This window comes from Brachyistius frenatus, unplaced genomic scaffold (genome assembly GCF_029030835.1).
Source record: "Brachyistius frenatus isolate BFR_SWC_R1_liver_20210118 unplaced genomic scaffold, ASM2903083v1 Contig_140, whole genome shotgun sequence".
NCBI lineage: Eukaryota > Metazoa > Chordata > Actinopteri > Embiotocidae > Brachyistius > Brachyistius frenatus.
The window spans coordinates 432,620-1,007,088 of NW_027210739.1; the positions used below are offsets into that span (position 1 = coordinate 432,620).

General features: G+C 42.3%; 30 protein-coding genes and 2 long non-coding RNA genes across 78 annotated transcripts in view; 19 read left to right on the forward strand and 13 right to left on the reverse strand.

Annotated features, from left to right (window-relative positions):
* The window catches only part of LOC138630747 (pappalysin-1-like), an 86,484-nt gene extending 65,036 nt beyond the window's left edge, over positions 1-21,448 (reverse strand). For both annotated transcript variants that reach the window (XM_069715261.1, XM_069715260.1), the window contains exons 1-6: positions 20,761-21,448; positions 14,125-15,229; positions 6,575-6,720; positions 5,957-6,250; positions 5,437-5,629; positions 5,029-5,150 (exon numbers count right to left, since the gene is read on the reverse strand). In XM_069715261.1, the coding sequence (XP_069571362.1) occupies positions 5,029-5,150; positions 5,437-5,629; positions 5,957-6,250; positions 6,575-6,720; positions 14,125-15,229; positions 20,761-21,151 (2,251 nt within the window). In that variant the 5' untranslated portion in view covers positions 21,152-21,448. The remainder of the gene's footprint in view (positions 1-5,028; positions 5,151-5,436; positions 5,630-5,956; positions 6,251-6,574; positions 6,721-14,124; positions 15,230-20,760) is intronic.
* A 17,610-nt stretch (positions 21,449-39,058) lies between these two features.
* znf618 (zinc finger protein 618) lies at positions 39,059-68,556 on the reverse strand. 4 transcript variants are annotated; one of them, XM_069715282.1, is made up of 15 exons: positions 68,097-68,556; positions 59,085-59,406; positions 57,816-57,893; positions 57,506-57,550; positions 52,937-53,026; positions 52,294-52,374; positions 51,135-51,224; positions 50,646-50,735; positions 50,349-50,435; positions 47,733-47,810; positions 46,327-46,371; positions 45,527-45,604; positions 44,558-44,716; positions 42,730-43,829; positions 39,059-42,450 (listed from the first exon to the last, which is right to left on the reverse strand). In XM_069715282.1, exons 2-15 carry the CDS (start codon positions 59,377-59,379, stop codon positions 41,902-41,904), a joined length of 2,865 nt encoding a protein of 954 aa, XP_069571383.1. In that variant the 5' UTR covers positions 59,380-59,406; positions 68,097-68,556; the 3' UTR covers positions 39,059-41,901. The 4 variants fall into 4 exon arrangements, with proteins under 4 accessions (XP_069571383.1, XP_069571380.1, XP_069571382.1 ...); XM_069715279.1 differs by lacking the exon at positions 68,097-68,556 and adding an exon at positions 67,621-68,004 and having other exon boundaries at positions 59,139-59,406; XM_069715281.1 differs by lacking the exons at positions 51,135-51,224; positions 68,097-68,556 and adding an exon at positions 67,621-68,004 and having other exon boundaries at positions 59,139-59,406.
* A 32,576-nt stretch (positions 68,557-101,132) lies between these two features.
* rgs3a (regulator of G protein signaling 3a) lies at positions 101,133-222,697 on the reverse strand. Of its 11 annotated transcripts, XM_069715262.1 has the most exons (24): positions 222,605-222,697; positions 218,609-218,730; positions 212,609-212,659; positions 211,125-211,183; positions 210,949-211,043; positions 210,109-210,177; positions 206,952-207,012; positions 203,752-203,842; positions 190,786-190,853; positions 179,492-179,573; positions 178,472-178,577; positions 177,636-178,068; positions 175,494-175,533; positions 174,243-174,568; positions 172,643-172,720; positions 169,030-169,141; positions 165,357-165,400; positions 153,462-153,596; positions 130,005-130,994; positions 114,786-114,856; positions 105,749-105,850; positions 104,726-104,787; positions 103,541-103,707; positions 101,133-103,426 (listed from the first exon to the last, which is right to left on the reverse strand). In XM_069715262.1, the coding sequence occupies exons 2-24, from the start codon at positions 218,685-218,687 to the stop codon at positions 103,226-103,228; spliced, it is 3,522 nt and encodes a 1,173-aa protein (XP_069571363.1). In that variant the 5' UTR covers positions 218,688-218,730; positions 222,605-222,697; the 3' UTR covers positions 101,133-103,225. The 11 variants fall into 11 exon arrangements, with proteins under 11 accessions (XP_069571363.1, XP_069571366.1, XP_069571365.1 ...); XM_069715265.1 differs by lacking the exons at positions 203,752-203,842; positions 206,952-207,012; positions 210,109-210,177; ... (3 more) ...; positions 218,609-218,730; positions 222,605-222,697 and adding an exon at positions 202,810-202,984; XM_069715264.1 differs by lacking the exons at positions 203,752-203,842; positions 206,952-207,012; positions 210,109-210,177; ... (3 more) ...; positions 218,609-218,730; positions 222,605-222,697 and adding an exon at positions 193,244-193,280.
* LOC138630755 (uncharacterized) lies at positions 146,101-249,896 on the forward strand. Its single transcript, XR_011311664.1, has 2 exons — positions 146,101-146,143; positions 246,691-249,896. It is a non-coding gene; the product is annotated as an uncharacterized lncRNA (long non-coding RNA).
* rabepk (Rab9 effector protein with kelch motifs) lies at positions 223,283-226,033 on the forward strand. Its single transcript, XM_069715213.1, has 7 exons — positions 223,283-223,337; positions 223,407-223,561; positions 224,132-224,287; positions 224,512-224,676; positions 225,045-225,194; positions 225,290-225,439; positions 225,557-226,033. The coding sequence occupies exons 1-7, from the start codon at positions 223,285-223,287 to the stop codon at positions 225,781-225,783; spliced, it is 1,056 nt and encodes a 351-aa protein (XP_069571314.1). The 5' UTR covers positions 223,283-223,284; the 3' UTR covers positions 225,784-226,033.
* hspa5 (heat shock protein 5) lies at positions 225,957-229,912 on the reverse strand. Of its 2 annotated transcripts, none has more exons than XM_069715212.1 (9): positions 229,756-229,912; positions 229,046-229,171; positions 228,673-228,904; positions 228,407-228,544; positions 228,195-228,307; positions 227,722-228,112; positions 227,380-227,617; positions 227,125-227,292; positions 225,957-227,001 (listed from the first exon to the last, which is right to left on the reverse strand). In XM_069715212.1, exons 2-9 carry the CDS (start codon positions 229,159-229,161, stop codon positions 226,433-226,435), a joined length of 1,965 nt encoding a protein of 654 aa, XP_069571313.1. In that variant the 5' UTR covers positions 229,162-229,171; positions 229,756-229,912; the 3' UTR covers positions 225,957-226,432. The 2 variants fall into 2 exon arrangements, with proteins under 2 accessions (XP_069571313.1, XP_069571312.1); XM_069715211.1 differs by having other exon boundaries at positions 229,046-229,212.
* golga2 (golgin A2) lies at positions 233,010-249,896 on the forward strand. Of its 5 annotated transcripts, XM_069715274.1 has the most exons (28): positions 233,010-233,091; positions 234,815-234,970; positions 236,177-236,245; positions 237,101-237,253; positions 237,562-237,608; positions 237,908-237,971; positions 238,635-238,694; positions 239,614-239,694; positions 240,146-240,184; positions 240,316-240,378; positions 240,675-240,768; positions 240,918-241,024; positions 241,119-241,177; positions 241,314-241,455; positions 241,693-241,782; positions 242,153-242,260; positions 242,366-242,453; positions 242,654-242,796; positions 242,960-243,178; positions 243,484-243,597; positions 243,785-244,009; positions 244,274-244,373; positions 244,849-244,940; positions 245,024-245,246; positions 245,436-245,597; positions 245,713-245,819; positions 245,919-246,111; positions 246,406-249,896. In XM_069715274.1, the coding sequence occupies exons 1-28, from the start codon at positions 233,044-233,046 to the stop codon at positions 246,672-246,674; spliced, it is 3,315 nt and encodes a 1,104-aa protein (XP_069571375.1). In that variant the 5' UTR covers positions 233,010-233,043; the 3' UTR covers positions 246,675-249,896. The 5 variants fall into 5 exon arrangements, with proteins under 5 accessions (XP_069571375.1, XP_069571377.1, XP_069571378.1 ...); XM_069715276.1 differs by lacking the exon at positions 239,614-239,694; XM_069715277.1 differs by lacking the exon at positions 237,101-237,253.
* Positions 249,897-250,381: 485 nt separating this feature from the next.
* dnm1a (dynamin 1a) lies at positions 250,382-298,983 on the reverse strand. 10 transcript variants are annotated; one of them, XM_069715286.1, is made up of 24 exons: positions 298,526-298,982; positions 289,285-289,358; positions 288,094-288,243; positions 287,764-287,967; positions 286,956-287,054; positions 285,690-285,850; positions 285,429-285,571; positions 285,210-285,345; positions 284,304-284,371; positions 283,349-283,487; positions 278,114-278,200; positions 277,125-277,195; positions 276,975-277,026; positions 275,912-275,923; positions 274,325-274,354; positions 273,901-274,014; positions 257,192-257,301; positions 256,910-257,021; positions 256,705-256,719; positions 256,209-256,379; positions 255,856-256,097; positions 255,411-255,617; positions 254,091-254,127; positions 250,382-253,039 (listed from the first exon to the last, which is right to left on the reverse strand). In XM_069715286.1, exons 1-23 carry the CDS (start codon positions 298,684-298,686, stop codon positions 254,106-254,108), a joined length of 2,580 nt encoding a protein of 859 aa, XP_069571387.1. In that variant the 5' UTR covers positions 298,687-298,982; the 3' UTR covers positions 250,382-253,039; positions 254,091-254,105. The 10 variants fall into 10 exon arrangements, with proteins under 10 accessions (XP_069571387.1, XP_069571392.1, XP_069571386.1 ...); XM_069715291.1 differs by lacking the exons at positions 274,325-274,354; positions 283,349-283,487 and adding an exon at positions 281,682-281,820 and having other exon boundaries at positions 298,526-298,983; XM_069715285.1 differs by lacking the exons at positions 254,091-254,127; positions 283,349-283,487 and adding an exon at positions 281,682-281,820 and having other exon boundaries at positions 298,526-298,983.
* Positions 298,984-299,833: 850 nt separating this feature from the next.
* Positions 299,834-309,522, forward strand: ciz1a (cdkn1a interacting zinc finger protein 1a). The gene is made up of 16 exons (XM_069715237.1): positions 299,834-299,976; positions 300,433-300,762; positions 302,035-302,162; positions 302,254-302,528; positions 303,090-303,240; positions 303,384-303,471; positions 303,711-303,823; positions 303,930-304,009; positions 304,165-304,359; positions 304,573-304,703; positions 304,906-304,999; positions 305,109-305,213; positions 305,306-305,422; positions 305,512-305,590; positions 305,726-305,847; positions 306,036-309,522. Exons 2-16 carry the CDS (start codon positions 300,605-300,607, stop codon positions 306,723-306,725), a joined length of 2,526 nt encoding a protein of 841 aa, XP_069571338.1. The 5' UTR covers positions 299,834-299,976; positions 300,433-300,604; the 3' UTR covers positions 306,726-309,522.
* A 15-nt stretch (positions 309,523-309,537) lies between these two features.
* Positions 309,538-311,728, reverse strand: bbln (bublin coiled coil protein). Its single transcript, XM_069715239.1, has 2 exons — positions 311,569-311,728; positions 309,538-310,621 (listed from the first exon to the last, which is right to left on the reverse strand). The coding sequence occupies exons 1-2, from the start codon at positions 311,648-311,650 to the stop codon at positions 310,368-310,370; spliced, it is 336 nt and encodes a 111-aa protein (XP_069571340.1). The 5' UTR covers positions 311,651-311,728; the 3' UTR covers positions 309,538-310,367.
* An 801-nt stretch (positions 311,729-312,529) lies between these two features.
* surf2 (surfeit 2) lies at positions 312,530-316,293 on the forward strand. Its single transcript, XM_069715238.1, has 6 exons — positions 312,530-312,708; positions 312,892-313,043; positions 314,015-314,118; positions 314,528-314,713; positions 315,422-315,603; positions 315,680-316,293. The coding sequence occupies exons 1-6, from the start codon at positions 312,634-312,636 to the stop codon at positions 315,767-315,769; spliced, it is 789 nt and encodes a 262-aa protein (XP_069571339.1). The 5' UTR covers positions 312,530-312,633; the 3' UTR covers positions 315,770-316,293.
* Positions 316,294-318,009: 1,716 nt separating this feature from the next.
* surf4 (surfeit 4) lies at positions 318,010-323,811 on the forward strand. Its single transcript, XM_069715220.1, has 6 exons — positions 318,010-318,356; positions 320,216-320,402; positions 320,971-321,047; positions 321,138-321,181; positions 321,819-322,005; positions 322,394-323,811. The coding sequence occupies exons 1-6, from the start codon at positions 318,309-318,311 to the stop codon at positions 322,658-322,660; spliced, it is 810 nt and encodes a 269-aa protein (XP_069571321.1). The 5' UTR covers positions 318,010-318,308; the 3' UTR covers positions 322,661-323,811.
* A 948-nt stretch (positions 323,812-324,759) lies between these two features.
* On the forward strand, positions 324,760-347,828 carry ass1 (argininosuccinate synthase 1). The gene is given in 16 exon segments (XM_069715294.1): positions 324,760-324,870; positions 325,777-325,897; positions 326,647-326,715; positions 326,964-327,152; positions 328,297-328,308; positions 328,310-328,354; positions 328,555-328,629; positions 330,060-330,130; positions 330,222-330,252; positions 335,081-335,171; positions 338,182-338,266; positions 339,362-339,426; positions 342,256-342,387; positions 343,832-343,988; positions 347,274-347,339; positions 347,437-347,828. Coding segments are annotated over 15 exon segments (1,239 nt in total). The 5' UTR covers positions 324,760-324,870; positions 325,777-325,795; the 3' UTR covers positions 347,486-347,828.
* Positions 347,829-359,316: 11,488 nt separating this feature from the next.
* On the forward strand, positions 359,317-378,422 carry fubp3 (far upstream element (FUSE) binding protein 3). Of its 2 annotated transcripts, XM_069715209.1 has the most exons (19): positions 359,317-359,448; positions 363,438-363,549; positions 365,484-365,517; positions 366,174-366,223; positions 366,370-366,441; positions 367,899-367,956; positions 368,186-368,348; positions 368,648-368,746; positions 368,954-369,058; positions 369,191-369,293; positions 370,079-370,179; positions 370,426-370,555; positions 374,050-374,210; positions 374,563-374,636; positions 374,916-374,992; positions 375,342-375,398; positions 375,712-375,762; positions 375,853-375,980; positions 376,915-378,422. In XM_069715209.1, the coding sequence occupies exons 1-19, from the start codon at positions 359,353-359,355 to the stop codon at positions 376,921-376,923; spliced, it is 1,680 nt and encodes a 559-aa protein (XP_069571310.1). In that variant the 5' UTR covers positions 359,317-359,352; the 3' UTR covers positions 376,924-378,422. The 2 variants fall into 2 exon arrangements, with proteins under 2 accessions (XP_069571310.1, XP_069571309.1); XM_069715208.1 differs by lacking the exons at positions 366,370-366,441; positions 375,712-375,762; positions 375,853-375,980; positions 376,915-378,422 and having other exon boundaries at positions 375,342-375,581.
* A 4,386-nt stretch (positions 378,423-382,808) lies between these two features.
* Positions 382,809-386,449, forward strand: LOC138630732 (PR domain zinc finger protein 12-like). Its single transcript, XM_069715233.1, has 5 exons — positions 382,809-383,101; positions 384,535-384,725; positions 384,835-384,990; positions 385,223-385,337; positions 385,446-386,449. The coding sequence occupies exons 1-5, from the start codon at positions 382,876-382,878 to the stop codon at positions 385,895-385,897; spliced, it is 1,140 nt and encodes a 379-aa protein (XP_069571334.1). The 5' UTR covers positions 382,809-382,875; the 3' UTR covers positions 385,898-386,449.
* On the forward strand, positions 384,399-417,875 carry coq4 (coenzyme Q4 homolog (S. cerevisiae)). Of its 3 annotated transcripts, XM_069715236.1 has the most exons (8): positions 384,399-384,402; positions 410,488-410,532; positions 413,850-413,978; positions 414,996-415,092; positions 415,233-415,335; positions 415,458-415,587; positions 416,024-416,117; positions 417,028-417,875. In XM_069715236.1, the coding sequence occupies exons 4-8, from the start codon at positions 414,998-415,000 to the stop codon at positions 417,209-417,211; spliced, it is 606 nt and encodes a 201-aa protein (XP_069571337.1). In that variant the 5' UTR covers positions 384,399-384,402; positions 410,488-410,532; positions 413,850-413,978; positions 414,996-414,997; the 3' UTR covers positions 417,212-417,875. The 3 variants fall into 3 exon arrangements, with proteins under 3 accessions (XP_069571337.1, XP_069571335.1, XP_069571336.1); XM_069715234.1 differs by lacking the exon at positions 384,399-384,402 and having other exon boundaries at positions 410,406-410,532; positions 413,847-413,978; XM_069715235.1 differs by lacking the exon at positions 384,399-384,402 and having other exon boundaries at positions 410,406-410,532.
* LOC138630734 (uncharacterized) lies at positions 387,384-388,218 on the reverse strand. The gene is made up of 3 exons (XR_011311663.1): positions 388,162-388,218; positions 387,751-387,840; positions 387,384-387,659 (listed from the first exon to the last, which is right to left on the reverse strand). It is a non-coding gene; the product is annotated as an uncharacterized lncRNA (long non-coding RNA).
* fbxw5 (F-box and WD repeat domain containing 5) lies at positions 388,915-395,554 on the forward strand. Its single transcript, XM_069715228.1, has 10 exons — positions 388,915-389,006; positions 391,195-391,390; positions 391,477-391,634; positions 392,451-392,634; positions 392,788-392,936; positions 393,083-393,412; positions 393,514-393,697; positions 393,781-393,928; positions 394,411-394,623; positions 395,231-395,554. The coding sequence occupies exons 2-10, from the start codon at positions 391,204-391,206 to the stop codon at positions 395,508-395,510; spliced, it is 1,833 nt and encodes a 610-aa protein (XP_069571329.1). The 5' UTR covers positions 388,915-389,006; positions 391,195-391,203; the 3' UTR covers positions 395,511-395,554.
* Positions 398,801-410,850, reverse strand: traf2b (Tnf receptor-associated factor 2b). Of its 3 annotated transcripts, none has more exons than XM_069715230.1 (11): positions 410,800-410,850; positions 406,310-406,512; positions 404,881-404,959; positions 404,577-404,675; positions 402,628-402,789; positions 402,463-402,537; positions 402,189-402,263; positions 400,752-400,967; positions 400,368-400,671; positions 399,976-400,124; positions 398,801-399,884 (listed from the first exon to the last, which is right to left on the reverse strand). In XM_069715230.1, the coding sequence occupies exons 2-11, from the start codon at positions 406,483-406,485 to the stop codon at positions 399,666-399,668; spliced, it is 1,554 nt and encodes a 517-aa protein (XP_069571331.1). In that variant the 5' UTR covers positions 406,486-406,512; positions 410,800-410,850; the 3' UTR covers positions 398,801-399,665. The 3 variants fall into 3 exon arrangements, with proteins under 3 accessions (XP_069571331.1, XP_069571330.1, XP_069571332.1); XM_069715229.1 differs by lacking the exon at positions 410,800-410,850 and adding an exon at positions 410,218-410,324; XM_069715231.1 differs by lacking the exon at positions 410,800-410,850 and adding an exon at positions 409,814-409,882.
* A 3,707-nt stretch (positions 417,876-421,582) lies between the features above and the next one.
* Positions 421,583-425,557, reverse strand: bspry (B-box and SPRY domain containing). Its single transcript, XM_069715219.1, has 6 exons — positions 425,072-425,557; positions 424,398-424,496; positions 423,113-423,343; positions 422,938-422,963; positions 422,656-422,780; positions 421,583-422,407 (listed from the first exon to the last, which is right to left on the reverse strand). The coding sequence occupies exons 1-6, from the start codon at positions 425,555-425,557 to the stop codon at positions 421,872-421,874; spliced, it is 1,503 nt and encodes a 500-aa protein (XP_069571320.1). The 3' UTR covers positions 421,583-421,871.
* Positions 425,558-428,643: 3,086 nt separating this feature from the next.
* On the forward strand, positions 428,644-432,467 carry zmynd19 (zinc finger, MYND-type containing 19). The gene is made up of 6 exons (XM_069715224.1): positions 428,644-428,915; positions 430,572-430,631; positions 430,732-430,838; positions 431,440-431,580; positions 431,964-432,144; positions 432,281-432,467. The coding sequence occupies exons 1-6, from the start codon at positions 428,865-428,867 to the stop codon at positions 432,422-432,424; spliced, it is 684 nt and encodes a 227-aa protein (XP_069571325.1). The 5' UTR covers positions 428,644-428,864; the 3' UTR covers positions 432,425-432,467.
* A 4,091-nt stretch (positions 432,468-436,558) lies between these two features.
* Positions 436,559-438,855, forward strand: tmem141 (transmembrane protein 141). The gene is made up of 5 exons (XM_069715218.1): positions 436,559-436,709; positions 436,918-436,984; positions 437,677-437,760; positions 437,841-437,954; positions 438,531-438,855. The coding sequence occupies exons 1-5, from the start codon at positions 436,656-436,658 to the stop codon at positions 438,590-438,592; spliced, it is 381 nt and encodes a 126-aa protein (XP_069571319.1). The 5' UTR covers positions 436,559-436,655; the 3' UTR covers positions 438,593-438,855.
* Positions 438,856-441,989: 3,134 nt separating this feature from the next.
* On the forward strand, positions 441,990-453,087 carry sapcd2 (suppressor APC domain containing 2). Of its 2 annotated transcripts, none has more exons than XM_069715221.1 (6): positions 441,990-442,951; positions 447,258-447,391; positions 451,030-451,176; positions 451,541-451,642; positions 452,130-452,249; positions 452,683-453,087. In XM_069715221.1, the coding sequence occupies exons 1-6, from the start codon at positions 442,099-442,101 to the stop codon at positions 452,809-452,811; spliced, it is 1,485 nt and encodes a 494-aa protein (XP_069571322.1). In that variant the 5' UTR covers positions 441,990-442,098; the 3' UTR covers positions 452,812-453,087. The 2 variants fall into 2 exon arrangements, with proteins under 2 accessions (XP_069571322.1, XP_069571324.1); XM_069715223.1 differs by having other exon boundaries at positions 452,133-452,249.
* A 5,158-nt stretch (positions 453,088-458,245) lies between these two features.
* On the reverse strand, positions 458,246-466,371 carry LOC138630746 (zinc finger protein 271). Of its 4 annotated transcripts, none has more exons than XM_069715257.1 (3): positions 465,935-466,371; positions 462,762-464,322; positions 458,246-458,319 (listed from the first exon to the last, which is right to left on the reverse strand). In XM_069715257.1, the coding sequence occupies exons 1-2, from the start codon at positions 466,131-466,133 to the stop codon at positions 462,779-462,781; spliced, it is 1,743 nt and encodes a 580-aa protein (XP_069571358.1). In that variant the 5' UTR covers positions 466,134-466,371; the 3' UTR covers positions 458,246-458,319; positions 462,762-462,778. The 4 variants fall into 4 exon arrangements, with proteins under 4 accessions (XP_069571358.1, XP_069571359.1, XP_069571357.1 ...); XM_069715258.1 differs by lacking the exon at positions 458,246-458,319 and adding an exon at positions 460,677-460,687; XM_069715256.1 differs by lacking the exon at positions 458,246-458,319 and adding an exon at positions 462,501-462,657.
* hcar2 (hydroxycarboxylic acid receptor 2-) lies at positions 459,622-460,602 on the forward strand. The gene has a single exon (XM_069715226.1). It carries the CDS (start codon positions 459,622-459,624, stop codon positions 460,600-460,602), a length of 981 nt encoding a protein of 326 aa, XP_069571327.1.
* LOC138630744 (PH and SEC7 domain-containing protein 1-like) lies at positions 466,088-477,115 on the forward strand. Of its 8 annotated transcripts, none has more exons than XM_069715250.1 (17): positions 466,088-466,177; positions 467,488-467,580; positions 469,491-470,132; positions 470,381-470,495; positions 470,670-471,207; positions 471,785-472,654; positions 473,345-473,425; positions 473,517-473,629; positions 473,716-473,774; positions 473,902-473,991; positions 474,090-474,133; positions 474,221-474,393; positions 474,620-474,690; positions 474,780-474,925; positions 475,085-475,229; positions 475,659-475,805; positions 475,895-477,115. In XM_069715250.1, the coding sequence occupies exons 3-17, from the start codon at positions 469,632-469,634 to the stop codon at positions 476,171-476,173; spliced, it is 3,372 nt and encodes a 1,123-aa protein (XP_069571351.1). In that variant the 5' UTR covers positions 466,088-466,177; positions 467,488-467,580; positions 469,491-469,631; the 3' UTR covers positions 476,174-477,115. The 8 variants fall into 8 exon arrangements, with proteins under 8 accessions (XP_069571351.1, XP_069571350.1, XP_069571349.1 ...); XM_069715249.1 differs by lacking the exon at positions 466,088-466,177 and adding an exon at positions 466,795-467,299 and having other exon boundaries at positions 467,344-467,580; XM_069715248.1 differs by lacking the exon at positions 466,088-466,177 and adding an exon at positions 466,795-467,293 and having other exon boundaries at positions 467,344-467,580.
* A 7,561-nt stretch (positions 477,116-484,676) lies between these two features.
* Positions 484,677-493,340, reverse strand: pax8 (paired box 8). Of its 2 annotated transcripts, none has more exons than XM_069715217.1 (11): positions 493,319-493,340; positions 490,091-490,256; positions 489,719-489,916; positions 489,356-489,432; positions 489,027-489,152; positions 488,431-488,606; positions 488,056-488,176; positions 487,572-487,817; positions 487,126-487,227; positions 485,700-485,786; positions 484,677-484,766 (listed from the first exon to the last, which is right to left on the reverse strand). In XM_069715217.1, the coding sequence occupies exons 1-11, from the start codon at positions 493,338-493,340 to the stop codon at positions 484,696-484,698; spliced, it is 1,392 nt and encodes a 463-aa protein (XP_069571318.1). In that variant the 3' UTR covers positions 484,677-484,695. The 2 variants fall into 2 exon arrangements, with proteins under 2 accessions (XP_069571318.1, XP_069571317.1); XM_069715216.1 differs by having other exon boundaries at positions 485,700-485,789.
* An 18,468-nt stretch (positions 493,341-511,808) lies between these two features.
* On the reverse strand, positions 511,809-513,376 carry LOC138630728 (ADP-ribosylation factor-like protein 3). Its single transcript, XM_069715227.1, has 5 exons — positions 513,209-513,376; positions 512,759-512,875; positions 512,591-512,641; positions 512,257-512,442; positions 511,809-511,856 (listed from the first exon to the last, which is right to left on the reverse strand). The coding sequence occupies exons 1-5, from the start codon at positions 513,374-513,376 to the stop codon at positions 511,809-511,811; spliced, it is 570 nt and encodes a 189-aa protein (XP_069571328.1).
* Positions 513,377-515,509: 2,133 nt separating this feature from the next.
* Positions 515,510-522,997, forward strand: wbp1 (WW domain binding protein 1). Its single transcript, XM_069715240.1, has 4 exons — positions 515,510-515,706; positions 516,925-517,027; positions 517,331-517,498; positions 519,246-522,997. The coding sequence occupies exons 1-4, from the start codon at positions 515,644-515,646 to the stop codon at positions 519,779-519,781; spliced, it is 870 nt and encodes a 289-aa protein (XP_069571341.1). The 5' UTR covers positions 515,510-515,643; the 3' UTR covers positions 519,782-522,997.
* A 2,425-nt stretch (positions 522,998-525,422) lies between these two features.
* Positions 525,423-530,486, reverse strand: LOC138630740 (VIP36-like protein). Its single transcript, XM_069715241.1, has 9 exons — positions 530,287-530,486; positions 529,816-529,934; positions 529,407-529,524; positions 529,234-529,316; positions 529,076-529,108; positions 527,497-527,658; positions 527,257-527,371; positions 526,935-527,063; positions 525,423-526,707 (listed from the first exon to the last, which is right to left on the reverse strand). The coding sequence occupies exons 1-9, from the start codon at positions 530,474-530,476 to the stop codon at positions 526,565-526,567; spliced, it is 1,092 nt and encodes a 363-aa protein (XP_069571342.1). The 5' UTR covers positions 530,477-530,486; the 3' UTR covers positions 525,423-526,564.
* Positions 530,487-532,010: 1,524 nt separating this feature from the next.
* On the forward strand, positions 532,011-537,380 carry mtfp1 (mitochondrial fission process 1). Its single transcript, XM_069715242.1, has 4 exons — positions 532,011-532,130; positions 534,161-534,288; positions 534,607-534,839; positions 535,321-537,380. The coding sequence occupies exons 1-4, from the start codon at positions 532,061-532,063 to the stop codon at positions 535,385-535,387; spliced, it is 498 nt and encodes a 165-aa protein (XP_069571343.1). The 5' UTR covers positions 532,011-532,060; the 3' UTR covers positions 535,388-537,380.
* A 13,901-nt stretch (positions 537,381-551,281) lies between these two features.
* Positions 551,282-574,469, forward strand: part of LOC138630718 (mediator of RNA polymerase II transcription subunit 13-like) — a 73,770-nt gene continuing 50,582 nt past the window's right edge. The window contains exons 1-2 of one of the 2 annotated variants that reach the window (XM_069715215.1): positions 551,282-552,831; positions 568,347-568,584. In XM_069715215.1, the coding sequence (XP_069571316.1) occupies positions 552,760-552,831; positions 568,347-568,584 (310 nt within the window). In that variant the 5' untranslated portion in view covers positions 551,282-552,759. The remainder of the gene's footprint in view (positions 552,832-568,346; positions 568,585-574,469) is intronic. The other variant, XM_069715214.1, reaches the window with a different exon arrangement.

Here is a 574,469-nt window from a genome sequence, read left to right on the forward strand (position 1 = left end):
TTTGCTCGGATCATGTAGTCCTGGCTTTCTGGGTACATTTTCATTGAGTTTGCAAGGAAAGGAGCTGTAGCCACTGAAAATATTTTGTAATGTCAGCTGTTATGATGGGCCCCACTCCTGCTCTGGCACTGCTGCTAATGTGGTTGGAGATTTAAGAGGAGACAGAGTAGGGGTGTCATCCATTGTGTAACCTAAGGCAATGTAAACTGTATTTCAAACACGGAAAGATGGAGATTTGATTGGCAGTACAATTTGTGCAAGCCGAGGGGGTTTGAATTTAGCATCAAAACTACAATGATTTATAAGTCATATGTGCTTATTTGTAGATAAAACTGCTACTTACAACAGGTCATCATAAATTACAATGAGAGATTGAAAATTAAAGATAAAAACTCTGTTTCAATAATGGCTCAGTACTTCCCATAGTGTGAAGGCACGGGCGGTATCAAAGTGACTAAATCATCCAGATGTAAACTTTGAAAATGAGCCATTTAATCGGTGTTGATTACCGGTTCCATCTGGGTATTAATCTGTTGATAAAAAAACCCACCCTTATGGGAAAAATAATGGAAATATTCAACTGGTAATCTACCAGGAAACGAAAGTCGAGCAAATGAAAGTTGGCTTTAGTAAAAGTCGAGCAAGAGTAAACTTTTTTGCTGGACATTCCCTGCATTTTTTCATTGACTAATGGAAGTGGCATAGCTCCATCTGAACACATCTTTCTTTTAATACTTTAACATATTGATTAGCAGTAATAGCATCCCTTCATCTAATTAATTGTTGGAGCTTCAGTGGGGTTAAGGGTGCAGAAGGATATGAGGGTTATCATTTTAAACATTTCTTGGTTTGTTCTTTATTTTTTGCATTTTTAAAGCAAGCACTTCAACTTGAACCTCCACTAGCAGCCGAACTGCAATTGTTGTACTCTGATGGGGTGATTATTCTGCCACATTTTTGACTCAATCAACATTCATCTGCTTATAAAGTCTTCTGTCAATGAGGATAACATAGGGTGATTCCATAATCTGCAATGGTGCAAACTAGTTACCTTAATCTTTCTCCTGTACAGGTTAAAATACTGATTCTGCTGCTCTGAAGTTCGGAAAATTAATGACTGATAGTTCAACCAACGGAAATCCGGTGAAAATGAATCTGTTGAAGTATAACTTCAGGATGAATGCTGGTGCCTGCTCGCTATCCAGTCTAATTCCTCTGCTCGAGAGAATCATCCTGATCCACAAAAAGTCCAGAGAGCGGGATGAATAAACAGACGGGGATATGTCCGGGCATGCACGCTTTATGCTTTCTAAGAAGTGTCTGGCTCTGGCTCTCACTATCGATGACTCACTGTCACACACTGTTACACACTTCCTCACTCAGAAGGCAGACATCAACCCCCTCCAACCGTTTTGCCGTGAATACAAACAGAGAGACACTTTGCAGACACAGAGATGCACTTTATAAAGGCAACAGATAATCTTCGCTTTGGGATTCAGTGTCACAACACGTTGCTTTCACAGTTTTTTGGGTTGTTTTTTTCTCTCTTCACATATGGAGCCGATGACTCTGGTATTTTTACTTTAGGTACACGTCACTATCAGCAGCAAAGACACCATAAAAGTCGGATGAAGTAAGAACCCGATAAGGAGGGGAAATCATTGTGTGTAAAAGGTGGATGGTAAAATATCAGTAATCAAATGCTGAAGATAGATGTTTCCTAATTATTCATCAATTTATTTTACTTTTACTATAAAATTGACCAAAGAAAGAAAACTTTACGTCGAGGGATCCTTTCGCTTTGTCTCTTTGCACAATAAAGAGTTACTGTTCATTAGGGGTGAAAATGTTATAATGTAATGAATATCCATTCAGCGGCTCAGCCATTACGCTCAGTATTGGCAATTGTATGAAAGCATTGAAAGACTGAGTGATTAATTACTCAGGGATGGCAGAATATGAGACATAATTAACTAATTAATTAGAACACTGAGTCAAATTAATGTCATTATGATTGTTAAAATCTTTAAATTATCTTTGGCATCTACATGATGTAGCAGTTGGGGACGAGGCATGTTTTTTGTCCTTGTTGGCTGGTTATTGTTGTTTGGATTGTGGACCTGAAACATGATGCAAAATTAGTGGTCTGCTCTTGAATAATGCCAGGCAGGCAAACCTTGCGTGGCTTCACATTGGCACGGCTTGACAATATTTGCTCTAACGAGGATTCTAATATCTGGGACAAATACATATAGACATACATGTGCTTCCTGTTAAGTCTTATTTAGCAAATCCATTGATATTTACACGCAAGAAAGCACTTAGTTTGTGCTCCAAGACTGCCAATGCACATGAAACACATTATTTTGTAAACACACCTCCGTGAGCACTTGCAAAATACATTTGGTGGTGGGCGTATTCATTCAATTTATTAAAAACATACACATCCTGGACCTTTTCACCTTCATCGCATGCACCATCAAAGCTGGACGACAGCTGTGTTAAGACGCTGGTCCGAGCAGAATTAACAGGGAGCCGCCACAAACAGGGACTCAATCCAAGAGGGAAAATACACTACAGTTTAAACACGCAGGGTATTAGACAAGCCCAGACTTGCCTCTGGTACAAATATAGGCAGTGTGATGGCAAAGTTCAATGACTTTAGAAGAGCATCCACTCAAACACAAACACAAACACAAACACAAACACAAACACAAACACAAACAACACACACACACACACATGTTCAGATAGTGACACAATCAGATGGGGCTATAAATTGTAACTGTTTTGTGTAACAGTATTTTTATGGTTTATTTATCATTATTATTAGTTGTGTGGAAGTTTCGTTGTTATTGTTGGTGTTACTTTGTTTTCTCCTTCTTATTACTATCACTGGATTGTACATAAAAGCACAGAGTGCATCCATCCAGTTTAAGAACTTGTGGTATGATTATTCATGACTCACTAATGTGACGCTTTTAAAGTCATTTCTGGGCACGTGCTGTATACAGACCATGCTAGCACCATTAACACAATTTGTTTATGTGTACGCACTTCATTTGTGTGCATTGCTTGTGATTTTGTTGTGGTGCTGAAGTCCAGCATACATTTGAGTAGCTCAGCTCATGCAGTAGTAGCATTATTAGTATTATGTACTTGCTCACATGGGTATTCTGAAGCAGTAAAACTGGTCTGTTATTCGTGGAATTTGAATAATGGTTTCATTTGTGAGAAATCCAGCATTCAACAATGATTTGCAAGCTTCATATAATGGAAACTACAGATTACACATTGAAAAAAACAAACACAGAAGATACAAGTGTACCATGCCAAAATGTTCTTCCTAAGCAAACAAGGGATCCCCAAAATGGATTTTGATGCAGCCTGAAGTAGCTTTAGCTGCTCTCATATAGGGAGGACGATGGTTTTACAGTTTAAGGGCCAAAACAGTGAAAGGCCTGTCAGCCTCTAAAATTTACGTGGAACAAGGGATGGATAATAGACTTTGGTCACACAAGCTACATGAGCTCACAGTGATGTAAGAGTTTCATGTCTCAGTAAAGGATTCTGAAGGTTCACTGTACTCAGACTTTTTAGGAATTCAAATACGCTAAAGTTTTACTGGAAACCAACGATTATCACCGTGACCGGCATCAAATGCACCGGTTTATCGGACCACGGTAAACATTTAGATTGAAAATACTTTTGATCAAGAATTGCTCTTAGCTTTGGGTGGACTTCCTTTCTTCAACTGTTATCATTACTTCTGTGACGCAGTGTCTCACCGAAGCTTAAACAAACGACTCTGGTTGCATTTCGACAGTTAAGACTTGAGGAGATGCCCTCCACTTATTAGGGATTCATTTCCAACGCATTAACATAAACCAGCAAATGAATGTTAAACTGATCTTTTTGAGGCTGATTAACTTTACCACACACGTTGTCGACAGACAGGGATGGACTTGAAGAATTAAAATCTACCAAAAACCCACAATGGAACATGCTCTTAAAGCAATAGGCTCACTTGACAACACAGATGGTCCCAGCTGAAAGAGAACATCTACTGCTAGGCATAACTTGGATTAATCTAGTCCCAATTTACATACAAGAAAGTTTCCTAAATTCAGGTCTACAGTATTAAACAGATCTGAACAGCACATGGTTAATCACTGCTCCACCGCAGGTATTTGTTTGAACATGACTCTCCAAGGTATGATGTCATTATGTCTTTATTGATAGAGTTTGATTTTTTTTTATTTATTTGTAAAACAGGTTTATTAGAAACTGTTTAAACCACAACAGCATGCACACGTAGCGACACAGAAACATGGATGCATATAATCCAGAGTATGCTTGATGCTGCAACTGCCAAATAAGCAACTAAGTGATCAAAGGAGCACAGATGGGTCAACAACTACTTTTATAGCTTAAATACTTCATCTTTCTTGTATAGCTGCATTAATATTAATTCATGAACAGGGTAGAGTAGAAAAAGGAGAAAGTATTGCTCTTATTCTAAAATGTTACTAATTTTAGCTGTTATTGCTAAAATAAGATATTACGTCTTTGATATGATCTTTAACCCTGGCTTTGGAACTGAGCCCTGGTTTGGGAATTGTGGTACCATACAGCACCATCCTTTGGGAAGCGACCTCCTTGATCCTTCAATGTTGTCCCACGGCCCAAGTGTCATGAATGCAGTGAGTCATTTGCATGTTTTGGGGTTGAGTCAGTCACCAACATTTTTGCATGTGACTCAGAAAACCTCCAATTATGTTACCAATACGGTAAACCGTGGATGAAAAGATGGATGTGGCTTTGTTTTTATGTAAAATTTGCTTTTAATAGAAAAATCTCATTGTAGTGAAGAAAAGGACGACAGACTGACATGCAGCGGGAGAATACAGTTGAACCACGGGATGTCCCAAAGATGGGTTCGACTTGCAATCCAACTACCACCGCTAGAATGACATGATGCAATGAAACCCGACAACAAGAAGTGAAGTATAAAGTATTGTACTGCACCTTCAGCCTCTCGTGGGGACCAGTGTCCAGAAGGTGCACATGGTCGTGGAGAAGAGGAGTTGGAGGCATACTGCAGTAGGACTCTCCCCTCAGTGCATTTATCACACACTGATCCCAATTCTCTAGGAAACCAACAGGCAGGCACAGCAACCAACTTAGATACAGACCAAATACACATCATGTAGACACTCTATACAGGTACAGCAGGGACAGGAATTTAAATCATGTGACAAAAGATGAGAGTTTAGATGCTTCTTTCAACTATTTTACTCACTTTTAGGCATTTTAGTCTGTAAACAAGTCATTTAATATTAAATTATAACATCAACATCCACTTGCACACTAATCAAACATGCAACTCATCTCTATCAACAGGATCTGATTGGTAATCTATCTAGTTCATTTCACCTGTCGTAAAAGTGTCCAGAAATGGGCGGAAACCACTCCAGGGTGATGGAGTTATGATGCTGCTCAACCACTTGGGGCGCCATTGGCACCGGAGGAGGTTTGGAGGCGGGTTGCCAGGTCTGGTAGATGAGATCCAGGTAGCAATGCATCCTAGCCACTTGGTTCAGTGTGAAAGAGTCTGTGCAAGAATCATCTGCAGAAGAAAGAGACGGTTGGTAAGTGTGAGGACAGGATTTTGGATTGATCGGTGGCAGGAAAAGATAGAAAGTAATAAATCATTCTACGTGAATAAATTCCACCACCTGTTCATATTTAACCCGTGACATGAAATAATGTGCCCCCTGCTGTTTTTCCAAAAAGTATTTTCCCCTGCAAAATTCCACACCTGTTTCCGTATGCACGTAGACTCAACAAATTCCTCTGCTGTGATCTCTGCGTGTCAGTTCTTTGCATGTGAAAGGTGTAGCTGCAAAGTTTTGCTCAGGTAAGTAGCAAAACACACACGGAGGCCGCACCTCACCTGCATAACTCATGTAGTTGTTAAACGGAGTGTGTGAGAAATGCCGACAGCCGCAGGTCTCATTGCCAGGTTCGGGATCGTTGCAGCCTTTGTATTTGGGCGTGGGGTTGGTGTCGGCACACAGATCTCCAGTCTCCATCGAGGGATCAGTTTCCAAACATGCATCATTACACGATTCAATCTCCGATATGCCTCGGAACACATGGTAAAGGCCGAGGCTATGACCGATCTCATGCACCATTGTGTCAGTGTGACCAAATGTACCGTAGAACGAAGGATTCAGCACAATTCCACCTGAAAAAATACAGACAAGGAAGTCACTCATACCATGATGGAAACTCTCAAGTGCACAAAACACAAATGCCTATTCCTAATGTAGTGTAAAGTAATTGTGGAACTGGAGTAAGATTCAGACAATGCATTATTCATGGGCCTTCCCAGCTTCATTATCACCTTCTTCCCTGTTAGAGCTGTGATGAAGACAGAAACTGCTTGGGGCTTGAACTGTAATTACTCAAAATCAACAATCTGGGCTGCCAAAGAAGGGACGTGTGCATAAGTGAGTGCATGTGAGCGTGCATGTAGGCATGTATGTATGCATTTTTGTGTGTCTTATACCCAAATGTGTGAGGGCCTCTTTGTCCCAGGGCCAAGTGGCAACCCCTGCCAGATCTTCATCAGAAGAATTGGCAAAGAAGACATTCAGGTGAGTCGAGCCGTCCAAATGCAGAACCTCTTTCAGCTCTTTCACATCCAAATAAGCTCTGGAAAATTTGTCAAAACAAAACAAAAAACAGGAAAAACAAGAGTATTTCACATTAAGTTAATAGCTCTATAATGAGGATAGTCTCTGTCTTGTGAATGCATATTTCACCAAGGCAAAGTTTTACAAATAACAAAACAGTGTTCCCGGCCAGAAAGAGCTTATGGAATGTTATCGCTCAGGAAAACAGAGCTCAGAACGAGGTCCCTGTTGAATTGAAATATTTCTTTAAAGTGTATTGGCAATTGCAACAACCCTTAATCCAACAGAATGAAGTTTCAAGAAGAATGAATGACCCTGTGATGTTGAAACCAGTTGGCGTTTTAACTGGTTTGTTCAAATGTATAAAGACGTGAAAAACCTCTGGTTAACGGAGTCTGAAGAATGTTTTCTTTTCTGTGACCAAAATGGAGGTTGACTTCAGGGCAAAGCATCTCGTAGTTTGATGATCCCACAACAACTCCAACTACTTACTGTACATAACAGAATAACTATGTTTTGGTTTGTTTTGACTCACAACGCTTGCTCATTTTTGTTATTTCTGTGTCAAGAAGCTCTGGCACGGTGCTTGTGCGCCTGCAGAGAAGTTATGAGTGGTGTTAGATAGAGTTCAAGAACTTCTCTTAATGGGTTTAAATCAAGCTGGTATCAATTTGAATCAATCAAATAATTTCCTCTTATTTCTTTCGGTGTCAGTGCAGTTCAGGCCCACTTCCACTTGTGTAATAGAGAGTAGATTAACGGCTATGCTGTTGATGTTGTTGTCTAGGAAGTGCAATAAACAGTACAAAAAACCCAAATATGCAACTATGGGCATATAGTGCAGTTTGAGTTGAATTCTAGTCTCTGCTAAAAAACAAACCACAATGTTTTTGTGTGCATGTTGATGTTGGATATTTTATGGTGGAAGACAGAAAATCGTGCAATAACCAGGACAATAAAATATTATTGTACCTTTTTTTTTTTTTTTTTACTATATATGACGGAGTGTTAGCGTGGCTATGAAATAAACCTTTTGTGTCTGTCCATGCGGCAAAAAACTTTTGTTTTTGATTGCATCTACTGGCAAAATGTCTTACAGCATTATTTTCTGAAAGCACCTTCGATCAACTGGCTCACTAAAGGCAGCCCGAGTCTTCAATTAACAGTTCAGGTATTCTCATGTCTCCCTATCCGTGATATAATGTTTTGTCTCAGGCACTGGGAGTACTAACAGCAGTGCTAATGACTGCAATCACTCAACACAATGAGATATCTTTCCAGCAGTGAAACTGTCATTCATTTTATGAACACATCAAACAGTATTTCTCTGAGCCTGGCTGGTGGTCCTGGCAAACGGCATCAACAAGCTCAGTCATCTCTTGGAAGAGTCGGTAATCTGTTGCATATGCTGAAATGATAGTTTATTCTTTTCTTCTGGCTTTCGAAAGTTTTGGAAATAGATACTCAATGGATACAGAAACAGGAGTTTATCAGAAACAAAACACCGCATCAGCCCTACTATCACAAATTACATCTTCTTCGGATGTTTTGACCCAATTTGTGTGACCCACTTGCCCGCCTTGTGTTTTGTGCTCATATTTTGAATGTCCTCATAAGATTAAGTGCACTTAGGCTAAAATAACATGGCTTTACAGCAACTTACTCAATACGGGGAGAGTTTCCTCCAACAGATTTCATTCACTGTTCTTCTTCTTTGGTCAAATGTGTACAAACTGGTAAAATAATATCCTGTAATCCCCCGCTGGAACAAATAAACTCCACGCTGCTGGCACACTTTTGGTAATGGCAGCCTATGATTTACCATCGACACACACAAGTCAGTGGCGGATATCAGAATAATTAGAAGACTCTTGTTTTCCAAATGGTATAAAAATGTAACTGACTGAAAGGGTTCAGGTGAAAATAAGATGGAATATGATCTGCAGCTGCTTTAATATGATTAAGTACAATCTAAAGAGAAATTTGCCCAAAAAACCCCACAAAAACAACTGTCTGTAAAATATCTTGTTTCTACAATACTCTTTCTCAAACTTATATAAAATGTAATGTTGTGCTATATCATTTATTAAGAGTAAATATCTATGTTTGTTTTGTTTTTTTAAGTTCACATCACATTTGTCCCACTTAAGCAAACTCGAGTAAATATAAAGATAAAAGCAAAAATTTCAAAGACTCATACCTTTGTGAAGCGCATAATCCGAAGGTGTGCTATTTATATTTACTCTTCCACTCATTCCAAATAAGGTGTATTTACACTATGTTTGGAGTTTCTGTGAAGTTATGAGGCGGTGTAGAGTGATTTCATTTTATGCATAAGCTACATTAAGGGTTTGAGGTTATCACCGACAGCATAGCCTACATTTGAGTACATTTTCAGTATTGTGTTTACTGTCAGTTCAAAAAATTTTGGAAAACTGAATTCAGCGAAAGTCACCGGCATTCAAAACAATTTATGATTAATGATACCGTGATAAAGGTTATCAGATTCAACATGTTGTGATTCCAGCTGAATCACAGTGGAGTATTTGGTTGCCAAAACAAGTTCAACTGCATGCACGTCTCAGCATTAAGTTATAGCTTCTTTTTAATAAGCCAACTTTCGTGTCAGCAAAAAAATATTAAGATTTAAGTGTAAAAGCAAACTGTCACAAAGCGCATGTTAAGGACGTAATGTAAACGTCAGTAACACATGGTGTTTGGCAGTGAAACCAGTGAACTAATCTTCCCACCGTGACACCCCTGCTAAGGTTACCACCAATGCATTTTACATGCATCTACACGAAATGTTTCATAACATCTCTACAACCCTCGGTGGACTAGTCTGCCTCTGCCTCCAATCACGGGTTGGATATGAAACTGCTTAGCGAAGATTCAGCGTTCCCCTCAAAAACAGGCGTTTTGAATAGAGGGCTCAGTGTCGTACATGCTTCCCTCAAGCCTACGCAAGAGCAACAAAGGGCACTCGCTGAGGCCAGGTCTGAGGAGGGAGACAGAGAGGGAGAGAACAGATGATAGAAGGTCTCTCTTCCTAATAATTTCAGGAATTTCATTATTTCCTTAGAAAATATTTGTCCAGAGTTTTTGGACATGCATGGGGGGTTAAGGGGGAGGCGGGGTCAGACGGGTTTGATGCTGAAATGATTGAGTCAGAAATGAATAGGAGCAGCAGTTCTACCGTCGGGTCAAAATTGAACTAATCCGAGTTCAATTTTTCTAACATCTTTGGGCCCGTAACATGCAAAGACAAAACTCGACAGTGTAATCAATTAGGAAAAAAGGTCCTTTTGTGTGTACGTATGCACATTTCCTATAGTATCTACTGACCCGTTGTTTAAGCTCTGGTGCAGGTTTAGTTTTGCTGCCACTGTAGGAAATCAGTGCCAAATGACTTCATCTTGAAGGTGTTTGTAATCGAAGCAGTTTGGACTTTTCAAACATTCTGTCTTTCTATCTGTCTGTTCACATCTTACTCAAACCTCCTCGCCAATAACCCTTTACCCCACTTTACCCCGCCCCCGGTGCGCTCTCTCTCTCTCACTCACACACCCCTCAACTATTTCCCCATCCCATAGCCCCTGTTCCCCACTCTTGCCTCTCATCATACATTCGATGAGCCACTTGGGAAGGACCGGATTTTCCATGCATTTAACCACACCACTCTTTAGTCATGTCCTGGGAAAAAAAAAAAAAAAAAAAAGCAGCTTTCAAAAACTTACAAAGAAAGAGAAGAGAGGGGAGAAAATTGAGGGAGGGAAAAAGAGAAAGGTGAGGAGAGTGCAGAAAATCGAGTTTCACTATAATCAGGCATCGCTGCAGGGCCTTTGTTGTAGGGAGATCCAGGGGTGCGCAAGGCAGGCCAAACTGTCTTGTTAATGCTTTTATATGTGATACATATTAAATGGGGGATTATGACTTCATCCATTTACATCCATATATAATTCATATAAGCCCATAAATTTGCCTCGTATAGATACAGTATGTCTAGGGCAGCATAGTGTGAAAGCTGGGGTGAGCTGGCATGGCAATGATAGTCTCACAGCCAAGAACACTTTTGAAATTGGAGGGGGCCCTCCGCTCCCCTGTCATCAAGTCGGTCAACACCACAGCCCCTAAACCCATCATTCATCTCTGGCTTTATTACTATACTTGCACTCTCCTCTTTAACCTTCCAGCTCAGTCCTCTGATTATTTTTCCCTTTCCAAGGGAGACGCATGCATGAGAACCGTCGTTAAAAAGCGTGATTTAGAGACACATGGAGTGGGCGATCGGATGGTCCGAAAGCTTTATAGCGCTCCCAGTTCCTGTCTGAAGAAGTTCTTGCCCTGAACTCTGAACTGAGCTGAACTCTCTCCGTTTTGGCAGAAATGTGTGAATCTCTTCATCAGCACCCTCTTTGACTTCTGAACCACAATTACCTTGCCAACGCAATTTCAGCTGAATTCCCTGGTGTGCCATATTTTCAAAGGACCACCAACAGTATCTGGCTACACATTATCCTGTCATAGCAACTCCTCTGCATTCCTACGGTGGCCCCCTGAGTCAAGCGCCCCCTGAGTCAAGCACCCCCCCCCCCCTCTCTCTCTCTCTCCCACACACACACACACACACACACACACACACATCCCCATTAGTCCCGTACTTATACAGAACTTCTACCAGCACCCATGAGAGCACAGGTGAAACCTTGACAACAGGTGTTTTTATAACGGTGCTACAGCTTTAAGGGGGAAGGGCAAAGTCCTGGTATTTACACCCAAGCACTCCATTATGTTTTATGGGACGGGGGCTTAAGGTTTAGACGACCAACTGTAAAACACCCAAGTCAAGGGCCCTGGAGATTAGCTTCTTGCACTGAGCATACAGCAGGGAGAGGGAGTGAATGAAAGACACAAGGTGGTCCATCCATTAACCTGCCACAGTGAGAGGTATTGACTCAGGAGGGGGAGAGAGACAGAGGCCGAGGGAAAACTGATGACCTATTAGCCTCTGACAATGCCAGGCCAGAACTTCATTTCCCAAAACCATTTTGAGGCTGAAATAGTTCTAATATCTACCTTACAAAGTTTGTGTGTCTGTCTTGCTTTGGTTTGGCAGGTATTTCCAAAGTATTATATTTTCAGGTGATCGCAGAAACTTCCCGATAGACTGAGTTCCGATATTATCGGATTGATTCTGTATCCAGTTGCTCAGAAAATATATCCATCTTTCATTGACAATCAAATACACATATCAGCTTCTCAAACAAACTGATTCAATGTGTCTTTTGTTTTCAGCCTTTCTGCGCACGCATTGTTAATTCTCATTGTATAAATTACAGGCACAATTTCAGATATCCCGAGCTCCAGACGTTAAGAAAGTCCAGCCTTAAAATAAATGCTGTCAGATAACATCAAATACCACCAAAACCATAAGAAGTGTCAAAACCCAGGGCTGTGAAAACAATGCAAAATATTTTCTTCAGCCAAATGTGGAGAGGGAAGGGGGGTGATTATCAGTGGTATTTTCAGAGGAGAGACTGCTGCAGGACCACAGAGCTGCCTGTGTCCTGTGTTAGCCAGATTTTTTGCAAACACTACACGTAAGTGGTAACAGGCGCAAATGCTGCAAAAATAAATGTAGGACCTCACAACCATTGTTCCCCTGCGTACACAGAACATTGTTCATCCAGAATTCCACAATTAAGAAGGAATGTCAAACTGTTTGTAGTGCAGCTCTCTGCAAGTCTCTCCAGACATACCATAATCAAAGCAAAATAAGCAACCACTTGGGGAAATTATATATATTTATTAGACTGAGAATTCTCTAGTCCTTCCTCTTTGTGCTTCATTTTCCCTCTTGCTGGTACACTTCCTTTTAAAAGCCCATCTTTCAAATGCCCACAGGGAGATTTGAACATTGCAAGGGCAAGCATTTTTGCCAATGGCTGATGTTTAAACGAAGTAGTTAGCCGCCACTTGATGAATGAGCTTCTAATGATGACTAAGTTGGAAGGGATGTGGTGGGAATTGAGATATGGAAGCAACGGCAAACCCACCTGCTTTTCTCTCTGATGTTGTTAATTAGATGTCATTATTTAGCTATTTAGCGGTCATTTTAAACAACAGGATCATGCCAAACAGACAGAGCTTCCAGCTTAACTGTGATTGAAAACAGCCATGTCTCCTTGATTCATGCTATCAGAAAAACCCAAACAATCCCACACACAGGTTTTCCCCCTTTCACTTGTCCTCACATGACAGTGGCAAGAAATACCAACAAACATCGTCCATTTTTTGTGTCTCTTTCTGGTGTACCCCCTGCATTGTCCACAAAAATGTCTCACTCTACTGTGTTGAGTTTCAGTGTACCAAGAAACAAACAATCCTGCTATTGGAGGTCTGGCACAAACCTTATTACAGCAAATTCCAGAGATTTATTCTCCTTGCCAGCTTTTACTCATCATCTACAAACCACAATGAAGTTACCACAAAAACAAAGAATTGCATGCATTTATGAATGCCTCTGTATTCTGCTGAGGTTGCCATATGAAATCACATAATCCCTTTCTTCCTACAGTACACCTAGACACCAAGAAATGTCTGTAATTCTGTTTCATTTACATGTAAGGAAATGTCATTTTCCTCACTGTTTTTCCTGGAAAGGCAACCATGTTCAGGGACCCATACCTTCCTCTCCAGGACACACGGGAGTGTCATGTCTTTGAGATGATGATTTCCTTTGCTAAAAGTAAAAGCCTTACTGGACTCTCTTTTTGACCTCTAATTGCTCCTGTGCTCTGTTTAGAATGTCACTCTTTCCAAACCAACTCCCTTCTCCAATCAAGCCCGCTTAATTAAGACCTCTGGTTATAGAAGACACAGAGTAGAAAAAGGTGGGGAGAGTTGTTGAAAAATTAATGCAAAAATGAGCGGTCTGGCCTGTGCATTTGCTTCTAGGAAAGTAATCCGGTTGCGTTTGTTTTGCTCTGCTTAAGTGTGGAACACTGATTGAACCAGGCCAAGGCTAGATTGGACTAGCTGCCCCCAGAGGATTTCCTGGGCCACACAGGCTGGGAGTTGAGTTACACTCAGCCTCAGCCTAAATGGTCAGGAAACGGTAGGACTAGATATAAAAAAATAAAAATAAAAAAAATAAAGACGTTCTTCAGGGACACGTGTATGGCAGGATTTTCTGTTTAAAATACTCTAGACATGTGAGACTATGGAGTGGAGTTGGTTTATCAAAATTACTTCATATCAGCCAAGATAATACATTAAATTAATCACAGAAACTAGTGGTTAGTTAAAGCTCTTTGGGGAATTCAAGACTTATATTTTCTAAACAAGTACCAAAGAGCATTACCAGTCAAATAAAAACAACATGGTGACATGCAACGTAATATGTAAGTAAGAGGGATCTTACTTGTGTGGAGAGGAGCGGTTGAAGCACGTCTTGGTCACATCCGTCACATTGGGGTTACAGCAATCGCCAAGATCATAGAAGAAGTTTTCCCAGTTACATTCAGGGTCACATATACCGTTTCCCTGCTTGTGTTCAGGGCAGCGGCTCCGATGCCCAGACATGCAGTCACCGGCATCGAAGCCCGTCAGCGGGTGGTTGCATTCAGGGTCACATGCATCATCACCAACTTTACTGATATCACAGTTAGCTAGAATCAAACGGTTACGTAGGGAGGAATTGGTCACATTATGAATACTGAGCTCCCAGGTGATGTTGTAGGGGCTGAAGGCATCATTAAGCTGCTGGTGCTGCAGGCTGATCTGGTGGTCAGATACGGTCGGCCTTGTCCTTGCATCATTCCAAATGTTTATGACGCGATATCGAACTTTCTTGGGCCGACGGAAGGTCCACAGCTGATTGTAGTTTTTAATGACCTCAACATTGTCGCACACAGTTTGACCACAAGTTGGAGGCTCCAGCGTTGTATCCAGTAATCCCTCAGCATTTCCAACTCCACCACCCCCCAGAAACCCTAATCGTCCACCTCCTCCTTGCTCAGGTTGAGGAAAGCTTCCATCTTTTACAGTCAGCCATTTTCGGCCTGGGTGCTCGAATGTTTCACGAATGACCAGCTGAGGTAGATCTTGGGGGTCCTCGTGGCCCTGCATATGCCTGATAATATGCCTCTGCCCTCTGGCCTGCCTCCATAAACCCACCCTTTCCACTGCCCCCCTGTAATTATGATTCAGTGCATTCCCACCAATCATCAGCACTTTGCACTTTTTGGTCAAATGACTGAAGACATCACCCGATTGCTCCCGACTAACACCGACCTGGGCCCCATTGATGAAGAGTTTCATGTACACACCATCATATGTGACTGCCACATGCGCCCACTGGTTGGGTATGTAACGAGCGTTGGAGTGGATGGAGGTCACTTTGTGGGCGCGGTCAGTCTTAAGGGAGAAGAAGAAGCGGGGTTCACGGTTCCCATGTTCACTAACCGCCTGGATGCCGAGCAGCCAGCCTCGGTCACTGGAGGCATAGAAGCATTTGTCGTATAGACCTGGGGAAAGAATGAACAGAAGTTAATTCACGCGCGCATGCCTTCATTTTTAGGTTTTAATCTGGATGTGAAGAAAGAAAACACTTTCTTAACTTTCTACCTTAACAATAAGGGAGCTATGCATCAGTGGATTTATACACAGTTCATACACAACGCTATTTTTGTCATCTCCACAAGTCACATACATTATATTAATTCTTACTGCTAATTTTATTTGAGTATATTTTAATATTTTTTTGGGTCAGTATACCAACTACATTTAAATGTATACATTTTTGAGCATCCTATTCATTTTCTAGTGTTACTTCTCGAAGAAAGCCCAAAATGTAGGTAAAATTAGGGAGTAAATGTCTTAATATGATGGATTTTTGTATATCTAAGGATGTGTTGTCCTGGAAATTGTGTGGAAGTGCATATTTAGCTGAGGGAGACCCCATGGAAATCTCTCTGTGAAGGCTTTTCCGTGAACACTGAGCACATTTAAAGTTGTTCGTGTAAATGTCCCTTGCCAGTGGAGTAGCCAGAAAAGGCTAGTTTTCTGCTAAAGCCTTGTTTTTGTAGAGGCACCAAAACACCTTTTTCCTGTTTCCCTTGGACGGCATATGTCAGCTTCAGCATGGTAATGTGTTTTCACTTCTTAGGGGATCTCTGAATGCTAACTGTTTGTTTGTTTAGCGCTTGTTGAGGTACGTGTGTGCAGGCACACAAGTTCACATCTGTGCACATGTGTTTGCCAATGCGTGTTCATGACTGTGTGCATATATCCACACGATCCAGTCAAAGTGTGCAAAGATTCCAAAGCACCTTGAAATGCTTTCCAAGGTCCATTTCAGCAAGTGGAAATCTGTGTGTTCACAGGTGATAGAGCTGGACTCCACTCTTGTCATTTATAGAATTGCTAACATCAGGGTGGCACTTCATGAGCTTTCAGGCAATTATATCAATCCACAAAGGGACAATCTGTGACCTGCACACCTTTACACTTGTTATCAGCATCTTTGCTCCAAATTCCTGTAAATACCCTTCATATTTGTCGTTGCTACATTTATTATGGTCTGAAAGCTGATTGTCACAGTGATGATCACATCTTTGCCTCAACGCACTTGTCCACTTGGATGCCTTTGTTCCCCATCGATTAGGTTACCCGAGTCTGCAGTAAGTGGCGGGCTAATGGTAATTGAACAGACATCTTGCTAACTTTGACCTGTTTCTAATTAGATGCACACTGCAGCATGCATTCATTAACTTGGTATTTCAGTGGACTAATGTTCAAAGAGTGAGAGTTGGGTTCAGCGTCAAGGTCAGTCCTTTGGTGGATGACGTTTTCAGGCTTTCCACTACACTGGAAGGAAAAAGCCTTCCATCTGTCAGCTTGTGCACTCAAGGCTAAAAGGTGTGCTAAAACGCTCGTAGGGCTCCTAGTGTAAACAGCTGTCATAATTCTGCCATGCTCAATTAATCTAACACGCTACACTTTTCCAGACCCAACACTGCGACTGCTCAGGCTCACACAAACACACCTACACACACATACTTACGCAGAGATGCATATATACATTCTCATGAACAAATACACACACGCCCATGTGCACAGACAATTTGAAACATTAGAGTAGACTCTTGTGTTTTAAACAGAAACACACAAAGGGATTTGCACGTGTACACGCTACAGTCGAGCAGTGATCCTGTCAGGTTCAAAAGCAACCTTCCCTGCACTTGCTTGCACTTGCCATTTGTCTCCTTCCATGAAAACACACTCAGGAAAAAAGAAGAGTAAAAAAAAAAACATGCACACACACACACACACACACACACACACACACACACACACACACACACACACACACAAAGAAAAATGTCACAAGGACTTGATAAAAAGCAGGGAGGAAGGGAACAATGAAAACTCCGTTTACTTTTGAACTGTTCTGGTTCTGAAAGGTCAAAGAAAGTCACTTTTCATACTCATGAGTATGAGTAGACAATGGAAAATTCCATTGATATTTTAAAAACAAACTTAATGAACATAACAAGGATATTAATTATAAAAAAAATGTCATCTCACCACTTTAAAACACTTGACTTCAAACATTTGACTCAACTGTGGAGTTTCACTTTGAATTATTTCAACTTAATGCCGGTGTTAATGAGTCACAGGATCTGCCAACAGCTACACTTCAACATATTTCTGAATGTCAGATGACATAAATTAAGATCATGGTTTTCTTTTCTTTTTCTCTGTCATCACAGAAAACCTTCCATTTAAATGTACAGGCATTCATCAGCATTCAAAAATACTTCTCCAAATACTCAGGCTTTCAGTGAAGGAGCATAAAAATGCTTAATAAATAATAAGTTCTAGTTGAGGTGATGATCGCTGAGGACAAAGGCTATGCTCAGTCCTCAAACCCTTCTTCACCCTCCAACCACTTACCAGGTAATTAGTTATGATCTCAAAATGACTAATCTTCCTCTCAGTATTACAATTACACTTCACTATAATCAAACAAGAAGATGCTTCTGTTTCTGAGTGTCTGAGAAAAAAAAGCCCTTAACAAGCAAAACTGGTCTTCGAACCATGTTTTGTGCATTTCATCACACGAGGGTGAAAGTACCAAGATAAATCTGTTATCACAGCAATTATCTGCCAACGTCGGCATATAATTGTCTCCAGCGGGTCATGGAAGAGAGCCTCCATTCCACGTGTGATTTATTTTCCTCTTCCTTTGATGCAGGACAACTCAGCATGACCCGGATACAAGGGCTAATAGGAAACAACAAAGTTTGCATAATATTTGGACACAGAACTTGATGTTCTGATTGTGTGGTTGTGGGTGTGAGTAGGGATAGATGTGTGTGTGTGTGTGTGTGTGTGTGTGTGTGTGTGTGTGTGTGTGTGTGTGTGTGTGTGTGTGTGTGTGTGTGTGTGTGTGTGTGTGTGTGTGTGTGTGTGTGTGTGTGTGTGTGCGCGCGCGCGCGACAGTTCATTTGCTTTGAAACCTGCGATCAGTTCTGACTACATCCAGCTGTCAAACTTGGGAAATGACAATAGTTTTCTGGTTTAATTTAAAGGTCCCAAGACAATTCACATTTATATTTACTGATGATTTAAGTCACCTGTAGACAACGAAGCAACAGCTATGAATTATTGAGTGTTCTCTTTTTACCCAGATCATACAAAAAAAGACAGTGGTCTACCTCTTTAAGGAAGTGTTTGACAGGAAGTTTATCATATTACCGAACCAGAAAATGCATAAATGCAACTCTAACTGCCACTAACCGTCCGTTCCTTTCATCTGTTTTTCCTGAGCAGAATTAGAACAATCTTGTGTGTTAAAGAGGCAACTCAAAACCAGAGACACAAAGATGTCAACTGAAAATGTTCAAAGATGCAAAGTAACATCCTGTTTTGTTTTTTGTTTTTTGTTTTTTGTTTTTTTATCAAGCTGTGTGTATAGTGACATGTAACTAATGAATTGTACAGAAAACTGAGCTGTAAAGCAACATGTAACAAAAAGAGAGCTTCAAAGAATAAAAAAGAAAGAAAGAGATAAAGAGAAATGGCAGTGGTCAAAAACAACAGGGTGAGAAAAAAAAAAACAGCTGCTGCAAACAACACTGCTGGGATCAAAACAAAGGGTTGGAGCATTTTTAGGGGCACTGGGATTTTTGAGGTCTGAATTGGATTTAAAAGATTAGGCTCTATTGCATTTGTTTGATCATCATATTTGTTGTCTTTAGGTCCCCTCTCTGGTGCACTGATGGCAGCAAATCTTAAAAATGAACACATAAGATTAAGTAAGTAATCTCTAGTAGGCAGAGGCCAGTACAAGGCGGGGGTAGAGGGTGGAGGGGGGGGAGGGTCTGGGCACAACAACAACACCTGTACAAAATTACATGATCCCATACCACATCTGTAAAGCCTGTGATGTTCATCTTCTGTTAGAATTTTGTCAGAGAGGTGTTTATTCAAGTCTGCGGTCAATATGGAGGTTGTCATTTGTGTTATTGTTGTACTGGATTGCGTTATATTGTACAGATGTTCTTGTTATCGTGTCCATCCTCTGTAAAATCTAGGAGTCACTCAGGTCACAACAGACCCTCTCACCCCCCTCTCCTCCAGTTTGAGACTCTTACAAGGGATTGGCTTTGCAGAGCATGTCCCTGCCAACTGGCCAGCATTACCTAAAAGTGTACTCTATCTCAGTGCACACACACATGCAAACACGCACACAATTATTTATGTGTGCCTAGAGGGGAGGGGTTGTTTTGAGAGAGTCTGACATACAGGACATAATGGAGCAAGTAAATGTACTTATATTGTTCAGTAAAGTCCCCAAACGTCCACACTGGCATACAGGAGGCTGAAGAAGACTGAGTTCAATTCAGTTCAGTTCAGTTCAAAGGCAGCCATCTGCACAAGTACTGTAGCAGGACATGAGTTGTGTATACAACGCTCCCTATCGGCAAGGAAACGAAGCAAACAAAAAAAAAAAAAAAAAAACTATCCAGTACTGTAATGCACAAAAGCGCTATTGGTCAAAACAAATTATGCCGTTTTAACGCCTTTCTGTTGCTCCTTTACGCATGGCTGCAGACCAGCCTGGGCAAAAAGCAGTGCGCACAGATTAAGTGTCAAGCTTTCCTCTGTCAGCAGGGATCTATACTGAAGTTACTGTGTCCAACTCTGCTCAGTCGGCGGATAGAGATGCATTATCACTATCTGATGTGCCTTAAATTAGAACCTCGGCTATGATGAGGACGATGATTTCGTGTCTGCGTTTTGGAGAGACTGTACATAACGCCGTGGAAGCGCACCACCAATGCACAAACACAAGCAGTACATTTTCGCGCAAGAGGGGAAACCCTGGATCTCTCGGTCCTGTCTCGTAACTCCGGTAGCCAATCCAAAGGTGTCGATTTAGGGGGGGGACACTCAAGCTTGCGGCTTGAGCTGCGAGCCTTGAGCGCCTCCACATACAACGTATCTCTCCCGCTTTGTGCCTGACGTGACGTGCTCGCTCACAAAGTTTTGGCCATTACATCATAGCTTTAAAATAGCCAACTCGGTTCAGAGAAATTACATTTTACGCACGGTGACATCAGCTGCCGGTCAAATGATGCAGTAGCATATATCTGCTGCCCATATTCCTCACTTCGATTTTATGATCATAACTCAGATAAATCATCATTCTAAAGTGGAAAAGCAGATCGAAAATGCATACAAGTATATTTCAGCGATGATCTCTCTGTAAGGTGGCAAACTTAAATGTGATCAAAATCTTTAGTGACCCTATAGTTGCACTACCTAAAATATCCGCTGTACTTTTCAGAGCATTACATCATTGTCTAGTCTGATAGATGAACTCATTTTCAACTCGCTGAAACTGCATGTTGCTTTGTTTGATATACTGCATGGCTGATAAATCACTGAACGTTTGCATGTTTAGCTTTCATCATCTGGCCAGTTTGGAGTACGACTAATAAAAGGAGTTGGGTTGACAATAGGATGGAGGATGTATACACTATCCTACCTGCAATCACTGTGGGCGATCGTTGACCTCCCTCCGGTTTGATCCACATCTCCAGAGTGAAATTGCCCCTGGGTATCTCCACACCAGGCTTCAGCCGGAGCTGATCTCCCCTGCCGGTAAAATAGACAGCTTTCCCCCGGTCCGGAGAGTTTTCCTCCGCCTGAGAGGAGCGCCGGCGCTGGCGGAGCACCCGTCGCTCCAAGCCGGGCAAAGAACGTTTGCCCCGGGGCAGACGTGTGGCACAAGCCCCTGGGATGGTGGCTTTCGCCTCCCTAATGCGCACCAACTCCCTCTTGGATCTCCCCTTTCTCCGGACTGTCCCGCACTCTGATCCAAAACACAAGATGAGAATCACCAGGCAAGACACCCAGGGTGATGTCCAAAGTTTCATTTTTCGGGAGAAGAAATGGCAAAAAATATTTAAAATAGGAGAAAAAATAAAAGAAACAACGGAATAACTACAAAAAAATTATGTCCACAATGTTCTTCTCTTTGGGATCCTCTCGAGTTGTTCCTTCTCTCTTTTTTACAGCGGTAGAATGTCAAACCGTAGAAACTGTCTAAATAAACCCATAAAGCTATGCTGTTTTTCCCTCTTTATAATGCTAAGCCACGACCCCCTCTCTTAAGCAAAACTACTCTGGAGACATTCAGGGACACAGGAATATTTGATTCATGTATGTGTTCCACGGTGCCTTTTCAATGGGTCCCATTTAGCCAAAGGGATGACTAATAAGTAATCAATCAAGAGGGGGGTTCGGCCGATGCCCCCCTCATCCCCTTTGGACGGTAGGAGTTACTCGCAGAAATCCACAGTTGTCCGCCAAGCTCTTGTCACACCTTTTTGTTGTTTCCTTATCCTACCCGTAAAACAGCATAAGAAATGGCACATAGCCTATTAAATTCCAAAGAAAAGTGACAGCAAACCGACCTCTCATATTTATTACAGAAAACAAGAGGTAAATTGTGGTCAAAAATTAAATCCAAAACTTCCCTTTGCCTGTATGCCTGCACAAAAGTTGAAAAGCACTATAATATCTGGTAAGGCGAAAGAGAGGCAGAGGGACAGAAAGCTGCAGAAGTAACCATCGCGGTCCTCATTGATTGCCTGAAGCAGAAACACTTGGAGGAGTCGGAGCTCGTCGTCCGCTTTAGAGGCAGTTACTCTCAAAGTCTTTTAAAGAACAAGTCATGTTTCAAATGTTCCGGGGCTGTGTTTTTTTCATAGTGGGAAGTCACACAGGTAGGCAACTCTCTGACGGTAATTCTCTCTATGGCACATAGTGATAGGATGGTGTTTACGGAGTTTGGGAGGCGTATATGTATCCCTCTAGCGGTTACAATTTAAACAATCCAACACTTCCACAAGTCCTCAACACAGGACCAGAACCAAGCAGTCGAAGTCATGAAAGAATTATTACAATCTGCGTTGTTCCTTCCTGAAAATGAAAATCCCTCCTGAAAGAGGTTGCTTACTTTTTTAAAGACATAGATTATGGCACTGACATTCAAATTATACACAGATGGATGACGAGTTCACTCCTCAAGGTTATCATTATTTATCAAGCAGTTGAAATATCATAATAATGCAAAATCCAGTTGTATACACGACTATAAATATATATATATATAACAATGCATAGTGATATAAGTATATAAATATATGTATATTTATACAGTTATATATATACTATATAGACTATAAATATATAATATAGTTTATACTTATAGAGAGAGAGAGAGAAAGTTGCGCAATGCAAAAAAACTACTATTGGGCAACTCACTGACTTTTAGGGAAAGACCTTTGTTATAACTTTGGTGACGAATGATGTATTTTATAAAGGTAACCGTCCTATCAAAGTCACCTTCCCCCATTAAGGTAATGTCCCAATAAAGAAAGCAATAGATCAAAGAAAAAATAGGAGAACAATGACAAAGCCATCGCAGTTCTGGTCCCATATTTACTTAACTTAATTTGATGGCTCATATGTCCATTCTTCTTCTGATTTAAAAGCCATAGCTTTATGTTTTTAACCACAAAATAGAGATACGTGCGCTGATGTGAGCCTACCTGTTCACAGTCATTGAAATGTGGGTAATTCAATTAATTCCACTTTAAATTGAACCCAAATGACTTTTAACATAAAAGGATTCTTGTGAAAGGGATGTGAAAATGAGAAGTTGAAGGGATTTCTAAGTTTCAGGTCGACTCACACGTACTGATGTTTACTGACCGTCGCTTGTGATGGATCTGAATTTCAAAACCGCACACTGAACTGACATTTGTAAGCCTTTGAGAGTGGCGGCAAAGCCTTCGTAAGTCTCAGCTGCTGAGAGAAATGAAAACAGTTCTTTGCTCACTGTTGCTGTTACTCTGAGGATATTTTGACACGGAAAAGAGTCTGACTTTACCTTTAATGGCTTTCCATAGAGACAGTCAGCTGGAATGTCATTGTTTCCTCTCCGTCCTCCTCCAGTTGTTTATTGTAAATGTGTGTTTAGACGGCCAAAACACTTGCCACCTACCATAAAGAGAAAAGGGAACAAACGTTAAATATTTGCTTTCTTCTACATATGGTGTTGCGACTTTGGGCCACATATTTCCTTTTGTGCCTGGAGCAGGGGGAACTGACATATTGAGAAGTGTTTGACCTTGAAAGTTGCTGCAAGCAAAAGAGTTTCACATGGACCACGAATTTAAATCTTTTCAAAGGAGACAGCAGATGACTTTGTGTCCAAACCTTCACACGGCAGGTTGTTAGCACACGTTCTACCCTCGGATCTGGTGGTGCGGCAACTTTTCTCTTCTCTTTGGAAGTTTTTGTTTTGGACCTCGTCTCAAAAAATGACTCATCCTCAGGAGATTGCTTGATTTAAATGAACAATTGGTTTTGAAATATATACTCTTTTTTTTTTTTTTTAAGTTACCTATATTTTTCAATTCACCAAATTAAATCTTGGTTACAATTTTGAATGTTATCTGCATAATACTTTAGTGTTGCAATATAAGTGGATTTTCCAAAAGTGTATGTGTATCAGAAGTTAAGACTGAAGGAAAATGGAAATGCAAACCCACTAAGGTGCCAAAGTATCCTGACAGAAGGTGAAAGACTTCTCCAATCCTGTAATTACATTCCTCACTTCTTCACATAAGATCAGACTGCCTCTCTCTCTCTCTCTCTCCCCTTCTCTCTCCCTCTCTCTGTACAGGGGTGCTGAAGATAGAAAAGATGACCTAATGTCTTATAGTCAGCATCCTTTCAGGTTGGTACACTATGTGCAGACTGCAAGGATTTGAGAAGGGGGGGATGAATGACCTTTATGTGTGAAACATGCTCACATAAAGGTCATTCACCGTTCCTCTGTTATGCAAGGAGATTGAGTTGAATTGTTTTAGTATAGTCTTGCACCCACCATCCAACCCCTCAGGGGATGGACCAATCACCATGCTCAAAGTTCAAGCCATGTGCCTCCCCGGCTCCACCATTTGTCAGAAACAGAAGCAGAGAATATCTTTCCTTCTCTAAACAGACTGATTCCCAGTTATTCCTGGATTTGATGGTCCAGGAACGCAACATCCCATTTTAACCCAATGACCTGTGATGGTTGGTGTCACAGAGCCCCCGTGTGCGATTCTGAAAATCCCACCGCAAATCTGAGTTAGACCATAAAGTAGAAACCGCCATGCCGGTTTCAGAAGAGCATCATGTTTGAGGTCAGTCAGGGTCAACAGTGAATAAAACAACTGGAAAAACACAAACCTTTGAAGCCGTCATGTCACATCAGAGAAAAAATGGCAGGAAAGACACCCAAAACAGCGATTGAATTAGATTCTTATAATACAATTGGTCGCGTCTTTAACCAAGCTGAAAATACAAGACACTCCCAAGTACTTGAATCATTGTCTGTCTTTTTTGATTGTCTTTAGTCAGTTGGTCATTAAAGGGCACATCCCAACATCTATTATAATATGTAAAGTAGAATAAAAGCTATCTGGGAGAGATTGATCTTGGTTTACCTGCGAGTTTATTATGACATCAAGATAATCTGCATTCAATATCTGAATTCATGCACACGCTTTTCCCCCTCTTCCTCTCAATTTTTGGAGATGACCTTTGTGCCATCTAAAAGTAACAGCTTGGTAAAATGAGTCAAATATGATCATGTGTCATGGACACAGAGCTCAATACATCAGAGCAGAAAAATGTGCATGTGTGTTGTCTTTTTAAATGTTTTTTTGGCATCAATTATGATTATAAGTACATAAGTATTGTCAAACTTTCGCTCCTCTGTCCTCCCATGGTGATTGTGACCGTCGGTGTCTCCCTATCACTTCTGTTTGGAGAAAAGTGGTTTCAGTGTTGTACAATAATCCCGCTACGTCAGCCGAGTGACTGCAGAGAAGTGCAATTCAAATAGGAAAAAACATTGTCCTATAATCCATTAATGCATCCAGCTTAATCTGTGACTGTGGCTGTTCTAAAGTGCAAACCTAAATGCTTTTGCCTCATTTTTTTTGGTGTGTGGCTGATCTGTAGAGTAAAATGATATACACTTGAGCGTCAACAATGTTAACACATAAATGAATAATGCAGATTTGCGTTTACAGTAAATATGGAGGCGATTCTGAGTAGCCGAGAGATGTGAAATGGAAAGCTGTAGTGACAATCGGATTCCATAATAGTGCCCTGAACCTTGTAAGGTGGTGTCTCTTTCTAAATATAATGCCGTTACAGAATACCCATTAAAGCCCCTTAAGAGTATAATCCCATGCTACCTACAAACACATGCCAGGTTCAAATTTTCAGTGAGTCCATGAAAACTAGTACGCACAGCTCCCGGTCAAAAAGAAAGCACTTCCTAAGAAGAGATGTGCGAACCGATATGGAGGTGTTGTTTGTTACTTTTGAGCAGAATATAGCAAAGATTACAGAAAATGTATATACTCACATAAATCAGGTTTAATCTCTTCTAATGCTTATGACAGCTGTCATTTATATGCGCTTAGCATTGAAGGACAGCCAGTTCAGCCGGATGGTGGCATAAGATATATGGAAACGGAAAATAGAGACTGCTATTGTGTTATGGTTTGATCAACAAAACACAATCAGAGTATTGGCAGAACGGTATATTCATGGCAGGGAGTACTGTCTTGTATGAAACATAAAATTTATATATTAGGATACTTCGTTGATTTTATTTTTTTTTTTTCTGATTTTATACACTTTATTAATCCCCGAGGGGAAATGTCTTCCCTACAGCAGGGGGGCTCTCAGGGGGGAGCTGCTGCAGCAGGCTGCCACTAGCGCAGCGCCAGGTAACCTGACCTGAGGTGCATGTTTTTGGATGATGGGAGGAAGCCGGAGAACCCGGAGAGAACCCATGCAAGCACAGGGAGAACATGCAAACTCTGCACAGAAAAGCCCAGGACCGGATTCGAACCCGGAACCTTTTTGTTGTGAGGCGACAGTGCTAACCACTGCACCACCGTGCCGCCCCATTTATTGATGTAGATTATTTGATTTTATTCCATGTGAATTGCCTGTTTAATTTATATTAATCCCTCACAGCAAATTGAATTGCCATAAGGCAGATAGTAGATCACAGTATTGAAGGAAAAATTAACTCTATGTCCTAATTTTATGTCTCTAATTTAATAATCTCTTCTGAGTGTATTTGCTTCATAATGCAATGATATATTACATTCTAGAGTTGTTGTCCCGATCTTCCCTAACCCTTTAGTCCGTCCCTTCATCTTCCTTTATCCAAGTGCAACATCATTTATTAGTCAGCTAAGTTGTACACTAAGTTGACAAAGCATTTTTAAGGCACAAAAACACTTTAAATTAAAAAAAAAAGTGCTTGACTTGCTACATTTAATCATAACTAGTCACACAGCAGCTGATTCGTTTATATAACTACTAATGAAGTCTAACCAGCGCAAGATAAATTGGTCACAACTGCATTATAAAATGTTGTATATATATATATATATATTTATTTATTTTTGTTTTTTTGGGGTTTTCAGAACAACTAAGGCTGAGCAACACGGACGCAGCTGAAAATACTGTTCACATCTCTGAAGTTTGATGTCTACTCTTTTATTTTGAGATCATCGAGTAGATGTTTGCCGTCCACAATTTGATGCCAAAAACAAGCTCAAAAATAAATAAAAAATTCATGCTATTTTATTTTAATGGTTGATCGACACCACCACCTGGTAAACTGTGGGGCTGAACGGGTATATTTATTTGACAAATGAGGCTGCTGATGCAGTTCACTTGGCTTTAATTGGTGAAACTGATGACTTTCTCTGTGATCACAAATGTCTTATTCTCATGCAACTGATCAAACTGCACGGTGTTGTCACTGATATGTCCTGATTTTATGGTCTATCAGATGACTCCAGAATGATGTAAATGAAGGCTTTGGAGAGTTGAAGGTGGCAGAAAGTGTTCTTTGTGCATTGTCCATGTCTGGAAAAAATGTTTAACACTTGGCTCGTGATCATACGTGAACTATCAAGCAATATAAAGTTTGAAATAGTTCAACAGGACTCACAAAATAAAAATAACATGTTTCAGTTGGACACTTAAGTAAATACGGGGTCATACTGAGCATTATTGCCTACATATGTCAATGTGCATGAGCACTGTATTCCTCATCATCTTCACATCCTGGATTTTAGCTGCTGTTGTGAGCTGTGTGGTAAACAATAACCCATTATGGGTCCCCAACAGCCACCAAGGCTTGCCCTTGGTTTAACTCTACTGCTTGTGGGGAAGAATTATATGTCCAGGGGTGCAGAATACGGCACAGTCAGCACACCACCGCTTACCACCACTACTGCCCCTCCGTCTAGACTGTAGAGCACGTCCATATGGAGATGGTTAAAAAGCTCATTAGCCTGCCTACTTGAAATACAGTTGCAGTGACGCTTGTCCATAAAAACACAAAGTAGACTGGTTTCTGCAGTGGTATTCACCAGGTGGAGGCATCAAACCCCCAGGACTGACAACAATTTGGCACATTCCCCCCAGGTTCACCAAATGATGGCTGAAACTGAATGCTTTCCAAGAAAGAAATAAGGAAATCTTGGAAGATTTCTGGAACTGTTTGCTCGAGGTAGTCTGATCCATCTGGGTGAGCATTACTGGAAAAATGTTGGGTAAAGTGAATGGGATATGGCCCATTGGAAGAAAAATGGCTTATTAAAAAACATTTAGGGTGACCGACGACTTGCTTTAAGGCAAGGAAAGGTTTGAGGAAGAGAGTGCAAAGAGCAAATCCTTGCAACACCCATTCCCTGTTTCTCACTAGTGAATTTTCAGCATTAGATTTACACACTAAACTCAAATATTCCTTTCTTTACTTGCAAGAAAAAGACTGTAAATTGTGTTATGGCATTTGAAGAGTTGTACACCGAAGCACACTACAGGAAGTCCTTTTAACAGCTACAGCTGTCAAGAAGAGGTCGAAACAGGCCAGATTTAAGAAAATTAGGAAACCTGATAGAAGGGGAAATTTGGAGCTTTTAAGTAGTGCAAAAAGGACATTTCTTTATCCATGGTATGTACATGAAAATTTTTGCATGAATTTATTTTTCACCTTTAAGGTTACTGGTAATCTGTCCATTTTCATCAAACAGCTAGTTGATTTTGTGAAAAAAAAAAAAAAAGATCAGATAAACCCAATCAACAGACAAAGTTGGCAATAAAAAAAAAAGTAAATAAATGAGTAATAATCATAATTTTGGCTGAACACAATGTAGACAATATTTAATGGTCTTTAACCCCCAAACCTGTCCAAAACCAAACATTTTGTAGCTATTTAATTAAACCACAAACCATAACTTTTCTTTTTGAAGACACAGATTTATAAGGATATCTGAAATCTGTATTTCAAATCTGTAGTTAAGGATTTTTGAGAACAATTTGGTTTACCAAAGCAAAACACCTGCATCACTGTCCATCATTTTGCGCTGCATCGTAAGATAGCAATTTTAAATACAAACACTAAATATGGACATTCCTATGTCCTACTAAGCCCCGGGTGCAATAATGTTTAAAACTAAATTAAAGACTGTCAAAACTTGGACGAGCCCGACACCAGGACTCGTAAACAAAGTCAATATTCTCTCAAGTATCTCTTGTGAGCACTTTCCAATGCTTCACCCCTATTTAACCTTTTGATTTATTAATATAACCAAGCCTTGCTGCTCAATATCTTTCAGGCTGTGTTTTCATTGGCAGAGCAATATTTACACTAAAGTGAGCAATAAAAGAAAAACTATGTGCCAAATGCTCATAAAGCACCAAATTCACAGAGTGGCACCAGTGTCCTGTACTGTACTGTATGTGTGTATGCATGTGCATGTCTGCACACCAGTGTTTGTTTGTCTGACTGTGTTTGAATGGATTGTACATGGTTGATGGAGGTGTGTTTTACTTGTGAGCAAAAATAGAACTAGCGAGAGTACAGAGTAGGTGGAAGCCTGTGTTGAATACAATGTGTGTTTTTGACTTGCAATCACCTGTTTGTGGGTTGGTTGGTTGGTAGGATGCGTTTCTCAGTGTATAATGTGCTAATGCCAAAGGACAACATCTCAAAGTAGAGGTGTGGTCCTCAAACGACTGTAAGCAAGAGAAAAAATGGCAGGAATGCCTGAGAATGCGGTCGGCAAACACCGTTAACAAAATGCAGCAGACTTTGTAAAGAACATATAGCTTATGGTCTTCGGTCAATGTGGTGTATTGTAAGCAATCAAAGTGATTTGTTGAGTACATAAACAGTACTCTGGCACTGTAAACACTAGGGTGCTGGGAAAGGAAACATAATGCATTCAGCGCAATGTGCTTAGTACAATGCTAAAGTCAGTAAGCAGAAAAACACATGCTGCAGCATAAGTCAACAATGCATAATGCTACATGGAGATGAGCAAACAATGGGCACGTGCTGATTTTCAGGCAACAATGCAACGCCGCACCTTAATGTGTCTGGGCCAAACAATGCAAAAGCCGATTATGCAAATTGGGGTTATTGAGGCCACTGCGATGTAACAATGGCACCAAGTTGATTGGGCCGTGAGCGTGTACTCTACCCATCCCCTTGGGTTTCTTTTTCTCCCCACAGATGCCCCTCCCAAAACCCCCTATCCCACCGTCTCCTTTCTAAGGCCTCATTATAGAGGCTGCTGTCAATCGGAAGGTCAAGGGTCACGGCAGAGGATCAGATTGATCAATACCCCCCAGTATGATCAATCAACTTGTCTTTTTCATTTCCAACAATAGGACACTGGCTTCTATCAAAACAAAGGAGTGAGAGGAAAAAGGATGCCAGAAAGAATTAGGAGGAGTAAGGAAAGGGAGAACGTAAACAAGCCTGCCTCACTGAACACATTCCAGAAGCTCCTTTTTTCCCCTCAGTTTGGAATGACATTGTGGAGGACTAGGACACTGATGAGTGGCGTGCGTCATCATGATGCACCTGTAATGCCCTTGGGTGCTTCTGTGTTTTCTCCAGATTTGAGACACTTTGTGGGAGATTTAGATCTCCGGCTGCATAGTAATCTGTTCTTTATGGCAGTAAAGCAATTCTATAGTGATGGGAACAATTTTTAAAAGGTTAATATGTGTAGAAGCACCCATTTATCCTGAATCATTACAATGGGGAACGGGGAGGAAAAATTGCTCTTTTGAAAATAAAATAACTCAAACAATTAGGCTTTACGATCACAAAAGCTTACTTCCATTTAATTATAAATCCCCTCATTTCACATTTCCAAATTACAAGACACAAGCAGCCTTTTAGCATTTGCAGAGTTAAGAAAATTGAAATGATCCATTAGCTTTGATTATCAAACAGGCTTAATAAATGGGTCATTTTTCAGTATCCTCTTAAATTAAAATTGCCCTGTGTGTATTTTCAATTGAGTGTCGCCTTCTGTGCCAAGGAATTATTTTCCCTGAGGAATAATTCCAGCCACCAAGTAGTTACAAATCATGGAAATGAGATGATGGAATATAGAAGAGAAAGGCACTCAATGCTAAATCATTAAAAACGCACTTTCTTTACCTCAGCTTCAGAGCAACGCCTCGCATGCCATTAACTGGCAACGAGCCAAGCATGGAGGGCGAGCTGTGCTGGGCTGTCCTGTGGACAAAGATAATTCTTTTAAAACTGAGGTCAGTATCCCAACAACACGGCCGTGACATGCGGCAATAAAACAGATTTAAAAGGTTTTTTAATACAATTTGAATGCCGTAAAATTGGGTAGAACAATATACTTACATGATGACTGCCACCATGAGGAAGTTATTCCCAAAATAATACTGTCACCTCACGACTGTGTTATCTTCAGATCACGTGACACGAATGTTTCAATTACTAAAAGGGAAAAAAAAAGAAGACATTCGAGTATTCTTTGATGAACTTTCCATCCCAGCACAAGACAAACAAAAGGAAGTAAGCAAATAAAAATATATAGAATAAATAAAATAACCTTCAAAGGAATATTTAATATTTCATTCATATTTTTTCCACCCTCCGATTAATTTTTGTTTGTGCAGCATTTTTTTTTTTTTTTTAAGTGACACAGATAGGTAACTATCACTAAGAAACAGTGAAACAAACAAATCATGAATCATAAAATCCTACAGACTAAAACGATGCAGGCATAAAAGGAATAGTTTGACATTTTGGGAAATACACTCATTTGCTTTCCTGCTGAGAGTATAATGCACAGACTGAAACTGAATATGCATACAGGGCCAGGCCAACTGCTTTCTCTTGTTTCCAGTATTTGTGATGAGCGAAGCTAAAGGTCTCCTGGCTCTAAATCCATTTTCAATAGACAGATGTGAGAGATATACATATAACAAAAAACAAAACAAAAATTCTATGCTATTTCTTCATGTCTGCAATTCCTAAATAAAAGAGTTAACTCATTTATCTAGAAAGAGGAAATCAGACATAACAGAAATGTTGCAGGATCAGAAGTGTGACAGCAAAGTTGAAGCTTTTTAAATTGCTTGTTTGCATCGTTGGGCAACAATTAGAGAAGATGACAGACTGCTAAAACCGGAAGGAAAGAGACGAGTGGTGGAGGGTGAGGTCATGAACTTGATGTAAATTCCCCATGTTGTAAAAGTACATGGGAGGTGATTTAGCTTGGCGAGCTGTCAACACAGCCCTCGGCACTGTGTGTAACAACTCATTTGAGGGAGGAGAAGTTTGAAAGGTGCAGCAAAAGGTGAAATGATTGTGCAGTTGAAGACTGTATGGACACTACAGAAGAATTACATCCAAAAAAGAAAAAAGAAAAAGAGCAACAGACGGAACCGTTTGTATAATGAGCCAAGACAGAGGAGTTGATTATTTTCAACTTCTGACATTTTGTAATAATTTCACAGCCAAATGGCACATTGGTATAGGTATGTGCAATGTTACTTGTCAAGCTTGAGGTTCTCTAAGTGCAAATTAACTTGTGGAATACAGAAATTATGTCAATGAAGGAAAATATTTGACAAAAGACAGAGTTGTGTGAAAAAGACAACCACTGATTCACCCTGTCTGCAACAATGGTTGTAAAGACCAGTGTCAGCAATCCAGGATGGAGCAGTTTAACAGAAGAGCAATGACGTCTTCACACAAAACAAACAGGCCCCTTATACTGAACCCCAAAAACATATGGGCTTCGTTGTGAGGGTCTAAAATTTGTCCTCCTCTCGTCATTGTCTTCAGCTGTCTGAAGCTGCATAATGCCAGTGGATGTGCTCCCCAGATCATGACGATGATTAATAAATAATAATGGTGAGATCAGGGGGACATCTGAAAGGACTATTTATATCCACGGAGCAAATTTAACCTTGACCTCCTTTTTCACAGCGACCACACGGGCCTTCCTCAAGTCACGGGTCAAATGTCATATTTTCATGTCATGAGTCTGACTTGGACATCAAATATTCAAAGGCGGTGAAATTCCTTATAATAAACTTTACAGACTGCACGTGTTGGTGATGTGATCGCGCCGCTACATCTGAGCAACGCGACGGACGCGCTGCTCCTGTGCCAGTGAACGGATCTAGTCGGAGCTGTTCACAGCATTTTGCATCTCATGGCTTCGGGCAGAACACGGGAGTTTCGAGAGGTGCACGAGAAGCCGCCAAATCTTTTCGGTCGGCTGTGGGAGGACTTGAATGAGAGTCAATGATGTGCGTGCATGTGTCTGCGCAGGTGTGCAGAGGGAGCAGAGCAGGCAGGCGGACGGACCGGCGCACCGGGTGCCTGTGAGGTCAGGGCCTAGGTGGAGTGTTAGCGGGAACGACACCTGACAGCAACTGGGTGGATGCGCCCTGGCAGTTCTGTACATTCACGTCACTACTGATCAAAGTCAGCACCTGCTGAGCAGGAGAAACTACAGTGCCGGTGCCACCGGGTCCTCCATACAGGACAAGGAGAGGAGGATGAGAACACTTCCTTCCGCTTGTCCTTCCCTGTCCCTCCGATGCTCACTGAGCAGACAAGTCGCGACAGCTGTGATGGCCGTTGGTTGGGCAGGGGTGAAGGTGCCAACCTTGTCAATGCCAGAGGTGGGAGCAAAGCCGCATGGCACCACCTTATTTGGGCTTGGAAAATGAAACCTGGGAGCCTCTCTTTTGGTTGTGTAACAGCCAAGGGCAAAAGGAAGTCTAAGGACTTTCTCTGATACTGTGGTCTGTAGCTGGACGGCTACATGTGTCTTACTGGGTAAAGCAAAGCGATCAGCTCCATGAGCTTCATTTATTTAATGGGAAAAACTTAACATGAACACAGATGAAAAAGAGTGAAAGCAATACAGGTGGTCAACATTAAGAGGGGGTCAGAGGTTAACTGTTTTCCTGCAGTCAGGTTGTTGTTGTTTTTTGTCAGGTACTCGAGAAAACTCCATATGACCCATATTTAGGAATATAAAATAGTTTTTACATTCTGTGTCGTGCATACAATATAATCTAACCCTAGATGCACCATTGGAAAATGTTTGCTGTGATAAAGCAGCCAATATGACCTTATATATTTCTACACATCTTGCACATTACAAGGCAATAACACTAAACTTGCACTAAACTCAAAGACAGCAGCACAATGAAGTGTCAGTTCATCTGCTCTCACTGAAGTGGTTAAACACGAACACTCAGCCCAGAATTTAAGCATTCAAAGTTTCAGAGTAGTTGATGGACACTTGATGCAAACCTCAGCTCGACCCCAAACGGCTCGGCTTCACATGTTAGCTTCCATAAAAGTGGTAAACTCAATCAAAGCAACTCCCGGTCTATATAATAGTCTACAATCCAAATTTGCCTCATTTGACTGCCGTCCTATTTTGGTGCTGTTATCTTTCTGGATTGCATTGTGCTGTGCAGGGTATCCTTGGTTGTAAACTTGGAGACAAAAAAAAGCCCCATACTGACACCTAGTGTTAACACACTGATATACAGAGGGAACCCCATTCAGATATGTCTGCTGCTCCATTTATCACAGTTCAAATTGATCATTTTGAAAGTTGGCTGCACTGAAAAAACATCTGACTTTCTTTTAGCATGACATTTGCTTGCGTGTGCTGACAGCCCATAATGCAGCCGACTTACTGCTTACTTTCCTTGAGAAAAAAAGCTGAGTTGCAACTTCCACAAAACGGAAGCAATTGTCCAATGGGTGGGTTGTTTTCCCAACATTTTTCTTTTTTAAATGACTGAAAATGAGGGGCCGTAAGCAAAAACAAACTTAGCATGTCAGTGTAGTAATAGCTCGTGGAAAAACGTCACCTTCAGCAGTGAGGTGTGGAGGAAAGTGTGTGTGTGTGTGTGTGTGTGTGTGTGTGTGTGTGTGTGTGTGTGTGTGTGTGTGTGTGTGTGTGTGTGTGTGTGTGTGTGTGTGTGTGTGTGTGTGTGTGTGTGTGTGTGTGTGTGTGTGTGTGTCAGGGGATTGGTGGGGCGCTCGAGGAAGAGCGGGGGAGGCAAACTTGGACGCATGTGCTGCAAATTAGGCTTTGGTAGGCAGCCCCTCATGTCGGGAGCAACAGAGGAGACGGGTGTTTCTGCATGGCTGCGGCCCGCTGCTGCACCTCGGGGGCGCACTGACCCGGGTGCGAGAGGAGGAAGCAGGACAGCAGGCTGTGACGAACACTTGCTCGCTCTTTCGCCCTATCCGTAGCCCCTGGGGAACCCCTGCACGCACTTCGAAGCAGCCTCTGTATATTCACTCCCCATGCGAGTCTCCAGTCGCTCTTTTCTTATATAAGGCCTCCTTCCCCTCCTACATGTATTTGAGCCCCCCTCCTCCTCTTCCTCCTCCTCCTCCTCCTCAGCCACTGTGAAAAGCTGTGCTTCATTTCTCTCTGGGTGGGAGTTCTCATTCATACTGAAAATAAGCAACTAGCCTCATTTTTCAGGAATATGGCCAAATATCATCTCAAGTTTTCAGGCCTGACAAACACAGAAGCAGGTTTTCTAAACATTTTTACTGAACCCCTACTTTTATCTGAAATAGCTGTTTAATTAAATTTTACTCAAGCGCTTAAATATACACTTCCAAGGGAGAGACGACTTTATGGATCGAATTACTTTCCAGCAGCGGTAGAAGAAATATTCAGATCCTTCAGTGAAATACAGTAATGTAAAAGTAACACTACAAGTAAAGTACTGCATGAAAAACCTTACTTGGGTACATATGTTTCTACTCTTAAGTATTAACGTGAAAGCACTGGTTTGGTACCTTTGACTGATTTACTCCCATACATGACAAAGGTTATATTTTCAAGCATCAGTGTGTAAGTTTCAGGCTACTGTTGTATAGCTGCTGCAGGTGGAGCTGGTTTGAACTATACTTTATATCCAGTTTTATATCCAGTGACAGCAGATAAATCTGAGGAAGGAAGAAAAATAAAGTTCAGATAAAAACTTTTTTTTCACTTTTTTGATTTTTTTTTTCTCTAATCTTTGAGTTTTTTTTTAATGAAATATCAGATCATCTGAACATTTATTGAAATGAAACCATGTGTGAAGTTTAGACTGAGGAAAAAAAAAACTATTTAGTGGAACTGTTAACAACTTTTAGAGATCTCTTGTGAAAAAGGTTGAAAGCTACAGTTTAAAAAAAACAAATTCAAAGCTTGCACCCGTGTGTCAAATCTTCATCCTAAAACTAAAGTAAAAAAATTATAGTTGTGGAATAGAAAATACTATATTCAATAAACGTAGTAATGTGAACGTATTAAATAGTGTCAAACGGAAATACTGAAAATGAGTAAATGTACAACCCCATTTTCAAAAAGGTTGCAGCGTTGTGTAAAACATTAATAAAAACAGAATGCAATGATGTGCAAATCATGTAAACTCATTTAATTGAAAATAGACCAAAGACAACATATCCAATGTTGATTCTGAGAAATGTTCTTGTTTTTTGGAAATTACATGCTTATTTTGAATTTGATCCCGAAAACACGTTTCCAGAAAGTCGGGCCAGCGGTGTTCACCACTGTGGTGCATCACTTCTTTTTTCTTTCTTTTTTTTTTTTTAAAGAATACTCCAAAGGTTTGGGAACTGAGGAGAACAGTTTCTGGAGTTGTTAAAATGAAATGTCCTATTTTTGCATAATATAGCATTTCAGCTGCTCAACACTTCGGGGTCTCTTTTGTTTTATTTTTTGTTCATAATGTGCCAAGTCTTTTCAGTGAGTGACAGGTCCGGACTGCAGGCAGGCCAGTTAAGCACCCAGGCTGTTGTAATTTGTGCAGAAGGTGGTTTGGCGCCGTTTTGCTGAAAGCGAAGCAAAAGCGAGGCCTTCCCTGAAAACCACATTGTCTGGGTGGCAGCAAATGCTGAATCATGTTTATTTTTGGTTTCTTGTTTGCATTATAGATTTTGAATCTGCATTTGTGGATGCAGCGATGAACTGTCTTTGCAGACAATGGGTTTTTTGGAAGTGCTCCTGAGCCCATGCCGTGATTTCCACTGCAGAATTGGGTGTGTTTTTAATGCAGTGCCAGCTGAGGGCCCGAAGAGCTCCACCATCCAATATTGATTTCCGGCCTGGTCCCTTGCGTACAGAGATTTCTTTGTGTACTCTTAATCTTTTATGATTTTAGATGATGAAATCCCCAAATTCTTTACAATTGTATTTATTATAACATCCTGTTATGTATGTACATTACATATTGTTGGCATCAAATTCAAAATGAATGCATACTTTTCATAAAACAATAAAAAAATTGGTCATTTTCAAAGTGTAATTTGTTGTCTTTGCTCTACTATAAATTAAATATGGATTTACATGATTTGCAAATCATTGCATTGTTTTTTTTAGTTACATTTTACAGCGTCTCAACCTTTTTGGAAATAGGGTTGTGCTTAGTTACCTTCCACCACTGCTTTCCAAGTCCTTTAACTATTTCTCTAAACACACTCATACGGTCAGCTGTCATTTCTCTATGCACACCACAGTTTGACACAGATTTGGAGTTTATTCACACATAACATACTACAGTGGGTAATGTTATTCAAGAAACATTGAACAGCGCTGTCATATATGACACAGGAAAAACTAAACCCCCCCCCCCAAAAAAAAGACACTGAACCCTTTCTTTGCCATTATATAAAAATAGTGTTGCTACAAAAGTATAAATTAGGTTTACTAATAAGACAACTCAGATCTGAATCTACACAGGAATCTGCTGCCAAAGTGCGATAAAAAGACAAAATGAATAGAATCCAACGTATTTTTTGCATTTTAGCAGAGTATAAAAAGGAAGTAATGCCTGTAAAATAGGATGAAAGCAACACTAATTTCTTAACCTGAATTGATAATACAGACTATAATCCAGAGTTAAACAGAACAAATCTCCAAGTTAGCATTCTTATACCACATTTCAAAACTGAACTTTTATTATCTGAATAAGTTAAAATCCTGAAACAAAATAAAACTTACAGCTGATTTCAGTTTACTAGTAACAGTATCTAAGTTGAGTCTTTTATTATATCAAAACCTTTTGAAATGCTACTGTAGAAAAAAGAGGTATAATGTTATTGGTGCTCCCTACTTGATCTCTGAAATGAAGGTGCCCCCTTGTGGCATAAAAACAGCAGTTCTCTTGTATTTACATAATACATCCTCTGAAAATGGATGATGTCAACCCATAAACACCAACCCATGATCATCTTCGCTACTCCCACCTTAAACGGTTAAAATACAGTCTGGGTTGCTTATCTGACTCTCGAGTGTCCTAAAGTAACATTAACTCAGAGCCAATATGATTTATTTCCATCTGATGAGAAACACTGGCTTATAACATTATATATCAGTACTCTTATTAAAAGCATGCATATCTTAGATATAATTCTCATTTAATCAACAAAAGGAATGCTATTTCCAACTAAAATTAAGTTGACATCATTATGTCAACCATGGCATTTTGTCCCAGAGCATATCCTATTGAAAATACCTATTTAAAAACTGTAAGAAAAAATCCCTTCATCAGTTCAGTCGAGGATCACCATTGAAAGCACAAACCAATGTACAGTATTTTGACTATGTCTTTGACTGAAGCTAAATTTTATATGAACATCTGATTTGCGATCTTTAAGTTACATCACTACCTTCTGAGTACTGAGGTAAAACATTGGATTGATACTTAAAAATGAATTTAAATACAATTTACAGCCATTTTTCTCTTTTTACCAAAATATATAAGAAAAACACATCAGACATTTTAAGAAACCATTAGGGAGAGAAAAGTATTTATGAAATCAAAGCTTAGAGGTAAGGAGGGCTACAGTCAATTTCTTATGTATTTGTGAAACAGCTTGTAATGCAGAGCCTTCGACCTTTAATTGAAATCATTTGTGTTTTATATCTTTAATGCCACAAATATCATTATGTAAGTAAAAACTAATGTATTTCTGAGAACTGAAAAGATCCCAATAATCTGATATTTTTGCTTTCCACTCATGCTCATTCTGCTCACCCAGATGCCCTCTAATCTTTTTGCCATTTTTCTTCACAACCTAAACGGTAACGGTCCCATTAACCTTACGCTTCAGAAAACTGCCCTGTCGTCATCCTCGAAAAAAAAAGATGCAATGTCACAATTCCGACTTCATTCATGAACAAATATTGATCACTATTCGGGTGATGAGGCAGTTTTTAAGTCTACTAGTGTACATTGTACAAAACAAGGTGGCGACAAAGCGTTAGAAAAACGCATGGATGTTATCTCGGAGGCCAGAAAATGCATTTCTGTCACACTGTCACACTGAAAAACGGATGATTGAAATATCCACCATGTAGGCTTTGGCTGAAATGGCATCTGAATGAAAGTTCACAGGGCCTGAATGTAATACTGTACGTCAGTACCTTAAGTTGCACCAAAGCAAAGACAAAAAAAAAATAGAGAAGTAGATTTACTTTAGATAATGTAATGATAAGGTGATTTTTTTTTTTTTTTTTTTTTTAATCTATGACTACTTGTGTTCGTATTTGAATAAGGAGCAGTTGATGTAGCATGTCGCAAAAACAAAACATTACGCAGTTAAATCACTTGACTGCACTGCAACCTTCAGGATCAACACACACAGTTCAAGCTGCACCACAAACAGCATAAACAAAATTCAAATGAGTCTCATATCACAGTATCAGCATTGATATTTCTTTCTGCATAACCCCAATAAAAGGTGTGCTATTGTCATTTGTACTCAGTCAGTTTATACATTGGATGCTTGTGTTTTGATGCGTTATTAAAAATGATTACCGACCTGCTTTAAGATCTAAGAGATAACAATAAAAGCATTCATGCTAAATTAATTCAACCTTGTTAAAACTTGGGAACACAGGAATAAAGCACTTGTTAAAATACCACAGTTGTCCATGAAAAAAAAAAAGAAAAGAAAAAAAAAGAAAGTTCTCATTTGGCCACTAGAGGGCACTGTTTGCAACCCTCAGCCAGAGTCCCTTTGAGTCTAAAAGTGATAAAGAGAACAAAACTAGAAGCTTTAGAAAAGATGGTGAAAAGAAGGCCATTGAACAGCAATATAAAGGCATGATGTTGGCTCTGACTGAAGGGTTCAAGGTGATCGCATGAAAGAGACTTAAGGCCCAAAAACAGAGATAGCAAACTAGTACTTGACTGATTAGTACCAGAGGCAACAAACACATTTTACAGCATATCTTCCATTCATCCAAGTCATTTTAGGAGGTATTAGCTCAAGTAAATGTATACTAGAATTCATAAAAAAATAAATAACTTGACTTCATGAGCATGCAGGTGTCGACTTTAGCGGATGCACTGGCAGAATTTGTTTCATCCTGTAAAAAATAAACCCTCAGTGTTTCTTTTTTTTTTCTCGTTTGTTGCAAGTGGCACTAACTCTATTTGGGGTGGAACGTTTCGCAAAAGTCACGGTTCAGTACAAACCTCGGCGTTGAGGTCACAGTTTGGTTTCTTTTTTCGGTATAGTGAGGAAAAGTGGCGGTGCCTGCTCGGATGTGCTCGTTCCTGAGAAAATTCCACTTGATTTCACAAAGCATAAAAATAATTTACTGTCAATAATTACCTGTGTGAATGTCATGAGAACAGTCAGATAAAGTTGGAAACTATGCCCTGTGATGAAGCTTATTGCCTCACAAATGGAAATTTGTCGCTCACATTAGGAAGACAATGTTTGTATTAGAATGATAAATGATGAAGGAATAATAAATAAAGTTTCCTATGGACTACTTGAGCTTGAAAAACTAAGCATACACGTATATATTCACACACACATGCACACAGATTTATGCAATTATTATGAATTAAAATCTTGCCTACAAGCTTACCAAACTGATTGCTAATAACATTAATGCTGTTTATTGAGGACAAAACAAAACCAAGTGTACTGATGCAACGTACAGTTGATCGTAGGTGTCTCCTGTCACTAAGCTAACTGATGTGGTATTCCTGAAATTACCGGCGTTGGAAACTATCATAAAGCAAATCAAAATGGCCTCCTATTGGCATTATTGTGTTTTTACTAACATGTAAGTTCGCTCGTACTGTCAAAATTTTAAAAGGACGATGCAATCTATCGTCCAACATGCGATTCCTTCCTTCAGGGTGCAATCCAGCTCCAATATTGTGAGGCTGAGTTTGATTTATGTATTAAAAGTGACCACAGACAGGCTCTAATGTGAAGCTTTCCTCTTTGTAACGTACAACAAAAACTTTGCAAAGAAAAGAATTTCAGCTCTTGTCGGCAAGTCTAGCAGGTCGAGTTATCTCGCAGCGATAACCCCTCTGCAGTTAATTCCAGAGAGAAAATAAATCACCGAATGACTTTTTAACCTACTGAATGAAAAAATAAAAATTCATGCAGTAGATGTAAATCATCCACAGCTACATTTCGAGGCCACTGTCAAATTAGCTGCAATGATTTGGCTCTCAGTTACCTGTCCGCAGTTGAATGTATTGAAAAATATTCTTTTTTTAGAGATAAGTGATAAAAAATTTTTTTAAAAAAATCATAAACCTAGTGCACTTAATTGTCAGAGGTGCAACGGCAGTGAAGAATCACCACTTGATTATTTTTTTGTCATACACCTCTGAAAAGAGTAACTACTGCAAACTTAAAATCAAAACTGTGATCTTGTAGGATTGTTTTCAGAGGTTTATGACGGTAACTTCAAGCAATGAATGCTGACTTTACCTGAAAATGTTGCCATCCAGTGAGAATAACAGCATTATAGCCTGGTAGTAGTTTAGTTATTAGGCTGGAGGAATTCAAATCACTGGCTACGACAAGACCAAACTTATCATATTTACGTGTGCATCCCAAACCGAGGGCAGCGTACCAAACAGGTCAGTCTTTTGAGAGTTACCGTTCCACCCCTTTAGTTTGTCCAAAGTACTTTACAACAGTCCTTTCTCCATACAAAATATGCAATAAGCTGTATTGTTTTATGGGTGTTTGAAACCTTTACAATGTGAGTTTTTCTGTAAATATCTGAGAAGTATTCAGTGTCCATACACATTTATGTTTACAGTTGGTCTAAACCTACAGTATATAAATAATAGTCATGATTCATTGGTTGGAGGTGAATGTTTGGTTGATTAGGGTTGGTTGGGTTTTTTTCTTCTAGCCCATGTTAGAGCGAAGGAAAATGAGTTTGTTCATCTCCTCGGCGGTAACCTGCTGCCTCCTCTTCATCGCCAGGCTCTGCTCGCACACAGTCACGCACTCGCTGCGTATGCCGACAGCCGGCACCGCCAGGAGCCACAGCGCCAGGCGAGAAAGCCTGGGGAACTTCTCCCCCACCGTTGAGCACCAGTACTGGAAGAGATCAGGTGTACCCTGGAGAAGAGGCTCGGCCAGGTATTGGAAAATCTCTTGTCTGACTTGGCTCTGACTCTCATCGTTACCAGACACCGTGCAGGATGAGGAGTTCCCCCTTGAGGAGCCGCCATTTTTCCCGCTGCCCTCTACACGGCTTATTTTAGGGGTGGGTGGGCCATCAGTGTCCCGCTCCTCGCCACCTGAACCTCCACCACCCGTCATACCTCCATCTCTGTTGTCAGCAGCCATTTCGCACGCACGGGAAATGATGTCTTCATGCTGGTAGGCCGGCACTGAACGCAGCTTGAGCTGTGGGTCGAGGATCATGGCCACCTGGTGAGCTCGTTCAACCTGGAAACAGAGAAAATATCAGAGTATCAGTCCTTCTGGGAGAACAATGATTCATCCAGCATCAAGGGTTTGTTTCTAGGCATTTGGGTGAAAATGGAGGCATCAACTGTGTAGTATGTATGTTAAAAACATGTTGCATCATATCGGCATCATCAGTGGTGCATTGCAACAATAACCAGCTCTAATCTTTACAAAATGTAACAGGAATCGAAGCTCTTTTGCAGCAAAAAAAAAAAAGTCTATTTAAGAAAATAAATATAATTAAGACTAGTGAAGTACCTTGAAGTTTTCCTTAAGTGCTTCTAGGAAATAGTGGCAGAGTTTGCTAGCCGTGCCAGTTCCAGCCTCTCCAGCTTTAGATGTAAAAAACTTCTCCAGGCGTAGGTAGACAGGCAGCACCTGCTGTAAGGTTGGTCTCCTCTGGCTGCTCAGCTCCAGAGCTGCCAGGCGCAGAGGTGCCAGCAGACAACCCAGCGTGCCAAGCAGATGCTTGTTGAGACCTTGGAGGAGTGGAGTTGTGGCCTTACTGCGACCATATGCCTCACAAATCTGTTCAAAGTGGGCATGGACCTGGAGAAGAGCTTCGGCCATACGATCCCAGCAGGGAGGGGTGGGGCATTGTGCGGGGCCGCCCTGTGTACCCTCCTCAGTTGTGCTTGTGGACGTGTTGGTGTACTGCTCCTCACGAACAGCCAGCGCGGTAGACGAGGCGATATCTCGGCACGTCGACAGAAGCTCGGCCAACTCGTGAAGCCCTCGAGCCTGCAGGCTGCGCTTCCCCAGGACGGCCTGGACGACCGAACCGAGCGAACAGCCCGCGCACCGCAAACATATTCTCCCCCGGGCGCCACCTCCCATCGGTGATCCTGAAAATCCTGCTCCCCACACTCTGGGCTCTGAGACGTACACGGTGCGAATGTCTGACATCACAAACTCAGACAGCACATTCTGCACCCAGTGGTGAACCTGCTCGGGCCCTTCCCTCAGCTCGGCCTCCCTCACACCGAGCACGTAGCGTTTCAGTCTCAAGCCCTCCACCTGGTAGGCTGTGAGAACATAGCAAGCGTCCGGGCCAGACGACTGGGAGTGGCAGGTGACGGCGATGCCGAGCGAGGCGTTCGAGCCTAGAGCACACGTGACCTTGACTTTTACTTGGTTGTACATGCGGGGCAGCTGGCGCAGTGCCAAGGCACTCATGTTGCCAAGAGCATCACGGGTGGAGTAGGCACCATGACGAGCACCTGTATCCACGAGGGTCTGGGCCAACTTCAGGAAGTCCTTGCTGTTGAGCACATTTAGCATGCTCAGATCTGAACACATTACCCGTAATAGGCGCTCTGCCACCTGCTGTCGCTCCTTCTCAGGTAGTCCGTTATTCTCTGCCAAGACAGACAGCAGATGGATGGATAGGAAGGCAGAACAAAACATAAGAAAGATAATTAGGAGTTCATTTTTTGTTGGCAGAAAACACAGGGTATCCTGAAAGGGAAAATTAAATACAGTACAGAATCATAGAGTGATGGGAAAAAAAACACGGCAATAATAAGGGAACAAACTTAATTTACAGAGAAATTCTCTCTCTCTCTCTCTCTCTCTCTCTCTCTCTCTCTCTCTCTCTCTCTCTCTCTCTCTCTCTCTCTCTCTCTCTCTCTCTCTCTCTCTCTTCTCTCTCTCTCTCTCTCTCTCTCTCTCTCTCTCTCTCTCTCTCTCTCTCTCTCTCTCTCTCTCTCTCTCTTCCTCTTTAACATGGGGTGGGGCCTTAAGAGGTTATTTTTGGTATTACGAGAATTCTCTTTGAAAAGCTTTTTTTTTTTTTTTTTTTTTTTTTTTATTGCAGGAGTCTCCAAACTTTTTTTCCTCTGAGAACTCCTTGACCTACCAGGTTGCAAAAAATACACAATATAATTATTATTTTCTGTTGCTGTTGTTTTGACCTTAAATTTGACTATATTAGAGATAAACATACAGCAAATGTAGGTCGAGAGAGAGAGAGAGAGAGAGAGAGAGAGAGAGAGGGTATGGCATGCAACAAAGGTTCCCAGCAGGAATCTTGTATACGTGGGATGTCTCGTAACTACTAGGCTTTTAATGAAGCTGCGGTACTTACGACTAAGAGTATGATTTCTCTGGGAGATGCTTTGAGGTTGGATTTGTAGTTTAACTGAGGAATGGGCCTGAACCTGAGAACCTCTCCACAGCTGCTCCTGAGGACCCGAGGCTGAGGAGGTTTTGGGAGAGTCCCCTTTGGTGTGGTTCTCATTATCAGCTGAGGACGGAGAGAAGGACGATCAGGCAGAGTCGTCACTAGTGTTTAATGTTAATGGAGAAAAAAAGTGTTTCCAGTGGAGGAAAGTGTAAAGAATGAAAACCATGACACAAAATTAAACAAAAATAACTGTCAGCAAAAGAAATGATAAAAACACCTTATCTGGCCTCCCTTAGTCTGAACTTAACAGGCTGTGCCTCAAAACTGGCTGTGCAAGTTTACAAAAGGAATTAAGTTGATGGTTTGTTCAGATCATTCATGAATCTTGCATTGTAAGCAATTTACTGACGTCAGTCTCGACACAATAATTCAAGTCAAAATCTAAAAGCAACACCAAACAGCAAAAAAAAAAAAAAAAAAAAAATCATGATGAATAAATTATTACCAACGTAAATATATTTTGTTCTCAATGCTGAAGTGTAGAAAACAGTGTTTTAAGACCGCATGCAAGGACAGGCAACATGATTCATACATAAGAGAGTAACTACACTAAAAGGGTGCAGGGCGGAGGGGGCTGGGGTTGGGGGGGGAGGAGGGGAGTGGATGTGTGCGATTGTGATTGCAGCAAAACAAAACTGTTTCCAGCAGCCTCAGATCCAGATCTGCAACAACCCCCATGACAACAATCCATTCCTTAAAACTCGATATACACACGTCGTGTACAGCAACTTAATGCCTACACTTCAATAAACAGGTACGGAGTCTGTGTAATCATTGAGACTTTCACATGCATAGCAGCCACCGAGGGTGCGTTCACACTGGTTTGATTCCCTGTCGAGCTTTAACATGCATCTGTAGTCGTGGACTCACCAGCGTGGGACTGCATGTGCTCCAGCAGGTTGTTGTAGAACTGGAACTGGATGCCACAGGCACCACAAGTGTAGGGTTCTAAAAAATCACAAGGCCCAGAAGAGTGTTGACTCTTTGTCAGAGGCAGAAAATGAAAATGATGTGCATCTGTCCACCTGGCCACCGTTATCCCTGATCTGTACTGGACCTCTGCCAAACGCAGCAGCGCTGAACGTCACATGTGGCTGTTTACTGTGATTTCTGCAGCCTTAAGTGACTCAATTTGTAGCAGCATCTCTGAAAATTACATCAAAGATGTTAAAATGGCTTTAAGCTACTTTGGGAATTATCGCAGCAACATATAGAAGTTCATTTTAAATTGGGGCCAGGGGATTTGAGGCATGTGATATAATCACAATGTCCCCTGTTCTAATCTAGCCAGCGACACCACCCATCCCAACTAATCCTCATTTCTTGTCCGTTTCCACTATATCCTAACTAAGGCAAAAAAAAAAAAATAAAAAGAAAAGGACAAATTCATGTTTACATCCTTACATTCAAACATAAAAAAAATTCTAAGAGCTTTTTCCAAAATCTTTGTCCACCAAAAGAAAACCTGTGTTCAGATATTCCTAAATCATAACCATGTAGAAATGTAGAAAATCCAGATAACCACAATGTGAAGAAGAGAAACTGTTTGCACCAAACGATGACAGATTAACAGAAATCAAAGCACACTAGAAAAAAGGTGAAATGAGAAGGAGGCATCATGCAGGTTTTTTTTGTTGTTGTTTTAGGCAGGAAGGTGGGGTTGGACTTACTCTGTGTTGTAGAGAAGGAGCTGGCCACCAGAGGGCTCGGAGTTCCTGTTGACAAGAGGACAGGAAGGAGGAGGAATTTAAGACTACACACACAGTGGGGCATTTTGCATCACTCTTTTCCCATCTGCATTCAATCAGTGCATCAGTGGTGTTGTTTTTTTTTATGTGCAAACAAGATTATCGGCTGAAGATCATTTACTTACAAAACAGCAGATCATTGTAAACATTTCATTGAAGCCAAGATAAAAGTGAAATCTAATAAACATCGACAAAGGGTCTTGAATGCCACGAAGGAGGGTTGAAACCTCCCCAAGTCTGCTTTCATATTATTATAAATCTGTCAAATACATCACATATCGCTTTATGAATTAAATATTCAAAACAAAGAAGCAACAATCACATGTAAAATGTTGGAAAATGTAGTCGTCTGTAATATTTCTAGGAGTGTGATGCTGCGATCTGCATCATCAGCACTGTGCGGGTTTGGTTTGATCCGATTTGAGGCCAAATCTGATCGATCACGGACCACAAAGTGGCCACTTCTGAATGGGATCAATTGTGAAAGGTGACGCAGCATATTTCTGAGCATGAGTTTACAACTCTGCTTAACCCACTTTAAACTGGTCAGCGAAGCACAGACAAAACAGCAAAGACAGAAAACTCTCATGAACAAGTGAGACTTTTGTAGTTTTAACTTCGCCTTCATGTTTCTGAATGAGGTGTTTGATTTTGATTTTTGATTTTATACACTTTATTAATCCCCGAGGGGAAATTTCTTCACTACAGCAGGGGGGCTCTCAGGGGGGAGATGCTGCAGCAGGCTGCCACGACCGCGGCGTCAGGTAACCTGACCTGAAGTGCATGTTTTTTTTTTTGGATGATGGGAGGAAGCCGGAGAACCCGGAGAGAACCCACGCAAGCACAGGGAGAACATGCAAACTCCGCACAGAAAGGCCCAGGACCGGATTCGAACCCAGAACCTTTTTGCTGTGAGGCGACGATGCTAACCACTGCACCACCGTGCCGCCCTTTTGTGAAGCAGCTGTTATCAGAGCCGAAGGCGATCCAACATTATATCCAACGAGGTCTCCATTTTCATGTGAAGTAGTAGAATAACAATAATAATAATGATAGAGCTCTCTGAGTTTTATATAGTAACAAGTGATGCAAGGTAGGTCACGTAAACCTCTTTACGTCCACCGAGTCCTCATCTCAATTTTCAGCTCGGGTGTGAACAGCAAAACACAGTACAGATGGATGGAAACAGTATTTCTGCAGACAGACATTCGCTTTCACACACACCTGCTTCACAACAGAACTGAAAATACTTTACACCATTAGAGCAGAAATAATACATTTCCAGACAAGTACACACACATCCACAAAACAAGTGACTCGGAGCTCACCACTTGAATTCTGCGAACTGTTGGTGTCAACCAGACTAGACTGAATCGCACTTTCCAGTTTCCGCCTGAATGGGCTGTCTGTAAGTGAAAGCACAGGAGAGACAATGACTGACATGCCCATGCTAAACAATGTGAATAATATTTTCAATTCAAGTTATGAACAAAAACACACACACACACACACACACACACACACACACACACACACACACACACACACACACACACACACACACACACACACACACACACAACAGTGGAGATGAAGCAAACTTAATGACATGCAATTTACACTTAATTTTAGTTTGCAGCATGCAAATCAATCATACTAAGAGCCCTGAAAAAGCATCCAAATGTTCATATTACATTTAAATATGGGTTTAATTCCTTCTCTTCATTCCATCTTTTTGACCCACTTTTTAAGATGTGAGTGTGTGCCATGCTTTAAATAGTTCTTTATGGCAGTCGGAGGGGGGTTGAACCACAAAATGCAGTACGAGTTGGGAGAAAATCCATGATGTTTGACAGTGGACTATTGGTAATGTGTTTGTATGTGTATTTGGTTTTGCATATCAAGTGAACAATTTCATTGACTTTTCTTTTCTTATCTTATGAATCTTTCTGGTAAGATACATTAGCTTTAATGAGACTAACATTTGGTCAATAGTCTATATTTCATTTTAACATTTTGAAAAATAATTCAACATGTTTAGCTTGAGGCAATTAAAAAAAAAAAAAAAAAAAAATCATACCAAGAAAAAAAAACATGAATCACATCCTCACTTGAATCGTGCAATTAACCATTCAGCAAAGGTTAATAGTTTCCAGCAAGGTTGCCACAAAAACAGCTGCAAGGTTACCCAGAGCCTTACATCCAATCTCTTATGGTTCTCATATCCTTTTTCTACACTGACTCACTGAAACACTGCTCAGCCACAGTGAGTTATGCTTCTACGCATTTCCACCACACCCTCACAGCAGGACCGTGATATTACTGCGACGGTCTCTGCCCTCAAATCCAGCTATGCCAATACCACCACGGTAAACCGACAGGCTGCACTTCTGTGGTCATGCGGGCGACAAGAGACACTCACATTTTTAAAAGACAATATTCAGCAGTACACGCAGCGGGTGTTTGGTTTCTGTTCATTTTCACAAGGCTGTTTTCTTATTTTATCAGCATCCATTTCGGCACAGTTTTGACAGCACTTACCTCCAACAATAGTACAATTTGTTACGCCAGTTACGAAGCATTCAGGTTTTACGACACCAAAGAAAAGCACTTATAATTACATTCACTGATTAGCCAAGACATTACGAGCTGGCTAATGTGCTTGCTGGTCCCTTTGTATGCTGCCAAAACAGTGGCGACCAGGAGAGGCATGTAAGACCTGAAGGTGCCGTGTGGTATCCGCCACTGATATGTTAGAAATGGTCCTTTAAGGGACAGTTTTGAATCGTAGCTACTGTGGATCAGACTCAGACACCGTGTTTATTGTTTGTCTCCGCTCAGACGACTGTCAGCAAATAATCACCGCTGCTGCCTCGGAGCATCCTGCAAGCCTTGGAGAAGATGCTCAGGCTAAGACTAGGCAATATATAAAAATTATACTGTTATCAGTATTATATTATTGATACTGTGATATGAGATTAAATCTCATATTGGATTTTGGGTGTCTTTTCCTGGTTTTAAAGGCTGCATTACAGTAAAGTGATGTCATTTTCTGAACTTCCCAGACTGTTCTAGCGCTTCTATTATTTGCCTTAACCACTCAACAGTCAGTCCTACAATATCATTGCAATATCGATATTAAGGTATCAAAAATATATATCGATATTTGATTTTGTTCCTGAAACACAACTCACCCTTTTACTACAAGAAACAACTTCATTTCAATTATGATGAAATTTATCACGGGCCTTAAAATCTGCGGTTGTTACAAGATAATCAATGTTTTCCTTGTTTTTCTGATCTGCAAATATTATAAGCAGCTCTGAGTAAAAGGTGCAAAGTAACTCATTCCTCGAGTTTTACGCAACGTTATCAAGGAGCCGGACACAGACTTTCAATTTCAGCCCCCATTCATAACTGGCACGACTAAGTGTGTGTGTGTGTGTGTGTGTGTGTGTGTGTGTGTGTGTGTGTGTGTGTGTGTGTGTGTGTGTGTGTGTGTGTGTGTGTGTGTGTGTGTGTGTGTGTGTGTGTGTGTGTGTGTGTGTGTGTGTGTGTGTGTGTGTGTGTGTGTGTGTGTGTGTGTGTGTGTGTGTGTGTGTGTGTGTGTGTGTGTGTGTGTGTGTGTGTGTGTGTGTGTGTGTGTGTGTGTGTGTGTGTGTGTGTGTGTGTGTGTGTGTGTGTGTGTGTGTGTGTGTGTGTGTGTGTGTGTGTGTGTGTGTGTGTGTGTGTGTGTGTGTGTGTGTGTGTGTGTGTGTGTGTGTGTGTGTGTGTGTGTGTGTGTGTGTGTGTGTGTGTGTGTGTGTGTGTGTGTGTGTGTGTGTGTGTGTGTGTGTGTGTGTGTGTGTGTGTGTGTGTGTGTGTGTGTGTGTGTGTGTGTGTGTGCAATTTTGCTTAAAATTACACAACAACGAATAAAATTTAGGGGATAAAGTTTTGCTTACTTTTTATCTTCCCAGGTTGGCTGTGACCAAATTTACTCATATCCAAACCACATTCCTGCACCCGCGATGTCTTCACATCGAAGGAGCCTACATCGAAAGAGATGCTCACAGTCAAGCGACACGTCGTAAAACTTCAAAACCAAAAATAACACGTTGGTACTTTCCTCCGCATCACATTAAAATGCAGAAACAAAGACGAATGACTAAAATCTGACTTTATTATTTTTATTCTGGATTCCAAAAGTTGAAAATTTTACAATCTTTAATAAAGAGAGTACAGTAAACACACGGACTCACCCATAGGTGTGTGAAGAGCAACATGCTCCTGGTACGGGTTGAAGTATTTGTACTGCTTCCCACAGAACTCACAAACATAGCTCCCCGTTTCTGGCAACAAGAAAACACACAAACAAACCATTGTTTTCATCCAAAATCCAGGTTAGTCGTAAAGCAAGTATCAGGTCAGTGTCAAATTTGTTGGATTAGTTGTCTTCAATTAAAAAGGACAGAATCACTCTGTTAATCACGCCTTACGTCACAAGGAAAAAAGCAGAAAAAACAAAAAGTCCAAATATGAGTGAAGAGGAAGGAGCTGGTGATTCTGACAGTAGCTTCCCCCCCCCCACCCAGAGTGAAAGTTCCCATCTTTAAATTAACATTTAGCAGTACCTCAACATTAGAGAACATAAAAATACACGGGTCTCCCTGCATGGTGCGTGGACATTCACACTATCCCCCCTTAATCAGTAGGAGTCGTTAGTGCAGTGACAAGTGCAGGCTTCCCACCTGCGAACACTGCCAATTGGGTTTGAAGGGACATGCGCTGCCGCCGGTTGAACCCGAGGTCTCTGTGGAGGTGGGCGAGAGCTTTTTCCCCTGCGAAAGAGGACTTTTGGACTCATGTTCTGCAACCTTTCCAGGGTGGAGTTAGCTCATTGTGACCTCATAAGTGTTATTTTTCTAAAATGGATTATCACCATGACTTAAGCCCTTTCATTACAAACTGTGTTAAGTATCGGACACCGGTAGAATCAAGCTATAAGGCTAGAAAGGGATTTTCAAAGCCCACTAATCAGGAAGGCCACAACTTAAGATTTCAAATAATATTCTCTGGAGAATAATTGAAATCCAGCATAAAACAAATTATATCAAAATTTTGTATAAACATTGGGTTACAGCGTCAAACTTATCCCCATCATAAAACTCAAAAGGCAGCTACAAACTATTTATATCGTATTCTGCAATCTTGCTCTGTTATGGTAAATCTTCATTTTGGTTTTACAATCATCATGTACAGACATTTTCTAATTAGCTTTAAACTAGGGGTGTAACAGGACATATCGTCATCCTGAATGGTTTAGCATGGAACCAGATTTCTTCAACTCGGTACGCTCCGTGATCCAAAGTATTCCCGTCGTGTGTCTGTTTACACAGCTGTATTCACAGGACCGAAACAAAGTTCCACCTGTAACGTTCTGGCGGTACACCCGGTATTGTCAATATCATGCAAGTTGGGTTAACAGCTGAATGAGCGACTTCTCAGCTCACACACAGTACCGACCAATCGGCTGTCCTGCTCAGCTGGTTAGCAAGCGGAGCTCGCACTGACTGCATAAAGACCCTGGTTGTTGTTTTTTTTTTGTTTTTTTTTTGACAAACAAGATGCCTCTGTTCTTAGACCTGATGAAAAGAGACAAAGGCAGCATTATTTTGCACGCTTCTAAAATGAAATTGCACTTATCTTGATGGATATTTTTACAGGTGAAAGTCTTTTTTTTATATGCCAGAATTTGAGTAACTGAGAACATTTAAAATTAAAATAATTTAGGCATTTCTTTTGTTTTGTCTGCCGCACCAAAAATATACCAAACCATGAATGTTGTGTACTGTTACACCACTACTTTAAAAAATAAAAAATAAAATAAAATACATCAAACAGTCTTACTTGGTCCAATTTTCTGATAGGGTTCAACTGGCTCCTCCTCTTTAAGGCCATCCACAGGTAACACTACCTGCTCATATGGATCTGAGAGGAAATAAGTATAGAGATCAGTGAATACATACACTTAATGTAAAATGTGACTTGAGCTCTTTGTGAAATATCATGTTGTTCCCAGCTGAAGAATCACATGTTTATTTATTGACTGCTTTTCTGAGGTCACTCAACTTTGTCAAATGTCATTGCGGTCACAAACGGTCACACGGCCTTGAAGTGGAAAGTTATACATAGCTTATTCTTCCTTTCCATCTGGATTTAAATAATATCACAAACATGTACTCAAAATGAAAATAAAAAAGGAAAATGTCTTTGACGAGCAGCTTTTACATTGATTGTACAAGCCTGTCTGAAATGCATTTAAAACATACTCTGGCCATTTACTGTATTTGGGTAAAAAAGCTCCAATTTCTTTTCTTATCTCCTCCATTTTACCATTTTGCTCAGATTTTGCTCCTGCTGCATAAAATCGAGATTCTACTCTGAGAGTGAAATAGGAAGCTCACCGAATGGCTCTTAAGCTCAGGTTTTCGGGAGTTTCAAAGAGAAAAAAATTACTTGTCATGCAAATCGTGCAAAAACTCCTGGTTACCATCAACTGCATGCAGGTCGCGGTGCTCCTGGAAGCAGCTGTAGTATTTGTACTTCTTGCCGCAGATGTCACAGGAGTAACGGAAGCTACCTGCAAGGTGAAAAGGTGGAGAGACCGCCACAGTTTATATGTGAGTGACATACAGGCTAGCAGACAATGGATATCATTGACAACCAGTATTTTGTGGAAGGCCATATACATTTAAAATGCAATAATACTAAAACACAGATTATAAAGCAGGAGAGATGGGACTTTAACATGAATCTTGGACATGGCAGATACAGCACATACATTTTAACCAATTGAACCCCACCACACAGCGATTTAATAAGCACCGAGATGCAGCTGAACGTCTTGAACCCCAAGGTGCTCCAGTTGCTTCTCATAAAATGAACAATGAGTTCTGTTTTTAGTCTTTCTGCAGTAGAAACTTGGATAAATGAGCAAACAAATAAGTACAGAGGATCAGATTTGATTGCATGCAGACAGACAGGGAGGCTAAATGAGATTAGGTAGATGAATCCCAAGGGAAAAGGTGAGGGAAAAGTTAATAATGAATGTATTACTTTTATGAGTAACATCTACATGAAAACAAAGCTAAAAATATGCGTATGCAAATTGTATTTTAATGCAAATTCAAAGCCGCATTTTGAATTCCAATTAAATTCAAAAATGGTGAAGTATGGTAGAACAACTTCTGAAGATTAAAATAGCAAATTGTTTTTGCGTTTTAATTTGCCATGTATGGACTTGCACAAACTGAACATTATGAATATAAACTGAATTATTATTTTTTTTAATGTACATTAATATCACTTAACAATTGATTTAGCTTTCATAGACATTTCTTGTAAACTCTATAAAAGACTAACAGAGTAAAAGGACATAGGGGATGCAGATTGCTTCTTTTCCTCATGTTAATTTTGTTGCAGGGTGAAGTATTGCGCAGCCAGGCGGCCATTGAAAAGTGAGAACATCTGAAGAGTCTCGGCAATCTGTTGCATAAACTGTGTCTCAGAGCAACTGGAAGACAATGTTAGTTTCTGACCACGTTCCTCCACTTGGTTTCTTTTCCCCATGATAACACGTCTGAGTGATGTTGCCGCAGCAGAAAGCCTCTCAGCACACACCTACACGACAAATGTTTTAGCATTTAGCAACCGAGCGACAACTTCTAAATTTCTCTCCTCGCCGGTCTCGAGGGCGACTCTCAGCGCGGTGACCTGGATTACGGTCTGGATTCGGGTTTGCAGTTTGGTCTGAACTGAGCTCTTGTCGTGCTTTAAAAACATAAAAATTTGTAATTAGATTTTTTTTTTTTTTAAACAAAGCAAATGGCTGTGCTACAAAATGTGACACAAGTGGGCCCAGAAAAATATGACAATGCTGATTTAAAAACAACAATTTTCTTCATTTCACACACCAAATGGGATCATGAAATTTATGCTTAACTAGCGACAACGACGATTATTAGGGTGCCTAACTGTAATTGCATTTATAACACCTCAAGGGAACAGTACCATGCATATTCTATAATTTTCTCTCAAATTAACATGATTAAAACTATTTTCCACAAATTAGTGGATTCCTGGCATTTGTCCGTGTAATTAAAGCTCACATAACATCATTGCTGCGAGCACAGGTGAGGACACATTCAGAGTAAAATCGATAAAAGAATAAAAATAGAGATAATTGGTTATGGATGCATTTTCCCTGCAGGTTGGTCTCTCTTTATTGTTACGTTTCTGTGCACCTACTTTTACAAAGCCACAGTCAGACAAAAACACAGCCAAATAAAAGCAAGGACTGCAAAAGGCAGGACTATTTCAAATAAAATAGCAAAAGGGCCGAATAGGAAGATCACTGGGGGATAGGGGGCCACACAGAATATTCAATAAATAACTATTAATGATAAACAGATATATTAATACATGGAATAAACTTGTCATATGCATCTCTTTTGCGGAATACATTTCAGACAGCAAAATAAAAGATGAACATAGTGAAACAGTTTGGGCCTGTTTATGATGTCATCAAAACAATTCCATGCAAACATAAAATGCTTATTGCAGGTCCATATCCATATTTGTTTAAAGGGTAAAACAGTACAACTGTATCCAGACAGGTGCTGTAAACTCAGCTAAGAAAAGTTTTCAAACATGGAAAACAACAAAAAAATACACAAGGACAGAAGTGACGAATGTGAAACTAAAAAAATGTGAGAAACTGTGAAAAAAAAAAAAAAGAGCTGCGGTTTTGAATAAGGAAAACTCAGAGAAAATAGCATTATGTAAGCCTTCAAATCTAATTTTGCAAAACCTTTTATTCGATTTCTAGCTTTCAAACACTTAATTTAAACCTTTCAAAGCTTTTTTTCAGTTTTGAAAGATGGCGTGATATTCATGCCATAAACCTAAGACTAGACTTGTAATTTATTTTTCATGTGGCTCAAGAGAAAAAGTCCATCCCATGAGGTCATTACTTTCATAATTCAACCAATTAACAACTATATCCTGCTCACTGATTTTGACAAAACACAATGAAATATCTCAGGAAATATTTATTCTGACATTATTCAAATTAATTTGGAAATCATAGATATTTTTAATTTAATAAGGACTACAATTATGGTATATTTAACATTCAAAAAGCACAGTTTGTGTTTTCAGTTTTAGGTGGCACAGAGTTTTGATTTAACAAAACTGAAAGCATGCTGTAAATTAACGATAAAACAAGTTTTCGTTTTCTTTTTGACGATGGATTAAGTGTGTGGGGAGCTTGATAACCACCATTACGTTGCGCTCATGTTATTTCTATTCCGTCCATTTTGATTCCAGAGATATCCTGATGTGCTTGAGAAATATGAACCCATGTTTCTAAGAATCCTCCTGCAAAGTTAAAGTTAAATCCGTTTCACACGTTATAATTTCAAGATCAATTCGTGATTTGTAGTTCGGGACCACAAGTTTTTGTTGTTGTGTTTTTTGTATTTTTATATTTGTGTTTTGCACTTCAAAGCCGCTCATTTTTGTGGTTCCGTTTTCTTTTTGTTTTTGTGTTTTGCACCTCAGGACCACAGGTTTTTGGGGAGTTTTTGCATTTATGTGTTTTGCACTTTAGGACTGCTCGTTTTTGTTGTTGTGTTTTGCACTTCAGTGCCACCATAGTTTTGGCATCTGATTATTTAAATACATCCTGCCAAAGCTAGACTTCTTGGATGGTATTTTATTGTCTCCTCGGTACCTGGAGCAACACACCCCCACCAACGCCTACATTTTATTTAAACACGGGGCTGTTTCTGGTCTTAACGCCCACTTAATCAAAACTAAGGAAAGTTTTTTCTAGCCATGCTCCCAAAATACTCTCTTCAACTCCAAGAACTCCTCCACAACACAGCCTGTGTTGACTCCAAAATGTTCCTATGCTAAAACTTGTTAAATGCAGGGACATTTATTTCATAAAATATACTATCTGGAAAATCCAGGCTTATTATCCGCTGGCCTAATTTTATTTTCCACAAATTCTCAAATGCAGGCTTTCAGTGACCCAGAATAAGTTGCTGTTGGTCTTGTGTTAAGCAGACTTAATGTGGAGGTTACACTGACGCCAAACCTTCGCAGTGCTGCCTTAAACTGGAGGCTTTAATTACTGTTGGTGTCTGATATGTAGATCCAGTGTTTATCTCAAGGCAATCACTCCATGAATTTATTAAGATCAATCACTCGTCTCACTCATCACTTTCTGCCACCTTTTTTGGTGCCACATGGATTGCTAAAGTTATATTTAAAAATACACACATAAATTGATATGCCAGTCATTATCAAGTAGAAAGTCTAAATATATGGCATCAACAAAAAATGCTTTGCAGATCCTCTTACAAATTTAATCTAATAGCAATTTATTTGCCAAGAAGCCTCGCTGGCCTACTTATTAACACTGTCACAGACCTTTTGGTTACACTGTGTTTGTAATTTTCCTACTACTTTAAAAAAAAAAAAAAAAAAAAAAACTCTTGTTCTCCCTGCATAAAGATGATTGTTCTTTTCTACCTTTCACGTTCATACTGCTGCCTTTAAGCGATGTGCACATTCACGTAATGATTGCCGAGAGTGCATGTAGGAAGATTTATAAATAACTCGAGTACTACTCTGAAGTAAGAGTATTTTTAGTCCTAATCAAACTTTCACCATGATGTCAAGATGCCTGATAAACGCAGGTCCTGGCGGCTGATATAGACTGCCATTCAAAGATTAAAATCACAATTCCAGCATTAATTTTTATAGGCAGTCTCAGGTTTACCTCAGGTAAACTAGAAGAACTCATGATGCCAAACAATACGTCCTGTGCGCAACTCATACGTACTTTTAGAGTGGCTCAGTTTTAACCAATTTCCTTAAATATTCAAACTTCTATAAACAACCAAACATCGCTGTAATTGTTAGAACATTGTGTCCGTGTCACAATACAATGAGGTTAAGTCTGAGATTTACAGTAGAACGACAAGTCCACTAAATAATAAACAACATGCTAATAAAGTTGTTTAGTGGATGAGTGTGAACGTGTACTCACTGTTGGGTGTCTGGGGTAAACCATCTGCAACCATGCTCTCTGATTCTACAGTTGAAAAACAGGACAAAGAAGAGTTGGACTTCAACGAGTACCGTAATGCCAACATGTGCTCACAGCTTTCAACCTGAATTTCACATTGAAGTAATTCAGAGGACAATAAAACAAGATTATTGTATAAAATACAATCCCTGGCCAGAACTGAACATACATGACTCATGTTGGAGAAGTGAATCATTTCAGGAAAAGGAAAAACACAGCAGTCAATCATTATTTGACTTCTCGCAAAGACAAGTGAAGAAAACGATCTTACCTCTGTGTGCCCTCACGTGTGTCTGAAAGCAGTTATAATACTTGTACTTCTTCCCGCATACCCCACACACATATGAACCTGCATGAAAATACATATCAGCGTCATTCAAACAAAGTAATAGTAGCATCAGGAATGTATATACAAAAGAAAAATCAGAAAAACAGATTCATTTGTGTCGTAAAGCTGTTAATGTTCTCTTTCCTACGCCTTCAAATTTACAGTGATTCCACTGAGACGTTTCTTCCACTTCTGTTTCCTAAAAGGGAAAAATTATTACAAAACTGATTCATTGACTGAGCCAAGACGAATAACATCAGGACCAACGACGTTATATTTAAACGGGTCAGTATCAGCCATAAAAAGTGTCCAAGGAGCCATCAAAGGCTACCAGGTGCAACGGAGCACCAGAAAGTTTTGATCGAAGCTGCGAGTGATAACATTCATCATCAAACACTCGTTTATTAGGTACAGCTAACGAGAACTAACGCAGTCTGAGGTTTTAGAGGTGTTGATTACATTAATAAAGATTTACTAAATACTATAAACATTATTACCCGTGTAAAAGGTAGGATTTAATGAAACGGCGGTTGTGTAACAACTGCATTAGCTAATGCTGGGTGTACCTAATAAACTGACCACTGAATCTCTTTTCAGTGCATACATTTGCACATGTACACATACACAGTGCATGTAATTGCAATTTGCAGTAATAGCATTAATCATCACCATTATCATGTGAAAGAATCGACTTTGCAAAAGAGTGGAAGGATATGAACAAAAACTTTTACGTTCCAGCTCACCCAAATTACAGAGCAACATATTTGATCATTTCCCACGAATGTTACACACTAGCGATGTAGATGGGTGTTATTGGCCCCAGATTTGGAGATATTTAATGTTTCAGCTGCCGTCCCAATACACTGCCATACCAATATACAAGAATTGTATTTGTTCTCACAGGATTGAAAAACCACATTTAAAAAAAAAATTGCACAGCAACTGCACGGTGTCAGTAGTTTTCAAAGAGGCCGTTTCTTTTGAGGAAGTTCTCCAAAAAAACTGCCCACAGTGACATTTCTGAATTATCTTCAGTGACTATAAACATTGTTTTTCGTAAACTGGCACTGGGGTTCAATTTCCTGAAATGCCATTTTTGAATGCCGTGCACTTTTGAGTTCAACAGTCAGGAAGCAACGTCAGGGTCAAAAGACACCAGACATGATTGCCGTCAGCAAATGCACGTATATGTCCATATGTACATTCACACACCTATGCATGAGTCTGTGCTCTTCGTTGGAGGAGGAGTACCAAGGGCAAACATACCCTCGGTCTGAGCTCTACGAGAACCACCTCCACTTGCTCCTCCATCATTTCCTCCGATGACAACACAGATCTCAGCTGGGTTGGCATCACCGACTTTCCCGTTGCTCGTCTCCGAGGTGCCGGGCTCTTTCTTGACGGTGACAGGTGGCGGACTAGTATTCTTGATCGCTGGAGCATCTGCGGCTGCGCTCCCACCGTCTGCCTGCTCCTTCCCGGGATTGGGTGCTTCTTGTGCACTCATGACTCCACCTCCACTGAGCCTGTGCTTCTGTATGAGGAACAGAAAAACAGATAAAAAAGACTTGAATGATGCGTCGGAAAATGCAGTCTTGATTGTGGCACGACTTGCAGCCCGATATATCGGAATAAAGCCCAAAGCTCGCCCTGCCAGGTCGAACAGACTGTGCCGTTTTAAAATTACCATGAAAACAATATCAAAAGGGAAAAAGTTTCTCTGGATGTCAGGATGTCATTCGAGTAGCGTCGAAGAGCAAGCAGCCCAAAATAAAATGAGCAGCACCCTGCAGTCTAAAAAAGATTTTTTTTTAAAAAGGACCAACCACCACAGTAAAGAGCTACATGAGCTCAAATTGTACAGGAAAAACTGGAGGTAATAAGTGCGACAGTGTAATTTTGAGAAGAGAAAAAAAAGACAATTTCACGTTAGCCATGAAGAACAGAGTGGCTTAACCGTTCATGAGTGACCTTTGATGGCATAAATTCCACAGCTTTGTGGCGCCCAAATGCTCTAATTTCAGAAATATCTGAATTACTCAACTTGCCACTTCAGCACATGGCTATAAAAGGCCTTGTCAAGAGAATGTGCTCAGAATGCAACCAAGCAAAACAGAGTTATGCCAGGATGACTGATATTATGGAAAAAGGGAAAATTGGACTTCTAATAATAGCGCACCGATACAGCAAAAACAAGCCTTTTCATAGCCCAAATACACCTTTCTTTGGATATGACACATGCCCAACAAGCCTCAGCGAGATGAGCCCGTGAAGCAGATAAAGCAAAGACAAAACATTCGACGTTTATAGTCCAAACAGCCGACCTTCAGCTGTAATAAAGTGTAATAGTTCTGTCTGCCACTTCACACTGTATGTGCAACAGTAGACCAGATGGTTGTTCAACCTTTGTATGAAACAAATAAATATAGCTTTTCAAAATCTAACGTAGACTTTGTGTACAACTGTATGTGTCATTGAAATTCAGGTACAGCTGTTTCTTTTCAATTTTTTATTGCCATTTTTAAAATATTATATTTTTCAAGTACTTAATTTTGGGTATATCCATTTCAAGATTTTTCCATTCTCTCTTTTCAGAAGTCTCAACACAGCGTCTAGTCTTACCAGTGGCGTGAGATGAACTTGTGTAATCTTATCCACACAGGCCATGGTTTGAAAGTGAGTGCTGAAATTAGCCATCATTATAATTACCACCATTTCAAGGTAGACAACTGAGATTACGACCACCAATTCGGTACGCATATACCATATGTGAAATGTGGTGTCGATTTCCTCATTGGTTCCGGAGTCATGGCACAGAATAATAGCCAGAAAAGTGTTTTAGCAGATGATTAGGATGACATAGTTAAGATGGCCATTTTGGATATGAATTGTAATCTCTTCATTTGATCCTGTTATACATTTGTATACAATTTTGTCATAATTAGCCAAATTATATCTTGGGGTAAATGGCCTCAAACATGTTTAGTGAGGTCACAGCAATCTTTGACGACCAAAATCTAACCACGTCATCCTTGAGTACAAGTGGATGTTTGTGCCAGATGTGATGAAATTCCCTAAAGGCGTTCCTTACATATATATATTGTGTTCACATGAACGGGATGTATGTGGAGTCACAGTGACTTTTGACCACCAACATTTGATCACTTCAGTCTGAACAAATCTTAAAGGAAGTCCCTCAGGAAGTTCCTGAGATATGACGTTCACGAGAACGGGACAAACAGTGAACTAATGCGTTCCAGCGCGGTTGTCAACAGCGCAGAAGCATAAAAAGGAAATATGTTACAGCAGAAAGATGAAGGCAGTGAATTTGTTTGCCAAAATAAACAGTACTACAGCAATTTGGGTTTAGCCTTGAGCCAGCTTTTCTCTTCAAAACAGGTTTGCTTAGTGTTTATGGGAAAATTTAAATATTGTGAGGCATGTTTTTCACTTTTTATTGGACCTACAGATTCTAAAATGACAAGGAATAAAATAAAAAAATAAATAAAATTTAAAACAAAAGAAGCAAACAATCCGTAATGTCTGCAATGCGAACATTTTACTACTAATATGGCGTCTGAAAAAATACACAACAAAATACCGTAAGTTCGACCAGGTAAAAGTGTAATTCTGATTTTCATTTGATGTGATTGTGAATACTGAGCTCAGTTCAAAGCAAATATTTGCAATGAGATAAAAAATATTTTAGAACGTTAAACGGAAAAGTTGCAGCCGTGTGAACTGCACCGTCTCTGCCTTTATTTAAATATTTGTATTTAATGTTTTTGCCTTTTCATCACAACTAAAACTACAATTGATGTAAAAAAAAATTAACTCACTTTCCTCATTCATGTTTTAAGATGCAACAAATTATATCTAGCTACAAAAAAGCCTGAAAAACTGGAAGTGGAGAGAGTCGTTACTCAGTATTAAATAGTCAATATCGCACAATATTACTTAATATCAAAAAGAACTTGATTGGGAAATCCCTATGCACTGGTGTGTACAAGATCCCCAAAGTCACACTGTCAGGACAAAAGCAAAACCATGAAGCCCAATGACCTTAAAACTTGTGCAATAAACATCTGGTGAGACACAGATCATGACAAGGTCAGGAAAACATGTCTGAAGCTTTAAACATTCCCAGGATCACCTCAAAGGGTGTAAAACAGCAGAAGTAGGGAATAACCAGGACTCTCGCTAGAGTTGGACGACCAGCCAAGCTGAGCAACCAAGGACCAAGTCAACGACCAAGAACGGTTATTCTACGAGCTTTGGAAGTCATCTGCAGAAATAAGAGAAACCTGCCTGAAGGACAATCATCTCAGCCACACTCCTTCAATCAGGGCTTTATTGTGGGCTGACGAGACAGAAGACACCCTTGAGTAAGATGACATCTGACAGCACTCTCGGAGTTTGCCAAATGGCATTTAAAGAAGTGCCTGAGGAAAAGTCAACACCAAGATGCTGGAGTGGCTTTAAGACGAGTCCTGACTGTCGCTGAGCAGCCCAACCAAAGCTCAGACTTTAACCCCACCAAACATCTGTGGAGAGACCTGAGGATGTTCAGACGGACGCTTCCTGTCCAATCTGAAAGAATTGAAGAGATAAACTGGCCAAATCCAGGTAAACAAAGCTTGGAGAGACTTTCCTAAGAACACCCAAAGATGTAATTGCTGCCATAGGGACTTGTACAAGTACTGAAAAAAAAGGTTTTAAATCCTTTACAAAAAAAAAAAAAAACAATTTGCTAAAATCCCTATAAACATGTTCTCACTTTGTCAAGGTGGATTTTTGAGTTTAAGTTTGGCATCATCCACTTCATCCATGTAAAATAAAATCTACGACTCAATCAGTTGTTCAAAAAGTGAGGAGGTTTGAATGCTTCTGAATCAGTGACAGCTTTTAACAATATGGTCATATATCCCTATGAAAGGTTGTGGTGTAGAAGTATTCGCTAACATTACTAATACTTTATGTATCCAGTGTACAGTTACTAGTTAGCTTCTTCCACCACTGTTCATTACATTCAGTAACTTGAATTTTGCTGAAAAAAGGATTAAGACATTCTGTTAGCGTTTGTTAATAGCACACCAAGAGCAAACGAAGGGCCTAAATGGAGAAGTTAAATCAATAAATCAATGTTTAACAAGTCTTAGCTTCACCTATTTTATCTTTTTTTCAAAATGGACATCGGATGTTATTGATTGGCTCCTGATTGATTTTAGATTACCCTGCTATGGGTGAAAAGAAGCAGTGCATGTCATTGCCTTTTTAAACAAAAGATAACCGACTCTCGTTCCCTGTATTCAACTGAAATAACGTTGCATTTAAATGACTTTTTGTCATCTGTAATCAAATCAAATAATGGGAAGGACTCGGGTATCTGAATTACAAACCCATTTCCTGAAAAACGTTGGGACACTGTAAAAGGTAAATAAAAACAACAGGTGATTGGCAAATCATGTGAACCCATGTTGAATTGGAAAAAAGAACAAAGACCACATCAAATGCCAAAACTGAGAAATTTTATTGTTCCATGAAAAATGCACGGTGATTACAAATTTGATGGTAGAAACATGTTCCAACAAAATTGGGACGGGGCAACAAAAGACTGGAAAAATGTGTGATACTAAAAAAAAAAAACTGGTGTAACATCTCAACTAATTAGGCTAATTGGTAACAAGTAAGTAACATTTAATTTGAACATATGATTGGGTATAAAAAGAGTATTCCAGAGAGGCAGAGTCTCTCGGCAGTGAAAACGGGCAGATGTTCATCAGTCTCAGAGATTGTGTGGTTAAACAGTGAAACCATCTAAGAATAATGTTTGTCGATGGAAAACTGCAAAGAATTTGGGGATTTTCTCATCTGCGGTACATAAAATCATTAAAAAAATCCTGAGAAATCTCTGTAAGCAAAGGAGAAGGCCAAAGAGATGGCAGAGATCTTCAGGCCCTGAGGCAGCACTACTTTAAAAACAGACACTTCTCTAGTGGAAATCATTGCTGGGGCTGAGGAACACTTCTGAGGTTTTGGAGCAATAAGCTGCCATCCAGACGGCGTCATGCTTACATTAAATATGTTGCTGGCATCAAATTCAAAATGAGCTTTCCAAAAAAAAAAAAAAAAAAAAAAAAAAAAAATTCTCAGTTTCAACATTTGATATGTGGTCTTTGTTCTATTTTCCATTAAATATTTGTTAACATGATTTGTTATGATACTGTTTTTATTTACATTTTACACAGAATATGAACTTTTTTCAGCGCAGGGTTGTAATCAGTCCCTTAGTCATCCATGTTATATTTCTTGTGCATCATTTTGAAACCTGAATATACAAAATGTCTGTTGTGACCTGTTTCCTTCTAATTAAAGTCAAAAAATGCAAAATTAGCCATCTGGCCTTATGTTCTTTCAGAGTCTGAGGCTTCAGATATACTGTAACTTACATGGCAGGACGAAAATCTAAACCAGATGCACATTTCCTTGATGTTCCTTACGACTACAGCACCAAAGGCTAACAGAGGACATAAACAATCACACAAGAACGGGAAATATAGTTACATTAAATCTTCAAATAGCATTTGGATCAAGGATGTATAAATAGTATCTGTACAACAGGCAGTGAAACAAGAACACTGTGATTTATGTCAATTTAATGAACTAGTTTTCTTTTTTGTGTTTTTAAAATGTCACCGTGTGCACATTAACCACAAGATATGATTTCACCGCACTAAATTTATCTCGGGCTACGACAGAGGGAGGTTAAGCATACAACAGAAAAACATCTCTAGGACATACCTCTGTACAGAATTCAGCGCTTAGTCGAAGTACTTAAAATAATTGGCCTATATTTGGGCAGTACAGTATCTCCCTCTGCACAATAATGTAGTAAATCAATCACTGCTTGGTTAAAGCAAAAAAAAAAAAATCCTGTGTCTAACCTGGAGAGTTTTTTATTACCTTGAATTGTACCTCGCTGTGCTAAAAATCACTATGTTCTGCATGTTAAGTAGACTGGAGGAGAGATTCCAAATATAAAATACAAATTTGTTTAAGGCTCATGAAAATGTTTCCACTCTGGAGGGATTAAAAATAGGATTCATCTGAAATGGTGGGGAGGTGGGAGGGATGGAGGGGGTCACTTCAAATCACTGCTTTGACTGCATGTTTGTATTATCCAGAGTGGAGTCAGTGATGAGGAGCATAGGTTGACCGAAGACTGGTTCACACTAAATGCTTTGCTTTCCCTGCTTCTTTAATCAAATGCACATTTTCCTGTCCTCCGTAATAAATGTCTTCCAAGACGGTGTATGACCAATGATTTCAAAAAGCAATAATGCAGAGAAATGGATAAATCCCCCCCACCCTCCCCACCCACCCCACCCCACCTCGCACACAGGATGCTCTGGAAAAAGAAACTGTGTCGTCTAGTAAAATTCCATCAGCATACACTCAAAAAACCCCATAAAAACCTTTTCAATCTATATGTTAATGCCACGAATTAAAATTTAATAACAAGAGATATTGAAAAGCAGACTTGAATTATACAAAAATAAATCCTGAAAGATCAGGCCCCTAAAATTAGAAATTCAGGGCTGCATCCGGACTGCTGCTAAACCCTTGTAGGCTGGCAGATTAAATTTTTGATGAAAATCAAAATTACACTGCACACTGACGCAGGCGCAGCAAACCTGGCACTATTGTGATTTATGGATTCATTAAACCCGCGGGAGTTTCCCCCCTCCCCTTTTCACTCAAAGAAATGAGATTTGCTTTGCTGAAAATTTGTATTTTCAGAAAAGCTACTCAGGCTGTGCTCTACCTTCAGAAATGGTCAAGGAAAAAAAAAGAAGCTTCTGTGTATATAACCACTGCACGTAAACAGGCCTAATTTTCATTGCTGCAGCAATTGAACATCCCTATGCATTATTCATGAAGCCAATAAGGTTCATTTTTACAAAAGGAAGAGGCTGGAAAAATATGTGCAGAATGCACAGAATTTTTTTAATGCAGCACTCCCAACCCCTGAAAAGCCATTCCCTCGAGACTAATTTAAGTGAAGCCATTTTCTGACATTTTCAACATGCCACTAAGAGAACGTAAGGTGTTTAAAAGGATGTATGTTTTCCAGACACATTTAAGGATGATCTGCGATTGTATACTAAAAAAGATCTGGCAAGACATCAAACACAGAAACCAAATAACACTGCTTACCTGAAAGCTTTAAATGAAAAGTGAAACCTCTGTAGTAAGTTAATGGGAATTAGAGCAGCAGCTACGTTTCAAACCGTGCAACCGACAGGCCGTAAATATGATCCCTCACCATCTTGTGTTTATCACAGCCTGGAGGGACAAGTTTCACCTCTCCATCCAAACTATTCGCTCCAAATATCCTCTGTGAAACAAAGCTTTTGTTCATTAAGGTACTGACAGCTCAGCATTCCTCTTACCTTAATTAAAACGAGAACACTCCTAAAATACAATCCCCATTAACAAAAATCGGGGTTTGAAGGTGCTTTTTTCTTTTTTGCTGAAACACTGCAGCATTATTCCTGAGGGCTTTATAACTTATTACTTGGTCCTTCAGGTATTCTGCATATAAACATTCCCATCACTCAGACTGATCCAACCCTATTAAACTCAGGACACTGGTTGCCTCTCTTCAGCTTTGTATTTCAGCTGAAACTAGACTTTTCAGGCAAAAGGTCAGAATTTACACCCAGATTTTTGCATACCAACCACACAATTTCCACTAGCTCTTTTGAATTGAATGAATACAGATTTGAAGGTCAGCATTAAAATTACCCACAGCAAAAAGGCCTCTTGCAGTTTTCCCGTACATTAAAATAAAAGCAAGCCATGCAAGATGGGAAACTGTTTGGCGTCTGCAGGATTAATATAAACAGTAGAGGCAATGCTTGTGATTGTTTTTCCTGCCGTCAAATTATGCTGACATGGGCTTTCTTCTTCCAGAGCTGTTCAGTTCACTTTGGATTGCTTCTTTTTTTTTTTCCACTTTCCAATCTCTAGAAATAAAAAGCCCAAATTGTTTTAAATTGACCGTGTGATAATTCAAAACTGTGTACCAATTGATACACATAAACACTCATGCAAAAAAAAACAATTCAATAGAGGCTGCAAAAGCAGTTTGTGTGTGTTGGATTGAAGACTTGCAGGATGGATTTATTTTTTTTTTTTGCTATATTTTGTCTGCATCTAAAAGACTGCAGAGACAATAAAAGATTTCCCAAATGACTCTTTAAAAAATTCTCAAACCATCAACCTAATGATTCAAGACCAAAACACTCAGCATGAATAACACCAAAGAGGAAAACGAATTAACTTGCACAATGCTTTGAAGGCAGTTTTTTTTTTTTTTTTTTTTTTTTGAAAAGGTCATTTTGCACCAATTTGCCCAAAAAGCACATTTCATCGGAGTCTGATCTAAACACATACAAAACGGCGTCTGTGCATTTCAGAAGCATAAAATACACCCTGACACAAATTCACTAGCATTCAATATAACAAACAAGTCTCAAAACTAGTCTCGTTACAATTTCTAATTTCCCCCAAAACGGCTGCCTACAGGTGGCGCCAACGGCACCCACGATTTTAAATCCTCTATCTTTCCCCCAAAAAATAAAAGTCGAAATGTAATTTGGACATGACGACACTTTGTTTCGGGTTTTCTTGCCCATCCACGATGAACAGCCAGCCGGCAAAATGCAACCAAAAGTAGGCTTACTGTTGTGCGGAGTGTCAGAGAAGCAACTCCGGAGCCCTGCTGCCCAAAATTTGCAGGAAAATTCACAAAACATGGCTGCAGGAGGTTTTTGTGTTTCAGATTGTTCCTCCCCTCGTCGTCCTTCATGTTGCCACTATCGCCCGGTCCCTTTGATCAAAGCGACATAAACAGCGTTTCCCCCCCTGTGATGGTGAATATGTGAGCAAACGAGGTAACAGACGAGCACGCAGCAGTTCAACACAAACTTCATTACGAAAATTTAGGCAAAAAAAACAACAAAAAACAACATCAACAGATTAGGTCTATTTGAGATGGCTTCAAAGCCTGCACCGAGACACCGCCAGGTCTCCGCGTCCGTGAGGCTGAAACTTAACATCCGCTACACAAATTTCTAAAAAAAAAAAAAAAAAAAAAAAAAAAAATTTAGGATTTCTAAATCATAAAAAAAAAAAAAGGCAAACAGCGGTTTGACATACCTCCAAAAACGATGCAGCTCATGCGAAACAGGCTCCCCCGCTCCAGAAACCTTCCCTCCCCGACCAGAGGTGACTGCACAACTGCTTCCTCAAAAAAAAATTGTGAATTAGTTATGAGAATTTCCAAATGATAAAAAAAAAAATTTCCTCCTCGGCTTTTTTTTTTTTTTTTTTCCTCCCCTCTCCTCTCCACGACTCGCTACGTTACATTTTAGTAAAGCGTAATGGCGTAATGAGTCGTGGATGTGCCGAGGTGTTAATCGGTCCGTGCAAAGCTCTCCGTCGCTGCCTTGCACGGCGGGTTTGTGTTGCGGTTCCTCCTGTGGAAATTTTCGTCCGCCATATACAAGGGCAGATTCCGAAATTGCAGCGCCACACCGGCCTGTGCATTTAGCCCACAGGAGAAAAAAGAAAAGGAAAGAGCAAAAAAAGTCTGGGAAGAAGACAGAAAAATGGGTTGGCCGACGGTGAGGTGACACGGGGAAAAAACAGACGAGAAATTACGCAGAGGAAAAAATTCCCCATTTGAACCGAAACAGGACAACAGGAGACTTTTTCCCTGCAGCTGCACTGTGGTATCGGAACATCAGGGGTTTATTAGTTGATTTAGATGATAGTTTCCGGTTAGGTCCATGTTCAAACCTGTTTGGCTGAAATTCTCTGTAAAAGTACCAGAGCACCTTGATCAGATAAATGTTCCAGTTTCCAGATGTTTATAGAGGCCTAGTTCCTCATTTAAATGGAAAGTAAAAATAGAAGCGACCCATGGTCTACTTACTCCTGAATATGTCAAAGATGTATGTTCTCTGCTTGTTAATGTACAAAATACACCAAAAATAAAAACTCCCTTTTGACAAATGAATCCACGAAATGAATCGATGTCAGTTCCTTTGCTGCAGCACTTCCCTCATTTTGGTTAAACATTTTTTATTTTTTTTGTTAAGAGAAACGTTTTGATTGACCAACACATTTTGTTTTCAAAACCTTACTCTGAGAATTAACAATCTTTTTTTTTTTTTCTTTTGAAATAGTTTAGTTTTTATCTCCAAACAAAGTTGTTGGTTTTTTTGCCAGGATGTGTAAAATTTGTGTTGTAAACTAATGATAATTTGTATTTCTGTTATATTTGCATGCAGGGCTGTAAATGTGTGGTCGAGTTATTTAGATCAGAGTCAAATAAAATGCACAATACCAATAATGATGATCATTAATAATCATCATCATATAATATCTTGTATTATTCTAGAAGCAAAATTCAAACATTAAAACAACATTATCATGCAATCATGTAACTGATGAACATCAAATGACACATATTAGGGTTATTTTGAGATTTCTTTAAGCCTTTTATTCTTCACCTGCATAAAACAAGATGGATGAATAAGCATGACTAAAATCCCCAATTAAAAAAATAATCCAAATAATAAACTTTATTTCTATTTAATTAAAAAAAAAAAAAGTTACAAAGTACTTTACATAGCGAACAAAAAAGAAAAATAAGCAAATGTTCAATGCGCCACATATCCCAGTAAGTTCAAACAAATATATGGCAGAGGACACACAAGAGAAACAAACTATTATAATAAAAGTGGAATAGACCAAAAATATTACAACCTCTCTGTGCATCAGCAGGAACACATCATCCCAAACATAACTCGTGGTGGAGGCATCCTGCTGATTCTTTTGTGCTGCAGGCCCCGGGCGGTGTGGGAGGGCAGAGGGTCAGATGAATGCAGCAAAACAGAAATCCTGGAAGAAAACTTGCTTTGGTCGGCAATAAGAACTGCAACATTGGAAGAAGACAGTAACTTTAAACATGAAGCCGCAACTCCACAGAAACGACTGAAGAACAACACTGATGATGTCCTGGAGAGGCCGAGTCGGCGTCCTGACCTCATCCCCACAAGAAAGGAGGGAAATCACGGTTAAATGAAGCTCCGTGTGAAACCAAACAGAGCTTCAGCAGTTTTGCCAAGAAAAAATAGGGTAAAACAAAACAAATTGCTTCTGCTAAACGTTGACTTGATGTATATAAATGATTATGCACCATTTGCTTTAGATTGTTTCACATTTGTACTAAAATCAATTTGCAGAGCTTTCTTCCATAATTACCTTTATTCTGAATACATTCAGCGATTTGATGATTTATGGTTGTTAAAAAACAAAAGAAATAGTGCGGTGGGCGGGTGAGGGAGGTCCTCTTTGACAATTCCTTTTCTTTTCTTTTGTGGATGTTTGGCATAATTTAATTTGATACCAATTAAAGTCAGACCCCTGTTGCTTTTTTCTCCAGTATGAAGATCATTTGTATTACCCTTTTGTTATCAGAAAGTAATTATATCCCTCATACTTTCATGAATCATTCTTCATATTTGACTTTCCACTCATTATCGTGGTGATATCATTTGCATCAGGTGCACAGAGTTGATTTGTATCCTCATTTTTTTCCTGCATGTACTCAGAATTTTTTAATTGGTGTCTTTATATTGTGAAGTATTTATTTCCTGCAGTCAAACCTTTAAAGAGGCCTATTCCCTCCTCTCTTGGTGTAATTATCGTTTCTGTCCAGCAGGGGGCACCAGCATACCAATGAATACTCATTTTTATAGCATTCCTTTGCTTCTCACAACAACACTGCTTTCCAAACACAGACCACAGTAAACCAAATTATAATGTAAAGAAGTGGAACATCACAAAAAGGAAAACAAAAGCAAAAGAACAATGTTTCGTAGCCCTGAAAAGAGAGTTTGAATTGGCAGATGATGTCTATATTGTCAAAGATAGAAAGCAGAGACTAATCAAAAACAAGTGCCGGTTGAGTGACTGCAAATTAGAAACTGAAAAAAGAGGGAACAAAACATAACGGCAGCCAAAAAAAAGGGGAGAAGATGTGGTCAGTGTTTCACTGGTGTTGTCGACACCGAGGTGCACTTCCTCCAACAATGCAAAACATTCAGTGAAATCAGGAACATTTAATTTAAGAAGGTTAACGCTGCAATTTAAGATTTCAAAGAGCTTAAAAACCTCTTAAAATTACAAAATACTTCTCGGAAAAGGAGACAGGGAATACAACCGTGTTTGCTGCCTAACATGTGCCAACATGCCACAACATTTGGGACCTGATGACATCTGACATAATTACTACATGCACGGATTCTGACACACAAACACAAATGCATGCATAGGATATACTGTACATAATCAATATAGATCCGTCTTATTATCGTTATAATAATATTTGGACAAACCTGTTGCCATAGCAGCATGGTTTTGGAAACTTTGATGTCAATAAAGCCTTTTGAACTGAAGTGAAACCGCCTCAGACAGAAGCCATTCACTGCATACTGTATGACCATTAGTACATGTTCCCTTTTCTGCTCTCTGCCTCCCTCTGCTGGATTTGGTTTGCAAATGGTCTGATCCATCTTATCCCATCAATTTCTGAGCGATTGCTTCTGAAATCTGTTTTTCTGCATCCTCAGGTCGGAGTGTTTCTTGTGGTCTCGGCATCAAATCAAATCAAATCAAATCAAATCAGAAAAAAACTCACTTGTGCAAGAAACAAGGTGTCTGAGAGACCACTGGGGCTTTTATGAATATGTTTGTGTCACACTGTGTCCTGTTTGTTTTGTTTCGAGTTTCATGTGGACAGAACAATCTCATACAAAAGCGATTCAACGCACTGCACGCAGTGATACAGGTGGAAATAAATGTAACATGTATACAAGCACACAATGAATCAAAAGCTGTCTTAAAATCACTTTATGTTCTGTACTTCTTCCACAATGAAGACAACCAACACACTCACTGGGGTCGGTGGAGACTGAGGAATATTTCAGGAAATGGGGAAAGAATGAGAAAGTTTTTCACAGCAGCAGAGAACAGATTGAATCCATTGACAGCTGCCACGGTGTCCTTAATATTACACACATCTTTCCCTTTTATCATTTTTCACAGCTGAAGGTTGGCCTGACCTCCTCCTAACCTAGTTTTTAAGAAATATTTCTTCAAGTGGCAGAAGAACCAACAGGTGAGAGAGGCTGACAACAACATTTCTATTTTTTCTCAGTGACCTACTTGGGTTTGAAAGCCACCAGACCTTTGCAGCATGCTCAAGAGCTTTGCATAAATTAGGAGACAGTTCCCAACACACTTGTACTACAATCCAGGCCGCACAAAATGTGATAAATAACTTGCAACAAACAGCAAATAGGCTTTTGTACCACATAAATGCAGAGATATTCAGAGCTAGAGAATAAGCTGCTGCTCTTATTGTGTGTCTAAGTTTGACTTTATATTTAAATAACGCCTCATTCATTTTTGCATGCTTTAAACTGTCTCTGCTTCACAAACTCTTCACTGTGAAAGAAACTTTATAGCACCATTTTTGAATGTTGTATTGTGTTTGTAATGTCAGTCATTTTAAAATGACACTCTATCTAAAGCTTTTCAAAACTATAATCTCTCGTGACTTTCAAAACGTGACAAGTTTAAAAAAGGGGAAATTGCTAGATGTTCTTCTTAAAAATGAAAGATTTTGGTTGTTGCTGCTACAACTCCACTTCCTCCAGTATGATCACTTATTTTATTTATAACTCAACTTCTGTAGTTTCTTTTTAATATGTTACAGAAATATTTCAGTGGAGAAAGAAGTTTGCTAAACACATTATACCTCAGTAATTCAACGCTGGCACCTGTAAATGTAATCTGTGGCCACAGTGGCTGCTGTTCAGCAAAAGTTAGGTGGTTTTAAGAGCTTGTAACGTCATAAACTGATGAGCAAACCAAATTCACTCACCACAACTCTGGCTACCACAAACATTTCTGACAGGATTTTGATATTGGATAAAACAAAGCAACGGATTATAATCCTGAATGGAGTGAAGACGGTAGACTGGGGAGTCTGTCAAACCCAAAACAAAACACATATATACACGTACAATAGAGTCTCATAATATTATCTTCTTCTTTTGTCTTATATTTCAGTAGTGATAAATATTTTCAATAAAAGCAGGATCAGATCAATCGACGTGAAACAGAAGTCATAATTCACTGATGGAAGTCTTACCGAGCGTCTGGTTTATTCTCAGACTTATTCATTCATTCATTATGGATACGGATCACTGATTTTTAAACTGTATTTAACATTAGTTCCAACTAGGCTTCTTTATAGCTGAAATTTTTGTCATATGCGGAAAGAAGAAAAAGTGGTACAAATCATATTGATGGCTTATTGTATTCAAGAGTCCCAGGAAGCCATGACAGTGTGAGAATCATCCAGCATGTACGATACCACGAATTTTTTCTACCATCACATGTCAAACAGTGAAAAACAAAATGCTCCTTCAAACTATGTACGGCAGCATGTAACCAGAAGCTGAAAGAAAATCCTCAGAGAGGAAATAGTTTCCTTTCTGTGTTTATGCCCCAAAGCGTAAATACACATAACTTTACAACGAGGCCTGGATTTACAGTACCGATCGTGCATCGCAGAAATGATGTAAACACACAAGAGAAGACACAAATGGACATGCACGCACACATTTTTTTCTGTTTTTGTTGACATCCCCGTGCAAATAAAGTAGATGACCTTATTCAAGCTGCAGCCCTGAATGACAACAGCTATAATCAGTATGATCAGTAAACACAATGAGATAACCTCTGACCACTCTGTTGTCACTCCAAACATACAAATCCCTCAGTGGAACCGTCCATTACAGTTCACAACAGTTCATTCCTTCATCTAATATGTAATGTTGGCGCCAGAAAACAGTCGTTGTTGGCTGACCACAAACAAGTAAAAGCAGACAGAAACTCTGGCTGTTGTTCGCCACCCCGGCCACTGGTAATTGCAGGTTTTTGTCAAAGAAGTCTTCTGTATCTATGTGCAGCTTTGTTTATAAGAAAGGAACCTGCTCGATGCAAACGCTGACCTCACTCCAGAAATAGAATGCTTTTGTTTTCCTAAGGTGGGTGATTATAAAAACAAGCTGAGGCAGATCTTTGTCATCATATTTACAAGAACAGTTAGAGGTTTTAGAAATACAAAAATATATGCTTTTTTACTTATTAGAGGATAGATGCAAATTTCATATAAGAGTTTGAGAGTTTATCTTAGCTCAGTGTAAAGGCTAAAAACAAACACTTCCCCTTTAAACCCCAAAATGTGTACATTGTAAATAAATATAAATCATACTGCTGGAAATAAGCACAGAAAACTACACTGTCCTTTTTCTTTTTAAACATAAAATGTATGTAATTTCATGGGCATTTAAGTCAATAGGTAATTCTTAATGATAAGATTCAATGTTTTGGTTAAATTCACATCAGTCAACAGGATCGAATCAAAGAGACAACTTTGAAGATTTCAAAATAAACATCATTCAGGTAATTCATGCCCTTGTTCGCTCCTTTCAATTTAACCCTCGTGTTGTCCTTGGGTCAAAATGACCCGCAGCTGTGTTCAACCAAGCTCTATTTTATTTTCATATTTTTTGGGGATCATTGGTGATTAAGGAGGCTGTGAGGGTTTCTTGAAAGAATGATGACCAATGATCTCAAAAAATATAAAAATATAGAAATAAAATAGAACTCGGTTGAACACAGCTGCGGGTCATTTTGACCCGAGGACAACAGGAGGGTTAAACCTTTTACCTGATTTCACATCAGTCAGATTATATCCTTTGATTTACTAATTTACTAATTTAATTTATTGGTTCACATAAAATTGATTTGATCACACGTGAACTTTATGGATAAAAAAAAAAAAAACTTTGTGCTTCTAAGTATAAATGTGTAAATGTAACATTCAACTTGTACACCAACAAAAACATGACACAATAGCATGAGTTGCTCTTTAACTATTTTGAGATATTATGCTCATATTCTTTTCAACCTCAGCCTACAGATAATCAAAGGGTCCTGTTGTTTTGCTCCTGACATGATTGCACACCGTGAAAAGAGAACAAAGCAAAACAGACCATAATTGCGTTGATGTCATCTCCACACTGAGATAGCGAGCACTTGATTAAAAAAAGAGAAGTATTTTAATCATCGTTATGACAGGGTAAGATCCCACGCTTTCATATGCATGAGATAGTGGAGGACGAAGCTAAGAATAAAACACGCAATGATTGTACAGCAAACCTCTGCTGCTCAAAATGTATCTGACTACAGTAGTGCCCTTTCCAAAGCTAATTATAGTCATCCACTTTCTGCTGTTATGTTTGGTCATTATAGTGCAGAGCTACTAAAACCTAAAATCATCATCGAGGAACTGAAAATATGAGGAAGTCTTTGATGTATTTATACTTTTCTCTGAACTGAAGTGGACGTCATCAAATCGTCTTGTTAACCAGACATTCAGACACCTGAGAAAATGTGCATATTAATTAAATAATCATAATGTATTCTACGTACAACAACACTGTTTTTGTGAAAAAAGAGCCACACATGCTTTAAATACACAAAAATGACGTCATGTAAGTGTCAGATTGGTATTGATAAGTTTGATTTTTAAAGGAGGAGGAGCCAAACGCACAACACAGAGGCAGAAAGTCCTGGCAAAAGGGAGAATTAATTGCAGGTTAACAAATTAAAAAAAATGCAAGAAGTGAGCAGGGAAAATTGTCTCGAAACAAAACACCATGAAAGTTATGAACTCGCAGTGGTGAATGTAGACAATCTGGCATCTGAAAGGAGAGGCAGAAGTAAACACAAAGCACTGACGGACTAATCAAATGTAGGTTATCACAAAAACTGGAGGGAAAAAAACACAAAGGCAGGAAATAAAAACTCAAAACACAAAAGGTCAATAATTTCAAATTAAAACAGGAAACCCAACAAACTAATCGTCAGAACCGTAACAGTGAAATATTTGCCATGTTCACCATCTTAGTTCGGCATTATTATCCAATCATTATCACACAAAGTACAGCTGATTGAGATGGGAAGTACCAACTGTGTGACATGAACTTAGTTATTACAGGTGATCCTGTGGGAGATGTGGACTTCTGACAGTCTGAAAGTTCACTGCAATTAGTTCAAACCTATTCCAGGCTTTTGGGATGTTTCATCAACAACCACAAATGTCAATCAGCTGGTTGCATTAGAGTAAAAAAGTAAGTGGGTCACCAAAGTCAGCAGACTTCAACGACACTGTATCCATTCGTTTACATATTTTAGTCTTGATATAATTGTGAAATGACTAAAAAAAAACGTGGGAGCAGGCCAAACCAATGTGGGTTAATTTTTGTGTTACCATTTCCTGTTAATAACATTCCCACTTTTTTGATTTTGAGAAGCTGCAGTTTTGTTGTTGGAGAAAAAAAGTTCCATCCGTCCGTGTTCCAGCGGATTTTCTTAAAAATAACACGTTGCATTTCTCACTGAGGACGATGTTAACAGTTCAAAGGAGTTAAAAATTAAAAAGCAGGTCATCCTGTTCTCTCTCTTTATCTGATATTTTAATTTCCCCCTTTTCTCCTCTGCTTTTCTGTGTCACATTGATTCTTTGGCCATCTGGTTGTCTTCCAGATCTAATTCATCTCAACAGCAAACCCCATTTTTTTTGGCCCTCAGGAGAAAGATAGAAAAGGAAAATGAATCTCTCCAGACAAACACATGTGATCGCCAGCAATCTAATGAAACTGGCTCTCTGAAGACCTTCTTTTCTGAGTGTGGAGAGACATTTGTGGTGTTGAAACTGAGACAAATGCAAACACAACCAAATATCCAAACGATATTTCTGGAATATATTGCACACTGGTGAAGGGATGTTTAAATCATTAGCAGCTAAGTTAAGAGTGAACACTGAAAGATAAATTGTGTTTGTTGGTGAAAACAACACTGACAATGACCTAAATGCACCATCTGTCATAACTTAGAGAAATAAAACCAGAAAGCCAGCCAAGTTAGAGCGACATGTGATTACAAAGCAGCCCAAGTATGAAGGAAAACAAAAAGATTTTTCCATCTGCAGAGAGAGGAATATACTCGCCAGAAATTACAGATGGTGACAAAGTTTCAAAAGCACAGATGTCTTTTTATCGAGCTCAAGATGAGGACAAATGGAAATGCTCAATAAATGACCCTCTGTGGGAATGTTTCTCAGTGAATGAAACATGCAATATGTTTTTCTGTGTACTGTTGTTAAAAAAAATTTTGAAAACATTTCAATGGCATCAAAAACGACAACCAGAATTGTAAAGATCTTCTTAACTGGTCCTGTTATAGGAAGGTTTTTACCCTGTGAGGGGTTGCTGGGAAACTCTGAGACCTTGAGAGAGTCCCAAATCAGGAATTGTGGGTCAGTGATTGCTTTTGGCAGTTAATTTGCTCTGGTTAGTTATTTTGTGAAAGTATAATGATGGCATTCCTGTAGGATCCTGTCACCTTTGTGCTTGATCACCTATTTTTAAATTAGGGTCTACTTATGTTTTATGAATTTTGAAAAGATTACAAGTAGTTTCCTCTTCACCTCTAAACTTTTTACGATTAAGCAACAATCAAAGTTAAACAAATACATATTCTTTATTAATTGTTCAACACTTAAAAACTCAACAGTCTTCTAATCCGAACCCCATTCACCCTAAATTTACAATGCAAAATCACAGCAAAGCATGAAATGGACACTCTGGGTAACGTGAGATAGCCACGCTTTGGCCTGTCAAGGCGTAACGTGTTTTGTAAGCGTGAAACTTACACGCACATGTTCTCTTGAGTTCTTTTGTGTTTCCAAACCCCACCATGTTCTTTTTTCTAACCCAATCCATGTTTTTATTTTTCCCTAACCCCAACCATGTGTTTTTGTTTTCAGCTTCGTCCACTACAGAAAAAGATGTAACTTTCACGCTTAGACAGGCCAAAACGTGACTATTTCACGCTTTGAAATAGAAGACATGAACCATACTTTGTGTTTCATTTTTACCTCTTTCCTGAAGATTTCCTTGTGATTAACAGTTGCCAAATAAACCAATCAACTATGATCAGATTCTGATTCAAATGTTGACAAATCCAGAGTTCACAGAACTCCTCATGTTTCAGCGAGATTATTTGCCAGCCATCGTATCCATGTTCGGTTGTTGTTGGTCAGGAGTTTCTTCAGATCCCCGTAAATGCCCTCATTGTCAAGTAACGCCCAAAAGTTTCAGATTCTAATAATATAAAAGGCAGTTATGTAACTGTAACAGTATACATGTGGGTCAAGAGGAACCCCTGACATAATTGAACAGATTTATAAATGAGAAAAGCTAGTCTTTTCAAGGTATTCGTAAATTACATTTATCCATTAGGAACGTGTTCCTCTGAGACTCCGATATGGAGATACAGTATGTGTGTGTGCGTTGGCTTGACCTAAGCATTGACATCATACAAATGAACAGTCTATAATTGGAACCTCATTAGTGGGCTGTTATAATGGAGACAGGGCATCTCAGGGACCCGGGGGGCTTTAAATTCTGCCAGTGATGCAACACTTTACAGCCATAAGAGTTCATGTCTGAGTTCTTCCATCCAGTCTGATTTGGAAACCATAAATGGCGAGTCATTATCGTACCTAATTTAGATCAAAAAAAGAAAAGACAAATACAGTAAATAGAATATCTCAGAATCCAAGGACACCGCTTTTAGTTGCCAGCCGTCTCCATGATAAACATGTAGTAATAGCTTCTTACTTGTTTTGATAGCTTAAAGCAATTTCTTTTTTTTGTGCAATAAAATTTTGGCTTAAAGGAGCGGTGTGTAGGATTTAGTGACATCTAGTGGTGAAGTTGCAGATTTCAAGCAGCTGAACACCCCCTCACCTTCCCCTCCCTTTAAGAGCTTGTAAGAGAATCTATTTTGGTCGTAAAACTTACCAAAAATATGAAAGTCTCTCTCTAGAGCCAGACATTGGTTTATTCCTTCTGGACTACTGTAGAAACGTGGCGGTATGTAGATTTAATGAAAACAGCGATTTAATGAAAAAAATATTTTTGAACATTATATTACATTTCTGCCAAATATATCCCCTTTAATCTTACACACTGAACCTGTTATTATGGCCTCTGTGTCTGCAACTGGCAATTATAGGATAATGGTCCACTGAATTTCCCTTTATTTTCCAAGTTTTTCTTGTAAACAATTAAACACCTCTCAAACTCTGAAATAGCATTTGCAAAGCCGTCCCTCACTATTTCGAAACACTTATTGATAGGCTGAAACTCAGCTCTCCGCCTCAGTTTCCTCTGCAATTTCTAGAAGAGCTTTCTTTCCCCCCTCTACATTGCCCACTCCTGCTGCACAGTTTTTAAAACGCTGTGAGAGCAACTTTTGTGGGCAAGCTGTGAATCAGGGCCCAAAGGAAAACCATTTTAATCACAAACAGAAACCTGATGAATGAAAGACAACAAACAGTTTACCCACCATTTATTTTTCCACAACAAAACCAGGTCATACCAGACTAGTAGTGCACAATTTAATTTAACTCAAGCACCAGACTTAAGTATGCATTTTTACTTGTATTTTACGCGGGTATTTCTTATTCTTTGCAAATTTAGACCGCCGTATATCCTCCCCTACATTTCAGTTTTACCTCTCCACACTCAGCTGACACCTTCTGTCCATGTCAGTGAATATTCAGGCCTTCAGTGAAGGGCAGGATATTCACTAGAGAGCTTCTATCGTGTGGTATGGCTACTGAATCCAACACGGTCCCATCTCCGACTAGTTCATCTTTTCCCTCTCCATCCTCCTCTCACCCCAGTGGTTTCAGGCTGACGGCAGCCCACCCTGAGTCTGGTTCGGTTGGAGGTTTCACCCTGTTAAAAGGGAGTTTTTTTTTTTTCTCCCCGCTGGCGCCAAATGCTTCTCAAGGGGAAGTACTTCTATTTCTGTAACCCTTTGTGGCTCTTTAATCTTGTCACAGGTTATGTAACATGCTTGTCTGACCACTCAGTGCTCAGAGATGTATTCAGCTCTTTGAAGCAGCTATTTTATGTCAAGAGCCTGTTTCAGTTTCCATGTTCATCACCCTCTATAATCTGCACTCACGATTCCTTTTGTGCAGCTTGGTTTTGTCTCCCGTGTCCTGAATGTAGGATGACAAACAACTACAGATGAGTGTATCCAGAGGGACATCTGACAGAGTTGCTTAATTAATCTTCATTTATAAGTAGGTGGAGGACATTTTACTGCTGTAGCGCTGATCTGTGAGAAAAACATGCAGTCTTTCTGTACTTCTGCTTCATGTTTCATTCCCTTTTTGAAATGTGTGAAATGGCAGTTTTAGTTCTTTCATTATTTGACCCAACTGCTGCTATTCTGAGCATGTTCTTCCTCTTGCTCTCCTTTGTGAGTGTGACCTTTATGCTGTCCTATAACATCCTCTTCAACGCCTCTCAGATCTTTTACTCTAGTTTTCCGCTTTAATCATATCTCCCTCCCTCTGTCTGCCGGTCCGGCTGTCTGTCTGTCTCTCTTGTGAATGAAGAGGCAGTGATTGAGACTCAGAACGGGACTCTGCAGCCTACACAGCGATGTTACAAAACACTGCAGCACTGTTATTCATCGTGCTGTCCTACTTTCACCCTCACGTCTACGTGCATGCGTACCTACACCGAATGGGCTGATTCATAAACTGTTCATTAATTATAGTTCTAAAGGAATGATTCGCAAACGTAGGTTTGCAAACAGAAGGGATTTGAGACTGTGCCAGTAAACACAGCCACGCTGTCCACTTTTTAAAGCTGCCACTGCTGATTTTGAGCAAATATTTGACAGTAAGTTTGAGACGTTACCAACTGAGTTTCCACCACTGAAAGCAAAGCAGGAGTCCATTCTCCATGTTACACCTGCTTCACAAACGATAGTTTACTTCTGACGGTCGGCTGCTGTACACACGCTAATTCACTGTAGGATATTGTGTCATTGTCACGTTTTACTTCGCCAAGGCGTGAAAAGTAAAGTATCCAAGGTTTATGCAAAAGAAAACCTGTGGTGAGGTTTAGGCAAAAAAAAAAAAAAAAAAAAAAATCATGGCTTGGATTAAAATAAGTACTTTTACAGTCATGTAATTCACATACATTAAAGTTACTTTTATTACCTAAAAAAAAATCTGTGTTGATTTTGACTTTCTCAGAAAGGCCCAACTCAACCTCCTCCCTACTCGAGCTTCATCACTCTTTATACTTTGTCACTTTTGCCGATGTGCGGGCTAAACGTGACACTGACACCTCTGGTGGACAGACGGCTGTACTACACACCGTGGTGATCCCGGGCTGGATTATCATTCTGACATGCAGTTTTCTGCACGTACTCACAGCAAGGACGATAAATAAATAAATAAATAAATAAATAAATAAATAAGTGTGCACTTGATCCTCAATGGGTTTAGATGTTGTTTTTTCCTGAGCTCTGGATATATTTACATTTATCCTTTGTGCATCATGAATTGTTTTCATGAATAGAAAGCACGAATGCTCCTTTAATTACGTTCTCTTGTTTTAAGTACATATTGTGTTCAATGGTGGTTTATTTGGAAAGCTTAGGCCACAGAGAGAGAGAGAGCCACACGAATAATGTCTGACACATCGCTGCAGCCCACACACTGCATGACCGGACATATAAGGACAGAATAATGAAGTCAAAACCAGAGGAATTCTTTTCTCCATTATAACTTACTTCAAAGTGAGTCACTTAAAAAATACCTAATCTTTCCTTTACACATATCTCTGCATCACTCATGTAAAAAAAGACATCGACGGCGACATTTCTTATTTGTGAGGGAGCAGTTGTCTAAATGTATTCCTCTTGACTATGAATCCAAAAGCATGTGTACAAATGTTAAGGTCAAATAAAAAAAAAACCCGTGAGAAAAAAAGGATCTATCCTGTACTGTAGGACACTTTTGTCTTTTTGTCATTCATGTATTTCTCCCCTCCCTTTCTGGAACTGTGTCAGTCCTTTTTCTGTCTTTGCGTGCATCAGAAATGGAACCACTCAACCACTTGCTCCAATTGTGTGAAATGACATCATTGACCTGGAGGTATAACCGGCAGGGAGAGCAGGAGAATAGGCTGGTCTTTGCTTTTATATTGTTATTGTTCAGCTAATGGTTTCCATGCAAAGAAAAGCACAAGTTTATTTCCTGTCCACAAAAGCCCCTTTTCAGTACACGGGTAAACCTTTCCCTCAAATGTTTTAAACAACGTAATGACAAGAAGCATGACTTTCACCCTGTTTGTTTGTTTGTTTGTGAGTATTAATGTGATGTCATTCAGCCTTTTGTTTTGGTTTTTATGCACGCAGCTAAAAATAGACATCAAACAACCTTAATGGATGAGTCCTCCTCCTGTGACTCGTTAGGAGCTACAAATCCAGCTGTGTACACACACACACACACACACACACACACACACACACACACACACACACACACACACACACACACACACACACACACACACACACACACACACACACACACACACACACACACACACTTCGGTGAATGTGCGCTTTTGTTTGTACATCATTTCTAATCATGACGCTCTGCTGACGATGATGCCAACGTTGAGGATTGTGTTAAACCAAACGTGAGCTCTAATCTGGATGAGTTTACAACAGCTACTATTTCATTTTTTAGTGGCTTGTGTGGGAATGTGGTGACCTAGATGCTTTATACCAGGTTTCCCGTTATGGTTTTACTTGAATGACGTCCAGCTGAGACTATTTTTAGACTTTACTGCTCCCACCTTTTGTTTTACAAGTCAGGGAGTTTATATGCAAAAGAAAAAAAAGTATTCCTCCCTCTCCAAGAGGAAATATAGATTCTGTTCTGTTCTTCTACTGCTGCTTGTGTTGTGAGTATTGAACACTTTTAGAGTCAGGTCGTTGCTTCTGCTCTGACATTCAGGAGTGACTCATGAACAGCGGGACATTGTCAAAGGGCACATACCATCAGCCAAATTGTTAACATCCCACAGAGAACCCTCCCACAGTCATATATATTATATATGTTATTATAATAAAATGTCATACAACTTAAATACTCTGAATCAGAAAAAAACCATACATAGCATGGAAAACACTTCAATATTATTAAAAAGATTTACAGGCCGTATGTAGGCAAAGCTGATATAAACTGGAAAAGCAATAGCACAGATGTTTGATGTGCAAGCAAGAAGTGTTCATTTGTAAAATCATTTGTAGCTTTATCCAGTCATGACAGGAGATTTACAGAAAAATCTCAAAGCTCACGAGATATTTGGCACCGAGTGTATGAGAGGGAGGAGAGAACGGAGGGAAAGACAGAAAAGAGGTTGGTTAAAAAGGTTATCACAGCAAAGTGGAAAGGACTTCTTATGCTCTGTCACATGATGCAACACTGATACTAAAGATTCAGTTATTAAATGACTGTCGTCATGAATTTTCAGGGTTTATTGAACTGGAAACCTTTATTTTCTTTTTATCTATGAGCTGAAGATTGAAACAATATTTTACAGTAATGTTACAAGCTGGTACAAAACATTCATTTCTCTCTCAGCACATTTAACTTTTTTGCCACCGAGGTCGCCACATGAATCTGATGGTATTTAAAAATCAAACTTTTTCTGTGATGTAAGTGGAAATGCTTCCAGCTCTGTAAGACTTGCGTCATGACTTTTACATAAAAGTGACTTTGCGGCTATTTTTCAGAAGCATACTGAATTACCGTCACAGTAACTTAAGGGGAGAGAAAGATTAAAGACTATTAAAGAAAATGAAAGATGATCAGTAATCAAGTGTTTTAAATGCCTTTAAGAAAGTCTGCGAGATGTAAAAATCGGAATATATTTCAACCTATTTTCTCGACATACTGTAATTACAGCCTGAAGCTTTCAGTTTTTTTTTTTTCTGTTGCAGTTTTTTAGGTCTTCATTAAACCCTCAGCCAAAACAGAAGTGGATATCCATCTTTCTCTCACTCCAACAATCAGAAAGGATTACTGTATTTCACGGTAAATAAAATATCAAGTAAGAGCCAGCTGGAATCATCTTTTAGTTGTAGAACTTAGTTTTTGTTATATGCACTGAATAAATAAACACATTTTAATTCAGTCAATTTTAATTGTATTATCATGCTAATAATGTAAAATATCAACGAAAACTGTGTTTGATTTTTAGGTTATGTTCCTGGTGCGTTTTTCTACGCCTTCCGTTATGACGCTCTTCAATTCAGGCGTAAAAAAAAACCATTTATAAAAACAACAATAACATCCTACTGTGATGAGAAGCATTAACGCAGAATCCACAAAGAGACCAGAATGAGACATTTTACAGGAAAATTGTATGAAGGGACTGTGGGTGGACCTGCTGAGCCATCTACCATAACAATAAAAAAAAAACTATATATATATATATGTTTTTCCCTCCATCTCATTCATCCTCAGACCAGCGCGAGACAGGAGTGGCGTCATTCTGGTTGCCACGGTGTTTGGTCACGCTCTCGTGGAGCATTTCCAGTCGCGTCCTGGGATGTAACATACAGCGTAACATTTTACTTCCCACCAGTGGCATTTTCTTGCTTTTCATATTGAGAAACCTCTTTAAACAGCTGCTTAAGCCTGTTTGTCACAGTGTGACGTAAAGCCTGCGTCATTACTGAAACTGATGGAATTATGGGCATTTGCTTAGGATCATTTTAATGTGTGTGTGTGTGTGTGTGTGTGTGTGTGTGTGTGTGTGTGTGTGTGTGTGTGTGTGTGTGTGTGTGTGTGTGTGTGTGCTGTTGAACAAAAACTCAGAACCGCATGTTTTCTTACATTTCCATCCTGTGACGACTCCCCTCACATCTCTACCACCTACATTTCTGTTCGGGGGAAATTTAACAGGAATAAACGACCCGTTTGTTTACTCTCTATCCATTTACTCATCCACACCAACCACAGAGTCATCCATTGTCTGTGAGTGGGAGTTGATTTATGTGGCACACTCAGACAGTCGCTGCTACAACATCAGTTCAACCAGAAGAACCACCGCCTCATCGGGCTGTGTGTACAGACTCGTATCATATGGAAGACATATTTTTAGGCATATACAGTATGGATAAACTTGATTTGAGTTTGTTAAGCTTCATTGTAGTTGTTCCGTATGTCCACTGTAAATCCATTAAGAGCAATAACAACATTCAGTTTAATTAATAAAGATCTACACAGTCATCACGGTTTTAAGGTGGACACCCAAGATTTATGTCACCAATTCAGTATCCAACCAAATGGGAAACACGGTCACCTGAGTTATGGCCGGAAAAGAGCGTAATGACGTCACAGTCAAGTTGACCTTTGACCTTTTCGATATAAAATGTTTTCACATCATTTTATCCTGTTAGATATTTTGGTGAAATTCGGTCATGATAAGTGGATGAATTCTTAAGCTATGGCTGCAAATGAGTTTTGTGAGGGCACAGTGACCTTTGACCTTTAACCACCAAAACCAAAGCGGTTCATCCTTGAGTGGAAGTAAACGTTTGTGCCAAATTTTAAGAAATTGTATCCACTGATATTAAAACTTAAGAGAGTGATGAAGAAACTGGTGATGAAAACAAGGCGTGCCGGCCGATCGCTCAGTATTTGACAACTTGGCACAAATCCCAGTAGATCAGACAAGAGAAAAAGATTAGCATTTTTGCCAATTTCAAAGATAAAAAAAAAAAGAGTAATAGAGGGAGGAACGTTATTGTATTGAGAAATTGTCGGAATTGTAACCTTAAACCTGATCGTGCTTTGCATAAAGGGTGAGGTGGCCTTCCTGGTAGAACCTCTGCTTTAATTTTGCATGGTTATTTTTAGTCTCAAAGTTCAGCAAAATGTTGTTTTTTCATTCATACCATGCTGAGTAGGAGAAGAGGGATTGCTAGTTTAAATATTATTTTAGGTTGCTGGCATTTACAGCTTCAACTGAATCATCAGTTTCATTTAAAGTAACAGGACATGTAATTGAAATTAAACTGAAAACATTCAAACTGTCTCTTTCCAGTGTGTAGGTAATGAAATGGCATCCACTGAAAAGTGCTGACTCGTGATATTTTTTTAAGATTTTCGGAAAGTAGAAAAGGATATTAGAGAGGATGTTTTACGAGAAATCCATCCCAGATGTTACCTTTCTTAAACGTGGTTTCCGTAAATGGTTTTGTGACACTAAGGTTTCTTTGATTCCTCAAATATTTTCCCACTTGTCACAAACTCTTTCCAGACTCTCAAAATGATGAATAAAAAAAAAGATATTCACAACATGCTGCATAAATCTATTAAAATGAATACATTTATTTTAAATGATAGGACTTAAAAAATAACTGTCATCATGTTGCCCTCCTCTCATACTTCAATGATTGCTGTGACCACTTAGCAGCTTTTTTTAAAGCACAAAGCTACAGTCTGTTGACTTAAGTTATACACAGACCAGTTCTTAAGCCAGTAGGGAGTACAAAGAGGGATTATGTTGCCAGTCCCTGGTTCCTGTTTTCTAATTTTACATCAGGAAAAAAAAAAAGGAGAAGAAGAGTTTCCTGACTGCATCCTGAGGGATCAAGCCCTGGTTGCTAAGAGACTAATGGAAAGTCAGGGGCTTAAGGAATGGCAGGAGTGAGTCACTGACAAAGGAAAACTGAGTATGTAAGTGGAAGAAAGACAAAATACAAAAAGAGGGAATGGTTCTAAATTGTCAAGCTTTACATCATTATGAAAAAACAAAACAGTAACTGTGTTAATTACTTCTTTTGGTCAAGCAAACATCTGAAAACTTGTTCGTGCATGTGTAGAAAATTCCTCCATTAATCATGTCCCGTCTTGGCTGACAGTTTTATTGATCAGTCTCCAACTGCAAAAATATCTAAATGAATTCAAGACACAACTCGAGACTTATGGAGGTTCATCCTTTCTATAATTAGATGCCATAAAACAGGACACTCTACCTATGAAAAATGTCATCCGTAGTTCTTGATTTCCCTCTGGAACTTTAATGAGTTTATTGGACCTCCTTCTGGTGACGTTAAGCTCAAGCAGTTATGCGTCTGTATCTGTGCAGCGCGTCTTTGATTAAGTGTTGCCGAGCAGAGAAAAGAGAAAGACGAGCGAGTGAGCAGCACATTACGCAGGACTTGGCCTTCGCAGCGCTATTAATGTCCTATCGATGCCACGACGACGGGGCCGCATTCGTGAAGGTTTTAACTAATTCATGGGCAGAAACTCATTTTAACAGAGTGGCAGAACAAACTGGACCAAAGTCAAAAGTCAAAATAAACCTGCAGTGCAGGCAGAGGCCCAGAAAGGACCAAAATAAAACAAGAAGACTGATATACAGGGACAATAAACAGCTGGAACGATGAGCACAAAGGACAACAAGAACTGGTTGAGGAGGGTTGGAGAAGGCAGACTGATCACACATGCAGGTGGGAGGACAATTAGACAAGTGTGAACAATCAGAGTGCTGCAGGCAATCACAAAGGCGAAGGAAGTGAAGACATCTGAAAAGAGACTCAGCGGTGAGAACAAAATAAAACAGGAATGAAATGTAGAAATGTGCAAGAAAAAAAAAAAAGGAAAGCTAAAATACTAGCAATGCCTTGAAAAGCACTTGTAAGAATAAACAGCTATTAGAAGATGTTTTAAGAAAGATGTTATCGATGAACTAGTGTAAATCCAGGCTCCACATTCACAACCTGGCAGAACACGCTGACGTTCAGTGTTGTGCGGTGTCGAGTATCACGGGCGAGGAAGAGACGTGTCCCTGTTAAGTATGATTAACCGAATCTGCAAGGTCTTTCCTTGACATTTACAGGGGAGGGAGGAGGAGAGGAAGGGTGTGTGTTACAGAGCTGCTTTTGTGAAAACATGAATTTAGGTAACTTGCTCTCAACACACCACAGATGAATAAAAGAGCCGTTGTGCACAGAAAGACAATAAGATGAAGGGAGAACTAAAGTAGGAATAAGCACAAACAAGTTTAAACTATTCTCATTGCCAGAACTTCCCAGATATCAAATATCTAGAAACCTGTATGTGGGTTTTTTCTACATTGTGGAGCTGTGACAGCTTGATTTACGTGCACACACACACGCACACACACACGCACGCACGCACACACACACACACACACACACACACACACACACACACAAACAAGCCTATAATGAGGCATTTCAGCAAACAAGCGAGTACTGTGCAAGTTGCAAAACAGCTTCACTGTGCTGTTGCAAAAGAAGCCATTGAAATAAAGTTCAAATTGAGGGAAAACAGGCCTTTAAAAACCTCCAATATATCCACGGTGGGCGCTGGCAGATTTCAAAAAGTCAAAGGAGACATGGAGCACGAAGCTTTTACATGATTTAATGTTTTACTTAAATTTCAAGAGATTAGTAGTGTCCCTGTTGTTTTATAAAAGGCAAAAAAAAAAAAAAAAAGAGAGGAGACCTGAAGTGTTTGCGAGTCCCTGTGTACCTGCACATTTTTTAAACCACCATTTAAGTCCTGTATACATGTGGGACGCAGTGTCTGAGACAGAAATAGATCCACAGGAAGAGAAAGCAGTCACACAGTGGAAAAAGCTCATTTGTCATCACCAAGCTTTTTACGAGGCTTCTGCGGCTACTACAGCACATTCAAAGCCACTTATTCCACCGTCGCCCAACCACGGATCATATAAACCTTCTAAAGTACTTTTCTAACAAGGACTTTAAAAGAGAACCGCGGAGGAGCTGAGTGAAGACCAAAACTGCACGGCCGGACTTTCCAAAATCCTCCACAGTCTCACCCGCCGCACGCTTGCTTCCGACGATGTAACCGAAGTGACTGCATATGTAGATTTCACCCCAGAGGAACAGCGATCAACCAAGAATACACAAAAGGGTTAAAAAATAAACAAATGTACACAATCATTAGCTATCTTTTTTCAAAGGAATGAATTCCAGGATTACAGTAATAGACATCATGTTTGATAATGACTACCGGATACCTTTTCTCTACAATTAAGACATTGAGGTTTTTACCAGAATTTGTTTTACTGTTTTTAATTTTAATGATGTGTTTTGTTGACTGACTGACATTTTAATCCACAGGAAATGCAAGGCCGGGACGAATGCACGGCCCATCATGACATTCCTAAACAAACTGACTCTTGTTGACTCATTTGCGTCATCGCCCCTCTGATGAGGTGTTGAACTTCTGCTATTTGGAAAGTCTTTGCCCTCCGTTGGATAACTGCAATTTAACCACCGCGGTGAAAAGATTAGCGATGAATTCTTTCAGTGCTCAGGGGTCTGAAATAGCACCAAAGCAGCTGCTATCACAAGTGAATGAGACCTCACTGAACTCGTGTTTACTGACTGATTTTTGATTTACTCTCTGACTTACAGTTTTGATTTGGTGGAAGTCAAGAATTTTTTTAAATCTCGATTGGCCTGCTGATTGGGACAAAGACACTTATTGTATTTAAAAATGCTCCCAAGCTGTCTCATATTTGTCGGGCCAAACACACATTGGATGACTTAAAGCAAATTCTGCGAAGCTTATTTAACTGAATTTGAAATTACATTCCAATGTAGCAATGAGCTTGTCGATTGCAATCAACCAAACCGGTCTCACGCTGCCCTTTCTAAGTTTGTTAGATAATCTGTTGCCGCAAACCGCACAAGAAAATGCAAAAGACCCGCTTTCGAAACCAGTGTTTGGTTTGTCCCTTCAGGAATATTTCATTTCTGCCAACAGATACCCCAAAATCCCACTGGTGCTTTAAACTGCTTTTAAAATTACAAGAGGCCCGATCCATTTTGTAATTGTGTGGTTTTGATTTGAGATGTGTTAAGATTTACTCTGCCCACCTGGTGCTCATTATAAATGGACCGTATCCCTGCTATGCATCACTTCATGTATCCCTAAGGGAGTCTTTGATTTGCATACAAGTGGAAATTTCATGTTCATTTTTCTTGCAGTAAATCTCATTTGACTTTTGTGAAGCTTACAACAATAAAGTGTCAAAAACAAAGTGTTTGCAATATATGTCCAGAAATGCGAGCACTATAAAGACCATCTCAGTCACTGACTTGTTGTTTTCACAAGTACACATTAACATTTTGACACTTTAAAAATGGGAACAGAAAATGTATTGATGTGTTGAAAATTAGCGGTCATTCATACAAAATGAAACTGGCATTACGCAAGTTCACTCCTGTATTACTGAGGCCATCCTTTCCTGACCCACTCGTCCTCATCTTTGCATTATGATGTTTTGGTTTATAATGTTTGCTGCCCATCCTCTCTGGCAGCCAGACCATCCTTTCTTCTATTTTTACATCAACTTTACAATGCTTTTTTTTTTTTTTTAATTTTTTAATCTGGCCACCTGTGAATGTAGCATTAAAGAATTAATGGTGTACAATCACAGGATGTGGGCTAAAGCCAGCAGAGAACAGCTGTTTATGTGTCAGCTTCTGATCCTGTGTGACAGCACCACCCATGACCCCCCCGCCTCCTCCACCCCCCAGACACACACCATATGGAGTGATGAGACAGTGATGAGGAGAGGAAACTAGTCATTCATATGTCAGAGAGTAACCTGCCTCAACAAAACCAGAGCTGCTCCCACAGTGGCATCGCTCCGAGGTTAAACCTCTCCCTGGTGTTTTTGGCTCTTACAGACACATAGGTGTCTCTCAGAGATAGTTGCCAAGACGTCCTTTGTTTGTTAATCACAAACCTAAAAGGATGTTAGAGTATTTCAAGTGCTACTGTGAGTTTGTTTAACAGTCACCACTCAAAAAACACTTCATGCAGCTATAAACGGTGGCCAAGATCCTAGTGTATGTTTTTCCATCCTACTACGCATGTGCACACTTAGTTTCACTAATTTAAAGGATTTAAAAAAAAAAAAAATGTATGTACCACTTAATACAGAGAAAATTAATTAGGGGCAAAACAAACCCTTCTTATTACCAGGGCATTAAATACTCCCATTGAGTCACAGCCGTTGGCGCCAGAGATACGAAGAAGGAGCCCTTTGGTGTCCAAGACAAACATACTGGGTACCTTATGTCTTAGAGGGGAAGTCTGCATGTAAGAGGAGGTTGGACCAAACAAACTCAGGATTTTCACCCAGGAAACCAGTGTTCGAGTTCATGATAAAACAAAAGGCAACACAGATTTCTGCACGTTGTGTGTAAGACGTAAACGGCTTTGATAAAACGTAGATATTTGATGCCGTGGGGACTGTAATATTTCACGCACTCTGAATGAGAAGATGTTTCCTTGTTCTAATTCCCTGTCCTAAGTCCATATGTCTGCTATTTACTCTCACCCCCATTGTCCCATTTCTTATAATAAAACTTAAATAGCTTTAAAAAAAAAAAAAAAAAAAAAAACCTTAAATTGGGTTTAATTCATTAACTAACTAATTTCAATGAATATGTGGAGTATTTATTCTGAAAACACGCAAAAAATTGCATCTCCATTAATATAATCAGCAGTAGTAGTAGTAGTTATAGCAGTAGTAGTAGTAGTAGTAGTAGTAGTAGAGGTATCAGTGATTGTTGTAGTTGCAGCAGTGCACTTACTTGAGCCCTACTTTCTTTGTCTTCCTCCAGCATTAAGTTGCTCAGACTTGGCTGACGCATAAATTCTCCGGGAGATTCACTTTGCAGATGTGTGACTCACAGCCAAGATGGAAACTGCTGCAGCCCCCTTTCAGCTCATCATTCTTAGTGATGGAAGACAAACTTTAAACAATTCACCTCTGATTCATTCATCCTGCCAAAATATTTCTATCTCTGCAAATGAGGTATTCGTGGGTGAGATCTTTTCCAAATGTGTCTCAGATTAATGTTACGTAATCAGTGTTTGTATCCTAATCTTCTGCATATTGACAGTTGTACCTATTTGGATCTCATTTCACAGGCCTGGCAAAAGACAGCGATGTTTGAAATCTGTTTTCTGTTTGTCTCTAAGGAGGAACAAAGACACTTCTGGTTTGCAGCTGAAACTTTGTACAACACTGACTGAACAAACACAGCTGCGTGTTTTTCTCTGTTTAAATTGCCATCTTTATCACTAAACCACACTGGATACACCGCCAGGAATATTATGGAAGTTATATGACATAAACACCAATAAGCAAAAGCTCATTACTAATTCTACATGGTTTTCTAGGTGCAAGTTGATGGACACAATCTATTTTTCCATAAGCAGAGAAAAACACATGGCACTGCTCACACTATTTACAACAAATCAAAAGAACAGGTCCAAAAATGGAAAGCAAGAAAAGGTGAAAGACTGATTGGTTGGTGTTAAATTGTTACATAACTAAATAACTGTGACAGAGAAATGGAAAATGGAGAAATCATTGGGCTGTGGCAAACACCTGCAGATTCAGCTCAGTACACCCAATCCACATATAAACCTTGCATTGATTAGTGCATGTGGGCTATGTTTGTCTAAGAGGCAGGGAGTTTGTGTGTGTGTGTGTGTGTGTGTGTGTGTGTGTGTGTGTGTGTGTGTGTGTGTGTGTGTGTGTGTGTGTGTGTGTGTGTGTGTGTGTTCATGCCCGTATGTGCAGTTCAGGAAATGTAAGGGATCAAATTTGTGTCATAATAGTTGAAACAAAATGACTAAAGAATAGAATAAATTACATGAACTGAATCAAAATAAATTGAAAGCAAATAAATTTGCTCAAAAGGCAGAAATTAGCCTGAATTAATATCATATAAAAGTTGTACATTTAATCAGGATCTTCTCGCCTCTCTTTAACTGTGACCTCTCACGTCTGTCCCGTTCTTGTAAACGTGTTATTTCAGTAACAATTTGAGGGAAATTCTTCAACTTTGGCACAAACATTCATTCAATTAATTCAATTTTGGGGGTTAAAGGTCAAGTGTAATGTGACAACACATGCATCCCCTATTTTGAATGTGATATCAGGAGCGACTTGAGGGAATTTCTTCAAAATGTGACAAACGTTCACTTGGTCCCAAAGATCGTTCGATTTATTCAATGTCGTAACTCCGGGGCAGACGGGGAGATTGTGACCATATTTCACATTTGGTCAGATACTAAATTGTTGACATTAATCTTGGTTGTCCACCTTCGAACTGTTGTGATTGTGTAGATATTCAGTGCTGTCAGCTTGAAGACGTGTTCGTGAATTCCTCACGAACATCTTGGATAAATATGGATGTAAACTGCAACTCGACTGGTTGGTGGACGCAGACAAGTTTTAAAATGTTTTGGTTTGGAATTTATTCATTATGAATTTCAAAGTTTACAGGTTTTTCTGACCATGAAATGTCAACCTAGATTCTACTATTTTTCTGGTTTGTTATAAATCATTTGTGTAGATTTGGCACACATTTCTCTCTCATGACATCACTGTCCTCTTTGCAGGGATCTGAGAACATGGTGACATTGCACCAAAACCCATCATTACAGGAAAACACAGTATGTAACCAGGGCAACTATGTTGGGTAAGTGTTGAACAAGGAAGTTTGTTTACCGAGTGAAAACTACGTTTACCACAAACATTTTGGGAAATGTGTTAATACCTTTAGCTAGAGCCTCAGGGCTTGTTTGAAACCTGAAGAAATGACTTACCAACCAGGTCTCCGTCTGACTGCTCACAGATATTGCCGCAACTTGGATGGCCAAACTCGAAAAATAAATAGTAAATAAAGTGATCAGATCAGTCAGAATTAAAAAGAAACTGCACGACTGAATGCTGAAATGTTCCATGTTGTGATTTCAGGTTACAACGAACAGACATGCTGTAAAACAGACAGAAAGTGAAAATGTCTTTTCAGAGAAGCCAGCTGATGATCAGCTGATCCAAGCTGGATAAATTACTTCATGTTAAGCCTGATTCCACACTTTGATCTCCATTTAAGGATAGGTATTCTACAATGCTTTTCAGCTGTCGCTGCGCAAAAATCAGTGATGGAGTTTCCATTTGAAATCTTCCCGCTCCTCTTTGATCATAAATTAAACTAGCGGTGAAATATACTTTGAGATTTGACAAAATTGCTGACAATGACATCCAGTATTTCTGGGTCTTACAGCAACTATCCAGACAGCCCAAATCCTTACGCGTCAAGCTTCTCTTGATTCTGCCCCAGCCCGTACGTTCCAAGCCGTGGCGTTAAGATAATCCAACCCCCCCCCCCCCCCCCATGGCAGATAGATGAGTAGTTTGATTTATCCGGCGAGGTTAAGAGGCATCGTGGCTCAGGCTGTGTTGTACGGTGGTAAACAAAGCTAGGTCAGAAGGTACAGCAGCAAACGGGATCACAGGTAATTGAATATTTTCTCACGATACAGTTGGATGGATTAAAGTTTACTCGTGGGTGTGAGCCAACATTTCCCTCGTGTGTTTCGTCTCCTTTATGGTGTTTAGTCATAAGAGTCTCTCTGTTTATCTGCAGCTTCAAGAGCTCCAGATTTGCTGTGTATCTGGAGATCAGGATGAAAGAAACAGAGGGAAGAGAGACAGATTGACTGTGTCAGTTGTTAGTGTCATTTCTGTCTTCTCCAGAGGAAACCTCATTACTACGCTGTGATTTCACTCTTGGAGCTGCAGGACGTTGGTAACACGTAAAAACTGCTTCTGCTTTATTTTACTCTTACAGACACTTGGGAAATTTACATGAAGCCCAGGTTGCCAAAGGGTTTGTGACACTATCAATGGAACTCGTTGTAAATGTAAAGAATGTGTGTATTCACGATCGTTGCCACAGGCTGATGATGTTGTCTCGCCAATCCACGAAATCAGTTATCTGAGAAGAGAATGACATATTTGTCATTTTCAAAGTTCCCGTGCTTAGAAATATGCAAGGAAGATAACACTCAGTGTGTGTGTCATTTTTTCACAGCCATTGATCATCCTTCCTGTAATTATGCCTGTCATTTTATCCAGTTTTCTGTTGGGTTGCTTTGTATTCCTACATGGCTTCCAGGGCAACACATGTCTATATAAAAAAAAAGGGAAACTGCCTCCAAAAGAGTTTCTTTTTTTGTCTTTTTTCAAGTTCGCCAAAGACTTGTATCTGTAGCATCACCAGATGGGGGGTTTCTGTACAAAATCGGTTTCCACCGTGACGACAGTGATTACTCTCCTTGCCTTGTCTGGACTCCACATGATAATATCTGTGATATCATGTGAACCAGCCTGAGAGTCAAACAAGATTCAGGAACAATGAAAAGACGTGCTGTGGTGTCATCACGAGCTTGATTCACTTCCACTGTTTCACTTCCCCACTTTACATAACACACACACACACACACACACACACACACACACACACACACACACACACACACACACACACACACACACACACACACACACACACACACTTTAATGCCGGTTCACCACAAACGGTTCATTACTGCTAATCAAGGCACACAATCAACAGTGTAAAGTACAGAGGGAGGAGACGAGTGTTACAAGTTGTGGTGAGTGTGCGTAGCTGACAACAGCACGGTGGAAACTCCACAGAGAAGTCTGGACCACTTCAGACAGGAAAAAAAAAACTGTACATGACATGATGTTATGGTAGCGGCTTGGATGAAAATATCAATCTGAGTTTTGGGTTTTATGAGTTCTCAGATAAACAGCAACCAGCGCAGTGTTTTCTAAAGTGTTGCCATGGGTTCACGTCCATGACTGCCCAGACTCATGATGCATGTAGTGAAGACTGAAGGATTACGCGTTCATGTTTGGCCAATGGAGCCGATTCTGATTCACGACAGCAGACGATGCCTCAAATTAATGTTGCTGCAGAGACACTACAAATTTTAAAACGTGGATGTTTCACACACATTGTCAACCAGACAGCCTGGAAGATCTATATTATTTATCTAGCGGCACAGTTTCAAGGTGGACACTGAAGAGTGTCAAAAAAATAAATGTGAACTATGGTCACAATCTCCCCTTCTGTGCCTGAGCGATGGTATAAAACGGGATTCACGGAAGGGACGGACATGAGATCACACTGATCTTTGACCACAAAAATCGAATCAGATCATCCTTAGGGCCGAATGAACGTTTGTGCCAAATTTGAAGTAATTTACTTCAGCTGTTCTTGAGTTATTGTGTTCATGAGAATGAACAACCCAATGACATAATGTTAAGGCTGTCGCTAACAGAAAGCCATAAAACGTGCACCGCTAACTTTAGTTTGCAGGCTTCTTAGCTAATTAACCGATCAGCTGCAATTCATTAAACAGCTTAAAAACATACCTGCAAATCTCCTTTCATTGGGTTATGGTATTATGGGCTCTAATCTCCGCAACCACACTAACAAAACAGTGTCCTGCCATGAGCTTTAAGATTGTTTTCAGTGCAGGTTTGTTAAATTTGTCTGTAATGGTTCAGATCCAAAACAGCTAAAACAATTATTTAAAAAAAAAAAGAAGTATCTTCTCTTGCCTACTTCCTTTAAATTCAAAGATTTAAAATGGCATTAATGTTATTTGACTCATGATAAAATCAGTTAAGCGATATTGTTTCCTCAAAAAGATAAAGCGATATCTGATGTCCTTTTCGGGAGCAGATGACGACATTAACAACACCAGAGCAAGCAAAACAAAACTGTATAAAACAGATCTTCTACTCTATTGAAGGAGCAGATTTAAGTTCAAAACACTGTGTCAGCAGGATTTTATTGGACAGTAATCTGATGAAGTCAGTGGGTTTTTGGCAGATTACAATCTTATTAGTGAAGTGCATTATTTAAGCTTAGTGTTGCTTTGCTTGTTGCAGTCATCATTTGAAGTGTTTTGTTGTAGTACACCTGCTTTTTCTCCTCTCTCCTCCGGGGCTTCACTTAAATCTCTGTTGTTTGCTTTATTCCATCTCTGCTTTCCATCGTGATCGTTTCGTTGGGAGATTTTAACCAGGTTCATGTCAAAATAGCTCGACGAGACAAAAAAACTCAAAGGAAGAACTCAAAGCGTTCTAAAATATTGGTCTTGGCAATGAGGGAACTGAATTTTTCCAATAATGTGTAACAACAGGAGCACAGCTTAGAAACAGTAAGTACAAGAAAAGTCTTAACTGAAGGCAGGTTAACACAATTAGTACGAGCAAGGCATGCAAACAAATCAGAAAGAGGCCAAATATAACACCAAGGAATCTAATAACCTGGGAAACTGTCACTAGAAAACAGGCCTGATCAGATCAGACCAGTAATAAGTCATCACCACACCTCTTTCTGGGGTGAAACCATCCCACACACTGCAAACAGAAGTTGAAACCTGTCTCCAAACTTCTACTGAAACTAAATGGTTTCGATAATCAACACTTTGCCAAACAGTTGCTATGAAGTTATACGCACCAACATCACAGTCAAAAATGCCGATTGTTTACCTTCCATGTTCTAAAAAAAAAGATCCTGATAAAAGGGATTTATGGCTTCCATCTACACGAAGGAAGCCTCGGGTTATAATATATCTCGGTCAGTCGTCTGAGCGAAGTGCTATCGCTGGCTGTTTGAAGACTGAAAAGAAGAATATTTCACCGGTAATTTGCTCACCTGACGACTCAGTAAGATGTCAGTCACCAGCTTGACGTTAGAAGACTGAAGACGGATCTAATTCATCTTTTCAATATATTTATAAACTGATGGTTTTCTAATCGTTTGATTCTGTTCTGTTATTTTACATGTAAGTCTTTGAAAAGTGTCATTTTCCCTCAAATAAAGGGATCTATTGAAAGTGGTCAGATGTGATTTATACAAGACAATCAGACACAGGTGAAACTAATCAGGGCGGGGCAAGCAATCACAACAGCAGGAAAACACAAAGTTAAAGCTCTAAAAAAGGCAAAAAATAAAACAAGGTGGAAATACTGAAAAATGTTTGCACAAAGAAAAATAATCCAGTGACTGGAGCAGGTTGTGACAGTAGGGAATAAAAACTATAACCAGAAAACACATCTCTTACCTGATCTTTCATAGGTTTTTTATTTTATCTGGTTGAACGTCCAGACTGTGTATTGACAGCTCAGAATAAACACACACATGATGCTGAATAAATGCTGTGTCATTACGGGAGGACCATCTGGAGTCATTTCACCTCTGCAGCTCCTCTTGGGAAGGAACCAGTGTCCTTGACCTGCAGAGGCAACAGAGACAGCTACATGGCACCTTAAAATAACTTGGAAGGAGACCGTATTGGTTTAAAGAGCTGAGTTTGGCCCCATAAAAAGTATGTAATAAGTAAATGTAATTGACGTAAAATATACTCGTCTCACATGGCATAAAAGCAAAAAAGTGTCTTCTCTAAACTGTCGTACAATTCCTTTCAATTTCACCTTGTCTATTTATATGAAGGCCATCAATCTATAAGTTGGCCTGCTCTGATTGGACCACTGGGATAAGATATCAAATTCTGTTTTCTTCCACTTGCTTCCTCTGGTTGTTGCTGTTTTTGAAGTCCCTGTCCACCAGCAGTAATGATGACATCCGCTAAAACTGTACCAGTGTTGTGTATGAGGAAAGTAGTGTGCCACGTGAAAAATGTTCCCCAGTAATGGTGAGCTCAGCGCCATTGGGGCCCCCTTTTGGCTCCATCAAGTCAGATTATATTTTCCACAATCGTGCCAGAAGACAGATCTGGAAATGTGTCCCTGTCACCGGACAGATGGTGCAGTTACAAGGCTGCAAAGCAAATAAGCATTATCTGGATGTTCATGACGAGATCACCACATGTAGCGGGTCAGAAAATGAGACCAATGTAGCAGAATAAACGCAGAAAAGAGAGACGCTCCACTTAAACTGACCTCTTTTGTTCTAAACTGCAGCTGAGACTCAGATGTGTGAAAAAAATCAAAAGGGAGACTCTTTTAATGAAGTACATGCAGTAGAGGAGACAACAAATAAACACAGATTAACAACCCTGCACAACAGCCCGGACCAAAGAGTCCACTGAGTCGGCGAGGGCAGCTGGGGAGATGCGATGTTTGGTTTGTAAACCTGCCAAGAGTTGAAAGGATAGGCTGATCTGAGAATTAAGGATTAATCAAGATTTAAGACCCTTGACTGCAGCACAAATAGACGAGAGGAGAAGCTCGACTGGATCCAGCGTGACGGCACGTTCTGGGTCGTATGAGTTTATGTGTGTTGGCTTTCCCTTCGCAGCTAAATCAAAAGGTGATTGTTTACATTGAACTTAAATTATTGGAAATGCTTTGTGCATAGAAACGTGCATGCCAGTTGCTAAGTTCTTTTTTTATACAGCTAAATATGTCCGTGTAGCAGTTTTTGCAGTTCTGGGCAATTTGAGGTGAAATGTTTTCGCAGACCATTTAAGTTTTCTTCATTGAAGTGTACTTTTTTTTTTATCTGATAATTTTATTGTTAATAATCTGTAACTGATACTCAAAAGATAAGATTGATACCATTCTCATATTTGTCAGCATGACGATGGAGCGAGCGACTAGCTGGCTTAGCATTAAGACCTTGTCTTGTTAAAATTTTCAAACAAATTTTTACAATTTGTTTAAACAAAAAAGAAATCTGTCCAGTTGGTGGCGCTAACGTCTACATTAACTATATGTGACATAGGAATAGTTAAACGTAAAGAAACCGTTATATAACCGCCATTGTTGTTGTTTCCTGCTTCTCATCTTTATTGTTACTGAAGCTAATTGCTGAGCCAGCTTCGTACTTTATGGACGGATATGAGATTGTAAGCTCGTTTTTTTTCTCGAGTACGCAGCATTTGTACTGTGAGGGCTGGAAAAGAAACCAAGAAATACAGTAAAACAATTCTACAAATAAAGATAATAACACTCGCTGTCATGCAATTTCCCGCTGACACATTTTTCTTTGACGTGAATGTAAGATAAGAGACCGTCAACACAGGAGGAAACACTGGACGTGGACATGAGTGATCCGGGCTGGAAATGTGAGAGAGGGTGTGTTCGGTGGCTGGATCTGAAAAACAATGACAGACACTGTGATATGGTTTACACAAATGACAGCGAGGAAGGAAACTTGAACAAAAGGATTCAGCAAAGTAGCCCATCTCAAGAGCGGCACCATTGTACGGCATAAAAGATGAGCGTTAAAAAAAATACAACGACACACAAACGGACGGACAAAGGGGAAAAAGACACTCTGTCTGTCAAAACAGATGGCAGCTGGTAAAGGAGATTAGATGCTGTTACTCTGTTACTCATGTCTCCAACACTTCAGACTGATCAACCCAAACACACACACACACACACACACACACACACACACACACACACACACACACACACACACACACACACACACACGATCCCCACAGACCTCCAACTGTTTCCTCTCATCACAACCTGACGACCCCGTGTCACATCCACCGGCTCTTCTTCTCAGACCACGAAGCGTCTCTGATGCTGCTCCACTTCATCCCCGTCGTTGGCAAAGTATGAAAACGAACTTTATTTATTCATTTTGTTTCCCGTTTTTCATTTCATATATGTGATATAAAATGAATGAAAATACTTTAAAAACTAGGGATTTTTCTTTCCCATCATTTCCACTGGAAACATCTGACCCTCTGGGATTGGTCAGGCCGACAGTTTAACCGAGTTATCTAAACCCAGTTTATTTTAGATTAAAAGCTAAATGAAGCTGAAAAAAAAGATCCAAGTTGTAATAAACCTGCATTTAAGCTGGTTTAAAAGAACAATTTGACATGTTGGGAAATAAACTAATCTGTTTCTTTTTGCAGAGTGAATAAAGCTGAACACCACTCAGAGTCCGCTCTGTCCAAAGTTCACAAAATCTGCCTGTCAGCACTTTTTAAGATCACCAATTAACACAGCATATAACTTGTTTTTTCTTTTTTGTTAAATTCAAACAAAAACTGTGTATAAGCAACACCAGGTTTTATAGGTGTCCGCCCATAAAATCCCAACTTGTCTTTACATTTTAATTTCTGTGTAATGAGGTGCTGGTGGACAAAAGTTTCCAATCTTCATGTTTGGCGTGCAGACATGAGAACAGTGTTGACCAAAACGAATGCACGTCATGAGAAAAATCCACAGACAAGACATCTGACTTCATCAGTTGGTTGGTTTATTTATCATTAGCAATGACACCAAATGTACTCTACTGTTTTCACTTGCTATCATAGGAGATGCATTTTGAATTGTAAACAGTGAAAATGATAAAATGCATTTCAGAAAAACTCCTTACAAGCAGTGTATGACCAGGGAAAGGAGCAGATTGGACCTGCTCTTGCTCACCTATTTTTTTCTTCTTTTTTTTAACAATACATGTCATCTTATAGTTTTGAGTCTTTCATATTTACATAGATACAGCTGGGTCCCACATTTATCACCAGCAGAGACCTATTGGCTTTTCGATTTTGTTTGTTTTTTAATGTGTTATTATCACATAGTTTTCTTAAAGAATTATATTTACAACCATAATGCCCCCCCAGCTGCCTGCTGCCAGGGGGGTTAACACACAGTTAGAATCACTTGCTTAAAATTCATTTAACTACTTATGCTTCTTGAAAGTTTACGTTGTAAGTCAACCTTATAGCTAAGTATTTTTCTCTTAACAAATAAAGTTAATACAGAGCTCAAGCTGTTCTGTCTTCCCCCGTTAAAAAGTCAAAATGATCCAAATAAATGAACAAACCAAACATAATAATAATAATAATAATAATAATAATAATAACAAAATAAAATAAGAAATAAAAAAATATTGCACTTAAAAGTTCAGGACAGCATTGGACCTGTTTGGTGGTTAAGAGGAAAGTGAGAGCTTTTAGCTGAGTGCTTTGGAGGACGTGAGGGTGTCTGTTGAAGCATCCAGCGAGTAAATCTAAATAAATAGGCTAAAACCTTTGTACACACCAAGCATTTCTTTTCTTTTTTCTTTTTTTCCTCTGATGAAACGAGCAACCGTCTCACGTATTGCTCGGTAGAAACGAAGGAGTGCAGGTGGGAACTCTAAAGCAGTTTAAAAAACAGTGAGCGTGGTAGAAAAACAGAAGCAGTGGAGAAGATCAAACCAAGCTGTAACCTTGTCAAAGCAATGTCCTGAGAATGCTTCCTCGATTAGTCCACGATGAGCTACAATGTTAAAGGAAATGCCTTCGTTTTTATTTATTTTTTTCGTCTTTTTCTTCTTGATTTTTCCTTCCTTGTTGTAAACAGTCTTTGGAGGCAGGAAGCAAGTCGTCTTCTTTTCTTTCTTTTCCATGTGTGGCTCTGAGTGGGACTTTTTAATGTCTTTTAATGTGAGAGGGACACACACCTGTGTTTCATCACAACTGCAGTCCATCCGTTGTTTATACACTTAAGCTCTTTGCCCGTTTCTGTCTCCGTCTTTGTCCCCGTTGAAAGCTCACAGTATCTTTCCACAGTCCTGAACTTGAATAAGGTGAAAGCCGTTTATAGAAGCTCGGCGTGGATGCAGGAGTTTAACAGATGTAGTTTTCATTCAGACATCATCCTGTTTTTGTTTTTTCTCCTCCACCCATCCATCCATCACAGAGCTGATGAAAAAAAAAAACATGAAGAAAAAAGTACGCTGCGTCGTACCAACAGGTTTGAAGTTGCTTCTTCACAGAGAACATGGCGGAGGAAAGAAGAGGACTTTCTGAAAGTGGGAGTCTCAAAAGGAACAAAAGGAAAAAAATAAAACGTGACAAAACAGTACCGGACTGTCTTCATGTCTGCAGGGTTTTTGGAGCAACCCCTCCTCTTCTCCAGTACAACTGGACAAAAAAAAACAAATGTTGTTTTTTTTCTGACAAGAGACTTTCAAAAAAACAACAACAACAACAACAAAAAAACAACAGTGATGAGACAAGCGTCCAGCTCCTGCTCCAGCCCGTGTTTATGGGCTTCTGCATTTTAGTTTAGTAACAACCATCCATCCATCCATCCACCTGGTAACTGTGTAAACTACATTCCTTTGCAGTGCCATAGCTTTGCCGCGTCCTCTCACACTATAACAACAAAAAAGTGAAAAGGATGACAGACACAAAATCAAATTAAAAATAAAAATGTTAAAAGGCAAACAAAGAAGCTCACATCCCACCCACTCTATGTTTTTTTTTCTTTTTCAAGTCTGCCCCTTTTTTTCTCTCTCTCATCATCTCTCTCTTCTTCTACTCTTTTCTCCTTCGTCGCTTATGACGAAGACGAAGTCGAACTGGAGCTGGGCTTTTTTTGGTTGATTAAGTCCAAGTAGAGTTCTGAGCGCAGGAAGCGGGGGTATGAGTCCTTCTCCATCAGCCCGTATATCCGCCTCTGCGCAAGGTCAAAGCAGGAGCGTGTCACATTCTGCAGGTTGTCCTTCGTGTGATCTCTGGTGTATGAATCCAGGTTTACCTGCAGAGGAACAGAGTACAGGAAGTCAGAGGACTCTTATTTTGGAGAAACAAACGAGTGGAAGATGCACGTTTCCTATTTCTTGCAGAAGGAGTTGCATTCACTCTCACTCACCTCTTTACAAGACTGGATCGCGATGTATTCTGCAAAGACTTTCTTGGCTTTTGAGGCCATCTTTGACTGCGACTTGATCTTCTTGTATTCCTCACATGCTAGCCAGAATTCCAGATTCTCCTCGCTGAACTCGGTGCGCAGGAAAGCTCTGAACGCTGCCAGACCATCTGAGGGAAAAGGAGGAGGAGGAGGAGAATAAACAACAGGAGAGTTGACTAAAGCGCCATGGCAACCTCACAGCTGAAGCTGCTCCTCAGAGTTTCAGCTCTTAAAATAGCCCACGTTGAGCCTTTTGACTCATGTGGTTGGAAGAAAGTGAGACGAGACGTGAAAGAAGAAGAAGAAAGTGAAGAAGTCCTCAGCATCCTGTGAGTGACATCACCCCACTGACTCTATAATTCCTTAAGCTTCAACATGACGGCAACACACACATGCTGTGAATGAACAAAGAGGCAGCTGTTTCAGTGTCAGGGGAAAAGAAACCAACTCGGGGCAACTTTGGGGCTTTTTTAAGTTTCAGTCTGGTTAATGATTTGAGGAAGAAGGCATCCAGAAGAAAGAATAGCAGGAAGCCGTGTCCGCCCACGGCTTCTGTCGGCACCTTTCCGTTCCCATGAAGCACTGCCAGCGCAGCCCAGTCATCTCTTACCTCACTGTGGCGAGCAGCAGTGAGGTAAGAGGTGGCCGAGAGGAGGTCAGGAGGAGGGAGAATAAGGAGGCCAATGCGGCTGAATGAGGACCAGATGTAGCGCTGGCTGTGTGTCAGCTCTCTGCTTTGGAAAGGAGACCAGGAGTGAACTGTAGAAGATTAATTATGGAACGCAGAAAATAGCAGCAGAAAATAGCAGCACGCTCACAGGTTGCATGTTTCAGCCTCACCTCGTCTTTTCTGTGTAAATCATGAACTCATGGGATTAGGGGAATTTGCTGCAAGCTGCCAGTTCACAAGAGCAGTGTGTGTGTGTGTGTGTGTGTGTGTGTGAGTGTGTAATCCATGTATCAGTACCCTCCCCCACCACCTCAAGCCTGCACTGAGTCTCTGAACCCCCCCCACACACACACACACACACACACACACACACATCTTATCTGAAACCACATTGCGCAAGATGATTCCTGAGGATGTAAATGAAGAAAAAGAAGAAGAGAAAAACAAATACAGAAAAGGAATTCAAGGTAACTTACATTTGTGTGCCAGCAGCTTGTCAAGTGAGTCGCCCCATTTCAGTGCCTCCTCTGGGGTTGGCCTGCAGATAAAAGCGGAGCGGTTCTTTAACAAGCCCATTTCAGCCAGGTTTCTCATAGTGTGACCCATCCGCAGAACTTTGTCTATGCTGGGTGAGATGAGTGGGGATGTGGACTGCTTCCTTCCACTCTGCTCTGCCTCACATGCGGTTTTCTGCCTTATGAATGGTTGAGTCACTTCAGAGCCATGAGTCTGTCTGCCTCACTGTGGTGGGGGCAGGCTTTTATACTCCAACTGAATGCAACACTGAAGGCGGGAGGAGGAGGGGCTTCGGCCAGCCAATCGGGACGCGTTGTGGGGTGAAGAGACCTCCCCCCCCCCTGTCTGTCTGCCCCATGCTGCCTCTCATCCTTTTCTCTATCCTGCAAGGAAGTCTGCGTCTTGGCCAAGTCCGGCACTCCATGTCCGATGCCCCCCTTCGTACCGACTAGTCTGTAATTCTGGGCCAACGAGGGTCAAGATGGAGATTTTTCTACATCTTATGAGAATGTTTTTAGTTTTAGTGGACATTATAACATCTATTCTGACTAATCAACTTAATTTAAACACTCTTATATGATATATAACCTGTGTATTAGTAAACTTTTTACATTTCTTGGTAAAATATTGCCATAAGTACTTAATTATATAGATTAATTAAGTAAATAAAAATCTGTAAGTTTATTAAATGATGCTCCTATTACACATAACTTAGTCTAATTTATATTTTATTTTATATACAGTATATGTTAGAAAAGAATCTATTAATTTGATCAGCATATTTCATCATTTATATACGAACATGTAAATCATTTAAAAGGCTGTAACCCTCCGTCTGACATGCCATCCTTACATCCTCCCATTCACTCGATTAATGCCACACTCCCATCGCTCCCACATGTCTGCACTCCACGACCAGGTCATCGCCAGTTTGTGTCTCACACACGCCCACATGCACATGTAGTCAGGAAGTGGTCACTTACTTGACAGACTTCATAGATTTGTCTAACTTGCTGGCTGGGTTGCTTCCTGGCGATTCATTCCTCCTCCGCAGGAAAGCCAGCCGATTCTTCATGTCTTTGGCCCTGGGTGAAGCAAAGAGGAAAAGGAAGAGGAGAGAGAAGGAGAATAAAAAGGAAGATTTATGAATGGAGGAGGAGGAGGAGGAGGTGGTGAAGCAGCGGGGAAAGTTGTGGCAAGACGAGGAGGGGAAAAAAATGGGTGAAAGGAACGATAAAGCAGAGAGACATAAGACAAAAAAAGAGACAGGAAGAAAGTGTTTTGAGTCTCCAAATCCAAAGTCCACAGTTGAAACAATCCAAAGTATTGAATCAGCAATTAAGATTTTCAATGCTGTAAATCCAATCCAGAATAAAAACGTCAAAACAACAAAAGCCAGAAAAAAATGAAGGTAAATGATGTGTTGTGTACATTCTAGTCTTCAGCCGGGTATGGTGGTAGGATGGGTCAGAGTTTTCCAAAAGGCAGATCTCCTTTTCCTCGCTCCTTGTCAGTGCCTCTCCTGTCAATCTAATATCTCTCACAGTCTTTGCTGTAGATGTGTCCCTGGCAGGTTCCTTGGCAGGGACTAAGCGAATGTGGCAGAGAAGGAGGAGAGAGACTCAGTCCTCACTCCTCTGTTTCATCACACCATTCTCCATGTGCCGAGAGGGGTTGCTGAGAGGGAGCTGACCCAGGGCAGAGGCAACAGGGCACAGTGACATGCTCACTCCTCTTTGCAGCTTCGCCTCCTCAAGCAGCATCCAAAAAAAAAATCCCCCTGACTGCCCACCTCACCTGTTTCACCTTTCTCCAACCATCTCGCACACAGAGACGCCCCGCTGCACATGCGCCTCCTTCAATCTCAGATAAGGGAATACACCAACCCTCCGCACCCGTGGGCTCCAACAGTATTCTGCGCATTCCCATAATCCCAAGGTACGTGTCCTGGCTTTTCCCGACCTGGAGCACGTGCTGCCTCATTGGGATGTGACCTCACTCAACACCCATTTCCTGAGTTCCTGCTTTTGATTTCCACTGTGGATTGACTGGCCCGCTAATAATGCAGCACAGCGTTGTGCGCTGGCTGGCCCTAATCACTGCCAGCTGTCCCGCTGCCAACCCACGGCCCCCAGGAGAGCATGTACACCCTAAATTAAGAAACAGGGCTTCCAGTAATAGACACTTATCACTCAAACATGTTCACGCGGGAGCCCGGAAGAACACACAATTGCAGGTTAGCACAAACACTGAGTATGAATATACACAGACGGCAATGAAACGGCACACCACAACCACCGTTTCAAAGAACCCGTCTGCACCTGTGCCAACTCGTACCCACTTCACTGGTGCTTTCATGCCAGTCACAGGTGTTGGAAAACCCCAAGCCTCCACCAGTGTGTGTGTGTGTGTGTGTGTGTGTGTGTGTGTGTGTGTGTGTGTGTGTGTGTGTGTGTGTGTGTGTGTGTGTGTGTGTGTGAGGGAAAGAGAAATCATTTCTACATGCGTTAAACGTGTGGTGGCTACACACAGCATGAACAGAGAACACAGTCAGCTGTCGGTGTGAGTTTTTCCAACGGCTGCAGGACAGGAAAGGTAAAAAAAAAAAAAAAAAAAAAAGTCCATACACATGATACAACATGAGTGCACGGGCTGTTGCGAGCAGCTGCTAAATGGCTTCTTTAGAATCAGGATGAGTGTGTCTGTGTGGGTGGATTGATTGGGGTGTGTTTGGGTTGGGGGGAAGGTGGAGGGGGGAGGACGGAGTTGCAGATTACTTCAGCAAACTCAGACAGGAACCCTTTTCAGAAAGACTTTTCAGATTGAGCAGAGATGAAATGCCAAAATTAGATACTAATGATGTATATGCTAAATGAAAAAAAGTAAAAGCATCGAGATCAACATCAAGAAAAAGCCACGAGAGCTTCTTTATTTTTCTTCTTCTTCTTTGAAGACAGGTAACGGAAGAAATAGAAATTTCTTGAAGGAATATCTAAAGCTCCACACACCGTCAGCAGCGGAGGGATGAGTCATTCGTTGATTGAAATAACATAAGTGCGCTGCGTGAAACCGGCTCCAATCCAGATGTTGAACTGCTGAGCAGAACGCAGGCCTCCGGCTCATGGAAACAATGGGGAGCTCTGAAGCAGCATCCCTGTGAAAAGCTCACACTTCCAAGCCTGAAGGACATTATTACCAAATAAAAAATGTTAAAAAAAACAAAAACAAAAAATCCCTCTTGCTGTAAATTACCAGGATTTATTAGATTACTCTATTTTTAGCTCGTACTCAAAGCAATTAAGATTTGTGCGTCATTAACTAAAAGAGAAGCTTTGTTTTACCACTGAGGAAAAAAGAAAAACTCATATTTTTATAAGGTCTGGAAAATATTTTGTTGGCCACACAAAGGACACTTTATAATTTATGTCTGGTTTTATTGAAGCGGAGCCCATGTGGAAATGATGTGACAGTGATGTCATAACTACAGTCACTTTAAGGGAAATGCATGTTTCTATCCTGCCACCAAGTGGGTGTCACTGGGTACTGCAACTACAAGTATCTTACATCATCTCGTGGATTATCTCTCCATCTATTTTCAGTATCTCCAAAGCGAAAGGTATTTTTGGGAACAAGTGATACGTGTAGATTCCTCATTTACGTCGATAAACACCTGAAGAACTGACGGCAGTAGCACTTTGTTTTGGATGCATGTTGTTCAGTAAGCTGTCGCTCATCGTGATGCTCCGGGTGTAAACTGCCTGTATCACCGTTTGCTGACTGAAGGTAAACATCAGTTCGAACCTGACGGAGGTTTCCTGGGTGTGTCGTGTCTATGTTTCCTCCACATGCACAGATTTCTGCTGTTAGAAGATTTGCAAACTTTAACTACTGACCTAAAGGAAAACCCTCCTTGTAAAAAAAAAACCTCTACGAAACTATTAAGACTTAAAAACAGGAAGAAAGAAGGAACGAAACATGAAGTCGCAGAGAGGAAGCACTCATCATCGGATGTTTCTGACATAAAACAACAAAAGAGATCATTTTGATCATTATCAGAAATGTAAAGTCATCTTGTACTTGATTGAAGTCACTTCACCGTGACGCTGTACTTGACATGGTATTTACTCAGTGCTCTATGTATGTTAATGGATCTTCTCAGTCTCACTTTGAGCACCACTCTGTTTCAAGTTGCTGCTATTTTCCTCTTCACTGTCTCTCCAGCTGCTAGTAACCCCCCCCTCCCCCACCTCCAGTCTGAATACCACTGGGTACGTATCACCCTCCCGTTGATCTATTACACACAGTGACCGCCTGTATTTAACCTAATCTGTTAAAAGACCCGACACATGCTCTGTCAAAGATGATCAGATTAGGGTGATCTTTGATCTAACGAGCCGGGCTCATGCAGCATGTCAGCGTCTGCAGCTCAGGCGAAATGTGTCCACACGCCTAATTGGCTGCTTGTGCCTGTACATAAGAGAACACTTCATGCGCTCTGAGTGAAGGAGCAAGAGGTCTTTCGCTCTGCAATTATCTGCAGGTTTCCGTGCTCTTTATTCCCTCTTTGCTTGGCTCACATTAGTCGCACTAATAGCACCCCGCTGGCTATTCCTGGTGTTCTGAAAACTAGGCCACACTCCCTGGGAAAGGTTCTGTTAGCACATGGGGAGAGCTGCAGACAGACATGTTGCAGATCACAATGTACCATACAAGCTCAAAGCCCAAAAACCAAAAGGCCCCACTTCATCCCGCTGCTCTGTTCGGTTTTTGGTTTTCTCGGGGCGATCTGGGAGTTGGAGCTGGTCGTGAGATCCGCTGCACAGCAGAGCAGCACAAGGTGAGCAACGTTCAAGCGTGTTTTCATTCCCTCTGTCACACTATTGACAGAAGGCTGTGTGCCTGCGGAGTGAATAGAGAACACCACGGCACACAAAAAGCGCGTGCGAGACTGTTTGTGTATGCGTGTCTGTGCCAGTATACTGGGTCAAGGGTTGAGTCAGTGTGTCTGCAACACTTCAAACAGCATCAACACTCCTCTGGCTCTGTCTGAAAAGCCACGGCAAACAAACTGTGAGCATTTGTTCTATACTTTTTCTTCACAGAGAAAAACAGTTCAGGTCAGAATTATTTTTGAGCAAATCTTCAAAGAGCCTCCGAACGGAGAGAAAGTCACTCTGCAATATTCCTGGAAGAACAATGGAGAAAAAAAAGGGAATTGTCCTAAATTCTGTCCATAAATATAACACCATCACATCCACAGTCTCCGTCAATCAAGACAAAAAAAAAAAAAAAGAGCTCTATTTCTGAGCAAACTCACCTTCCTAGCCACAAAGACCACATGACCAATCCTATTCTTGAAATCCAGGCTGCATATAATAAGAAAAAGGGACAGCCTCAAGTTAGAAGTTAAAGCTGCTTCCTCTAAAATAGTTTCAGCACTTCAGCCTCACGGGGATCCTTCTCCCTCACTGCGACTGCCAAATGAGATCCACGTAGAGGTCAGATAGCTCCCCACCAGCCCGAGAGCCAACGCCAAATAGCCCCCCCACACATTCCTCTCTCTCTCCCTCCCGTCTGATGTTTTCTGATCGTTGATAACAAAACTCAAACAAGCAGGTGAGTCGCGGCCTCGCTCTTACCTTTCCAGGTATTTCTCTGAGAAATCAACCATAGTGTGAAACATGGGTGCCTGCAGGAACGCAGCATGCACTGCATATGTAAGCGTGTGAGGAGCCGCTGGTGGTCAGGGCCCCGGGGTTTGTTTGGCAATCACATTCCTCTAACCCCTGAGAGGCTCTGCTGGAGCTTTATATAGTCCTGGGGGTCTGGAGAAGGCGGACCCGGGGCTTACCCAATCCACATGCAGTGTTAAGAGGACAAATTCCTTCTAACTGAGGTCTGGAGGAGTCTTAGTCCAGACGAAATCTGTCTTTTTAGTAACTCTACTGTTGCTACGATCTGCTCTTCTGTCCAAGATGACAAGTGGTGTGCAGAAAAGAGATCTTAAAGCCAACGATGGCTGCATGTTTTCATGAATCTCTTCTGTGGTTCTTTTGTAACGGCCGCTTCTATTAGTCTTAGTCTGTTGAGTCCGTGTTAACTGGGGTAGAAAACAGTGAGTATCTGTGGGTGTGGCATTAGAAAATAGTTGTACTGTGGGGTATGTAGGTGTTAAGTGTTCAGACTGTGTGTGTAATCCTGCAGTTCTACATCAATGGGGAACTCTTATAAAGCTTAATATCAGCTGATCACGTCCAATAGAAGTGTTCAGCTTTGTGGTGGTGAGATTGCTGACTGAAGTACAAATCACATCCTCTATTGTAAGATTGTTTTTTTTTTTCTTTGTCATTGTTACATACGTTTTATCAGGATGTTTTTAGGACTTTAACATTGTCATTGTATATATACGACCTGGATGATATCTTGAAGTGGTTCACGTAATCTCAACACTGATTCTACAGCAGGGTCAGATAACATTATGTCAATAAAGAACATTCAGCCAACTTTCACACCACAAAAAAGAGCTTTAAATCAGGTGATGCTTATCAACTGCTACTAAACACAGAGTCAGTACCACACTGTGAAATGAGCTGTCAATCAATACGAACAAGAACAGGTCTGCAGTATTCATTTACAGTATGGAAACCATACATATGTTCCACACAGATACAAGCAGATGGTTATTTATGCTGTTTGGTTTCCTTCCTCTCCATCTGTCTGTATTTCCTGTCTACATGAATTGACGCTGGATTAACAGTTCTAATCACTGAGGTATTAATATGTCAGTTTTATGATTATTTACATTTTACACGTCAAACGTCTTTAGCTATGACTCATTTTTAAAGATGTAGAATAATTAGTCAGAAAGCTCACATTCCCTCGCATAGAATCAGGATGCACTAACTGGTGTGCTGAAGGTTTATAGCTTTATTTTTTGCTACTTGTTGGAAACCACCAGATGTTTAAAATAAAATGGTGTAGCCGTGCAGGGATCTGTTGCTTGAGGAAGCAGAACACCTGGACTGACTGAAAACCAGAGGTGATACTGGACGGGGAGTGAGGCAGAGATAATGGAGACAATCACGGGAAAACAGCTGTGCTGGATCCAGTAAACCAAACACAGGAAGTAAAACGTGCATAAATTTAAGACGGTGCACAGACCGAGCAAAAAGAACTGAAGAAGAGACGAGGAAGAGTGCTGAGGAAGTAGACTTGTGTATTTCTTGTTGTGAATAATTCACAAGTGAAGAGGAAACCATGAACAGCAGTGAAGAGGGGACGTTAAACTAAAGTATTAAAGTGCTTTTACGTTAACTCAGATGAGCCGAAACATGAAGACCGCCGTTGCCTGGTGTGCTGTTGATCATTCACATGCCGCACAAGCAGCAGCGACCAGCCGAGGCGCGGACTCTACCGGACCTGTGAAGGTGGCCTGCGGTATCTAGCACCGAGACGTGAGCAGATACTTTACGTCCTCTCTGTTGTGAGTGAGAGCTGCTGCAGGATCAGACTTCTCCCCTCCAACCCCGTCGATGGGAACTCACCACAAACCGGACTGTTTCAAAAGGGGCTCCGACGCAGTAATCTGACTGTATTTCACTTCCATCTGAAAACCTTCTGCACACCCACAGCTGAGTAAAGATAGTGGGTCTGAGTTGCACCTTTTTCAAAGTGAACTGGAGTGTACATCTATAAAGATGCGCATCTTCATCCAGATTAAATCTGCACAGCAAGCATACAGCGCACAAGATATGATGGTAAATGAAAGGAGTAGAGATCAAATCGATTACTGCTACTGGTTGCAGACAGATAGTCAGAAAATTACAAGGTCGTCAGCGAGTACCCTCTCAAAGCTATAAAGAAGCTAAATGTCAACACGATTCGTGCTTGCAGGACGTACTGTAGCTCTCCTCCATACTGATGTACATCTACCGACTCTCTGCACGTTATATATCAGCCTCCTACATCTGGAGGAAATAATTAAATTTCCTTTGTCCTTATATGAAAACTGGAGATTTCAATCTACAGCACCCACATATTACATTTGTATTCCTCGGAGTTAGACGGGAAAGATATTGTGTAGAGGCATGTTTATTTGTGTTATGAATGAGCAGATATCCCCCTGCAGCTAGTTTACCGAGTGGCATGATGGAAAGAAAATGGCAGGAAATGAGTGACGAAATACTGAACAATGAAAAAAGTAAAGCTGTGTTTGAGACAATAAGTTCATGACATTGAAAATTAAATGGAAACCAGGACTGTAAATACAGAAAGTCTGTGTGCAAACATGTCGAGTTTCCACCACGCTCAGAAAGCTTTGTGACTCATCCTCATTATATTAACTAATGATGACAGATCTGCATCGGTGACATTTTTATCAACGAAAGATAAACCATTTCTGTCCGCTCAGTCTTCACCGGTGTCAGATCGCTGCAGCGCAGCTGCTTCATGTCACGTGTGTGTGAAGCCGTTAAAGCCGTCGACCTCTTGGTTTTGCTTTTGTGCACGTTGGTTCGCAGCAGCAACCAACACACTGGATCGTGAACAGCTGTTTTTAAGTCTCCAGTCTGACATTTTTGCCCCCGCCATCTTTGTAATTTGGAGGAAGAAATGACCATATTTGGACCTCCTGGGGCGGAGCGAAGGCAGGAACTGATTTGATCTGACCGAGGACCTGAAAACACCTCCACCCGCCCACCGACAGCGGAAGCCTCACTTCCCGCTGCTCTCAAGCTAATCAATATTTGCAAGTCATGACCTGTGACAAATCTGTCAACAAGAGCTGCAACAGCTGATCCAGTCAGGCACACGTTACACAGAGTCATTACTGCATCTCTTTTTGTTCTCTGTACCAAGTCAATAAATCCTCTTTGATGTTACTTTAATCTATTAAAAAAAAAAAACAATTGAGCGCAAATCCGTGTCCTAAATGATCACAAATCAAATACTGATTCAGAAATATTCAGGACGTTAAAATGAATCGCATATTCTAGATTCAAAGTGACATTAAAAGTAAAGAAAGAGCATGTTTCTTTTTCCTAAAATGATTCTGTATTTTTTGGATGCCTGTTTCAATAAAGCCAATAAAGTAGAACTAAAGCTGTTTGTAACAGATAACAACAACAACAAAACGCCCCCCCCCCCCCCAAAAAAAAGGCTATGGAATTTTAATCACTTAATCTGCTGTTTAACTAAACAGTGTGAGCAGGAGAGCGGGCGTCGATCAGGCCCAAGGAGAGCCACCGATTTAACGTCCTTCAACCAAAGAAATGTGCTTTCATCTTGATGAAGAGGCGAGTGAACAGCTGATAAATCAGTGAGGCGTCAACGTGCTCATCAGTCAAACACACACTCTCACACCTCACTGACAACGTGAGACACACATATGGTGCCACACACACACACACACACACACACACACACACACACACACACACACACACACACACACACACACACACACACACACACACACACACACACACACACACACACACACACACACACACATTCACACTCACACATCATTCACCGCTTAATGAAGATGAAGAAGATGATGACCAGCGTTACAGAATGAGCTCTGATTTCTGATGTCACCTGAAGTGAGCCGCTCCTGTGTTTGCAGGTCTGTGAACACGTGTTGGTTTTACACAGACTTTCACAACAGCCCAAAAACTTCCCTGTAATAACAATTAGTCACGTACGTAGTCACACGTGGACAGACATCCCAGTGTGGGTATGTCCTAACATTCTAAATCCATTAATCCAATCCCACCCAAAATTCAGACACAAGTCAGATTAACATCTCCATTAACCCCCTACGGGCAGCAATAAAACACATCATTATCATTCACCATTTGTTTCAACACGAGAGCCTGTTTGACAACAATGGATTCATTAAAACGAGGTGTGAAGTCATTTCTGCTGGACTCACAGTGTTGATTGAATCAGTGTGAAACTTAAAAGGCTGAAGACTGAATGTAGTTGTTAGAACTATGGAAAGTGAGTTTGAGCACTTACAGGTTCTTGGACTTTTTCTTCTTTGTCCCGTCGGGGCCGACCTCGCAGCTACAGGGGGATCCGGAGCTCAGCTGGGGGGAGAGGAAGGAGAGGACACACTGCATCATCAACCCTCCACACAGACAGAGGGCCCTGTTGTCTCATGCAGATACTCTAGCTCTGATTAGCTCCAACAGGCGATGACAACCTGGTTGGCAAGTAAGCAAGTCCTTGGAGTGACCAGCTAAGCAAGACTGAGAGGAGTCCAGTCTGTAACACACACAGCCAGCCACCAAAACCATTAATCCACAGCAGCAGTCCACATCGTAAATCCCACAAAAGCTGGCCGAGCTGTGTGTCTGTGTCTGTCTCTCGCTCGGTGAAAGCAGCAGAGACGTTTGTAAATGGTGTCTGGGCGTAAAAAAGTGAGGAGAATCTGTGAGGGAGTGTGAAAGACTTCAGCTGTTGTTTCTGCTGGCCTCCAACTGTGCCCCAGGTTTGAAGTGTCGAGCCAAGCGCCCTGGCTTCACGTTACACTTTCTGCCGACCCACCATTATGATTGGTCAAGAGTAAACGGGAAGTTGCTTCAGGGTGAGGAAGGGGTCAATCTGCACTAATCTGATGGCCTGAAGCAGTCCCATTGTATGTGTGTGTGTGTGAGAGGCCCTAAATAATGAGCCATTGTATTACAGCAATACACAGTTGAATCTGAGCTCGATACTGACCACAGCTGGTAGCACATGGTGCGAGTTTTCTACCGTTGTGGGACTCTATTTGAGTTTCAGCCTTGAGAGTGAGGAGCTGTTTTGCAGATTAAGGAGCTTTTTGCCGGGCTTCATTCCTTCAGGGCGTTGAGAGGTTAAAGTGACGCTCGACCCAAAAACACTCACCTCATGTATTTCTTTGTGCATTATTACTCCTTTAAAAGGACAGCTTGGTATTTCCCATAATGTTTGATTTAAAACTGTGAGTATGGTAAATTAAAAGCAGCAGTAGCAGTGTGAAAATGCATTACATCAATCTGGGTCTTCACTATTAACAAAAACATATGTGATTAATTTTGGACATCCAGTTGTGTTGCATTCATTAAGAATGGTCGCATTGTTTTCATGGAGCTATTATGGTATTCAAACAATAATGCTGAGCAAACATTTCCTGCGTTATGCCTCTATCCGTGTGAAGCCGCCCTCCGCCTACCAGCTGCCTCAACTTATATCCCCTGTGTGTTATAAAACATCATTTGTTTTATTTTATGTAATTCTGGTTTTGCTGTGAATTTTTGTAATTCAGACTAAAATGATCAACTGTTTTAACGGCCCTCTCTGCACCTCCTACAGCTATAATAACACTAGATCTGTAATTTTACTGCTCTCTGAAGTTTCAGCCTGTATTCAAAACACATGGACTCACTTCAGGCTGATTTTCCTGCCTTTGAATCATAAACAGTCTTCATATTTCATCTCCCCACAAATCCTTTAGCTTCTGACATCCATGCTTAGTTTTTATATTTTGAATGTCTCCTCAGGTTTCTGTCAGGACACTGAAACTACTCGTGCCAGGGTTGTAAATTAGACCTTGTTGAATGCAGATGTGGCTGAGAACAATGTGTTAATGTCCTTTTTAGACTGAGAATTGTAACTGCTTTGTATTCTTTGATTAATAATTGTTCAATTATCTAGTCATTTCTAGTATCTGAAGGGATTTGTCTCATCAAAACTGATTACAGAAAAGCATCTCTCTGCTGCATCCTGGCCTTTCATTACCCGTCCTTCCAACCCAGATTGGGGTTGTCATTGTAGGAAGTGTGCAGTGATGCACTCCAGCATTCACAGTCGGCTGTGAAACGGATGTTAAGGTGTATGTTAATAAGGAGCGGTCTAAAAGATAAGTGCAAGCTAAGAGCCGAAACAAAATGTATGTGGAGCTGCTGTTTGATGAGCATAAAGGCCTGCCAACATTTACCGTGTGTGTGTTTAGGGAAGTTTGTCTGTTTGCATGACTTTAAAAAAACAAAACTATACAGTGTGTTTAAAATCTAATGTTGAATTTCTTATGTAATAATGTGAAAATGTGATTTCAGAAGAGATTTTGATATCTACAGTGATAACTAAGATCTAATATAGCTGATGATAAAGTTTCATGTACACAAAGTAGTATTTTATATATATACTGTATATCTTCCAGCTGTAGATAATAGGTAAATCATGGACTACTTTTGCTGAGCATTTTCAGTTGTTAAATGGTATTATACAAGCAGTTTTCATGTTTAAATCCCCAAATCCAAAATTTTTCACTCTTCCCTTTCTTTTTAGCAGCCCCAACACACAACAGAGACTTAGACACACACACACACACACACACACACACACACACACACACACACACACACACACACACACACACACACACACACACACACACACACACACACACACACACACACACACACACACACACAGACAGCCTGGCGATGGGCAGTGGAGTGTAGAAAAGTCAGAGCCTTTTCTAAAAATAACCTTTGCCTGTGTGTGCGCGTCCGTGCGTGTGCATGCTGATGTGTACATGCTGATGTGTACATGCTGATGTGTACATGCTGATGTGTACATGCTGATGTGTGCATGCTGATGTGTACATGCTGATGTGTACATGCTGATGTGTACAGACTCCTCTCACGCCTCACTGAGGACAATAAGAGAACACAGAATTTGCCAAAGACCACATGTCGATGAAGCCGCCCGAGGCACGAGATGCAGATGTTGACACGCCGTTAAGGGGTTGCAGGGTAGCTGCTCAGATGTATGTTGAACAGGCTACATGTGTGAGGCTGCGTGTAATCCTGCACACGCGTGTGAAAGAAATATGGGCAAACGTTACCGACTCCAAATCCACCAAAAACTAAAAACCCCAGAGGTGACAAAATGAATCTTGGCCTTTTGTACATCTGAACTTCTTCTCACCAGTTGCACCCTCGCTGCTCCCCCCTCCTCCCCCATCAGACCTCCCTCGGGCCGCTTCCTTCCTTTTCATTTCTTCGTTTATTTGAAAACAAATTGACAAGCTGGCATCTGAACAATGTTACGGGGACCCAGACAATCTCCCGTTCCATTTAGCGAAGCCTCAGATTATCGTGTTCGAGCCCGGTTTCCTGGCATTGTGTGGCTCTGCTGCCTTGTGTGTGTCTGCGTGTCAGACCAATGACTGACGCAGTGACGTCTGAAAACCTGGCATCACGACCTCGGTTTAAAGCAGCTCTGATGTTTGTATAAGTAGTCACAGAGTTACTGTACACCGACTGGCTTATTACAGTAAAAGCAACCAGCTGGTGTGCTCTCAACAATAAATACCCTGTCAGTGTAAATAGTGCCACGAGATCTGTTAATGGTGCAGTGATTGCTTATAAATGGGTTTGTTGGTTCAGGTTTTTCTTTTTGTATCTAGTATCTTTTTCTACGAAGAAAAAAAACGATGCACTGCAGACTTAACCGAAGTCATACGTGGCCAAATAGAAGAGGACATTTAGCCACTTGCCAAACAAATTTTGAATATGGACTAAATGTTCTTCAACATTATTAATTGGACATCTTTTTTAGGAGAACAGTAATAAAGGGTACCTGGCTCGATGTCAGAGATGACCATCAAACACTTGTCATTTTGAATAAAATATAACTTTTCTAAGTATAGCTACATGAGCCTGTTTTAATGGATTGACGTCACTGAGGGAAATTAGATGATGCAATTCATTTCTTATGGCTTGATATAATGAGAACTTCTTCTCAAGGACAAAAGTAAAGCAAATCTCACACTGCACTCTGAAATAAAAAAATGTTTAGTCCTCACTTTAGGTTCCCAGGAGTGACTCTGAGATGCTTGATAAATAAAGGCCCGATGGGACTGTGATCGCTTCACTCAGAAAACACATTCTAGAAATGAGGGAAAATATCTTAAATCCAACCAACAACATGCTTATCTTTAATATCACTGCAAAAATATAACTGCTCAGCATGTTCTGTGTTGAAACATTACAGCAGGTCATTTGCATAATGGGTATCCGTAACCCAAGCAAATAACTGAGCGCAGCGGGCTTCTTTTGATGATAATCCAGGTCGTTTCTTGACCTTGAACGTGTCTGCACTTTCTCGTAGATCGATGCCAGACAGTTGAAAGAAAATGGTTGAGAGGAGACCAAAAACAGAGTCAGCTCTCGCTCCAAAGCACTCTGAAGGAACAATGGAGGCTTTCTTTATACAAGCCAGAAAATACCACAGTATATATAGAAGAAGATTAAATTAGAGCATAAACGGACATTTAACAAAGGAACATGAGAAAAAGACCACAAAATGAAAGTCTGAACTCAGTGGGGGAGTATTAAGGATTAGCAAGACATTAATTCACATATTAAGTTGATGTCCACCGAAGACTTCACAGCATTTATTCATAAAGATGATACTTTGAGTGTTTCTTTTAGTCTGACTTTACCCCCCCACACCGTTCCTTTATTGTTTTAAATCAAAAGTCTTGAAACAACATCCCTGATGTGTGTTGCCTCCATCATTTTCTTTCATGTTTAATTACATAACTGCTTAAATGACACAATTTTTTTTCTCCCTCATTGTTTCAATTTACACCACAGGAAATATTTTTCCGACTTCCTTTGCAAATGAAAGGAAATAAAACAAACGCGTGGTCGTAGCTGTGGCAGAGTGATTTATGAATGTGTGTGTGTGTGTCTTGTAGAAGTGAATTGCCAATGCTAACACACACACACACACACACACACACACACACACACACACACACACACACACACACACACACACACACACACACACACACACACACACACACACACACACACACACACACACACACACACACACACACACACAGAGTACAATGGGACGACCACAATATTCATTGATATCTGAGAATGAGCTCAGTGACCTACAGACGGGACACTGACTCATTTCTACTCCAATGAAATTGGTTACAATAGGTGTATTGTCTGCACATTGTGTGTGTGTCTATGGGGGGGGGGGGGGGTGTATGCTTTTAATACAGAAGGAGAGTGTATTTTGTGCTTGATCTGACTCTCCTGCGCCTCCTGTTATTCAGCACCTCTCAGGAGATGGCTGCTTCCTGCGTGAGTACTTCCCATGTCACAGGATGTTAATGAACAATGCCGGTACAGCGTCACCTCTTGGAGATGCTCTGTGAAAAGCTGTCAGGTCACTCAGCCCTGGAACTGGAGCTGTCCATTAAAACGTTTTTTTTTGTTTTTCTTGTTTTTTGGGGACATTTTCTGACCGGCGGCCGACCTTTCTGCCTGGAATTTTAAAACGGCTGCAGGATCGTAATTCTTTCCGAGGCTGGCAGCGACCCACGGACGGACCATCAGGAAAAAGCATTGGGCCAACGACTCCCAGTTGGGGCCGACCATGCAGACATATTTTCTTATCATGCTACATTGGTTATGTAAGTTAGTTAGTAATAGCTTTGCAATTTTGAACTCAAGCCTGCAATCTGTGGCAGTGCATTTACTTTAATCCATCAACATTTTCAAATGCTGTTTTTGTTTGTTTGTTGTGAAATCAACTTCCATCCATCGGCTGCACTGTTCGCAGCTCATTTTAGTAGAGACCTGAGTAAACAATGGAAAATCAGTTAAATCTTCTCCTCCGCTGCTTTTAGTTATTAAAACTGCGAATCAAGGTTAACATCTGGTAAGAAGTAGAACAGATAGAGCTCAAGATACCGCGCCAGTTTTATAGGTGTGACGCTGTCTGACAAAATCAACATAAATAAAAAGTTACCAGTAACAGCTGTGTAATCAGCTGCATTAAAATGAGTGATGGCAGAGGAAGTTAGAGAAAGTCATATTTTTTACTTTACTGCCCCGTGACATCTGACCCCTTCCTGTGGGGGTTTAGGTCTTTGTTTTGAAAAAAATCTGACAGACCGAGCAGACGTTTAAATTGATGCACCCCAGAGAGCATTTTGAAAAAGCTCCAGCTTTTTCAGTGAGAAAACTGCCAGCTTACAGAGGAAGGTGGGAACAGAGAGAAAAAGATGTGCTTACAAATTTGATCAGCTTAATGCGCTCACGCTCCGAAGTCTTCCTCGATGGCAGATACTCTTAAAAGGCAATTAGCACAGATCATGGCTTTGTCACTAAATATTAATGAGTCTCGCTCCTTGAATGTTGTTATTTCTGGATACAGGGTGCATAAAAACATCTGAGGATGTGTTTTAGAATATCTCTATTTCTCTTGAAGTGGGTTTAAGAGATAAATTTATACAAAAATGAGTAAATCGTAATGTCGACCTCGTACAGTCAGACACCAGCATGATTTCTTTTCATGGTTCCTCGGTGGCTGTTTAACGCTGGCAGCAAAAATCTTATCATAGCTGCTTAGTCTATGTTGAGATGGTCCTGAATCATAAAATATAACTGGTACAACAGTCAAGTTGGGTACAACACGCTTATGAAGTGTATTTTTTTAGAGATGTTCTTCCATGATGCATTTGACCATTTCCTGTCCATAACAGGTCCGTCAGGTGTTTACTGCTGTAATAATATAGTATATAATATAATAATAAAGGTGAACTAACTGACTACTTCACCAATCGCTATCCTGATCAGCTGAACATTTCCTCCTTCACGTCACCAGACTGAACTCCAGCGGTCGCTGCATCAGAGCAAACACATCCCTCACATTTAATTGCAGTGTTTCACCATTTACGTGTGACACATCTATCACGCCGTCACACTTCCAGGAGGGTGTTTGTAATATTAACTTGAGGAGGTGGAGCGTTGTGAGTTTCAGGTGCTACTTTCAGTCAATCACCAGCAACGTGACTTTTGTTTAACAAGCCAGACCGAAGGGCCGGATGCCATAAAAGCAGGATTATTACGAGGAAAGGAAGAGATGTATGGCATCGGGGAGGGAGAGTATGAATGCTACCGATGAGATGCCAACGGCGGCGGCTTGGAGAACGATGTGAAGGTCGTGCTTCACCTCCTAATGGAAGTAAACAACACATACGAGCCACCAAATATCGGACTTTACTGATGGCCCCGATGTGTGTGGCAGACGAGATTAAAGCTGCTGCCCGTGATTTCAAGTTCCAAACCTCATTGACTTTTGTTTTTATAATGAAAACCAACATCTTTAAAAAATACATTTTGTTTTCATTGTGTCATTCATTTCCATGTACAAAGAACTCCCTAAAAACTAAACCAATGCGTAAAAAAAAAAAAAAAAAATCATATTAGGACACCGGTGGTTGTAATTTATGAACTAAATGCACTAAAAGAAATCACAAAACCCGTTCGAACCCACAACCTGAATGCCGTGAGGTGACGAAGCACTTTGAATTACCTTGTTGTTTCAATGTGCTTTACAAATAAACATGTCTTTCCTTTTGGGACGAAACAAACAAACAAACAAAACAAAAGAGCTTTTTGTGAGTTAATGCAGTTGTTTTGCAACGATGTCGTTTATGTCATAAATTATGTGAACTTATTGTTATTATTGTCATTTTGTCTCATTACAGCAAACTGCATGGTTGATTTCCTGATGAGCAGACTGTTTGTTTGAATGTAGGACATACTACACTTTGTTGTATTCATACTAAGAAGCACAAAACAAAAAACCCAGTTCAGAACAATGTTTTTCAGCCCAGTTAAATGTTTTATATCATATTGCACGCTTTATTCTAATCACTAACAGTGAACCTGGTTGTTCCCATCCTGTGAGGACGGCGTGTTTGATTGGTCACCTCCAGCCTCCTGGGGGTCGAAGTGAGAGTGTGTCTGTCCTGTTTCTGTGTGTAACTGCTGCACAGCTACATGTGTGTATAATTATAATTCAAACCCCACCCGGGTTATGTGCTGATGCGGGCCACATAGTTGGCATGCGGATAGAGTACATCACGTTCTTGTTATCACGCTGTATGCGCCTTTATTTTTTTTTTTACCCGAGACAGAACATGCAGAGACTTGGACAAAACGATCTGATGCTTCGAAGTGAATCCTACAATGTCAAACAACATGAAAGAAGGCTTTAGAAAATGGTAATAGATTTCAGGTGTTTGTCAAACAAAATCTGTGATACATTTTCTTAAAATCGGCATCAGTAATGTTAGTGACTGTATTTCCTTTTTCAAAGATTGGTTCAGGGTGTTGCAGCGTTTAGCACTGTCGCCTCACGGCAGGAGGTCCGGGGTTCGAACCCCGACTGGGACAAGTGCCTTTCTGTGTGGACCGGCGACCTGTCGAGCTCGAACCCTGCTTCGGACCAAAATCAGCTGGGATTAAAAAATAAATGTTGCTGGATTCCAGTTGTGTCTTCGTCATAAAATCCTTTTGTGAAGATGTATTTGTCTGTTTATTCAGGTCACATCTACTCTGTGTCTTTTGCACATCAGTGATCCAGACTACGCAGTGTGAGTTTGTGTATCTGCATGTGTGCGTACGTACAAGCGAGACATCATCTATCAACAATTACGTAAGAGGGCCCTTACTCGGCCAAAACACTGCTATGGCAACGAGCACTGCAAACACCTCCACAGGATGCAAGTATGAAACGAGGCCTTCTGGATCGTCTCTTGGAGCACATGAACGTCAGTCGGGTCCTTCGTTGCACCGCTGACAGCATCCAAAGTCCCACCATTTAATGTTTAATAACCCAAGTGCATTAACTAACTGTAAGACACTAAGGTGGGCAGGGAGCAATGAGTCAGCTGACACGAGTCCAGCTATCAAGTGTCGTGACATCGTCTGACGAGAGATCATTAAAACTCTTCATAACGTTTGAAATTAAAGGGTCACTGAGGAAATAAAGAAGCTGTTCGTAACTGCTGCATATCGGCGAGTCGAAACTCTGCATTACATGTGCTGCGTATTTGTGTTATTGTATGAGTCATGATTATCATCATCAACTTCATTTGTTCAGTCACAAAAGCTAATGAAGTCACTCAGTCTCACAGCTCCGAGGTTCGGCAGTCTGAATTGTGTGTCACTCATTAGGAACAACAACGCTGCTGTTGTGTTGTCACTAACTTTGTCAAACGTCAATAAATGTCCAACAGCCTGTTAAAATGTGGATAAAGTTACAAGTACTGAGTCAAGGACTTCTGTGTGCTGACATCCAGCGTCTGACTCCTTTCCTCTTCCGTTCATTTGGGAAACAACCAGGAACACATTTTTTTAGAATTAGTGTCAATTGAAGCTATTATAGCCCTGATTCACACTTTATTACAGCGATATCAGATTTAATGGATGAAAACAAAAGCAGTATGCTCCCACGACACTTTCATGCACGGAGTAGAAACTATCCAAGAAGCTCATTAACCCTCCTGAGTAATCACAAAGAGCAAAAACAATTGATGACAAATAAACAAGAGGAAAGCTAGGTTCATTAGCCGGGGATTAGTTGGCCTTTGTGATGGAGATTTGTGTGTGTGTGTGTGTGTGTGTGTGTGTGTGTGTGTGTGTGTGTGTGTGTGTGTGTGTGTGTGTGTGTGTGTGTGTGTGTGTGTGTGTGTGTGTGTGTGTGTGTGTGTGTGTGTGTGTGTGTGTGTGTGTGTGTGTGTGTGTGGGGGGGGGGGAGCTTCCCTGTCAAGCAGGATTTATCGTGGGGATCCTTGAACTCTCCTGAGAGAGCACGAAGAGTTCCACCGAGACGAAGCGCTTTCATTTCAGGGGGGAAAAAAGCAAAAAGTGTATTTCTGTTTATTTAATAGTTTTGGAAACGGTCTCGAATAATTCTGCAGGTGTAAAAAGAGTCCGAAGTTTAAACTGACGACGTAAAATAAAATTTGTTTTAGGAATCATTGTGTGAATTTGTGACGAATTGAATGACTGAATTAAATTTTGCTTTACTGTCTGCATGACCTCACAAGACAACATGGACTGAAACAAGACATGATGTCCTGGCTAAAAGATAGTAATATTAAATTAAATACATGACTGAGTGAAAACGATAGCTCTTCCCAGAAGACTATCGCGGCGGCCACGACGTTTCCCCTTCCTGTCAGTGTGAACAAACAATATCTGCTGTATTCGTCCCGGACTGATAGAGGACAACCTTCCCAGAAATATGTGCATATTTAGTAAACAAGACGTGAACACAACACAATCGACCGCAGCCAAACTCGACTCCTCGCAACAACAACAACAACAACGAAAAGCGATGACTGTGCGGTTTTGTCTAGTTTTGTCTACAATCTTAAGTCTGAGAGCACAACTTGCAAAGGAATCACTACTCTGTGTATTCGTTTGCATATTAAAGATAAAAAGTTAGTTTTGTCTTTGGAGTTGTAGGTCCATGTCACGTTTGTTGGCTTGTGCTCTTACACTCTGCCTGCATGTGCATTCCTCTTCCTTTTTAAGCATCCAAATAAAAAGCAAAACAGACGGCGAGCTATGGCAGAACAACATGCTGGGAGCCTCCAGACGACACGAGCACTTAACCCGGCGAGCGAGGAAGACGTCTCCGCTTTCACAACAAGACACAAGAATTCCCTCATAAATGAAAAAATAAAAAAGTTCTCGTCTTACATAAGTGTTTGTTTTTTTTACCATTTAGGGAAATCTCAAACTGTATATTTCCTTCCATAATGTGAACGACTCTCACGAGTGTCGTTATTGAAATTTCACAGTGAAGGAAAACCGAAATTGCCAATACATTCTTTGAATGCTGCGTTGACTGTTCTGGAAGTTTGTTCGACCTCCTCAGTAAATGTTTACACGTTACTCATTTAGTGTTTGACTGGACGCGAGCGACCCGGCTTCATCCTGCATGGGTTTGAACTTCAGAGACCTTTTGTCCCGTCCAGGCCATCCAGTGTACAGTTAAACAGAAGCGAGGCCACATGTGTACCTCCGGTATTATTCATTCAGTGTGGCACAGTGCTGCTAATCAACACGCGCTGAGTCGGATCTAAACTTTGGCCTTTGGCAAAATTACCCGCGGCGTCTCTTTTGTCTCGTACGGCGACGACACGGCGGTCATCGGCGCATCGCGTTTTTTTAAATCGTTTCCACGAACTCCTCGTAGTTCAAAACAAGCTATTATTAGTTCTGGCCACGTGCGCGTCACAATCTCGATATGAACGAGTACTGTGCCTATTTCATCCTTTAACCTTTCAGCTAAAATTAGAGACGTGGACATCAAGGCCCGGGGAATGAAGAGAGATCGGCGTTAATAGCTTCGTCCTGGAAGACTGCCGAAGGCATGCGGGACATGTAGCTGAGGTACTTAACCACGACTTAAAGAGAGCACACAGTTTGCTAATATTTTTGTACGTGGCCCTCGAATAGCACGTTTAAGTTCCTGTAAATGTTTATCCTGCTTATCACAGACCAGCAGATGTTCAGTCCGAGATATGAAGACTCTCCACTCTACAGAGTACATTACTCCAAACATGTTGTCCTGAGCTCATGGCTGTTGTCTTTACCTCTCCGTGTAATGTACTCGCTGCTCTAAAAGGTTCCCCTTGAAACAAAATCCACACGGATGTTATTGCTTTCGACTCTCTATTGTTTTTGTTACAAGCCCAACAAATTAATTCGGTCGCAGAAGTCGGCCAAAAGAAATGATTACAGCGTCATGTTTGTGTCGGTGTGTGTTCTATTTTCTGATCCTTCCGTGTTTGTGAATCAATAAAACCTTTTCTGATTTGGCCCCAAGGACAGAGGTGAGTGATTCAGGTTAGATGAAGCCGTGTGTGCTGTTTTCCTAGTATTAGATTGCTCTTTAGTGTTCATCCTCGTTTAGCCTCACAAACAGATAATCTGCTGTATTCACTGACAACAGCACAAATCATTTCTCTCAATTTTCCCGTTTCACTCTTCTTTTATTTTTACGCCCGGGCCGAAGCAGAAATATCCATTTTACTTTAGAAACATTCATTTAAATGTGCAGCATGTTTGTTTCAGACAGAAATAATGACAGTGCACCAACATTAAGTGGAAATCTCCGGTTAAAGCGCTGATTTTTAAGTGCTGTTGAAGCCAAACAAGACATTTCATCTCCCTCTTTTTGCCACTGTTAAATAATGTAAAACCACTTTTGTTTTTAATGTTTTACAATTAGAATGAGTCATAAAAAGGAGAGAAATGTTGTAAATGTTGCTCCAACTGATGAACAATGTTGTTTCATTTAGTTCCTTAGAAGAGAGAAAACTGCTGACTTGACTGTAAATCCAGATTTCAAACAAACATTCAGACCACGCAAACAAAATGTTTGATTTTTCTAAATGCTTCAGTGATGCTGTTATGATAAATGTAGAATAAAATATTCTTTGACCACCGTAATCCTTTGGTAGTTGATATTTTCATTAATCAGAGGCGTCTATCTTTGGCTACTATAGTATTTGGAAGTGGATTTACAGTCCTCAACAAGGTAGAAAAGGATGTCCTGCTCAATCAGATTTGACTCTCAGAAGCTTCCTATGTAAACAGATGCCTTTGCTTGTCTCATGATGCACAATATTCACATGGCGTACCAAAAGGATTTATTCTTAGACCAGCATCGTTTCCATTTTTCACCTCCCTCGTGGTCCTGAAAGATTTGTCCTAATAGTGCATCCCTCAAGCGATATCATTTATAATCATTATCTTTCAAACGCATTACTACATACTGATATGACAGTACAAATATTTATTCATGTTTCCGTATCTTTTCCAAGAACTTTTGGCTTAAATTAACTTTATTTTGAAAAGCCATGTGTTGCATAAAAAGCAGGTTTGATTTGGCAGCAAAAAACCTGCTCACTGTCCCTCACTGGCTTTCCTCCCGTTGATGAAAAGGCCACTAAAGACATCAAGTGAGAGGAAAAGATGCAGAGCGGAAAAAAAAAAAGGATGGGATCAGAGTTGGTGCTCGTTAAAGGCCAAGTAAACACTGGCTGACAAGGGCAAAGAGAGGTGACCTCGAGGGAGGGGGCGGTGGGGGAGTCTCTCTATAATGTACATACACACATTTGTTACTCTAAGAGCCCTTTTGACTCCTGACTTTGTCATTTTCAGGCAAAAGCTTCAAGTAAACACAAATGTGAGCGTAGAAGTCGCTGCAAAATGTCTTATATTTCATGGTAACTGATGTTAAATCTTAAATCAGACAAATTCAGACATTCATCTCTAAGTACTCATAATGATAAATGTATTAATGGAATAACTAAATAAATAAATAAAAGAAATGAGCTTTGGAGGCATTTGCCAAGTGAAATCTAGGAACTCAATCCAAAACAGCCCAAAAGACATGTAATCCTAATTCCAGTTTCGATTTGCAAAGAGAATACACACACACACACACACACACACACACACACACACACACACACACACACACACACACACACACACACACACACACACACACACACATTCTGCACCTAGAGATGTCACATGATTTATGAATGAGCGGGTTTGACAGGTAGCCTCGAAGGAACGGCGTCCACGACGCCAATAGGTAGTAAAATTACCTTTCAACCTGCCAAGACCAACAAACTGCAGCCTCGCCGGCCGCATTCCTGCTCTGCACAGCGTGCACACACGCTGCCATTTAAGGCTGCAGAGCGTGTTGACAGCCTTGTGGAAGGAGAGGCAGATGAAGAGGAACAGCACTTCTGATATTCAACGATGATAACGGGAGCGCTTGATCTGCTCCGTCACTATTTTGTCATGAAGTCTGTGGGATGCTCGTAGCGCTCCGATAACACCGTCGAGGCAGGAAAAATAACTCGTCTTGTTTGTTTCACTCCATTTTCTTTCCATTTGTCTGCACTCGTATTATATTTTTCTTAGAAAACCATTCCTGATGAAATAGCTGTGTGCAGGAGTTTGTTCTGTGCTCGGCAGGGACAGAGTGTCTGTTGTGTGAAAACCTGTCCTTCTTTTGTTTTATTGTCCTGAGCTGATTGCAATATTTTGAGCAAAGAACAATGAAAATAAAAAAGGTCTGTGATGGGATGTTGAGGACAGTAAATGGGCTGGAGTATCATCTATACTGTCTGTCTAGAGACACTGGGATTATTAGTTGGTGCCATCTCTGTATTTATTTTGGTGAAGTTATTTTCTGGGACTTTTGTTTGTGTTTTTATTTGTTTGTGTAGGGATTAATCAGACCTGGTATTGTTATATTCATTTCTATTTGTTTGGTACGACCTGCACACATTTTGAGACTCTTTGTAAGGTTTGTAAGTATCAAAAGAGTTCAAAATAAATCCTCTGACTCCTTCAAATTCTTTGTCGTTTAGTTATCGTTCCTCCTAATTTCCACTAAAAGGGATTTCACATGTTGTTTTAAAGATCTTATGGCAGAGGTGATGAGCTGTCTGCTTTCCAGTTAAAGTGTTTCATTCTCGGGAAAATTATAAAACATATGAGTTCATAGTTAACAGGAAAATGAGACGGTAAGATTTCTGAATTACTCAACACTGGCCGAAAGGTGAGAAAAGAGGAGACAGTGGTGTGAGACTTGCCGGATGCTGCCATCTGCTGGACAACGCGAACAACTACAGCCTGCACGAAAATCAGCGCCAGACTACTTCTTAATAGAGTATTATTTTACATCTAACCTCTAATTATAATTACAGTGAAGCTTTTAACAACTACTGACTCACTGATGAAATATTTTTGCACTTTTAAAACAAAATGTTATTGTACATATGAATGTATACTGTGAATGCAATGTGGGAGACGGTGCTATAAATTTATCCTCGATTGAGAAATATATATACACTGAGAATTGCATCTTAAAAATATATATATTAACTATAGAACTCAAGTTGGTAGAAAATAGTCGCAAAACACTTCTGTCACATAAATAATCCCACTATTTAGACAGTAGAGAGAGTAATGACCACTTAGGCCGATATATCTACTGTTTATGTGCAGGTCAGCTCCAGATGTCACGGTGGATGTCTGTGTGAGATAAATTTGACTTTTAAGACTGAACATTCTTGCTTGATTGACACCCTGAGAGCGGAAGGATTTTTATGCAATTGCTCTGTTTCAACACTTGATGTCACTCTTTTTGCAGAAACCAGTGAACTGAAACTTTGGTGTGAGCTGCTATAAAAACTTGCTGATGCAATAGAAAAAGAGATAAAGGCTTGGAGCTGCATTATGTGTTCTACTGAGCATGATGAGGTCAGAAAGAAAAAGATGAAATAGTCTATTGTCTGTACTTTACCGCTGTGGATGTGTTCTTGATTGACAGTGAGTTGCTCACCTTCCTCCCAGAGAACAGCATACACAGCTGATGCATGGAGCCTCCATTCTTGGTCAGCTCTTTCTTCAAGGTCTTGGGTGACGGTAGCGTCCAGCCGCCCTTGTGGTGCCCTCCCCCCGCCTCCAGGCAGTTGATGGCGTTGTCGGAGGTGAAGCAGGGCGTGCGGGGGTCCTGCAGCAGGCTGCCTTCGCTGTGCGTGCGCCGTCGGAGGGAGTTCTGCACACTGAGCCCGCCTCCTCCGTGTTTCTCGCACGTGGCGCCCTCCACCATGCTGCGGCGCTTGCTGTCGCTGCGCTGCAGGTAGGCGTCATCGCTGTCGTCTTCGTCGTCCTCCTCCTCGGACTCCTCGTCGTCGTCTTCGTCGTACTCTTCCTCGTCGGTGTTGGGTGAGGAGAGGGCGTCGGCGCTGAAGGAGCGATCCAGGCGCAGCTCCGGGATGACGAATGAGGATGAGGAGGAGGAAGGCGGAGCGTTGGTGTCGGGCGGCTCGGACACGTTGTCGTCATCCGTGTTTGACACCACCAGGTTAAAGTTGACCTCCTCCTCATTCCTCTCGCCGTCCTCTTCTTCTCCTCCTTCTTCTTTATCCCCCACATCACTTTCCGCACTCTTTCTGCCATCCTCCTCCTCTTCCTCCTCTTCGTCTCTCTTGCACTCTTCATCCTTCCTCTCTCTCCAGATCTCCATCTCGTGCCCTTCCATACTCTTGCCGTCCTCCCCCTCCGTGGAGGGAGGGGGCGTGGGAGGCACCTTGTGTCGCTCCCCTGACCCCATCAGACCTCCGAGGGGCATGTAGATCTCGTCCAGGGGGGAGAGGGGGGAGGAGGTGCGAGGGCTGCCCAGCGTCGGGGGCTCCGAGGGGCTGGAGGGATACAGGCTGCTCTCCTCGCCCTCGGAGCTGCGCGGAGGCAGGTGGAGGCGCACGCCTCCTCCTGCATCTCCTCCTCCGCCCAGCTCACATGAAGAGGCATCCACCTTCGGCTCCAACATCTAGAGAGAGGAAGACAGACGGAGAGAACGGTCAGTCAAAGCCGTTTGGACAATTAGTGCACCGACAACACAACGTAAATCCATTTTGGGATTCAATTTGCTGCCATTGGCAAAAAATTTCAACAAGTCCAAACCCGCTCACTGAATTTGGTTTTGAAATATTTCCGCCAGGCTACGTATTGATGTGATCTGTAATGTCTTTTGAGAAGGTCACGGTGTCATTTTAAATGCCGATCGCGCCGCCTATGACTTCCCCGAGAGACGTGGATGCTCTGCGCCGAGGGGACGGAGACAAACGTGTCGGATCAGGAACACCTACGAGCATCACAGAGCCCACTGTGGAGCTCGTCCAACTGGGAGATAAATGTGACATGCCAGTCTGCCCATCCATCCGAGGTGTCATTACACCACATCATATGTAATTGTACCGTTTGTACTAGACTGGAGCTCTCTGCTGTGATTCAGTCAAACTAAGTAGGTACTGTGTAAAAAAACAAAAAAACAAGACAAAGCTTTTGCAGTAATTTGTGAGATTTCTTCTGCTGTGTGTTCGAGCCGGTGAAATATCTGTTCATGGTTCAGATCATTTACAAGTATGATATATTTCCCTCCGGCTGAACTGACCGCACACATACGAGCCCTCACTGTCCTCACGCACCTCCCGAGCCCAAACATAACACATCTATCTGTAGTTCTTCCTTCCAAAAATCTGCTGGTTTTAAAAGCTGCTTTAAACTCCTGCAGCTCACAGAGCGCTCAGTGGGCGGATCATTACAAATGCATTTTGAGTGGAGCAACATCATTCAAACCCACAGAATTTTATTTTATTCGATTAAATGTCACAACGTTGTCAATGACACCAGATATGTCGGGCTGAATTAAGGAAATACGATTTTTTTTTTCTTCTAATTTGGGATTATATGTTTGTGTAAATTTTTTAACATTTGAGTCAAACACGTGGGTTCAACGCGTTAGTTAGAGGTTTTGATTTTGTCATAAAGTTGTTGAGTTCTGGACCAAAATATTTGAGGACTAAGAGACTTATATATATGTGCTTATTCAGATGCAGTAGCTCATCAACATGTGTTGGCCGTGGTCCAGCTCAAACCAGAGGGGATGTACAAATACTCCTAAAAACAGATGACGCTCTGGTTTTCAACAGTGATATGAAATCTAAAGTATAAAGTCATATTATAAATGAGGTATGGTCGTTTTAAAGCGACGGTTCAACCACAGGAAGTTTCTTGTTGGTCAAACCAAAAATATGAGAAATCTACTCTCTGGATCTTTGTGCACATTTGTGAAATCACAAGTCTTCAGCAAAGTCTACAAAATCAATTCTCCCTTCGTTAAGTCTGCAGCAGGTCTAGTGAAGGGCCTCATTGTGCTGGAGAATTTAACCCATGATGACGAGCTGCAGTCACAAGACGCGCTGCTCTAATTGGAGCTAACGTTGCGTCCTCTCTGGCAGCTCTCATGATATTACACAAGCTGTTTGTGTACTTTTACGGCTCAAATTAGTTCCCCCAGATACGAGTGGCCCGGTTACACTCGCTCACAAACTTTCGACCTGCATTCGTGAACTTTGCAAAGAGCTTTTCGGTGACTTAAAACCAGGATGATTAAAAATAAACCAAAAAAAAAACCTTAATCTAAATTGTAGCTCATGTGTGTGTAAGAAAGTGTAGGCCAAGAACAGAAACAGCCTTTCTTGATTTAGTTTCTCAGAGTAGAAGCAGAACTGATGGATGTGGTTTGGGATGGAAAGTACTACAGTATCTCCTTCAGGCACAATCTGGATATTTCTGAATACAGAACACGGAAGTTTGAAATTAAACTTTGTTTTACTTAACTGGGGTGTGGAGAACCTCAAGGCTCTGTTTTGAGACACTTTCTTCTCTTTGTGTACTAAAACTCAGTGAAGCTGTCTTCAAGTCTGGAATTTAAAAAAGCCTAAAAATACAATATTCACCCATCAAACCAAATAATCTCTTGCACACGTTTGCTTCTGATGTCTTGCAACATACTTAATAATTACTCTCATGTTTGTTGTGTGAGTGATAATAGGTGTTGGATTTATAGACCTGCCAAATAAATCAAACAAACACTATCTGATCCCTCTGGCATAATTTTATGAAGTATGATACATTGACTTAAGGGCTTATAATAAAGCTTTGCATAAGTGGGTATTGGGCTCCAGGGTTGTCCCCTGAGCACTGAGTCTGTATGTGACCTTCAACCAGGCGGATTAGAGCCTCTGGTCTGGGGACAAGTATCTGCTGGCTGACTTGGCTTGATCAGAAAATGACATCTCGCATTAACAGGATCAGTTTACAGCTCGAATAAGAGGGACTCTGATCGCGGCTTTTTAAATGAAAGATCTTTTTCAGGGCGTCGTATCTTTTCTGTAAAGAATCCTTCTCCGAGTAGCCGAAGCCAACTGGCTCTTCTCCTCCTTCGTTTGTTTGCGTGTTGCCGGTTTCATTTACCGTTTCCCTGTGTGTCTACAGAGAAGCCCTCTGAGACGAGAGGAGTGATTCAGCGCTATAAATACAAATTTGATGTTCGTGGATATATACAGCTGCCTCAAGGTGATGCAGACCTCTCGTGTTGCTTTCTAACTCCTCCTTAACCTCCCTGTGATTCTGTCTAAATGGTTCACAGCAGTGTTACAACCCGGGCATCGAGGCTTGTTGATCATGCACAGGGTGTACGAGACCTATTTTTTTTTAATTAAATGTACTTTCATGAAAGTGGAAGTAAAGCCTCCGTCTTCATCTCTCTCCCTTCGTCTTCTTTTATTCGTGGCGGTTCGAGTCACAGTAGTGAGTCACTGTCGCTAAACAATGACTTTCCATTGTTTTAGAAGGCTTGTTACGGTACGAATATGTTGATTTTGCAATAAAACACTTTGAAATGTCAGTGGATAAACATCTGTATCGAACCATCATATATTTAGACCTGAGATTTTTAAACAGTTTTATTTATTTTTCTGCATCTTGCTGACCCCAATTTCTCCTCCGCTGTCTCTCAAACACAAACTGCTGACAGCTGAAGTTATGGCTAAAGACACAATGGAGCCACCTGTCCTGTCAGATACAGTTGTTCCTTCTCACTCTCCCTTCTGTACACACACACACACACACACACACACACACACACACACACACACACACACACACACACACACACACACACACACACACACACACACACACACACACACACACACACACACACACACACTTATCTCTTTAGTGAGCCTGTAATTGTGCGTGTGCACGCTTGCATGTAGAGTCCACGTGTTCTCCAATGTGCCTCAAAGTCATCAATGATTCAACAGAATATAATCTCTGCTGTTGCCTCAATTAAGCAGGAAAAGAAAAACCAGCACATTAAAAGGCAGAGAGATGAGGGGTAAGAGAGTGAATGGATGGAGGAGAGGGGAGGAGGGGAGGAGGGGAGGAGGGAGGGGGTGGATGGCAACGACACAGAGATGAGATGAGGGAGAGGGGAGGAGAAGGAGGAGAGGAGAGGAGAGGAGAGGAGAGGAGAGGAGAGGAGAGGAGAGGAGAGGAGAGGAGAGGAGAGGAGAGGAGAGGAGAGGAGAGGAGAGGAGAGGAGAGGAGAGGAGAGGAGAGGGAGAGGAGAGGAGAGGGAGAGGAGAGGGGTAAGAGAGTGAATGGATGGAGGAGAGGAGAGGAGAGGAGAGGAGAGGAGAGGAGGAGAGGAGAGGGATGTTTTCAGAAGATGTTTACTGGTCTACAAAGGAATTTATATTCAAACACTAACTTCAAGGCAAAAATACATGAAAATGATGTGAATCTCCAAACCATTTTTTTTTTTTTTTAAATTGTAAATGTTTTGTTCGTCTTTGTGGTCAAAGATCAAACAGCAAAAGACTGGAGAACCCTCTCCTCTACGAATCAGCAACAATTCAACAATGAACGAATTCATGAAATTAATGAATTTTTCTGACCGGCAATCTCTTTATACAATTGTTTATTGCGTCGAAACTTTCTCGGTCTAATAAAGGCAAAAATATCCAAAACACCAGAAAAAGGTTTTTGTTTAGTGAGGGGGGGGGGGTAGGGATCAATCAGTCTACCTGCCACTTTGATCCAGACTGAAGATGACAACTATTAGATAAATTAGACTGAAACGTAGGTGACATGAGGCCCAGGGGATGAATCCTTGTGACTTCGGTGGTCATCTGACTTGTCCGTTAAAGCGCCACCCTGACGTTAACATCTCTGCTTCAAAGTGAGCTGCCTGAACAGCTGATAAATGGATTTGTGTGCTCCGACGCTGGCATTCCCGGTATTTGTCAACTTTTCATCCGTAGTGCCATAATCGGGTCAAAAGTAGAATTCATCCAGTACTTTGCTTAATGCCACGAAAAGAAGTGCATATCTTACATCTTGCATTTTTCTCATATTTTCACACATTTGTTCCCTCAACACTACATATGTTCCAGTAAAGTCTTGTGAAATCAATCTGGTTTGGCTTTTCTTGACAGCGTTGCAGAGCAACAAGCTGATCCTGTTAATACGTCAGTTGAGAGCTGGATGCAGTAACGGGCACGAGTACTGTACGTGGGCTTCGAAGGATCTGGAGGTAACACATCAGCAGCTGGTGAGGTTTATCATATTTCCTAGAATTCAGTCTGTTTAGTCCCTTTTACTGAAGAATCCTCCGGACCAACATGTTAAAGATTAAAAGACAGGGAAAAAACAAATCACTAAAAAGTCAAACACAAAACTAAATTGGTTCAGAAATTAAAATAAATAAATAGATAAAACAACTAGAAAAAAAGAGTACTTAAATGCAGATGTGTCCGCGCCCTTATAAGGGACACTTATAAAGTCCAATGTGCTGCGGAGGGACGCTAAAAAGACATTATTTCCAACATAATCTGACTTATTAACGTGCAAAAGTATAAAAATACAGCTCTGGAAATAATCAAACAATCTTATTTTAATTTGGACATAAAATTCGACACATATTTTACCTTAAATTTAACAACTGTCTAATGAAGCGACACCAAATCTAGCCTCACATTTAACTCCACGGTTTAATGATGTGGACGAGGTAGAAAAGAAACGCAGGACAACCAGGTGAGAACAATGAACGCCTTTTCAGTCTGATATCTAAAATATCTCCCTGAAGAAATAAAGATCGACAAATATGAGCTTAATTTAAAAAATATATATATAAATATATTTCACTGCTGAAGGTCCAACTCTCTGAAGTCTTCTCATAAAGACAGCAATACGAGTCGGCCAGAGACAATCACGTGACCTCTGTCCCACTGTTACCGCGGCAACGAGAGACCCAGCCCCGGGGGGGAGCAGCTGCTCTGTGCGTTCTCCAGGAAAGCAGACGATGTACCTGTGAACTCTGTCCTCGTACTTTCCCCAAACCATTCCCGCTTCTCAATTACCAAGTGCCATCTTTCATCTTCATCTCTTCCTTCCCTTTCATTTCCTGTGTCCTCCTTTTGTTTTTAAGTAAGACATTACATTAAAGCGCATTAAAGTCTTTTCCCCATGCTGCACTCTACTCCGTCTGATATTGGTAGTTGATGGTTTAATGTATCCAACGTTACACTTGCCAAATCCACCTCCATCCTCAATAAATGCAGCTGATCATAAATCAATAAATGAATAAATGTTTGATGAAGACAACTCTTTTATACGCAGTCTCAACATCCTTCGAAGAAAGTACAAAGCTAAAGAAGACATCCTGTTTCCGCAGCCCAGAGGGAAAACATAATGTGAACATGGTGAAAGCAAAGAATAAGAACAAAGTTAACCGTATTTCTCACTGAGTCGTCATGTTCCAGGTTTTTATTAAATCTACATGCTGATTACGCTGAGAATCAAACTGAAGCAACACCTTTTTCTCCTTTGTTAAAAATAACAATTTATATTTGATTTATATTTTTGAACTTGAGCTCCACTTTCACAGTCAAGAAGGCACACTTTGTCTTTTTGATCTATTCATGAATGGAAATACGCCGAGAAGTCTTGCGCAACATCAAATCAGCTGGAATTTAACACCTATTCTTTTACTTGCTTTTTGTGGGACACAGCTTGTTATGAGGTTAATCAAACTTTTACCTGGAAAGGTCAGAAAACGAAGTCACCAACAGTGTTTTCTATTGAGCCACACAATCATTTTGTGTTAACTTTGCGCTATTTTGCAATATGCTTGTGTTACTTTTCAATACTTTTCGCTCGCCTCGTAAGAACTTGTGCATTTCCTCTGGAGAAAAAGGCTGAGCTGCATCATGACATGGTCTCGTGTGATATAGGAGACAGTCAGTGAAGCCTCAGCTGTGGAGGTTCAGGCACAAGTTCATATATTTGGATTTAAAGAGAAAACTAGAGGGGCGGGTTGACCAGCTTTCTCACTGCTAAGACTGTATCTGTGATTATGACTTGTGCACAGCCGGCACCGTGGCCGTCCGGCTGCCCTTCGGTTGTTACGATCGAGGCTCTGACACATTCGCTTTTAAGTGGTTGTTAGATCGTACATTGCAGCAGTTGCGTCCGGGCAGTGGCACTGAACTTCTGGACTCGTGGTATTTTTGGTAACACATCTGTCACAGATTACTGGCTGTGTTATAACTGGATTGGACCAAAATACACCAATTGTTCATTGGGACAAGACAGAAATCCTCCCAAGATCTGACCTCCCTCTGGACTAACAACACAACTATGATCCTTCAACAGCTTCCCACCAACTAACACCGGATAGGTTAATCACTACAAGCAAATCCATTCATATTGTCTCCATTTTGTTTTACAACAATATAAAATACTGATTATAGCTACTTGAAGCACAGTACTTGAGGACATGTATTTAGTAGCTTTCCAACACAGGTATTTAAAGGTTAAGTACGAATCTTAAAGTTATGCATCAAAGAGACAAACCAATTTCATTACAAGAAAGAAAATCAAATTTAGAGCTACCTCTTAAAGAAGACAGAAAAAAACATCCCAACTTCCTGTTTTAACAGCAAAGGGCACAAAGCAAAGCGCCTCGTTATCTCCCTCAACAGTCACAGCACACTTCTTTTCTACAGTACTTGTGAACCATGTAATTTTCCACTAAATTCACACACAGACCAAATTGTTTATTTGCCTTAAGTGAAATCATTCGCTCCAACCCACGTCACAGGTTGTTACATAAAGTCACACACTTACACGATTAATTTTCTACATTCCTGCAATCGCAGGTCATAGATTACAAAAGACTCTCACATGTCCTGTCTAATGTGGAAGAGATGTATAAACACTTGGTATGCGGCATCTAATGTGATAATAATCCTGATTGCTGCTGACTGGAAGACAAATTGTTTGAGTGTGTCCAGACGTGTGCGTCGGCACCGAGTAAATGTATGTGAAGTGTGTTTTAACATGTCCTGGCCAGAACAATTTGTTGTCTGGGAGCCATCACCGCTGTGTAATACCAATACCAATATCAGGTTAAGAGGCTCAACCACATAAATGATCAATCTCTGAATGGCCTCATTATATGCACCGCATGGCGCCGGCTCCTTTTGCCCTTGATTTCACAGCAAGAAGACGGATGAGGCGGTGATGGTCATTTATCTGTCAGACCTCTCCGTTGTGATCCGACGGCAAGAGAAGAAGAAGAAAACAGGACTTCGAAAAAAGGGGAGTAAGGAGCAAAGAAAGACGTGTAAATGAGTCCGTAGTTTAAAGAGGTGAACACGGGAACATCTTTTTCACTGATGAATAAATAAATCATGTTATGGGCTCAGTTGAGCAATAAAAAGATTTCATGTTCGGTATAAATCGAGCTTTAATTTAGGTCTACATTTGAGTTTCTACCCAGTGATAATTAAAGTTCATCCTTTCAGATGGACAAAGTAATACCGTTATTGATCACAGGTAACGGTGTTGTGAGGCTGCCGGAAAACTGTGCATGTCAGCGCCACTAAATGAGGCAGGAGAGTGTAATAAAACCGTCTTGCAGGAAAACTTGGCAGTTAGTTCCTGCAGATGAGAAGCTAAAAAGAGGACACGCTGATAAAACATTAATAACTGCAATACTAAAGATCAGTTTTCATCGGCAATGTTGTTTGTTCAACAATGAAGACAACTAAACTAAAAATAAATCAGCACTTGTTTGGTCTCGCAGCTGCAGAAGCTGAAGAAAAATGTCGTGAAAATAGTATTATTTCTACTTCAGGATTCAGTGAATTCAGTAGTTTGCTGATTGCGTCGCATGCACAATGCTCTTCCCGTTACCTGCAGGTGAACCTGCAGCAACTGTGATACATCAGCAGCAGGTTGTGGCCGAGCAATAGTCCTTCTGAAGTTATTAAAAGGTTTTACTTTAACATGTTGGGTTGTCAAAATATTCAAACAAAGGACTTACTGTTCTTGCAGCAAATATTATATCATTTTGCAGTTGGTTTAAATGACTTTGGCACATTTAGGAGGGTTCATTATTCTGGTTTTGTTATCCATCATTCGTCTTGTGATTGTTTGTAGCAGCATCAGAGGAGGAGGCGAATAAGGCCAAACACATGAATAAAATATTTGATATGAGATTTATTTTTTTTGGCTCTTAAACTTAATAAAGATTAGTAATTTACCAATTTGGGACCTGATCCAAAATTGAACAGGCTAAAACTGAAGCCATCATTCCAATCAATTTGATTAGAGAAGCGCATGGCACAGTGCCACTGCTGCCAGAAAGATTTGGAAGAATCACAGAAAACAGACCCTGACAGCCAGAGAGGGCAGAATGATGCTTTTCTTTTCTTTTCCGGCAAAGGCATTATTGATAGAAGCCGAGGGTTCAGAGAGAAAATGTCATTGACGTAACTTGCCTCATGACGCCAGGCAGCTGAAGACAATGTGACCACTGAGAAAGACTGGAAAGGCCTTCTCAGAAAGAGGGCAGCGAGATCTGTGTGTGTGCGCTTGTATTACTCAGTGTGGGGGACATAAATCTGTTTAAATGGTCTTATTGTGAGGACACGTCTCCCATTTAGGGACAAAAGCAAGTCCCCCAAGCATTTATCATTAAATACTAATATGAAGACTGAGTTTAAGGTCAGCAGACGGTTACGTGTTGGTGGAGGTGAGAGTTCGTCTGCAGGAGGTGAAGGTAATGTTCTCTGGAGAGGTTTGTTTATGTACGTGCATCTATCTATTGTTGTGTGTGTGTGTGTGTGTGTGTGTGTGTGTGTGTGTGTGTGTGTGTGTGTGTGTGTGTGTGTGTGTGTGTGTGTGTGTGTGTGTGTGTGTGTGTGTGTGTGTGTGTGTGTGTGTGTGTGTGCACTATATCTTCAGCTGCTGCAACAATGAGATGCAATTTGTGCCACACAAAAAACACAATACTTGTGTGTAGTATGTGTGTGTAGTACATGTGTTTTTGTTCATGTACATGGAGGGATGGGCCATTGACACTGTTAGCTATTGGTCAAGGACAAAGAGGAGAGGAGAGGAGAGGAGAGGAGAGGAGAGGAGAGGAGAGGAGAGGGAGGGGAGAGGAGAGGAGAGGAGAGGAGAGGAGAGGAGAGGAGAGGAGAGGAGAGGAGAGGAGAGGAGAGGAGAGGAGAGGAGAGGAGAGGAGAGGAGTCTTCTTTTTTTTTAATGTTAAGATTAAATATCTTTACGTCGCTGTAATTAAAATTGAATTTACTCCCCCGTTGTATTATTGATCACTTCCCTGGTTATATCAACAGGCACCAACACAAACTACTGTTATCTCATTCTCTCCCACTCTGTTTATCCTTCTGAGAAGAAACCAACCCAACAATCCCCCTAATGAGGAAAAGAGAAAAGCAGTTTTCCCCTGTGGGCTTGATGTTGTTGTTCCTCTCTGGTCGGCTCTCTCCTTTTGTCTCTAACATGGTTTACAGTAGCTCCTCTGAATGACTATCTTCCTCCGGTTCCTCCCTCTCAGTCTGCCTGCTTCTCACCCTTCGACTCCTCGGCCATGTGGACGGTTACATCGCTGGCACACAGCTGAGGCACAAACCGCTGAAATAAAAGCACCGATCGCTGTTGTTCATAAAAACTGCCCACAACTCCTGTTTGTTTAGCGGGAGGTGATTTTACATGGACAGTCATTTTAAGGAGAGCTGTTAAAGCCATCGGAGGAAGGAAGGATAAGTGGATGGAGTGACAGTACAAAATGAGTAATTAGAAAGAAAGCAAACAAACCAATAAATCTGGGGTGGAAATAAAAGTTAAATGAATCAACACGGCACATGACTTGGACACTCAGCTCTTCACGAGCTCGTCATAAAGATGCCCAGAGATAAACAGACCCTTATTGCTTTTTCTTATCTTTCCTCTCATCTCCTGGTCTTCTTCCTACCCTCCCTCCCTCTCTCCTTATGACCATGCCACTCCTTGCCTTCAAGCAGCACAACAATCTCAGCAACTCAAAAATAGCTGCATGAATATTCTACCAGAGTCCCCCCTCCCCCCAAAAAAAAGCACCATAAAAAAAAAAACGTTTGCATAAAACCACTCAGAAATAATCTACAATCGTAGATGGAAAAAAATACAAATGAAGTGACACTACATGTGCCCTACCTGGCAAAGAGGAAACAAGTCCAGGTTATAATCCTCTAAAGGCAGCTCCAGGCTCTCCACACATCCCCATTAAAGTGGCCTACTTCCTCTGGTGTGTGTGAGTGTTTGTGGCCGGCTCGCTGGGCTGGTGTGTGTGATTGTGTCAGTGTGGGCTAGGCCAACCAAAGAGAGAGAGAGAGAGAGAGAGAGAGAGAGGGGGAGAGAGAGGGAGAGGGAGAGGGAGAGGGAGAGGGAGAGGGAGAGGGAGAGGGAGAGGGAGAATGCCCAAGAGGAGAAGAAGGTAGACTCCCAAGCTGCACAAACAAGTGAGAAGGAAAGAGAGGGAGGAGACAGAGATAATGAGACGAGACAAATGAGAGATGAGAGCCGGGAGAGAGAAACATGTGGTGTGTATGTCCATCTGAGGTCACCGCTCCATAATGTCCTCCTGATTGTCTGCAAATATTGTCTGACATATAAGTGTGTCCCATTTGTGGCCCCCTGGACCTTCGTTTCTGTGTGAAGATATTAAGGGTCCCACAGGATGCACAGAGAACACAATGGACACACAACCACTGTAAACAAACACACACACACACACACACACACACACACACACACACACACACACACACACACACACACACACACACACACACACACACACACACACACACACACACACACACACACACACACACACACACACACACACATCTCTATGGCACACATTAATGCAGCTACGAAGGCAGAACACTGGTACTGCACTCAGGTCGGTTATCTGTGATAAACTTTTTGGGATCATAGCTTCATTTTTCAAAACGCTGAACTTCCTTTTAATTCTCCTTCAGAATTTCCACTCCCCCCTTTTTTTTAAACATCGAAATCTGGCATCTAGTCACGTATCTTTGGACATTACATGGATTTTATTTAGGACACGTATATCAGACAGAAGTACCTAAATCCTGCCAACTATTAAAGCAAATATAAGATCGTATTTATATGCCAAGGAGGGCAACTTCACACACTTTGTACTTATTTACACAATACAAGTGAGACGATGTCACATCGAACTTAATGTGCACATTTGATTATCTAATATTTCTCAATTGTGATCGAGTAGCAACAATAGTTCCATTGTTGTTGTTTTCTCTAGATATGAACTGTGCAGCTATATATAGATATGTTTGTGCAAACTGCCACAACATGAAGACATCAGCGAGGTCGCAGCTCGCAGAGATTTCCTGAACTTTGTAAGAGCGCTGAAAAATGTCAGTTTCTGTCTTCAACAATATGAATTTATTGTTTTTCCATACAGGCAACCGTATATCCAAAAGTTATGAAGATCTGCCTGTAATGCTTCAACACATGAATCTGCTGCACTACTGGAAGCAGCGATACTCGAGCTAGCACGGCCGATAGTTTGGCAGGTCTACAACAAATAATATAAACAAAAAGTGGACTAATTTATATTTTTTTATGACACCAGGGTTTGAACATCATTTTTTCAGCATCTTAGTTTAAGCATAATACAAATATTTTCCTTTACAAAGCCCCTTTTCATTTATTGACACATGCTAACTTCTCAATATCTATAATGCTGCTTTAACCGAAGTAGCTGCAATAAAACTTGGTTCAAGTAAACTAAAATTTAACATTTTAGAAAAGAAAACATCCAATTGAGCGTATCTGAAATGTATTTTCCATTGACACCTTTTTTTTTTGACTCGTCAATAACGCGACATTCACAACACGCAATATAATAAAAACACTTGGCAGGTGTGATAAAAGCCTTAAACGTGTGTGCCAAATATAAGAGAAGCACATGACTCAGTTTGTCCTGAACAAACAGACGTACCTGTCATGTGTAAGTGGCTAATTGAACCTCGTGATACTCTCCTCTCAAGAGAGAGAGAGAGAGAGAGAGAGAGAGAAGCGCGTGATACTTCTCTCATCTTTCATTCACTGTTATCTCAAGAGACTCTCAATGCTACTCGGGAGAAAAGGCTTCTTCTTCTTCTTCTTCTTTTTTAATTCAGCGTGACGAGGAAGATTTGACATCAAAAGGCAGAAGACACTCACACACCTGCTATCCCTCCACACGGCTGCTCGCGTCAACAAATATTAATCATCGAGAAAACCCCTCGAGAGTTAAAGGTCCAGCACGCGACAAGAAGGTTTCATACGCGGTTCAATAGTTGTTACTGCGAGAGAGAAAAAACGCAAAGGTGCAATCACACTTCTATCAAAACAGTTTCTCTAATAAAAAAAGAATATTAATTATTTGTACAAAGAGAAAATAAGGCACCCTGAGACTGAAGTGTTCCTCTACCTGCCTCTGGAACGACACCAGCATCAATTAAACAGCCTGAGTCACACCGGAGCTATTTATCAAATGACCCCCATCCCGTCGTCTCAGCCTCGGCTTTCCTATTCTGATATGGGGCTTAAAAAACGTCCAAAAAAAATACAAAATAAATGTTGGATGTATCAGTTAGGAAATAGTAAGCCCCATAAATATTTGCTTTTCAGAAGCAAAAAGACAGAAACAGACATCTCCACCAAAAGTCTGATAAAGAACCAAAAAAAAAAAAAAGATCTTTTTACATCTCTGGTTGTATGAATGTGAGTTTAGATTACGGGACGTATAAAAAGTGATATTTACACGCATCACATTCACTCAGACATCGAGACAATATTCAGTCAGCATGAACACGGAATGATATAATCTTAATCCCTATTTATAGAGAGCGCAGCACAAGTCTCACGAGAGCCTCAACCCTGATCTTCAAAACAATATCACAAAAAAATATACTTTACCTTCGACACAGGCATCTGGACACGCAGTTGTTTCTATGAGTGTATGAGTGTTATTATTGCTGTGCGTCCCAGCAGATAGTGGCACACTTCATCCACACACACACACACACACACACACACACACACACACACACACACACACACACACACACACACACACACACACACACACACACACACACACACACACACACACACACACACACACACACACTGACGAAGCACGTGTGCAGCACAAATAAATGCAGACAGCTTAATCCAGTGTGACCATATGGTTTTTTTTTTCTTCCCCCCGTGTCGGTTTTTCTGGACGTTTTTTTAGTGCTGCTTGTTTCCTCCTTGTTCTGGTTCTTGTCTGTGTTGTTGCAGCGGTCCCAGCCTCTCCCCCGGATCGGTAATAACGTGCATGCCAACGTGTGTGTGAGAAACGGAGAGAGGGGGGAAGAGGAGGAGGAGGAGGAGGAGGAGGAGGTGGAGGTGGAGGAGGGGGTTCAAAGAGGGATTTGGTGAAGGAGGGGGGAAATGAAAGGGAAAGACAGATGGAATCAGAGAGAGACGGAGGTGTGATAGCGAAAGGAGGAACTGTAAAATATGTGATGTATTAAAAATGTACAGAAAGACGTGGAGAAGATCAAATGCAACTAACTCTCTGGAGGCTAACTCAGTGTCCTTCATTCATTCACCCCCCCCACCCCCCACCCCCTCTCTCCCTCCCTCCTCCCCTCTCTCTCTTCTCCCACATGCTATTTTTAGAAGTTTCTCTGTTGCAAATCAAAGCACTGAATCAAAACCTATCAAAGAGCAGGATGTTAAGGGCCATGTCTTTCACACCTAATAAGAAACACACACACACACACACACACACACACACACACACACACACACACACACACACACACACACACACACACACACACACACACACACACACACACACACACACACGCACACACACCAAACCTGATCTGTCACAATGGCCATGTGTCTGCCTCAGACCTGAAGGGAGTCATGTAAGCTATTCATCAGGTCTTATCATATCATGTGCTAATATATAATGGACCTTGCAAATAGCTATTTTAAACACCGTCCATTACACCGCACAGACGCCGTCTCCCTCTCCATGTCTGGCTAAAAGTCTATCCAGATGATGCATAAAGTAATGAGTGACATTTAAATAGTCGAATATCAGCTTACGCCAAACTAGATTTCAGTCTTTGCTCTTTTGCTGCTTCCGCCTCTTAACTGGCAGCAGAATGTTTTAAGTTCTCGATCTGGCTGCTGTCGTCAAACACTTTTGCATTGATCAAAAAAACGTCCTCGTGTCACAAAGAGCAGAGCAATTTTCCAATTAAACTATTATCCCGGCTCCGTTACATGTTCAGCCAAACAAACGTAATTTTTTTCAGAGTAAAGAATGTGCATAATTAAAACGGAGACCGAATGGACTTGATGCTCTGCATTACCTTCTCAGGACTGAGTCTGCGAGGCTCTTATCTAAACTACCTGGTGTGCTGATGCATCGCCATCACCCAGCAGTTATGAATAGTTAAAGGTGAGCTAAAGTAAAGCCAAACACAACTCCATCGAAGGGAAATCATTCATTTTTAAAGAAAGCCGAGGGAATTAATAATCCAACACCACAGGCCACAATGATTAACATCACTCTGCCGTGTGTGTGTGTGTGTGTGTGTGTGTGTGTGTGTGTGTGTGTGTGTGTGTGTGTGTGTGTGTGTGTGTGTGTGTGTGTGTGTGTGTGTGTGTGTGTGTGTGTGTGACTGTTAGAGAAACTAGAGGTGGAAGGTAGCGAAGGGGAACAAAGGCAGCGATACAGATAGACAGATAAGAAATGAAAGGGCATGTTTGCACTCGATGGCTGCTGTAAAATGGGAAAAGGTGAAAAGACCAAAATAATAATGAAAGAAAAAAAGAGTGAAGAACAAAATGTGACACCTCACATGATGACGTTTCATCTTTAAGGGTTTATTTCTTGTTTCTTCGTCAGTTTTTCAAATTCTCATCGACACACTTCAGATTAGTGTGCCGGAGAACAAAGAAAGCGCCATGAATAACAAATACGCACTTGAATTACTGACAAATACATCCACACTGGAGAAGTATTATCAGAGGGAGCACGAGAGTTTCTCAGTCTCCAAAGAATCCTTACTTCTGCAGAAAAAAGAAAAAGCTTGAGAGTGCTGTCGCTCCGTCTGATGTCACTGACATACATCAGATAAGTGTGAAGTTACTGCAGCAGCCAGTGGACAGTTGTGGTGAACTGGCACTCACCCTCTTCAGAGAAGAGATTTTTTGATAGCACCTACTCTAAATCTTTATATAAACTTAGTGTGAGTAATAAAATAACAAAATGTTAGCTTAGATATTGTCCCCGCCTCAGCTGAAGACGACCAACTTATTCACAGTTCAATGAGGTATAAATGCTGGCCTGCACTGTTTTGCTCTGTCGTCATTAGATCGTTACAGAAAGACATTTCTGGAAGCACAAATCTAATAAAACACGATGAGTCGCAGATTTACTAGAATATGTTTTGGAAAAGATCCTGACATTTGTACCATTTTGAATGAGCACTAAATTTAGACGTCAGGACAACACTTCGCGAAAATAGCATGCGATGTGTGTGCTTGTGTGTGTGTGTGTGTGTGTGTGTGTGTGCGTGCGTGTGTGTGAAGAAAGGAAAACAAAAGACAAATGGAATTCATCCATGTCTAATTAGACACAATGAAGGGGAAAGTCGGCTTCTGTTGCAGAGAAACAACGAGAGCAAGAGAAATGTTAATCACATGGTCCGGTGCAGATGTTCAACATATCTTACTCTCAATTTAGACGCTTTAAACTTATCATCTTGTTTTCAGACTCTTGTTTTAGGCTGAGCGGTGATATCGGTGCCGACGCCTGCAAAGTTCTTTCTATCTGCCGTGTATGATGTAAATATTTGTGTTTAGATTTCCCCGTTGACATGACAGATGTCCACCCACGTCTCACAGCTTCTTCTTCTCCTCACTGGATACCCGCTGAAACTGCATAAATTTTTTTTTTAAAAACACACGATCCCTCGGCTGCTTGTTTACATCATCCCCGCCCAAAAAAAACACAGAAAACATCAAGTACACACCGATAAGTATGAATACTGTGAATAAATATTCTGGTGGTGGAGTTGTTGATCCTTCAGCCTTGTTTTTACTCAAAAAGACAAAAGGTTTGGACGTGTTTTGTCCCTTGGACTCTAAAGGTAAAATTTATTTCACATGGACAGTACGTTCCCCTGTAGATGACAAAAAAAAAACAGTTTTTTAGTGATCAGAAATAAAGTAAGGAGCTATTTGAGTGGCCTCTGTTAGCATCGTGGTATCTTCAAGTTGTTTGAATCGGGAGGCTCCATGCTTTCAAATTTGAATCCGTGTCAAATTTATAAAAGACAAGAACTGATGTGAAACAGTGGGAAGGTGGTATATCCTGAAAAGATGCTGCCAGCGTGTGCTGTCCTTCCATAATATTCTGTAACCAAACTGACAGCTTCTGCAGTGAATCCTAAACTAAACTGGGCAGTGATTTTATTTCCTATTTGTTATTTTGTGTGGCTGCTTAAGATGCAGCGTGCCCCTGGAAGTGAGATACGATTGCATATTCACCGACACTTCCTATCTGTGCCCGAACTCCATGCGTCTTTGATCGAGTTCCCACTTTTGTTTCATTGAAGGCACGTGCCGACTTACAAAGAACACGTTACAGAAGCGCCCGTCGCATTCTTTAGTTTCATCGGGAATCCACGACTCGACATGTTGAGCGATGGAGTACGACGGAGAGGCGGTGTGAGAGGCTCCCTGTCACACCACGTCACGTAAATGCTGCTTTATAACCACTTCTGCAGCTAAAACAGATTCTCATAAATGAGGAATGAGACAAAGGGAGAGCAGAACAGACACACTTTTGTTCATTAGTGCAGCAGCCATCTTCTTTTCCACCGTTTATGTGAGCTCGTGAGCCGAAGTCGAAAATTGATGTGACTCCGACTGCAAATAGTTTTCTTTCCTCTTCCAACTCAAAGAACGAGTGCAAGCATTGCTCATCAAACACTAACTGTGCAAGTGCGGTTGTGTGTGTGTGTGTGTGTGTGTGTGTGTGCAGCTGTGCAAATTTATTTTTCCAGCAGCTTAGTGGCTAATGCTGCCCAGACAAGAATGTACCGGAAGCTTTCAAGTGAAGCAGCTGAGGGACTTAATGACTGCGGGGTACCACAAAGTGTAGGTGTTAGTTTTTGAGCACGCAAACAAAAGCAAATAAAGCAGCTTATTAAATGAATAGTTTATTTACTGCTCACTGTGCATTCCCTTACTAAAAACATCTTGATTCTTATAAAGAAAAATATCTCCACTAATTGTGCAGTCGCAACTGCTTTTAATTTGAAGGCTTAAAGTACAGCAAAACATTAGTTCACAATTAGACTTCCTTTTTAATACCATTTATTCAGCCCCTGAAAAGGATGACGTTACAATATGAAATAATGTAACGTGAAATAAATAAATATTGGGCAAAGAGTTTTCAAACTGTTAACCGCTCAACAGAGCGGTGCTGCAGTTTGTAATCTGGTAACGATGTCGACTTGCACAAAACAGATCGGTACCGAAGCTCCGATGTGTACGAGTGATTCGAGAGGAACAACAATCTCCTCCTGAAATAAAGAACGGTCCCGACAAAAGTAGGAAAGAGATAGCGTCAGTCTCCCCAGAGCAGATCAGCCCGGCAGGAAGTCAGACAGAGAAAAGCGTAGAGCAGCCAGTCCTCTTTCAAAATAAAACATACAATCATACATCACATCACTAAAATCAACGTCCACCCTTTCAAGTAGGCAAGTTATGTGAAATATTTACAAAATGTTTAGGAGGATGAATGTTTTTTTTTTTTATTGACTAAAACACAGGAAGCTGAATTAACTTTGCCTCCAGGCTACTGCACAAAGCAGGACGTAACAACAACAAACAAGAAAGGGTGAAAAAAAGAAACCATTTAATAACATGCACCCGCTAGAAGCGCAAAAATCAATGAAAAATGACCAAATCAGAGGGTCAAAATAAAATGCGTCACGTCTGAAATGCTCCCAGCGGCAACATATTCAGTTCAGTGTCTTTATGTCGGTCTTCGGTCTCTATGAACGTCCTCTGTTGCACCACATGACAGTTCAACATCGTCTGCTGTGTAATATCCTCGCCTTCATCTCCATGACTATCTGACTCACCCTTAAATCACAGACCACTCTTTGTTTGACTTTTTTTTTCATCTATAACTTCATTTTGTACTATTTGATATCGGGCTAGCAGAGTGACGTAATCCAAGAAAACCGACAGGCCATCAGATATTCAAGCTGAGGTGAGTCATCGTAAACATTTGCTCCAAACCCACTCTGTTAAACATATGCTGTAAGATAAATAAAGCTCCGCACGGAACAGAAACAGGCAAATCCTCATTATGGGAGTCTCAGGGGGACTCGCAGATTAGAGGCCAAGTGAAAAGGGGGATGGTGTCCAGATACCTCCAAAGAGAAGCATTGAAAGTGTTCAAGGACTGCAGGAAGTAGGGCAGCTGCTGACATCAACAGTGTGACGGAAAATAAGCCCATTTGCTGGAAAAACATGAATGAGAAATGTAACACGAGTTGATAAAAAGGAATGTGGTCTCTGCAGCAACTGTGTGTTTTGTTTAGTTTTCTTCTCCCTGGAGTGGATCCTGCTCTCTCTGCACACTTCAACACAGCTCTTGAGGAAGGTGCATGCTTCAGCTAAGTGTGGATTTACTGGGCTTTGTGCACGAGAGGAGCAATACAGTTTCTGACACGAGGGAAATGTGGGAAATCAATGGGCAATTTTCTAAAGCTCCTCGGCTGCGGTTCTTACTCGCTGGCAGGAATACAGACTATCTATTCGCTTTAAAAGATACGTTCTCCGGTTGACTGTGCAGCAACAATGAGGCAGAAATGAAGCTATTGAAGCACCAACAAAGGTTTATTCTTTCACGTTAACTTCTTGGAATATCCACCGGGATGTTTTGAGCTGCACACAACACAAAGTCATGATTCGGGGACGAGTGGGTGGAGAACTTTTTGTGTTTGGTCTCTACAAAATTAAGATAAATATATTGATAGAAACACTGCAGCAGATTTGCTGCATGTTTAGTGTGATTTGAAATTGTTAACTTCGTTTTTAGGCGTTTATCTGATGCAGATCTCTCTAGCGGAAGGATCTGACCCACATGTTTGTGTACATATCTATCTATAGGAGTGTGTGCTCCTTTTTTTTTTTTTGGGCAATATGAAATTACCCGAAGGATGCTTCCCAAGACGCCGAGTAAAATACACAAGATGCTTCGCTTTCAAAGTCTCTCATTCAACCGTCAGGATGCAACAAAGGCATTGTCCTCCAATCTCCCACGCTTGACAAAGCTGATTTGCATATTATTAAATACATCTGGAGTTGACTGAATACAAACTATGTGCCTCCAAGGTACTCCAGGGAAATGCAATCAAAAGTGAACTAATTTGTCTAGATGTAAAATGTTATGATTAAGCGTGTATTCCCACTTGCCTTCGGGACAGCGCTCCGATTTCCATTTAATAAGCGATTACAATGAAAGGTTCTAATAACCGCACAGAGGACAGGAAGGACAGGAAGGATTCTGGGCAGGACGTGTCTGAGATTGTCCCATCAGCTGCTCCAGGACTAATAATGAATTATTAAAAATCCTGTTTGTATATGAAAATATGATGCACTCCCTCCAGCACTTAGCAGTGTTTTTGTAATTATGTCTGTCTGTATCTACAAAAACTGCTAAGTCAGCAAAATTTAAAAATTGAATATTTTAATGAATGTTTGTAATGGCTTAATTTGAACGTTTAGCTTAAATATTATATAACAAATGTATCTCAAACTTTAGACTGATTTCAAAAAGCTCAAGTTTCAGATGTGCGAAAACGGAGGGAAACAATGAAAAGTGATTAAACAGCTAACTGTGGATCGAGTCTTCAGTTAAATACTAAAAGGTTGATTTCGCTTTGTAACAATACATCAGAACATATAGCTTGAAGTTTATTGATCTCATCTTTGATGCTGTGTGTGTTTCCATGTTAATATTTGATGAATTCTTGGGCAAAGTTCTTAAAATAGTTCAAACACTGAAGAATATTTTGGGTAATCAGGTCTCACCCTGGATCTTTTCAGACAACCCAAGAGGGCAAAGATATACACATACACGCAGATAAACAAATAGATAAATAAATAGATGCACATGTAGTGAGACAGGATAAAAGACTGCCGGCTCGTCCTTCTTTCTTTCTCTCTTTCATGAGCTGATTAAATGAAGGGCCGATATACAACAGGTGTGTCATCTACACTCGAGGCTATTTACCCTTTTAATGCCCTTTCTCAAATGAACCGGGATGAATGAGCTGCCGTTCATCAAAAATGAAAGAAGGAATGAAGAAAAAAAGAATTACAAATTAGAGAAGCAAGAAATGTGAATGATGTTAAAAAGAAATGATGTAAATCTAAAAAATAGTCAGATATAAATAAACCATATTGATCTTTAACACCAGTGAAAACTGCTCCAGAAGACATGAATCTGTGTGTTTGGTCCAAAGTTATGACTGGCACTCTCTCTTTTCCAAAAATTACAGAACCTTTGAAAAAAAAAAAGAAAGCTCTTTGCGCAGATTTCCCTGGGTAGTGCTTGAAATGACCAAACTGGGCCGTGGTAATCTCAGTCACGGCTCCCCTGCCGCCAGCCTCTTAATCAGGCCAGTCGAAGCCCAGTGAGCATTTAAAGATCCGTTACGGTGGATCTCTGCGCACCGTCGCGCTACATCACAGGTTCCCAAACTTTGCGGACCGCCTGCCGCTACCAGAACAAATTTCCACAAGAAGCACTTCGCGCTGCAGATGAGACGATAACGTTTCAGTGATTTGACCGTGAAAAGGCGACATAACGACAACGCTTTCAGAAATCAAAGAATGTAGTCGTGAACCAGAGCGCTCCCAAACTCACATCACTTCAAATCAGCAGGAGGAGGCGCGCAGACGCAGATGTTTTCATTCTGCTTCCTCAAAGCAACGACCGATGAGACTGAATCGCACTGCATCAAACCAACGTCAGCATCAAATAACTACGTGAAATGTGCAAGTGGTTGTTAAAAGTGAGAAACGCTCAGTCGTATCAAGCATTTATAACCTCTTTTGTTTTGATACTCCAGCACGTAACTTTACTGTTTTGCTGAACACATCTAACAGCATTTAATTGATAAAGAAATTCATATTTCCCTTATTGGTTAGTAGAGACCCAAAACAGAGCTAAAAGGAGTGAGCACAACTCAAAATGAGAGCTAACGTTGCATCGTATTTGCGGAGGTGTGAATATGCAACCGTTTGCTAACACATGAGCCGAAGGTGGGTTCAACTCGTTTCCACTGCAAGTGTGAAAAAACAAAATCCCAGGTCACCTGTTAGGCCAAAAATACAGAACATCTTCATCCCAATAAGTTCAACAGACACGTATTTAAGGAAAACTGAAGCCATGAACAAAAACTTTGCAAAGTGAAAGGGAAGCGAAACATGAACACAAGTATGTCAATGAAAACACAAAGCAGTCGACCCTCCGACCGTCCCGCTGCGAAACAGCTGATACAACGAGAACCAAACACGCACGTTGGTTTAAATCAAGTACGAGTAACAAAACACCACATCTGCTCTTGTACAGAGTTGACTGAGCTGACACGGACCAAAGCGGAGCAACTATTTAAACGCAGCCGGATAAGACGGCAGCATTTAAAGCTGCCCAAAGACACGTGAGAGCCACTGGAGAAATCTTCATTATGGTGGTGCAAGACTCAATGTGTATGCTTGGGAGTGTGTGGTGTTCACAGGGCATCTGTGATTGGGGGGAGGTGGGGGGGGATGGAAAGGGGGCCGGGGGGAGGGGGGGGATGCACCATATATATGCATTCCCATGTGCTCATGTGTTTTACCGACTCGTCTCAAACAGGAAATGCTCCTACATACGTGTGTCCATGTGTCGTACCTGCTCGAAATGCGGGACGGTGGGTTCCCTCCTGTGAAGCTGAAGCTGCTTGTCAATGTTGTCCTTCAGGCACTGACACACGCGGCGCTTCTGGTCGGCTGAATAAGCTTCCAGGCTGAGCAGGCAGTCACACTTCTGGAGAGGGAGGGAGAGGGAGAGATGAGCGAAAAGGGGTGGAGGAAAAGACAGCAGGCAATTAGGCATCTACTGTCAGAGAAGTAGAGAGGAAGCGGCGTCTCCTGATCCTCGGGCAGCGAAAGCATTGAAGACGGGTAAAGCTCAAGAGAACAAATTAGCGGATTACAATATGAAGCGTGAATGAAAGAAAAATGAATGAAAGGCTGTTTTAAATAAGACTTTAAGACCAGCAGTGTGATGAAAAAAAAAAAAAAACAGAAGTGAGTGCATTCAGAAAAGGACAATAACTAACAAAAGAGCTTGATTTTTTTTTATTTATTTTTTTTATCGGTCACGAGGGTGTTTGAAAATAAACGCAGTTTCCTAAAAGGATTCGAACTGTCCTTCATATTCAGACGTCATCTGAACTTTGTTTGTTTTTTTACCGCAGAGCGAGAAGTGCGTACAGCAAACTGCTAGCTTTAGTGAAATTAAATAACGGCCGGTATCCACTCTAGGCAGAACTTGATATGCTGAAAAAATGATGACGCAACCGAGTATCAAGATGGTGAAGAGTACAAATCAATGCATCTCTGGGGAATACACGACAACCAGTATTTGACAGCCGGTGTTTAATCGGCAAGAGTTGGCGACGTTCGGTCTGATAAAGTTTTTCACTCATAAAACATAAAAAAAAAAAAAAACATCGGCCATCTTCAAGACATCCAGAATCTGTGATCTGTTGTCTGATGTCAGTGATGTCCGGATTACATCATTATTGGATTAATGGGCTCATTTGCTTTTGGCCACGATTCCAGCAATGTACTTTTGATAAAAGACTGAGCTTCTATTAAAAAAGAAAATAAAAAGGAGTTTATCTTTGAGGTTGTATAAAATCCAGAGTGAGAAAAGGTGTCTGTTGAAAAACAGACAAAAAGGCTCTGACTTTAACATTTTAAACATTCAGCACATCTTTTTTTTTTTTTTTTTTTCCACATCAACGTTTGTATTTGCTGCTGCAACCATTAACGGACATTATTTTAGCTCCCTCACAGAACTGACTGACTGACTGCAGATGGAAATGAGCTCGTATCTAAATCTGGTACAAAGCATCTTTTCTCTCAGAGATGAATGCATTTCGTGTGCGGCCTCTGTCGTAAATAAATCTAATAAACCAATAACTGGGATTTCGCTACTGCCTTTTAAAACGGGAACAAAGCTTCGGTTTATATTAGCGTGTTGTGTGTAATACGCGGTAATGCTTAGCACATTTCTGATTTGGTAATCCACGTCTGTAATTACCGAGACAGCATTTCCTGTGGAAACACAAAACGTATGGTTCTCGCAGTAAAATCTCTACCAGCATTACACATTCACATCAACTGAGGTTGAAGACCTGATGCACTTAAAGCCTGCATTGATGGTTGTAGGTTCAAGGCTGAACGTATGAATTCACCATTTCAATGTAAAGCACTTAATACAGACAGATAAGAGACGGGAAAAAAATGTGAAGTTAGACGACAAAAGCGTTTATGATATTGACTGTTTTCAACCGTATGAGATGATGAAATAGAGGCTTTTTCACAGCAGACTAGAAATCAATGTTGATGTTCTCTGATGTTGGACTGAATCTGAGTCTATAAGGGTGCAACAATAATACACACACACACACACACACACACACACACACACACACACACACACACACACACACACACACAAACATACAGACTTCAATGTAAACAAACCACATAACATTGCTTTCTGTGTTGTTGTTGTTGTTGTTGTTTTTTTGTTCTCATGTCAAGCGTAGATTCTACATGTCAGAAAAGGTCAGCAGACGTTCTTTTACAGAAAGCCGCAAGGTGAAGTGAAACATGAGCAGCCATGAAGCTGGAAATAATTCTGTCCCCGATGTTTCCTGAAAACCACGTTTCGAGGGACCGTAACGGCCGCGATGAGCAAAAACACACAAGCTGGATCGTCTTTTTATTGATCTGAACACAGAAAATGGAGGAAAAGGTTGTCGAGGTTTGTACCTGCTGTATTCCATCTACAAAAAAATGGAAGTAAATTAATAATTAAAGGAAGTTTCTGTTTGTCTAAGCTACAGGCATTAGATAGCTGACTGATTACCTGATTTAATGGTTCTATTATAGATATTATATTAACACAGATCCATGCGACCTTTTTATTCAACCTTTTGGTCTTTTGTACTCTACATATTTTTTTCAAAGCATCGCAAATGGGGCTTTGACGTGGATCAGTCTTGAGGCGTCATCCCCTCCATGACCTATAAGACACATGTCTCTAAAAGATAGAGCCACAATAGAACAAGGAGGGAAACGAGGACATCAGCGGAGGGTCATCATGAACCCTCCGTCCAACGAAGAAACGAGGGACAACTTAAAAACAATGCAGAGGCTCGGAAAACATCGCCTCATATGTTCAGGTCTTTCCAGGCAACTCCTCCACCGCCCCACGAGAGATGGAGCAACATCTGCGTGAAGCAATTCATGACCCCCGGTGGCAGCATCCACCTGCATCCACACACACACACACACACACACACACACACACACACACACACACACACACACACACACACACACACACACACACACACACACACACACACACACACACACACACACACACACACACCTTTACATAGCGTACACACCAGCTTGAATTCCTTACTATAAATGCATCCCTACTCTCGCTCCATATTCAGAAGATGTGATGATTTCAAAACAACGCTGTATTACAGAATAAAGAGTCGTGCGTTTTTGTTTCGCATCACATTTTTAAAATGCTCTTCTCGGGAAATCCTACCGATGATTCACGCGTCTCCAGCTATCATTTACATTTCTCTTCTCCATCTGTTATTCCATTATTACACACCAGTGTGCTGCTCCTGACAGCGACATGTACACATCACGGCATTACATCGGTTCAAACCATCAGTCGTGCCTGTAAACTGTCGACAGCTGGTCACAGATCAGATGTTTTAAGCAGGAATGGTCCGGAGCCAGCTGGAGCTTTCTATAATGTTCCCACCGCAGTCTATTTCAAAAAACATCTGTCTCTAAGTTTGACCCAGATTTAAGTGATACTTCCCATTTCTGCACTATATTTCTCTTAAGGTTAACAAAAATGAGCAATTTTAAAGTTTTAAAATCACAAATAAATTGAATTAACTAACAATCTTACCCGTGTTGCAACCAAATCAGCTGCAACATCTATTCAATTTGAAAAAATTCACTTGAATCTGCCCGAGACTGTGGAGGCAGGTCCTCGGGGATGTTTATGTTAAGTCATGTTTGGCACCGTACAGCCTCCTGTCAGTGGCCCGCTGCTGGACGACTAGCCGGCCTTTTCCAAGACAAACTGATCTGTCAGTTTCAGCAGCTGAGTCAAATCGTAAACAAAGCCGATGACTATTTATCTTATTTATAAAATTATTACCTAAATAATCACATTAGTTAAAGTAGGTAATGGTTTCCTTACTCTAGCTCCTACATTGGTGCACCCTTGTTTCTAAATGCACCCCTCGAACAGATAAACAGAAGAGCTAATAATATCAAACTCAGTGATTGGCCACAGGTTTGGCATGGAGTGGCTAAAAATACGGGCAGAATTTCCCCTTAATCAGATTGATTAAAGTGCTCCGTGGTTGAAGCCCCCCCCCCCCCCCCACCCCCGGAGCCATCTGGCAGACGAGTTGTCAACGTGTCACTGGACGGCCGTCAACACGGCTCACCTAAACAGCCTCAGCACAGGTTAGCACCCTTTAAATGACAGCTAATATTGTTGGTTTAAAAACGACCCGTTTCTAAAGCTCTGTCCTCGTGTGGCAAAGATCACATATAATTCAAGTTTAAAGGCACAGTTGGACATTTTGGGGACATTTACTAATTTGTTGTGTTGCTATGAATCAGATGAAACTCACGCCGGTGGCTTGGGTCAATTAGCCATCTCAAACCAAAGCTAACCAGCTGCTGGGTGGAGCTTCATTTGCATACAGAAACAAATACTAACGTGGATTCACTCCTCTCATCTGCTGCTCAGCATGCTCATTTTAGGGGAATTATTTTCAGAAAGACCAAAAAAAACAAAAAAACACTGATTAGAAGGAGTGAATTTAGCTAATGGGACCACAATGACGTGTAGAAAACATTTACTGACTTTGTATTTCATGAGAGAAGTTGGCACTTCTTGAAAGTTGGTGGTTTTTGATTGGGAATCTATTGGAGCCAGAGTTGTTTTTTTTTTTTTTTAGTCAGCCCCTGGTGGCCCACAGAGGTATTTCACTTTAAGACAATTACGCATTCGCTTCACTTTTTTGTGCCCGGAGATTATGTCCATTTTTATATTTAGTCTGTGATTCCAACTGCAACTCAATCTCAGCTTCAATTATTCTCTGTGCTTTGTGCACCGGTTGCAGATGATAGTTTAACTCCTTCAGATGAAATTCAGTTTACTTCAGTACACGAGTGTTTTAAAGGAAGAAAATTGAAGCAGGTAGAACTCGTTTTTAAAAGTACATATATAGAGAGAATGCAGAAAAGAAATAGAGGATCAGTGCTCTAATAGTTATTTTGATATACTTCCCAAAAAGAAAAATACATAAAAGCAGGAATGGTACAATGTAAAATCTTAAGCAGCTTTTTAGACCAAGTATCAAGATTAAAGTACTTTTTTTTTTTTAGTGTAAGTCCCCATACACCGACACACCAAGCACTTTCCTACCCCATCAGTCATCGCCGTACGCTAGAGCTGCTCAATGGAGCTAGCTACACATAAAACTAGCAGCACGTCATTGTCCTAATACCTCATAGTCCTGCTTAAAGAGGCGCAGGCTGCAGTCAATACTTCCATGTCCAAATCTCTCAGTCATAACCTTCGTCCTCTCCACCGTTTCTCCGCAGTGGGCTATTGGGTTTCACCTCCAAGCCATCGAGGCTTTGTAACTGCAGCACTTAATGGGTTTAAAGCTGCCACATAAGTGACATGTAAACAAGACTTAATGATGCTTAAGCGGCGAGCCGCCTCTTAGTGTGGAGCATCCTCACTACTGTAACTGGATGTTGAGGAAACTTAAACTCTCTTTTCCTATTTACTGTCGTCTCCATATTATTTGATCTTCTTACTGTCCTGGCACATCTGAAATATCTCCTCCATGGATTCACAAAAATAATGTTGTACAGATTCCCAGAGAATGAATCCTAGGACTTTGGTGAGCCTGTCAAGTAGCACCACCATGAGTTTTTACATTTATAACCTCTTGACAGCTATTGGATGGATTGAAATAAAAATGTGTCACAGATATTCACGAGGATGAATTGTTATAACTTTTGGTGACTTTTTCATCCATCTGGACAACATTGTGATTTGTAATTTTCCATTTCCAATTAATTTACTACGATTTAATGCAAGCACACGAACATGATGAACGTTGTAAACTCTATACCGACTAAACATCAACGTGGTTTAATGAGCATGTTCGTTTAACAAAAAGCGAGTAACGAGGTTGAAAGTTTGGTTCTGACCATGAAATAAAAGCATCAAAGTCTCGTCCCCTCTGAGAGTCGGGTGCGCCTGCACCTCGACGGGTGTTCCCATACGTTATTAAGCGTGTTTGTGCTCCTGCTGATGGAGGTGCATATTCTTCATTTAACAACAGAAGCTATTTCCCCTCAACTCGGTGGCTTTCCCACACTCTTTCATCTATTTCTGGTTTGTTTGTCTGGTATTCAGCTCAGAGCTCTTCAGCGGGTTGCCAAGACAAAGCTGCCGTGAATAGAGCGTGTAGACTGGAGTCCTTGGCCCGAGGCCCTTCCTATAGCCACCAGGGAGAATGATAAGCACATGACAGGGCCTGCAGGATGTTTTCTGAAGTCAACTACTGTTTCCAAAAACTTTTTCCCTCTCGGTTTTCGTCTTTTTTTAGCAGCAGTTGAGTTGCATATTTTCTTTCGTCATGATCATTATCCGGTCAGAGTTCACTGATAATTCACTGTAGCAATTATCATGGCTTCTTCTGCCTTTTCACATGATCAGTTGTGCTTTTATTGCATAAGCATGAATGTACAATCCTGCATAAGATTAGCATTTAGGTCAATGCTGCCTGCATCTGATGGAAAAAGGAGATAAAACACAATTTAGTACAGCTCAGAGGAACACTTTATCCTCCTCATAGATCTCAATGCAATCATTTCACTAAGATGGAGGTCGTGAAGTGATTATATTTAGATGTATAGCCGCACAGAGCTGCCAATCTAAACTGGCATATTAAATCCCATCAAAAGTAGCACACACTTAAGGCTGTGGCTTGGCTGGAGGCGAGAGGGTATATCTCAGTACAACGGGACCCCTGAGACACTGGTCCTGGTCCTGTCCTCACTCTGTTATGGATCGCAACCATAAAGTTCGTATTTTGCTGACTAGAGCCCCTGAGTACGTATCATTCACCAGACTGCAAGTGACAGCTTGAACAGTATGTCATGCAGTCAGTGATGCACCTGAAGGCAAAGAATTCATTTAAATGCATACGGGGATGCATAGAAAATGAATACTGCGCATACACACACAGCAAACAAGCACCTATGACATGTCCACTCGGTTCTGGACAGCAGTTGAGTCTTCATTTGGAGTAATTCAATCACAATTACTGTTACTGTTATTAACTGTGTCCACAAACGTCACATGGACGTCACCCCGCGCATAATGAACCAGGAGGATTGTGACCTTTCCCGTGCAATCCTCTCAGCAAAAATACTATTTGTATGCACAACACCGCCTGATGACGGAGCTCCCTCGCTGCTCCACAGCCTACATGCAAGCCATCACACTGTGATTTCACCTCGTTTGACGGAGCGTCCGCTTATCTCATCTCTTCTCAATCATCGCATCTCTACACTGCTACACGGTTACAAAACATAATTCAAATCTCTAAACCACTACCTGCAAACTCCATATGAAATAAGACAAATCCGATACGAGATAAAAAAAATTTAAAAAAAAAAATTAAAAAGCGCATGCAAACAAGATGATGTAAGTAGTTTGAGTCATTGTTACGGCTTTGCTTTAGTAAGTGGAGATTATTCATGATTTTATCGTCATTAGTGGGGACTGCATTGTGCCGATTAGACACTAATGGCAGTTTCTGGGAAATAGAGGTAAATGAGTGACCATACACTTAATGGAATTCTCATCTTTCACTTGTGGAGACCTCACTCATATTAGCACCCATTACTAGAAGCACATTAAACAGCAGGTTTTTGGTAGGATATGACACTGAAGAGTACAACATACTTCCATATGTTCCTGTATGAGTTCTCCTCAGCTGAGTGGAGCCCAGGGAAAAATCAAAACTCCATCAAAGTTAGTTTTGAGTCAACACAAACACTTCTAAATTATTCTGACATACAACAGTGTTATTGTTGGTGAGAAGTTACACTTCGATGACAATGAGTGGCACTAAACAACCATAAAATCCTCTTTATAACGATTCTTTTTTTTTTCATTTTTAAATGTCCTTCTTGATTTCTGCCGTTTCTGTTTTCCTCTCTAAGCCTTTTTCAGACTTACGTCTCCCCCGTCAGAGAGCAGGTGCCGCTGCAGAGAGCTCTCCTCCCTGACGAACCTCCTCTTAGGCCCGACTCGGTCAGCCAGGTTGCCCATGATCACTCTGCAACGATCCGGACGGACTCTGCTCGTCAATAATCTCAGACGCTGTCTCTCCGTACTCTTGATGCGTTTTGTTTCTTTTTTTGGTTTACCTACACCACGCCGCCTCGCTTCCTCTCCTCCTGCGTCACTGACACACTTACACACACCCAACAGACACTTCATTTCCCAGAGACACAATCTCAACCCTCCTCCACACGCACACACGTGCTTTTTCTCGCGAGTTTAAATCTGGGTTAGATCGGTCCCGTTTCGAGCAAGTGCTAAAATAGGATGACCTCCAGCTATGGAAGAGAAGGACAGGCAGGAGTAGACAAGAGAAGACGAGACGACCGTAACAGACCGTTCACAACTTCAGGAGACACACAAGCTTTTCTTACTTCCGCAAGAATAGAAGTTTGATTTTACCTCAGTCTGCGCTGAAATCATTTAAGTTAAAAAAAAAACCAGACTATTTCAAAGCTAATTATTTCCTTTCAAATTAAAAGTGAACACAGCAGGCGACAGAAGTTCCTGAATAAAATGAAATAGATGAGAAGTCCTCTTGTATTTTCATTGATACCAGTATAATGCTATATTAAGTTAAAGAGGTATAGTGGGGAGGTTTGTTGCATGATGAGTCAGGAAAGGAAAGGAAAGGAAAGGAAAGGAAAGGAAAGGAAAGGAAAGGAAAGGAAAGGAAAGGAAAGGAAAGGAAAGGAAAGGAAAGGAAAGGAAAGGAAAGGAAAGGAAAGGAAAGGAAAGGAAAGGAAAGGAAAGCTCTTGAGTTTCCTGTTTTCCATAAATGGGACATGTGATGACACATGTTCACCACATGATGCACCATAAAATGTTCCAAAACCAAGTTTCCACTGGGCAAAACATGTGCACAAATACATGTGTCATGTGGTCACATGTAAGGAAAGGAAAGGAAAGGAAAGGAAAGGAAAGGAAAGGAAAGGAAAGGAAAGGAAAGGAAAGGAAAGGAAAGGAAAGGAAAGGAAAGGAAAGGAAAGGAAAGGAAAGGAAAGGAAAGGAAAGGAAAGGAAAGGAAAGGAAAGGAAAGGAAAGGAAAGGAAAGGAAAGGAAAGGAAAGGAAAGGGTGACATGCAAATGAAATAAACTAATATTAAAAACTGAATATTTTCCACAAACATAAACACACCCATAACAGTACATGAACACACACAAAAAAAGCAATCAAACCAAAGATAAACTGTTGTGGGAGCAGTTAAAAAAAAAATCAATATAAATGTAGAATATTTCATGTTGGTTTGTCAGCTTTAGTTACAGTATACATGTTTGTAGTTATTGTTGCCGTCATGATGAATCCAGGATCAGAGTATGCATTAACAGAAATGGGACGAGAAAATGCAATGTTTAACTAAAAACATGCACCGAGCAAGGAGAGCCTCTCTCTTAGTTAGAGTGTGTATATGTGACCTTTGCACAGGGAAGCCAGAAAGAGCAATTCAATTAGAGGCCATCGCATGCACATCTCTCATTTGAGTAAACACAAACACGCACACATAGTCACGGTCATTTCAACATGTCTTCATCATCTTTGATCAGCAGAGCTCAATAGTCTTGTTATTTAAGACCTCTGTTGAAGTCTCCTTTGATATCTTCATGTCTCTCCTTCTCTTTCATCCCCCTCTCATGTCCCTTTACTTCACACACCAGCGCGCCCTACAAAGGCAGCAGGAGGTCAACCACTCGGGGAAGACGGTAAGAATTCAAGATAAATAAGCACTGCAGTAGTTTAGCAGAGGAGGGGGGGGTGTGCCTTTATCGATTATTTGCTCATTTATTAGCATATTTTTTAATCAGAATGAAGTTATATAAAAAGGTAGTTCATCATAAATGATATTGAAATTATAAAGTACCTTCTAGCATTTCTAACAGTCGAAATAAGAATCAGAGTAAGAGTGTGCTGTGTTTCATTGTGACTACCGCTTTCTCCCTGAGGTACGAAATAAACTGCTGACAGCTAAATCAATACAGATCCTCTGTGTGTGTGTGTGTGTGTGTGTGTGTGTGTGTGTGTGTGTGTGTGTGTGTGTGTGTGTGTGTGTGTGTGTGTGTGTGTGTGTGTGTGTGTGTGTGTGTGTGTGTGTGTGTGTGTGTGTTATGTTTGAGGTCAAAGCAAATCTCCAGGAGATTCATGTCAGCATGCGTGTGCGCGATTGTGTCTGAGCATCTGACAGGACGGCCGCTAGAAAACGTCTGAAAGGAGGACGTGTGTCCAAACTGTGCCCGACTACTGTAACTGGGATCTGCAAATGTGTGATTTATGTGTTCAACATTGTTCATTTCTGTGACAGAATCCTATGAAATAAACTCCATATAAAATATAAAAATAACAGCTACCATAGTGCCTAACCACACAGTCATGTGGATCTTTTTAATACGGTGTATAAAACCTAAAATCTGCCTTTAACTTTCACAAACTTTCTCTCTTTCTGTCCCATGCCGACTTACGCAAGAGTCACTATTTATATATGTTGCCTAATTGGATAGACTGAATAATTATGGAGCTTTTTCCTTCTTCTTTTTGCAGCCTGTGGGATAGTCATCAGGCCCCTCGTATTCTGTCTGGAATTTCAGAAAAAAACAAAAAAACTCTAAAAGATTCATAAGCTGCTAATGAGGCTACGTAGCACATTTCAAAGCAGTGCGACAATGTGTGTGTGTGTGTGTGTGTGTGCGCGCGTGCGTGTGTGTGTGTGTGTGTGTGTGTGTGTGTGTGTGTGTGTGTGTGTGTGTGTGTGTGTGTGTGTGTGTGTGTGTGTGTGCGCGCGTGCGTGTGTGTGTGTGTGTGTGTGTGTGTGTGTGTGTGTGTGTGTGTGTGCGCGCGCGTGCGTGTGTGTGTGTGTGTGTGTGTGTGTGTGTGTGTGTGTGTGTGTGTGTGTGTGTGTGTGTGTGTGTGTGTGTGTGTGTGTGTGTGTGTGTGTGTGTGTGTGTGTGTGTGTCTGCAGCAGACGGGGGGGTTTATATATTTGCTCAGTGAAAAGATAAACCATATGAGCAGACACTTGCAGCCGAAACAAATTGCAGACGAGTCACGGTGGCGGCATAGAGTTTAAATAAATTTAAAAAAAAAAAAAAAAAGCAGAGAAATAGTTCAGCTGTCTCTTCAGCTTATATTTTAAAGCACTTCTGAGACCGTCAGCCGTGAGAAGTCGGGAAAAGCTCCAATTTGAAAAATGACTCCTAAAGTTGAACTGGAGCTCTCATGAGGCGTCAGCAGACTCCGCTAGAGGTGAGTTTAGCTTAAAGCTGAAATCATTTCAAAGTTTTTATTTTAGCAACTGTCCTAATGCACAAATGGGTATTTTGATTGTTTTACATTTTTCCTCTGGATTTCAAGATCCATCCATCCCCATCACAGTATCAGAACCATCCCAGCCTCCTGGTTTGGTTTGCCTTCATGCTCTCTCTGCTGGAAGGACAGACAATAATGAAACTGATATTTTGAGAGATTTTAAAACTGATTATGAAGAGCAGCACTGAGCTAGTTGTTGTTTTCGGTTCCAGATAAAGCAGCTGAAAACTCTGTTTTAAGACATGCAGTGATTAATGGAGGTGATATTTAAATTTATATGACCTCTTTTGAAACATATGGAAATTATTTTTGTATGTGGTCCTTACAATAATTAAATAAATAGGAAAATATTATCAATTTTGCTAGTCGTTCATCCTAAAATGACAGCCCGAGAGGTGTTACAGCAGATGTATAACTATTTTTCATAATAACTAGGATAATCGAGTTATCAACTCTTAAACAAATCACAATGTAAATACACAGATTACTTTTTATTCCATCTTTAAAATGCGTTAGACGTCTAAAGATGATGCTTATGTCTTAATATCTGGCATAATGCAACAAATACTGCAGTAAAAACTGTTTTGTTTGAAAGAGGTCTGAGAGGAAGTCAGATCGGAGAAAGACACACAGAGAAAAGACATTTTCATTAGTGCTCTCTGCTAATCCGTGTCTTCCCTGTAATGTGATTTCCACCAGAGTCAATTGTCCCTCCGGCTCACTGCTCACATCAGAGCCTCCTTCACTGTCTTTCTCTCAACACACATAATACTCTTTCTTACCTCCGTCATGTGAATCAGGTAGAACCTCAGCTCTTCTGCGTAATCTGCAAGACAAGGAAAGGAAGAAGTTAATTTTAAATCTCTTTCCTTCCCTGCAAACTTTCTCCTGGTGCCCTTTTTTTGGTTGTTTTTTTTTAAGTCACTCCTTTTCCTTCTTGTACATAAAAGCAGCCTCGTTGATTTACGGTTTTGATTTTTCCCAAATACTTTTATTTATGGAAAGCTTTTACTGTAAGTCAGCCTTACACAGTAGACATCCTCCCATAATTCACTGAGGAAGCGCTCTGCGCGACAGGCCTGTGGGTCTGGAGTCAAGATAAATGCTTTTAATCGAGTGAACACTCACACACACACACACACACACACACACACACACACACACACACACACACACACACACACACACACACACACACACACACACACACACACACACACACACACACACACACACACACACACACACTTGAACGTAGACCCGCGTCCTCTCTACGTTCACCCGGTTTGACCGCTATCACACTACTGAACAGGCGGTCTTCACAATACATGGGTTTGGTAAATATTAACAAACACAAATATGACCATGGGAGAGGATCGGGGCGTGCCGCACCTCCCTCCATTGCCGCGGTAACAACAATAAACACGTTCAAACAGTCTCTCTGTGTTTACAATCTTAAGCATTAAATATCTTACTGACTTAATAAGCAATAACGCAAATAAAAACATATTTACAGTAGGCAGTATTTCCTGGAGCGATTTGATCGTGAGCGACCAAACAAGAGCATCACATTTTGATTCGATTGTTATTGATGACTGAAGAGCCCAAAGCAATTAGAGAAATGAGTGCAAAAAAAACCTGTCATTTTTCACGTGAAACAACCAAAACGGTTGTGAGCGGGTCGCCAGCAGGGTCCACATTTATTAAAAGTGTGTTTCTTTGTCACAAACAGCAGATGTCACTGTTGGATATCTTTCTGGTTTTCCACCAAGAGGAGAACTTCTGGGAAAAGACAGCAACTCACATTCTTTGTGATATCCATGTCTTTACTTTTAATAAAGTTAAATAAAGGTTCTGTTTTCTGTACATCAAGAAATCCTATAAGCCTAAAAATACCTTTTTCTTAATTGCTGAAAGGTTTTTATCTCAAATGTGAGAAAAAGAAAGTGGAATAAATTTAGTAATTCCCTGTCATTCAAATTTTTTTGATTACATACTGAAGAAAAAGTCCCCAGATAGTAAAAAAAAAAAAAAAAAAAAAAGAGATCTTGTTTTATTTAGTGTTGTAAAGCTGCTGATGATGTTTGGAGGGACACATGCTACTGTGATTTTGGACTGAGGTTTTATACCAGTCATTGTTTCCCACGCTCCTCAGTGTGGTATCAGGGTAACAGGAAAGCCCCTTTATTGAACTGTGTGCCATTACCTGCGCGCACACACACACACACACACACACACACACACACACACACACACACACACACACGCACACACACACACACACACACACACACACACACACACACACGCACACGCACACGCACACACACAAGCTCGTCAAACACGCCCTCGCTGAAACAAACACAATCCCCCGGCGCCTCTTTCCTGAGTGACGCTGCCGAAGCGAAATAACAATGACAGGCAGCCGGGTGGAGGTGGGTGTGTGTGTGTCTGTGTGTGTGTCTGTGTGTGTGTGTGTGTGTGTGTGTGTGTGTGTGTGTGTGTGTGTGTGTGTGTGTGTGTGTGTGTGTGTGTGTGTGTGTGTGTGTGTGTGTGTGTGTCCTCTAATGGAACACACACACACAGACACGCAAACCCTGGTGATGGCTGATTGTTTGGGTGTGGGATGGAGGTCAGAAGTGATCCATAGGAGGCGAGCTGTGTCCGCGGGGGAGGAGGTCACCCTTAATCTGTCTACTAAAATCAGAAATACTTGTGCTAAAATACTTTTACAACACTTTTTTTTTTTTAATCACGGCAGTATTAGCTGCAAAGTGGACGTTTTTCTGTTTAATATCCCTGTTGTGTCGCTGAAAATAATAACCCTGTGCAGTATTTCACGTTTCTTTTAGATGTAGTTAGTTCAAAGGCACGAAGCCGGCCACCCCGACCCCAAAGTCTGACTCACACCTTATGTTGACACACAAATAATGCCGAACTTTGAAAACTGAATAAACAGTAACCTTTGAAAACAAAAGATAAAAAGACTGACAAGAGGAAGAATACATTTTGCAGCCTTGTTTACAGATGTGCATGCAGCAGCTGGATTTTACTGCTTGACTTATTGAATTAATAAGTGTGTCCATGTGTGAGTCTTGGCGGGAAAACGTAGAAGATTTGTGGACTAAATGCATCCAGAGTCTCAATGAAGAGTGAAAAGGAAGCTTCAACAAAACAGAGAAAGATCATTACTTAAAAAATATAACTAATGTGACTGAAACTGATATTTTTTGTGATCATACTAAAAGTGAGCACTGATTCTGTTCAGTATAATATTTAACAAGAGTCATGATTTACATGATGTCTTACAAAAAGCAGAGTTTCAGATGTCATTGAGTTGGTAACAGCTCCACTTAAGAGTGATTTTTGTTTTCATAAACTTTTTTCCATAAATGTGTAAATGATCAGATATCTCAGCAAAACTAAAAGCTTAGAGGAAAAAGTCCACAACCTGAAAACACCTTTTTCTTCCTTCCTCTCCTAGTAATCATCTCACAACCGCTCAGATTCATCTGCTGTCCCTGGATATAAAACTGGATATTAAGCAGTTCAAGCAACAACTTTTTCCCAACAGAAAACCCCCCCAAAAAATGTGAGTAGAGTTGAGCTGGAAGCGTCAGAACGAAGAGCTGAACTTGGGTGAAACCGTTGTTCAGTGAGGAACACTAAAACCTTAAAGCTCCTTCAAAAACGTGGGAAATGTGCAGTTTCTTTGGTTTACATAGAGGAGAATGATATTCGTGGGAAGGTCCATTTTCCAGTCAGTGATTTCAGAGCTGAAAGCCGTCTTTTCTTCTGAAGCCATCACACTTTGGGACAGAACCAACCGTCTCGTCCCGACAGCAACCAGGATTCACCGGATTCATGCAGTTTGGACAATATGAATCTTAAGTTTTGTTTATATCAGTCAGCTGGAAGAGAGTCACCTGTTACAGTTTCTAACCAACGCACGGTTCAAGTCTCAGTTTTGAGTATGTAAGTGTATCCTCTGGCTCCGCCCACCTCTCTAAACACAGATATTTCCAGTTAGCCATATTTATTTGATTTGCCCGGGCTGTGTGTGGCCAAGCTATTCTCCCCATATCGCCAGAGGAGATGGTTGTTTACACCAAGGTGAAATAAAAGGACAAAGCAACAGGAAATTGGGCAGTCTTTCCCTAAATATCCTCTGGTTAAGCTCAACCGAAAACATCGCCGCCATCAGAGCTCTGTGTGTTTATTTCTGGTCGTGTGGTTTGTTTGTGCAACGTTTCCTTTTTTATTCTGTGTTGAAATGTAGAAGGTCAAACGTGGTTTAACGTGGCACCACGTAGATAAGATTGTTTTGAGATGTGTTTACAAATTGTCATTTTGGCTGTTTTAATGGATTTTAATGACGATTACTTTACTTTTACGTTTGAATTTCTGTGTTGTGCTGAGTGACAGACACGCCGTAGAGGCGATGACGGTACGTACCATCCTGGAGTCGCAGCTGTCGGAGGTACAGGGGGCTCTGGAGGACGTTACACCTGCCCGGCTCACTTTCTCTGGTCACCAGCATCAAGTCGCTGTAGACAAAAACCGTAACCTGAAAGGGACAGAAGGAGGAGGAAGGTTAATAATAGCAGAACAGGAAAGAAGAGGATGACGGCCGGGAGGTGGTGAGGTGGAGGGCCACGCAGCAGCATCTCACTACATCTCGCTCCGCAGCTTGTTGATTATTGACCCTGCGTGTTAAATTATTCCTAAACGTGTCTTCTATCTGCCAGTAAAAGAGAACATGTGCACTTAAAAACCTTTCCGATATACAGTACAATTATTTAAATAGTTTATTGAAACTAGAAACTCATCATACTTCGCATTCATACTATTATGAGTTATTTAAAATTCCCTTCGAACTACGTCATATTTCACAGGAACGTCTGCACTCTGGCCTGCAGATAAACAACACAGTCATACGTGTGACTGCAACAGTATGAATGTGAATCAGAATATCTGTGCAGTCCATGTTACTAAAACTCCTCGGGTCAAAGCTGCTTTCAATTATCTCCAGCATACAGAAGGATGAGCAATACTTTTACATTACAAAATACTAAATTCAACATAATGTCAAATCTGTCTGCTTTTGCAGCCTCAGTTTTACTGAACTGATATTTTATCAATGTAAGAAAAACTATTAAAAGATCTGTTATTAAAATCAGGCAAAAGCAAAGCAATACCATAAGCCTTCAAATTATATTTACACCCCCCCAGAACACTTCACACACACACAAACTTCAGGTTGCTTCTTTGCAGATTTCACTGACTGACTTTGAGTTTCGCAACATGCCCCAACTGCCCTCGACCGGCTTTCAGCTTTTGCATTGGTGAGGAGAAGAAAGTCATGCCAGAGAAGCATTCGAATGAGAACGAATGACGACAGGAACAAAGCATGAAGAAATAAGGACACAATTAGTAGAGGATAAAAAAAGAAAAGAACCTAAAGGCCTAAATTTATGCATAACTGCTGCTTTTCATGCAACATAACACACACGCAGTGTAATTCATGGAGATGGGCAGTGTTTCAAGACAATGCTTTTGCTTTGGTGGCTTCCTCTGAAGGATGAGATAGCAGAGAGGGTATTTCTGATGTAGCCAGCATGCGGGTAGAGCGTGTGTGTGTGTGTGTGTGTGTGTGTGTGTGTGTGTGTGTGTGTGTGTGTGTGTGTGTGTGTGTGTGTGTGTGTGTGTGTGTGTGTGTGTGTGTGTGTGTATGTATGCATTCAAGCATGCATGTGTGTAGTTTGAGTGGGCGGATGAGAATGAAGGAGTAACGTGTAAAGGACAAAGTACGTAAGATGGAAACAGCGGTCATGCAGAGAAATATACATATTTATAATATATAACACATACTGCGTAATACACACATTCACACATAATGTGCTGTTCAAATGTGCACAAAAGTTCACACACACACACACACACACACACACACACACACACACACACACACACACACACACACACACACACACACACACACACACACACACACACACACACACACACACACACACACACACACACTTACTGCTTTGATTCTTTCTTTGTATGTATTTGAACAACAACTTTGTGTCCATCCTAAAATGAATACTGAGCTTGTTATTCAATAAATAAATGAAACATTCATAAATGTCACATATTGTTGAGGTAATCTTTAAGTCATCGAGGTCAAATTAACGCACTTTATTCATGTCACTTTACTCCTGTTTTACAACTGATAAGATTAAAACATGTAATTTGAGTGTAATTACAGCATTCTGTCCCAAACAGATGTTACACTGGCTTTCTGGGATCGCTTTAAATAATGACACTAATTTAATGAGTTTTTAAAAATATTTTTTGATAACTATAAAAAAACATAATGAACTTGGTATGTTAATGTCAATAATAGTTATTTAATCCACTAAATGCCAATTTGACTTTAGACTAAATCCAACGTCCTGCTTCCTGTTTCTATTCGGACATTACAATAAAAGCGCTGCGTGTTTGTGAGTTCGCCGGCCTGATGATCTGAACACAACTGTGGAGCGTGAAGAGTAAAAGCTGCAACAACACAGAGAGGTCATTAAAAACAGCCTCCCTCCTGACAAACACTGGCTGCTAAATATTTGTTTTATGACTGACCCCGCTGAGAGTTCACAATCACATTTCCACGCCAGCAGTTGCCGAACTTCACTGCACTGCAACACAAAGACGATCTGACAAAAGCATCTTCAAGAACTGTGGACAAAAGTCAATTCAATGCATCTTCACTCTTCTGCATATAAGACAGTCGAGTCCCTGAACAAACGATCACCCTCAACACGCTTCTTCTAAAAGAACAATGAAATGTCAGACAGTATTCCCTCACACACATCACAAGCTGTTATTTATTGTTGTTGTCCTTTGATTGTAATTAATACTTCTGCTGGAACATTGAAACTCTACTTGTGTCACAAGTTCTCCTTCACATGTATCTACGTGATTATGAACATAATGCAAATCTTAATTCTGTTTCACAGTCCTTATGTCAGAACCAACGACAGCATAAAACACGTGTTTCCTTAATGACTATTTCACCTACAATATTTAAATACTTGTACTCAGAATGAAAGCCAATATTTAGAATAAGCACTTTTACTTGTGGTACAAAAGTTTTACATATTTAATACTTTTTATGATCGAAAAAAACACTTTTCTAAGACACCGTATAATGCCAAATATTCTTGTCAGTGAGCTTAACATCCTGCGAAATGATCATTAATATATATCGAAGGAGCTTAAGTTTCTTTTGACACATAAAACAGAATTTCTCTGTCCGTCAGATCTTCGGCGCTCTCCTTCCTCATCCATTATTTATCTTCCTTGACTCATGTGAACCCAGTAGTTCAGAGTAGTTACAAATTCATAAGAGATGTTCAGACGTCCCCCCCCCCCTCCTCTCGGGGATGCTGCTTTGCACTTGTTCTCTCTTTTTATATACATGCAGAACTAAAACACACATTTTGACTTCAGATGCGTGTGGGGGCGTCGGACCGTCACTTCTCATTTGGCCAAATAAACAAACCACATAAGTGGTTGTGACAATCCAACAAAATATTTGCCACGACTCTTTTTGTCTCTTGAAATCTGAGGAGAGGCCCGTCGCCTCTGTAGCCTCTTCAGGAGAGGAGAGGAGAGGAGAGGAGAGGAGAGGAGAGGAGAGGAGAGGAGAGGAGAGGAGAGGAGAGGAGAGGAGAGGAGAGGAGAGGAGAGGAGAGGAGAGGAGAGGAGAGGAGAGGAGAGAGCATCAATCGTATTCTATCCATCACATTATAAAGCTTATAATAAAGACGTTTTCCTTTGTGTCAACAGGATTCAGTCCTGCACCACATTTGCGGCCTTGCGGCCGGAGTTTTATTATATATATTATATAAGATGTTTCCACATCAAGATTCCTTTGTGGAAAAGTAAACTGAAGTCGGAGCTACACGATGCACACATACTGTACACACAGGCATTTTTAATATAGTTTGGAAATAATAGACAAAGATATAGACTGATATGAACAACTACTAATGCCACTTACCTTGAGGGAGTGGTGCTTGCTTTCATGTAGGATCATCTCCTCAGATATGATGAGTGCTCGGCTGCACAGGTCAAGAGGCTGCAGAGATACACCAAGGACACGGATTACAAAGATTTCAGGCTCATTTATTCACAACCAGTATTTTTAAAGTTATTTATCAACAGCAGTGAGTACATCGTGCATTCTTTATGAAACCTCATCAGAAGAATACAAAAACACAATGTCACGTTTGTAATTGATGAGTTAAAAGTTGCTGTACCAAATCCATTCTGGCCCCCAAATCCAATCGATCTGCCTAACAGCAAATAGCACGTCTTTTTCTTCTAGGAAACACGACTGAAAGTGGCTCTATGAAGACAGAGAGTGAGCTGCGACTGAGAGGCAGTGTGTGTGTGTGTGTGTGTGTGTGTGTGTGTGTGTGTGTGTGTGTGTGTGTGTGTGTGTGTGTGTGTGTGTGTGTGTGTGTGTGTGTGTGTGTGTGTGTGTGTGTGTGTGTGCGCGTGTGTGTGTGTGTGTGTGTGAGTGTGTGGTTGAGACACCGACACTTAAAATGAAGTAGCACGCCAACGTAGGAGGAGGGGACTTCCTCTCGAGTCAAGGGTGTGAGGGCCGACTCAAAGTGTGAACATAAGTAACATTTGCATAGTATATGAACCTATGTGAGTGTGTGTGCTGAATATAAGAAGCCCAGATAAGTTGCTGTAGCCACAACAACTGTTTTATCACACCAAGGTCTTCATTGGGTTTTTTTTTAACACATTTGCCTCGAGATAATTCATTTTCACTATCCTGTATGTACATATGCAGAATTGAGCATTTATCTGGCAATGGTTCATGACTAAACATAACTGGCCTCGGCTTCCTAAACCGGTCACACAGAACAAAAATAAAAATCCTAAACGAGCCCTTCAATTTCACTCATACAGCTCATTTCCTTTCACTGTGTCTCACACATGCAAGCAGGGAAATAACCATCCTGGTTGCTCACATTGTTACACTCTCTCAACAAATACCATTGACACATGCGCATATCTGAAATATGTTGCTTTTGAAACTCTCATGACTTGCAAAATATTAGAAATTCAGACAGACAGGGATGTGAAAATATTTCCTAACTGCAAACCTCAAATGTCTGTTTTCAGTTTGAGCCAAATGAATGAGGGGGAAAAAACACATCAACCATTTATATGGACTTCCCTGTTTGACTTGTGAAGACCAGTTTTCAGAATATCATGGTGACCTGACATAACTACTACAAGTCCGGATGGGAACAATCGCATGTCATCTGGTCTGTACTTTTACTTCAAACTGATAATAATGATAACAGGAGACTTTTTAAGGGATACACTTATTTGCATCCTGTATTAAATATCAAGCAATCGGCAGCCCGACTGTGTCCGAAGGTAAAAAAAAAAAAAATTCCCAGTACTGCACTCACTAATTAACAGTATAAAAACTAAGGTGTGAAACCTTTTGATGTGCATTTTGAAGGCTAAGAACATCAATTAAAGGCAGTTTACCAAATCACAAACAATTCACACTTATGGAGATGCGCCATAATTTGCCATCACAACCTTGAAACACACACAAAGCGGCCTACCTGAACAAAGATGGGGAAGATGAGGATCTTCGGCGCCACTTTGACGTATCCATAGTTACCATGTGGAGTGTGTGAGCGGACGATGGTGCAGTTCTGGTAGTTGGCAAAATTGGCGTTCTGCTGCTGTTGGTAGTTTGGTGCGGCGGCGTTAGTGGAGGTGGATGACGCCTTTGATATCTTGGAGTTGTTAGATCGACGTAAGAAGCCGCTGCGGCTGGAGAAACCTCCACCACCACCACCACCACCACCACCTCCACAAAAAGCACCCCCACCTCCACTCTGGGGCTGTGGACCAGAGGCCTGCCGTGTGGGGTATAACCTGGAAGCTGTGAAACAAAAAGAAGAAGGTGAAGGTAAAGACACAGACGGCAAATCATTTCTGCAGCTATTTATCATGGGGTGGAGTTATTACTGTTATTTAGCTCAGAGAGATCTCAAATCATTTGAGGGTAGGACACTCATTCACTTTCTTGTGCAGCATTAGATGAGAAGACTGATATCATTTTCTGTACCATAAATATGAAGATGAAGCAAAATAAAAGTGTTAGCTTATCTTAACATAAACAGAGCACAACGGGGAAACAGCTCGACGGTTTCTATCCATGTGGCAGCCCACTGTGACATTACCCGTTGATTTGTGAAAGGCCGTTTTAAAGCCTGGAGTCTCTTCAAGGCCTAATATGTAATTAATTACAAATTTATTCTCAAAAGGATGACCAAAACATTGATCAGAAGGAGTGAATTTAGCAAAGGACACCATCATAAAAGTATTTGACTTTGTGATTCAGGAGAGAAGCTGAACCTTTTTGAACGGGAGTCTACTGGAGCCATCACCTAGTGGCCCTCAGTGGAATTGCACTTTAAGGGACCTGTGCAGTTTCTTCACTTTTCAGACCTGGAGACGACGTTCATGTTTACATTACAGATTACAACCAAAAGGTAACAAAATACAGCTGCCAGGACAAAATACATTTAAATAAAAAAATAAAAAGAGAGAGCATCAAAAGTGTCGCATCCATTGTATTTCTAAGGTCAGTTTAATTTGAGGCTCTGATTGAGTGCCAAATGTTAAATTAATTTAATAACATTTATTAAATGAACAATAACCTCAAGTCCAAAATATAATTAACATTGGGCTACATCCAAAATAATAAAGACCCAAAGCCAACTCAATCAAAGGCTTTGAGCCAGAAACAGTTCGCTGAAGCCTTCAATAAAACACTGTATATCTGAACACTGTAAACGTCTCACCTAATGTCCCCTGGTTTTCTTGGTAAACAGGCCTCAAGATCTGAAAGCAGAATGATACAGAGTTACAGAAACACCGAGCGGGCTCGTTTCAGCAGAATGAAAACTGCCAAAAGACATTTTAAACAATGACAAACCAGATGCCATTGTTTTATCACAAAATATAAAAAATACAATTCTGATCTTATCTTTCTATGATGACGCTGAAGATGTAATGATTAAGATGTGTGGCTATAAATGGGTTGCAACAAGGCATATTTATTTATTATCATGAAGACAAATTTCCATTTAAAGGAACATTGTGTATCCTACTCAATCAGAAGGTTTTGTATTTTTTTTGTGTGTGTTATATTTGTGTCTGAGACTTTTCTTTCCTGTGTTGCTATGCCGTAAGTTTTAATCTTTTTTCTTTTTTTTTTTTACTGGCCAACATTTACACAATCATCTGCGATTCCTTGCATGACATTCAGTTTTGGTTTCGAGGGCTCATCTGAACCCATTTTGAATTACAGTGGACTCAGCGAGGCGGCGAGGCTTCCTACTTGTCACAACATATTACAGTCTACCGAGGGAGTAAAGATAGAAAGCTGCCACCATGTCACGTGGTTCAGATTGACACCGCAGGTGGACTCAGACGAAGAATGTCACAAAGATGTATTCAAAGAACACAACAGTAGTTCACTTTTCCGCCAGTTTATTAGGATAAATATTTTAAAGCTCTTTGTTTGTGAACTAAAGTATTGCGTCTGTGTGATATCCACCAACATGACCCATTTCCACAGGGCTTTCAGTATATTTAGCCTGGCCAAAACAAAATCTCATCCAAATTGCTGCCTCAAAGTTGTAGCTATTTTGAAGGGGAAGGTTTATTCACTATGTTGACGTCTTTTTCCTGAAGCTTGAACCCTCTTCCTTCCAATCACGCCGTCATTTCTCAGAATCAGTTTCTGTTCACTCCTTCTAAAATCAATCTGATCTCATGACGTGTCCCTCAGCTGAACCTGAACCTTTCAAAAGCACACAGATGAAGATGGACACTGCGTGAGGCACACACAGACAGACACACACACGCACACACACACACACACACACACACACACACACACACACACACACACACACACACACACACACACACACACACACACACACACACACACACACACACACACACAGCCTCGAGTCACAGACAGACCTACGAGCAACATCACACACAGACAAACAGAAGAAAGAAAGAAAACGTAACTATAAACTCTACATGAGACATTAAAAGGATTCAGTGGTTTATATGTATGAACCAAACTATAAAGATGCTGTAGGATTAAACTAGATTGCGATCAAGTCTCACACACATCCTACATGTTTGTTAACTGGTGGGGGGTTAATAGGTTAGTATTGTATTGTTAAAGAAGTGTTAGCTAAGGAATTCAGATCAGCCTTTTTCATTTAATGCTTTATTTTGTTTTTATAATGAAACCTTTCACCTCCTATACAAAATCACTGAATGCAAATATAAGGACATGGCTGTATAAAATGTCACATGCATGTCATATCGTGCATGTACATGCGTGTTATACTGAAACTGCATATTATGCAATGGACCAGTCTTGGAATATGTGAAGTTTCATAAAGTTATGCATTAAAGAAATAATTTTGTTGAATTCTTTCTCTTTCTTAAATGTCTATTTGGTTTTAAAGTTCTGATATTCACGGCACACAGATAATGTACGTATAGGATATCTGTAAGATAAGTTATGTCAGGTACATAAGCATTGTTTTCTTAATATGAACTGCGTCTGGTAAAAAGTGATGAAACAAATACTGCCAAAGCTTCACATATTACAGGCATATAACGTATTATTAATAGCTATATTTTATATGTTATTATCTGTTCCTCCATATCTACATGGCTCTGAACTATATGCACAGTATGTGGTGTGTTGAAAACATGTCACGAAGCACAAGTCACAGAGACAGCAGGAACCCAAAGGGCCCAGACATACTGCACATACAGTCCATCTATCTATCAGCGCCGGGGAGGTAAGGTAAGGAGACATATCTAGGATGAGCCACCATGTGACCGTAGTGAGGATGAGGAGGGCGGAGAAGATGATGAAGATGCAGCCCACCACCAGTCTGCGGTACCTGGCTTCCGGGGTTGATGGGCGCCAGGATGATGTAGTTGTCCCCGTTGGATGCCTTCACCCTGGTTCCCTTCAGCGTGGCCGTGTGCGGGTGGTGGAGGTGTCGCGGTTTCCCGTCCAGCTCCTCGGCCGACCCCCCCTGCGCCCCCCACCCCAGGGTCCCCATGCCCAGGCCGCTGCTGTTTCCGGCTTCGGAGCCGTTGACCAGCAGCCTGCGGGCAGCGGTGGCACGGTGGTGGGCCGGGAGAGGCGGCACGGCCGGGGGGGTCTTACTCGTGCCCACGTCTGGTGCGCGCCTGCGGGTCGGCGGCGACGGGGCATCGTAGTTGGAGGTGGAAGGTTTGTAGGAGGGCCGGTGGATGAGGCCCTCAAAACTAGGCTTAGCTGAAGGACCGGTGCGCCACACCACCACTATGATTTCATTGGCGCTGTTTCTACAACAAGACAGAGAATTGATGGTTAATCTTGATATTGAAATCTGAAAAAGTCAAATAGAAGCAAAACGTTTAGCTGCATAGCAACCATGAAACAACATGTCAACTATTAAACAACGTCTGTAACTCAAACACTGAAAGAAATATGTGAATCTAATCTGTTATTGAAATTAACTGCATAATAAAAGCATAATTTTACTATAAAAGTCTATGAGACATCTTGATTCTTGACTTTTAATAAAACGCTGACATCACAACATTTAATTGCAAATTACAGCAATTTCCATGTTATTTCCTTGTGTGAATCTCAGATGTGTCATCCAGTGTTGTTCAGGCGGCTCTACAGTATCAGAAAGGCTCAGATCGGCCGATGAAACGCGTTCGGGTGTTTTTGAATCCTCACCGGATGGCGTGGGCTAAATCTGCACATTTCCACTGCTCCACCGGCTGACCGTTGAGCTGCAGGAGCGTGTCGAGCTGCTGCAGGCCGGCCTGATCCGCTGGACCTCCTGCCACAGTGAAGACACAGAACAAGCTCACATCATCACTCATCATTTGTGTTATTCAGGGCTGCAAATTCTTTTTTGTATTACACATGTTGCTTTGGTCTGGGAGGGGCAGAAACAATAACCGTGGTTGTTTTTCTGAGGCCAAAATGATGTTTTGAATCCTTTTTATCTTTTCCATACGGATAGTGACTACGTTATCAGCTCACGGGGGCTCGACTCCAAGTTCTTCATTTGACAGGCGGGCTCCCTGTTAACTGCAACACCCTGCTGACAGAGCCAAGGCTGATGCTAATTCACAAAGCTACAACCGGTGGAACAACAAAGTAAATCACCCACAGGTCACATGAAACTTTTGATGCAAGACATATTGATGAGATGCGGAGCTGGAGGGCGACCCACGGAGCTCAAACCACGCGGGCTAAGATGCCTGAGAGCCCGGTGTGGTTCCCTGTTATCCACAGCTTGGCTGCATGTGGTTCCCCTGCTCTCCGTGCCCACATTTCCTGTTTATCTCAACTGTGCCCTCGAGATAACAAACGCAGATAAATCAACGTAAAACCAAAGCAGCCATTATCATGTTATTTACATAGTGACTTTAAATTGGATCAAAGGAGAGTATAAAATATGTTCTGATTTAAGAAAGCACCTGGTTTGACTTCATATACAATGAATAGTGTTGATGTCTTGAATATTATTAAAGCCAGAAATCTACAGTTGGCAGTCCTGTGAATGGATACGTCAGACATAAATCCAATTATATCTGCTTCGGAAAAGTACTGTGATTTCTGTTTGAAATAAGAAATGCAAGTTCAAAGAAAGTTCAGTTTTGTATTATTGTACGTTTCTGAGTAGTGAAAACGTCACATTTCTTCTAACAACAGTCCAGTTTCATGACTCGTGCGTGCACAACTTGCCTGGATCGACAGCCTGCACCCTCACCGGGGAATCCGAGCAGATGGTGAATCCGTATCCATCCTTTCCTCGAAGGATGGTCACCTGCACAACACACACACACACACACACACACACACACACACACACACACACACACACACACACACACACACACACACACACACACACACACACACACACACACACACACACACACACACACACACAAAGTCAGTTGGTGATCCAAAGATAGGAGCTCTCTCTTTCTCTCTGCCTCTCGCTACCTGAGGAACCAAATGCAGCATGCTGGTAAAATAATGAACTTCCTTCCTGCAGGACTATTAAGTAGATTTGTATTCTGCTTCTACTTCCTATTAAAAGTGTTTTGACAGCAGTTTCCCAGTGAACCCAATTAGCTGAGTTAGTGGGAAAAACAACTCCAGCGATAAGAGGAGAGACATTCCTTGTCCAGCAGTTGGGGAATAATGGAATAAACCCAATCTACCAAAAGCAGACAGCCTATTAATTCATATCTAGGTATACTTAGGGTACAGTTAGTATGTCCATCCATGTTAATAATAAATATTTCATCACCAACTGCCACAAAAAAAAACAGTAAACGATGTGACACAATGCTGATGGTTCTTTCCCATCGTCTCTCTTTCTCTTTCTGTCAAACACTCAGTACCTGCACCCGAAGGTCGGAGCCAAAGTCAACAAAGTTTCATCCAAAACATCTCACTTTCCATCTCATCTGCTACCGACCAGGAGTCCAAAACACACACAGACATCCCTCCACTACTCCCCCCCCCCTCTCTCTCTCTCTCTCTCTCTCTCTCTCTCTCTCTCTCTCTCTCTCTGTCACTCTTTATTCCTGCAGCAGATCAAAACTACACATACTGTATCTGAATTACAAAGTCCACCCACGAGCAAGATGCAGCAACTTGAAGAAAGACGGTATTTATTCGGGGGCCTGGAGCTCGAGATGACCCTAAAATGTCGCGGTTTCTTAGAGTCCGCTGGTTTTATGCGCCCCGTGACACACCGTCGCAGGCGACCACTCCTCAACCGTAGTCCCTTCAATCCGTCTCTATTTCTGTGTACCTCCAAACTGACAGCGCCATGAAAATAACAATCACGCTGCGGAGAAAGACAGCTGACTTTGTTGCCATACAAACGCATGTGTTGCATCATTGATGTGGCAAAAAGTTGTTGTTTTCTTTATATCTTTTAGCAGTGGCCAAAGTCACCAAAGGCACACTGCATAATTAAAAAAGATATGCATGCAGCATGTTAGGGCACACGCATATGTACACGCACACGCACTCATCTTCATTCCTGACCGTGCCAAGAAAGCACAGACGTTGTTATATATTCTTAAATTGCCGCAGATCTCTGTGTTCGTGGAGATTTCTGAATGAAGACCGATAAAGTGATGACAGTAAAAGTCGGTCTGAGTGACAAACCTGGCAAAAAAAACAAAAACAAAAACAAGGTGACGACAGAGACCGAAGATATATAGAAACCCCCCCAAAAAACAACAACAACAGAGATGAAGAGATGATCAAACAGCGGGTATCAAACTGATTAAATAATGTTGAAAGAGGGCAGCGGGGCTCCAAAAAGTGGCCGAGACGGAGCACGTGACAAAGACAAATAGAACAGCAGATGGCATGAAAGAAAAGATTTCGCTGGAATTAAGGAAGACAAACATCAAACAGTCATAAAACATTTGGAAAGAGCAGCTTGAAATTTAAAACGAGACATAAATCAAGGAGAAGCAATGACTGCGAGGCGCAACTCTCTCCATCACGCCTCATCTCTGCCTGGTTTTATCAGACATCGTGTCCTTTTGAAGTCCAGCTGACTAATTTGGACAGATTTTTCCAAAGTCCAGAGCCTTTACAGCGTTAATTAAATTTGTCAGCATAGCGCAGTCCAAGCACTTTGACTCTGGCCTGGTTGGTGAAAGCAGTCCGACTACTAAATAAAAGCAGAGGGATTATTTTCAAACTGTAACAGAAAAGAGGAAAATACCCTGGGAGGAATCCAAGAGGATCAGAATAAATGCACTGTAAGGGATTTCTTTTTTTTTTCAGTCCATCAATCACAATAAATATTAGGGGGGAAATGAATGGAGATAAACGGATGGGAAAACTTGCCAGCTTGCATTAAATATTTAAATTGTATGAGCTGGGCCTTATTGATGAATGAATAATTCAATCGCAGAAAGAACGAAGATTTTTTTTTTTTTTAACATTGCTGTAATAAATTTAGATCCAGCTGAAGAGAGAGAACCCTTTGACCCATGTGTTCATCCTCTCGACACCTCAGGGCAGACATCTTGCAGAAATCCTGCCAATCACCAGCTGATGAGAACGTTTTGCCTTCCTTTCCATCGGTGCAGAGGTGGAAACAGCAACTGCTGACAAACAGGATCCAGCAACCACACACGTCATATCCATATGTGCTCAGACGGTGTAATCTGGGTCAGTGGGTTCAGGGACGAGGACACACACACACACACACACACACACACACACACACACACACACACACACACACACACACACACACACACACACACACACACACACACACAGATCTGATTCAAATGTCAAGCTGTATTTTTGTCAGCTCAGAAACTACAAACATTCTCAAGCTGTGACTGCAGTCGTCTCTTCTGTATTTTCCACCCTGTATTCTCTCCGGTCTTTTACAGTCTAATCTTTTCTTATCCTTTTATGTGCACAAAGTGGCCCAAAGTGAGAAAAAGTTCATGTCGCTGCAAATATTTGTTACTCTGAAGTAACACACATCCTTTAACGTCTCCTGCATTCGCTCGCGGACAGCTGTTCTTTCTGTTCGACGCGCAGGCGAAAGTGCATTTTCTCCTGCAGGCATCCAGCAGTGTGCAAACAGAGACAACAGCACTTCAGCTGCTCGTATCTTGTCTTTGTGTGACACTGTTTGTACGCTAATTATGCTGTTTAAGTTGTTTACATTATGGTACTTCGTTTATGTTTTGCAAATAAATAAAGGCACCAATCAGAGGTTGTAACGGTTCAACTTTTCATTCATTGTCTCTCACACAGTGAGAGGAAGACATCCATCCAGCACAGCATTGCTGTATTTTGTATGCCAATATTGTATCGTTGTTAACTGCAATTACTATTGAAATTTTAGATTATGAATAATTAAATAAAGTTGTCTGCCTGCTTGATAATCCGCTAAAAGTGACTGAAAATGAAGTTTTCCTTTGGGGACATAATTTGGATGTGAAAAAACTGTGAATCAATCACAATATATGTTGTCGCAAAATGTCTAAAACTGGAATAACATCGTCCTGTGGGGCCTTCTGGTGATTCCCACACATACTGTAAAGTTAATGCACTTTACTCCCCCCTCTCTCTTCCCCTTCCCCTCTCCCCTCTCTTTTTAACACACACACCTGAGGCAGCCTACATCCGATGCAGAGGTGGCACAGCCCGTGGATGGTGTGCATCACACCTCCTCCTCCTCCTCCTCCTCCTCCTCCTCTTCCTCCCCCCTCTCCAGTGTTCAAGTCCGCAGCCAACACACACACACTACGCCGCTGGCTGTCCACCTGGACGGCCGCTCTGCACCCCGAGTATCGCCACAGCTTCCTCTGTGCGGCCGAGTGCGTCCTTCTGGGGCTGCGCTCCGGCGACTGGGTGGACTTCAGGGTGTTGTGGATCATCTCTACGCCGACAGCTGCCCACAGAGAATCCGTGGTGCCGTTCGTCTGGCAGCGTGCAGGTTAGAGTCCGGTTGATGTGGCTCTTGATAATAATATTTCCAGCAAGTTTTTCACCTTGCTGGAAAACAAACAGGAATCTGTTGTGGGTAACAAAAGCGGTCTTTGGAGATTTCCTTTCAGCCAAACTGGCCCCAGTCTGCATCAACTCCCCCCCAAATGATTCAAGATTCAATTTTCTTGTCCTTTCTGCAAAATTGGTATCACGCTGCCGCTGACCTCCAACTGCACTTTCTTTCCTTTCACAGTTTGTGAGTAAAGACTCCAGTCATCAATGTACAATCCTGTGAGCAAGTTCAGTCTACAGCCGTACGTCTTTCTGCCTTGTCTTCAGTTAAATCTTCCTTTCTTCTGTCCTTCTGTCCTCCTTTCTTGCATCCGTCCTGCCCTGTCACACACCGTCCAGCTCCCTGCTCCGTGGCCTGAACAGCAGAAGTTGCAGCAGCGCCTGAGATCAGCTGTACGAGTGTGAGGCGGCGTCATGGAGGCGAGACTGGCGCTGGCTCGGCCTGCTCGGGCCACACTGTAGCTCCTGGCAGGGGCGCTCATGGGAACTCTTCAACAGCAGAAGAATAGGAGGAAGTGCCTCCCACCGCTACCCCCCCCCCACCTCCTCCACACACACACACATACACACACACAGACGCACTTACGCATACCTCGCCACCCTACAGCCAGGACAGCTTTGTGTGTCTGCCCCCGATAAGGCCGGTTTGCTTCCTGAGTCCACACTGTGAGGCTGTGAGAGGTGCTACAGGCCTCAGCCTCTCAGATATACCGTCCTGTGTAGTGAATAAACTAGGTGGCACAAGTGAGACATGTATGAATAATAGTGTGAAAGGCAGGATTTACAAAGGGAGTAGCGGGGAGGGTTTTGCTGTAGCAGCAGCAGATCACACGTTCACTGTGAACGGAAATGTTTGTGATTGCTTACGACTTTTTGGTTCTGGAGAATTTTGATGACCACGTTTCCCCAAGAAAAGACAGCAGTATTGTTTTGGAGTCACACTCACACATGCAGCAGTTCCCACCACGTCGGACTCTTTCCACCGTGGCTCTCACACTCTCCGATCTCCGTCCAGACATTATGCTTGTTTGTTATGTTTTCAACTTCCATATTTCCTCTGCTTTTCCTTTGAGTTGCTCCCCCCTCACCTCCAGCCACACAGCACGGAAACCCACAGGTCTGTGAACAACCCCCCACCCCACCTACCCCTCTTACAGTTATCCAAACAGTACCTTTGTTTTTTTGTTTTCAATGTCTGTATGTCTGGGAAACGAGCTGGTGATCTGCAAAATAATAACAAAACACCTCTATAGCGCAGAAGGAGAAAAGTCTGTTAAATTAGGACGAACACAGTGGCCAGTCTAACCCCGAGTGGCCCCATTAATTCCCAGCTTGCCTCTTTTTTCCTTTTAACGGCTTGGATGTCTGGCTCGTAGAATGAAACATGCACAGAGAAGCGACAGAGAAAGAGCGGGGTGACCGAGGAGCAGCGCTGCACTAGTCTGTACAACGTTAATAAAGTGGCAGAAAAGGCCGTTGTCTTAAGATCCCTCTTTATGCCGGTCGTAATGGCAGCTTTTCCCTGTTTGCCTTTTCAAAAGGGCGAGGGTTACCCGTCAAGCACACAAAAAACATTTTCTCTCTCTTTCACGCTGCGCTGTTCACCTCTAAATAGGCAGAAGGACGGATTAGAGAGGAGAGAAGAAAGGGAGAGAAGAAAGCATGTCTTAGGGAGAGGAGTGAAAGAAGAGTTTGAAAAGCTTGTCTCGGAGCCAGATGAGGCCAATCTGGTTTTTTTAGCAGTGTGGGATCTCTCTCTCCCTCTCTATCTTTTTTTTTTTTTTCTGACCTGAATAAACAGCTATCAAAGGAGGAGGCGTCTTCCACGCCAGTGAACACACAAGGCCGAGTTCAGGGTCGCAGCTCAAAGTTGCATTTTAAATTCAAAAGAGTCGAAGCTCAGCACACAGATTCACGGAGGAAAATGAACGTCTGTACGAAATTCATGAAAATCCATCTATTTATTTTTGTCTGGATATACAGCTTTGATACCGGTTCCTGATCTATACTTTTTTTCTATACTATATATGTAAAATGACATTACACCCTACTGTTCACATGTTTTATTTTCCATGCAGTTTAGAGGGGGAGAGTGTAAACCAGGTTATTTTCTGTCGCTACAATGAACTGATTTTTCTGTAAATACCTCAAGTGCAAGCTATCGCTAGATGCCTCATATGGCAGCTGTCATTAAACGGTATAATTTACCGATGTTCCCTAAACACCTCACAAGCCCTCCAGTTACTGCAGTTTGTGCAACTCAGACAGACATGTGGCCAAAATCTGTTGAAATAATAGTTCTAATGGAAGATTTACCTGAGTTGAAACGGAGTGATTTTATCATATAATAGCTAAATACTGAGGCTCACTGAAGCCCATCAGATTTATTCCTGTGTGAACGTAGCAAAGTACGTGTGTGTGTGTGTGTGGCCAAAGATATCACAAATTTGGTACTGAAAAACAAAGCCTTTTTTGATCGTAGACGGTAAATGGGTCGGTGCCATGAAAGCATTGGAGTTTGGTACTTTTGCCCGTTTCTGGACCAATGTGGCGGAAAAACTCACTGACAAAACACCAGCGCCATCTCTAGAGTCCGAGTCAGACATACGTCCTCCGAGAAAACAAGAGTAAAGACAGGGCGACATAAGGAAGGGCAAAGATCGGGTGCTCAAACATTTGAGGAGAACAGAGCAGGGTCAAGAGCGGCCAAATCCCAAAACACTCACAGAGGAATACGTTCTGGCAATAAAACAAACCATTCTTCGTTTATTCTGAGATGCCGGCCAGAAATTCTGACCTCCGTGTCCTCTCTGTTTTCAGCTCACCTCACCCCTTCCTTCCCATCCTTCCCAGCAGACAGTAGTGTCAGACACATTTACACACAAACGGTTAAAGAGCTAATGCTAGCTGACAGGCAAAGTGATGCGGGGGTGGGAGGGGGGGGACTATAGTTAATATTGATGAACATGAGCAGATGGTTTTTTTAATTTTTTTATTGTAGTTTATTTTTTTCACCCCCCTTTGCCTGTAAACATAATTGCTAAATGCTGATGTGGCACAACAACAGAGATGACCTTGTTCTTGAACTCTTGTTGTGACGTACGTCATCTGTTTTTTTTTGGGTGATCGTCGTTATGAAGTCAGATTCTCTCTCACTCACATATTGGAGATAAACACTCACCAGCACATCTGTGTTTACGTCTACTTCAGCTCCGTTTGACAGACAAAGTCAACCTGTTTACTGTGAATGCCTATAAAGTCAAAGTAACACTCAAAATAGAAAACTTTCAAGAAGAATTTTCTTTGAGTTTCATGTTTTTTTTTTCTTTTAAAAGAGAAAGTGAAACTTTCTTTAAATATCACAGCAAGAAAAAAAATTTTTTTTATTTGTCATCCCAAAATGACATTCGTGTGATTATTAATTCCAAATGCCACCAACACCGAGTTACATTATCTTCAAAAAGCAGCTTGTTTTTTGGGATTTTTGTTTTGATAAATTGGAAAGACATTTAAACCAAAAGCAAAACTGCAGCATCATCGTGGTGATTAACGAAATAAACAAGAACACTTATTGACGCAAAAATGCAGAGGAAAGATTTTGAAGTATGGTCAGTGAGTGGGAAAGCATTCTGGAAATAGCCTTGTGGGTTTTCCGAGGGACATTCCTTTGTGGATATCAAGTATTATCTTCAACATCTGAAGTTTCCAAAGCCTCTAATGGGCCCCGTGTAAATCACCCAAACTGTTCGTGTGCAAGGCCGTCATCAAACACTGAAAAATGTTTGAGCCAGTGAAGAGCGGGCAGTCAGTGATACCACAGAGCTTTTTGTCTCGTAGGGGTGACGGCCATGGTGCGACAGAGAGTGAACAGAGGGTAAAGAGAGGAGGAGGTGGAGGAGGAGGAGGAGGAGGAGGAAGAGGAGGACACGGCAGCAGTAAAGGAGGAAATACTGAGCGGTCTGGAAGGGAGCAAGGACAAGGCAGCAAAAAATAGATCCAGAGAAGCGGAGAAGAGTCTAAAAGTTTTCCATTCTCCACTAAATTAACTGCTGAATGTGCTTTCCCCCTCCCCCTCCCCCCCTCACACCCTCTTCAACTCTCCTGAGACTGCACCACACAAACCACACAATCATATGTTACTCTGATTCACCCGCAGATAAAGAGGGAGGAGGAGGAGGAGGAGGAGGAGGAGGAGGAGAGCGGGAGGGGAAAGGAAGGACCAGGTCTTTTCCACATGATTACCGGCCTCCTCGCTGCCTTTCATAACTTTAATAAAAAGCTGCTCAAACTCTCCACGTCATGAATGTCGTATCATTTTGTCTGCCGGCGATGTGAGGAATGTAATTACTCTAATGAAATTAAACACTTTGCTTGTGATACACAGAGTGCTCGAGACAGGGTTAAATCTAGTAGCAGTACATGGTGAGAAAAGTCATGTGTGTGTGTGTGTGTGTGTGTGTGTGTGTGTGTGTGTGTGTGTGTGTGTGTGTGTGTGTGTGTGTGTGTGTGTGTGTGTGTGTGTGTGTGTGTGTGTGTAGCACCTGCATTATTCTCCTCGAGAGAAGAAGAGTGTGTGAAAGGTGAAAGTGAAGTGAGCTCCTCTGTGTAATCCTGTACAGTCTGGCTTATTAGCTCCACAAACTCCGTAGGACCACTGCTTTCCACAGCGTTGACATCCTGCAGTGTTTCCACGGCAACACGGATGCAGTTTAGTGACACACTGATCTGCTCAATAGGTCTGACTGTCAGTCACTCCAGGACTCCAACTTATAATAGTCTCTTCTTTTTTATATATATAAGTAAAAGACCATTTGTGACAAACTACATCCCGTTTTGATGATAGCTGGAATCAAAGTTGTCACAGAGAAACAACAAAAGTTCTCACAAGTATTAAATTTGAAAATGTACCCGTCTATTACGCAACAAATAAAGTTTCTCTTAATGCATTTTTCAACAATCTGCAGTATTATTTAGTTCAGTCGAGTGTGAGACACAGATGTGGTTTTCGTGTTCACATTTTTGGATCTTTTCCATTCAGAGATTCTGTCTGGATATTTTGGTCCCACGTGGAAAAAAAACCCTGCAGAATAGAGAAGACTCAAAATCTTTTCATTACACACAGCGCTGCTGAAAACACCAGCCTTTTCTAAATTAATCACAGAATTAATACTTCAAGTAAAAAATGTATTCTTTAAAAGTTGAATGTAAAGTCTGTGGTCGCAAGAGGAACAACAGCATCAGTGGAACAGTAATCTACATTTTGTTGTTTTACATTAATAAGATTGATGTATATTAACTATATATACAGTATATCATGTGTCATTCACTGTCACTCATCGCCGACTGCTTTCAATAAAGTGCTGTTATGCTGAAAATATGTTGCACAGTTGGGTTGAAAACTGCATCCTAACCTCCCATTTTTAGTGGACAGTCTCCATTTGAACCTGCCCACAAAAACACCATCTATAACAAGTACCTGAATTATGGGATGCAACCTAAAAATACACCCAAAGTACCCATGTAGGAAAGCTGTTAGTTGCCTTTTATGTGCCACCTGACTTTTCCCACTGATGTTCAATAATGACCAGCTCGGTCTAATTATAGCCTCCCTCACACCTGCAATTTAACCAGCACTAGTGAATTTGGTAAAAGTATTACACATGTTGACATCATGTGTTAACAAAAGCCAGAGTCAATTTTCCATGAAAATCACTCTGGAGGTTTGCCACTTCATGACCGAGTAAGAATAAATGTGCTCCCGCAGCTGTAGTGTGAACAAAAGATGCAGAAGTCAAAGCCAAAAAAGAAATCCTACTTCTGGTGGAAGCGGCAAATAATTCGGGGAGTAAAGACCGATGCGCTCCTCTGAGTATTTATATATCTAAGTGTGACGTTAACACTGGTTTGGGACGTAGTGCTTCATATTTAATAAGCCAGTTTTAAGTATATATATCTTGACTTCTTTGGGTCAGTATCATTCAACATTTTTATTTTAATCCGGAGATTAATGCACAACTTGTACACTGGACCAACAATAGTTTTGACATGATAAATGTAACGTATTGCTCTTTGAGAAGAAGCCAAACTTTCTTGTTTTATTTAATACTTGTCTTGTTTTATTACTGAAAATGAAAAAGGAATGAAAAAAATCTCGTTGAGCATTCAAGCCTCAGGGAGGGCGGGACCTTGTGTTGTCTTTGACTGACAGCTGAGATGACAGTGGGACAAAGACATGATGTAAGCGATGCATCATGCGTGGTTTAAAAGCCAAAGGACATTATGCATATGTAACGTCATCTTTTTAGACAACAGCTTTTTACTTTGTTCGAGCGAACAAACTATCCGGCCTGCAAAATGTGAGCATCTATCAAGCTTGTGGTAAACTTTCCTTTGCTGGCCGGTACGATACACTGAGGTTCATGTATTGTATTATTTACGCAAAAAGCTAAAGAAGGAGGACCTTTAAATATGACACTTTGCCCCTGAAGTTCAACACAAGCTAGAAAAGTGAAAACTATCTGTCATCCGTCGTGGAGCATCGAGAATAAAGGAAATCCTCAAATGAAACTGGTCTTTAATCCAGTAAACTACTGAAGTCTTCACATGTAAATATATTCACGTTTCATGTCGTTTTTTGCTTTCAAGCAAAGGCTGACGAAAACAATCAGCATCACATCATCTGCTGTAAAATGGTTAAAAGTATCGTGTGTATTTAAACAGTTTCAGTGCTCATTCATTTATAATAATTAATAGTTACCTCACAGTAAAAAAAATATATATATATATATATATTCCAGACATATTGTGACAAAACTGAGAAGACATAATGTAAATGACGAGAAGCAGACACAAGAAGGACTTTAGATCTCCATGAATAAATGATTAAAACTAACTTCCCAACTCAAACCGCCGTTTCCCTCCGCATGCAACTGAGCTCTTTCATAAACAGTCTTTCGAGAAATGACATCTTGCTCCATTCACCGCTCAGAGCTCAAACGCATGATTCAATTAGTTGCTATGGCTGCCGAGAATGTGTAACATGCAATTCATGCAGTAAATATGGTAGTGAAGGCATGTTTATGCATGATGAGTTTGTAGGACATGGTGCAATGCCACGGGTCAACTACTCTCTACATATCAAAGAGGCCTATCCCTCCCTGCGCTATGCTAACACAGCGAAATTAAACACATAAGGATACGTACAACTAACAAAAATCAAAGGAAAAAAAAGTTTTGCGCCTGGATGGAGAAATACGCAACATAACATCGAACCAGCAACGATAGCAATAGAATTTATTAGACATGTCCATTCACTCTCCCCAAAATATCTCTGTTTCTCAAGTTCACAGACTCACACACACACACACAGCAGAAAAAGCCAGAGATGTAAGCTTGTTTAGGTTTTACACACATGCAAAGACAAAAAAAACAGTAAAAAAAAAAAAAGAAAAGGGTTTTATTCCACTTACTGTTAAGCATTGCATATTCTCAGGGCGATTGGTCTCGGGGGCAGCACCATGGTTTGACAGCACAGCGTCTGAAATGTAGACAAAGGAATCACGGGCTGAGACAGTGCCTTTGGAGCACATTTCTCCCAAACAGCCGTCCGGATGCACAAAAATAAAGTCCTCAAATAGTTCTGAGTGTCCATAAAAGTGACTCGAATAGATAACAACAAGCAATTACGGCAACAGTTGTCTGCAGCAGCCTTTCCTGGGCTGGGACTCAAACTTCAGAGCGCACATAAAAAAAAAACTAAAAAAAAAAACTAAAAAACAAACACAACAACAACAACAAAAAACAAAAAAACAGGCCGGCCGCATTGAGGAAAAATCCGGCAAGATGCGAGGATCTCAACAAACTGCCCGAGAGAGGAGTGGAAGCGAGAACAAGTGAGAGGGAGGGAAGAGGGAAGAGGGAAGGAGGAAGGGAGGGCTGAAGAAGAGAAAAGGAACTCCTCTCTCACTCTATTATCCGTCCGTCACAGGGCTCCTGGGAAGTTGCTATGGTTACCGGGACTCACGCCTCAGTGTCCTTTTAACTATCGCTCATAAAGGCAGCATTCAGCTTTGGGCCACAATGCAGATCTCCCTCTCTCTCCCTCTCTCTCTGCCTCTCTTTCTGTCTCTGGGTTTCTTTCCGTTATGTCCGTCTTGCACCTTTTTCCTTCTCAGCTTCTCCCCTTTTTTCCTCTCCGTCTCCCAAAACTTCACACAGAGTCTCCGGGTCCATCGCCTCCTCCAACCGCCACCACCATCCCTCCGTTTGATGTGTTTATCTGTCCTTTATCCCTCCTCTCTTTTCTCTACGCTTTCGTCACACCCCGACCTCCATCACCCTGGGAGACGTTATCCCTCCTCAGGCCCGTCCGAACTCCGTCAGCGCCGTCCAAAGAGCCAAAACATCAGTCAGAGAGTGTTCAAATGTTTGAGTGCACTCCAGTTAACCTCGTGAAAAGTTGTAACATCGACATTATACACATACTCTGAATTACCAATTTAATTAGCAATTAACTAAATTACAGTGTCGCTGATGGTACATAATTAAAATGTTTCCCTGCATTTTATTCTTTACAATAAAATAACGCTGGATTACACGACACTTGGCAGTAAAACATGTATTTGTAGGAAGGACCATCCTCCCCCACAAGAAAAACCCCACATCAGCCATTCTACAAATGACAAAAAAAAGGAAGTTTAAGTTCAAGTGAGTTTCAAGTATTCAGTAGTTATTTGTCTCTTGTCCGCTGAGAGCCGAGGAGGAAGTCAGATAACAAAACGGGCGATATTTCTTTCTCGTTTCCTTCTTTAAGACAACTTTAATTACTTTTAACAGCGACCGTGATCCTTCACTGAAACTAACGGAGTGGTTAGACTTGTAATCATGATAACAAAGAGTCCCTGAGCTTTATTTCCTTATCTTACTCCAAAGTTTGATCTTTTCCTGAACCTATCCAAGTCATGTTTGTGACTGAACCAACCAAACTTTAACACTAGCAGAAAATCCATCAGTGTTTATGTGAATAATTTAGGAGGGCAATTAAAAAGATCTTTTTTTCACGTATAGTTTGGAGGATATCCTTAAAACCTCTTTTAAGACATAAAAATCTTAATTTATCTGTTATATACAGATTTATTAGTTTTTTTTCATACTAAAGCCTTCATGTCTATAATAACATTGATTTAACTACACTACACTTCAAATTGAAGGTGAACACAGGGAATGTAAAAAGTTATTGTAAATAATCACCCATACATCGTTCTACACACTAAAGATTAGAAATCCAAGTAAAGTAAAAGAAAAAACTTTTTTTGAGTGGAAGGGAACTTTAAAACAGAACAAAGATTCTGCACACAGTTTTTACTTTCCAGTGCAAACCCTATAGTTTAACTCCAGCCATTTTAGTTGTCATAGTAACCCCAAGTCGGTTTAAAAAAAAAGAAGTGATTTTGTCACTGTGAATCTGAAACCTCCAGGGGTCCAGAGAAAAGAGAAGAGCTAACCTGGCTGGCATTAAGCCCAGAAGACGAGCCTTTTGTCTGGGTAAGACATGAGCGGCACAGGGCATATGAGGGTAGCGACTTGGAGCAGCTGGCAACGAGAAAACAGACAGCATGACTGACATAAAGAGAGGGGGAAGAAAGAGGAATAATAACAGACGGAGACAGCAGACAGTGGGAAAAGTATACACGAGACACATTCAAGAAACCAGAGGGGAAAAAAATAAATGGGTAGTCGAGTGGAGTAGAAGAAGATTTAAGAAAGACAGATTATGACACTAAAGAGAAAAAGAGGCAAATTAAGACACGCAAAAGACAAGAAATCAAAAGATGTTGGCAGTCTGTTGCTGTTGAGTCAGTCGGTCTCTGATTTGCCAGAATATAAACAGCCCTTGAATTTGCTCGAGTCCCTCAATGCGCCACTCACCCATTCACTTGACACCCAGCCGATCTTTTCACCTGCTGTCACCCACAAACAAACAAACACTTGCTGGAGAGAGTTGTTTGATTGTTGAAATGATTGTTTAAACTGCACAAATTAGCACAGCGTATAAATACAAGCACTGACGAGAGGCGAGGACGAGCGATGTGACTGGCAATCATGAAATATGGGGTGTTTCTGCCAGCTGTGCATGAATATAATAATGCTCAGTGTAATATTTTTAAGGATGTGATCATCACAATCTCAAAATGCTGAGATGGCAGAATACAAACTGTCCTCTTCTACTGAAAGACTTACTAAGAAAAATGCAAGATTACATTTTTCACTTCTTTATGTCTAATTTGAGCTGATAACATTAGAGCTGCTATGTGGAATGAGATTTTAAATAAAGAAAAGAGGCTTATTTTAGTCAAATCTGATTTAAAACACTGCAAAAAGTACTGGGACAGTGAAAATCTACATTCACTTAAAGGGAATGTAACTAAGGGAAATATTTCCTGTACAAGTTAATTACTTCACCTTTTATACGATTGAAGTTCAAGTTGATTTTTTTATTACAACACCAAAAAATACATCCTATAAAATATTGTGTATCTCCGAACCAGGGCCCAAACAAAAACAAAAAAAAGAGACAGTCCTCCAAAAGACGACCCAATTGGTCTTTTTGTGCAAGCAGCAAATTATAAACCGCAGCCACACCGTAGATGTTAAAGTTAAGCCTCTGGTGGTCGTAGAAATCAATAATTGAGTTGGCGTCTATAGACAGAGGATGGTCTGGGTAAGATGCAGACAGCCGTTTAGTGTTGCCATGACGACAAAAGTCGCATAACTTAAAGGAAGCAGTCAAGTCATGAACTCAACCCAAATCCTCATCTTTCCCTAACCGAGGGATTTTTTTTTAAATTTTTTTTTTACCAAACCCAACTAAATGGTGGCACTAAATGAGGAAACATTCCTGCGGGTTCTGTTTTCATCAAGTTTTCATCAAGACCCAAAAAGGTCCATGTAACGCACCAGCAATTCAAAATAAGCACATGTTTTCCGTAAAACAATACACATTTCTCAGTTTCCACATTCGATGTGTTGTCTTTGGTCTGTTTTCAGTGAAATATGGGTTTATATGATCTGCATTCTGTTTTTATTTACACACTACACAGCGACCTTTGTTTTAGAAATGGAGTTGTAAATATACACATCAATATAAAGTCAAACAGTAAATAGGACTGATATTGTGTAGTCTATCTTTAATATTTTAGATACGAGTTGCTGTACTCCTAATAATACGTTTAGTGTTGTTTTAACCTATTTTACTTCCACACACACACACACACACACACACACACACACACACACACACACACTGTTTACGAGTTGCTGTCCTCCTAATAATACGTTTAGTGTTGTTTTAACCTATTTTACTTCCCACACACACACACACACACACACACACACACACACACACACACACACACACACACACACACACACACACACACACACACACACACTGTTTACTTTACAAAGTGATTTCTGGCAATGGCTTGAAGCTGGATTGGACCAGTTTAAAGCTCAGTGAACATGCGTCTCTGAGCATGTCGGCTTCTACAATCTGACGTCCAACAACCAACGCGTTGCTGCAGAGATCACCGAGCACACATCCAAACCACCAGAGGTCTTTATACTGCGGCAGCACCGATGTCTGGTGGAGCATAGCTTCAAGTAAACACAGTCACAAGATGATGTTCCAGCTTCAAACATCCCTTCAGAAAAATATAGTGACATCAAGATGAACTCTTTAAAACTCCGTACAAAACATTTGTGAAAACATGATTGTGAAAAATTTGAATAGGATTTGCGCTGCTTTGGGTTGATGACGTTAACGATATCGACATCCGAGTAGTTTGGTAAATAAATGTGTGACTCAGTACGAGGTTGAGAGAATGAATGCAGCCTCAGGCTGTTTGTTTTGTTGGTCAATGGACAAAATTGACTGTGAAGAAAAAGAAAAGTGTGTCGAGTGATGCTGCAGCAAATGTTGGATCCAGCTCAGGTCTTTCATATTTCCTCTTTGACCACACAGTGTTGCAGTGTGTTGCATATTCCTTTATAACTATTTGTACACAGGTGCTGCCGTCTCATCACAAAACTTCTTAATTTTTCTCAATGTTAAACTGGCTTCAGTGAATGTTGATTCCATACGAGCAGTTTCTTTAAATGATTTTTCTATCAATTTTCAGACAAAAGCTCCTTTTACTGTCGTAAGATGAGAAAGATCCTTTAGGAAAGGTCGACCGGGCATCAGTGGCAATAAAACCTCAACGAATAAGTGCCATCGCTTACTTATTTATTTGTTTTTCTTTGCCACGTCGCTCGTTACGGGACACAAGCAACACGGAGAAACTTTGAGGGATCGTCGTGTTTCCACGATGGACGTCGAGTTTCTCTTCGCCATCATCTCGCTGAAACAGAGCAGTGACGTCTAAGAGCCAATTATCTCGTTATTTTTTCAGTCTTCACAAAGGGGGAAGAGTTTTTATCTATGTAACTATAGCAGGTAATTACAGGACAATTTAGCGAGAGACTTTTTGCTATTAAAAATCTGACAAATGGGCAGATGACCGGATTTTGTGCTGAAAGGACAAGACCTTAAGGATTACATAATTTAACCCAACATTGAGCTTTAAATGAGACTATTGCAAGACACTCATAAGAAAAAAAAAGAGCCTTGACAGGGACTTCAGGCATTTAACCACTTTTTAAGTCCCGCAAACTGCAACACAAATGTAGGACATACATGAATACTGTAGTAAAAAACATCTGGCCTGTTTAAGGATGCACAGGTAATGAACTGTGTTCACCACACATACAGGAGTGCATTTTATTTATGCTCGATTTATCTGCACACTATCAGTCAAAAGCATTTTAAATCACGACATAAGAGCACCATTCAAATTTAAATAACAGAGCAAGTATGAGATACGTTAGTGCCCTGATTCTGACTCATTTATTGCATGATGCCATGTAGAAAAAGGCAAGATGGTGACTTATGGGCAGTCTGATTGAACAGACAGCAGTGACTGACGCATTTCATTTCCTGTTTCTGTCTTGAGGAAGAAACAACAGCCAGAAAGGATTATGCCGTCTGTCCAGTCACTTAAAGTGTTCCAGGATTTGGTCCCTGATAGAGATTAGTAAAAAAAAAAAAAAAAAAAAAAAAGATTTGTGTTGAACAAGCATAGAAATGTTCAGAGACTGGGATGAATTTTTATATACAATCTAAATTGTTCCACCAAATTTCACAAATCATAAACTTCAACTATCATCAGTTTATCAGGTTCAGCAGTAACAGCTTCAATATGACACAAACTGAAGAAGAATTTACCAACAAAATCTTTGATTTCACCAGCAGGCACGAGAATCCTAAAAATCCTTCTGTCTTAAGGAACCAGTGTTTTGTTGGAGCGAATTTTTACCAGATCTGAACTCATTAATATGGATTTTTATGTAGTGGCATTGTGACCAAGCTGCTCGGTGTGTGTGCACACTGAAGGAGCACATTGTTCTCCACAGAGAGGTGTGAAAAGGTGCTGTGGAGGTTTTAAATAATTCAAACTGAACTGAAATCAAGACGATCACAACTGCAGCTCTCCGAAGAGGAAAACTCTTTAAAGGGTAAATATTGTGCAATGTTGGATTTCCATTTCTTTTTCTACAATAAAGCAGGTCCAGCTGCAGCATACACTGCTGCTCCACTGTTGGCTTTTCTATTGCTGCTGTTGTGGCTGTGGATGAGTTGTTTTCAGCATCATAACCCCTGAAAAATTACAGTCACTGTCAGAATTTGATTCATTTGGTCTGGTTAACACTTTTAAAGTCTATAAGAGCTGCAGCATTGAATCATTTTATCCCAATTTTCAATTTAGCATAAGGCAAAACCGGAGCATGCCCAGTTTGTATTCACCCGGCCAGCATGGGAATGTCTCACCAGACACCAGATTTAAAAACTCTATATACTGTAAGAATACAGATTTAGCTGTTGTGAAAGCATTAATCAGCATCATGTAACGGGCGTTGCAAATGAAACGCATTGTGAAATAAAGGACCTTTAAAAGCCGACCGTTTAAGGAAAAGAGATTAATTTCTTTTAAGAATATGAACATCTGCATATCTGCAGAACCAGATCTGAATATCTTCCTGTCTATCTTCCCTCCAGTCTCGCCCACTCAGTCCCGCCGACCATCTGCAGACCCAACACGTCTGCCCATCAGCGAATTGTTGATGTGAAATCACTTTGTGTCGATGACAGCTTAAGCTCTCCGGGTTCATTGCTTCTGACCCGGACACGTGGAAGCGACCGCCCACTTCCGATTAAAGTCTGTGCTATTTCTGAAGGTTTCGCTGTCTGCGGAGATTCACGGCTGTGATGCACACTCACGGCCCGACCGCTCCTGGTTAACATCTGTCTGAGCCTCTTGACAGCTTCGTCGACCCGTTCGGTGAATTGTTATGAGGGCGAGACTTCACTGAAAACAGGTTGTTTTCTCCGCCGACATGCTGCTTTCTTATTGCAGGAGGAGCAGCGGTGCTGCTAATAACAATAATGAAGCCTCTGTTCTAGTCCAACGCTCCTTTAAGCCACGGCATTGTGACAACAAGCGAAGTAGATAAATGTCATTCAATCATCATTTATTTCCTAATTATAGCTGTGCTGTTCCTAACCTGGCAGGTCAGGTTTAATTGACCAGGGATGAATAAGTAAAGCTGAATACAGAATAAAAGGTATTTTAACAGTCTGTATTCATAAGCCAGAGAAGCAGATAAGGTTTCCTCTGAAATCAAAAAGCAGTCAGACTATAAATTTACATTTGAGTATACAGCCTGAGTCTTACTTGACCGACTTGTCAGAGATGTTATAAATAACTCCCGGCCGAGTTTTCCCTTGTAGGAAGGTGGTCTTGTGAGTAACCTGAGTGTGACGTGTCCACCGTAGTACACGTCAACAGAGATGATCCAGCTGCTATAATCAGTCATTAAGTGTTTCGATAAGCCCAAATTTCAGTAGAAAAGCTTTACAAATGCTGTGCACCATGTTCTTCTGTTAGACTAAGAAACCGCCGGTTGTTTTCTGTTGTTAATAAGGCGGTTCATGAAAAAAAAAAAGTATATTTTAACTAGCATTATTAGATTATTACATTTTATTACATTTCTCTGTGCTCTAGCACAGTCACAATATTACTTATTACATTTTATTTCAGCTCAAAAAAAATACACATTTAAATAATTGAATATCCAAAACGAGTGACGTGAGGCCGACTGTCAGCTTCAACTAACTAAAGAGCTTTAGTTTACGAGGAGAGTTTAGAGTTGCGGGCCGCCATGGTTGTGTTATTATATAATACAGTGTCAAAAGAGCAGAATGTGTAGCACAGTAGCACAGAGCTGAGAGCTGAAAGCACAACCTATTGAGTCAAAAAGCTTCACTTCGGATCAAGTGGATATCAGCCTTGGGTCAATGTTAACCTTCGGAGCATCTGCAAGGCACGTCAGACATACATACAATTACATACACACACACACACACACACACACACACACACACACACACACACACACACACACACACACACACACACACACACACACACACACCCTACTGAATTCAATTTATAATACATTCCCCCTCCCCCACCATGTCCAACCTCTCCAATATAAATTAATCACATAGTGTACGTTTTAATCTGCTGATTTAAAGGCGCAGCTCGCCATCTGGAAAAGCTTGGCCGTGCTTACGGACGGTTGGGACAGTGTCTGGCTTCCCCGCCCGTCCCCTCTGAAAAGTGAAACAAATGCACGTATCGTGCAGATGACACACTTTTTTTTTTTTAAGCGCAAGACCCAGTGGGTGTTCTGCTATTTTTTGCTCCCATGCATACACAGACCACCTGACCCACATCGTAAGCTCGTCAGAGCGAAGTGCATTAGCCACGGTCAGAAACACACACACGTACATGTCACCGTGGGTCAGCTGTCTCTGCTGACACATTATACGCTCGCCAAATAAGCAGAGCGAAGGGAGAGTTTCTCCAACACCTCTTTCCCCTCTTTGTTAGCAGAAATGAACGGGCAGGATGTGGCTTTAAGCATTTTAGGCAACTTCAAAACTATCCCATTATCATAATTTGTGGGTTTTACCTTCCTTTCATACTCGACTATTAATATGTTAATATATATACATTTTCCTTTTACAAACCGACAGAATAAGCTCTGAATACACTCCAAATTAGATTGAATATCAGTGTATCCTGCATTGTTTGTATTTCTAGGTGTAGAACAGCCTTTAAAGCCCTTTGCACAACGTCACTGTGAGCTTCCTAACACGGCAAAACAAAACGTGTCCTGAAAAATCAGCGCTAATTGCGCCGTCACGCCTTATTTCAAAAAATGTTGTTCAGCTGCCAGTCATGCAAGCCCTCACAATTCAGCCTCTCAACTCATGTTAAGTGAATTCAGATGGCAGCCCTTTTTATTGTAGCCCGACAGTGTAATTAGCTGTCAATGCTCAGCAGATAGGTTTTGTTGTGTAAGAAAAAAAATAAACTCCGCCTGAGCCACAATGGTACCAGAAAGTAAAGACAGGCATGACTTATGACTTTCTAAAATGTATTCTGTATAATTAGTAGGAGGAAAAAGTGTATTTTCTTTATAAAAGCAGTGGCAACATCAGTACAACTTATTAGAGGAATAACAGTCTTTTCTTAAGATTTTGTTTTTGGCCATAACAGATTTCTGCATTTACTGTGTGATCCAAAGCCAGCCTTCAATTTTCCTTCCCATTAGGTCAGGCTGACGCTGCATCATGTGTAGATGGAGCTGCCAGCGTCGTAGTCCAGCGTAATTCTGGGATTTGGCCTGACGATGGGCGGCCTGTGAAACGGCTCAGGTCTCTGAGTGAGGGATTAGTGAGGCACACTGATCCAAACGGTGCACCTCTGGGGAGAGCCTGTGCACATTAACAAGGATTAACTAGCAGACCGGTAAAAGACTTGATACAACAGATGATTTTTGCTAACAAAGTTGGACATTCTTTCAAAGTGGATACGGCATCATAGCACTGAGCAGTGCGTCTGTTTACATGAATAGGGTTTGAGGTCGAAGTCAGCCAGACAGATATTTTGGTTCTCAGCCTCTGGTCAGAGTTAAATAGTTGTGACTTCAGCCTGGTTTGCCTAAATGACCTAAAAAGGAACGTCTGCATCGCATTGCAAGTATACGAGAAGTACCTTATCTTTTTGTCCCTAAAATAAAAGGCATTACACGTATAGGCTGGTTAGAAACAAGTACTTTAGTCATGTGATACCGCAATTCATGTTGGAAAGTTAACTCTGAACTCTTTTCAGATTACATTTATCTTTTCATCTTTGTATGTTTATCTACCTAATATGAAATCCTTCCTTATTCTCTACTTTCTTAAACTTAACTCACTGGCAGGGAGGATGATGAATAGTAAATACCATCTAATCTAATCTTTCTACATAACCTTGGATAACTAATATTTGTATATCATGAGCATCTACAACATATTTTCTCTAATCCGTGTGAAACTCCTTCCATACTGCCGGGTGAAAGATGGCACGCAAAACGGCACCTCTTCAACCCGGGGCTCGAAAGAACAGCCGACTTATGCAGATCTTGAGTCCCATAATTCCCCTGAGTGCCGCACAAAAACAATGAACAAAACAAAAACTGTAATCATCCAACACACACAACTATCCACATCTCCTGCAGGACAGAACCTCCCAGCGAGAACACAAATATTACTTTGATACGAACATGAAACAATAAAAAGTTTCCAACTAATGTCTTTCAACTCACCTTAAAAAGAAACTGTGTCGTAGGGATCAATATTTTTTTTATTAATTTAACATGAACAGTGAAAGATGTTACGTCTAAACAGTTGGTGGTAGATTCACAGTTTTTGAGTGCTGCCATGACATCATCATTTGACAGCAGAAGTTAAAAGACAGATGATGACATGCAGCAGAATGATCATTTGTCTTGGATCCAAAGCATGAAAAGAACACGGCGAGCCTGCCAAGCTCTCCGTCTGCCCCGAATCACTCCAATTATTTCAGGGTCGCCACACATTTCTGCACCGCACACTATATACTGCAAAAATCATGGCCTCGTATGGGTGAACAGTTACTGTTCGATCAACCTGTTTGTTTAATGAAGCCTTCCTGCATTTTGAGTATCAGGAAACATGGAGAGAGAACTAACAGAAAAAAGAAAATGGGTGAAGATGCCAGAGTGAATGACAAAGTGAATAAAAACACAGGTGAGATCGAGAAGTGTGAAATTAAATTGACAGAGAAAAGGCTGAAGGATATTGAGAAACACTAGACAACAAGCTAGAACTGGACGGAGGGAGACGGAGGGAGAGAGGATGGAGGCTCGCCGAGTGACAGTGTAATGAACGAGGGTTTGGTCGTTTCCATGTTAGAGCATGTCATGCTGCAACAGTGCCTCCATGGCCTACATTCTGCCAGCTGGCACCAAACCAGTGCATGCATGAGTATGCACCGTCCACTCACACACATAAAAGCACGGAGCACACAGATCCGATGAGACAGTAGTGGGGCAGCGTCGCTGCCGGGAAAGATGAAAACGTTCAACATTCGTTATTACAGCCGAGCATGCGGCTTTTCCCGTGAAATAAATTCTCTCTAAAACTTCCTGCACGGCTTTGGGCAAATCTGCGGAATAGTTAAACACCTTCCAGCCCGTCAGCACAAACAAAAGCTAAAATCCCCGCTGGGCTGCGAAACCCCCCGAAGTACAAGTCAGGATCCCCTCATGCAAACACTACGTAATGGTTTCCTGCTGGCTGAGTCTTGTCCAATCTGATACCTCTGCCCCAGTTCCATCCACAGAAGAACAAAACTAATTTTAAAGTTGCATGAGGCAGATTAGCCTGGTTCAGCCAAGCGGTGTAAATTGGGATGGGTTAGCTGGCGTCGTACGATATCACCGTCGGTCTCATAACCCAGAATGAAATTATGTGAATATGCAAAGGAAAGTCTGTGTCAGTGAGTCCAGGGAGAGCTGTGGTTGTGGGAGGAGGGGGGATAGAGAGAGTCCGTGGGAGAATGAAAAATAGGGTCGTACTGATTTCTAGGTGCATCATAATCCAATGCCTGGGCAGGCTGAGCTCCTCGGGGGGGTCTCACCACGGAAAACAAATTTAGCCCGGCAAGGAAAAAAACAAATATGATGAGAATTGACAGATTAGCAGCGCAGGCAGAGTAACAAAGACAGATTAAAAGTAATATCAGCAGCAATGACAGCCCACAGACAGGAAATAAAAGGAGGGAAGATAAGAGAGGGAAAAAAAAAAAAAAAAGTAAAAAGAGATGAAACGGCAGCCGGAGATGGACGACACGTTTCTACAGCATCTTGCAAAACAAACTACGCTGCAACACGCAACTTCCTACAGCATCCCTCATGTGCAAAGGAGTACAAGTCAAGTATGATCACACAGACATAGTACTCACCTAGTCCAGGATGCCCTGACGGCCGGCACAGAGAGGCATAACTCCACCACACACACACCTCCACCAACACCAACTACGAGTGAGTGCAAACATAAGTAGGAAGAGAAGGAGCACTCAAAAGGGTGGAAAAAAATAAATAAATAAATAAAAATAGAGCTTTCCAAACCAACGTGTCTGTGTGTGTGTGTGTGTGTGTGTGTGTGTGTGTGTGTGTGTGTGTGTGTGTGTGTGTGTGTGTGTGTGTGTGTGTGTGTGTGTGTGTGTGTGTGTGTGTGTGTGTGTGTGTGTGTGTGTGTGTAAAGGGAGATCCAATCCAGCAGCGGTTGGTATGGGCGAGCTCCGTCTCCCTCTCTCTCTCTCTCTCTCTGATGTGTCAGGGTTTCGTCCAGACCCCTCCCTCCTTCCCTCCTTCCTTCCCTCCTTTCCTCCTTCCTTCCTTCCTGCCCACTCCCTCTCTCTCTCTTGTCTTTCCCTTGTTTGCTCCTTCCAATCCCTCTCTGTCTCTCTTTCTCTCCCTCTCTTAATCCCTCCCTTCCCCAGTGGCTCCGCCTCCCAATCTGAGGTTTGATAAGAGACTTTAGAGCCGCTAGTCGAGCCAACACAGACATGTGAGAATATATGTTACAGTAAGTTGTGTTCTTACAGTTGACCTTTTTCTTCAAATGTATTTTGACACACTGTCCTTTTACCTTTTAATTCTCTTTTGATTGAATCATTTTGTAATCTATAATAAGCCCTTTTATCCACTTACTTCTAATGACACAGATTGTGACATCAGTGCAAACGTTCCTAACAACCAGAGCTTCATTACTGGGGGGCCAAAAATAACCAAATATAGCCTGAAAACAGATTTAAATGAAAATCATCTGATCAGTGAAATAAGCAAAGAAGGATTGAACGAGTTCCTGAAAAGCAGCGAGGTTTGAAAACATGTAAACTTACCGACGGTGCGGTCGTTGTTTTCTGTCGGCACTTTAAGATGCTTCTTCCTCCCCTGATCTTCCCCGAGTAGGTAGTACCATCCTTGAACCTCCTGGAGCACACACACACACACAGAGCGACTGAGTGTGTGTGTGTGTGTGTGTGTGTGTGTGTGTGTGTGTGTGTGTGTGTGTGTGTGTGTGTGTGTGTGTGTGTGTGTGTGTGTGTGTGTGTGTGTGTGTGTGTGTGTGTGTGTGTGTAGAAGTGCACGTCACACATGTGAACATGTCTGCATGATTGCCGACTTTAAGCTCGGGGATTCAGTCTAATGAGAGCAGAATTTAACATGAATCATCAATGTGACAGCATAAACATTTTGTACGAAGGACACGTACACAAAGCCAAGGGTGCACACGCACACACACACACACACACACACACACACACACACACACACACACACACACACACACACACACACACACACACACACACACACACACACACACACACACACACACACACACACGCACACACACACGCACACACACACACACACACACACGCACACACACACACACACACACAGGCTCAATTTGTTTTTTCCGTCGGGGCGACAAACACGAAACACACACAAACTCACACACAATGCTTTAGCTTATTCCAGCAGCTGATGCCCCGACTTTGGTAGTTCTGCCTTGTGAGATGGTATGTGTGTGTGCGTGTATATGCGTGTGTGTGCGCGCGCGTGTGTGTGTGTGTGTGTGTGTGTGTGTGTGTGTGTGTGTGTGTGTGTGTGTGTGTGTGTGTGTGTGTGTGTGTGTGTGTGTGTGTGTGTGTGTGTGTGTGTGTGTGTGTGTGTGTGTGTGTGTGTGTCTGCATATGTGTGTGCATGCACAAGTGGGTTATGTATTTGCAACTACTGCATGTGTGTGTTCAATAAAAGCATGCAGGCTGTGCAGAGGGTTTCTGATTTGTAATCCTGATGATGTGAACACAGTCTTACCTACAAGGGCATCAGCCATCATTTTACTGTCACACATTTACACGCACGCACACGCACACACACACACACACACACACACACACACACACACACACACACACACACACACACACACACACACACACACACACACACACACACACTACCAGGCTCCTCTTTTGTACTAAATAATGTGATGCTGTGGACGGTGACATAAAATCTCCATTTTAAAAGCATCTTATCTGAGTGGACAGATTTCTGCAGGCTGTGGGACAAGGGAGGAGGACGGGCAGGCAACTTGTATAGAGGGGGGGAGGGGGGTATGTCCTGAAAGTCAGGGAGGGATTTATGCCATCGTTCAATATTACCCTGCACATGTGACAAAAGGGAGACATATGAGAGAGATGAAAAGAGAAAGCAGGGAATGAAAGATAAGTTAAAAAAATAAATAAATAAATAAATACAAAAAAAGGGTGCAAACAAATGACAAGATGTGACAGGCAAGTGAAGCAAGTTAACAAAAATAACACTCATAAGCCCCCAAAATGCAGCTGAGGTAAAAAGCAGAAGACAGAAGAGGGAGAAACAGAAAGGGTTTGGCTTTCAGGATGGGTTGAACGAAAAGCATCAACAGTGGAGAATAACGGATGTGGCGGGCGGGATGAGAAGACATAACTCCCCATGAGTCAAAGCTAAATCTCTCTCATTAGCATATGAAGCCAATTAAATATTCAGGGGGATAAATGTTAGAGGAAGGAAGCCGTAAGCCCGAGCAAAACATAATTTCTTTCTGTTGTTGGCTTTCTTTACCGACGTGGATGTTAATTGAAACAACAGAAAAGACCGACTAGGGTGAGAGAACAGGAGGCTTTGTAAATTCTCAGCTGTGTTCATGCTTGTTTTTCTCGTTTTAATAATTTTGTGTCAACTTCTCATTAAGTTTCTTTCAGTGTCATCTTGAAAAGTCAAAATTAAAGTCACGTAGTGTCTAAGCTCTCGTTAATTACTGTGAAAAGCTTCTTTTTCTGCAGTTAGGAACCCCAGAATGTAAAACATTAGAGCCACATCATCATCTGGACATCTTAAGTATATCTTTACTTTATACATTAAAAGTAATATATTTACTTTAAAGTCTATAAATATCACCCAACTGCTAAAGCTAGATACCAGGCATTTGTTACTGCACTAACCACAAAAAACATGGATTTCCTTTTTAAATGTGAATATGCAGCTTCAGGAGGAAAATGTGCACATCTGCAAAGCCAAAGAACAGACAGAAGGATAAATGAGAGCTGAATAATTAAACGGCCGAAGGGAAAGAGCTAAGAAAAGCAGATACCGTCCCGTAGAGGCGAGGACGACCTCTTCCTTCTTACTCTGAACCTTCGGACGTCACGTTCATCTGCTATCACCTGCAGTGTGGAGGGGAGCGACCACGGGCCCGTGGTCATGTGGTTTATCTTTCAGTCGGTGCACCACCTCCTTCCACACCGAAATATCTCAAACAACGAATGAACGGACCGACTTTAAAGTTTGACATTAGAGGTTGCATCCCCCTGAGGTGCACTTTTTTTGTTTACTTTTAATTAGAACAAAATCGAAGCACGCTAACACTTAAATTAAACATTATACCGCATAACTTAGCCTCGTCATTCAGAGCATGCAAGCGTGCTGATGTGAGTTTAGCTCACGGCACAGCATGTAAAAACAAAGAATACCGGACGAGCTGTCGACTCTTAATCTCGACGGCTCAAACGCAGACAGACGAGAGGAACCGACTTCGTTATTTTGTGACAGGAAACAACAAAGCGAGTCTTATTGTCGTCGCGGTAACAGTGACATGAAAGATCTCCCGGGACAAACTGTTTGTTTGTATTATGGCCAAATAAGACGCCAGAGGACATTTAAGTTGTATTTTTTTTTTTTAATACTAAAAATCAATGAAAGAAAGAAATTCTATTCTGTGAGACTTGAATAAGAAATGTGTGTTTGACTCAAACCATGTCAGCAGAGAGTGACTCAAACGCTGCTGTGCTGTAACACTGGTAACCCCAAAGTGTTTCCTCCAAAACTATTGAGGTCACTGGAACTCATTCACACCGAATTAAACTCTAGAGATTCATGGTCTGCTAGATAGACACACTCAGACAGACACACAGACACTATGTGGAAGTTGAAACGGGAAGACTGTTTTACAGAACGTCTTTATAGCTGTAAGCTTCGTGTTGAAACTTACCTTGTCTGGATCCATAAGGGAGCGAACACCAAAGCTCATGCAACCAAGCAGCACACTCATCCTGTTGATACAAAGGCAGAGAGACAGACAGAGAGAATAAATGAGTGGAATAAAAAAAATATCAGAAAATTCTCCTCTGTCATGCCGGTGTGTCATCTAACCCAGGTCAGACACCCGAGATGTGTTTTCATCCTCCAAAGATGTTAAATAAAATACATCAAACAACAAATCCAAGCAAATTAATATGATTTTATAGTGTTCAATTGATGTCAGATTTTGTCATGCATAATCTTGTCCCACAGGTACGCATCCTCATTTATAATAAAACAGAAGGCATACAGATTCATCCCTCAAGTGAATTTGGGAAAGCTGGAAGCAGAATTAAACTATAATGAAAATGACCAAAACAATGACAAAAAAGACTAAAGCTGTGAAAATGTGACGCTTGGGAAATATTTCTCCCATGAAGAGTAAAACTGACATCGGACAAATATATTATCACTTAGTTACGGCAGCCTGTGCCTGGTGCTGATGGAGGATGTTTAATAATGCATACATGAGAAAAATAGTTCCGGACAACCTTGCAGCTGGACAGGAGTAATGCAGCGGCTGCTACTGCTGCTGCTGCTGCTGCTGCTGCTGCTGCTGCTGATGATGATGATGATGATGATGATGATGATGCTGGCCAACAGCAATACTTAATTCCTGAAATGTTTCTTGGCAGCATTCAGTAGAACGAGCTGGTGACCAGAAACCACAACTTCCATGGAATCCAGACTCAGCGGTGAGAAACTTTTCAGCAAGAACAGTCAGCCGTCAGTAGAAATGAGCATCTCGTATACAACAGACAAAAGCTCCGTTGTCTTTTTAAATTCAAATAAACCCCATGAAAAAAAAAAAGACCAAAATCAATAATCAGTAGCAGAAACCAGAAGCTTAATCTTTTGTTTCATAGACTTTCATTGTTGCCCACAAACTTTTGAGTAAGTTTCTCCACGCTGGCACGTCTGAGTACTCGAGGCTCTGATCTATATGTTAATACTAACATGCTCACAATGACAATACTAACATGCTTGTGTTCAGGAGTTCACAATGTTAGTTGAGCATTTGAACTTAGGACTAAAATACAGAATAGGCTGATGGGTCAAATGTCATTTGACATTTTCGCGCAATTTGGCCACAAAACAAATTATTGGACGCCGAGATGACTCGCTTCTCTAAAATGTTCTGGTTGCAAAGGGAGAAGTCATGAAACCATTAAAGTTAGAATTCATTAAGATCCTTACAAACGTGTTAAGTTGTGTACAAAAGTGTCCTGAGATTTTTCAGTCGAGACCAAAGTGGTGGATTAAACCGAGCAAATAACCAAAACTCAGTGAACAGACGTCACCCCACAAACACGCCTGGTTAAAAGCAGGCCACACTGTTCCTGTAGGTTACATCTTCCTTTATCAGGATAAACACGATAAACACTGCAGTTTATTTTTAGTCGTTTCCACAAACACCATCTCGCTGCTCTAAATATTCACTAGCGCGTCAAATCCACTGCTGAAAGTTCACGAGACACGTTTGATATAGAAAGAGAATAAGATGATAGAAATAAAGTGAATAGAAAATGCCGGACTATCATGCTTTCATTCAGTGTAAAGAAAGAATTGTAAAATGTTCCTATGATCAGTCTATTCATTTTGTTAAGTTAGTGGCTGAATATTTCAGAAGTGTTTGATTGGCGTGAAGGGACACGTCACCACTCAATCAAAGTGCTGCTGCTCACGCTCGTGTCACGATCAGCTGAGTTCGTCCACAGCAGCACTTTGGCAAATGTTCGCTGGTGTTTAAGAGGATTTACTGAAGAAGCACTGCTTCCCACAACTTTTTCTTTTCTTTTTTTTTTCACGGCAGCACAACAGGGAGCGTTTAATAACCACATTTTGTGACATTTGAGCTGGATCTCATTTGAAATTGCTTCTGAGATGAACACGGGGCTGAAAGCACACCGCTGCAGAGGCCACAGGTATGATTCGCTGTGTTTTCAACAACCCTCGACTGACCGGCCTCGACACATGGTCCAAACCTGTCCGTTCATATGTGTGCTGGCCTCGGGTCCATCGGAGGGGACTCAACGGGCTGATCTCAAGGTCATTTCTTCGGGCTACTACCAGATACAACAAGTCAGGGGAGCCGGTCCTATGATTGCTGTTCATCCGAAGTGACAGACTGCCTGCGCTGAACAGATGCTGCCCTGGTTTGTCGTAGAGGAGACCACAATATTGTCTTTGCTTGTCAAGAGCATCTGGAGAATCAGTGGTGGTGTGTGAAGAAGTGCCCACAAGCTTTTAATAAATCAGGTTCTTCACAGCATGATAAAAGCACCCAGGTAATATTCCTGCAATCGGACACAGATTTTATCCAGAAAACATAAAAGAATAAATCAAACGTGTACTGTAATTCTACTGGAAAACATTTCTTCCTGCTGGCTTTTCCCAATAAATACCACGCAGACATTTGGTGTGAATGAAGCTTAATTGCTTTCCAAAGAGCTCTTAATCTGCGGCCCAGAAACCATCCCAAAAAAAGGTCTTTATCTTAATAATCATTCCATGATCTGAACTCCACGATCATGTAAGCTTGTCCCTGCGCACAATACATCTGTGGACATCCTTTGAACTACACGCTGTTTTTCATTTACTGTACTGAAGACAGCAAGAGACGATTAGAGAAAAACGGGGAGGAAACCCAGTGGCTCTTCCACATTCATGGCAAAGAGCCTTTAAACAGGCTCCAAAACAGTGTCTCCAGTGTTTCCAGCACATAATAATGCTTTTCTTCTGCACTCGCAATACAACACAGCGCAGGGAAAATGTGTGGTTGGCTCATTCAACCATATGTCCTCCGTCCCCAGCAATGACCCTGTTTCAGATTAAGTCTGCTGAGGCAGGGAGGCGAGAGTAACACATTCATTCTGTCAGATCCAGAAACAGGCAAACAAAGGAGAACACACACACACACAGCATCAATTATAAAATGGTATTTTGCTGCCCCACTGGCTTTGTGCATATTTGAAACGCTTGTTGATGTGTTGCAACTTCTCAGAAAGCATTTTAGTTTACTGTTAACGACGGTGTCAATCATCATCCCGAACTTTCCCAGCAGGTACCTGGTTGTGGAGTTGGAGTTCCACATTGTGATGAGAAGTCTCTTACGAAGGTCGCCCTCACACACAACGCTGAAAACAAAAGGGAAAGAAAATAAGTCAACTGCTCCCAAACTTCCAACTCAGACAGAGTTCAGGGTGAATTTCAGGCCGTCGTGCAATTACACACGAAGTCAGTGGAAAGACGCGTCGACTCGCCAAGAGGCAGCGAACGGGTGCAAAGACGCATCAACGGTGAAAATATTTCAACCTCAGCCAGAAATTGGCGCTTATCCCGGGGCTCGATCTTACTTTGAGACGGCACTGAACGAAGAGGGAAAACGGGGGAGCGAGTGACGGGAATAAACAAAAGGAACCGGAGTTCCTTCTGAGGTTTGAGATCTGTTGTTCTGAACATAAACAGACAAATATTAAGGTATTTTTGAGTCTTTATTATGCGAGCAAAATAAACTGTTTTGAGAGCAAATTTCAAGTTTCTAACTAAAAAAATATATAAACAGAGAATAAATTATTTGCATTGCAAATTTTGCTCTCAAAGTTTTGTTAGTTTTGGTCACAGAATTGAGAATTTGTTCTTTTTGGCCGCAAATCGAAAACCTTCAGGACAGTGAAATGAAAAATACCTTCATTCACATTCAGCATTGTTCCCACTAACAATTGAATTTCAGGGTTTTAATCAGTACAAGTTCACACAGCACAGTGTGACGCCTGAGCGACACTCAACTAAGAATTCAATGGAACTACACTAGAAATACCATCTTGAAGGATTGTAAAATGGTTCATGACACTGGGAAAAGTTTTTTTTTTAATTTATTTTTTTTAACAAATTGGCTGAATGCTTACAAGTAAAAGGTTTGTAAGAAGACGGGGTTCCTGCAGTGAGGAACCATCTGAGTCTTCTGTCTTTCTCGAGGATCGGCGTCTGGAAACATCCCAACCTGAAGAACACAGCAAAATATTGTGTTAGTGTCCACAGTGGGTTGTTGTTTTTATGTACCGTCCCGTATTGTAGCGCGTACCTTGACATAAGAGTCACACGGCCCGTTGCACTCGTGCAGCATGCCCCTCGCCTCCAACACTGAGAACACATATAAAAACAGCTGAATAAAGTAGAACTTCCACATCACATCAATTATGTAAACACACGTGCATTTTTCAGACGCTGGCTCAAAATGCCCCAAAATAAAGGACACAAAATCTATGTTGTGATGTAAAGCTCTGTGTTGGGAGGTTGAGATCCTGTCAGGTTTACAGCATTCATGCATGAACACATTTGCAACACATTAGGTTTGTTCACATGGAACAAGTGTTGACGTGCTGCAGGACCAGACGGTGCAAAATGTAGTAGCATATTTACGGTACTTGTGCCAGGCTGCCATGTTGAGCTTGTCTGATTTCTACCAACTCCCCTATTTTTCTGCTTCTCATTTAAGCATGTGGAGGAAGAACTAGAGGACGTCTGAATGCTGAAATAACATGCTGTGAAAATGATTTGAAGTCATCATGTATTTCCAGTGTCTGAAAACTCAGGAAGGAAATCTGCATACTTTATAGGAGCAGCTGCAGGTTTGGTGAGTAAATTAACATTTGATGTACTCTTCTCTGCCTTTATCATTTCCAGCGACGGCATTTTGTTGTGAGTTTTATCATCCTTTTGTCATAAACAAAGCACCTGCTGGAGTTTTCAGAGGAAAGATAAGTGGCTCAAACTCAACTGTTCTGCAGATATCTTATAGAAGATAATAATACAAAGCCAGATTACTTATTCTGTTACATAATGTAAAACCATCGGAGCCATGATGTGAGAAGACAGAACATTTAGGTACAGCTAAAAGTAAATAAAAGTGGATAAAACAAGCACTTAAACCTGCACGATATGGAGCTGGCACAACAAGAGAAGAGCCACCGGTCTGTTTGTCACAAACTACATCCTACAAATCAAAGCACCCAGTGCACTTTGATTTAAATTACTGTGCGAGAAAAGTGTTATTTTCTGTGGGGGTGAATCCTAAGATGAAACAAAAAAAGCACTTTTACATGAACAGAAAACAGCTCCTGTCTCTGTAATAAACACAGTTCACCCGTGTGTTGACCGTGTTTTTTGTTGTTCGAGAATAATTTATCCAATTTTAGAGGGGGGGGCACAAAAGATGCTGAGAGGGGAGATGGAGGATCAGGGACAAACATAGGGGGGGGGGGTGATGGGCTTTGGTTGCTGGGGCAACCAAAATAAACAACCACTCCAACCAAAGCTTTTTGTCATCAATGGCCGCGGATTGAACGGCGGTCTGCACTGTGCCATTCAACGTTTAGACGGTTCATGTTCATGTGTGACAAAAAAAAAAATAATAATAATTTAAAAGTTGCTTTTACATCTAATTTTTTTAAACTCCATTTATTTTTATCAGAACTTCATCAACCTCCAAGCAGGCACACTTCGTATCACACTTTCACCAAAACGAACAAGCGTCCTTCTACATAAGCAGCTTTGAACGGGACTCACCGCTGACAGCAAGTACTTCATGCTCCAGGATGATTGACAGCTTGAGTTGACCTATTGAAGGTGAGAGAAGAAAGGTCACGACAGGTACCACGGTTGAACTTTATGCTTTATATCATCAAACGGCTCGACAATTCGGGACGATTTTTTTTTTTTTGTGTGTGTGTGCTTTCTAGCAGAGATCAATTCTCATATCTTTTTAATAAATATGAATCTAAAGCATCGTGATTATTAGCTTAGCTTATCGGAAAGACTAGTTTGACGGGAGCTTTTGATTCTTGGCAGCAGGGACTGTGTATTGAATCATATTTGACAGAAACCAAATATATCTGATACGGGGATCTCTTTTCTCATCCGAGACGTATATATTTTTACAAATTGTCTCACTGTTCCTTTCACACATTTGTTAACAGGATAATATTGATAAAACTGTTAAACACACTTTCAGATAATCATCACTTCATTAACTTTCCTCTTTTATAAAATGTCAAACGTTAAAAAAAAACTGGCAGCAAAGGAAACACAAACTGACACTTGAAAAGGCATCCAGTAGTGTGAGTGTGTGTACATATGTGTGTGTGTGTGAGTGTGTGTGTACATATGTGTGTGTGCGCCTGTCTTTGTCCGCCGTGCATCAGCTGTCACTTTTTCTCCCTCCTTTCCTGTGAGCCTCCCGAGCTGCTAACCACTCCAGGAGACGTGTTCACCATGTTGACATGGCCACAGCTAACATTGGCTTTGTGCTCTTCTAAATGGATCCTGTTCATAAGAGCAGAGTCCGAAGCTAAAACGAGGGTGCCTCGTTGTGTGATAACGCCGCTGGCACTTCAGCGCTTGGGTACGAGGGATGTTTGTCGTTCCCACACTGAACTTGGCTTTGGTTTTGTGCTCCTGGCCAACGCGGAAGAAGAACAAAGTGGAAAACGCGGAGAACATTCTTGCTGATCTGAACCTGCCCTAATACAACCCTGGAAACAAAACGCCTCTGGCCGAGGCTTTCACCCAGCACGGATGCATCAACATGAGGACCGAGATGTAGGTTCACGTGAAGGCAGCTCCCGTTTCATGTGCTGCAGCGCCGGGAAAACTACATGAAGTGGACACGACACGCTCACAAAGGTATCCATGATGGTAGTAAACGGGCGGGCAGGAGCTATGATGGGATTTCCTTTATTCTTAAAACACGGCAGGTGTTTTAATATAAATCAAAACACTGCTCCTACTGATTCACTGTAACATCCAGACAGAAAAACATGCTTACAGTGAGGATATCACTCATCTGGGCTGTTAAACTGCAGAAGATAAACCTGCAAAAAGTTTTTTTCAGTGACGAGAGAAGAACAAAATAAAGTTTATTATTGTTACCATGACAACAAAGGTCCAGCACGCCCTGTTGCTGGTATTGTCCTGACTTTTATATGTTCACAAGCTTTATTCAAACACGAGGACCACATTTTACAAAATGTCGGCCAACAGAGGGAGAAGACTTAATCAGGCAGACCGCATGTACGTTCTGTACGACAGCACAGTCATCGTCACGACTGTAGGTTTTATCAGATGCTGCTGACAGCAGCCACACGGGTGATTGGTGATGTGGCAGATATATAAGAGCATCCCAAACCGGGAGGAAAATCTGGCCTGATCCATGCAGAGTCTGCTGGCTTGAAATAAAGTCTCTCAGCGGTGATTTCCTGATGAATTCTGAAATGCTCTACTTTTGAATAAATTAGGATTTATGCACAAGTACCCAATCTCCTCTAATCAGAGACATTTCCATCACGGAGTAAAGTTCAGCTGGAAACAAGAGCTCCAAAAACTATTAAATGTTCCTAAAGTCGAGTAAATCCCGATGACGGACGAAATGCACACGCAGAATTTAGGATTTCGGGCGTAATAAATAACCGAAGTTGAATTGCATACATGGCTGTCATTCAAATAAAGATCCAGAGAAAATATCCACTCGTCTCTCATTTATCCACAGCTTTGGTTCGTCAGAAATGCGGCGAATGCAGCCTCGGGTCGCCGAGAGCCATCGGCGGCGGTGGAGCTGATGTGCATGGAAGGATTTAGAGCAGGAGCCAATTCAAAATGCCAAGCTTGCTCAGGTGAAGGAAGGAAAACAAGCCTTCAGTGTTGGAGACGTTCCAACCTCACACCATTTAAGCAAAAGAGGCCATAATTAAAATAATACAGCATAATTTAAAGTCTTTTTAAAGCAGCAGTAAAAAAAATAATGAGTCCTCTCCACAATAAAAGTACTTTGGAGAAACAGAGAAGGTTATACTAAGAGAAAAAAATATGCAGGAAGGAATAAAAACACTGAAGTCATTGTGAACCATTGTGTTTTCAGAAAATATTTATTGCTTTGACTACAAAGAAGAAAGAGGTTCAATTTTCTAGTGTTTGAACATAACCTAGACTCACAGCGCCGTAGCAACCCTGGCTATTACCAACGCTGCAAACACTTTGCATTTACACGGAAATTAAAAACCACTTTTCCACGAATCTTTGTGTAACTTTCTACATCTGCTCCACTTCCTCCCTCAGTCACCGGCAATCAATTTACAGACTGACTGGTCTCCATTTAAAAACAGACTAAACTGAAATGACCCCTGAAATTTTATTAAAAAAAAGGCAATGTTGATGTTGAGGATAATTATGTTATTGTATTATAATTCCTTTCGTCTGTGTTGTTTGTATGAATCTATTTCCCTGATTTCACTGAGCAGGTGAACGTTTTCTTGTATTTTTTTTTTTTGTATGTGCTTTGTTAGCTTATTTTTTTCTTCTTCTATTCAGTTTGCTCTCGTCTCTAAAAGCAGTTTGTTTGCCGCAGACTTAATCTCACTGACAGTGAAATCAACGCTCATTAAATTCTGTCTCGCCCACCAAACATCCAACTGTGGTTGATGAATTGTGATGAATTTATAAAATGATGTATGCAAAACAGGACAAATGTTTTGCAGAGGTAAAATATTGTAAGACAAGAAATCAGGTATTCAAAAAAACAGATATTTTTGAGGAGGCGGCAGATTAAAGCCTCAGAGACACTACATGGTTCCTCCCTATCCGACTCCTTCCCAAAAAAACCATAATTATTTCTTAACATTTCTTGCAGATCACTTTTAAGTTTTGAAATATTCTCTGGCTGTCATGCACCTGCAGCATGTTCAACAGATGTTAATGCTCCTTTTTCCTCCAAAAAGCTCCATTTTCACTTGATTTCAGATGATCCAAAAATGCCTTTGACTTATCCACATGATGCTGTGATGAGGTCACAGTTTCCTTCCTTCTCCTGATACAGGTGTGCAGCTCCACCCTGGTATCAGGCAAATTGACCTGCAGATGAGCAGTTTTATCTGAAAGTGTCCTTGTTTTCCAGATCTCGTCTTGCTGAGTGTCGTTTAACTGCCATTTCTTGATGATATTGTGGACATGGAATGTGCAAGAAGGAGGAAGGACCCGGATATCTTTTAAAAGAAATATATATTTATTTATTTAGCCTTCCCCTGCTTTGTTCCCATCAAATCCCCAATCAGGCTCACAGAAACCCATTAAATGCTACCACATCTTCAGTTCATGAAAATAAAAAGAACATGAAGAAGAAAGTAACCTTAAAAATGAATTTCCAATTAAATTAACAAAAAAACAAAAAAAGGGAGGTCAGGCTCCAGCTGATGGGAAGGTTATGTAGTGTGTGTGTGTCTCTTTGTTATCCTCTACCTCTCACTCCTTCTATCTCAGCCTTAATAGGCTTTGCTGCTTATTTGTTCAAATTTACATGTGAAAACCTCCCCCCCCCTCCCCACCCCGCCAAGAGCCTGCAGTAAAGCCAGGCCAAAGGACGCTGTCAGTCTTTATGTGACAGTTAAAGTAGTCATTATCAGCAGAAAGGAGCAGAGTTAATCCCTGTTCTGTAACATTTGCTGTGAGAATGGTGGTGGGGGGGGGGGGGGGGACAGGACATGTTTTTTGAAAAGTTTGAGAAACTGCTGTATAGGATTTAAAGTTTTCATCCGGGGCGACCGCCAATTCATCCCATTTGATCCAAGAGGGAACAAAGAGCAGGTTTGATGAGAGACACACAAGGTGTCCTCTCATTTCTTCCCTGAATTTCTTTTAACAGGCTTCTTATATAACTTCCTAAAAAAAAAAAAAAAACTCATCTCCTTCCGTGTTCGCTGCCAAAACCAGTCAAACGGAGCTCTCGCTGCATTTATCTAATCAGGGGAGTAGATCCGATTTATCGTGTCCATTGAATCCGCAGAGGGAGACACCTCCATGTCAGATGCCAATATGTCTTGACAGACAGAAGAAAAAGCTCTTCAGAAATTCAATATCTGGAAGACTGCACGATTAATATTTCTAGAAGAGCTTGGCATGTATTTAATATTTAATCATCTGAAATGCTCCCTGCACATTAATCATGATGACAAGGAAGTTCCATCAGTTAAACTCAACCATTGTCAGACTATCCATTCAGAGAAAAAGGGGGAAAATGCTTCCCGGGGCGAGGCCAGTGAGGGAAAACGCTTCCAGTCCAGAATCCAGTTCGCCCGGATTATAACGTTTCTGTTTCCCGTCTCTGTTTGACTCTGGCTTTGCCTCAAGCCGTGGTAAGTACTGCAGTTATCAACTCTTATAGTGCAGGTCTGTGACTGTCAAACAAAAGGTTGAAAGAGAAGTAAGAGCTGAACAAAAAAAAACAAAAAAATTCTTAGCTCAAACCACTTCAGTCAGTAGTTATACATCAAAACTTGTCAAATCACTTTAGGTTTAACAGCGGGGCCATTTTCTGTTACTGTTAGGAAGCAAAATAGTGGTTTTTTGGTAGTTTTAGCAGCTTCTAAACAACATGTTGAAAACATATCAGAGTCAACGACAGGAGTTGACACTCAACGCTCATCATATCGAGGACTGGAGTAGAGAATCTTTAGGTGTCCAACAAATGCCTGATGGCAGGAGAAGACTCACCTGGTGAGTGGCAGTAATTCACTCTTTAGCGGTGGGAAATGTTTCCCTTGGAGGTCCACGGGCAAACTCTACCAAATAATAGACGCTTTGTGAAAGAAGTCGAGCTCAAAGCCAAATCTGACCCAGTTCTGAAAAGGCCACACTGTCAGAACGAACTCAGCGAGAGCCCAAGTGGAATAATCACGCAGCACCATGTACATATCACATCAGACATCAGCCAGAATAGTTCACAAATAATATCTTGTGATCTCTTTGTTTTTCACCTTTAAGACTGCAGAGGTCAGTCAACAGTAACCTCCATGAATACCATGCAGTTATGACACTATCAGCAGGAACAAAATGGGAGGGGCTTGTAGGAGGAAAACTACTGATGGGAATCCTTCTCTCTCACAAATCAACTAAATAAAGACATAAACCGAATATCCTTCATCCATTTGGAAACGCCAGCAGTTTTCTTGCATATCAAAGCACTCGTTGTTTGTGCTGTAACTACGTGGACATTTCACAATAAAACTATACGATCCCCTGCTGTGTTAATCAAGCTCCCCACCCCTCCCCACCCCTCCCCACCACACCCCCCGACCTCCTCCTGACTCAACAGCACCATGCATACAAAAAAAAATTAGCCTCTCAACTGTAACCACACCCCTGTAATACCTTATCCATATATTCATTTGTGCTGATAAATACTGGATAATGGATGAGGCTTTAGTCTCAGCAAACAGTGCAGGTGCACCCTCCTCCAGTTTGGTTAATACCCTCCATAAATGATTCAGGGTGTCACCAGATGAGGAGGGGAAGCCTCATTACGAGGGCGAGGGACACGTCGCTACATCTGAGCCCACTTGTTGCTGCGACTAATGTGCTTCTCATCTCAACAGGCTGCAGGATTGAGTGTCAGACCGACATGACGCAATCCTTCACACGACATTGACACATTCCAGATGAATAAAAACAGATAGAGGACGCTACCCTGGATTTATGCATCAAACTGTCACAGCTAAAACAAATAAAATAATGTGATCTCACCGTGGGTGCTGAGGAGGAAGGATGAGGCCTCCGGAGAGCTGCCGGGAGGCTGGCGCAGGTAAACTCTGAGGCAGCTCATCTCGGAGGGATCGTGCGAACTGCAGATGGGACGGTTTCAGCAGCTATGAAGAAGAGGAGAAAGAAACTTGATACCTGTGCGTGTGCGCTTTTGTACAATATGCATGCAGTGAAAGGCAACAGGAAGGACACACACCATCTATTTTCAGATTTTTGAGTGACATGGACTGGTCTAGTACATTACTTATTACTATATTCCTTATAAATCAGTAAAATGCTTTGTGACACCTTTAAAAGGATGAATATAAATATTTGGATTAATTTTATTTACTCAGTCTGTTGTTTATTGGAAGTAATGATTGCTTTAGCAAATACGGCTTTCTGTTATAATACAGCAGCTACAGAGTTTTTCCTGTTTTTCTATAGTTTGGTTGGTTTTGCACCATTTGGGCGTGAACGCGTGGGTGACATTCACTGCACTGTTTACAGCTGTCAGATGGATTTACAGCCATTTGATAAATGCACATAGACAAGAGTATGAGAGCCAGTTTTACATAATATGTGTAAATGGTAAGAAATGTGTTATTTGTGACACAAAAGATACTTTTGTCACTCAAGTTAAAAAAAAGTTAGGTGGCAAGTTTTTTTTTTTATCTGGTGTTATTTAGTATAATTTAAAGCCAACAAGGCAAAGCAAACTACAGCTGCCTCAACAAAAAAAAATTAAACCAAAAAAACATGGTTTTAATACCCAGATTAAACAATCAGTGAGTGTACACAGCTTAATAGACCACACTAATCCACCGTTGTGTTTGTGTGGCAATAATCCAGATTACTTTCCAGCATGATTTAACACACCTCCGGGTGAAATGTGACACAACAACAACAGCACATTTTTCGGACATCCTGGCCCAGTGGAAGTGTACCAGTAACCGATAGATGAACTTTCCATATTAATCCTGATTATCAAGCTGTCCACCAATAAGGATCCCCATTTAATCCTTATTGAAATTGAAAAATCGGGTTGATGGATTTCCTCCTGCCGACCACGCAAATCGGCACATATCATACAGCAGGCTCACAACAATGGCATACAGAGAAGCTATTTTGGGCCTGACCAAAAAAATAAAAAAAAATCATATCTCCAGTTATCTTTCTCCTTCCTCTGGACTTTAAAAAGGCAGAAATATGTTTTCCACTTCTCCTCTGATTCTGTCCCTCCACAAAAATCCCCTGATTCATTTGGTCCTTATCAGTTAAAGTGAAGGGAAGACAAAGGACCTCTCTGAAACTCATACTCGTGCCTTCCTGAAGGGGAAGCTGGGCAGATAATGCTTCTGTGAAACGGTCTGTGTTGGAGGAACAGAACTGGACTTCTACACATCAGTCTCTCGCAAACACACACAAAAATACACTTCCATGTTCATTTATGTTCACCAAGGAAACTCCCTATAAAATTCAAATTGTCATGTGTCCAATACTCAAAAACAAGTTCATAACTCAAACGTGTCTTGCTTTATTCCCCAATTTCACCTACAACCACAAGAAGGAAAGGTTTTTGGTTTATTTGGTTTATTTTACTGTACTGATTGTGATGTTTTTTGTTTTTTTATAGTTTCACTTCCTTTTCATATTCTTCATGTCATTTATATTCCAAAAACGTTTTGCATATTTTATTTACATATTGCTCTTTAACATTTAATATTTTAATTGTGAGTAGTTTTTGATAAGTAGTAATATTTTTCAACTTGAGTGGACCAGAAATAATGAATACGTTTTACAGTCTGTCAGGCTGATGTTGTGTATCAGGTCCGAACACACAGGGACAGAAGTTTTTATCCGCTGGATGTATCACAAGCTACAAGTTGTGTGTCCTTATACTTCGATGTAACAAATATTAAATATGCCCCTAATAGTTTCAGGGCTGATAAGGAAATGCAAAGTAAAGCTATACAGTTTGTGCAAGGCAGAGAAATGTGAGGAAAGGGGGCAATATCGGGTGCAAATGGAGAGGAAGGTAAAAGACGACGGAGACTTAATTAAGATGGAAGAGATAAGTAGGCGAGAACAAGACGTCTTCTCTGAAGAGTTGCATTTTCAATTTGAGCTGGGAGATTGGGGATGATTGTGCAGTTCTGGTTGGAGGTGAATCAGAAGAGAGAATAGTGAGTGCAGAAAGCTGCGAGCACCCAGTGAGTGACACTCAAATACACAAGCAAACAATGAAACAAACTCATGACGAGGCAAATAAAACAAAAGCTTCATTAAAGAAAAATATAACAAAATGTAAAGTGGCTAAATATAAATCAAATCAAAAATCTTGGCAAACAAAAAATAAAGTTGAGATCCTCAAATTTGAAGGATCTACATTTTTTATTTAAAAAAAAAATCCCATGAAAAGACCAAAACTAACACAGTAGAGTTCATCGCGCAATATTTTCTAGACTTTAAAAGAATAGTTGTAAAAGTGAGTCGCAGCAACCAAGGTTTGCCAAAATTGAATTTTCTGTCTTGATTTTTGACATGTTTCACTACACGAGTGCGTAACCTTGAAGAAAACTGTCTTCTGTGAACCTGAAAGTTTAGCCACAAAGCTAGGCCAGCACTGTTTCATCTTTATAAGGTATAATGTCATTTATGAAGAAAAAAAAAAAGGGCAACTGACTGTAGAGTAGAGTAGCAGTAGTCAGTAGTAATTGTTGTAGGATGTGTCTGTTGTTTTCCGCCATACAATCTAATGCCACTGAGTTATAGTGCTCGGAGTATAACGGGTTGCAGTCTTGGTTGCTCCCTTTCACCTGGATCTTGTTTTTAGAAAGTGCCAACTCTTCCTCCAATAAACCCCCATAAATCTTTTATCCATTTCAGGATGACATATTGTTTTAATGACGCTGTGGACAGACTAAGAAGGTCCAGGCTTGCAGACAGCAGCTCCACAGTGATGCAGTAAATCCTGCAACTTTCCCCAGCAAAAAAATACAAATAAATCAGTGTGACATTATTCAAGTCATTAACTAGTTAGCTGCTGACTAGTCAGCATTTATGTGCAGCATTTTCATATTCAAACATATATGTTACCTAGTTAGTAGCTTCTGAGCAGATTATGATTGGTGTTTTTATTAGGCAGCACCGCTGATGACCTTATAAGATATAAGGTCAAACTCAACAATACATTAATTTAAAAATTAAAAACAGTAGGATAGGCTAACATTAATATTATTTATGGTTTTTTTTTTTAATTACAGTAGTCTAAACTGTGGTCTGAAAAAGGATAATCAAAAGGAAATGTCAACATCTGGGTCGACACACTTCAAATTTCTGCATGCCTGTAATTTAAGAGCAGTCAATAAAAGTTTAAAGACAAATCATCTTTTTTAAGAGACTTTTGATGCTTTAATTGAAAGAAACTTGTTTTTTTGTTTTGTATTCATCCTAATAGGAAAATCAGCAAAACCATTATTTCCTAAATATATATATATGTGTGTGTGTGTGTGTGTGTGTGTGTGTGTGTGTGTGTGTGTGTGTGTGTGTGTGTGTGTGTGTGTGTGTGTGTGTGTATTGCTGTCTCCAGCCAAGGCGAGCAATGTTTAGTCGAGGTTTTAACAAATAATACAATAGCACAACCTACTGGACATAGTATGAAATGCAATCTTTAACATTTTACACTGAAAAACCAACATACTGCACCAACTTGAACACTATTATGTGTGCTGAACTTTTTTTTATTATTATTGTAAATGTAGAAACAAAACAAAGACTATTTCTGTGGGTCGCATAAAGACAACAAACCTTCCGGTTGGTCGGTGGAGGTATGTTGACGGCGACGCTGTAAAATATGATTGTTCCTGGTGAGTTATCGGCATCCTTAAAACATGCATACAGCCGCGTTAAACACGCGTTAAACACGTTGTTAAACTCCCGCCTGTGTTGAAATAGCGAGAGGCTAATAAGTTAGCTCTAATCTCACCCGTAGCCTACCTTTCGACTTGACGTGGGAGATAAAAGGACTGTTTACGTCAAACGGACACTGGAGGCACATTTTTACGAGACAGCGAGCGCCTGTCGCTTCTGCATTTTTGTGTTTTCTCAGGCGGCGTCTCCGCTCATCGTGCAAAGAAGATCACGTGAACGTTTCACGTGGGGAAATATAGCAAATTGGCGCCGGGCGACCGAAGTGCGCATGCGCGCCAGGAAACTATAGCAACCACGTTTGGAATGGGGTAAACAACGGAAGCAAGCGGCGCGCCGGTGAGCGTCGCACAACGTAGCTAATATTTGCGTGCTCTCGCTCTCGATTACGTTACGATTCATTTTTAAACGGTTTTATTGAGCCACGTCCGCCTGTCGTGAATGGACTTTGAAACGGGGCCAAAGAAAACAGACTTCTGTTTAATCATACGGGGGAAAAAAAAAAAAAAAAAAAAAAAAAAAAGGAGTCGCTCCTTGTTTCACCCGGAATAACACACGAGTGGACCGGAAGTCTTTCTCGTCATGGCCACATTTTGCGGTGTTTAACTTAAGAGCTATATTAACTTTCTGTGAATACCATCAGCTGCTTCAGAGACATTTTGATGTCGGCTGTTCTTTTGTCGCTTATCTGTCATTTTATCTGAAAGAATTACGTCATCAGCGACGCGTTCACTCATTCTGTCAGAAACATGGAGTTCCTGCCCGTTCTCGACCCTGGAGATAAACCCGAAGAAGGAGTATGGTCAGTACGGCCAGACTGATTCGTTGCACTTGTGTCTTGCTTTTTCTGAATTTGTTTTGCTTTGAACAGGTATTCTTTGATCCCCGGGGGAAGAGCTCCAGGTGACGGTGTGGGTCACACCTGCACCTTCATCCCATCTGGACATGGAGCAAAAGGAAGAGTCCTGATTGTCGGAGGAGCCGATCCCGGTGGCAGTTTCTCACATTCCCACATTATTAATCTCGGTAAAATTATTATTATTATTATTTTAAAGGCTTCTGTATAACTGTCAGACAGTTTTCACTGAACTTTACTAGGAAAAGAAATATGAAGATTTAGTTTGAATTACTTTGACAGTCTGCAAATTACTCTGTGCCTACTAACAAATATGCAATTTACAAAAGGATAGATAGATAGATAGATAGATAGATAGATAGATAGATAGATAGATAGATAGATAGATAGATAGATGGTAAAAGCAATAAAAATGACTATATTAAATATAAAAAATGTAAAGATGCACATTGTATACAAATAAAAATAGAATAATATTATATTAAACTAAACAACAGTGCAACGGTGTTATTGATGTAGGATGGATTTGGCCAGAGGTGAACAGTCTTATTGCAGTGAGGTAACATGGGGAAACAGAGTGTAAATATTTAACTGAATTTCTTAGTTATGATAATGTTATCACTATAATCCATCTGGATTTATTATGAGGATTAAGTGAAGCTGTTGTCAGCACTTTCATGATTTATGTACTTTAAACCGATAGTAATATCGGGCTTTATTTGCATGTTTTTTTTCACCAGATAATCATGAATGGGACGTTGCAGAGTGGCGCGGTTTGAAGGCACGTTATGAACACGGCAGCTTCGTGCCAGAGAGCTGCCCGCAGAGCCTGTGGGTGTTCGGGGGGGCTCAGCAGACCGGCAATCGCAACTGCATTCAGAATGTACAGTTAACAGGTAAAATCCCAACTTAAACTCACTGCATCTTCTGCGATCTCCTGACATTTCACTGATCAACTTAAGGCGTCACTCAAAGAGAGCGTGATGGTCTGTGCTCTCGCACGTCCACACGTGATCGGGTTGCCACAATTTGTGACCACAGACGTCAGTGAAAAGGGTTCGATCCATTCTGTTGCAGCCGATTTGGGGCGGGAGGAGTGAGTGAATGTGTGTGTGTCCAGACAGTGAGCCCCAGTGGAATAACGTGGCGGCGAACGGGGAACTCCCGAGTCCCAGGACGTACCACACCAGCTCCGCCTGCCTCGGGAACCGACTGTATGTCTTCTGCGGGGGGGAAGCGGGAGCTGCACCCGTCTCAGACCTCCAACTTCATGTCTTCGACACAGGTTGGTGTCAAATTGACATGATCGCCACAAGCAGCGCTTCACAATGCAGTTAGCTTTGATTTCCACCATGATCAGAGGTCATCATGTTTCCATCATCGCATTGCATCAAAATGAAGACATTTTTGTTCCACATTTAAAATCACATCGTCACTGAATGACTCATTAATACACCTGTTTTATGTATTTGATGGTATCAAAGTCATTTAATAGCTGCCATATGATTATGCATACCCTATTGAAGGTGTTAGTCATCCTCCTTTTATTGCCCACAATTAAGTGTTTGTATCGGTGTTAAAAAAAAAAAAAAAGATTAAACAGTTTATGTTTGAGGTCTGTATATTAATAACTTGAATGTAAATGTGTTCCAGTGTCTTCCACTTGGACCCAACCAGAAACGCAAGGCAGACACCCAGCAGCCAGACACGGCCACATCATCGTAGCAGTGGGTTCAAAGATCTACATTCATGGCGGCATGGCCGGGGAGAAGTTCCACAATGATATGTACTCTCTCGACTCCAGTAAGTCCCTCTAACGCTGGAGCATCAGGCCTTTTTCACATTTATCTCAAACAATGCGAAGGTCTCAAGATCTAAAATAAAGTGTTGTTTAAAAGGAAGCATGAAGTGGGAGAAGGTGCAGGCCAAAGGAGACATACCAGCAGGAGTAGCAGCCCACTCAGCTGTGGCGCTGGGAAAGAACTTCTACATATTTGGAGGCATGACTGCAGACGGAGCGAGCAACTCTACGCACAGATTCAACACCAGTACGCAGACTTACAAAAGACTTCACTATAGCTTTGCTCGACTGAACCGTTTATTTCTACAGACGGAACGTAAATGGAAAAACATTTACATTTTTTTTATATACTTTTTGCTTGCAGACAAAAGCAGATGGATCCTAATGAAATTCGAAGGAGACATGCCGCCTAACCGCCTGGACCACTCCATGTGTTTACTACCGTGGAAGGTGTGCGTTGAGGGGAATGCAAATGAGGAGCAAGCCGCCAGCCCAGCAGCCTCCGAGACAATAAATCTGGCCTTTGTGTTTGGAGGCATGGACACTCGGGGCGTCATACATAATGACTGTATTGTGACCACCTTGAAATGAAGATGAAATATATCAAAAGGGATTGTAATTTTAAGAGTGTGTACTGGAAGAGAAGGTAAAAACGACTCGTTTGCACCTCTGGTGAATGTGTTGGATGTAAGTGATAAACATGTACTCGTCTGTACAGAATTTGCACCCGAAAAATCGTCAAATTAATTTAACAGGAGTCAACGACATTTGTATCAAACATTTATTTCAACATGTTTCCAGAAGTACAATGACCAGATTCAATAAATAGCTTTTAGCACTGCCTGTGAACATAAAGATCCTTTAATCCCACAGACATCCTCCTTGTTATTCCCACAAACACCTGACCGACCCTCCCTCCCTCCCTTCCTCCCTCCCTTCCTCTCTCCTCTCCTCTCTCCCTCCCCCCACTAAGTCCCTCCCCATTACAGAAACCTAACAGGACTGCCTGAGAACAGCAGCAACGAGCCTCATATCCGGGCTGATGAATATCTCCGCCTTCCAGCGAAGAGAACACCTGTCACACTGAAACTCATCTTAAAGTCTTTCATGAAGATTCAGCATGGTTGCTTGTCATCGTCACCCCTCCCTCCAACATTCCTCTGTTCGAGTTCCATCAGTCCAATATGTACATTTAGATGTCACTGGAGAGGCGAGGGGTGACGGAGGACTCCAAACCTGCCTACAACTCGTCCTTGTCATCTGGCTCGCTCTCGGCGCCCTCCGGTGGCGGTCCGCCCGCGCTGCCGTACAACTTGCTGATGATGGGCTGAACCACCTCCTCCAGCTCCTTCTTTTTGGCCTGGAAGTCTTCCAGCTCTGCGTCTTGGTGCGACTCCATCCACTCGATCTTCTCCTCCACCGCCTTCTCGATGGTTTCCTTGTCGTCGTCGGACAGTTTGCCGCCGAGCTTCTCCTTGTCGCCGATCTGGTTCTTCAGGGAGTAGGCGTAGCTCTCCAGCTCGTTGCGGGAATCGATCCTCTCCTTCAGCTTCTTGTCCTCGTCGGCGAAGCGCTCGGCGTCGTTGACCATGCGCTCGATGTCTTCGGGCGTCAAGCGGTTCTGGTCGTTTGTGATCGTGATTTTGTTCTTGTTTCCGGTGCCCTTGTCCTCGGCGGTGACGCGCAGAATACCGTTGACGTCGATCTCAAAGGTGACTTCGATTTGCGGTACGCCACGAGGGGCGGGGGGGATGCCGGTCAGGTCGAAGGTGCCCAGCAGGTGGTTGTCTTTCGTCAGAGGACGCTCGCCTAAAGAGAGTCAATAATTAGGCTCGTGCAACATTTCAAATTACGTCACTTCGCTTGTCTAAACATACACAGGTAAATACAAATGATCATGTTTGCACCACAACATCTTGCATGGACGTTTACCTTCATAGACTTTAATGGTGACGGTAGGCTGGTTATCAGAAGCTGTAGAAAAGATCTGAGATTTCTTGGTTGGCACGACAGTGTTCCTGGGGATCAGTTTGGTCATTACTCCTCCGACGGTCTCGATACCGAGGGTCAGGGGGCACACATCCAGAAGAACCACATCCCCTGCACGACAGGAAAGACATTTAGTGAATTCGATTCAAAGTTTGAAAGCTCAATCCTGTGATATCTCTCTCTCTATCTAAAACTTACCGGTGTCCTCCTCTCCAGAAAGCACTCCAGCCTGTACAGCAGCTCCGTATGCAACAGCCTCGTCGGGGTTGATGCCTCTTGAGGGCTCTTTGCCGTTGAAGAACTCCTTCACCAGTTGCTGGATTTTGGGGATACGGGTGGAGCCGCCGACCAGGACGATCTCATCGATGTCGGACTTCTTCAGGTCGGCATCTTCCAGCACCTTCTGGACCGGCTTCATGGTGGAGCGGAACAGGTCCTGGAAAGGGGGAAAAAAAAAAAAAACCGTGTTTAAACAGGCATGTCACAGTTTATAAAGTCGTGATAGACGGATGCAACATTTAAACATGAATGAAAACACACCATGTTCAGCTCCTCGAACTTGGCGCGGGTCAGAGTCTCGGAGAAGTCCTCGCTCTCGAAGAAGGACTCGATCTCGATGCGGGACTGGTGCTGGGCGGACAGCGCCCTCTTCGCCTTCTCCACCTCGCGACGCAGCTTCTGCACGGCGCGGTTGTCTTTGCGCACGTCTTTGCCCGTTTTCTTCTTGTACAGCTTGATGAAGTGCTCCATGACGCGCTGGTCGAAGTCCTCGCCTCCCAGGTGAGTGTCTCCGTTGGTGGCCACCACTTCAAACACGCCGTTGTCGATGGTCAGGATGGAGACGTCGAAGGTGCCGCCGCCGAGGTCGAACACGAGGATGTTCTTCTCGCCGTCCCTTTTGTCCAGACCGTAAGCGATGGCAGCAGCGGTTCTGAGGATTCAAATTATGGTGAGTATATTATCATAAATTAAAATAACAGATGGTTAAATATTTTTTTTGTTCCGACACTTACGGCTCATTGATGATTCTCATGACAATCAGACCAGCGATGGTTCCGGCATCCTTAGTGGCCTGACGCTGGGCGTCGTTGAAGTAGGCGGGGACAGTGACCACAGCATGCGTGACCTGAGGGGGGAAAAAAAGGAAGTAGAAATTTAGGTCACATTATACAGTTTATTCAAAAATTCTTTCATCTATAATCCTTGACATGTTTTTTTTTGGTACCTTCTTCCCGAGGTAAGCCTCAGCAGTCTCCTTCATCTTAGTAAGCACCATGGCAGAGATCTCCTCCGGAGCGAATGTCTTCATCGTGCCACCACCGATGTCGACCTGGATATGAGGCTTGCTCTTCTTCTCGGTGACCTTAAGAGGAAAACAATGCATCTATTAATATACCGAGAATGTTGCTCAAACATGAATTCCCCAAAAATAATCCAACGACCTTCGCTTTTCATTGGCAGGACTAAAAAAAGAAAAGAAAAAAAACTCACCTTGAAGGGAAGGTACTTGATGTCCTGTTGCACAGAGGAGTCGCCCCAAGTGCGGCCAATCAGCCTCTTGGCATCAAACACGGTGTTCTCAGGGTTAGAGGTCAGCTGATTCTTAGCAGCGTCCCCGATCAGACGCTCGCCCTCGGCGGTGAAGGCCACGTAGGAAGGGGTGATGCGGTTTCCCTGGTCGTTGGCGATGATCTCCACACGGCCATTCTTGAACACTCCCACACTAAAAGAAAACATTTGGAGATTACTTCACGGATGCTTATTTGAATGGCATTTATTTTAATTGCAATCATTACATTTATAAAAAAACAACAACCCAGTGTGACGTGGTGTGACGTGGTGTGACGTGGTGTCCTGTCCTTACCAGGAGTAGGTGGTCCCCAGGTCGATTCCGATCACAGTCCCCACGTTCTCCCTCTTGTCGTCATCGTCGGCGAAGGCGGTGCCGGCCAACAGCATCACGGCCCACAGCAGCTTCATCTCCGCTCGTCTGTTTGTTCCCCCCACCCAAAAAAAAAAAAAAAAAAAAATCTAGGAAAAAGACCTGAGGAGAAGAAACACGACGTCAGTCAACGTGGCCGCTGCGTGCCCGACGTGGGCCCTGGCGCCCAAGTTCACGTAGCTCGCAGCTAATGCTAACGCTTGATGTCATTTTAGAAATGAGCTTCAGACCCACGACGAGACAGAAAGCTCAGCTATGACTAATATATATTACTGGAAACGTGTCAAATTTAAATAAAAAAATTTTAAAAAACAACGTTAAGAGGCTGTAAGTCCCCACGAACCTCCAACTGCTTTGAACAGGTTGGTGTTCGTTAGCGTGCCGAGCAGACATGAGGCGGGGGAACACCATCCCATAATCAGGTCAGAAAGTACATCATGTCTATGTCATAACACAAATCACGGCCTGCTTCGACTTTAAAAAGCCGCAGGAGCGTTAAAACTTCTGGTAACTGAACGTCACCGTCGTCACACATCTTTAGCTTAGCCGGCTTCATCCCGATGAAACGTTGACGAAAACATGAAATATGACGTCGCTGCGTTATAAATATGAACACCGGGAACTCTACGAACCTTAACGGACGTAAGTTCAACGAATTCACGGCCTCGGCGGTGTCCCAACTGAAACGAAGCCTCTCGTAACGAGTTGTCCTTCTTCTTTTGTCTTTTCTAAATTGTCGCCTGTGTGAAATGATGTTGAATGAAGTGTGCTCTCTCCATATATAACCCGTCACTGCTTTCCCGTCGTGGAGGCCCGCGATTGGCTGAACGGCTGCTCGTTGGAAGGCGCTGATTGGTGCCGTCCGGCATGCTGGCCGCCGCTGATTTGCACACATCGGGTCGAGGCGACGTCACGGCCTGTGACCACGGTTCCGATGCTGATTGGCTGCCTGTCAAACGAGATCGCGCACGCAACTGGTGCAGCGACATGTCAATCCGCCAACCGGGGAAACGGAGCATTTTCACATTTCATACATTTTGAAATCAGAGCTGCACTTTCTTTATTTTATGTTTTTATAATGACCCTCCTTGTGTTTGTTTGACGTTTTTCATGTCATTGTTTGCAGATGCGCGATTATGTGTCGCGTGTGACTCATAACGATGATTAACAAGGCCAGTATGACAACATCAAATGCTACATCACATGAACTGGAGTTGACTGCAAGTTTCATCAGGGAACTTTTGGCTGAGATATTTATCTTGAAATGCAGCCTGTAAATACATTTATTATTTATCATATTTTAACACGAGTTCTCTCCAGTTTACTGTCTCAGTGATATTAAGCTTGTGAATTATTTTGCAGACTGCAGGCAACTTAAAAAGGTTGTATACATCAGACAAACACATTATGCAATATATTGATAATACAGTCTGTGTATGAAGCACAGGGAGGTCGAGGTTAGGTAACTGTTTGCCAAAACTACACTTTGTCTATATGATCCCTTTTCAAATGTACAAACTTATGCGAGCCAGAGTATGACAGTAAATGTGCACCTGATAAATTACTGTTATTAAAATAATAATAATAATAATAATGTTTTACTTCTCTCAGTTATAATTTTTACTTAGCCCTACTTAATTTAGCATTTTCGACAAACAAACATGGTCTTTTCTGTTGAAGCTACAAGCGTCGTTCTTCTCTTTATATCTTATGTCCGGGTTAATGAAGGGAACACAGTGAATTACAACTGCGTTGTCTTTTTGTGATAACATGAATCTAGGTGAGATTAATTCACTGGTTTCCAAAACACATCAGACTTTTCTAGACTCAAAAATCAATGCATTAATCTGGTTTATCCTGCGTGGACTGAAGACCCACAAACACTGTTTTGGACTCGAATTTCAATATTATTTGGCATAGGGACTAAGTTGAAGTGGAAGAGTGACAGCTCACATTTTTTCATATTTCGCTATGGTTTTCTGGGCCCAAATCAATTAAATGGAACTGATCACAGATTCTATTGATATTTTGCTTATAAGTTGACAACTTTTTACACAAATCTTGACACAGTAACTGAAAAGTGGCTTTTACAGTTCAACACGTTCATTTTCTAGAAACTATACTGAGAGTTGTGAATTGTTGTCATGAGTATCTGGAGGTGTTTCAACAATAGTGCCCATATTTATAGTGAAAAAATACATCATCAGTACAATGGTGTGGCTCAGTGATGTGTTTTTAATAGATTTTGGACCAAAAAAGTTGCTCTCTAGCATAGAAATGGACTATAATTCATTATTTTGGACTTGTCATTATATTGGTTGACTGTAAGAACAATTAAAAAAAATAGTTTCAGAACAATAATGCGTGTGATCTACTTTATTTTGTGATCTCATTCAAGGACTCTTTCTTTTACATCTGTGTGTTTATAGTGTATGCTGCCTTTTATTTGTGTCGTTATATGTTTCTTTCTGTTTAATAAAAACTTTCAATCACAAAAGAAAAAGTGGGTAAACTACAAATTGTACTTCGTTTTCCTCAAATATGTGTCCTGTCCTACATTTGAACTTTTTCAATGGGCCTTAATGTTGACATAGAAGAGTTGGGCATCAACATTAACTCTAGGAGGAGTTATGCAGCTGCTGAATGACTGAGAAAGTGAAACTGATCATATGTGGGAACGGTTGATTGTCAACCTTTGTGAGTCTACATTGACCACTTGTAACGTTACTTTTCCAATTTCTTACAATACAATTTCAACTAAAAAAACACTCTCAGTTTTGAATTCCTTGCCTTGTCTTTGTTGTAATCATGTTTCTTCTCACGCATTATAAATACAAAAATTAGGAGTTTTGCACAAATTATTCTTTCATATTTGACAAAATCTAATTTCATGATATTTTGGACCAAATACCTTGATATTGACATTGCAACAATATTGTAGGGATAAGTATTGGTGCTTTAACAAAATATTTACACTGAGATTTTTGATAAATAACACGTGGATTTAGGCCTAATGATAAAAAATGAAAAATGATATAGTCTCATATCACAACATGATAAGGTATGAACATATCACCGAACAGATGTGTTGTTACTACCTATTTTCAGAAAAATAACAGCCCTGGTTTTCATAAAGGAATTTTTGACACTTATTATAAGTTATGTCTGTGGTTCTGAAAATATAAATAGTTGATTTCTAGATCTGTATTTCCTTCTATTTAGTCTACTTGCAAATTGTTGTAAATAATAATAATACACTTTATTTGTATAGCACCTTTCATACAAGAAATGCAGCTCAAAGTGTTCTACAGCAAGAGAATTACATGCAGTGTTTCACATAAAAACAGATATAAGGGAACATTTAAAAATATAGAAAAAAAATGAGATGCATAAGAACAGATAAAATGCATAAAAACAGATAAAATCCAATCAAATTAAATACAAATAGAGTTAAAATATAAAATAAGCAATTTGCATTTTAAAGGCGTGGCAGTTCAAGTGCAGGCAAGTGCAAGAGAGTTTCAAGAGTAACTAGTTAAAGGCTTATGTAAGGAGATATGTTTTGAGCTTTCTCTTAAAAGCATTAACTGTGCTATGAACAGTTTAATTTTTAACCTCTAGAAAAAGCAACTGACATTGTTATGTAGGTACTAAATTTGACTTATTTTATTTGTATGTTCTTCTCAGGGTCACATCTTTGTAAATGCAATGGTTGCAAGGTTACAGAGTGAATTTTGTTTAATTATTATTATTATTTTTTTTATTTTTAGGGTGGGGGGTGGGGGGGGGGGGGGGGGTTATTCCTTTTATATAGTCACGATCATGACACCTGCCTGAGATGTTCGCCCCCTACCGGCAGAGACAGCGACGGGCACTGAGTTGATGACGTGGTTCGGTCCGTTGACCACCACAGCAGCAGGATGGCCGACCAGAGCAGGCAAATAAAACTCGCTGCCGCTAAGAAAAAGGTAAAGTATTTTACAACTGAATGTGATAGAAAGTACCAGTCTCGTCTGTAGTCTGAGATTTTTGTGTTAAGGCTGTTTTTTTTGGTGTCGTTTTGTTATCAATTTCTTCACCGAGCCGGGGTGTTGTCATTACACGTCGTCCGACCTCTGCGCGGTCGCTTGGCCCGCCTCTCTCGCTCCTGTCTTGGGCTTCAAGGCCCAGGAGAGACCGATGCCTCTTCATGGGCCTCCACTGATAGCATGAACTTTCCTAGATTATTTAGACTATTTTTATTTTATTTTTTTTAGTTCGGAGAGGCATTTAAAGGATCCCACTACGTGTACTTAGTCAGTGACGAGCTGAACTTTCTCTCCCTGCCCTCCGCTTGTCTTTCTTGCGAACATTAATATGTAGTTAATGGCAGAGCTTAACGTGCTAACTCAGGCAAGTTAACGTTAGCGAGCAGGCGGACCAGCTGATGGGTGGCTGGCCGCGGGTGAGTGTCGAGAACCTGCGTGTAGGTTTCTTAAATAACCTAAAATAAAAGCCAACAAACAGCGGCTGTTAAAATAAACCAAACACTAATCTAGCATGCTAGCCTTGTAGCATAGTTAGCTGGATATAATGACGGGGACTGTTTTGACAGCTGACACCCCCCCCCCCCCCCCCCCCCCCCCCAGCTCCAGTCCTGCTGTTTGGCTTTAACTCGCTTGTGTTGTGAGGCTGGTCAGAAACATGGCCTTATCAGCTGGTGACATGTTTGCATCAGGAAATGACTCGTCAGCATTCCTTGCTGCCCAACAATCGTCGTGGTGACACTTGACATCAACCTCAGTGTTTTTGGAGATGCTTTTCTCCATTTGCTCCTCATGATTAACTGGTTCGTTGTGGGGTATTTACTCAAGCCTACGTTTGAAACCGGATCTTTTCATCTTTTAGCCTGCTGGTGTGCTTTGTCAGAAAATGTGAGCTCATCTCAAGCCAACTTCACATCTCTTAATTCGGTTAGACCTCAGTGGTTGGAGATAATTTACTCTGAACTATGTCTCTAGTAGTCTGAAAGATGATAACGATCCTAGAGGCCCACTGATGGATCTATGAGGAGTCCCAACATCTACTTTTATTCAATTAATTGAACAGTATTGAACAGATTAAACCTAAACAGATTTGGCCAGAGGTGAGTTACTGTACAGTCTGATTGCAGCGGGCAGTAATGATCTCCTGTATCGGGAATTGACCTCCCGTATCGGGAATTGATCTCCCGTATCGGGAATGATCTCCTGTATCGGGAATGACCTCCCGTATCGGGAATGATCTCCCGTATCGGGAATGACCTCCCGTATCGAGGAATGATCTCCCGTATCGGGGAATGATCTCCTGTATGGGGAATGATCTCCTGTATCGGGAATTGATCTCCCGTATCGGGAATGATCTCCCGTATCGGTCCTTGTGACAGCAGCTGGATGAGTCTTTTGGAGGAAGTGCTCCACTGTGCCTGCAGTAGGTGGTGGAGAAGGGCGGTACAGATTATCCAATATGGACAACAGTTTGTTCAGCGTCCTCCTCTCCAACAACTTTTTCCAGACTGTCCAGTTTGCAGCCGATCATGGAGCCGATCTTCATAACCAGTTTGTTGAGTCTGTTGGTGTTTCGTGCACCGGCCACAGCAGACTGGTAGAACATCTCCATCCCCGAGTCCTCACACATCTGTTGTTTCCTTCTCTCATGTCATGTGCTGCTCAGCTGAAAGAGTTTCAGCAGAAGAGCTCCCCTACTAGTGTAGGAGGAGAAAAGGGAGGCGGAGGTGGAAGCGGAGGTGGAGGAGCCAAGAAGAAGAGGAAGGTGAAGGGACTGAGCCAACTTGATGCACCTTCATCAGACAGAAACTCTCCAGATAATGTGAGCCAAATCAAAGACTTTCCCATTTATGTGGTCAAACAACAATCTCTTTCTGTGCTTCGGTTATGTCTCATTACTTAAATACAGTGTGACTATGTAAAATAAATTTCTGTTTGTATTTTCGATAGATTAGAAGGCCTTTAAAGTCCTGCCGGATGTTCAGAAGAGGCAGAAAGAAGTCATTGTTTGCTTTATAAACATTGTGAAGGGTAGCAAATATAATATAAGTGATGAAAGACACCCATGTTCTCATAAATAGTCCTTCATGGTTCGTTTTCTCCAGGTTTTCTCATTTCTTACGGGTTGCTGTGCAAGCATTATTTTGCCGGTTGTGAAATTGTATTGCTGATTTACCATGAGGCCGGCAAACGCTCCCCTCCTCGCGATCAAACACACTGTGTCAACAACACGGTCGTAGTTACACCAGTTTGCTGGCCAGTTGACAGCGTGACAGTCATGTTTATCTGAACAGGAGAAGGATGTTGGACACGTGACGTACTTTTATCCCAATAGTGGCCTCGCAATGAAAAGTATTAGTTCAAATCTGTCTGAATATGTAGTCGATTCTTTTTTCTTTTTTTTGAATGTCTGTTTCTTTCACCTGAAGGTTTCAGCTGTGATTTTTAGAGACAGATTGTCAACAGAGGTTCAGGCACTGATCTCTTATCAAAACAACAATGTTTATATGGGATTAATTATAACAATAATCCAAATCACAGAAGCTGTGAATCAATGCTCACTTGTTTTATTTTAAAATTAGAATTTAGCCATTAATACAACCACATGCTTGACAGAAGTCTCACTAGCACCTCTCAGTCCATATACCTCTCTCTCTTGATTGCCCACATGCACACCTTTTATCTCTCCCTTTCTTTGTGTGTCACTCTTTTACTCTCCATCACTATTTTTTTTTTTTTTTTTTTTTTTTAAATCAAATGACATTTAAACTTCGGTATCATAGTTTATTGTAGTCTATGACATTTTACTTCTGCAATATTAGAAAAAATTTACACTTTTTTTTTTTTTTTTACACTTTAATATCTGGTTATTGTGATTATTAGTGGAATAAAAACTCTCCTGTCACTTCTAGACCTCCTCTATAGCCGCTGCTTCTCTCTGCCTGTTTGTTTACCTCGCTACCACTTTTCTAATTGTTCTTTACCCTTTTCACGTCTCTTTCTCCATCTTTGTTTCTCTTTCCTGTAGTTTGACAGTATTCTGAAAGTACTTAGTCAAAGCAATGGAGTAGTCCTCCCCTCTTATGCCAACTGTCAGGTGAGCCTCTGTCTTTCTCTTTCCTTTCTTTCCTTTTTTACCTGCCTGCTTTTCTTTCTCTGCATCTGTCTGCTGTAAATAGATTATTTTATTGGGTTTTTTAATAATCTTACCTCCCTCCCACATGAAGTGCATTTTCTTTTCTCTCTGTCAGGTAGACCAGGAGGTATGGGAACAATTTGAGAGCAAACGATTGCCTTGTTGCTGTGCTTTTGAAATTCTAAGTGTTATTGATGATCTTAAAGTTTTTCATCTGACTTTGTTCAGCGTTTGAACAGTCGGCGCCGTAAGTCTTAAATTGCATGGTTTTAGTGTCTGTAACTAGGAGCGCCATGTACGTAGGCATCTGGAAAAACAAGAAAGTGGAGTATAGTTTCACTTGTTTTCTGTTTGTTGTTTTCTTCAGTGCTTCCGTTAAATGCACTTGGGAATGTGTTATTTTGATACTACAGCTCATTACAAATGTTTCGCTCGCATTAATTCATTCATAACCAAGAAAGGTTATTTTCTCGGTCATTAAAAAGCACAGCTGGAATTTACAAAGATGGTTTTTAGTCTTTTTGTGCTTTCATTGTGCAGAAGTTTCAGAGAGAGCACCGCAGGTAGCAGCACCAAAACAATGAATGAATGAATGAATTAACAATTAATTAATTATATTCTTATTTCCTATGTCTTTTTAGCCTGCAGACTCGTCATGCAATCATCTAGACATATAAATTACAGAGTTAACTGATCCCCTTAATCCACATCTTTACAGTAGTCACATTATTTTCGTGCACGTCGCTCTGTCGTTGAAACTGCTCTTTGTCTGAATGTTAAACAAGTGTGTGCATTTTTGTGTGTGTGTCACCTCAGACCTTCTCTGACGTGGAGGTCGTGGGTTCTTCGACTCCCCAGCTGCTGGAGGAGCCCGGCAGCGAGCGTGGCCGCGGCTCACCTGTGTCTAACCCCGCTAGTCCTAACACTTCTACTAACCCTGAGTCTGTCGGTCACAGCGCTGACCCGCAGGTGTGTGTCTCTCCCTTCCTGTCCTCCTTCTCTCTCCTCCTCCACCTCAAAGCATATCTTGTCATCGTTACGCCTGCCTGGCTATGACATTGCATCATCTCTATAAGCCTTAATGTTACAACTCTTTTGAAATCCAATGTCTTGTGATGCATTTTTACTGAAATATGCGTGTGATGAAAACAGCTGATTCAGCGCAGCCCTTGTGTTGATTTTGTTTTAGTTTTTCTGTTATCGTAGAACTGACCTTTTATCAAATGTGCTTACCGTCTTCCTTTTCTTTATCTCTGTCGCTCACTGTCTTTCTGCAGGACTACACTGATACTAATGGCAACGAGAGTTCAACGGAGGAAAATAGGCGAGTTCTCTGATTCCTTATTTATGCACTTTTACCTTTTTAATGTAGTCATGCTACAGAGATGCCTGTGAACTGCACCATATGTGTGCCAAAGTTTTGTGCTGCTATGTTGTTACTTTTTTGCTGTTAACTACTGCGCGTTTAAAATTTGGAGGCTTTCATGGAGCCGACCATCACATGCCTGCATTTCTGATTTAAGTCGGTGTACTGAGCAGTCCTACTGACGCCTCATCGTTTCAGTCTGAAGTGGTTCATGGAGGTGACTGAGTGCTTTTGTGTGCTTCCATGTTGTCCTGCAGACCGCTGTCTTCCACAGAGAGCCTGCGACAGCTCTCAGAGCAACTGAACGGCCTGGTCTCTAAGGTACAATGTCACAGTCATCAATGTCATCCCAACACACACACACACACACACACACACACACACACACACACACACACACACACACACACACACACACACACACACACACACACACACACACACACACACACACACACACACACACACACACACACACACACTCTCTCTCTCTCTCTCTCTTATTTATCACACAGTGTTTGGCTTTTAACAGCAACACACCACCACTAATGTTTTAACCAGGTTGCGTTGCATCTATTCTTGGCAGGAATGCACTGGAAGGATTTTCAGTTTTGCGAGTCATTCCCAGTAGCCTGAAGCACACCGACAGCATCTCCTGGTGCTATCAAGCTGCTTTGGCTTGATATACATCTTCTCTGAATTTGGTTTGGTTTTGCACAGTCAGCAGCAAACACGTGTGCTTTTTGTGTCGCTTCTGAGACACACTTTGATATTCTTCTTTTTTAAGTTATCATCATTTCGAAGGTACTGTGGATGACTAATCAAATTGCCCATCTGCATCTACTATAATTCAGCTTTAAGCTTGTTGCAACATATTTCATTCAAGCACGTTCATAACGTCCCTTTTGAATGTCTATAGAAACGGTTGTTATAAAGGTTCTGTTTAAGAAGCGCTTTAATGTGGGCGTTGTTGTGTCATTCCAGTCGTCTGCTGCGTACGTGAATGGAGATAGTCCACCTCCTGTCAGCGACAGAGAACTGGAGGTAAGATTAAAATCTAACCGTTTTTGTAAAGTAATATTTCCTGTGACTTGGTCATTCAGTATCTGCATATTGTGCCCATAATGAATTTCTTCTGGCGCTAGGATCGTATTCCTGCCTGCTAGTTTAGCGATCTGAAACAGTCAGTGTTGCTTTGCCAATTTCAGAATCACCAGTGTAATCTACCAAAGACTCACCGTGACTCTGAGCATGAGGGTGACCTTTCTGTGTTTGTGTAATTTAATCACACAAAGTACATCACATGCACACTGCTGAGTGAGTCTGTGGAAACTATGGAAGATCAGACGCTCAAGAAAAGTTAAATATAACAAAAACATGAAATCCTTGCAAATAGATGGAGTGGAGCAAATGGAATTTCCGAGAATAATGACGGTACACTGAAATGTTTTGTGTCTTTATGTAACTGCTGTAAGTGGTTTATGTGGTGTCGGTTATATGAAAATACTGCTACCCAGAAATCTCCGGTGTGGCCCTTGGCATTATGTAATATAATCTTAATTACCATACTGCAGGATGACTCTTAATTTGTCCCATTAAATGGCGCTTGGAAGCTTTTAGGGACTTCACATGATGAACGAGGTCAGCTAGCTCCAGTGGACATCATGCTAATGTACTTAAATAGGTTGTTATTTAGGCTCCACTACTTCTCAACTCGCTCCATTTATCAGTTTAACAGTCATCGTGGATTTTAATTTTTTTGCCTCACTGCTCATCATTGAAAGCGCATTTTGCGCCACTTGAAATTGTACTATTGTTTACCTCCATGTTAATAATTCACGTTTGAATTTTTCTCCTCCTCCCATGACTTTTTGCCACCGCACTTTATCCCTCTCTTCTTTTCTTTTCTTTTCTTTTTTTTTTTTTTTTCCTCCTGTCCCGGATGCATGTGTGCACGTAATAGAGTCGGAACCAGGAGCTGGCAGCCGCCCTGGAATCCAGCAACCTAACAAACTCTCAGCTCAATACCAAGCTAGACCAGCTGGTAAGAAGCTGTGTGCATGCATATTTGTGTGTGCACCTTTGTGTAAACCCCTCCCCCCCTCCTCCCTCCTTACAATTAGTCACATCACTCGCTGCATGTATCCTAATGCATTCTGCATGTCGTCCTGAGTAATCATAACCAGGAGAAGTCATGCGTGTTTTTCTTGTTATTTATTTATTTATGTCTTTATATAAGGCGACTGACATCCATTTGCAGTCTAACCACAGCAGCTGGAAGGTGCACATTTTGGCCAGTCGTGTCCTGATTGTAGATGCCTGATTATTCGGCCTTAAAATAACATACCAGAGCAGGTTTATTACTTCAGTGTCCCGTCTGGCATGCAGATGAGGTCTTTGCCAGAAGAGTAAAATTGTGTAACAGTGCTGGGATGATGGATGATGATGATGATGATGATTCTTTTCTAAACATGTATGTCCTGTTGGTCTGGCAGGCACAACAATCTCAGGAGCTCACAGATCAGCTTCAAAAGGTATTCAGTTCTCTCTCTCTCTCTCTCTCTCTCTCTCTCTGTTCATATCCGTCTCAGCTTTTGTTATGGTCTGCTGGAGCTTCACTTCCCTTGTGGTCATCAAATAAACTTTTGTGTTTTTCTTCCTTCAGGAGCGAAAAGAATTCGAACAGAGATTTTCAAAAGAGCAGGGAGCCATGCGGGAGCAATTACAGGTAAATTCTCTTACCCGAAACTCATCAATTGAATTTGTCTGATGGTGCATTTTTAACATTTCTGAAGCAATGTCTTAACAGGAAAAACTAGTAAAAAGCCTCATTGTACTCCAATGTAATGTACCTGTGTATGTTGTCACTCTCATATCAAATGGATAGAAATGTACTCCTAATTAACTCTGTCTGTGTAAATATTCTACACAGAGTTGTATTTGGTGTGCGTTGTGATTTAATGAGAGACATTGTCCCGTCTCCTGAAGTTAACTGTGCCCTCTGTTCATCTGTCCTCTCCAAAGGTTCATATTCAGACCATCGGTATTCTGGTATCTGAGAAATCAGAGCTGCAAACAGCACTACAATACACACAGCATGCTGCCCGGCAGAAAACAGGTGTGTCTGCGTGGTTAATAATGAACTTGGCAGGATCTTAACACCTACAGCAGTTGTTTAACTGTGTGTGTGTGTGTGTGTGTGTGTGTGTGTGTGTGTGTGTGTGTGTGTGTGTGTGTGTGTGTGTGTGTGTGTGTGTGTGTGTGTAGCTGATGCAGATGAGCTCAATAACCGTCTGCAGGCAACAAAGCAGAGAGTGTCCGAGCTGGAGAGGACGCTGTCGTCTGTCTCCACACAACAGAAACAGTTTGATAAGGTAACACACCTCGTAGTAATCTCACACAATCAGTGTAACGTAGTATGAGACGCACTTATTATTCACTGAAACTTTTCATTTTTTTGGTCTCCAGCACAACAAAGATCTTGAAAAGGAGAGAGACGGTCTGAGACTAGAGGTGTACAGACTAAAGTACGTCACTTTTCTGTAACCTACACAAGGACATGCTGAGAATTGCTTTGAAGTTAAATTGATTATTTCAATTCCATCTGGTTGTATTCGATGCAACAGACGGTTAGAAACGATCTCTGCTCGTGTGCGTTCGCAGCAACTTGAGCGAGGAGTCGAAGCAGCAGAGCTCGGAGCTGTCGGAGCAGTTGAAAATGAGCATGCAGGACAACGGTGCAATGAGGCTGGAGGTGGCCGAACTTCGCAAGAGGCTGGAGATGGCTGACCTCATGTTACAACAGGTGTGTTCAAAATTGCAGCCAAACATTTTCACCATTCACATACATTTAAACTCATCTGTGTCCTACCGATAACTGGAAGTGGTTGAACTGAACAAGCCTGTCTTCGTACAAAAGCACCGATTTTTGGAATGGTTTTAACCTCGAGCCATAAATGTGTCTTTGCCGACAGATGTCATTTTCTTTGTGCATTATCTGCATTTCACTCCCAACTTTTTGGTCCCTCTGATTTCTCTCCAGTGCTCCAGTCAGTCAGATCCCATCACTGCCAACCAGCAGGTCCATTTACTGCTGGCGGAGAAGCAGCAGCTGGAGGCTCACAGCCACCAGGTGAGCTGGGACCTTTCTGTTTAACATTAAATGCGTGTGTTTTCACGTCTGTGCGGATATTAATTTCAAAACTTTTGAGCTGGTGCACAGTGTTACTGTCGTATTTATTGTCAAGCTCATGGTTAAATTGATTAAAAGCAGCTTAAGATAGATTAGCTGCCCACAGATATTACTGCAACGATTCCATTATCATCATATTTGCATTATTTCATTTCCCATGACCTACGGGATGTCATCTACCCCTCCTACCTTTTCTATTCCATATTTGATTAATTAATTCATTAAGGACATAATTGACCACACAGACTACTATAAAATGGATGTCTGTTTGATTAACACCAGTTTCCCCTCCACATTTGTGCTGTTGCAGCTGATGGATTCTGTCAACCAGCTGAAGACGGAGAGGAACTGTTATGTAGATCAGATCCAGGAGGAGGGCCGTGTATGGAAGGACAAAACAGAACAGCTGCTAATACAGGTTACAGTAGCATCAGCTTTTAAAATATAGTGATATAAGTTATGAATTGGTTGTTTCTTATTTTGATTGTCCGTTCGATGGGTGTCAATTTCTGTTTCTATGAAGGTGTCTTTGGTGGCAGAGGAGAGAGACCGAAACATCAAACGAGTCGAGGAACTGGAAGTCGGTATCGAAGAGCTAAAAGACGCCATAGGTGAGCGAGAACTCAGCCCTCCTCTGGTGCTTTTCTGTTTTCCTGACAGGTATTCCTGTCGCAGTTTACAAACGTTGTCCTCCATATATGTTCTCTGTGCCGCATGCCGGTGAAACATCCTCTAATCTGGTGTATTTTTCTGTTGTAAAATGATAAAATGATTAAACTCGCAAATTGTCCTCCTTCTTCTTGTTCTCCAGCATTAAAGTCCCAGGAGAGGGAAGCTCAGGATGATGCAGAGCCTCAGTCCTCGGGGCCATCAGAGAGGGAGGTGGCTCTACATGAGGCCCTCAACACTTTACAGCAGGAGAAAGACGCCGTTGTTGCACAGTTTCAGGCGCAGGTATTGTTTTCTTCCCATGTTTTCATATATTAAGAAATTGAATGTGCACCATTGGAGCTTTTTTTTTTTCTCTCTACTGAATGTTTCAGACATCATGGACATTTTGTTTGTATCACTGTGGCTTAAAGTTTGGTTTAACCGTCCGTGATGATATTTCCTCCAGCTGCGAGATAACGAGCAGCTGAGCCGCATGTGTGCGGAGCAGGAGTCGCGTCTCGGGGAGTTTGAGCGGCAGGTGGCGAGCCGAGCCGAGGAGGCGGACGACCGCCGGCGCATGTTGGAGGATGTTCAGTCGGACAAGGCGACGATTAGCCGCGCTCTCACCCAGAACCGAGCGCTGAAGGACCAGCTGGCTGAGCTGCAGAACGGTTTCGTCAAACTGGTGAGGCTGAAAATCGTACCGTTCATCTTTCCTTTCCGGATGACACATTTTCTGTTGTGTGCTTCCTCTATTATTTATGTATTTCACTGTTTCTGTCCATATTCTCAAGCTGTTCATCTTTATGCGTCCTGCTTCATTATTTTCACTAGTTTTGGGTCTGAATTCATCTTCCTGTGTCTTTATCATGTTTGTGTTTATAGGATGAGTATTCATAAATTAGTAGTTAGTAAAGCGCCTACCTCTGTATTACCACTGAAGACTGCCGTCTTTAAGCCAACATTCCCGTTTGCCCTTCGTTGTGACAGACTAATGAGAACATGGAGCTGACCACCGCCATCCAGTCAGAGCAACATGTGAAGAAGGAGCTGGCTCGCCAAATGGGAGAACTGCAACAGCAGCTGCACTACATGAGAGAGCAGGTCAGGTCATACACACCACTCCTACACAAACCCAGTTGTAGGTCTTCACTGTCCATCTAGTTTTTTTTTTATATATACATGTATATACTTGGTGTTTGTGTCATAGACGTATTACCGCAATATCGGATAATAACAGAATCCAGAAATTCACATCTGCTTCCTTTCGGTTTCATGTTCTCGTTCCCAGCTGGAGATGAAGAATTTGCAGACGCAGGGTCTGATGGAGCAAAGGGACCAGGTAGTGTCCCACCTGCAACAGTACTGCGCCAGCTACCAGGCTTTGGTCTCCGAGAGGGAACAGCTCCACCATCAGTATCTGCAGCAGAACCAGCTCGTGGCCCGGCTGCAGCACGATGAAAGTCACGGCCGGGTGCAGCTGGAGAGCAGTTACAGTCAGCTTAAACAAGCTCAGGTGTGTGTGTGTGTGTGTGTGTGTGTGTGTGTGTGTGTGTGTGTGTGTGTGTGTGTGTGTGTGTGTGTGTGTGTGTGTGTTTCACAAAATCCTACTGTAAGTGCAGCATATTGATAGTCAACACCGCCGTTGGTATTTTGCCGCAAGAGCAAAATTAGCTTAATTTTGAAACCCTTACTTTTTCTGTCTCTTTTCTTTTTCTCTCCCTGACAAACACGTGTTCTCCCGTCGTCGTTCTGAACGGCTGCTCGCCTCCTCATCCAGGAGCGTTTGGAACATTTAGTGAGCGACAATGAGCACCTGAAGGCTGAAGTAAAGGAGCTGCTCAACAGCTCGGCTCTCATCACATCGTCCAGAGATCAGGGTACGTTTTCTCTCTGCTGGTATGTTTGTATATGTGTTCGTGTACCTTCCTCCTTCTTAACATCTATTTCCAAAGTAGATTCAAGTTGCCTTCACGGGAAAGCAGTTTATTGCGGTTGTGAAAAACAGCATAACGGCTTTCTCGTTTTATATCGTTTCTTTTGAATGGGATGAAACAAAGGTTTAGAAACTGAAAACTGCAGTGAAGAAGAACCAATGGCACGGTGTCATGGATGCGAAGCACCTGACACCTTCCAATAATGGAGCTGCAGCACCAGCAGTTTGTCTAATCTGTGCCACCTAAAGGCAAACAAAGTAAGAGCAGTTTCAAGCATCCAGATGTGGACATACTGTTGTGCCCCAGTTACATGTGAGAGTAAGAGCTGCAGCAGTGTAACCACAGATGGGCGATTTAGGATTGTCATTCTCTTCAGAAACTGTAAAAAAAAAAAGTTTTCCTCTTTCCTGTCACCTAGGAGACGGAGTGGAAAGCCAGTCCCTGGAAGAGACCCCGAAGAAGTCCACCTCCATAGTTATCCCCGAGGACTTTGAGAGCCAGAAAGAGATTGTAAGACGGGTGATGAATGTGATTTGGCCACGTTCCTTTGCTCCCTTTCACCGTCCTCATTTCCACTTCCTGTCCCGCCGCAGGAGGATTTCATCCGAGGAGCTTTGGCTCAGCTGGAAGCGGAGCGGGACGAGGTCCAACGGCAACTGGAAGAGGAGCACCGGCTCCACACGGCCACCCAGCACCAGGCCGCCATGGCCTTCAGTCTGGAGCGGCAACAGCACAGCTACAAACCTGATCAGGAGCACGAGCACGAGCACGAGCACAGCCAACACGGGCACTGTGAACACAGTCATGCGCATTCAGGTTAGAAAAGAAAAAAGCCGAGACCACACTTCTCTGGAGAGTGATAAGTGTGTGTGTGTGTGTGTGTGTGTGTGTGTGTGTGTGTGTGTGTGTGTGTGTGTGTGTGTGTGTGTGTGACCGAGTACCTGTTTCCATTTCAGATTATTAAGATTATGGTGTATGCATTATGTAAACGTTTCTATTGAGCAGGAGGAGGAGTGCCATTCGAAGTTCATCAGGTTGTGCAAGTTGCGATGGAGAAACTTCAACATCGCTTCACCTCCCTCATGCAAGAAAAAGCCGACCTGAAGGAACGGGTGGAGGAGCTGGAGCACCGCTGCATCCAGCTGTCCGGAGAGACCGACACTATCGGTGAGGCTGAACGATTACACAATGTTTACTGTTCTCAATGTCAGCCCTATGACTTTTGATTGAATCCTTCATTACTATTTTCATCTGGGTTATCTTGTTGTGTGTGTGACTCCAGGGGAGTACATCGCCCTGTACCAGAATCAGCGGGCTATCATGAAGCAGAAGCACCAAGAGAAGGAGCAATACATCAGCATGCTGGCCCAGGACAAGGAGGAGATGAAGGTACTGCGTAGACGCCTTGTAATGAAGAGGGAGCGTCTGCACTACATAACGCAACACAATACGAACATTGTTCCTGACCGCCATCGTGTGTCTCATCAGGCAAAGCTGGCAGAGCTGCAGGATCTCGTCATGAGGCTGGTGGCCGACAGGAACGACTGGTACAACCGCTACACCGGAGCTGTAGCCAGCATGGCCACCGTAAACCCCGACCTGCTTCCTGTTGGAGAGGATCACCTTCACCCGGAGCACCGAGGACACGTGCACACCGAGTTTAATGCTGCCAGTGGAGCAGGTGAGAACAAGCAGATTTTAGTTTTTTAAACGTACGCTGTGGTCAGAGGATTGAATGTGTGAGCTGCCGCATCCTGGTTCAGTTTATCTGTGTCTGGAAACACGTGCAGAGTTTCACACTCGCACACAAAGACGAGGTTTAAGGATGAATACCAGCGTGAAACCAGGGCTGTGACATGATGTGGTGTTTTGCATCTTTAGCCCATAAATGGGATTTTCAACTTGGCTCTTTGAGTTAAAATAGAAATAAACGGGGACTTTCTTCTGTAAAGCATCTTCTCTTTCTGCGCTGCAGAAGTCATGGAGGTCATCCCTCTGTCGGAGCCCAGGCCGGGTCCGGAAGAGGCCTCGTCCCAGGCGCTATCGACCGGTTCTGTTCAGACGGACTCCAAGCCGCTGACGCCCGAAGAGGACGGCACGGCGCAGCAGATCATGCAGCTGCTGCAGGAGATCCAGAACCCGCATGGAGCTCTGAGATCGGCCCCCTTCCTCGGGGAGAACCCCTGCATCCCCTTCTTCTACCGGCCCGACGAACAGGACGAAGTCAAGATCCTGGTGGTGTGAGGTGTGGCTGTCAGAGGTGTGTGTGTGTGTCTGTGTGTGTGTGTATGTGTGACTGTGTGTGCGAAAGATGTCGGACGTGTCTTGAAGTGTGGGGAATATTAACTCCTCCCAGTTTAACACATTTGTAGGTTATTGATCATATTCACAAACACTTGTTGAGGAAGTTGACACCTTAAAAAGAATAACTGGTGGCCGATGTGGGAATGTCTTTGACCCAGTTACATTTAAACGCCCCCTCTTGGCACTAATGTGTGTGGTTCAAAAGAAAGAGGATTTTCTATTTGTCCATGATGCTTCTCCCAGAGGAGATAATCAGTGTTCCTAAATGCAATTCGATGACTCTCCTCACTGCAGTTCTTCTCGTCACCCACCTCACCCGTATGTGCAATAAAGGGGTCGTATATATATTCTGCCTCCTCGCTGATACAGTACTTTAAAAAAATAAAAAATAAATAAAAATCGGAAATTAGCAGCCAGTTCGCGTTCAACTTTATTCAAGTGCTAAATCTCATTTTAATCCACTGTACACATGCCAAAAATAAAAAAGAGCATCACGTTTGAATGTAATAACCCGAATATTCACCTGTTTGTGTGTGATGTGAGGAGAAGGACACAGGAAGGAGACATCGGGTCGGACGGTCCGACTAATGAACGCAGACCGAGATAGAAGGTGAAGTTAAGTCAATCAAGGAACTCGGTGCACATCAACGCTCTTTTAAAACTGTAGCTGCTCTTCTGTTTTGAAGTCGAGAGCTGGCGAAGTTGCACGATGAAGTTCAGAACGACGGCGGCAGATGTTCACCGATTGGTGCTGATCCTAAAAAAACCACCGTCATTGTTCTTTGTCTTGTCGCACGTTCACGAAATGTCGATAGTTGTCTGATGTTCTCGTGTCGTGATGTTGTCGAGATGAACAGCTGGTCGATCAGATGGATTCGGGGTGTCGATGTCGTTTTAAAGATGAAGTTTCAGAAGTGACATGTTAAGTCAAAGTTTTGAAGGCATTACGGGAATCGGATAAACGTTCAGAGTTTGTGCTGCTGTGCGTCGGCTCTTCTCCACATTATTGTTCATCTTTGAGGGTGATCCATATTAGGGTACTTTTTTTTTTTTTTTTTTTCTTTTAGAAAAGTTGCAGGTAATTCGGTCTGTATATCTGCAGTCTTGAATCATCTTTGTTTTCTCAGATATTCTGGTAATGGATCGCTCTGATCTCGGTCCACATTCATCAGTGAAGCTTCTCATCCAGAACTGATCTTTGCTTCCATGTTTTGTTTTGTTTTTGTTTTTTTTAAGTTTCTAAACAAACTGACACTATTAGCAAGAGCCTGTTGTTTTTCTGTTACATCTATTGTAGTTCTACATATCAAAAGGTGAATGAATGCACATCTCTTAACAACTGGACTGCGGGAGTACGTGTTTGTGTGCTTCGATCCGAACTGTTTCCTCTTCATGCATCTGTTGTACTTTTTTTTTTTTTTTTTTTTTTTGTCGTCGAGGTCTGCCAGATTATAGAAGTATGATTGCACTAAAACTGTACAAAGCTTCTCCTTTAGTCCTCTCGGGCTGGTCGGACAGTCATGTTTCTACCACAGAGCCTCTCGGCTTCTTTGGAGAGTGGGGAGGGAGGAAAGGGGGACGGGGGGAGATCCTATGAAGCCAAGCGCGTAACGCTGAGGATTCCACTGAATTTAAGTGAGTGTGTTGGTGTGTGTGTTTGTGAAGGAGGTGTGTAAATATTAATAAAGGAGGAAATTCAATCAGACCGCTCCCTTCAGAAAGGCGTTATGAATTATTTCCAAAGACGAGGGACCAATCAGAGATTTTCGAGAAAATGAACAACGCTCTGAAAAAAATAACTATTCACATTTATCGACTTCATATTCTGTTATTGTTGTTTTGGGTTGTAACACTTGAGTAAATCTCCTTTTGGCATTAAAATGATGAAATCCCGTCATCATACTTTTTCTTTAAACTGAAACATCAGGTTTCGAGAGATGCTCGTGTTCACAAATATAACTTTGAGGATTGATTGATTGATTGATTGATTCAGTGGAGAATTATTTCCCTTTACAACTAATAACAGAGACTTCCGTTGTTTTTCCATTTCAGATCAAATCTTTGGAGAATCCTTGATTTTAACTCGAGATTCTCACTGCAAAGGTCATATACCAAAAAAAAACAAACAAACAACAAAAAAAACGGACAACGTTTGCAGGAATTTTTTTGCCCTCTTGTTTGGATCTCTGAATTCTGAGATCTTCTCTGTTGTGCTTATTTCAACTAAGCGGACAAATGTGTTGAATTCTTAAATTGCACACTCGATATTGATCACTAAAAATAACGGGACAGAAAGCAGTTGTGCAGAGTTTTGCTATTTTAAGCTTATTATACATAGGAAAATGTAATAAAAATATAAAGTATGCAGTTGCCAGGTGTAGTTGGTATTGTGTAGACAGCAGCTACTCTAAACTGCACTTTGGTAGGAGCGGGTGGTTTTTCATTGAAATCATTCTCAGTTTTTAAATTCCTCACTTCTTAGCATTCTGGCTCGTTTTGGTTTCTTTTGAACATGCTACAGATTTTATTTAGTTTTTTTTCATTTTTTTTTTTTTTTGTGGTCAGACCAAGAGGTAAACATACTTAAAAACCTTATTAGTGTTGTTTTCGGGGGCTCGTAGGATAACAAATGACACCATGTGGATGAAATGATTTCCCACGCTTTCTAATTCCCTGTTAAATATGTGAGTGAAGCAAATGGCAAAAGGATTAAAAAAAAAAAAAAAAAAAAGCATTTATCGTCTCTACTGTAAAAGAGGTGGTGTACATATTGTAACTGTGTAACATATTGTATATTCATTATGCCTGGTGTGGGGCGGGAACGCTGCTCTGCCTTGTTTCCTGGCAGTGTAGATTGTGTGTCTGTCTGTTGGGATGTTGGCGGTTACTGGCTGCGATTTAATACAAAGATTGACTTTAAAAAAAAAAAAAAAAAAAATTAAAAGAGAGAGAAAATATTCTATTTATTTGGGAAAGTTAGCATCTCCACTAATCAGTTTAATGTAAATTAGAAGTGACTGTAGGATGGAAACGAAGGATACCTGAGAGAACTGGTTTTGTCTGAGTGCTGCTTCTGACAGAAGCTTTCTGAATTTCCCCCCTCCTCCCCCCGAGTAATATTTTCTCTCCTTCTCCTGAATAAAACTGATTGAGCAACTTAAACAGTACATCTGGATTTTCTTTATAATGTTTGATACCTCAAAGACATACGTAAGAATATACACTGGAATTCATCCATCGTTTATTTTGTTTACTGCTAAGCTACAGATTTCGTTCTGATACCGGTTAATCAGCTGATCAGCTAAATGGAATTGTTTGAGAACACTTGCATCATTTATTGAACACTACTTGATGGTGCAGACAGGAAGTGATCGCTATAAGTAGCAGGATTTCTTTCTACTGACCAAAAGAAAATAGATTTTTCTTCTGCGTATTTGAGTTTAATGTTGCTTTTTATAAGGTGACATTAATATATTTGTACAGCCTCACAGAGCTGCTGTCAGCAGCTACAGGCTCTTATGTCTTGTTACTATACGACCAGTAAATATTGTATTTAATTAGTGGATTCGCTGTTCCGGTCTCTAATATCCTGTCGTGTTGATGTTTACTGCCGTGCAAAGAAAAAGAAGACAAAAGAGGAAGCTTCACTCGTTACACTGAAGTTTTTAATGTGTTGACAGGTTCGAGTCACTGTTGCGTCCACATCAGCTCGAACGCACCCGCACGTCCCTCCCTGCTACTCTACACAGGGACGAGGAAAAGCAGAAAACACCCTCGCTACGAGCAAAAAGTATCAAACAACCTGCCAACGTCCATATACATCACTCAATTATGTATTTTTTTGTACGTTTTTTTTCCCCGACATTATTTTCTTATACTCGTATATTCATAATAATTTAAATATTCAGCTGTTTCATACATTGCAGACTAAATTCTCTAGACAGTGGAAGTACAAGTCCAATAAGATGCACCACACATATACATAATAACACAGTAAGATATGTTCATAATAAACTATTTACCATTAAATAATAAGTAGAATAATGATTTGAAGTGTTTGCTTTGCAGTCGTGGAGAATTTCAAGATGTACAAGGGGGATGTGGAGTGTTTTAAATGGAGTGACATCAGTAGGGGTACAGAGGTGGATGGTTTTTTTCTTGTGGGTCGGTTGTGTTTGCGTGGCGGGGAGGGGGGGGGGGTCAAAAATACAACATTGGGTTTAGTGGTAGAAAAAAAAGGGTTAGTAAGGATGGGTTTGACTCGCAGGCAGCGATTTGAGGGTGAGACAGAAGGAGCTAGTTTTGAAAGCATAGACTGGCTGTTTTCATGTCACTCACCCCCGTAACCGCTGAGAGAAACAGGAAGGAAGAACAGAACAAAAGAAGGACAAAAAAATAAACAATTGGCAGATCATCAACCTGGATTCAAATGCTGACTCAGTACATCAGACATTTTCATGCATAATGTGATCGATGCTGATATTTGAAACTTTTTCCCATTCAGGGATCTCATCCTCTCTGAATTGAAAGGATGTGTAAGGAGCCATCTTAACAGTCTTAGGATGCAACCCAGGCCACAGAGTTCCTCTCAGATCTCACGTGTGTCTGCAGAAGGACTTCCTACATATTGCACTTTCTGTTTAATATCCTGCCTCGATAAGATAATGCAGTAGCAACGTTTCTGTGAAGAGGAAAGAGGGAAAAGTGCCGTGGGAGGCCCATATTTATTTATTTATTTATTTTTATGTCAGAAAAGATTGAGACACTTTTTTTTGTATGTTGCATAGGTTCTGTGGAAGCACAGACAACAGCGGTTGTGAGAGGTGGCGGCGATTCAATGATTCAATCACAGAAGAGAGTTATGACACGGGTGGATATAACAGTGACGGTGATCGCTCCTCCCGTCCTACTGCAAGGGAGGAAGAGGAGGGATGAAGAGCAGCAGCAGCAGAGTGGAGAGTCTGTAGGCGATGCATCCTTTCCTCATTTCATTCAAGCTCTCCTCCCTGATGTGAGTGATGTTGCAGTCTGTTTCAGTCGATGGGTGATGGTGGAAAACCGAGATTAGGTATAGATGAGAGGAGGTAAAAGACAGAATGGTGTATGGTGGGGTTGGGGGGGGGTCTTCTAGTCGAATGGAGGCAGGGGGCTCTCAGGGCGAGGGGGCCCGCCCTAGCTCGGCCGGCTGTTTTGTTGGAAAGAGTAGAAATGGAGAGAAAATAAAAAGAAGGCCTCATTTTGCAGGATGATACAATTGAAAGATAAAAATCCAGAAATCCCAAAAGGTGAGGACACAAATCGTCTCCAGCTCAAACCTGCTGGCATCAAATGTCAACTTCAAAACTGTGAAACTAAACGTCGAATGTGTAAATGGCACATTTCCTCTCTTGTCCAGCAGGATTTGATTAAATGTGAGTGAAGTGTGTCCTCGCCTGTGATTTTGGGGGAAACCACAGTTACAGATCAGAACCTGAACACAGTGAGAAATGAGAAGATGTTTTCGAAGATGCTTCAGCTTGCATCACCTCCCTTAAAGAAAAACTTCACCCGTGATTCGTATCTGACTTCAAACTCGGAGCCCGAAACGCTGCAAAGCATTTATACACATTAGAGTTGCAATTACGTTTTTACGATTTCACAACATGCATGAAACTACTCAGTGAAGTATTTAAATAACTGAGCTTGTTTTGCTGTTCAGTGTCATAATATATATATTTAAAAAAAAAAAAAATCAAACACATTTGAATAATTTTTTGGGGTCTTTCAGCATCACACGGGCATCTTGTCATACAAAACTTTAACGTGTTTGGTGAAGTATTCCTTTAAAGAAAAATCAACTGAATCAGAAAAACACCACAAACAAAATGGTAATAATGGGAAAATAAGTCTGAATAAATATTAGAAATCCTCAGCCAGAGCGTCATGCTAAGTCTTGTAAACGTCTACGCCCCCTTAGTTTAAAAGCAGGAAAAGTATTCTGTATGTGTTCGCTTGTATATAATGTGTGTGTGTGTGTGTGTGTGTGTGTGTGTGTGTGTCAGTCAGTCATGCAAGTGTGTTTTCAAGTATTTCTGCATCTCTGTGAAACAGAGTGGGGGAGCAGGTGTGGGGGGAGGGGGGAGAAAGAGAGACATGGCTTGCTGTAAGGAGGAGAAGGCCGGCGCGGGTCGGATGAGCCAGGAAACGACAGGAAGGTGGCGCTGTTGTCTGCGGCCTCTCATCCAGAGGAGGAGCGGGTGGGGGGGAGGAGGAGGAGGAGGAGGTGGGAGGAGCTCTAGTGGGTTGGAGATGGTGGGGGTCTCCGACTGCCGTGGACAGACACAAAGTGGAGAGGAGACGTTGGATTAGTGGGTTTTTTTGGTCTTCTTTGAGAGTCCAGGTGAAGATGTCGAAGCCTCCGTGTGTTGATTCATGCACAGACACAGAAATACTGTTTCTTCCCTCACAGGCCGTTTCTATCAGAAGATAACACGTAATATATATATATATATTACATAAAACAACATCAACGTATCAGGGTCCGTTCACGAATGAAGACTGTTACTGCGGATCTGATCTGTTGTTTCACAGATTACTTATAAAGACATATGTTGTTGATACCGGAGAGCAAAAAACATTAAAAAAAAAAGAAAGAAAAAGTGTGTACAAACTGCTGTTGAAAGATTTTATGCATCAGCGAGCCTCAAATTCAAATAACCTCCGAAACAGTAGAAAATGTGCTGATTCAGCCAAAAATAAGATGAGAAAGTCTCCTTTTTAACCTGTTACTCTTTCAAACCAGGTCTTCACCGGTTCCTTCACATCTATAAGTTGCAAGCAGTTCAACCACAGACTGATGTTCCACTTTCAGATTGTTGTTTTCTTTTTCAGATCCCTGAAATATTTAAAACTATCAAGTGCTGAAAATGAAGAAAAATGCAGCAGTGCTGCCTGAAACTCTGGACAACGGACGGGTGGGATGTCATGACAGATCACCACATACGACATGAGACAAAACCAACAACGCAAAACCAACAACACAAAACCAACAACAAAAAACCAACAACAAAAAACCAACAACGTTCGTTTACGTTTCAGATATTTGAGTTGAATCCCGTTCGAACCCGCTTCGGCTGTAAACTCAGAAAACTCCTGGTTTTTTCCGTTAACAAATGAGCATCGACTAAAATCAGCTCACACACTGATGCAAACACACACACACACACACCTTGTGTGTGTGTGTGTGTGTTTGCTCATGCAGCGCTTTGAGAAGAAAAACAGAAAAGTGAGGGGAAAAAAAGAAATGTCATGCAGTGAAAGGATGTCTACTGAGAGGATGATGATGATGATGATGATGTCGGTCAGTACCCAACGTACCAGAAACGTTAGTCCTCATTGGTCAGTGATAGTGATTCTGTAGAAGGAACCATAGTCATGTGTGGGATAGACGTGGTGAGGGAGAGAGGGATGAAGAGGAGGAAGAGGAAGAAGAGAGAAAAGGAGTGCAGACAGTTACAGTGCAGGAAAGGACCAACGTCGCGTGTGCTCAGCTCTCACTTTGGACCCACCAGAAGACGGGAAATGATTTGGATGGTTTCGCAAAAACGACGACTGGACAGGAAACTGAGATTTTTCTTTTTTAGAGGTCAGATTTTAAAAAAAAAAATTTTAGAGGTCAGATTTTTCTTTTTTTTTTTTTTTTTTTAGAGGTCATATTTTTATTTTTCTTTTTTTTTAGGTCAGATTTTTTTTTTTTTTTTTTAGAGTTCAGATTTTTTTTTTTTTTTTTTTCAGATTTTTCTTTTCTTTTTTTTAGAGGTCAGATTTTTCTTTTTTCTTTTTTTTTAGGTCAGATTTTTTTTTTAGAGGTCAGATTTTTCTTTTTTTTTTTAGAGGTCATATTTTTCTTTTCTTTTTTTTAGGTCAGATTTTTTTTTTTTTTTTAGGTCAGATTTTTCTTTTTTTTTTTTTAGGTTTTTTTTTTTTTTTTTAGAGGTCAGATTTTTATTTTTTTTTTTTTTTAGAGGTCAGATTTTTTTATTTTTTTTTAGAGGTCAGATTTTTTTTTTTTTTTTTTAGAGGTCAGATTTTTCTTTTCTTTTTTTTTTAAAGGTCAGATTTTTCTTGGTTTTTTTTAGGTTGCATTTTCCCGTGAGAGCTTGGCTCAGCGACGTTAGCGTCGGCTACAGCAGAAGAGGCCAAGCTGCTACTCTGACAGTGAATCCGGGTTAAAAGACGTTCGCTCGCTCGCTCACAGGAACAGGCAAGCAAAGGGGCGGAGCTACACGGTCAAAACTAGAAGCCGTTAACCCTCCGAAGGACTTTGAAGCTCAGATATCTTAACTAGTCGGATGAGGGCTGTGGGCGAAGCGGTGAACACGTGTGTCGGCTGTTACTTGCGATGCTCGATGGTGCGTTGAAACCAAAAGAGATTATTTTACTGTTCATCTACTGAAGGATCGCTAACAATCTATTCTTCTATTCTCTACCACAACCACTCACGTTTACCTCCTTTATCTCCTCATCCAGGCGTCTTCACATCCCCCTTAGTAACAGAGAGCATCCACACTTCAGCTCAGGTCACATCAAAAATATTGGAAACTACAGTTTGGACGTCGTCGTAAAGATCTCCTGAAACGTATTCTACGTCGGTCGGGAGGTCAAAGGTCGTTCACACCTGTCGGGGACGTCACTCACCTGGGCACGCTCGGGGGGGCGCGGTTGGGTCGGGAGGGCACGGTGGGAGGTGGCCCGCTGTAAGGGTCGGGAGAAGCTCCGGGGCGAGACGGGACGGGGGGCCCCCCGGCGGGAGGAGGCCCCGGCGGAGGTCCACGGGAGACCGGGCGGCCCGGGGGTCCCGGGGGCGGAGCCCTGCGGTTGGGAGTTGGACTGGTGGCCGGAGACCTGGAGACATCAGAGAGGTGTGTCTTATCCACTCTGCTTGTCCATCCTTTGTTACTCCACCAAAATGAAACGGTGAAACAAATATCTGGTGAGATTAAAGTCCAGATATCCAGCTGCTCCCCCGATATTTATCAAGTGATAATTAGTTGGGACATTTTGTTTTTGGTGCTCTATAAGAAGAATATAACAAATCACGTCTCATCGGCTGCCACCAATAAGTCTCCGGAACGTCCCTCACCGTCCTCCGGAGCCGCTGCGCTGCACCTGCAGCCAGGAGTCGTCCACGGGCGGCGGCATGGCGGTGGTCACGGTGGTGGTGCTGATGTCTCCGATGATGCTGAGGGCCTCCCGCAGGGCGTGGTACATCCGCAGCATCTCGTCGCGGTGCTGGCCCTGTTCCTGGGACTCCTCCATCAGACTGTTCTGGTCGCCGCACGAGTACAGCTGCGCCAGCAGGTCGGCGTTAATGAACTCCTTCGTCTGGACGCGGAGGGAGGAAACAAAACAACAACAACAACAACAACAACGTGTCGGCGACGTCGAACGGTACAAAATTACGGGCGTCGTATTTAACCGCGCGCTCGGTCTCACGTTGTTGATCATCAGATGCATGATGGTCTTCGGCATCAGGTCGCGGACGGTCTTGTTGACGATGGCCATGTAGGAGTCCACCAGGTTACGGATGGTCTCCACCTGCCGCTCCAGCTGAGGGTCCATGCTGTGCATGAAGCTGTCGGAGCCGTTTTCATCGCTGCCGTCGCTCTGAGGAGACAGTCGGACGGTTTTTAAAGAGATGACTCGGCATGATTTATTATTTACTCTCTGACTTCACGTCATCCAAACTTTTTGCACAAAATACCACGAAATGCACGTAAAGACAAGATAACAGTCTATTGACCATTTTAAATAGATCAGAGGGCCATGATTGATTACAAATAACAATCAAGACTTTTATTATTTTATTACTAATAATTCATTAGAAATGTCTCATTAGAAGAAGTATTTTGGATTAAATGTAAAATGGCAGCACACATCAAATGTGACATATAAAAACTCCAATATGATGAAAAGGTGTGACGTAACGTACCTTTCCTTCCTTGTCCTACATCGTCAAACAGCAATGAAAGAAAAAAAAAAACACATCGAAAGGGACAGACAGCATGTCAGAGACATGACGACATTAAAATGAACAAGTCAACAGCACGGCAACAATTTCAACTTCATTTCTAGCGACCTGTCACTCATGAGGAAACGGTGTCAAGTGTTTGACCGCCTTTGGCAGTAAATCTCACCGCGATGCGTTCAGGGTAAACTCCAGCTCGGAGGAAGGAGGCCTTCCAGGCGTCCACGTCTTCCTGTCCCTCACAGGCCAGCTCCAGCTGACGGTAGTCCTTGTACACGTTTCTGTGGACGCACGACCAAATCAGTACTCACTGCACAGAAGATTTGTATTTTACTTAAGGAGTATTTTTACTTACACGACTATTTAAGAGAATGCTTTTACATTTATTTATAGTCATTTTTAAGCCTGTGTGTGTGTGCGTGTGCGCGTGCGCGTGTGTGTGTGGTAACACCTCTGCTCAGTGTTGAAGAGGGCAAAGATATGCTTGCTGGACATGAAGCCTTTCTCCACATCACGCAGCTTCAGGTTGTCCACCTGCAGCATGTACTTCTTCTCCTTCTCCTGCAGGGGGCGACAGAGAGACACATTGGTGAGGAGGGAGAAAGTCGAAGAGGAAAAACAGTCGACTGCGGCTTGAAATGCCAAAGCAGATATAGATGCTGCATTATGATCATTGCGGGTTAATTCATTTAGAACTAAATACGCATCAGTAAAGTGTTTAAATAATCCGTTGGCGGAAGCAAAGAGATTTAAAACAACGATAGAAAGACTAAAAGAGACAGAAAGGGAGCAGATAAAAGAAGACATTAAATTAAGTTAACCAGCAGACCGGAAAAAAAAAAAAAAAAGCTCAGAGATGGATGGGAAAGTCATACACAGTCTGTGAGTCTGTGGTTTTGATTACAGTTGTGCAGTCAAAAAAAGGGGGGCGAGCTACAAATGAGAAACACACACATAGAGAGAGAGAGAGAGAGAGAGAGAGAGAGAGAAGAAATCTCTTGTACTTGTAAATCTGCACACAACATATTACAAACACAGACGTCCAACTATTTATGAATCAGGGAGCCTCAAAGTTAGTCAGTCAGCTCAGTCTGACACATGCCGTTGTCTGTCACTCTCACACACACACACACACACACACACACACACACACACACACACACACACACACACACACACACACACACACACACACACTGTGGTTACACTCCTCAAAGTCTCTTGTTACAACATGCAGTTTCTTTATCGAGGATGTTTTTGCATGTGTGTGTGTGTGTGTGTGTGTGTGTGTGTGTGTGTGTGTGGGTGTGTGAATGTTTTACTGTGAACTGTAAAATAAGAATTAACTAAATGTGATTCTAAAAATAGCACAGGGTTAGTGAGTTTCTATAAACACACTAAATACACACACACAGAAATACACACACTGCTTTGGTTGCAAACAGCACCTTTGAGCGTAGTCTCTAACTAACCTTAAAACCATCTGGATGGCTAACCACGGGCCTGCCCTGCCCAACCCAGTGTGTGTGTGTGTGTGTGTGTGTGTGTGTGTGTGTGTGTGTGTGTGTGTGTGTGTGTGTGTGTGTGTGTGTGTGTGTGTGTGTGTGTGTGTGTGTGAGAGAGACGAGGGACTGTATGTGTGACCAAACTCCTTCATCAAAGGATTTATGACCTGCGCAGCCAAATGGTCATATCCCCTAAATGCATGTAAAACCTCTCTCACACACACACACACACACACACACACACACACACACACACACACACACACACACACACACACACACACACACACACACATATAAACACAGACACATTTGCCAGTGCTAGTACACCCGGGTGTCCACTATACAAATAAAAAAAATAAAAAAAGAAGCCAAACAAGCAGTCGCCCCAGACTGCTGACATCATCATTCATAGTGCTGGTGAGTCCCCGTCCTCCATCTTTCTCTCACTCTCTCTTTCATTTGTTCAGGATTTCTTCATCCTCGCCTTCCTCCTTTTCTCCCTCCATCTTTTTTTTTTTTTTAGTTTTTTTCCCCTCTTGCTCCCCCTCGCTCCCTCGCTCCCCCTCTCCCTGGGAGTGAGCAACCTTGGACTGATTCATACATTTTCCTCTCCTCTGGCCAGTAAATCCTGTCAGGAGAGTTGGAAAGAGAGGAAGAGGAGGGAGGAAGGGTGGGTGGGGGCGGGAGGGGGGCAGTCAGTGTGTACATGATGAGGGGGGAAAGTAAAGAGAAAATAAACTAAAGTAGAGAGAGAAAACTATTTGTCGGGTATTTTCTGGCGAGGACGTAAGATTGGAAGAATTTGGATCAGATGAGAAAAATAAGTTAATAAAAAGCAGGTATCTGTTGAGCGTCTCCATGACGGCAACATCCAATCAAACGAGTACTTTCTTCTGGTCCATTAGGCCGTTTTCTTTCACGTGTGTTTTTACGTGTGCGTGCCGGTGCTTCGGGGGGAAGTAGAGGAGACTGAACGCTTTCCCACATGCGTCTATAAAATCCAGTCAGCGTGAGAGGGCAACAGGGCAGATTTCAGACGTTGAGCAACAATCACAGGGAAACTCTCAATGCACACAGACGGACAAATGATACGAGGGCTGCCTGCTGTATTCAGTATGTACGCCCTTCATTTGACCTTCGTCTGCAGCACATCCAGCGAGGTGTGGAAGTACCACGACCGGGCTTTTAATGCATTTGTGTGTATGTGGGTTATTAAAAATAAAAGAGCACAGATTCTGAAATGCAGAAGAGATTTAAGTGATTTAGAGAAAAACTGAGTGAAAGCCACAGAAAGTCAGCAACTATAACCGTTCTTTTAGATCACTGCAGCGCTGCATTTTGCAAACTAACACTACAACTACGACTGCAAACTAGTAATCCGGTCGGCAGTAATTTGATTAGGCTCAAATGTATTCAGAAATATGCACAGGACATCTATAAGGCTCTTACTTTTTTTTTTTTTAATTATATTCCTATTTTTTCTTGACCTAAATGTGTGAAATTTAGCTGCCAGCTGTCAGTCAAACTATCATCACTGTAAACATGAAACAGGGACAAAATAATGTCAAAATAAAGTTCCACTGTTTTTACATATGCAACCAAATAGTATTGATTCCATATTTATTTTACGGTGATGAAACCATTTCATTAAAAACTGCTGACCGTGTCAGTTTTTATTGATTTACTTTATGTAAAAAAAAAAAGTGTTTGTAGAGTAATTTTGTGTTTGGCCTGACGACCCTGAAACCGTAAAGACATCGACTCCGATCATGCTTGTTTATTTTGCTCCACTTTGTTTGAGTATTATAATAAAGTGATATAATCACGGCCGAGCTGCAGCGCCGCGCTCGCCCTGACGGCGGCGCTGCTGTGACTCAGCCCGCCGCTCCGCAGGGCGTTCAGGGCTGCAGCTCTGAATCATGGCGTCGGGTCGGCCTGCCGCCGGACGGGGCCGCTGTCGTCCGTGCCCGTTGTCGTCCACGCCCGTCCGGAGGCGAGCGTACATCTTGCGTAGCGTAGCCATAGCGACGCCCGACACCCTCGGACGCAGGCTTTCGACCTCCTCTGTGACGCACGTGCCGACCTCACGACGCGTCGCCAGCTCCTTACGGTTCCTCGCCAGCTCTTGGACGGAAGTCAAACCGACCATTTTTTTCTCCCAATCGTCGCAGCTGTGGAGCTCAAAGAGGTGATTTAAGCTATTTTTAGGACCGGACAACGTCACGAGTGGTTTCTGGTCTTCATCAGTCTTTTTTCGGGGCCTTATCGCTTGGGAGGGTTTTGCTTTGGCAGCAGAAGCAGCAGATGTGGAGTCAACGGACGGCTGAGGGACGGACGCTTCAGGAGGACGTCCGAGCTTCAGTCCGAGAGCGTCCTGAGAGCCGGTCGACTCGGACGCCGAGTCTCGGTCGGCGTGAACGTTCCCGTCCTTCTTCACCGAGGTCCAAACGTTCTTCGGATCCTTCTCGTATCCACTCCGGTCACGCAGATCTCTGCCGATCAGATCGGTCACTTTGTGCACTTCCTCCTTGAAATGAGCAGACGTGTCGTCGTCTTCCGTCGTCGACCGGAAGCTGCCGTCATCGACTTCTTTACAGCTCATCGGGTGAAACTTGGACACGGGAGTCCTCTGATTTCTCCGGTGTCTGGCGATGCCGGCGGCGACTACGAAGGCTTCCAGCTTCAGACGAGCGTACGCCGTCTCGTCGTCCATGATGGACCAGAATTTGTGGTCGGCATCGACCTGCAGACTCGTCCGGGCTGCGCAGACCGTGGAGGAAGGCGAGTTGTCTCGAGTCGCCATCGGTGACGTTGAAAGAAAGATTCACGTCAGCGGTCGATGAGAGACGTTGTGCTGGAAGTTAAGCAGGTTCTGAGAACTATGATGTCATATGTATTTATGATGTCACAGATTGGAAAGTACTAGGTACACACACACACACACACACACACACACACACACACACACACACACACACACACACACACACACACACCTGCTCATTATGAGTGAATATGACAGCAAGATTCGTGAGGAAGCTAAAAATAAATTCACACTAAAAGCGTCTGTCACACAGGAGACTTTACGTGTTTGTTGATTCCCATCATATTGAAATAAAAGCAGAAATCCCAGAAGACAATTTGCCTTTTTGACCCGAGACGCCGGCTTTGAAGCCTTTTCAGTCCAACATCTCCCTCCCAGATTCGTGATTTTATCGAGTTTAATTTGATTTTTTTTTTCTTTAAACAGTACCACAGGTGTGATCCTCCGTTTGTCTCAACCTCCACACGTGGAACATTTTCCTTCCCTTCACTCGCACGCAGCAACGCTCCCGGCAGAAAGCCTGAGCGTCGCCGGCGTTCGGAGCCGTGCGTGAACAAAGTACTTTTCATGGTTTTGTTTTGCTAGTGAGTAATAGCAGGCTCATTATGAAAAAAAAAAAAAGGCAGAGGAAGTTCACTTCTGAATTCATAAAGGCACTTCGCCGTCCAAAAAAACATCTCGAAGACTCAAAACACAACCTCAACATGTTGGTGACGATCCAGACACACATGGAAAACACCAAAACACACGTCCACGGGGTCCCTCGCACAAACCGGCTCCAATTAACACATCCAAACAAATCAGAGCCGTTCGGTTGGTTAAACCAAGAAGATACTCGTTTCCAGCATCCATGTTGTTTTAAGAGGCTGCATGTCTTAGTGTGTGTGTGTGTGTGTGTGTGGGGGGGGGGGGGATGAGGGGGATGTATGGCGATGGGAGGCTGATAGAAAAGTCCTAGTTACTTGGGCCGCGCATCAAAGGGCTGCGGAGAAGCCGCACGGCATCTGGGAGCAATAACGCTGCTTCTAACCCTTCATTACCACAAAGACTGGGCCCTGGGTGGCAGCCAACGGCAATTTTCACAACCCTCCTCCTCACCTCCCTCCGTTTTTCTTTCCCTCCATTCTTCTGCCATTCCTCCGATTGAGTTCTGCCTTTTAAAAAAAAATAAAAATGAAACACAGAGAGGAGTTCTGTATTTCTTCCTCGATGGGAAAACACGCATACGGGGATGAAACTTTTAGCGGCTTTGATGCACTTGTTTGGTAGAATTTAATTTGAACCTGCAGAATTGTCAGAGATGATCTCTCAGGAGATATTTTCGTGAACATTTGCGGGACGAGAGCCGAACAAATATTATACATAATCCCCCCAAAAAAACACTGACACGTGCAAAACCCGTGTTTGGTCTGCGACCTGCATGCCGATGGGAAACAGCAGAGGCAGCGTCTGAGGAAAGTTAATTTGACTTAATGCTGTTTGGACTTTATTTAAAGCGAGGCCACATGTTGCCAACATTTAAATCAAGAGCAGAAACAATTTATCTGAGAATTAAAATTGGGAACTGCTAGATTGGAGTTATTCTGGGACAATGTGTAAAAACACGCAGCTGTTCATGACTCATCGAGCGTCAAGGTTGTGCAATAACGTTCATAACAAATCAGGTTGGGCGGCGTGCCAGCGTCCGCACCGTCTAATACTTTATATATCATGCAAAGTGCTACTTCATAACTGTGCAGACACAAAGGGCTGTTTTTTTTCTAGCTGGTCTGACAGCTGCAGATAAATGATTCAGGGAAACAAATCTAATCTGAAGTGTTCACTTTCACGGGAATAAAAAAAAAACATGAATTCTCACATTTTACTGTTATGAGAAAGTTTTGGCCGCTCTTTTTTTTTCCTATTTCTTCTTAATAAAAAATAAATAAAGTGACAGCCTTTGTGCTTTACTCGGCTTAGTGGGCAACGAGCTCATAGAAGAACAGACGTGTTCATGGAGGAAGGAGGCGCGGTGTTGGCGGTTAAGCGCGGGCTGGCAGGTCGGCGATACCTTCCTGTTTAGCAGATAATTGCTAAGCAGTTAATTATCTCGCTGTGCATTTACTTCTGCAGAAGGTCAGTGTAACAACCTTGGGGCGAGCCAGGACATGTGATCAATCACCAGTGACCACCAAAGAGTAAAGGAAGGAGGGTGGGTGAGGGAGGGGGGAGGGGGGGGTCGCAGCCAAGTAACCATATAAACACATGTGAAAATCCACACACACGTCGAGAGAAACTTGTATGACGGAAGACAAATGTTCAACCGGTGTGTTTAGTGTGTTTTTACTGACAAGCGCTAAAAGGTGGCGTGAAACCTGAGGAACGTCACAAAAGGTCACGGAAGCTCACTATCTTGAATTTACACATCTGTCAGAATGACAAATGAGGCACGTAAATAGTCTCCTGGTTTTTCACAAGTGAAACAAATATTCATCGGATACAACGGCGGGAACAAAACAAAAAAATTACAAAAAAATGCAGCACGTAAAAAGTGAAACCGTCACGTATGTAAAACGTTCACGCGTGTAAACCGATCCGAGTCTGAAAAGTAAACACGCTTTGAAGCCACATGTGGTTTTCATGTGCAAAAATGAATATTAAAGTCCCGACATGTATTTTTTTTCTTTACTTAAAATAAAAAATAAAAAATCTCAACAAAAATTTTAATTGTCTTTATTTATACAGTTCATACGGGTCTCTCTGTCGCCTATGGCAACCACGACCTTCGTCGAATCTTAACTGTAACTCTGTGACTGACACACAGACGTCATCCAAATACACGGAGACCTAAATAAACAGCTCGCTTTATTTCTGGCCTTTTCTTGTAGGAAAATAAAGAGCTTGAATTTAAAATTTGCTCCCTGCGACTCCATCATTTTGCGTACAAGACAGAGGGTGTGTCGAGGTTAAGTATATTTTTAGGATGTGATTGTGCTGTTGATGGGCAGGTCCAAGTGTGGAGAGTTTTTTGTTTTTTTTACATTTACAGTAAATTCAGTCTTGTGAAACTTGATATTTACGAGCATAAAAATCCTTCACTTATGTCAAAGGTGAAGATTCAACAGCATCTCATTCAGGAAATCATGGAAAAGTAGGTTATTAGGACAAAACATCAAAACTAACATTAAACAGTATGAAAATACTTTTAATAATAACACAAACACACTTAAACTTAAACTAAACCTGAATCTTACTCGGATCCAATTTTCATGCTAAAAATACTGTATCCATTAATGATTTGCATTATGGCAGGTCCTCAAATTCACCCTGATTAAACAGATTTACATGAGTAATAAACTGTCTCACACACACACACACACACACACACACACACACACACACACACACACACACACACACACACACACACACACACACACACACACACACACACACTGTTGTGGTTTCTTGTAATCTGTCCTGTGTCTGTTTGGGTTTACTCCCAGGCTTCGTATCTTCCGGGATTTTTGTCCTGACATTTTGTTCTGGATACGAGAACAATCAGTGAAGAAATGATAATCTCCAGAAAGAGACGCACAACATTACTCACTTCATCTCATCAACTTTGAATTAACCAGAAACCGGCCGGCGTACCTCCTCGGCTCGCTCTGAACACGCTGCGGTCGCCACTAATTTCGTTTCTCTTTTACAATCTCGAAACCCTCCTTTCTAATGTTTTCTTTTACAACGAGACTCAGTAATTTATTCATGACTGGTTTTGTTAACATTTTTCCATCCAGTATCTCCTCTTCTTCTCTACGTTCACTCTCCTCTGCACTTTTATTAATTTCAGTTGATTTTATAGCTCAAACAGACATTAAGAGTTTCATCATCTGGACTCTTCGACCATTTTTACACCTTTTTCTACCTCTATCGCTGCCGTGACTTCAGCTTTCTGCTCTTTTGTCTTAAGTTTGTCTTTTCTTTTCCTCTTTTCTTGACTCGTCTGCCTCACCTGCTCACAGCTGCCCAACCTGCACCGAAATCCAACTAATTCACTTCTGTTTTTCTGGTTAGTTTTCTCACCAACTTGTGTTTCACCTTCTTTGCATTGAGTTCAGCTGCTTGATCTTATTGAACTCAGTCGTTACCTCGTGCTTCACAACTCGTTGAGCACTCGGGAACTCCTTCTTGCACAATTGTGACAGTGTGTTTATAATTTGAATTTCAAGCACTACTAATCTAGAAATTATAATAATATTAAGTATTTCAAATACTTGACATTTTGGAAAATGGATTCGCTTTCCGGTTTCTGCTCAGATGAAACACAAGAGACGTCCCCGAACCTTTACTCTTCAATCACCTGGATGTTAGCTTCTTGGTTTCTCCTTTCAATAGATAAGTAATAATGATATGATATCACAAGAGAGAAAGAAAATGATATCATCCTATTAAGAGGTTCACATTCATGTTATCCAACCAGAATAATGGCTGATCTCTAGTTTGGAAGCACAGACGACTATTCGGGGGTCTCTTGTCATTTTTGAGGGTTTCTTTATGGGTTTCAGTGTTTCACACACTCTCACATACATCTACAGTAATGTGTTCGCAATCTTATCTTCCCCACACCGATGCAGTTTCACCAACATAAACTGACGGAGTTGTTTTCTTTTAATGTGATATCAAAATCCAAAGACAAGAAAAACAAAGTCAGAATCTTGAGGTTTTATCGTGACAGCATTAACTGGTCGTATTTCATGACAAGACGGAATAACATAACAGAATCCCTGATTACAGTGGATGCGACTGTGTGTGTGTGTGTGTGTGTGTGTGTGTGTGTGTGTGTGTGTGTGTGTGTGTGTGTGTGTGTGTGTGTGTGTGTGTGTGTGTGTGTGTGTGTGTGTGTGTGTGTGTGTGTGTACATACTTGCTCAGTATTTCTGGCTTTACTGACTAAGACTTTGAAAAGGAAGCTGCCTGCCTGGTCATCCAAACAGTGGAAACAATGTTGGTGCAACCACAGCCCCCCTCCCTGGTCCCTCCCCCCTACCTCCCTCCCCCCACCCATTAAAATTCACTCTTTCCAATCTCAAAGCCCGATACCCAACTGCAACATTAATCCCTTTTATCTCCTATGAGGATGGATTTCTGTCACTCTCTTTTGTGTCTGGTTTGTTTCCCGGTTTAAATTTTGGGGTATTTAATCACTTCACCTCTTATTTCTTTGCTCATTTTGAAACTGCTTCCATCTTTCGTTTCCATTTCCCCCTCCGTTTCCCTCCACAGCCCTCCATCCCTTACCGGGACTGCTGACTCGTCTCTCCTGGGATTGCGCCTGCTTTGATTTCGAGCTCAGGTCGAAGCTCAGAAACCTAAAGCTAAAACAAACACACGGCCAACACACGCACACACACACACACACACACACACACACACACACACACACACACACACACACACACACACACACACACACACACACACACACACACACACACGCGTACACCTGGAAACACTAGCATTGATTACTCCTGTCTGCCAGAAGGACGACTGAAACCTAAAAGTGAGTGCGTGTGAACTGAAGAAGGTGAAAGAGGCGAACTCGGACTACTTGTGTCTCAACTGTGAAATCACACACACACACAAAACGTCTTTCGCTCTGGTTCTGATTTACCAGTAGTATGTCACCCTTCCAACCAGTAACCCCCCCCCTCCCCCGCCACCCCTCGGTGTGTGTGTGTGTGTGTGTGTGTGTGTGTGTGTGTGTGTGTGTGTGTGTGTGTGTGTGTGTGTGTGTGTGTGTGTGTGTGTGTGTGTGTGTGTGTGTGTCGGGGAGGCTGCAGAGCTGCATAAAGGGCTCTTTATTCGAGTCGGACAGGGAGAGGAAATCAGCTTTAGAAGTAAAAACAGAGGGAGCAAGAGAGCGATGGAGACCACAGGGCTGCACATCTGGAGTTATTACAAGGCTTCCTCCCGCTTGCCAAGAAAACGCCGACATTCCTGCCCTTGCTACAAAGACCGTGGAGCCTCTGCTCTCATCCAGCCCCACTCCTACACACACACACACACACACACACACACACACACACACACACACACACACACACACACACACACACATCACTCAAATGTCCAAAAAACCACATATATGCTCACATGTATTAAAAAAAAAAAAAAAGAAGCAGGGACGCACGCATGCACTGGATAGAAAAAAAAAGAAAAAAAAGGGGAGGAGGGGGGACATGCGGATACTTTATGAAGCGCATATACAGTGGTGTGAAAAAGTGTTTGCCTCCTTCCTGATTTCCAATTTATTTGCATGTCTGTCACACTTAAATGTTTCAGATCATCAAACAAATTTAACTATTAGTCAAAGATAACACAAGGAAACACAAAATGCTGTTGTTAAATGAAGGTTTTTGTTATTAAGGGAGAAAAAAAATCCAAACCCACATGGCCCTGTGTGAAAAAGTGTTTCCCCCTCCTGTTAAAACATAACTTAACTGTGGTTCATCACACCTGAGTTCAATTTCTCGAGCCACACCCAGGCCTGATTACTGACACACCTGTTCTCAATCAAGAAACCACTTCAATAGGACCTGCCTGACAAAGTGAAGTCGACCAGAAGATCCTCAGAAGATAGACATCATGTCGAGATCCAAAGAAATGCAGGAACAAATGAGAAAGAAAGTAATTGAGATCTATCAGTCTGGAAAAGGTTCTAAAGCCATTTCTAGAGCTTCGGGACTCCAGAGAACCACAGTGAGAACCATTATCCACAAATGGAGAAAACATGGAACAGCGGTGAACCTTCCCAGGAGCGGCCGGCCGACCAAAATTACCCCGAGAGCGGGTGTTGTGTTTACTTGTGTTATCTTTGACTAATATTTAAATTTGTTTGATGATCTGAAACATTTAAGTGTGACAAACATGCAAAAAAATAAGAAATCAGGAAGGGAGCAAACACTTTTTCACACCACTGTATCTGCCTCCACGAGAGAGCAAACACAGACATCCTCCCATCTGCCCACATACGCTTCCACTAAAAAAATAAAGAAATAAATAAAAGGTTCCCTCCCTCTGCAGCCTGCCCTTCACTCCCTTTCCAAACTTTACAACGCACACGCCAAATGAATGCGTCTCACTTCCTGTTCACCTCTGACCTGCCACTTTCTCTCCTGAAAAAAAACGACAGGAAAAAAAAAAAGAGCGAAAGGTGGTGCTGATGGTGGAGGGGGGGGGGGGCAGCGAGAAGGAGGGGAGAGAGAGAGAAAGAAGTGAGTGGAAAGGAAAAAATGGGGGGCTGGCGAGCTCCTCCTCTTTCTCTCTCCATATCTCCTCTGTCTCTCGCTCCTTTTCTCCTTCTGGCTCTCGAAGGGGGAACTTGATGGCCAGTCCTTTTGCCACGTCGAACCTCCAGCCGGGCCACCTTGCTCTCTACCGGAGGGGCGCTTTTTCTTTTTTTTTTTTTTTTTTTTCTTGCTTGCTTTTTTTTTTTTTTTTCTTTTTCCACTCAGGAAAGGGACGTTTCAGCACATTTGTTTTGCCACAACGGCGTGACAGCATCGAACGAAAAGCACTGGGAATTCAGAGAAGAAGGCGAGAACGACAAATATCGGTCGAGAAGAAGGAACGTCACTCGAGCCGGCGAAGATGCAACGAAGAGGAGGTCGCCGAGCCGCAGGTATCCCATCTTCAAGGAAAAGTTTCCTTCCTATGTTAAGGAGGTGAAAGGTTACGTACGGCGCCGTTTTAGTGGGAGGTGTTGGGTCAGACTCGGTGTGATCTCAGTCGACCGCAAATATCCACGAGGAAGTTTCTAACCGAAAGAATTTCAAAGACGAAAAAGTTGTCTTTCTAACTTCTAAAGTTTTTGTTGAACTCCGGTGGCGTACCCTGACATTTATTGATCTATTCTTGGTTTGGGGTTCAACGGAGACAATCAGAGATTCGGCTCCACCAATTTGGGCTAAACGATGTGTGTATGTCTACACTTTCATCCGTGTGCTGTTGGCTTTAACCAGGCCTATAAAAGAAGTCAATTCTCTTTTTTTTTCCCCAAAAAAGTGATTGTCAGGTTGAAAACTGCCGACGGAAAACCAACATTTATGAGATGTATGAAATGGTTTTATTGCCGTCTTGTTTTTGCCGTTTGGTGTATCTAAAAAGACTTTTTTCTCCATCTTGTGTTTTCCCTCCAGAGCTCGACGTGGAATGTTTCCTCTCGCAGCGGGAAACAGGAGGGAATGTCATTGAATCTGCCAATCAGTGGCTATCACCTCTGTCTAACCTCTCCTCCTCCTCCTCCTCCTCCTCTTTCTCCCACTCCTCCTCCTCCTCCTCCTCCTCGCCGGCGCCCCTCATCCATCCCTCTACACGCCGTTTCTCCTCCAGCTCACTCGATCAGCTCGATCAGCACTTTGTTGCAGTCAGACTGTGAGAGCGGGAGGAGTCCGGAGTCACGGTGAGTATACAGCTAAGAGTGTGTGTGTGTGTGTGTGTGTGTGTGTGTGTGTGTGTGTGTGTGTGTGTGTGTGTGTGTGTGTGTGTGTGTGTGTGTGTGTGTGTGTGTGTGTGTGTGTGTGTGTGTGTGTGTGTGAGCTTATCTGTGAACGCCCAAGCTTCTCCACAGCATCCTTCAGCCGCCCGGCCCGCCTGCCCAGTGTTCAGACTACCTGTTCAGGAAGTAGTGGTTGTACAGTAGTCTGCACATTGGTTAGGCTGGCCGGGGAAGCACGGGGACGACTCCAAAAAAATAAAAAATAAAATAAAAAAAGAACCAGAGGAGACGCAGAGCGCTCCGGAGGCCGAAACACATCATGTTGCGGGAACACGCAGCACCGCCCTTCGTCCATCTGGACCAGCCTGGGCACAGGCCTAAAATAAAGCACCCAGCGGGTCCACCGCAGAGGCCCAGCCCTCGCCCGGGACGGATTTACGACTGACAGAAGTCCTAAAAGTTTAGAAAAACAGAGTCACAGTTTGTCTTCGCTATATAATTGTTGTGTACTGTTTATTACGTCATCCAACCGGAGGGGTAACCATGACGACGTGCGGTCGATCCGGCTCGTGTAAAGAATTTTTGAAACAGTTGAAATAAAGATGGTTTTGGATTTCTATGCGACATTGTGCCTGTTTTTATTTTTTATTTTGTTCTTGAGCGAGTTACCCATAAGTACACATCATGTAGATTTAAGTGGCGGCTGAAATGATGTTGTCAACATGTTGTTTATCTTTTTACAAAGAGACCAAAAAAGAAGATCCACCGCACTGAACAAAAAATGAACACTTACCCCAAAAAAAGGGTAACTAAACCACACAGTTTTCACCCCACACACACACACACACACACACACACACACACACACACACACACACACACACACACACACACACACACACACACACACACACACACACACACACACACACACAATTATGTGTGCGCTCTCCCTGCATCAGCTTGTGGTCGCTTTACCTCAAATGACCATGTAATGTGCAGCGAGGCAGGAAGCCACCATACAAAAATGTTGAAAGAGCAGCCACTCTGTCATTGTCTGTTCACCGTTTTGTTTTGTTTTTTTACGAGTCTTTGTTTAGCTCACCCCCCCCCCGCCCCCCCTCCCAAAAAAAGGACAGTAAATTTGGTTTTTTTGCGGGTTTCAGTGTTTGTAGGTGACGTCACGTGAAACGTTACGAGTTTAGCGAGACCCCCTGCCTCGTCCTCCAGGTCTGTTTTCTCTTCAACTTCTTTTCACCATCCCGGGCTGCAGCGTGCCTTCCAGCCTGCCTGTCTTTGATAAAGCGAACCGTTTTGAACCCCGTCTCCCTCTCAAACACACAATAGAAAAGAAAAGAAAAGAAAAGAAAAGAAAAGAAAAGAAAAGAAAAGAAAAGAAAAGAAAAGAAAAGAAAAGAAAAGAAAAGAAAAGAAAAGAAAAGAAAAGAAAAGAAAAGAAAAGAAAAGAAAAGAAAAGAAAAGAAAAGAAAAGAAAAAAAGAAGAAAGCCGAAACATTCACATGGGGTCCCATCGCAGAGCATCGACTGCAGGAACGCAAACCACACACCAACCTGTTTCCATTTACAGCTCCACCACACACACACACACACACACACACACACACACACACACACACACACACACACACACACACACACACACACACACACACACACACACACACACACACACACACACACACACACGTAGCAGACATGTTACTAGTGAGCGTGTTGAAAGCAGCAGTCTGCTGTTTCCCCCCAGGATGTTTACAGCTGGGATCACCAGGCGAGTCTGGCTTTCTGGCAGCTTTACAGCAGGATCAGGGAAACCCGGGCAGAAACACACACACACACACACACACACACACACACACACACACACACACACACACACACACACACACACACACACACACACACACACACACACACACACACACACACACACACACACACACACACACACACACACACACACACACACACAGCGGTTGGACACACGATCCTTGAATAACACATATACTGAGCGTCTATAAACTCGCAGCTGAGAATCTTTTTAACTAAATTTTTGGGTTGTTTTTTTTTTGCAACGTTTGTTTCGCCATTCACGTTTTTCCTTCCTCGCTCTGCTTTGGGAAGCTTTAAGCTACAGAGCAGACTGATTCAAGGAATTGGCATGTCCTGTGGTAATACAGACCAGAAGGTTTCTAAGAGCACACACACACACACACACACACACACACACACACACACACACACACACACACACACACACACACACACACACACACACACACACACACACACACACACACACACACACACACACACACACTAACCAAAACATCCTGGCACCACTAGTTGGGTTTAAAGTTATTATTAGTGTCTGGGGGTGGTGTGTGTGTGTGTGTGTGTGTGTGTGTGTGTGTGTGTGTGTGTGTGTGTGTGTGTGTGTGTGTGTGTGTGTGTGTGTGTGTGTGTGTGTGTGTGTGTGTGTGTGTGTGTGTGTTGCCAGACTAGGCAAGGGTTTTCCCCATGACAGGAGGCAGCCAATAAAACGGCGGTGCGCTGTTTTGCGAGCTGGTGTAAAGAAACATGTTAATGTGTTTGTATGCAGCTGCAAAAACTGCAGAAGAAGATGCACGACATCTGCATTTGGCGCATTTTTGGAAAAATCTAGACATAAAAATTAGTTTAGCTGTGTGTATTTTGGCAAGTATCCACCCAGGTGTGCAGTATACTGAGCACTCAGGGGTACGCTAACCTCTAGTGTGTGTGTGTGTGTGTGCAAATGGTGTATATAAAATGTTAAGCTTGGATAGAAAGCATAATGGAAACTTTGTTTTTAATCTTTTTGCTTTTCTGCTTTTTAACTGCAGGGCCCTTCAGACTCGGCGCTGAGCTGTAACCCCGGCACACAGTGTTGGTTTTAGGTCTCCGTGCTCCCTCGCGGTTCCACATTCAAATAAATATACAGTACAAGAGAGAAGGGGGGGGGAAGAGGGGGGGAGGGGACACAGGAGAAGGAGAGAGTGACGAGGAAAGACTGAGGCAGAAGCAATAGATGGACGGACGGACGACGGGAGGATGACGAAGCCTTTTTCTTCTGCTTTCTGGATGAACTTTCCGAGGCGGTGGTGGGAAAGGAGAGGAGGAAAAAGGTAGGAAGAGAGGATATACTGTAAAAATTAGAACATTTCTCCTCCTCCCTCCCCCCCAACCCTCCTTCTGGGCTACCTCCTATCCTCACTTTCTCTGCCTTCACATGGTCCTTGTTACTCCCGCCGTTCACCAGCTAACAAGAGACACTCCCTCCCTGCAATCCAGTCCCGCTTTTGCTCTGTGCCCCTTCTTTGAAATGTAGTAAGTTTATTAGAAGCAGCTTGAGTGTTTACGGGTGTATATATATATATATATGTATAAATGTGTGTGTGTGTGTGTGTGTGTGTGTGTGTGTGTGTGTGTGTGTGTGTGTGTGTGTGTGTGTGTGTGTGTGTGTGTGTGTGTGTGTGTGTGTGTGTGTGACTGTGTAATTGGGAACAGGGCAGGGCAAGGGGGTTCTGGTATGCACATGTGTGTGCCAGCTTCGCTGTCTGACATGCTGGGGGGTCCTGACTTTTTAGAAAGGGCTTTCTCAGTCCTACACACACACACACACACTCACACTCACACACACACAAAAGACACACCCACACACACACACACACACACACACACAGCCTGATGTCAGCGAGCACAGCGGCTGTGGCTAAGGTCTGGAGACAGTGAGACTGTGGCTAGCTCCTAATAGTTCTGCAAAGCATCATGGGACACCGCTTTGACCAGTCGGTCCAGTAACAAAAGCATGTTGGGTCAAATCGGCTCAGCGTGCGGAAGACAATCGCCAAACTCGACCAAGACTCATATTTGCCAGTGGGATGAGCTGGAATGAATTTTGTACGAGAAAGTGGAAAAGAAAGTCGGAGAATAAACACTCAAATCCCGATGACTCCTGCTTTTGTAATTTGCAGGAAAATATTATAAAAGTTGCACAAATGATGATTTTTAAAGTGGACAGTTAAGATGCAGATAGCTACCACATAGAATTAGTCAGATCGCTAATTTACAAAACCATCAGTGGAGCGTAATGTCATTTCAACATGAAGATTCATCTGTTGAAAATCAGTTGGTGGCAGGGATAATTGCAAAAGCAAACCGATGATTAAAATGTTTCACTGTCAGACGATTCAGTTAAATACAAGACATCAGAGCTCACAGAAATCCGAAGAAAAAGCCTGAGAAGGGTGAAAATACAGAAACATGCAGACACACAACATCCTAATCGTGTGTGTGTAAACGCCTTCTTACCTCATCATCCTTGTACCAGGACAGAGACTCTGCAGTGAGGACAAACCAGTACTCCTTGGCTCCTCCCTTCATGATGCCGATATTGTTTATGGTCAGCCAGCCCTTTCTGATCACCTGACAGACAGACAGACAGACAGACAGAAAGGAGGATTATAAATAACATCCAAAAAGGTCAAAGACACCTACTCGCCTGTTTCCCACCAAACCTAACATCACATTTGTCTACGTGTGTATTTAACACATCTGTAGCAACACAATAAATGTGTGATGAACCTGCTTTTAATGGAGAAGTGCCAAAAAAACACACTAAACACACTGCTCACACTCTTTCTTTTTTTTCTTCTCCTTCACTATCCGGCATTTACTCTCTCCACCTCACAGACACGACAGACTCATTCAAGTAGGTGGTGTGCGAGTTATTTACCTTGAACCGATCGCCTACTCCTCTCTCCGGCTGAATGAGAACGTGGAGAGAATATTACAAAGCTACGCCAACGAAGGGGCATTTAGTAAAAGGCCAAGTACACAAGGTTGGTCAGTTACAGCAGCACATTACACTGCAGCTGGCTGCTGGGGGCGGCAGCGACGGGACAGCAAGCGGGGTCGGGATGAGGCGAGTGAGGAGACAGAAAGAGTGGCCCATGTCAATCCTTTTTAATGTCATGCAGGGAAATGCAGACGCAGCACTGTTTTATTCTGTTCTGTATGTGCTCATGAATATAGAAGAAGTAGAATTATTAGGTGAGGAGACTGAACCTTAGTTCAATTTCAGAAACTTATTTAAGTTCGCCTTTTAAGAGAGAAAAGATTCTGACGACGTCACAGACGTTCCCGAATGGATCATTTTAAATTATATTGAAAGGTTTTGGGATCTGGAATAGAATTTAACATAAAGGTATGTTGACTAGGAACAAATATTAGCTGCACGTAGTACATCTGATTCAGGGACTGGTGGATGCAGCAGGATTTGTGGGATTAACTGAGGCCATCATATTTTATATCTGGATATTTAATGTTATATTTGTTTCCACGGGTCCTACGGTTCCCCGTGCAGAGGTCAGGAGGGGAGGTCAGGAGGCCGCTGAATGAGGAGAGCAGGAGCTGCGGGGTCTTAAAGGGCCAACAACATCCATCTATAAACAGGAAGTAAAGTTCACTACTTTGTTTACAGTCTGCCCCTGACCTTTCAACCTGATCGGGGAGGTTGTTATTACAACTGACAGCTACGGAGGTGCCATATGTCTGCCACACATACAAGTCTTTTACGTTCTCCGGTTACTTTGGATGATTTGGGAATAAAAGAGGAAGATATTGTCGACGTCGGACTCTTCGATTTAACTCTCCTTCTCTCTGTGATGCAACTCAAGAAGAGTCACTTTCTCTTTATGTAGTTCAAGCTACTGCTGGAGGGCATCTATTTCCTGCCAAAGCAGCAAACCGACCTCAGAGTTGAAGCCACAACGGGCATCTCTAAACCGAGCCGCTCGACATGACTGAAATACGCCTGTAACAAGAACATTATATAACATCTTAATTTAACTCCTTTATGTTCTCTGCAGGGTGAAGCACGTTGACAGCTTTGTACAGTACATTTACCATCCTGAAGCATAAATGTGTGCGTGTGCGTGTGTGTGTGTGTGTGTGTGTGTGTGTGTGTGTGTGTGTGTGTGTGTGTGTGTGTGTGTGTGTGTGTGTGTGTGTGTGTGTGTGTGTGTGAGCCTGTAGGGATGAGATAGCTGAAAAAGAGAGGAAAGGGAAGCAGCCAAGCATCTCCCACTACAGCCACCTGCTCATCCACGAGCAGCTAATATGAAACTTGTTTCACGCACACGCACACGTACACGCACACGCACACGCTAATGTATCAACTGTCAGCTTCAGCTCAAAACACAAAAAACATACAAGTTTAAGCATGTAACTTGTCATAAGTGTAAAAACACGAGCTCATACGTATGTCAGCCTACCTGCAGACACACACACACACACACACACACACACACACACTACTCACCATGATTTCATCCTGAAGCAGAACAGCCACACAGAGGAGGAAAAGGAGGAAACAGAGCAAAAGGAGAACAGACTCAGTAGAAACATTAAAAAAAAATTAAAAAAAATTAAAAAAAAAAATCTAAATTACAGCTACGAGCTGAAGATTAAAGAATAAAAGGAAAATGTGTAAAAAGCAGAATAAAAATTGACAGTAAGAGTTTCAAAATATTTCTAAAAGCGGAGTGCAAATCATGGAAAGGTTTGTTTTGTACCATGAATATGTGTTTGTTGAGCTGATGTGATGCATTCACTGCATATAGATGCTGTACTGGGTGGTGTTTAGATAATTATTACCTTTTTCTGAGGATTATTTTTCTTCTTTATTCAGAAGACATCTCAAACATGATACTCTTAGATTTCAGTGAAGTTTCATGGGGAGGTACACCACCGGAGAGGGCGTCCAGATCTTGTGAATTTTCTAAATGTTTTTTTTAACATTGGGACCATCGTGCAAATGTTTTGATATTTTCTCATGCACTTACTGTAAACTACTGAAATATGTCACATGCATCGCATTAACGTCTGCCACTGTGTTTATTTAAACGCAGTTTGATGGACACGAACGATTTTAAAACGATTTCTGTTTGATACTCATATGACTGTTGGCTTTAATCTACTAAAACTATCATTTATCCCTCATATATTTTTGTTTGTGTTGACATCAATAAAGCCTTCACAGAAAGGAGAAATTGTATTGTGATCAGACAACTGTTGTCCATTAGAGTGTCACATGTGCAAGAGCTGCACAGGGCAGCATTGTGTAGGACATGGACCGTTGCCCACGGTAACAATATACCGAATAGCGGTGCAACATCTAGCATGAGTGAAAACAGAGAGCTGAGTGCTAACAGAATAGAGCCTGAGGGGAAAAAGAGCATGAGGTTCAGATGTTAGCTGGCCAACAGACAAAACACATTTAGATCAGTTCAATCTGGAATCGTCGTGTTGCTGCAGCTCCGAGCAGCATTAACCTGTAAAACACCGGCGACTATGCACGGCGGACATGTTGGTGATCACGGTACCTGGTTGCCAGCTGCCTTCTTCTTGTTCATCTGGTTGATCCTCTGCTGGGCGCTGCACGACAAAACACATCAGGAGATGCTGGATTTCGGCCTCGAACGGCAAATGAGTCGAACATTTAGATGTAAATGTTCTACATAAAAAGATCTCACTTGGCAAATCCGATGAAGTCCTCGTGGTTGGTGTTCATGTAGGACAACTCGATGTCGATCAACAGCAACACCTGAGCAGAAAGAGAGAGAGAGAGAGCTGTTATCAATGAAAGCTCACACGTTTCAGTTATTGATCAGTTATTTTATCTGTTGTGTTTTTACTCCACGGTTCTCTGCAATAATAATCTGTGCAGGATTAAAAGTTTCATTTTTTTTTTTAATAAATGAATATCAAATAAAAGATGTAAAATATTCCAATATGAAATAGCATCATGTTTAGCAGTTGTGTGTGACTCAACATAGTTTACAGCAATAAAAAGAATATGTGAGATTGACACTGGACAGACATGTAAAATCCCCCCCACAACTTCAAAATACTCAGACTTGAAGACAAAAAAAATACCATATGTATGATTTTACATGGTTTGTAGGCGTTTAGCGGAGTTTTTTTGGATGGTTTTTGGGGCTTTTTTTGGGGTCATTTTGTGGTGTTATAAGTTAGACCACGGTTACTTGACAAATGTTCAAACCCTCCTTTGGACGTGAGTCACAGCCCGGGAGAGACATGTGAAATGGGCGGAGGGGAAAAACACGGCAACCCAAGCGGTGCCAGCTCAAGAGCTGGGTAACGACTTTGAATTTGGACAACGTGGGTTTGACCTTATGAAGCACAAAATCCACTCGGGTATAAACCTTGTTGGGCCCTCGAAATGAAAAGGGATATTTGTGGGCGAGTCAATTACCAAACACCTTCTCCGCAGGCCAATCAGATTGCAGGAGGAGCCTATGCCACCCCCGGGTCACCCCTCTGGTCCGGACATACCAGACCTTCTAAACAATTATAATATCATTAAATCATATTTTTTACAGCATGTGGCAGGACGAACACCTCTTTACAAAGTAATAAAACTATGTTAATCGTCGTCATTACTACCACCCACCACGAACTACCCGCTGATCTCACTGGATGTGTCGTTTTTGTGCGTTACCTGGTTCTTAGTGCGGTTCTCTCGGTCTCTGATGTGCTGAGTGACGATTCTCTCCATCTCCTCCCTCAGCAAGGGATACTGAGCAAGCTGCGAGCACAGAAAACAGTAGGTAGGTAGCAAAGCAACCAAACACACACACACACACACACACACACACACACACACACGCCAACACACAAACTGTCACACATCAACACACAGCTTCGGTAAACCACGAGTTACTCATCTCACTGAACCACAACACACAGCTCCACCGATACAACAAAATACAGAAACACGGTTAAACGTGGCATGTTTGGAGGGGTCTGCGTTTATCCCAGACTCGGCTCTAGTCGCTGCACAACCCGACCAGCGGGCGGACTCGTGCGAGATTAGATTTTTATGTGCCAATGTGGAACAAATGCAAGAGAATAGTGCAAAGTCTGTGATATTACCACACAAACACAGAATAAACAATGTTCCTGGCAGTGAAGCTTTCTTTTCCCAGCACACTGTGGGTCTTTTTTCCATGAGCTCATTGCAAACCCACGAACGCAGACATTGGTGGGCCTCCAATGTGACACAAACACATTTAGGAGAAGTGCGAGGACAGAAGGAAAACTCAAAAAACCCAAATCACAGCGCCAGAAAGAAAAATATATGCTTGTTTTCGTGCAAGTTGCAATGCATCTTTCATGTCTGTCGGATGGTTTGGGGGGCGAGTGGTTTTCAATAGAGTTGATTTACTGCTTCCTGGGTTTGGTCCAGTTACAGAGCAGATGACACCCATAAAGAATACATGCTTGACAATAATGGGTCAGGATGTTCAGATAAATGTCGGTCCAACTGCATTTATCATAGGATTTTATTGTCACTGTGAGAGTGTTAAAAACAGACGATGACAAGTGATTATTCTGCTAGCAGCTATGTCACGCTTTTTATTTCTCCATGTGAACAAGAGCAACACGCGATACGTAGAGGTATTATTACGGATGGGTCATGATTTTTTTTAACAATCAGAACAGTTTATGTGACTATTGTCTTGTCTTCTGTTTTTTTTACCGACGCCTGGTATTAATGTGGTACGCCAACCAGAAGGTGGCGGTAATGCACCTAAAAGCTGTTTGCTAACTGCCATTTAACAACAAAAGAAGGAGAAGACATTACTTCCAGGTTCGGGTAAAACCGTGGACTGTAAATAATTCTGTTGAGTGCCCAGTATGCTTCGCGTTAAAGTAGTTAAATCATGTAAAACGCAGCTGCTGGGCAACAACAACACAGATGGTATGAAGAAGCCACAGCGGCTACATCAACAGTTTCCTTCGTCACATTATTAGATTTGAAGACTTTTTGTGACAAAAATTATTGTATTAGCTAAACATCTAACAAAAAAATTACTTTTACTAACCACAGAACTTCGTCATTTGTGAAAACATCCGCAAACAAGTCACAATTTGTGAGAGAAAATTCAGCGTTTGGTGTTTATATGAAAGTAAACGGCTCCATTTGAAGGCAGCATTTAAATGGATGTGAAACCAGTTGAGGTCAATTTTGTAATTTTGAGCTATTTAAGTAAAACTGTAATGACTTGATTCAGATTGCAGCTTAAATTAACAATGTCACCATTACCGATCTGATGAGGAGCATTTCATGGTTTTCACACCAGATAGTGATGAAAATCATGAAAATTAAAGCATGAACAAAACAAAAACAACAATAAAAGTGAATGTGTCTTGAATCAAAGCAACTGAAAGGAACATTAGTGGTGCGACTAGAAAGGTGCATCGCAGCTTGAAGACAGAAAACAGGCTGTCAAAATCTGCTGAAGTGTTTTCAGTGTCTTAAAATATTGACAGAGAAACACAACAGCGGCTGATAATAACTTGTTTTAAAAAAAAAAAAAAAAAGGGGAATTAGGCATAGGCACTCACATTGAATCTGACATGCAGTGCAAAGAGGCAGGGAGGGCGGGAAGGATGGGAGACAGGGAGGTGTAGGAGGACGTCAAACTGACCCCTTTGTGGATTTTCCCAAACACTGTATATTACCATACAGTATCTTTAAATACAGTATGTCTCTGAAAGTGAAATCAGGATTAAATCATGACAGAGAAGAGAAATCCAAAGGAGGTCACACTGCTCTGTTTTGGTCATTTTGCTTTGCGAGGAAGCAGCCGGTTCAAAAGGTTTGGAGGATGACGGGATGGAGAGGACGGAAGAGAAATGAAAAAAAGAAAAAGAAAAAGAGAAATAAAGAGACGCTCAGAGTGTGTCAGTCGGTCAGTGAGTGGAACTTCACAATCAGTCACTCCGCTGGATTAAACCACACTGACAAAGACAGAAAAATAGGATCTGAATCAAACTGAAGCAGATGATTTTTAGACATCATGAGATCAAAGAGGAAAGAAAATGATCTAACATGCAGTTTGATAACTTGTCAATATGAAGCCAATAATTGACAGAAGACAAATGACAAAGAAAGTTAAATTAAAATGCAGGTTACATGGTTACAGTAAGGATAGACCGATATTTGCTGGCTGAAGTATTTGACAACCTCATTTTTAGAGGATTGTAATTTTCTCTGCTTTTAGTTTGCATTAAAAAACACTTTAATTCTATTAATATTATTTTGAGTTCTAAATTTCATCTAAGAAATCACGTTCCATGGCTGCACTTTGGTGAAATTTAAAATATTTAATTGTTTAAACATTCATGGTTCTCAGATGAAGCTTACTGATATTGGTGATTCTATGACTTTACTTTAGCGCCACTATGAGGTTGACATTTGCGCATTTGAGTAATGTAATGTCTCAGCATACATTCTCACAAAAAAATGTTTTAATCAGATTGTTGATCTGCTGATTTTTTTCGATCTGCGCCATCACCAAGTCAACATTTGAATTTGTCCAATACTTTTGGTTAATGATCTGCAAGATCAGTCCAGTACCGCGGCAAAGTATGTAGTACACCTGCCAGTCCACTAGAGGGTAGCAGTGAAGTCCTTGTAAAGAGGCGTCCCGATGGCCTGAAGTCGCAGATATTTTACGACGAGACTACGGTTTGAGCCCAAAAGATGGCGACATGGATTTAATGTAGTTTTGGTGCGTAATCCTGACCACGTGTTTTTGTTCATCGAACTCTTACCGCATTAAAAACCACGAGGTTTTGTTTTTCTTAAACAAGCTGTTTTTTGACGCTCGGCAAAGCGAAGCCGTGACGCTATTTTTCTAAGTGCTTTTGAAAGTAAAAATGAGCATAAAGTCTCGCTTTGAGGACACACAGTTTAGACTTGAAGGTTAAACATACCAACTATTTTAATCCAAATGAATAAAACCATGCAGTTCCACATTAACTTAGAAAATAAGTCTTAATATTTTCCCATCGTAAAAGAAACAAATATTCAACTCTATTTCCAAATCTCAAAGTCACCGAATGTAACTTCTGTTCTTTAAAAAATACTTTACAAACACTGTTTGTCTCGAACATTTGATTTCAGCTGTGTGTGAAAGGAATCTCCAGCCATCAGTCTACCCCTACCTGAGAGGTTAACAGAGATAGTGAGAGTGGCTTGGTTCTCTTTGGCTTTTTACCTTTTGACTACACTTCTGTATGGTGAAGGTGAGTTCACTCACTACCATATCTATACACTTCAGTGTGGGCTCCTTCAGCTTTTGGATCTGCTTTTTCACTATGGCCTCAAAGGCCAGGTCAGGGGTGAATAGCCCCGTCCTGTAGGGATAGGCAGGCGGCATGAGAGAGAGAAAGAGAAAGAGAAAGAGAGAGGAGTAAAAACAAAAGAAAGTAACAAGAGATAAAGACGGAGAAGGAAGGGAATGGGAAAGCACCAAATGAAAAGATAAAATCACAGAGTAAGAAAGTGTAGAGGTGAGACGAATAAAAACAAAAGGAGTGAAAGCGGATGGTGAGGGACACAAAAAAAAAAAAAACAGACGAGGAAGGTAAAAAGTTGGAGACGGAACAGAAGAGAGGACAGATTGAAGATGAGAAGGACGAGAAGGACGAGAAGAGGTGTCGGGGTGTTGGAGGGATAAACAGCACAGAAGGAAGAAAATGCAAAGTGAGACATTTGGTTTCCCCCTGAAGCCGTTCTAAAACAGGACAGTGCTGGAGACTCTCTACGAACAAAGAGAGGACAGAAAGAGAAGTTGAGAGAGTCAGAGAGAAACAGAGAGAGCTCCCAGCCTGCACATCTCCGCCAGCCAAAAACTCCAAGCGACGCACCGCGAGACCGCAGCTGTGCACCCTGACGTTCAGCCAGGACACCGTCCTGGTGTCGACCTGTCCCCCACCCGTCCCCCACTCGTCCACCACCCGTCCCTCCCTCTCCTCCGACTTCCAGCAGGAGCCTCATCATAACATCTATCATCCACTGGCCTGCATGTTGTTGCAGTCCAACCCCTGTTAAAAATGATTTGGTCACAGTGGATCCATTTGGATAAAAACACCCCCACCCACCCCCCACCCTCCCCCACCGAGGCATGCGGAGGAGCAGTTAAGCCGTGATTGTTGTGGCTCCTGACGGCTGCAGGTGCACGGCTGCGATCTGGCACACAACAAAGTCTGGACACTGAGGTCATCCAATACGGCTGCCAGGTATGTGAACACGTGTTTTTCTCGGTGCACGAGACAAGGTGGAAAGAGTTTCGCACTCAAAAGTTCTTTAGAAGGATGAAGTCATTAATTAATTTTCTGTTGAACAATTAAAAGCAATTTATCTGCAATAGAGCACACTATGAAAAGGACTCCCTGTTACATTAAGCTTGTCTGGCACTTCTCTGTGTCCAACATTTCCTTAAAAATGTGCTTCCAGTGAGTAAAAAGTGCATTAAAACTACAACTAATGCTTCTGGAAGAAACTGTCGTAAAAATGAATTCATCAAAGTCATAATTTCTGGTTTTGAGCATAACTGAACGCTTCTTTTTATAGGCAACCGTATTCGAATGACCGCTCAGCTTCCACACTGGATTTCTTCAGCACAACTCTATACCACAGCCAGCCTGTCCAGCCAAACCGTCCGCAGCGGCGCAGTAGTCAGGCAGGCAGGCAGGCGGGTACACCGCGGCCCACCCTGCCCCTCCAGGTGCCCCCTCGCTGTCCGACGACAACGAGGGCTGGAGAGAGTCAGGTGGTCGCAGTAGGAGGGAGTGAACAGCAGAGGGACTTTGTGGATGAGGGGGGTTTTAAAGCAATATAAGAAAAACAAGAGCTATCCACTGTTTGCTTGATTTTTTTTACCTTCTTGGTACACTGCCTAACCGTATTGACTAGCTCAGAAATGACCATGTCCACACATTTGGTGCAAGGCTCTTTAATCTTCCCAATCTGCCTTTTCACAATGGTCTCAAAGGCCATGTCCGGGGTGAAGAGGCCAGTTCTGCCCGACACAGAGAGAACCAGCCACAGGGCCGAAAGACCAGGGGGGGTGGTGGAGACAAAGAAAGTAAGAAAGAAAGAAAGAGAGAAAGAAAGAGAGAAAGAAAGAAAGAAAAAAAGAAAGAAAGAAGCAGGGAGGGAGGAGGGTTGGATGGAGAGAAGAGTGTTAATCGTAAAAGATTTACCCTCCATTTCTGAGCTTTCACCCCCAAAAAACATGAACAAACACAAATTTGACAGAGAAGGAATGAAGCTCCAAAACTGTCTGAGAGCAATAAAATTAAGTCATAAAACAAATGAATTTCAAGTTCAAGCTCTCTGTGAAACTCATAAATAGATAACTGCCATAAATTCATAATCCCACATGGCTTTACTGTATCCTGCAAATACTATTTTGGTTCCTCAATAAAAACATGATATTTTTTCAGATTTTTTTTTTTGGCCTTCTAGCGTGATACAGTGCGTGTGTGCACATCATTCATTTGCAGGAGAACAAGGACAAAAAACAAAAAAAAAGCTCGCACACAATTCCTTATCTACGTTGCAGGATCTCACCAGCCTGACAAACGACACAAAGACAAGCCACACACCAGCACGGACGCACAAACAAACAAAAAGCACGAGGAGAGGCCAGAATATGAAGCATCACGTATCTGATCCTAAATATCTTCTGCTTCCGTGTGTTTTTAATTTCAGAGCAGGACTTGGATAAGAGAAGCAGTTGGATGCAGCAGAGACAAAAGAGACGGAGGGAGGTGAAGAAGAGGAGGGATGGGGGGGAGGGAGGGGGGGAGGGAGGGAGGGAGGGCGGACGTGCCTGATGCCGTGAATGTTCTTGATAGCGTAGCTGATTTCTTTGCGCAGTTCTTTCTCATCAAACTCCATCTGAAAAACAGACAAAGAGGAGAGGAATGATTACACACACACACACACACACACACACACACACACACACACACACACACACACACACACACACACACACACACACACACACACACACACACACACACACACAGGGCTGCACACATCACGTAACCTTGTCTATTATCCCGCTACCATCTGTTTTTAATGTATTTGTCTAAGTATCTCTCCTTTATTTACTGTAATGCCACATTCTTCACTGCCGCCTTCCAGTTTAGTACTTTCTGTAAAGCATGCACTCTAAACATAAAAAACATAATGATGAATTGAGTCCTAATGTATCTGGCAGACTCTCAGGTTTTCTGTGTTTTGAGTCGGTCCTGTGGAGAAAACCTGCTCCGTCCTCTCGGGGAAGTTTTCTGCAGCTCGGGTCACACACAGTAAGTTTTATATCCTCAGACGGAGGGCGAAGGAGGACACAGAGGAGGCTGGATAAGAGGGGGGTGGGGGGGAGGGGAGAGGGGGAGACGAAGGCCGATAAACAGCTGATTGGGCGAGAAGGGGAAAAAGCGGGAGTGAAGTAAAAAGTTTAGAGAGACGGAGGACAAGCTGGGGATACAGATGATGTGGAGTCTAGACGGGGAGGACGTGAGGGAGGGATGTGATGTAGATGTATATGGTGAGAGGATAAGAGCAACAGGGAGGATGTTGTTAAACTGAAAAGGGAGGAGTGTGAGGAGGGAGGAGCACCATGGGGAGATTGCCATACAAACAGTTTACATAAGTTAAACACGGGAAAATAAATGTAAAAAAAGACAATCAAACCTGCTCACACACGTGACCTCGGACAGACACATACCTTCACCAGTTCAAAGGGGAAACGCTCGTGGAAGATGCGGTTGATCCGGGCGCCACCTGACAGCTCGGCCGTGTCGATCTGGTCGCCGGAGCCCTCGATGCACTTATCAAAGTCCACCGAGAACTGCTGCACCATCCTGCAGCGAGGCAGAGACACAGCTAACAAATGCATCTGTCTGTCTGTCTGTCTGTCTGTCTGTCTGTCTGTCTGTCTACTCACTGGAGGAGAGCCTTGGTTTTGCGGGACGGGTCATCAGGTCTGAAGTTCTTGTACTCCTCCACCTCCTTCTCTATGGAGAGAAGCTGACTCTGCAGCTTGGACCGCAGACTCGGCAGCGTGTCCCGGATGTGGTTGGTCAGTTGCTGCGCAGGTCAAAGGTCACGGTTAGATCAGTGGGAATATGGGGAACATCGGAGAGCAGACTTTGTGTTGCAGAAAAAAACCACAGGAGGGGGCGTAAGTTTGAGCTCCTGTCCAGACCTGGTTGAGGACTTTCTGGAGGTAGGGAGTGCCCATGCGGTCGGCCAGGTGTCTGTATCCGGGATGGGAGAGAAAGAACTTCCTCTCAGCAGCCATAGCAGCGTTAATGTCCTTCCTTCCATCGATGTCCTTCTGGCTCCTGTTCACCACACCGATGTAACCTGAACACAACAGGCAAGAGTCCCACCAGCATTTATAATACAGACTGAAACACCGTGGAAACCATCCACATCTCTGAGAGTCGACTAAAAACCAATCTGTTCATTTGTCTGGAGGATAAAAGAGCTTATTAGAGCAATCCTGGACTGTTCTGGGTGTTTATTAATGTTTATCTGTGTAAAACTCAGAAGAATAGAAGAAAGGAAGCAAGAAAGTGAAATTGAGTGAATTTCTTGACGTATTTATATTTTTCAGACAGACAGGAAAAGAAAAAGGAGAAATAACCAGGCGAGTTCAGGTCACAAGGATCCCGTTCCACCTCCAGTAAAGTTTCCTCATGCATCCCTTTGGTTTAAAAAGCTGTTTCATGGTCTATGACTGAGAGCCAGCCGCCTTGTAAACGCGAACATCCACGGCATTAGACCGAGGGAGACGGAGAGAAAAAAGAAAAAAACATAGAGAAAAAAAACAAAGAACATGGAAAATATTCAAAAGCACATGCCTGAGATCTAACCAAGTGCAAATGGAAAAGAAAAGCACCACATCAGCACATTGCAATAAAGGGCAGCCCACAAGATACATGTGAGCTGTTTTTCTCTTTGCTCCTTCTCAACTCTTCCTGTCTTCCATCTATTTTGTCTGTCTTTTGATTTCTTACTCAGTGCTGCTTTATCGCACCCCACCGCCACACACACACACACATACAGGCTCTCACACACACACACACACACACACACACACACACACACACACACACACACACACACACACACACACACACACACACACACACACACACACACACACACACACACACACACACACACACACACACACACATCATCCCTCCTCCTGTTTACTGAATATATTTTTCTGAGGTTGGAGCTCTGAACATGGCCTCCTTTTTACCACAAGAGGGAAACAGTGCGTAATTGTGACGACCCTGAAGAACCCTGTGTGTGTGTGTGTGTGTGTGTGTGTGTGTGTGTGTGTGTGTGTGTGTGTGTGTGTGTGTGTGTGTGTGTGTGTGTGTGTGTGTGTGTGTGTGTGTGTGTGTGTGTGTGTGTGTGTGTGTGTGTGTGTGTGTGTGTGTGTGTGTGCACTCACCTCTCCTGAGTGGAAGCAGCTTGTTCTCCAGGATCTCCTTAGCGTCCGTCCCCTCATCCATCAGGTCCAGCTTGGTGATCACACCGATGGTCCTCATACCTACATGCAAAAACACACAAACACAGACATCTAATAAATTGAACTAAAAACTAATCTGAAAATGATTTCTGAAGTTCTTAATACTCGACGTAAAGTGTTTTTAAAAAAAAACACTCCAATAATCAAAATTTTACCAAAATAAAAGTACTGTACTATCAAAACTGGCAGATTGACACTTTTTACAATTATAAATATTAGTTTTCACTACAGGATTATTGTTTCTGATGAATTCATGTCCTAGCAAAATTTTAATGTTGCACTATATTTTGTTTCACTTGTAATCATCTTTATTTGTATCGCACATTTCACAATAAAACCTGAAAGGGCTTCACAACATGAGCAAAGAAGAGAAACACACAAAAACCATTCAAATAGAAATGATTAGGAAAATAAAAGGAATTAAAAGGAAAAAAAACAACTCATGCAGTAATGTGAGCTGTAAAATAATGAGATTTTTTTGGGGATTGAAAGTACTTATTAACTGTTGTGGGGTGAAAAAGTTCAACATTTCCCTCATAGAGCAGTATCAGATTAAAATGAATATGGACATATTCAAGTGGAGTACTTAAAAATCCAGGTCAGTAGATGAGTTTTGTCTCGTTAGTTTCTCTACATTTCTGTGAACTTTGTGTGTGTGAGTGTGTGTGTGCGGTTGTCTGCCACACACACACACACACACACACACACACACACACACACACACACTCACCCTGAGGGTCGACCTCTTTGGCAATCTTTAAAGCGTCAGAGTTGGCCAGATCCGCGTTGGCCGGGGAGACGGCCAGCATCAGGCAGTTCTCCTTGGTGACAAACTGCATCAGCATTTCTCGAATCTGAGACTCGATGTCTGCCGGTTGGTCGCCCACGGGCACCTTGGTCATCCCCGGCAGGTCCACCAGTGTCAGGTTCAGCACTGTGAGGAGGAAAAAGGGAACAGAGGAACTAAGAAAACACTAACACTGATGGACTGGATCAAAATGAGATCATATTGACCTTTAATATAACTGTATAAACAACATGAATATCATCCCAAACTCACCATGAGGAGAGTAGACTCGCAGGTTGATGGGCACCGGGGAGATGCCCTTATTGGCCCCGGTGGCACGGTCGGTCTCCGCCTCGATCTCCTGCCGCACCTCATCGAAGTCGATGAACTTTTTTCCCTTACAGTGCAGGAACTCAGCATATTCTGGAAGACAAATCAATGGAAGTGAAACTGCAGAAAAATGGAGCGACATCACACAAGATAGAAATGAGGAAAATAATACAGCAGTAAAAAATGTAAAAAGGAAACTCAGCAATTTTCAGGAAGAAACTATTAAAATGAACAGGCAGTAATTCCAGCTACATTATTAAATAAAGCACTGAAGCAATGAGAGAGGAGAGAGGAGGAGAGATAAGGAGAGAGGAGAGGAGAGGAGAGGAGAGGAGAGGAGAGGAGAGGAGAGGAGAGGAGAGGAGAGGAGAGGAGAGGAGAGGAGAGGAGAGGAGAGGAGAGGAGAGGAGAGGAGAGGAGAGGAGAGGAGAGGAGAGAGAAGAGAGGAGGAGAGAGGAGAGAGGAGAGGAGAGGAGAGGAGAGGAGAGGAGAGGAGGAGAGGAGGAGAGAGGAGAGAGGAGAGGGTTGCTGTGTGACCAAGAAAGATCTCATGTGTCTGAAGGGTAGGAGGAGGAAGATGCACGTGGAGGATTTGCTGTGTTAAAGATGTACGACGTTAAAATTCGTGCTTTAAGATGTAATTTGTTTAATGGCTTCAACAAAACACGGAGATAAGAGACGAGAGACGACCTTTCTCTTCACCTTCTGGTAAAAGATTGCGTGCAGCCGCATTAAGCTTTAAAATATCGCTTCAGAAAGCTCAGGGTGACTTCACCAAGACATCCATCTCCACCAGAGCTCCTCAACTCATAAACAATTAGTTAGATGGTTATTATATGCTAATAATTAAACCCACAAAATACTACAAACATCGTCTTCTCCTCCGGCTTTCTACAAAAAAAACCATACGTGAGCTAACGTCATCCTTTTTTTTTTTTTAGTTGACAAACTGTTCGTCATAAATTGGACAACAGAAAACACAACTGAGTTTTATTCCTGCAGAAACACCAAACAGCACGTTTCTGTCTGTGTGTATTCAGGATAAAGCTGCTGTAGTTAATGGATGGACTGATAGTACTACATATCACATTAAGTGGAAGACAAGAACCTCATAGATACTTTTATGATTTTTACCTGTGGAGCAGTTCATCAGCTGCAGAACCAAAGGACGACGGGTCACGATGCCAGAACCACGGGGAAGGAAATCCCTGTAACACAGCAGACGAGAGGGATGATTGGTCAGTGACACAAACAACAATCCAGGACAACAGTAAAAAAACAACAACAACAAAAAAAACGTACATATAGACACTGAACGATCATGAGTGTTACCCAACATACAAAAACAAATAAACCCATTCAGAAAGCTGAAAAACACGACGTCACAAACAAACGTGTCATCAAAGAACAACGAGAGAATAAACGGTTCAGTAACAATGAATCAGCTTCTTGAGGCTCTGAGAAGACTTCAGTATTATTCCCTCAAGAAAGCCCATTTAACTGATGTAAAACAAATATTGACATTATCAGTTACTTTGAAGAATATTGATGGTTTGAAATATCACGAAATAATGAAAAATGACCATCGCAGTTGCTGGAGTGTAAAAATAAGTGATTTTGTTTTAGTAAAACAGAGGAAATTAGACAAAACTGCCACTGACTGTGGGAGCTTTAATGTGTTTTAATGGTTCTCATTAAAAAAGAAAAAATCAGGCAATATTACAGAACAACTTCACATTTCAATCGCACTGACGGTTCACCGACAAATAAACACGTACTTATTTATTTAATATAATTAGTCCAATTTCTGCTAATTGAATTACTGAAGAGGATTTTTAAAAAGGTCAATTTGTAGTTTTGTAATATAAAATGTTTCTCTTTTCCACCTCTCAAAGTTAAAAAAAAACAAAAAAAAAAAACAAATCAAAGTGTTTAACATCTGTTAGTGACTAAAACAATGCTCTGGTGCGTCTGAGGTGTAAAGAGCCTTCCAGATGGTTTTCATGACTTCTTATGCACAAGATTGTTTTCTTTGGAGGCGTTCAGCTGCTTATGCAACATCAGCGTCAACCCGCCGCCAGCACTGTGAGCTCCTCGACCAGCTGACGTGACAGTTGTCATTCAGTGATGCATGCTGAGCGATAACAAGGAGAGCTGCTGCAGATTCATGTGCTGCAGTTTGAACTCCAGGATATTTGTGTTCTTTACAGAAATGCAGTAAAAGAAAGAGACAAATGTTTCTGATAAATATTCTGTTTTCAACCATGAACTCTTAATCTGAAGACAGAGGTTGTTTAAAATGTGTCCACACAACAAAAAAACCTCATATCTGATGAGAGAATCAGCTGAACGGCACAACTAAGAAATAGATGAGGCCTCTGTTTGAACCTGAAGCAAAGCCCGAGGCAGTTTGGATGCACGAGTCATGAGCTGAGAGTTAATCAGACCTGAGCCGCTGTGTTCAAAACTGTCGATGCGTTCATGAGCAAACTCATAAAGTGGGAAAGATCCAACCTCAGAGTGGGAAATTGCACCGTAGAACTGGGAATATTTCACCAGGAGAGATGGAAGCTTTTTAAATAGCTCGACTTAGTTTGCCTAAAATATCATGAACTCCATTTCATCCCTGATTTTTGTTTATATGGGTAATGACGGCGTCGTTTGTCACTTCTGAAAGGAGGAAACAGAGCAGATTTTCCCAAATGGGAACTTTCCCAATTCCCAGCTGCCTGAACGCACGACAAGGAAACGGCAATATGTCAATTAAATGTTAAACGTGACGATCGAGTGCACTTTGCTCGATCTTTGAAGGAATAGTTCCTCAATTCGCACCTCTGAGATGCACCTGAGCTAAAACTGCTTCTCTGTCAAAAGGGAAAATAAATCTGTCTGCCAGCACTTTTAAATCTCACTCATGGACATTTAATCTCATTCGTTAATCTGTATTAAAAAAAAAAACTGAGTTATAAAACTGATCATTTGCCATTTTACAGGCTGATGGGAGACGCACAACCTGAAAACATAATCCTTTTGTGTTTGTTGTTTTCTCTCTAAGCATTTCTATCATGTGGTCTACCTGCCTGCAAGAGTGAAGGTGTGTGTGTGTGTGTGTGTGTGTGTGTGTGTGTGTGTGTGTGTGTGTGTGTGTGTGTGTGTGTGTGTGTGTGTGTGTGTGTGTGTGTGTGTGTGTGTGTGTGTGTGTGTGTGTGTGTGTGTGTGTGTGTGTGTGTGTGTGTGTGTGTGTGTGTGTGTGTGTTTATGGGCCTTCCTCTCTCCCACTTGAACACCTTTTAGAGAGGACAGATGGTCTTAACTGCAGGTCTTCCTCCCACTCCACTCCTCCTCATCCTCCCCTCAAACTGCCACCCCGGGTATCCTTCAAAAGGGTTTTCACACACACACACACACACACACACACACACACACACACACACACACACACACACACACACACACACACACACACACACACACACACACACACACACACACACACACACACACAGCGTGTTTACCACATTCTTGAAAACACAGACTAAAAGAGTGACTCTCTCTTCTCTCTCCAATCACTCATCATTGACCTAATCTTTTTGAGAGGGTGACAGTCCCCTCCCCCCCTCTCTCTCCCTCCCCCCCTCCTACCCTCCTCTACGCTCATGTTACTGCCAAACGCACACAATCCCCACACCACGGAGACACAGAGGAGACGGCCAACATTTGAAACAATGAAACGGAGCACAGGAGGATAAAAATCGAGATATTTATGCAACATGAAGAGAAGGAGAGACGCTGAGAGAGATTTTAAGGTGACATCAAGATACCTTCTGCAAGCACTTACCTATAAGTGCTCTCAGCAATCAGTCGGTCTAAAAGCACTTTCAGTCCTGTCAGTGTTTCTGGCAGCAACATTTATCCACCTCATAGTTTGATTGAACATTTAAGAAAATCTTCGGTTTGATGGACGTCTATGTGCACGGTGAAGTTGTGGCTGGTTTCTTAGGTTGTATAACCGCTGTGAAGGCAAGTTTACATACTCAACAGCATAATCCTGCTATTTTTAAACGGTCGTTCTGAATCATTCATCTAAAGTACGATTGTCCAATTTCAGTCACAACACGTTCCTGCAAATGTTTCACAATAAAAGGGTTTCTGTCTGGTGGGCTTTTAATTTGAAATGCATTCAGGAAGTTTCTATTGAAGCGTAATGCATTAACTTCAACAGGGCAAATGGCAGCGGATCAAAACGAGGCTTCGAGTTGACATTGTGAATTAATAGATACTGGCTGGTCACAGGATCGAGGGAGGTCACAGACACACTGATCTTTACTGTCGTGGAGTCACAGCTGAGCAAACAGTGGTGAGCAAACAACACAGACGCCAGCATGAGTGCACACATACACATCAGTGACATCAGTGACATCAGTGATCAGTGCGTCACCTCACTTCCGATTCCCAGACACCGTCACACAGAGCTTCATCTAATCCTGCTCTAACGTCTGCAGCCTCACGAGCCCTGACGGCAGCGAACCGGCACAACCGGGCAATTCTACTTCCCAGCAGCGTTTGGGTCATTTTCTAATGAATACACACACACACACACACACACAACACACACACACACACACACACACACACACACACACACACACACACACACACACACACACACACACACACACACACACACACACACACACCTGCACAGCTGCACACACACACACACACACACACACACACATTGCTGTAAACCACAGTGGAAGACGGAGCCAACGAAACAGCTGATTGCTGGACGGTGAGCATCGAGATTAGACCGCAGCCAATAGGAGAATGTGTTGCAGGCAAACTGCGGCCCAAACAGAGATTAGAGGTAATCCTCTGTAGCAGTATCAGAACAAACGATGTCCGCTCTTCCTCTGTCTCTCGCTAACTGCTTTCTCACTCATACGTTCCTGTTTTCATATTCGACCTCTCTGTGAAACAGATTTTATTGTTATAATGAGACTAACACTGTTTTACAGGTCCTATTTATTTGTAAAGATTGCCTGAAGAGTTTCCTTCAAAGAACAAATCAATTTGATATTAATTACAGCTGAAATCATTTGTTGGTTGATTTTTATTTGAAAATCAATATATACATACGTTCATTTTATATCTGATACAAAGATCAATACCTATAATGTTTCAGTCGTGAGGATTTGCTACTTTTATTGGCCTCATGTGGAACGGTGATCAGACAAAACAAGCAGTTTACTGTTGCCACTTCAGGCCACTAATTGATTGATTAATTTTTATTAAAATTAATAAGAGCAATAATCATTAGCTGCTGCTAGAGTGCTTATCTTAAAAACAATATTTCAGAAAGTCCTGAGTTGTTTATCTGTTTACTAACACATCTTATTCATTCATTTTTTTAGAAAGATCCCGGGAATTTTACAGAGGTTACATTGTCAGCTGACTTTATAAGCAGTTATTGATTTCCTCTAGAATTTCCTCAGAAGAACAACAGAAATATAAATAGCTGGAAAACTGACAAAGATCCATTTAAACAAAGATAAATGATTGTGAGAATTGTGAATTATTGAAAACTTGAATATGAGTGTCTGTCGAGAGATTTATCAGAAAAACTATGGGAACTGTAAAATAAAGTGTTATCACAAGATTAGTTTGGCCAGTTTACTTAAGAGAAAGAAAAAGGCTCACAAATCAAATTTTTGCTTATCAAGTCTGAAGGGAATCCAAGAAAAACATTAAAGTACCAGAAAACTGAAAAAGGATTATCAGGCGGTGTAAAACTACCACATTAGAATACTAATTATCCAGTGTAAGTCATTAAAGGACACTTCTTCTATGTCTCTGTTCCCCTCCCTCCTCCTCAGGTTTTTTTTTGTTTCTCTTCGTCAGCACGCTCAGTGTTATGCAATACATGAAACCAGCTATACATCATAAGATTAATCTCAGTGTGGGGGATGGAGCAGTGATGGCAGCAAGGAGAAAAGAACGTTTGTGTTGTGGTTTTATGTTTCTGGGTTGTGTTGGAGCCTGCAGCCTTCACTGACAACAAAACAGCAGCATCACCCTCCTCAGTTTGATTATATCACAGGAAAATGTTGTACGATATATATGAAATTCTTTCTAATTTCTAAACTGTTAATCCGACTCTATGTCACATAAAATGATTGTTAGAGTGCGTGTCATTGCGCAGGAGATCTCCTCAGACCTTTTTGTGCCAACAGAGGACAATAACATTACTAAACCCGCCATTGCTTCTATAATCCACCACAGGGACAGTAAACTGAGGTGCCCTTTAATCCGCTATAATGATATGAATATTAGACATGAAAAGCAATTCTCATTGACAGTGATATTATTCAGTGTTTGTTGTGTTTTAGGAGAATTAGTGGAGCTGATTTAGTTTTCAGCTCCTTTTGCGAGAGCTGTCCGTGGTGCTGAAACTAGACGCTGGACAAAAACTCCCAGTTGAGCTTTTGAAAACATCCTCCTTGCTAACTGAGCTGTAAACTGAATTAAACAGCACATTCATTTAATCAGCAAGATATTCAATATACTGAATTTAAGCCTTTCTGTAACAGACACTCATCTGCGTCAGGTGTCACTGGTTATTTTCTGCTACCACTTTACATACAGTGCTAGAAGCGGATGTAAGCGGACCTCATCTAGAAATTCAAATCTCCGAAAACCACTTAATTAAACTCACAATTCAAGAAAAAGGCAGTTTTCTATTGAATAGAAACCTGCATCATGACAGAATTGTCGAAGTGCTGTTGCAGTTTTACCAATTTTGGGCTTCCTCTTCACTGTGACTCTCGATCCAATTTTTTGTCCCCTCTTAAGTGAAAACGTCATATTTAATGATAATGAATTCACCCCACCTCTACCTCCACACTTACTAACAGTTTTCACCCAGCTGGCACTTCATGTGTTCAGCACTGGAGACCAGTACGGCTCCCGGCTTTGTCTGAGATAATTAGACTCGTGGGAGTCTGAAACACTGACTGGATGACAGCCACAAATTGGAAGCAACAGTTGTGCTCAAATTTATATGTTAATGTAATGTCTTCTTTTATACCAAACACGGAGGACCCGATGAGACACGACCAGAAGATGCAGGTCTAACATAGAGTGATGCCTGAACTGCATGCACAGAATAAAAGAATGAATCTGCACCGGTTCTGATTATTTATTGTCACTTTAAGTAAATGATTAAGACACATGTCAGATTTTGAGTAGCAATACTGAGAGGATTTGCGACATTTGTCTCTTATCATTAATCAAATATCTGTGAGACTGTGATGGCATTTATTTTCTGTCATTTTAAAGTCTAGATTTTAAAAATAAATCAGTTTATTGAAGAAAAGATCAACAAATTAAACAATTATGAAAATAATAGTTAGATGCAGCCTTAAAGAGAGATGTGTTTTTTTCTCCTTGAGCTAAAGACATCGATAAAATGAAAATTGTTCTCATCATTCAAGAGGAAAAACAAACAAAGAGCAGCTCGTAAAATCAGCCAAATTAATCTTAGTCATTAGGTTTATTATTATTTTGACAAAAGAAAGGGCACCAGCATAAACAATGACTAAAGTCAAATATCTTAAAATATCAGCAAGTTATGATGACAGTCCGGATCGTTAAAGGTGTCTAATGACATACAGTGTCACAGTATCAATCATATTTAGTGGAGCCCTGCGAGTTTAGTTTAACATTGCTTGCCGTCGCTTTGGAGTTGAGCGCTTTTATATCTTATGACAAGAAAGCTCAAAGAGTTGAATTTAAATGAAGAGACACAAAAGACTGTGAAACGAAGGTGAAACTAAGATGATAAACGTTATATTGAGCATCAGCAGCTCTCTGCAAGAAAGACAAATTATGAAAGCAGCATCAAAAGAAAGGAGAGACGATGAAGACAGATTTGGTTAGTGTCCTCAGGTGTTCTATCATGCCATTACCACAGTATACTTGGACAGCTTCTGGCTGTCCTTGTCCCCGAGTCACACCAGCTAGACATCCACCAGCACCCAATCGAAATCTAATCCACCTGAGAGGGAAGGTGCCTCGAAAACTAAAGTCCTACCAACACAAATTTGAACTCTTTAGTTTTGCCCAAATCCCAAAACATCCATGTTGAAAAAATGGTTTGATAATGTGCCCACTCATGTATCTCCATCTCAGGCTCCTTTTGACCCACGTGCTGCAGCCAGGTAAATCCAAACAAGCTTTAAACAGCTGACATGCCTGAAGTACCTGCACTCTAACTGCCATTTGTAAGTCTCCTGCAGTTTGGTATTGATTGTCTGAGCTACTCATAAGCTGCAAAAAAAGACAGGTCGAGGTTATGAGAGTATGAGAGAGGAATAAAAACCCACCATGAAGCTGCTTATTTTTATCAGCTAAAAGAGCAAAAAGAACCAAAGCAGCTTAATGGAGGTCAAAAAGATCAGAAAGTCTGATGGATGACCAACATATGTTCTGACATACACCGATGTGAATGTCTGTATAAAAAGAAAAGGGGGAAAAGAAGCGCTGTCACATGTAAACACACTGCATATTGTAAGTGTGTGTGCTGTTTTGGGCAGATAGGACAAACACAAAGGGTTTCTCTGGGGGAGGTGGAGGACGGGAGGAGCAGGAGGACGGGAGGACCTGAGCGCCGTCGCTGCAGGTGGACCAGGAGGACGCACAAATTAACACAAACGCTGCAGATTGCGACTTTTTCCATCTTTACAAAGATGTGACATTTACTTGTAATAATGTTGTGAAGCTTTCCTTCATTTAAAACAACCACCGCTCCCAAAGGGCCAGGCAACATAATTAGGCACGAGCTGTTTCTATGACAACAGCAGAATGAGTGTGCAGCATAGCACAGTCCAGTCATAAGTGTAAAGAGACTGTTTGAATCGAACTAATACTAAAAAACAAACAAACAAAAAAAGCAGTAAAAAGGGTAATAGCAAGATGCTGTCAAAAAAAATGTTTTTCCAATTATATTATTTTCATTTTAGGGTGTAATTCTGATATTTGAAATCATTCATCTGCTCATATGGAGTTTAATGGGAAGAGGAGGCAGCATATCATGGACACATGAAACTATCATGTACACAGTAAACGGCATGCTTCACATACTGCCATTTAAGATGGGGATTGGTGGTCATGTGGTGAACTGTGGTGGACCTATAGATCTACCAGAGAGTGACGAGATCACTTGCGGTTCTCGGATAAATCTTCCTCTGTGCATTGGGATGCATGACATTTGGTCTTGGACTATACCCGGGCCTTTGCTCAGCGTGAAGGGGTGAGCTGGCCCGGAGCCACAGTACGCACCAACTCTGACCTTGCTTAAGCAGGAAATAGTGCTGAATCACACCCTGCGTGCACACGGGGATTCAACGTTCGAGGAAAAAGAAAGGAAGTTCTTCAGATCAAGTGAAATAAAAAAAAAAGAAAAGGGCTGCAAACACAGTGAGTGACACCCTGCCTGCATGTAAGCTTCACTTACAGCATTATAAGCACAGGCAGACAGATGGATGAGCTGAGCTGGAAGGGCTCAAAGCTCAGGTGGACTCTCTCTCTCTCCGTCTCTACAAGGTCATACTGCAGCATATCACATCAGATACGTCCCCTCGGTTCCCTTTCTATCATCATCAACTCCAGCCGACAGCTAAACTGGAACCTCTCCACACGCTGGCAAAGCATCATTATGCACCAGTGTCTGCTCAGGATTAAATAGCCTGTGGCCAACAAAATGGTAGCCCTGTCAGATAAAACACACACACACACACACACACGCACACACACACACACACACACACACACACACACACACACACACACACACACACACACACACACCGGGCAGCCTGTAACTGTATCTGCTACACAGGAAGTGAGCATCCTAACTGACCCTGCTGCTGTCATGGGATGTCATGGGATTAAAAAGAAAACTGTTTTTATTCACAGCGTAGTCAAAAAAAAAAAAATCTTGTAAACTTCTGCTAATTTTTAAGCCTTTATATGCAGAGGCGGGTTACATTAAATACCAAGTCATTTAGCAGGAGTTTGTGGTTCCTGAATGCATCATGCTAACAGATAAACTTCAGTGGGGATTTGTAGGCCTAACATAATAAGCTGCTTCCCCTGGTGTTGTGCTCATGGAGGAAAGCGGGGATATAAAACGATTAAAAACTGGTTATATGTGCACCGATTTGGACCGTCTGAGTCTCTGTGGTGAATTTAACCCTTCCTGAAAGAGGGGGGTCGGAGGGGGGGGGGGGGGGTAAAAATGAAAGCCTATGCGGCCGCTGCGCGTGATGCGTCGGGGCGCACCGACGTCCGCCGCAGCCTTAGAAAAGCTACTTACTTCCCTACGAAGTTCTCCAGCACCGAGCTCTTCCCCGCGCTCTGCCCGCCCACCACCGCGATCTGCGGCAGGTCCAGGTTGGAGTTCTGTCCGATGGCGGAGAAGGCATCCTGCATGCGGTTCACCAGAGGAATCAAATCCTCCATTCCCCGGTTCCCCATCTTTGCGGTGCAAGAGGAGGAGGAGGAGGACGGGATGTCTTCCTTGTCAGAGCGGGGACGGATTTATCACTCCGTTTTCTCCGCGTCCCTTTTTGCGCCACCCTCGCGTTCAGAGGGCGTTTTTTGTTTTTTTTTGGGTCTGTGCGCGCACTCCGGGTCACTTCTCGATTTGCTTCCTCATCGACGGGCGCCTCTTCGGTGTGTCAGATCACCTCAGCCAGGAGGACTCTCTCCACCACACTCCTCTCTCCACCACACTCCTCTCTCCACCACACTCCTCTCTCCAAGCGCCGCAGGGGGGAGGAGGATGAGGATGATCTCGTGTTTTCAGAGGGGATCCTTGCAGTGCCGCACTCACACCGCTCGGAGGAGACACTGCTTTTGCTGACTCTTCCAAATCTTGTTTCTCAAAATGTAAAGATTAAAAACTTGCCCTTCAGTTTTTTATATTTTTGCCCCAAAACACAAATCTGTGTATGATGTACAGAGCTGACTACGGAACTAATATATGACACGATATAGCCTTTATGTCCTGATAGGCTTTTGTGTTTATGTAGGCTATTTATATGTGCCAACAATAATAATGTAATAAGATGAAATATATGTCTGAAATACATAGAATGCAGTCGCAGTGTTGTGAGGTGTTTGTGCAGGTACTTGCACTTGCTCAATATGGCCTAACTCATATGTACAGGTACAGCCTATTTTATTTCCTTTTTATTTATATATTTTACAAATAAACAGGCTACATAGCAGTCGAATTAATGCAGAATGAGGTTTTTTTTATTGTTTAAGTTTCACAGTTTTCGGTGCATATGACATTAAAACTGTCTGAATCTTAAATCATTTAATATCCACGGGAGGTTGATGTTCCACTTTCATTAACTGTTTAATATCAAACCGTTACAAGAGTTAAATGGAGTTAAATGTTGAAATACAAACAATTTTTTTTTTTTTTTTTTTTTTTTTTTTAATGTACAGCTAACAGAAGGATTTGTTTAGAGCACGAAACTCTGTCCATGTTTAATTAAAAAAAAAAAAAGCTAAATAATCCAAAAGCTCCGTTCATGACGCGGACGTCCCGTTACGTGCAGTTCCTCGGGCGCCCGCCGGGGGGCGCCAGCGTGCGCTGAGCTCGTCTGAACCTCGCTTGCTTTTATAAGCGAGCTGCACAGCGGCTGTGACAGCGACCGTTTCAACTCGGTGCTATGAGTTCAGCTGGATAATCAACACAAACCGCCGCTTCTCCTCGACTACAGCCGCCCGCCGACGAGCTCCAGGAACCCCGAGGTGACGCACACGAAGTCCCGCGACGAGCTTTTTTTTTTTATATATCCGCGGGTTAGCTCGCGAGCTTAGCTAATGCTAAAGCTAACTTGCGTTCCAGGTAGCGGAGCGGCGGGCTAACGTTAGCGTTAGCTTCGCTTTTTATTTATCGCGGCGGAGCTGCAGCTGTAACATTTCAGACTTTTGTTGTAAAATAACATCCTATTCTCTTCAAAACAAACAACAACGTGACGTTCCCGCGTTGTTTTCTTCGTAAAATTGCGCAATAAAAATGTGTCTCGACGAACCCGACGAGGGATTTGTTGTTAGCTCGCTTGTTAGCATTAGCCGGTTGTCATCCTGAAACACGATCGCTGTTGTTGTTGTTGTTATTGTTGTTGTTGTTGTTGTCTGCGGCCTTCACAACAAAGACCTGCTTCCTAACGTGCCCCCCCCCCCCTTTTTTTCCCTCTGGTCCAGGGATCCTGCATTTTTATTTGTTTTCTGCTGAGAGGTGTCCGACTTCCTCACAAACACCTGCCGGGGGAGAGGTGGTGTTGTTGGGGGGGAGAGAGGAGGAGGAACCGGAGGAGGAGGAGGAGGGTCTGAAAACCCGCTGCGTACCCGGACGGAGTGACTCCACAGCCCCGCGATGTTCAACCCGCACATCCACCAGCAGCAGCAGCAGCAGCAGCAGTTTCACCAGCACCTCCGGCAGCTGCAGCAGCTCTTCCAGCAGCAGCCTCCGCCGCCTCCTCCGCCTCAGCCGCCTCCGGGCCACCATGTACCCCATCACCACCAGGCGCAGCGGTAAGCCCCGTGGTAACTCGAGGCCGGGGATTGAGGCGGGGCCCTCCCCGGAGGATCCGTCACAACAACAGCGTGTTTCCACACATTTTAAACGGGTGTTAGATGAAGTCGGGACCCGCAACCTGAAGGTCGCACCGATTCATTACGTTATATTTTATTTATAACAGCGGCCGAATCACAACGAGGGTTATTTCATAAACACCTTAAAAGTCCTTTTTTTTTAAAGGGAGGGAAGAAAAAAAAAAAAAACGCCAACAGAACCAGACTCAGAAGGTGGAGAACATCTGCCTGGACCTGTTGGAGGTGAGAGGAGAGCAGAGAGAGAAAAGGGCAGCATAGAGATGCAAAACATGAGCTGTCGGTGGGGTGGACATCTGTAAAAAGGAAGGACATGAATGCATGTAAAAAAATAAAAAACAACAGGTTTCTGGCCTCAAACCAAAATCCATAATAACCTTTGCCATTCTTGCACAAGCACGTGAGCTTGTGTCATGTTACCCGTCAGCTTTTTCTTTACCCAATTTTTCAGGGTTATGCATGATCACTTCATTTTGGACTGTTATCAATAGGATTTATGTAATTTACTTTATTTATCTGCCCTATAGCTATAGTTATCACCTAACATTGGTAAAACAAAGCTTATAATAGAGGTAAAAAAACAAAAAAACAACACTTGGTTGCCGCACCGAGGTGTTATATTGGTAGAAAAGAAAACGCCTGACTTTTAATCCTCATTCAAACTGAAGCTGCACGTCTGCTTCTCCGTCCTCATCCTTTACCGAGCCAGCCTCCCGTGCGGTACCTGTTCTCTGACTTATTCCCGTTATATCATTCAGCGTAATAATAGGAATAATTTGTTCTTTTAAAAGGAAAACGGCTGATATGAAAGGAAGATGGTTTCTGATTCAGTCTATATCTGAATATATAAATACAAATAGGTCAAAGAACAGGCACGGTATGGGATGCTGGTTTGATAAGCCTAAATTATTGGCTGCTTCTTTTGCTTTCATGTTTGCTCTTAAGTACATAAATTTAAATCATGGTTGTAAAATGATCTTAGAGGTCCTTGTCAAGTAAAACTTTTTTTTTTTTCCACTGATGATTCCATGATTTTTCCACCCAGTATTTTTAACAACAGGCTCAACAAAGATGCAGAGGGTTGTAAGAAGGAAGATGTTTTTGCTTCGGTCGACGGCGATTTCAGCGAGCGTCTGTCTTCTGAAATCAAGCTGCATGTTTACCCCCCTCCTCCTTCTGTGTGTCGTCCCACAGAGCCATGCCTGGCCCTCCCCAGAACGCTCCTCCTCCCAGGATGGTCAACCTGTGCCAGGCGAGCCAGACCACCATCATCGCCCCCAACCCGATGCTGCAGGGTGCTATACTGATGCAGCAGATGCAGGGTACAGTTTGGACTGCAGCGTTTAGAAAAAGGACACACGCCTGATTTGTAAAGACGAATAGTGGTTAAAAACACACTTTGCTTTCGTCCAGGAAACATGCGGAGCTTCGGGATGGGCGGGCAGCAGTTCCGGCAGTTCTTCACGGCGGGGACCCGGTCGTCCCTGCTCGGGCCGGTTCCCATGGGCATGGCCATCAAGTCCCCCATGATGGGTTTCCCAGCTCAACGACCTTTCCACCCACATGTTCGCTACTACAACAACAACAACAACAACATCGTTGCCACCACCACAGCCTCCTCCTCCTCCTCCACCTCCTTCTCCTCGTCCACCTCCTTCTCCACGTCCACCTCGTCCTCCTCCACCACAGTAATTACAGCCGCTTCATTATAACAACTGATCGTTTTCCGTCCCACTAAATACTCCGTACGGTGAAGATGCAGTTGACAGATGCATCGAGATTTGTCGACAGGTTCGATCAGAAGCACTGAAAGCGTTTTTGTGGATTATTTTTTTTAATGGTAGGTTTTTTATATCTAATCATAAAAAAGAAGGTAAAGTTTAATTTGGTTTTATCGTTGAATTTGATTTCCTCTGTGAAGTTGACTGAGTAACATGAGACAGAAATCAGGTTGATGCTTCTCTGATTAAATCAAACTAATTTAGGAGGAGCTCCGCAACAGTTATTTAAATGACACGTGCAATAATCACTTCGTCGTTTGTAAAAACAGAATAATAAAGTTTTTTCGTTTACATATCTACACATACATATTCTGAAATGAATCTTTGACTTGTCTTAATGTCTCGTCGCTGCATCTTTACTTTCATACGTTACAGCTATGCGAGTTAAGACCACTGTTGATACAAACATGCCTGTTCTCATGACACACACTATATTTAGTTTCCTGTCATCTGTCTTGTGTGTTTCAGGATGCTGTCGCTCGCCCGCCAGACAGGAAGAGAGACAGTGAGCAGATGGCAGGAGGGAGCACAGACGACCAACCAGCACTAGCAGCACCACCTGCACCACCTGCAGCAGCAGCGAGCAGCAGCCACGACGATAACGACAAGACTCAGACAGGTAGAGATGCACCGCCACTGAGACATGTTAATTGTTTAAAGATGGGAGTTTGAGAGATAATAGCCCGAGTTAAGTACCATGAGACGTTTTAACTTGTATATTAAAGTACTCGGTGGTTAATATTTGTTGGTTTCTACCCACAGATGGGGCTGTGGGAGGAGTGGACGGGCCCACACAGATCTCTGAGGAGCAGCTTGAGGAACCTGCAGTGAAGAAGCAGAGGACAGAGGGGTGGGGAGTTGTTTTTTTATTGCTTGTAGTTGTGCAAGAAATTTATCTTATCTCTAGAAAACTCGTATCTGTGGAAATAACTAAATATTTGCCCGAAAAGTGATGACGGCGTTTACAGTGAATGTTTTCTATTAATTTGACATTTTAAAAATATTCAGTTATTTAAGATTCGTGGGACTGAAGAGGCCACAGTGGAAACTTTGCTAAACAGAAACTAAATTTTGTTTTCCCCCTCTCAGGTCAGAGAAACCTAAAGACTCGTGTGTTGGTGAGACGGTCACTAGTGCAGAGACAGACGGGGACGTTTTCTCTTCAGAGTGCAACAGCAATACAGACGACATGCAGCCCGAAGGTTAAAAAAAACCCCACAAACCTAGAATATCCAACACTAATTTAATCTGTATATGATGTGGAGATGGACACTTATTGTATGTTTCCATCTATTGTTTTTTTCCTAGACTGCATCTTAATGGAGGATGGAGGCTCCACTGGGGGGTCAGATGTTGTTGACACACTGGAAGAGACCAGAACTGATGAGGTGAGAGCAGCTTTTCTTTTCTTTTCTTTTTTTAATAGATGAAAATATGTAAACCACGAATGAATTAGTACCAATCACCAAAAATGTATGCAAAAAGAGAGTCTGTCATAACTAGAGCTGGATATAATTTGAAGATTTGTGATTCCTCTTTACAGGTGCAGAGCTGTTTGTCGGCCGCGTCGCCTTCCGGCGGGCTGGTTGAAGGTGAGCAGCAGGTTGATTTACCAGCAGAGGAGACGTCGGAGGACAAAGACGTCCCTCCGGCTTCACCGGAGAACCCGGACGAAGAAGAGGATGGCACCAACAAGTTCTACTGCTACCTCTGCAGCATCACCTGCCACAACCAGCAAGTAGGTTGAATGCACGTACGCACACACACACACACACACACACACAGTGTACATGGATAATAGTAGCATGCAGCTCATCATCTTTATTTGGGAGTACATTTAAAGTAAAAAAAAATAAACCACAGTGAATTCCAATAATTTTGCTGTACTTTATTTTTCTGTCTTTAATTTTCTTTTCTCCGTATATACGTGTATGTATTTTTTTTTTTGTAGAACTTCAGGAGTCACATGAACAGCGTTTCCCACCAGCAGAGGATGATGGAGATCCAACACATGAGCAACGCCTGTCTGGTCAGCCTGCTGCCTCGAGTGCAGGAGTCTCTGCAGGGAGTCAGCAAAGATGGGTGAGTTCAACATGCATACATGCATATGGCTTACTTTTTTAGTTTTTTTATTAAATTGCTGTAAATTTAAAAAGTTGAGAGACATTTAGACTCCTTTTTTTTTTTCTGTGCGTCATGTTACGTTTCAAAGAATTTAAAGAGAGTTTTAAAAAGAGAAAGCGATCCTTGTGAGTCATGAAACGTCTTGTGTTTTTTCTCGCAGAGATAAGAAGGCAGACTTGAAGCGTTGGTGTGCCACCTGTCACACCCACTTCACCAGCAGCCTCACAGACCACCGGCGCACGGAGGAGCACAAAGTATTCAGCCGCTCACTTTGTGCACAAGCACATTCATGTGGCGTTCAAGAAATGTGCGAAAAAAAGCTTCTCCCGGTCGCTCTGATGAGAATCTTCTTTTTCTCCTCAGCTCGGCAGTACAATGGACATCACCTCCTGCGCAGTCTGCAAGAAACGCTTCAAGACCTCCCAGATTTTCTTGGAGCACCTGCAGTCTCAGGAGCACCGACGCAAGGTGGGCAAGACGATCTGCGTTTCTATTCTTGATTGACACATCAGCAGGTGAAATGCCACCTCGTCACTGTGCTTGTTTTGCTGTTTTCTCAGCTCCAGGAAAAGGGCTGCGAGGCTTTGGGCAAGCTGACCGCTTTGGACCCGGAGGGCTTTTCATTAGACGAGGAGGTGGAGCGGGGAAGTGAGTTGGGGGAAGAAGAGGACAGACAGGTGATTTTCATTATTGACAATATTTGCGTTTAAAGTTCCAACCCAAAGATTCTATGACGAAATCTTAATTAACATTTATTCTGTTGCAGGATGTCTGGTCCTCCCTCAAAGAGGTGACCCTAAACAACATGGCCAGTGATGAGCAGTACGACCCGGACACAGTCTGCGGTCAGTGACTAACTCTGAGTATTTTTTTTGACTGATTGCACCTCAAATTTATTTGTTTTTCCTGATAATAGTCAGTTTTATATCTGTGATCTCTTGAGTGACGTTTAGGGGCTTTTTTTCTTTTTTTCATCACAGGATCCAGTTTTTTAGCTCCAGTCTCAGGTTTTATCTGCAGACTCTGCAACAAGTTTTACCACTTTGAATCTTCTGCTCTGCACACTCACTGCAAATCACTGAAGCACTTTGAGAACCTCCAGGTGAGTTTTTAATGACGTCACCTTAAATTGGGAGTAGCAGGCGTAACTAATTATTTGTAACCCAAATAAAATTATTATTGTCCGACTTATTTTACTCTTTTGAGGAATTCATGATGATTTCTATGCATCAGGAATTGGATTATTGGAGTATGTTTGTGATTTTTTTTTTTTTTTTTTCTATTTTTCAGAAGTACAAAGTGTTGGTGAGTCAAAAAGTTGAAGCTGTTAAATCCTCCAGAGAATCTCTCCTCGCTGCAGACGGCCTCGGGCCCAAAGCAGAAACCCTCACAGACTGTTCAGATGAAAATCTGCTCGCCGACGACCCGGGTTCAGTGACGGACCCAAACTCCATGCAGCCCATCATTACACTCACACGGCTGAAAGTGCAGGGAGAAAGCCAACAGGGGGACGAACGAGAAGAACCTGAGCGGGCCTCGGAGGACTTCGCCGCCATCTCAGAGACCAACACAGACCAAGACCTCAGCCTCCTTCTGGAGGAAGAAGAGGCCACATCCCAGGCGTGTGAAGCTCAGCAGGGTCCAGCTGAGCTGCCTGCTGGCAGCACAGAGGAGGTGGACTCAGAACCAGCCGCTGCCGTTGAGGATGCTAAGAAAGAGGAGGTGGCGGAGGAGGAGAGTGAAGCTCCTGCTGCCCCGGAGAGTGAAGCTCCTGCAGACCCGGAGAGTGAAGCTCCTGCTGCCCCGGAGAGTGAAGCTCCTGCTGCCCCGGAGAGTGAAGCTCCTGCTGCCCCGGAGAGTGAAGCTCCTGCTGACCCGGAGAGTGAAGCTCCTGCTGACCCGGAGAAAAAGAGCGGCACAGCGAAGGCGAAAGCGGCACCGGCACCCAAACGCAGGTCAGGAAGGGCAAGCAGACGCTGAGTCGAAGATTCTGGTACCTGGTACCTTCTACCACGGGACGAGATGTGACTATGTGAAAGAGGTGCTTTCATGGAACCGAGACCAAGAACTTCCCGGCCCAGCCTCTCTCCATGCTGGAAGTCAGAATCCAACACACACACCGACGAACAGGAAGCCCGGCGGGTGGATCACAGTGGGACAAGACTTCTCATGTGAATCGCTCTCTCAGGGTGGGAAATTACAGCATTGATTGTGGGTAAGGCGCTTAAATTTGTCCAAAATTTTTTTTGATTTTCATTGTTCTGCATCGAGTCCAAAACAAACCTTGTTCAGTTCAGTTTTTTTCTTTATATATATAAAGATTTACACGTTAATTGCCTAAATTTAAATTAAATGTGAAGGTGTCCCACTTCCACACCACGTCAGGACATTCATATTTAGTGAGTTTGTACTGCTACGAGCGTCTGTATTTAAACCGTAGATAACATAATAAAACTATTACGTTTGGCAGCAATATTTCAAAGTCACGGGCGGCGTTTAGTTTGTTTGCATAAAAGAGTGAAGTGTTGTTTTATGAATCTCACTATTCAAAGTGATTCCGTGACTCTTTTCCTCCGATGGCAGCGGCAGGTCAAAGTTTTCACTTAACAAGGGAAATGTGACAATTTTGACCAGGGAAAACAAATGGGGCATTTCTGTTATGCGTTTCCATGGTAACCAGAGGATGATTCCCGGTGATCGTGTGGCATCGCCGTGACGCTGATATTTGGTCATTTGAGTGAAATGTCTCGACATCCGATGGAAGGATCGTCGTTCAGTAAAAAAAATAAAAATCACCTTTTATTCATTGACGTCATCAGGTCAATATAGATATTGGTCGACGACAAACACCCACAAAAGACGGTTATACTGCGGACAAGCAGTATGGGAATACTTTCGTGCTCTTTGATTTGGACAAACAAAAGTTAAACGAGATTTTTAACATGAACACAAATTTACAGATGTTCAGAATTAATTCCAAAATAAAGCGTTTTACTTTTTAACACCGTTGTTTCCCCCATAAATTAACAGGTTTTTAATAAATGTGGCTTCAGTTTAGGAAAAGAGCTTTTTCTTCTTCTTCTTCTTCTTCCTCTTCTTTGTGGCTCGCTCAACAACATGTTGATTTCCCACCCTGCAGCTTGACTCTGTCAGCGTTTTGCTAATTCTCCAGCCAGCTAGATGATTGATTGTTCACGTAACCTACGAGTACGGGAGAGCGTACCGACCGGTGAAGTGGAGACACTGCAAACCAAGTAGCTTCGTAGCGAGCTGAAACGTAGAACGTAAACAAATTAAAAATGCTTGAGCCAGTGACGACTTCCCTTTCAAAACGAGCGCTCGACTTCTACTTTGGTTTGAGTGTCTGACGAACGCTGAATCTTGAATCTGCTCACAGCTCGATTCAGGGCATTTCATGATCTTTTTTTGTTTTGTTTTATTGTTGTTGTTATTATTATTATTATTATTTGTTGACATTTTTTGGGTTGACGTTGTGGGATTTGGGGTAAAAAATAAAAATAATTTAAAAAAAACAAAAAAACAGTTGTAGCCTTCTCAGAACTAGTCCGACACGTTTTTATTGGCCTCCTGTCTGCAATAGTGAAGATTTATTTTGTATAACGAAGAGCTGGAGTCGAGGACAAAACACTCAAATATAAAACGTTTACATTCGCGGTCGTATGAAAAGAGTGTTGAGCTTCATCAACACGTCAGAAACTAGAAATAAAAGGCTTTTCCTGACAGGCTGGCGCTGAATATAAAGTCCGAGCGTTCTCCTCCTTCCACGCGACTCTTCGCTCACTGAACTGCTTTATTGCTTCATTTTTAAAATTTGAATTCTTGTCCGTGAAGGCAGAAATACGCCAGCTGGCTTATTCTTCGTTCAGGGTTTTCAGCAGTTGTTGCAGAACTCGGGTGAATAAAAATAAATAAAATTTTAAAAAAATAAATAAATTAAAAAAAAACAAAAAAAACAATTGGCGCAGATGTTTTAAAGCGAAATAAAAAAAAAACAATACATTTCCATCAACTAAAAACGCTTCGACGAGCCTTTGGCGGCTCTACGATATGTTAGCGGTAGTTGGTCCTTAGTTTGACTCCAGTTTATCATTGCGTTGTTATTGAAGATTGTTTTTAGTTGCTGTACACTGGACAGATGGAAACACATCGGAGGGGTTTGAAATGATTTGCAAGTGTTTGTAGGTATTTATTAAGAATCCTTGCTAACTTTCAGCTCTTGATTTGAAGCACCAGTAATGTACAGTAGATTTTTTTTTTTTTTTCCAACTCCAGATTATACAAATGTATTAAATTTGACCCTGTGTGAATTAGGACTTCCTTCTTTGTGAGTAGCGTGCCGTTCCGGAAACATTTCATTCCTCCATGTCAGAGAAGGATATTTTAAAACCACAAAGGAACTGACTGACACATGTAGCAGCTCTCGTAGTCATGGCAACCGTGGCATGATCAGCATCGTTTCAGGTCTGAAGGGACGAGACGTGATCTGAACTGTACTTCTTTTTCTTTTCTCTTTTTATTTTAATTAGCTCTTGAAACAACAGGAGAGAGAGAGGGATAAGAGAGCGAAGGGCGTTTTAAAGATAATTTCAAAATAAAAGCTGTATGTTTCTTATTGTATTTTTATTCCGCTACTGACAAAAATTGAGATGAACAAACAGGTGATGTTTTCTAACTGCTGGAAGTTTAATGTATTTTTTGGATGTTTGTTTTCTGTTTGGGAGTCATCTTAATTTATATTAAAATGTCTTGACGATTACCACGCTTTGTCCACTTCTTTTCATGACTTTAAAATGAACACTTTTATTGATCCGGAGGCAAAGAAAAATGTAGGGACATTAACATATTACAGACACTTTTCAAATTGCATCACTTATTCTGGACAGAATAATGAGAAAAGTAGCACAATGCAGATTTACAGTCATGCTGCAGATCACATAAATCCACGGGTACACATCGGGAATGTTGTGTTTACTTTTTTGGGGGGATATTAACAGTAATCAGATCGAATGTGTACGTGGAAATAGATCTGATTAAAGCCAGAAACACATTTAGGAGTTTAACAGCATTTCGTAATGAGATCTAAACTCATGCTTGAGGAGAATCTGAATTTATCTTGTCAGACGCAGGCAGCACGAATCACCGTGAGCTCATCATTTCCATCCAATACCATTTTTAAGAGCAGAATCTGGACCACGTTATGCAATAAATAATGTTTTTAGTACCTCTCTTCTGTTGTGTTTCTTGTCGTCAACATCTCCCCACATGAGCCTGAACAAATCTCCAGCTTTTTTTTTTTTTTTTTTTTTTTTTTTTTTACACTGCAGCACGTTTGACTCGGATGTCACAAGTCTGTAATGGAGCGCTGAAGTCTAGATTTTAGGTCGTTAAACTCCAAACTGATCAGGAACCAAAACGTCACACTTCATCAAAGGAGGAAAAAAAACCCGGATAGAAGAGATGCAGAATATCAGCGCCGAACACACGTCTGCTGACGAGGATGTAAATGCGCAGGAGGATCAGGCAGGCGTGGAGGTCGCCGGTCCGACAGCTAGAGGTCACGAGTTGAGTCAAACATTTCTTATCGCTGCTTTTCCTTCTGATCTACGCGCTCTCGTCCTTCTTGCCTGGTGAGGAGGAGGAGGAAGAAGAAGAGGAGGAGGAGTCGCCTCCGTCGGCGGCGGGACGTTGCTCCTCCTGGTTCTGGGAGCCGAGCAGTTGGGCCCTGAACTCCAGCCGGGCTTGTCGGTTCGACTCCAGCAGTTCGTGCAGTTTTCCGTTGAGCGAGTCGTTCCGCTCCTCCAGGTCGTCGAGATAAGAGTTGATCTGATCCAGCATGGAGTTGATTTCAACGTACTCTGTGGAGAAAGCAGCGGGGAGATCAACGGGGAAAACGTTTTTAGACTTCATTTAAACTGTAAATATCGTGTCTACTGAGGTTAGAGTGTAATTTAATTTAAACAGGACGAATGCTGGTTTGACTTCAGTGACTTTATGATTTAAAGGCTGGATGAGAACACAAACACAATCCAACAATAAAATCATGATGCTCCAAAAACGTTTTTTTCTTTAAGGATTCATCCATCTCTCCCTCTATTTCAGAAACTACAGATTTTCACCATTTACGGTATAAAATGTTTTTCAAATGTGTATTTTTATTCATAAAATACACTCAAATGAAGGAAATAGTCCCAGGACAGTTTAATAATTTACTTTAAAGCAAAGTCACAGGTTAAAACTCTTTATTCTACCCATCAAGTCTCAGATCTTCATCCACATGCAGAGGTCAATTTTCAGTTCCATACCAAATTATGGGATGGCCTCTCCCACCTGACAAACAGCTGTTCATTTATTAAATGCTTGAAAAGGTGCTTTAAAAAAACAAAATATTTAACTTGTTTCGTAACTGCAACATACAGACTCTCATCCATCACCATATCGTTTAGCTTTTATATTGACTTTATTGTTTTTGCTGTGATTGTTGTAACCTATGTTCTGTTGTTGTTTTTATGGAGCGATATTATTATTATTATTATTATTATTATTTATTTGCTATAACACTTCTTTTTTTTAACATTATCGAGGTGGAGGCTTCAAACGAGCTCACTGTTTTTAAAATGCTGCAGAATAAATCAAATAAAAAAAACAGCTGTTGTGTGAAGATAAACACACAACAGCTGTTTGGAGAGTTCATGGAGAGTTCACGTGACATCATGTGATCAAACATCCTCGCAGCTCCCTTCAGGTCGGTTTGTTCACCTTTGACCTCTACTCCTTCTGGACTTGTTGACACGTGCTCGTTTACCTTCTTCTTCAAACTCGTCGTCGTCGTTGATGACGCCATCGTCCACGGAGATGTTCGGATCTCCGTTTGGTCCCGACATCATTTACACGTTCACGTTTCTCACTTTGTCACAACAACAGCTGATGTTCAGTTAGCCCGCGAGCTAACCACTATTATTATTATTATTTTAAAAAGGCCCCTTCACGAGCAACTCTTCAAATTCAGACAATTTTAACAAAACGAGCGCGCGGTTGAATTTCTACTTCCACGTTTTTTGTTGGACTTTGAAAATACCGATTTTCAAGAAGAGATCTCGAACACGGCTCGTTAGCTAGCTTAGCCTTACGTCATTCACAGACGTCAATATTTGTTTACTTGAACCGATGCATTATGGGAAAGATGTATGGGCGGAGCTCCAGTCCAGAGACAGATGACTCACTCGCTCCAGATTACCTTGATATAAAAAAACACGTTTAAATTTCTTCACCACATAATTTTGTTAATCTGTTTTACGTCACTCGTGTCCGTTTTCTGGCCCTTTAATTTAAAGGTCACCGCAGTTTACTTGTCAACGGCATTTTATAGTTTCGCAAAAATAGGAACAGAGTGAGACCTCCTGATTCTGCTCCTCTCTGACAACCGAGCTGTCAGTCAGCTGACCAGACGCTAACAGCTGACTCGAGCCGATTAATGTTTTATTTTTGTGGCCCCAGAAAGTATAGAAACCGGAAACCTGATCTGTTTATTGCGACACGAATTAAAATCTCAACGCGAGCAGATTTACTGTGTTTAGTTTTTAGACGTTAGTCGTTTGAAAGTTGATCTGCACCTCTTGAAACCTTTACTCGGTTTGTCCATTTTGATTTTAATCAAAGGTGTCGACAGGTGAATAGTAAAGTTTTAATCTTCACGTCCAAGATGTCATTCCTGGCTTTGATCACTAGATGGCGACAAGCTCGGTCAATACAGTCGGCGCAGGCGCAGTCTGCAACAGGCGCATCCACGTGTGAACTACTTCCTGTTAAAGGGGGTCTGAACACAACACTTAAACAATCCGTTTTGAAGAGTGTTTTTTTTTTTTAAGCTATGGATGAATTACCTGCAGACCTCAGAGCATTTCTTTCCAATCACCCTTTTCTTCAGCTCACCGATGGCAAAAAGGTTGGTGAGCAAATCACATCACGCGACACCAAATACGTGCAAATCGTTCATTGTGATGCTAGCCGCGTGCTAATTTACGTCATGAGCCCAAGACTAAAAAATAAAAATAAAAAAATCCGTTTTAAAGAGGACCACTTTTCTAAACCAACACCTGCATCAGCCTGCTGTTTGTTCTGTTTTCAGGTCAGATGCACCCTCAATGGTCACGAGTTCCCCTGCAGCCTCGTGGAGCTGCAGAAGTTCACGCAGGCGAAGAAATACGAGAAACTGAGTGCTGCAGCAGAGTTCAGCTACAGCCGGTATGAACCTCACGTCGTGCCGAGCACGAAGCAACCGTAAGGACACGTTTACTTCTCCGTGTTGTCTTTGAGCAAGAAAAGAAAAACTCACTTCAAACCCTTATTGTCCCGTACAGTGATGTTATTGTCAATAAAATGCCACAGCTTTAGCAGTGGAGCAATATTTAGTACAAGTAAGTATAATTAGTCAAAATCAAATTCAAGGTAATTCTGCTTTACCTGAATATTTTCCATTTTATATAACTTTATACTTCTTATACAAAAATAAATTGTGAAAACCACGAATCTCCAAATTTTTAGGTTTATTTTTTATTTTTAATTTATTTAACTGAAGAAATATCCCTTTATGTGCTGAGAAAATTATTTTACTTCTCAAGCAAAATAAAAACAAATTTTTAAAAAACACTTCGAACAGCTGGAAAATGTCTTAAGGCTGAAAACAGGACTGTTTATTTATTTTATTTTATTTTTTTAGAGCTTGTTGACTTAATAGTCACATGTTCTCAGCAACGCTGTAATCATATCTTCTAGAAAATAATGCATCATTTTACAGCAGTAAAATGCAACATACACATTATTGTGTCTGTGATATTAATCACATATACAAGTAAAACACTGAAAGAGAGCCTTTACTGCATAGTTTTAATATTAATAGGTTAGGTTAGGTAGTTACTTTATAAGGTAGCTATTTACTTTATAAGGGGAAATCTTTTTGCTACAGCAGCATACAGGAAAGCAATAAAATAATAAAAAGCAATAAAATAACAGTAAAAAAAATTAATATAAAATGTACAGTATATATATATATATATATATATATATTATATATATAAACAACCAAGAAACACAGACAACAGTATTATTGTTTTGTGATAATAGTAAACTGTTCTTAATTTTTCTAATAATATTTACATCCTTTTACTTGAGTAAGTTTTTGAATGCAGGACATGAATTTGTAGTTAAGTAAAGGAGTCTAAACTTTCTGCTGTTTCTTGTCTGTTTTCTAGCAACCAGCTGTTCTGTAAACTGACCCTCAGACATCTCAACCGGCAGCCGCACCACGTCTTGAGACACGTCAGCGGGAAACGCTTTAAAAAAGCCCTCTCCAAATGTCAGTGCACTGCTGATATACGTGCTTTTCACTTTCATTATTATTATTTGAACAACGAGGAGATGTCATATCCATCAATCAGGAAGGAAATCTAAGCTAAAAATGTATTTCTGAGGTATCAAGCATTTTTAATCAACTCAGACATTGTTGCGCTCACAAATGTGCACAAAGACGTAAATTACAAATTCTTGAAATGAAAAAAAAAAGTTAATTTCATACTGATGGACTCTAATATCTGTAACTGCTCATGAAACAAAACAGTCCTCGTAATGGTGACCGTTAAATCTCAAAATGAGGGAAAATCATTAGAGCAGAACTGACTGACGCAGAAGTCACTGCAGAAATGATTTTGTTGGACGATTCTCTCTCTCAACTCGATCACTGACACGACGGCCTCTTCTTGCTGTAGATGAAGAGTGCGTGCAGCAGGGCATCGACTTCGTTCCAGCCAGACTGAAACAGAAAAGGCCCAAAGACATCAGAGAGGAGGTCGGTCGGGGGACGGCGCCGAGACGTGGGAACGGTGTGTGGGAACCTCCGTCCAGTGACGAGGATCACAGCGACTCGGAGGACAGCATGAGCGACCTTTACCCCAGTGAGTGGAGACGACTTTTATTGGAAGAGTTGTCCAACTGTGTATCATGGAGACGATTTAAGATTATTATTATTATTATTATTATTATTACTACATGCAAAAGTGCACAAAACACACTGTCTATGAGAACAATGGATGATAAGATGGATTGATATACTTTATTATAGATAGACTTTATTGATCCCGAAAGTTTGTCGTCACGGCAGCAGGGACGATACAGCAAAAGCAATACAAATTACAGAATCGTAGATGTAGTTAAAGGTATAAATATAATTTTGTTATGAATTAAATTCATTTTGAATACATTTTTAAATGAATCAGCTGTAGAGGTGAGTGGGTATTTAGTCTGACTACATGCAGTGTGTCAGGTTTGTTTTGCTGTCAACATAATTGTCGTACTGGGCGGCACGGTGGTGCAGTGGTTAGCACTGTCGCCTCACAGCAAAAAGGTTCTGGGTTCGAATCCGGTCCTGGGTCTTTCTGTGCGGAGTTTGCATGTTCTCCCTGTGCTTGCGTGGGTTCTCTCCGGGTTCTCCGGCTTCCTCCCATCATCCAAAAACATGCACCTCAGGTCAGGTTACCTGGCGCCGCGCTAGTGGCAGCCTGCTGCAGCAGCTCCCCCCTGAGAGCCCCCCTGCTGTAGGGAAGACATTTCCCCTCGGGGATTAATAAAGTGAAATAAAAAAATAAAAAAAATGTTCCCAACAGCTTCCGTGTTCACGGTAAAAAACTCAGCAGAAGAGAGTATAGAGGATGAAAGGGAGAAGAAGGAGGAGGAGAAGAAGGAGAAGGAGGAGGATGACTTCCAAACGGACGAGGACGATGACATGGAGGTGGACCAGCAGGTGGACCAGCAGGTGGACCAGCAGGTGGCACAGAAACGCAAAAAGGTCCGTAAATATTTTGGAGTCTTTTGAGGTTTTTTCCTTGACGGATGTTAAACGTTGTCACATTTATGTTCTTCAGGTCCAGAGTGGCGGTTTTCAGAAGAAATTCAGAAACAATCACTGGAAATCAGGACGCAAGAAACATGGAAAAGTGCCAAACGGAAAGTAAAACGCGACGCCATGGCTGTACAGTAATTTTATACTTGGTTATTTGTCGGGATGAAACACTGACTTCCAGTTTGGAGAGTTGTTTCTGAGTGTGAGCCCAGCTGACTGTCGGACATCCTTTAACGAGGATGTTTCTGATTTATCGGTGAAGGTTTTTTCCTTTTCCCCCTTAAGTGTGACGTTGCCCAGTTCCAACAACACGGTGAGTTTGTGGCACTTAACGGGTCCTTTGGAGAAGAAGTTGTGTTTTGTGGTTTGCAATCAAGTGCACGAGTGTAAAATACAACTTCATTTGAATTTGCAAATGTAGTTTGTCTTTCTTTTCAAACAGTCGTTGGCTGTCAAAGAGATGCATGCTTTGAATGTGGATGTTAAAAGTTCTGAATACAAACATCAACTATTGCACAACATGAAGATCCAATTATTTAACACAATTTTGTTATTTGAAAACAGCTGCTTTACAAATTGTATTTTTTTCCAAGAAAGGAAATTTTTTTTTTTAGTCTCACACACCATCAACTTCTCTGTAAAAAACATAATATAGATTTGTCTGTTTTCATGACCAGAGAGGATGCCGGCTCGTCTCACAAGAGGAACAGATTTTAATTCAACTGAAGCAGCAAGCATGAAAAATTGAAGCTTTTTCTCCCCACATGACTCTCAAGAGTTCTTCTGGTTCCATGAATGAAGCTTTTTCACTGAGAGTCAACAGATTTGTGAACCGGCAGTAGAGCTGCTCCAAAAAAAAAAAAAGATCAACGACTGTCATGACTTTTATGTTTGAGTATTCATAAATAACAGCCGGTATTTACAGCTAGGTGAAGGGGAAAAAAGTTAATAAACATTCATGTTAAAATTGATTGAGTGGTTTGACCTTTGTTGCACATGTGAGTGGTGTTTGAGTATAAAAATAATTCCTTTATAGTCATCTGATTTCAACCCAATTAAACACACGTGTGAAATGCTCTGCATTGACACCACAAACCACCAAATGAGGGGATTGAAAATAAAAAAAATTGTTTGCAGGCTGTTTATCTCTATTTTAGGAGCTTTGATGTTGTTTTGGTTCCTTGAACTTCTCCACATATACTGGTTCTTATATGAAATTATGACAGGCAGCTCATGTGAAACATTCGGTTTCGCAATAAAGGTGATTGAAAACAGTGCTAGTTGTAAATTAAAAGTGGAATAATAAAATCCATCCAACACATTAACAAGGACTGCTAATTCTGTATTCATTAGATAGATAGATAGATAGATAGATAGATAGATAGATAGATAATGGATGGGTGGGTGGGTAGGTAGGTAGGTAGGTGTATTCATTAGATAGATAGATAGATAGATAGATAGATAGATAGATAGATAGATAGATAGATAGAGATAGATGGATGGATGGATGGATGGATGGATGGATGGATGGATGGATAGATAGATAGATAGATAGATAGATAGATAGATAGATAGATAGATAATGGATGGGTGGGTAGGTAGGTAGGTAGGTAGGTAGGTAGGTAGATAGATAGATAGATAGATAGATAGATAGATAGATAGATAGATAGATAGATAGATAGATAGATAGATAATGGTAGATAGATAGATAGATAGATAGATAGATAGATAGATAGATAGATAGATAGATAATGGATGGGTGGGTGGGTAGGTAGGTAGGTAGGTAGGTAGGTAGGTAGGTAGGTAGGTAGGTAGGTAGGTAGGTAGGTAGATAGATAGATAGATAGATAGATAGATAGATAGATAAGACTTTCTTAATTTCAGTGGGGGAAATTTAGTCGTCAAAGCAGCATAGAAACAGTTCGGAGAAAAACAATTCCCACAATACGAAAAACATTACAAATACGCATATAATAAAATAAGATAGAAAAAGTAAAACCAATGAATAAATACACAAGAAAGACAATGTTAGGTTAGGTTAGGTTAGGTTAGGTTAGGTTAGGTTAGGTAGTTACTTCATTAATCCCCGAGGGGACATTTTTTTTCTCTCCAGCAGCACACAGGAAGCAATAAGAGAATAAGATAATAATAGAAAATGTGCACATTTGAATAATTCAAAGTGAGACGTGTCTCCACAGTTGTAGGGGGGAGACGCCTTCAGGTGTAAACCCCGCTGTTTGCACGAGCGGAGGCCGTGAAGGAGCCGGCCGGCCGCGTCCGGAGCCCCCTCCGCTCGGATCGGCGCTCCGCTCGGTGTACGTGGCACGCAGCGCCATGCGGGGGGGCTCGTCGAGTCGCGGGGCATTGTGGGGCGGAGGCGGCCTTTTCTCTGAGTCCGGGCGAGCGGGGAGGAAATCTTCCAAGTAAATAACGCCGAGCGGGGGGAGGAACAGTCCGAGCTGGGGGAGGAACAGTCCGAGCTGGGGGAGGAACAGTCCGAGCTGGGGGAGGAACAGTCCGAGCTGGGGGAGGAACAGTCCGAGCTGGGGGAGGAACAGTCCGAGAGAGCGAGAGGAGCCCCCCCAACACATCCACACTGCGCTGCCTTGCGGAGCCTTACACAATATTACAGGTTGTAATATTATATAAATATGGGGCAGGAGGATCTCATGAACACAGCCGAAGACGTGGCGGACCAGGTAACTGAAGGACTCCTTCTTTTTATTTTTTATTTATTATTTATTTATTTATTTATTTATTTATTTTCTTGTAGCGACGCTAGCCGCTGTTAGCACGCTAGCGGCTAACAAGTAGTTTCTTTTGAAGATGTTAAAGTGAGCTCGTCACGCGGGTTTTGATGATTGTCTCCTGCGGGTGGTGTTAAGGTGGCGGTGGGACACCAGCTGGCTCCGTCCTGGGTGGTTTTATTATTTATTTATTTATATTTGAATGATAAAAGCGGCTCGAGACGTCCAAGTGCTGTCAATGTGTCTCGAGCTCGATTTGCGTCATTAATTCACGCCGATGTGAAACAGGCGTGTAAAGGTGACGAATCCAGCCCGGACCCGGTTGACCTGGTTACGGCTGGTTACGGCTGGTTACCTCATCGTGCCTGCTAGTTAGCTCGTCTCCAGATTTATGAACCAACATCAGAGAGTTGTGAAATCAGAGATTAGCCAGCGGACGTGTTGAGTCTCTGATGTGTCCTCTTGATTTTGGACAAACATCGTTGTTGTTGTTTTGTTGTTGTTTTGTTGTTGTTGTTGTTTCCCCCCCTAAATTTGAACATCTGCATCTGAGCTGCAGCGCACACCGCACCTGGCCTACGTCACACACGCCTGCACAGGTACAGCAAGTAGAAGTCAACAAGCCATTTAAAAAAAAAAAAAAAAAAAGGTTTATTTATAACATCTAATACTTCATTTTATGACCACATTTTTTATATGTTTTCACTGGAACTGGAAGGTGAGTAACTAAAGGTGTTCATGGTGTAAACATGTACAAGATTGGAAGTATAAAGTAACGTCAAAATGGAAGTACCGGTAAAGTGAGAGTACCTCTGAGTTGTACTTGAGTAAATGTACTTTAGTTACATTCAACCACTTCCCTCACTAACGGGTACCGAGCCAGCATTTTACTCATCAAGCATAACATCCCAGAATAGTCTATTTCTAGGCTGTTGCAGCGACCTCGGGCTCCTTTTGATTGGCTCCACGTTCGCCCAATCGTGTCCCACTCGGCCGCCACATTGGGAGTTGGTGGCCTCTGATTGGCTGCTGAGGTCCGACTGTGCTGATGTGGACTGCCGAGTGGGCGGGACGGCGGGCAGGTCACCTCCTCTGAAGTGTGAAGGTCTCTGCATGATGCATGTTTGTGGAGCCGTTTATTTTTTGGGTTTTTTTTTTAAAGTGCAAGAGAGGTTCAAGAGTAACTAGTTAAAGACCGAAGTAAAGAGATGTGTTTTTATCTTTCTTTTAAAAGTATTAACTGAGCAGTGTCCCTAATATCTAACAGGTAGTTTGTTCCACATCTTTGGAGCTGATCGGTGTTTACGTTTTATTGGCAAACATGACGAGTCTAAAAACAACAAAACGGGGTCAACCAAGCGAAAAGAGACCAAAGTACATTTCCTCCTTGTTTCGCTGCAATTTGCGTGTTGCAACAGTGAAAAGTTGCTCCGCAGGTTGCAGACTCGACCTCCGTCAGGTATTGGAGGAGCCGTACGAGCATGTCTCCGGGGTTTACTCTGGAAGCAACTCGGCTGTAACGACTGCAGTTCTGACGTTTACTCGGCATGACGGTTATTTCTGACGGTTCCCACCGCTGTAATCCACAATGAGGGGTAATCAGTGGCTTCATGTCGTCTATCATTCGCCGTTTTAGACGCTCCGTGTCATTGAATTTAAAAAAAAAAAAAAAAAAAGGAGTTTCTATGGGACCTTTGTTGAATTTCATTTACCGTGTTGTTGTTGTTGTTTTTGCTCAGATTCACTTCTTGAACCAAATCTTTTTTTGTTCTATCGCTGAAAGATGATCTTTGTCCCTCTCCGTGTCCCAGTTCCTGCGGGTAACCAAACAGTACCTGCCCCACCTGGCGCGTCTGTGTCTCATCAGCACCTTCCTCGAAGACGGGATCCGAATGTGGTTCCAGTGGAACGAGCAGAGAGACTACATCGAGGCTACCTGGAGCTGCGGCTACTTCCTGGCTACGTGCTTCGTGCTGCTTAACCTCGTGGGACAGCTGGGTGAGCGGTCGGGAGCCGGTGCACCGGCGGGTTTGGGTCGCGTTGACGCAATATACACATGCAGTAGATATCAGTTAGCTCATGAAGTCCAGCAAAACCTGAAAGAAATGAAAGTTGTGATGTTCACTTTTGTGGGAAATGTTTTAAAAGGTGTGCTGATTGGAGCTTTTCATCATTTTAGAGGTTGCAGTTTGTGGTACTGTATTCACTGGTGTCTCTATTATTCTGTCCACCCTGTTTTTATGAATGAAGGTTGGTTAAAAAACACAAATATCTCTCTCTATAATGAAAGACAGTTCATGACGGAGTAACTGGTTGAAGCTGTACTTCATACCTGTTGGAGCAAAACAATCTGACAGATAATTAAACTTGTTGAATATGTACACAGATCAGTTCAGAGCAGAAAAGCACCTGTGAGCAGCTCGAACTACGGAGAAGGTTGTTTTAAAGAGCAGACATTTGCATACTGGTGAAGACGTCTACGAGACCGGGATTAAATTAACATTTTTATTTAGTTGTGCCGTATACTGTTTATCATTTGTCTTTAATATCTTTTTTTTTCTAACAGGTGGTTGTGTCCTCATCCTCAGTAGAAATTTTGTACAGTATGCCTGCTTTGGATTATTTGGCATCATAGCGCTACAGGTGAGAATAATTGTATGATAATGACATTTTTTAACGTACACAAACAATATGTCACATGTGTCTAATATCTTTTCTTTTTTTCCCCACCAGACTGTTGCATACAGCATTTTATGGGACCTTAAATTTTTGATGAGGTAGGTATCATTAATGAATAAATTACATCTTGATAAATCAATCAGGAAAAAGAAAAAAAGTTCAAGATCTTTTGTTGCAGCAATGGAAACTTTGATTTTCTGAGAGTGGCAGTAGATTTGAAAGCTTCTAGGTTTTCAAACACACACCAACACTTGCAATCACTGTTATTACTGAGGATGAGACCTGTGATTTATTTAAACATCCACCGGCTGCGTGAATCATCATCTCTTAAATACGGAGCCACATTTCAGTATTTCTGTTTCTGCACTCGATGCCCTTTGAATTCACGGGCAGTCGGTTGTTTTGGATAAAGTCAGAAGATAACGTCGTCTATCGGTTCTTTAATCAACGAGGTGATTGACGAAAAAATTAAAAGAATCCAATATGTAACTCGTGAAAGTTATTCATAGTAAAGATGCATATTTTTTGACAGTTTTATGATTGGCAACTCTCATTTTATGCAAATGAATAGACTCAATGTGTAAGTGGTTGAAAAATACATCGATTAATGATGCAGCCCGACTTTCAGAGCCTCCTTTCTGTCACTAACGACATCGTGATTACAGTCTGGGAAAAGTGTCGTCAGCTGACGGGTTGACGTGTGTGATAACCGCCGTCCTCTCTCGCTGCCGTTAGAAACTTGGCCCTCGGAGGCGGCCTGCTGCTGCTGCTGGCCGAGTCGCGGTCGGAAGGAAAGAGCATGTTCGCCGGCGTCCCGTCGATGGGCGAGAGTTCACCGAAGCAGTACATGCAGCTCGGCGGTCGAGTGCTGCTGGTGCTCATGTTTATGACCCTGTTGCACTTTGACTCCAACTTCTTCTCCGTAAGTTCAGTCAATAAAACGTTTCATACGCAAACGTGTTTTTGCTTGGACACATGAAACTCCCCGTGTGAGAAGCTCCAGATGTATTAGAAGTATTTAAGAAGCATAACTGTCCAGCTGGTAGTCCATCATTCATTTTAGTACAATATTAAAGAGACCTTAACATTGCTTAAATCTAGTAAACCATGAATACGTAGCTGTGATTGGTCTTTTTTTTTTTCATGATGATGTAACTTTCTTGGGTTTAAATGAATAAAGGAACCTGATTGGATTTTGAGACTCGGCTTTAGAAAATCATCACAGCTGTGAGCTATGATGTCAGAAACTGAGGGTGTGAATAATCTGTACCTGATTACAAATCCCCCCCCCCCTCCCCTTCTTCCCACAGATCCTGCAGAACATGGTGGGGACCGCGCTCATCATCCTGGTGGCCATCGGCTTCAAAACCAAGCTGGCGGCGTTGACCCTCGTCGTGTGGCTTCTGGCTATCAACGTCTACTTCAACGCTTTCTGGACCATCCCCGCCTACAAGCCCATGCACGACTTCCTCAAGTACGACTTCTTCCAGACGACCTCGGTGATCGGCGGCCTGCTGCTGGTGGTGGCGCTCGGGCCCGGCGGAGTGTCCATGGATGAGAAAAAGAAAGAGTGGTAAGCAGAGGGGGGGTTTAAGGTGAGAGGATTGCACAGCACCACTAACTCCCCCCCAACCCACCCCCACACCCTCCCTCCCCACCATCCGGGACACAAAGACCCTCCCTCTCCTCCAGTTCATCCTATCAGGGTACACCTATTCTTTGTTTGTTTGTTTTAGCCAAATCCAGAGACACCACCTCAGCCATCAACGGACAGTTTCTTTTTATTTTCCTCCCAACTGCTGGTTTTATATTTATAGTTAAACATGATAATATGAGATTTTGTTTTTCAAAACCTTTCTTGTACGTCCTTTTTTTTTTTTTTTCATGACAGCGAGATTAAAAAAAAAAAAAGCCCATGTATTTCAAAATGCAAGGAAAACAAAACTAAACAAAAAAAGGATGATAAGTGGAAGAAAAGATTTTATTTTGTTCTTTGTGCAGAAGAAGAATGAAAACAGTTCCTTGTGGTTTACGGGCGTCACGCCATAAATCATCGTTGATTAACTTTCATGTTTTCTGAGTAAAAACTGGCGAATCGGACAAAGTGCTGCAGTTTTGGTTCCTCGTGGATCTTTTTCGACTACTGGATCTTGGAGCGTCTCCGACTCAATGCCGAGACCACGGCACTGATTTGACTCTCCAGCTTTCATCTCCCTCCTTTTTTTTTTTTTTTACATCTGTACACCTTCAGTCTCAACCGACTGACAACTCGTGTTCGTGGGGAGTCGAATCTGGGTGCAACGTGTACATTGTATACTAAATGGTGGATTGCAGTCGTGCTTGATTGAAGATTTCAACACAGTTATTAGCTCCAGGACTTGTTATTGGGCACTTTGTACTGTACGTCTTTGGCAAATGCCTAACTAGTGAACTGTATATGAACGGTGGGTGGGAGGGTAATAAAATGGGGATAAGGGAGCTCAACGTTTGTGAAACACCATAATTTCTGCAATCTAGAAAAGCAAAGAGGACTAAGCAGAGTCACTAGCCACCTGGACTTTGTCTTTGCTCAGTGTTTTTTGCCCCGTGTCAGAAAATCCTGAAGAAAAAAAAAAAAAAAAAAAGATATTCAGTGTATTGATTTTCAGAAGTTTATATTGTATTTTTGATCATTTGTTTTTTGATTTTGGAAGTCCATGGCGAAGAAATAAATATTCAAAAATATGAAGTCACTGGCTCATTCAACATTTTTATCCATTGTGCTCTCTGAGGCCGGAGGACCAGAAAATCGAATTAATGTAAATCTGTCAACAATGAAGCCCGCAATGCATCACACAATGAAGTTTATAGGCTTTGTGAAGACATAGCCTCTCAGGAAATGGTAATAAAAAGGAGTTCTGGCATATTAAAGCTAAAAAAAACAACATCTCAGCCTCCGCTGACAGCCGTTTATAGTAATGATGAAATACTATAGTACTGCAATTTTTATCTCAGCCACACTGATAAAATACAACAAAATACAACATCAAGTGATTGTTTGTGTCACATTGAAATGGGCTGAAAATTGCTGCTGTGGTTTTCAACCTCTTGTTTGTGTAATGTTATCTGGAAAACATTACTGACCATTAACTTGTCAGATAATATTTTTTTTTGAGTAATCAAAAAACAAATCTGAAGTGTAGTTGGACAGAGACTGATTTTATTCTTCTACAAACTTCTGTTCCACTACAGCTCAGAGGGAAATATTGTACTCTCTTCTCCACTATAATATAAAGTGGTGTTTTTAAAATGTAAAGATTGTTGTTTAAGATGAAACCAGGTGTTTTCAAACTTTTTGGACAGATTAGACAACATCTCACCTAAAAATCAGAGATTAGAGGGAGAAAAAAAAATTGCAAAAACTGAAAACCCAATTAAACACTGATGCTTTACTATTAATAATCTAATAATGACATACTATAATAAAAACTCACTCATAAACTCACCTGTGTACTTTTTAAGTAGGATTTTTTTTCATGCAGGCTTTTTTTTTTTTACTTGCAGTATTTTCACATTGCTGAAAACTTCTTCCACCTTTGCACTGGAGTAAATGTACTCAGTTACTTTCCACTTACTCAGCTCAGTCTCGAGTTTTGCGGATGATGCAACGTGACGTCAGAGACAGCCGGGGAACCGAGCAAGCTGCAGCTGTTTCTGCTGCTTTCCCAACAACCGCCTGCACCTCACCGACATCGCGGCAACAGCATACCGTTCAGTTCGCGCCTTCCAGTTTAAAGGAAAACCTTCGGTGAGTATAAAACCCGCGTTTTATATTTATAAGATGCGACGCGTTAAATAGTCACGCAGAGACGGCGACCGTCTGGATTTCGCTGGAAAACAGGGCAGCCAACAACAACAACAACAACAACAACAAAACAAAAAACGCCAGAAATTCCAAGTGTCACGAGTGATGCAGCTGTTCGTGTCTCTCAAACTGCACATCTGGATTATGTTGGTAAAAATATATTTTTTTTTTTTTAAAAAAAACCCACAAAGCGAGTCTATTGTGTTGTTTCAGCGTTTAATGTACACGTTGACGCGACTAGTTTGGCGTCTTTTTGTGATACACGAGAGGCACGAACCGAGGTCGGTCGGTCGGTCGGTCGGTCGAAATATACCCGAAACACGCACGTGGACGATGCTCATCACTTAAAATGTTTATTTTCAAAGAACATTGTTTGATCAATCATCTCGCGGTGGCGCGAGCCCGTCACGAGGAAGTTTTTTTCCCAACCCTAGTCTCGTGCATGCACCAACAAGGAGGCAGATCCAGGTCGTTAGGAAACCAGTTGAGGAAACGTCGTCATCGGCTTCAATGCGTGCTGATTTATTGAACCTTTACTCTGCCAAGTAAAGAGTATGTAGCTAAATTAAATTAAAGAAATTGGTAAACAAGTATTAGTTGCAAATGCTCATATAGAGATAAACTCAATGCATTTTTTTTCCCATTCTAAATTATGTTTATTCATTATCAAAAACTTGTACCAAATTTCTCCTGTTCAACTTTCTGCGGCCCAAATAAGATCGTACTTTTATCCTCGCCTGTGTGTTTGTTGATTTGATATTACAGAAGGTTGTTTTTTTAACTCCCAGTGCAGCTGGAGTTATGTATTAACCTCTCCTCAGGGACCGATTCCCTCCTCTCCGTCTGCAGAGACCCGACGACCCTCATCATGTCTAAAGGAACCGTGGTTCTGGCCTACAGCGGCGGACTGGACACGTCCTGTATTCTGGTGTGGCTCAAGGAACAAGGCTACGACGTCATCACCTACTTGGTGAGTGTTTTCTGCACAACGTGTTGCGCAACAGGTGACTTTAGGGTTGTGTTGTCGGGCCAGCTGCTTGCGTACCTCGTGTATGTACAGAGGGTCCTCTATGGGACCGTCCTAAAACAACCTTCCACAGCTACAGTACTGCTTCTCTCACATCCACAGGATTTGGCTTCATAATGCCAACGTAAATCTCGCTGGATTTACATTTGGCCCGCGAGGCGACTCAGACCTGCAGAGCAGGCAGAATTATTTGTTGTCTGACTACATTCAATGGTTTTGTGGTTTGGTGTCGAGGGGGGGAGGGGGGGGGGGGGAGGGGGGGTTAGTCACTGTTCACAATGATGCATCAAGCACATCGGACAGAAATGGAGAATTAATGATGATTGTTTGTAATTTAGTGTGCCAGCTTTTTACACCATTTTAATAGTTTAGTTTTAAATGTTCTATATTGAATATGAGTCTTTTTAAAAGCTACACTGACAGATTAAAGGAATAACGGGGAATTTTAAATATTTACATTTGGGTTTACTGGGTCGGTTCCTTTGCTCAGGAGATCCGACGGCCTCTTTTATTCTCGGTTTCAGCTACGATGAGGTTGAAACATCTCGACACGCGTGATCTGAATTACAAGATGGCGTATTGTCAGAATTAACACTTGCACAGACGTGTGCCTCTCGTGTGTCGGCGCATATCATTTCCGACCGCGTTTTTCTTCGTTTCTCAATGTTGTGTGCGATTAAATGTCGTTCCAGGCCAACATCGGGCAAGAGGAAGATTTTGAAGCTGCCAGGAAGAAGGCAGAAAGCCTCGGTGCAAAGAAGGTGAGCGACAATGAAACATGACGACAGTTGTAGGCTGACATCGTACCTGAGCACCTTAAATAAAATACCAAATGAAACTTTATATCTTTCATTCATATTGTAATTGATTTGTCTTCAGGGTTCCCTGAAACATGAACTCATGCATGTTGTGCCAGCTGACCGTCAAATCCTGGATGTTCGAGCTTATTTCTTTCGCGAGAAGGAAAATACTTCACAGGATTTGAATCAAAGATGTAACTCCTGTGTAGGTTTTCATCGAAGACCTGCGCACCCAGTTTGTGGAGGACTTCATCTGGCCCGCGGTTCAGGCCAACGCCGTCTACGAAGACCGCTACCTGCTGGGCACCGCGGTGGCGCGGCCCTGCATCGCCCGGCGTCAGGTCGAGATCGCACGCAGGGAGGGCGCCCAGTTCGTCTCCCACGGTGCCACCGGGAAGGTAAATCGCTCTCCGGATAATATCGCCACTCTGACGACTGAAATCTCAAATTGTTGACTTTCTTTTTTTTCCTGAGAGCTGGGATTGAAAAGCTGCTTTTTAAGGCCCGTTTACTGGTTCTGAAATTCAACCCTTGACATTATGATTACAAGCTTTGGAGCCCCGAGTGACCTTTTCTGAACACAAACTAGTTAACCTCGTTAACTAGGTCACCACAGACTAGACATTAGACTTTAGCTGCTGTGTTTGCAGGTTGAATATTAACCTCTGTTGACTGAAACCTCAGCAGTGAGTTAGAAATCCAACGTCTGCAAATCTATTTATTGATTTTTTTTCACTGGGAAACTGTAATTTTACTTCTTATTAGTCATCCATTAAAAAAAAAAAAAAAAAGAAGAAGCCTCCTGCGAGTCTGAAACAGATGCTACCGTTTCTACTGCCTGCTCTTTTATTCACACTGCCTGAGTCACCAGCTGAATGAAACGAATCTCTGCACTTCAAATTCAAATCTGAATATGTTTTTTTGCACTTCGGAGCGCCGCCAGACGTTTCTGAGTCTGACGAGCGCTGGTGAGTGACAGCTGCTGACTGCTCATCAGCCTGGATACCATGCAAAAAGTGAATGACTTTTTTCTGAAGGTTCACGCTGTCATCTCATGCTCTCGTATTTTACTTTGACAATCAAAGCACACGTCTAAAGGGATTCAAAAAAAGTTTGTAATGCTCAAGGTGTGAAGTAAGTTTTGCATGTTGTGAAGGTAGAAAAAAAAATACTAATAAAAAAACATAGGTCTTTTTTTTCTAACTATTTTAACTGGACAGAACAACTTTAATTCATCGAAACTTTCTAAATGTGCTAATAATAATAAACAGTTAATATATAATAAACAGCTTTGGCATGTAGATAGGATGAGGTGAAATGCAGTGTCCATATTTCTCCTGTAGATGGAGACAAACACCACATTTATATCGTAGTAGTGCAGCTTGTGGATTTGGTTCACTTTCTTTGACATTTTATTGGCCAAATATTTACCAAATCAATCAAGAAAATAACTATATCTCTATAACCGTTAATAAGACCGCTGGATGTTGAAAACACCTCACACGCAGAACATCGTACTGAACTATCGTTTGTACTTTTCAGGGAAATGACCAGGATCCGCTTTGAGCTCACATGCTACGCCCTCTACCCCGAGGTCCAGGTGAGTTTGCTGTTTCATTGTATGGAGGTGATTTTTTTTTTTTAAATTATTGATTACCATTATTTTTGCAGGAATAGCCTTCTCGAGATTCTCTCACCAATATGTCACTAATACATAAACCAGTTGAAATGAAAATGGTGTGTACCGTGAGGTAATGTTGCTGCAGCAGGAACAAACCTCTCGACCGTCTCTTTGTCCAGATCATTGCACCGTGGAGGATCCCGGAGTTTTACAACCGCTTCCGTGGGAGGAAGGACCTGATGGAATATGCACAGGTAACTGACTCGGCAGTGTGATGTCAGAATCCCAGAAGTTTATTTATTTGAATGAGTCTTGTCAACAATTATGACCCTGATTTACCATTTTGGATGCACACACACACACACACACACACACACACACACACACACACACACACACACACACACACACACACACACACACACACACACACACACACACACACACACACACACACACACACACACACACACACACACACACACACACACACACACACACACACACACACACACACACACACACACACACACACACACACACACACACACACACACACACACACACACACACACACACACACACACACACACACACACACACACACACACACACACACACACACACACACACACACACACACACACACACACACACACACACACACACACACACACACACACACACACACACACACACACACACACACACACACACACACACACACACACACACACACACACACACACACACACACACACACACACACACACACACACACACACACACACACACACACACACACACACACACACACACACACACACACACACACACACACACACACACACACACACACACACACACACACACACACACACACACACACACACACACACACACACACACACACACACACACACACACACACACACACACACACACACACACACACACACACACACACACACACACACACACACACACACACACACACACACACACACACACACACACACACACACACACATAAAAATACAAACATCCCCGTCAAAAGTTACCGAGGCAAAAAGTGCCAACATGACAGTCAACAGTCCAAAACCATACATGTTCTTATTTTGTATTTATATATTAGCTGTAATTTCATTTTTGATTGATGTGGTGGAGTTTTCCCAATTTCTGTTTCCATCCTTTTTCTATCTGTAGCTGTCTTGTCTCTCGTGCTGCTGTGACCACCTTGGGATCAATAAAGAGTTATCCATAAACTTCAAACAGACTTTTAACACCAACTGAAACATTTAATCATTCTCAGATTGAATTATTGCGACCGCTGTCCCGACATGGTCCCGTCTGATGGTGCTCCTGACCCGGTTTTCCCCCACTAGAGGGTGGTCATGATGTTTTAGCCAACACCTCGTGCAGTACTTCTTTAAAAACAATGAATTGTTGACTTTTTCCTTTTAAACATAACAAAATGACCTTTGGTTATTTTTGTCATTTTGAAATCATGAAGACAAAAGAAATGTAGAGAAACATGTGTTTTGCTTCCACAGCGTGCCAGAAACCAGCTGTTTGAAATAGGTTTCTTGGTTTTCTTGTATTCAGAACTTTTATCGGTGGACAGGTATAATTCTGATTTGAAGTCTCGGTGCTGGTTGTAACACAATGACGTCTTTCTCTGCAGGAACACGGCATCCCGGTGCCCGTCACTCCTCGGGCCCCCTGGAGCATGGACGCCAACCTCATGCACATCAGGTGGGTTGGACGGGTGAAATGCACCTTCTTTAGATTATATTATATTATGAAATAAATAGACCGTAATTCTACAAATTATGTTTCTTTACAGCTATGAGTCCGGCATCCTGGAGAACCCCAAGGTGAGTTCCCAAAGTCGTGAGAATAATCGGTCCTAATAGCAGTCATTCCTTTGGTCCTTCTTCATCTTTACACAGTTCATCAGTGTGGAGTGATTTTTGTGAAATTCAAAGCTAAAACTGGTGTAATGTATGACTTCATAACTCAAGAAATGTTATTTGCAACCTTGATCGGTGACATCACCGTTTACGAACTTCTAAACGCGAAAGCTGATCAGGAAGCAACAGTTTGTTCAAGTGAAAACAACATACATCTCAAAATGTGGGAGATTTTACATCAACATCCGTTCTTCAAATGTTTTCTACTCCTACTTCATCTTGATTTAATCTTGAGCTGGAGTAAAAATCAAAGAGACAAATTTACACAAAACCTGACAGCATGCACAGAAATGTACTTTAAACTGATCTCCTTTGTTGTCCAGCGTTTGCTGTTATTTACTCAAAGCAAACAGAGAAATCGTACGAGAATGATTTTGTACAGTGAAATGTGTGAGTGACGCATCAGTCGGCCCGCTCTCCTTTTTGCTGACCCGTGCCACCCGAGACAAACACGACTCTCTCCCAGCGCCACGGGTGAGACGAGAGTTTGATCTCTGCTGGGGTCGGAGGTCAATGCAGTACATACAGGTTGCCCCCGGTGACCCCGAAGCTCCCATCCCTTGGTAGCTGTGTCTGTGTCTGTGTCTCTCGTCACCCCGGGTCCTCGCCGGGCCCTGGGAAGAGCCCGGGACACACAGACACTGACTTGTCGTCAGCAACGCTTCGACTAATTCCCGATTTCATGGGAGCCGGGGAGGGGGAAGGGTTAGGGCGTTGCACCCAGCTGGGGCCTCCTGAGTTTCAGCCCCAGCTCCTCGGGACCTCATTGTTCTACTGGTTGCGCCGCCGCAGGCTGCGACGTGGGAGGGGAGCCATTTCATCATGACACCGTGACACCAAAATGTCACCAGTAACAGTAAAGTACAAAGACGGTGCGCCAGACAGATGAGTCCCCAAAGGACGGGGAGGCGAGGGGGGTCCCGCGCTGCTGGAGGGGAGGTGCAGGGGTAGGGCCACTGTAACTCAGACCTCGAGCGCTCGCTCTCTTTCTCTGGCCCTTTCCCACCCCTCCGCTGCCTCTTCAGCGCTCGTCCTGTGGAGAAATGTTTTGAATAGAACAGCTCAATAGCATCGCGATGTATGATGGAAGTATTGTCTCACTGATTTCATTCAGGGGCTTTTTGTGTCAGACCATTTGCTCCGATATTGAATCGATTCATGGCATTAAATACAATGAAATATTTATGGTGCCGAGGTCTAAAAGGGGTTTTGAATACATTACAGGGGGCGCAAAATTATAGTTTGAACTCCTGAAAGAGTTGGAATAATTTAGTAATTCCAGCGGCGACGTCATCTCGCCCACTCTGCAGTTGGAGTTTTACCAAGTATGTTTTGTTTTTTAAGGTCACAACAGCAGCATTTTTAAGTATCACTTTTAGATTTAACACCAGTTTAAATGCTACCTAAAAGTGCAAATGAAATGAAAACTCTCCCCCCAAAAAAAAGCCAATTTCTCCCACGAACGGTCAAACCAACGTGTCAGATTGTGATCCGGGTCGTCTGAAAGAGGTCACCTTGTTTTAAGTATCTCCTCTCTATATCAGTATCCTCCTGTTACAGCCCTGAAGGCTGAGGCCGGACCCAACTCCCCCCCCCCTCCTCCCGCCCCACCACCCCCACCTGTGATACAATGGCCTCTCTCTGCTCAACACCGTCAGATTAGGAAATGTCCAAATGGTCGCTCATATGTTCTGCTGTAGATAAGAGTCGGCAGAGTTCAGGTTACTCTGTGATTAACACCGTATCCTTCCCGATAACCCCGAACCGTGTTGCCGTGGCTACCACGGCCCGCAGACCTTTTATTTACTCGTCTCCATCTGGCGGCGTTAACCTGTGTGAAGACACGCGCTGAGGGGCAACTTGCTGCCGTCGTGAGGTGGAATAGGTTCAGGCTTCCTGCTTTTTGTTGGCCATTTTGTCACATGATGCATTTGTCTACATAGAATCTCATTCAGAAATACGCGAGATCGTAAAAGCTGTCCCTTTAAAATCTCGGGCCAAAAACAATATATCGGTGTGGTTATTTCATCAACAATGTCACCAGAAATATCTTCCATCATGACATCGTACCAGATCGCATACAAACAATGTGCCGACTGTTGGATGCCTCCGCATCCTCCGGTTTCCTCCCGATCTCCGCCGTCTTCGTCCCGCCACACATGAGCGGTCAGAGCCCGCCCTGCGGCCGGCCGACACTTGTCCCGAGTCATTAAAACATCACCTCGGTCTTAATTATAGCCTCTTGTCGGCGAGTTTCCTCCGGGCCCACTTTGTTCTTTCGATCAGGGAGCTGACGGGCGTGAAGCAGCGAGCCGCCGCTCACCCGGAGGAAATGAAAACTTGTCGTCCGCCGATCGGATTGGCTTTCGCTGGACAGATGGATGGTCGGAGGGGGACCGCCCGTAGGGGGAGGAAGTGGGCTCGTAGGTGTACGTATACACGCGAATGCGTCCTTCGAAGCGAAGAGGTCGGCGTTTGTCATGTTGCCTTCGCTGCCCTCGGGGCTGAGTGGGTCCTGACCTGTCATACTTAGCGAGCGGCCCTCCGTGTCCGTCCCAGCATCGCTCCACGGAGACGTGTCTGCTGTCCTCATTAAATTCAGCTGAGGCGATCCGGCATTAACCAAAACGTCCTTGGTGTTAAGAATATAAATATCTTTTCCGGCACGTCACGTGTATATTGTTTCATTTTTTTGGGCTCAATTTGCCAAGTTTACATTTGGAAAAGAAGGACAGACTTGAAACGTAGTGATTTAAACATCATTTCCAATCCGTTGCGCCAAAGATGTTTTTACCATCCTCGCTTCTCTTCCGTCTCCCTCTCAGCTTCCTTCCCTCCCTCCTCCCACCTCCCCTCCTCCCCTTCCCCTCCTGCCACCTCTGCCATTCTTGGCCCCTTTTTTTTGGTGTCGATTGAAAACCAATGAGGCAACTAATAAGTGGAAAGATAGAAATTTACTTGCTTTAAGTTCATGCGTCAGCCTCCTTCTTTGCTGTATGGGGCACGTTTAGCACAACAATATCGCAGAAGCAAAGACTGCCAAAGGAGCTGCTCTGTGCTACATGATGGTGCGCTTCACGCCCCATTTCCCACCAATACCCCTGCCCCCCCTCGCCTCCTCTATTTCTACCTTTTCCTCTCTTTCAGGGCCACGGCTTTGGGACAGGTCCACCTGCAGGGGGTTTGAATTGAAATGCATTGATCTCTCAAACACTGGAAACAACCCTATCCCCTTTAGTTCCCTTTTTTTTTCCCCCCTCTTCGTATCAAATGGCTCATATTTATCGTTGGAGCACAAATGAGTTTTCTGGCATTACTGGGAATTTGAATACATTTTTAAAATGTGTTTTTAATTGATTGGGTATAAATTGTTTCATGTTCTTTCTTTAAGAGTGCCGTTTTGCACTTTTCTTATTTTAAAGGCAACAAAGACACTCGAAGGGAACAAAACGGTCATTTTAAACCAAGAAATTTAAATTTTATTTATTTTAGAGTTAATTTTTAAAAGCCTGAATTTGGAGCTGACCATTTAATTCATGTATAACCTATCAAAAACTATATAAAGGTAATAAATACATTAAGTTTTCCTAGAAGTTGTGAACTTGCTAATGGTTCTTATGTTGCTCTACTGTGTTTATCTGAAGGTTGAAAAAGACGGCCCAAAAAAAAATGCACCCCCCCCCTCCCCCAAGAGTACGCATCAAAAGGCTTTTTAGGAGAGTCATTTTGTCCCTCTCCTGTTCGCTCTCATTTGGCATCTTTCAGGGCACTGAGGCAGAAAATAAAGGAGAGGGAGACGGCTGCCTTCCCAGTCAATTTTGGTGTTTAGTTAAAAGGAAGGAAAGTGATTGCGCTGCTCGTTTTCTCCTCACTGACAGGCGGCGAGCGGATGCCGATTAGTTATTGTATGATGATTTAGAGTCTGGTAAAGCTTTCCATTTAAATGCACCCAGTAGTTATTTTGCATAGTCCCCCTGCAATTTGCCTCAGCTCAGGAGACATTGGCCATCGTCTTGTCCTAATGCTGTGTAATTGTTGGAGGGGGTGCATCGCTGGGCGGACGCGTCGGACCGCTACGCTCTTCTGGGTCCCGACCATGACTTACTGAAATCGCTCCCGCCAGCTGGAAACAAACGACAAATGTCTGTCACCCGGGATAACTTTAGTGGATGCAGGGTGTTGACTTGAAGGCTTTTGTTGTGTGATTTCCATTTATGAGAAAAAAAGAAAAGAAAAAAAGTGTTTTGAAAATAAGTCGGAAGAGAAAGTCACTCAAAATCTGAAAGTAGGAAACGAAGAGGAGGAGGAAGAGAGGAGGAGGAGGTCACGCCATCTGGAGACACATGACACAGACAGGCCGTCGAATGTTATTGAGGATTTCCTGTTGCAGGTGTTTTCTGACTCTTCTCCAGGATGTGACTCATTTCTTTCTCTAGCCCTCATATATACACTTTCTCTCTGCGTCCTGCGTTTCCCCGCCTCCCCCCTGTGGTGACGGGCCAGACGGGGAAAATTAAACCAAATAGAGGAGAAAAATTGAACATTGATTTTTGTCTTCACTCGACTCCTGATGTTGTTTTCACTCACCTCACACAATAGTCCCACATTCACGGTGCTGTTCTTTGACGAGGTCGTAGAAGGTCCCAGTTATTCATCAAGTGCAGTGAAGTGTGTGAAATGGAGATGTTGATTACTTTTTTGTGTTTTTCTTTTCTTTTTTTTTTTTTCTCAGAGCCACGCTCCGGCTGACCTGTACCTGATGACCAAGGACCCCGAGGATTCTCCCAACGTCCCGGACGTCCTGGAGATAGAGTTCAAAAACGGTTTGTGTGTTTGCAACACGTCGCCTGTTAATTACTCCGTCAGCCTGCGTTCGTCTTTAACCTCACGACTGCTCAAAGCTCCAGTCCTTGATGTTGATATGAACACATGTAAAATACTTGTTTAGAACTCGCATAATTGATTTGACCTCATTCATTTCATGAAAAATAATTATACATTTGACTCGGTGAAAATGAAGTCAAATATTAATATTAATTAATATACAACAAAAGTTTCCACTTAAGCTGAAATCAAAATGAAAATGTCTGGATGATGATTTATCTTTTCATGTCAAGATTAGTGGAACGGATTGAAATTCATACATTTTGTGAGCAAGAATTGAAGCACGTCTTTTGCATTTGGGCTTCAATTATGTCAAACGGATTAAATTCAAACAAAATTTTCGCTTACACTTAAAAAATCTCGAGTTAGATTTCTGAATTCCATCAAACCCAGATGCATGTTGTTCTTTTTCATGCATACACTCACTCGCATATCATTTCTGAGCTTCTGTCATCAGTAAAATTCAAATCCACGCCTCTTTTATTACTTAACATTGATGGTTGTAGCCGCAGGGCCTCGGCTCTGACCCGGCTGCACTTTAGCACCATTTCTGACCACCCAGACTTATCCCTAACCCCTCACGGCATTGCTTGGTCCAAAGCCGCCTTGTTTGGCCCGGGGGCGCACACCCAGGCCGGAAGCATTAACCACAGCTAAAACACCGAGCCCCGAGGCGCCACAGAAAACGCTCATTAGATGTACTGCCACGAGGGCCGGGCTGAAAAGTAGAAAGTGTCACATGTTTGTGCAAAAATAAAATGGGAAGACGCCTCCAGGCCCGAGGCAAACGCCACAGATGTCCCTTCAACCCTGGCGGAGGCTGAAGTACCAGAACATCAATCGGCCAAGAGACACTACCTCCTCTGATCACGCGGGGTTAATGGGCAGCTTTATGACTTATAATTGGGATTTAAGGCAGGTTCAAAAGTTTGGCAGAAGATTTGCAGTCAGTAAAGCAGCCAGAGGTGCAAAGTACAAATTCTTCAATCGGTATGGATCTGTAACAAAATGGTGTTCAGATCTCCCTTTTTACCAGCTTCCCAAAGAAAATGTTTAACTGTGAAACAAGCTGGTCGGTGTCAGTCCAGCGGCTTTTGTAAAACAGCGATGCACTAGTAAAGCCTAGTCTGGTTTCGCGGGTTCTTTGCCGGCCTGCGCTCCATTTTCACACATATTCTCTGTGCCTTTATTGAGCACCCTATGACAAAAGCTGTTTTAGTTGTCCACACAAAGGCCCAAGCCTACTCCTCCCTCTGAGCACAAGATCAGCACAAGAATGTTTCATTTCATTCCCCCTCCCACCTTTTCATCCCTGCCTTTCTCACCAAAGTTTTCTCACTGATTTAAAAAAGAATATTTAAACGACAGGAACCTTTTTCCCCCGTCAAACGCTCTTTTTTTTATTTTTTTTTTTATAAAAAAGAAAAATTTCTTCCCTCCCTCCTTTCACGCCAAAGAAAGTGAGGAGGAAAAAGAGACAGAGAGGAAAAATGTAAAGCAGTAATTTTTCCTACAACTGTGTCTGCGCTCCCATTGTCTGCACTGTTAGGCTGCGAAGAACTGAAGAAAAGGATCACGAGTAGAAAAAGACCCCTCGAGTGAATGATGGAACCCGCAACATGGAGAGAGCAAGAAAAAGAGAGCCCGGGGACGAAAGGCCAGCCCCGACACTCCCACGTTCAGACACTCACTTAATTTATTTGAACTTTTAATCTAATTATTAGATATCTGGGAGGGGGGTGCGGGTTTAAGAATGCACCATCCGTCCTGCCCTCTCCTGCACCGGGTTTTTCTTCTTCTGTTTTTTTTAATTTTTTTTCATGGGAGCGACCGCGATTCCCTCGATATGAGAATGGGCCGTCAACAAAGCCCTTGTCTAAAAAAATTAGTCAAGTCCCTCGCATGTCATTCCTGTCGGGGGGCTTTGGACACACCGGCTGAAAGGCGACCGCAAGCGCTGCTCTTCTCTTCTCGAGCTTGTTTGACTGACAACTGCGAGCATGCTGAAGTATGTCGGGCTCTGCTCTGGACGGACGGACGGACGGACGGACACGCAGCACATTCCTACTCACTTCCTCCCCGTGCAGTCTTTAAAGAAGTTATATTCCCTTCTCACATTCACCCCTTGTTTGTTTCCCCGTCGCCACCTTTGGTCCGCGTTGCTCGTCGAAGGTCCGCGGCAGTGATTGATGTGCACTTGGTTTTAAGTGGATCTGCGGAGGAAGCGTGTGTGCAGCTAACGTAGGCGTCGTTTCTTTTTTTTTCTTTTTTTTTTTTAAAGAGAAATCCGCCGTGCGTCGGAGGCACGTCGGTCGGTCGGTCGGTCGGTCGGGAGATGGGAGATGGATCTGCAGGTGTTTTTTGTCTCCCGCACATGCGCACGAACACACAAACACTCAAAGAAATCTCAGTGCTAAACAGAGTTTTGGGTAACAAAGCTGCGTGTGTAATTGAATTAGGTAAAGGCCTGCCCACGATTTCACAGCTTTCAAACGAGCAGGGCCTTTGAATTTATTAGCCCTTCTCCCATCTTCCTTTGTAATGGTTTTCACTTTTCGCTGACGACTGCGGATTTTTTTTTCACTTGTCAGCCGATGTGATCAAGTCTTTCTTCACCTTTTGGAATTAAATCTTTTCATCAGTTTTTGAAAAGTCATTTCCCAAAACTGTTCATTAACTGTGCAAAAATGTAATTTAGACTTGTTGCCTTTTTGAGTTGTGTGTTTGTTTGTTTCTCTGGTTTTGCTCTTTCATTACTCTGTAATAGGTTTTATGAAAATGTGGATTATATGAAGAGTAATTTAATTTAACAGCTATCTGCTTTGCTGCAGCGACATTTACTTTATTTGGACTGTGATGGAATTTGGAAATGTCATAATTTTTTTTTTAAAAATCCAGTATTAAAAATGTGCTGTTATTTGTTGATGGTGTGACATTTTATTTCTTTAGGAGTTCCTGTCAAGGTGATCAATGTGAAAGAGAGCGAATCCAAAGACGCACCACTGGAGATCTTCTCATACCTCAACGAGATCGGGTGAGTATCTCTATTAAATTGTATTACGCATCTGTTAAACGAAGAAAAAAAAAAGTATGACTTGGATATCCAGGGACTTTCAGCCTCCTATATTGAAGCGGTGAGTCCTCGGAGGTGGAGCAGTGAAGTCGCTGCTGGTCTGGGATCAGATTCTCTTCAGCTTTTCCCTCTCTGCTTCCCACCTGTCAGAATAAATGAAAAGTAGTGAAAGTGAGCCAGCCGACACCAAAAGACCAGTTTTGAGCTCAGTGTTGACCACGAGGAGTTTTCTTTGTCCTTAACCTCCCACTGGAGGCCGTCTGTGTCTCTTCATTACAAGCATCGTTTAATGAAATGGTACGAACTACAAACTAGTTTGCAATATTTCTGCTTCTTGATGGCATTGAATTCTTTTTTTTTTTTCTCAGGAAAATATTGAAATAGTTTTTCTGCTTAATCAAAATGTTATATTTAGGGAGAGGAGATAATAAAGGAGGCAGCCTGTTTGTAGAAGATGCCAAAACAGATTTTTACCAAAGATGCTGGCAGTCCTGTGGAAATATTATTAAAGAGAAATAATCTGAATTTCTAATATCGGTTCATGTACTGTGGTGTTTAATACATTTATTGTCAGCTGGTCTCATTGCTGTGAAAAGTTTGTCACAGCAATGAGACAGTGATGCTCAATTAATGCAAATACACATAAAACCTGAAACATGTACCCAGAGTGAGATGGGGTCTGTTTTTTATTTACCTGGTACAATCATGTTAGAAACAAATGATGCATTGACATGACGGTTGGATTAATCTGCATCAATTCAAGCTGTTTCAGAAAATGAAGCACCACTTTGATGCATGTAGTGTTACATGTGTTTAGCCAGGTGTTGTTCACATGTAATCGAACGGAGGTAAACCTGACACTAATAACGCTTTGCTTCCACGACAATGTTTGTTCCACCCTTCTCACCTCCAAAGTACAGACTGAATTTCAAAGTCAGGAAATTGATCAAATGTGGGAGCGTTGATCGCTTCGATCGTGCAGCCGATGTGATGATGGGCTCCTTCCTCTCGAAGGCCGAAGTGAACGCGTCCAGTGAACCTGTCTTTGTCTCGTAGAGGAAAACACGGAGTTGGCCGGATTGACATCGTAGAGAACCGCTTCATCGGCATGAAGTCCCGAGGTGAGGAATTGGCAGCCCGTCGCGGTGATGACATTTTCTCTATTTGTGCTAAATTAGTTTGACGGACTTCTTGACTCACTCAAACAATGATACACACTGCAAATGCAGTGAGATGGAAACATTTGCACTTACTCTCAAATGCCTCTCAGTATTTTAATTTTACATGCGTTCAAAAGCCTTCCTTTCACTTTCCGGGGCTTTCATGCAATTTGCCGTTATTTTACATGAGTGCTTTAAGTGTCACGCTCGCTATTCTGCCTCCATAAAAGTGGGCTGGATGGCAAACGCACTCTTAAGAGAAATGTTTTTCCTCTGGTTCACCTGGAATCACAGACACCGAAGTTACTCCCATTCACTTATGCATGCGCACACACACACACACACACACACACACACACACACACACACACACACACACACACACACACACACACACACAGTGTAGAAGATGAAGGTGCACATGCTCCACTGGATACATACAAATACACCGTTGGTCACATATGTGCACGTTTAGTCGCACACGGATGTTTTTGTCTCTTTATCTTTGGCGTCAACAAGCAATTTGAAAAGCTCCTTTGTTAGGTTCTCTACACGTGTTACCGCAGCAAACATGCACGGCCAGTGTGCTGTGGTGCGCGCGCACACACACACACACACACACACACACACACACACACACACACACACACACACACACTTCTCTTTCTCCCCCACGACACGATGTGCTATGATTGACAAATTGACTGGCCAGCAAACTGTAGCTGTGGCGCAACTTGGCAGGTAGAAATTGGAAAATGGGAAGCCCACTTTTCTCTCCCCTCGGCTGAACAAAAGATCAAAGCTGTTTCCTCCACTGAAGCAACAGGAAGAGGTGGAGCGGAGGTGGAGCGGAGGTGCCCGAGCGGTTCAATAACTACCGTCGAGTGGACATGTTGGTCTCCTCTGGAATGGCAGTCGTGTTCTGCACAATGGATGATGGGAGGGATCGAACGGGGGGGGACATGTCATACGTATTTGTGTTGGGTCATATTTATTTGTGTTGGGTCATATTTATTTGTGTGTGGGGGGGTGTGAGGATTGAAAATGGTTTGTCAAGAAGGTTTTGTCAGCGGCCTGTGAGCCGGACGAACATTTCCCAGCTGTCAAACCTGTAAGCTGTGCACCGGTGAGGAAGCTGCACCGATCAACGGGAACGGCCTCGTCTTTTCATGAACACGGGGCTTCGTGTCAAACTCCAACACGGTGGACCGAATTATCATTTTTGTAATGTTTTTTTTCTACTTGTTTATTTCTGTCGTCGCGCCACTAACGAGCAAAAGCTGTGTCACTTTAGGATGAACTGGCGTGACGTCCTCTCCATCTTCAGATATTTATCTATGTTTGCTTGTTTATAACTTTTTGCCCAAAAGGCTTAAGAAGATTTAATTCCTGAGCTGAAGCCCTTCAGCCCTTCAGCCCTTCAGGCCTGCAGCGTGGTCAGCATACCAGCAGTAACTGTATAAAAGATTAAAACCTAAAAAAAAAACAACACTGCAGGTTTTTTTGTGTCTTTAAGCCCAACTCGACTGCCACTGTTGGAGCTTAAGCAGATAACGTTTCATTGTTTCCGCCTCTCTGTTAAGCCGAGTTGTGTTGGAGGGCAGTTTTAACATATTTATCTGATAGAAGCTCCCTGAAATGTCCCTGCGTGCCCTTTTTAGCACGGGATCACCAAAAAGCCAAAAGTCTTTCCAGCTCAGGTGGCAACCCTTTGAGGCTTTAGACAATTAGCGGCATCGCTAAGCTCTGCTTTTGCCTTACAGCACAAATGCTTCTCCATTTTCAGATCAGGACCGATGCTGTAGTATTTGGGGTTGTACAGATTGGAAGAGATTAAATAGCGTTCATCTGTTAACTCTCAGGAAACGGTTTTAGATTCAGACAAATTGTGGATGTCGGCCATGAAGTGTCTGACTGGCAGCTCGGCTTTAAATCAAAGAAGTGTGACTGTCATTCAAACTGACAGCTGGCGTGAGGACCCATGTATTGAATGGGGGGGAAACGGCACTCCTGGTCTCCAAATTTCAGCTCTCGCCAAAATGTCTGTCATTAATGAAGGTCCTTTTTTTTTCCCTCTATTGTCAGGTCTGTCTTGCAGCCTTTTCCCTGTCCTTCGTTTGTTTTAGCTGACATGGAAGTGACAGCTTCATTTCTCCTGTCATCTACCTCATCTTTTCTTCCCTCACCCCTCCCTCCCTGTCCAGAGGGGGTAAATTGCAGGGTAGGCAGAGTCCTCGTCCAGACTGCAGGCTGGCAGGGGCCTCCTACCCCGTCATTTACCCAGGACAGGCTCGTCATGTCATGTCTGTCTGTCAGACGGCTGATGGCGAACAGAGCGGTTTGCTCGTAGGTAGTTCAGACGAACAGAACAGGGCCTGTAGTTTCTGTTCCTGTGAACGGCCTCCGAGGAGAGCGGTGACCTCGCCACAGGTTGCGGTGAAACAAGAGAAAAGCGTGTTGAATATTTTAGACGGACAAAACCGTTGAGTTGGGTAAAGCATGCAAAATTATAACTGCTTGATCAGGAATATTGGAGCTGAATGTTGTCATTTTGCATCGTTAGTATGATTTCCATCAACCTGTATAAAAACAGGAATATCATATTTCCGTGTGGTTTGTTTGTTATACTATAATCGTGGAGCAGAAAAAGACAATTAAATAGCTAATCTTACATATTTGTATGAAAATGAATCTTACTAATCTGTTAACTTCTGTTTAAAATCCAACTGTTGTGATTTGTGCACGTGTTCATGAGTTTAATTGCCTTCTTTCCTCTTGTGTTGTTTGCAGGGATCTATGAAACCCCGGGAGGCACGGTTCTGTTGAAGGCCCATTTAGACATCGAGACCTTCACCATGGACAAAGAGGTGCGCAGGATCAAACAGGGACTCGGTATCAAGTTCTCTGAACTCGTCTACAACGGTAAGTGCTTGTTTCACTTATTCTTTAATTCTCCTTCGCAGCAAACATGCCACATGTGTACATGTATGTTCAGTGAGTGTGTGTGTGTGTGTGTGTGTGTGTGTGTGTGTGTGCTTTTCTTGGCTCAGGTGTCTTAATCCTCCCTTCTGCTCAGTCTCCAGTCTCCTGCACCTTCATCCACATAATAGGATCAGCGCCATTACAGACTGACTACTAGGCCACTCCGGTTCTGCCCTCCAGAGACGGGAAGCGAACACATAAAGGTGTTCCCTTCAGAAGCAGGGCGGAGATTAAACCCACTGTGGGTTTAAATCATTAATAACTCTGCTGATAGCAGACGGCTGGCAGTGGGGCTTATGTTAACAAGGCACCTGTCCTGCATCTGTTTACGGCACCGTTTACCCAAACAGGTTTTTATTGAGAAGTTGCAGCGGTTCGGTACCAACACGTCAAGCTTTTCACAAACGGAAAGTAAACGGCTGATTAATGGTCAAATAATTGCTTGATCATTTTTTTTTTAATCATTCATTAAGTAAAAGCACCAAACATTTGTAGCATCTTAAATAAAGATATTGTTTTAGTTTCACATCATTTTGAACCGCTGATTATTTGAAAAAAAAAAAATACATCTAATTTCAGGTATTCAGTATAATTGATTTTCAGTAATCAATAATAAATATGATAATTCTTCCCCAAACTAACCACCAGACATGGAGATCTTCCAGCGACACGAAGATCAAATAAAATGCAGTTTATTCTTTAGAGTAAACTGTGTTCAACACCTTGTTCCAAACGAGAGGAAATGAAATCGGGGAAAGATTGTGTCTTTGAACCCGACGACGAGGTGATGAGAGAAGGACCTCCTGCTGGGCGGGGCGTGCCTGACCTCTGAACACATATAGACACGTCGCCTCGCCCATCTGTCTCAGAAACTGATGAGTTCCAGGTCAGAAAAATGGGAGAAAAGAAAGTTGTGGATGAACTTCACCTGCGACTGGAATGATGAACGCAGACCCTGCGACTAACGGAGGCTTTTTCATAATTGCTCCATCTTCTATATTGTTTTGGCCATCATCCAATTCATTACATTTATGAAGATTTTAGGCACTTCAGATGTTTAAATTCGTATCCATCACACGTTTCCATCAGGGAGGTGTCTGATGGATACCGAGGATCATCTCCAGCGAGGAGACTTGTCATGTTATGTCGTCAATCTTGGATTTCACAAAGTGAAAGAGAGCTGCAGAAAAGCTGTGATGAGTAACTCGACATAGCTGGAAAGAATTCATCAACTTCTGTTATTTAAATAAATATTGCACAAATAAAGACTTTTCAGAAACGTGCTGAATTCATTTGAGTGTATGCAGCTTTTGCACATTTCTTTGATTTGCCTTGTGTGTGTTATCAGGTTAGAGTATTTCTAAGGGTTTTATTTGTGTTGCAGGTTTCTGGTACAGCCCCGAGTGTGATTTCGTGCGACACTGCATCGCCAAGTCGCAGGAGAACGTGGAGGGCAAAGTACAGCTGTCTGTCTTCAAGGGTCAGGTCTACCTCCTGGGACGAGAGTCACCCAAGTCCCTCTACAACGAAGAGTTGGTCAGGTAAGTGTGTGTGTGTGTGTGTGTGTGTGTGTGTGTGTGTGTGTGTGTGTGTGTGTGTGTGTGTGTGTGTGTGTGTGTGTGTGTGTGTGTGTGTGTGTGTGTGTGTGTGTGTGTGTGTGTGAGAAACAGAACAACGTGTGTGTGCTCGTTCCAGCGTGGCAGCTGTTGTTCGGTGCAGATATTCCACCAGTCGGCCTGTTGTCAGGTCAGCGATGACCTCCACATCGGCACACTAAACCCATCCCGGCTCACAAAGACATCAGACAAGTGTCAAACTCAGTTCCTGCAGGGCAGCCCCTCCCTCCCCGATCCCCCCCCCCTCCCCTCGCCCCGAGGCCTCTTAGCGGTGGTAACAGTGGGTTTGTTCAGGAGGCTGACCCCCGATGCCCTCTGGGTAGGCTCAGCACTGACCAAAGTAAAAAAAATAACAACCCTCCATATGTCTCTCCATCTCCACTTCAGTCCTTCAGTCACACACAGTCCAGTTGTACCCTAGAGTCAGAGAGCTAATGGTGTTTTCAGCCAGCGGAGAGGTGATTTCACTGGGCTTTCAAGAGCAAAGTAACGGGGTGTCATGCTAGTTAAGCAGGTCAGAAAGAGGGAGACAAAACAACATGCCTCGCACAGTCAGCCATTCAGGGCCTTACATGGTTTGGCAAGCGAAAAAGCATGTAAAAAAATTTTTTTTTTAAATAAATCAATGCAGTGAGTGTGTATTTTGTCTTCTGTGAGATAAACGGAGATTATACTGAACTCAGACTTGGCCTCCGTTCAGCTCTTTCAACCCTTATTGGCTTTTTTTTTGTACAGTTTTTTCTGAGTAAAGATTTTGTTTGCAATAAAACATTTTAAAGAACTGCTGAATCACTCTCGAGATAAATTACAACTCATCAATCTTTAAAAAAACAAAACAACCTGTTCACTTATCAAGGCCCATGCTGTGATTTCAACACTTGACGTTGTAGAAACACAGCTGGAGCGTCACATCTGTGTGTCCTCGGGGTCACGGACAGACGGACCCAGAAGTTCCTGATAAAGCGACTCATTAGAAACGTCCAGAGAAAAGGCCGTCACACATCTGTCTCCATGGAGCTCGATTTCTGAGCCCAGAGTCAGTATTAATATTAAAGAATAATGAAGACAGCATGATATTATTTGATATTTGTTTTCATTTTTTTTGGCAAAAGTCCTTCTGATTTTTTTTATTTTTTTTTAAATAGTTGAGTTGAAGAAGATATGTTCACTGTTAAGTTGTGGCTTTTTTCTGAAGATTGTGTAACGACTGCGTTGGCAAATTTACATATAACAGTCAAAATAATTTAATTGATTTTAATTTAACAAAGTCAATACTCTAATCCAGATATCTTCTACAGTTCTTCTGGATTAGTCCTCTACGGTGTTTTCGTCCACTTTCAGTCCCTCCAAATGTTTCACAATAAAAGCCTCGTGAAGAAATGAAGGGTTTCCGTCTACTCGTGGGCTTTTAATTTGAAACAGATACAGGAAGTGCTGAGTTTGTGTTAACGTGTACGGCAGGGCAAACGGCAGCAGATCAAAACTTCGAGTTTATGTTGTAAATCAATCGATACACCATCAACGCCAACATGACAGCTTTGACCCATTTAGTTTAGAATTGACTCTGTTTCATGACATCAGCTTTAGAGATGATTGAATCTTCAAACACGTAAAAACGTTAATGATTTTCAGCCGGATCAGGTGAACTGAGAACATGTAATTTCCTCACTTAGGGAAAAAAAAAGTGGCACTACACCTGCGCTAATATTAATATTGGTACTAAAAATCCACCATCAGTCGGGCAAAACTCTCTGCTGTCTAATAAAACAAACAATTCCCCCAGTGTCAATATACTGTCTCTTGTGTTTCACCAAAATCTTTAAGTAAAATCAGACTTGTGAGTCAGGCTTTAAAAAAAATTAAAAAAACAACTAAGAACACCACTTCACAAAACATTTCAATAGTTGGCAACGGTTTGTGGATTTATGATATGCTGTTTATAACTTTTATTAATTTTGTAAATTTTGATAAAAGGCTTTTAGTGCAACATCTGAACTTCTGCGGTACCATTGACATACATGTACCTGCCAGCGGTACACCTGGAGGCAGCAGTCTTTCTCTCACACACACACACACACACACACACACACACACACACACACACACACACACACACACACACACACACACACACACACACACACACACACACACACACACACAAACCTGTCACAGTCGCACACACCGACCAGATTAGGCTCGAGACCCCCGCTGACATCCTGTTGGCTCTCGGCGGGCGACAGTAAACGGCGTCATTAACACAGTGGTAATACAGCCCGCCGCCGCACCCATCTGAGACACAAATGTCACCCTCCTCGCTCTCGGCTGGCGTCGCTCTCAATTAGACTGCAGGGTTTCTTAAAGGAATACACAATCGCATGCTCACACACACACACAAAGTGCCATATTCTTTGTGGCCACTCACTCATAATGGTGTTCAGGTGCCGGGTAGGGAGCCTTGTATTGAGAGTTGATGATTTAGTTGTCGGCCTTTCTTTTTATAGTGTTTATCCTATCATTTGTTGGCAATTTCCTCTTTTGCTAAGTGCTTTTGAAGAATGGGTGCAAGCTGTAGATCGGGAGTTGGGGGTGTCACGGGGAGGAAAGGACTCGGAGAGAGAGTGTATTAAACACGGCAGGTAGAAACTGCTGTAATTACACGGCACACGGGCGCTCTTTGTGAGACACCCGCGCACGCCAACACGACGTCTGCAACCGGCAGCCTCAACAACACCGGCACAAGTTATAGATCTACTTCTGTTTTTTTTTTTTAGAAAGGAAGTGGATAAACCAGAAGACAAACATCAGATTACAAAATCATCTCAACACTTAGCTCACATCTGATATGATGGGATTGTTTTCAGATGGGTTATGTGCATCTTTGTGCACGCGAGCGTGTTTTGGTTGTGGCGTATTGATCCGCCGTCGTTCACGACCAACAACGCTAAAGAAGCGCATTCAGAGGAAAATCGATCAGAGCGTCATTTCAAAAGAGCAGATTATCAGCGACGCTGTTATCCCAGCAGTCGAAAAGGCTCTTATGTTTACTGCAATGATACCAAACATTTCAATCAGTTTATCACCACAATATCCTGTAACTTTTTCCCCTTTCAGTTCTCAGTTGCTCTTTCGTGCTCCATTTTTCTCCTGCCTCACATTTAAAGATTGACCTGTTTGTTTTTTGTTTTTCTTGATTCATTTCCGCTCCAGCATGGACGTGCAGGGAGACTACGACCCATGTGACGCCTCCGGATTCATCAGGATCAACGCCGTCAGGTTAGCGCAGCTTAAATCTTAAGAATTATTCCCAACAGCTGCACAAAACATCTAAGAAAAATAAAAAGTCATTCCTTTTCCTGTTTGTCCTCCACAGGTTGAGGGAACACCACCGCCTGCAGGGATTCTCCAGCACCGAGCAGTAACCATCTTCCCTCCTCGCTCCACCGAGTCCCCGACAGCACCAGGTTCCCATTAGTGCCTCCATCGTCTACCTTCTGCCTTATTATCTTTAGTGTTACTTGTATTAGCATCAGGATATCTAACAGTCAGGCAGACTGTGCTGAATAGTTTCATAGGTGGTAAAAAGAGGAGGAAAGAAAATATGGCATGAAAACTGTCTCCAGATAATCCAACAATATTCTGTGGAGGAACACTTAATATAATGTGTTTATTAGTGTTTTTTACTTCCTGAATTTGTTCATTCTGGGCTTCAGTAGGTTGCCACTACAAAGTGTTTGTTGCTGAAATAAAAAGGAGGTAATTGTGTTTTTTTTTCTTCCTGTTTTTTTTTATTAATTGTTCATAGTATTCATGTGCTACATGAATTACATGCAAAACAGTATTGTGATGTGCATCAGATGCTGTCTGTATGCATGTTTAATAGTTCATGTCTTTGGCAGGCAGCCTATTCATTAATGCCTGCCTGTTTAACTCTTGGGACGCTGTATCATATTTACAATATGCAGATGAAGCGTTGCAGAAGCTCGGCGCAGGCCGAAGCCAACACGGTGGCTCGCTGATGGCCACCGGAGCGGAAGTGATGAGGCCATTTCAGAGCTCAAATGGCACAAGTCAGATGGAAGGAAAACCAATTGGCCACATATGTATATTTCACTGCACAGCGGGAGGTCCCACTCTTAGAGAACGGAGGAGAAAGGCAGCAGCAATTTAAAGACAAAGACTTGTAGGATTCATTTTTACCTTTTTTTTTTTTTTTTTTTTTTTAATTGGAAAGCTTGGTGTGGAGGAGCAGGGTGTTATTTAAAAAGGGATGAAGAAACAGGTGAACATAAGAATGGAGTTAATAAGGCTTAAATGAGTCCAAAAAAAATAATCTGTAAAATTATCTTTAACATGGAGCAAATGGAAATGTGAATTGTGTGGTGATCAGGAAGTATGTCAGCTGTACGGCAGCTTTTCTAAATGAACCAACAACGTGGCGACTGATCCAAAGAGCTCAGATACCAGATGAACAAATTACATAGATGGATGGAGGAAGACTTTATTAATCCCACAGTGGGGAAATTTAATCGTCACAGCAGCAAAGAAGCAGTTAGGAAAATAAAGGTGCACACAATAAGGAAAAATTACAAATCCATCTGCAATAAAAATAAGATAAAAAGTAAGACTAATGAATAAATACACAAACTATATATACAACAATAATTAAATACAATTAGTAGTGCTCTTTCTTGCAGCATATTTCACATTTATCAGCCGTTAAAAATGTATAATTTTATATATCATGGCAGAAAAAACTCAAACTGGTATTGCTGGTTCTGCTGCATCAGTTTTAATCCTTTCTTGTGCACAAAGACGAATAAAAAGAATTAAAGTGGATTAGAAAAGCAGGATGCTGCTTCACCTTGCTTCTAATCTTTTAGCTCAGTTGGGCCCAGGGAGGAGTTTTGTGGTTAGGTGTCTTGTTCAAAGGCACTTCAGCGCCATGAGGGAGGAGAAAGTTGTTCATTCGCTCCCCCTCATCCACAAAGCTTCAGTCGCAGGCTCCCTTTTTAACCTCCAGGCCTCGGTTACACGTGTTTGTTTGGTGTCCGGTCAGGACGGCCGGAAGAGTCTCCGAGATGAACGCTGCAGTAACTTAAAGTGTTTTCTGTCTCCTCCCTTCAGACTGGACGAGGCTGCAGTTAAGATTCTCATATTGTTGGGTGTTGGGATGATTTAGTCGATCCTATCCTCCCCTCACAGCTGTTTTCTCTGCCTCTCATCTGCCCGCCACTGAAAGGTGTCAGTCCTGCATCGAAGTGCCGGGTACGGGGTGGGCCTCACGTTTAGAGTCGACAGGCGCAGGAGACCCCCCGCCAGGTCTAATGGGCGATGAGGAGTCCTCGGACCCTTTCAGTCCTTGCGAGAGCCCCTCAGCCCCCGCTCAATTACACGGCAGGCGTCTCGGTCTTTGCCTGGTCAATTACCAGTCAGCCCCTGCATTTACTGTCGTGCACACACAGGTTGCAAGATAATCAGTGTCCAAAATTGCCCGGTTAGAATGAAGGGATGGATGGAGAGGTATTCAGATTAGTCAGTCAAGCTGAAGGGGGGGCAGGAGGGATGGGGACAGCTATCAATCTCAATCTGGCTTCAGCGGTTGGAGGGGGAGGATTACGGCGACCTTTCAACTTTGTTTCTGGAAAGATATGATCCAGTGGAATTTCTATGATATAATCGCTGTCGAGTGTGACATGTGTTTGTTTCAGGTTTAGCTCCGTGAGCTCCGCTCTGACTTTTATTTAAGCGCAGACTTCTTGAGTCAACGGTCCCGGTTGTTGTATATTTGCATGCGTTTCCATTTACTTACTCATCGACCACGTCTCATATTCCATCCGCCTTCTCCTCCCTCCTACCTGCCGACTCAGCCAGGTATGAAAACTGGCTGACACCTGACCAAGGGAATTAATCATCCTTGACCCCGGACCAATTACCCCTCATTACCCACTCTGTGTCTCCCTCTCAGGGGAGATCCGTGTAACAATAGCACAACATGAAAGTCGGCGGCGTCACATCACCGAGTCCTAATGGACACTCTTGTGCAGCCGTGTCTCCTCGGGAGTCCAGGTCCACTCACCTTCAAGTCCTTGTCACTCTCCAGCAGCGAGTGTACAAAGGAGGCTTTTGTTCGGGATCGGGGTCGTTGACCTCTCGAGGTGAAGTCCAGAAGGCCGCTGGCGGTGAGGAGGCGGCCGGACAAACGTGTGATTCAAAGTTTGGGAGAAATATGAGTTTGTGCTTTATTGGTACGACTTTCTAATAGGACACTCTTTGCAAACAGTCTATAGGTTATAGATGAGTTAGAAACTATATTAAGATCAACTCAGTGGGACAAGATCTCACTGGAGGGTGTTGAAGCCATCCTCACATTTTTCAGCTACAAATGTTGATGATACATCAGATACTCATTAGTTTCACCACTTCATAATACAGCATGAAGTTATACATGTCAATTAAATCTCATTAATAAAGGGTTTAAACACTAATTCGTCAAGATGTTTAAACCGTTGGCAATAAAACAACATCAAGTTAGTTCCAAATTTCTAATCTTGCTAATAGTTGATCTATAAATGCTTCATCCTCCATTAATAAGATGTTTTTTGGTGTCACTGTGGCTACTTGCTCTTTATCTCCAATACGTCCTTTATCCGGAGATCACGTTCAGTATCTGCTTTTAAATCACTGCTTTAGTTTGGACAATCTCTCTATTTATATTTACATGATTTGTATCTTGCTTTTGGATTCTTTTTTCATGAATTCACTATAATATGTGTATTGTAAGGCAAATCAAAAACCTTCCCAGTTTGCGATTGGCGGGTTTCCACCCATCGGCAATGAAAAAAAAAATCAAAAAAATAATGAACCGAACAAAGCACATGCGAATGTCCGCCGTCTTTTACCCATCAGAATATTTTGCTGTCATTCAATCTGTGCTCTTTATTCCTGTCAGCGTGGTAAAGGCTCCCATGTTCACTGACCTCTCCTCTTAAAACACAATAAGACAGGAACAATGACCAGGAGGGTTAATTACCACCAATTAGAGGCCTTCACGAAGGTCTGTGTGTAACCCAAGCTCAGGAAGCCACATGGAGGCTCTTATAATGTCTGTCCCGCTGTCTGTGGTCCGAGTCTTTCCTTCGCCTGCCTCCGGGGTACCACCAACTCACTGGAGGAAGCACGCCGGCAAAGTAATTTAACTTGTGCAAAAAAAAAAAAAATCCCGTCACGATTCACACTTTTCTTACCATTTACACACCATTTTATTCCTGCCTCTATTAATCACGCTCAGTCTTTTGTTTTCAACATTTCACTTAATGCTTCTTTGCTGAGCAGGTAAGGGATTAATGGACGGGTCCCCGGAGGTTTGAGTAGAAAGCTAATGGGCCCGGCGAAGATGATGAGGTCACTCTATGACTGCTTTCCAAACAATGAGTGACTTACAGGCCGGGATACCGCGTCAATCCTACAGGCTTACATCTAATATATTATTCATAATCTTTATATTCATTGGTAGCAGAAGATGGAGTGATATTGTCACGAGGATGACTGGCTCATGTAGAAATACGAGGATGTGAGGCTGTTGTAACGAACCACCGAGAACTGAATTCTTTGAATCAGCTGAGAGGGGAGTCGCGGTTTTTCTGGCACCTGTTGTATTAATTCGTTGATTAATTCTCAGGCTCACATGGGTATAAATGCCACTTATGTTCTCCAACAGAGTTATTGTGTCCTAATAGCTCTGATGTTCATTCACACTCCTGAAACTTGATCCCCGGCTGCAACATCAAGAGACCATCTGTGAGGAACCATCAAAATGAAGCAGGATACACTTTGCCTTCCAGGCAGGCTAACATGCATAGCTCCTCTGTGTGTGTGTGTGTGTGTGTGTGTGTGTGTGTGTGTGTGTGTGTGTGTGTGTGTGTGTGTGTGTGTGTGTGTGTGTGTGTGTGTGTGTGTAGTCTTTACCTCCATGTCGAAGCCTATTTTCTGGTGTCAAAGGACACCCATACAGTGATGTCCTGAAGATCTATAGACAGATGGGGCCATTACGGCCGAAGCCCCCGGCTTTGTTGGTCCTGAGCCGGTGATGAAATATTGATTGAAAAATAGAAATATTTTGCCTGCTGCTCAATGTTGCCCATCTAAAAGGGTTAATGAGTGTGAGGACTTCCCCGTCTCCTGTTACAACAAAGTGTAGCTCAACTAACCTCTAACACCGACTACGCCGGAGTCTGTGGGGCTGAAGAGAATCGATAAGCTTTTCTCAATGCCGGATTGAGTTACTCTGGAAGCTAAACTCATGACTGTGTTGAGATTATAATGAGAACACTTAACTGAATAGTTTGACATTTTTTGGAAGATTTACTTTATGACAAAAAGGTAAACACATCTGTCACATCTGTCTGGTAAATGTGAAGCTACAACCATCTGCCAGCTGAGCTGGCCTCGGTCCAAAGGGAACAAAATCCATCACGGCCTGCTGTTTGTTGGCATTTTCACAGATTAAGGAAACAAAATATGTTTATTTGTGATTATTTGAAGTTGGATTTTGTTCAGACTGTGTCCCTGTTTTTTTATGCTAAACTAGGCATCATATTCAACGTACACATTCAGTATTAATCTTGTCATCTCGCTCTCAACAAGAAGACGAATGAGTGTTTGTTTTTTCTCCCTGATTGTCACTGATACCAAACTCATGTGTCATATATGTAACACACTGTCACTGACAATGAAAACACATTTATGTTATTGACAAGCGTGTAAAATCCCGTCTGATGCAGTGAGCATCCAAAATATTCAGATTTTATCACACATTCATCAAATTGTATATATTTCCTCAATACATTACTATTCAATCATGTTTCTTGTTATCAGACTCATCACACAGACTTAAATGGGATTTTCAGTACACATTATATGGCTGCATGGTATGATATCAAGTAATATTTCAGCCAGCCCAGTGGGTCTTTTCTGTATTACTTACAGGAGGCCTTTGACCTACTGAAAGCACTTTGTTTGTATCTTTTCTTCAAATCTAGTGTGAAAATATGATTTCTGTCTAACTTTCACTGAATCAAACCTTAAAAAGTTATCACAAACACACCATTACACACTCCTCCACTTCCCAGCTCCCCCGGTGGCAGCACGTTGCTCTCCAATCAATATTTTTACCTCCTTGTTCCCCTCCTCTCCCGGGGGGGTCTGCTGGAGGGGTTTGTTTGTCAGCACACGGTCTTTATGTTCTTCGATCTGCTGGTCTGCGAGGTGGTGAATGGATGACGAGCCTATCGGGTTCAAGGTGGCTGCTGGTTGCTTCGTCCTCAGTGAATCCCTTGGATGATCTAAATGTTTAATGGCGCTGGTTATTTGGCTGTTATGGCGTGTGTTATGATGGATGCTAATGCAGTGTGTTTTCCGATGGTGCCTGAATTACACCACAGGGTATGCAGGCTGTTTGGGTCGGGTGTTTAACTGGTCGAGAGATGTTCTGTTCATCAGTCGTTTTGATTCCCTTTAGTACAGTGGCTGCACAGTTTTTAGCCCTTTGGTGAAATGCATCTCCTGAGTTCACGTTTTCTGCACTCAAATTCAACCACCAACAAAACTGTGTTTATTTATTGTATTTTTTTGCACATTTATGTTCAAATATGTTCTAATATGACAGAAAATTACTCTTAAATTATATTTAGTACATTCTGCAAAAAAGATTAAAACTGAACTTGAACACAAAACACAAAGTGCCTTATTTCCTCCGTGGATGACCTTGGGAACCTTGACTTCTCTACATGTACCCTATTTATTCAGGGAAGATATACACATTTGTTTTTGTTTTCCAGGAGAGAAATTACCTTAATTTGACGCAACACAGTAAAAAGGTAAACGTTTCATTGATTGTAGCAAAAATACAGAATTTAAACTGCTTCAAGACGAGGCAAGTTTATTCCAATCATTTTGATTTATTATTGTAAAGCCCCATTGAGACACTAAGTAAGTAAAAGTGCTTCACAGTGGCATAAAAATAAATTGAAAGTAAGACATCAGAAGACACTAAAACTGCATTTAAATTATTGCATTCAAAGACATCAATGATATATTTTGTGAGGCTACCAGCAGATTAATACTGTTTCAAGTCTCTGTGTTATGAGGGACACGATTATATTATGATAAAGGAGTTGATCCTGAGATATGTATAAAGTGTTTTGGTTGAATTGGCACAGTTTGGATGTGAGATTAAGTGCAGTGAGCAAGCTGATCCAGCCGTACGCTTTGGTTGAGCATTACGTGCCACTTTGCACCTCAGTGATTTTGAGCAACACAACAGTAGGTGAGGGTTTTATCTTGAAAGTAGATTCAACACCAACGGGGCCAGGTTCCACTTTTAAAATGCCTCCGGAGCTCCATAAAATGGGTTTAAAGGGCCGAAAAGAATCACAACTCTGCTTTGCTTTGGATGAATAAAAAAAAATAAGATAAAAAAAAAAAAAAAAACATTCTGTTCATCTGTGCAGCTCTGCCTGCTGATTTGCTTTTATTTCTGTCATCCCTGTTGTTTGGATTTGAACAGCAGCTCATGTCATCCTGAAGAAACTCTTTTTCGGCGGCTTGTTTTGTGGTGACAGCAGAAGAATTACCTGCAAAACACTCTTTGTCAGCTCGCTGTGCAGAGAGCTCACAAACAAGACCATTTAGCTATTATTTCCTCTCAGTCTCTGATACACACAGCAAAGCGAATGTTTTTCAAGAGAAGTGGGCGACTGTGGGAGATAGGGGGGCAGTGGGGGGTAGGACAGGTGGAGGGAGAGGCCAGGAGACAGGGATGGAGAAAAGAGGAGGAGGAGGGGGGGTTATTGGAGCCAGGGAGGAGTCATGGTGTCCCAGTGGAGAGAAATAGTGGAAAACATCCGTAATTTTCACCGCGGGATTCCATGTAATTGAGTCATTTAAAATACAGATACAGAGCTGAATCAAAGCAAAGTGGCTCGTGGAGGAGGAAGAGGAGGAGGAGGAGGAGGAGGAGGAGGAGGAGGAGGAGGGAGCTGCAAAGTAAAATGGAAAAGAGGTAAAAAAACAAAACAAGGAGGTAGAAGTGTGTCTCCTATTATTGGGCAAAGCCGGTCTGTTTATGCTTTTCATCTGTCAATCTTCTCTTTCAACACTGAACGTTATCTGTCAGAGATTTTCTTTTGTTTGTTCTCCTTCAGACGCCATGATACTCCTGCTTCCTCTGCTATTTATTCACTATCACGGTCGCACAATTTTATTAGATTTTTTTTTCTTACTAAATGCACTTTTTTTGTTAGTTTTCTTTTATGTGTATTTTTCAGATGTTGACGGTCGGTTTCTTATAATTTGACCGTAATCTTGTACTTTGGTTTTCACGTCTCATATTTTATTCCATCAACATGAAATATGTTTTTGTATTTGTAAAAGTTGTGACCACACATTTCCAGATAAACAAACACAACTTTAAAAAGCATAGTTTATATATATAGTGGTGATATCTGTTTACACAGTTTTCACATCATCCTTTTAAGGACAAAAAGCAATTTCCCCGTAATGTAAAGAATTGGTTTACTGGATGAAGGCTTGTATATTGTTTTGTAGATCTGGTGGCCGACCGAAACGTGCTCAACATCTAAACGTCTGAGGAGGATCCTGTTTGGATGTCCAAGACGCGTTCAATATCACTCTGAATCCTCAATCGACGTCAAACTGACACATTACGGACGTCGTCTGTGCTCAATAAGTTGGTTTAAAGCAACACGATGCAACTTTTGCCAAGCGGCCGCAACAGCGACCTCTGTGGCCGTAGGTGGTGATTACAGGAAAACATCATTGCGAGTACACAACTTTGCTGTCGCAGTCAAACACCAAGCGCGACAACACAAGACATAACAAGCCAGCTGATATTACTTACCAGCCACACAGAGAGACGGCCAGCTCCGATCCTGTCCCGCAGACTTCTATTTAGCCGAACTCTCCCCAGCGACCGAAAGTTCGGCCTCTTACTTGGTCACTTTCTCTTGGCTTGGTCGTGTGTGACGTCGACCCAACTTACATCGTGCAAGAAATGGACTAAAAATAAAGAGCTGCCATTCTCCCTGTTACATGTAAACCATCAAACTGGTTTTGAAGCTGTTCTTATGAGCTAAAGTAGTTGTATAGTGTTGTTTTAAGGTTAAGGGTTGTGATTGGGCAACTAGAAGTCACGGACCAAAGATCATTGTGATTTCACAGATCAAAGTGTGTTTACACGTGTTATGTGGGATAACTACATCTGCATATGTGGAAAAAAGTTCTATGAAACTTTTTGCGGCTCAAATGTTTGACTAGAAAATGAAAAATAAAACCTGAAGGTGTGAAGTTAAACAACTCGGCAGACCTGTCTCTGCTATATGAGCCAGGCATGAGTCACACAGCCAAACCTCAGTGCCAGCTGGTGGGGGTTGAGTTGCATTGTGGGTAATGTAGGCCTTGTGGTTTGGAAACTGTATGAACTAGAAAAGCATGTTCTGTTTTTGTAGTCTCTATCAGAGTGTGATGATGTTAAAAGGGTGCAAAAGTAAAACAAATGGAGTATAAAACATTAACAATGATGACGATTACAGAGAAATAACACCAACAGATTATAAAAAGATTTGAAATTTAAGAAAAGGTGTGGCATCACTGTTTTTCACTTCTGAAAATGATTAGCCAAGTTTTTATTCACCGCTTCCTGCTGGATGGACAATGCGATCCTGAATGAAAGCTGCCTCAGAGGTCTCTGGATGAAACACGAACCCTTCCTCGTATCCTGCCTTTGGAAATCTATGCCCATCACAGAATCGTGGCAATTATAAAGCAATTACAGTTTCATATTGCTCATACTTTGGAGACTGAAGAGGAGAAAAGAGGAGGAGGAGGTAAAAGCTCAGTAGTTAAAAGGAGTAAGTGTGCCAATATTGATGTTCCTTTTTTTTTTTTTCTTCTAAATGCTCATTTGTCCAGCTGGGCATCTATTCCACTTGCCTGACCACAAAAAAACACATTTTCACTTCATTGAAATGAAAATGGATCAATTACTCATCTTTATGTTGATGATTCCTCCAACTTGTCTTTTCTTTTTTCTGAATTTGTGCTCACATACAGCTGACCACAGTTTTACCGCTGTGAACCCTGGGAACAAACGTCTATTCTCTGCAAGACAATGACAAGGAGGAAGCTGTGTGTGTGTGTGTGAGTGTGTGTGTGTGTGTGTGTGTGTGTGTGTGTGTGTGTGTGTGTGTGTGTGTGTGTGTGTGTGAGTGACACTTGATCAGCCTGCTACGGTAACCACAGCTCCACACACACAAAAAACACTCGGTCTGCTCAGTTCCCACTGTTTGACTGGCAGGACTCCAGAGACCCACACCTGCCTTAACTGCCTTTATTTTGTCGGCTGTTTGACCAGATGGGAGCTGAATTCATAATAAATGTGTGTGTGTGTGTGTGTGTGTGTGTGTGTGTGTGTGTGTGTGTGTGTGTGTGTGTGTGTGTGTGTGTGTGTGTGTGTGTGTGTGTGTGTGTGTGTGTGTGTGTGTGTGTGTGTGTGTGTGTGTGTGTGTGTGTGTGTGTGTGTGTGTCCACTCTCATGAATGCATCATCTGGCTGTATATGACGACCACCACCTGACATACTCTTTGATACGTCTGAAATCATTCCCCAGCCACCTCCAGGTTTGAATACATTGGCAGCGCAGCACATGGCAGCAATATGTTAGCAGCCCAGATCAGACTTCAGTCGTGCTCAATTGGAGGTCTTCATTTAGAGGTGCTGGTCCGGGAACAGCACTCAGCTGCCACTTAATTTCTCTGCTGCTTTTTTGGAGGTGATAACATGCCCCGGGGCCGACGAGGAAGGGAAGTTGATATACGTACGGATCTCTGTATAAGACGCAGGATGCCAGTCTGCCTGTCTCAGTCATTCAGCAGCTGCATGACCGTGTTGCATGTATGAAACCGTAGACAGGAAACCGATATTTGAGTGTTTATGAAAAAGTTTCAAGCTCGTGCATCCCCTATTTGTGTAGTCCAATTTGTTTTTTTTTTTAACAGATCAGAGCGTTAATATCAAACGCTGGTCATCATTAAGCTTCATCAGACCCCCAGAAACAAAGACTTAGATAAGTCTGACCTGCTTCTGCTCCACCGGACCACACATCGATTTCAGCTCTCGCTGGTCGGCTTCGCTCTTTGAGGTTTGGATACAAATTTATGGAGCAGGAACTGTTTTGCATAAAGAGTTTGGAAATTTGCTGCAATTTTACTCTCTGCTGTCTGGCTGCTGGCATTTTCCAGATGTGCAACAATAGATATTTCCACATGTGCGGCTATGGGGAAAAAAAAAACCATCCATCCATTTTCTTCCACTTATCCGGGATCGAGAGAAAACTAATAATCCTCAATTTTCATTTTTGTTGGTACTTTTTTGTTGTTGTTGCTGTCTGACACAGACATTAAAATACCATAAGTAGAAGAAGTCAAATTAAAACATTGATGTGGCTCGATAGAGGAAGCTGTAAGATGTTAAATCTCTTTATTTGGGTGGTTTTTTGTATCATTAAATCCAGAAATAAAGATAGTTTTGCTCGTGAGTGACGTGCTGATGTGATCTGTTTTCTAAATTTAACAGTATTTCAGTGAGTGTCCTGATCTCAATCTGAAGCATCTGACATATATCTACTTAGACATATGTCTAGTCTGCTTTATGTCTACTGAACTTGCAGTTCAATTGTATTTCATTGATGACTTGATAGCCAACAATCTTGATCAACTCGTTTATTTAGATAATAATACATAATAGAAATGTCAAACCTTATCCATTTGCAGTTTCCCTAAAGTGAGGATTTGCTGCTTATTTTCAGATTTATATAATAGCAAATTGAATTGAATTGAATTAAATGGAATATATTTGACATTTGAAGATTTTACAGTGATCTCAAACTGTCACAACTATTTATTTATTTATTAACTGAACTACTACGACTAAATGATTTGACTGCATAATCTCAGAGGTGTAAACGTGTGTAGATACAGCAGCCAAATACATCTTAATTCTTACATTATATATAAAGCGGCGTAAGAATACAACAACATCCCATAATATGCCCGCGTCCCATCATGCCATGTGTGTTCTGCCATCAACTCGCGAGATCGTGTGGCTCGCGGAGCTTCGGCTCGGCACGTGTGCTGGTCTTTTTTTCTTTTTTTCTCTCTTTTTTTTTTTTCCTTTTTTTTTTTTAAAGTGTGGCTCTCAGCTGCCGAGGCGGATGATGATGATGGCGGAGCTGGTTCAGGGACAGGCCTCGGTGGCTCAGCCCGGAACGAAAGATGACTTCGCCGACACGATACGCCGGGTCCGACAGGTAAAACACACCGCTCCGAGGCGGACGCGAGCGGGACGCTTTCGGACCCCCAACCAAGCGGGGTGTTTTTCTTTTTGGGGGGGGGTGGTGGTGGTGGTGGTGGTGGAGGAGGAGGAGGAGGAGGGGAGGGAGGGAGGGGGACATGTGGAAGCAGGGCCGGGACTTCGTGTTCGGGGCTCCCCGGACCCTCCCGGAACCTCCCGGACCCTCCCGGGACCTCCCGGGACCTCCGACCGTAAACACCCCTCATGCACCCAGCGAGCTAAGCGGGCTAACCGTTAAACGGCTAAGCGGGCTAGATTAGTTCAGAAGGCAGAAGAGACGCGGTTCGGCTCGGTGTCGGAACCGTCCGACCCGCCGGACGAGTCGCGTCCGCCCGCCGGACGCGGAGGCCTCTCCCGGGGTCCGAAGTTTGCGGTACTTCAGTAAGTTAAGAGCCGGGTACGTTTTACAACCTGTTGTCAACTCGCAGAAGTTGCGGGTTTTTTTTTTTTTAGCTTCAGCGGGCTAACTCGCCCCAAAAAAAAAACACAAAGTTTGCCCGTTGACCCGCAAACGTTGACCGAAGATGACGCGCTGTAACCGGCGTGGACTCGAACACGAGCACGGGGTCGTGGAGCGGAAGGAACCGGAGCTAACGGAGCTAGCTCCCAAGTTAGCTCCGGTCTGAAGTGCTTGTTGCCCGGTTAGATTAAACGGAGACGCCGCTAACCAGCACTTTAAAAGAACCGACACGTTAAAGAACCGACACTTTAAATCTTTAACTCTCTTTAACTCTTAACAACAAGCTCGTGCGTTTATTTAAAACACGCGGCGGCTGAACGGAGCAGGTTTTTAATGGGAAGGTGGTTTTTTTTTTTGTTTGTTAGCTAGCTAGCTCGTGCGCTTTGCTGCTTGGTGTGCGCTCGCGGGCAGCGTTGGGAGTTAGGCCATGTGACGTCATGTGACGTCATCTGTTGAAGAAGTAAGCCTCCTCCTCCATCTAGCCATCTAATCCTCCTTTGGTTTTGTTGTTGTTGTTGTTTTGTTGTTGTTGTTGTTTTCCCATCGCTGCTGGAAAACACCTGAGAAGAATTTATTTATTTTTTATTTATTTTTTATAAATGAAACGTCACAGCACGTCACAGCTCCCCTCAGTAACTGATGTCACATGGAGGCTATAAATAAGTAGAGTTAACCCCCCCTTCCCCCCATCCTGTTCACTGTAAATGATCAAGTACACCACTGACAACAGATAATTATATTATGTAAAATTCCACTTTAGTCATATATAAAAGTTATTAAGTTTCAGATTACCTTGTTTAAAATATATATATATATATATATATATAAATATCTCCATGTCCGTGTTTCCCTACTATTATAAGGATTAGGAGCAGCACCTAAGCCGAATCACCATGGAGAGCATCAACTTAACTAAATCACTTCCTCACCAGATCTCCTTTGGTTGTATTTCTTCCCCCGGTGGACTACTTTAAGCACGCTTCAACTATTTTACGTGTTTTGGAGAAGTTTCCAGAGATATGGTAAAAACAATTATGGATAATTATTTTAAAAAAACAAAAAAAACTGAGGATCCCTCCAATCTCCCACCACATAACCTAAAGTCCAAAAAATAGCTGAAACCTCACATCACTCAACTCTTGATTACTGTTAAACTTGAATTAAAAATTATTTAACATGATTTTAATTAAGATTGAAGTCGTTTGAATTAAATTACATGCGTGTCAATCACAACCGACTGCAGTAAAAAAACAAACCAAAGTCTACGTTCAGGCCGACTGCCGACGAAAACATCGACACGGCTGAGTAATGTGCACATTTGTTGTCACGCTGGTTCCTGAATGACTTGAATGTCCACATTGGTGGCTATGCGCATTGATTTGATTGGCAGATGAGCAGCACTGTGACTGCCTGAATGAATGAAGCCTGTTCGGCTGATGGACAGAATCAATATTATATTCTACATATAATCTTATTACAAGTATATTTATTTTGCAACTTAATTATGTGTAACTAATTGACTCCCCAACTTCAGCTTTAGTTGATGATTAATTGTAATGTAAATAATTGCGATTAATATATATATATATATATATATATATATACACGTGTATATATTTGTGTGCCACCTGAGAAGGAACATTTCACAATACCAGCAGGGTTGAAGAGAGTTGACTGTAGGTATCAGTTTCACTCTTGCGTCATCGTTTGCAGACGCTGGTGCTCATAGTCGATGATAAACATGAGCATGAACCACAAATTAACCCTCATAAAATGCTGTATTTAAAAAAAAAAAAATTATTTCCACATTTGAATAAGTCTCATGATAAATAGTGGATTTGTAGGAAAGAGACGTTTCCCCGTCAGCGTATCATATGACGTTGATGTGGCATTAGTCTGAGATGTAGGAAGTGAAGGCCTTTATCTAATGCTTCTTCACACTCCTGCGGGTGGTGTTAGTTCCCACAGATGCAGTTATAGTTGTTAACCTGCAGCAGCTGAAAGTGGCTGACATTTAAATCTCAATTTGCTTCGCAGTAATTTCATGTCACCCGCTCAGTTTTTTTTATTAAACAATTATCAGCAAACAAAAGCGAGGCACGTAATTAATTTGAGGTCCATTTAAATCACAAGTCTTATTTCACCTCTGCAATTAGCTTCCTATTCGCCGGCGTCTCGATATCACTTACTGCAACATAACCGTTAACGTTGACCCCCGTTAAATAACCAATAAAAAAAATAAACACACCATTGTAGAATAAAAAAAAATTTAAAACCTGGAGCAGGTAGATCACAGTTGTGCCACAGTCCCAAATGGAAGAGGTGTTGAACCTTGAAATATGGACTTGTTTGTTCCCGTGTAGGGGGAGTTAATAATCAAATAATAGTCGATTATTACTTGTACTAGGAGCCTGGTGTTTGGGGAAGATAAAACCCTCAGGTACCCGCAGGGAACCAGAAACTCAGAGGAACACAGATTTCACATCCCGTTTTCTTGAGTGTTGATTTTAATCTACGACGCTTTCGGTTTTTGCTTCACGTGTACTTGCGTGTAGTTGCAGCAATGTCATGGAAACGGCACCCGAACACCTGCTTCCTTTTATGCCTCCTTATTTCCATCGCGCCCCTCTCGCTTCCACCGGTGGGCTCTGAAGTAGATAATCATCCCTGAAGGTGATGGGAGACTCTAATTTCCATCACCTATATTTTCATATTGTTGGGGGGGAAGAAGAAAAAAAAAATCAGTCAGTCACAGATGTCAATTTAGTGTAATTTTCTGAAATGCTATACTTTTGAATGGAAGGAAAGGTGGCAGATTAATGGGGGGAAAGCAAAAATGCTTTCAGTGTTCTCCAGCAGCATCGACTTCAGATTTGGAAAGTAGCTTTAGTTTCGTTTTGACTTGAGCTGTAACACAAATGACTGCAGTCTTCTTGTAATTGTACACAGAGGTTGTCCGTCACTATGAGAAAAACATGTTTAAGGTGGACAGAAATACACATCTGATGGTGCTCTTCGTCGTCCTCAAAACATGTGAATAGATCTCTCATTGTCGGACTTTTCTTATCTGTCTACCTTTGCACAGGTGCACAAATACTACAAACAGGATTGACAGGCTACAGTTGAAGGAGAAAGGTTTTCTTTTGTTGTTTTTTTGAAGGTAGCTGTCACACCTGTCGTAACTTTTAAGGCAACTCCTCTTTTGACAGATCTAGTTCGTTGAGATGTCGCCATGTGCTGTGATTCCTATAATTTGTCAGTGAAGGCGTGAAAATGTTGGGTCAGTTGAAGAGAAGCGTCACCGAACTCGACGGCAAACCCGATGCTCTTAAGCAAGAAGAGAAGCAAAGAGAAAGTGTCACGCTTATCCTGAAGGGTCGTCCCGAGATTACGTCTCGCAAAGCAAACGTGGATTCAAAGAATATCGTCACTTCTTTTTTTTTTTTTTTTTTTATTCCATCTGTCCTTCTGTGTTGTGTCTCCAGATGGCAGCCAAGATGGGAGGAGACCAGATGCCCAACATGAACAGTTCGTCTCCGGTCATCGACCCCTCCCTCTACGGTTTTGGAGGCCAAAAACGTTCACTAGACAACGGAGGTGAGCCTCACGTGTACACACATCCCCATAAAAACATGGTGCTTCATAAAGAAATATTTATACATGTTAATGTGCAAAGAGGAAGCACAAACTGTCTCTGGAGGTTTGTTTTTTTTTTTTTTTTTTTTTGGTCCCTTTTTCTGTTAAACTTATAAAGAAGCAGTTAATAACAGCTTTTAATTATTTGAGTACTTCGGTGGCCGAGTGGACTGAATTGCTTCAGTGTGTCACGGCACTTAATCGAAACCATATCCTACCAAACTCGTATTGTAACCTCGACCTGGTTAGCCTGCCCACGTAGATATTATTACTGTTTTAACTTGACTAAATCTCATTATAACACGTAGTGACACAAAACAACCTGGGTTACACTCTCCCCCTCTAAACTGCATGAAGGCTGCATGTACTGTAATTTTCTTTTTCATAAAAATATTTTTTTGATATTGAATATTAGGAATCAAAGTTTTGACTGATATCCAGCTCCATGTGGTTGTATCCTGTCAATCAACTTCCCATTAATCCATTAATAGGTTAGATTCCCCCCAAAAAAGCTTCACAAACAAGTTTTTGATGCTGACTAAAGTAACGTGTCTGTTTAAACGGCTGTGCTCATCTTCTGATGCTATTTTTCCGCCTCTGGAGTAGAAGACGTCTTTCTTCTTAATCACGCCTGCAAAACTGTTGTTGGTCGGCTGTTTTATTCCAGCCGGGAAACATCCAGTAAACACGGCATCAGACCTTTTCTCATAAAAAGTAAAAACACAAACATGCAAGCGGTGAAATGAAGTTTTAACGGGAAGAAAATGTAATAATGCCATGCTGGATATGGCTGTAATTTGAATGATCTAAAATATCTGTAGCTTTTCAAGACTTCTTATACTTTCCATTCTATGTTGATTTTGTTGTTTATGATTGCGTGTAGATGTTGCAAAACTGCGAGTGCACATTTGTAGGAGGAAACGCTGTAATCAGCGAAGTGGACAGCCGTGCTTTAGTATTCTGGTATTTTGTGTGGGGTATTAAGTGTCTGACACTGCAGTGTCCTGAAGAAAATGTCATCCTCACTCACAAAACAAAAGATTTGATCCATTTCACATGCACCGAAGTGGAAACGCGAGTCATTTATCCCGTCTTCCTCTTATCTTGTCACAGTTGTTCGTATGATAGTTCGGCCCTGAATGCACGGATAGGAAAATTGCAATGCAATTCTGGTTTAGGTTTGTTTGATGCGCTGTGATTGTTTTGTAACAATTGGTCCTCAGTTTTTCCTCGTCAAGGTTGTCTCTCAGTATGTGGGGCGACATAACAGAAATGCTTATCTGCTTAGCGCTGCTCTCAGCATTTATTTATCAAAACAAATATACAAATACTCTCGAGGCGTCCGCACTTTATCTTCCGGTCTCGTCCTTGTATGAATTTAGCACACCTCCCTTTTTTATATTCATAGCTGTCCCGTTAACCCCGATGTTTTTCACACGAGAAGTGAAATCAGTGCAAACGGCCATAAAATTGATTGAACCCGCCAGATATCAACTCAGGTGTTCACGTCCATGACAGCACATCCTCCAGTGACCCTGCAGGACCTTTGCTCGGTGCTACCTGTCAAAATTCAATTCAGGACCAGCAGTCGCTCACCCGGCTGCTGCCGTCTCCCTCTCTCTGATTGAAACACTCACTCATACGCTCGCAGGCCTGATTTCCATGCTGGTGAAAGCCCTCCCCCCCCGCTGTGGGTCAGACACAAACATGAAGGATTGGCAGCGTCGGATCCATCTGCCATCGTTCCTTCCAGCTCCGACGCGCACTTCCTCGTTCCCGCTGCCTCGCCTGCGATCACTTCAGCAGACATTTAAAATATTATGTGTTTTTAAAGCCATGATCTCAGATGGTTTCTCACGTGGTAATTGGTTTGCTTTCCCCTCTTTTGTTCACAGTAGGGAACCATCTTGGTGCAATGGTACATCAAAGGTGAGCAGAAACACCGAGGCGTCTGACTCTGCTCGTATTAATGCGCTTTGGCTGCATTGTTCATATTTAAACTGAGAACCAAGTTAAATTGTTGGAAATCAGTTTTGGTGGTTTCAAAGATAGTTTGAAATTTGCACCGCGGGTGTTTGTTTCCATAAAGGCTGCAACTCATTTAAATCGATGTTTTGTTTGGCAGTATAATTTACTCATTTTCAGGTCTATGAAATGTCAGAAAATATTTTTTGAAATGCTGGTTGTAGTTTCAGAAAGAGCAGCTCTCATATTCATTTATTACAGCAATATTTATTTTAGAGGGTGGACTATTTCTCTTATTTTCTGACATTTTATTGACCAAATCAGGGCTAGAAATACATTGATATTATATTGATACTGTGATGAGAACATGTCGTCTTTTCTGGGTTTTAAAGGCTGCATTACAAGTGTAGTCACAATATTGATGTCGAGGTATATTTAGTCAAAAATATTGTAATTTTGTCCATATGGCTCAACTCCAGACCAGATTATTAATTGAGAATTTTTTCACATGATTGATTAATATAAAAATGTATCATTAGTTGCAGCCCTAATGGTTCCAGACATGTTTTTTTATTTTTTGATATATGTAGTGTTATTGATTGTGTCCTAATTTCCCACAGGGCTCTCACAACAGAAGACTACAAAGTGCCTGATAAGATGGTGGGATTTAGTAAGTAGCCCTTAAGTTTATTATATTCAGTATCAACGTTTGACACGTAATCATCAATATTGACAATCTGCTCAGTTTTTGGGTCACTGCTTTGAGGCCTCTGTCAATATTTATTAAAGGCTCAAAACTGTCATTTTCTCTCGTAGTCATTGGAAAAGGTGGAGAGCAGATCTCAAGAATTCAGCTGGAATCGGGTTGTAAGATCCAGATTGCTTCAGGTAAATTAAAAAGAAAAAAAAAAAAAAAAAGCACATCACAACGTGTTTTGAACTGAGAGTAACAAGCTGACTTTCAAAAATGATTTGCGACATACTTTTTGCTCACCAAATCTCAAAAACAATGCAGAGGTCATGTTGAAAAGTCCTTGAAATATTTCAACTAATGAGGCTTCAAAGCTTGATGCCTTAAAATGTGTTTGCGCACAAGCATGAAGTAGACTTGCACATCAAAGTGAACTGTGAGGCTCGAAGCCTTACGGACGTCCAGGTCACTGATTTATTCTGGTCCAAACCACCTCTTAACTTTCCAAGTAATCACAGCATAAACGGGGCTTAACATGAAACAACAAAGTGTTTTACAATGAAAGCAATAAGTCACTTAAAATATAGACGAGATAAGAAATAGAACACATAACATCTGTTATGTTCAAATAAAGAGACACTGGCAGCTGTATTTGCTGTAAGATTGTGCAAGTCAGCAAATATGATGATACCAGCTGAATATGGCGTGAAGGAGAAACGTCCTGAAGATTGTGTGATCGTTAAAAAATGCTGCAGTTAAAGAATATTAAACATGTCCTTTTTAAACCCAAAAACCTTTTTTAACTGCGGCCATGCAACCTTCACCACGTCATGTGTCAAAGTTGAAACGCTATGATTTTAATATTTGCATGTGCTGCACCTTTTCCAGACTTGCGTATGGAACCTAATTTACTGTTAATGTTAATGTGTCCCTTCTTTTACTGGTGTTTTGACAGAGGGTCAGTCTTTGCAGGGCTTCACACAGTTACTGATATTAACCTGAACCGACGAGTCGTGTTTTTGTTACCTTTTAAAATGAGCCCTTTATAATCTACATGCGGAGCGGGTCTTCATCCGTGTAGCTCGCCATGTTTCTACAGTAGCCCAGAAGGGACAAAACAAACTTCTGGCTATTTTTTTTTTTTTCATGCGTTTTGCAGCCAGCGTAGATTCTCTTGTGTGTTTTGAAGGGAAGGTAAAGGGTGCTCAGGTCAATGTAATCTGCTGCGTCACTAAATCCTACACTCGCTTTATTTAGGGTTGTTTCTACCACTGGTTTCCTTTTTAACAGACAAAACTTTGAATAAAAATCACTTTGTATATTTACTGGATGCTTCTCAACGTCCTCACATACCCACATTCTTAGTATGTGTTTGCGGCGCGTATTTTTATCCTGATTTTTTTTTTTTATTATTATTGTTTTACGATTTCTGTTTCACATTTTATTTTTCTGTCTGTCGTGAAAGAAAGATTTTTCCTGAAGTTTCTCACATTTCTTTCTTGGGTTGTTGTAGAAATTGAGGCCATTTTGTGACCTGTTTTTTTTTTTAATTATTATTATTATTATTTTTGGACAAACAAAGGTGATTCTCTGCACCGTCTTGGTAACGTGAGTGTGACGTGTGAATGTTTTGTACTTTTCTGTTTTGCTGCAGAAAGTGGAGGCATGTTGGACCGACCCTGCACGCTGACCGGGAGCCCCGAGAACATCGAGTGAGTGTCAACACAGATTTACTGAAACGCCACAGATCATTAGGAACGTGTGCCCCATTGTTGTGACACAGGGCATGAACTCACATCTCCTTTCACCCCCCCACCCCCTCCTGATCAGTCACTGAATCACCTGAACACATCTTTCACCTCTGACAAAGGTTTTTTGTGTGACTGCGGTGACTAATGCCTCTCTCCACTCACCCCCCCACCCCTCTCCACTTCCCTTCAGTCAGGCGAAGAGGCTGCTGAGTGAGATTGTGGAGCAGTGTCGGTACGGTCCCGGCTTCCACAACGACATGGACGGCAACAGCTCCATCCAGCAGATCCTTATCCCCGCCAACAAGGTCGGCCTGGTCATCGGCAAGGGAGGAGAGACCATCAAACAACTGCAGGTCTGGTAGTAAACAATGAAGCTCTTGCGGTGCCGTCACATTAATCTAACTATTGCCGGTCCATTAACCTAAAGACACGTAGACATGTGGGCAGGAGAAACCGGGGATATAACTGTTCATACATATAATCATCTGAACTTTAAAAGGATGTTTCCACAAAACAAGGATGGTGTATAACATAAAATATAACCTGTGCTTTAAGATGCGTGGGATTTCTGCCCCTTCAGCGCGAGTAGTCTTTTGGGCCTCAGGTAACTCCTGGTGGTTGTTTGTGCTTCTGTCTGGTTGTAACCCTGCAGGAGAGAACAGGAGTGCAGATGATAATGATTCAGGATGACCCCATGCCCACCGGAGCAGACAAGCCCCTGAGAATCACTGGGGATCCCCACAAAGTGCAGGTCGGTCTCAGAAGAGCTCACTGTTCCTGTTTACACTCAATTTTACACATTTTATGCCTTCAGTCTTCCACTCAAACATTTGAAAATCCCCTTTTTTTATTTTTTTTTTTATTTTAAGAGTATTTCAGCTGCACATGTGTCACATGCAGTATCCTTGTTAAAATGTTGTTTACAAATTTATGAAAGTTTTTCAATTTTTCCTCGTAGCAAGCCCGTGAACTTGTGGTGAAGCTCATCCGGGACAAAGACCAAGGAGACTTCAGGGCTGGCCGGGCCGACTTTGGAACCAAAATGGGAGGAAGCAGTCTGGATGTAAACACGTGTTTCTTTTGCCTTTTTTTTTTAAATGCCGGACCACCAAGTTGTTTTTTTTTCCAATTTATGGATCCAGAGAGACGAAAATATAATCTCTCCTGATTTCTTCTCTCTGACCTCTTCGTCCAGGTGGTGGTTCCCAGATTCGCAGTCGGCATCATCATCGGCAGGAACGGAGAGATGATAAAGAAGATCCAGAATGATGCCGGTGTCAGAATCCAGTTCAAACAAGGTGAGAGGATTAAACAACATTAGCACTCGAGAAAAAGAAAGAAAATGCTCAAATCTTTGTCTGTATAATAATAATAATAATAATAATAATAATAATAATAATCCAGTGTAATTAATAGTGTGGGATCCCCCATACAAGCTTCCGGCCCACATGGGACACAAGACGGGTTTAGGAATATATCACATTTTAGACACAATCATACTGAGGCAAAGAAATACATGGAAATATTAAAGTTATATTTAAAAGTCAAGAAAATGGAGGCAGTGTTTTAATGTGACATGACATCACATATTTTACTTTACTGGAAAGCCTCAGTAAAGAAGATTTTAAATGAGTTGACATTTCAGAAGCTTATTACACAGGTGGGGAACATAATAAAAAGTTAAAGTTACATCGCCTTGTTTGGTTTTTGATTCTGGGAACTTTGAGTAAAAAAATACAGCTGGACAACATTTATTCTCTACAAATAAAACAATTTGCCACACAGGGTTTTCTTCCTGACTCAGAAAAATAATCATTTATCCAGATTTACTCATTAGAGATGGCATTTCAATAAATCACATATCGACAAGTGATTAATTATTCCACTTTCAGCACTAAAGTTCAGCAAATCTTCTACGAACTCGTTAATTCAAACCTTACAACTACAAAAGTTTGAAATATGTCAGGATTTTGCGTTTTTGAGTGACTTGTCAGAAAATATGTACAAAGTTTTTGAGCAGTTAGAGATCTTTTTTTTTTTTTTTTTTTTTTTTCCATCTTTATCGTGTTTGTTTGTTGTTCAGATGATGGAATCAGTCCCGACCGCGTTGCCCAGGTGATGGGTCAGCCCGACCACTGCCACCACGCAGTCCACCTTATCAACGAACTCGTTCAGACAGCTCAGGTTTGTGTGCTTCTGCTTTGTACCTTGTTATAGTTAAGTTTATTTATCAGGAAGCTAATGCAAGTCCAACATGGGAATTATTACTCTTGAAGCTCATGAAGTGTCAAGTTCCTTTCAGGGCTTAAAAAAAAAGTACAATATTCATCAGATGAACTCTGAACTGGGAACAGTTCAGGGAGCAAAAGTTTCCCTTTGACCTCTAGACGGCCTGTAAATGTTCCTCCATCTCTACATTCTTCATTGCAGGAGCGAGATGGATTCGGTGGCGTGATGGGACGTCGTGGACGAAGTGACTGTAACATAGGAGGTCCTGGAGGACTGCAGGAGGTGACGTACGCAGTACCTGCTGATAAGTGTGGCCTGGTGATCGGGAAAGGTAAGAAACACATTTTCATTTATCTGTGTTGATGCTGCCGGCTCCTCGGTCGACCGGTTCTTCAGGCTTTCTGTGTGTTTATTTATAGCCGAGACTTTTTCTGGCTTGTATATAAAAGTGGACGCTGCAGGGAAGCGTTTGTGGGCTTTAATTGGTTTCTGGCTGTGAGGTCTTTATCCAGCTTTGTAGCTGCACACCGACACAACTTTTCTGTCCGAGAGAAATAACACGCATGTCTTAAAGAGAGTGAATCCAACTCGCCAGATTTCTCTTTTTAATAACTGAATGGCGTTTTTGGTGTTCGGCCACTGCATGAAGCTGATGAGAAGAAAGGGGGGGGGTTTGAGTGAGTGAGTGAGTGAGTGACCACCCTCCTATTCTCCCCACCAGGGCTCATGTATACAGCACAAGTGGCATTCATTGGCTTCACTAAGGGCTTAATGACGGGGATAATGCGTGTAATGTGACATTAATTGTTAAAGGTGCATAATAACAGCCCTCAATCATGTGGAAGGCTGCCTGGCATCTAATGAGGGTCTTTCAGCCCGATAGAGTGCAGCGAGGGAATGAATAGGAGGAATTAGCTTATTGGCTATTCATGCCCACTCTATTGCCAGCTATTTAAAAGTCATTGACCATTGCATTGGAAGGAGCTGTGTGTGTATGTGTGCAGTATATTGGCATGCATGCTGCCTTTTAGTGTGTGTGTGTGTGCGTGTGCGTGCGTGTGCAGCGGTGGGCGGGTCAGAGGGGGCCTCTTTACCTAAGATAAAAACATGGCAATAGAAATGTCAAGTGGCTTTTGTGCATGTAGTGGGGCGAGGGAAACAAATAAACCGGGGCGTTGCGTCCCCCTTTCTGTGCATTAGCATATGAAGTGGGCCAATATGGTGGAGATGGCGGTGGGTCTGGGTGCTGTCAGCCAACCCTTAAAGGGTGCGGTGATTAATATCTTTACGATGCCATATGCAGCCCGTTGCCCCTCTGTTTTGACCCCGCACACACACACACACACACACACACACACACACACACACACACACACACACACACACACACACACACACACACACACACACACACACACACACACACACACACACACAGTCCCACAGAGCTCGATGAATCAAGCCACCCACCAACCTGCTCAGACTTTATTACAGGCATGAATTCGGTGCAGGAGGCACAACAAGCATCCTGCATCAAGAGTTTAAAACATGTAAAACTGGGTTTTCCATTTTAATCACATCTCGGCGCAGATGGAGTTTGGTCGTGTTGAACTTTTTCAATTTTGCTTGTGAATTTTGAATTTCTCTACACGCGTATTCAGTTTATTCATCAACGTATTCCTCGGATAGATCAGTGGACGGATGAGTTCTTTGTCAGAGATGGTGGTGATATTTAATAACGGGATTGTTTGACAAAATTAAGCTGATGTTTTTAGGTGAATTGTATTAAAGGGACTTCTGTGGTGGTTTTAAGGGGCTTTAAGTGGTAAATAGCTTCAATTTAATACAACACAAAGCAGAATAAATGAGGACGGGTTATGTTTTTGATTGACAAATTATAAAAGACATTTTTATATCGTTTTAAAAGACTAAAACATTAACATTTAAAAAAAAAAATTTTTTTTTTTATTTTTATAGCACCTCTTCATGAGACTCGGCGTGCCCAAAAAAATATTCAGTTTTCTATTTTTAAAGGCGAAGAAAAGCGCGACAAAGAAAGGGAACCGGTGAACTTTAGAATAATGCATTATCAGCATTTTAGGCAGATTAATGTCCTGTGAGTTTGCTTGATATGTTGCAGCTCTGGAGCACGTGTGTAGAATTTTTTTTAAATTTTTTTTAAACAGGGCTTTAAAGAGTGTTAATTTTAGAATTGAAAACGCCATTCAGCCATTTTTGCTCGTATTCTCTCCTGAAATGAAAAGTATTATTGAGGACTTTTATTTCATCCATGTGTTGCATCATGTTTTTGTATTTTCCCCACCAGCAGCTAACCGGTCCCCCTCCTGTCCCCCCTCCTGTCCCGTCCCGTCCCCCCTCCTGTCCCGTCCCGTCCCGTCCGTCACCCCCCCAGCGTTGCCCTGAATGCTGTCACCAGTTGCACTTTTGTATCGCCTCCTTTTCTCCAGCTCACTAAACCAGTCTCATTAATAAGGCTTCGTATTATCTGTCCTCACTACGGCCCAGTCCATGAAATGAATAGTCGGGGTCTTCATTGCTCTCTGCCGTCTGACTAGAAGAGCTCATAATGGCTTCATTAAGGCAGAAGTTTCATTTGGTTGACAAAGGGTTAATGGCCCATGTGCAGTCTGTTGGCAGCGAGGAATAGGCTACCGGCGGAGGAGAGCTTTTTGATGAGCGTTTTCATTCGGAGGTCAGCCAGGGTCATCAGAGTGTCAGCCACAAGTGAACAAATGTGTAATTGATGTTGGGACAGCCCCGGTGTCCTCCCCCCTCCCCCCCTCGGGAAGCACCTCCCCTTCCTCCTCCTCGTCCTCCTCACTCCCTCCGCTCATCACAGAGGACAACACAGAGTCAAGAATGAAAAGGGTAAAAGAGACAAACGATATCCCAGAAGGAGGATACGCTTCAATTTCGGCCCTTTTCTCCTGCCGGCTATGTTTCATTTCTCCCTGCTGGTGTAATTGCTCTCCCCACACGTCGGGAAGCTGGCATCAGATGCCGTGGAGGGTGGAGGGGGGGTGGGTGCAGGAGATGTCTCCTTTTGTTTCCTGATTTGCATGGATGTTACAAGAGAATGGCAGATAAGTGGTGAGACACATGCCAGATTTTTCATAAGGTAGCACTTTCACAAGAAGTTAGACGTCTCGACGCTGCGTCACGTGGAGATGAAGCCGAGACGCAGAGCGAGTTCAGGTTGTCGTCACGCTCGCCTTCTCGCCTCGACGCGACGCGACACGGTCGGCAGCGTTTCAATCGGTAGTTTTGGAAAAGTTGCAAAAATGGTTTAAAGCGACTCCCGAATCCCAAAAAAATCCAGAGGTCAGAAAAGTGTGAGATTTTAAAACGTCACAAACTGAAAGAAGGAATTCTTTCGACGTGCCAGGTGGAGCTTTCCAGTGTTATTCAGTGAGCAGATAGTTCAGATGAAAAGAGTTTTTAGCGGATTAATCGATGCCAGATGAACTTCAAAGGGAAATTCCACCGATTTTTACGCCTCAGTCTGGTTACAGGTGTTGGGGAGTCCTGAGCAGGGAAACCTCGATGCATCGCTTTCAACTGATGGGACTTTAATTCAGCATTACATGTTTGAGGGGGGGGAAATGGTGTGGCATCTGAAGCTAAATGTACAATTATCTCTCTAGTTGCATTGTGGGTAATGTAGGCGACTAAGAAGAATGTGAGGAAACAGAAGCCTGACGGTGTTATGAAGTGTTATAATGGGTTCATTTGGCACACAAAAACAAACATTTGTGATTTATTTTTTATTTTTTTAAAAAAAGGTCATTGCTTTCTGTTTTTCAGGTGGAGAAACCATAAAAAACATCAAAGAGCAGTCTCGTGCCCACGTGGAGCTTCAGAGGAACCCGCCGCCCAACACCGACCCCAATGTGCGCATCTTCTCCATCCGAGGGACCCCTCAGCAGTTGGAAAAGGCCCGCCAGCTGATCGATGAGAGAATTGGGGTAGGTGGTCTGGCTCCGGGCCCCAGGGTACCCCCTCATCCCCCCTCCCTCCGGCCTCCCCCCCTCCTCCAAAATGCTATTGTCTGGGCTGATATTCATGAGCGCACATGTCAATGTAGGGAGCTGCTGGGGGTGAGCGGTGCTGCCGTGGTCCCGGTGGCCAGCAGGATGTCACCAGAGGTTAAACATGAAGAATCCATCAAATGGACTTAATGGAGTGCATCAGCGCTCGGCCCTGACCTTTGACCTCGCCTGTTGGCTCCCCTCCTTCTTCTTCTTTTTTTTTTTTTTTTTTTCCTTAAACACAAGTGTGGTCTCTCGCTCAGCTCCTCTTCCTCTTTCTCTTCTCCAGGGTCCAGGAATGGGAGGCAACAGCAGCTTCGGTATGAATCCCTACAACCAAGGACCAACCACTCCTCCTCAACAGTAAGCTTCAGCTTCAGCGTCACGTTTCATGCGTTTCTGTGTCGACACTGCAAAACGGTGGTCGTGTGATGTCCAGCGTTTGAGGTTTACCGCTTTGTTTTTGTTTTTTTTTGTGCTGGTGAAAGTTACAGGAGAGTTGTTTACTTTACATTTACGACAAATTTGCCAAAACCCCTCGTAGTACGTTATTTATTTTTTTAGCGCCCTTATTTAAAGTCTTCTCACAATGTCTTCGGTCGAAGTCCGTTAAGACTCACGTTTGAATTGTCTCCCTTGAAGCGGGCCGCAGACGTTCATGACCGGAGGATGGGGTACAACTTTTCAGATATGGCAACCTCAAGGCCAGCAGGACCACAGTAAGTAATGTATATAAATAAATATTCCTAAAATCATGAACTCTGGTTGTTTTCCAGCTAGATAACTGCAGTCTGCCTCATTCAGCAGGAGAATAAAACATAGCTTCCTCTTAAGTTTGCTCATCATCCATGAAGTCCAGAGAACAGACGGGAAAGTTTCCTCCGAGTCTTCTGTGCAGTTTGTGGCTTAAACCACGTGTTTCCTGCACAGACGGACTTTTCTATTTTCTCTCAATGGAAATCATTAAGAAGCAGAATCGCAGATGAAGAGCGAGAAGGTGGAAAAGTGGGAAAACCCCGAAACCCACTCTTGAGTAACTCTGGTGGTGTTATCTGTGTCTGGTTTCAGGTCACAATGGATCCCAGACGGGCCAGATGGACTGGGAGCAGTATTATAAGAAGTTAGGCAAGTGTCACCCGGGAACAAAAGAATATTTATCATCCGACTCAATCCCTCCCTTTTATTCATTTATTTATTTATTTTTTGCTCTCCATTCACAAAGTTTGAGTTTAATCTCATTTCCTTTACACGAGCCTGATGGAATTTTTTTCCCTGTATGAGGTCATTAAAACAGGATTTGAAGATGATGATGATGAAGTGGAAAGCTGCATTCATGATTTGTGTTTAAAAATAAATTTTTTAAAAACTTGTAAAAATGTTCTTTTTTTTTTTTTTTTAATGAAGCTGCTGGTAAAAACATTTTTCTTTTTGCTCACAGGCCAACAAAACCAAGCCCAGAGCACCGCTCCCGAATACAACAAAGCTTGGGGTGAGAGGACGTATTTAATTAAGAGCACCATACAAACAGATTAAAGATGAAGTCGTCTTCACTGGTGGCTTGTTGTTTTTTTGTTCTCAGGCCAGACAGCCGGTCCTGCATCTCAGCAGTCCTCTAATCCCGACTACAACGCCTGGGTTGACTTCTACAGACAGCCGATGGCCTTCTTCAACCAGGGCGGTCAGCAGACACAAGCCCCGGGCCTTCAGGTGAGATCCGCCTCAACAGGTGTATCACGGTTTTACTTGCACTGCAGAGGTTGAAGCGTAACGCCAGTGTGTTTTTCTTATGTTGGCAAATTAAAGACAAAAAGTTATTTATTTATGTATTTCAGCTGTAGACGTGCATGTAGTTGCTTGTGTATTAGCTCCTCCCACCTAAAGCTCATTATTATATTATTATACATCAGTCCTGCAGTAAATCCTTCCATCATATCGGTTTAATGTTCAGATTTGATTTGAAGGACTTTTGAACGTCACTGAATGAGTGAAGTTACACCATCAGTTGGTCCAATACACTGGCTTCCTGTATCTTTTTCAAAATAAGAGCCCTCGTTTCATATTCAAATCCTTTCTGCATTTTCATACACGGTCCGGTCATGTGACAGAGTCTTGTTCTTGCAGTGCAGCAATTTTTATTCTTTTAATAGGCATTTTTGAAAACTTTGGGACGAATGCAAATACTTTCCATTTTAAAGCGTTAAATCTCAAATCTCCTAAAAAAAATAAAGGTTTCAGAGGAAGTGACTCGTTAATGTTACTTTGAGAGGAGAAGATCTGAAACGGAGTCTGTTTCAACAGAATCATTTTCTTTCATTAAAAAATAAAAAGACAAATATTTGTTTGTTTCTTATGTGACGGTGAACTGAATATCTTTGAAGATGACATTTTGACTGAGAAACTGTTCGTCGATCTTTCCTGACATTTTGTACAATTGATTGACGGATAGAAAAACATATTTGTTTCCCTAATCAGGAGTAAATTTTCGATTTTTATCATATTAATACACAATTTTAGCTCTTTTTTTTTTTTTTTTTTGCTCGACGATAAGAAAAGTCTAAAACGCCGGCACACTTTTCCTTCAGCGTCGAACCAAATGTCAGATTGAACAGTTGTGATGAATTGTCTTGTTTGCTTTCTGCAGGATCATTAGAGAAGACGACCCGGTTAAAGACTTGAATCACTGAGAGGATGGAAACGACCCTTTTTTTAAACGGAGGGGGTTCTAGATTTACAACGCCTTGAAGACTTTTTTTTCTTAGTGAGAAACACTAGCTGTAGAATGACTTATATAATAAAGTAATATTTCTAAAATCAGGAACATTTATTTGTTACTAAATGCTTATGTACACTGTTATTTTGGATAGACCGTATCTGGGATCCCTTTTTGGACTTGAGAGAGCTGTTTCGTTTTTCTATATTTTCATGTCTTGACTCAGATTGTACCGCCAAAATGAACCCAAGAGTTGTACCATTTCAAAAGGCAATATGATCTATTTTTTCTAGTTATGTCGAGATGAAACCATGATTCTGTGCTTAGCAGTCTTGAATACCACTTTTGTCATATGTCATGAGATGTTTAAGAAGCGTGTTCAAATGTTTTTGTTTTTTTTCCTTTTACATAATTCAGTGAAATGAAACTGTGATGTTTTGTTACAGGAAATGTATTTTTGTTACAAGGTTTAAAAACTCGGATTAATGTCCACCAGTGGCAATAGTTCTAATTTAATTCCTGTTGTGCATTGTATGCTGTTTTTCATTGTCATTTTATTGTACTCCTGGTCTAAAAAAAAAAAAAAAAAAAAAAAAAAAAAGGTGCAATATCTTATTTCACTTTTGAAACAAAGATGGGTTCTCTAATATTTTGACAGACTTTTAACTTGTAGTTTTAAGATGATTTTTTTGTTTTTTTGTTTTTTCAAATGGGAATGTCATGGATAATTTATTACAGTATCTGATATGATAGGATTTAGGGGGATGTTGCAAATAGCTTTTTTGCCTTTGCTACCTTGTAAAACTATGTATATATGCTCATATATTTGACTGTTAATTTAAAATATATATGTTTCATATATATATACTTATATAAAACGAATTATTTTTTTTCCTGTGATCCAGTGTTGCAGGAAAATTGTCCCTCCTTTTCTGTTCTGTTTTCATACTGAAAATGTTCAAAGATTGTGAATGTGTGATTTGAAATTCGATGTTGCATCTTGTTATGAAGAAAAAGCAAGAAGTGGTAAATTCTTTTTTCTTTTTTTTCTTTTTTTTTTGTGTATGTTCTTGTACCCGAACTATTCAAGACTGCTAAGCCGCTGTAATTCGTACCTGTGTAATAATTAATGTTAGTATTTTTATGTTTTAAGTATTATTTGGTACCTCCCAGTTCACCGACGCCCCACTGAGCCCTCGCCGTGGACTCCGCGGGGCGTTGGACTCAGTCCAATGCTAATAACTTTTTAATTAATTTTTTATTTCTTTGTGTGATCTAATATAAATGATATAAATGATGCATCGTTATGGAAAATGATTCTGGTATTAACGTCATTTCTTAATGAAAAGGGATATAATTTCAAAATGTCTAATTATGGTGTTTGTTTTTTTTTCTTTATGTGTACAGTTAACCATGTATTAAAAAACATCCAGACTACCTTTATTGTGTACTGTTAAGCTGATTTTCTGTTGGATGAATATGATAAACATTTGGATGTCTTTTTGTTGTATTCTGATACTAAAGTGTTGAGTTTCACGTTTGAAACTTTGAGTGTGTGTGTGTACTAACAGATCGAGATATTATCGTGTGTTTTCATGTTTTATAAGCAGAAAATCTATATTTTCTATAGTTCACTGCCGGTTCTCAAATTCCAATAAATTTCCCGCAAGCCTCTCTTGTGGTTGTTAATACTAGTTGTTATAAGTTCTTAACGGTAACTCTTTCCTCTCTGCTCCACTTCTCAGTTTGCTGGAGGTTGAAGTGCATTTTTAGATGTTTGTAAGTTCTGCTTTGCGTTTCATCCCGTCACTTAAAAACCGCTGATTCAGCACGTTAAGAGACGTAGAACCAGGAATCTATTCACATACATGTCCTTCGATATTTACATGTCACCAAATGGTTTCTGGAGTCAAATCGGTTCATTTGTAGAATCTGAAAGCCAAAATTCTTTTATAGTCGTATTTAAAAGCTGGTCTTTTTAATATGAAATAGTTCCACATCTGTCTGGCGCCAACATCAACATCTGGACCTTTTGGAGTCCGTTGGGGTCTAAATAGTTGATTGGTTGAGGTTTCAGGTGCGATGAAGTCATAGTTGAGATGAACCCGACACTTTGCTTTCTCCGACTTCTGTTTGACAGAACGTGGACTTCCTCCTCTGAAACCTGTTTCCGTGAAACACTTCCTTCTCTTCTGCGTCTCCCCAAACGTTCATGCCATATTTCCCTCCTTCCTCAGCCAGCAGCTCTTCACCCCTCAGGCTGCAGAGCACTGAGATGTTCCCCTCCTCCACCTCCTCCTCCACCTCCTCCGCCGCCCCTTCCAGCTTTGTCACTGCACATCTTTGCCCTCAGCAGGGGGTCTCCTGCCCCAGTGGACCCTGCTGGCTCCGTACCGGCGCCGTGCTTTGATGCCGTGCAGCTGTTTCCAAATCCAGCCCTTGATTTTGATCCTCTTCCTCTTCGGCGTGCCGTCCCCGTGGACACCTCCGACCTGCTGGTCCTTTGTGGCCGTCTAACAGTTTCATTTAGTTGAGCATGAGCGAGGTTTATCATCAGTATCGGCTGCTCGGTGACCGAGTTCCTCCTTCAGGGGTTATTTTTTTTTACGAGGCAGCTTTTCATCCTCATGAACTCAGTGGTGGTCTTATTTATCAGCAAGTGAAAACCAAATAAGTGACTTTACTGCAGAAAAAGATCTGATGAGAACTTCACGTCATCAGTAACTCTTATTGAGTAACAGATTTGTTGCCTTTAAGGCTGAAAATATGGATTATTTTCATTATCATTTCATCTGTTGACGATTTTCCCGTTTTGTCAAACAGCTGTTTTGTCTTTGTCAGAAAATGAACGAGAAAATATCCATATTGAGAAACAGAATTTTACTGGTTGTAAAAATAGTTGAATACTTTTCTGTTCATCAGCTAATCAATAAATAGACAAATTGCAGCAACCCACATCATTCAGATTTCTCCTGGTGGTGAAATATTGTTTTCTGTAAAGTAGGACTCTGAAAGACTGCCAGAAGTCTACTTGCATTAAAAGGTACTCAAAGTACTCGACCTGAAGTTAAAGTACTTATTGTGCAAAATTGGCCCATTTTCAGGTTTATGACTTTCCACAAAAGAGGAAGGAGATGCAAAGAATCTATTCTGCAATGCTTCCAGTAATTTATTGAATATTAAATTATATTATTAGAATTATTACGTCAGTGTCTGATTGAAGTGGGAACAAGAGAAGGATCCGCTTTTACAATTAAATGTTTTAGCCAACAAGTCTGTGGACGAACTAAACAATTTAAAAAGCTCTGGCTGTGTAAATTAGACGCACCTCCACCTCCAGCAGGTGTCCTGACTCCCCCCCTCCCTCCTCCCCCCCCGCCGTCCTGTCCAACAACAGAGGGGGGGGGGGGGTCTTTAGGGAGAGGAGGGACTGCACCTCTCTCACCTTTGCAACAGATAAGCCGATCTTCAGTATCCACCTCAGTGTGGCAGCTACCTTAATCTGATTTTAATGACACTGCTGGAGGATCCCGGGAGAGAGAGAGTGTGTGTGTGTGTGTGTGTGTGTGTGTGTGTGTGTGTGTGTGTGTGTGTGTGTGTGTGTGTGTGTGTGTGTCCCTGATGTCTGACTCAGTCATTCTTAATGTTACATATTTGTTTTCACGGGATCAAATCACTTATTTTTAGGACAAATTCTTCTTTTTAACCAGCAAAATGTTTTTTTTTTTTGTGTTTTTTTTAAAGCAACTTTTCAGGACAAAATTAAAATTTTCTCTCTCTTTTGCAAAAATGGTCCATTTATTTATTTTGCCGTGATAAAGTTGAAATGTTTAAAATCTGCTCTCCAACCACTTTTTCTCTGCGGCCTGTTGAGCCTAAAAACTCCGCGATTTCTGCACAAACAACTGCCTGCTTGTCTTTGATCGGTTTCCCAGCAGCTCTTTGAAATCAAACAATTACCGCACTCTTTGTGCAATAATTGTCAATCATCCACATTAAATTGATAAGCTTTAAATGGACAGAATAATAGCTTAAATTGTTTTACAATGGAACAGCTAAGCAGGATGATTTGCTATTGCTGACATGCCCGCGGCTTTACCAGCTCCAGATAATGCCATAGGTTAATGCATAAATAAGCAAATCAAATCCATGCGTTACCCCAATTCAATTCATTTAATTCCTCTTTAATAAAGAAGCGGCCCACCCCCCTGTCCCCGCCATTTACCTCGGATTTGTGCGATGAATGCTATAAATGTAAATCAATCTAGATGAGAAAGAATCCCATTGAAAGCGCCGAGAAATTTCATCTGGGAAAAGGAGACAAACGTAGGAGGGGCCGCTCATAAAAAGCAGCTGTTTCACAGTAATCTTTTTTCGTGCCCTGTCACTCACCTTTCCTTTTCACTATCTCTGCTGCTCCAAAAACTCTCCGCTATTGTATTTACTTGCCATATCTTCTTTCCCATTACATTTCCACAGTCCATATTCGTCCAGAGAAAAAAAAACAGGGAGGGAGAAAGAGAGAGCGAGCACAACTTCAGCCCTTTTCTTTTTTTTTTTTGCGGACAATCCCCCTTGTAGTTGTTGGAGTGAAAAGAAGGAGTGCATGGATGTCAAATTGCCCTCAAAACACCATGAAAGATTGATTTGCAGCACTTTTCAGGGCCCTGACATTACTTGGAGGGGAGCTGAATAGGAAACCTGTGAGCCGGGGATGGAATAAAGATGTCCTCTCTGCTGGAAAAGAAGGAAAACTGCCCATTTAGCCGCAGTCCATCAAGCCCGAAAAATAGGGGAGAGAGGAAAAAACAGAGGACTGCGACTATAGAGAAGAAAAGAGCCATATATACTCATCTAAACGTCGCCACAATACCGAGGGGGCTCCGAACATCCATGAATATTAAACCGCTTACCTCAACAAGGGCTTGAAAAAGTGAACCACGTCCAAGCAGCTTTGCATTTTTTGCATGTGAACAATGCTGTAAAAAAAGAAAAAGAAAAAAGACAGAGAAAGAAACCTCAACGTCGAGCTTGTTTTCTATTCTTGTTATTCCCGCGCTAACTCCTCACAAAAAATTAATATTACCACCGCATGAATACGAAATGCCTGAGAAAAAAATGGGCGAGCAACTCCCAGACTCAATGACCCACTTCTGCAGAGAAACGCAACTTATCACTTCGACCGACAGCCGAGGGTTTCTCTTTTGTCTGGGCTTTTTTTTTTTTTTTTTTTTCCACACCGAGTCAACCTGTTGAAATATTTTCATCCAAATAAAATCAAGATTTCTTTTCTTTTTTTCTTTAAAAAAAAATATATATATCGTTTTAATTCTCTGCATCCTGTTGATATTTTTCTACAACCTTCATCTTGACTTTCACTTTTGCAGGTTTTCCCATCATAAACTTTTTTTTTTCTTTTTTTTTAAATGAGTATCTATTATTAGTTCTGCATTTGCAACTTTGCACAATAAATGTAAATTCAAGTGCAGACCTAAAGTTTTGGGCCCCTGTCGCCCCCTCCGTGCCCCCCTCTCCCACCCTCCTCTCCCACTCTTGTGTGTTTTAATGTCTCTGCTGGTTTGCTGCGGTGCAGCAGGCAGGTCCACACGGCGAGGGGTGTGTCATTAATAAGTAATTAGACAGGGGTCACACTAGCCACTTATATAAAGAGGCCTCTCGGCCGGGCACAGCAGCTTTACGCGCACAGTTTGCAGCAACACGGATTGAATAGCAGCTCTTTCTCTCCCTCTCTACCTCGGTGTGGCCACTTCTTCTTCTTCTTCTTCGTTGCTCCGCTTGCAGCTGCGACCATCATTTCTGGGGTTTTCTTCTTCTTCTTCTTCTTCTTCTTCTTTTTTTTACTTTTTTTTTTCTTCTGTGCGTCCTGCCAACATGGGCTCCGTGCTACCCGCCGACGCTTTGGCTCTCAAGTCTGGATTTAAGTGTCCGAGCCGCGCGCTGTCGGACGTGATCACCTCGGACATCCTGCACAGTTTCCTGTACGGCAGGTGGAGGAACGTGCTGGGAGAACACCTGGCGGAGGAGCGGCAGAGCGGCAGCGGCAGCGGCCCCAAGACCGCCTTCACCGCCGAGGTCCTGGCTCAGTCCTTCGCCGGAGGTAAGCTCACCTGCAGTGAACACTGGACAACTTTTTCATGTGACTCCTTAAATCCACATTGTCTGATTTTACTGTGGTGATGGTTTTAAAGTTGTTTTAGTGATTTTACGAGTTTTATTTCATTCTAATGTGCACAAAGTGCGTCTTTAATTTCGCTTTATGGTCTCAGAACTTTTTTATTTTTTTTTATTTATAAAATAAATATTTTTCATAAAGAATACACTTAAATTTAATTGATTGCAATTGCTACAAATCTACTCCAACAACTCTATCAAGCATCACAATGAAAACGTTTTTATTTTTATCTTCATTATTTATTCCCAATAATATCAACACATAAAATAATGTGTGCAGTTTTCTCGGTTTTCCCTCGTTTTTTTTGGTTGCTGCTGCTTTTATTTCGATCCATTTAACGCATTAACCCTTTCAGAGCTCCGAGACCTCGCGTTTAGAGGCTTGTTAGGCGTGTAACTGCCGCTGATTGAAAGACGCAGGGCATTAAATTCATTTGGTTAACTTTGTGCTTGACCTGGGAAAGTTTCCACTTAAACCTCGAGGAGAGAAAGGTTTCCTTTCTTTGAGATGTCCCGGGTTTTTATCCCGTATTCATCAATCTCCGGACAGTCTCTTTTCCTCTCTTGGCAGCTATGGGGCTCCGGAGCTTTTCTCTTTCTCTCCCCTTAAAAGATTTGCTGTTCCTCGCATAATGCACCGTGAAGGCTAAATCTAATGCTATTCATTGCATGTCAACCATCTAATCGCCTTTCCATTTTTTTGTTGCAGAAATTCCTGAGTCTTTTAAACAAGTCCTCGTTTCATTCAGCGCAAATTTATTGCTACAAAGTTCTTAAAAGGATAATGAATTTGGAATTAGCCGTTTCTTTTCCAGTAAACTTTAATGAATATCACATCTGAAGCATGACAAATTGCTGGACCCTGAGCAATAGAGGACCATTTAACCCCTATTCGGCCGGTCTGAAATGAAAAAAAAAATTCTTTGATTTTGACATTAAAGAAGCACGTTTTTTCTTTTTTTTTTCTTTCCCCCCTTTTCTGCTGCGGATGAAAATGCTTTCCGAGGGGCCTTTTGCACAACAAAAACCTTCAATTCAGCCAGATAATCGAATTAAACGGAGGATAAGGTGTAGCTTAATATTTCGTGACTAAAATAAGATCCAGTTCATTTGCTGCTTTCAGGACTTTTCCAGCAGCTTTGACGTCCACTCAGCCTGCTGAACATCTCTCACCACAAACTCTCTTTTATCTGAGCTGCTGTGCACTTTCACTCATAAAACCGTTTCATGATAAACTGGTTTTTATTTCTGCCATCTACACTGCTGAGGCCCTGGCACAACTCTAATCTCCATTTTGCATGCTCACTCACGTTGCTTCTTTTTTTTATTTTTTTTATTTTTTTTTAATCATCCCTGCAGAGGTGCAGAAGCTGTCCAGCCTGGTGCTGCCCAGCGAGGTGATCATCGCCCAGAGCTCCATCCCCGGAGAAGGACTTGGCATCTTCTCCAAGACCTGGATCAAAGCAGGGACCGAGATGGGCCCCTTCACGGGGAGGCTGCTGTCCCCTGAACACGTGGACCTGTTCAAGAACAACAACCTGATGTGGGAGGTGAGGACACTGAAGTTTCTCCAAAATTATGACGTGATTGAGTCCTGATTCTGAGTCAGCCTTATTTTATTCACTTCCTTTAATCATATTTTTTTGGTGTTGTTCTCAGGTGTTCAATGAAGACGGCACGGTGCGTTATTTCATCGATGCCAGTCAGGAGGATCAGCGCAGCTGGATGACCTACATCAAGTGCGCGAGGAATGAACAGGAGCAAAACCTGGAGGTGGTGCAGATCGGCAGCAGCATCTTCTACAAGGCGGTGGAGGTGAGACTGCACTTTAAATGTGTTTCTAGTCTGTAACTGAAAGAAACAGGCCGAGGGACTTCAGGATGTTATCACAGCATGTAAATATCCTGCAGCGCAGCGCCGCCTGCTGGTTAGAAGCAGAACTGACTGTGTGACTTTAGTTGTTGAAGTGCATTCTCATGTTGCACCTGTCTAAGAGCAATACATTGAAATCCCATGTTGACATTTCCCCTCCCTCTTCCTCCCTCAGACCATCCCACCAGACCAGGAGCTTCTTGTCTGGTACGGAAACACCCACAACACGTTCCTGGGGATCCCTGGAGTTCCTGGAGCAGATGAAGAACAACAGAAGAAAACCAGAAACGGTGAGCAATCAGGTTTTATTTCCTGGAAGTTAACTGGTTGTAAACAGATTCATATTTGAGAAGTTTTTTTTTTGTTTTTTTTAAACACGTCTCCACTTTGTTTTCCAGATGACTCCCACTCCTGTGACGGCCCTTCCTTGTGTTCTCCCTCCTCCTCCTCCTCCTCCTCGTCCTCCTCCTCCTCCAGCAGCGCCAGTCGGATGCGCTGCGTCATCTGCCACCGCGGCTTCAACTCTCGCAGCAACCTGCGCTCTCACATGCGCATCCACACCCTGGACAAGCCTTTCGTCTGCCGCTTCTGCAACCGCCGCTTCAGCCAGTCGTCCACGCTGCGGAACCACGTGCGCCTGCACACCGGCGAGCGGCCCTACAAGTGCCACGTGTGTCAGAGCGCCTACTCCCAGCTGGCGGGCCTCAGGGCGCACCAGAAGAGCGCGCGGCACAAACCGGCGGCGCACGGCACCGACGCTTCCTCGCAGGTGTCCCCTCCTCCGCCGCAGATGACCACCATGCCCCACCAGATGCCCCTCGTGCACCACATCCCCACCATGGTGCTATGATGACGCAAACACGGAGGGACTGAACGACGTTGCACTTTAGGTTAGAGCTGTAGTGGAGAAGGGAGCTCCTTCATGGAAAGAAAAGGGAACGCATGCGTTGACGTGACACTGAAGCATCTCGCAGACATTTATATTTCTTGCCTTACTTGTGTTGCTTGATTTATTTTTTTTTTTTGGGGCGATCATGTGGTCAAATTTACAGCATTAAAGATGTTTTAATGTTGGAAGCTGAAATATAACCCAGATTTTTTAACTCATTTATCATCACTGCTTCTCTGTGTGATCTTCAGAACTAAACAAATGTCATTTATCACCTCAAATGTGAGACCAGATGGATATTTTCTATTTTGAATGTTTTTGTTTTTTTAATTTTGCATCACATCCTCACCAGCTCAGGTGAAACGTACCAGTTGGAGATTTGTGCAGTCAGTTCAGCTGCATCGTTCCACAACTGAAAATGTCACTTTAACTTTGTACAGACTGGCTTCTTTGGAGAATTGTGTACTTGTAAAATTGTATTGTATGCTACTGTACATGTGAATGTAAATACATTTGTGCTTTCTTCTATTCTAAATAAATGATATGATATTACGTACACTGTGATTTTAGTTGTTTTATGACAAGTGACATGTGAAGGTGAAGGTGTCGACTCCATGAGGTCGACACCTTCCATCCTCTGCAGAGAAGTCACATGCAGGAGGAGGATTTAGTCTGTAGAGGTCAGCCTGTATGTGACCTCGGCTTAAATGGGGAAAACCGAACTCCTAAAGTATTTCTACCACAGTTAAAAAAATAATTCTGCAGAACCTCTGGTAAAGACATTTTCAGTGACAGTTGATGGCAGACTTTTAGAGTCTCTGCCCTGAACACTCCTGTGACTATAAACATGAATGTGTTGTGCAGGTTTCATCATTTCCAGTCAAGATTATTAATATTAAGAACAATAATAACAACAGATTGTGTGTAATTATGTTGAGAGGTTGTTGCTGCTCTGCTTTCCCCTCAAAGTCTTGACAGGTGTCTGAAACGCTGCGGGTGAACGAGTCTTTCTGAGTGGTTGTAAACTGACTCTTCTCCAGTAAGTCACATGTATGTCTGGGTTCAAACGTATTCGCTGACAGTTTAATGCACATAAAAGCAACAAGTATTTATATCCTGAAAAGCACCTGTTGATCGGATGTCAACAGGTAATTCATATGCTGAAAATGTGAACTCTTGTTTTGTTATAAAAAAAAAATCTCTTAATGACGATGTACACGGTAACAACTTGTTTTAAAGTAGTCTTATCTGACATCTTATTATTTCATACTTTTCCTAATTACTGCACTACTGTTCTGTCATTATTTAGTCGGTGATTGTCTCCTGCAGTTGTTTTTGTTTTCCACATGAAGGCGCCAGACACCGATAACATGAGTGAAGAGAAGCTTCACAGCAAAACACAACTTTTACGACACAAACCAGTCACTCATTGTTTAAATCAGTTTAATTGACTGGATCGATATAATGGGTCGACCACATCGCATTCTGAATACAGAGGAGCCACCGCTGTACCTGTCTGCTGTCAGACGTCGTCCAACTTCCCAATAGAGAGTTTTCAAACAAGTCGTCATTAAAACAAGTGCAGAGCAGCACAGAGCAGATATTAACATGCTGCATGGAAACACACTTTTCATCGTGACCGGGTGGAGAGACGTTGGGAGGAACTATGGAGGAGTTTCACTGGATGGTGCTGCATCACTACAGACTGTCCACACGTTCTGCCCTGCACAAAGAGGGAAAACAAAACAGCTCATTCATAAAAGCTGTCGGTTATTATCTTTTTAAAGTAGTCCCATTTAATGAATGAGCAGCACCTTTACACTGGTATCGTTCTTCTGATGATGTCCTGTCCTTCCCCGAGGAGCCGCAGCAAGAAGCTATCCAGCTGGCAGCATTGTGCAGCGCTGAAGGAACAAAATGTCTTTTATCTTTTTTTTTTAATCAGCCACACTGCAGCCAGGCCTTTCTGCAGAGATAATGTTACAGGAGGCAACCTGATCTCACCCCTATCAGGTTTAACACACTCTGCATGCTCTCAAACCGATGATGGATTTACATGTTTTTAATCCTAAGTATAAAAAAACATCAACTCAGTAAATTTGAACGAGGCTGTACGGGGAAAATAAAAGTCGTTATTCATTTCCTTTTAGAAAAAAAAAATGCTTCAAAATGATCTGTTAAAAAAAACTTGTGATGAATTTGTCTCGTAACGTTTTAAAACTCACCAGAGAATATCCGTCACAGCATGACTCCACTTTCAGCTTTTCTTTATGAGTGAGTCTGTTGCTGTTTCCAGGGACGCAGCGGTTTTCATTCACTGACTGATGCTCACTGTGGTGTAAGTGGACCGAGAGCCAAGACCACACACACACACACACACACACACACACACACACACACACACACACACACACACACACATGTTTTTCCTTAAGAATAACATTTTAAGATCAGAACAGGGCACAAATTAACAATACAAGTATTACAATATGGATAAAAAAAACAACTAAAATAATAATCTTAACCTTGTACCCTGACCTTCACATTAACATCATGAGGATTTCCCTTTTTCCTCTGTCATATAAAACTAAATTCTGATTTAGTTCGATGTCCAATGAAAGAATACAGGCTTTACAAAACATCTTATAAAAGTCTAAATAAATTAAGAATAAATAAAACATAAATTCTTTCCAAATTTAAAGAAAACAAAAAACACCATTTTCACAAGTACACATGATCCTGTAAGAGGTGAACATTTGATCAGGCCTGCAGTAAATATGGATTAAATTCATGATAAATTAGATAAATATCGTGCAGAAAAAAACAACATCTAAACTTCAACTCCTTCACGGATGAAGACAACACGAGGGCTGAAATCGGTCAGAAAAGTTTGCTGCTGCCTGTAGATGCGGGATCGATTGATCAGGCCTCGCTGTCATCGATCGGTCATCTGCTCGTCGGGTCTGACCGCGTCTCCGCCGCTGGAGGATTGTTGTCATTTTTCCGGGGCTAGCCGTTAGCGCTCGCTAGCCGTCCCATTATTTCTCACCGACCTACTTTGATCCAGCAGGTGAGTCACGGTTCGTTGTCAACAACTCGTTTTACGAAAACCGAGCCGATTAAAACTCCGGAAACGAAAGCGTTGAAAAGAAACTGCTCGTTGTTCCAAATTAAATGTCGTCAAAACGCAGAGTTGAAAAAAACAAACGCTAGCTAACAGCTAGCTGGCTAGCGTAGCATGAACTGAGCTCGGGGTTGATTTTTAACGAACAAACTCAAACAAACTCTGATGATCGGATCTTTAACGCGGTAATAATCAACGTTTTATCGTTTCCAGTGTCATTAAAACAACTTGTTGTGATTTATTTCCTGCACAGCGACTCAAATGTCCATGTTGGGTCATCTTCACACGACGGAGTCGCTCGTCAGAAAACAGCTGATTAAACCTGTTAAACACTTTAATATACAATTAATATAATAAAGATTAAGTTCGTATGAATTCTTCATTTTAGATTTATATATATATATATTTATTTATTTATCTGGTAACGAAGGAAATGCCACGCTGACAGGAGGACTTAACTATCATTAATTCCTCTTTCAGCCTTTAACAAATAAATATATATATATTTATATATATATATATATATATATAAATATATATATATATATATTTATATAATCTGCATTTTAAGTAAAAAAGAAAAAAGTGTTTGTGAATTTGTGTCTGACGTCACGACAAACAGCTGTTCGTCCCGTTACAGCCTCGAGTTATTTATAAAAGCACAGCGAGGCACGTTATGGGAGCTATTTTATTTTATTTTACATATATATTTATTAATTTATTTATTATTAATTGCAACACAAAAAGACAATACGAGCAGTTAACACAGTCACAGGTTGTGGGAGTTGGTTTTAATATGGTGTGTGTGTGTGTGTGTGTGTGTGTGTGTGTGTGTGTGTGTGTGTGTGTGTGTGTGTGTGTGTGTGTGTGTGTGTGACAGGATGATAAATCTTCCACAGAGAAGTAATCTATCAGAAGGTTTTTTTGTTTGTTTTTGTTTGTTTTTCTCCAGTCTGTGACGTGTTTGATGTTCCTTGATCTCCAGTTGATGAGGGTGGTTGTCATGGCGATAGATTGGGGCCACCTGGGCTTAAATCTACTGTTTGATTTGTTCAGTTTGAGTTGATCTTTTTAAAACTGGAATATGTCCGCAGCGAGAATCTGGTGTGTCCTGTGTTGTTGAGCTGCAACGATTAGTAATCAATAGAAAATGCTTTTATTTTTTTTTTAAATAATCAATTCAATTTTTTTTTATACAGCGCCAAATAACAGGTTATTTCATGGCACTTAAACACATTGAAGTTCTTACAGCAGAACTTGACGTTAAGGAAGATGTGATGGTGAGATATGAGTGCAGAGAGAGAATTTATTGTCTTCTTTTCAAGCGTAAATGCAAAACAATTCAGCTGCTTAAATGTGAGGATTTGTTTTATTCCTCTTTGCGACTAACTATTATTTTCATTTTTGATTCATCTTCAATCAATCGATTCGCTGTTTAGTCTTTAAAATTGTGTAAATGTCTTGACGAATCCAAAATAAACAGCTGTGTTCCTCTCTAAGGAATGAAGTGCCTTAAAATAACATTTGTGATTAAACTAAATTTAACTGAATTAATTGGTCATTGCAGCTTCAGTTCTTTGCAGGTTCTGATTGTAAACTGTCGGACAAACGATAAATTTGACTGACTCCGTGTCGCGTTTCGACTGACCTACTTCAGGTCGAGCAGTCTGAGTCTTTCACTGGCGATGTTTTGTTCTCTTACCGAGTTTCAGCCTCTTGGTTGAAATCTTATTAACGATCTCACGCGGTGTTACGTTCAGTTTGAACCCAAACGGACTTTCCTTCATCTTTCATTGCCGTCTTTAGAGACACCAAAAGATTTTGACTTGACATGCAGGAGCTTCAATAAAGAGTCGATTGAAGCTGACAAAGATTTTATACATGAGACATTTGAATGGTGATTTTTTTTTTTCAGCCTTAAAGCCTTAAAGGCTTTCAGATGACATCACACTCAAGTACAGTGTTTGAAGATGTTCAGATTCATTTAAAAAAAAATATTTTTTAATCCATCACAGGAACCGCATTCATAAAGGATTAGATTCATTAACGAGAAGAACGGGGCCGGCTCTTTGGAATAATGACATCATCGCCACAGTTTTCTGGTGTGATTTCGGGTGTTTTCGGTGTCTCTCAGGATGTTAGGATGGAGTGCGGCCTAGTTCTGCCAGACAGCCTGGTGTTGGAGATCTTCCTGCGTCTGCCCCACGACGGCGTGCTGAGAGCCAGTCTGACCTGCCGTCAGTGGCTGGCCGTCTCCAGAGATGAGTTCCTGTGGCGGGCGCTGTTCTACAGCTACTACCGCATCCCGCGCGCCGTCCCCCGTCACCCCGGTAACGACACGCCTCTGTCAGCGCCGCCGTTTTTTAACAGAAAGATTCTTTTGCACTAATGAACCGTGAATCTGTCGTGCGTGCAGCGGCGGTGTCGTGGTACCGGGAGTTCAAACGCCTGTTTGACTGCATCCCCTGCGAGGAGGTCCAGACGCTGAGGGAGCACAGCGACCAGGTCCTCCACCTGGCCTTCTCCCACCGGGGGCACCGCTTCTCCTCCTGCTCCAAAGACTGCACAGTGAAGGTCACGATGAAAAGATTATTATTATTATTATTATTATTTTTATTTTCTTACTCTCGGCCAGCGTGACGAGTGATTGTGGGATTGACTGCATCCGCACGTCGTAACGCCAGAATTCAGACGCTGATCACCAACAAAATTTGCCACGAAAAGGTCTTAACAAGATAACATTTGGATGAATGATTGGCATTTTATGTCCAAAAGGTCAGAGGTCAATTTAACGGTGACACCAAAATGTATGTTTGTACCCTAAAATGAAAACAGACTGCAGACTTTCTATCCAACCAAAACTCGACACGTTATTCAACTTTTCAGTTCAACAGAATGACTCAGCATGCAGCTGCTAATACAGCAGATCCTTGTTGGTTTTTTTTCTGGTATTTTAATCCTATTATCATATTTATATTTGGGCGGCACGGTGGTGCAGTGGTTAGCACTGTCACCTCCCAGCAAAAAAGGTTCCGGGTTCGAATCCGGTCCTGGGCCTTTCTGTGTGGAGTTTGCATGTTCCCCCTGTGCTTGCGTGGGTTCTCTCCGGGTTCTCCGGCTTCCTCCCATCATCCAAAAACATGCGCCTCAGGTCAGGTTACCTGGCGCCGCGCTAGGGGATTAATAAAGTGTATAAAATCACAAATCAAAAAAAAATATTGTCATAATTGACACCGCCAGCTGGGATTCACGAGATAGGTGGAGCGAGATCCCAGCTGCAGTCCAATTTAAGACAATATTAACAATTCAGACATCGACGCCTTCCGTTTTAATTATTATTATTATTATTATTAATTTCCACTCGCATGTTTCCAAACCTGTCGTGTGCAGCTGTGGGACACGGAGCGTCCGGATGGAAACATCTCGTTGGTGCACAGCTCCAGCATGCGGCAGTTTAACTGGGGCTACACGCAGTTCTCCCAGTTCAACGCCGACGACAGCCTGCTGCTGGTGTCCGGCGTCTACCTCGGCCCGCACCACTCCTCGTCGGGGGAGATCGCCGTCATCAGTCTGGGTACGCCGACCCGCCGCTTCACACCGAACCGACTGCTGAGATATCGCGCTCGGTCCAAGTGTCCTTCTGCAGCGGCCGCTGGTCAACACTGAACTGACAGGAAGTCATTTGTGTGTTTTTTTTTTTTAATTTTTTTTCCCCTGTTTGACGCAGAAAACTACACGCTGCTGTCGCGGGTCAGGAACAAGCCGTACGACGTGTTCGGCTGCTGGCTGAACGAAACCCACCTGATCTCTGGGAACCTGCACTGGATCGGCAACATGACGTCCTGCTCTGTGCTCTGGCTCAATAAAGCCTTCCAGGTGAGACAAGTCAGACAACTTTTTTTTTTTTTTTTGCATCAGGTTGTGGAATATTATTGTAGAACTTTAAAAAAAAAAAAAAAGTTATTATTGCTAAAAAAATGCTCGTCTCTCTTCCTCATCATCTTCCTCCTTCCCTGCGACAGGATATTGAATCGGAGAACGTCAACGTGGTCAAGCGCCTCTTCAAGATCCAGAACATCAACGCCAGCACCATCCGCACCGTGATGGTGGCCCACTGCCGTCGTCACGACAACCCGGACCTGCTGCTGGACTACGAGGCCCAGTTGCAGGCTCGGAGGCAGAAGGGGCAGCAGCCGCAGCACCACCACCAGCCTCTCCTCTTTGACCTGGGCACCTCCGGCAGCGAAGAGGAGGAAGAGGAGGAGGAGGCTCAGAGGGAAGCGAGGAGTCACGGCCCCCCGGCCCCCCGCCTCCCTCAGCCCACCATCTCAGGCCTGGAGCAGGTTTTACATGTGAGCTACGTCTCAAACTCCAGTTTTTTTTTTTTTTTTTTTTAGATGATCTCATTCTTCATCTTGACTTTTTTTTTTTTTTTTCTCTTCCGTCCTCTCAGAGTTGTAAAAACGTGGGACGGCAGGAGCGTCAGATTGAGACCCACGTGGCTCAGGTGTTGGGCCGAGCCCACACGAAGGCGCCCGACTGCAGCCTCACCGAGCCGTCGGAGCCCGGCGACGGAGAGGACAAAACCTACTTACTCTTCACCACCGGCAGCCTTACGTACTCTCCTCACCAGATCGGTACGAGAGCTTCCAAAGTGCTTCGACACGTCCTTAAAATGTCGACTCTCATGCTGGAGTCACTCTTCTTCTTCTTTTTTTAGGCATTAAGAGAATCAAACCCGACCAGATGACCACTTCAGGTCCGGTACTCGGGGAGGAGCGGTGTTCAGAGGAGTTTTTTGACTCTCTGGACCACGTCATCGACATACATGGGCACATCATCGGGATGGGGCTTTCTCCAGACCACAGGTAATTAAATCAGGACGCACGTTATCAAACATTCAACACATACTTCTGTTTCTTTAAGGCTGTTTTTCCTCCTCTGGGACTTTGAGTGTTTATCAGGATTCGTGGTCAGACAGACATTTGTACAAAAGTGACGTCTTGAATCAAATATTCTCCGTTCTTGATCTTATTAACCTTCAAATCGCTTCACCAGGATGCAAAATTGTGTCCGACGGGTGGAGGTTGTTATAGAAGTATGATCCTTATTGGGATGAAGTCTTCTGCTGTTTATGAATGGATGTACTCTTCATCCGTCCATAGATTTTGGCGAGCGTGTTGCATCATGCCACGTTTCCCCGTTTCTCCGTGTCGCACCGCTGCTGCGTTTTTATTTAAACGTCTCATGTTCATCTTCACTCTCGTAAACCGACCTCGACGCCGGTAGAAAACAAACATCTCTCGACGTCCACCGACTCTAACCTCGCCGCTCCGTGTCCGTCGGTCAGATACCTGTACGTGAACAGCCGGGCCTGGCCGGCCGGATGCGTGATCTCGGACCCCATGTCTCCGCCCCCCATCGCCGAGGAGATCGACCTGCACGTCATCGACCTGAAGAGCCTGAGGGAGGAGAGAAGAAGTCTGCGCGCTCACCGAGCCTTCACGCCCAACGACGAGTGCTTCTTCATCTTCCTCGACGTCAGCAGAGACTTCGTCGCCAGGTGAGTCACACACACACACACACACACACACACACACACACACACACACACACACACCATCCGTAAATTATTAGATTAGAGGAACTCAGGAAACACCGAAGGCAAGATTCAAAGTTAGATAAAGTAAAGAAATGATAGGCTAGGAAGTAAAACCAACAAAAATTTATAAATAAATCAACAATTTAGTAAATAATTAGATAAATAATAATAATAAAAAAACCACCAAAATATACCAAGAACTAAAACTAGTCAAAATATCTAAATACACAGTTAGATAAATGAATAAATACATATAATTCAATAAAAGCCAGAGTAAATAGTTTGGTCCTGAGGAGGCTCTGTTGGTTTGATGGGACACGAAGCGCTCGGAAGTTTAAGTTTAAGTCGAAGTTTCATTTCCGTTTTTTCAATGTTCAGTCAGAACAAAACGGAAACAATGAGACAGAGATTGCAGACAGCGAGTGATATTTCAGAACATTTCACAGTAGATCCTCAATAGTTCGCCTCATCTTTCAATCGGGAAAACGATTGCAAGATGCATCGATAGTGAAAGTTGATTATCGGGATGATTTCCTTGCGACTGACTTCTGCTGTCGATCTCCTGCAGCGGCGCGGAGGACAAGCACGGCTACATCTGGGACCGGCACTACAACATCTGCCTGGCGCGTCTGGCCCACGACGACGTGGTGAACTCGGTGGCGTTCAGCCCCGCCGACCAGGAGCTGCTGCTGTCCGCCAGCGACGACTCCACCATCAAGGTGTGGCGTTCGCCGCGCATGGTCCGCATGGCCAAAGCCCCCGTCCGGCCGCCGAGGCCCCGCAACCTCCTGCCGTCCTGGCTGAGCCGCAACAAGAACTCCACGTCTGCCGTCAACGGGAAGCCATGATGTCAGGTTGGGGAAAAAACACTCGAGGTGGGAGGGAGCGGGGTGAAGGGGTGGGTGGGTGGGTGGGGGTGGGTGGATGTTTCCCCTCTGTGGTACGAGTATATACACACTCCATGTAAATGTACAGTGTGGTTAAAGTCAGGGGCTTTGCTTGACTCTGTGACCTAAAGCAGCGGTGGGTGTCTTCAGCTGTCAGGAGACCAGAGGCGACTCAGGGTTGAGGCACCAGGGGGCGCTGCTGCACCACGAACAGCAAATCACCACAGACTGTGGTTGCTGCTGCAAGGAAGGACATGCAGTGTTATACCAGATAGACGTAGAGTAGCGATGACACCTAAATGCACAAGACAGACACCCCAAAATGTCCCCCGAGAGGCTGGTTGTCTTTTTATGTGTAACTTTGTATGTGAGCAGGACTCCTGGACCTGAGGTGGAAACGCACCGCCGACATCCTCATCAGGGGCAAAAGTGCAGTTTTCTTTTTAATGGACATGTCCGAACCATGTCTTGAATATAAACTTCTTTTAAGAGAATTATAAAACCGTTTAAAACCAAAAGGGAAGAAGAAAAAAATGCATTTAATGCAGTCTGCCTTGGTTTTAATGACATCACATTTCCCCTTGTTTTTGTGGCCCAGAGATGAATCCATCACTTCTTGCATTAAATGTAGAATTACTGAGAAATTTCACAGGAACAGTTAGCGTGAAGCATGACTGTGTTTGTGTAGCTAACAGTTCTTGGACCTACAGTATAAGTTGTAGAAATGTATTTCAACCGTCCTCATTCATTCACAGCAGAAAAAGCTGAACTCTTTAAGTTTGACGCATCTGGAAGAATTGATGTCTTCTAGAGTTATTTTAAATTTAAAAAAAAATCACATTTTTTTTTCCCTCATAATCACACCTGACAGAAGGTTTGTTGTGTTTCTGGACCGAATCAAAAAAAACAACAACAACATCCTGATCCCCCGTGTGTTTGTTATTTAACGCGTCTCCACCGTTTGTTCTTAGACGTCTTCATTTCTTCTAAATGCACATTGGACACGCTGTTAAACAAGCAATGTTATTTATTTATTCACTTTATATCCCCTTAAAGGATGGTGTTGTTTTAATATGGCACAAATTTAATTATGATAGACAAGCTGCAATAATCACAGCAAGTCCGTTAATTGGAAGTTTGACTTTGGCACATTGTGCACCGACATTATTTGATTTGAGGGACAAAAAAAAGTAAAAGAAAAACTTTAGGTAGAAATCTAAGATGCACAGACGTCACCAAATACTTTAATTTAGATATAATATATGAATGTAGAACACCTTATCAGGTCCGTAGGATATCTCCTTGCTGAAACGTGACTCATTTGAAACAATAGATTAAAATGTCGCCGCAGACATTTATGGAAGGTATAAAAGACAGTGAAGCCGAGTTCAGTAGAAAAAGTAGATTTATTTTCTTGAGGACCGGTCTCTGAAAAAACAAAACAAAAAGCAACCAGTGAGCCGTAACTTTTGGTTTTCAGTTGCACTTTAACATGAACAACGTTTCAGGTACTTTACCTGCTAAATATGAAAATTTCCCAGCAGCTCGTGACTGATTTAAAAACACAAAACAACCTTTTAATTACGACTGAAATGTCCGAGAGAAAAACCCGTGAATTCATCACTTCATCAGCAGATCGTTCACCAACTCAACATGTGTGTAATAAGTCATGAACTTCTCCCGTTTGGCAGCTTTTATAACATCTTTATGATCACGTGTCCTGTTCTCTGCTGTTCTTTTCATACCCCCTTAAATAAAAAGCATGACCCGCAAGGCCAGAAGTCTGAAACGATGTCCGATTAATCTTCTTTTTTACCAGAAAACTTTGCATGGTGCGATTTTATTTTATTTATTTATTTGTATTAAAAGTTGTGGACAACGAGAAGGTGAAACCCTCAAAGCTTTCTCATGATTTGTCAGCGTTAGTCCTCTTATTTAGATTTCTGTCTCCGGTTTGTGTCCATGATGCTGTCTGATAATGTCAGAGCCAAAAACAGGGTTTTGTCTGAATATATTCTTTTTTTTTTTATTAAAAAGTAATATATATGTAATTATCATTCTGCTGCTTTGCATCTTTTCGCTGTGCAGGAATGTTTTGTTTTATTTTTTTAGCCCTTTTTTGGGGGGGGGGGGGCGGCAATTATCTAGTTTGAATTTGCGCCTCCTCTCATCTGTTAATTAAGTCAAAGCACAGGTTGCCCCGGGCAACCAGCCCCAGTTATTTAAAATGAGTCATGAGACCTGTGTGGAAACCCTGTGGTCATCCTGTGGATGTGTCATCACTATTTGTGGCTACGGGGAAACATTTTCCTTTTTAAATTGAACCGACGTCGAAGGATGTCAGTTTCACACGTACTTGTTTAATTATTATTTTTTTTTTTTTATCTGCTTCGTTGCCTAGTTTAAAACATTTGTCAGGAAAAATTAGTCAAAAAGTACTAACGTGTAAAAAGTTACATTACTTTTGAAGAAGTAAGAAGATAGTTTCATTAGTACATGGACAGAAACTAGTAGTTTAAAATGTCACAGCTTCTGACCACATGTCTGAAATAGATGGCAGTTCCCCTTCGAATGCACAAGTTGAGCAAAAACACCGCAACCAAGTTTTTTTTTATCAAAGCAGCTGTTTGATCCGAGTTTCGTTTCTTCAGGTGTACGCAGCCGTGACATGAAATGTGACCGTTGTTTTATCAGAAAGGCGCCAAATGTCTCTGCAGAACATTCAGACTGCAGGAATCCGCCTCGAGTGGAAAGTTCTCACCTTTACAAGCGGCTGCGCTTCACAGCGAGAAGTGAAATCTAAACCATGTGAACGGAGATAAAAGCAGAAGTTGAGTTTCACACTCGCATGAATTTAATGTCTTGGTGTCGCTCGGTTCTGGATTCATTTGGTCCTGTAGAACTGCAGCGAACAAATTATTTTTTAAATCTGCTGATTATTTTCCTGTTTCCTATCGAATGTCTGGTATTAATGCTTTAAATGAGACATCAATCAAAATATCAAAACAACCTATCGACAAACATCATTAAGATTCAACACAGTCCGGATCGAACACGTCAATAATGGGATGGAAAGTATTTTACTGAAGAAGGCTTTTATTGCAAAGAACGGCCTCCACAGTAGGATGTGTGTTTATGTTAAAATTACATTAATATACACTCACGATGACATTTAACAGATTCAGGTTCAAGTTCATTTTGCAGGTTTAGGTTCATTTAAATCTAAAATCATTTCATACGGAGGAGACATGTACAACTAAAAAGTTTGTGCCGTTTATAATGAGAAGAGAGATGGGAGATTAAGGCTCTAGAAGTGCATACAGTAAAAGAACAAACTATATATATTTTAACAGGATTAAAATGTTATATGATGTATTTCACGCTTATATTATGCTTCAGTTGGTGGTTTTATGTTTTTCAGAGGGACAACAAGCTTTTACAGCAGCATTTGAAGTATAACTTTAATTTTTTTAAAAATTTTTTTTTTTAAATTTTGAATAAATTTGCAGTATAAAATGGTTTATTTTTAAAAGGTTTGGCCTCCCAGGGTTATGTTAATACTTATATATGCTTAAGTCATTGCACTGTGAGTTTATAGTTGTTTGCTGACGGACGGGAACAGGATTCATATCTGTGCCGTTAACGTAGAACCACACAACAAAGAGCAGAGTATTATTATTAATATTATTATTATTATTATTATAATATACTGTTATAAAACAATATGTTTAATACTAATATGTGTTCTAAGACTTACGAGTTATGAGCTAATGTGAATAAGGTCACGTCGGGATGACCTCTCGGTCGTGAAGGAGCTTTTCTGACTCAAGATCACTGAGGATACTTCTGATCCACTGAAGATGGACGCCCATATCCATTACAGATCCACCACCGTGATTCTCCACACCCTTGTAGTAACTATTATTTCATATATATATATATATATATATGTATATATATATATATATATGTGTGTGTGTGTGTGTGAGTGTATATATATATACATATATATATTAGGTAAAAATATGGTTTATCCATATTTTCTGTATAAAGATTTATATCGTATTATTGTTATCTATTAATAATCTCATTGTTTGGGGAAACTTCCACAGTCCCCTACAAGCCCGTGAGGTCGACGATGGCTTTGATGAAGATGGTGTCGTCCCGGAGATACGGACTCTTGCCGGCCAGCTTGGCCAGAGGACAGAAGAGCGGGCAGCCGCTGGCGATGTTCATCTCGCTGATCGGCCGCTGGAAGGAGGTCGAGGTGACGTCGGGCCGGAAGGCGTCGATGATGTGCTCCCTGTTGTTCTGGTCCAGCAGCATCAGCGTAACCTAGGCGACGGGCGCAAGAGGAGGAGAAACATCAGCTTCGGTTTGAAGGGATCGGCTGCGGGTCGATGGTTACCGATGTTTTTTTTTCTACCTTCTGACTGAACGGCCACTTGAGCAGCGCGTCGCACTTTCCCCTCATGACGACGAAGAACAGCGACAGGTGTGTTCCCCGACCCGTCCCGTCGCCGTTCAGGTACAAACGCAGACACATCTTGTAGCCGTACTTGCTGGAGTAAAAGGCTGCGAAGAGGAAGACAGGAAGAGAGAGAGAGAAGGGAATTTAGTCAGTCATGTGAGGAGAGGCGTGACACACACTCCCTGAAGAACAACAAAGGGGTGCAGTGACAGGAAAATCCCCTCGTTTCCGCGGCAACAAGCTCCAGCTCATATGGACCACATGATCTTCGGGACACGCGATACTCCACGGGTACAATTAAAGCGCTCCGGCGGGGTGACGGGTGGCGACGACGTCGCTCTGCTTACCCGGTGAGAACATGGCAGGCGTCCGTCCGCCCACGGCGTCCTGCCGGCGCCGCGAGAAGTCCGAGATCTTCCACACGAATATCCCGTCGAAGGTGCAGAACTGGAGCTCCCGCACCAGCTGATCGGTCTCGGACAGCTGCAGGTCTCTCATGTTCAGCGTCCTCTCCAGCTGCCGCACTTTGTTCGACAGGTTTTCGATCTTTTCCTGGTCGAGGCGGTGTTGGTGCGCGAACGCCTCCATCGTGACCGAGCTGCGCTCCACCTCCCGGTTCAGGACGCACACGATGCTCTCCAACGCGCTCACCTGTCGCCAAACACAACGTTTTAACGTCCTCGTTCAGAACCGAGAAAAAAACGGCGGCGAGGAAATAAGTCGAGGCTCACTTTTTTCTCGAAGCCCACGGGCGCCGCGGCGCCGCCTCCCAGGCTGGCTCCCTCCTCAGGAGCCCGGTACAGACCCAGACCGGAGTCCTCCTGCCACTCGCCGGGCCCGGCGGGCTCGGGACGCGTCCGGGCCACCGACAGCACCATCGGCAGCAGCAGACGCAGGTGCTCCACGGTGCTGCTGTGCTCGTGGTCGCTCAGCTTCCCGTTCTCGATCTGAGAGGGAGGAAGAGGAAACACGGCCGAGCTTATTGACCGGCGACTTCAAACGCTCCGGCCCGGTTTCATCCGTCGCCAGAACTTGCGTCCAAAACCGGCCTCCGTCCACGCCGTCGATCTGACCGCAGATCCGTTCGGCAGCGACAAAACTTCACCAAATAAGGACGCGTGTTTTCATCCGTAGCGACTCTCCCGTTTAAAAATGAAATAAAACGGGGATTTTCCAGCTTTCTCGTGGGAAAAAGGAAGTTTACTAAATACAACCCTCCGATCAGCCCTGGATGTTCTGCTCAGGCCTTTCATCCCTCTGTTCTTTGAAAACATTAACATGTAATTAATCTCCCACATTTCCCAAGATGTATTATAATATTTAGCAGGACATCCTTATTTATAAAGGAAACAGGTTAAAAATCATGTTTATCGTTGAGTGTGCTGATATTTTTTATTTTTTTTATCTAGATGGTTAAAAGTGTGTTTGGAGAAAGTTGAAATACTTCCTGGACAACGGGGTGTGTTTGTAAATTCCCTTCTGTGTTATGCAGAAGCTCGTTGGATAAATTGACTGATTTAGCTGACAGTTTGAAAAGGATCCACAGAAACCTGTTTCTAAGGCGGGTCGCGTGGCTTAACCGCTTCCCAGCAACATAAAATAACCCAACCTCCTTCAAGCATCAGTAAGTACATTTTGTGATTTAAATGATGCTCAGCTCTGATTGGTGCATTTGTCAAACTTAGCCCCGCCCACACCCGAGGTAAAACAGCCACGAGGCAAATCTGTCACGTGACACCCAAAGATGTCAAAGACACCCGAGCTGGGATTGGAGACCAGGTTCAGGATAAAGTGGGTATAAATAATGGATGGATGGAAAAACACTTGAGCATTATTATTATTTGAGAGCTCGTCAGACTCCAGAAATGATCCAGGAAGCTTTCAGCGATGAAGTAGTGACCGTAACCGTAGAAACATGCCGACTCCAGCCGAGTTACAAGATAACGTCCCTTTGGAGTCGGTTAGCGTAGCTTAGCATAAAGACTGGAAACGGAGGGAAACGGCTAGCGTAGGTCTGTTCGGCTTGTCGACGTGATTTCGTTACCTTCAGAGCCAGGAAACCCGTTTTCAGTCTTCATGCTGCATATTTAGTGGATAGAAAGACTCAACCTGCTCCTTTTAAAGGGCGTTATACTTTAATATTATTTATATCAGTTCACTGTACGTACCACAAATTTGCAGCCGGCTTCACTGAATGCGCAGGCGCTCTTGGACTTGGCGCAGGACTTGATGTGGTCGTTGAACTGGAGGGCAAAAGGTGGACAAAAAGGAAATGTCAGTCAAACGTGGAAGTGAAAGTGACTCGAGAGTTTCAGTCAGAAGGAAACTCGTGGTCAAACAGAAACAGACAACTTTCACTTTTCACAAAGTGAAACTTTATTAGTCCATTTCTTGTGATTCGTGCAAACGAGGTTAAAGGATAACTTGAGTGACGGCTCAAACCTTTTCTCTCGGGATCTTCTTCTTGCCGCAGTCTTTGCATTGTACAGGAAACTTCGCACAGATCTCGTCGTGGGCCTGAAACACACGGAGACGTCAGATCTTACATTTTGGGAGTTCGTTTACGTCGACGCGACCGGCGAGAGCGTCACGATCTGCGTTTCTCACCTTGATCTCTTTGAAGTTGAAGGTCACTTTGCAGTACTTGCAGTTGAGGGTTCGCGCTTCGCATTCCCTCTCGTTGTGTTTGTCCTTCTCCGTACGGAGGATGAAGTTTTGGCAGGCGTCGCATTTTATCTGCTCGAACTCGCAGCAGCCTTCGTGCTGAGCCTAAAAAAATTAAAAAAAAATCTTATTATTATCATCATCATTATCATTATCTGTGCTCTTCTCACGAACGAACAGCAGGTGTGTCTGGCATCCATTATCTTCCAAAAGATCATATCCACGATTATTTGACTGCACAGGTCAAACTGCATTATGGGAACACCTGTCGACCTTTTGTCAGTTGTAAAAAAGATGCCGCTTCATTGCTTGTGAAAATAAATCCGTTGCACAAAAGCAGTTTGAAGTTGTAGGACAGGATGTGTTGACAGCTGCAATGTGGAAAAACAGGCGGCTTTTCTTTTACGTAATCATTTGATTTAATCGAAAACAGCCAAATAAAAAGCAGCTTTAAGGTAAACGCAGTTCACTGATTTGATCATAAAAGAGATATGAAGTCATTATTATTCTGTGATTGTTTAAATATCAATATAATTCAGATGTTTTTTTTTCTGTAACCCAATAGGGAGAAATAATTCTTACTCAATTATTGTTTAAAAAAAAAATACTAAGTCAGTAAAGTTTCTCAGATGTCTGAGGTCAAAACCGAAATAGGAAGTTCGAGAAATGTAGAAATAAAACTACAAAAAAGAGAAGTTATAACTGGAAGTACAAAACAAATCTGACATAATAGTTAAAAAAATAGGGGGAAACATAAAAGGGGCGGAGCTACTGTGAGCTGGAGAGGTGGGGCTTATAGACAAGGAAGTTGTTTCAGAATAACAACTGACTAATATCACAGGAGCTGCAGAGCGAGACGAAGGTCAGGTAGGTCGAGCACGTTTTTTCGATTCGAGTCTTTTCAGAAACGCTTCGCCCACAGATCTCAACCCGAACAGTCAAAATAGAAATGAATCATATTCAGGAGTTTTGAGTCGGATCCCCGCGACGCCCCAACGCCACAAAGCTTCGCCAGTTTTTCCAGCCGGCTGAGGTTTTCGGTTTGGGTGTGTGCTGCTCGCTGCGTTCGACACCGCGACCCACAAAACATTATAAAAGACACACAGACGTGCGGGTGTATCGCACAGAACCGCAGTCGTCGTTTATCGTGACGCAACAAAAGCACGATGCGCTTTTGGTTTCTTGGAACGAGAAGTCCAATCGGAGGTTTTAGGGTCAAACGGGCCGAATGCAAATTTGCAAAGCACGCAGACAAAATCGCCAACATCTCATTCTGAGGAATGTTCCAGGATGTGATCTAGATCTAGATCACATCCTGGAACATCTAGATCTAGAGCAGATATAATAAGACTGAACCCACACAAACATCTGTAAACATCCTCCAACACAGAAGTCACCTCTTTAATTAACAAAACCACAGACAGCCTTCAGTCAAACACTCAAACAGCCTTTTCTGGAGATCCCCGTCCATCCACAGCTGATCCTGTTCTCTGTCCTTCAGCTTGAACTTTATGGTTAACGGTCAGCTGAAGCCGCCCCTCGGCGGTCACGCTACTCTCGAGATAAATGGTCCGTGTCATGCCGGTACTTTCCACAGAGCTGTTGTTGATAAGTGAGCTGTTAGGAGGGGAATTTCCAACCAACCCTCGTGTTTCACTTCCTGCTTCTCAAGCGCTCTTTGTTCTGCACGTGGTAACAGCTGATTGGCTGAACGGGATAAAATGAGAGCTGGGAAAACAGGATACGGGTCGGGTTACATGGTCAACAAAGTGCTGCCAGTGTGCTTTCGAGTCGTAAAGGAAAAATGACCTTTATGAGGCTTATTATGGGATAGATACTCGAGTAGGACGCAGCCGTGACATCACCAGAGGAAGGAGAACTTTATACTTCACCTCGTACTCTTTGATAGATCCGGTCCAGCTGCAGCTCGGATTCAGACACCTGGCAGGCAGACTCGCTATCTCTCGACCCGCCGCGTTGTCTGGGAATGCCTGATGGGGGTGGAGGGGGTGGAGGGGGGGGAGCAAGAACAAACAACTCAGTGAAGTCATACAGGCACTAATTGTAATAACATGCAGACAGAGTGGGCTGCATTGTGTGGTGAGGGAGGGGGGGGGGACCCTCCTCTACATTGCAGTCATAGTTTTAGTCCTACGTTAACAGTATCACTTGAATGCATCATGTTTCATCCCTTACCTCATTGCTGTTCAGAATGGAAATAGGTTCCTCATATATCTCCTCCTGCTGGCAGGCTTCACAAGGTTTTGGGCCACAACTGACAAACAAAACAGGTTCGTGACTTGATCGTAAAACAAAAACAAAAAACAGCTGATTGGCACCAGCAGTCGGCAACAACTTCCTGGCTGATCCATTACTGGAGCAGCTGCGTTGACCAACACGGACCGCAGCGGAAAATAAGACCAGTTGTTTGTCAACGCAGTGAAAGAAGCTCGCGGCTTTGTGCCAGCGGGCACATCGATGTGTTTGCTTTTACCACGCCTGAAGGCAAATACATGAATCACACACTACAAACACAGAAATCCTGTCTTTCTACCTTTATGAGGACACTCATTGACATAATGCATTCCCTCCTAGTCCCTCAACCCAACCTAGTCTAACATCAACCATAAAGTCTGCTGTGAGGTCCACCGTAAATGTCCTCACATCACGTGATTGTCCTCACAACTATAGAAAGACACGTAAACATAAAAAAAAAGAAGCAGTTACCACATGCAGAATTTACATGCAAACGTCACGGGTGGTTTTTAAACACGTGAAATGCGACTTTTCATGAAATTCACAAGACAAAAGCAACGACAGGATTCACGTTCACGACCGCTTTCTGCTGTCGAGCACATTTTTGGAAGATTAAGGAAATAAGACTCGGGTATATACGTGTTTTCGAGGTTTAGTTTACTTTATTTGATTGTTGATTGATGTGTATCTGGTTTGGTGGGAGCTCGACTGATGCTGGATGTACCGATATTGGGGAGTAGGGGATATCTATTCTACAAATAGAAACACACAGTTTTTTTTGCATGTTTTTGTTATAAAAGATACGTGATAGACGCAGGATATTACAAAGATTTGTGTCCACACTGAAATCAGTTCACTAACTTCACTTGGAATTTAATAATTATAAAGAACTACATAAAAAACTAAAAAATAAGGGCCAATATTGGAAAAAAAAAATCGGTGAGCCAACAGATCAGTCGGGCTTTTAGTTAAAACGATTTCATTTTCAGTCAATTTCAACATTTTCTGTCATATCATGTTTAACGATATTCTCAAGGAGCCATTAAACATGAGGTGTGTTTACGATGAATAATCATGCATTAATAAAACAGCTGGTGAATCAGTGACGGGGAGAAGAATTGGGAAAGAAAAATGATGGACACCTTCAGCATGACTCAGCGTGGCCACATCCTTGTGAGTTATCGGGTTTTGAAAAGTCCAGTCATGTCAGAGATGAGTCTTGCATTCAGTAAGCGAATCTCAGGATGCAAACAAAATTCCCAGCAGAAAGAGGAACGCAGGAATGTGCTGAAGCATGTCCAGGAAGAAGGGAAGCGTTAGAGGGGAAGGAGGAGGGGAGGTTTGCGTGGTCTCAGGACCTCCGGTCTACCTGGTGAGCTGCTTGAAGCAGTGGACGCAGAAGCGATGGCCGCATTGAGCCTGGACGGGCTTCCTCAGGATTTGGAGGCACTGCTGGCACTTGTACTTATTCTCCATGGGCACCGACAGCACGCTGAGGGGGATCCCCGGCAACGAGCTGGAACACTCCATGGAGATGCGCGCCATTATCCTCCATTAATCTGGTAATATTTTCTGTGGGTGAACGACACACAAAACGACACTTCATTGCCTCCGTGCGTCAGAAACCGAGAACACATCACTTCCCGCTGCGCTGTGTTTTCCCCTCATTACTACAAAGTCACCAGTAATTTACAAAGATCAATGTGAGCAGCTTCAAAGCCTTTAAGCAAATGATTTCCAAGTAAGAATATAAGGCTGACGTCATTGTGTCTTTGAGGCCCTCTTAACTGGATTAGGGTTGGCGTCAACAGCCAAAATCACACCTTGCATCTCACAGCCAAATGATGAAGGGATAATCAATGGTCGTAAAACCATAAAATGCAAACTGCCCTTGGTTTTTGCATCCAATTCAAAAAGATGTAAAACACCTGAGGCTGCAGAGGAACCTTTGTGCAACTAATACAGAACAAAACAGGGTTGTTTCTTGTGCTGTGAATCCGTGGAGGATATTATGGGATCAAAAGGCAAAAAGTGACTCCAAGATGGTGCAAAAAAGTAATTATGTTTACTAGTTTAGGCCTGATCAATAGTTTCTGTCTTAATTGTTGCAGCCAATCCTGCAGTGACGATGTTTTCAACTCGTATACATTAACTTATGCATTTTACATGTAAGAGGGCTATAAAGAGCTAAATGAAAGCATGTTTTCTGTCACACATGCAGATTGGAGATAACGGGGCAAAAGTTGGCTCTCACGGGAAAGAGATTCTCATTTGTACAAATATATTTTTACTCACGAGAGATTGGTCTGATTAGTTTCTCAATAATGTAAACATGCTGATTGGATTAACTGCAAAGACAAAGCCACGCTGCAAAGAGAGATTTCCGTGTTGATTCAGAGAAAAAAGGAAGTCGTGAACTTGAACTTCCTCATCTGACATCCTTTTCTGTAAACAATTCTGAAATGTCGCCACCCAGAAATGGTTCAACTTTTAACTTTGTGTCTGTCTAAACTTTCAGAAAATCCAGTAGAAGCAGAAAGTCGAAAAGCCGGTTCGACCCACAAAAATCTCCCTGAAGAACAAGAAATCATGCAAACAACAACAACAACAACCTGTTGCTGTAGTTACGGGCCGCCATGTGTTCAACATCTGTATTTGTACTTCACGGGGGATTTTAAAAACACCCAGACGGTCCCAACCGACGCACTGGTTCGTTCTGAAATCACCAGTTTCTACTTAAAAAGTAGGAATTTATGAATACGTAACTTGGGTAATTATCGTAATAATGCTTGTGCTGCCATCTAGTGGTTGTCTGATCTATGTGTTACGTTTTACATGGAGTACAACGTGATTCCCAAACGATTTCAACCGGGCGACTTATTCGTATATTTGATCTTTATGTGAACAGAAAAATGTTCAATTCAATTTAAAGCTGCGGTGAAAATGATTTCCATCGTCGTGGCAAACCGAACACGTCTGCAGGTGCAACAGACTAAATGAAGTCGCAGGTCTCGGGCGGGTTTGTCGTCAATGTAAACAACTTAGTAATTGCTGTGTGGAACCAAGAAACAAAAGCCTCTCTGAAGGTCTGCTGCCAGTTGGATTATAAAACCACACCGTCCAGTATAACCAGAACTCGGCGAGGCACGGGAAGCAGACGCAGAATATTTCCATTTATCATATAACCAGATTAAAACATAGGAGGGTAGTGATGCACAACAAGGATGTTATGCGTCATCTCTTAAAATTCATTCCTAAAACATGCGCGTGATATAAATGTGTATTCTAGTTGTCATACATCATTTACCGTAAAAAAAAATTCCCCTTGTGGAAACACAAGTAGGAGTGTTGGTTTTGTTTTTCTCCATAACCAGCAGATGTCATTATAGAATTAGATTCGGCACACCCACCGTCTGACCGGCAAAAAACAGGCCATTAATTTAGAAAATTGTAGACTACCAATGATACAACATATAATTTATGCAAGTGTTCCTGAAAAAGGCTGCAACTTTGCATGAAATGACACGTTAATAAAGCCTCTCTGCTTGTAGGCTCAAGGTGATTCATAATATGAAGTTTGTCTGGTTCTAACTTGCACAACAAAAGCTGATGAACTCTAACTGAAATGCAAATCTTAAACAAACCTAAGAGAACAATCATGAATTAAATAAATACCGTCCTTGAAAGAACAAAATGGAGCACCCATAAATCTATTTAATGCCAGACTGACAAAACAAGATGTTCCATCTCAGCCTTTTTATAAAACGTGAAACCAGCTGCCTGCTTCCACACGGAGGAACTAAATATCATATATTCACATTACATCATTTCCCTGAAGTTATTTGCTTATTGGATCAAAACCTAAACAGCAAAAACAGAGAAATGTAATGAAAGCAAATTAAACACGTCTTCGTGTCAGTAACAGTCAAGACCACAGCCTCGTATTTCATGGTCATACAATCCAAACCTGATGACCCACAAAACTTAAGTTCTCATGAGACTTTAGGAACAATAGTGAACATTCAAGCTGCTGACAATCTGTTCAGCTCCATTCAATTAACATCTTAAAGCACTTCTGATAACACAAGTTTAACGTGTAAATCCTGCAATATGCTCATTTTAAATTCATATTTTAAATGATTTACTTCAGTCCCCTTAAACAGCAATATCAATTAACTTATATTACATTTTCTAGAAATATTTGTAAATATTCAGTTGAACTCACTGGATTATTTTATATCAACTTCAAAGGAAAAAAAAACCCCAAACTTAGTTAAGTTGGAAAACCCAAGACTGCTTTCCTCTTTTCTACAGTAATTCGGACTAAAGTCAAAGTTACACAACCACCAATGTTTCATCACCTGTTGCACCATCTGAGAGTCATGGTGGAGGCACACCTAACCAGGTTAATCATTCAACACTTCAGTCTCCAGAGAACATACACGAGCTTCAGGTTTCCATAGAAACTCCAACAGGGGAGCAATTATAAATCAATAAAAACAACAACAACAACAACAACAACCATTAGATCAGGGGTCACCTTTTACTGACTCTCTTTGTCAAAGACGAATTCAACGCAATTTTATTTATATAAAAACGGTACACATGAAGTGACTTAAACTATGGACTAAATAGTTTGACAGAAGTAACTCCAATTATCACTAATAATAAAATTAAAAAAAGTCCCAAATAAAATGCAGCAGAAGTCTTCATGCTTCCGTCCCGGACAGCTGCTCCTGCAGGCGGACCTGCAGCGGGATGTTCTGACCCAATATGTCCGTTTAACTTCAACTTTCACTCCTTCACGGATTCTCGGAGCTTCTTTGCCGACGTGTACAACAACACTACAACCGAAATGGGAATGCGTACTCACCGAGTTTTCAGGGAGCCTTAAACCAAGCGCCTCCCTGAACTCACTATTTAAGTTACACCCGCTGAACACGTCATCATGCAGCAGATATATAAAGTTCACGACTGATTCCCTTCTTTGGATTTTATACCTTCACGAAGTCACAATAACTTCCACGAGTACCATTTTTTTTATTATTATTATTTATTTATTTTTTATGAATATTATTTCGGCATCTGTGTTATTTGCTTCACAAACGAACAACGACGCTTGTTATTCCGTGTAAAGTAATTACGCAACTTTCAGCAGCCCGTTAACGCTGAATTAAACCGGGACTGTTTTATAAGTTAGATTTAGTGAGATTCATTAATTTCTCCGCGGGCCAACTGCTAACTCACTGGTGTGGAGGGAGAGCTTGGCTTACTGACCTTGGCGTCTCGATGCCGAGTCTGAGGCGGGGAAACGAAACTCATAACCGGCGAGAGAGAAGGGCATCGCGCCCTTTGGTTGGGTGTTTACAGTTCTCATAAGATGTTTTCTGATAAACCCCTGAACAAGGGCGGTGTCGGTGTTTCTTTACGGTGAAATCAAACTATCCCCGCCCTCTTCAGCCGCAGCTTCGATAACAACGAGTGCTCTGTTTCCGACGCATGCGCAGTTTTGCAAAAAAATGTGGCTTCTCGCTGTTCAACCGTTTGGAGGGTTGCGGTTAAAACAACAACGATGCGACTTAATAGCAAAAGGTATGACTTTAAAAAGGCATGCTGTTTACTCTTACTGTTTAAACAAATAAATAATCATAATTACAGAGATACGTTATCCGATTTAATATCGAAATGCAGTTACGACGAAGCTTCAGCTGCACGAGCACTTTAAATTACAGTCGGAGTCACGGAAATGGGTTCAAGGCTCGAGTTGTTTCCTGGACAGGAAATGGACGAGTTCACTTTATCCGGTTAAATTGGACGTGCGAGTCGTGAACTCTCGTCCCTGGTTTTCTGCAAACTTACCGAAATTTGCTCTTCCAGTTTTGTTAGTTTTTGGTCACAGCTGATTACAAAGACGAAGGGGGCGTGGCCACGCTGGCTCAATCCACCAATAGAAACTCGTCTCCGTCCACTTTCTTCACTACAAGCTTTTTACCTGGAGAGCGAAGCTTTTCAATTTACAGCCAAAAAGTCGAGTTTCATAAGGTTAGGTTAGGTTGGTTAGGTTGGTTAGGTTAGGTCAGGTTGGTTAGGTTGGTTAGGTTGGTTAGGTTGGTTAGGTTAGGTTAGGTTGGTTAGGTCAGGTTAGGTTGGGTAGGTTAGGTCAGGTTAGGTTGGTTAGGTAGGTTAGTTCAGGTTAGGTTGGTTAGGTTAGGTTAGGTTAGGTTGGGTAGGTTAGGTAGGTTAGGTTAGGTTGGTTAGGTCAGGTTAGGTTGGTTAGGTCAGGTTAGGTTGTTAGGTCAGGTTAGGTTGGTTAGGTTGTTAGGTTAGGTTAGGTTGGTTCAGGTCAGGTTAGGTTGTTAGGTTAGGTTAGTTCAGGTCAGGTCAGGTTAGGTTAGGTAGTTACTTTATTAATCCCCGAGGGGAATTTTTTTTCGCTACAGCAGCATACAGGAAGCAATAAGATAATAATAGAAAGCAATAAAATAGCAGTAGATAGCAGTAAAAAATATAAAATATAAAATGCACAGTATATACAGTACAGTATATATCTATATATATTATATACAAACAACCAAGAAACACAGTCAACGGTGTTATTGTTGTGTGATGGATTTTGCCAGAGATGAGTTATTGTACAGTCTTATTGCGGTCGGCAGGAATGATCTCCTGTATCAGGAATGATCTCCTGTATCTGGAATGATCTCCTGTATCTGGAATGATCTCCTCTATCAGGAATGATCTCCTGTATCTGGAATGATCTCCTCTATCAGGAATGATCTCCTCTATCAGGAATGATCTCCCGTATCAGGAATGATCTCCTTTATCAGGAATGATCTCTTGTATCTGGAATGATCTCCTCTATCAGGAATGATCTCCTCTATCAGGAATGATCTCCCGGATCAGGAATGATCTCCTGTATCAGGAATGATCTCCTGTATCAGGAATGATCTCCTGTATCTGGAATGATCTCCTGTATCAGGAATGATCTCCCGTATCTGGAATGATCTCCTGTATCTGGAATGATCTCCTGTATCAGGAATGATCTCTTGTATCTGGAATGATCTCCTCTATCAGGAATGATCTCCCGGATCAGGAATGATCTCCTGTATCAGGAATGATCTCCTCTATCAGGAATGATCTCCCGTATCTGGAATGATCTCCTGTATCTGGAATGATCTCCTCTATCAGGAATGATCTCCCGTATCTGGAATGATCTCCTGTATCTGGAATGATCTCCTCTATCAGGAATGATCTCTTGTATCAGGAATGATCTCCCGTATCTGGAATGATCTCCTCTATCAGGAATGATCTCCTCTATCAGGAATGATCTCTTGTATCAGGAATGATCTCCTGTATCTGGAATGATCTCCTCTATCAGGAATGATCTCCTGTATCTGGAATGATCTCCTCTATCAGGAATGATCTCTTGTATCAGGAATGATCTCCCGTATCTGGAATGATCTCCTCTATCAGGAATGATCTCCTGTATCAGGAATGATCTCCTGGATCAGGAATGATCTCCTGTATCTGGAATGATCTCCTGTATCTGGAATGATCTCCTGTATCTGGAATGATCTCCTGTATCTGGAATGATCTCTTGTATCAGGAATGATCTCCCGTATCTGGAATGATCTCCTCTATCAGGAATGATCTCCTGTATCAGGAATGATCTCCTGTATCAGGAATGATCTCCTGTATCAGGAATGATCTCCTGTATCTGGAATGATCTCCTGTATCTGGAATGATCTCCTGGATCTGGAATGATCTCCTGTATCTAGAATGATCTCTTGTATCTGGAATGATCTCCTGTATCTGGAATGATCTCTTGTATCAGGAATGATCTCCCGTATCTGGAATGATCTCCTCTATCAGGAATGATCTCTTGTATCAGGAATGATCTCCTGTATCTGGAATGATCTCTTGTATCAGGAATGATCTCCCGTATCTGGAATGATCTCCTGTATCTGGAATGATCTCCTCTATCAGGAATGATCTCCTGGATCAGGAATGATCTCCTCTATCAGGAATGATCTCACGGATCAGGAATGATCTCCCGGATCAGGAATGATCTCCTGTATCAGGAATGATCTCCCGTATCTGGAATGATCTCCTCTATCAGGAATGATCTCCCGGATCAGGAATGATCTCCTGGATCAGGAATGATCTCCTCTATCTGGAATGATCTCCTCTATCAGGAATGATCTCCTCTATCAGGAATGATCTCCCGTATCTGGAATGATCTCCTGTATCTGGAATGATCTCCTCTATCAGGAATGATCTCCCGGATCAGGAATGATCTCCTGTATCAGGAATGATCTCCTGTATCTGGAATGATCTCCTGGATCAGGAATGATCTCCTCTATCAGGAATGATCTCCTGGATCAGGAATGATCTGCTGGATCAGGAATGATCTTCTGTATCTGTCCTTGTGACAGCAGCTGGAGGAATCTTTTGGAGAACGTCCTCCTCTGTCCCTGCAGCAGGTGGTGGAGAGGGTGGTCAGGATTATCCAATATGGACAATAGTTTGTTCAGCGTCCTCCTCTCCACCACCTTTTCCAGACTATCCAGTTTGTAGCCGATGATGGAGCCGGCCTTCTTAACCAGTTTGTTAAGTCTGTTGGTGTCTCCGGCTCCAATGCTGCTCCCCCAGCAGATCCCAGCGATAAGCAAACTTCTTCATTCTGGGACCAAAACTAACAAAACTGTCAGAGCACATTTGTTTGTAGTGCAAATAATTTAATTCTCAGTTTATATATTTTTACTTGATTTTTGAATTGCAGTGCGAGACATTTTTTTTTTTTTTTTTTTTTTTTTTTGCTTTCATAATAATGACACAGCAATACCTTCATACCACGTGCACCATTTCCTGTAAGGCGTCATCGTTAAATCACGGCTTTATCTCAGCAGTGTGTGCACACCTGACGTACAGCAGCTACGATGGGCTGTATCCGGGACACATCCCCACCACCCCCATCCAGAAGGCCCTGCTGGCTGTCGGGTCGGGTGTGGCGGCGCTGCAGAACCCCTACAGACATGGTGAGACCCGCACGGCATCAGCATGAGGTTCATATTGCACCTGTCCTTTTAAAAAAACCAAAAAAATTATCTCACAATTTGACTTCCTGAGAAATGTAGAGCCTCTTGAGGATGCTGTCTCAAACCCCACCTTTAAAATTCATTAAAATTACACGTTTGATTGCTTTTTCGAAAAAACAATATCCATCCCACTTGCTTAAGTGGAAATTTAAAGACCTAAAAGTTGCATCCCGCCTCGTATTAGTGAATGGGGTTTACAAAAATGTGTCTTAAAGCTCTAAAAGACAAAAGAACATAAAAAAAACCCAAGTGAAACTTTAACAAAAGAATATTTGGTGAAACTGCTGTTTCCAAGGTGAAGAGTGAACCTTCAAGCTCAGCTCAACAACTTTGTTTCTTTTACATGGATTTTGTTTTAAGGGACATTTTTGGCATGCTGATGCTGCTTCACAACATTCACCCGTCCTGTAGTTTTACAACAAGCGTGTTGATTCAACGTCAGTCAGCCGGTCTGCCGTGTCGAAGACGCATATCGTCCCGTTTGCCATCCTAAAACTGATACCAGCAGTCAGGAACTTTATACGTGAACTTCTTTTCACGCTTCGAGCGCAGTTCGCCACTGTGAAGCTTTTATTCCCTGTGGACCGTTTGGAGTATTGAGAGTGAATACAACGGTGCCTCGAAACTCTCACGAAGGAAAAAGAGAACTGACACCTGTCATCTGAGTTTTAGTCATAGCTTCAGGTGGAAGTGTGTTTTGTCTAATCCCAACCGCCATTGTTTAGCATCACGTGGTCTGAATAATTTAGCAGATTACTATAAATCCAAGTATCTGCAGAAAAGGAAACTCTCCTTTAAGACAAACTGCACACGAATATTCTCAACGAAACACATCTGAGACTCTTCAAGTTCAATTTCGAGGCCATTAATTAGGAGGTTGTGCATTCTTTGAAAATCTCTTTATTATTGTGCATATATCATCATTTAATTGTATAAAACTCAGCGTGTACTTTTCAGACATGGTTGCGGTGCTCGGAGAGACGACGGGACACCTGGCGCTCCTGAAGCTCAGGGACAGGATGAAGAACGACCCTGAAGGCCTCACCATCCTGTCGTGAGTCCATGTAGTTACACTGTTTGGTAACTTTTGGATTAAGGGACTTCTAAAAAGAAAAAAACTTCTCTCTCCGGTTAATAAATAAACATTATATAATATATATATATATATATATATATATATATATATATTTGCAGAGAAAGGCCGAGGATCCGGCTGTCTACACTCGACCTGACAGCGATGGCGTCGCTGCCGGACGGTTCCTTCGGGAGGGAATACCTTCGCTTTCTGGAGGACAACGTGAGCGTCCGCTGACGTGTTGTGAAAATCCACGCAGAAAGAAATATTTTGTTGACACAATTCATTTCTTTATATCTTCGTCATCATTTTCACTTTCTCGTTTTGCATTTTTATCCTCCAAGCACGTGACCCCTGACTCGAGGGCAGACGTGAAGTTCGTGGACAATGAAGAGCTCGCTTACATTATGCAAAGATACAGAGAGGTGCATGACTTGCTGCACACCTTACTGGGAATGCCTACCAACATGCTGGGTGAGTCACGTTTAGCAGCCCAGCACGATCCGGCGAAGTTTGGCATCCACAGAATCAGATTGTTTTGTTTTTAGGGACTCGGTGACTTTGTACAATACATCATTTATGATTTGATAAAGTCTCAGACAGAAATATTGTGTCTACTGAGGAACAATCGCTGCCAGTTGAAGGCCACAACTGGAGTCACACACCTGAACTTCAATGTGTTTCCCACGTTTTCTCGCTCAGTTGTTTTTATGCATTTTCAGCATTTCAAAGCCCTTTTTATTATAAAATGTTGATCTGTGCTCTCACTTTTGCTGACGTCATTTTAGTGGAGTGATTCTCTATCAGAAATAGATCTTAATTGCAGAAGTTCTTCTCTTCTGCTGACTGACTTCTGGTTCTTTCTCCTCTTCTCATAATTCATTTGCATGTTTTTTTTGTCTGTTTTCAGGCGAAGTGGCAGTGAAGTGGTTTGAAGCTGCTCAGACGGGGCTTCCGATGTGCGCTCTTGGAGCTGCTTTGGGGCCACTTCGGCTCCGTGGAAGGTAAAATACCCTTCTACACTCACACCACAGCGTTGGACCACCAACACGTCAACGACCTTCTCTAGATTAGAAGTCTAGTTAGTTGCAGTTTGAGTGACTCAATGACAAATCTTCTCTATGACTACAAACAACGTTCATACAAACTGCCTCTGATCTGACCCCGACACTGTTTACAGCCCTTTTCAGGGAGGATACTTTTCTAAATATTTGCAGAGCACATTTTTTCCGACAGACTTCACTGGAAGGAATTTGTCCTCTGCGTCACTCTGCTGCATGTTCTTCACGTGACAACGTGCCAAAGAGATGTCTAAAGAATGAATTAATTATAATAATAAATTATTACAGACATGTTGTAAACCTTCACAGTAGACTTCAGTCCAGATCTTATGTTTGATGCCACTGAATGATACTGTGATACTCAACATGTAGAATATGGAGAAAGAACTTTAACTGTTCACAGTCGATCAGAATAAAAGAATTACTGATTGCCAGAAAAGTAAAAACACTGGACGCAGATCTTGGTTTTAACCGAAAGGCCTCTTTGGTTGTGAAGAAGTCCGGTTGCCTTGAGATCAAACTCAGATTGACTGAGATGGAGATGACTGAGAACTTTCACACACACTCTGGAAAAGAGTCAAAAAGGTTTGAGGTTAGTAAATGAATGACACCACGGCAGATTTATGACGACGGCCCTCTTTGAGTCTCAACTGTGTTGGCATGAGGAAACTCAACTGTTTGATGAACAAAAGCCCATAAAACTTTTTTTTATGATTTGTTAAGCCTTTATACATTGACTAAACTTCCTGCGTGTTTGGGAAACTGCGTCGTGACACATTAACTGGAAAAACAACGCATCAATTGAAGACGGTTTCCTCATGACATGTTCCTCCCTCATGTCGCCCTCTTTCAGCCGTTTACAGTCGCTGTTCACATCTTTGGGCCCGTGGGCGCTGCAGAACGGCAGCCGGTCCCGCTGCGTCCTCAGCGTCTTCTACGAGAGACGATGGGAGCAGAGACTGGAAGACCTCCGAGGAGAGCTCAACATCGAGCCGCCTCCCGTCACGCTCGGTCCCACCGGGAAGACCAGCTCCTGAAACGGAGCCCGATAAGATCGACGATTTCTGGCTGAAGACTTTGAAATGTGGAGAAAAACCACAAGTGAGACTGGAGTTTATGAGAAGAGTTTGGTTTAAATTCTGAGGAAGTGGGGAAACTTTACTCTTGGCAAAGTTGAGCTTGTCCCTGCTGACATCCTAAAATAACGTCGTTTCAGGTTCTGTCAGGTCTGACTCAGTTTCGGCTGATTAAATGTTTGAAGTTGTCATTTCTTCCAGCAGGTTCAACATGTTCAGCTGCCGTCTCTTGTTGAGGTTGTGATGTGTAAATACATTTAAAATATGAATAATGTCTATTACTTAGGACTAACTTATATATTGGTGTTGATCCAATATTGATCCTTCTGTTATTGAGGAGGAGCGTCATGTTCACCTGAATCTTCATTAACTCTGCTGAGTGGGAGGAGCATCTGAGCATCTGTGCACCTGTTGACTGTCAAGTAAAAATGTACAAGAAGATTGAATCTAAAAAAAAAAAAACTGCCTTCACTTTTGTTTCCACATTTGAAAAACTTCCCCTCTGAAAACCATTTTCATTTTTGTTTTTAATTTCTTGATAATTTCTTTTATCTCTCAGAAAACAAGAAAGAGAACACGTTATGTTTTTGTTTTTTTAACCTCTCCATTAAATGCTTTGGATGCTGCACATCATTTTTCTGAAAGAAAAAAAAAGACATTCACCCCCATAATAATGTTTAGTTTTAGATAAGAGAGTAAAAAAGCTGCTCAGAACTCCCTGAATATTATTATTAGCCACCAGTTAAAATGTCAATTACATTTTTCATCCTTTTTGACTCCTATTACATATAAAATTATTCATCTGGCCCTAAATTAATTAACAATAACACCATTGGACAGTTAAACCGAGCCTAATGCACATACTTAGAATTCTGACGGGCTTTTATCGGAAGACGTTTTTATAAATTACGTATTTCTTTGTTAAACTGATTGCGACATCCTGAGATATCCATCCTCTTTGTGATTTCAATTTCCATTCATTTCACATCCTGCTGATGTTTGTCTTAAAATGGTTATTTACACAGCAGACATTAGTAAGAACCAGGTCAAAAAGCTGTGTTATACATGGAAGCAGTGCACCTGATGGTTAAACTTTATTTGAATATAAAATATGGGTGATGAGCCCGTGCAGTTTGTTGTATCTGACTTATTATTATCTGCAGTTCAGATGTCGATATCGGACAACCACAAGAAGTTGGGTCACATCACACCTGTCAAATTTAAGTTTGTGGCTTTCATTTATAGTTTCCGAATTCTACCTCATGCCTGAAAGGAAACTCGAGTGAAACCGGTGTATTTTTTTTTCACTCATTTTAAAGTTTTGTTTGAATACGAGAAACTTCCTTAAATGGACAAATGTCCTGCAGGGGGAGTTTCATGCAGCAGAAAGGCAGTTATTTCACGTTATTTCACGTTATTTCACATTATTTCACATTATTTCACGTTATTTCATGTCTCAGGTTGTGAAGTAGAACTTTAGTAGCTTAAAATAGAATTTACTGATAGAACTTTGTAGTTTGGCTTTCTTGAAGAAATGGTATTTTATTGATTCCTGTTCTGGTTTTGTACCCTCATGGTTGAAATGAACTTGTTGCAAGTCGCTTTGGATAAAAGCGTCAGCTAAATGAAATGAAGTGTGACATCACTGCCCTCTGGTGGTCTTCAGCCGAAATGTCTGATAAAGAGCAGAACTCAGCTTATCAGCACCGGACAAACATCTTAGGAAAGGAAATTACAAAATAATAACATATATATATATATATATATATATATATATAATAAGAAATTGCATACTCCAGTGTCAGAAAATAAATTTGTAAGAACAACTTTACTATAACGTACAAAATTACAAAACAAAAGAAATTACAACATGATTTTAGAGTATTTTTGAAGCGTCTCTTTGCACATTATTTCTGGATCAACCAGCGTAACTCTTGTTTCCTACAGAAGCTTCATTCTGCTGATCAAACCGATCATACAAACAAACAAACAAACAAACCACTCGTAATTAAAAAAAACTATTATTTTCAGTCAAGTTGGTTCCTATTTTAGCACAACTGTTACGATATCATTAGTCGATAAATGTAAAGCTAATTAATCACTAAAAACGGGAAACAGAAAGAAGAATCAGCAGCTACCACAGCAAGATAAACAAACGGAGCTTTCATTATTAGATGGAGGAGCTCATCTTCACTTGATCATTATGATCATCATTATGGTCTGTCAGTCATATTATGGTCTGTCAGTCATATTATGGTCTGTCAGTGTAGTACGGTGATATTATGGTCTGTCAGTGATATTATGGTCTGTCAGTGTAGTATGGTGATATTATGGTCTGTCAGTGTAGTACAGTGATATTATGGTCTGTCAGTGATATTATGGTCCGTCAGTCATATTATGGTCTGTCAGTCATATTATGGTCTGTCAGTGTAGTACGGTGACATTATGGTCTGTCAGTGATATTATGGTCTGTTAGTCATATTATGGTCTGTCAGTGTAGTACAGTGATATTATGGTCTGTCAGTCATATTATGGTCTGTTAGTCATATTATGGTCTGTCAGTGTAGTACAGTGATATTATGGTCTGTCAGTCATATTATGGTCTGTCAGTGTAGTATGGTGATATTATGGTCTGTCAGTGTAGTACAGTGATATTATGGTCTGTCAGTCATATTATGGTCTGTCAGTGTAGTATGGTGATATTATGGTCTGTCAGTGTAGTAGGGTGATATTATGGTCTGTTAGTCATATTATGGTCTGTCAGTGTAGTACGGTGATATTATGGTCTGTCAGTGTAGTATGGTGATATTATGGTCTGTCAGTGTAGTACGGTGATATTATGGTCTGTCAGTGATATTATGGTCTGTAGTATGGTGATATTATGGTGTACGGTAATATATGGTCTTATGGTCTGTGTAGTATGGTGTGGTCTGTCAGTGTAGTACGGTGATATTATGGTCTGTCAGTGATATTATGGTCTGTCAGTGTAGTATGGTGATATTATGGTCTGTCAGTGTAGTACGGTAATATTATGGTCTGTCAGTCATATTATGGTCTGTCAGTGTAGTATGGTGATATTATGGTCTGTCAGTGTAGTACGGTGATATTATGGTCTGTCAGTGATATTATGGTCTGTCAGTGTAGTATGGTGTCTGTCAGTGTATTATGGTCTGTCAGTCATATTATGGTCTGTCAGTGTAGTACGGTAATATTATGGTCTGTCAGTGATATTATGGTCTATCAGTGTAGTACGGTGATATTATGGTCTGTCAGTGATATTATGGTCTGTCAGTGTAGTACGGTGATATTATGGTCTGTTAGTGATATTATGGTCTGTCAGTGTAGTATGGTGATATTATGGTCTGTCAGTGTAGTACGGTGATATTATGGTCTGTCAGTGATATTATGGTCTGTCAGTGTAGTACGGTAATATTATGGTCTGTCAGTGATATTATGGTCTTGTCAGTGTAGTACGGTGATATTATGGTCTGTCAGTGATATTATGGTCTGTCAGTGTAGTACGGTAATATTATGGTCTGTTAGTGATATTATGGTCTGTCAGTGTAGTACGGTGATATTATGGTCTGTCAGTGTAGTACGGTAATATTATGGTCTGTCAGTGATATTATGGTCTGTCAGTGTAGTACGGTGATATTATGGTCTGTCAGTGATATTATGGTCCGTCAGTGTAGTACGGTGATATTATGGTCTGTCAGTGTAGTACGGTAATATTATGGTCTGTCAGTGATATTATGGTCTGTCAGTGTAGTACGGTGATATTATGGTCTGTCAGTGATATTATGGTCTGTCAGTGTAGTACGGTGATATTATGGTCTGTCAGTGATATTATGGTCCGTCAGTGTAGTACGGTGATATTATGGTCTGTCAGTGTAGTACGGTAATATTATGGTCTGTCAGTGATATTATGGTCTGTCAGTGTAGTACGGTGATATTATGGTCTGTCAGTGATATTATGGTCTGTCAGTGTAGTACGGTGATATTATGGTCTGTCTGTAGTACGGTGATATTATGGTCTGTCAGTGTAGTACGGTGATATTATGGTCTATCAGTGATATTATGGTCTGTCAGTGTAGTACGGTGATATTATGGTCTGTCAGTGTAGTACGGTGATATTATGGTCTGTCTGTAGTACGGTGATATTATGGTCTGTCAGTGATATTATGGTCTGTCAGTGTAGTACGGTGATATTATGGTCTGTCAGTGTAGTACGGTGATATTATGGTCTGTCAGTGTAGTACGGTAATATTATGGTCTATCAGTGATATTATGGTCTGTCAGTGTAGTACGGTGATATTATGGTCTGTCTGTAGTACGGTGATATTATGGTCTGTCAGTGTAGTATGGTGATATTATGGTCTGTCAGTGTAGTATGGTGATATTATGGTCTGTTAGTCATATTATGGTCTGTCAGTGTAGTACGGTGATATTATGGTCTGTCAGTGTAGTACGGTGATATTATGGTCTGTTAGTCATATTATGGTCTGTCAGTGTAGTATGGTGATATTATGGTCTGTCAGTGTAGTACGGTGATATTATGGTCTGTCAGTGTAGTACAGTGATATTATGGTCTGTCAGTGTAGTACGGTGATATTATGGTCTGTCAGTGTAGTACGGTGATACTCTGATCAGTCACAGCGAACGCCGGCAGCAGCGGGGCACTGAACTGCTCCGTGACCGAGTACAGAACGGCACTGGAGTCCGGCTCGTAAAACATGAGCGTCTGACTCGGCCAGTCGAGCAGCAGGCCGATCCTCTGGGGTCTCCTCACCACCTGCAGGGGCACCTTTTTCCCAGCGTGGCAGAAGGTGTAGTCTCCGTCGTAGCGGGACAGCACCCAGGAGCGACTGTTGTAGCCCAGTCGGGCCTCGTTCCCGGAGCCTCGGCGCTCCAGGGAGGCATAGCAGACCCCGACCTTAAAGGCGCCACTCTGGCCGACGTCCACCACCCAGCTGTGGGTGCCGGAGGACATGGACAGAGAGCCGAGGGCGTTGGGCCAGCAGTCAAATCGCGATGGGGTGGAGGGGGGAGGATGGCGGGGTTTTTTGTGGAGGAAGGTCAAAGTGCAGAGATCGTCAGAGAGGGACAGGAGAGGGCTCACTGTCTGCTCGTCAAACTTTAGATAAGATGATCCATAAGCTGTGAGCAGAAGCAGAAGGATGGATCATAATTTGAGACATTTTAAAGTGCAGTACTCGAAAATCATTTTGTAATTTTCACGTTTCATTTTACTCCCACTTTTAGATCAATCGATGATTTACAAATCTCCTGGTTTCTGGTTTGAAAGTACGCCGTGTCCTGCCACCAGTCTATCCAACAGATTTCTATGATCCAGCTGAATGTTGACATGAAGCGACAGGATGAGAAATAGAAATGAATCTGCTCACCGTTCGGCCCCAGCAGCAGCGCAGCAGCCCACAGACCTCGTAGCAGCTTGCTGTCGCTGCAGCCCCGGTTCAGGTTGAGCTGGACTGTATCGCAGGGCTCCCCGACCCCTTCTGCTTCCTCCACCCTGACACACACACACACACACACACACACACACACACACACACACACACACACACACACACACACACACACACACACACACACACACACACAGAAGAAATGTGACACTAGCAAGAAAAAATAAATATCCAGAAACATGTCGTGATAAAAGAAATTACCTCTCAGCTATATCCTGGACGTTGGTCTGAAAGACGAGACAGGAAGCAAGATTACGCTCAGTAATTTATGCCTATTATCAGGATGCTGTTATTTGAACTTCCTCTGTATCTGAAATCTTCCCCACCACCGTCCTCCATCATCCCCCTTCCTGCCCGAGCTCTCCCCATCTCTCACCACCAGCTGTGCATCCGGAGTGTGCGTCAGGGTGTGAACCAAGCGGGAGCGTGTTTGCGACAGATTGGCCACAGCTCGGCTCCAGTGGGCTCTCTGGGTGAGGAGGCACTGCTCCACCCGCTCCTCCTCTCGCTGCACCTCCTCCAGGAGCCGCTGCTCCTCCTCTTCCAGGGCTTCACGCGCAGCGCTGGCCTGAGCCAGCACCTGCTCTCTCGCCTGGCTCGCAGCCGCCTGAGGACAGAGATCAATACAGTATCGTTATTGTTGTAATTAATAGGTTAGTTAAAACTTTTTATTTTAGTTTCTGGAGCCTTCATGTAATGTGAAATCTACAAAAACAAACAACATATGGCATGTTTATGATCCCATATGTTTTCAAATCTGGCACATTTTATTGTAGGCATGTTTTCCTCTCACTGAATTTATGTGTTGTTATGACTTATCTATTGTATTTATTATTATTTTGTATTTTTGTATTGATTTGAATATGACTTTAAACTTTTACTACAACTATAATTATTATTACTTATCTATTTTAAATATTATTGCTAAATATTTTCTCCTATTCTCTCTTCCCCCCCCCCTCATTGCAGTCTTTAAATGTTGTAATCCTGTGACACACTTTGCTTATAATATAATACATTTGTCAAGGATGAGGAGCTCTCAATTTATTTATCATAATTATACGTTATTGTAATCATTCGAGGGAATGAAGATACATCAGCTACCAACCTGCTAATATTTTGAATAATTTAGACTCATGCACATGAGGGAATGTGAATGTGAAATCCCATTATTTTATTAATAAACATGTGAAGTGTTTTTTAGTATACGGGGATGATTTTTTTCCCCACAATTTTCTCTGGTAAATGACACAAAAACATTGTTTTACATGCAAAAAGGTGCTCAGAAGATGATTCTAATAATCAATGAGTTGATGAATTTTTTTAAAAAAGTCAAACATTTACTGCTTATCTTCTTAGATGGATAGATTTTGCTGTATTTCACATCATTGTTAATCAAAGACCTTTGGGTTTGACGATTTTGAAGATGCCATCTTGGGCTCAGAGAATTCACAAGTGGTGTTTTGACTTTGTAATATACTAAACTGTCTAGTACGTAAACCCAACTCCACCAAGAACATGTGACTTCTTTGTCAAATAAAAGAGCCAGTCAGCATTAAGACACTGGACTTGTGAAACAGGCTCTCAGTGCTGAGTTGGGCTGTTTGATCATCAGTGTGAGACCGAGTGGGAGGAGAGATCAGTGGTGCAGCATTTCTCACCTGAAGCTTCTGCTCTTTGGCGGTCAGTGTCTGGTCAATGAACCTTTCAATCCTCAGTGCCTGCAGCTGCATTTTCTCACACACATCCACCAGCTGGTTCTGGTGAGGGAAAAACAAACAAACAGACACACACATTGTGTTTTTTTGAGTATAGCACATCACAACACCTGAACATCTCCAGCTGGAAACACAACAAGAAAATCCTGTCTTCCCAAATACCATGGAGAGGAATCAGCCAGGAAAGCAACACGCAAAATGTGGCACACCCAAAAAATAATAATGTCACAACAATTAACCTGCAAAACAAGTGGACATAGTTTCTGTATGTTATCACTGAGTCCTCATGGCCTCATAAAACTGCCATCACTCAGTAACAGTGACTGGTTAAAATATGACATGCACATTCTTAAAATAAAGGATGACTTATTTTGAGTTAAAACGAGTAGTAAATAATTCTATGGGCGAAATAAAAAAGTTATTCTAGTGATAAGTAACCTGCAGGTGTTCTTAGAAAAAAGATAAAAGTAGACCCACTTGTTTTAGCCTATTTCCAAAAGTGGAAAATGTTTACACGTCAGCCTATATATTATGTCACAGATAATTTAATACAATTGTACAGACTGAGACAGTTGTTGCACGTGCACACAGCAGGCCTGTGACCGGCTCCAACTCACCCTGACTGCGGTAACTCTGGTGGCCACAGGGGTCACGGTGTGTCCGTGGCAGGAGCCCACGATGGCGCAGTGGGAGCAGATGAGTTTCTTCTCGGTGCCACAGAACCAGTCCAGCTCAGACTCGTGCTCCACACAGAGCTCGCACTCCCCAGAGAAGATCCCGGACTCGGTGTCGGAGGTGGTCGCGGTCGGTGAAGCCGCTCCGCCGCCGGTGCAGGTGCCTCTCGGCGGCGCGGTGTCCCCTTTCTGCTGCGGCTTCATACCACCAGCAAACACGGAGAAAATAGGCTGGTCGTAGTCCATGTTCCTGGTTTTCTCAGCGTTTAAAGACACCTCTGTGTACGGGCATGTTAAATCGCACGTTTGGAGCTCCTCGGTCATGGCAGGATGGCGCGGCAGGTGCACCGGCAGCGCTTTGAGCTGGAGGCGCTGAGCGCAGTAACTCAGGTGCAACAGGTGAGCGGAACACGGAAGTAACGCGGACATCAGAGGTCAGAGTTGGAAGGAAAGGTTGGTTTCTGCCCTGCTTGTTTTTGGTGACTGATATGGGCGTCAGCTGATAACCGCCCATTAAAGTTGTAAGTAATGAGCTTAAACATGCGACAGACCGACAGCCCACCTCCAGGACAGGAGAGGCTGTTGGTAAGAAACCACCAACCAGGGTGTCACACAGCTTCTCTCATTGACCCTTTTCTCTCACTGACTGTCATGACTGCTCACAGATTAAAGCATAAACATTTAAAACTCATAAAGGACGACTTGAACCTGCATTTTATGAGCTTTTTTAGGACTTCTCAAACAGGCTTTTCATTTAGACATCTTATTTCATAATTTAGCTGCAAACAAAACACCATTAGAAATGCTGAAAGTGATCTTTATCGCTATTAAATTTGCTTCTTAACTTCAGATAGGCTAAAACTTTTCACATGCAAAACAAAATGTGTAATTCCTTATTTTGTTTGGTTTATGCTGACAACAGGTTTTCTTATATGATATGATTATATCATCAGTACGATACATAATTATATAATTATCACCCATAAAGTGATAAGAAACTCTCGTGCTCCTGATTCAAGCTTTTCCTCTGCTAAGGGGAAATTAATATAGATATTTGGATGTTTTATTTGCCGTATAACATGATATTCAAACATGTAAATATTTTTAAACTGTACATGTCATGTATATTATTGAGCAGAGCATGATTAATAATGTTCAGGGAGGATAGAAGTGATACATACTGAGTTTCATCCCACTGTGTGAGCATATTAAGGGATCACACCTGCAGCCACGCCTCAGGGACAGCTCTGTTTAGCAATACTGAGCAACAGCCAACGTCTGGAAAAGCCCTTTATTCCACAGAGAAAACAACCTCCAGGAAAACCAAACGTATATTATGAAAGATGCCATAACAAACAGCCAAGCCCATCAAATTAAAATGCCACTGCAGTCTGGAGGTGCTGTCAAGTACAGCATCCCAAGATTACATGTTTTAATATCTAAAAGAATAATCTAATGGTAAATCAGTAGAGCTTTTTACAGAGCAATAATTCCATTAAAAAAAAAAAAAAATAGAAGCCAGAGATATGTTTAACAATTTCTGTGTGGTGAGACACTGGAAAAATAAATTAATTTAATAAGATAAATTCATGTAAATTTATTATAACTACTTTATGCTGCTTTTAAAAGTGCAGGCATACCAATATTAAAGGTTTCCCCTTAACACCTTTGAAACATCTTGAGGGTGGGATTTGGTCCAAGCACCAACAACATTAGAACCCTATTCTATTATTTATTTTTTATATTCTTCTTTTTGTAGTTATTAAACCATAGCAGTTTAAAGGTGAAATTTTAATGTTAGGTCATGGAAAATAAAACAAAGACAAAAAAACCCCATCCTGTATAACAATTGAATCTGATGAATGTTTCATTTCAAACCCTTTTCCTTCTTCTTTCTTTCCTACTTAAAATGAGCTAAGTTTATTATTTATAAGAAAGAGGAAGATAAGTGCAACATTATCTGATGCATTACTATAAATGTGTAATGAATTACTATTAACCGTAAGACATCTTTTCCAGTATATTTAATAAATTGGAGTTGAGTGAATTTTAAAGTAGCAGTTGAAGCTCTAACTGTATTATGGGACATTAACATCTTAAATTGTAACTGAAGATGTGTAAAAATCTACATTAATCTTCTTAAATTATTATTAAACACTTCTATTTACAATGTTCCCATTTTCTTTTTAACCTTTTTTCCAACTTTAGTCTACAGGTCCACCTGAAGTTCCCAAGCTGTCAGGTCTGATGTTTCTGTAATGCAGCTCCTGGCCTGCAGAGGGCGCTGACTCCCTTCACTAACTGAACATGAAGTCAACGTCACCAGGTCAGGACAGGACAGTGTTGAGTGATTGATGCTCATGATTTGGCTCCCTTGATAATGAATCATCTTTAAAGGCTCCACATTCCTGTTCTTCTTCTGCACATTTCCAGTTCAGTTATTGAAGCTGATTTTTTATTCCGTCTGGGCATCGACTCACTCATTTCTATTTGCAGGAATTCCTCTGAAAAAGGACTCAATGCCTCCATATCCAGGAGTTAAAAGGCCTCGCGGAGCCTGATGGAGCAGGGTTAGGGTTAGTGTGTGTTAGTGTGCCGAGATTAATTGCTGCCACGTTACATACATAAATAAAAGTTAGTAATGTGCCGCGGCTGTGATCGACTACGTTACTAACTGCAGTTTTATGTGGAAGAAAACTCACATAAAACTTTACGTTTGCGGTGCAGAAAAGGCAAAAAGCAAAAATCCCATACGACTGAAAAAGGACAGAAATGCAGCTATCGTGAGATATTTCAAGAATCAGACTTCAAAAGTTGTTCTTTGACTTTTAAGTTAAGGAAATAAAAAAGGTAAATAGGCATTAACATCTGAAATGAAATGTTTGTGTTTGCTGCGTGAGTTTTATTTACTTTTTTTTTTTTTTTTACTTAAAATTAACAAAGTATGTACATTTTTCCAACTTTTTTGTCTGATGTCATTTTTCAATTATTGTTGTTGTTGTTGTTGTTGTTGTTGTTTTGTAGCTCATGTAGACACGATGTCCGCCGTCCCTTTGAAAACAAACACACGACCTCCACCACCGGAGCCATCCCACCGGAGCCATCCCACCGGAGCCATCCCACCGGAACCATCCCACCACCGGAGCCATCCCACCGGAGCCATCCCACCGGAACCATCCCACCACCGGAGCCATCCCACCGGAGCCATCCCACCACCGGAGCCATCCCACCGGAACCATCCCACCACCGGAGCCATCCCACCGGAACCATCCCACCACCGGAGCCATCCCACCACCCGGTCGTCAAACATTTCGCGCGAAAACGGCTGGAAGTGGTCACGAGCGTGCCGATGACGTTTCAACCGAATTCAGGCGGTCGCTAACGGTCGTCGTTTCCTATTGGGTCAGCCCGATCTGACGCGTCGCGTCGGAGGAACGTAACGTCACGTTTGATTGGGCGAGCTGATAACCCCGCCCCCTCCCCCCCACCACCACCCCTCCAACTGGCAGCTTCGCTCGGCTTTCTGCGCCAGCGGCGGTGTGACCGAGGCTGCTGCCGGAGAGATCCGGAGTCAGGGCAAACACTGAGCCATCCTCCCCCCCCCCCCATCCCCAAAAAACTGGCATCGCAGCGGGGCTGACGGGGCTGCCCCGACGACGTTGAAGCCCGAGTTACGGTTTAGGTCGGATCCCCGCGCCTCCTCTCCGTGTCACCGCCGCCAACCCGTCTTCCTGTGATGTCGGACTTCAAGCTCGGGATCGTGCGGCTCGGCCGTGTGGCCGGGAAGGTGAGCTGGATCCCGGGGCTGCCATGTGCGGCCGGCCGGCCGGCCGGTCGGCCGGGGGAGGGAGGGAGGGCCCGCGGGGATCACAAAAGGCGCCCGGGAAAACACACACACGGTCAAGCGGGTGATTCGTCGGTGCTCGTCTGCCGTTTCAATGATTACGAAGCCGACGCGGGAGTTAGTTTGTGTTTCCCGTTTTTTCTTTCAGCCGCGTTTGAGCGGATTGGAGAAGCCGGCCGCGTCGAGCCGTCGAGCCGCGGCGCCGCTCCGCAGCTCCGCTTCCTCTCAGGCTAACCGCTAACGTAGCAGGGTTAGCTGCTGGCTAACATTTAGCGGTGAAACCGAGTGTCGGAGGAAAACACGCGGGTCTTTGTGTGTCGTGACGACGGTGGAGAAGAACATAACGTGTTTATACTCGTATTCATATATTTTATTTTTCGACGGTTCGTCTTATCACCGAGCAGGCGGCGGCACGGTTAGCAGCACGCTAGCCGCGTTATTCGGATTACACCGCTGACAGGAAGCCATTGCCTCCGTCAACCGAGTCTTTTGTGTGACGTGACAAAGCACCGGGAGCACGAGCCCCCCCGGGGGGGGGGGGGGGGGGCTGGAGGTGGAAGCGTTATGATAACGGCTCCGTTACCGACGTGACGTTAAACTACGGCCGGCCGTTGGTGAGGAAGACGATCGCCTCCGCCGCTGGTGTCACTCAGGGTTGTGATGAGTGACAGCCCACCTGCTGAGTGACAGCAGCTCGCGGGGGTCAGCAGTCAACACGTGTAACATACATGGCGCGCGCGCACACACACACACCGAAAGTGTCACGTTGCGTGTTTTCGACCTTTTGGCACGTGGACGCCGCCGGACGGGCTCGTTGTCGCGCGGGGCTTCTGTGTCGCTACCTTGTCACGCGCATGTCTTTCTTCGGAGCACCTCCTACTTCCGGAGACCTCAGGTCGCTCTGGACTGCATCAAGTTGTTGTTGTTGTTGTTGTTGTTGTTGTTGTGGTCAGTGTGGAAAAAAAAAACCGAGTTTGATTTGGTTGTAAATGTTATTTTCTTCATGACGTGATGAAATATGTTGCTGCTGCCACGTGCAGGACACATTCCTCATAACTGTTTACTATTTGTGATTGTTTTGGCCTCTGCAAATACATTATTATTTATTTATTTATTTTTAAACTGAAGCACTTAAATTGTGCATTAATACAAACTTAAGTCATCCTTGAACACGATTAAGATCTCGGTCAATAGTTTGCCTCGATCCTTGGAAACTAAACTTTAAACTTCTGGATAGTGTTTATAAATGTATAATCATCCTTTTGATAGACAAGTTGACACCTGCAAAGTATCAATAATTAAACATTTATGTAAAAGTCTTGTTATTTTATTAAATATGATTTATTGCAGCAGAAACTTTCACAACTCTCATCAACTATCTGAATACCCAAAGGAAATCGTTTTAAGTGCATCTAATCAGTCCTGAGCCGGCAGATTAGTGAAGGCTTTGTAAACGCTCCCAGGAAATTATGGTTTTAAAAAGTCTGTGTTTTGCTGCTAAAGCTGGCCATGAAAAGTAGAAAGAGTTTTGCCTCTTGAAAGTTTCAGGCTTTAACATGAAAAATGAACTTTTCTCGCTTCCCTTTTCTCACTTTTCAGACAAAATACACACTGATTGACGAGCAGGACATACCGCTGGTGGAAAACTATGCCTTTGAGGTAAATCGTTTATTATTATTCATGCTTGCATTTACCACAATCTTAATACTCAGTGCAAAGACACACGAGCCAACGTAAACAAACATTTGTCACGTTGCAGGCGCGTATGGAGGTAGACGCAGACGGCAACGGAGCCAAGATCTTCGCTTACGCTTTCGACATCGGTAAAGGCCGCTGGGCAGGACGGCCGTTACACGAGCTGCTCTGGTATGTCATTTGTTTACTGTATTAAGTGTGCGACTAACTGTTGTTGTTTTTTTTCTTTTTAATGGAGAATCTCTTCTGGAAGATTCCTCTTATTGTGACCAACTTAGAAGTTATGAATAAGACAAACTCCTGGATACAGATGAGTTTTGCTTCAACTGCCTGATGAAGAGTAATTAAAATTGCAAGATTGCATTGTAGGCCACTTTGCAGCTGTCGGTTGAAACCCGCCGGCCTCCCGGTGGTCCACCAGGTGCATCCTGGGTACTCTGTAGTTGGCCAGAGATGATCCTCCTGCAGGCATCGGTGAAGCTTTACTGCGCCGTGGAGCTCACGCCTTTTGAGTCGGCACTTGTTTTGTTATCGATCTTCCACGTAGTGATCATCACCCTATAAATGGTGCCCTGATCTACACAGCAATGATTGTGTGCTGCTTAATATTTTCCTGAGTTGGACAAAAGATTTGAGACACTTCATATTTCTGCTCTTTGTACAGGAGGTTAAATGTTTCTCAGATAAACGGCCAAGTAACAAGTCCTGATTCCCTCGTCTTCAATGAGCTTGGTTTTTCTCTGGTAGCTGACTGGCTGTCTGGTTTTCTCAGGGAGAAGCACAGAGGAGGCATCGCTCCCAGTTTTCAAGTCATCCACATCAACTCTGTGACGGTGGACAACCGGCTAGACAACCTGCGACTGGTGCCGGTGGGCTGGAGCCCCAAACCGGAGGAGATTTCCAGCAAGCAGAGGTGAGAGCACATCTGTACTGAATTAAGATTATGAAGCTCTGAAGGGTCAAAAGTTCTGACTTTCAGTTTTTGGCTCCATATGTTGTGTTTTTTTTCCCTTTTATGCTTGTTGGCTTTTTTTTTCTTTTTTTTTTACTCTGTCACATAAAACTTATAAAAAGATGTTATTAAGTTGTAAAACATTACCAGCGTCAGCTGACCCTTGAATAGTATTTAAAGTAATCAGTAGAGGTTACGAACGGACATTTTGCTTCTAGGTACAGTTTGAAAATACATCTTTGTTTGTCATGTTTATTTTGAACATGTGAGATGTGCCTAATATCTCCCCCCCCCCTTCCCCTTCCCCCTCCCCCTCCCCCACCGATATCCTCCTGCCTGTGCAGAGAGCAGTCTCTGTACTGGCTGGCCATCCAGCAGGTACCGGCCGACCCGGTGGAGGAGCAGTACCTGGAGCTGAGCCGTACACGCTACTACAACGCCAACGGGGAGCTGGTGGAGGAGGAGGAGTGCTCCTGCACATACTACGAGTGTCACTACCCTCCCTGTTCACTCATCGAGAGGAGGGTACGTACAGCAACGGGCACTTTTTAAATTTTTTTTAATTTATTTTTAAGAAACATGATTTCAAATAGAGATTTTTCCCACAAAAGCATTGGACGCAACCTCAGATGAGATGATGTTGTCCCTCGTCTCTCCACAGCTGCGGGAGTTCAACATCTGCGGCCGCTGCCAGGTGGCGCGTTACTGCGGCTCCCAGTGCCAGCAGCGGGACTGGCCCGCCCACAAGAAGCAGTGTCGCGAGCGCAAGCGGGTGCTCGCCCTGGAGTCGGAGCCCGAACGATGATCTGCCCTCATCCTCGAGGGGGGGGGCCCAGGGGGGCGGGGGGAGGAGGGCGTTGGGGGGGAGGGCAGGGTTTGACTTGCAGGAGGGGAAATCGGGGATGAAGTGCAAACTGGGTGAAATTTGCTGACGAGAGACTTTAACGACGGAGGACAATGCTGATTGGTTGGTGGACTGATGGAGTTCAGGGGGTGAGAAGATGGAGGAGGGGAAGGAGAAAAAAGCAAAAAGACATCTGCTACTTCCCAGAACTGTTAATTCTCCATAGCTTGCTTTTCATGTGGATGACGGGGGGGGGGAAGTTTTTTTTTTGTTTTTATTTGTTTGTTTGTTTGTTGTTGTCTTTATTTTTTTCTCGAGGAGGGAGAACCTCGAGCTCTACCTGCTGCTATGGTTTTTGTATGTGCGGAAAAGGGGGGAAAAAAGTTGTCTTGTTGACGAACTGGACGAGCTTCTTTTGGACCACGGTCGAATACGGACGGTTTATCATCATACACTTTTGTTCCTTCGCCCAGCTGCTGGGTGTCACAACGACGTCTGTGCAAACGGAGGACCTACACGGCGCTGCAGCACCCGTCGCTCAGCTGGTACATCGGGACACGGACCTTTTCACTGTATCGCGCCCTCTCTGACCTCTCGTGCACACGGCTGCTGCGTTCACGGTCATCGACACCTTCATCCGCCTCCCTGTCTGTCGTATTCCCCACGCAGCCAACACACAGCTGATAGAGTTCACTGATTGAATCACACTACCAGTATTGAGTGTGTGTGTGTGTGTGTGTGTGTGTGTGTGTGTGTGTGTGTGTGTGTGTGTGTGTGTGTGTGTGTGTGTGTGTGTGTGTGCGCGCGCGCGCTGCCAATATGTACTGAAGGACATTGAAATGGTCAACGTGGCTCATGGGTTGGGTCAATGTATGTGTCTGCTCTTCTTAAAGGGGCCATATTACACAGTTTTAAATGTCCTATTTAATCATAAATTGGTGGTTTAAAAAATATTTTCACTGTTCTATGATAAAATAGCTGCCAAATAAAGGCTTAATTTTTTACTAGAAGTTTTCTTGACCCGTTGATTTTAATTTTTTCCCCAGTTAAATCAGTTCTGTCAGACCTGCTTTGTTTACGGTTTTAATCAACCGAAGTAGCTGCATTTATCACATTTTTTTTAAGTATCTCCAAATTCTGCGGTTATCTTTAAAAAGCCTTGTACTGACGTTGTTACGACGACGGGCCTTTTTTTCTTCTTTTTTTTTAACATTTTCCAGAATAAGAAACTGCTTTCTTGTGGTCACAACTTTTATTTCATGTTCTCACGACAAAGTGTCTCAAAGTCAAACAGATGGAAATGAAATGTCCGAATTATTTCTACCAAAGTCTGACCTCCTGTAGCTCGGCACTCCTCCTATCAGCTGGTTCAAATCCCTCCAGTCAGTCTCAGTTTGCTGGTTTTTAAAAACAGACACGAGACTTTTTCAAACGGTATTTTTGCATCTGCAGGGTTTGGGTGGTGTACATGTGTGCGTCGGTCGGGGAGCGGCTCCTGCTCTGTTTTTTTTTCTTGCGTGAGAGTATTGCGCTATTTTTTTGAAGAAATTCTATCAATGGAGTTCTATTTATTTAAAACCTTTTGATTGTGAAACATGTTTTTCTTTTTTTTTCTTTTTTCTTTTTTTGTCCTGGTGATATTTGAAGGCAAATATAAAGAAAAGTTGTCATTGTGGGACTTTTTTTTTTCTTTCTGTCGCATCCTTTGGGGCGGGGAGGGGGGAGGGAGGGAGGGAGGGAGGGGAGGGGGACTGAGCATTTTTTTCCCTGTTACTTTATTTTTTATTTTATTTTTTCCTTCCTGATTCTGAATGATTGAACGAGCGAGTTCCTCCTCGCTGTCGCCCTTCCATGAAATTACTGCACACCTTCACTGTCACTAAAAGCTTCCACGTGAGAGATGTCTGGGAGTGTAAAACTTGAATTACCCCCTCCACCTCCACCTCCCTCTCCCACACAAACACCTTTTGGTGAATTTTATTTTGGAGGGTGGTTTTATGAACTCAACCGTTTCCTGGTTTTGTTTTGGAAGACACGACAGTCTTGAGTAAAATTGTTCCGTGTCAACTTTTATCCTCAACCGCCTTCCTTCCTTCCTTGTGTTCAACGCACACCTGCTTAATGTGTCCTCTCGTGTCTTAGGTGAGGAGTCCAGATGCTTGATGAGCATGTATTTCACACATTTACATGCAACTTGTTGATTGTTTTCTTTTGTGTGTGTGTGTGTGTGTGTGTGTCTGTGTATGCGTGTGCGTGTGCGTGAACAGGTTTTCAACACTGCACTAAAACCCGGCTCCCATGTAAGCGTACTTGTCCGATATGGGTTGAAGGGGAGGGCTGTGATTTGGACAGAGTGTACAGCTTGTGTCTGAAATCTTGTTTTTTTTTTTGTAAGAATATTAAGCATTAATCATCTAGAAATAAAGAGCTACAATATGTGAATGGAAGTACAGTTGGGGATAACTGACAGTTGCTTTTCCAATGTAAAATGATAAATAAATAAAATGAACCTCATTTGGTGGCTCAGTGTGAGTGTGGCTGTTAAATTTACTTCTAATGTAGTGAAACGGCACCAAAACAACTTCAGTTTAAAGCCACTAGAAAGTGACACGATTATAAAACAGCAGATTGAAAGTTGGCCACTCGTGTGCTAAGATTTAAAAACGCATTGAGTTTAAACCCCTTCTGAGGAATTTAAAATGTCATAAAGAAAACAAACGAGAGGAGGAAGATTTCTTTATTTTGGATTATGAGAAGGTTTAACTTTCAGTGACCTCTTAGGCTTTTTTTTACGCCCTTTATTTTGCCTTTTGTAGTTAAATAATTAGTCAATGAGGAAATTAAACTGCAGAGATTTTAAATGAGTAAATCCATCAAGCCAAAAAAAATTAATTCACCATTTCCAGTTTAACATATTGAAATATTTGCTGCTTTTCTCTCATATAATTGTAGGTTGTTGTTGTTGTTGTTTTTTTTTTTACCCACAACTCAAGTAAAATAAACAAAATACTCCAGTGAAGTTTTAACTCATCTTGCCTGACAGGAAAACGTGTAAATGTGTCACCGCCGTCGTCACACTGAAAAACTCTTTGTTCAACTGTTTTTTTTTTTTTTAAATTTTTATCACTTGCATCCTGAAGTCCGTTCTTTCTTCTTTCCTGTCTAACGAGTAACAGATGTCCGGCTGCTTTCTGGAAACTTTATCCTCCGTGTTGTTACTCGTGTCTCGGCAGTAGTTGGATTCTCTCCATCCGTCTCTTCTTCTTCATCCTCAGCAGAACCCGTCGCTTCTTCTTTCAGGTCGCTGCGGGGTCAGAGTTCAACCGACGGGTCGGAGAGGTCGAACTGAAACCCGATGCTGACACTTCACCAGAAAATGTATGCACTAATCTAGTTTATGGCTTTTCAAGTAGCATTTTTTTCCCCCATGGTTGGAGGAAGAATGACTTTAATTTCTGATGATTTATTATCCTTCACAGTAACTTTAATAGGCAAGACCAGTGGTTCCCAACTCGTGGTCATGACTCCATAAAGGGTCCAAAGTAAAAAGTCCAAGTGGTCTTGGATGGATATTTCTGCATCGCACACTTAATTTTTTTTTTTTTTAGCTTTTCCTTTTCAACTTTATGTTTGTTTTTATGAATGTTTTTCTAAGTTTTCTTCTTTTCCTGCACACCTAAATTTTGGTGTTAGCCATATTGGTCTAAAATACGTCTTTACTTTTATTTTTGTACAGCTTCAAGACAAAACAAATTAACACAAAATATAACGGTACACAAACAAAAGGTCGGCAGTGTTTTGTTATTTGTTTATTTCATTTTATTTTATTTTTCATTAGGTTTCCTCATTGTTTGTTGTTTTCTTAGAGGCCTATGTAATTCACAAATATTTTAACATTTAATATCTCCACCAGGTCAATCTGTTTTATTAGTTCATGGTATACTGTGTGTTCTTGTATTTTGTTTTCTGTGCAAATGATCTCCAAAACTCTTCATCCTGACTTTTGTTTTAGTGGCGAGTAGCTGCAGTACCACTTTCCTTCCTCTAGACGTCGCTAGTGTTTTTTTTTTAACAGACAGCTGTTCCTGTCTTCTGCATTTGTTGGTCTTCAACGAGGAAGTTTCTTAACCGTACAGAGCAGTTATGTACACAGTGTTGTTTTACACATAAAACAATAACCTCCAGCTTCATCATGGTCAACATCGGTCTCACTAAAGTGGACGACGCGCTGGCAGCGAAACACCCGGTGGGCTTCTTCTTCTTCTTCTTCTTCTTCTTCTTCTTCTTCTTCTTGTTTCCTGTGCAGCCTGCAGATCTCTGCAGGACGCTGACTTTGAAATAAAACCTCCACTAATCATCTGTTGCACATAATGTCAGCTTTGTAATGTGCTGGAGGATTACAGAGAAGTGTTTTGACCGGTGTTTTTATGGGTCGTCTTGTCTTTGTCTTTCAGGGGCTGCAGAGTTACACCGCGTGTCAGTCTCACGCCTTCATGAAGGGGATGGGCACTTTCATACTTGGTAATGTTTATTTTCCCACAACAACAACAAAATACAGTATCTTGTCATTTATTATTGTATTATCATTACTTAATTAACTAACTTTTTTTTTTAAATGCCTTGAAGTTTCTATTTTCACTTTTTGTGATAATTATTCTTTATTTTTCAAGTCTAAATCAGTCACTGAACTAACATCTAAAAGTTTACTGAAATGAATGCCCACATTTCTATTAGCTAATACAGAAGTCCAATTAAACTACAGACAAACCAAAGTTGAACCACAGGAGGGCGCTGTCTTCTTTCAATGTTTCCATGACCACACTGATTATTATTGTATTACTATAAGGGATAACTATACAACCTTTTTATTTCCGTTTTAATGAGATGCATGTCAGAAAGTGATTTATGAGTTTACACATCACACCAACTTCTCTGATCGCTGATGATTTTTCATAGAAATCTGAAACTAAGAATAAGAAATGTCCCATATTTTTGGCCACATGATGTTGACTGCTTCTGATTCATGTTGTTGTTTTGATTTCTGACGAAATTATCAGAGTCTACTGCAGCAGCAGCAGTCCTCACCTGTCAATCAAAAGCCTCATGGGAATCTCTGCACAACTTTCCCGTTTCAAGAAGAAACAACAAGAGAACTTGATGAATGATAAATAAAACATAGCAGCTATAAATGTGGAGCTGTGTTGCTTTTCTAGGTGCTGTAGGTTTATTTTCCATCCAGAAGGCTCTACAGAGGAAGCTGCCGTACCCGCTTCAATGGAACTTCCTCATTTCAATAGGTGAGTGAAACGTGGGCTTTGAATTGATATAAAAAATAAAAAGCGCCGTCTCGCCTGTAAGCTGCCTCCTGTCCTCTCAGTGGCGTCGTCGGTGGGCAGTTATGCAGTGACTCGCTGGGAAACGCAGAAGTGCTCGGACCTCTGGTTGCTGCTCGAAACGGGCAAAGTCCCGGACAGGTCGCCGTCACCACCAGGTGAGGACAGTGTGGGGATGCAAACCTGCTCTTGTTTCCTGTCGTTGGGCCAAACTTTCATAAAAATGATGAAATGTGAATATTCTGCGGTCGGAAAACCTTCTTCAGTCACGTTAACAGGTGCAGCAACACTGTTTTATTTAAGTAAATTCATTTTAGGTCGTCTATTCTCGACAGTACTGTACTAGTAAATATTGTACTTTTTACTCCCCTGTGTTCATTTCACATTTATAGTTCATAGTTATAACACAGAACAATATTTAAATGTAAAATATATATGTTTGCTTGTTATAATGGATTGTTGCTGTTTGTTTTATTAAACTGCTGCTCTCATGCAGCATATCTGTCAGTAAGGCAATATTTCAATGATTTATAGTTGATAAATATATCACTTTATATTTCACTGTTTTCCATGAGTACTTTTACTTTTGATTATTGAAGTAAATTTTGCTGACAGTACTCGTGTACTTTTACTTAAGATAAATTGTGGTATTTGTATTTTGGTGGGAGACTGACGGCTTAAATGACGACAGCTTTTGTATTTCATGTTTCTCTTTCTCTGTATTTGTGTTTCAGCACCTCAAGCAGAAGAATCAAAAGGACCTGGAAAGACTCAATATGGTGACGTGATGGATTAAACATAGTTTCAAACTAACTTGTGTATCACTGAATATAAAGACTTTAAATATAATAATAATTTAATGATAAAAGGTGCTCAGCGTGAAAAAGTGCTTTCTTTATTTACGTGATTTTCGTTTTTCGATGTCAGAGTTTGAGGAGCTTTTGAATTTCATAACGGTATTAACGTGCGGATAAAAAGATGGGTTTCCTAAACCGCAGGTCAGGAATTATTTGGGGTTTTGAGTAGGAGGCAGCTGTTAAGCTTGTGATCCCGTATTATTATCTGGATATGTTGGTTTGTCATCCAACAGAATCGACGCTGCCAAAAGCAGTCGCTAGATTCTATTTCCTTTTTATTTTTTTTAATTATTTAAAAAAAAGTATACAGAAAAATAACAGAAATACATGAGTATACTGTTTACAAAAGAATGCGGAGTAATATATTTTGTCAATAATAATAATAATAACAACAAAGTACAAAGAAGAAAAACGCTGTTCTTCCTCCCCTCATCTGCAGATGTCCACATATTTTAGTTTTTGACATAACAGAGGAGGAAATATCAGTTACATACTATGAAGGAGAATAAATAGTGAGCAGCTCTTGGAGTGGACCAGATGTTCCAACTCACATTACAGTGTCACTATTAAAATTAGTGTCACGGTATCAAATATATAGGAACTATATCCCCTGCTCAAAAGAGCTACAGGAATCGAAACGCATCTTTTCTGTTCTTTAAATCTGTGGCAAAAAGCCCGGCGCCTGCACGTTGAACGTCCGAGTCAGCAGAACTATAAGCACCCAAAATTAAAACAAAATATAGATTTGAGCAAAGCAGTATATTTCCACACAGTTCCTACGAGCTACGTAACACGGATGCTAATCTTGCATCAGCCAGATTCAACTTTATTACCAATGTGAACGGCTGCGAAACCTGCAAAGAGACCAAATAGAACCAAAACGATGCGCAGAATAACAGATGTCATCAATTTATGTGATTTCAGCTTGTTGAATATTTAAGAGGCCAAACTGATTTAAAAGCTCCTGAGAACATGAATTATTTATTGATTCACCGCAATCTATGATGGACGTGTAAATAAGATCTTTTATTTTGAATCAAGGAGTGAATCTCTTAATATTTTGCCAGTGCAGAATATGAACAAGAAAATCCTGCTTTTTCCAACAACACTCTTGTTTTTTTGTTTTTTTTAAGCATATTCTGACTTGTTTGTACAATGAGATGTTAGTAACATGAATTCTGCACCATGCGGTGCAGCTCTTTGAAACAATAAGAGTCTTTCAGGGGCTCTTTAACACCTTGAGTGAGTGACTTAGACCAAAGTCTAAGTCTGTGATTGCAACAGAACCGGCCAAAGAGCTGAAAACACAAACTCACACCAGCGGGTCGTAAAGCAAGTTGGACTTTGATAGTGAAGGAAATCTGAATAAGGAAAAAGGTTTTGGCTTTGGTTTAATATTCCCTTCTTTCCTCCCCATCTGTGTTCAGCCTGAATCCACCCCCACTCTTAATTCCTCGCTCGTCCTCCCACTGTAATTCAAATCTGATTTAACGCCTCCAACATTTGAAGGTTTTTTTTTTTTTTTGAAAACGGGCTTCATTGAATTGGATAAGCTCTCAAATCCTTTGTCACATGCACACTGATACCGCCGAAGGGGAAGACGGAGAGCAAACGGGAGATCATGAAGTCTGAGTGTGTTACATGACCGGCCGGCGGAGCGGAGGATCAACAAACACACATCGGCATGGCGGGCCGGCCTTTTGGCACGCTTGGCAACCACTGGCATGGTTTACAAAGCCTGCAGAGTGTGTGTGTGTGTGTGTGTGTGTGTGTGTGTGTGTGTGTGTGTGTGTGTGTGTGTGTGTGTGTGTGTGTGTGTGTGTGTGTGTGTGTGTGTTTTGTGCAGCAGCAGTGATGCATGTGCGTGCCAACATGAGCGCTGCGTTGTTCCGACCCCGCGACTCGGACGATGACGGAGAGCCGAGCGGACGGCGGACGGCGTGAGGAGCGTCTCTCCTCTTTCTTTCACTTTCTGTGAGTCTCGAGTCTGAAACGCAGCAGAAAGTCCAAACGAGTCCACGAAACAAACCGAGTTTACGTGTTTCTAAAACCTGAACCCGACAGTGGAAAAATCAAAACCGCTTTATCTATTTGGCCTGCAGACATAATCAATGCCCACAAATGAATGTGTTGACAAGAACAACTGGTGTGTGATTGACCGTCAGAGGGAGGAGGAGGGGAGGGGAGGGGGAGGGGGGGAGGGGGAGGTGGGGCTGCCCATATTGATTATATGTCCGATCCTTTAAGCTTTTTTTTTTTCCCCTCTCGTGCACATGGTGAGCATAACAGGGAAAATATGTGATTCATAATCAGGTCTGACAGGATGCGTAACTGAATTACAGGAAGTCCTTTGTGACGCAACGAGAGCATCTTCCAGGTTGATCGCCGGTTCAATCTTTGCAGATGACGGATGGGTGGGAGTTCAGGTCTGGGCAAGTCAGAGATAAACACAGAGACGGAGAGTTTCGCCGTGTGACGCACATAGAAGAACGAGAAATAGAAAAAAAGAAAACGGAAACAAAAAAGTGTCCCTGAAGTGTCAGAAATGGTTTTTATTTTATTATTTTTTCACTAAAGTTGAATGTAAGTTTTGTTTGCAACTTTTCAGCCTGACTCAGAGGAAAATCTTGATATAGATGATGTAATAGGCTATCAAAGCTGATGCATGATGAAAGGGTCTAAAGACATGTAGTTTGCAATTTGGATTCCTGACCTCATTTAAGAGTGACTTCATTTGGAGGTCAGAGTAAGTTGGAAAAAACATCTCGTAAAATACATTATAGTGTCTTAACCTTTGACCTCATAGCTCTTGGAGTCATACCGGTAACATCAAGTGTGCGGCATAAATGCACTGTAAGCAAATATTTCCAACATAAGATTATTTTTGCATGAGTGCAAATGTGAAAGATGTTAGACTTAAAGGGAAGGAAGTTTATAAAACGATGCAACTTTTTGCAGCACCACAAACTCAATCCACTGCTGCAGTTAATAGCTGGTCAAATATCTTTGTGTGGGGGAGGGGGGGGAGAGAGGGAGGGGGAGGAGGGGGGGGTGCAGCGACCCAGCTCTTTGTGATTAAAAGCAGGTCTATAATAATATCCAGGCTTTATGAACATAACGTCTCCGCAGCATTAGTAATAACAAAAGCACAACTCAAACCGGAGCCTACCTCAGGCCTGCGCCAATCAGCGGCCAGCTCGTGCACACCGCGGCCAATGGCTGATCCGGGAACGCTCGCGCACGGCCGTTTGAAGGGCGGTGCTGCGCAGGAAGAAAAAAAGAAAAAGGAAAGTTTGTATCCGAGCAGCTTTTGATCGGAGGAAACGCGCCGCTGGACATCCTGACACGGTGCTTTTGTTGTTGTTGGTCAAGCTTTTCTTTTGTTTCTCCGCATGTTCACTTGTTTGTTTACATAAAGCTCGCCAACTTGTTTGTGTGTTTCTGAATGATTGCTGTGGAGATGATCGACACCTCCATGGCTTTGATAGCGACCGAGCAGGGCTGCAAACTGACCGGCACCTCCTCGGTGGTTTACGGGAGAGTTGGGCCGAGGAAAGAGGTGCTTCACGGCCCGGCGGACGGCTTCAAAAGTGCCCCGATGCAGCCCAAAGAGACGGAGTACTCAACAGATGGCCTCCCCAAAGCCTTCCTCCACAGCCTGAGGACCCTCTTTGACATTTTGGATGACGGTGGCCGAGGCTACGTGCACATCTCGGAGATCGAGAGCCGCTGGCAGGGGGCAGATACCCGGGATCTGCCCGGCGGCGTGCTGAACTGCCTCCGGAGGGTCACGCCGCAGCATGGCTGCCTCACCTTTGAGCGGTTCGTGGCCGGGCTGCGGTACTCGATGCTCAACCCGGAGAACAGCTCCCACTTTAGGGCGCAGGCTGCCGTGCACCCGCAGCAGGCTCCGAAACAGCCCCAGAAACCCGCCCCGCTGTCCACATGCAGCGTCGGAACCCGGGTCGAGAACAAGGTCCGTCCCCTGGGGCCGAGCAACGTGACGAACACCCAGCCGCACCGGGCGGCCTCCCTGCACAGCCGGGCCCGGCCGGAGGAAGCGACCGGGTACCCCGCGTGCGGACCGGCGCGGTACGGCGCGGGCTTCGAGAGGTCCGGGCGGAGTTTGGAGCGGATTCCCGTCGCTCCGGAGGGTGGGTGTTACCGCGCCGAACCTGCCCAACCGGGCCACGCTGCCCAACCGGGCCACGCTGCCCAACCGGGGCAGCAGCAGCAGCAGAGCAGCGTGAGGTCCATCGAGTCGCTGGCACTGGAGTCACCGCAGCTCCAAGGACCAGGTGAGGACCACCATGATGTCATTTCATCATGTCAAGTGTGTGAGAGTTCATGGAGGACGTTTTTATAAAATATATAAAAAGTATAAACCATGTTAGAATCCAGATATGACAGCATATCAGTAATATACATGCAATACATACAAACAAGCTTTTTTTTGGTAAAATGCTGCTGTCATGTAGTTTTATACACTTCAAGTATTTCTTTGGATTTCACCCGTAAAATGTATTTTTTTTTATAAAAATGAATTATTGTTTTAAAGCTTCTGGTTTGCAGCTGCATCTCAAATACTCCCATTAAATGATTTCTACTTCAGCTGCACTTGAAGTGTGCATGAGGATGAGTCAGAGGAAGTCTTTGCATTGCTAAATATCTCCCAGAACAGAATACCATCGAGCTCTAACTGAACCGATGTGTCCACCAGCTTCAGTACCCGACTATACTGTAATTGGAGGCTCTGAACCACGATGGACACACGAGTTTCTACATGTCAGTACTGGTCATCCAGTGGCAGCTTTACAAAATGGTAATAATGAAGGGCTTCTTTGCCTGAATCATCATTACGTTGTGACAACGCTCCTCTCGGGTATCAGCGTGGTGTCACAGCTTAAAGACTGTTTATGGGCCTCTCCTCCAAACTCGAGTGCCCGGTTGAATAATTGCCGCCGTTAAAACTCCGGGTCGGGTCAGATCATGTCAGGAGCTGCGGAGAAATCTCTTATCTGGAGGGTTTTTCCAGCCGCGGTCCTCCGACCGAGGAGCAGTCGCATTCATTCGTTTGTTCAGTTTGAACCTGGTCTGGTGGATGTCGGATGGAGAAGCTATTCCTCGTTCATCCTGCTCATTATCTCGTTCATATATAAGCTCTGACAGACCCACTGCTGCCGTTCTCTCACACACTCTTTGTTTCTCACACACTGAAGCGGAGTTTGCGTCATCTCTGTACTGTGAGGCCTCTCTGGAGCTTTAATAGGAGTGACACTCAAACTCTCTGCGGAGCCCTCGGGGCCTTCACGGCTTATTCCACTTGCACTTATAGGACGGTGTTGGTTTTCACATACAGAGCCAGTAAATGTGCCAGAAATCAAAGCTTTTTTTTTTTTTTTTTTTAGCCAGGCGTCCTCAGTTGAATTCATGGAAATGTGATTAGAGCCCGAGCACCGATGGGGCCGAACGCCCTGTTGATCTCCAAGGAATTATTATTCCGCGTTATTATTGTTCTCCGTGAACAACTGCATTTTTGTATCGTATCCAAATACTCATGAAAGTTGGTACAGGCGTCTCTCCCGGTGAAAAATTTCGTATTTTAGTGGAGTCGCGAGTGGGCGTGGCCTAATGGCTCGCTAGCACCCCCTAAGTGGATGCCCCCGGCGGCTGCATTTACCTACATGCATGAAATTCGGTGGACACGTGTATCACACCGAGACGTGCAAAAAAGTTCCAACGCACCATTACGTCAACTCAACAGGAAGTCCGCCATTTTGAATTTATTCACCATTTTTGGCTTTCATCGGGAAACAAAATTCACGTGAGAATCGTCTTTTTTTTCACATAACGAACTTCTGCAGATTATGTCAAACCGACTTGAAATTTGAAGTCTGTGCATTCTGAACATGTTTGGAATTAAAAGTTATGAAAATAATTCGTCTTCGTTGATCGGTGACCGCGGCGGCCAAAAAGTGACCCAAGAATGACTTTTGGGTCACTTTTTGTTATAATATGACTTCTCTTTGCATAATTTGGACAACATGCTATCGTATGATTTTTTTGTAAAAGTCATGACTAAGAAATCTTCCAAGAAACTCAATGCATTGTGACAGATCTTTGACTCACTGCAGCCAATAACACCTATAACAAATGTTCACTCAAATGCGACCAAAATTGCCGCAGACATTCTTTGGATAGCAGATATACGTGTTTTCAAGGAGGTCTGCAGTGATATTAAATATCTTCCTGTAATGTGTTGTGGACGCAAAACTTTTTCAAGTTTCAACTTCACTAAAAGTTGAATCAGCATCAACAGGTGGAATCTGAACCATTAATATCAACCTTGGTGAAGTAGAATCTTTTACCTGCTGAGTTAACCAGACTGTCGGTGTAGTCACTGGAAGCTCTGCGTAGCCTCCGTGATACACCTTCACACAGGGTTCGAGGTAAAACAAAGGTTCACGTTGGGCGAGTCACGGAGTGTACGGAGGGTGATTACCTGTAAAGGTAACATGGTTCATTGACGGCAATTCCCTCTAAGGGTAAATCACATGGTTCACATAGAGCGAGTCCCTCTAAGGGTAAATCACATGGTTCACATAGAGCGAGTCCCTCTAAGGGTAAACCTCATGGTTCACATAGAGCGAGTCCCTCTAAGGGTAAATCACATGGTTCACATAGAGCGAGTCCCTCTAAGGGTAAATCACATGGTTCACATAGAGCGAGTCCCTCTAAGGGTAAACCTCATGGTTCACATAGAGCGAGTCCCTCTAAGGGTAAACCTCATGGTTCACATAGAGCGAGTCCCTCTAAGGGTAAACCTCATGGTTCACATAGAGCGAGTCCCTCTAAGGGTAAACCACATGGTTCACATAGAGCGAGTCCCTCTAAGGGTAAATCACATGGTTCACATAGAGCGAGTCCCTCTAAGGGTAAACCTTATGGTTCACATAGAGCGAGTCCCTCTAAGGGTAAACCTCATGGTTCACATAGAGCGAGTCCCTCTAAGGGTAAACCACATGGTTCACATAGAGCGAGTCCCTCTAAGGGTAAACCTCATGGTTCACATAGAGCGAGTCCCTCTAAGGGTAAACCTCATGGTTCACATAGAGCGAGTCCCTCTAAGGGTAAGCTAAACGGGTTCAGAGGTTGTGTTCATACTGATAACCAAAGGTCAACAATAATACAAAAGAAACCATAAAAAACTCCTAATATATCGTCCAAAAAATGACCCAACAGTCATTTTTTTATACATTACAAAATAGTATATTATATATTATACAGTATAATAATATAATATAATATAATATGTATAGTGTATAGAGTTTATAGTATATAATATATAGTATATAGTGTAGAGTATAGAGTATAGAGTATAGAGTATGTAGTATGTAGTATGTAGTATATAGTATACTGTAGCCAAGGCGATGCGGCTAAGTTTGATGTTTGGCTGTGACACAGGAATTTGATGTTTAAGGTCAAACGATGCTCCAAACCTCACGAAACTTTGCACGAGCGTCAGGCACCAACTTTCTTGAGTTTTTGAAGATGTTAAAGCCGCCAAAAAAAGGCTTAAAAAAAAAAAGAAGAATAATAAGGAACGAGATCGAGAAAAAAATGAATACTGCGAGGGGCCCCGACCCGCTGGATCCCCGACGTTCATATCACTGCTTGCGGTTTTAATATTTTACTTATTGCTCCAGCGTTGGTGCCTGACTTCACTGTTGTTCCCGATGGAAGCGAATTGTTCCAAACATTTTACACGAGCAACAGACGAGTCGCAGGCTGTTGCAGCAGAATACGAACGGCCGAAGCTTTGGAATGAAATACGAGTGAAAAGTTTACGTCCACACACTGTTGGCGTCGTTACAGACCGACCCGCCGTGTCCGCGCTGTAATCTCTCACATGCAGCCAACCCTGCTGGATTAGTGCAGATTACAGCACAGACCGAATCACTGCAGCAGACTTCATCACAAATTCCTGACTGTCGCTCTCACTTTCACGGCCTCTGGGTCTGAATATCTAACGGTGACAGAATACCACAGCAGATACCGGGGAGATGGTTTATCAGGATTAATGTCCTGCAGTCGAGTCATCAAGCGAGAGGCGAGAGAGAGAAGTGAAGGAGGCCTCTTTGTCCTACTAAAAATTGAAGATATAGCTGCTTTGTCACATGAAAATCGGCCTTCTTTGTCCCATTTCCAGCATGCAGCTCCCTCCTGTGGTTCAAACTGGCAGCCTGAGGAGTTCAAATCAATGCGTTGTCTGCAGATAGTTTTCTTGCTCTTTTTTGTAGTAAAATTGAACGTTGAAGTCCAACAAGAGTCAAATACATTCATTTGTTTTATTTTAAAATCATAAATATCTTGAAATGTTTTTGTAGATGTACTTTTGTCGCATATGATTCTACAATGCTGTAAAACTGGTCAAAATTAGACCTCCGTATGTAGTCATATTTAGGTATTTAAAACTCTTACTTCTCTAAATGATGTTTCACTTTCACAAATTGTGTTTTTTTTTTTTTAGCTCTACTGTGATCATAGTTATGTTCAACAGTAAAGACTGTTTGTGTGTGTGTGTGTTTGTGTGCATTGTTCCAGGTGTTGGAAAATCAGGTTTACCGAGATCTCAGAGTGAATCGACGACGGGGTTTACGGGCGGCTCCAGACGACACGGACGCAGTCGGGAAGAGCAGAGGAGGCACACCATTACTAATGGAGTGGATTATGGGATGGTGGGTGTATAATCTCACACACACACACACACACACACACACACACACACACACACACACACACACACACACACACACACACACACACACACACACACACACACACACACACACACACACACACACACAAGTGTCTTAAAGTTTTACCTCCTCCTGGGTTTTGGTCGTTGCATCATATGTTGTTCATGCACCCACAAAATAAAAATAAAAACAACATCGCTGTGCAGATCCCAACGTTTCCCAACACAACAAATACTGTACGTCAGCCTGACCTCTGCTGAAGTTTGTACGAAATGATGATATAAACTAAACTAGTATTTCTATCCGTGTAAACGTCCTGTCATGAGAGGAGGAACAAGCTGATGCTGTCAGACTGAGAGCAATATGAGGATTTTTACAACCTTAAAGCAACTTAAGGGGAAACGAAACGGGAAAAAAACTCTTCAGGGATTGTTTTAAATATAAAAGATTGGAAACACCTCTTTTTACTTTATGTTGGATTTTATATGAGAACAGAAAGTAATTATGTCAGAAATCAGTTGGTTTTTATCAGCGTGCCTATTGAGATGATCATTTCTTTCCATTGTATTAGAAGGAAATCTTCAGGTAGGTGGTGATTGTTCTGATCTGAGCATATTCTGCATTTTTCTCTTTTTCATTGTAGAAGGTAAAAAAAAAAAATCTTTGAAGGTATTTTCATTCTTCACTTGAAAAAAAATCTGACAATGATTTCTCAAACAAACAAAAAAACAGAAAGAAGGGATTCAGGCTTTTTTTTAAACATTTACACGTCATTTTTGTCTGTATAAAATTATGGCAAAACATTTTTGTGTTATTTTTCGAACACTTTTTACACGAGCAGATCGGTCAGTAATGAAAATGGTCCTAAAGGTGCGTTTACCAGTGAGTTTGCACACTTTTGTTAAAACAGACAACTGGTGACAACGTCTGAACAAAACTGAGGAAGATTGTTGGGTTCAGAGTTTTCAGCTGAAAGTGGTCCTACATGTTGACATGTTAGGTGACATCTCCTGGTTTTATTTGTGTTGAACTGAGTTTAAAGATGGCGGCTCAGCAGAAACATGTCTGGAAATTCTGTTGGAAAATATTTTATTTATTTAGACAAGTAGAGCAAACATGCAGGAAGAGAGTTTCCAGTGCACAGCTCTCCTCTCTTTCACTTCCCATTGGCCCCCTCATTCCCCTCCCATCCCTCTGTCCCCCTGCCTCCCCCCCCTCACTCTGCCCCTCCCACCCTCCTCTCCGGAGCTCATGCCTCCTCTCACTCTCCGTCTCTCCCCCCTCGCCTCACCATTTCTCACTCTTTCCAGCTCACCTCCTCTCCCTCTTTCTTTCCTTGTCTGTGTCTCCGTCTCCGTCTCTTTTCCCCTTCGGCCTCTTGTGTCGGGAGAGGCCGACTGACCGACTCCCCTCCTTCTCCCTCCGTCCCTGCCCATCTCCTCCTCCCCCTTCCCCCCCCCCTGTCCCTCCCACCCAGGCCGACTTGGCCCGCTGCTGCCCTGATGGTAGCGAGCCGGGTCGGGCCCAGGGGCCTGGTAGAAGTAGAGGACTCGCTCGGCCGGCCCGGCCCAGCCTGGACGGCTGTATGGGCCGCCTACACGACCGTCTTCATCCCCCTCAGCAGCAGCCTCTACAGCAGCAAGGCCCTGCACTTTTTCCTCTGGGTGAGTAGGACGGGAGGGAGAGACAGAGGAAGGGAGGGACAGAAGAACTTAAAGGTTGTCCTTCAGATGGTTCTGTTATTTCAGGGTGCGAAGATAAGCGTCAGGTTCTTTGGATATTTGATTGTGACAGGAGACAAAAACAGGAGTTAAAAAGTTGTGATCGCTGTCATGTTGAACAGGACACAATTTATCTGTCCTCGTTTATTTGTTTATTGTTTATTGTACAAGTGCTGAAATTAATCGCAATTAAAATTACAATGATGCTTTAAGTCATTAAGTGAGACATCTTTGAATTATTATGAATTATGTGGTGGTTGTAGTTCAGATCTCGTGAGGATTTGCTGTTGTTTTATATCATTGTAATTTAATTATATTTGGGTTATAAACTCTCCGATGAAAGAAAAAGCTGCCTTTTTTTTATTTTACTTTTTAATAATCTTAAAAAAAAGATTCATTCCTTGTTCAAAAAACAAACTGAAAGAGTAGTTATGGGCCTTCGGGTCTTAGCTGATTGACAGAACTCAATAAACAACATTTCAAATCATTTATCCACCAAAAACACAACTTTGTTGATGACCTTTTTTCCCACTCTTTAACATGAAGGGTTTTTGTCTGTTTGTCTGACAGAACAAGTAATTTGTCGGCATTAAATGACTGAAAACTTCAGGCATCTATTTTCAGCCATTTAATCAAATCATCAGAAAAAAGAAAAAGAAAAGGTCAAATGGATCGTTTTAAACGGGGTTTGTTTCAGGAAGCTTTGGACTCGTGTATCGGGTCTGATGCTGTTGTGCTGCAGAGCTTCAAGCCTCAGAGGCACCACGCTGCTCTTTGTAGATGAAGTTTGAAAGGTCTCTGTGTTGCTCTTTGTGCGTTTTTAGTCGAACAGCTTGTGCAATGGCTGTTGTGTTATTGTGTGTACGTTGTGTGTATTCATGCCTGCTCATTCAGCCAGAAGAGAGCACAGAAACACACATGTACCCAGTTTTCCGTCACCTTTCAGCCATTTGCTGCTCTGTTTCCTCTCTCTCTGTATTTTCTCTCCCTGCTGCCTTTCTTTTTAAACAGTGGCTTTTTCCTGGCCCATCACACATTCATGCAGCCTGACACTGGGTCATGCTTCGTTCTCAGCACGGACCCCCTCCTCTTCCCTTTAAACACCCCCCCCCCCCTGTTCCTCTGTGTACACTCTCTCTTCAGGCTTTTTGAGCACAGAAATGTTAAACAGGGTTAGATTTTGGTTTTCTCTCCACGCCCTCGCAGCCCGTCCCTCTGGTGTAGGAGAGGTGATGGGTGGATAGAAAGATGACACACCAGGTGGCTGAATGCCAGCAATGAGGCCTTGACTGTGGCAACGTGCCGCATGGACAGCCTGGTCAGCACAACTCAATGCAGCCTTGCTGGGCTGCAAACACACACACACACACACACACACACACACACACACACACACACACACACACACACACACACACACACACACACACACACACACACACACACACACACACACACACACACACACACACACACACACACACACACGGGTGGTCATAGTTGAAGTGGGGTCTGCTGTTTACCCCATTCTTAGGTTGCTGCACGGTTGCCATGGCGCTGGACTGATTGCTCCTCTAAACATTGTTCAGGATGGGGAGAGAGTCCGGCACAATTGGTGTGGCGCCATTGTCTCGGCCGGCACAAAAGAGTGTGCTGCAGATGCCCTGGTGAAAAGATGGGAGTCTGTCTACCACGCAGTCTGCTGGCAGCCCGAAATCAGTGATTAGATTTAATCTTGGCAGCAGTCTGGAAGCTCTCTCAGGAAATAGGAACATTCAGCGTCTTTGTGGGGTCTCTGACAAATCTGTGACTCCAGGCAAGTTTGTTTTGCAAGTTTTCCCACTTTTTGTTTTCATCATTTCACCCTTTCTCCTGTTTAACTTTCATCTCACGAAGTTGAAGCAAATGAAAGAGCTGGAGCAAGAGAAGGATTCCCTGCTAGCGGGCCTGGAGGTGGTGGAGCGGGCCCGAGACTGGTACCAGGGCCAAATCCACAACGTCACAGAAAGACAGCGGCAGGTCGGCCAGAGCTCCCACTGCACGGTCAGTAAAAACTGAAAGCACTATGGGTTTTATTTATTCTTTTATTTATCGGGGATAACTGGACGAGCACATACAATGTCACATCATGGGAATGGGCATATTTTGGGAAATGTAGGAAACTGCTGCCTCAGCCACCAGATCAGGCAGATTATAAGAGCTTCACCCGCCAAAATAAAATACCAGCAGCTGTTTATTTATACGTTGGTGTGTTTTTTTGAGTCATAGAACTTTTTCTCTCAGACACTTTGACAAATACCATGAGAGATACTTTTTTTTAAACCAACCTGTCCTCAGTTTGTTGTTCACGCCGTTTTTAACTCATCTTCTTCTTCTTCTCATTATCGTTTATGTTCTCTCCTCTCAGGATTTCTTCACAGAAGCCAATCAGAGTCGCATGAATGTTCTCATTCCCAAATTACAAGAAGTCAACCGCTGCCTTAATGACCTTATTTCCTGCTCAGGAATGGTGAGTGTTCACAGCCCCTCAGACGGTTTTACTTTGTTCTCAAGTCGAGTCAGTCAGCCGTTGCTTCATCTTTCATTAAGTTCTGTGTTTCAGTCATGTTTAGTCAAAAATGTGTTTAAAATAATCCAAGGAAGGAAAAGGATGGTGGTGAGGGAGATTGTTCTGCAAGGCTGATTTGAGGTGTTTAGATTTTAAAAATAAAAATTAAAAAAAAGTCTCTATGAAATGTGTTCTCCTTTAATATCCCGTTCACTGAGCAGCTGTGTGTGAACGAGCAAGCTGCAAACCTTTAAATCTGCAGGGTCTGAATGTTTGATATGTGATGTGAACCTGTTCAGGCTGGTCCCTGAGCCACAGTACATTTATATGTCATTCAGTTTTAATAGTAATTAATAAGCTTAATAGTGATATAATAGCAATGCCACGACTGTAACCGTATATGTCAGGCGGGACTTTTCTTCACCGCTGGTTCCTCTTTGTTCCCCAGCAGTCATTTCCCTCCAGCGGGGCTCAGACGGCAGCGCTCTCAGCCAACTCCCAGCCGCCGGCCTCAGCTCCTCCACAAGCCCTCCAGAGACTGAAGGACCAGAACCGACTTCTCACACAGGTCCAACACAGTTCATTTATCCAGTAAATCACCAATCCTGCAACTCACTGACTGTCGTTATGACGATGAGCCTCCAGGGACCTATATTTACAGGGACCTATTGAAGCCGAGGGTTTATCAGGCCAATTAGCAGTTCCACTATTTGAGACGCGTGAACGGAGCTGACAGACGATGTGTACGACTGGATTGTGTCAGAATTACAATCAGTAAACATTTTAAAAACACTGACAAAGCTAATAAAAAGCTGAATTTATGTCTGGGATCATTTATTTTACTCTCCACATGAACTGTTCAGCTGCATGCAACCAAAGTGGTTGGTCAACAAACCGAACACCTCTGGGGCCAGAATCTTGTCCCTGTTTACGCAGATTAAAACAAGAGTCGTTCTTTTGTCACCGTCACTTCAATTCCTGTTTTGTGTTTTGTGTTGAAGGAGGTGACGGAGAGGAGCGAGCGGATCGCCCAGCTGGAGCAGGAGAAGTCGGCTTTGATAAAGCAGCTCTTTGAGGCTCGAGCACGTAGCGCGCACGACGCCAGCACCCTGGACTCCACCTTCATCTGAAAGCAGCTGCTCTCCACCTTCATCTGAAAGCAGCTGCTCTCCACCTTCATCTGAAAGCAGCTGCTCTCCACCGTCATCTGAAAGCAGCTGCTCTCCACCTTCATCTGAAAGCAGCTGCTCTCCACCGTCATCTGATAGCAGCTGCTCTCCACCTTCATCTGATAACAGCTGCTCTCCACCTTCATCTGATAGCAGCTGCTCTCCACCTTCATCTGAAAGCAGCTGCTCTCCACCTTCATCTGATAGCAGCTGCTCTCCACCTTCATCTGAAAGCAGCTGCTCATCTGAAAGCAGCTGCTCTCCACCTTCATCTGATAACAGCTGCTCTCCACCTTCATCTGAAAGCAGCTGCTCTCCACCTTCATCTGATAACAGCTGCTCTCCACCTTCATCTGAAAGCAGCTGCTCTCCACCTTCATCTGATAGCAGCTGCTCTCCACCTTCATCTGATAGCAGCTGCTCTCCACCTTCATCTGATAGCAGCTGCTCTCCACCACCCAACACCAGAAACACCACGATGTAACGCACCTTTCGCCATAACACGCCAACACGCTGGACTGCAACATGTGACCACTCCACCCCCCTCCAGTCAAACACTCCCGACCTGACCTGAGAGAGTCGAAAACCTCTTTAACTTGCCGCCTTGACATTTCCTGTAAAATAACCACTCCTACGAAGCTGAAAAGACGGGAGCTCTGCTGACCTCAGATGGGTCACATGATCCCGTCGCTCCATTTCTTGCCAGAGAACGAACAAGCATCTGTAAGATCTCTCCACCTCCAGACGGTTACTCGTACGTCTCTGGCTTCGCTGCACAAGGAACAGAAACATATTTAGCTTCACCTGCTGAAGCTCAACTATCGTGGTCCCAAAAGCTACCAGACGAAGGGGGTTGTTTCTGTTGGAATAAAATGCCATACTCTTGCAAATGAAAACATCCTCAGCTGCACCTGCTTGCTGTGACCTATCAATTACTTTTTCTTTTCTTTTTCTTTTTTTTCAAGTTTGGTACTTTGATTTAAAAATGAAATGAGGCACTTTTGTCCTCCATTTTCAGTATTTCCTTCCTTTTAATGTAAATTAATGATGGATAACATGTTTACCTGATATTTCCTCCTGGTTTTTATAGTGTTTAACTTCAAAACACAAAGAGAGATGAATTTACTGAATGAGCAGTTTGTATTTTATAGTAGCATGTTAAATGTTTTAAATGTTATTTTTAAGATTGAAAAAAAGCAAAAAAAAAAGCGGGAAGGACAGTTTACAAGCCAACGAGATGTAAAGGCACAGACGGATTCGAGAGGTTTGGAAGTTTGCACGTGGAAGAAAGCTGCGGAGGATGAACGATGGTGAATGTGTTGGAGTTGGAAAATGATTCTGATATATCAGAAACAACAGCAACAAAAAAAAAATAGGTCTCACGTTGGCGAGCTGGTGCTGCAGATCCTCCGCATGTAACTAAAGAGGATTCTGGGCATCGGTCACATCAGTAGCTCAAAATATTTATCCTCTAAAGAGATTTCAGTTGTTCCCTTTTACCAGCTTTGAAACCGATGGCTCTGGACTCAACTGTAAAAACATTCGGCCATCCACAAGTTTACACAAGAAGTTTTTAGTTGGTGGGTTGTGTTAGAAAAAAAAATGAATAGTAGTTTTATAAAGGATGTTTATGGTACGTTGTGGGATGTCTGCACTTAACACGGTTGTTCTGTCCATGTCTGTCTGTCTCTTTGTTTGATTGTATGTTTCTTGCTGCTCAGACTACATTATGTGTGAAACTCTTTTACTTCTGCTTTCTATTGAGAGGACTCAAAATTCAGGTGAAATGTCAAAAATAAAAATTGACCAAACAGATCTCACGGCAGTTCTGTGGTTCTTCAACAGCACATTTATTTCTCATGAGCTTCTCAGTCTGAACGTTTATGAATAAAACAGGACTTTGAAACTAAAAATATCAGAGCAAAAATATATTTTAAACCAACGCAACAGAAATTATTTATTTATTCTCTATCAGTATGTTTATTTTTACTTTTTTCTGTCTTATGTGCAAACAGCTTGTTTTAAAAATGAAAGATTTAAACTGCACGTTTTTCATTTAAAATATATTCAAATCTGTTATTTGACTGTTTTGCACTGAATGGGCAGATGATTCATCAGTTTTAACTGTCGCATCTTTTTCTCAGAATCGTAGCAGCTGATTTCCAGAAACGAAGCAGCGGTCTCATCTTCTCTTTTTCTGCGTCCAGTTTTAACTGGTTTTGAGGTAAGTTTGCATTTCACACAATACAGCAAAATATTTTCAAAAGAGAAAACGTGATTTGCTGTTTGGTTTTAATGAGCTGTGTAGTTGGAAAACTGGGCAGTTGTTGCACTGAAGGAAAAACAGTGAAGAGACTAAATATATATATCCTACAGATGGATTGATTTATCATAAATTAACCTGTTTCATGTATTTACTGTATTTATGCAGATAATAAGATTTTCATTACGTTATTTGATGAATGATTTGTAATTTGACATCTTTTAAACTCCCCTTTAACTCCTTTAATTTATTGTTTCCTTTCATGTGGGTGGCGACAGCTTCTTTTCCTTTTATTCAACAACCAAACATGCATGTGTACAATCAGAGCAGCGAGAGAAAAGAACAGCATAGAGAGGGACAACAGTATTTAGGTTATTATCTATCATAAGTTAAATTATTAATTAATATACAATAATCTTATCACATCTCTGCCTAAACACCTTGTTTCTACACAATTGCCAGTTGTTCTCCATCATGAACAACAACAACAACAACAAGGAAATGACTTTCAACGGGGATAGGAATATTTTTTAAACATTTGATTACAATAAATGGAGTGATGTGGAGTTCCCAACCTCCAGCAGCGTTAGTGATCTCTGAGACGGTCTGAACGACACCAGTACAAACCGGTTCAGGCAGAGTCACGCTGATGTAAACAGACGTGGGTCGAGTTTCAGCAGACGGCCTGTGAAGCTGTTTAAACACTCGGAGAGCTTCACGCCGTAACTCCTCAAACACAGCGCCACCAACTGGACATTAAAGAAGGAGCAACGAGCGATTAAATGAGGAGCAGGCTCTCACTGCAACACGCTCGTTAGGGTTAAATGTACTCGCATTGTTTCATCAACTGCACAGAAGGACTTTCTTCTAGACGGCTGTCTTTTTGAATGTATTATGATTAGGAGCAAAGAGGTCAAAGGTCACCTGAGAGGTCATTCTGTAACCCTCCAAAAAAACAAATGTGTGGAAACCATCAAGCAGCGCAACACGAAGAAAAATCCCATTTAAATACGTCCTGTAAATGTGAATCAAGGGACAAAAGGTGACTTGTGTAGTTTTCAGAGTCCCATCGACACCTTGAAACACGTCACGTAACACGTTACACATTGTTACAGTGAATTTAATCAGAAGTGGTTTTCAGGACTGTTGCATCAGTTGTTTACGGACGATTTTTCCGTCAGGCACCATCGGTTTGTTGCATCATTGCCGATCGGTGTGAACGGATGATGGCTTGCCACAACACGTCCTCAACACCTCCTCTGTTCTGCTCTCCGTTTCTGATCCGTGTTTGATTTTCTTATTTCTGCTTTGACTTTTTCTCTACACATTGATGTCATTCACACACGTAAATCATTTTGATTTATTTAAAGTGTTCATTTTTTTAAAGGGCTGCACGGGTACCGATCGTGACATCGTAGGCACCCAGGGGGAGATGCTGAGCCCCCCACGCCCTCGTCTCCGCCCTCTGATTGGACGATCAGACGCTGAAGGATCCCTGAAGTGTTGGCTCATGTTCCTGAAGATGTTTTCTCTTCATTTTGAGGCTCACTGTTTGCTCACCGTGGAACAGATGCACACAGGAGTCACCTGAACTAAGAGTGGAGAGCGGGGACACCCGTCAGTGGAGGAAGGTGCGGCGGTATCCTGGTGAACAGGTGAGTGTCATTTAGTGTCACACTGCAGCTGCACATACGTGAGCGTCGGTTCTTGTGTCTTTTTCAATGGCAATATGCTGTTTTTTTTTAGTTTCTCTGCATGAGACAAGGCTGCATTTATAGTCAGCTTCCTCATTTCTACGTCACCCTTACATACAGATATAGTGGGAGGGCAGCAATGAGTCTACAAGCCATTTACATAAAGTCGTAACTGACACTTGCTCAATGTTTGAGAAGGAAACGGGCCGAAGGGTCGGCAGAGTCAGCGCGACGGTGACACTTCAAAGGTTCAAGGCGAACGAAATCAGTTCATCAGACGACCGAGAGCGAAGGGAAGGAACGATCCAAAAATATACCGAAAAATGTACGTTTTCTTTATCTTATCTGTGTTTTAAATGGGTGAGGTGTTTATGATAAATAATGCAGTTTGTTGTTTTATGTTTGCTTCTTATTTCTTCTGATCCACTGCATTAACTATTTCCTTCATTATTTTTGTCTGAGAAAGCATTTTTACTGCTTGTTGATTATAACATGTTTTACCAAAGTCCTGAAAATTTAAAAAAAAGTTTGATATGTGATGAGACAGAAAAAGTCTTTGTTCTCCTCCAGTTTCACGCTGATATTTACATTTCCACTGTGCAGTTGCTGCTACTCATGTAAAGATCCAGGCAGCTAATATTTTTATTAATATTATACTATAGTACTTGTGATATCAAATAATCATCATTAGTAAGCTACGGCAGATAAACTATAAATATCAAGTAAGTAATGTTTATTTCACTAAACTGTTACAACTATAAATATGTTATATAAATCTGTTTACAACTATAAACAGTGCAGACATTTGGAAAATTATTAACTTCATGTTGGTGAAATTTGCATTTTGCAGCAGCAGGATGAAGATAAAAGAGAAAATTTAAAAGAAAGATGTTGATGTCATCAGTGTATTTTACAAAAAGTGCAATAAAATATACCAAAACAATCAAGTAAGTTGAAGGTAATAAATAAAAACAATTACAGCATGACTCTTTTGCAAATAATATGAGTTGGAAATTGTACTTTTGTAACCCACGTTAGTTTTACCAGCAATTCTATTATTATCTTATTGCTTCTGTATGCTGCTGTAGCGAAAAAAAAATTCCCCTTGGGGATTAATAAAGGAACTACCTAACCTAACCTAACCTAACCTAACCTAACCTAACCTAACCTGACCGAACCTAACCTAACCTAACCTAACCTAACCTAACCTAACCGAACCGAACCGAACCTAACCTGTTAACTCACACATGCAATACCGACGTTCACCAGAGGGGCGCTGTGGTGCACGTCGGGAGATCAAAGCCGTCTCCCTGGAGACGACCCTTCATGTCTCCAACAGCATCATCATCTCCATGAAGATCTCATCGGTTGGTTTCTGCTCTCTGCTGTTGAGGATGTTTATTTATTTGGTCGTTAACCAGACCGACTCCGGAGGAAGAAGTTTATTAAAGTCTGAGAAGAATCTCCGGTGAGTGACGGATGCGTCGCTAAGAGTTAGCCGTTGGTGCAGAGCTACAAAGGAGGACAGTTGTAAACAGTTGTTTAGTTGGGCTAAAGATACCGATCAGGAGAGAAGACAACAACAACCAGTCGGAGATAAATATGAATTTGTTGATGAATATTATTGTACGTGGTTGATATCTGCGCTAGCTAAGCGCTGAAGGGTTAACGCGTCGGGACCTGTTGACCCGAGCGGGAACGATGACGTCATGTTCTTGTTTTAGCGCCAGAAGTAAACGGTCAGATTGAGAACAGCTGTTGAGTGTGTTGCTTAGCAACGGTGGACGTTTAAATAATGTCTGTTAGGTATAAGTGACAGATGTCACTGAGACACGAGGACATGTGTGTGTGAGATATGTTGCTATGTTAATATTGACCACAGTGAATATTATATATATATATATATATATATGTGTGTGTGTGTGTGTGTGTGTGTGTGTAATACTATATTACTGGTCATTTACTGTTACACCAACAATAGAGTTTATAAATTATAGTACTGACATCGTATTAAATTCTGCTGTATGCAGATTGTTTTTTTCTGGATGATCTGTGATGGAGACAGCGATCCCCAGAAACCTCCACAGAGCTGGAGCTGAGTGACCCTGTGACCCCTGATCATCTTCGCCGTGGGTGAAGCTGCTTTTAGGCTTCTTGGATTCTCCTGCAGGAGCACCGAGGAGCAAAAGATTCAGGTCAGAGTTAGTCTGAGAGCCTCCAGACGTACACTACCGGGTCGTAGACTGGAAGACAAGAGACTGAAACTGACTGACTGTGAGATAAATACCAGTATTGGGGTTATTATTTGAATTTGTTATTTTTCTTTATGTTGTTCCCTTGATTTTGTGTGTGTTAATAACTATAATAAACTGCAGTTCAGTTCCTTGTTTTAAACTGCAAACATTTGCCGTTTCATTCACTCCCAGAGCGACCTAAAGACAGGACTAAACTTAACACAGGTAATCTAGTGTGTTACATAGACTACACTTTTATTAGACGAGTCTTCTGTTTGTTATCGCTCGTCAGACCAAATAATAATCTGGAGGATTTTTAGACGCCATGAGAGGTGACACGGTCCAATATTTCACCTCCAAGATTAAACTTTACCAAACTGCTTCAGACTGTGTTCGCTGAGTCGCTTTCCACAAGTCCAAAATATCTTTTGACATTTAAAAAAACTTTGCTAATTTATTGGCTGAATATTATCTTCATATCTTTTATGCTGTTTTATTGCTTCACAGTTGTCTCTAACAGCTGATCCTGAGTTTTTCTGGCAGATCTTTCCTCCTCTCGTTCCTGGTCTGGGTGGTTGCCATGGAGCTTCTCCACATCAACTCCTCCCTCGACTTCATCATTCACAGACCTCTAAACTTCTCTGGGAAGACGATGTACGAGAGTTGCGAAAACATGCCGGCCGTCATCATCTGGTATCTCTGCCTCCAGTTCACCAACATGGTTGTGGGCATCCCGGCCAACATCATGGTGCTGTGGCTCATCCGCAGGAACAAGGGCGACTCGTCCACCTCGGACATCTTCATCCTTCACCTGGCGGTCCTGGACATGCTCTTCTGCTTCATCACTCCCTTGGAGCTGGTCAACATCGTCTTCCTCACCTCCAGCAGCAGCTGGTACGTCCTGCGCTTCTTCTACGGCATGAAGGACTCCTCGCCGCTCTTCCTCTCCTGCATCTGCCTGGACCGGTACATGGCGGTGGTGCACCCCATCACCTTCGCCGAGCTCAAGGACCGCCAGCACCGAGCGGCCCTGGCCACCACGGTCTGGTTGATCACGCTGCCCTACGCCGCCGGCAAATGCGTCGGCAACATCCGCAACTTCGAGAAGGTGTTCACGGTGATGATCCTCTCGACGTTCGCCTTCATGGTGTTCTGCAACATATCCATCCTGTGGGCGCTGCGGCAGTCCAGTCCCGGCAGAGACGAGAGGCACCCCGTGAAGAAGAGAGCCTTCAAGCTGGTGCTCGTCATCCTGGCCATCATCGTGTTCAACTACTTCCCGCCGGTGGCGCTGCTCCCCTTCCAGGACTACTTCTCCCCCGAAGTGTTCCGCTGCTACATTCACTACATCGCCTTCGGCTTGATGGACTTCAGCTGCAGCATCCAGCCGATGCTCTACCTGTCCAGGGAAAAGCTGCCGTGCAGGCTCAACTGCTGCCCGACCGGCGTCACGCAGATCCAATCGGACGTCCCAACAGAAACACGTGACTCGCCGCAGGACGGCGTGACGGCCGAGGTCGGGACGTTTGGGTGCCAAATATCAAGACCGCCATTCGAGTAAGTTACTGACACGAGCCGGATGAGATGAAGTGTGACGCCGACACGTCTTTCAGTGGACAAATCCCGCGCTTCGGTGCGATACCTGGCTGAGGAGGGATGTTTATTTTGTCAAATGTAATGTAATGTTAGTGTAAAATATAAGAGGACAGCTGTCAGTCTACTGGTGCGTTCATGAGCAACGGGGGAAGTGGGAGGTTTTTGAGAGAATTATGGGTTCGACATTACGACATTTACGGTGAAAGGTAGAAATGCACCACGTATCATAATTATTATGCAAGTTTTATGTAAATAGACGGTCAGTAACATATTGAGATGGAACATTTTAGAAGCAGCCACAAACACAAACATTTGCAAAAAGACGGTTCTGGGAAGTGAACTTTTCATTTTACATTTAATAATTAATAACATTAATTAACATGAGCCTCAACAGGCACCGGATCTCTCAACTGAATATAATGAAGGTGAAGATGATGAATTTTCTCTTACTGAAACATTTTAAGGCTCTTCACAGCAGATTATAGTTGTTTTTTTTAGTTCCTTGGACTTTCTGAGACATTTCAGCCGATATGCACAGAAACTTCCTGCATGCACTTTGTTGTGATTCATTTTCTGGGAGTCATAATTCTGCATGTTTTTAAATGTCAATGTATTCTGCGTTTAGTGTCTGTGCGCTGCTTTTCATGTGTTTATAAAGGGAAAATAATACACAAATACAAAAATTTGGTATAAATAATATACCCAAAAAAAATCTTTTGGTTACTTTGTCACTTTAATTTGGACACAAATCACATTAAAGTCAGTGAACATCGTTACGTATCGACCCACATCAAACAGGCGCCCCGTGACCGTGGAGCCGGACAGGAGGCAGATTTCCTGGTTTTACAGTGAACGGGTCCTTTGGAGGCTCCACACAGATCAGATCAGCTGCTCCATCAATACCGGACATCCGCAGCGTTATTATTATTTTCACTAATATTATAACACAAATACATTCTGGTCTCGTTCAACGGATCGGGCTGCTCACTGTAGACTTCAAGCTATTTACAGCAATCATGAATTAATCAAGTATATATTACTGAGTGTTTAAATGTGTGTAGAAGCATCTTAATCCTAAAACAATTATATAGTTATGTTTTAATGCACCATGTGGGGAATTTTATATATTTATTTTTAAAGTGAGGTCAAAGGTCAAACACTGATGAAACGATGAACACACTGCTACGGCTTCAGTGATCGAAACGACGGCTTTTTCCCAGTTTCTCTCAACTTTTTCAATCAGAACTTAATAATTAATCGTACAGTTTCGCTAAATATTTGAACCTACTATAAAAAATAATAATAATAATAATAAAAAAAATCACAGCAAGAACTAGACAGCAGCGTATTGCACTGTAGCACAAACATCACAAACGGATCCGAGAGCAAAGCTTCATGAACAGTAGCTCCACGAAACGTTAACTCGAAGTCCACTTACGAGCTTTTTGGAGCTTTTAACCGCAGAACAGTCTTCGACGGTGGTTTCCAAACTTAATTTTAAAACCACGAAGCCACTAAGTAGTTTTTATTTTTTTAACGCTTGCTGCATGTTTGTTGAGGTGTGATATCTTTAAAAAAAAAATCTCCACATAGTGCACATCTGGAAAAAAAAAACACGATAAGATTGGGTTGCGTTACCATGACAACCAGCAACCGTGAGATGTTTAGTCTTCGTCTTGACGTCAGTGTGACTGTTTATATATATGTATCTATATATCTATATATAGATATATATCTTTATTAAACACTTGTGATACGAGTTTAATTATAATACATTCATGTGAAAACTGTAGATAATTGGAATTTTTGTATTTAATGAAATGTTGAGTAGCTCCTTCTTGATCTGCAGCAGCAGGTTTTACCTGCTTCAACCGCCGGCTCTTTTGAAATGAATACGAGTTCTGCATTTTATTTTTGTTTGACAGCGACTGCAGAAGTTGTGACTCGTATGTTGTCGCGTTCTGGCAGCTAAAAAAAATAAAATCCCTTAAACTCCTCGTTGTTGTTTCGCCATTAAAAGCTTTAAAAAAATTAAAAAAAAAAAGCTCAGAAATAGACATCGAGTTAAGATTTAGTTTTTTTTTTTTTTTTTGTAAACTCACTCTTTGTTTTTAAGCGACTCACCTCCGACTATTTTGTCTCTAACTTTTCTCGGAGTCTGAGAGCGCCTCGGCGGCGGCGGCCGGCCGGGCCGCGCTGGTTTCCGCCTCGCTCGTGCTTCCGTCGCTCAGAGTCCTCGGCTGCTTCGCCGCGTGCATCTTCAGGTGCTTCTTCAGGGACGACTGGTCGGTGTAGGTTTTCCCGCACTCGCTGCAGAGGAACACCTTCTCTTTGGTGTGGACCAGCTCGTGTCTCTTCAGGTGTCCGGACCTGCTGAAGCTCTTGCTGCAGTACGAGCAGCTGTACTCCTTCTCCCCCGTGTGAGTCCTCTGGTGCAGCTTCAGGCTGCTCGCCACCGTGAACTTCTTGCCGCACTCGCTGCAGCTGTACGGCCGTTCTCCCGTGTGCATGCGCATGTGTATGGTGAGGTGGCCCGCCTGGCTGAAGGTCTTCTTGCAGAGCTCGCAGCTGTACGGCCTCTCGCCCGTGTGGATCCTGTAGTGCGTCTTCAGGTCGCCGAGGCCGTTGAACCTTTTCCCGCACTGAGCGCAGCAGTACGGCTTCTCGCCCGTGTGGATCCTCTCGTGGATGCGCAGGTTGCCGGCGTTGCTGAACGTCTTGCCGCATTCCTGGCAGCTGTACGGCCGCTCGCCGGTGTGCGTCCGCAGGTGCACTTTGAGCTGGTTGTGCTCGTTGAAGCGCTTCCCGCAGTGCGAGCAGCAGTACGGCTTCTCCCCGGTGTGGATGCGCTTGTGTATGCGCAGCTGGCTCGGGTGGGCGTAGGTTTTACTGCAGGTGTTGCAGATGTAGGGTCGTTCCCCCGTGTGCGTGCGCCTGTGCGATCGGAGGAGGTCGGCCCGGCCGAAGCATTTGCCGCAGTCGCCGCAGCTGTGAGCCTTCGCCACGCCGTGCGTCTTCATGTGGTTGTTGAGCGAAGTCGCCCGGCTGAACGTTTTGGGGCAGGAGGGGCAGCGCAGGAAGTTGTCGCGAACGGCGGGCGCGTCGTTTTCCTTCGGCGCCGCCGCCGCCGCTTCCGCTTCCGGCTCGGCGGCCCATCCGCTCGCCGCCTCGGGATCCGGCGCCGGTTCCGGGAAACATTTTGATTCGTGCTCAGACTCTTGCTTGCAGAAGTCGGCGCCGCCGTAGTCGCTCGGCGCCGCCTCTTCTTCCTCCGTTTTAATAAACGGTCCGTCCGGCACGACGGCGACTTTAACGTCGTTCACGCCGTCTTTGGAGTCTCGTTCGGAGTCTGAAGGCGGAAACGGACGTTCGTCACAACTCGCCAGCGCGTCTTCGCTTTTTATGGGCGCCGTTGTGAGATTGAGGAGCGTCGCGGGCTGAGAGAGGTCCATCGCGACGCTTTCGTCCAAACCGGGCTCCACCTTCACGGACACGGAGGTTTGGAGCGACGCGGCGACCTGCGGCGGTTCTCCCGTCTCATCGGTCGGTAGAAAACGCGACGCGCTCTCCCTCATCTTTCCTCTGTTCTTCCTCCGCAGGCTTTTCTTGTCACCGCTGCAGATGGACTTCTTGAACGCGCCCTCGGCGGGATGATTGTTCCACTCTGCGTCATGTTCGTTCGGATCTGTGAAAGAACGAAAAGATAAATGTTAAAGAATCAGATTTTAAGTTCCCTAAATTACAGCAAAAGATTTTAGTCATCATCTTAACGACGCCGCAGATTTAAAACTATTCATATAAAGTCGTAGTAACTGTTATTAATAATCTAAAGATGTTACAGTCAGAGGGACTTTAATACCTGCAATAAATCTTGCTGCTACAACTTGTGTACTTTTACTTAAGTAGGATATTTAATGCAGGTATTTTTTTTACTTAATTTAAGTTAAACCAGTGTTTCTAATGTTTTAATCACCGTTTCTAGTGTTTTAATTACGGTTTTTAATGTTTTAATCACCGTTTCTAATGTTTTAATTACTGTTTTTAATGTTTTAATCACCATTTCTAATGTTTTGAACAGTTTTTAATGTTTTAATCACCGTTTCTAATGTTTTAATTACTGTTTTTAATGTTTTAATCACCGTTTCTAATGTTTTAATGACTGTTTTTAATGTTTTAATCACCGTTTCTAATGTTTTGAACAGTTTTTAATGTTTTAATCACCGTTTCTAATGTTTTAATCACCGTTTCTAATGTTTTAATGACTGTTTTTAATGTTTTAATCACCGTTTCTAATGTTTTAATTACTGTTTTTAATGTTTTAATCACCGTTTCTAATGTTTTGAACACCGTTTTTAATAACAGTTTCTAACGTTTTAATTAGTTTTTAATGTTTTAATCACCGTTTCTAATGTTTTAATTACTGTTTTTTTAATGTTTTAATCACCGTTTCTAACGTTTTAATTACAGTTTTTAATGTTTTAATAACCGTTTCTAATGTTTTAATTACAGTTTTTAATGTTTTAATAACCGTTTCTAATGTTTTAATTAGTTTTTAATGTTTTAATAACCGTTTCTAACGTTTTAATTACAGTTTTTAATGTTTTAATAACCGTTTCTAATGTTTTAATTAGTTTTTAATGTTTTAATCACCTTTTCTAACGTTTTAATTACTGTTTTTTTAATGTTTTAATTAGTTTTTAATGTTTTAATAACCGTTTCTAACGTTTTAATTACAGTTTTTAATGTTTTAATCACCGTTTCTAACGTTTTAATTACTGTTCCTAATGTTTTAATCACCGTTTCTAACGTTTTGAACAGTTTTTAATGTTTTAATCACCGTTTCTAATGTTTTAATTACTGTTTTTTTAATGTTTTAATAACCGTTTCTAATGTTTTGAACAGTTTTTAATGTTTTAATCCTGTTTTTTTAATGTTTTAATCACCGTTTCTAATGTTTTAATTAGTTTTTAATGTTTTAATCACCGTTTCTAATGTTTTAATTACAGTTTTTAATGTTTTAATCACCGTTTCTAATGTTTTAATTACAGTTTTTAATGTTTTAATAACCGTTTCTAATGTTTTAATTAGTTTTTAATGTTTTAATCACCGTTTCTAACGTTTTAATTCCTGTTCCTAATAGTTTTTTTTAAATGTCCCTTTCTCCTGCCTGATGTTTTGGTGTTTTTAGTGGTTTTATGTGAAGGCCTTTGAATCGCCGTGTTGAAATGTGCTCCACTAATAAGCCTGCCTCTGCGGGGGGTGGATTAACGCGAACGTCCCCCAGCAGGCCACCGTACCTCTTGGCGACGACTCCGCGCTCTTCTGCGCAAACAGCAGCCGCTTCAGGCCCTCGTTTTCGGACTCGATGCCCTGAATGGTGGCCTGGTACTCGGACAGGGTCCGGTCCACGGAGTCCAGGATGTCGCTCACTGTCGCCTTGAAGATCTCGTTCAGAGAAGACTCTAAGAAGAGCTTCAGGTCACTCGACTTGGCCATCGTTGGACCGCGCGGATGCGGACAGGAGACGACGTCACCAGGTGGTTCGTACGAGGTTCAAAGTCCCGGGAAAAAGAAAAGGAAAGAAAAGTGGGTGTGCGCGGCTCCTTTGCTGCCGTGTGCGGAACAAACAAAAGCAGGGACTGTCGCACTAAAGTGACGACACAGGGCGGAGGGGCGGGGGAGGGAGGGGAATAAAAGAAAAGCTGCTCCCCGGTCGGCCGGTGCGGGGTGTCGCCCCCTGCCGGTCCGGGGTGTCGCCCCCTGCCGGTGCGGGGTGTCGCCCCCTGCCGGTGCGGGGTGTCGCCCCCTGCCGGTGCGGGGTGTCGCCCCCTGCCGGTCCGGGGTGTCGCCCCCTGCCGGTCCGGGGTGTCGCCCCCTGCCGGTCCGGGCTGTCGCCCCCTGCCGGTGCGGGGTGTCGCCCCCTGCCGGTCGCCCCCTGCCGGTGCGGGGTGTCGCCCCCTGCCGGTGCGGGGTGTCGCCCCCTGCCGGTCCGGGGTGTCGCCCCCTGCCGGTGCGGGGTGTAAACGCCGGATTAGCCGGGGCACTATTGACCTAAATAGTCACGGTTTTAAATTGTCCTTAAATAACGAGGCAACAACGCCAACTGACGTCATTATCAGCACTGTGTTGGTCCTAATAACTTTAATAACTTTAATAACTTTAATACCACTACTACTAAATGAGAAACCCACGAGCCGCTAATTAGCCACAGCTGCCAGGATGCTCCCATAAATGCTAGGTAATGCTAATATTTTGATACTAATGGTCGTTTTAACGCTAATCGTGCTAATGACAGATTACAGTGTTCAATGAGATTATTATGCAAAATTGCTCATTAATGATTTTAACGACAGTGCTTGTGTTAAAACCCGGTAAAAGTAGAGTTAATTATATCATTCTGTCGTTATTTATAAAGCTTTTCTCACCAACTAAAGAAATGTGTTCAAACTAATTTAAAAACGCAGAAGAAGAATGTCGTCCTGCTTTTATAGAAACACGAGAAGCACGTGTTGAACTGGTTCTGCAGAAACGGAGGAACAGCTGATGAGTCCTGGTTTTATACCACGTGGTTCCTGGTGTCACCTGCAGGAACGAAGCCGAGCCACTCCCCCCACCATCACCTGAGAGTGTGTGTGTGTGTGTGTGTGTGTGAGTGTGTGTGTGTGTGTGTGTGTGTGTGTGTGTGTGTGTGTGTGTGTGCCTTTAGGCCTCCAAGGTGTGTCTGAGTCATCTGCCAATCACAATGCACCTTTTTTTTTACTTCTTCTTTGTTGCTTGTCAGCTTCTTCTTCTTCTTCTTGTTCTTCTTCTTGTTTTTCTTTTTCTTTTTTTCCGTCCTCTGAAAAACCAGGACCCAGAAAGAAGACAGGAGTCTGAGCTGTGATCGAGATGGAAAGACGAGCCGGTCCGGACGCGACACCGGAGACTCGGAGGCGGACGTGAGGTTTGTTTATTGTGTGTTGAAGGTTTACCTGTGTGTGTGTGTGTGTGTGTGTGTGTGTGTGTGTGTGTGTGTGTGTGTGTGTGTGTGTGTGTGTGTGTGTTGATTGAACATGAACATCAGGAGCATGAACCCAGTGTAACAACGATGTGTGTCAGCGTCTCTTCCCACAAGATTGAACTGAAAGCCTTCAGGAGCCGACTGGTGATCATGTGATGCTGCGTTTCGACGCCCGGAGGATTTACGTCTCGCTTCCCAGTCGAAAACAAAGATTTCTCCTTCGTGAGACTCTATTTTAGTTTCAACTCAAATTTACTGTCTGATGACAAAGAGCTGGTTGTTTTTTTATAGTCTGTGTGTGGAGAGTCTGTCATTATACCTCCTTTCACTTTAAACTCGGCTCTGTTCCTCTTTTTTATGTTTTCCTCTCCTTTTTTTTCACACTTCTCCTTTAATATTGTTTTAACTCTCCTCCTTTTGCTGTGAACTTCTCTTCGTCATACTGCAGCTGTGATCTGACTGCTTTGATGTTCGGCTGAAAGTATTCTGGTTTCATTTTTGTTTTCTCTTCCGTGAGTCTAAAAGGTATTTCTTAGTTGTTGTTGTTGTTGTTTTTAAATGTTCAGACATTAACAGTCGTTATAAGTTGTTATGTGAGACGCGTGTTTCATTGAAGGATCAGCAGGAGGTTAAAGTCAGAAGCTGTGTGATGTCCAAACAATCCCCACATGGTGAAGCTCATTCTCCTTTCTGAATCTCCGGAGAGACGTCGCTGCTTTTACTTCATCAGCGTGTCCAAAACTTTTGATTTGCATTCAGAACCAGGACGTTCGTCTTTTCTGAATCCTTTTCGTCGTCTCTCCCGTCGCTGCAGCACTTGTTGCACTCTTGACAGGAACTGAAAAAGTGAGCACCCACACAGGAAATGTGGTGACGGTCTGTTCCGGATGTTGGTTACATGACGTGGAGAGAACAACGAAGACAGACCAGACGGTCGTAGACGAGAGTGAGATTTGTGTTGATTCTGCTGCAACGGTCACAAAACACGCGAGGCGGCGGTTTTCCTCGCTGCCGGTTTGTTTTCTGGCCTCGTTGTTTGTCTGGGACAGATGTTGTTGTTTGTCTGGGACAGATGTTGTTGTTTGTGTTGACGACGTGCTGCAAATTTGAAGCTCAGACTCTTTTGTTTTTAAGACGGTCGTAACCACGGTGATAAAACAATAATCACAGGACGCAGACGGTTAAACTGCTCACCAGAAGCAAAACCCTCGACTCCACCCTCTGCCCCCGATTCTCCATCCTCGCTGTACTGTACACCTCTCTCGCTCTCTCTCTCGCTCTCTCTCTCTTTCTGCGGTCAGGAAGTACAAATGTGCTTTTGTGACATTTAGCTTAAAGTCTTGTTGCACTGCACATCTGCAGCGAAACACCAAGACTGTTGCTGAGAAAACAAACAGGATGGGATAAAAAAAAAAAAAAAAAAAAGTTTAAATAAAACAAAACAACAGAGAAAAAGAGGATTATGTTGGCACACAGGTGGTGAGTGTTATTTTTAAAAAATGTTGAACTCCATCTTTGAATTGTCAAGAGTTTTGTCTTCAACAAACCGGAGCTGAATCTCATGAATGGCTTTTTTTGTGTTTCAGCTAATCAAACATTCCTCCGGGTCTTGGGAGGTTCCCCCAAAATGTTTTTGGTTATAATGTGGCATCGAAACGGATGACGGAGATCGTTTTGACTTTTTTTTTTTTAAATAGTCGTGTAATTGTTATTATACAACATCAGGCTCCTTTTTTTTTTCTTTTTTTTTTTCCAGCTGCACGTCTGAAGCAAAACTGGAGGAAACGATTTCTCGTGTTGCTTCAGACGGGCGTGAGGTGCATTTTATTCAATTTCTTTTTCTTTTGTCACAGATCTGTGAACAGCAGCACACGCTTCAACATCTCATCAGAAGATGATCGACCTTCGTCCCGCGGCCGACGACCTTTTGTAACCTTCGTCACCTTTTTATCACCACGGAGACGCAGACGACCGAACAGACCGAGAATCTGCTAATGGAGGAGGAAACCCTGCGCAGCTCTCTGCCACATGTCACAGATTTAGATCTTCAACGAGACTCGTGGACCTCTCCGGATGAGCGGCGCATCAACGGAGAACAGGAGGCATCTGTGTGCGGCGAGACGGGGGAGCAGCCGGGCCGCCTCCTCCCGAGGGCAGGAAGCGGGACTCGTGAGGAGGCGGAGCCGTGGGAGATGATGATTTGGCCGACTCGCCCCATCACCTGCGCCAGTCCCGCGCTGGCCTGCGCCACGGTGCAGTGGGACATGCCCGGCCTCTCCGCGGAGACCCCCCCGCTCGTGACGGTCTGCGGCTCGGCCAATGATCTGGGCTCTGCGGGCTCTGTGGGCGTCGGCGCCGTGACGAGTCCGGGCGCCACTTCCCCGTCGCCTCGCCGCTCCCCGGGCGTTAACGCCGAGCTGTCAGAGCAGGAGGACGGAGAGGAGCCGAACTGGATCGATTCACAGTTTCAGACCTGGACAGGAAACGAGTCGGAGGTACGTGCTTCTGTGTGAGGGAGGTGTGATGTTGTCACGCTGCTATTATTAGGAGTTTTCTCAGTTTGTGAGCGCATTCGAGCGCCGTTGGAGGCAGTTTCCTGTGGTTTTTTTTTTTTTTTTTTTTAACCCTTCCTGCTCTGAACTTCAGCTCCTCGGTCTTCTTCGTGCTTACTTGCTGCAGTAGGATGAGCGGCCGTAACGTCGGTCAGATGAGACTGCAGCTCACAAGGTTTTTTTCTCCACAGCTCGTGTTCGACGGTCTGTGTTGCAACTTCCAGCCGTGTGATGCTGCAGATGTGAAAGAGCCGAACACACAGGAACAGGAAGATTCAGCACGTGAGCTGTTCGACGGCGACAACGGTACGTGTTGCCCCGAGCAACACTTTTCATTTATTCTTAAAGAGTCGACGTTTTTCCGTTTTCGAGAATAAACCTTCTTGAATCTTTTGTTTCTGGAGTCGTTGCTGCTCGGTTTTATAATTTGTTAGAAATGATTTGACTGTTACATTCGTTACTTTCTACCAACTCCTCCAGAAACCCCACCGAGGACGGACGAGGAGGAAGAGGAGGAAGAGGAGAAACACTCGGTGACGTCAGATCCTGTTGAGACAGAGGACTTAATCGATTTTGATGAGGAGGTTCAAAGCTCCGACGACAAAGTGGACAGTTTTGTAGATTTACAGCTGGAAGAGGAGCAGCAGGAGGAGGAGCAGGAGGTACAGGAGGAGGAGCAGGAGGTACAGGAGGAGGAGCAGGAGGTACAGGAGGAGCAGGCAGTACAGGAGGAACAGGAGGTACAGGAGGAGCAAGCGGTACAGGAGGAACAGGAGGTACAGGAGGAGCAGGAGGTACAGGAGGAGCAGGCGGTACAGGAGGTGCAGGAGGAGAAAGAGGTACAGGAGGAGCAGGAGGACCAGGAGGAGCAGGAGGTGCTGCTGACGGGACATGAAGAACAAACCTCATCAAATAGTGTTGAGATTGAAGTCGAGACCAAAGACGACCAGAGTGTGACTGACGCGTCCGACAATGAAGAAAGTGAAGAGTCAAACAGTGACTGTTGTCTGAGTGACGTGTGAGTATTATGGTCTGTAGAAAAAGTGGAACAGGAAGTGTGTTATTTACAGTTAACCCAGAGAGAAAAATAGCATTGAATCAACTGTTAAATACTGAAAGCAGAAATAATCTCCATTGATGTCTGATATTGAAACCAAACTGAAAGCTGAAGAAGCATTTTGATGTGCTGACTCAACGTTACTCTAACTACAGGAACTACAACTATGAAATTGCTCTAAATATGTAAAAATAATTGTTTGCTTTTAGGATTTTTTTTCTGACTTATTCAAAATAACTTTTTGCAGGTTATTGAACACGTGGAATATTCAGATTCAATTGAAATTTAAACAGTTTCAAAATTGGGATCTTCTTGCTGAGAAACCTCAAATCAGGTCAAATTATCTATAATCATACCATACTTAGTTTATTGGCTGAATTTAAATGAATGCAGACACTAACCTCGGTAACTTTGACAGACTCGTACTTTCACCAGAGAAACCTCCCTGACTCCAACTCGGAGTTAAATTCAAACTTCTGCTATCTGGGATCGTTTTCATTGTGTTAATCACGTCTCTTATTTCATCCTCACCTTGCAGGGAGGTACCTGCAGAGCCGCCGCTCACCGACCACACCGGACGGACCATAAACCCCGATAAGCTATTCGATCTGCGACAGTCTGAGCTTTTGGAGGAGAGCGTGCTCTCGGGGGCCGAAGAGGATACGGGGACTCTGGACCGGTCACATGAAGCTCTCGACGGTCTGACCGGAGGGCTGGAAATGTGTAGAGAGGTTGACGAGAACGTGGAGACGAAGCGGTCAGAGGCCGACGCAGACGACGGCGAAGAAGCAGCGACGCAGGAGGCAGAAAATGCGGAGAGGATAGAAACCTCTGGAGACATCCAAGACGTTATTGAAACGAATTATTCAGACCGAACGACTTCAGGGGACACCGAGGCGTCGCTGCAGCCTCGACGCTCCGAGGCGACGGAGGATTCGGAGCAGGTCCCGGCGGAGGCGTCGCGTCAGTCGGAGGAGCAGCCGGGACAGTCGCAGCATCCGGAGCCGACGGCGGAGATGGAACTGACAGAAGCAACTCGCCCCGAAGACGCCGAGCAGCCGGAGGAGTCCGCTCGGTCCGAGCAGGCACTTCCCGTCGAAGCTGAAGAAGTCGGAGCGACGGAGCAGCGAGGACGGACGGAGCCGTCGGAGAGGACGGAGCGGCCTCCTCCTGAGACGGAGGTCACGCAGCAGCCGGAGGAGGCCGAGGACGAGGAGGCCGCCGAGGACGAGGACGTCACCGAGGACCGAGACGCACAAACGGTGGTAGCGACCAAAGAGCAACACGAAGCGCTGCCGCACATGAACGGACGGGAGACGGACAGACAGACGGCCGGCCGTCTCGCTGAACGGCTGTTCAAGCTGGAAGGAATCCAACGTGCCGACGTGGTGAAGCACTTGGACAAAGAGTAAGCACACGTCTATACATCCATGTCTATATTTAGATATATTTAAATCTGAAGCAGTGTGTAACTGTAAATGCAGAGTATGGTGTAAAACACGCAGCTGTCGGTGGATGTATATTTATATATTAATAAGATATTAAAGAAATGTATTATTTTGTCATAAACACTCACGAAACTACAACCATGATGTCATCGAGGCCGCCTTCAGCTTCAGATTAAAAACAGAAAGTCTGTGTTAAAAACTGGTTCAGTTCCCAGGAGTGTAAGGAAAGATGCCGTGGAGGTGAATTATGGGATGTGTAGTATTCAGCGTTGTTGGCTGGTGAGACGTTGAACCACCGGAGGTCAGCAAACGCAACATTTTCACTGATATAAAACCAGCGCACATGACATCTGAGATTTCAGATATTCTAACTTTCATATTGTGATACGGCTCTAATAACGTCCTCTACTCGTCCTGAATGTCACATTTCTGAATAATAATGGGATTTTCTGGACTTGTCTTACAGTTTAAATCTTCTTCACACTTTACGTCTGTTCAGTAATGATTCTATAACTTGTGATGCCTGAACTGTTTTCTCTACCGGTCCAGCAAGATGTTCAGGTTCCTGTAAAAATCTATTGTGACACTTCCTAGAAATGAAATGAAATGAAGCGGCGACAACATCGATGTTTTGTTTTTTTCCTGTTCAGTAACGACTTCAGTCGTGCTGTCGGAGAGGAATACCTCAAATTCTTCGACTTCACCGGCCAAACTCTGGATCACGCCCTGAGGTGAGACTCGCAGGGGGCGGAGCTTAGTGCCGCATGCAACAAAACACGCTCATAAAAACGCACCTCGTGAACGCTGTCTGTCCTCCGGCAGATCTTTCCTGAAGGTGGTGATCCTGATCGGAGAGACTCAGGAGAGAGAGCGAGTGCTGCAGCATTTCTCCTGCCGCTTCCATCAGTGCAACCCGGACTCGTTTTCCTCCTCAGGTCAGCCTGCGGGTTTGTTGAAGCAGCAGAGACTTCGCATGCAACAGGCGTTCCTGCTCTTTATTCTTTATTATTTCCATCCTCAGGAGCCGTGTTGGCGCTGACGTGCGCTTTGATGCTTCTCAACACCGACTTGCACGGACAGGTGGGAGACGTTCACGACTGTAAAAGAAGTGATTAACGACGTCGGAAATTTGAATTTGGACCTGACACTTTTATAGCTCGTAGATCTCTGAGAGACGTTTTAATCACTCGCATATTTTTGTGTGCAGAATGTCGGAAAATCCATGTCGTCCTCCAAGTTTGTGTCCAACCTGGACGGGATGAACGACGGTGGAAACTTCAGCAAGGAGCTGTTGAAGGTAATTCTGTCAGAGTTTTACACACTTTGAGGAAAGTTTCGTTCCCGACCGACTGAACTTCATTTAACCTTTTTTTTTTTCCTTTGTTTTCATTGCAGAGTTTACACAACTCCATAAAGACTGAACCGCTGGAGTGGGCTGTGTAAGTGAACCCATATGAACTCCATGTCAACACGATTCTTCATTCACATCTATAATCTCATTCATCGTATTCCTTCCTCCTACGAAGTGACGAGGAGGAGCTGAAGAGCTCTGTGCTGGTGGACGAAGATGCGGCGGACGACGCGCCGCTGCGATCTAAATCCAACCCGTTCCAGGACGTTCCTCACGACAAGAAGGCGCTCGTGGTCAAACAGGGTTTTCTGCAGAGAAAGCTTCACGCCGACATCGACGGCAAACGCAGTGAGTTCGGCACGAACGGATGAATATTTTAAAATGTCTTCTCTCTTCCATGTTAAAAAGATGAGACGAGATTTAATGTTTATTAAATTGTTTTTTTGGGTAATAAATTAAACGGTATTCAGTCTAATTAAAGTGTAATGCTAATAATATAGAGCAGCCTGAGATAAAGTCAGCTTGTCATCTACGTCAGTGCTGTTACTGATTCATGTGGATGTTTGTGGTGCAGCTCCGTGGGGGAAGAGAAGCTGGAAGACTTTCTACGGCATGCTGAAGGGGATGGTCCTCTACTTACAGAAGGTCAGTTACTCCCTCCCTGATTCTCAAATATATCTATCATCGTTAATACAGTCAGGGCGTCACTTTTCTTGTGTGTGTGTGTGTTTCAGGATGATTATCAGAGGGATCAGCCGACTAACGAGGAGGTGGTGAGTGTTCATCACTCTCTGGCTGAGCAGGCAGCCGATTACACCAAGAAGCCGCACGTCCTCCGGCTGCAGACCGCCGACTGGAGGGTTTTCCTCTTTCAGGCCTCGTAAGTCGCAGCGTGAGCCGCTGTGTGTTGTGTGTGTGTGTGTGTGTGTGTGTGTGTGCGTGTGTGCGTGTGCGTGTGTGTGTGTGTGTGTGTGTGTGTGTGTGTGTGTGTGTGTGTTCAACAGTCGGCGTCAGAGCACTCGTCTGTTTCCCTCCTCAGGTCCAAAGTAGAAATGAATTCGTGGATCAGCCGCATCAACTTGGTTTCAGCTCTTCACTCGTCGCCTCCGTTCCCCGCCGCCGTCGGCTCTCAGAGGAGGTTCTGCAGGCCGATTCTTCCCGCCTCGCAGTCCGCTCACACTCTGGTACACACACCTCTACACACACTTCTACACACACCTCTACACACACTTCTACACACTACACACACTTCTACACACACTTCATAACTTTGTACCAAAACATTTTGTTTGTTTGTTACATAAACCCCGAAGACTCAATGCAGCAGAAAAGGTTGTTTTCACATGAATTGCCTGTGTTGGCTTTTTATTTTTATTATGTCAGGAACAAATAATAAAACCATCACGTATGTATTTTTTTAAACATCCATTGTATCCCATTAAAGTAAAACTACACAGCACTGGCTGGACAGCGGCCTCTGTGGTCGGACTGTTGCGGAAAACAATCAAATGTGCGTTTAAAAGAAAGAATTATGTGTAAGGAACAAATCAAGTCAAATCTTGTAGCTCCGTTGCTGCGTACAGATAAACATCTTGCTCTGCTTCCCTGTGCAGGAGCATCAGCTGCAGTCTCACGCAGGAATGCTGGAGTCCTTCAAAGCAGACATGTCGTACCTGCAGCAGAACCCACCAGAGGGCAGGAAAGCCAAAGCCAGGGAGCTGGAGGAGCGCCGCGTCCGAGCCGAGTACCTGCAGCACGAAGTAACCGAAGCGAAGCGTGGAGGCTGATTATGTGCGAGTGTTCACGGAGCCGTCGCTCACCTTCTGTCTGTCCTTCAAACCCCTCACAGGTGTGTCGCTACGAGAACTTCATGACGGTGCTGGAGGCCTGGAAGGACCTGCAGAAGACGGGCGACGGCGCTTTAAGCCCCGCCGACCTCAACCTGTTCGATAAAGCTGTGGGCGAGGAGGAGGAGGAGCAGGAGGGAGGCGGGCTGAAAAAGTCCTACTCCAGCCCGTCTCTGGAGCTGGAGATGGTGTCGCCGCCGCTGATCAAAGTCAAACGCAACATCTCCGAGAGGCGGACGTATCGCCGGACCATCATCCCGCGGTGGAACAAAGAGGTCTGAGAGGAGTCTTCCCCTCTGAGGTTCGACGGTGCGTTCACGGGCCTTTGAACTTTTTGTTTTTGTTCGCGGAGGCGCTGAGCAGAGAAGCAGAGAAAAACACCACATCTGGAAACTCTCTCTCTGTGAGGGGACTCAGAGGTTTTTCTAAATTTTTGATCTTGCACTTTTCCAAACTAAACCTCAGGGAAACCAAAACCCTCAAAGTCCCTCAGGATGAAGAGGAGGCCCTGATTCATTTGTTGAGTGGACCGAAAATATCTGGACCTAATTTATTTACTTTTGTTTTGGTTTTATTTTGGTACTCAAACTTTTGCACTGTTGTACTTGGTGCAAAAAAGATGCCTTTAAAGTGCAAACCACAGGAGGGTGCTGTAGTCCAGGACATCTCTGAGTGACAGACAGGAAACATCCTGTATGGCATCAGTTTTTATTGTTTTCTAAGAATCCTATTTGCACTATTGTTATTTTTAATATTAATATCTCCGGTACACATTTTGTTCAAATGAAGGACTCCTCTCCAAAATAAAATAATCGTTCAGTGTTGAGCAGACAGGTGATGGAAGGATGATTCCTGTTTTCAGCTCCCGTTATTTACCTTCTTCTTTAAACATCATTCAAACCTTTGCGACACAAATTCGGCCTTTCTGAGCTTTAGTGTAAAAAAAAAAAAAAAAAAAGTCTCACAATGTGAAATGTTGTACGTGAAATACTCCTTAAATGAAGTATGGAGGGGCCTATTTTTTCAATAAATCTATTGAAATATATATTTTTATAAACTTTAAGAACGTGTCGGTTTTCTAACATTCTACATCCTGTAACACTGCTTTTCATTTTTGGAACTTTGAAACACCAAATCTGTTTTTTTGTTTTTGTATTTTACACAAAAACGTGGCTTTATTGTTGTTATTAACATATTAACACAGTTAAATGGTTGCTGCCGTATGTGTCTGCTCGTTTGTTGGTTTTTTTTGCCTGGAAAATATGTAACTGACCCGTATTTGTGTCGACACGCTTGATTTTAGCTTTAATTTACTTCTTTGACTGGAAAAAAACAACACATTTTGACTTTTCTAATTCTTCCTCACAAAATCTTTCTTTCAGTAAATACATCGTTGTAGATTATTTGGTGAACATGTTTGCCTGAAGGAGACCCAGCACAGCTGCAATCCTGCCTTTTCCTCTCCGTGTTCTCAAAATCTATTTTTTTAATCCCACAAATGTCTCTTATCTGTATGTAAAACTCTAAAATTGAGCACGAGGAGGAACGGTGGTAAAATATCGATCACAGGAGCTCTGAGACGCAGATGGATCAAACTGATTCAATAACTGAGGGTTTAAGTTGAGCTGAATATCCAGCGGGACGTAAAAGTGTTCATTCAGTTCAGTTTGAAAACAACTACTTTTTAAGATGCTTTTTTTTTTTAAATACTGAAAATATGTCAGTGGTGTTAGACGGTGAAGTGACGGTGGAGGTGTGTTCACGTGTTCCCGTGTTTCCACGTGTTCCCGTGTTTCCGTGTGTTTCCACGTGTTCCCGTGTTTCCGTGTGTTCCCGTGTTTGTGTGTTTCCGTGTGTTCCCGTGTTTGTGTGTGTTCCTGTGTTTGTGTTTGTGTGTTTGTGTGTTTGATCGTTCTCGGTGGCACGGGTCCCATTTTGTGGTCTTTCAGCCGGACATGTCGACCTGGGATGACCAACAACACGAGCAGGATGTCCAGAATACACCCCCCCCTCCCTCCGCCTCTAAACACACACTCAACAGACACACACACAGGAATGCGATGTGACACCAGTTCACACAACGAAGGACCCAGACAATGCGGACATGGACGCACCGTCCTGTCGCCGAGTGAATCGGATCGTGGCTCCGGACGGGCGAACGTCACCTGAAGCTCCTCGTTGGTCTTGTAAATTTAGATTTTTTTTTTTCGACATCAGAAGGATCCTCTGACAGATCAGTTGTGGTGCTTAGTTAAGGTGTTGATACCCAACTTGTTGTCCTCTGAATGGAATAACAACAGCTCATTAAGCATTGAGATAAAGTCAGATTCTGCAGATGAGGATGACTGATTGGTTAAATGAGTGACAGGAGCCCGGGGCCATCCCAGCACCTTGAGGGAGGGGGGGGGGGGCACGCTGAAAGGCGACGCCATCTCGGCTAACCTACATGCTCTTGGGCCTGTGACCAAATGTTACAGCGAGAGGCGGCCATTAGCGCCTGTTGTTTTCCAGATCAAATTGAACAAGTTTAATAATTTGGTACATTCTGGGCCACAATCTGCGCTGGAGGTCGGCGGTGTCACGGACGAGCTCTCGACCGAGAGGCCTTCTCACATGGCCTGTGGACCATGACTCGGGCAGCAGTGGTGGCCTCGTTGTTTCGGGGGAGTGCCGTCTCTCCGCTGCTCTCCGGCAACAATAATGACCGGCTGGAGCAGCAGGGGCTGCATTAGCTGCCGGGTTCAGAGGGCGTCCGTCCCAAGGAACTGGCCTGTTTTTGTTCCATCTGCGCCACTCCATTCTCGAGCTTTGTGAGACTCAGTCAGGCCTGGGTGGGTAATTAAAAAGGCAAGAGCTCAAGTTGTGATCATTAGGGGCTTTTCCAGCAAGGGCTGCAAAAAAAAAAAAAAAAAAAAAAAAAAAAGACCCGACACATAGGGTCACTCCCCCTCCCCCCCCACCCCGGACGGACAATGTTGCTTTGAACATTGCTCAACATCCACACTGGCTCTGAAAAGCTCATTTCATATATATATATATATATATATAAACCACAAACACCTGAAAACACTGCCAGCAAACATAAACAGTGCCGTAAGCACCCTCATTCATGCCTGTTTTTTTTGTTTGTTTGTGCCCTGAATGCTCCTCCTGATGCTCGTTCTCCATCTGCTGCTGACGCCTCGCACGCTCTACTTGGTACTTTTTTGTCTCTTATCTGCACCAACGCTGGATTTCTCCCACTCGGGCTGTTGGAAAAAAAACATTTTCCTTTGTCCTCCCTCATGGCGTCCTCCTCCTCCTCCTCCTCCTCCTCCTCGTCTTCATCCCTGGCTCTTGACTGCTGCTCTCACTGTCCAGGGCCCTCCAAGTCTCTCAGAGCTCCTTTGAGGAGTTCTGTTTTTCCTTCTCCTTTTTCATCCAGACATTAACTCCAGTCTTATTCTCTCCTGCTCTTATCCAGCGTCCACTTATACCCGACTCCTCGTGCTCGCACTACAAAGAGCCGAACACACTCCATATATTTGTCTCCATGAGTGCAATTTTCTTTTCTTTTTTTTTTCTTTTCTTGCTGTAATTCAATTTGATGGGAAGAAGAAAGAGGTCTTCCCCTTCAGGCCGCACTCATTAGTGCAGCTTCTCCTGGCCAGACGTTCTCATTTTATTTGGCAATCAGACCCAGTCCAGACAAGAATACCTCTCCCTGCTTTTTTTTGTAGCCTCTCAATGGAAAGAGTTAAGGCTAGTGCCTTGCTGAAGGGCATTTCAACACATGACCTCTTTTTGCCCTCTCCTCTGACAACACTCCTCGGGCGCAGACTCGCAGGCTTTTAACACGCAGGACAAACATACCGGACGGGATCTTAAAGTCGAAACGCTGCGACGGGTTAACGCGACACACAGAGTGCACTGATCTCCTCCATCTTATCTCCTCCCACCTGTGGAACCCTTCGTGGTATATTTACATCTCATCTCTTCTGAGTCATTTCTAATCTACTGGGTGCAATCGAAGGATAAATCAGTGCGATCTGCGTGTGTGTGTGATGTCGAGTTGAGGTATTTGTCGGCCGTGTGTTTGACTCCGCTGGCCTCCGCGGGTCAGCCCTCCCCCTCGGGGCAGTACCTGATACCTGCAAGATTTTATCCACCTCGCTGTGTGTGTGTACTGTTGAATGTGTGTGTGTGCTTTGAAAGGTGCGTTTTTCTTGATGTCTTCCAGTCAATAGGAGCTTCCTGCCTTCGGGGTGTGTGTGTTGTTTAATAGGCTGGTCTGACAGAGGGCACCTGTGTTTCCTCCCCGCTGCCTGCACAGAAACACCCTCTGTTTCACCACTTTGCTCTGTTTGACTGGCACATTTGTTCCAGGTGCACGACGGTTGAAGGTGGAGGAGATTAGATAGCTGCTTGAAATTTGAGGAAGGTTGTTATCGTCATTTGAAGTCCGCTCAGGTGTTCTGGGGTCTGTCTTCTCGTCCATGATATTAAAGGTTCTCTGGTGTTGGTGGTCCCAACTGTTGGACGGGTTCCCATAAAGTTTGGTAAAAGGTATTTATGGTGCTCGGAGGACAAATCCTGATAAATAATTTTTCTTTTAGTAGTTTCCTGTGAAATATCCTAACATTTACTTGGTAGACTTGCTTGAGATTTTCACAGTTGCCAGAGATGAGCATTAATCTTACTGACTTTGGTGTTCTTTACAGGCAGACATCTGTGGGTTTCAGTAAAACATCTTGACAGCTACCGGGTGCCTGAAGGTCAGCATGAGGCCATGAGATGAGTTTGAAAGGTAGAAAGACGGTGCAGATATTCAGGCTCCCGACTCGGATGAACTTGTGTTATCAAGGCAGAATCACCTGAAGGCCGTTCAGCAGAGAGGAGCGAGACCCATCAGCTGGTGAAAATGAGGATCACAGTCGGACAAACTTCTATAGACTTTTGTATGAAAGTAGATCTGATAAGGTTTCTCACCTGCTGCTGTATGAAGTGGTCCTGATTTATGGGAATGTTACAAAAGCGTTTGGGACGTTGGGAAGGCGTCGGGGTCTGAAGACGCTTCTGTTGCAGCACGCCGACTCCTTCAGCTGCATTGGACATGTAGAACGAAACAGTGAGTGTCTGTGAGCGATAGTAATCAATGCGCTTCATCCTAAACGGTTACCGAGCAAGATGAAGGGTTCACTGACACCGTGGTGTGTTTTCTGGAGGGCCTCAGGAAGCCTGAGCAGGGCGGGGCCGGCAGCAGCGCGGCCATTCACGGTTTAAAACAACAGCGTGTTCTGCAGCTCGTTTGGACGGACGGATTCTGTCAGCCTAATACTTATTTTGCCGGGCTGAATCGGTTGGCCGGTGTCTCGGGCCCAGAGATAAGTGGAGAACTTTCCAGATGACTGGCGCGGGACAACCCCGACCCGTCATCCACTGATTGCCACACACTCCTCTGTTGCCTTTTTGGCAGCAATTTCTCAGTGGGGCCCCCTGTTCTGTCTTTTGGTTTGTCCCTGTAATGGTAATGGGATTCATGCCGTCTTCTTCTCCTCACACACACACACACACACACACACACACACACACACACACACACACACACACACACACACACACACACACACACACACACACACACACACACACACACACTGTTACACTGCAGACAGACATTTTCGCTCTGTCTCTCCCTCCCACACAGACTCAGCGTTAGTATGGCTCTGTGTGAAATGTAAGTCCCAGTCGCCCCGTCCTGCCAGCTTTGTCTGCCCTCAGCTGTTCCGGCCTGGTGCCTGTATTGTGCTGCCGGGCTCATTACCAGAAGCACTGTGGCCCGAAGCCTCCCCACTAATAGGCCCAGAGAGAGACAGAAAGGAGTTATTTCTGCTCTGGCTTGTGTGTGTCAGTATAATGTTTTGTTTTTCACTCTTTTCTGGCAGTTGGACTGTTAATGTTTAATGTTTGCTGCCGTTATTCCTGCGGCCGGCCGTCAGCCGGGTCGGGGATCTGAGAGAGGGCTCAGTTGAAAGGTTTGCCTCGTCCCTGCGAGGCACGTCGACTTGAAAGCTCCTCTGTATGTATGAATGTACATGGATGTGTGCGTTTCTGCATGCCTGAGCAGGGATGTGGAATGAATGAGTGTCCGGTCGGTTGATGGGCTGTCTGGAGTGGGCTAGGCCACTCGGACAACAATGGGATGAAGTGCTGCTTTTGTTTAAAGTTTACAGGGCGGTATGCGGTGTGTAGTGGTACGTCCGGAGGAGAGCGATTCAAAGAGAGGGGTGTGAAGAGGTGAGTGAGGAAAACAGTGAAATGTGAGGAGATTGAAGGCTCGGAGAGACGGAGAGAAAGAGATGTGCATACTGTAAATAGAGAGACGTCAGGGCCGATCCTCGTCAGCGCGCAGCTCCGGCTGAACTGATATTGTGGACTTTAAGAGATTGTCTTCCAGGTCAGACAGACATTCATACAGTCTGATTCGAGTGTTATATAATTAGGTCTGAGGGTTTCTTTAAAGATGAATTAGGCCATGAACTTGCGCTGAAGTTCGTGAACTGAAAATCACTGCAGTGATCACAGCGGTCTAATGAGACTAAAGAGCGGCGGAGAGGATGCGGCACGTTACAGCAAGTTCAAGTTTGTGTCACCGCAAGAAATCAAAGGTTCTTTAAAGCATGAACAAATTATTAAAACAAAAGGTCACAAGAGAACAAATATGAGTTTCTAAAAGACCCCAAATGGATGGAATAATATCAAAAACAAAGACATTGTAAAGTAAATACATATTTAAATTAAAATAAAAAAATATAAATTGGTTAAAAAGAAAAAATGATGCTAATTATTTTATTTGTACATTCTTTATATTTTAAACTATATTTTTTAATTTTACATTTATATTTAATAATGTATAATCTTTAATCTACAAACCCATGGAAAAATTGAATTCAAATGGGCGACTCCATCAGTTGAAGAAGATCATGTGCCATGACTAAAAGCTCCTGCAGCTTTTGAGTGGACTTTGTTTGTTAATTGAGTCATTATCCCTAATGAAATGAACCCGTGTTTAACATAAACATCTCTGACAGTGTGTTTTTGCTGCCTATAACCAACAGCCTAACTTTTAATTTAAAAATTATTATTATTATTATTATATTTTTGTTTTAATTGTGCCCATATTTTGATGTAATTTCTTTAAATCGTAAAGTAGAAAATAAAAAAGAATCTAACTCTTAGGTTGCATCTCTAATGTGACGGAACAGCTGCATCGTTGCTGCTCCGGTTATTTGCTAAAAGTCCAACTGCGTGAGCGCGCGAGCCTTCACCAGCCTCTCCATCATCCTCGTGGCGTCCCGCGCGGTGGCACCAGGTGGGCCGCGGCACCGCCGAACCGTGGCCTCGTTAACGCGCTGCAATAATGAGGCTCAGAAAAGGGACGAAATAATTGCAAATAAAAGTACATGATGCAGAAAATAAAAAAAGAAATTAAACAGATGCGCGTGTTTTCAGGATCATTGATCTCGTCCTTTTAAAATGCTGAGTGTTGGAAAAAAAAATCAAACACTATTATTAAGTTATGCAGCAAACTACAGGCGTGCCATTATAACTACACATAATCATCATAAAAATATCCTGTTTTATGTACCTACTTATCTACCTTCAAATATTTAATAGATTAAATGTTAATTTTTAGTTTTTAAAAAATCAGAAACAAATCCATGAAAAAGACATCAGTGAAAACAGCCATAAATTTGTCATGCTTTAATTAAAATAATTCTTTAGAAATTCCATTATTTACATCTGCAATAATATTAATAACAGTATAAGAAAAAATAGTCACAGTTTTTACCAAACATCAGAACATCAGCATGACAGCAAACTAAATTTATTTCGAAGCAAAAACAAATGTATTTCAAGCCTTGTTGGTTTTAGTAGCTGAATCAGCATCACCTCCATCGACTCATCGGTCATTCTCTGAGCAGAATTGCATCACTTCCCCCATAAGTAATTCATCATTTACAGTATGTACATATTGCTAGACAGATACATTAATTGTATTTGAGGGGCATATGTGGGCACGTTGTTGTAATTGTGATTTAATGTGTCACCTTTTTAGTCTCTGCTCACTACAGGGAAGCTCTTAAATTTACAGTGAAAACAAATCACAAACTTAATCTGCAAGCAAACTTAGATCAAGAATAAGAATTCATTTGTGATGATAGGACAGGATTTACTTCTTTATATATATATACACACACACATATATATATATATATATATATATATATATATATATATATATATATATATATATATATATAAACATTGTAAACAAAGCAGGCATAGTTCAGTATAAAGAAGTTGCATATCCCTATTCACTGGATCAGTGGAGTCAAGTTGCAGATGTGCCAGAAAGAAAAGTCTTTGGCCAAAAACAGTGTTCAGGAGATTTATACTGAAAATATGCACCGTGTGAGACGTCAGGCTGAGTCTCTGAAAACCTGGAGGACTTCAGTGTGTAAACGTGCACCCTGGGAAATGGCATCAGTAATAAATAACGTAGAAGTAGGAGTGGTAGCTGAGAGGATGTAAAAAAAACAACAACAACAACAAAAAGTGTCTCTAGTTCACATCCAGTTTTGACTTTCATGCCTTGGTCCGAGATCACGTGTGTCAGCTGATGTTTGAGTTCTCCAGTCTTGGCTGAGCGGAGGTCCATCGGTGCCGAGCCGGTCCATCGGTCCATCGGTGCCGAGCCGGTCCATCGGTGCCGAGCCGGTCCATCGGTCCATCGGTGCCGAGCCGGTCCATGCAGCGGGGACTAGAGGTGGTCGTAGGCGGCTGCAGACGGTGGACCTGTGCGGGAGGCCGAGCTGTAATAATAGGGAGAGCCTGCGGGGGGAGACACACAGATGTCACAACTGGAAGGTGTTTGTGGTCGAGGATGAGACTTTCTTTATCCATCTTATCTGAGATTTCACTGCAGAAAGTGTGAGTAGAAAGTCTGAGCCGATCGGACTGTTTGTACTGCGATGGATTCAGTCTGAACACCTCTGAGGACTCTTCAGTTCGAATGACGAGGTGGTTTGGAGGAACTAACCCGCCTCCCGCTGGAAAAGAACTTCTTTTGTGTAACTTTGGATCCCAGATTTTCTCTTTGCTGCTTCGTCCGTTGTGATGAGATAAAGAAGTGCAAGTTCATAAGACACATCAGCTGTTTGTCCCTCATCGAGCCGAAGATGGCTTCGTTTTGATGTAATGAGCCTCAGATTGGAATAAATGAGATCTGACTGCGTCTGTAAGTTCATGTGAACGGAGATGAGAAGAAAAGTCTTCATATTTTCTGATATTATCTGTAAAAGTAGTTGAATTTAAATTGAACTCTCTGTAAACTTGATAAACGACTCCTTTCATTCTTGAACTAGTTTGGATTTATCATTTGCTTCATTTCATATTGTTTTGTCATCGACAACAAAAATAGTTTCTTGCTAAAAAAAAAAAAGGGTTAAAAAACTTAAGTGAACTTTTGGAAGTAAAATTTAATGCTCAAAGTAGATTCTGGTAATTCATGGCACTAATGATTTTTACTGAAGGTTAAAAGCTGCATTATAAACTGTAACTGCAGCAGTTTTCTCTCCACTTCCTGCTAGTCATTCATTTGAATTCTGGTCATGATGAAATGTTTATAAATCTTGAGGTCAGAGGAAGTTTGTCCTTCTTCCTTCTCAGAAAGACTTTTTTTCCCAGGATAAAACAGTTTTAACATGGAGACAGTTTGTCTCTTATAATGCGGTTTCGGGTGGATGTGGTTCCTGTAACACTCACCCAGGATGCTGGAGTTGGTGAACCTCCAGGCGTCGCTGTAGGAGGTGTAGGGCGAGTGGCTGTAGGACTGACCCGTGTAGTCTGCACCTGCTGCACAGAAACACAAAGTTCCCCTCATATATATATGTATATATATATATGAAAACAACACAGAAGACATTTATTATTAAAAGATGAGACACGGCTGAGAGCTCTGAGGAGTTGGCTTGTTTGTCAGCGTCGGCTCGGCCTGAGCTCATAATTCACCAACAGTTAGTGCAGCCTGTAAACCATTAATCTGCGGTGCAGGTGGACGGCGGAGGGTACAATCCCTCAGCCCAGTGGTGCGTGGACACCGCCAGCCTCTACGCCCTCTTCCTCCACCAGTCAGCCCCCTTTTTTGCATCGTTCAGCCTCTGCCCTCTGAAATGCCCTCCTCCTCCTCCTCCTCCTCCTCCTCCTCCTCCTCCTCCTCTTCTCTCCATCTACTTCCTGCTTCAGCCTCTCTGGCACTCCTCTTTCTTTCTTTTTCTCTTTTTTTTTTAACATTCCAATATCTAATTGGTAATTATGGCGGCTGGAATGAATCCCTGAGCTCCCCACCTCCTCCTCCTACCCCCCACCCCACCCCCCCCCCACCCCCTCTCCCCTCACCCTCTCTCCACCCCCTCCAACCCCACCACCAACCAACCCCCCCCCTTCACTCAGTAATTGTGTATCAACGCTTCCTCACAGCGAGCCCACCAGAAAAATAATAAATCAGACCCTCTCATTTCGCGCTTCGGAGGGCAGACTTCAAATAAAAAAGGCACATCACACACACACACACACACACACACACACACACACACACACACACACACACACACACACACACACACACACACACACACACTAGTCACATGCAGGCATCTTGACATACATGCGTGCACACACAGACCCACACGAGTGTGCACCGTTTTCATGCACGCACACACACCACAAAGACCTCCTCCTCTCCGTTCATACCCAGACTTTACCCCCTCTCCGCCCACCCCTGCATCTCCCTGCTGGGCCCCCTGGTTCCCATGGCGATGTGTGGTCAGAGGTGTCTGGGTGGGGGGTGTGGGCAGCAAGGCGGAACCCCCAGCCTGTTCCCTGTACCCCCCGGGCCCATGTGCGCCCGACCGCGCACACACACACACACACACACACACACACACACACACACACACACACACACACACACACACACACACACACACACACATAGTTCACCACCCTGGCAAGGCTACTCATTAACTCCGCCTGTCTCCCTGTTAATCTACAAGCCTCCGTCCCGGCCGCTCCTCCTCTCGGCTCCCTCTCTTCCTGCCTTCATCACCCTCCCTCCTCTTCCTCTCTACCTGTCTGACTCATTCCATTTCTATTGTACGCCTCCTTTTCTGGTCATACGTGAGCTCCTTACCTGCTACCATGCCCGTGATGGCCGAGGAGGAGTAGCCTCCCTGGGCAGGCGAGGGGATGTGAGGTGGGTAGCCCGGCAGGGTGGAGCTCACCATGTCACGCCCTGAAAACACACCACACAAACACACCTTCAGCATCACGATGGAAGTTACTATTTCATTCTCACTTCAGCCATAGAGACGTTATTAGAGAAGAGGCTGAATTAGAGCTGAAATAATTCATCTGCAACAATTCTGTCAGCTGATTGATCATTTAAATATATTTTTAAAACACATTTTAAGCTTCTTGGATGTAAATATTTGCTGTTCTGTCTTGATTCACCTCGAAAATATCAGAAGAAGATTTCTGGGTTGAGAGACTGTAACGAGCCTTTTCTCCGTCTTCTGACTGTCACACGGATCTATTTGATTTCATGTGATGACTGTGAACATGAATGAGATGGATTACCTGAGATGATGGACTGACTGCTGAACTGCCCGTACACCGGTGCATGATGGGAGAATGAGTTGAAGGCGTTGGGGAAATGGTTGGAGCCGCTGCAGCTGCTGCTGCTGCTGACAGAAATGGGTTTCTGCAGCGCCTGCAGCTCCAGAAACGGCAGGTTGGACGCGGCCATGTTTGGGGAGGGGCTTGTGCTGGTCACTTCTGGGGACATTTCCTGTTTTAGACAGAGCGGCAGCGTCTGCAGGGGCTCTGAGGGGGCGAGAGCCGGTGTGCAGCGGGTGGGTGAGAAAAATGAAAACAAATGGTGAACATGAGCGTGAAATGTCATAAAAGAAAAGAAATAAAAAATAACCCAAAGAATGAGCGGTGGCGGTGAGTGAGGTGAGCTTGAGCTCAAAGATGCTGATTGTAAGACTCGGCGTGGAAGAGGGCTCGGACTGCTGTCGACCGAGGTCGGAGGTCGTCGTGTAACATTTAGGAGTCTCACCGGTCACCATGGTGTAGCTCTGGTGAGCCGACAGATTCCGTCCAATGGCGGAGCTGGATGTGGAGAGGCTGGTCTTGGCCTCGTCCAGGCTCCCATTGATGAGGGACAGCGGGTACAAAGTCTGCGGGTGTTATGATGAACAGGGATTAGCTATTGGTGTAAAGACATGCAGAGCACATGTGGAAGTAAAAAAAAACAAAAAAACAAAGGAGTTTCAGTTTTTACATTTTATGGTTCCATATAGTTGAGAAGCAAATCTGAAATGGACCGAAAACAAGAACGCAAAACCAGGAAACGTAGATCTCTAAATGACTGCGTTCACTTTGTGGTTCTTGGACAGCAGGTTGAACGTGGACTCTTGTTTTTCACTGCTACCTGTTCCGTCTTGCTGCCGGAGGCGGAGGTGAATGAGTCCGGCGGATAGTGGTGCCGATCGAAGCCACAGTCCAGATGCTGCGAGGCCGCGGAGAAGTGATCCACTCTCATCTGCTTCCTCGGGACGCCGCCGCTGCCCTGAGAGTCCACGCTGTGCCGACAGCTCTCCTGATCACCTGAGAGACACGAGGGAACGAGGAGGAAGAAATCCGGATGTGAGTTGCAAATCATTTTGTTGTCTGAAGGGCCTAAAAAAAATTGAATTATGAAACGTAACGAGATCAAGCTCTTTCTGGTTCTGGGGTGTCTCTGCAGCACACTTCTTAAGTGGTTTAGGTCTTGTTGAAGCTGTCGACACCTCTTTCACCAAAATAAATCTGACATGTGGCGTCCCTCAGGGCTCTGCTTTAGGCCCACTTCTCTTGTTCCCACTTAGTAGTTTTATTAGAAATCACAACATCAGTTTCCACAGCTAAAGCAGATGATACTCAAAATGATTACAGCTCCATCAACAACTTGACTTGTGTGCATCTTCTGACATCTTATTAAGTTGCTTCCGGATCGCAGCGTTTCGATGTATTTGACGTGATTCTTACTGTCGTCGTGGCTCCTCTTGCCCTCTGCGCTGGGTTGAGGGATTCCCAACAAGCCGCTGATGGAGTAGGTGGAGCCCAAAGAGTCTGACTGTGGAGACTCTGGAGGGGTGACGGCCGAACTGGGGACTGAGAGAGGAAGAAATACAAAGACAGATTAGAATCAGAAAGCAGAAACGAGGCTGTGCCGTCCCCAAAAGGTCACGACCTTAATCCCAGAGAGCAGACGCCATCTTTAACCTTATTCCTTCGGCATCCCATGATGTAATGCTGGGATGATATGGACGATGACACCGCCAGTGTGGATGTGTTTGTAACTGGTGAAGACTTACTTAAGGTGTGTCCTGGACTCAGGCCTTTTCCATCCAGAGGGAGATTGAACGGCTGCTGAACCTTCGTTCGAATTATTCTGAAATAAAAACAATAATTTAACATTTAAAAGGCGCCTCCGAATGCTTCCGAGTGGCTTCGAGCAACATTAAGGGGAAGAAGCCTTTAGGAAACGTGGCTTTAATTTAATACAAGATCTTTAATAGAGATATTTTGGTTTTGTAATCCCGATAATAAACTCAGCCTCTCGTTCATCGTCTTTCTGAAACCCAGGAAGCCGGAGAGCCACATGCTGCTCAGCCACCGGAGCCAAAGAGGCATATTTGTGCGGTGAATATGATTTCATTCATAATTCAGTTTGTCACCTGTTAATGGAGCTCACGCTGGGCACCGTGTCGCTGTCACACACTCCCTCTGCCAGCAGCCGGTCTCTGATCTCCCACGCGAACATGGTGGGATTCTGCCTCTTGTACTCTGCGATCTTGTCCACCACCTTCGGCGTGGCCACCTTGGGCTTGGAGCCGCCGATCACGCCGGGCTTGATGCTGCCCGTCTCGTAGTAGCTGAGGGGGAAACAGGATTGTGGACATTTGAGTAGAGTTTCAGTCGTCGCCTCACAAACGGGTCAACCGCGTGTCCTTCTTCTGTGAACAGACTCTCAGAGGCCAAAGAAACACGTGAGAGGCTGATTAACGGCAACAGGAAGTTGTGTAAGGTGCTCGTCGGTGGGCGCTCACCGTCCCAGGATCTTGCTGACGCAGCCGTGGCTGACTCGGAGCTGCCGGGAGATGTCACAGGGCCGGACCCCCTGGTGGGCCATGTCCACGATGCGTTGCCGGATCACCTCCGGAAGTGGGCGGCCATTAACAAACATTCCACCTAGTTGGTTAAGACCCCCATGACCTGGGGGAGGAGGGGGGATGAACACTCATAAATGTCATGGAACCTGAGTCACGCCAATGTCACCGAAAACACACCTGGACACACACACACACACACACACACACACACACACACACACACACACACACACACACACACACACACACACACACACACACACACACACACACACACACACACACACACACACACACACACACACACACACACACACAAGTGTTGCTTTATATTTTCGAGGACACTAAAACCGGCTGTTTCACTCCGTCACAAACCAAGAACTCCAGTTTAGCTCCATAAAACCTGTTTCCTGGTAAATCTGTTGCCATGCAGTGGATGAATTACACATAAACACAGAGAGACATTATACAGACAGATAACTGAACAAGACCACCACCAGCACAGAGTACATGTTTATATGAAGTACATGTTTAAATCGAGTAATTTACAATGCAAGGGAAAAAGGTTTAGGAAATATTAGAGTTACATGAGGCAGATTCAGGCATTTTTAAAAATATTTTATACAGTTTATCATCAAATAATTTCCCCCCCAAGGAATATTATAGTATCACTGAAAGGTAATTAAATAATCTGAAATATTTATCATTAATTCTTTAACAGACTGAAGTTTCGATTTATTTTTTATAAACAGTAACCGTGTCAATATTGACAGAAGTGTACTGAAGTTATACATGAAACTGAGATGTTAACCGGAGTGAATAAACACGACGGTGCTGATCAATAGAGATTATTATGATATTTGTGATGATTTTTTAACGTTTATTTGAACAAAACAAAAAAAAACTGTTGCTGGTTCTAGCTCGAGTTTTGAAGCGTCTTTCCTATAAATGTATATTTTATAATTAGAGTTAAAACTTTTCAAAGAATCTAAGTTTTGTTTAAAAAAAAAGAAGTGTTATATTAATCATAGATGTCGCTCTAAAAAACATAGACTGAAGGTTTTTGTATTAAATTCCTATTTAACTTTACAAACAAACAGCACAGACAATTCTTTAAAACTAATGACAGACTGATCTCCTCAATATGAATAATTCCTACAGGCCTCCTCTCACTTCTCATTTACACGCCATTAATCTGTTGGAGGACTCAGTTGGCTTCAGTGGCAGTGACACATGTTATTTCACATTTCAGAGATCATTTAGTACAGAATATAATCTGTAAATTGATACTCCTTACTTTCAAATATAACATTCAAAACTGTCAAGTTTAAATAAATGATGAGAAGCAATATTTTCTAATACTATTCTGTCTTGCATCCACTATTTTATGTGTATTTTTCATCTTTTAAACAAATCACATCTCAACTTCTTAGATGAAATAAAGATTATTATCATTATTTTACCATTTAATTTAGTGGGATACAATAGAATATGTAACTTTTTTTTATTTATGCAAATGTTGCTTTTTAGAATATATAAAGTTAAATCAGACTATATCTTCCTGAAATGTGATGCCTACACATGTCTGGGTATGTCAGTATGGATTTTTAAAGAAGCTGATAATTTAGTGTTGCTAATTTCCTGTCGTTTTAGTGTGTGTAATTACACATGGTGGAAATATAGTGAGACTATTGAATATGCCTAAATGCGCCAAAAAACAAACAAAAAAACGAGCCATACTTGATCTTCATAAATGTAAAAATGATGCACAAACTCGTGCACCGACCTGTCAAAACTGTTTCTTCAAAGATGATCAACAAAAACCTTAAAAAGGTGTTTTTCCCTGCCGCCACTGCCTCCTCCACACTGCACCGTGATGACGCTGCAAGAACGCCGGTGCTTTTAATTTAACCCATTGAGTCACTCATTTCTCTCAGCCTTTTCCCAGCTTTCATTTCCACATCAAACAGCAGCCGGACGAGGCCGAGGGGGGGGGGGGGGAGGAGGAGGAGGAGGAGGAGGAGGGGGAAGGAGGAGGAGGAGGAGGAGGAGGAAGGGGGGGCAGCCTCTATTAACGCTGCCAGCGGAGTGTGGAAAAAAATCTCCCCGCCAAGCTTCATCAACCTGCAGGATATTAAAGCGGAGCTGCCCCCCGGGAGGGAGGAGCGCGCACGAACGCACGCGCACGACGCACAGAGAGACCGCGTGCACACCGAAAACCAAAGTAGAAAACTTTTTAGATAGATAGATGATAGATAGATAGATAGATAGATAGATAGATAGATAGATAGATAGATAGATAGATAGATAGATAGATAGATAGATAGATAGATAGATAGATAGATAGATAGATAGATAGATAGATAGATAGATAGATAGATAGATAGATAGATAGATAGATAGATAGATAGATAGATAGATAATAGATGGACTTTAACAGGCTGAGACATAAAGTTTAAGTTCCTGCTGCTTCTCGATTGGGGACAAGACACCTCTCTCCTGCCACCGTATAGCTCCCAAAGTTCAAGTCAATATTTTTCTAAATGTGCCCAACTATCAGGCCAGATTTTGGATACAAATTTAAAATATTTATAAAATAGACATGGTTTTGATTGTTTAACTGAGGCTACATGGAAACATCATGTCCTTTAGATTAAGTGATAAATATTATATGACACATTAGTAGTTGTAGCAAGATTATATTAGATTTGTTTAGATTGTTTGTTACTGTACAGTTATTTGTCAACATCAATAACTTCTATGAAGACATATTTCATATTATTACAACGTGTCTTTTACTATTAAGCTTTTAGGTGCCAACAAAAAGAGGTACAGTTCTTCATAAATTCAGGAATAAATTATTATTGTACAACGACATTAGGCTGTGCTATAAACTGTATTAAATGCCTCCTGTTTTTGAAAAAAGAAAATATTTTTCCAAACTTGCCTCCAAGCTATAAGAGAAACTGAAAGGAGGATCTTAACAGATTATTGACCCCAGATCTCATGGCAACAACTTGCAGAGGTTCAAGAACATCTGTTTCAATATATATTTTGGTTTTCACGCCAGGAAATGTCAAACACGTTCAGAAGAACTGACCAGACAGCAGAAATAGAAGGAGGGCGAGTGGCAGAAGAGCAGGCCGGCTTGTCTTGTGTATTTACCTCTTCCAATGTTATTGGACATATCCCTGAGTTTTTGGTCCTTGCTCCACCGGCCGAACGTGACGCTCTCCTCCACGCTGTCCCAGTTAAAGTGTTTTTACTCCGCGTCCTGCCTTGTCTGGCATGAGTGTGCTCCTGAGGGCACCGGCGATCCCACGCTGCAGGACAACAGGGGTTCATGAGACTGGCTGGTGGTCATATGTGATGCCTCTGAACTCACACAGAACAAATACTCAGCTGGTCTCTCTGTGCGTCATCACGACTTCGACTAACACAGCGAGGAGGTGATGCAGCCGAAACACTGAGACATTTCCCTCAAATCTCCTGTGTGTGTTTCTTTTAATGATACAGGCAGCAGACAGCAGAGGAACAAGCTGGCAACGCAACTTTAAAGACTGCAAGGCCTAAAAACTACAATTGGTATTTATATATAAAAAAAAGAAAAAAAGAAGAGTTTCTTCCCTTCAGGCATCTCAGATGACTGCTCTCCTGAAACATAAAATTTCCCCTCATTAAGCGCTTTGTAATGAGGATTGACTGCTCTCATTAATCACATTTTAATGAATACAACTCCTAAATCCATTTTGTTTTGGGTCCTGAACCGGAAAATCAATGTGTGAAATTTAGATATAATGATGTAAAGAGGCTTTAGTGTGAGACTGAAAAGTAAAGCAGTTGGAATGAAAGTTTAAGGATCAGTCTTTAGGAAAATGTTTGTTATGACTGATTCATTTACTTTTCATACAAAACTACAATGAAGCCTGAAATTCACCCGAGTTAAAAATCAGGAGAAGATTCACTAAAGGTGAGACATTAAAGGATTTATGTTAAAGCAAACGTGATAAAATGTGAAAAGACTAATGCGGTTAAAAGACGTGACAAATTATTTAGCTCTTTACTAAAAGATGCAGTCTGTTGCAGATGTGGAGGCCATCAGTCGTTATTGACCACATGTATAAACCCTCTTTACAGACTCCATCTGCTCTGCACGGCCCGTCTCTGCTGACTGAACTGAAGCAGGAGGACTACCAGCTCTACGAAGCTCACAGGGAAAACAACAAAACATTACGTGGTAATTTATGTCAAATTTATCTGAAATGAAAACAGAATCAGAGATGAGACTGCTGTGAATTTGGCTTTAATGAGCAGGCCATGAAGGACTCAACGTTATTGAATCCAGGCTTCTGTTTCCTGTGTTTTAATGTAATTTGCCTTTTTTGTTGTTTGTCATGTCCTGCTGGGTGACTTCTCAAAATTAACCAAATAATTAGCAGGCTGTCAAACTGTTTAATGGATGCGACAAAACACTGACAGCAGATCAGGTTCAGTTTGATTCAGACTTATTTTGGCTGCCAGCTATCAGCGTTTACATTAGAAATGAAACCTATGATGGAAAAAATGAAGTCTTTTAATGTCTGTGTTATTGTAAATTATTTTTTTATTGTTTAAATGTTATTCACCAAATTGTCTTTGATGACCTTTTGTTAACATTTCTATTTTCAACACTTGAAAATAAATAAAAACAATTATGCCACTTTATAAATAGATATAGAAAGGAGGACTTCTAATAATATTAAAAACAGAAGCACAAAGATTGTTTACATGTTGACAGAATGACAGTTTGTTTTAATTTACAAAAATGTTCCTGTACAATTACATAAATTATGTTTTATGTAATTTAGTTTAGACTCTAATTTACAAGAGTAACAAGAGGCCAAAGTAAACGTGCAATAAATAAAACTAACAATTATTATTATTAACCTGTCATTACCAATTATTTACTGTTATGGACAATGCATATTAAGAACGATTATTAGAAGTTAATAACAACATTTATTGTAGGCTTTTGCACACAACAACAACCTCGAGATCATTTACGTTATTTTGCTGAGACAAGAGTTTAAATACAGCATATTAAATTAAATGTTGAGTATAACTCATTCAAACTCCGAGCTTGACTTTCATACATTTATTTGATTTTGGTGTATTTTTCGGGGCAGGTTTTTAGATTTTCTATTTGTTGATCCTTTACCAACAAATCATCACAATTATTCAGCTCTTTTTGCGCAACGACGACTGTTTATGGGCTGAATTTCAAAATAACTTTACGTTTTTCGGGTCACATTGTAATTAGGCTACAATCAATTACTCTCATTAATTAGCCTAGATCTTATATTTCTGTTTTTGAGTGTCATGAAGCCCTCAGTCCTGTTTCTGGATGATTGAAGTGTCCTCTCCGTGCTGTCAGGGTATCGGCTCACTAAATGCTGCTCATTCTCTCCTTCAGACGTCACGTACAGTAACACATCATAGATTTCATCTTACCTTTCCACGGTGAAGCTCAGAATAAAAATGTTCCCCAGCAGATATCTGATATTATCCAAATGATGGGACTCTGGTGGTGCGATCCGGTGTGTGTCCGGGCTGTACTGAAGGAGGATCCACTGCTGTTGTGTTGTCTTGTGTGTGCGCAGCCAAAACTGAGCCAGGTTTTATCCAACCGGGCCTGCGCACAGGACGGAGCCCTGCAGCCATTGGACCAGGGTGATGAAAGGGGGCGTGGCTTAACAGGGAGAAAAAGAAGAAGCATTCCCTCAAGCTGGAAGTGAGAAAAAAAAAGGAAAAGACAGGATGACTGACCCTGTGTTTTGATGGCATTACACCCACTGAGCGACTGTACGGAAACACTTGTCAGGGAGACGGCTTGTTTCCATTCAGCTGCAGCGCTGCAGCCTTCATTAGACTGTGGACGGCCCTGCATGTGACACTGCTTCCGACCTCCACACGCAATTTAGTGCTTGAGTTGGTGCGATGCCTCTCAGTTCCTCCCTGACAGACAAACACCTGACTGAGGAAAACACCGTCCAATGACCAAAAAGGACTCGCAGGCAACAATTTTGTGCAAATAGAAGAAAGTGAAAGGCAAAACAAAAAGCAGCTTTGATAAACTACTGACAAGTCAACTGATCCAGGAGAGACTGATGTGACTCTTATCTCCAAATTATTTGACGTTTTCAAGACCAGACAGTGAATTATATTATGATATTTTGTCATTTAAATCTCCGTGTTTTATCTGTTATCAGAAAGTTTCCATTTGTTCTGTACTTGCAGATCACTAAATATATTTCATCACAATAAAACTGTTCCTGTGTTCAGGTAAGTTAAAACATCTGTTCTCCTGACAGGTGAGTTGCCCCTCTGAGTGCTTTCTGCAAAGTTTGACCTTAATTCTATTAGTAAAGTGACAAAATAATATAAAAATGTGTTCTTTTTTCCCCCTTTAAATTTAGCATAACATTTGAAATGAAATGAAAACAGGATAGGAGGTGGATCTTTCGGTTTCCTTTGCCAGATAAAAAGAAATAAATTAAAAACTGTCTGGAGATGCGTAAATGAGCTGTGAGACTGAAACGGTCTTTTTCTTGAAAATGTTGCCTTCACTTCCAGCTTTTCTTTGCTCTTTGATGACCTCTGTATTTCTCTCACCCTGAGAAGGATGCACACGTGTCTACATTAAAGTAGATTTCAATACCGAAACTTCTTGATTTGACTCTCAGCATGCCATGCGTAAAGCAGGCCTGGATGTGCGTGATGTCACAGCAGGGTGTCAGGATCCCGGTGAGTTTAAAACGCTGTTAATGTTGTTCTCACAAGCCTGTAAAACAAACACAGCACCTCTAATGACAGGCGTCTCCGGCACCGTGTCGTCTGTGGTTTATAAGAGCAGCTTTACGCAACCATATGGACTTTAGAGAAAGTGATCTGTCTCTCAGGAGACAAAATTAGAGACTTTTTTTTTTTTTTTAACATAAATGACGTTCAAGCTTTTTGTAATCTGTGAGAATTAATTAAGAAATGCGTTAAGAAACAAGGAGATACAAGAAGAGGGAGCTCAAACGCCAGGCTGGACGCTGCAGTCCTTATCTCGTTCATTTGTGATTGAAGTCCTTCATTCTTCGTGTTTGAGGACAATGGGGAGCCTGTTTTAAGACAAATAAAAGTGTCAGGAGATTAAAGGGAATCATAACATCAGCTGGAAACAGAGACGGTCATCTGTAAAGTGACCATAGAAAATGACAAGTGCCTGCAGGGAGAGGTGGCAGAAAGAGTGGCACAGAGGTTACCGAGAGTTGAACAAGGGATTAAAACACACAGATTGGTATCATGATGATAAAATAGATCTTAATTACATGGGTCTACTTGCCAGGGGGCAAAATTCATACACGCCCTAAATCCGGACTCGACGTATGGAGACTAATACTGTAAAAAACGATGTCAGATCAGGAGCTTCCTGTTTCTTCAAGTCTTGAATTAAACCCAAAAAGTTGATTTCTTCCTTTTCTAATGGAAAAGTCTCTCGGATCATTTAGGACACACAGAACTTTTTAATTTCAGTAAACTGACAAACAAAACTCTCCATGTAGTCCATTCATCAAATCTAGATTTTCTGCAGTTTGCACTGAAAGACAAATCTGAGAAACACAATTAAAATAAATAATTTTCGTTAGAATTATGAATTTTCTTGTCTTTATAGAAATTGAAATCCTCGTTTTCACTCATAAAAATGTTATAAATTATTATAGGACGAACCTTTAGATCTCCGTTTCCCGATTTAAAACCAGATTTAGTGTCAAAATACAAAGAGACAACTTGATAAACAGGAAATTCATGTTTTATTTATGTATTTATTGTGGGCCTACATGTTTTTATAGTCCTGGTACAAAAATAGAGATACCCAAGGTGCAATCTGGAAACAAAATCCGGACTATAATTGCTAACATGCTATTTGCATACAGGCTGCCACATTATATTTAATAGGCTAACACTAATCCTCGTCCGACAGGATATGCAGTTTTCTGAATTTTATACTTCAACCCCCATGTCACTCAGAATTAACCATTCAGGTTAAATGGCGTCAAATAAAGAGTAATTAAAAACGGATTTTGGCAGATTTTAAGGAACCTTGAACGCATCTTCACCCTCCTTCAGCTTTCATCTAAATCTGGAAGTCCCATCGGTTTTTTTCCTCCTGATTGCTGTGCTGCTGAATAAATAAATTATATTCATCTACAACTGAGCAAAAAACTGTGAATACTGTCACAAAAAAAGTGCTGAAACATTTCAGGAAGAAGACCAGAGGATCTCTGGACTCCGTCAGGCTGCCTGCTCGGGTGTTAATAGAGCACTTCATTAGGGGAGTTAAACGCTAAAAGTAAGAAACAAAAAAGAGGCACGCTTATTCCTATTTTTTTTTTTGTCCGGGTGTGTCTTGTTTATCTCCGGATTTACTTCCCGGAGCAAAGTTTGCGTCTCCGCCAAAAAGCAGGTAACCTGCGGCGACAGGTGGCAACAAGAGCCGAGGCGAAAAGGTCACAGCGACCATTTCCGACTCCGGAGATAAGAAATCATGCACAACTATTTTCCCTGTTTATGGTATTTGGTTTCTGACTAAAAACGAGAATTGGAAACGATTCTAGCGATTAAGTTGAAATCTTTAAATTTAATATGAGGTTTAAACTCGAATATATTTGAAGGTATGTTATAGAAAAACCGCGCTAAACTTTGGATAAATGTCCAAATGAAACAGCACACGGAAGATTATCCACGAGGACACATCATGCGTCTATTGGAAGGGAATTACACAGAAATATTCAAACCAAAAAACAACATCTTCTGTTTTCACACAGTTGTTAGCAGCTCTCTCACGCGCCTCTCTAACTAAGCAGAAGTGCTGTCCGTCTCGCGGTGCGCGCTCCCGCAGACTGATGCATCGCCTCCTCGCTGCGCGCTCGCTCCCGTCAAGATAAATGCTTCCCGGAAAAAGCATCCACTTAATGACAACTTTTATAAATCTAGCCGAGCGGGCGCGCGTCTCTTTGTGGTCAGCGATTCGAGATGAGCCACATAATTGGGTCATAATAGCTGCAGAAACACCTCAGTATTGATGATCCCATTAAGGGCAGTGATTTCAGTGCACAAGTGCTGAAACGTATATTTTCCACCCTGATCTTAGTTAGGAGGTTTCCAACATTGATATACACTTGGAAAATAATTATATGTTTACACAAGACTACACATGAAATATTTATGTGAACGTTAATTCTCCCAAATTCCTCCTTTAAAAAAAAAAAAAAAAAAAAACTTTTTTTGGGATGGGGGGGTTTGTTCATGTCTTTAGACTTCATCTGTGGGTCTTATTAAAGCTGTGTTAAGCTGCTCTGAAGTTCCTCAGGTGTTGGGATGTCACATGTCCTCCTGAAGACAGACTGAAGTCCACATCAGTACACATTGAGTTTACATGAGGACTTTCATTGTCCCAGAAAGCTGCAGACACGTGACCTCTTCAGTGTTGCCCTGCGTGCTACCATATGGGCTCCAGACCTGTTTAGGTGTTGACTCTTTCTTCCTCTCTGGTACTGTCATGATGCATGTGTTGCCACCAGCTTTTCAGCTTGCCGCCCCCCCCGCCCCCCCACCCCAGTGCCGCCCCTCTCTCCCCGACCGGCCTTTACCATCTGTTGTAGCTCCCCTCATCTTTTTCTCCTCATCTTCCTGTGTTTTGTGCGCTGTCCTCCCCTCCCTCCATGCAGCTTTGTCTGTCTTAGTCCAGCCCCGTTCATTGTTCCCCCCTTGTGCCCCCCATTTCCGCTTTGGTGTTACCCTCTGACCTCACTCCCCTTATCCCCCTCCTCATCCTGCTGACCCCCCAACTGGGACCCCAAATCGTCTTGTTCTTCTCTTGACTGCTTCCCCTTTAACTTTCTTTCGGGGGCTAATAACTGTTGCCAGCAGCTCCACACAAAATCCCAGCATGATGACTATTGTGAGAGCCACAATGGCATACAGGCAGTAAGAGCCGTCAGCAGCAGAGGGGCTTGTTGTGCGCGTAATGTTTAGTTGTGTTTCGACCACATGCAACTTGGACTCCCTTTTCCGTTGGTTAACCTGCAACACGTCCATTTTCTCAGCCTCTGTTCTCCGTGTCTTCAGTTTGGAGGATTTCTGATAAAACAATGTGAAGGTGGAGTTGATTTATTTAAAATGCGCCGTCGTTACCTTCATGATTTACATGAAGGAGTTCAGCGCGGGTGATAGAGGCCACAGACACGCACGCGCGCACACACACACACACACACACGCACGCACACGCACGCACCCCCATCGACACACACTAGTAATTGCAGGAGACTTTGATCAGAGCGACTGGTGGACCTTGTCTTCATGCCTGTCAGTCAGAGGCGATCACCGTGGAGACGGGCATTACAAAGTTGGCAATTGGCTGCAGCGCTTGGAGGGGTGTGGAGTCGAGTGTCCTCATGGGAACTCAGGTGCTCCTCTGACAAGACAGAAAGACTAGTTATTCAAATGATGGTAAGAGAGCCTCGACATCCTAAAAGGCAGAAAATATTCCAGTGAATGTGAGAAAGAAAACCCAAACCCTGCCATCTTCTGGATTAGTGTCTTCTTACTCTCTCGGTACAACACAGTTAGTTAACAGAGGAAATACTGTCTTGGAGAAAATAGCTCTACATTTGACATCTTTAAAAGTACACAAAGTACAGAACAGGTGTTTTTTTTTTTTTTAATCTTAGACACTATCTTAGGTTTGTTATTAAGCTTCTCAAATGTCTATTTCCGGTGTGCCACAAATTAAACTGTCCACCTGTTTTGTCTTCAGGTAGCAGCAGACATCCATCATCGATGACTTCGGTCCGGATCGAAACATCTCAACAGCTGCAGGATGAACGATCCTGACTTTCTGGTTAATGTCAGAGTCTTGACAGCCATCGAACAGACTGACACGACGTGTCCTGTTGGGATAAACTGCCTTGCTCAAGGGCACGGATGCTTTTAATCTGGCATTTCTTAATTAGCCAATGTTGGCATGCAGTCACACCAAGCTGAGGCGGTAAATTGTTCACCACAACGAGTCCAAGCAGTTATTTAATGCACGGGTTCAAATTTGACATGTAACAGAAACAGTAAGTAAAACAGAAGTTAAAACCTTATCGAACCGGAGATGGAGCTGATGGGTGGATGGATCAGGTGGAGAGGACGAGAAGCTGCAGCGGGACGTACAAATCACTTCTAAACGAGGCTAAGTGGGATGTTCATCCTGCAGTTCCTCCTGTCTGTCACCGAGAGGGATACAAGAGCGAAGTTATGGACGCAGCTTCCACCGAAACACACATATTTGCATTTCGTCAATGTCATATTTAAATAACGCGAGTTGACTGACTTCGGCGTATATGTTGTCTGTCTCAGTTGTCGCCAGACAATAAAGTGGAAAGACATGTTAACAGTGTGATGCTGGCAGGCATTAGGAGAGACGGAGAGATTTACTGCTGTGATGTCCCACTGACGCGCCGTGTTGGACGATTACAGACAGCCGAAGGGACCAGCAGGTAATTAGGCCTTTACTGTCGTGTAATTCTCCGCCAAGCACACTGTCGATATCTTGGCTGATGAGGTTGAAAGTGAGATTGGAATCCAGTGACCCGGGCCAGCCGCCGTGATAACGCACGCGCACGCGCACGCACGCACGCGCAGGCGGAGCGCTTGTAATGCAGTGTCGATGCTGTGATATTTGCTTTTGTCCCGGTGTTGATCTAAGCTGACATCATGCTGCACGGCCCGATCGCTGTTTGTCTCAGTGTACATTTGTCATCTGTGGGAGGGCGCACGAGGGATCAGGAGGACCGGAGAGCAAAGTGAGAGATGGAGGGAGGGAGGAGGGAGGTGAAGGAGGGAGGAACACAGGGAGTGGATGAGGATGGTGGTGTCCGCGCGTGTGTGTGTGCGTGCGTGTGTGTGTGTGTGTGTGTGTGTGTGTGTGTGTGTGTGTGTGTGTGTGTGTGTGTGTGTGTGTGTGTGTGTGTGTGTGTGTGTGTGTGTGTGTGCTCATCTCGTGTGTGTCAGTTGCAGATCTGCTGGTGTGGAAGCAGATCTTTTCCCTCAGTGACTCTATTAATTTACCTCATTTATCTTAACCACCTCCCCCTACCCCCAATAAATACTGGAGACCTCAGTGTGTGTGTGTGTGTGTGTGTGTGTGTGTGTGTGTGTGTGTGTGTGTGTGTGTGTGTGTGTGTGTGTGTGTGTGTGTGTGTGTGTGTGTGTGTGTGCACTCAAACAACCACACATCTGGATGTGTGTGTGCGCGTGATGGAATAAAAACACAGCAGTTCCCCTTTCTATTCCCAGAGGACAAATCCGTAGCGGAAAAACTCATTTTCCTGCAAATAGTTTGTCAGCCAAGCTAGAAGGAGTGATAAATTATCACAGACGTTAGGTGAAGGAGGACGACTGGAGGAACAGGGAAGCCCTATCTCTCTCTCTCTCACACACACACACACACACACACACACACACACACACACACACACACACACACACACACACACACACACACACACACACACACACACACACACACACACACACACACACACACACCTCCTCCCTCTGTTTCATCTTATCATTTCTATTTACCTCTGATTTCGCCCGTCCTGCTTCTGAGGTCGCAGCTCTGATCACAACAGGATACATGAATTTCATGAGCGTCGATACACACACACACACACACACACACACACACACACACACACACACACACACACACACACACACACACACACACACACACACACACACACACACACACACACAGAGGACCCGGTGCAAGTTGGAATTGGGAAAATGTGGACGGCCCTACAACTGAAGTGTGACTCCCCGTTCCAAATGATAAATTGATGGCCAGAAAAATGGATTTGTTTTCAACTAGTAACACATCAAAGAAATAATAATTCTGTGCGGGGGAGAGTGGCGGGATGATGAATGGGGTGGACAGCTGGATCACAGCGGAGCAATGGAGTGAATGAGAGAGAGAGAGAGGGAGAGAGAGGAGAGAGAGAGAGAGGGAGAGAGAGGGAGAGAGAGGGAGAGAAGGGGGGGGGCTGTAAAATCAACATGCAAAACAAAACACTGTCAGGTGTCCTGATATCACTTTGAAGTGTGTAATACACCTGTCAGACCACTAGAGGGTCCGTGTCAGTGTCACGTTTTGCCTCTGCTAGGTGTGCACAAGTACACACACTATGACCCTAAAGTACACACACGTATGACCCTAAAGTACACACACGTATGACGGGGGTCGAACATGGAGGTCAATTGGAGGTCGGCTGGATCAAAAACAGGACTTTGGTGTTTGAGGCTGTTTCCGTGCCGTGATGAATTTACTGACATAATGTAAGATATATAATTTATGTTTTTTTTTCCTGACATTAGTAAAATTGAACGTGTGAAATGACATATTTTGCTGAGTAAATCAGGGTAAACAAACTTTTCCCGTTGAGGTGAAGCCAAACGTGACGCTGACTCGAACAGACTGGCGTCCACACCTCGCGTGATGTTGGTTTTTGCATGTTTTGTGATGGATTAAGTTTTGGACTGACGTGATGCAGCTCGGTCTCATTTAATTTCTGGAAATCTCAGTCCAAAACTGAGCTTCTCTATCAGCATTCAGGCAGAATTAATACGACTGATTCTGTCTCCTCAGCAAGGACTTCATCCACACGTTTATTTTTTTTTCTCTTATGTTGTTTTGGGAACACAAAAGTCCCAACAGCTGACACCGACCGGTTAGACCTGACATCTTTGTTTTGCTCTGACACGTGTGATCACGTTTGATCTTGCGAGTGTCCTTGGACTCCCTGAAAAGAGCACCAGGTGCGTCTTCCTGCTCGTTCAGGTGTGTGTGTGTCTTCTCGTGGATGTTTTATCAAAAACAAATCTGCCGTCTCTGGTCTTCTACTGTTTTAAATATCAGTTAAGATTTAAAAATGCTTTAGTTTTCACCAGGTGTTAAAGGTAACATTTCTGAGGAAACTCTGCGCATGCTCAGTGGGAATCCCTTCTTCGGGAAACAGGAGACACATTTCAAACTGCCAGAAAAAGTTACAGACAAACGTGTTTTTCGAAGGTAAGTTGTAACATTTTTTTTTTTTTTTAGACTGTCCTGAGATAAAATGGCTTTGAATTCAAACACGAGTTGTTAGACTCACTCTTCCCTAAAAATAGAAATTAATGATTTTGTCAATCTACTGTCAATTTCCAATCGTAAATGTGGTTGATGATAGACGAGTGGTGGCTTTACAACCGTCCCTGACCAAGTACTTTCATTTATATTTTGAAAACCATATGGTCCACAAAGGAATGATAATCAGTTTCATGCCCAGTGGAAACACGTGTATCTGCTTATAGCATGCCAATTATGAAGAAAAAGGAAGATTAACAAGTCAGTCCCACTTCCTCCAGATGAAATAAACAAGGCAAATCATGTGCTATTTGCATTGTGACCCTGAACTGAGGCTTCAGTGCCCGAGATCCAAATGACATCCCAGAATACTGCAGAGAGGGATACCTCCATAGAGCAGGAATATTGTCCTGAAACTCATCGCCTTCGGTTTCACATCAGTGTTTTCTGAGGATGTGTCCTCTATCTATTAAGTCATTTTATTGCAATATAATTTGACAGCTTCCCCTCTTTTTTTTCCACATATTGTAAAATGAGGTAATCCTTACGGGAAATATATCACTCGAATGATATATCATCTTTTTCATTTTGAATATTTGATGAACTTTGTTTTAAACATGTTACAACCATCCTGAACACGCAGCAGAACTATTGTATTTGAATCAATTGTGTAACATGTCATGAAACCAGTTAAAGACTTTTTTTTTTTTTTTTTTTAGTTCACACATTGAAGTTTATAATAGGAAAAAAAAATGCTATTCCAGCATAAATGTTATTTTTTATTTATTGGAAAAATTGCAAAAAGTGAACCTGGTGTCTCCCACTGCTCACCGTGTTTACTTCACATTTGCATGTTTGATGTATTGAAGCAAAGCTTGAGAAGGTTTTTGCAGGATCTATTTGCAAAATTCACCATCTGCATCCTTCACAGAGTGAAAGAGTTAATGCAGTGTCAACTGAAGCTGTTTCCCAAAAAGCAATGTTAACATTTAAATATTTTAACATTTCTTATAACAAGCACCTGAATAATTATTAACAATTCACAGATATGGGATTGAAAACCCTAAAAATCGTCTTCATTTCTGCGTCTTGCAGCTACAATCCTCCCACTCAGGTAGTCATCTCGCTCAGGTAATAACCCTTAACGTAAGCACTAAAATCACATCATCATAATCATCATCATCATCATCATCATCATCATCATCATCATTACTGTCCCTGCATAGCACCATCACAGTGAGAGCCAGAAATAACACAATTGCATCCATATATTCACGCCGTTTTCAGGCAGTTATTTGGACGGGCACCAAACGCAGCAGATCATTAAATGGAGATGTTCTTCCTCTTTACTCACTTTGCCTCCAGGTTTCTAAAACTGATCCTGTACAATTTTTAAGCCCAAAGTCTGCTTTCATCTCGCCCATATTTTTTTCCCCCAACCATATCTTATTTTTATTCTTTTTACCCCTCCTCCTCCTCCTCCTCCTCCTCTTCCTCTTCCTCCTCCTCCTCCTCCTCTCCACACTCTCTCCTCTCCCTCTCCCTCTACAGTGATTGATGGAGTTAGGCAACAGAACACAGAGCAACGTGTGGCCAACAGTCCAAGACAGAGAGGCTGGTGTGGTGGTGGAGGTGGGGTGGAGGGGAGGGAGGGAGGGGGGATTAAACGAAAAGAGAGGTGAAAGGGAGGGAAGAGGAAGAGAACAGGGAGTCAGAGAGTGTGTGAGAGAGAAGGGAGGGAGAGGAGTGCATGAGAGAGAGAGAGCGAGCGAGAGAGAGCGAGAGAGAGGAGCTCAGCTGAAAGCCACAGACTTAATTCTATGCATCATTAAGCAGTCTCACTCAATGCAACATCCCCTATACATCATCCACGCTCAGTAAACACAACGATGACATTACATTAGCAACTGCAAATGAATTTTCTTTTTAGAAGGAAATTGAGAATACTCTCTTTTCTCTCCCTCTTTTTTTTTTTTTATTTTTATTTTTTTTTACCCTCTCTGGCGCTCGCAAAGCTCGAGTGTCGGACATAAAAGACGGGGAGATATAAACAAAATAAAAACACCAACAATATTTCCCTTTCCCTCCCCGGCACTCTCTCTCTCTCTCTCTCTCTCTCTCTCTCTTTCTCTCTCTCTCTCTCTCTCTGTCACAGAGCAGAGATTTGAGCACAAACACACACCTCTCCTTATGTATTCTGATGTAATGTATTTATAATATGAAACCAGCAACACAAAAAAATGAACATTTTATTCACACAGCTGCAGGAAATAGACGTTATTTAAAGAAACGCTACATCAGAGGCTCCCAAACTTTTTCAAACCATGTAGCATTATGTACCAAACCAAATGTCCTAAGTACCATTTCTCACTGCAGACAAGCAGCAAGCAGCAATTTTACTGATTTAACTGTGCGGGAGCCTCAGAAAAAGCTACAGCACCACCATGAAGCTACGTTTTCTAAATATAATTCACTCACGATCAGCCGTGGGAGGTGCAGAGGAACGGCCATGTTTTGGACCTTGTCTCCATTTTCCAAATCCGACTCTATCAATCACTATTAGGAGTCCAAATTCAACTAACGTTTGTTTTACGCTGTTTCAGACTCGACGTGACGTCATCGCTAAACACGAGCAGATTTTTATTGCTATAATAGGCCCGTCACAGTTTATACTAGATAAAGAAATTAGTGTTGTTTATTTGGCTGTTAAGTTGAATGTAGTTCAGAAACTGGTTGTATCGGCTCTTCATAAATGTGAACTGAGCTCATATATAAAACATTAATGTTTACCAAGTGGACATTTAATACGTGACCAAATCAAAAAAAAAAGTTGACATTGGTTCTGGCATAGAATTTAGTTTTTACTAAATATCTTGGCCCTCAAAAGATGTATATTTCTGTTTTGCTTATGATGCCTCCCGTTGATTGCACAGGTTTACAGATCTTTACAAGTAAAGTTTTAATCACAGAAATTAGGGACACGCGTACACCCGTTTTATCTTAATGCCTACGAACACATAAATTATCAAGCCGTTCAAATGAATAATTATGTTTTTATTGCACAGATTATGCCCTTTCCCCTAAACTAGCCGAGCTCTGAGGCCTTGGAAATCTATTAAGGCGCTGCTATAGATCATCCCATCCGCTGTGGCGTGTATATAGATCGACCGGCTCATTTGAGAAATATTGAATCGGTTACAGTAAAGTAAGCCTCTGGATTGAGTCAAATGTAAAAATCCAAGCATGTGTGAGGAGCTGTCAGCGTGTGCTGTAATGACGGATGGCGCCGGGTCTCTCTTTCAGCGAAAGGTGATAAAAAGTCAAATTATGAGTGCCGGGGAGGGACAAGAGAGTGTGGGGGAGCGGAGACACACACGGAGAGAGAGTCGGACCAGATCCGTCAAATGAGAAGGGCAATCAGTTCATCTGGGAAGGTTTCGGACGAGGGAAAGTGTTATTTCCTCCCAGTGCAAGGGTCACCGAGGGGTCAAGAGTATGACCTCCGACCTCGCGCTAGTGAAGAGAGAGACAGCAGTCGGGTCAGTTATTGATTCATGGTCTTCAGTTTACTGGTGTTATTATCTGTTGGATGTGATTGGTTTCCAACTGTGGTGATTTGCAGTGAAAGTAAAGATTTAGTTGTTTTTTTTACAAAACAGTGAAGGAGATGCAAATATTTGATTCCTTCTTTAAACGGTGGAAAACTTTCAGTGGAGCTGCAGAAGCAGGAAAAAAAACAACAATGACCAAAATCATCAGTTTGTATATTATGTTATTTACTGTGATTTTTAGTGCTCATTAGAAACCTGTTTTGAAAAATAAAACAATTACAAGATTTCACCTCAAGGGTTTCCGTGCATTGAATCCAAGTGGAAACGTAAAACTGGCATAAAATTATAAACCTCCTGAGCTGTTCATGAAACCCACGAAGGTTCAGAAGCATCTGAAACAGAACTGGAGACACATTAATATTAAAACCCTCTCATGTTTTCTGTTGGCATCCTACTGTACTACCACACGAGCTCCCAGTTCATCCCGACACAATCTCTCCCTCTGCTTTCTGTCTCAGGAGCATCAAACAGAGCCCCCCCCCCGGGCCGACCCTCGCGCTGACCTCCTCCAGCGCTCTGAAACCGACCCGCTCCGAGGTGTGAACTACTTTCCTCCAGCTGATAGAGCCTCCCGATCATTTTTATAGTCCCCATCCCGCGCTGTTTATGACTCTGCAGTTTGATTATAGCACAGGGGGACTGGAAGAGGTAACACACACACACACACACACACACACACACACACACACACACACACACACACACACACACACACACACACACACAAACACACACACATCAAAGGAGCTATGAGAGGAATGTGGGCATTTGCTGTTTGTTTTATCATCCAGCACTTATCTACTTAATCATAAAGGATTGGCCTGGGAATGATGCAGGATGGACGGCGCCGGCCAAACAATCTATTCTCCAACACTGTAATTGCTCTTCGAGGCACGTGCCAGATTCACTGTGGTTATAGATGCTTGGCAATTTTATTTGAAGAGGAAGAGAAAATATAAGAAGCCACAATTTACTTGGATGGAGTGTCGGTATCGTCGTCTATGTTACACGTTTATATGAGTTTATTGAGGTGGCAGAGACGAGCGGAAACATGCTTTCATGCAAAACATTATTGATATATTGTTAACATACTATGATAGATTATTGATAATTATTATGGTTTTCATTCAAATTAGGACAGCAGCTATGGTTCCCCTCACTGTGGATTCACTTGTCACTTACTTTTCTGACTAATTTATTAATTTTGTTGTCTAGAGAATGTTTAAAAAACAATCACAATTTCTAAGAGACTCTACAAATTGTGTATATGGTTCAAACAACTGTCCAAAACCCAAATACATTTAATTTACAGTAAAATAACAGCACATCCTGATGTTTGGGAAGCTGAAACCCAACAACATTTGACCTTTACTAGAGACACATTATGTCTGAAAGTGTTTAATTTTTTTGCCTTTTTTTTTACTGCTGTACATTTGAATTATGGTCCATACGTATTGTTCGTGTTCAAAGCTGACCTGATGCTCTTCCTTAAAAAATATGTCTAAACATCAAAGTTAATATTGTAAAAGGATTTCAAAGACAACTTCACTGAAGTTACTTTCTCAAAACGAGGCTTCCTTCAGAGCCACAGAGCAAATCCAGCTGCTCAGAACACTAAACCCAACAGAGTTTCTGACAAATTGCGACTGTGAAGTGACTGTACAGATCATAAAAGCAGCAATGCATCCAGCCCTCACTGGTTAGTGACGCTGAGAGTTTTGCCCAGAGAACCGTATGAAGCTGAAACCGACAGGACTCCATAAACAGGAACTGGAAGTGTCGTGCATCATGTCTGGTTTATCTCCACTATTAGTTCTGTCATCTAATTCTGTTTTTACTCGTTACAAAATTAGAACATATTGACATCCTATTGCTGATATATTTTGACATATTTATGTGGGAGTTCATCCCACACATTTCTCTAAATAATGAATGTCTCATTTCGCTCTGTAGAATCTGTTTTAAATACATTTCTGTTTTTTAAGATGTTTGCAGCCAGAATACTTCCGAGTCCAAAACACTGATTCATCCCACACAGGTGGCCGAGTTACAATGTGTGAGACACACAACACTTTAATTAAGTCACAGGATCTGTCTCCCCTTTTTTTCGCCGGCCCTGAGAGTCAATCAGACTGTGTGTCCTTCGTTTCCCGTGTGTGGGAGGCCGCTGTGCTGGCTTGAGTAGCTGGGAAAGTCCCGTGATTTATGGCCTTTTGCAGGCCTGACTGCCTCTCACCTCACTGATGATAGAGCCAGAGGTAACGAGGACCGGTTGCTCCAATCCGCTCTTCTGTTCCGTAAATCCAATTTTATTCATTTGGGGATTTAAAGGCGCTTCACAGCCTTCGCCGTCTGATTCACCTGCTATTGGTGGATAAAATGAGAAAGATTTATCAGACTAGTTCTACGTGTAATTGAGTGTATGTTTTTACAGGTTGAATGATTATCACTGGGGTGAGATGTTAATGATTAGGCAATTCAGAGAGACAGCGGAGGCCTTTTATCGTTTCATTTATTTATCCATTATTTATCTCGATCTCTGGAAAGGCGTTCGATGCAAACTTGAAAGGGAAACGTAGGTCTCCTTTTTCAGTTTGTCCAACAAGATCTGTTGTGGATTAATATTTATCCTCATGCCGCTGTGGCCCGGTCAAGTGCCCCACGCTGCTGTATCAACACAATTTAAATATTCTTTATAGCAGGAAAACACGCACACCGAGCAGGAGACCAAAAGCCCATACCGACCGCACAATCATTACGATGCCCATTTTGAGTGTTTCTGCGTTTGTTTCCATCTCCGTCGGAGGACCGAGCAGCTCGGACATATTAAAACCAGCCAACCTTACATACGTAGAGGGACACACACCAGCAGCAGCAGGGCAGTAACTCAAGGCCAAAACAGGAGGTTTATTTTTATCATGGGCAAAGGTGCCAAATCATGTTGGTATGAAGGGAGCTATATAAATGCAAATTGTATTGGAGAGCTATTAGTCCTGGAAAAGGTTTGTATGTAAATGCCCTATAGGACCACAGTGGAGCACTCATCCAGCTCAGATTAGTGGAGTTTGTGGCAAATGCGCTGCAAAAGACAAAATAGAAAAATAGACAGAAAATGCAATTGCCTGGTGGTAAATCATGGCGAACAAGGTGAGGAGCTGAGTAATTGAATGGCCAAGGTGTTTCTGAATGGCTTACTGCGTATGCAAGAGAGATGTGTTGAGGTCTGTTCATGTTTTATGGTCTTCTGGTTCATGATATCGAGTTTTTCTGTATCGGAGCAGAACACGTAAACCGAGAAGCTCTCGAAGAAATCAAACTGTGAATGAGCATCATGTCGAGGTACCATTAAATGAATCACTGCTGATTAATGTTAATAATCCCTTAATCTGTGTGACAATATGTCAAAAACACACTTTGTGTTTGGTAATAAAGAGAAGCGTACAATATTGGATGAAGACATAAACGGTGATTATGAAATGAACAAATCAAACATGGCACGTCACTGATGGAAAGTGGAGGATGTGATGGTTGAGCTGCAGGCTGAGATGGAAAACACCAGCGCGAAGTCGCCCTCTACCTTCAACTCGAGAGACTGCAGGCAACAGATACCAGTCATGAATCCACCACACACACACTGAACGTTTATTCAGTCATTGTGTGATTCAATTCATCACATTACAAAAAAACAGTGTGCAGAAATATCCGCTTGAATAAAACAGCCTATGTACAGTATATACATTTGGAGATATGCTAAGAAGTTAGACACCTACCACATGACGTCAAAGGAACATAAAGGATCTGCAGAGATCAAAAGTGAAACTGAAAATTTTCACAGGTTCTTGTGTCATTTCTTCCGAAAAGAAATATTTCTGCAAACCCAGTTCATGCCGTCCTGGAAGAAAACAGACAGAAAATACGTCGTGAAAAATAGGGAAGTTAAACTATTAAATGCACTCAGTGCTGCTTCTTACTAATCAGCCAATAAAAGTCGGTTTGAAATGAAGTCAAAGCAGGAATGTGGACTGAAAGTAAGACGTTTGGTGGAGACGCAGCAGCCGGTTCCTCTTTGAGATTTGGAGAGATGCTTAACTTTGCACCTCTAATCTGCTCAACCCTTGAAATGGAGCGTGTAATTAAAGCGGAGAGAAGAACTGCTGTAAATATTTATCAAGACGCTCCCAGTAAATTCATTTTAATGTGACAATCGGGGCCCTTTTTTCAATTCCAGACGATGTCACGATGTTAATTTGTTCATATCCTGAGTGCCACTGGGTCCGGTGTTCTGCTTTTACCTGCACCCCCTCCGCGGTCTGCGCCGAGCAGGCCTGCACCTGCCACATCCGATCCCGGATCGTGTGCAGACTGAGACTCTCCGCCAGCTCGGATGCCGGAGATGCCGTCATCAAGTCCTGCTTGTTGGCAAAGATTAGCAGCGGCACCGACGCGAGCTTTTCCTCCTCCAGCAACTCGGCCAGCTCCTGCAGGAACAGACACAAACTCGTGACTTATACCGAGTCTTGGCCTGCAAACAGCATCAGAAAACATTCAGCTGTTAAATGAAGAAGTGGCTGTGATCAGTTTTAAATTCCTACAGTTTGTGCCGAGAACATGTAGATTGTATCTCACCAGGCCTGTCTCTTCAAACCTTTTCCTGTCTGAGCTGTCAATCACGTAGATCTGCAAACAATACAGTAATAGAGATGAACAAAGTGATCATGGCTTAAACTCTATATTGTAATCTCTGAGTATTCAGTTTATTGATCGTAACAAGCAGCTTGATCGAACAGAACCCACCAGCACATCTATGTTCTCAAAATAATTCCTCCAGTATGGACGGATGTTGCGCTGACCTCCGATGTCCCAAACGTTCAACTTGAAACCAGAAGACTGAACGCTCTTTATATTAAAGCCCTGTTGGAAGATATTCAACATGTTGAATGCGTGATTGAATGTTTTCAGCGGGTGTCTCTAGGTGTCTCTGGGTGTCTCTAGGTGTCTCTAGGTGTCTCTGGGTGTCTCTATGTGTCTCTAGGTGTCTCTAGGTGTCTCTCGTTAGGTGTCTCTATGTGTCTCTAGGTGTCTCTAGGTGTCTCTAGGTGTCGTTAGGTGTCTCTATGTGTCTCTAGGTGTCTCTAGGTGTCTCTATGTGTCTCTAGGTGTCGTTAGGTGTCGTTAGGTGTCTCTAGGTGTCTCTATGTGTCTCTAGGTGTCTCTAGGTGTCCGTGGCAGTGCGTCTGTCCGTACTTGAGTCGGGGTGATGTGGTTGACGTCTTCGGCCGCCAGCTGTTTTAGGAGCGTGGTCTTGCCAGCGTTGTCCAGTCCTAACAGCAGCAGGTGCACCTCCTGCTCTGGCGACTGCTTCAGTCTCCGGAGAATGGACAACAGGCCCTGCAGGTGCATCCAAGTGCACATCGCGGGAGATTAACCTCAATGAGACGGCAGTTTACTTGTTGGCGTGACACTGAGGGGAAACCTCAGAGCTTCATGACCTGAGATGTCTCAGGTGAAGCTCATAGGAGTTCACACCGTGAGTCATCTGAGGCCAGCGAGGTGACATCCTGTCAGAGGAGCCTGGCTTGGTGTGACGGTGTTAAACACACAGCCGGCCTTCGATCGATTAAGATTAGTCATCTGTACAGCGACTGGCTCGTGTCCAGACGGTAACAAGCAAAGCTTTAGCTCAAGCTATTTACGTCGTGCGTAATGTTGAGGTGAGCGTGCTCTCTGCAGCCTGCCACATGTAATTAAAGATAACAGACGAATCAAAACAAGGTTCTGATTTCAGCAGATTTCAGGACATACATTTAAAAGATGGAGACAACTCTTCACTTCAAAATCACTCATTTTCCTTTTTTTTAAATTTTATGACTTCATCTGTTATTGTTTCTACACTTTGTTCTTTATTTGCTGACTAAATATTTTCTTGCTCACCTTTCTAAAAAGGAAATCTGAACGGTTCACTTCTACACAGGTGGATAGTCGACTATAACGTGTATTAAACGATGACACTGAAATGAACCAGACATTCATATGAAGAAATAAAAGTTTCTATCTCAGTGACAACCATCACCAGCCTCAGTATTGACCTGTGGATGACATATTTTAACATTTTAAAACTAACTAACTACAGTAGGTTCCCTGACATCTAATGTTAACCAGCTGCAGCTGAGCAGTTCCCATCAACACATATGTGTCTACAAACAACAACTAACTACACACTAAAAGTGAAGATAAATATACATACAAATACAAATACAAATACAAATACAAATACAAATACAAATACAAATACTACATAACGCCAAAGCTGCAGCGGCTGTGGACTCACCATGTTTTCCTCAGGTTAGTTTTGTGGTCTTCGCTCAGTTCAGAGTGGATTAACATCTTTCAGGCTCCGCTTCTTGGTTGAACAGCTGTCAGGTTCTGTTGCCGTGGAAACCGTGACGTCAGCGTAAACATTGTGTCAGCTGGGCGTCTCTGGCGCGAGACTGAAAAAAAACAACAACCGGAAGTCGAACTTAATTTTCTGTCGCTTTTTAATCGATTTAAATATATATATATATATATATATTATATTTTTGTACTGTTATTGTTCATTAAATGACTATAAGCGTATTCATATCCATTTTAGAGCTACTGTATTTCTCTGTTCTACATTAAATTGTAAAAATCATGATAGTGACCTAATTTTTTTTAATGTTGTAAAGTACTCCTCATCCTCTATTTTTTATTTTCTTTGAAACATTATGCTTTATTTCTGTTTTTGAAGTTAGATGATGTTTATTCTTAAAGACTAGATTTCATCAGTCAAAAGGTTAAGTGGGAAAAGTTGCATTGAGAAAGACATTATTATAATTTGAGGGTTGTAAAAATAATACGCAGCAGTTTCAAGCAGAAATTCACAAAGTCCTTGAACATTAAAATAATTGTGTACAATATGATTATAGTTTATTGTTAGTGGTAATCTTTAATACTGACGATGATGATGAAGAAAGTTCCCCTCGGGGATTAATAAAGTGTATCAAATAAAAAAAATAAAAAATAAATGATAATGATTTATTTTTTTTCCTCCATTTGCAATTTCATCGAGAATTTGTACACAAATATTCACGCGTTTAACATTTTAATCACAAATCTCACAATCGAGTCTCATGAACGTACAAATCCCGTTTTTAGTTTTCAGATAAACCGGTTCAGTCTGTGACCGTCACACCGGCGCGCCCACAGCGCCCCCTACCGGCCCGTCTCCGCCCCTACCGAACCCGCCCACAGCGCCCCCTACCGGCCCGTCTCCGCCCCTACCGAACCCGCCCACAGCGCCCCCTACCGGCCCGTCTCCGCCCCCTACCGAACCCGCCCACAGCGCCCCCTACCGGCCCGTCTCCGCCCCCTACCGGCCCGCCCGCAGCGCCCCCTACCGGCCCGTCTCCGCACCCTACCGGCCCGCCCACAGCGCCCCCTACCGGCCCGTCTCCGCCCCCTACCGGCCCGCCCACAGCGCCCTCTACCGGCCCGTCTCCGCACCGGGTTCATTTTAGAGCCGTTTCTCAGTCGGGGAACAACAAAAACATGTCCGAGTGCAAAAGACTGATCCGCTACTAGCAACAGCCATCTGCTGCCGTCGATTCGACAGACTGCTTTATGATTCCCGCCGTGTTTACGGCTGAAAACCCAGAAAGATGCCGCAGAAAGCACTGGGATCCATTGTAGGTCTTCTTTGTACCGGGACCTGTCTGGTGCAGGTAAGCCGCCGCTACTGCTCCCGGGGCCGGCGTGTGCTCTGCAGGCGAGGCCGCGGCTCCGGGGCTCGGTGAAGGCCTTCTGTCGAGCCTTTTTTTTTTTTTTTTTTGTCTCCTCCACAAAGGAAACGGCTCGCTTCATGTAAAACTGTGGATGACGTCAGTTTGTAAAAAAGTTTTAGTTTATATTTCGACAGTTCATTTGCCGGCAGGTTCGTCTCGTAACTGTAAAAAGCTTCGATTGTTTGATCCGCGAAGCTTTTTACAGTTTGAATCAAGGATGTCGAGATTAGCCGCTGCTAGCTGCCACCCGGCAAACTGACGTCTTTAGTCCTAGTTGTTGATATTATCTGGACAGACAGGACAGACAGGACAGGACAGGACAGGACAGGACAATCAGATCTCCGTAGTCATTTAAAATGTCGTGGAAACAAATTGACGACATGAACCGTCACGATGGCGGATGAGCTGGTGATCAGCTTATTATTCACGTATTTACTAACAGATCAGGGACGTTTCCTTTTTATAATATTTGAATTAAACATGGACAAATGTCTTAAAGTTAAAAGTCTCATCTTTGGACGTTGCTTTGTTTTGGTCACTGGTTGGGTCTCATATTGTTGACATCTCATATACGATGTTGTTGTAATAACACGTATTATTTTTCCAACTACACGTGATGTCCCTCAAAGGAAAACTGTGTCAGCATCTGTTTCATCTGATAAAATAAAAGTTTGCAGTCTCTTGATTTCACATTTTCATGGCAGCAAAATGGGATTGTCAAGCGAGACAAACACTGTCTACAAACCTGCCATAAATGTTACACGTGACATTTATTTATATGATGAATTAGCATTAATTTGCCAAACAAAACATCTGTGTTGATGTTTTCCTTCCCTTTGGTGATTTTGCACCATGATGCCGTGTGCACTGCTTCGATCTGGGCTTCAGTTGTCCTGCAGCTGCTGGTGTGACCTTGCCATTTCCCAATATATCAGATTTTGAATACCAGTGCATTTTCCCCTGTTTAAATAAAGGCGACGCGGGATAGAAAGTTTGCACGGAAATGTGCAAACACAGCAGGTGACGGTGAGAAAAGGTTCAATAAATCCTAGAAATGGGTTCAGGCCTCCCACAGTTTACTCTGCATTTTCTTGTTGACTTGTGTGATTGAGTGTTGACCCGGACATTCACTTTGTTTACCTCCTGTGTGTATTTAAGGGGAAGGAGTTCTGCTTCGGGGTAAACAATGAACAGTACCGCTGTGACATGGGTTACTGCTGTGGCGAGACTGAGTGCTGCACTTACTACTATGAGCTCTGGTGTAAGTACAATTGTATTTACATATTTATTTATGTTTTAACTCTTCATTCAGACATTATCACACATTGTATGTCTTCTTTATTGTATTTTATTTTTAATTCTTGTTTTTGGAAATTGAATTGTTGAGACTTGCTTTTGGTTTTGTTTTTACTCACTCACCATGTTGCACAAAAAAGAAATTCCCTGACTTATCTGCAGATCAAATGACTCATCGGGGTAATTTCTTTTGGAGTCGGACAAATCTCTGGTTATTTTAATCAGTTATCTCCAGGGATGATGACGCTGAGTTTGTCCCCTCTCGTAGGGTTCTGGTTGGTATGGACCTTAATTATTATGCTGAGTTGCTGCTGTGCTTACCGACACCGGAGGGTTAAAATGCGTCTGCAGCAGGAGCAGCGTCAACGTGAGATCAGCCTCATGGCTTACCAAGGAGCCTCCAGCTCCTTCATTTCCCCTCCACCCCTCAATTTAAGTGAGTCGTTTCGTGTTGCCTTCCAGAATTTAAAAGTTGTAATTATGACAGATGATATAGTCTTTTTTTTCAAGCTTATATTGCTATGAATTCCATGTATTTTTATTTTTTATTTTAATCTTACAGCTTTATGTGCAGGTTATGTGTTCAGCTTCTTCTTCTCCCCTGATTCAAAGCTGAACTGCTGCACGAAAACATTTAATATAACTCCTCTACGTATCAGACTGATAATTATAGCCAGCCGTCCTTCAGGCTTCATGTTGGCAGCTTGTATGTACAGTATTATCTTTTGGCCATTTCTTGGAAGCTCATATTAATAGTTGGAGGTCAGGATGTTGAACTTCGCTCTCTCCCTCACTAGGGTCCCGCATAATGTCGCCACTACAGTAAATTTCTCCATCTGACCCCTCAAGATATCTGATGTTCTCCCTCCTCAATGAAGCAGTCATAACCTTAGAAGACACCGATCGTCACCCTGATCTCTTCATACTCGGCTTTGAGTGTTTATCGGAGAACATGTTCTGAAGTTCCGACGGCAGAGATGTCGCCCTGATGTCAGTGGTCACTCTGGACTCTGACTGAAACCAGATATCATGTCCACTAATATCACATACAAGGAGTTGGACAAGGTGCACACTTGAGTCTGAACAGGCTTGACTTTGTGTCAAGAATGTGAACGCAGCTCTTGACTGTGTGCATATTTAGACGGTGACGCACACAGAGACCGTGGCGACATGTAATCTGGTTTATCTTCCCCCCAGACATCAAGGTCAACGTAGTAATAAGCCGTTTCTGCATAAATGGGTCAACAGGTCACCGTGGAAACGTGTTTGACCAGCATCAAGTAATGGTAGTGGTTAGATACAGTTCTGATTATATTTTCTTTTCATTAAACAGAAAAAAAAACACTAATTCAGGGATTAACTGAAGCTTCAGTAATGACATTTTTAATGATCGACTTAAATTTCAATTATTTTCTCTATTAGTTAATTCATTATCAAAGTCGAAATTTTCATATTTGACTTGCTTTTTCTTGCCAACCAGCAGTAAAAAAACGCAAATATTTTTTTGACTTTTTACGCCCGTGAAACTGGACCCGAAGATCCCGTCCATCCATTTTCTTCCGCTTGTTTGTGATCGGGTTGGTCCAGACTTTCCTCTCCCCTGCAACATCTTCCAGCTCATCCTGGAGGATCCGGAGGCGTTCTCAGGCCGGATGGGAGATATAATCCACAAAACACATGTAGACCGGATGGACAAACTCCTAGCACCCCTCCAGCAGTCTTGTGAGGGTAAAGATCTGGTCCACTGACCCACGACCGGGACGCAATCCGCACTGTTCCTCTTGAATCCGAGGTTCGACCCGAAGATTAACGCCCCTGAAGCGGTGTCTGACCAAATGTGAATTATGGTCACCATCTCTACTTCTGTTTCTGAGGTAAAGAGTTGAATAGTGGCCAGAACAGTTTTTGCAGAACAAGTTTACGTCACGGTGAAGTTGTTTTGACCACCAAAATTTAATTATTTCATTCTTGAGTCCAAATGAACATTTGTGCCAAATCTAAAGACATCGTCTCAAGGCGATTTTGAGATTTCCTGCTCATGAGAATGGGATCCACACACAACAATAATAACACAATAATACGAGGTTTTCTGATCATTTTCTTTTGATCAGTTGATTAAATGACTGATAGTTGATTATGATGACGGTTGGAAAGCTAAAGCTTTTGTATTTGCGGACTTTCAGGGTTCTGGAACGACTGCAAGCTTCCCGACTACGAAGAGGTGGTGGGCCACCCCCCGACTCCACCTCCTCCTTACTCTGAAAACCCTCCCGAGTCCAGTCCAGCTCTCCCTCCACACGTCAACCAGCCGGACACGGCCTCCGTGCCGCAACCCCCGTCTGGAGCAGATCCGAGCGTGGACAGTCGGGCCTCCGGCTCCTCGCCGGACCGGGAGGCGGTGTCGCTCCCGATCCGAGCGCAGCGCCAGGCAGAGGAGAACGTCGAGGCTTCGTCGGCGGCAGAGGAGGACGACGAGGAGCTCGTCACTCGGCGTCGGCACGTGACCGGCGACTCAGGGATTGAGGTGTGCGTTTGCCAGCTGGACGTGGACGAGGGCTCGGGGCTCGAGGAGGAAAGCGACGAGGAGCTCCGGATGTGCGACGTCGCCGGGAGGGACTGCTGCTCCGGGCACCAGCAGCAGCCCTTCAGACCGAAGGAGCACGCCTCGGAGCTGCCCAGCCAGACCGCCAGCACCAGCACTGGAGACCACATGGTGTGATCTGCAGCTCACTAACCAGCCTGCTTCACACGGGGGGATCATCATCATCATCATCATCATCACCACAGGGACTGTCTGTGTTTTAATTCTCAGAACTAACACATAGACATGACAGTAAGATGATGATGATATTACTAATCTTTAATGGCTCCTGATTAGGAAAGATACATAATAATGTTTGGACAAACCTTTGCTTTGCTTTTCTTAGTGGGAGAACAGCAAACTCCATTTGATGTGTTTTTTTATTAGTATTAATCGGGAGAGCGTCAGTGGGTTCTGAGAAGACAGCTGTTGATTGTGATTGAAAGCAGAATTGACTGTTTCCCTCGTTCTCTCTCCTCCTGCTGTCACGTTTCCGTTTCTGTCCCGACGCTCTCCTCCGTCTGAAACATTTCCGGCCGTCTTTTCCGACTGACTTTTTTTTTTTTTTTTTTTTTTTTTACCTCCGTGGGATGGTCGTTCGAGAGCAAACCACCACGGTCAACAACATTCATCTATCCCCACTCTGACTAAGCAGAGGAGTAAAAAAAAAGAAGAAAAACCTCTTATAAACATGATACTGGATGAATTGACGAGAGATTAGATGTAGTTTACCCCCCAAAGCTGTGTGCGTGTAAGACTGTGTGAGTGCTGTGAAATGTAGGGCACAGCTGCACAGTGATGTCAGCTCTGAGGTCATGGCAACCAGCGGCTGGTGTCCTCTGGTGTGAAGTCTGTGGGAGTCAGGGGTGGGAGGGGGGGGCTTTATACTCACCGAGAGGCAGCACCGAGTTCAGTTTGTTGTTTGGGTTTTAAATGTCACACAAAACCCCCTCTGGACCCCGTTTCTTCCACCCGACACCCAGACGGCGGTCTCTCCAGCTGCGTGGCCGCCAGTTAGCGTGACGTAAAGGAGTTACTCACCGGTCTGGTGATTTATTGATTGTGCGCATGTTGTCGGCCCACTCCGGTCTCCGACTGCATTACATTCATAATAATAACCAAGTGGGCTATGCCACCAAATTTATAAATCAATATAAAGCCTTGTCGTGGCTCCGTGTTGTATTTACGAGTGAATTTATGGCTCGGTTTATAGTTTGGATGTTAATATTGAAGGGTGTACTTGTTTTTTTTTCATCTCGTAACCAGCCGAGCTTCAGTACCTGCAACAGGTGTCGTCATGAACTGCAACAAAGCTCCTACCGGGGGCTGCTCGAGTGTGTAGTAGTGACGGGGTTCAGTTGTGTGTGTGTATCTTTTATAAAGTGCTGTTGAAGTCACTGAGGTGGATTAACAATTTAAAAGCACTGGTATTTTGCATGAGGCATGATTTTTTCAGCGTTCATTAGCGTTTTTTCTAGCAGTTGTGCGTCTTGCTTTGCTCGTCGGGGTAAAGAAGCGGACCGAGGTTTGACTTGTTGGTACGACTGAGCGGCGCTGGCGGTCGGTCAGCTGGTGCTCTCCTGGCTCGCCGTGTTCCCCGTAGCTCTTGGCAGCGTGAAGACTTTGCGGCGGTGTTTTCCGTTGGCAGCAGAGAGCCGGTGTGTTGAGACGGACACAGGTTCGTTCTGGTTCGGTTTGGTTCGGCCCGGCTCGGTTCAGCTCGGCTCAGTTCGGCTCAGTTCGGCCCGGCCCGGTTCGGCTCGGCTCGGTTCGGCCATCCGCTGTTGTCGACCGGCTGCGTGGTCCTCAGCCTCCAAATACTGTACGACGTGTTCAGAACGACGCGCTCAAATTGGTTGTTGTCAGATAAGAAACAAAAAACAAAAAAGCAAAATGGAATAATCTCTGGTGAGATGAGCGTCTGTGGAAGACGAGCAGGAACTGTTACATCAGTAAATATTTCATTGAGAATTTAGTTTAATAATCAGCTGTTTTGTATTCGTCTGCTCTGATACTGTGTGTCATATTGGGCGCAATGTAAACACTCACATCAGTCATCCTGCTTCACACACACTCACAGTACTGCTCCTGATGGACCTCCATCACTCTCCTGATGGACCTCCATCACTCTCCTGATGGACCTCCATCACGCTCCTGGTGGACCTCCATCACGCTCCTGATGGAGGTCAATCACGCTCCTGATGGACCTCCATCACTCTCCTGATGGACCTCCATCACTCTCCAGGTGGACCTCCATCACTCTCCCGATGGACCTCCATCACTCTCCCGGTGGACCTCCATCACTCTCCCGGTGGACCTCCATCACTCTCCAGGTGGACCTCCATCACTCTCCCGGTGGACCTCCATCACTCTCCAGGTGGACCTCCATCACTCTCCCGATGGACCTCCATCACTCTCCTGATGGACCTCTATGGTGTATTATTCTTTGTTCTAGATGAATTTATCAAAGGTAGAAATAACTCACCGGCACTTGGCTGCATTCAAACGTTGTGATGTTTGCAGACACGTGTCCACCTGGCAAAGTGGAGCGTGAATGCAAACATTTCAAGCCTGCTGAAGATATTTATTTCGGTAAATTGCATGCTAACATGACAAAGATCTTTCCAGAGGAGCAGGACTGTACACCCGTTAGCAGGAGGGATCAAATATATTTGTTTTTTTTGACAACACACCTTAAGCTGCCTTGCTGCGTTTCTAAAGGCCAAACGTCTTGACTATGGAGCTGCACAACACAATATAACCTCTGCAGAAACGGATGTGACACCGCCTTATTAGAGTAGATGTAGTCAAGTGGTTTTCGTTCTTTTATTTTGAAAGGTAATATCGGTGTTATTAATAGCATGGTTGCTTTAAATCAGAGGAGGACTTTTTTGTTTCCGTAGAAAATAGCATTTGAGCTCTTTCTGAGAAAGTGCGTTCGCTTTGTGAGAAATGGATGTCGTGAACATTTTAAAAACCACAAGATTCAAACTGTCACAGGTTCTGTACAGTTTCTGGTTTGGTAAGCAGGACGTGGTTGTGTTGAATTGAAAATACTGTGTGTGTCTAGTTAGTTGTGGCACTGATGGAGTTCGTTGAGTTGTGCGCTCATTCTGTTTTGTTTTTTTTAATGGATCTGGTTGCAATTAGTTTGTGAACTCGACACAAAAGCATGAAGGAAATGAGTATATAAAAAAAAAAGTTTAAAAAAACCAAATCTCATTTCTGGTCTGTATGGTTTTGTTGTGATTCATCTTGTTTATTGCGTTGGGAGGAAATCCAACGAGAGGTTGATCTGTAAACGTTTTGCTGAGGTGCATCTTTGCTTGTTTGTATGTAGACACGTAATAGAGAGGGGGACGGAGGTGGGTGGTGGGGGGGGGGGGTGCATGAGTGAACTCGAGGTCCAGAGTTTCCCCTTCGCCAAACAGCTGTTACGCCTCCCCGGTTTCCACATGTTTACTGAGAGTAAGGGCTCCACCAGTCGCGACCCGTTGACAGACATCCGTCCATCTCGCCGTGTGATTCATCTGTCCGTGTGCCGAGCGTTCGGAGGTCCGTCACCACGAACGCGGCCAGAAGAGCGTGAGCGCGGCCGTCCGTCGGGTCTCGGATGTCTCTTGACGTCGGTGGCGGAGCTCGTACTTCGCCACTCGCTGATTGTACACGACCACGTGAGTTTGTTTTATAGGCTTTAACTTTTGCCTTCTTGTTTTGTCAACCTCGACAGAGGTGCGTGATGCGACTTAACCACACACACTTCCTCCACCTCCACCTCCACCCACACTTTTCTCACATGCGTCCCCAATGAAACTGATTTGGACTTGTCTGCATGTGTTGTTGTGACAGGAGTTTTTTCTTTTTTTTTGGTTTGCTCCTCGTGGCCCGTGGCTCCGCCCCCTCCACCGGGCCGCGCCCGTCTCGGTAACCAGAAACCGGAGCCGTTTGTTTTTCTGGGCCGCGTCGCCCTGCGTGACGACCCGAGGTGACACAAGGGCACATCCACCCGTGCAGGAGTGTCGACAGAATAATCTACCAAAGTCTCTGCCATTTCCTTGCTACGCAGATTCATCACAGTTTTAACCGCTGTATATGTGTGTGTGTATATATGTGTGTGTGCGGTTGTATGATGACGGTCTGTTTGGTTTCAGACTCTCAGGGTTATCTTTTAACAAGCAGTGCTAGAGTTTTAAATCGACACACTTTGGACCCACAAGTCTCATCAAGCCAAAGCAGTTTTTTTTTGTTTTTTTTCATGATTATTGTTTCCCTGACGTTGTCGGACATTATTTTTCTGCATCACGCACCTCTGTGAACTTTACTCTACTGGGCTATGCAAAAAAACACATAAAACCTACTGTTATATGCTGCGACCCCCCCCACCCCCCCTTTTTCTCAGCATCTGTTATTTGTCTGTGGGCACCAGTACAAGCAATATAACTCTCAGTACTTGTGGCACTGTACTGTAATCTTCTTTCATTGTATATGTATTTGTTTTAGAGAACTTGTAAAAAAAAAAAAAAAAAAATCCTTGTAACGCTACTACGTTGATGTGGTGACACTTCAGTGTCCGTCGAGGGGCTCGATTTTAAAAAAGCCTTTCTCAGTTATGTATTGTTCTTTTTGTTTTCCTCTTTTTTGGGGCTTTTTCCTGTCTGCCTCCCTCAACCACTAACACTTTCCTGACTTATTGATAAACCACATTAAGTTGTGTAAGCAGAGGAAAAAAAAAAAGGAATATATTATTTGTGTTGGATCAACTCTTTGTTTGGTTTCTTCGGTCTGTTTGCTGACCCTCATTCTTTGTGTTTGTTTTTGTTTTTTTCCTTCTATTTCCATGTTCACGTATTTTCCGAATATTTAACCGTTGCCTTTAATCCTCCGTTAGTACAACACCATCTGTTTTATAAATATTGTACACATGAACGACCTCAACATGGAACACAGTCAGCTCGCGTTCGACCAAACCGAACTGAAACAAACAACATCCCCGTCATCGGTGTTTCTGTCCAACTTGTGAATTGTTTTTCTCACAACCACAGATAATGCCAAACAGATGGAGGTGCCATGGTTGAGCGATGTGGACTTTTTTTTTTTTTTTTTTTTTTTTTTTGCCAAAATGAGAACCATCCTTGTTAAGAGAGGGAAGCAGACATCGACAAACACAGACTCCAATCTTTCTACATTGTTTTCGTAACAACTTTAAACAAGCCAAAATGAGTAAAGTGGGAAATAAAAAGAGAAAAATAATGAAGGCACTGACAGATAAAATGCTTTGGTTTTAGTAATAAGTCTGCTGTGTACTCTTTGGGTCATCATTTGTATTTTATTTTTTTAATAAAACAAACATTGGCGCTCTGCTGACGGTTTTGCAGTTTCTTGACTTCATTTATTTTTTAACCAGTTTTTTTTTTTTACAACATCCCATTTATTTAATTATTTGTTCGTTCGGCACGTGACAGTTGTAAGATATTGATCTGGAGGACGATCACAGCTGAGAGTTACCTCGGACACGCAGCCTGAATTATTGAAGGATGTTATGTGATTTGGAAACGAGTTGTATTCACTCCCCGTTTAATCACGAGCTTTCTGTTGTACACTTTGAACTAAATGGTTTCTCTTTAAACTGGTTCTGAGCTCTAATGAGAATCAGCAGCATTTCACTTGTGAACGTAGAACGACAGTTATATTGTGTTTCGTGTTATATGTGTGAAAGCAAGCTGCATGTAACACACTGCCGTGTTTAATGGGTCAAAGCAAATAGTTGAAGACAAAGACACAAGGTTGTAATGGTTCCATTTATAAAGTGTAGTTTGCGGGTCTGAATGGAGACATGAGACAGTTTTCATCCAAAATAACAAACAACAGAATAGAAATAAGGTCAGATGGTTGTCAAAGTGGCTTCAGCAAATGAGGAAGTCCTCATGAAATTCAAAGTAAAAACCAAAAGCACATTAAAGATGCATAATGTTGACATGAGGTCTGGGAGAAGACGGAGTAAAAGGCAGCCCGAGGTCAAACCAGCATGTTTGCTTGGTTCACTGCAAAAGCCTACGAGAGACATTCAACAGGGAAACAGGCGACGTGTTTACATGTAACACAAACAAAAGGTCATTTTAGTGTTCAATGTGCAAAGAAAAAAATGTGCGCGACAGAAGATGGACTATTTAAATTCTCTTTAATTGATCTCGACTCTCCTTTCAGTGCAAACGTCCATCACTGGCATGCAAATATTCATTATAAATATATTTAGAAAAGTGTTCTCTAAAATCATCTGAGGAATTTCTGACTATTTTCTAAAATGTGCTCATAAACTCAGAGGAAGGAACAGCCATCAAATATAAACAATTATTTTTGGGGATTTCCCTGAAACACCAACATCTTTTGCCATCAGCACATGCACCGACGAGGCAGTTCGTCACACGGACACATAAAAAGGTCACATGATGCAAACGAAGAAGAGCAGGAGCCTCGACAGTTCACTAAAACAGCCCAAACAAATCTCATGCGTTCTACAGCAATCACAGGATACACGGCACGTCATGTACACGCAGGAGATGCAGTAATGAATCAGGAGTTTTCACCAGAAGCTGCTTGGTGCTCTGCGGCTGATGAAACACATCAGATACTGATATATTTATATTTAAAAAAAATACAAGAGAAATAACCAAAACTAAGATGTAGCTGCTCGTAAGAAGTCCTGTAAGAAAACGTCCCGTCTGCTGTGTAACTCCAGAGGTGGAGGCGGTAAGGCCGAGGCGGTGGCAGGCAGGGGCGGAGGACCACGTGGAAAACAACGTCCTCCCGCTGGCTCGCAACTATCGATGGCAAAGTTGGAGAATGGCTTTTTGTGGCAGGGGGACCATCGACTCCATCTCCTGTCCAACTCTGTGTTGTTGACCATCTCCTCCGGTGTTCTCCTCAGTAGAAGCGCTTGCGTCGGTTCTCCTTCCAGTGGCTGTAGACCACCACGCCGATGACGATGAGGAAGATAAAACCCAGCATGGAGAAGAGCACGGTGAAGAAGATGGCTATCCCGCTCGCCCCCTCCTCACTCTGACCCACTGGGAGAGAGAGGAGGCAGAGGAGGAGGAGGAGGAGGAGGACGAGGACGAGGAGGAGCCAATAAACAGGACAGATGGAGAGACGACCGAGAAGGTGATCAGGAGGAGGGAAAATGAGAATCATCAAAAAGAAGAAGAGAAAGGAGGTGAGAAACTAAATGATCTGATAGTAGGAGGTTCATGTAGTTCAAAATATATATATATGTGTGTGTGTGTGTGTGTCTTACATCTGAGCAGCTCTATATTATCTACACTGGGTATGGTTATTTCATCTTCCTCCTCCTCTTCCTCCTCTTCCTTCTGACTCCGTAACACCGTCAGTTGGTAGAGTTTCAGGGAAATGACATCATGGCTATCTAGAAATTGAGAATCAGAAAATATGATCACACGTCAAAAAAAAACATTTTTACATTACAACTGATTGTTTGTGATTCCAAGAGTCTCACGTTCATGCAAAATGCTCACAGAGCGAATAGAAAAGCGAATATAAGCAGCGTGTCCTGATGTGTGGACCCGTTGCTCGGGGTCAGGACGGAGGACGCCGTTTACCTGAGAGATCTCCAGTAACCGCTGAAGCTCCAAAATAAAAGCCTTGTGGCAGCCGCACCCCGGGAAGGTCCAGGCAGTCCCTCCACTCGTGCTGCCCGTCGATGTCGATCATCACCTGGCCGGCGGAGGCGATCAGAGAACCGGGGTTTACTTTTCAGAGACCAGAAGGATCTGAGCATCTGAATCTGTTTCCAAAAGGTTTGTGACGTAACGAAACAGAGCGGGCGGAGCGTCTCTCACCGTGAGCCTGCGGCGGACGTATCGGATGAAGAGGAAGGTGTCGTGTTGGAGGTTGCGCACCATGGCGTTGCAGCCGCCCAGCTCGGTGGACCGGCCGTCCCGCTCGTGGTCGTAGCCGATGCTGCCGTTGCCCACCATGGCCAGAACGAAGGGGAAGATCCTCTGGTGGGGGAGAGAGAGAGAGGGAGGGGTGGAGAGAGAGGTGGGAGAGAGAGAGAGGGAGGGGTGGGAGAGAGAGGTGGGAGAGAGAGAGAGAGAGGTGGGAGAGAGAGAGAGAGAGGGAGGGAGAGAGAGAGAGAGAGAGAGAGAGAGAGAGAGGAGAGAGAGAGAGAGAGAGAGAGGAGAGAGAGAGAGAGAGAGAGAGGGAGAGAGAGAGAGAGAGAGAGAGAGAGAGAGAGAGGTGGGAGAGAGAGAGAGAGAGGGGTGGGAGAGAGAGAGAGAGAGAGAGAGAGAGAGGTGAGAGAGAGAGAGAGAGAGAGAGAGAGAGAGAGAGAGAGAGAGAGAGGAGAGAGAGAGAGAGAGGTGGGAGAGAGAGAGAGAGAGAGAGAGAGAGAGAGAGAGAGAGAGAGAGAGAGAGAGAGGTGGGAGAGAGATAGAGAGAGAGAGAAATAGAGAGGGGTGAGCAACAAAGCTGATTTAATCTTTTATCACATGCTGATTGAACATGCCCACAACATGCACATCATGCAGAGACATTTTAAAGTGTCATGCAGAAGCTTTCTAATTATAATCGTATGAAACTTTTGTCATTTATAATAATGAATATTGTTCCTGATGATGTCAAAATACAGAATATTATCATATTTGTTATAATAAATATTATAAATATAAATATATATTATTAACAATAATCGGCGGTAGAAGAAGCTCAAAAGCGTATCTTAAGTAATAGTAGTTTAATTATCTGAAAATAATCTTATACATGTGAGAACCGGATTGTTTATTTAAAAAAGTACTGAAAGAGGGAACGATGATTCCTTCGGATGAGGACATGCAGGCTAAAAGAATAAAACTCTTCTGCCTATTTTCTATAATTGTATACAGTTTAATGTAGAGACTTAACTTGATGACAATTGAACATGTAATCAGTCCCTCCAGGACGTCACTGAGGTTTTGATATTCGTAATGCTTGATTTCTCCCATCTCAGAAATTGCGATGCAATAATGCAGAATTTTATGCGAGTCAGCAAAATTCTGATGTTTCGACCACATTTCCCAGAAACCCTTTCACCTCGAGATTTGCGGTTTCTTTCAGTCAACCGGCGTGCGGTTTGTTTTCATGATGACAGCAGAGGTTGAGGAGCCTCGCTGACTCCCGAGTGAAGTTATTTTTGTTGATAAAGCAAGTTTTGTTCAGAAGGTTTTACTTTGTGCCGCGACGCCGTCAGCGCAGCTTCTGTTGAGCACGTTTACTGGGTGGAAATCAGGCTCGTTTTCTAAAGGAAATTGAAACCTCCTGCAAATACTGAGGAGACGGACTAGTTGTGAATTAACTATTGCGACTGCAAGGTCCTGATTTCCTGGAGGGTCTGATATGTTGCATGTTTTCGGTCAGGACGGGGACCAAGAGGATCGTTACCTGTGTGCGGGGTGCGTATCTCTTCTTCTGCGCCTGTCTCCAAATGGTTGCACAAAAGAACACAAATACAGCCCCTTTACACAAATCTGTAAACGTCCATTAAGCCCACTTTGCTTTGACAGAACAGCTGAGCTCTCAGCAGAGCGACCGCAGCTCACCTCCATGTGTTTCTCCTCGTTGGGATACGTGTCCACAAAAATACCCAAGCCAGTGAAGTTGTCCATATTTCCAAATACGGGACCTGTGAAAGTTAATCAAATATATAAAAATGACTTTGTTGCGGGACGACAGCAGCGGTTCGGTTCCCATGATGTCCGTTCGTGCTGCTGACCTTTCTGCATGCGCTCCTTCGTGTACCAAATCGCCATCCCGTCACCGTTCAGGTTCTTCTTTCCCTGACCGTGAATCTTAAAGTGCACCTGCATCTCCCAGTCTTTCAGATGGCAGGGCTACGAACACAAACGCATTTAATTAGGCCACCGAAATACAAAATGTTTCTTCCACAATAACAAATGCACAAAACATAGAAACCCTGTAGAAACCAGGCTGCCTACGGCCTGGTTTCCTTTTAAACAGGGTTTCCCGCGTCACTGCCCACAACATCTGGCATCACGGTCAGCTGTCACTGACAGGTGAAGCATCAGTACGCAGCAGAGCAGATGCTGAACGCTTCAAACGGCTGCGGTTTTATTGTTGTGATGATGGTGTAGTTTAACCATCGTGCTCCACAGTGTACTCACAATGCGGCTCCATACTGCCCCCTGCCTGCTCTGCATGTCAGGTGTGAGGCGCACCTGTTCGGTGGTTACCATGGCATCCCCCATCAGCTCCCAGTGGGAGGAGCCATAGGATCCCACACCTGAGAACGCACACAAATGTTAAGTCAACATGAAAAAAGACAACAACAAAAAAAAGCTGACGTCACGGCAGCTCCGCTTTGTCTCCACAGACAAGAGCTTTAAACTTAGAAAAAAACAGACGAACACATTTAGATTATTCAGTTCATCTACAGCGACATAAACACGGCTGAATATCACAGGGCAGGATCTACCTGAAACATGAAGGACACGTGAATCATCTTATTAGAAAAAGCAGCTCATGCATTCATAGTGTTTGATCGCTTGTGCATGTTATTCGAGAAACATCTGTCCGTCCGCTGCATGTGGGCATGCACCGGCGCTGCATGCCCACATGCAGCGGCGCTGCAGTACCTTGGTAAGGCTTGGAAAGAGAATACTCCCGCTTCAGGAACTCCTCCATCTCGTGATCATCGTCGGCAAAACATCGGCTCGCGGTCAGAATAAGAAAAGCTAAATTCCAGTATAATATAAAAGGCATGATCTTCCCTCCGGGAAAGGAGCTGGAGTCGCTGGGATGGTTCCTCCCGCTGGTGGCGGCCATCGTGGGTCAAAACTCATCCCACTGAAATCGTCACCTTCCTTCCTATTGGTCCACTGTGCTGCATGGCTCGTCACCATTGGTCGCTTTGACCGTCAATCAGAATGATCGCTTTTTATTGGTTGTACGGTATAGTTGTTTTAAATAATCAACTGAATCCATATATTATGGAAATATAATAGTTCGTATCCATGTGTTCTTTGTAGAACCGAGAGAGGGACTCTTTGGCTGCAGCTTCTCCAAGTCTCTGAAACTTTAATACAACATTTTACTTTCAAAATTATGAAGGAGAGGTTGTCAGCAGAGATTTAGGCTTGAAAATAACGGTGGAAAATGGATCTTCTGGGCTTTAACACCTCCATGCTCTCACCTTGACAAATCTTTTCTGAAATATGATTATAATAAATCACACAAATTTAAAAAATTTGAGGCAGACTGAAAGCATCCAATTATTATCAGGCTTAACACCTTAATAACAGCCTGTAGTGATGGAAAAAACTATTCAGCTCCTTTTCTAATGTAACATTGCAAATACAGCAATATAAAAATAGTCCATTACAACATAAAGTCCTGCACTAACAAAATCATACTTAAATAAAATGTATTAGCAGCAAAATGTAGATAAAGTATTGAAGTTAGTTTAGTACATCTGACTATTAAAGGCTGTATGACACCATCAGATGATTAATACGAATCTATCACAGTATAAGCAGCATGTCAGTCAGTTTGAGATACTTTAACCAGTTTTATAAACAGAGAGCAGATAAATCTGAGGAAAAAAATACAAAAAAATGTTCTAATTCATAAATCTGTCTTCAGTTTTATGTTTTTACTTTTACTATTATCTTCGATTTTTGGTGAGAAATTGGATCATTTGAACATTTATTGAAATGAAACCATGTGAGAAGTTTGAAGGGGAAAAAAAACAATCTCTTTTTTAAGAGCAATATTACCTCTGAAGTATAAAGTAGCATCAGATGGAAATACTCAAGAAAAGTACATATGCCTCCAAATTATACTTAGGCAAATGTACTTTGTTACTTTCAAATAGAAAAAGGAAATAGAAAGATTTTTATTGTCATTGTATAAGTAAAAAAAAAAAAAATATGAATATGAATATACAGTGAGGATAATGGACTGAGTGAGATTACACAAGAATATTGGACGTAAAATAATATTATTGCCCACAGAATGAGATTGAGGTTATTGCACAAAGGAATAATATTATTATACAATGATATTATTCCACATCGTGACAAGCTGAATGGCATTAAGTTGATTAAGTTTGTGAACGTTATCCTTGTTTATGTCTATTTCATCTCCTCTAAAGATTTAATAAAATTATACAGTTTGCTCCAAATTTTGGTGTCTTCTTTGTAAAAATCACATGATAATCAGGTGTAATCGTTCAGGGTCGCCCCGTGTGGAGCTGTTTAACCCCGAGAATCCCTCATTACTGGGGAAGTGCGAAATATAGGCGGGGTCTAACACGAAACCCCGCCCACGTCGTAAGCCACGCCCCTACGCGGCTTCTTCCGAGTTTGTGGTGCAGCATCGGGGATGGAGTGAAGAGGAAGCACCGACAGCATGGATCCGACTGAAGACAAAACGGGAAAAACAGTTGACATTTATCGCGACACGTGGGTCCGCTTCCTCGGTATGTAATCTTTAATATGTCGGAACAACAGAGACGTAAACCGGAACTGGCTTTACTCTGCTGGAGCTGCGCGCGAGCGAGCTACCAGTTAGCATAGCTGGCTAACCACTTTAAAAAAAAAAAAAAAGTCTATTTATAGCAGACTCGGTTGTTGAAGGACATTTTGTCTCAGCAGGACGTCCGAGACAGGGGTCAACAGTACCGTTGTTCGTGCTGAGGTTATGTAACTAGTGAACCGGGTGTCCCGGTGTCCCGGTGTCCCGGTAGTCGTTGGGCGAGTTGAGGCGGTGAGTCACAACCACAAAGACATGACCCGACACAGCAGCACCGACGCTGGGGATGATATGCAGCTGGTGTCGGTGCTTTTTACCCGAAACATCTGGGCCGATGGGCCGGTGAAGATCCACCAGCAGGCCGGTGAACAGCTGCTCCTCCTCCTCCTCCCGCTCCTCCTCCGCTGCTCCTCCTCCTCTGCTCCTCCTCCTCCTCTCCTCCTGTCCTGCTCCTCCTCTGCTCCTCCTCTCCTCATCTCCTCCTCCTCCACTGCTCCGCCTCCTCTCCTCGTGTCCTCCTCGTCCTCCGCTCCTCCTCCACTGCTCCTCCTCCTGTCCCCCTCCTCCCCCTCCTCCTCCACTGCTCCTCCTCCTGTCCTCCTCCTCTCCTCCTCCTCCTCCTCCTCCTCCTCCTCACTTCTCACTGGGCAGCAGTAGACAGGTGAAGACATGAGAATCTGTTAATCCCCATAAAATAATAAATCATAATCTCTGTGCTCCCAGCTGTCAGATTAGGATTATGTCCATCTCCATTCGGAGGGTGTAAACCTGAAATGTTGATCTGTTTCTGTGTTTTCGGGTCTTTAAGTCACGTTTTTAAAGAAATCACGCCACTGAATCTGGGTCATTTTACCTAAACTCCTCTTTTACTTGATAATCCCGTCGTTTATAGTTGAGTTATATCTCGGCTCCTTCTGCTCCTTCAACATGTTTGTTCATGCAAAAAGTGCAGACTTGGTAAACAGCGGTCTTATCATACCGCCGGATTTTCTCTCCTTGCTGGAAGATAGTTTTTTTTTTAATCTTTATTCCCGTTGTTATCAGACATCATTACAGGAGTTTTTAAACCTCCACATGCAACTGTAGTTTTCACTTTTATAGTATGAATTAATTTACAGTAAATAAATATTTTCGTGTTATTCAGATTGCTGAAGCTCCAGAAACACTCAACTCACAGGTTGCGCTCATAAATAACTTCACTTGCTGAAACTGTGTGATCTGCTGGTGTTCAGCGTTGAGGTGGAGGTGTGATTCACTCCGTCACCTCCGAACTAACGGCTGCTTCTTTAAAGCAGACGAGACGAGAAAAACAACAACGGAGCAGTTATCGCTCATAAATCCTTCTCCTGCCGTGTCGGTATGAATAATCCTGAGTCATGTAAGTGCTCCGGGAACCCGTGGAGACGGGAGCGTTTAATACCCAACAACCGCTCGATATCGCTGCGAGAAAGTATTTATAAATAGAGAGTTGATGCTTTATTAGAGACGCACACTTTACTGTTTCACACGACCACCGATTCATCTGCTCACGGGCTTCTCGTAACGTCTTTCTTCCTCCGTCTGGCTGCAGAATTTGACTCCGCCACGCTCCGCTGCTCCGGTTGTCATTGAACCAAAGATAAACGCTCCCTGTGTGACTGCAGTTCATTTCACCAGAGGTGGAGGGGGAGGTGGAGGGGGAGGTGGAGCAGGAACAGGAACAGGAACAGGCGACTTCCTCGTATGTTGTCAGATGTCAGAGATGATGTTTGGAAAGTTTCAAAGCAGATGTACTGGAATTTAATGCTAAATATACAGACGGTGCGGTGTCACATCCACAGATCTTTGATCTGCCACTCACAGTATTATTAGTATTATTTATTATAATAAATGTGTTGCACTAACGGGTCGTTTCACAGACTTAGCATTTGATAGCAGGGCGGCTAACTAAGGCTGCGTTCAGAGGAGACTTACCTGCATGCGTGTACCTGTTCTCAGGTTATGCCAATGAAGTCGGGGAGGCGTTTCGTGCTCTGGTGCCGGTGAGCTTTGTGTGGGGCAGCTACGCTGTGGCCAGCGTCTACGTCACCGCCGACGCTGTGGACAAAGGGAAGAAAGCAGCTGTGGTGAGAAAATACCAATTTGTTTGGCACCATCTTCATTAATAATCATATTGGTCCAATTTTCCTTATAATGTAAAATGAAAAGGGGTTCAAAATAAATCTGAGCTCAGCTGAGATCAATGTTTCAGTAAAAAGTTTGACCGGGTTTATTTTTTACATACAAAACCAGAAAGCTTGTGAAGCGCTGCTTCAAATGACCAAATAGAAAACCTGTAAATTCAGGTTCCCATTCTGAACACATTCTCAGATTATTTTGTGCTTCCACTGTGTCCGAAAGCTGTTACTTCCCCTCGTTTTCTGATCCTCCATCTGTTCCCGAAGGCCCACGGGGACAACCCGGGGAAGACGACGCGGGTAGCGGCGGCGGTGGTGGACACGTTTGTGTGGCAGGCGCTCGCCTCCGTCATGATTCCCGGCTTCACCATCAACCGTGTGTGCGCTGCGTCGCTGCACCTGCTGGGCCGAACCACCGGGTGGCCTCTGCCGGTGCGCAAGTGGACCACGACGGCTATCGGCCTCTCCACGATCCCCTTCATCATTACTCCAATAGACAGGTTGGGACGTCATGTAGTTTGCATGGATTATGTAAATTACTACTGTTGACACAGGATTAGTAGCTTCAAGTGCCGTCGCTGCTGCGGATATGTCGTCACTGTTTTGTGTGAAATAAATTTGAATGGCTCAAAAAATTTGGGTCACAACCTGAATCCTGAAGCTGCACCAGGCGGAGCCTCGGCTTTAAACAGAGTTAAAGTACTTTAAACATAGTCTATCTTTTCCTGCACTATGTTTGGTTTAAAAAGAAGAAAAAAAGTGTTCTTATTAGACAAATTATAATGAATTAAAATTATAATCTAATATCTGCTGACAGGATCCGTCAAATGAGACCGATTCTAGTTTCTACTCACATTTTATTGTCAGGATCTTACTGTCAATGGAAATGACGGTCACATGACAGCGCTTCTCTGGTTCAAACACAAGCCAACTTCCTCTTTTGTTTGTAATATAACAGCGTTTCCGCTCTGTTGGTTGCAGGTCGGTGGATTTCCTGCTGGATTCGAGCCTTCGGAAAGTCTACAACCACGAAGAGAAGCACAAATAAGGAGGCATCATGCGGGACAGGTAGTCTCATGCTGGGTGGACGCCGGTCCAGTCTGTGGAGACCTGTGCTGCTTCTACAAATCATGGCTTTCATGGAGATTCCACAGTTACTCAAAGATACTGATCATGAAATATTTTTTTATTGCAGAATTATGACATTTATAGACCATAATATGTTGTTACAGGGGAAATCCTGCTTTGTGAAAGATCCCCTCGGGGAATTTTAACCTCTCAGGGCAATCTGGGTAGAGATACCAAAAGATGTTAAAATGAGAATACGACGGTCTAAAAATGTGATGACGGTGAATTTCAGCTGCTTTGGCGATGACGCGGTTCCTGTTCTCCTCCTGAGATCTTTTATGCAGAAGAAGCCTCCTCCTGAGCTGTTATCTGGCTTGCAGAGCATCTTTGATGCCCAGATGTTGTACACAAATCCACACCTGCTGTGTCTATCAGCCATATTCAGTGGTTCTGTAAAGACAGACCAGAAAGCCAGTTTGTCCTTCGTATTCTTTAACTTCAAATCAATTGTTTTTCGTTCTTCTTAAAGGGTTTCTGTTACTTCGAGTAGAAAAGCGTCTTCTGATGGCGCTTTTCTATTGTTGGGTTCTCCTCTATTGTTGATCATGGAAGCCGTAGAGGTTTTCACTGAGAGCATCCTTTACACAATAGTTACAACCTGTATGACTCTCTGTACAACAGTGTAAGTTATTATAGTCTGTAGATGTTAGACTCACCAGTCTGAGACATGAAATCTGTCTCAAGCTGAACAGCTGTTCGTCCTTCATGCTGAAGACTAGAAATCTTCAATTCGCTGTTAAACTGAGTGTCAACACTTCTCAAGTACTTGTGAAGTCCCGTGTGATATCTGTGCAGAAAATGGTTCGAGGGATAAACTAAAAACACAAACAGATACTGTATGTCTATGATTGCCAAGGTAAAACACTCATGCTGACCTATGCAACGGGAAAAAAAGCAAAACGAATAATATTAAAATAACGGATTGTTTTCCCACTTGAAAAAAATAAAGTATGTGGTTACAAATTTGTAAAATGTCAGAAATACAAAGGATGATAGAAAATGTAGCTCGACATCGAGATGAGCTGTCACTTTAAGACAAGAGGAACATTTTGGGAATGTTTTGTCATTGCCAACTTCTCTGTACTCCGGAGGACACATTTAGCAATAACCTTCGTTTAATGTGTTTGTTTCTCCCAGACGGGGACGTGCTCTGAGAAAAGCCCGTGAAAACTCGTAGTACACCGATGAGGTTTTACTTGCTGACACTTAATAAAGTGATTTAACCTCGTCGGTAGTATTTAACAACCAGTTTAGGTCACCAGACAGCACTCGTATGCTCAAACCTGCAGTATGTGCAAAACTTGATGTTTTCACTGACTAAAGCACACACATCACTTTTACCTCGTGTATGTATCAACAGTTTTTTTTTACCTCAGATAGTTTGGCTTGTGATGGCAGGAAAAGTAAAAGTCTCCCCAGTGAGCCATGCCAGTGATTAATCGTGCTTAAAAGCACACTTTAACGCAGCTACCGTGATTATACCAGTACGCTTCTCCTGCTATGACATTTAAAAATATCTGCCTTGATAAAAAAATGTGTTGGTGCCTCTCGTGAAAATCTCTATATTCATATGACATTTTACACATAACTTCACTGTATTTCGATTGTTGAATGCTGCAAAACAAAAAAGACGGTTATGTTTTTTTGTGTGTTTTTTTTTTAAACATTTGTGGTGATTATGACGGTGTGTTTGAAAGTTGGATTTATGAGTCACATTTTCAGCCTTAACAAACCTCAAACTGAGTTTTGTTCAGTTTTCCGCCAGATGGTTATTTTTCAAATGTGAAAGTTACTGTTAAAAGTTAAAGCTCCATTCATTAGTGTAGAAACTCAACATTCAACAATCCTGATTCTCTGTAACTTCTGAACCTCTGAAACTGTAGTGAAATTAATTAAATAATGACAACAACGGTTTTGTTTCTGGTCTGTTTCATAAATTCATTTCAATACTGTACAATTACTTACATTTTTTTTAATTTTTTTTTAACAAAAATATCCCCTTTTACAGTACTACTAACAAGTAATGTTTCATTTTGGTCTTTTGAAATAATGATTAACAGCTCCATTAAAAAAAAAAAAAAAAAAAAGTTATAAAACTATTCAGAATCAGCTTTATTGGCCAGGTTTGTTCACACATCCAAAACAGACAGACATAAATAGACATATAAAACATAGATAAACATATAAAGCAAATAAACTAACACAGGGCGGCAGGGGGAGGTCGTTGCTCCTCCCTCCTCCTGCCTGAGTTTGACTGTATGTCTTGTTGTATGTCAGACATCTTTCTGCACTGTGGTTTCAGGAGGCAGTAAATCTGCTCTTTGTGCCAACTGTCACCTTCAGATGAAAGAGGTGTGATTCAAGGGGCGGTTTAACCAATGAAACGGGAGCACTCAAACAGACAGCAGACCCAGTTGCAGTAATCAGACCTGATTGAGTCGGGAGAACCCAGCTGATGAAGCACATAAGAAGCAAAGGAAAGTCAACTACTGGGAGACGCAGTCATGTTTGCTCTTTTTCTTGCAGTTTTGGCCTTTGTGGCTTTTTCAAGCGGTCAGGCAGGTAAGAAAAAAACCAACCTGTTGGTTGAGGTTTGAGCAGCTGTTCTCTTGCCTTCCTTTATTGCTTCATACTTTGATATATGAACTTTTCCAGGTATTCCTCCATACGTCCAGGGCCGCTGGGAAATCACGCCTGACGACCTGCAGTACTACGACCCTGATGGACCATCTCTTGCAGCAGAGGAGAGCACGTGGCCTGAAAGTTCACCTGATCTGGTGACGGCGACGGGCCGCTACCTGTCGATTACTCCAGAACCACCTGAACCACCTCTCATGCAGGAACCAGGTGGGTTGGTCGGTCGCTTTTAGTGAAGCTGCCAGTTTGAGATGTCATTTTCTGACCTGCTTTTGTGTTGTTGTTGTTTTTTTTTCTGATAGAGTCCAAAGACCACGTCAAAGAATCAGCATTGTGGGAAGTTGTGGTGGTAACGGCTGTCCTGCTGGTGTCTGTCGTGGGATCTCTGAGCGTGGCCTACTACCTGTGTGTCTGGAGAGGAGGCCGGATTCACTACCAGCCTCAGAAAGAAGGTCGTGTTTAGATATTAATAAAATAAGTGTTGTGTAGAAACTGCAGGACATTTGTTTTATGTCTCCGTTTTTGGACAAACATACAAGTGTTGTCTTGTATGAAGCGGTCTGAATGAAATGGATCTGATTTGTTGTCAATCTTAAATTGCTCTTTTCATTTGTGGGATTTTAGAAGCACATAGAGAGCAAAATGGGAGTGAACAGAAATGTAATACATTTATTTATAATGAAAAGCCAATCAGTACAAACTGTCCACCTTTTCTTTCGTATCAATATTTGAAAAAGCATTTTCTAACCAACAGGCCTTCGATGCGCACAAACCCTCGAGGGGAACTGTTAAACCATAATATTTCTGTACGTCTCTTTGTGACAAAATTGTCATTTTTCTATAGATCTTACAAACTAAACCTTTTCATTTGAGGCTGTGACTGATTATTTTGGACAGTTTGCAGACTTGAGGGCTGTTTCATGTTTTTAAAACCTGGATGAGGGATTAAACTGAATTTCCAGGTATCTTTGCTGAATTAAGTCTAAATTTGGTTTTGTGACAGCAGTGGCTCATAAATGACCTGCAAGCCAGACTTGATTAATCCTTCAGTCAGCAGTCTCTTCGTTCACAAACTCTCTGATAAGGTGAAAGTTACTGTATTGATCAGAAATGCGTTTTTAAAATGTTCTTACATGTAGGCTGTTTATGTTTCTTCCTCCGTCATCTCCATCTACTCATTTTGATAGAATAATTGAAACTCAGTTGTCAGACAAAAATGATTATTTCATGTTTTAAATTGCAAATATAAAAAGAGCTGTGGATATTTCTTTAGACTGACTTGCTACACAGCAACTTGCAGTGATTATAACGTCCACTGGATGTCATCACCGCCACTGTTTTTGTCATGTTCCACCTGCCCTGCATCTATGCACACTTCTTATCAATGTGTTGCTCTGTTCATATTTTTATACTTTAATATAAAGTCTAATATGCGACACCAGAAGAATGAAGCTCTGATTTGAGGATTTCCAAGATGATGTTTTATAAATGTAAACTCAGTCTGTCTTGGGTCTGATATGTATTAATGTACCTGACAGCCTAACTTTCAAAACCATCAAGACACAATTGTGTAAATTTTGATTAATGATTTTAAATAATCTGTGGCTAACTCCTACAAAATTATATATCTGCTAAATTTGAGAAGTCTTTTTTTTTTTTTTTAATAAATAACATTTATTTGCTTGCCGGCGGAGAATAAACTCCTGAAACTAAATTGCTCATCGTGTAAACAATCTTCGACAGTCTCGTGCTAACATGCCTAAAGGTGCCGTATGTCTTCTGAAAGTTGAATCCCAACAACGGTGATACAGCTTTTTCATTAAAAGCTTTTCCCATGAAACATTTAGAGAACCTGTATTTTCCTTTGCAGCCATCTGTCTCTCTATTACCAAATCTCTTTGCTCTTTGCAAACTGTACTTTATGTTCTTGTTGGCTGCCTTTGGCAAACATCTTCTTGTTCATAAGAATTCATCTTTTTCAGACTTACAGCAGAAGCGGCTGGCAGCCGGTTGGCAAAACCAGTGTTCTGGTAAGAGTAGAGAGTAATGTTTTAATTCAGTGTCAAGCAAGAAAGCGCAGATCAAATCCACAAACATTTATAAGTCCCCCTTGAGCAATATCAGGTGGCATTAGGGGGCCCAAGGAGACAAAAAGCTGATGAATTGAATTAATCTCCCCCGCCGTGATGGATGGGCCTGTTCACAGGGGGCTGGAAAATGGGAGCATTGTTCATCTGTCACTCCAATTGCCATGTCCCCCTATGATTTGAGCCTGGGTTGTGAAGGCCACAAGTGGCCAAAAGACCTCCCTTTCTCCTTCTCACTCGTCTCGCTATTTTCTTTCCCAGCCTTTCAATCGCTCTGATACACCCCCATAACTCACGCTAATATCCACGCAGCTCGATGCAGAAAAAAAAACAAGCCTTCACTCAGGACGAGCAAACAGAAATATCCGTGAGGACGCTGCCTTGTTTTAAATGAGGCTGCAGTGTAGCTTTCCATGTTTGCATTTCCAATAGAAATTGGATTCAAAATCCTGTTACGGGTAATTAGAAATGAGTAACAGCAACCAGAACATGTAACAACATGAGTGCATGGCCACAAGCTCTTTACTTAACTGCTGTACACAGAGAGAGCAAAAGATGTGTGATCATACTACAAAAACATATACAACATTGTCATAATACAATAAAATGTAATTATATTTCCTTTCCATTAAGTAGCATAAACATGGATTATGTCTATTATCAAAGTCCAGTAAATAGAAAAAGGTGTTGAACACAGAAGACGATGTGTCAAGCCTTCATCTCTTTCATAACGTCTTCTTTAATCCTCTTTATCTTGCTTTAACTCTGAGGTCCATATGAGAGTTAAAGCAACACTTTAAAAAGCTCACGGTTCATTTAAGCCCATTTTTATCAGTCACACAGTTAGCATGTCGCGTTGCTGTTCAACATCCTAAATGAACGAACAACGACGAACCTGTGTGACAACTTCACTCTTTTAAGATACTCGACCTGTTTAAACTTAAACTAGTGAAGTGGTGCGGCCTCCATTGTTCCCCAACACCTGCCCCTTGAAAGGCAGCTGCCCCACGAAGGCACCGACGCTTCGAGGCGACTCAGTGGAGAAAAACAGGGCTCTGATTTCCTCACTGCTTTTGTGTTACGTGTGGATTACAAATTAGGATCTAATCAGTTAGCAGATAATATCTGCTGCCTCGCAGCAGACAATGCTGGAGGGTATGAAAATATGCAAGAGGTGAGGCAGCAGTCATGCTGAATGAAGACTGCATATTAAGTGCAGCACTGCTGAGATGTTGGTTTGGTCTAATGAAACACTGGTAATGGCAGCAGATTCAGTATATATGAGGAGGATTGTGTCTCTTTTATAAGTCATAAAGTGTCCTAATCCGTCCATGTGATGTTAAACTGGTGTATAATGTTTACCAGGGTCACCACCTGATCTGCTCACACTTACAGTTTGTTTAATATGGTAATATTCAAACATTTATTAACACCATCTAGGAGCGATTATTTGTTTGTTTTGTAAAAAAAAAAATAATAAAAAAAAAATACAGGGCGTCGCAGGTTGAGTTAAATGACGTAATCATCCCGCGTCGGTTATTGATACCGGTGTGTCACGTGGGGACGCCGAGAAGTGCTTTATTTTAGCGTTTTTACAACAATACGTTGTTTCCGCGTTGTGTTTTTAACATTCAAATGTTGTTTTGAATACTTTGATCTTCACGACATGCATGCGTCCAACTTTTATTTTATTCTGTCAGCACGTGCGTTCACTTTCATTTTTCATTCAGTCATGCTGCAGGCCAGCCCGCCCACACCTGCAATCAACTCACCTGAGTACCTTCGTCATGTTTTGTGGCTTTATGGGATGTTGCTGGTTGAAGTTCCTCCTCTCAGGTGGCTTCAAATCAACCGGTTAACAAATATTCTGTCCCATGTGAAAACAATAAACCTCTTTCTTATTTAGATTTAAACACTGAATCCAAATATGTTGTCAGAGTTTCTCTAACACTCATGTATTTGTTGTTGTTGTTTTGTTCCAGTGCACTGACATCACCATGGAAACTGGAGACTGTTGGTGGACACCAGAGAAGATGTTCCTGAGGTCAAACAGGTGAAAATAATACACTCTTACATTTTAGAAAGGAGTTTGTACATATGTGAAGTGTAACAACCGCCTCACTGATGAATAAGTAAAATGCACTCCGGCACTTCAAAACCTGACAAATAAATTATAAAGACAGATTCAATTTCAGTGTAAAAGGTCTTATATTGTCCACCTATTTTAATTTAAGAGACAGACATGAACTTAATGGTGGCACCAGAGTAAAAGTAAAGAATCACCAAAATCATTAGAGTTCATCCTCCGGGAAATAGAAACGTCCAGAATTTGCTGCCAATCCATCAAGTCAAAAAACTTTGTCCCTCTGGTGGATCTAAATGAAATATCATGTCTATTTTTCTGATAATTGTTTGGATATTTAAGACACGCGTTGTCGTTCCTAAAGCCACGTGGAATCATCATAAACCATAAAAAAAAACATCTCGCAAACAAAGCGGCGTCGATAACGAGGTGTCCGTTTACTTCCTGCGAATAAATGCCGAACAGAAGCGAGAGCAGATCTTGATTTGTGAACCTGTGACTTCTTCTTCTTCTTCTTCTTCTTACGTTTGACAGAAGAGGATTCGTCTCTTTAAAACAACATCAACTGAAATGAACAGACACGACCATTAGTAACGGCCGATGGGCCACAACTTTATTACACTACTGTGGTGGTTACTACTCTGCTCTTACTCACACACACACACACACACACACACACACACACACACACACACACACACACACACACACACACACACACACACACACACACACACACACACACACACACACACACACACACACACACACACACACACACACACACACACACACACACACACACACACACACACACAGCTCTTAGTGTCCCCCTTTAGTGAAGGACTGTGTTTGTGGAAAGGCCACTTTAAGGGCACTATCTGAAATGTTTAACGCTCGCTGGTCGATTTATTGAGGTCAGCAGGAGGCTACGTTTTGAAAAACAGAGGAGAGGACTGTGTTTGGATTGATTTTCATGAATGATTTTATGCTGTTAGCAAAAGAGAAACAAAAGACAATCACTGCACATCAAATCATGCCACAAAAGAAATAAGGGAGGGCGACGTAAAAAATGAAGGAGCACAGGCAGAGCGGTGTCACTGAGCATTAAACTAATAAATATCAGTTTGTGTCTCTGAAATGTGAAGACAAAGAGCGTGACGGGTTGTGCTGGATTAAGCTGTTATGTTGATTTCATCAAAGCCTTTGCTCTTCGAAGGCGTAACACTAGCACATTGTATAGTTTGTGAATTATTTGCTAACACTTTATAAACACGATTTAGGTTTAAGATACCGGGTCAAATAATTTCATCGACACTATAAATGATCTTATAAAGCAGCCGTACTTTGGTTGGCTCCTGCGTTGTTACACACTGGGAAGTAAGGGGGTTTATATTTATAGAAAATGGCATGAATATTTCTGATTCATGTGGATCAGCGTGTAACGGCTTAATAAAACGTCCCTAAAGATTAAAGACAACGTGACGGCAGCGACTTCAACAAAGAACCTGTCAATCGTGAAGTGGATATTCCTGATTTGACAACGCACGGCGTGATGCCGGCTGTGTGCTCTGAATGCTGCCAGAGCTCTTCTCTCTTTGTGAAATGAATTAGGAGAACATGAAAACTGAGCAGACCTTCAACAATACATTATGTATGAGGAGCTCGAAGGCTCCGACTGAATTCTGTTCAGGTGGCATCAGAGGGTGCAGCCAAGTGGAAATGCTAGCTGGTCACTTAAAGCACACTATCTCTGGTAATCTTTCTACCTGAAAGCGCCGCACACAGCTTGGGCTTCATTCTGCTACTTGCAGGTTGAAATATGCAACCAGGTTTGTATAGCGGCCACGGAGGAGGTTTACTGGGGCAACTGGGGATTAAAGGCCTCGCTTTAACCTTCAGGCTATCTCCTACCCTGCATAACTTTAAACTACTATTTGCAATGTAAATTCAAATCTATATTTTGTTTACCGCCTTGCACTTGATTAACTAATCGCAGCACGCGTGTCAGTGAGTTTGATAGCTTGACATCATTCTTTAAAATCTGATAACGTACCGTACGATTCCTCGTCGTCTGTTGTTATGCAATAACATCTAATTTCCCCATCTCTCGAGTCATCTTACAGAGACATCATCTGCTCATCGTGAAATCAATATGCTGCGGATGCACAATTACAACAGTCTTCACGGTGCTTGAGTGAATCACTCGAGATCACAGATGAACTCGCGCACACATCCAGGTAGACTCCTCCGCTGTGGACGTCAACACGACAACTTCAAAAGCCCGAAAAATACAAGAAGTGCTCAGCGTCACTTCGTTGTGTTCAGAGTGCATCACTTCTGTATGAAGGAGGCCAAAGTTTCACCGGCGTCTCGGTCCCAAACTGTAAATGAAAACAACACTTCTTTCATAAATTACTCTGATTTATTTTACACAATATGTACAATAGTGAAGCTCCCCTTAGATTTGGTTGTTTACGATTTCAGAACAGAGTAACGATGACCTCATGATAAACGGTTGTGTGGAGAACTGAGATTGAGAGTTTCACACCGGTGGACGTTTGCTCGGTCGTCGGTGACGGATGTTCACGCGGAGACTCGTGCAGTTTTAGAGCGGGAGAGCGTAACTCAGGTTATTTTCTGCAGCTTCAATTTACCCTCACGTGCTGTCGGTAGATGCTACAGATGACTGATGTTCTGTGAACGCATCTTAATTCTGACCATTGGAGGATGGCAAAAATTCATTAGTTAGAAAAAAAGAGAAATGAGGCGTTCAAATGTAAGATTTATCTAAAATGAGATCGCACCCTTGTGGGTGTATTTCTGCTTCTAGATACGTTTCATGGCGCTGAAGAGCCTCTTTTACTTTCTGTAGCCTCGTATGTTTCTTTAGCGAACCTTTTTTTTTTTAAAGTTGGCTACCAGTAAGAGACCGAGAGTTCAAATGCGTTCATCTTCCCGACATGTAATCCAGCCAACCGTGATGCATTTAAGTGATCACTGCATTCATCTCTTCTGGTCAGTGTCCTGGTGGTTCTGTTGAATACGAGTCCATAGTTGATGTTCGGGGCCTTCTGGTTTGATTGGCAGTCAGGTTGCTGGTGCAGGTCACCCTCGCTCCTCCTCGCTCCTCCCTCGCTCCTCCTCGCTCCTCCCCACCTCCACCTTTCATCCAAATTTGGTCACTTCAGAAGGAGGCTTCATCACAAACCTGATGGTGACGTCACGGCAGGTCGCCACTTCATTCTCTCTTCAGGGAAAATTAGCTTTTTGTTTTTTTGTTTTGTATTTTTGTATTTTTGTAAATTGAACATCTTTGAGTATTTGATCCTGCGCTTTGGGATATTATGACGGCCATTTTTTAAAATTCCTCTTTCAGTGTTAAAGGCCAAATTGTTATTTTGAAAAACAATCCACAGACTTGTTGGTAGTGGGGAAAAAACAAACAGTTATTGTGCCTCGAAAACCTTCAAAAAAAGAAGGATGCAGTCAGAATGGCATGCAGACAGACGTGGACGTGTATTCAGAGAGAAATATATTCATGACAACCTGCGTTAAGAGAGCTACAGTGACACCAACAGTAAAAGCAGAAGTGGAGCGAGCAGTTAAAAACAATAAGAGCAATGAGCTGACGACGATGTGAGAGGAGTTCGACCTGTAGACGTTCTGTGATTTAACGTCTCGCTCTCTCTCTGGCACTGCTATAATTTTCCTGGGTGGAATGATGGATGAGGCGGTGTCAGCCATGTTCATTATAATGCACACCATCTATTCTTCTCAGCCAGACTCTCCGCGCTCCAGGAAATGCCGGAGCGGTGTCGGACCCACGAAGAGAGGCGAGACTCCCATCTGATTTTATGGAGAGAATTTGCTGCTAGGTGTGTGTTAACTCGGCAAACGGTGATCCATCAATCACTAATGAAGATACCGCGAGGCGACCTCTCCTTCTTCAAAGAAACACATTCCTCTCTGGGTGTGAATGATGAACACCCTTTGAGTCCCATAATCCCTTGCAATGTGTTCATCTTAAATTAAAGGTGCTGTAAGCAATTTTTGTTGTCGTTAAAGATAAGTGTGAGATAGTACGCTCTGTTTGGTTAATTGTTTGGGTCGCCCCGTCCCTCTGAGCTGCTATAAATATAATACATTTCCTGGTGTCCCGTTCCCGCTTTAACCAATCAGGAAAGAGAACGACGCTCTGCTGGTTCACAGGCGGGCAGCGGGAGTGTTCACCGGTCGGGACGTAACGAGCCCGGCGGCTTATTCCAGCGTTCCCACGAACACCCTGAAATATTCAGAGCGAATTACGATGACTGAAGGAAAACAAAGCTGACAGGAAAAAAAACAAACAAAAGGAGTTAATAACCAACATTTATATCGCTGAAAAAAAACTCAAGATTTTGAAGGATTTGCAAGGTGATGCTCAGCTAGCCAAACTGCTTCTAGACATGTAAGCTATTCGTTCATTTGCAGGAGCGATGCGGATATTTGTTGGTGTTTTTTTTTAATTTTAATTTTTTCAATCTGCTAGCCAACGTTAGTTTCTAATTGCGTGGTTTGCTGCGAGACTGTAACGGCGAATATACGAGGCAATCCTCCCCATCGCTGCTGCGGTGGCATTAGGAGGAAGGAGGGTGCCGTTATCGCTTACGGCTTCTTAAATAATAATGAGAACTGTTAACGGTGATAAACATTTAGAAAACGTCTGTCACGAGGAACCATTTCTAATGTTTTCATTTCCCTGCGAACAGATTCTAAGTAAAGTCTTAGGTGAGACTTTAACGATGTGTAAATCGTTTGCGCTCCAGCTTTTTATATTTAGTTAGTATTCATACCTGGAAAAAAAACAAGTCAGTTTGTAACGTTCATATCAGTGAGTGAGAAATGTCGAATTATAATCAAATCTGTGCTGTTTAGTTTTGTCTAATTTTCTGACAGTTACTTACACTTCCTTCTTATCCGTCACTCCTCATCTCGGTCTGATATCTCAGATTAAAGGACAAAAACATGAAGAAGTCGCAGGACAGTAAACGTACTTTATACGCTGCTAAAACACTTGTACTGTCTGATATATTGTTGGTATATTTTCACAGTTTACAGCATCTTGTCAGTTTATATGACGGACTAAATGAAAGATCCGCACACCCTCCCGGTCGGCATCCTTTCCAACCCCAACGAGTCCAAACGGGTCGTCTGGACAGACACATTATCTGTAATCAGAACAGTAATGCATCTTTTCTCCTCACACACAGATCAAGTCAGCGGGAGCCTGATGAGCGGAAATGTGTGGCGTATTGAAATAGATTTATTCAAACTGATAGCATCTCATCCCATCAGCTCCACACCAAGTGTGCCAACTGTGCTCATCTTTTCAAAGCCTTTAAGAACGTATTGAACAAAAAGGGGGAGAAAAGTGTCCAAATGAGTTCTGGATCATTCTTGGAGCAAAGGGATCAATAACCGCCAGGCTAAGCCCTCGCTCATCCGTCTGATTCATATCTCCTCCCCCCCGCCTTCCCTCCCTCCCACCCAACACACCCTCTTTTTGCAGATATAAGAGGAATCACCAGACCGAAGGCCCCGACGGTGACAGCATGCAGGAGCCTCAAACCGTTTCCTCTCATACATAAAGCTGCATGAGGTGATTAATGTGAGAATTTGACTTACAACGTAACGCACCGGACGTGTCAGTGATCTTTACTGGAGATGAAAGGCAGCGAAACGAACACACCGGTTAGATTTACAATAAGGAGGTAACATCTTTTATGTACAAATGATCGTGCAATGAGCTAAAACACAAATCAAACCACCGTCAGTCCGTTACACATTTCACATGAGGGTCAAACCAAAACTCTCAAAGCTGCGATGTGAAATTGTTTTCAGCCGACAATCGTGGCTCATAATAGATTTCTTTTTTAGTCGGGGGAATAATAACACTTTCAAATAGCACAGTAATTAGAAAAATGGTTTGACTATTACAAATCTTGTACTCCAGAAATTATTTTACATGATTGATTTTCCTTTCTGTAAACTGCAGTGATGATTATTTTAGACTGCAGGAGATGTGACACGCCGCTGGCACTTCTGCAAACAGGATAAAAGGTTAGCCGAGTGTAGGCATTTAAAAATCATTTTAATGTCTGCAAATAATGAAGTTATTTAGTTCAATGTGATTTTTTAAATTTTTATTTCTGTGAGGAAACAATTGGATTTAGAGATAAAAAGATTTTTGTCGAGAAAAAATAAACTTGAATGTTTTTTTTAAGACCTCTGGGGATCCATGTGCAAATGTTTCTGCCTTCATTTTTCTATTTTCAACTTTAAAAAAAAAAATTTTTTAGATGAAACACTCGAGTCTCTGCAGTTCAATTTACAAGATGAGTCCAGGTGGACATTATCCTGTTGGCCAATTTAAGTTTGCACAGTAAACTTTGATGCTAAAACTTTAAGGAGCAAATTCATACACCCGTGTAATTTAAACATAAAAAACATCCAGAGCGTACCGCCAATAAATTATTGAGTACAATCAATATATTTGATGCACTGACTTCTGAAGGACTTCTGCAGTCTACCTCAAAGTGTGTCTCTGCATTTGGGACACGAAGCAAACTCCGGCTGAGTTTTGATGCTACATGTAGCTTCTTTTAGCAGGACGCTTTTATTTTTAGAATCCGAATATTTAAAGTTTATTACTTTTAACCCAACAAAATAAATGACAAACAAAACCGTTTTCTATGTTGGAAAATAGGTTTCTTTTGTAGCCTGTAATTTCCCAATAAATTTTTGAACAATTTCTTGGAAAAAAACATTAAAATTGGGTCTTTTTTAAAGAGGGAATAGAAAAAGTTCTGGAAAAGAACTTTGTTACACTTTAGTTGGCTGCAGTAGTTGATTTTGAGAGAAATTTCCTGAAAACATGCCATTAAATCTTGCATTACTTGATATATTTATGGCCCCTGGCTATGTATAAAGTTGTAAATATGTTGAAATACACTGCTCAAAAAAATATGGGAACACTTAAACTCATCCTAGATCTGCTGTGCTGCGCGGCCCTCCGAAGAAACGCCTCCCCAGACCGTCGCTGACCCGCCGCCGAACCGGTCCCGCTGGAGGATGTTGCAGGCAGCAGAACGTTCTCCACGGCGTCTCCAGACTCCGTCACGTCTGTCACACGTGCTCAGTGGGAACCTGCTCTCGTCCGTGAAGACCGCAGGGCGCCGACGGAGAAGCTGCCGATCTCGGTGTTCTCCGGTAAAGTCCGATCTCCCCGCACGGTGTCGGGCTGTGAGCACAGACCCCACTTGTGGACGTCGGGCCCTCGTACCGTCCTCATGGAGTCTGTTTCTGACAGTTTGAGCAGAAACATGCACATTAGTGGCCTGCTGGAGGTCATTTTGTAGGGCTCTGGCAGCGCTCCTCCTGCTCCTCCTTGCACAAAGGAGCAGATAGCGGTCCCGCTGCCGGGTTGTTGTCCTCCTACGGCCCCCTCCACGTCTCCTGGTGGACCGGCCCGTCTCCCGGTATGTCCTCCGTCCTCTTGACACTGTGCTGACAGACACAGCAAACCTTCTTGCCACAGCGTGCATTGATGTGCCATCCTGGATGAGCTGCACTACCTGAACAACTTCTGTGGGTTGGAGACACCTCATGCTCCCTCTAGTGGTGAGGACACGGGCAAAATGCAAAAGGGACCAACGATCATCCAGAAAGGACGAGGACAGAGAAATGGTCTGTGGTCACCACCTCTTTATAGGGTTGTCTTGATAATTGCCTCATTTCCACCTGTTGTCTGTTCCATTTGCACAACAGCAGGTGAAATTGATCCTCAATCAGTGTTGATCCAAACTGGACAGCTTGATTTCCCAGAAGTGGGATTGATTGGAGTTACACTGTGTTGTTTAAGTGTTCCCTTTATTTTTTGGAGCAGTGTATTTATGGCCCCTGGCTATGTATAAAGTTGTAAACATGTTGAAATATTTTAATGGCGAAAGTGTCAGCAAACAGTTGCGTAATTTAACACCCAGCAGATAAACTGCATTCATCTGCAGGTCATCTGAAATCCAAAATTAATTCTCCTTTTAACTCTCAAGGGAAATTTCTGTCTCTTCAGCTGCTCAATGCACCGTTCTATCAACCGGTGACTGTCTGATAAACCCACTGAACAAACCCACTTTAAAGTTGCAAACAGCTGCAAGTTGCTGCAGGAAACAAGGTTGATGAGATCAGTAAGAGTTAAAGGAGTAAAGCAGCAGACCGGAAAATTCAAACAACGAGCTGAAACGCACTAAAATGCTCCACAGAGAATTAACTGAAGAGTTGGGTGATTATTTGTTTGTAGATTTGTCACATTTAACATTTTTGTATTTATTAAAATAATTTTGTTTTTAATTTGTGCAGAATTAGGTACAACTCGTGAAATAAACAGCCAACTGAGCAAAGACCTTCTTTCTTTCTGGGGGGGGGGGGTACTTTCCTCATCATAACCTGAGTATCTCTAAAATCTTGGCTACAGCCCTGAATATAACCAGTCTGGATAAATACTTGATTTGATTGTCCTCTTTTTTTTTTTTTTTTTCTTCTTTCTAATAATAGCGATCACCAAATGTTCCACATAATATGTGAAAGGTTTGCTGAGTGTAAGACTAACCTACATAGATCTCTCTTATGAAACACAGTCTGAGCTCAGTAAGTCATTCTGACCTCTATTCTGTCACATCCTCTGTTGTGAGAACACAGTTACATTATATAACCAATGCATCACACAGTGACACCATGCAGTGATAACAAAAACAAAACATGATGTAAAATAATCTCTCTACAAAGTGTTTAATAGAAACATCAAAGGTACATTTAGAGTGTAAGAAGACAGGGATGCCAATGATCGTCTGTGCGCACGAGCGGCGCGTCGTTTCCACCATCCAGTCTCATATCAAAGATACTTAACAGTACTGTAATCCCAGACTTTGATCACGTGAGAACAAACTTGGCCAAATGGAAAGGCGAGTCTCGGTAGTACGCTTCCGACCGCCATTACATTACAATGCGCGGTGGGCTGGACGGTCGTGCGCGGAAAAAAAAAAAGAAAAAAAGAAAAAGCTCCACCGCTTCGCGTAAAACAAACAGACACAGAGGGTGAGAATGACACATCCAGGCTCCACGCACACTTTATTCAGCAGCACAATAACGAGCTCCGAGGGCGAGAAACAATGAGGAAGGAGGCGCCGCGGAGGAAATCATGCACATGTTTGAGGATTTAATTCAACAATCAGATCATTTCTCGAGGATCCGCGGTTAGATGCCGAGGTGTTTCTGGAGAGCAGCCTGCAGCGTGCAACACAGTCTTTCATCGGCGCCGGACACGGACGGACACTTTTACCTGAACGGAACATTTCGGAAATCCTGTGTGATGTTTTTGTGCGAGCTGAGGCTGCTGCGGCTGAGAGGACGTTTCGTAACGATTTAAAACTGAAAGGAAGGAAGGATTTTTTCAAACCTCCGTCTGCCGTCGGCCGCTCGTCGTTTTCCTGGTGGCGGAGTGGAAGAATAGTTTCTCTCGTGTGAACGCTTGGACTCCTGATTCGGGGGTTTCACCGGGAACCCGCTCCACTTTGTCCGCCCTGCCACGGAGGAGCACGGGGGGGGCTTTTTTCCTCCTTGTCCTCGGCTGCTCAGCGACCCCTCGTCTGCGGTGAGGTCCGTTTTAATTCAAGAGCAACAGAGGGATTAAACATTCCTGCTCGCACGCCTGTTTGTTGGAGACGGACTGGACTACATTGTGAGAGGAACCGTTGTGGCGAGAAAGAAAAGGCTATAAATAGCACATGCAATTCTCCAAAACTATCACAAGTGGTGCATCAGCTTGTGGAGCAGACGGAATCACACATCCTGCATGTTCACGTCTCGGCTCGAACTGGATTGTTTTGCAGGGCAGCGATCGTGTTTTATATTTAAAGAAGTTTGGACTCTTAATTTGACATTTTTCTTTCTTTCTTTCTTTTTTTTTTAAATTTTTTTTTTTTTTTTTTTTTTCTGGAGGCTGCTCCCTCCTCGCCGCCGAAGAACGAAGTGGCTTTCCCGTGTGGATTATGGTCATTTAATGATGAAAGTATCCGCGGAGATGTGGAAACACGCCGCTCTTCCTCTGGATTGACATGGATCCACCTCTCTGGGTGAAGAGGAGCACGTTTGGAAGCGCCTGACCTGGATTGTACAAATGTTGTGATCCTCGCGCACGCTCGGATTTACAACATTACAACATATCTGCGGGGCTTTATGGATGCATATTGCACTTCTTTCTGAATACGCCCATTCCTCGACCCGCCGACCATCCCGAGTCTATTATCTGGACCTCTTGTGAGGTTTTTAAGCCTGCTTGTTTTTTGGCAGACTGGTTAAGGGAACCGATTTGTCAGCCCTGCTCGGTGTTTTGATGCCGATGTAGGATTTCGACATGCCCTGCGCTGACGACCCCAAAGGAGGACGAGTATGACTACAACGGCGAATTGGGTGGCTAACGGTGCAAGCCTTGAGGACTGCCACTCCAACATCTTCTCTCTGGTACAGTATTAATAAATCATGCACGTCACAGACACCAGAGGCAGTTGTGATCGGCAAGTCATAAGACCGTGGGAGGCACGCTTAAATGTGTGTCTGCTGTACAAAGGTGAACCAATTGCTGATGCTGTTATTAGGAAATCATTAACCCGGGTTAGTGGTCCGGAAAAAAAAATACAGCATATTTCACCGCTGAGCCTGTTTCTAATAAGACCTCCCAGCCCAGAAGACAAAAACTAACACGGTTAAACGAGAATAAATCCACTTTATAATCCCATTTTAGCACAATACAAATGTCACGATGCTTTAAATATTTTCAAATGCCAATACATCCACCTGACCGGTTATTTATTAGCAGCTCTGGTATGGCTTTAGCAGGTAAACAATAGATGAACATTGATTTGTTTAGCACAGTTTCTCTGCCCAGTATCCTCCTCCCCCTTTAAATCATCATCTCACTGGAAATCTTGTTGGAACTCTGTTGTATTGCCAAGCAACTAACTTGGAGAGCAGGCTGCCTCTGTCAAATGTTTCTGCAGAAACAATAATTATTCTGCAAGAATAAAGAAACAGCTCTTCACCAAATCACAGTTTTATGCATGAAGACTCTAAAAAAACCAAAGATTGCTCCTCGGGTCATAAATTGAAAGCGAATGTGATCCGAGGAGCACACAAAAAGCCAACAGTTTTCCAGAGGGAAATGGGTTCAAATAATCTTTGAACCCTCACAGAAAGGAGACGCTTAAGATTTTGACGAGACGACAACACTATCGAGCACACAACGGAAACGGCACTTTCACACTCGGTTTATCTGAAAGAAAGGTGTTTTTTGACTCTACAGGCGGTATTGTTTTGGCAGAACTCGCTGGTTTTGAGGGTGGAAGAGGCTGAGCCGTGTGTTTTCACAGTTTTCATCCTGCAATCAGCGAGTTAACTGTCTTACTACGACAGGCAGCCAAGTGGAAAGGCATGCGGTAGACTGGGCTCCAGCACAAGCTGCTGAGAACCTCAACAACATCGGGGTCCTGAGGGCTTTTTAGGTGATCATGCAGGTTGTCCACCAGCCTCCCCCCCCCACCCGCCCCCGTTACAAACGCCCAAGTCACGCTAAAGATATATAAACATGTGTCACAAGCTATAGATCTTGATGGTTTTTTGTTGTTGTTTTTAAGTGGACAGAGAGGAGAACTAAACTTTAGATTTTGTTTTCCTGTATTTCAGTGATATTTGTGACTAACGAGAAGCGGTAGGGATCCAGAGCAGGACCTTTAAAGCTATTTAAAAAAGCTTCTCGTTTGAATTTCTGTGCACCGACGCAGAAAACACACACAACAGCATTCCAGTATCGGACGTCTTAAATTTTCTCCGCCTGCCACAAATAGAAAACAGTGATTTGGTCTCTGTCACCATCTCATTCGAGGCTGTTCCCTCGTGGAAAAAAGCTTTCATTCACTCTCCGTGGCATTATTGGCCATCGTGAACATCCCTTTCAAACTCGGGGAGAAAGAGACCATCCATCAGCTGGCTTGTTGAGAATATTTATGACTGGCTTGGTGCCTCAGCGGTTGCTCACTGGCAGGGCTCCTACAGGGAAGTCCAGGACGGGACAAAACACCAATGACACACCGAGACGACGGAGACAAAGAGACAGACACGGCGATGAAGAGTCTATGCAGATGTTGACGATGACACAGATGTTCGCAAAGTGAGGTTGAAGAAGCAAAAAAAACAAAAATGCGATTCACCTGAATATTTGCATTTATTTCCTGCAGGTAGTAGTTCCTTTAGTACTGAAGTAGTCATGTAATCAAGACATTGATGGACTATTAGTCAGCAAAGAAAATGTTGCTTTGATTAGATTGATGTGAATTTAAAACTCCATAAATGACAAGAAGAGAAGCTCTGAAACAGGATATTTTTGATACCTTTTCCTGCGCTGCGGCCCGACAGCCCGTTAAACGGCATTCCAGCATGCGTTGACCTCGTCGTCCCGTTCGCTGTTATTCCAACCTGCGACAGTAAAAAGTAGCTTAGAAAGCCTGAGTGCTCATTCTGTAGGATTTGATATGGGGACAGATTACTGTCACACTGGCGAGGCCGGTGTCAGATACTTGAGATCGCTGCAATCACACAACCCACAAAACAACTGTCTCGTGTGCGGGTGATCATCCATCTGTGACAGAAAGCAAACGAGACTCTTGTAAGTGGGAGAAAAGAGCCGAGCTGGTGAGCTGAGTTGAAGTGGCAAAGAAGGAGGGAAAGGGTGGAGGACGAGAGGAAAGACGGAGGAATGTTTTCAGCCGAGGGAGCGAGCAGAGCGCGAGGCTGAAGGAAGGACTGCAGCAGAATCTGTTTTCATTTTAGGAAAGTATTATGACTGATGTGCATTTCCTGACTGCTAGCCTCAGCCTCTTTGAGAGAGAGAAACTGAGAGTGAAAGAGTGCGACGGAGCAAGAGAGAAAATTAAAGATGGAGAACGTAATGACAGAGAGAAAACAGTCATCTTTCTGTGGACTGGGCCGGTTCTCATAACGCAGAGTCCCAGTCTGAATATGAAACGCAAGGAGGAGACGGTTAACAGCCTCGCAGCACAGGAAGCCTTGCTCTGTGTGTGTGTGTGTGTGTGTGTGTGTGTGTGTGTGTGTGTGTGTGTGTGTGTGTATATAATATGATGGGTGTTTGAAGTTAGTCTCCTGAGTCTGCATGGTTTACAATGTGCACAGTGTACACACACACACACACACACACACACACACACACACACACACACACACACACACACACACACACACACACACACACACACACACACACACACACACACACACACACACACACACACACACACACACAGAGATGCATTCACAAACACCAAGTGCCGGCACAAAGAGAGGAACAAAAAATAAACACCCACATGCCCACACAAACATACAGTATGTATCACAAATGCAACACGCACTACATCTTCCACCCACATTACACACACACACACACACACACACACACACACACACACACACACACACACACACACACACCTGTCTCATCGGCTGTACTTGGGCCGTGACTGCCTCCTATATATCCCGGGGATGCAGGCTTGTACAAACATTAGGTAGAATGCAGAGACCTTAATTAAAGGACGTCTCCTGTCCCCTCGACGGAGGCGCGTTGAGTGCAACACTGGTAATTAAGTGTCCTCAAGTACAGGTCTAATGTGATCAACTAAGAGGTGCTCATTAGCCCAACTGTATTCCAATAGAGATCTTGCATGTATAATGATGACGCTACTGTCTGGTGTGGAAATAAAGTGCTAAGAGATGAGGCTGAGGGAATACCATTAGCAGCGGTGTCTTGATTTATGGCAGGTGAGTGGCCGTGGCTTGTAAGAAGAAGCAGGTAATCAGGAGTGCTGCCTTTTTAATATAGACTGTTTGCATTTCCTCATTATTGATGGTGGTGGATACTTAGGGATGAGAAAGAGGTGTGTGTGTGTGTGTGTGTGTGTGTCGTGGTCTGCTGAGTTGTACAGAGCTGGAAATCGGATGAAAAGTTGTTGCGTTAGTGCTGATGCAACACCTGAGCGCTGAAACTAAAGTGATGCTACTTTAATACCTCACTCTGAAAAATGTACGTTGACAAGATCCTTTTTTTTACTTTTTAAAAAAGAAGCCGAGTCTTAAATAAAGTACTCAAATTACAAATGTTAGTAAATTAGAGCCTGGATGATCAATCAGTATGAAGCAATTATAGGCAGATCAATACATCTGATGTATTGCATGAAATATTATGTGGTGTTATTTACATAAATGGCAACAATGAACTAATTTGGAAACGGTGTCAACATAACATTGTTTGTTTTTTTTTATCAGTAAAACAGCTGCTATTTACCAACTAAATGTATGTAAGTCTTATATAAAATCAAATCTTTTAAACTCTTAAATATCAGCCTCAAAAATAAAGTATTTGTCAGCTGTAGAATAAACACAAGCTGCTGTGAGATTCAATGAGCCTCCCTGATTAACATATTTTTCTTTGAAATGATGTAAACCAATTTTCTTACATAATTTCATAGAAAAGCTTGACACTTTAGTTTTCAGTCAACGTAAAGCTCACCATATCTTAAGTGAATTTGTTTGAGACTTTTTTTTTTTTAACGAGTGGCTTTTGTATGTTTATGTAAGATTGAGTGAAATGACAGCTGTGATGAAGGAGGAGCACTCAGGTCAAGGGTGCGTCTCATTGATGGGATTATGATTTCCATAATGCAGCCGAATACATCACTCACGCTTTGTGCACGCATATTTGAGTTATCAGTACGTTTATTGTTAGTTTAGATTTTTTTGATTTGATTTGTTTACCAATTAATAAAAAGTAGATTAGAATCTGTCCCTCCTAAAATCAGGAACTTTAAGACTATGAAAGCAGGTATGCTGGTCCTTGACTGTTTTAGTCGTGTACAAAAATTGTGGTGTTAATATTAAGATATTTAAGGGTGACATTGACGTTGCGGCCCCCTGAAGCCCGCCCTGAAGCCCCCCTGAAACCCACCCTGAAACCCACCCTGAAGCCCACCCTGAAACCCACCCTGAAGCCCGCCCTGAAACCCGCCCTGAAACCCGCCCTGAAGCCCACCCTGAAACCCACCCTGAAGCCCGCCCTGAAACCCGCCCTGAAACCCGCCCTGAGCCTTTTGGCTCTTCGCTCGCAGCTTCGACAGCCAGCGCTGGCTTCACCTCGAGTGCACGTGTGGCACCTCCCACTAATCTGCTCCTGTCACTGCTGTGGGAATCCCTTGTCAACGCGACAGGACTCATCCCGTCAGCGGCCCGCCCGTGTAAACACCGCGTGCGTCAGGAACCCGGACGAACAGGTCTGCAGCCGTAACGGAACGACACGTGGAACGGGCGCCGTCGCCGGTTCGCCGCTTCCAGAAACGGGGTGGAGCGTAAATGGGGAAGCGGGAAGACGGGGATCTCCTCGCTCCCACTTCTGTTTTTACTACACCGATCTTTTTCTGGTGAATTCTCCCGAGTGCCGTCGTGGATCTTATCTGAGCAGCAGGCTTGTCAGGGACCTGCCACAGAGGTGAAGAACGGTTCAAAGACGGACGGGGAGGAAGGGAGGGAGGGAGGGAGGGAGGGAGGGAACCACCGCTGGTCCCAGAGCTGGAAATGGGACAGGATGGGCAGGAGTATTTTGGAGCACGGTGGCTTGAGTGTGAAATATGTAAACCCCGCAGTGCCAGCTGTGTTCTATTCTTAGCGCCCGCTGGTGTTCCTGCATGTGTGCAGAAGGCGGAGTGGGAAAGGAGGATTGGCAGGAATGGGCAGTAGCCGGTGCCATCGAGTGCCTGTGATAGCTGCAAAGTTAGCTTGATAGCTGGCATACAGACTTTGAGAGAGATGCAGATTAACCCAATTATTGTCGCTGTGTTGCTGCTGTTGTGTTTTGAAATCTACAAATTAAAGGTACTCATTCTGCATTATGGTATATTTGTTCATTAGCATTAACTACACATGAAGCTATAGGCAGCATGTTCATGTTTTAGTGTAATGCTGGTTATGATGGAGCTGATCGTAGACACTTTTTGTACATTGTTGAATGTTCATTTCTCGGTTTTGTACTGTGAAACATCTGTTAGTAGGATAAATTTATCCCCTTCAAAGTCTTAAAAGTATTTTTTTTCCCCCAAAACGATTTGCAAAAAACTCCAACTGCCCGTCTTTACTATCTTGAAACATGTTTGAAATTAAACTTAATTTGAATATGCTGTTATTTTTCACTGTTAAAGGCGGCTGTTCTTTGTCATCTCACAGTATTTTAGTTATCTTCCACCCGCCTGCTGTCCCCCCCCCCACCTCCTCCCACCCACAGATTAACACCACTCTCCTTCAAACTATTAGACTTCGGGTGTGTGCTGCTACACTGCTTCTGGATTGAACCCAAATTTGGAGGCTTGCTGCCCGATTGTTAGAATCCTTCCAGAAACAGATAAAACACGTGTTTTATGATGCTGTGGGTCTCTGTGCCATCAACACGGGAGCTCTGGGCTTTGTCTCGGGGAGATCTGTTTGCAATCTCTTCACCTGACTGCAGGCACGTCAACAAAGAGAATTTCTTTAAAGGAAGATATTGCCCTGCTTGTAACTGGGCAAATATTTTCTGCAAGCTAGACAGCTTTGCCAATATCGTGGTTGGCTGGGATTCAATTGCAGTTAGAGCACACTTAGGTTAAAGAGTGTCTCTTAGAGCTGCAAAACAAGGGGGGGAAGAGAGAAGACATTCATGTTGTCTGCTGCGCTGTCGCAAATTCTAATTATCATGTGTTCATGTTCCATTGAGAGATTATCTGCGACCAATCAGACGGCCACTTCATGTGAACAAACACAATATGTGCAGACTGTTGATTCACAGCCGTTTGCGGAGCATCGATTCTCCCCGTTCTGCCACACAGCGCTCTCTCTCTCATCTTGAATTAGGCAGACTCTCCTGTTTTTTCAGATGCTAATGAACATTTTTACATCTCAGTTTCAGTCCTGGCTGGCTTCGTGGAGTAAATGGACATGGCAGCACAGTAGCGAGGCACAAAAGGTTTGATGGAGGATTTACTTGACATGACTAAGTGAGCATGGAGCCACGGGGCCAAAAGTTTAGACGGGGTGATCTCAGCAAAGATATGAACCTGGCAAGGCCCCGTTGTGTCTGTTGTAAACAGTGAATGGACAGAGCAGGAGGACCAGAGTAGGATTACATAAAATTGTGTGTTCAAGTGCGGAGGACTTTTAGTGTTAACGCTCTGATTGGCTGCCGCTCCCGCTTAGTGAGCAAACAACAGCTCACAGACAGCAACCGGGTGAGTTGCAGGTTGAAACCTGTTCAGGTGTGACCTGCAGAGAACGCCTGGTCCCGTGTACGTCCTGCACGCAAACACACACAGACCCACAAACACACACACAAAACCACAAACACTTTCTTGCTCGGCACTTTTTCCTTTTTTTTTTTTTTTTTTCCCCCCTGTTTTGTTTTTCTGGTGTGTAATGAAACAAGGAAAAGTCCTGCTGATTTATGCAGGGCTGTCATTTTATCTGAAATAGCATCCCTGTGGGAAAAAAAATCAATGCAGGAAATTACAAGCCAAATGAGATATTTTTCATACTGCTTATGCTTCATTTGCCCAATTTCAGGAACAATCAGACTATTAACTGCTTGTCGCCATTTCAGAAGCCTCCATGCAGTGCTAATTGTACAATTACTGCACTGAGTAATTTTTTAATACAATTTGAATCCTTCTCTCACTACAGAAACTCAGTGAGTAATCCTAATCTTCAGACAAATTTGAGCTCACGAATTCCCACTTCGAGGGAACAATTGGAGGTGTGCTCAGGAGAGGCGTCACACTGAGACACACAACGCACTCTTTTGTGATTTTTAGAGTACAGTAAAAAGCCACAGAAGTGTCTGAAATGTTACATTTCCACTGTAACCCTGGAGACAGAAATCTCAAAACTTGAATACCTTCCTGAATTCCTACAGATGTTGTATGTTGCCTAGCAACTGTTTTTACTTCCCTCTCCGTCTTGTGTTTTCCGTCTTTTGTGATTCTCCGTTTTTCCGTCTTTTGCTCATTTCTCCCTCCCCATGGCTTGTCACAGTTAATTAAGTAACACCAGAGACACTAAAGCAGAGACTGGTTTATTTATTTGCATGTTAATAATTTAGACTAAGGAGGACCACTGCTTTAGTCCGTCCCTCAACGCTTTAAAAGCAGCCTGACGCTGCAGCTTTGTGTTGTTTCATTTGGCAAATGGCTGGGGAGCTGGTGTGTCAGATGCGGCAGTGCCACAGTACACAATGTCTTGCTGTCCTTATTGGTCTCCCTCTGCTGTTCCTCCTGCCTCCTGCCTCTCTTTGTGTCAGGTGAGAAGTCATGGCTTGATGGAGGCTTTCTGTGGCGTGATTGGCAGGTCTATCCGTCACTCAGCCCAGGGGACTCTCGCTGCTCTAATTAGGTCGCTTGGCTTGCTCACCTCCCAGGGCTGGATGCTACAGCAGAACACCGATCAAATGACGCTTCCTTGTTTTGTGCAGACTTGTAAAGGTGGTGGCAGAAGGCGGAGGAAAGGCATCTGTTTAGTGTCTGCAGTCCCAGAGGCCTTCTTTCTACACCTGTTTGGTCTTTTTTGTGACGCTCGCGCTGCCTCACAAGTATAGTAATGTGCATCGCTCTTCATTTGTGTTGTAAAATGCCAGAGGGGAGTACGACTCCTTGTGGGTTAATTTGATTTCAGCGGGTTAATTGATGAAGGGGGAGTCGTTGCCTGTTCTGCTTTCTGCCACCGGCTCCCCTAACTGGTGACTTCTCCGTGTTGACTTAGTATCACAGCCACCCGGCTCTCATTGTCTTTCTTCATATTTATTGTCCACACTTCAGTTTTCATTTTGCTGCTCAGACTGATACGTTCGAGGAAAATTGTGTCATTAAAGATGCAAGATGTGTGACACTATGGTTCCTGTGGTAACCGCAAACGTGGTATAATACTGCAGAAAGACAGCAGAAGAAGAAGAGCTGTATCTGTCTGCAGTCCAACCAAACAGAATCAAGTTTTAATAAATGGTCTTTTTCATGATGCAGTCGTGATTTGATGCTGCAAATGATGTGGGGAGTTTAAAAAAAATAAAAAAAAAAAAAAAAAGTATACCTCTACTACTGATCTGCTGTCAAAAATGATTGTTTTATTGTTTTGTCGTTTTGCCATTAGTGCAAATACATTTTGTTTCCTGTGGCCCCTTCACAATATAATTCACCCCAGTGTGTAGAGTGCTTTTATTGTGAAATATGTGATACGAGATAATGAACAGTGAGGCTGATAACAGTGACATAACATTAAAAGGGGGCATTATGAATAGTGCCAATGGGGACTAAACAGATGGGCAATTCTAGAATATAAAAATGTCAAACATAAGTGGTAGCAAATACGTTGTTTGATTTCATGAAAGGATGAAGTGTCTGTTAGAAATAATTACATTTCCCCCTGTCCTTTGACATTGGATCAAAGAGACATGGATACCGTTGTGTGTATCTGATGAAGACAACAAGTCTTATCTAAAGACTCGGAGGCATCACGAGCGATCTGAACACACCCTAAATATTGGCAGCTTGTCAAGTATCTAAACAGATTTGACGTTGATGAGAAAGCTCTGACGAGAGAAAGGCTTTTGCATGTGCCAGAGTTTGTAAAACTGCTGATACAAGCTGTCTCTCAATTGCTTAAAGTGCCTCCTTTGTCAGACTATCAGACTGCGAGGCTCTTACCCTGCGCTGAGATTCCTGAAGAAGTGGCATCTCTCGTAGACAACGTTGTCTGCATGCGTTCTGTCAGCTTTGAAAGCACATTAGGCACCTATCCACTCTGATGCAAAGTCAAACGATCACATCAACTGCATTCCTGATAGAAAAGTGTCCTTAATAAAGCCCGCACATTTGTATATAACCACACTAGATACTTTATGCATTTTAAAGGTTGCTCCTTTCTCTACGTTCTTACATTAACAGTCGTTTGTCGTGAAAGTGAAAGCTCTCCAGAGAGTGCTCGGTCATGTTTGACGCTTTTCTCTCCACAAAATGTGTATCTGTGTGTGTTTTCCTACATGGAAGTTCTCCACAAACATACATTTAGCTGCATGTTGTGAAGTGCAAGAGGTCCATTCAGAAGGTCACACCAGTTTTTGAGAAAAAAAGCAAGAGGAGCAAAATATTTTCAGGCTGCAGAAGCTTTTCCTGAAAAGTGCACATTGTGTGTTTTCCTCTCCGCTTTGCTATCTGAGAAAAGAAGGTTTCCTCTTCATTGTGAAGCTCGTGGCCTTTAAACAATGTGCAGTATATACTATCTGCATGTTCCAGTTGGATGATAGACCTTTTCAGCCTCTGGAAATGGGATCCTCTTCTCTGTCTAAGACTTCATTCAGTACATTCTGTTTGAGCAGTGTCTGCCAAAGATTAAAGCACTGACTTCCATATTTTCTTTTGATTACAAGCACATGGCTGGTGCACTGAGGTTGACCTCTCGTCGGGATACAGATTATGTCTTCCAAGCCTGGGCTCTGTTCACCTTATTTTCAGGAAATGCTTTTTTAAACTCTCTCCTTTGAAAGTTTAGATTCTTTTTATTTATTTTTCGAAGCCCCTTTTCAAACACACAGAAGCACATTGAATTATACAGAATCAATGCCATTGTAAGAAAGATAGAAAGATTTTCATGCTGTTAGAGTTTGATACAATAGTACAAATAGAGCACGGTCTCCCACATCCTCTGTGCTAACACACAAATGTTCTGGAAACATATGGTTAGCTGTTATCTTTTCTCTGTTTACTAGACAAGGAGACGTAAAGAAAAGAATTAAAAAAAAAAGAAAAAGGCAAAGAGGAAACGTGCGATCCTCCTGGGTGTATTCAGTAGGCATCTGTGACAGAGAGAGAGCTGAGAGATGAGAGGAAGAGTGAAGACGAGAAAGATAATAGAGGTGAGGGTAAGGTCAAAGCTTTGGTCCGTCTTAGCAATTGAAGGAAAAGCTCTTGTTTTTGGTCATGCACTCAATCAGAAACTGAACCAGCCAACCTACAGAACAAGCGGGCTCGGAGGAGTGAAGGTTGTATTGACAGTGAAACAAAATCCACCCTCTTTTTTTTCTTGACCCCTTTGCCTTTTCACCCCTGCGGTAGTGTTTAAAAGAGACGGCTGCCTGGAACAATCTTTGATTTGCTCTTTCGCACTCTGACGGATGACGAGGATTTCGCTGCTTTTGAACCACTTTTGCCATCTTGGCAATCGTACATACAGACTGACAGTCCAGTCAAACACATCATCATCAACACACAAGGAAACTTCTGTGAAGTTTATTTTTCTCAGATTCATGACCATAAAATCCCAAATAGCTTTCACTTTCCATTGAACCATTTTTGCCATTTAGCCTCATTTAGCTCCTCAAACACTACTCATACAGCCCAGTCCTTCTCTGATTGGTCAACCTTATTCACTAGTCAACCTGTGAACTAGTTGGTTTGTGAAACGAGGCTGTGAGTTTGGATTTTGGGTGTTGCCAGCTTGCTAGTTTGGAGCGGTTTGGTTTGGAGCAGGAAGTGACCATATTTGGACGAGCTGGGGGAGGAGCCAGCGGTGGATCTGACTCGATCTGATTGGAAACCCGAGGACACTAAACCCCGCCAACCTGTACCGGAAACCTGACTGCACCACAGGCCTGTCAATCAAACAGACACGCCCCCAAAACAGGTCTTCTTGAATCTTCTTTTCTAATGAATGAGGGATTATTTTCAGATGGACCTCCAGAAAACTAAGAAGAAGGAGTGACTTTAGCTAACAACACCGAGATAACTGATGGACACATTTTATTCACTTTGGATTTGATGACAGAAGTTGAATGGGAGGCTCTTTTTTTTTTTTTTATAGACAGTTTATGGTTCTCCATCTTTCTGTTAAAGACTAACTCGTAGAATTATGGTTTGTGAATTATGATCACATTCGTGTCACAGGATTTACAACACTAATTTGTCACTGAAGTTGCAGACATAATAGCTCTGCTTTGTCTGCAGACTCGGTTGTATTATCAGCTGAATTCACATGCTTGACAGATTTTTCTCTCGTGTGTTATAAGCGTCAATTTATTCATACAAATCTGAGAATTGGTTGTTGCACAGGTCTGACGGACTTCCGATGTTTAGAAGCGAAGGGGAAGTGTGCTGGGAAATCATCCCCAGAAAGCATCTTAGTGAGGGTGACACACACAGATTCACCAGAAACGCACAATCATATACGCACATAGAGAATCGAGGCGGCCTCTCAAATGCACACGGACACACGGGCAGATCCTGGCTGTCATCGCTGAAACATAACTGGACATCAGCCGGAAAATATGTCTTCGTCCTGATGCACGTCGGTGTTTCGGAGCACTTCTGGGCTGCACATCGTCACAGCTGCCGTGTGCGTCGCGTGTGCGTGCCAGTGTTTGTGTGCAGGCATGTGTTTGGATCTGCCTGCGAGCATGTAACTGCAGCTCTGTTCCTCGTCCTGCAACTGTGCCACAGTTAATCCTCCACAGGAGTTCAGCAGGGTGTTGGGTTAGTGCTTCCCACACGGCCAGCAAAATACGCTGCACCTGTGTTTGGGAGCCTCTGGCCACTTATTTGACCAGAAAAAAAAAAAACTTTCTGAAAAATTCTACCGCGAGTCTTATTTCTGCACTTAAGATGTTCTCTGCTTCTTCTTTCTGCTCCTGAATGTTTGGCCTTCGCTGTGCAGATTAATGCATGTGCAGGCTTTGACAGTTGAAGTATGGCTTCGCATTCATCTGCTGAAAAGGCCGGTTTCTCCGCACTCGTGTGTTTTTCGTCCATCTTGTCGGGTCACGACACGTTTGAAAGAGAATCACAGTCCAGGATTGAAAGTACACGAGTGGAACCTTGAGACCTGCAGCACTTCTACAACGTCTTATAGATTCCTACGGATTCTTCTTGAACAGGCTGCAGGGAGAAATATTTAGTCAACTGAAGTATCTCAGCAAATATTGGGTAGATTGGACATAAATCTGCTCACTTTTATGGTCCCCAGAGGATATTTCTAATAACCTCACGTGCCAACACGAGATTGAAGGTTGTGGCTTTCAGCTAAATGTCCCAACAATTTTTGGATTGACTACCATGACATTTAGCGTGCACATTTATCATTTACGTTCCCCTCGGGAACAATTGCAATAACTCTGGCAACGCCTGAACGTCGCACCTCTTGTTTGTTCAGTACTACTTTGTTTGTTTTTGTGACTAAATCCTTACAACATTATTGCTGTTACGACCCATCTCAGCTCTACTGCATGTTTAGTGTTACTTAGTAAATATTAGGATGTTAACACGGCGATGTCGACTTGTTGAACACGCTAAAAAAAGAAAAGAAATATGCCTGTCATTTAGCAGAATGCTAACGTTGTTGCTACGAGTATAGCATGCTTGTGTTAGCATTTAGTTCAAAACACTGCCGTGCTAAAATTTTAATTCCAAGCGGAGTATTTTTCTGTGTCTTCGAACATGTCTGGAGGGGGACATTTAACAATCAATTCACGGGAGAGCATGTTGTCCTTTCTAAAACAGCTGTTATGCCTTTATGGTGAATATATTCTCTGACATTTAGCTTCTCCTCGTCTTCGCTCCTGATGCAGGAGCAGCAGACAGCTGTGCCAAACAGTGGAGGAACTCTTGACATTGACTGGGAGTGACGAGGCAGTGCAAGCAGATGTCTTCCTCCTTTGCTTTGGGACAAACAGCATCCTTGACCTTGTCATGGCTAATTTTAGAGCTTGGCTTATCACAGCGCCGATGTTTATGTCTCCCATTACACACACTGTCATTACAGGAGGGACACGCTTGTAATCACGGGTGCATTGTGCAGTTAAGATGTTGGTAGGTGTCGCGTGCATGCCTGTGTTCACTCACAATGTGGATGTGTTGATCGGGACGGAGGCTTTGAATGCCGCTGGGAAGATTTTCGGTTCTGATTTGGAGGCTCACGCCGGCATCCTCGGTCGGTCGGTCGGTCTGCAGCGTTCAGAGCTGTGGAGCCTCCTCCTCTTCATCCACTCAAAAGACACGGCAGGCTGTGCTTTCCTTTGAGCTGCTCCTTTCTCCTTTCTCCTTTCTACCTGTCCCCGTGTTAAAATGGGTCAGTATTTTTCTTCCCTCCGTTGGTCTTGGATGGCTCGGCGCCGGGCCAGTGTGCCAAACATGATCCTCACAGCTGGGTGAACACCGGGGAGGAGAGGAGAGATCCCCCCCCCCCTCAACCTCCTGCCTGCCAAATCTACGTCCTGTTCAACAATGCCTTTGTGCACTTAGCTCATTCATGCACAAAGGCAAACGCAAAGACACAAACAAACATAAAAAAAAGTTTCCAAAGCGTCCGCGAGGATCACAGGGTCACTGATGCTCCTGTGTTTCCCGATGTTTACCGATGCACGCTCACTTACCAAATTTGAGAAAACATCTCTTTTTCTGGTGCTGGTGGAGGAAAAGTTTGACTCTTGTACTGCCTCGTCTCTGAATGTTCAAGTCCTCTTCACACCCGGTGGGCAACGTAAACACCGGCAGCATCATCTCATTACATTAAAAGGAGGAGATCCGCCTTGCTGGGTCGAGCTCCAACCACTGACCCAGCACTATCTCCTCCTCTCCCGGCTCGCTCTATACTTCAGTGCCGTCTCACCGGTAGTAGTTCATTCATGTATTTCACTCAAGACCGCTCTTTATTTCTTGCAGCTCTTCTCTCTGCAACAGTTTCAATAGTTAATCTTTACAGCAGAAGCAGCAGCAAGTGAAACAGTCATAAATAAGGATATAACAACACAAAAGGGAGACATTAATTAGACTTAAACATCTACACGAGTATCTGAACTGTGTAAACAGGAAGCCGGGGAAAATATAACGCAATTGGAGAGCATCTGTGCAGTTATTGATTTAATCAGCATTGTCTGATGTGCTCTTTCATTTGAAACACAATATCAATGTGGATTGCAAAAAACATTTAAAAAAAAATACACGTTACAAACAAGATCTGCTGAAATGCAGTTTCAAGAGTTTAACATGCTTTTTCATCATCCATTATTAGTTAATATATATTTATTTATATTTATTGTTGCAGCTAATGATTTTTTTTTTTCTGTATTCAAAATATAGTGAAAAGATCTGCAAACCTTTATTTAATAGTTTTAGGTAATTCATTGTTTGGTCTATAAAATGTCACAAAATTTAGAAACATGACATCACCAGTTCACATGAAGCTTAATATTCTGATTAAACTTAAGTTTATAAGGCCACACAGAGTAAACATGTTTCAAATGAACACCTCATTCACAAAGTTGAAACCTTTTCATAAACTGATATAAAGAGGAATTGAACCATGTAAACTATGAAACTGATAAATTCCTGGCTGCGTTATTTCGCTTCCAAAAACACGGCAGCTTCCAAACTGAACCGGACCACAGATCAGAGTTGATTTTTCATACATACTCTTAAAGAAGGAGACATTATAGGACGGCTCGCGTGAGAAGACAGAACATGACACTGTCCTGCATAAACGGAAACGTTTCCTGTTTTCTGACCAGCAGTGTAGACCTTAAAGATTTTATGTACAGCGATATAAAACCGAGCAGAACAAAAAAAATCCTGCAGCTTTGGTGAAATCAGAACTGGAAGAGTATTTGGTACTTTTGTTTTGGAAGAATTATTAAAACGATTACAGAATTGTTGAAATGATTGAAGGTTAAATTTCAGCTTATTGACTGATTAGTGAGTCAACAAATTATTTCAGCGTTTACATTGTGTTTGGACTGAACACGGGGAAATTGCTTTATTAGTGACTGCACATAATAACTGCTTAACAAATGCTAATTTTATGGTGGTTTAATGGGCTGTTTATTGATGCAGTGCTTTAATTTCGACTCTTTTCTCCTCTTTCAGGCGGAGTTGACAGGCATTAAATGGCGTTGCTACAGATTCCGCAGCGGCGGGGAATACGGGCCCGTGATCTCGGCCCCGGCTCAGGACGACCCGGTTCTGCGCAGCTTCATGCGCTGCGTGCAGGCCAACCTGCTGTGCGTGTGGCGGCGCAAGATCAAGCCCGATGCCAAGGAGCTGTGGATCTTCTGGTGGGGTGAAGAGCCCAACCTCTCCAATGTCATTCATCACGAGCTGGAAGGTGAGAAAGAGGATGAAGGATGGGGCTCGCTTCTCCCTTCCATCCGTCTCAATTATTTTTTCACCCCATCGGTCTTCGCCTCGGTCAGCCCGTCGTGCTCTGAAAGTTTGGGTTGGCCGTGTAGGTTTACGGCTGCTTTTTAATCACGTCCCATTGAGGAACGGCTACGTGGAACTCGGTCGTCTTGTGGTTTTAGCGGTTTTACGAAAGGTTGACTGAGAAGTAGTGAAATATGTGTTGTGTGTTCCAAGTCGATGCAACAAGAATCTGAGCCGTAACGGTGCCAAATAAATTAGAGTTTTATTGTGCGGCATAATGCCTGTAAGTATGCGCTTCAGGGGCTAACGTACAGCACGGTTCTGTATTATGTGGATTGAAGCTGTTAAGTCGGCTGCACATCGGAGCTGTGCGCCGTTTGTTTAAGATGCGTCGGGCGCATTGATTTGGTTTTGGGTCCTATTTTTGAGCCTCATATAACACATATCTGAAATGTGTTTGCTTTGCAACTCAAGTGTTTATATGCTGCTTCAGGACTATCACTATGATGAAGCACGCAGCCCCGGAGTCGATTTTTCTTGCCAGTATTTACTGTGTGTGTGTGTGGTTGTGAAAATTACACTGAGATATCTCACTTGAGAGAGCGCTACTGTCAGCACTATTGTCCCTATTTATAGAAACATTTGCATTATCTCGCTGCACATGTGTGTAGAAGTCTAACGTATCCACTAAGCCTCGGGAAGGCAGGGAGAGGAGGAAACGGGAGAGAGGTTGTATTGGGTTTGGTTTAGCAGAACAAGTCAGCAGGGAGAGAGAAAAAAAAACAGGAATATTGAAGCAATTTTGAGAATTTTGCTCTTCAGTCACCTATTAAAGCTGACTTGATGTGAAAAGGCCTTTCAGGCGCTGCAGTAGGTATTTGACAGATGTTCTTGCTGCTGCTGGGGAGAGCCCTTTACTCTGCACTAACATGTGTAACAGAGAAAGATATGCTGTACATTTTAATTGAGTTATGCTCGCATCACCAACGCGGGGAAAGATAATTATTTTTCATTGCTTCACCAAAACTGCCAACATCCAAAATGTATTTATAAACACAATATATCATCCATGTCTGATATGAGACGGCTCTTCTGAAAACGGTATTTTGCTGATAAGTATCACACAACCACACCGAGTCAATTAGGCTTAAAGAGCAAAAACGTTATTACCTGAAACCATAAAACAAGTATGTTTTAGCATTACCTCATCAGTTTACAAGCTGCTACTGGCTGCCTTAAACATTGATTATAACGCTGCTTGAGTAGCACACTGAGGTCCAATAAACTTGATCATAATCTTAGTCTATTTAATTACATTTTATGGCTATTGATTACTTGCCTGTTCATGCATGCTGACCATAGACATGCAAATTGATTTTTATGTAATATTTGTCTTTGTCTGACAAAATTGTCACTTAAAGTCAAGATAGCATTTGTTTGGGGAAAAAGGTTTCAAAGAAAAAAAAAAAAAAAAAAAAGACAACCAAATGTGATGTCTCACACTTTATTATTTTGCTGCCACTTCTGTTGTTGAGATTTCTTATGGCTCCCCTTCAGGCTTGTAATTTATTATTAATTAAATAATCAAGCAATCTGCTCATTACAGTATGTTCACTGTTAATCTGTTAATATTATGGTCTGTGAAAAATGCCCATCACAACGTCCTTGAGACAAGAGTCTTGTTTTGTCTGACAGTCCAAAACCCCCAAAATATTACATTTGCTAAAATGTTGATATGATGAATGATTACTGGATTAATCAATTAACTTCTTATTATAGTAACTGTGGTAATATACAGTAAATCATTACTCAATTAACACAACCTCAGAGTGCCTTAATGTTATAGTGACTATTCCCTTTTTTTTATGATCACCTGCTTGTCGTTTTCACCTGAACTGAATAGTTTACGTGACATTTTTACTAAAAGGAAAACGACTGGGTTTAAAGTAGTGAACAGCTTCAGTGGTTGTACGTCTTCTGGCACCGCTATTACCATTAATTTACCTCTTACTTGCTTGTGTTGGTGTGGAGGGACTCTTGAGGAGGATAACTATAAAACACCACACACACACACACACACACACACACACACACACACACACACACACACACACACACACACACACACACACACACACACACACACACACACACACACACACACACACACACACACACACACACACACACACACACACACACACACACACACGTTTCTATGGATATCTTTGTGAGGGCATTCATGGACACATTTCATCAGCCCCTGACCTAAATATACTTCTAACCTCAACCCTAAAACCAAGACTTAACCCTAAAAGCAGCCTTTTAAAGGCAAGTTTATTTGTAGAGCACATTTCAACAACAAGGCAAATCAAAGTGCTTCACATAAAACCATTAAAAGCATCAAAACATAAGGCAAAAGAAAAGGAAATTTAAAAACAATTAAGAGCATTGATTGAAACATTAAAAACAGTTATTAAAACATTAAAATAGCTAAAAAAAAATGGAATATAAGTTGTGGAGCAGTTTAAGAATTAAAATACAGTAGTAAAATGCAGAAATACAGAAAATGTTTCAACATCCTTGAATCTGCTTCAATTAAAGGCAGCAAACAGGAAAGGGCTGTTAGGACAGACCATAATTTCCTCAAACCGATCATGTAGAACTGAAACTGGCCCTCACAAAGATCTTCAAGCGCGCGTGCACACACACACACACACACACACACACACACACACACACACACACACACACACACACACACACACACACACACACACACACACACACACACACACACACACACACACACACACATTCTGCATACAATTATGTTGATAATACTTCTTTACTTCTCTTGTAAAATCTCAGGTCTCCCTGTATAATTCCTATTAAGCGCTGAAAATAGCACTCGAGTGCAAAAGAGTTGATAATTGTTAATTAGTGAAGCTGGATTTCCTCCAAATTAGAATCAGTTGTAACTCGGGGAATATCAGTGTTTTGCCGAGTCTTAAAAGAAAAGCTACACACCTGAATATCTCTTCGCTGCGGGATGTTTGACGTTGGGTTTGTGTCTCCTGCAGTTCTCCCTCAGCCTCCCTTTCTCCTCTCTTCTCTCTCGCCTGCGTCGGTCTGTTCTTCATCCGATTCCTCCTTCGGTCCTCGGTCTGTTTCTTGCTCTCTTTGTTCCCTGCTGACCTGGCCATTACTTTAAATATCTATTGAGGTGATGCATGATGTGCTGAATTGTTTTTCTGAGCACAAAAAGCTACCCTGACTCTAGGTACTGTATATAAAAGCAAATATACAACTTTTTTTCTTTTCTGTAATTGGAACAGATGGTTTCGTCATGTGAGACTGGAGTATTCAGATTAAATTTGGCTCCTACTGGATATATTAACTGCGCTTTCGGCTTAAAGCGGTCCAAAATTTTAAGCATTTACATCTAAAAGTCCCATAAATAGCCGCAGCAGTAAACCCACCACAATAATAAATGATGGTGAATAACGTGTCAACTTGAATTTTGACTGCATTCTCTTTAAAGAACACTTTAAGACTTTAAGAGTTTACATATGACTCCGTGACGCTTCACTCGCACACTTGATTCGCTTCGAGCTAAATGCAACATTAACATGTTAAAATGCTAACAACCACAACGTTAACAAATCTGATAGTTATTTCAATCTGGCCCAAATTGAACAGCTGATTAGTTCACACAATCACATCAGTTGCTTTTCATAGATGATTGAGGACTGGAGGGTTTTTCAGGGTTGATGCATTGAGAAGCCAGTTGAGACATATTCATGACAGATCCATAGAGCAGTTAGTGCCTTTTTATTTTTTCACTGGAGACACTCACCCATTCTGAATGATTTACTGATTTATACACATTTGATGGAACAGCTACAGCTGTCGCCTCATGAGTAATCAGCGGGTTATTTATGCATTGAGTCATACAGCAAACGGTGTGAATTTGACATGTTTTAAATCAACTGGCGAGTCGACTCAAGACGGTTGTCTGCCTCTGAATTTTCAGAAGATACGTTTGCTTTGCAAAGATCAAGAAGAGAATAACGAACAACAACTTAAAAACACTGACAACTATTTCAAGTCCACCTTGAAAAAAAGGAACTGCTTTAACAACCACGGTTCACAACGCCCACTTAATAGTGCAGAATAAGGAGTCACATCAGGAAACTGGTGTTTATGCTTTTAACTAATATCGTGTAGAACAATGGAGCCTAATTATATTTACACTACATTCATTATTTTTTGATGTGCCTGTTAGCAGCTTTTAGAAAGATGTAAACAATATAAATGTGTGACCCGTTCACAACATTTCCATATTTACTCAGAGCCTGTGAACAGGTGGGATTCAGCACAGCTGCATGACGAGGGTCTAAAGGGATTCACATAAATTGTGTTTTGTCATTTAAAAAAAAAAAATCTAAACACAAGTAGCATAATAGTTTTGTGACATAAAACTTAATATGCTTGTGTGTTACTTTAAAAAGCCTAACAAGATTAAGCCAAGATTATTATCAATAAAAACAAACTTAGTTCATGCCACATCGATTGTATTTGCCTTTTGTTTGGATATCTTAATTTTTTAAAGTGAAACAGCACAATATTTTACTCCATAAAGTCAAAACAATGCTGTCCGGTGTTCAGTCAAATACATAAAATCAGTTTACAAAAGTGTAACAATCAGTGATGTCATTCATATTTACAGAAACTGAAATTAGCTGCAACTAGTTTACACATAAATGCCATCAGTGCTACGAGAAAATACAGTTGTAAAAAAAAAAAAAAAAAAATACAGTGATGCAATGATATATTTGATTGGTTGCGATTTCAGCAAACAGTAATATTTGCACAGTTACACAGGAAAGGTAGATAAGCTCGTGCACGTCACGCTGGTTAACTGTTGAATGTGAAAATGTTGATATTGTTTGGAGATGATGACTCTTGTCGCCGGTGGTGAGGTCTAAATTCATGGTGGCTTTGAGCGGCTGCCAGCAGCACGTGGAGCAGCGACGATCCTGCGTTACCGCTCCTCTCCTCCCTCGCTACACTGCAGCACTCTCATATTGTCTTTGCTTCAATGACGAGCATTAAAGCATCATGTTCAACTCGTGATGACTCGCTTTCTTTAAATCAGACGGCACCGGGACGTAATGTGTGCAGCGTGTTAAAGCACAGCGTGGGCTGAGTACAGTTTGCGAGGGAACGGGATTAATGCGTTGAAAGGGCTGAATCATCAGCGTGTTTCCAGCACAGGCGGAAAGAAAGTGACATATTTTGGACACAAAGTCATAAATATGAATGCACACACACAAGTGTAGAGACACACACATGCACATATAAACATACACATTAGTTCATGTGGGGACTGAACACACAATCTGGACATGGACATACACAGACTCAGAGGATTGTCTCATTACAACATCTACACAAACACACACTTCGGGTTTGTTTGTGTTTGTGGGAGTGATTCATTACAAGGACAAACATTTCGTCACATCTTTTAAAAGTAGAATTGTTGCATTAGTTGATCGATTACAGTTGTTTTTGGTATTTGAAATAGCACCGAGAACTCATCATGACAAAACATTACAACAGTGTTCTAAACGTGAGTTCAAGTTTTATTATTAACCATTTGATAACAATATTACAGTCATAGCATTTTGTAGGTGTAGAACAGACCTGCACATGTGACTCTTAAACATGATTATTCAGTTTCATTGAACACGACAGCTGCATTTAATAATTATGCCTTGATGTAATTATTCAATCAGTGAGTCCAGACTTTATTTTTTATATCACTTTTCATATAAAGTGTTT

Bases quoted from the DNA above. Each gene is read 5' to 3' on its own strand.
- znf618 (XM_069715279.1), bottom strand. From the start codon at position 67,746: ATGAAGGACGACGAGGGGAGGAACAATCTGAAACACAAAAACCTCCTG. The intron at 59,407-67,620 runs GTAAGCCTACTT...TTCCTCATACAG, and splicing joins CTCTGACACTCCGCACAACA to AAGCACAGGCTCAGTGGAGG. The intron at 45,605-46,326 runs GTAAGTCCAACC...GTGATTTTTTAG, and splicing joins CTCCTTCTCTACAACACAGA to AACCCTACACTTGTGGTGCC.
- rgs3a (XM_069715262.1), bottom strand. From the start codon at position 218,687: ATGAGCTGCCTCAGAGTTTACCTGCGCCAGCCTCCCGGCAGCTCTCCG. The intron at 203,843-206,951 runs GTAAGTTTCAAC...TGTGTGCTCCAG, and splicing joins CCCTTATGGATCCAGACAAG to GAGGTTCAAGGATGGTACTA. The intron at 103,427-103,540 runs GTGAGTGAGAGT...GTTCCTCTGCAG, and splicing joins CGATCCAGTCTTGTAAAGAG to GTAAACCTGGATTCATACAC.
- rabepk (XM_069715213.1), top strand. From the start codon at position 223,285: ATGGAGTTCCTGCCCGTTCTCGACCCTGGAGATAAACCCGAAGAAGGA. The intron at 224,677-225,044 runs GTTGGTGTCAAA...AATGTGTTCCAG, and splicing joins ACTTCATGTCTTCGACACAG to TGTCTTCCACTTGGACCCAA. The intron at 225,440-225,556 runs GTACGCAGACTT...TTTTGCTTGCAG, and splicing joins TACGCACAGATTCAACACCA to ACAAAAGCAGATGGATCCTA.
- hspa5 (XM_069715212.1), bottom strand. From the start codon at position 229,161: ATGAAGCTGCTGTGGGCCGTGATGCTGTTGGCCGGCACCGCCTTCGCC. The intron at 228,545-228,672 runs GTGAGTTTTTTT...TTTCCTCTTAAG, and splicing joins TCAAGTACCTTCCCTTCAAG to GTCACCGAGAAGAAGAGCAA. The intron at 227,002-227,124 runs GTAAACGTCCAT...GACTCTCTTTAG, and splicing joins CACCATTAAAGTCTATGAAG to GCGAGCGTCCTCTGACGAAA.
- golga2 (XM_069715274.1), top strand. From the start codon at position 233,044: ATGGCCGACCAGAGCAGGCAAATAAAACTCGCTGCCGCTAAGAAAAAG. The intron at 240,379-240,674 runs GTAAATTCTCTT...TCCTCTCCAAAG, and splicing joins CCATGCGGGAGCAATTACAG to GTTCATATTCAGACCATCGG. The intron at 241,025-241,118 runs GTAACACACCTC...TTTGGTCTCCAG, and splicing joins AACAGAAACAGTTTGATAAG to CACAACAAAGATCTTGAAAA.
- dnm1a (XM_069715285.1), bottom strand. From the start codon at position 298,686: ATGGGGAACCGGGGAATGGAGGATTTGATTCCTCTGGTGAACCGCATG. The intron at 285,851-286,955 runs GTGAGTGCACAC...TGTTGTGTTCAG, and splicing joins GCTGCTTCCACTCAGGAGAG to GTTACATCGGTGTGGTGAAC. The intron at 284,372-285,209 runs GTATGTGTCTGT...TCTGTTTTTCAG, and splicing joins TCCCCTTTGAACTGGTGAAG to ATGGAGTTTGATGAGAAAGA.
- ciz1a (XM_069715237.1), top strand. From the start codon at position 300,605: ATGTTCAACCCGCACATCCACCAGCAGCAGCAGCAGCAGCAGCAGTTT. The intron at 304,360-304,572 runs GTAGGTTGAATG...TTTTTTTTGTAG, and splicing joins TCACCTGCCACAACCAGCAA to AACTTCAGGAGTCACATGAA. The intron at 305,848-306,035 runs GTGAGTTTTTAA...TCTATTTTTCAG, and splicing joins AGCACTTTGAGAACCTCCAG to AAGTACAAAGTGTTGGTGAG.
- bbln (XM_069715239.1), bottom strand. From the start codon at position 311,650: ATGATGTCGGGACCAAACGGAGATCCGAACATCTCCGTGGACGATGGC. The intron at 310,622-311,568 runs GTAAACGAGCAC...CTTTCTCCACAG, and splicing joins CGACGAGTTTGAAGAAGAAG to AGTACGTTGAAATCAACTCC.
- surf2 (XM_069715238.1), top strand. From the start codon at position 312,634: ATGGATGAATTACCTGCAGACCTCAGAGCATTTCTTTCCAATCACCCT. The intron at 313,044-314,014 runs GTAAGGACACGT...TCTGTTTTCTAG, and splicing joins GTGCCGAGCACGAAGCAACC to CAACCAGCTGTTCTGTAAAC. The intron at 314,714-315,421 runs GTGAGTGGAGAC...TGTTCCCAACAG, and splicing joins CATGAGCGACCTTTACCCCA to CTTCCGTGTTCACGGTAAAA.
- surf4 (XM_069715220.1), top strand. From the start codon at position 318,309: ATGGGGCAGGAGGATCTCATGAACACAGCCGAAGACGTGGCGGACCAG. The intron at 320,403-320,970 runs GTGAGCGGTCGG...TTTTTCTAACAG, and splicing joins TAACCTCGTGGGACAGCTGG to GTGGTTGTGTCCTCATCCTC. The intron at 321,182-321,818 runs GTAGGTATCATT...CGCTGCCGTTAG, and splicing joins GACCTTAAATTTTTGATGAG to AAACTTGGCCCTCGGAGGCG.
- fubp3 (XM_069715209.1), top strand. From the start codon at position 359,353: ATGATGATGATGGCGGAGCTGGTTCAGGGACAGGCCTCGGTGGCTCAG. The intron at 368,349-368,647 runs GTCTGGTAGTAA...GTAACCCTGCAG, and splicing joins AGACCATCAAACAACTGCAG to GAGAGAACAGGAGTGCAGAT. The intron at 375,763-375,852 runs GTGAGAGGACGT...TTTTGTTCTCAG, and splicing joins CGAATACAACAAAGCTTGGG to GCCAGACAGCCGGTCCTGCA.
- LOC138630732 (XM_069715233.1), top strand. From the start codon at position 382,876: ATGGGCTCCGTGCTACCCGCCGACGCTTTGGCTCTCAAGTCTGGATTT. The intron at 384,726-384,834 runs GTGAGGACACTG...TGTTGTTCTCAG, and splicing joins ACAACAACCTGATGTGGGAG to GTGTTCAATGAAGACGGCAC. The intron at 384,991-385,222 runs GTGAGACTGCAC...TTCCTCCCTCAG, and splicing joins TCTTCTACAAGGCGGTGGAG to ACCATCCCACCAGACCAGGA.
- fbxw5 (XM_069715228.1), top strand. From the start codon at position 391,204: ATGGAGTGCGGCCTAGTTCTGCCAGACAGCCTGGTGTTGGAGATCTTC. The intron at 391,635-392,450 runs GTCACGATGAAA...TGTCGTGTGCAG, and splicing joins CCAAAGACTGCACAGTGAAG to CTGTGGGACACGGAGCGTCC. The intron at 392,937-393,082 runs GTGAGACAAGTC...TCCCTGCGACAG, and splicing joins GGCTCAATAAAGCCTTCCAG to GATATTGAATCGGAGAACGT.
- traf2b (XM_069715230.1), bottom strand. From the start codon at position 406,485: ATGGCGCGCATCTCCATGGAGTGTTCCAGCTCGTTGCCGGGGATCCCC. The intron at 404,676-404,880 runs GTAAGGGATGAA...CACCCCCATCAG, and splicing joins CCATTCTGAACAGCAATGAG to GCATTCCCAGACAACGCGGC. The intron at 400,968-402,188 runs GTACGTACAGTG...CCTCCCTCTCAG, and splicing joins AAGCCGGCTGCAAATTTGTG to ATCGAGAACGGGAAGCTGAG.
- coq4 (XM_069715234.1), top strand. From the start codon at position 410,460: ATGTGGCTTCTCGCTGTTCAACCGTTTGGAGGGTTGCGGTTAAAACAA. The intron at 410,533-413,846 runs GTATGACTTTAA...GCTTTATCTCAG, and splicing joins ATGCGACTTAATAGCAAAAG to CAGTGTGTGCACACCTGACG. The intron at 415,336-415,457 runs GTGAGCGTCCGC...TTATCCTCCAAG, and splicing joins TTCGCTTTCTGGAGGACAAC to CACGTGACCCCTGACTCGAG.
- bspry (XM_069715219.1), bottom strand. From the start codon at position 425,557: ATGTCCGCGTTACTTCCGTGTTCCGCTCACCTGTTGCACCTGAGTTAC. The intron at 423,344-424,397 runs GTGAGAAATGCT...CTCTGTCCTCAG, and splicing joins CCAAAGAGCAGAAGCTTCAG to GCGGCTGCGAGCCAGGCGAG. The intron at 422,964-423,112 runs GTGAGAGATGGG...CTCGTCTTTCAG, and splicing joins CTCCGGATGCACAGCTGGTG to ACCAACGTCCAGGATATAGC.
- zmynd19 (XM_069715224.1), top strand. From the start codon at position 428,865: ATGTCGGACTTCAAGCTCGGGATCGTGCGGCTCGGCCGTGTGGCCGGG. The intron at 428,916-430,571 runs GTGAGCTGGATC...CTCACTTTTCAG, and splicing joins TCGGCCGTGTGGCCGGGAAG to ACAAAATACACACTGATTGA. The intron at 432,145-432,280 runs GTACGTACAGCA...GTCTCTCCACAG, and splicing joins GTTCACTCATCGAGAGGAGG to CTGCGGGAGTTCAACATCTG.
- tmem141 (XM_069715218.1), top strand. From the start codon at position 436,656: ATGGTCAACATCGGTCTCACTAAAGTGGACGACGCGCTGGCAGCGAAA. The intron at 436,710-436,917 runs GTGGGCTTCTTC...TTTGTCTTTCAG, and splicing joins CGCTGGCAGCGAAACACCCG to GGGCTGCAGAGTTACACCGC. The intron at 437,955-438,530 runs GTGAGGACAGTG...TTTGTGTTTCAG, and splicing joins CAGGTCGCCGTCACCACCAG to CACCTCAAGCAGAAGAATCA.
- sapcd2 (XM_069715221.1), top strand. From the start codon at position 442,099: ATGATTGCTGTGGAGATGATCGACACCTCCATGGCTTTGATAGCGACC. The intron at 447,392-451,029 runs GTGGGTGTATAA...CATCTCACGAAG, and splicing joins ATGGAGTGGATTATGGGATG to TTGAAGCAAATGAAAGAGCT. The intron at 451,643-452,129 runs GTGAGTGTTCAC...TTTGTTCCCCAG, and splicing joins TTATTTCCTGCTCAGGAATG to CAGTCATTTCCCTCCAGCGG.
- hcar2 (XM_069715226.1), top strand. From the start codon at position 459,622: ATGGAGCTTCTCCACATCAACTCCTCCCTCGACTTCATCATTCACAGA.
- LOC138630746 (XM_069715257.1), bottom strand. From the start codon at position 466,133: ATGGCCAAGTCGAGTGACCTGAAGCTCTTCTTAGAGTCTTCTCTGAAC. The intron at 464,323-465,934 runs GTACGGTGGCCT...GTTCTTTCACAG, and splicing joins CGCGGAGTCGTCGCCAAGAG to ATCCGAACGAACATGACGCA.
- LOC138630744 (XM_069715250.1), top strand. From the start codon at position 469,632: ATGGAGGAGGAAACCCTGCGCAGCTCTCTGCCACATGTCACAGATTTA. The intron at 473,630-473,715 runs GTCAGCCTGCGG...TTCCATCCTCAG, and splicing joins GGACTCGTTTTCCTCCTCAG to GAGCCGTGTTGGCGCTGACG. The intron at 473,992-474,089 runs GTAATTCTGTCA...TTTTCATTGCAG, and splicing joins TCAGCAAGGAGCTGTTGAAG to AGTTTACACAACTCCATAAA.
- pax8 (XM_069715216.1), bottom strand. From the start codon at position 493,340: ATGTCCAATAACATTGGAAGAG. The intron at 490,257-493,318 runs GTAAATACACAA...CTCCTCCCCCAG, and splicing joins GTCCAATAACATTGGAAGAG to GTCATGGGGGTCTTAACCAA. The intron at 484,767-485,699 runs GTGAGTGTTACA...CTCCCCCCGCAG, and splicing joins CACCAACTCCAGCATCCTGG to GCTCTCCCTATTATTACAGC.
- LOC138630728 (XM_069715227.1), bottom strand. From the start codon at position 513,376: ATGTGCACTTGGATGCACCTGCAGGGCCTGTTGTCCATTCTCCGGAGA. The intron at 512,642-512,758 runs GTGGGTTCTGTT...TATTGTTTGCAG, and splicing joins TTGAGAACATAGATGTGCTG to ATCTACGTGATTGACAGCTC. The intron at 511,857-512,256 runs GTAAAAGCAGAA...GTTTTCTTCCAG, and splicing joins AGACCGCGGAGGGGGTGCAG to GACGGCATGAACTGGGTTTG.
- wbp1 (XM_069715240.1), top strand. From the start codon at position 515,644: ATGCCGCAGAAAGCACTGGGATCCATTGTAGGTCTTCTTTGTACCGGG. The intron at 515,707-516,924 runs GTAAGCCGCCGC...TGTGTATTTAAG, and splicing joins CCGGGACCTGTCTGGTGCAG to GGGAAGGAGTTCTGCTTCGG. The intron at 517,028-517,330 runs GTAAGTACAATT...CCCCTCTCGTAG, and splicing joins TTACTACTATGAGCTCTGGT to GGTTCTGGTTGGTATGGACC.
- LOC138630740 (XM_069715241.1), bottom strand. From the start codon at position 530,476: ATGGCCGCCACCAGCGGGAGGAACCATCCCAGCGACTCCAGCTCCTTT. The intron at 529,525-529,815 runs GTGAGTACACTG...TTGTGTTCGTAG, and splicing joins GGGCAGTATGGAGCCGCATT to CCCTGCCATCTGAAAGACTG. The intron at 529,317-529,406 runs GTCAGCAGCACG...TAACTTTCACAG, and splicing joins GAAGGAGCGCATGCAGAAAG to GTCCCGTATTTGGAAATATG.
- mtfp1 (XM_069715242.1), top strand. From the start codon at position 532,061: ATGGATCCGACTGAAGACAAAACGGGAAAAACAGTTGACATTTATCGC. The intron at 534,289-534,606 runs GTGAGAAAATAC...CTGTTCCCGAAG, and splicing joins AAGGGAAGAAAGCAGCTGTG to GCCCACGGGGACAACCCGGG. The intron at 534,840-535,320 runs GTTGGGACGTCA...TGTTGGTTGCAG, and splicing joins ATCATTACTCCAATAGACAG to GTCGGTGGATTTCCTGCTGG.